At 42.2% G+C, this 515,666-nt stretch overlaps 4 protein-coding genes, 1 long non-coding RNA gene and 1 pseudogene across 8 annotated transcripts; 2 read left to right on the forward strand and 4 right to left on the reverse strand.

The window, feature by feature from the left end:
• Window positions 1-15,090: 15,090 nt before the first annotated feature.
• arhgap20 (Rho GTPase activating protein 20) lies at window positions 15,091-102,197 on the forward strand. The gene is made up of 15 exons (XM_078403209.1): window positions 15,091-15,305; window positions 34,370-34,455; window positions 46,726-46,896; window positions 52,485-52,634; window positions 54,297-54,338; window positions 56,183-56,267; window positions 61,577-61,654; window positions 63,157-63,223; window positions 74,290-74,478; window positions 78,489-78,667; window positions 81,905-82,066; window positions 86,784-86,893; window positions 91,569-91,758; window positions 97,744-97,861; window positions 99,668-102,197. The coding sequence occupies exons 1-15, from the start codon at window positions 15,213-15,215 to the stop codon at window positions 101,449-101,451; spliced, it is 3,504 nt and encodes a 1,167-aa protein (XP_078259335.1). The 5' UTR covers window positions 15,091-15,212; the 3' UTR covers window positions 101,452-102,197.
• Window positions 102,198-107,737: 5,540 nt separating this feature from the next.
• Window positions 107,738-130,094, reverse strand: fdx1 (ferredoxin 1). Its single transcript, XM_078402470.1, has 5 exons — window positions 129,886-130,094; window positions 121,733-121,857; window positions 118,792-118,921; window positions 117,159-117,295; window positions 107,738-112,973 (listed from the first exon to the last, which is right to left on the reverse strand). The coding sequence occupies exons 1-4, from the start codon at window positions 130,038-130,040 to the stop codon at window positions 117,181-117,183; spliced, it is 525 nt and encodes a 174-aa protein (XP_078258596.1). The 5' UTR covers window positions 130,041-130,094; the 3' UTR covers window positions 107,738-112,973; window positions 117,159-117,180.
• Window positions 130,095-131,924: 1,830 nt separating this feature from the next.
• Window positions 131,925-140,847, reverse strand: LOC144595235 (uncharacterized). Its single transcript, XR_013547473.1, has 3 exons — window positions 140,565-140,847; window positions 134,066-134,141; window positions 131,925-132,755 (listed from the first exon to the last, which is right to left on the reverse strand). It is a non-coding gene; the product is annotated as an uncharacterized LOC144595235 (long non-coding RNA).
• On the forward strand, window positions 140,641-210,851 carry LOC144595233 (radixin). 3 transcript variants are annotated; one of them, XM_078402469.1, is made up of 15 exons: window positions 140,641-140,829; window positions 145,927-145,993; window positions 175,757-175,840; window positions 177,854-177,949; window positions 180,120-180,394; window positions 188,109-188,192; window positions 194,707-194,853; window positions 195,544-195,640; window positions 198,227-198,390; window positions 199,856-199,986; window positions 200,909-201,069; window positions 202,134-202,226; window positions 202,489-202,746; window positions 208,775-208,935; window positions 210,289-210,851. In XM_078402469.1, exons 2-15 carry the CDS (start codon window positions 145,982-145,984, stop codon window positions 210,410-210,412), a joined length of 1,887 nt encoding a protein of 628 aa, XP_078258595.1. In that variant the 5' UTR covers window positions 140,641-140,829; window positions 145,927-145,981; the 3' UTR covers window positions 210,413-210,851. The 3 variants fall into 3 exon arrangements, with proteins under 3 accessions (XP_078258595.1, XP_078258594.1, XP_078258593.1); XM_078402468.1 differs by lacking the exon at window positions 140,641-140,829 and adding an exon at window positions 144,421-144,625; XM_078402467.1 differs by lacking the exon at window positions 140,641-140,829 and adding an exon at window positions 145,671-145,814.
• Window positions 210,852-224,483: 13,632 nt separating this feature from the next.
• LOC144595232 (putative ribonuclease ZC3H12C) lies at window positions 224,484-265,352 on the reverse strand. 2 transcript variants are annotated; one of them, XM_078402464.1, is made up of 6 exons: window positions 264,993-265,352; window positions 241,242-241,987; window positions 239,548-239,687; window positions 232,816-233,050; window positions 232,595-232,701; window positions 224,484-227,011 (listed from the first exon to the last, which is right to left on the reverse strand). In XM_078402464.1, exons 2-6 carry the CDS (start codon window positions 241,916-241,918, stop codon window positions 225,639-225,641), a joined length of 2,532 nt encoding a protein of 843 aa, XP_078258590.1. In that variant the 5' UTR covers window positions 241,919-241,987; window positions 264,993-265,352; the 3' UTR covers window positions 224,484-225,638. The 2 variants fall into 2 exon arrangements, with proteins under 2 accessions (XP_078258590.1, XP_078258591.1); XM_078402465.1 differs by lacking the exon at window positions 264,993-265,352 and adding an exon at window positions 260,500-260,576.
• Window positions 245,245-248,183, reverse strand: LOC144595628 (uncharacterized; annotated as a pseudogene).
• Window positions 265,353-515,666: the final 250,314 nt, after the last annotated feature.

A 515,666-nucleotide genomic window follows, 5' to 3' on the forward strand; every position in this document is an offset into this window, starting at 1 on the left:
CGCTTAAAAGTTTTTGCCCCCTCATCCTAAACCTATGCCCTCTAGGTTTGGACACCCCCACCCTGTAAAGACCTTATGTATGCCCCTCATGATTTTATTCACCTCTATAATCGCTTTATTCACCTTAATTTTCTTATGCACCTAGATAAAAGACTCAGCCTATCAGGCTTCTCCTTATAACTCAAATTCCCCAGACCTAGTAACATCCTTGTAAATCTTTTTTGCACCCTTTCCAGTTTAATGACATGCTCTTATTGCATGGTATCCGGAACTGTACATGGTATTCCAAATATGGCCTTATCAATGTCTTGTACAGCTACCATTTGAACCCACTCTGAAACATGGCCTGTCCATTCCCTCCCCGGATGCTGCTGCCTAGGTTCCTCCAGCACTTTATGATTTGCTCAAGATTCCAGCTTCTACAATCTCCTGTATTTCATGTACAAAGGCAAGTGTGCCAAACACCACCTTCACCAACCTGTCCACCTGTGTTGCCACTTTCACAGAACTATGTACCCTACCCCATGTCTCCCTAATCTATAAAGCACCCTATAACATTACCATTTACTATGCAAATATTGTCCTTGTTTGTCCTCCCAAGCGTTAACACCTCACATTAATCTGAATTAAACTCCATAATGTTTACTCCATTGGTCGACGTGGACAAATTGGGCTGAATGGCTCATTTCCATGCTGCCCCATTCTATGATTTTAAAATAGAAACTCCATCGAATTGCAGATCAAGACAACTGTGAATGAAATGGATTTATTAAGCATAAACTTTTATAAAAATCAAATTCAAAATCATCCTTGAAACTATCACTTTTTGCATTTCATAGCTGATTATTGATTGCTCAGTTAGCACATGCCCAAAGAAGTTACACTAATAGGTTATCAGTAACATATTGTATGTTTTCAAATACATACTCAAAATAAATTAGTTAAGAGACTTGTCATTCATTATAGCATGTTCAGCACAGCAGTCATGCACACATCCCTAATGATGTCGGGACTTTGTCACGAGATCAAGTATTTCAGGTGCGAGGAGTATTCATCTGAGGCATCCTCAAAATGGAGTCATTATAATGCATTACTCTCGCAAACCTCTTGACTGCTGTTGCCAAATCGGCCAGGGAATTGGATGTTTAACCTTCCAATAGCTTGAATTAGGAGCCAAGAGATGCACAAAATAGGAGGAGATACAAACAAATATAAAAGGAAACAGAATGGATTAAATTTATGAAAATATTTCTAAAAAGAAATCAATAACATAATATGAAGATTTTGACCTGGTACATATCTGGTACAAAACATTTGTAATGACGTTAAGTTTTTATTAAACAATCTTTGAAGGAATACTATTTTTTTCTAATAAAACCAGCCCCAGGTTTATACCTTCAAAGTTTTACTTTCCCGTATCATTTTGGCCATAATTCTTCCTTCAGCATAATTGCTACAAGATCCTATTTTCTACAGTGAAAGAAACATCCTGGTATGTATTACCAAGGGACAGCCAACTCTTTATGAAGAGACTGACCTAACTCTGATAAGCCATCTATCTATTTTTTTTAGATCTTTTGCTTACGAACATGACCAGCAAATAACGTTTCTTAGCATCATGTCCTCTTAACATATTAAACTTATAAGTAATTAAAAACATTAAACAAAACACAATTTCTTAAAAATGTCAATTGCTCAATGCTTTGACGTTTTTCCCTTTAGCCTTGCAGTCACTATTTAAATGAATGGACTTGAGGACTCTATGCCAGGTCTAATCTGACACAGGATCTGGGAGCAGATTCCTCAGCGCTAGGGAGTCTGTAGGGCTGGGAAATGGCTGCTGAGCTCTGATGGTAAGTTCAGGAGTTCCATGTTGGACAAGTGCCCCAAAACCTACCAGCACCACTGAGAAATATCAGCATTTCTATACAACCCAGCAAAATCAGGCAAAAATATGTACACGTAACCCATATTTCTTTTTTTAGTTGGTTTATCATTGTCACGTGTATCAATGTACAGTGAAAAACTTTAGCATGCAATCCAGGCAAATGTGATCATTCATGAGTACAATCAAATCATGCATCAGTGCAAAAAATAAAGGAAATAGAGTGCAGAGTATAGTGTTACAGCTCCAGAAGAAGTGCTGATAAAACAAAGTGCAGAGCCGCAATGAGGATGATTGGGAGATCGGGAAGCATATGACCTTTCAAGAATCTGATAATAACAGGGAAGAAATTGTTCTTGAATCTGGTGCCTTCAAGTTTTTCCTGATGAGAGAGGGGAGAAGACAGAATTGTCCTCTTAAAATATGTTTTGTGTTTGTTATTTGTTAGTAATGTAATGCAAATTAATTTTCTGCAATACCTCTCATTTCCACACAGTCAAACGTCCACAAAGTATAATTTAAATTAACTATATTTATTTCAACAATTACTGTATTAATTGTTGAAATAAATCTGGGTTGACACTCACATTAGGGGTGATTTGGCAATTCACTTAATTTCCAAAGGATTTTCAAAAGTACTCACAATTTGACTGTGTACCATTGTTTCCCCATAAGGACAATAATAAATGTGTTATAAATTATGGAATCGTTTTAGAAACATAGAAACATAGAAAATAGGTGCACCTTCGAGCCTGCACCGCCATTCAATATGATCATGGCTGATCATTCAGCTCAGTAGCCTGTACCTGCCTTCTCTCCATACCCCCTGATCCCTTTAGCAAAAAGGGCCACATCTAACTCCCTCTTAAATATAGCCAATGAACTGGCCTCAACTACCTTCTGTGGCAGAGAATTCCACAGACACACCACTCTCTGTGTGAAGAAATGTTTTCTCATCTCGGTCCTAAAAGACTTCCCCCTTATCCTTAAGCTGTGACCCCTGGTTCTGGACTCCCCCAACATCGGGAACAATCTTCCCGCATCTAGCCTCTCCAACCCCTTAAGAATTTTATATGTTTCTATAAGATCCCCCCCTCAGTCTTCTAAATTCCAGCGAGTACAAGCCCAGTCTATCTAGTCTTTCCTCATATGTAAGTCCCGCCATCCCAGGGATCAATCTGGTGAACCTTCTCTGTACTCCCTCTAAGGCAAGAACGTCTTTCCTCAGGTTAGGAGACTAAAACTGCACACAGTACTCCAGGTGCGGTCTCACCAAGGCCCTGTACAACTGCAGCAGAACCTCCCTGCTCCTAAACTCAAATCCTCTTGCTATGAATGCCAACATACCATTTGCTTTCTTCACTGCCTGCTGCACCTGCATGCTTGCTTTCAATGACTGGTGCACCATGACACCCAGGTCACGTTGCATCTCCCCTTCTCCCAATCGGTCACCATTCAGGTAATACTCTGCTTTCCTGTTCTTGCCGCCAAAGTGGATAACCTCACATTTATAGTGGATAACCTCACATTTTATGAAGTATTTGGTATAAAATAAACCAGATTCTTTTTCAAAGGAGTAAGTGAAAGATTTGATGTAGCACATGTTATGCCACCTTATTGGAGAAGAATATTAGCATCAGGATATATTTACATTTGGAAAATCATGGGCTTATTAATGATAGGCAGCATGGCTTTGTGTAAGGGAAGTCCTGTCTCACAAATTTGATTTGAGATTTTTGAGGGCCTGAGCTATAGGGAGAGATTGGGAAGGTTAGGACTATATTCCTTGGAGCGTAGGAAGATGGGAGATGATCTTATTGAGGTGTATAGTGTGTTATAAGGTGAGGGTGGACAAAATTTCAACATACGACAGTCCCGCCATTCCGGGAATTAACCCAGTAAACCTACACTGCACGCCCTCAATAGCAAGGATATCCTTCCTCAAATTTGGAGACCAAAACTGCACACAGTACTCCAGGTGAGGTCTCACTATGGCCCAAGGGAAGGTGGTAGAGTAGGTGGTAGAGAAAGATATGACAGCAATGTTTAAGAGGTCTTTGGACAGTGACATGATCAGGCATGAAAAAGAGGGCTACGGATATGTATAAGCAGGTGGAAGTAGTTTAAATTTACATCGCAGTTGATGCTGACATGGGGGGCCATCGGACTGTCCCTGTGCTGTCCTGTTTGATTTTCTTTTGAAATTTTAAATTTGACTCTTGAAAGTTAAACCAGCCTAAGTCGTAAATACGGTGAACAGAAGACTGCCCCCCCCCCCCCCCAATAAAGTGGCTATTGGTTGTGGTGGGGCTAGTATGGCTGAGATAATCTCAAACTGTGTACTTTCTTGAGGGGGTGTAGACTGTTCCTACTCCAGATACATAGGTTTACTTTTGGTATCAACAACTCAAAACCAATAAGTTTGTCCACACCAAGTAACTTTATTGAATCTTAGGTGTTCAACACGACACACTGCACATTATATTCGCATATTCATATGGGCTAACTTACCTGGGTTGTTTGCATTTATCTGAGGATGGAAGGGGCAGGATTGAGGGAGGTTGAACAACATTGTGCCAGAGCTACTACACTCCAAACTCTCCCAGCTGAACCTCTCTGTCAGTGGATCATCAACTTCCTGACAGACAGGAAGCAGCATGTGAGGCTGGAAAAGCACATCTCAGACCCGCAGACCCTCAGCACCGCAAGGCTGCGTACTCTCCCCTCTCCTTTACTCTCTCTACACCAATGACTGCACCTCCACAGACTCCTCTGTCAATCTTCTCAAGTTTGTGGATGATACAATCCTGGTTGGACTGATCCAGGATAGGGAGGAATCTGCCTACAGACAGAAAGTGACACAGCTGGCGTCCTGGTCCCATTGCAACAACCTGGAGCTCAATGCTCTTAAGACAGTGGAACTAATTGTAGATTTTCGAAGAGCTCCCCCTCCCCTCCCCCCACTCACCATCAACACCACCATAGTCACATCTGTGAAGTCATTTAAGTTCCTTGGAACCATCATCTCCAGAGACCTTAAATGGGGGGCCACCATCGACTCCACAGTCAAAAAAGCTCAACAGAGGATGTACTTCCTGCGGCAACTAAGGAAACAAATCTGCCACAGGCAATGATGGTCGAATTCTATACTGCTATCATTGAGTCCATCCGCACCTTCTCCATCATGGTCTGGTTTGGCTCAGCGACCAAGCACGACATCCGGAGGCTGCAACGGATCGTTCGCACAGCTGAGAAGGTTGTTGGCTGCAACCTTCCCTCCATTGTCGAACTGTACACTGCAAGGACCAGGAAGCGAGCGGGCAAGATCATCTCTGACCCCTCTTACCCTGGCCACAAACTCTTTGAAGCACTTCCCTCTGGAAGACGACTCCGGACTGTCAAAGCAGCCACAGCCAGACATAAAAATAACTTTTTTCTACGAGTAATAGTTCTACTCATTGAAGTCTGAAGGGTGTCGACCCAAAACATCACCCATTCCTTCTATCCAGTGATGCTGCCTGTCCCGCTGAGTTACTCCAGCATTTTGTGTCTATCTTCAGTCCAACTTGTCCATGCCAACCAAGATGGTCCCATTTGCCTGTGTTTGGCCTATATCCCTCTAAGCCTTTCAATAGACAATAGACAATAGGTGCAGGAGTAGGCCATTCAGCCCTTCGAGCCAGCACCGCCATTCAATGCGATCATGGCTGATCACTCCCAATCAGTACCCCGTTCCTGCCTTCTCCCCATACCCCCTCACTCCGCTATCCTTAAGAGCTCTATCCAGCTCTCTCTTGAAAGCATCCAACGAACTGGCCTCCACTGCCTTCTGAGGCAGAGAATTCCACACCTTCACCACTCTCTGACTGAAAAAGTTCTTCCTCATCTCCGTTCTAAATGGCCTACCCCTTATTCTTAAAATTTGGCCCCTTGTTCTGGACTCCCCCAACATTGGGAACATGTTTCCTGCCTCTAATGTGTCCAATCCCCTAATTATCTTATATGTTTCAATAAGATCCCCCCTCATCCTTCTAAATTCCAGTGTATACATGTGCCTGTCCAAATGTCTTCTAAATGCTGTAATAGTACCTGCTTTAACTACCTCCTCTGGCAGCCTATTCCAAATACCCATTACCCTCTGAGTGAAAAAGTAGCCCCTCAGGTTCCTATTATATCTTGCCCCTCTCATCTTAAACATATGTCCTCTTGTTTTTGATTTCCCTGCCCTGGGTAAAAGATTCTGCGCATTCACCCAATCTATTTCTAAAACACGTACTATATCAGATTTTAACGTGGAGAAAATCTGATATAAAAGGGTTATTTTGTTCAGTGAAGTTTGCTGTGATGGGAAGTTACTATTCATAAACTTTGTGGATAATTCTACTGTTACCATTTCTTATATTCTACATTTTCTGCCTGTGAAATCTGAAAATGGTCAAGAGTTGTTATTCCCTTAGGTTTGCTGTTTCACATTCTAGCCTGTTTTCCTGACAAAATGGAAATATTAATAAAATGCCACACATTTGAAGAACATGTGGAGAGCCAACTCTCAGGTGAACATATGATGTTGGATTGCATTGTGGGTTGTCCTTTCCAAATGATAATATAACAGCAATTCTAAATTTAAATGTTTGTTTTAAAGTGTGCCCTTTGGATCTGAAGATTTACATTCTGAGGGCTCACTCTGCCACCATAGTAAAGGGATAGCAGTATTAGAAGAAATTTGGGGTATGCATAACGTTTCCATCTTTTTGGGTATGTAAAGTACCGGCTCAATCTCCAACCAGGAAACATGTGGAAATCCTTGTTCTAGGTTTTCATTAAGCTGCCAAATTGCACTAAAATAATTTTCTTCTTGATATCTCTGTTTTACTCCTTCAATGGGGTTTCACAACTGCTACGAACCATGTACTACATTGCTCCAATATCTGGAGGAATCGCGATGAAACACAATTCTATCCTCAGTTAGTGCCAATTTGCCTGCCTGGCCACTAACTAATCCAATAGGCCAAATGTGAATTTGTTTTTTATTACTGGCAGAGAGGTTGACAGAAATTGCTCAGAATATCAGATGGAAATTGGAATGTGAGATTAATTTATTGTTTTGACAAAGATCAGACGTGGAATTTAGACTTTTCAAATTAAATCTTGGCCTAGGGAAGTTTGCAAATGTTTCTGACTCAGAATGTGATAATCAAAGATTTTAATGATATAGGTGAGCAAAACACAAAGTGCTGGAAGAACTCAGCAGGTCAGGCAGCATCAGTGGAGGAACAAGAAACTGCAGATGCTGGTTTACACAAAAGGACACAAAGTGCTGGAGCACCTCAGCGGGTCAGGCAGCATCTCAGGAGAACCTGGATAGATGACGTTTCGGGTCGGGACCCTTCATCAGACTGTTCTTCAGAAGGGCCCCAACCTACAGTGTCGTCTGTCCAATGCTCCGCAGATGCTGCCTAATTCGTTGAATTCTTCTAGCATTTGTGTTTTTCTCAAGATTCCAGCATCTGTCGTTTCTTGTGAATCAATGGTATAGGTGAAGTGGAAGTGAAAATATTAAATTAGCTGTGTAAGCAGGTTCTTTGCATTCCATACATTGCATTGTGGGAGGATCAAGAAGATCTGAGGCTTGGATTGAAACCAGAATAGTCCTTCGCATGAAGGAAGTAAGACTGAAATCAGCACACAGTTGTCAAAGTCTCTTGACATAGAACAATTTTTGCATCACAAAAAGACAGATCAAGACAGAACTGGAGGTTCATCAACGAGGCAATTGGTCCAACTGACAAGTGCCTCTAATTCTTTCAAACCATTAAATACATCGAGACCCTTCTTCATTCTGCAGTTCCTTCTTACACATGGATTCCGATACTGAGTTAGGAAGATTGCCTAAAAATGAGAAACAATTATTTTTCTATTTTATAAGTCAGTATTAGCATATAACACAATATAATATTCTCAGCTCCTGATTAACCCAGGGTTGGAATGACAATTCTACCAGTAAAAGGAGAAATGTTACATTAATACTTTTAATGTCGACCCTTCATCACCACATCTTTCTACTTCTTTAGCGGGAGGAAAGCTATTTTATTTAGAACATCGAATATAGCACAGCAACAGACCCTTTGGCCCACAATGTCCGTGCTGAACATGATGCTGTGAAACTAATCCCCTCTGCCTCCACCTGAACCATATCCCTCCATTCCCTATATATCCATCTGCCTATCTAAAAGCCTCTGAAATGCCACTATTGTATTTGCCTCTGCTATTATCAGCAGCATGTTCCAGACCCACAACTCTCAGTGTGTTATCATTAGTTCATGTGTTTGGTTATTGGTATTCACCTTTACTCTTCCTACAGCTCTCAGAGATGATTCAACCTCAGTCCAGATCAGATTAAGGACTGAGTAGGAAACCAAATTAATAAATTCTTCCATTCCTCTGTGCTGATGTCATGATTCATTTCAGTGATGCAGTGTTGTTCTTTCTCTTTTATTTAGCTTTATTTCATGCGTTATTTTTCCTAACGTTTCTACCACCTACAACGTACAGCAGATCCTGGATATGAACTAGGTGCATGTTAAATGCAGAGGAAACAGCGTTTTTTCAATTTTCTCCCCCCTCCCTCCAAGTATCTAATCTTCATTTGAACCCTTCCATTTGCAATGTGATCTGCATCAGCAAGTAATACATGGTTATGAGAGTTAATTCAATTGTTTTTGTTTTGTTGTTTAAGATTAGGTATGATTAGCCATTGTGCCTTCTGTTTTGCTACTTCTATTGTAAGTACTGTAGAGTTGATACAATTATAAAGTGCTTTCAATACAAAAAGCATCCCAAGAATGTATCAGAAAGTTCAAACCAAGCTAAAAAATAGATAGATCAAGAAAGCCGCCCAAAACCACAGTGGTTTTCAAGTATTCTGAAGGGCATACAACTGGGGGATGGACGGATTTGTTGAGACGATGGTAGAGATGTTGATCTATGAAGGTCAGGGTAGTAAACCTTATGGGACATGAATGCACTAAAGTATAACAGCTAGTGGTGGGCAGAGGCAGTGGCAACGCACAAGGTCAGTTAGAGGAAAAGAGAGGTCAGAGGTACGGTTGCAGTCATTATCAGAAATAGTTGATGGGAAGCTTGCTGCATGCTTCTTTGGGGCATGTTGGTCAGGATGGGCAAGTTGGGCCGAAGCACCTGTTTCCACGCTCTATGACTCTCTAAGCATCAAAGTCATGGATTTATGTAAATATGTTATAATTAAAAAAATTACGTATTTGATAACTGGGAAACAATGTAGAACAAGGTGATTTGCAAAGGGATTTTTATGCAGTATTTTTGATAAACTGCAATTCACGGTGTGGTTGCAATGTGTAATCTACAAATAAAATATCCTGGAGAGCTCCTTGTCTATGTAGATATAAAAGACATGTAAAATAAATAATGTGCTTGGTACAAATGTATACCCAGATTGAAACCATTTGTGGTCTTTGGATAATGGTGTCATGATACAGGATTTTAGGATTGGCACAGCTTGGATTATTTGCTATTCTTTGTTTCCTTTGTATGTATGATTGTCCATGTAATGGCTTTATGCTTTTATCTTTACCTGTGCAAACATGCATTTTCAGCAGCAGTTATTGGATAATGATCAAAGCTGGAGACATGATCTGATGTTTAACCCATTGCCTGTTTCCCTGGAATTTGTGAGAGCCCATGTCAAACTGTTTGTTCTGATTTTTCTAAGAATAGGACATTCCACTCAGCTAGGAGCTGCAGTAGTAAATCAGGTTGATTTATTCAACATGATCTTATAATGTTTGTATTTCCTTGTACTTTTTTTTTAAATGTCCAAATCTCTTCTTTCTGAAGGCACAAACTTACTCCATATTTCCTTACAACATAGAAGGCTACTATTTGGTCCATTAAGTCTAGGCCGGTCACAGAATGATCCCATCCCCCTACTAATTTTCCCTAAAGCCTAACTCCCCACAAATACTGTAATCCACACCACATATGGGGCAATTTACAGTGATGGGTCAACCTGGACGTCTTTGGGATGTGGGAGAAAACTGTAGCACTCAAAAGAAACTCACCAGGTCACAGGGAAAATGTACAAATTCCCAGTAGGCAGCACTAGAGGTCGGGTTTGAACCTGAATTGCTGGAGCCGTAAGAGGCAGACCTCCACTCACTGCCACCCAGGTGTGGTATTATTCAAACTGGAGACATTAGTGCTCTGAACAGTTCTGATCTTATCTGAAATAACAATGAAAAAAATTAAGTACACATCCATTTTGTCAACACACTGTCTGGAAATCTATAACTTGGTTGAAATGAAACACGGTATTGTATTCAAGCATATTTGTTTAAAATTTAAATTCTGTTCAAATTGTCCAGGAAAAGAGCAAACTCCAACTCAAAATGATCTGAGAAAGTGGTACAGTGTTTTCTACAAACAGAAACTATAATCATGAACAGTACGGGAAGTGGTACAAATCAAACTTATACAATAGAACAAGGGCAGTACCATGGCACAATGGTTAGTGGTGCATCTTCAGAGCTCTACATACGTGAATTTGAACCTCATCTTGGGTGCTGTCTGGAGTTTGCATATTCTCCCTGATGATCACATGGCTTTTCATTGTGTGCTCTGAGTTTGCCACGGTTGGTATGTTAATTGTCCACTGTTAATTGCCCCTTGTGTGGGTTGGTGGTGCAAGAATTGAGTGAGGGAAACTTCATGGGGATGCAAGAGGAAAAATAGGATTAGTGTACAAGAGTGCTTGGTAGTTGATGTGGAATTGGTCTGTTTTCATGCGGTATGACTATGTGATGCTATGATTGAATGTATTATTTTTGAGGCCAGTCTTATTCTGCTTTTGGCAGTATCATACATGAAATTTGACTATCAACTTCAAAATCAAAATTCAGTACTGACCTACAAAATGGAATATAAGTTTCATGCAATAAATTAAATGAAAACCTAGATAACATACCAAAAAAATGAATTAGCTGCTTCCCGTTATGTTGATTCCCAAACTGGGTCTGGAATGTGCCATTTCTTTCTCAGTACAAATATGACATAAATCCATTCTGTATTTGGAGCAAGTTATGGGCTGCGTCAACTGCTGCAAAAGGGTGTAAGTAAAACAAACATGTATGATGAATAGTATTGAGATTGTGATGCACAAATAACCTGTATCTGTTTCAACCATTGCGAGTGCTATGACCTTTCATTGTACAGTAGCGCTAACAGCTAGCCGATACGTGCCATGCCATTAGCTGCTCTTATCCACCAGTGGTTGTTATGTTGGAGACACAAGGAACTGCAGATGTTAGAATCTTGAGTAAAACACAAAGTTGGAATAACTCAGCGGGTCAGGCAGCATCTCTAGAGGGAATTGATAGGCGACGTTTCGGATAGGGACCCTTCGTCAGAAGGAGAGTTCCAATACGAAACTTCGCCTATCCATTCAAAACAGAGATGTTGCCTGGCTCACCGAGTTACTCCAGCACGTAGAGTTTGTTCTGTTGATTGGTTAGCACTGCTCGAAGTTAACTTGTGCTCATTGAAGCCATGACTGCACCTCTTAAAGAGGAAGTACTTATTCCCTGCTTGCCTTGGTGGAAAGACCTGGTAAATCACTTTGGAAGCAAAAGCATCAGTGGTGCATCTCCTGATATGTATATGGACTATGTGGAGAAAAGGAGAGAAGACATATACCTACAAGATCTAGGACATCATTCAGTCAAGCAGCTGGGTCAGGAGGTCACACTTGAACTAAAAGTGTGATGCCCTAATATGCATCGTGAAGGTCAGTGAATACATATTGTCCTATCTCCCAACAACTGTCCCACTGGACACGCATTGCACCCTCCGTATAATGTATCTTATTTGTCAATGAGCAACAATATGAACTAGGACTCCAATCCAATGTTCATGAGTTACACTACACCCTCACACTAGTGCAAGCTTCACACACATATATGGCAGCTTCTTTACACTGCCAAACATTGAGTCATGGCTGATACACATGACTCAACACCTTACAACATTCTCATTGTGACACCAACAGCAACAAACTGATGGATAGGCACAAAATGCTGGAGTAACTCAGCGGATCGGGCAGCATCTCGAGAGAAGGAATAGGTGACGTTTCGGGTGGGACCCTTTTTCAGAGTCCTCTCCAGTCCTCTCCAGAGATGCTGCCTGACCTGCCAAGTTACACCAGTATGTTGTATCTATCTTCAGTCAATACCAGCAATAGACAATAGACAATAGGTGCAGGAGTAGGCCATTCAGCCCTTCGAGCCAGCACCGCCATTCAATGCAATCATGGCTGATCACTCCCAATCAGTACCCCGTTCCTGCCTTCTCCCCATACCCCCTCACTCCGCTATCCTTAAGAGCTCTATCCAGCTCTCTCTTGAAAGCATCCAACGAACTGGCCTCCACTGCCTTCTGAGGCAGAGAATTCCACACCTTCACCACTCTGACTGAAAAAGTTCTTCCTCATCTCCGTTTTAAATGGCCTACCCCTTATTCTTAAACTGTGGCCCCTTGTTCTGGACTCCCCCAACATTGGGAACATGTTTCCTGCCTCTAATGTGTCCAATCCCCTAATTATCTTATATGTTTCAATAAGAAGGCATCTGCAATTCCTTCCTAAACAAACTGATGGAATTAGTTTAACATCTGCTTTGCAGCCTGGAGGAAAGGGTGCTGGTTCTAATTGGTGTGGACAGTAAAATAGTGTGAGGGCAATGATGATGTAAAGATCATTGAAGTTTACCCGAAGACACAAAGAATTGGAGTAACTCAGCGGGTCAGGCAACTCAACGGTAAAATATTATATTTTCATCTGAAGATGTGTCCTGACCCGAAACATCACCTATCCATGTTCTCCAGAGTTGGTTGCTGACCTGATGAGTTACCATTGAGTTGCTTGACCTGTTGAGTTACACCAGCACTTTGTGTCCTTTATACATAACTTTATGACCAACCATAGCAATAGCATGGAAGCTTGAGGAAGACTTCTAGTCACATTCTGCCAATGTGTGTTCCTACCCATTATCCCTATTCTCACATGAAGATCAATTTTAGCTGAAGTCCATAACGGATGGAATTTTTTACAATATTAGTCTGATGATGAGTAATTCGATACTGCTCGGAGCTTTAAAATAGCTTTGGCTCCTATATCAAGCTCCCCACAGCATGGCACATTATAACAGTACGCAAATCGTCATTGACCACAGGTTTGTCCCTTCGCAATTGGTGCACTGTGCCTGGTGAAAAGGTCAGCACTCTGATATCGACATGCAACTGTGCTAAACACAATGTGCTGGAGGAAGACACAAAATGCTGGAGTAACTCAGCGGGACAGGCAGCATCTCTGGAGAGAAGGAATGGATGACGTTTTGGGTCGAGACCCTTCAGACTGATGTCAGGGGAGTGGGCCTGATGTCAGGGGAGTGGGCGGTACAGAGATAAAATATAGCCAGAGACAGTAAGACTGGTAGGAGAACTGGGAAGGGGAGGGGATGGAGAGAGAGGGAAAGCAAGGGCTACTTGAAGTTAGATAAGTCAATGTTCATACCGCAGCGGTGTAAGCTACCCAAGCGAAATATGAGGTGCTGTTCCTCCAATTTGCTCTGGGCCCCACTCTGACAATGGAGGAGGTCCAGGACAGAAAGGTCAGATTGGGAATGGGAGGTGGAGTTGAAGTGCTGAGCCACCGGGAGATCAGGTTGGTTTAGGCGGACTGAGCGGAGGTGTTCAGCGAAACGATCGCCGAGCCTGCGTTTGGTCTCGCCGAGTGCTGGAGGAACTCAGCGGGTCAAGCAGCATATGTGGAGTGAAATGGACAGACGTTTCGGGTCGGGATCCTTCTTCAGATTTAAAAATTCTAGCATCTGCCGTAACTTGTGCCTCCATAAAACTGTGGGAACCGGGGCGATGGGATAATGATCGTGACGACTTATTTTATATCTAGGCACCGCTTCTCTTTGGAGAAGCTTAGCTTCTCATCTGCGTGTGAATATCTATTTCCAGTCGAGTCCTAGCAGACATTCGTTCGGTTCGTAGGTATGTGGACCAGGGTGCAGTCAGATGGGATTCGTTTAAATTGGCATCATGTTCGGCGTCGTGGATCGAAGGGCTTGTTTCTGTGTTGTCCAATTATGTATTCTGTGTTCTAAAAGGGTAGAGATAAGATTCGTGTTTGGCTCCATGTATACTTGTGTGGTCAGAGACCATTAATGTGTGTGACTGTGTGTGTGTGCCTCAAACAAATCCCCAAACATCTTGGATCTGTTTGCCATTGGATTAATCATTCGCTCTGTTAAGCGGTGGCGGCACCGGCACCTTGTAGGCAGACCATTTCCCCCCAACCGCCCCCCATCATCAAATTCAACAACGACGCACAGGCATCTTCCACTCCCTGGAACTGGAGTACAGAAGGATCATCCTCCAACTCGACGGCCTACCAAGGACGAAGAACAAAGGATCCACTGGTCCCTCTGACTCTGTCCTTGGGATATAATAGTAATTTATATGGGTGGCGGTGAGACATGGAAAGGCTTTACGGATGGGAGGGATGAAGAGGATGAAGAAGCGGAAGATTGAAATTGCCTGAAGCGAGGACACTGACAACTAACTTGAATGTTGGGGGACAGAGGCGGAGCACATTTCATAAGTCTATGAACTTCAGACTAGTCCTAGCATGACACCCATTATGTCTATCGCCTTTCTGAATTACAGCAATCGTGTAATCCCCAGAATTTAATTGCAACCATTTGAAACATAGATTTGGAATCTACATTGACGACCACACTTCTGTAGAATCTAGGCAAGCATAGTGAGAACGATCGCAGCATTTTCCCTGACGTTATTGAATCAAAATAAATCACAGAAGTTCACTCGGGCACGAACTTAACGCGAGTGAGAAGCGTGTTGGTGCTGCCGTGTCGTGTATTTCTGTGATCGTCTTGGAGTGAGTGAGACTGACCAGGAGTAACGGGATCTGACCACAAATAAGCAGATTTTCCACGGGCAGCAAAAGTAATCCGGGGTTTTGTTAAGACCCAAGTCTGGTGGACTCGAAAGGAGCAGTATCCATGGCAAAGCAATGACGCTGGCTTTAACTGAGCGTATAACACGGTCGTCAGATAGCAAGACAACTTGCGCCGACACTGCTGATAGACTGCGAGAGGGAGAGAAGCGAGGTCTGACCTACATGAAGCTCCAACTCCCGGTTTTGTGAATCGCGGTCTTGTCCCAGCAATGGATTCTGAGACCGATTAAGGAATTACTCCTCTTCCAAACCATGTCGCCGCAACAAGATAACATTGGTCAGAGTCGTTCCTCTTCGTTGTCGGGGGAAACTCGAACACCGCGCCGCGGAGGGACCGATAAGAAGGTAACGGCAAATTTCACCTACCGTGCACAAAATATGCATCGCCCCCGTGCCCTGTAGAAATAGTTGGGTGTAATCTGGACTGTTGTTTGTACGCGATGGTTATATTTTGGTTTATTTACTACGAATATTGACCAAAGCAGGGCTAGGTGTTTTCAGCTGGTGATTTAATGTGTAGTAGTGTTTACGGTAAAGTATATGCCTTTTCTTTGGCAGAGGCCGAATTAGGGAAAAGTGGGTCCCAGTGCTCTGTGGCTGAAAAAAACGGCACACATAAAGCCAAGTGTTCAGAATGACAGACTTAACTAACTGGAATTTAGAAGGATGAGAGGAGATCTTATCGAAACGTATAAGATTATTAAGGGGTTGGACACGTTAGAGGCAGGAAACATGTTCCCAATGTTGGGGGTCCAGAACAAGGGGCCAGTTTAAGAATAAGGGGTAGGCCATTTAGAACTGAAATGAGGAAAAACTTTTTCAGTCAGAGAGTTGTGAATCTGTGGAATTCTCTGCCTCAGAAGGCAGTGGAAGCCAATTCTCTGAATGCATTCAAGAGAGAGCTGGACAGAGCTCTTAAGGATAGCGGAGTCAGGGGGTATGGGGAGAAGGCAGGAACGGGGTACTGATTGAGAATGATCAGCCATGATCACATTGAATGACGGTGCTGGCTCGAAGGGCCGAATGGCCTCCTCCTGCACCTATTGTCTATTCACGAATATATTGCCGGCAAACACAGTGTACGTGCGTCAACACTAATGGCTGGTAAAACATATCGTTGTGTGTGATATGCGATAAAATGCAGCATTTTAGTGGTTTGAGCTTTTGTCCTGTGTTGTCACAGGAAAATAATCGTTCCATTGATGAAAGAGATAGCGGTTGTCTATTGACTTCATCGATCACATTTGCATCAGGGACGATAATTTATTTGCGAGCCATTGTGTTTGGAAAGCGGTGGCAAATAGGTGACAATTGGATTATTGCAGCGTTAATCTGGTGCAAATGGCCAATTTGAGTTTTCTTTCGGGAGATATTTTGGTTAATATTGGTTTACTGCTGTGTGGAAAAACTTTGGCTGGCTTGCCATCTAATTTTGGAGTGATGGTTCGGAGTAATGCGCTTTTAAAAGGCAAAGGTAGTAGTGGTTCACCTTCAAAAGATTTGAAAAGATAAAACGGAGACGCAAGGAATTGCAGATGATGTGTTCTTTGTTAAAACATAACGTGCTAGAGGGAAAGTGCTGCACATTGTGCTCAGCGGGTCAGGCCGCATCTATGGAGGGAATGGATAAATAGCGTTCTGATTCGGGACCTTTCTTCAGATGAAGTCAAAGTCTGAAGAAGGGTCCCGACCCGGCCTGACCAGTGGATTTCCTCCAGCATTTCGTGTTTTGCTTTGGAATGGTAACGTTGACATGGACGAGTTGCGCCGAATGGCCTATTGCCATGCTGTAGCATTCTATGACTCTAAAGTCAACAATGGCTTGGAGCTGGAACTGTAAGGTTGTGTTAACAGAATGCCGTGGCAGATTACTCAAGGACATCGTTTATACCTAGAAACAAGGAACTTCAGATGCTGGTTTGCAACAAAAAAAGACACAAAGTGCTGGAGTAACTCCAGGTGACCATGGACAGGTAACGTTTCGAGTTGGGACCCTTGAAGAAAGCCAGAATCTAGTCACCTATCCATGTTCTCTAGAGATGCTTCCTTTCCTTCTGAGTTAGTCCAACACTTTGTGTGTATGTTTATATCGTTTATACATTGCTTTTGATATCTGTTCTCCGGGTAAAGAATTTGAGATTAGTTTATTGTCACGTGTACTGAGGTACGGTAAAAAGCTTTTGTTGCCTGCTAACCAGTCAGCGGAAAGACAAGACATGATTACAAACCAGCCGTCCACGTTGTGTTTTGTTATGTTGTGTCATCTAAGAGTGCCTAATATATTAAATGTTCTTTGTAATTCATTGATTGTTTTGTTCTCCTTGCGATATCAGTAGTAACTTGAAGTATTGTTCAGGGTTTCTGTATGAGTGCTTGGAAAGTACACAAAGGTGACATGGATGCTGAACGGGAGCCAAATAAAGCAAAGACTAAAAAATACCCCAGCAAAACTGTTATGTACACGTGTTTGCAAAGTGTTGGATATATAGGGTTTACAAAATATAGGGAATAGATAGGGTGAATGTTCAATCTTTTACGCAGAGTAGGGGAATCAAGAACCAGGGGACATAGGTTTAAGGTGAGGGGAAAGATTTAATCGGAACCCGAGGGGCAACTTTTTCACTCAGTGGGTGGTAGGTATATGGAACGAGCTGCCAGAGGAGATTGTTGAGGCGGGTATTACAACACATTCAAAAGGAATTTGGACATGTGCATGGATAAAAAGGTCATAAGAAATAGGAGTAGAGTTAGGCCATTCGGCCCATCAAGTCTTCTCTGCAATTCAATCATGGCTGATCTATCTCTCCTAACCCCATGCTCCTGCCTTCTCCCCATAACCTCTGACACCTGTACTAATCAATAATCATGGTCAGGGGGATATGGTCTTAATGCAGGCAGGTGGGACTAGTGTTGATGAGGCACCTTGGTCGGCATGGGCAATGACTATATATGCAGGTGTTTGCTGGAAGGGGCTTATTCACAACATAAGTTTAACTTTTACTTTAAATGTGAGAAGGTAGCCAAGAAATCTTTCATCTTCTTTTAATTTAATGACTTGACTTGAGTGCTCGTAGTTATGTAAGCAATAAAGTCACCGCAGAAAACATTTAACTGGTAGAAACGCTTAACTGCACTCAATGATTGGCAGGAGTATAAACGCTGGTATGAGAGTGGACGGTAAACACACGTCTGCCAGAGAGGGGACAGTGTCAGCAGTACATTGCTTGGATGCTTAGCATTGCTTTATCACCATTTGGATACGTTGGTCAATATTTGCTCTTCATAAATGGGGAGAGAATAATTATCCTGCAGAAAGGAATCATTTTAAGGCACTGTGGATGTTACCTCCTATTAAAAAAAAGTTTAAATTATTCGTATTAGTTTAAATGTGCCCTTCATCGAATGAAACTTGGAAACGCTGTTTAAATCAACAATTTTGTTTTGCTGTTTATCTTCAATATGAGCTCTGGTCCTAATCCTATGTTTCAGCTCACTTCTCTGTCTAACCTCTTATTAAATTTTGGCATGCTTTCAATTTCTAGGATTAGCAGTGTGTTCTACAGTCCAAAAACCCTGTGAATAGGTTTCTTCCAATACCTGTCCTAAATCTCTTATATTTATACCATCTCTATTGGTTCTAGATCAGGTTATGAATGATGTTTGAGGCTTTTAGATAGACATTTGGATATGCAGGGAATGGAGGGTTATAGATCATGCGCGGGCAGAGGAAATCAGTTTAACTTGGCATTATGTTTGGCATGGACATTGTGGGCCGATGGGCATGTTCTTGTACTGTACTGTCCTACATTCTAAGTAAAGAACTTGCTTCTTCCTCAAAACAAAGTGCCAGAGTAATCAGATCAGGCACCATTTGAGAGGGAATAGTTAGGTGACTTTTCAGATTAGGACCTTTCTTCAGACTGTAAAGAAGGATGTTGACACAAAGCATCATCTATCCATTCCTCCCATGGATGTTGCTTGACCCCGTGAGTTACTCCAGCACTTTATGTTTTGCTCAAGATTCCAGCATCTACAATTCCTCGTATCTCCACTTGCCTTGTCCTGTTTGCTCTGTTCCATTCTTTCATAATTTTTAAACACACAATCAAGTCACCCAGAAATTTAAAAATAATTTTCTAGTGAATTGCTGTAAAATTGTTTTTATAGCTATCATGACCTTCATAAATTATAGTCTAAAACCACCCATTGAACTTCAGCAAAAGGTATACCAAGGTTTGTCATTGATCTGCTGTAATCTTGACTCATAAGTCATGATTCATGGCTTTCTTCATTGGAATGGCTGATTTTATTGTTTTACCTAAACTGCAAAATCCCTCCGCTCTTTTATAATAAGCCCTGGCATCTCCTTTGCACAATGACTATTGCCCTTGATTCTAGTATCAGCTGCATAGTAGAACATCAGTGCCTCCAACCTGCAATTCAAATCATTGATGTACATGTGTGCAAAAGCAACCCGATAGCTGCCATTTGCAGAAAAAGACACAAAATGCTGGAGTGACTCATGAGAGGAATAGATAGGGTAAACGCAGTGTCTTTTACCCGTAGTAGGGGGTATCAAGAACCAGAGGGCTTAGGTTTAAGTTGAGGATGGAAAGATTTAATTGGAACATGAGGGGCAACTTTTTTTACACAGAGGATAGTGGGTATATGGAACAAGCTGCCAGGGGAGGTAGTTGGGACAGGCACTATCACGTGTTTAAGAAACATTAGGACAGGTACATGGATAGGATAGGTTGAGAAGGATATGGGCTAAATGCAGGCAGGTGGAACGTGTAGATCGGGCACCTTGGTTGGCGTGGGCAAGTTGGGTCGAAGTGTCTGTTTTCACGCAGTATGATTCAGTGGGTCAGGCAGCATATCTAGAGAGCATGGATGGGTGGTGTTTTGGGTCAGGACCCTTTTTCCAGACTGTTGGGTGGGTGGGGGGAGAAAGCTGGAAGAGAGGAGGGGCAGGGCAAAATGTAGCAAGTGATGTGGATATAGGTGAGGGGGGTTTTGATTGGCAGATGGTTGGACAAGGCCCAAGATGGGGAAAAAAAATGAGGATAGAAGGGAAATGAATTGTGAAGGCAGAGGAAGGAATATAAGTGGACGGAGATGGGAAGAAGAAAGGGAAAAATAGGTGTGCATCCTAATGGGTCTCCAATCCTATGGGTTACAGGAAAGAGAGGGAGAAAGGGGGGAGAGTGGGGGGAAGAAAAAAAGTAATGTTTGTATGCTGGATACCTAAAATTGGAGAATTCAACATTTATACTGTTAGGTTGCAAGCCCAGGATAGAAAGGTCAGTTTAGGAATGGGAAGGGAAGTTAAAATTGTTAGCAACTGAGAGATGCAGCAGGCCTTATCATATATCATATATATCATATATATATATATACAGCCGGAAACAGGCCTTTTCGGCCCTCCAAGTCCGTGCCGCCCAGCGATCCCCATACATTAACACTATCCTACACCCACTAGGGACAATTTTTACATTTACCCAGCCAATTAACCTACATACCTGTACGTCTTTGGAGTGTGGGAGGAAACCGAAGATCTCGGAGAAAACCCACGCAGGTCACGGGGAGAACGTACAAACTCCTTACAGTGCAGCACCCTTAGTCAGGATTTAACCTGAGTCTCCGGCGCTGCATTCGCTGTAAAGCAGCAACTCTACCGCTGCGCTACCGTGCCGCCCCTTGGTGGATTAATGGCAAATGTTCAGCAAAACATTCAGCGAACCAAGCGCAAGTGTTCAGCGAAACGGTCACCCCGTCTACACTTGATCTCGCTGATGTAAAGGAGGCCACATTGGGAATACCAAATGCAGTTGATAAGATGTGAGGAGGTGCACATGAGCCTCTGTCGCACCTGGAAGAATTGCTGGGGTCCCTGGATGGATGTGAGGGAAGATGTATAAGGACAGGTGTTACATCTGCATAACCACATCAACTACATTCGGTATTCCCAATGTGGCCTCCTTTACATCAGCAAGACCAAGTGTAGACGGGGTGACCGTTTTGCTGAACACTTGCGCTTGGTTCGCCAAGGCCTGATGGATCATTTGCTGGGTAAAGTACCTGAGGAGGGGGTAGTGTGGGTTCGAAGGAATGAGTGAACCAATAAGTTGCAGAGGAAGCAGTCTTTACAGAAGGAGGAAAGGGGTGGGGATGTGACTGGTGGTGGGATCACATTGAAGGTAGTGGAAATGTCAGAAAATGTCAGGCATTTGCAGAATATTGCTAGTCATTATTATATTCACTCTGAGAAACGTAATCCTATTCTTAGCTTCATTCCATCAAACCAATTCTAATCCAATTTGCTACCCTCCTTTTCATTTAATTTATTTTTCAATAGTTTCCAGTGTGGTGCCATGTCATCGGATACAGAAGTTTCCAGGGAGCCGACCAAAATTGCCTGGCTAATTGATTATTCAATTTCCTTCACTCTTAAAACTTTCTGCCAAATTTCTTTAAAAAATGCTGTGAGCCAGTTCTTTCGATAATCTCCTCTCCATTCCCCATCAAGTGATACATGTAGGTAGTGATTAAGAAAGAAGGGTCTCGACACAAAATGTCACCCATTCCTTCTCTGCCTGCCCCGCTGAGTTACTCCAGCTTTTTGTGTCTATCTAAGGCATATGGTATGTTTGACTTTAAGGCATATGGTATGTTTGACTTTATTGATCAGGGCATTGAGTATAAGGGTTAGGAAGTCATGATGCATCTCTAGGAGATTAGTTTATCTTGGCATCATGTCCGGCACAGACTTTGTGGGCTGAAGGGCTAAGTTCCTGCACTGTGCTGTCCTTTGATGACAGATATGGTGAGGCATTCAGCAAAATAGATCATTCCACTCATGGACAGAGTGTTTCAGTACAAAGCAGCATTCTGTTGGGCAGGAACATCAAGGAGCTAAGATGAGTACATGGAGTTGAGTACATGGAGTTCAGTTATAGGTCAGTCACATCCTGTGAGTGAACGAGAAGATTTGAAGGGCTGAATGGTTTATCTCTCTGCTTATGGTTGTTCCAGAAAGAAACAGTATGTATCCATATGAATGCCAAATCATGTCAATGGGGGTAAGCTCAGGGGTAGAACATTTGACTACAGATCAAGAGGTCTCTGATTCAAATCTGGACGCTTCCTCTTTTTGAGGTGGCATAGTGGCTCAGCTGGTAGAATTGCTGCCTCACAGTACCAAAGACCCAGGTTCAATCCTGTCCTCGGGTGCTTTCTGTGTGGAGTTTGCACATTCTCCCTGTGACTATGGATTTCCTCTGGGTGCTCCAATTTCCTCCCACATTCTAAAGACATGCATGTTTGTCGGTTAATAGGCCTCTGTAAATTGCCCCAGGGATGAAGGGAGTGGATGCGAACATGAGATAACATAGAGTATAAGAAAATAACTGCAGATGCTCATACAAATCGAAGGTATTTATTCACAAAATGCTGGAGTAACTCAGCAGGTCAGGCAGCATCTCAGGAGAGAAGGAATGGGTGACGTTTGGGGTCGAGTCTGAAGAAGGGTCTTGACCTGAAACGTCACCCATTCCTTCTCTCCTGAGATGCTGCCTGACCTGCTGAGTTACTCCAGCATTTTGTGATGAGATAACATAGAAGTGGTGTGAACAGGTGATCAATGATCGGCGTGGACCTGTTTGGCCGAAAGGACTGTTTCCATTGCTGTATCTCTAAACATAAATATAAGCTCTAAATATGTTTGCAAGAAAAATTGAACTATTACATCAAACTCTTGAAACTAAGTAGAGAAACTAATTTCCTGTAGTTACTCTGCAGTATTTAAGATTTCCACATTTTATTTATGCATGGTGATGAAGTTTGTGAGAGGGCCGGCAAGTTTCAAGCCAATGTTTTGCATTGTAAAATAATACTTTGGGAAAGTGCTGTTCGATATGGATCATGGCATATGGCAAGTAACAGTAAACTCCATTGGAGAGTTCAAGGGGTTGAGGAGAGATTTCTTTAGCCAGAGGGTGGTGAATCTGGAATTCATTGCCACAGGTGGCTGTGGAGGCCAAGACATTGGGTAGTTTTAAAGCAGAGATTGATAGGTTCTTGATTAATAAGGCCATCAAAGGTTACTGGGAGAAGGCACGAGAACGGGGTTGAGTGGGAAAAGTAGATCAGCCATGATCGAATGGCGGAGTAGACTTGATGGACCGAATGGCCCAATTTGGCTTCTATCTCTTATGGTCTTAATTGACAAGAATAGTTCTAATACTTTGAAGGTTTTCACGATAAACCAGCAGCAGGGAACGATCGGGATCAGATGAAACAAAATTGCCAAAAATCTACATTACTGTTGATGGCTGCCAACAATTAGTGAAAAATGAGTGCATTGACATGTGTTTTTACTGTTTAGAAGGCACAAATGGATTTGGGAAGTAATTAGTGTAGGTGTTCTGTGTATTATGCCGCTGCCCATTTGTGCTGCCTAGATCTGGAGTTTCTCTGAGTAATGCTCATCAATGCTCTTGAACTGTAAAAAAACACATCACTGTAAAGAAAGAATCACTGGCTCTAAACAAATTCCAACTAAATTGCAACTCATTGCAAATACACTATAAAATTAGAATCTCCAACTACACCTTTCTTTGTCCCGCCCCCTCCCCTGACATCAGTCTGAAGAAGGGTCTCGACCCGAAACGTCACCCATTCCTTCTCTCCTGAGATGCTGCCTGACCCGCTGAATTACTCCAGCATTTTGTGATACCTATAAAATTAGAAGAAGTGTTCATGGCCTTAACAAGATCAAATTAAAATAGATGGCAACAAAAGGAACTGTAGATGCTGGGTTACTAAAAAAGACACAAATGCTGGAGTAACTCAGCAGGCCAGGCAGTATCTCTGGAGGACATGGATAGGCAATGTTTCGTGTTGAGACCTTTCATCCCCATGTCCTCCAGAGATGCTGACTGACTCGCTGTGTTACTCCAGCACTTTGTCTTTTTCTAAAATAAATGTAATATGGTACCATTAAAATAATGTGAAGTGGTCATCCATTATTTATAAGAATGTTATTTTTTAGCCTGTGTTGTTCCTTAGCACCTATAAAAAAGATTTACTTTTTCCCCCATAGCAGTAAGATATTATAATGTACAATCCTGACTACAGGTTCTGTTTGTAAGGGGTTTGTATGTTCTCCCTCTTCCAGGTGCTCCAGTCCCCTCCCACACTCCAAAGGTGTAATGATTTGTAGGTTAATTGGCTTTGTTAATATTGTAAATTGTCCCTACTGTGTAGGGGAGTGTTAATGTATGGGTGATTGCTGGTCAGTGCGGACTCAATGGGCCAAAAGGCCTATTTCTGCGCTGCATCTCTAAAGTAAATCCGAGTTCACAAAGCATAACAAAGTAAACAAACCAACAGTTGAAACCGAGACAAATGGGTTTGGCATAATATTTATTATGGAGATGTAGTTGTGTGATGACGAAGGTTATGGATTAAATATTTGACAGTACAAAGTTTAGAAATTAGAAAGTGGATAGGTTTACAAAACAGTTCATATAATAAAAGATGACATAAAGTCATGAGGGAGGAATGATCTTTGTCCTGCTCAGAAAGAAGCATAATCAACAGTGGTGGAAATAAGAATTAACAAGGGAACAAAGGCACTATTTCCCTTACAGACCCCTGCCACTAACAAATGAAATAGAGAAAGAATTAAGAAGTATAGAAACAAGGAATTACAACTGCTGGTTTACAAAAAAAGACACAAAGTGCTGGAGTAACTCAGCGTGTCAGGCAGCACCCCTGGAGAACATGGGCTTGCAGCCCTTCAGCACCATTCTTAATTATCCAGTGGCTCGATGAAAAATATTCTCTTTTACCAAAATAATTAATTAAGAAATATGAAAAGCTTGGAGTAAAAGGTAACAGAATAATTGTTTGGAACTAACTTTCAAAGGGACTGACATATAATATCAACAAAAGTAGTCTGAAGGATGAGTTCATTGAATAAATTCAGGACATTTTTCTACAACAATATATCATGTAACCAACTAGGAACAAATTATTTTGGACTTTTCCTTTGTAATATTACAGGATTCATTTGTAATTTCATACTAAGAGATTGTCTATAGAAAAAATAATCACAATATGAGAAGAAGTTTATATACAATGTTGGAGAGATGCTTTTTGGCAAAAATCTAGCTAATTATTAAAACAACCAAGTTATGTGGGTGTGAGAGGTGAATCACTGAAATGGACCTGGAAAATAGATTAAAAGGTTTATGGGTAGATAAATAATTACAGGCTTTTAAGGAAATACTTGAAACAAAAACAGTAAAATGTCAGAAATAATCAGCAGGTCAGCACTTTGCCAAAACAGGGAAAGTGAGAAAATAAATTAATTTGACTTTACAGTGGGAGTGTGAGAGAAATTGGTAAAATAGAATATTTCTGATAGGGCCTCTGGATAGTAGATGAATGGTGGCAGGAAAACAAACAAAAGTACCTGGCACACAGCTGGTTGAATTGTTGGTTCAGAACTCTAGTGACCCCGGTTCAATCCCGATCTCTGTTCCTCTGCGTGTGTGTGAAGTTTGCATGTTCTCCCTGTTACCGGGTGTGTGTTTCCTCTGGGTGCTATGGTTTCCTCAAAGACATGTTGGTTGTTTGGTTAATTGGACATTGTAAAAATTGTTCCTAGTGTGTAGGCGAGTGGTAAAAGCTGGTGGGAGTTACTTAGAAACTTGGAAAATAGGTGCAGGAGTAGACCATTCAGCCCTTCGAGCCAACACCGCCATTCAATATGATCATCCAAAATCAGTACCCCATTCTGGCTTTCTCACATATCCCTTGATTCCGTTAACCCTAAGAACTATAAGAGCTTATGTACCTTCCTACAAGACTCATGTCTATGCATCTTATCAGTATAATTTAACCCTCCTATCCCCAATTCATTCCCTGAAAAATGTTCTTTACCCTCTTCAAAGTGATGGTTGAGTGATGGGCTGGGTAAGGATTCTGCCATTGTTTATCCATGCCCAATAAAACATGCAATAACCCAGAGACACCATCAGTGTATAACGCAAGCCTGATGCTTTCTCTTTATGGTTTCTGTCAGTGGTGGTGCGGCTGCAGTCTACCTGTCTGGGTGAGCCTGTCGAGCCTCTCGACACTGCCGGAGGAGAGGCGGCGAGCTCTGGGGCTGCAGTCTGGAGTGGTTGGGCTGGAGAACTCTGAGTCCGCCTTGTTGTTTGCATCCTCCCTGGAGAGCAGCAGCTCCTTGGCACATTTGTGACAGACACTATGCTGGCAGGGGATGAGTGAAGAGCTCCTTACAGGATGGCCAGATCAGCTCCCGCTCAATGTTTTTAATGGGAACCTCACCATGAGTTGATGGAAATGTGCAGAGAGTAAAACAATGGAAGAATGTTGCATTTTACATCTTACTTATTTCTAATCTTTCTGAGTTTGAGCAAGAGTTCATTGACCTTGTGTTCTTTGTTTCCCTTTTCATAGATACTGCAGAGTACTTCCAACAATTTTTGTTTTAATTATTATTTCCAAATACTGGCAATTCCATTTTCTTAATGCTTTCACACCAGGAAGTATTCTCTATGATCTCAAAATGAATCTAACTTCCATATGTTCCATTGAGTATAATGCAAAGTTACAAAGGCTGCATTTTTTCAGCTTATTTGGGATATGCAATTTGTTTGGAGGACAAACATTAAATCAAAGACTTCAGCAGCCTAGTTTGTTGGAAGCTATTAGCTCATCTTAAAATATTTTTCTCCTATGTTTGTGGGCAATCAACCGAAGGAGTAAAGAATTGATTCTAACCTCTGAGTTTGACCTGTCAGCTGATATAATTGATTCATCCTGACAACCCAAATTGGAGTAAAGAAAAGTCTGATTTCTCTTGTGAACAAGCATGGATGAAGATGTGTCAGCTTAAGGACCAGTGAATATTAATCATGTTTAATACACACACATACCAAATAACATCTTGTAAAAAAATATAGGAGAATGCTTGTAAAGGCTACATTTATGTGTTCTTTGCATTCATTGAATATATGTGCCATTGCAAATCTCCTGCTTCAAACATTCCCTATTGCTTTTTTTAGCAAGGATCTATATTGGGAAAGTTTGTGTACACAAGGAATTCATATCTGTTCTTTGTCTGTGCCCTGCCTCCGTGACGGGTGGGAACGAAATACTAGACGACACTGTGGATACATTCTGTTTATGAGCGTCATCAAGCAATTCTCTTAAGAGAATAGTTTTTTAAATGACAAAGCAGCCATCTGCATGTATAAAATGGATTTCTTCCTATTTTCATCACCAAAAAAACCTCCTGTTTTACAATAAGGTGGTTTCTGTCCAACTTTACCTAACTTTTACTTGCAATTTTAGCAATCATTTATGAGTGAAAACATTGAAAGACTTGTTTTCATAGGTCGCCTATTGTAATTTCAGCATGCCCCCCGAAAGATTTGTGGCCATTAAAGAATTTTCTTAAAAACTCATTGTTATAATGTGCAAGACCATGCAAACACCACACATACAGCACCTGAGGTCAGGATTGAACCTGGGTCCCTGGTGCTGTGAGGCAGCAGCTCTCCCAGCTGTGCCACTGTGCCTCCATAATACCTGTGGTTGTGTTAACATCACCACAAACAATATTCCCTCATCCAATATCTGAGCCAATTCTTAGCCTTTCCTCACCTCCCATCTCCAGATGGATGTTTACAATTGAAGTCACTGGATTGTTAACACCAGCACAGCTCAGGTCAGGGAGGACAACTGTAGACTCCTGACAAAATAACATTGGCTGCAGTTCAGAAATAGTTGTCTGTGACGCGCTTTGAAGAGACTGGGACTGCAAAAGATGTTAATAAAGGAAATTAATTTCTCTCCAGCACTACTTGCGTAAAATGCTGTTAATGCATTACAGATTCAGATATGTTGATGGCAGTGGTCAATAATTTGGAGCACTGGGCTAACAAACCAGAGACTCCATTTCAAATCCTACCATGGCAGCTGTGGAATTCTTACAGAGAGGTCCTCCAGGGTAGCTGCCTGGCCCACGGAGTTACTCCAACACTTTGTATTCCATGCAAGATTCCAGCATCTTCAATTGCTTGTGTCTTGCTGTGAAATTTAAATTGGAAGGAGTCTGAGTAACAATGACCACAAAACTACTGGATCGTCATGAAAACCCATCTGGTTCACACATACCCAGTCTGCCTCTTATGTGATTCCATGTTGTCATCTCTTAAAAATGCACAATGAAATGGTTCAGCTGACTTTCGTGTTCTTGTTCTATGTCCGTATAAATCTTGAGAGTCTTCAAGGTACAACAGAAATCTTTATTACAGTAACTTAATGCTGGCAGCAAGACAACTAAAATGGCTGCAACCCCACGATCTGACTGAACACTCCACACTGTACAGCCAAGATAACTATGTACAAAACATCTCCCTTTGTCCTGTGCAGAGCTATCTGCTGCACGGGAAGAGCAATGGGTCCTCCCACCCCACACGGTCCATCAAACATCACACTCCCCCTTTCCAGTTTGAACGTCTCTAGTCCTGAATGAGTCGCCTTGGGGGAGTACCACGATTGCAACGTGTCAATCGACGAAGGACCACAGGCAGATCGGCAGGGAGTTCGTCTGGTGGAACTTCATCAAACCAAGGGACGGGCAAATCAGGCACTCCGGTGTCCACACGATTCGGCACCGGGGTGTCCGACTGCTTAGTTCTGGTCAGGCTCTGCGCAGTCTTCGCTGGAGGAACGCGGCTTCTTAATTGGTCATCATGCCGTCGGCACTGTCCTTCGTGTCCTTGGACGGTGTACATTTTGTTTCCAATGTGAGCCATGATCCTGCCAGCGCACCATTTGTTTCGCTTGGTCCTATAATTGCGGTAATATACGTAGTCGCCAATGTTGAATTTGGACTTATTCGACTTCGTTGGCTGAGTGCGCGCCGTATAAAAGTTACGGGTCGGTTTCAAAACTGATAGGGGAGAGTGCACTTGACGTCCGAGCAACATCTCCGCTGGCGTTCGACCGGTAATGCAGTTTGGAACAGTTCGATACTTCTGTAAGAAATCACGCAATGCCAGTTGTTTTGATTTCTTTTCAATTTCTACAGCACGTTTCATGGCTTGCTTGAAAACACCGACGAGGCACTCTGCCTCACCATTTGAGGGTGGATGAAAAGGTGCTGATGTCAGATGCACGATTGAGTGATGTTTGCACCAGTCACTGAACATTTGCAAGGCAAATTGGGATCCATTGTCGCTTACGATTGTTAAAGGCAATCCCCAAATGGCGAACAAAGCGTCGAGCACAGAAGTGGTTGTTTCGGTGGTTGGATATTTATCATTTGGATAACATGTGGCCATTTCGAATGGGCATCCATGACGACCAGCCACATGTCCTCCAGGAATGGTCTGGCAAAATCTATGTGGATTCGCTGCCATGGTTGGTCGGGAACGGGTCATGGGGAGGTCGTTTCCGGCGGATTCGGCGCTCTTTCGGCACATGGTGTGCAGTCCTTGCAGTGGTCGGCTATATCGGCCTCGATATTCGGCCACCACACATGCATGCGGGCGAGCGCCTTCATTCGCACAATTCCAATGTGTGCCTTGTGCAATATTTTCAGAATTGGCGATCGCAGTTCCGTCGGAATGATTACTCGACAGTCGCGGAGCAGAATGCCATCCTTTGAGGAGATTTCCGTTTGCGCATTCTGGAATGAGCGGAATTCCTTGTCCAGTTTGGGACTGTTTGGTCACCCCTGAGTGACAAAATGTCGTACCTTCGACAAAATAGGATCTGTGCTCATATAGTTGGTGATCGTCCTTGCAGAGACGGGGAAATCGGACATGACCCGCGTGTTGAGCAAGTTCACGTACATCTCAATTTCCATAATTGCCTCCTCTTTATCGAACGTCAGGTCGGGTCCAATCAGTAGACGAGACAGTGCATTGGCATGCTCGGCAGACTGTCGGTAAATGATGCGGTAATCATATCCCATCATGATCAGGGCATTAAACATCACACTGACCACTCAGATATCATCTCCTTCTCAAGACAGCAATACATTTTGAATATGTAGAAACAAGAAAATGCAGATTTTGGTTTACACAAAAGGACACAAAGTGCTGGAGTTACTCAGCGGGGTAGGCAGCATCTCTGGAGAACATGGATAGGTGAGATTTTGATCAGCCACAGATACCCTGTCCCCCACATATAAATTAAACAATAAAGTTACCTACAATACTTCCACTGTGTTGGAATCAGCTATCCATTGTCAGAGTTGCTGATTGACTGTCATAGCTAACAGCAACTCAATTGAATTTTCTCTCGAGCACAGGAAGTTGAGAGGAAACCTGCTAGAAGTATATAACATCATGAGTAGGCAGCCTGAAATTGTTTCTCAGGGTGGAAATGTCAGACTAGACGGCATAGCTTTAAGGTGAGAGGGGTAAAGTTTAAAGTTGTGCAAGCAGGATTTTTACACAGAGTGGTGGGTGTCTGGAATGTGTTGCCAGGATGATGGTGGAAACAAATACGAAAGTGTTGCTTAGGAGGCTTTTAGATAGACACATGGATATGCAGAGAATGGAGGGATGTGGATCACGTGCAGACAGGTGAGATTAGTGAATCTTGGCATCATGTTTGACCCAGACATTATGGGCTGACAGGCCTATTCTTGCGCTGTATTATTCTACGTCAATTGTATAATGCAGCAATTTGCATCAACAAACTACAGACCTATGAAAGATTTGGGCAATAACACTGATGGCACTGACAGAATAAGCTGATGATCTGAAACACCACTGATTTTATCAAATGCATCGACTAATAATTTATCCAAAGCTGGAAGTGGTGACCATGTTATATTGGGCAAATATAAAAGTGTGGACATTTAATTTAGTTTAGTTTAGAGGCACAACGCAGATGCAAGCCCTTAGGTCACTGATCTGCACCGACCAGCGATCACCCCGTACACTAGCACTATCCTACACACTAGGGACAATTTACAATTTTACCGAAGCCAATTAACCTACAAACCTGCACATCTTTGGAATGTGGGAGGCAACTGCAGCACCCAGGGAAAACCCACGTGGCCACGGCGAGAACGTGCAAACTCCGCACAGACAGCACCAATAGTCGGGATTGAACCTGGGTCTCTGGTGCTGTAAGTCAGCAATTCTACCTGTTGCACCACCGTTCCACCTGGCGTGCATTGACTGCAAAGATCACTCATTTTTAGAGCCATATTTACAATTTCAATATTGGACCATATTATACAATCCACAATGTCGAGCCAGTCCAAGTGCCACATGTATCTTCACCTATTTCTGCATAATTGGTGAAAAATCAACATTTGTTTCGTAAAATATTTTATTTTTTAATATTCATTTATATCTGTAAATTAAACACAATTCAGTAGTGCAAAATGTTGCGTGCTATTGTGACTCTCAGTGCATCTATAATTTGTAATATTGACGGTCATAAAATATTTTCACGGCTGGCCAGAATTTTTGTTATAATTGAACAATTAGTACTTATTAATTGCACAATATTTGACTAATCACTAGATATGAATCATTTATTAAAAAAAATATTAAATAGTTTAAGTCACGGTTTTACAAGACGAGAAATAATATCCACAGTCTTTCTGTTTATTTCTGATGATCTGTATATCTATTGTTCTGCCTATAATTAGCAATTAAACTTTGTTTGCAATACATCTTTGATAATTAATTCGCTGGACATTTAAAATTAGAGTAGCTATAATATGCATTTTTCACACAGGGTGGTGCATATATGGAATGAACTGCCAGAGGAGGTAGTTGAGAAGCAAGTACAATACTGTACCAATATTTAAAAGGCACTTGGACAGGTCCATGGATAGGAATGGTTTAGAGGGATATGGACCAAATGTGGTCAAATGGGACTAACTTAGATGGGGCGTCTTGTTTGGCATGGACGATTTCGGCAGAAGGACCTGTTTCCATACTGTATGACTCTTTGACACTCTCCAAGCTTCGACAGAAAATATCTCTTCCACTTGCCAATATAAGCCGTTTGAAACCACTTGTAATATTTTCTTCAAACAATTTTAGTCCCCAGACTCTGAATGAGATGATGGAAATAACAATACATATTTATCTAGAATAAATTTCAGGGAAAGATTTATGTACTTTAAGGTATTTAATGTTCATTATTTAATTCCAGTTGCCAACCTCCTCTCGCTATGAAAGAATTTATCCAGGGACAGAGTGTTCATTCTAGAGATATTTTTGAAGAAGGGTCTCGACCAGAAACAACATCTGTCTATTCCTTCCACAGATGCTCCCTGACCTGCTGCATTCCTCCAGCACTTTGCTTTTCGCTCAAGTTTCAGGCATCTGCAGTTCCTTGTGTTTCCATGACCACTAGTCAGCTGGAAGAAATATTACAGGTGGCCTGAGTGGGAACTGTATCCATGGCTTTCCTTTCTCTTGTGTGACCACGTTGACAATGGCAGCTTTACAAGTGAATAGTTCTGATGTGTATTATGATGCTAGTTGCAATGATTACTCATGAATTTCCACTCCATTATATAAGAAATACTGGCATTAGAGACTTTCCAAAAGAAGGAAATGTATTGGCTGTAGGGTGACATTTCCACCAATGTGAAAGATACATCTTCTGGATGCGCTGGGGCGCATCCTCAGTGATGTGACCTGGGGTCATCGGGTGTTTCGGGTCTCACAACATCAGACACCCTCGCCCAGGCGACCCAGCTGGGGTTGATCAGGCCCCGACTTGTGTCCCAGCAGCAACCGCCCACGGATCAGTATAAGTATTGGCTGTAGGGTGACATTTCCACCAAAACTAAGTGGCCTTATAATATATTATTTTGAACAACAATGATAGGAAAACTTTATGAAGTTTTTATCCAAACCGCTTGAAGAATATTGTTCGCAAAATATTTATTCAAAATATCACAGATTTGCTATATGGAAGTCCCCATCTTCTAAATTTATATCGTCACTCTATGCATAGTAGTGGAAAATGTATTGGAAGGTAAACATTTTTTGGCCAGTGTAATATATAAATGGCAGAATCATACAGGCAGGAGGAGGCCATTCAGTCTAAAATACCTATACCAGCTTTTTATAAAAACTATCTGAATAGTCCGAGTATTCAATTTATTTTGCTGTAGCCCATAAATTTTTCCTTTTTACATACTTAGAGTAACATTGTCACATTCTCATTCTCTTCTGACAATGAACAGGCTATGATGTGTGACTATTCAGAAGCTTTACTCTGTTTAGAGTTTAGAGCATGGAAACAGACCCTTCAGCTCACTGAGTCCACGCTGACCATCAATCCCCCATTGACAGTAGTTCTATGTTATTCCACTTTCTCATCTGCTCCGCACACATCAGGAGCAATTTACAAAGGCCAATTCACCTCCAAACCTGAACATCTTTGAGAAGTGGGAGAAAACTGGAGAATCTGAAGGAAAATTCTACACAAACACCCGAAGTCAAGATTAAACCCGGGTCTCTGGCGCTGAAAGGCAGTAGCTCTACCTTCTGTGCCACTGTGCCACCCCAAATTGTATTGTATAAGATGTTGTTACATTAATACATCATAAGGTATTTGGCCATAGTTTCTTTTGAATATTAAAGAAAGTGGTGCTTTCGGAAGATTTCCATCATGCTCTTGTTACCTTAAAGAGATAGCAAAAACACCTCATGAACTCTCTGTGATTCTATTGACTGTGAGCAAGTAGATTTGAATAAGAGGTATCCATCTGGTCAGAAAGGTATCTTACTTTGTGACATTGCAATAGTTTATAAACTATTATACAGGAAAATATATTTTAGCAGAGATCTCTGAATAACTCACATTAAATTGCACAAGGTGTGCTGTGGAATTTTAGCGCATTACAACATAGAAATTATATTTTCTGTATGTGGTTGGATATTCAACCTAAACTGTCCTTTCAAAGTGTGATGAACCAAAGTGGACGTGCTGCCAAATCACATTGAGTAGTTACCAATCTATTCACAATGCTTTAAAGATTTTGAACACAACAATTTTAACATATGCTTTTCAATTTTTTACACCTGTTCTGCAAAGGTTTCTTTGCAATACAGTTCACTGGGTAACAGCCAACCCCTTCGGGGCTACAGAGCATCTGATGCCAGACAGCTGCCTGCATAAAACATGAACCAAATCCCTGACATATCTCCATAATCTCAAGGGGGACTGGTGCTAAAACAAAGTCTACGAAGTTGCTAAGATTGGTATAGTTAAAATAGTTAAATTTGATTAGATTACAAAAACCCGCCATTTCCAAGTGGAGGACAAATTGATGTAGTTAATTTTGATTAATTATTGTTATCTTTCTCCTTGTGCAGAAAATGAAGAGTCTGGCCCAGAGACGACAATCGGCCCCCTCTTTGGTGATTAGCAAAGCACTTAACAAAACCAGAACACTCTCCAGGTAAATCTGCCTGTTCAGGTGCTGCATCATTTTGGAATTTAACAATCTAATATCAGGATTAAAAATAACGTTCTTTTTAAAACTCACCCAATGAAGTTGGCAATTAAATGTAGTCACGTTACTTTTATGATGAAAATTAGACCAGCCAAATATGTCTATTATCATTGTGTTGCCTCGTTAAACAAGGAAAAAGGCTATGCATCAGAATGGTTATAATTGAAAAGCCATGGTCAGTGATTAGGAAGTGATTCTGCGGAGCATGTTTGGCATTCCTGTATATAATATTATTCAAATGTAATTCCTTCTGATGGTACACATGGTTTTCATTAATACATTTCCATACATCAATGTGTTTTAATTGGATTCCTTGGATTTTCCTTGCAGAAGAGGTTTGTTTTGAACTATCTGTTCTTAAACTTCACTGCAAAGTTCTATGAATCTGATTAACATTTGGCAGGATCAAATGTACCTTCATTTCTAAGAAACTTACTTGAGAGTGGATTTTTGGCATGCCACTGTTTGACAATTAGGCATCACTTTCAGGGCCTGAAATGTGCTCTGATATGATATCATTGTGGTATGCGCATGATAAGGTGGAGATGTTGTTCATGCCGCTCAAAGCTCCAGTTTGAGAGCTTGTCTTAATGACTGAGGAGACCACAGTGCACTAACCTAGTTAAAGGATTCATGAAAATCTAATAGATTGCTACTATCTACCCATCCTCGAAAAAGAGAGGTACGGAGAAACATGACTACACTGCTAGCTTATGACCAGAGGTACTGAACTCAACATAATAATACTTGTGGAATGTCTGTTCATTTCATGTCGATATATGGTGCCTCGAAGTATGGCTGCCAGGGGATTAGGGAATAGTGCCAAAAATGTTGTTATCTGTTGCATCTTGTACAACCTCACCTGAAAATAGGCTGCGACCATGGAGTAGATTGGAGAAGAGGCAGAAGGAAGCTGTGACAAAGGTTAACCTCAACAAAATTAAGTCAGCCTCACTATTACAGTGACTCTAAATTACCTTTGAACATTGTGAGGTCGTGGAAGTCACTATATAATTGCAGGTTCCTCCTATTTCTCTTCTACTTTTGAAGGGCATGAAAGGCTGCAACAGTGATTTGTGCGTTTCTGTCATGCCATAGTAAAACTAACCATCACGTCCATTAACCAAAGCCTGCTTTGGGTCGTCTGCAAACAGTGTTTCCTACTCAGGGTAATCTGTTTCATGGTTAACGAACTGTCAGCAGGCAACACAATAGCTGAAATTGCACATTATTGACAAAGTGTGACCAAGTGTAAGAAAATAACTGCAGATACTGGTAAAATCGAAGGTATTTATTCACAAAATGCTGGAGTAACTCAGCAGGTCAGGCAGCATCTCAGGAGAGAAGGAATGGGTGACGTTTCGGGTTGAGACCCTTCTTCAGACTGAAGAAGTGTAACCAAAGTGTTCATTATATTATGAAAAATTATATAGAGAAACTGGACAAAATGTAACGGTAGCACAGCGGTAGAGTTGCTGCTTTACAGCGAATGCAGCACCGGAGACTCAGGTTCGATCCTGACTACGGGTGCTGCACTGTAAGGAGTTTGTACGTTCTCCCCGTGACCTGCGTGGGTTTTCGCCGAGATCTTCGGTTTCCTCCCACACTCCAAAAGACGTACAGGTATGTAGGTTAATTGGCTGGGTAAATGTAAAAATTGTCCCTAGTGGGTGTAGGATAGTGTTAATGTACGGGGATCGCTGGGCGGCACGGACTTGGTGGGCCGAAAAGGCCTGTTTCCGGCTGTATATATATGATATGATATGATATGATAAAGACATTTCAAGGACAATGTCAGAACCGGGAACATATATCAATTAGAAAATAAGAACAATTATTTTTCCTTGAAACAGAAGGTTTATTATTAACATAATAGATGCCTTTAAAATGACGAAAGGTTTTGAATGCAAAAAGAGTGCTTCCACTCCTTTCACCAGGAAATTAAACAGTAAATACAGAAAAAGCTGCTTTACCAAGGAGTCACTGGCCTTTATCAAAATGTTGTGAGAATGTCATCTATAGCACAAGAACAGAACCTTCAGTCCAAATTGTCCATGCCGACTATGATGCCCCATCTAAGCTCGTCCAAATTGCTTGCATTTGTCCTTTATGCCTCTAATTCTTTCCTATTGTAGTTTTAAGAGAAGACAGCAGCCCTTTAAAAAATGCTGAACCTGTATTAGCACCTTTCCTGCTAGTGCTGAATTCCACTAATACATAGAAGATACAAGAGACTGCAGATGTTGGAATCTTGAGCAAAAAAACAGACTGCTGAGGAACTCAGTGGCCATGCAGCATCTGTGGAGGGAAATGAACTGAAGAAGCCTCCCAATCCAAAATTACGTTTGTCCACCTCCCTCCACAGATGCTACCTGACTTGCTGAGATCCTCCAGCAATTTGTTTCTTTACACCAATATATAAATGGACACAATACTTTATAGCACAAAGTATGCTCAGAACATTCTCATTTCTATTGCTTAGTTGTGAATAACATGTTCTCAGTTGTTCCACTGGGAACACATTATTCTCTTCATTATTTTATGATATATGACCAATATCTTCTGGTTAATTTTGTCGAGATATGCTTTCTGAAGCATGTGGTATTCATTAAAAAAAATACAATAGAGGAAAAATCTTCTACTTGTGTCACTTCTACAATAAAACTTCTCAAGAGAATGTCTGGTTTTCTGTTGGGGAATGGGAGTTTATGGGCTGTGCAGGTTTTACTTTGCAGCAAAACAGAACGTACTGGAATAACGCATCGGGTTAGGCAGCATCTGTGGATAAGAAACATTTTGGGTCAGGACCCTTCTTCAGACTCCGCAGACTCTGCAGTCTCTTGTGTGTTCACTATTTTGCAGACCTTGCAGCTCGCTAATGAGGTTTGTTTCAGCAGCAGGTCAGTAACTTTCTACGAGATCGATCATGTACAATGAAAGTATTACTCTGTAAAACAAACAATGAATTTGTGAAGCATTCTTCTGGCATTAAATTTAATCAGATTTTTTTTGCCAAAGTAATCAAAACTAAAAATGTCACCACTTGAATTCCAGAAGCAGTTGTTTCCCACCTACATATTTCAGAAATGTCCTTGGGAATTGAACAGCTTTTTCTAACTGAGGTTTTGGCAGAGACCAGATTCTACTTTTTTTTCACCTTTTGCTTCCTCGTGATTTGACCAAGTTTCTCCCGTGTTGCTCCCTCTGAGCGCCATCTCAGGATGCCTGAAAGTTTTCTGTGCTTGGAGGAAATTCTTGACTTGGTTTGGCAGACAGCAGCAAGATATTTAACTAGACGCACACATTCAGCAGATGTTTAACTTTATTATTGTTAATTTAACTGCTGAGTGTCATGGATGCAAGACAACAGAGCCAGTTAATATATGAAAATGCAGATTACCACTAAAAGATAGATAAAATTTAACATCATAACAAGTGTTTCACTGGGTTTTAATGTCGAGAGAACATGGACTGCAGAGACATTTGCTGATTTTTGATTATAAGCAATCCTGTTCTGGAGGGAATTTAGAGCAGACGTTGATTGAATTACTTAATGTCAGATGCACTTAGAAGGTATTTCATTTTCTGCAACTGCTTTTTGCTTCAAAACCCTGCCCTTAATATTTCATCTAAGGCGATTGAGCTCTGGTAAGCTTTAATTTTCTGAATGAAAATAACAGGTCTAATTCAAGATCCAGCTTCCTTGTATTCTCTCCTCACTTTTGCTGCTCTCTTTAAGGTGGTGGCATGGTACACTTCCACAGAAGCCATTTGCCCGTCAGAAATATTCCTCATATTTGATGTTCACTTTGAGCATTAAGAGGTCGCTTGACCACTGTGAACTTCATAGTCAAGCCTGATCATACAGAATCCACTGTTTTTGATTTACATCAATTTACAGATTGATATGGTTGGATTTATGAATATAAGCCACAAATGAGAATTTACTGAAAACAATAATAAAAAAACATAAGTAATGCCATACATAATGTCATACATTGTTATGGTGAATTCAAAATGGAATTAATGGAATTTTGTTCAGTGCAGTCCCGAACGTACCTTGTATAACCTTTCAATTATGTTTTATTAGAAATTTGTAATAAAGCCAATTGGGAAATTGGTAAACTTTCCCTTTCATGGTGTCATGAATATCAAGATTATTTTTAAAACACAATTCATCTTGTTTTTCTTACTGGGTTTAAACTATTTGTGATAACAGTTTTAACCTTTTAAGCTTGGTTTATGCATAAAGCAATATCCATGGTTTTTGTTTATCAAAAGTGACTTAATTCTTTTTCACTCTCTAAATGATCTCTCCCTGTCCAAGACTTGCAATATTTGTTTGTCTGCTAAGCTGGTCAGTTTAGTAATATTTATAAGAAAAATGCTTAATGTGTTTCTTGCAGATCTCACTGTCTACATATTTCTCCAGTTTATTTGATTAACTAATCGCTGAATATAATCTGAATGAAAATAATATTTGCTTTGAATTCTCATGCTTAATTACATTAAAATTTTATTAACTTTTAGCTTCTATATTATTTTGAAAGAATATAAACAGTAAATAATATAACATCTAGATTATTTTAAAAGAATACAGACAATAAATGGAGCAAGATAATAACATAGGTTAGAAAAAGTGTAGTAAATTACTGCCTCACCTGCAAGGATTATTTGGATTCTTTGGTGGCAGGAAAGAATAAAATAAACAAGGGCGGGTGATGTAGGCACAAGGAATTGTAGATGCTGGATTGCAAAAAAAAGACATGAAGTGCTGGAGTAACTCAGGAGGTCAGACAGCATATCTGGAGGATATATTTAGGCAACTTCATGTTTAGACTGATTGTCGTAGGGGGAAGAAACCTGGCAGAGAGGTGGGGGTGGGCAAAGCCTGGCAAGTGATAGGTGGATACAGGTGAGGGGGCTAGATTGCAGCTGGGTGGACAAATGCCAGAGATGAATAGACAAAAGACTGTGAGATAAGATAATGAGAGAAAAGGCTTGAAATGTGAAGCCAGAGTTGAAGGTGGAAGGAGGGAAGGGGAAAGGGGAGCAGGATAGTGAGAGAAATAGGTGGGCATCCAGGTGGGTCACAGGGAATAGAGGAGGGGGGAAAGGTGGGGAGGTGTTGTTTAGTTATCTGAAGTTGAAGAATTCAGTTTTCATATCATTGGGTTGTAAGCTAACTAAATGGGATATGAGGTGCTGTTCTTCAAGTTTGCATGTGGCCTCACTTGGGAAATGGAGGAGGCAGGATGGGATCGTTAACATCGGAATGGGAAAGGGGTTAAAATAGTTTAGCAACTGAGTAGGTCTTGGCGGACAATGCGAGTATGCGACAAACCAGTCTCCTAGTCTACTCTTGGTCTCACCAATATAAAGGAGGTCACATCTGGAGCACCAAATGTAGTCGATGGGGTTGGAGGAGGTGCATGTGAACCTCTGTCTCACTTGAGAGGGCTGCTAGAATCCCTAGATGGATGTGAGGGAGGAGGTGTAGGGGTAGGTAATGTATCTCCTACAGTTGGGTGGAGAATGATTAGTAGAGATGGAAGAACAAATCAGAGAATTACAGATAGAACTTTGAGAAATTGAACTAGTCACTTTTTTAAAAGATGCCGATTTAGAATGAGGAAAGGAGCTGTTCAATTTTTTCTATTCCTCATTCTCTATTTCTCATTAGTATTGGTTTATTATTGTCACGTGTACTTAGATTTAATGAAAAACATTGTTATTATGTCAAATCATACCATACATGAGTACAATCAAGCCATACACAGGAATAATGGGTAATGCAAAGTGAAACATAACTAGAGTGCAGAATGTAATGTTACAACATTACAGTGTTATAGCTACAGAAAAAGTGAAGATAAAAAGAAAAAGTGCAAGGACTGCACGGAGGTAGGTTGGGAGATCAGGACTACACCCTTGGCCTATGAAAATCTGACAAGGGGAAGAAGTAACAACAGGGAGAAGCTGTTTTGGAGTTTGGTGGTGCATACTTGTAAACTTTTGTATCTTCTGCCCAATGGGAGAAGGGAATAGAGGGAATGACTGGGTTTAGGGAGTCCTTAATTATGTTGGCTGCTTTGCCAAGGCAGTGTGAAGTGTAGATCAAGTCGATGGGAGGTAGAGGCTAGTTTGTGTGATGGGCTGGGCCCGTTAGGATGCTTTCTATGATACATCTGTAGAAACTGGTAAAAGTGTTGGAAACATACTGAATTTCCATGGTCTTCTAAGGAAGTACAGGTGTTGGTGTCCCTTCTTTACCATAACATTAATGTGGTTGGCCAAATTGTTCGTGATATTTAAGAATAGTAATTCAAAGCTCTCCCTTCTGCCTCTGCCAACTAAATACAGATGCAGGTCCTCACCAGATTACAACAGTCTTCCTTTCCTGAGAACCGACCAGTTGTCCACAGAATAGTTGTGGAGAATAACGTTATATTTAGTGTTTTGTTTTATGGTATAATTTGCTGTTTTGGAAACGCCAGGTATAAATGTTCTCTTTACCTAGTTAGTGTAAACTGGAAACACAAGAAAATTTGTTTCAGCATATTAAAAGCAAATATCATTAATTATAATGGTTAGATCAAAATAAATATATACGACCTTTTATTCAATAGTTTCACGGGATCAATACAAACTGGAGTTGATTCTGTAATATAAATATTAGTCATTCCTTAACTTTTCAGTGCTGTTAAATGAATTTGCTGCATATTTCACTGCATTACTAATTAACTTCATGTGAAGCATTTAATAAATCTCACAAATGAATAACATTCTTCCACAGTTCTCCTGGGTTTACAGTTTAATTCAGACAAATGACAGTTAACTCTCTGTAAACGCAGACCAATATTTGTTCTACAAAGATAAAACGACGTTGTATAAACATTTAGGTTTAAGGTACAGGAATCATTTGATGCTAGTAATTCAACATGATGTTTAGTAATGGGAGTGAGGAAATGTAGAAGGTTGCTGGCACAACTCCAATAGGAGGTTTAATGTTTACCTTTCTGTTGAAATATTTCTAATTTAATGACAGCTAAATTCCATTAGATCTTAGCTGCTTTAAAAATGTCTGATTTTGCTAACCACTATGCAAAGGTAAAGTAATTCATCTTAATCACTCACATTAAGTGATCATTGCTTAAATTTACAATCATATTCATAAAAACAATTCTTGTTTAGCAAAATGCAAGGTCTAGGATCTTTGAATTTACCTCCTGCAGAATTAATATTGAGGGTCAAAAGGTTCAAGAGGTTTTGCAGTACACGTGTTACTGTGATTTCAATTTCACTTCTCTTGGCTGCTTTGAATATTATTTCTTGAAGTGACCTAATGTGTGTAAAATAAACTTTCCTCTTAAGGTGACTATTAAGTTAAAAATATGTTCCACCACCACTGCAGTTCTTGCTCTGTTAGTATGATGGAGTCATCGAGTGTGGAAACAGGCCCTTCGGCCCAACTTGCCTACATCAACCAACATGTCCTATCTACACTAGTCCCACTTGCCTGTGTTTGCCCCATATCCCTCTAAACCTGTCCTATGTATATACCTGTCTAATTGCATCTTAAACATTGCGATAGTCCCTGCCTCAACAACCTCCTCAAGCAGCTGACTCCATACACACACCAGACTTTAGACCGGAAACAGGCCTTTTCGGCCCTCCAAGTCCGTGCTGCCCAGCGATCCCCGTACATTAACACTATCCTACACCCACTAGGGACAATTTTTACATTTACCCAGCCAATTAACCTACATACCTGTACGTCTTTGGAGTCTATCTTGTGACTGCCCTAATGATTTCCACAAATCATAATGGACAAGGAAAGACTCACTGATGGACAAGGAAAGACTCACTGCTGAGTTTTGCTGCCACGGGGAACTGCAGATGCTGGAATCTTACGTGGGACACAAAGTACTGGAGTAATTCAGTGGGTTAGACAACATCTCTGGAAAACGTGGATAGGCAATGTTTCAGGTTGAGACCCTTCTTCAGACTTCTTGTGGTAGGGCGAGAGAAAGCGGGAAAAGAGGTGGTGGCGAGACACAGCCTGCAAGTGATAGGTGAACATAGGTAAGGGGCATTGATTGACAGATGGATTGACACAGACTCGAGATGGAAAGGAGACAAAAAGAGAGGTACAAGGAGACAAAAGGGTGTCAGATAACTTGTTTATTTATGTTTTTCATTGCTCTCACCAAGTGTAGGTCTCTTTTGGGCTGAAGCTTCACAACTTGTGAATGTGATGAAGATAGACACAAAATGCTGGAGTAACTTAGCGAGTAGGCAGCATCTCTGGAGAAAAAGGATGGGTGCCATTTTGGGTTGGGACCCTTCTTCAGACAGGTCTCAGGTTCAGACGGTCTGAAGAAGGGTCCCAACCTGAAACGTCACCTATCCTCTTTCTCCAAAGATGCTGCCTGACCCACTGAGTTACCCCAGCACTTTGTGTCTATCTTTGGTATATACCAGCATCTGCAGTTCCTATCTACACACTTTGTGAATGTGATGGTTCAATTCTGAAGAAATTTTCAGTCGTACTGAAGCATCTTGAGAAATCAGCCATTTGCATTCAACACGGTCACTCCCTCTGCCCAGGGCCGTCTTTACAGCATTATGGGCCCCGGGCAAAGCAGTGTACTGGGGCCCCTACGACAACTGCTCACAGGAATAAAAATGTAAATGGTCGATAAAATTAAACATATATTTATTTTATTGGCACTTCCAACAAAATCGGTGTTGAAACCGTTTCCATGCTGTAAAGACGGCCCTGCCCACCCCCCTTTCCCTACCAGCCCCCCCCCCCCCCCCCGTCGTGCCGGTGAAAAGCACTTACCGAAAAGCACTTAGCGATGGACTTGGGGTACTACATTGTTGCGAAAAGCACTTACAGATCGCTGTGAGAAGCACTTAGGGATGGAAAAGCAAAGCACTTAGTGAGCTAATTGTTGCGAAACAGATCGCTGTGAGAAGCACTTAGGGATGGAAAATGTTGTGAAAAAAACACTTAGGGACCGAAAATGTTGCGAAAAAAGCACTTATTGAACCTACATTTTTAAAGTAGTATTTATTTATTGCAAGTCACTTAACATACACAGATCAGCATGGGGCCCCTATGCTCGAGGGGCCCCGGGCAAGTTCCCATCAGGCCCATGCGTTAAGACGGCCCTGCCTCTGCCAATCATATAGATTTAGTATTCCAGAGGGTCAGCTTCAGGCTGCATTAAACTACACTTGTTCTGTTTCAATTGGACATTAAGCTTAGCAACCTGCTGCTTTCTAATTTTGCCTCTGTCTTGACAAGGAAAACATTCTGATTAAATAAACATTTGAGATCCGCTTCAGTCAATGATTGAAAAATCCATGGGGTGGATTTTATTACATATGGTTGCTTGGTGTGAACATCCAAACTGGGCAATCCTGACTCTCTGAGCCCAGATTGTGCTATGCATGGGCAAGAGCCTTGGAATGCTGCGTGGAGTGAGAGCTCTATGTGGTCCAGGGTGAGCCCGCGTGTAAACTGGAGGAACAGCACCTCATATTCCACTTGGGTAGCTTACAACCTAACGATATGAACATTGTATTCTCCAACCTTACCTCTACTAACCACCCACCCTCCCCTTGCTCTCCGACTGCCACTGTCCCTGCTCTAGAGTGCCTCTTTCTCTATTTCCCTCATTGTAGTTTACTGACTTGCTGCTCTCTCAAATGGCAGTGACCAATCTCAATGCCAGTGAATAAGCTGCAGGTTTCTTTGAGTTGGTACCAGAACAGACGAAAACCCATAAGCAGAATATACTTCAGTAACTGTCAACTAAGCAGCACTATTTGGTGTTGAGTACATCCCACATGCTATAAACAGTAAACACAAACATTTATGGGTCAGGAATGGTGTTAATTGCAAAGCAAACTAATGTTAATCCTGTAAAGTGTTTCAGTTGTGGTTTAACACCATTTTAGTAGCATCAGTGTCTTATGATATTCTTGCATTTCCCATCCAGTTAAAAATAATCTTACTATTAGCACTGAATTAGGACAACCATTTCCACCTGGAGCTGTAATCAGTGGCCCAAATTATTACCTATTTTTAGTCACAAAACTGTGGTCGGCAAGTGGCCTCCTTCATGTATAATAATAGATAAATGTGACTGTTAAAGTGAAGAAGCATTGAGCTCTTTTGGTCAAATATGAAATTATTATGAATTGGAGTTATAGAGAGCCGTAGAGTCGCACAGCATGGAAACAGGCCCTTTGTCCCACCTTTTCCATCCTGACCATCTAATCTAGTCCCATTTGGCCCATATCTCTCTAAACTTTCCTATCCATGTACCTGTCCAAATGTCTTTTAAATGTATTTATTGCATCAGCCCTCTGGTTCCATGTACCCATCACGATGACATTATGTCACTAAACCTAAACCTAAATGCTGAGTATTAAATGTTTTCCTTATAAAAGAACCATGCAGCTTTGCTGTAGGCTGAAATAAATATATAAAGCTGCCTGATCCTGCAGATCCCTTCAAAGGTCAGTACCCGTGATGGACTGGGCAGTGTTCACCATTTTTTGCAATCATCTTCGTTCCTAGATGTCCCTGGACTTTGTTCCTGCATTTTATACTTTGCCCTGGGTAAAGAGTGCAGGAAGTAAACATTAAGTTGTGCTGCATCTTGGACGTTGATGACAAACAAATTACAGTTAAACACAGGTTGAGAGGAGATGTCCATATGTGACAAACACATTTTCTGTAGTAAAAAGATTGCAGATTCCTCCTCTTATATTGTAATTTCCTGTAAAGCCAAGACCATTCTTGTGACACTGAGGTGTAATATTTCCCTTGTCATTGCTGTCATTTGTTGGTTTGTGCATTTCTCTGCCCCAGTATGACTCCGCCAGACCACATTACCCCTCCATTCAACTGTGCAACGAAAATGAGTGGGTAAAGTGTATGATAAGGAAATGGGCTGTGCTAGTTTTGATGCCAATGCTAGTTTTGATGCTTTGCCACCTAAATATTGATGCATTCTTAAGTCCCATCAATCCCCAATTAGAGGCAGCTCAGCGCAAGATGTTTTTCCAGCAACATTAAAATTAAACTGATCCCAGAAACCGCTGCCTTCTCAACTGCCGATTCGGTGAGGAGGAAACCGATTCCACTTTTTACTGCTTTGATTTCTGTGCAAACTGGAAGCCTTGCCATTAATTCTGGCTATTGTTTGCTGAAGTGGAATCCTCATGCAAAATCTCTCTGCCGGCTTACTGAGCGCCAACCGCAGGCTTCACTGTGTAAAGGAAAGGAGTGGTTCTTGGTCAACTCTGATTCCAGGAAAGCCATCAGATTTTGTCATGTTATCATATTCTTCAGGCCTTCATGTCCTATTTACCCATCTATACTAATCCCATTTACCAGGAGCTTAACCCGTGGTCTTTATCTTAGTGATATCTCCCTATCTCCCATTATAAATCGTCGTGGCTATCCCTCGAGGTCGAGGATGATGGTCTACGTTCATGTCAGAACGAAGACGACTGTGTGTGTGTTTGTTTAACGTGTACTTGATGTTGCACTCCAAGAAGCATATGGTCCTTCACAAATCTATCAACTAATTCCAATGGCAAGCGAACCAAGATGATTGGAGCTGATAGATTTGTTGCAGCCTTCATCCGCCTTCACAGCCGTTGAGTTCGAGATAACTTTGTCCGCCTGGGCGTTGAAGTCTTGTACGTTGGATCGTTCTTAGTCTGGACCCTCATCCTCGACCTTACCGCCATGGGTGGCCCTACCAGAAGCTAGTGCTTCCGACGGCATCGCTCTCGGAATCATGGGGGCACGCAAGCCTCTTCACCACAACAAGGTGATCGATCCGAAGAGACTATATAAATATAAAGCTACATGCAGAGATATATCAGGGCAGTTTTCTCAGCACCTGAAGGTATGTCCACCCGTTGTAGAATGATTAAAATCAGGGATGGGCGAAAAGCCAGGATTAGAAGAGTGATGTCTGTACCAGGTTTGCTAAGAAAATTGAACATCGCCGTAACTATTGTACCTAAGATCTTCCTGTTTAAATAATGGTAGCAACATGCATTATGTAATAATTAATCATTTTCAAGATATTGGTAAATCAATTACTTTGCTGGATGATTATATTAAAATTGACTTTTGTTCCTTGATTTTTCCTCACCATGTTTCCATTCTTCTTTATTTTGCAGAGAAAGCTGCCAGTCTCCTGTAAGTCCAGAGCTCTGCCCTCTTGTTCAGTCCATTACAGGACCGCACAGAACATTCCTTATGGAAGGACATGTGCAGCTCAAGACTGGTCTCCAAACCCAAGACCGCCATCTCTTCCTGTTCAATGATGTATTAGTCATAGCGAAATCAAAGTAAGGAAAGAACATCATCATTTCTGTTTATGAACTTGGTTCTACCAAGGGCATTGCCACAGACATTATGGTTGGAAAGAGTAGGGGAGTAGAGGAGGTCATAGGATTCTTGTAATCTTCCTTTTGAGGAAGTAAACATAATTAGTTTAGCATTGTGTCCTAGGAATTCTCAGTGCTAAATTACTGTAGCTACTTAATTGGGAATAGTTAGATTCATAGCGTCATATAGCACGGAAACAGGCCCTCTGGCTTAACTCGTCCATGCCAACTAAGATGCCACATCTGTGCTAGTCCCATTTACCTGCACTTGGCCCTATCCCGTTAAACCTTTTCTATCAATGTACTTGGCCAAATGTCCTTTAAATGTTGTAGTACTACATCCTCTGGTAGTTCCTTCCATATACCCACCATCCTCTGAGCAGAAGAGTTGCCCCTCAGGTTCCTATCAAATCTTGCCCCTCTCACCTCAAACCTATATCCTCTGATTCTTGATTTGTCCTACAGTTAAAAGACCCTGCATTCACCATATCTATTCCCCACATGATTTTACAGCTCTATAAGATCACCCCTCAGCCTCATGCGCTCCAAGGAATAAAGTCCTAGCGTACCCAATTTTTCCCTATAGCCCAGGCCCTTGAGTCGTGGCAACATCCTCATAAATCTCTGCACTCTTCGAAGCTTTATAACATCCTTTCGCGGGATGACCGAAACTCACAGAAAACAGTACAGCAAATGTGGCTTCACCAATGTCTTGTAGAACTGGAACATAATGTACCATCTTCTCTGTACTCAATTCCCTGACTGACAAAGGGCAATGTACCAAAAGTCTTCTTTACTACCCTATCTCTCTGATACCACTTTCATGGAACTATGTACGTGTACTTCTAGATCTCTCTGCTAAACAACACTTTTCAGGGCCCTACCTTTCACTGTGAAGGTCCTGCCATGGTTTGACTTCCCAAATTGTAACACCTTGCACTTATTTGCATTTTACTCCTTAATGGAGGTATACAATTAGCCTGGGTCTTGAAGCTGAAGAGGAGAAAATAATCAAGTTCCTGGTATTGATTGCTTTTGTATGAACCATCCAGGAAATTCTATGTGTGTGGACATGGGGATTAAGATCAGGATCAGTTATTTGCGTGAACGGAGTGCCATTGCTCTGCACTCTCACATCAAAAATAGCCATTGAGGTGTGGTATTATGGAACTGATGTCCATGGACCAGTGCTCACCATGGGAGAAGAATTCATGATGAGCCATTTTCTCCTGGACCCAGCTGCAGTTATGGAATAATGACCACCTTGCGGTACTGCCTGTGGAGTTGTGCCCGGCATGAACTGCTTTCTTGTTGCGCTCACCGTGACCTGTTGCGAATGAGCAGACCTCAACCATAACCTGCCCATAACTTGACGCTACACGCACCATGATCTGCTGCCTGTGGAGCTGTGCCCATCTGAAACTACTACCTTGCGAGCAGATGCTACTCAAGTGCTCATCATGAGCTGTTCCTGTGGGATTAAGTTGTTTCCAGCAAGATGTACTGCCATGGAGCAGTGTCCATCCCATACTCTGTCCATGGACCTGTGCTCACCATAAACTGCATCCATAGAGCAGTGCCCACCCTGTGCTGTATCTGTGGGGCTGTGCCCACCATAAGTTAGTCCATGGAGCTGTGCCCATTTTGTGCTCTGTCCATGGGGCTATGTCTAGCATGAGTTACTGTCCACTGAGCAGTGCTCATCCAGTGCTCTGCCAATGGGGCAGTGCCTACCAAGAGTTACTGTCCATGGAAGAATTCCCATCCTTTGCTTTATCTGTGGAGTTGTGCCCATGAGTCACTGCCCATTGAACTGTATCCATGTCACTGTCCACGGAGCAGTGTCCACCATGAGTTACTGTGCAAGGAAGAGTTCACATCCCATGCTTTATCTGTGGAGCTGTGCTCATGAGTTACTGTCCATGGAGCAATGCCTGTACCGTGCTTTACCTGTGGAACTGTGCCCAGCATGACCTGCCACCTTCATGGAAGAGGTTTTAAGCCAAGCCAGGATTTTAAAGAGTACTTGAGGTAAAGTGAGGGTGATTTATAGTTACTCATTTCTGGAATAAACAGCTAGGTAAGCATACGCATGAGGAGCTAATGCAATGATTAAAGTGGGTAACAAAATATAAATTAAAGAATTAAGGATCAGATTTAGAAGTCCATAAATGTTTTGTAAGGTCAATGAAAAAACCTGTGTAAACATCTGCAGAGCAAAAACAACACTTTCTGTAGAACATTGGACATCTCATTTGCACGGTGGCACAGCAGTAGAGCTTCTGCCTTTCAGCGCCAGAGACCCGGGTTCGATCCTGACTATGGGTGATTGTTTGTACGGAGTTTGTACGTTCAGACCATGACCTTCGTGGGTTTTCTCTGAGATCTTCAGTTTCCTCCCACACTCCAAAGATGTACAGGTTTGTAGGTTAATTGGCTTGGTGTAAATGTAAAATTGTTTCTAGTGTGTGTAGGGTAGTGTCAATTTATGAGGGGATCGCTAGTCGGTACAAGAATAAAGATCGAAAGGTTGGTTTACACCAAAGACACACAAAATGCTGGAGTAATTCAGCGGATCAGGCAGCATTTTGTGTCGAGACTCTTCTTTAGATTTTAGTGCCTTGTGCTCAAGGATACCCAGGTCTCTTTAATATCAGTATTTCTTAATCTCTCACCATGTAAAGAAACCTCAAATTTTGAAATAAAAAGCATAAAATATGAGCCTCGATTATCATTCTCCCTGTTTTTTTGGGTCATTTCACTATGTAGTACACAAACTGACCTTTTGTTCCTTTTTCAGTCAACAGAATGTTTAGCACACATTACAGCATGTCCTACGTACGCATTGAAGCAATTCATATACAAATCATGCTGGATAGTGTAAAAAATGTAAACCTAATGGCCAGGAAAATATTTTGTAGCTTGAGTCAGTTTATACATGATTTCAAAGCCATAAAGATTTATTCAAACAAGTTTGTTTATATGATGGAATACTGAAGGCAAATTCTTTATTCGTGCAAACAAACCAAACAAGTCATTCCCCGTACCGTTATACTTTGCTTCTAGGTTACTTTTCTCAATTCAAGAAGAGAGATTTTTGATAAAAACAAAATCAAAACACTACAGGTGCTGGAAATCTGAACAAATCCAGAATTGATCAGCTGGCCGGGCAGGGTTATCGGAGAGAAACAGACTTTGAGTTCAAATGTCTTTCATCAGAACTCTAGACAACATCGCCGATGACTAAAGATACAAGTGACTGCAGGTGTATCAAAACACAAAGTGCTGGAGGAACTCAGCGGATCAGGCAGCATCTAGGGAGGGAATGGACAGACTATGTTCAGGTTGGAATCTGACTTATCGTCCGAAGAAGGGTCTCGACTCGAAACGTCATCTGTTCATTCCCTCCACAAATGTTACCTGACCCGCTGTGTTCCTCAAGCACATTGTGTTTGTATTATTTATGACTAGTTACCCTTCCTAGGCCTACACAGTTGAGAGCCTATTCCCCACAGTTGAGAGACTTCAATAAATACACATTTATGCGTGTGGCCACGGTTGACAGTAGACCTAACAATTCTCGGAGTGCAACCTGTCTTGTCACGCTATGTTCACAAGCTTATAGGCAGGGTCATTAAATCACAATCCAAGTGTGAACCCTGATTCTGTGTTTGCCTCTGCCCTCTCCTCAGAATTGCTGTGATTCCCCTCCAGCATTACCATGGCAAAGGTCAGTTAGCAGAGCCCATTCTAAGGATCCTTCAACAGCACATTTTAACTACAGAAAGGCTGGACTTGAAACCAAGTGCTCTGCCCAGTTGCAGTGTTTTCTAGAGATTTGACTAAAGTTATGGTGAACAAAAGAATGTCCACTGGAACTAACACATGTTCCAAGATATTGAGATCAAACTGCAAAGTATGTTCCCATATTGCTGATTCTGTGGGAGTGAATAGAAACATTTTTTTTGTTCTGTGGCTCACCTGAATTCCTGGATGAAGGTTACTCTATTTACTATTTACCATTTATAGACGACTGCACACAACCACAACTAGATAAGACAGAGTAAATGGGACAAGTTGTTCCCATCAGCTGACAGTTCACGGAATAAGTAGCACAGATTTAAAGTTTATAATGGACATTTGAGCAAAACCTTTCTTTACTTTGATAGTAATGATCTGGAAGGTTGGTAAAAACAAAGTCAATCAGGGTGTTCAAAAAAGGTTTAGTTGCAAACAATTTCATCACAGAGCAAATGGGTCTCATGGGATTGCTGTACCAGCAGCAATGGGCCAAAGAGTCTCATGTCTGCTGTAGTGATTGAATATTTCCATGATAACTCATAAACTACTTTGATTGGGAACTCTCTTTAAAAAGTGCAAGAATTTCTGATGCAGTTTAAATTTTATTGATTCTCATAATATTGTGTTTGCTTCCTTATTATTTTCTTATTAAAATTATTTACTTCACATTTTCTTGTCTAAAATAGTGCCATTAAAATGATAATGTCAAGCAGAACCTAAGGACCATGACCCACTCGATTGTTCCAGTTCTGTTGGTTACAGATTTGCAAAATGTCAAAAATAACTTGTTTTCCGCATTAAACTCTAAACACTGGGATAAGAACAGTGCAGCATAGGAACAGGCCAAGTTAAACTAATCTCTCTTGCCTGCAAGTGATCCATATCTCACTATTCCCTGACTATCTATGTGCCTATCTAACATGCTACTATTGTATCTGCCTTCACTGGCAGCGAGTTTCAGGCATCCTCTACTCTGTGCAAAAAACTTTCCGTGCATGTTTCCTTTAAACCTTTCCCCTCTCACCTTCCACCCAGGGTAAAAGGTTCTGATGATCTACCCTGTATATGCCTCATAATTTTATAAACTTCTCTCAGCTCCCCTCAACCTCTGACGTAGAGAAAACAATCCACATTTATGCAACATGTCCTTACAGCTAATACCCTGTAATCCAGGTAGCTTTCTGATAAACCTCTGCTCCAGTTTTAAAGCCTCATCATCCTAATATAATGTTGAATTCATTCTTAAGGTAAAAGGCTGGTTCTCTCTTTCAATTATTTCATTTTAATTAAGCACAAGGAATTGCAAAAAATAATCGGAGTAAGCTGAATGGCCATGTAAAAAAAGCTAAGAACTGGCATAAAACAAAGTCATACCGAAATGATGGGAGGAATAGGGAGGGACATGTTAAGACTCAACTCATGGTGATGGGCAGTGTACAAAACATGTGCAACATGCTATGTACAAAAAGCATGTTAAATGGATGAATGGACACAGGGAACTGCAGGTACTGGCTTACAAAACTAACACATAGTGCTGGAGTACCTCCGCGGCATCTCCAGAGGACATGGGTAGGTGATGTTTCGGGTCAGGACATATCTTCGGACATCCCAACCCGAAACATAGCCTATCCACATCCTCCAGAGATGCTGCCTGACCCGCTGAGTTACTACACCATTTTGTGTTTTCTTTAATGGATGAGTGATTGGCAGAAGGCTCTAGAATACCAATGTATTGTTTACATTTACAGATCGCCATCTCATTTCAAGCTGAAAAAACGCGTGAAAGTCAGTGAGGTTTGGACGGCATCCTACATGGATGGAGTGTGTGAAGGAAGTACAAAGGCAGAACGATCCTTTGTAACGGGCTGGCCCACCACAAATTGTGTGGCCACTTTCAGGTATGGACATACTGCAGAGGCTCAAGCTGTTGGAAATCAAGTTAATGAACTTTCATTAAATTGGTTAAACGTAATTGTGTTTGTGCAGCTCACTTCTTAAGGGCCTGTCCCATTTTAGGCGATTTTAAGGCGACTGGCAGTGACTAGGCTGTCGCCGACAGTTCGCCGGGTGTCGCGGGCATGATCGTGAGGAGTGTTCCAAGAATCGTAGTGGATCTCAGCGCGTCGCTGAGAAGTCATCTGGAGTGAAATTTTTCGGCGACAGCTGGCTTGTCGCCAGGTATCGTTGCTTATTGCGGGCGCTGTTGTCTGCTGTCCCCAGGTTTGCTAGGTTCTCTTAGATGCATTTAGAATGCATTCAGTCTGAAGATGGGTCTCGACCCGAAATGTCGCCCATTCCTTCTCTCCTGAGCTGCTGCCTGACCTGCTGAGTTACTCCAGCATTTTGTGATTAAAATAAGTAAAGTCATTTCAAAATACCATAAAATGCTTGTGTTTAACCAATTTATGTACCGTGCGGACATTTGACAGGTAGATTGGAGACGACAGTTTGACGGTCAGGTAAGCGTGGAGATTTCACGATGTTTATGGCCATCAGCCATTACATTTAAAGTGGGCTCGCAACCCAGATATGAAACCCAGAAACCAGATATGCATCTCCCGTACATTTTCAAAGAATGCCCACACACTTTTCACAAAAATCCACTTAATCACTTGCTTATTATTATTATTTTTTTAATACAGCTATTAGTAAACTGGAAGTAAATCCAGTAAGTCCATACCTGTTACAGTGATGCTTGGTTTTTAAGTAACCCACACAAGATGTTATAGTTCAAAACTCTCAAGTACTTACCGACGTCAGTGATTTCAGCGAAAATTAGGATGCCGGAGAAGCATTGACAGCGTGGGAATTTCGCTATGTTTCCGAAGACGCTGTAATCTCGACCTGACTCGGCATTGTCGTGGTCATTGTCGTCGGGTAAAAGAAAAGTTCAGCGATCTGCTACGACTTTGACAGTCGCCGGCAGTCACCTTAAAATCGCCTAAAGTGGGATAGGCCCTTTAGGCTTACTGGGTTTACAGCTTTGTGTGTGCTGAAAGCTAATCTCAGCCCATGTTCAAAGTGAGAGTTCAAGTTCTGTAAAGTATGCCACCTGCAGGTGGTATTTTAATTGAAGTCAACATAAGTATAATCTAGATATAGAATTGATAAACATATTATTAAACCAACTTCAAATTAATAGTCAGACATAACAATCAAGCCATATTTTAAAATGACCCAAAAGTACCAGCTATGATTGCTATATTTCAACAATTGAAAGCAAATTATCTTCAATATTACAGAGCATATGTGAAATTCGTATTGGACAGCAGCAAAGACCAATCTGAATCAATTCTTGATATATTGCCAAATATTCATCCAAATTAACTGCTGATATTATTATACAGTTGTTAGCAATTAATCAAAAATGTCCTAAAGGGAGCAAAAATGCATGAAATCTATTTCTGCCTACATTTAATTTAAACAAGAAAACTGCACTTCATGATATCCTTGTATGGCATTAACCTGTCAGACATTAATTTAAGATCTCAAACACAAATATCTATGTGGTAACTTTCTGATTCTCTTTATGAAATTAATTGATTACATTTTTGTTTCAGTTCTACTGAACAGATGGAGAAATGGCTCTCATGTCTCCAAAGGTACAAAATGCTGCAGGATTTTCAATACCTGTGATTTTATTTACATTTCAACTATAATGTGTGAAAGCAATAAAGATAAAATAGTCAAAATATTTTTTTAAATCAAACTCTTTAGAGGGAGATGGATGAGTTAATTTAATGCAGCATTCCCAAGGGACAAGATCAAATCAGGTTATAAAAAGCTGGCAGACATTTTGAATTGTGAGGAGGATACAGAGACCACAAATAGATATAGACAAGATAAGTGAAGGGACAATAACGTGTCACAGGGAAAGCTGAATTTATTCACTTTGGTTGAAAAATGAAAAGCAGATTATTTGTAAATGAAGAGAGCTGAAAAAAGTGCTGATGTTCAGAGGGACTTGGGTATCCTTATGCATGAAGCACTAAAACTTAAGAGGTATGATAAGCAATTAGGAAGGCAACCAATATCAGAGGAGGATATAAGTATAAGAGTAAGGACATCTTACTGTAATTATACAGGGTCCTGGTGAGACTGAATAAGTGACATTTCAGGTTGGGACCCTTCTTCCAGACAAGCTGCTTGACCCGCTGAGTTACTCCAGCACTTTGTGTCTTCTCTTAGGTTTAGGCTTATTACTGTCACATGTACCGAGGTAGAGTGAAAAGCTTTGATGTTGTCCAATCAGATCAGATAATACAGTACATAAATACAATCAAGTCAAACTCACAATAGTTCAAGCAAAGTTGAAAAACAATGGACAATGGAGGACCTGGCTTGGGGGACCACTATGAGGGAGGGGGGAAGAACAAAGAGGGACCTGGCGCAGGGGGGGAATTTGTAACTTTGTAAGTGTCCTTTATGGGTGACTATTTGCATACCTTGGGTATGCAAGCAAAAATTTCACTGTGAGTTGTCACATGTGACAATAAAGTATTCAATTCAGTTAAATTCAAAGATACAGAGTGCAGCATATAGTTTTCAGCATTGTCGTGCAACTGTTCGATAGATAACAAGATCTGACATTTCATATTAAAACATATTTAAAACACATTAAAACACAGGCAGGTGACTAGTGTATAGGAATGAACTGCAGATGCTGGTTTACACTGAAGATAGACACAAAAAGCTGGAGTAACTCAGTGGGTCAGGCAGCATCCCTGGAGAAAAGGAATAGGTGTAATTTTGATGGGTGAGGCAGCTTCTCTGGTGAACATGAATAGGTGATATTTTGAGTCGGGACCCTACATCCAGTCTGAAGAAGGCTCCCAACCCAAAATGTCACTTATCCATGGTCTCCAGAGATGCTGCCTGACCCGCTGAGTTACCCCAGCACTTTTGTCTCCTTTTTTATATAAACCAGCATCTGCAGTTCCTTGTTTCTACCCTCCCTTCCTTCATGTAGGTGTCCTGTTCATCTGGTCGAAATGACAATTTAATGAGGAGAACGTTCGGCAGGAGGTGGGATGGTGATGGAAAGTAACTCCCCATTATTTTAGCTGACAGATTTCCATCGTATGGGATATTAAAATTGGGCTTAAGTGACACTTTCAAAAAAATGAACATGATTATAGAGCTTAATTTGTGACTACAGTTCTGAATTCACATGATAGGTATTGGGAATGACAGTCCTTAAAATGAATTATTCATATAATGAGATTATTTTTGTAATTTTGTGTTATTTTAATACGTTCCTGAAATAAAAAATATATAATGGCATCTTATTTATTTAATTATTCATCAAACGTTAAACCACAGTGACTTTAAAAGAGTTTAATTCATTTAGTAAAATATGACATTTTAAGTTAATTACTTGTATAGTCTTGTAATTAATGAGTATCACTTGTGTCTTCTCCACTTTCCAACTGACCTAACACTCCAGCTGCATTAAAGAAGAGAAAGAGAAAGAACATCCAAAAACTATTCCTTTGAAGATTATTACCAGGAATGTGGCAAGCTGCGTATATGTAAGTAATGTGATTACAAAACAGAATCCATCCGTGATTTAATGTACTCACCTTTTCCAAATTATCATGTTATCTTTCATTGAAAATGGAACTGTACAGCACAGGAACACGCCCTTTGGCCCACAATGTCCACGCTGAACGGTGCCAATTTAAACTAATCTCTTCTGACTGCACATAAGGTCACAAGGAATAGGAGTAGAATTAGGCCATCAAGCCCAACAAGTTTACTCTGCCATTCAATCATGGCTGATCTTTCTCTCCCTGCTAACCCCATTCTTCTGCCTTCTCCCCATAACCTCTGACACCTGTACTAATCAAGAATCTATCTCTGCCTTAAAAATATCCACTGACCTGGCCTCCACAGCCTTCTGTGGCAAAGAATTCCACAGATTCACCACCCTCTGACTAAAGAAATTTATCCTCATCTCCTTCCTAAATGAACGTCCTTTAATTCTGAGGCTAAGACCTCTAGTCCTAGACTCTCCCACTAGTGGCAACATCCTCTCCACATCCACTTTATCCAAACCTTTCACTACTCTGGATGTTTCATTCTTTTAAACTTCAGCGAGTACAGGCCCGGTGCTGACAAACGCTCATCATAGGTTAACCTACTCATTCCTGGGATCATTCTTGTAAACCTTCTCTGGACCCTCTCCAGGGCAAGCACATCCTTCCTCAGATATGGTGGCCAAAATTGCAAACAATATTCCAAATGCGACCATACCAGCGCCAAGTAGAGCCTCAACATTACAACCCTGGTTTTGTGCGCAAGCCCGCTTGAAATAAATGCTAGCGTTGAGTTTGCTTTCTTTACTATCGATTCGACTTGCAGATTTCTTTTTGGAAATCCCGCACCAGCACTCCCAAGTCCCTTTGCACCTCCGATTTCTGGATTCTCACCCCATTTAGAAAATAGTCTATGCCTTTATTTCTTTTTCCAAAATGCATGACTCCACACTTTCTTACTCTATATTCCATCTACCACTTCTCTGCCTACTCTCCCAACCTGTCCAAGTCCTTCTGCAGAGTTCCTGCTTTCTCTACACTACCTGCCCCTCCACCTTTTTTTGTATCATCCGCAAACTTTGCCACAAAACCTTCAATCCCCTTGTCTAAATCATTAATATACAACGTGAAGAGTAGTGGCCCCAGCACCGACCCTTGCGAAACTCCACTAGTCACTGGCAGCCAACCAGAAAAAGCCCCCTTTATTGCTGCATGTTAGGCTGTCATCTCCTAAGGAATAGAAGTAGAATTGGGTGCCAGATGTTAGGCTATCATCTTCCTAAACAGCCTAACATGTGCACCTTATCAAAAGCTTTCTGAAAATCTAAGTAAACAACATCTACTGACTCTCCTTTGTCTGTCCTGCTATTTACTTCAAAGAATTCCAGCAAATTTGTCAAGCAAGACCTCCCCTTCACAAAGGCATGCTTAATTCCTAAGTACCCCGTAACCTCACCCTTTATAATGGTCTCTAAAATCTTACCAACCACCAAAGTCAGACTAACCAGCCTATAGTTCCCACTATTCTTCCTTGCTCCTTTTTTTGTGCAGCGGGGTAAAGTTGGCAATTTTCCAATCATCTGGGACCACTCCTGACTAGTGATTCCTGAAATATCACTATCATTCTTGAAATATTACTATCATATCTGAAATATCACTTCTTTCATATTCCTCCATTCCCTGCATATCCATCTACCTATCCAAAAGCCTCTTAAATGCCACTATAGTATCTGCCTCCAGCACCACCCCTGGAAGCGCATTCCAGACACCCACTACCACTGTGTAAAAAAACCTGCCTTGCACATGTCCTTCAAACTTTGCCCCTCTTATCTTAAAGCTGTGCCCGCTAGTCTTTGACATTTCCAACCGGGGAAAAAGGCTCCGACTGTTCCTTATTTATGCCAAACTTAAGTATTTCAAATATACTGAAATCATTTTTTTAAACTATTGAGCTATGTGTTATGTAGCAACGTAAACCTAACTGAGGGCTTTGCATTTTCTTTTCTTTGCATCACTCGATCATGTCAAGTTCACTTGTACTGTTTTTGAACATTTATCCTGTATCTGTATACTGTGTACACAAAAAAGCTTTTTACTGCACCTCGGTACACGCGACAATAAACTAAACTATCGCTAGCACTAACATAACAATGTTGAAGGTTTGAGTTATTATACAAATTGGGCCAAATCTAAGGGAACAAAAGAAAATACACCTTTTGGGATCAATTCCAATATCTTTTATCAATGAAATATCAACAATTGAACTTCCTGCAGGCATCACTTGGGAAATATTTATTTATCATTTAACTTAATCCCTTTGGCTAAATTCAGGTATTTATCCCTGTGCCTGCTCTTTACAGCCTTGTTCATAATGCACCAGGTTAAAGAATCACGCTTTGCTTGTTATATATTATTTTTGGCGATTTGTCCCCTAATTTAACAGCCGCATTAGTATATTAATTTACTTTCCACTGAGTAGAAGACTTGGGAAGACTTAGAAGAGTTGTTCCTGCCTAAAAACATGAAAAAGGAGAGGAAACGAAAGGGGACTGAACCGAATGGTATTGGGGCATGTGAGGTTTTAAACTAGTAGATGTAAAATTCTATTTGCCATTTAATATTTTAAAGTTGATAGTTTATTTCATAATACAAGGGAAACAAGGTAGTGGTGAATAAAGAGGGATTCATTATGACTAAAGTATGAATAAGATTACTTTATTAATATCTCAGTATTAATATTATTAAATAAATTGATGATCCCCGAAAGATAATGCAAGTTTTCTGAAATGTAAGAGTAAGGAGTTCCTCAAAAACATTTAATCAAATTAGAGTTATTTAGAATCCAATGTTCAAATTAACTTTGTATATGCATTGAAATAACTGTGCTCAATTGGTGCACTGTCCTGTTAGAGCTCAAATGCCATAAAACTTCAATTATATTAATGAAATGTTCTTTGATGTATTTTGGCAATGTTTTCATGCTAGCTAATATTTTTAAATTAGGCTCAAGTTCGGGAAGATGATCCCAAGGGTCAAATCTTTTGATTTACCAGATTTTGAAAATTTTCAGAATTTTCTTTTGATTTATACTCTGTTTTGATGTACAACAAATTTCCAACATCCAATAGCACAGCAAGTTTGAAAGGATGTTACAAATTTGGCACAATCTATTCACAAAATATCATGTATTTAATCTTATTTAAAGAATACAGAACATAGAACAGTCCAAAAGGAAATGGGCCCTTCGGACCACAATGTTTGTGCTGAACATGATGCCTAGCTGAAATGATCTCATCTGCCTGCACATGATCCATATCCTTCTATTCCCTGTATTTGCACGTATTTATTCAAAGGTTGCCAGGAAAAAAAGATGGCGCATAGTTGGAAGACGTTGGAGAGTAAACAGAGAGCATTAATCGAGAAAAACATGAGGGTCCAGCAATTGGTACTAGAGTTTCAGCTCCCAGTTCAGAGAGTTCAATGTTTTAGATGGTTGCAGAGAGGGAATTTCTAGATATTCAAAAGGAATAATTAATCTCATTGATTGGGCTACTTTTCAACGCCCTAGGATTACTTTCAGAATACAATTACAACCAACATTTGCAACCAAACAATTGTTTTAGAATTATTTCCAATAAGAAAAGAAAGTCATAAAAAGACCTTTATATTGGACATTACAAAACATGGAAGAGTACAGCACAGGAGCCTTTGGCCCATGATGTCTGTGCCGAATATGATGCCAAATTAAACTATTCCCTTCTTCCTGCATGTACTCCATATGCCTCCATTCCTTTTTATATCTAAAAACCTCAAATACCACTTTCATGTCTGCTTCTACCATTACTCCTGCCAGCGTGTTCCAGACACTCACCACTCTCTGAAACACTTGCCCCACACATCCCCTTTCAATTTTTCCTCTGTCAGCTTAAAGCTGTTCCCTTAAGTATTTGCAATTTTCATAATGGGGAAAAAGGTTGTGACTGCTTATCTTTGCCTCTCATAACTTGATAAACTTCTATCAGGCCTCCCCTCAGCTTCCAAAGTCCCGGAGACATCCTGAATGGACTGAGCTGCTGTGTCAACCATGATTTGAACGGCATTTGATGACAATAGCTTTGTCAAGTTCACATAAACGGAGAAAGAATGGATAGAGCCTCCAATTTCAGGTTCCTGGGCATCCACATCTCAGAAGATCTCCCGTGGTCAACCATCATGAACTCTGGTTAAGAAGGCACAACAGCGGCTTCACTTCCTAAGAACACTCAGGAAAGTCAACCTGCCACAACAGCTGCTAGTGTCCATTGAGAGTGTCCTGACACATGGGATCCTGGTGTGGTATGGCAACAGTTCTGCGGCTGACAAGAAGGCTCTGCAGAGAGCATCAACACAGCCCAGAAGATCACCAACACACATCTGCCTGCCCTGGAAGACATCTATAGCTCCCGTTGCCAGCGGAAGGCATCCCGCATCCTAAAGGACCACATCTCACCCCGCCCATCACTTGTTTGCCCTTCTGCCATCAGGAAAGGGCTACAGGTGCATCAAAGCGCACACCACAAGACTAACAAACAGTTTCTACCCTAAGGTCATCACCACACTGAACTCTGCACTGAAAGTACACCCCCCATAGACAATATTTATACTGTACAATACCTACCTCTGTGCAATACTGATATATTCATTTATAATATATATTTTTATAATACTATTCTGTGCAATATCTTAATCTCTGACAGGTGCAATATCTTATATTCTGATAAGGGTGCATACATAGGCATAATGTGTATGCGTGTGTGAATCTGTGTGTATGTGTCACAGTGTGTGCACGTGAGTGTATGAATAGTTTTTATTTTTCTCACTCTCTTACTGTCATTTTATTGTTATTTTTTATCTTGTACATTTGAGCTCTGCTCAGGCAGTGCGCCTGAATTGCGTTGTATGCACACACTACAATGACAATAAAGAAATTCAAATTCAAATTCATTTCCCTCGACATAAGCTGCCTGGCCCATTGGGCACTTTGTGGGTTTTTTTGCATAACAAAAGATGTGCTTTGTTCCAGCTGAAGGGTTTGGTGGGGAGATACCCTTGATGTGAGACACTCACTATAAAAGCAAGGTCACAGGCACCATTCTGAAACTGCTTTGTCAAATTCCCACAGAAGTCTGACTGGGGACATAAAAGACAATCTGAGCTGCGCATAAAAATAACTGCGAGTAAAGAGTTCACAGCCCTTTTATGGAAACATGAATGTCGATTTAAATTACATTTTTAATGAATTATTTTTGCCTATTTCTTTTCAGTCAAAGGTCTTAACAGTGAAGAACACAGACACAGCAAATGATGTCGTTGCCATGACACTTCAACAATTTGGCATCACAGTAAGTCCATGACCAATTGCATCTAGTCTTAGTTCAGATTCCTGAAATATATATATTTTTTTAACTTTATAGCCTAATGAATTCTTCAGCCTACTTATAGTTACTTTGCTCTTTGGAGCCTTCCAAATCTATAAGAGGTTTTCTAAAATAACATAAGGGTTCCATTATTTTAAATCAATCAAATGGCTCCATTTGACAATTGTATAACTTATGCTTCTAAATTCTAAAACCTTCATTAACCATGAATAATAAATCAAAATATATTCTAATTTTATTTTAGGAAATTTTGGATGTCAAATAGTTTTACATAATGTAAGACCTCTCATGTTATAAATTTATCCAGAAATGGTGTACAAGATTCATTTATTAAAGCCATTAAATTTCTGAGTAGTATATTAAATTGACAGTTAATTTTAACTTGATAAAACTACAATGAAGACCTTGGGCTGTTATTCACTTTTGCAGTAAAAGGCCAATGGCCCAAAGTGAAATATACCTAATTTATTAAATTCATTGTGCATGTATCAAAAACAATATATATCACTATTTTCACAGGGTTCCTGAGGTTTTCTAAGGAAAGATGGTCTGTTAAGTCAAGAAGTAAGGCATCAGCACAATCGTGACCTTGAATTGTAGTGTGACTCAGACCTCCTCTTTAATCTTACTCAACTTTTGTTCTTGTCGACTTCAATTGAAATGGGAATCAGGAGGGATGTATAATGGGTAGATAGCCTAGCATCTTCATTTTAGCTTGTCTTTCAAAGTGAAAATTATGGAACTGCTGTACTATGATGAACCTCAATGCGTTACAATGCTGAGATCTATATTCTGCACTCTGTAATCTCCCCTTTGCTCTACCAATTGTACTTGGTTCAATTATATTTATGTATGGTGTATCTGATCTCATATCATATCATATCATATCATATCATATATATATATACAGCCGGAAACAGGCCTTTTTGGCCCTCCAAGTCCGTGCCCCCCAGTGATCCCAGTACATTAACATTATCCTACACCCACTAGGGACAATTTTTACATTTACCCAGCCAATTAACCTACATACCTGTACGTCTTTGGAGTGTGGGAGGAAACCGAAGATCTCGGAGAAAACCCACGCAGGTCACGGGGAGAACGTACAAACTCCTTACAGTGCAGCACCCGTAGTCAGGATCGAACCTGAGTCTCCGGCGCTGCATTCGCTGTAAAGCAGCCACTCTACCGCTGCGCTACCGTGCCGCCCAGATCTGTTTGCATAGCATGCAAAACATTGCTTTTCACTGTACCTCAGTTCATGTGACGATAATCAACTTAAACCTATTATCCCCACTGTGTTTGTAGTATATCTTTTCCAGTAGTTTCAGTTTTTATTGTGTTTCATTGCATTGTGTCATTTGTTGCTGTATGGAAATATTGCTCTATTTACTCCATCTGCAAACTATCTTCATCCCAAATGTCCTTTTCAGAATTAGACATGAGAACTTTCTCTTTTTGCTTTATAGGGCAATCCTGAAGATTATCAACTTTGGGTCATCTCTGGCAAAGAAGATACTCCCTATCCTCTTATTGGTAAGTTTCAGAATATAACCCTTTAGTGCTTTAGTAATTTATATGTCGTAAATATCATGCTGCGACAACTTAGAAAAGTGGACATTAGATAATAAATATATCTAATTCTGTGGGCCTCAGTGACATTTTGCGTATTTCTAAAGGCCAATAATATTCACTTAATATTACCATTGTATCTTATTGCTATTTTCTATACATTTATTTATGCATTTTAGGCATGTAATATACACGATAAGATTGAAACAATCCAAATTCATGTTACGTAATTAACCCAGAATTCAAATTCTGAAGTGTTATAACTCAAGATGTTTTGAAAACTTAGCCTGGAAAATGGGATAATTTCCACTGAGGATGTATGTTTCTAGGGAAGTATTCTATTATCAAGTAGTTAACAATTAAGTAACATATAATGAAATTCTGAGTGAACCTATATCCTGCTAAAGGGCATAGCTTTCCGTGAAACGGGCAAAGTGGCGTAGCGGTAGAGTTGCTGCCTTACATTGCCAGAGACCCAGGTTCGAGCCTGACTACAGGTGCTGTCTGTACGGAGTTTGTACATTTTCCCTGTGACCGCGTGGGTTTTTAATTTTCATTCCATAACCACAACACCAGTAAACTAATAACAATAGGTCAAGTTCTACAAATAAGCTTGGCTTTTGTCAATTGAAATTTCTGCATTGTTGTCCCTTTGTTATGTTGCAGGACATTTGACAATGTTTCAACTTATATGGAAATGGTAACGGGGCTGGGAATGTGGGGAAGGTAGACATGGAGTATGGATATGTGTGTGGTAAGGAGATGGGACTTTAGTGTAATATGTTGCTGTACCCAACCTGTTAAATTCATAGGAAAGTGGACTTGTAGTTTAGTTTTAGTTAGTTTAGATATACAGCGCAGATACAGGCCCTTCAGCCCACCGAGTCTGCTTCGACCAGCAATCCCCGCACACTAACTATCTTACACACACTAGGGATAATTTACAGTTCTACCAAGCCAATTAACTTACAAACCTGGATGTCTTTGGAGTGTGGGAGGAAACTGGAGCTCCCAGAGAAAATCCATGCAGATCACAGGTAGAACGTACAAACTTTGTAGAGTCAGAACCCGTTGTCAGGATCAAACCCGTTCTCCGGTGCTATAAGGCAGCAACTCAACCGCTGCACCACCGTGCATATAGTAAGAAGTAGAGTAAGATTCAAAAGGAAGAAATCTCAGCATTATGCTTCAGGTAGAGAAAATTATTTTAGCCTGTTTGCACATTTGACCTTTAGAGATATCCCATTCAGTTTAGTTTGACAGCAATAATTGCCTGGAACATCTGATGAGCATCAATCTGCTTGAAGTCAGATTTAATATGAAAGCAAAGCTCACATTCGAGGTCAGTCAAACCTAATAAAGATAAGGGAAGGATTTGGCCTAAACTGGAATTTTAAATCTGTTTGTTTAGTTATCCCAGCCAAATTGTATGAAAATAAAACAAAATATGAATATTCAAGATATAAAAGTGCATTTTTGATGTTTTGTAGTAGTTACAGAAATAACTGTAGAACTGTAGGGTGGCACAGCAGTAGAGTTGCTGCTTTACAGAGCCAGAGACCCAGGTTCGATCCTGACTACGGGTGTTGTCTGTACGGAGTTTGTGCGTTCTCCCTGTGACCGTGCGGGTTTTCTCCGGGTGCTCCCACATTCCAAAGATGTGCAGATTTGTAGGTTAGTTGGCTCTAAATTGTCCCTAGCGTGCAAGAAAGAACTAGTGTACAGGTGATCGTGGTCGGTGCAGACTTGGTGGGCCGAAGGGAATATTTCCACGATGTATTTCTAAACTAAACTAAGAACATGGAAGAAAAGATTGGTATCTAGTCTGTATAAGAAGTGAGAAATATTGTTATATAGGGCGGCACGGTAGCGCAGCGGTAGAGTTGCTGCTTTACAGCGAATGCAGCGCCGAGACACAGGTTCGATCCTGACTACGGGTGCTGCACTGTAAGGAGTTTGTACGTTCTCCCCGTGACCTGCGTGGGTTTTCTCCGAGATCTTCGGTTTCCTCCCACACTCCAAAGACGTACAGGTATGTAGGATAATTGGCTGGGTAAATGTAAAAATTGTCCCTAGTGGGGTGTAGGATAGTGTTAATGTACGGGGATCACTGGGCGGCACGGACTTGGAGGGCCGAAAAGGCATGTTTCCGGCTGTAGATATATGATATGATATCCCCAAAGTCTCAATATAGAATAAGCTGATTGTGCAGTGTAAACCATGGGATCTATGTATAGAAGAAAATTATTCCACAGAACCCACAAAATGTTTATTGCAGGCCTTAAACTTGTAGAATGTCTGTTGAATGAGAAATGAAACAAACAGATTTTACAACCTCTGGAGAAAAAGGATGGGTGACATTTCGGGTTGGAACCACTCTGAAGAAGGGTCCCGACCCGAAACGTCACCCGACCTGAAAGTCACCCATTCTTTTTCTCCAGAGATGCTGCCTGACCTGCTGAGTTACTCCAGCATTTTGTGAATAAATCATCATATCATAATCGTAAGTTATTAGCCAAGTATGTTTTGCAACATACAAGGAATTTGGTTTGCCAAGCAGTCATAACAAAAAAGCCACAAGACACTACATAAAAATTGACATAACCATCCACCACAGTGGCTCCTCCACATTCCCCACTGGGATGGAAGGCAATAAAGTCTTATCTTCTTTCCTCCTTTCCTCCCGTGGTTGGGGGAGTCGAACCATCCGCAGCCGAGATCGAGCTCCCACATCGGGGCGGTCGAAACTCCCGCATCGGGACGGTTGAATCTCCTGTGGCTTGGAGTACCCGAAATCGGTCCCTAATCAGGGACCGCGAGCTCCACGGTGTTAAAGTGCGCAGCTCCCGCAGGTTGGATCACCAAAGGCTGACCCCTGGCAAAGGGATTGCCCGCTTCAAGATGTTAAAGTCTGCAGGCTCCGCAGTTTTGGAGCTCTAGAAGTCCCAAACAAGAGGCTGCCAACTCCGCAGTGTTAGGCCGCAGTGCAGGCGGAGATACGATACGGAAAAAGTCGCATCTCCGTTGAGGTAAGAGATAACAAAAATTCCCCCCACCACCCCCCACAAATACAAAAACTAAAGATAAGCTAAAACATACATTTTACAACAAACTAAAAACACAAAGAAGGAAAAGAAGAAGACAGACCGTTGGCGAGGCAGCCATCGTGTGGCGCCCTATTGTAATTATACATGGAACGATTTAAACTGTGAAAACTTTAGGCAGATCTTAAATGGATGTGTTTGTATAGTACTCAAAAGACCACAGCTTGACTTTGTTTTAAAAACTCCAGAAAATGACATTTGAGCTGTAACTTGAATATATCCTTTTCATGACAAAAAAAACAGAATTACTCATCAATCGGCTGTTGTGGATTGTAAGACTGGCATAAACAGTTGAAAGAGGCATCAGAATAATATAACAATTAAGTGAGATTTTTAATTCCCCAAGTATTAGGACTTTGAATGTTCCCAAAGTCCCATTACTCTCATTTTGAATTTTTGGGGATTTTGTACGAACAGTTCTGGGTGTTTAAACATGCACAGCATAACAACATGAAGCAGGAGATATCATGGACAGGTGAACTGCCAGAGAAAGTAAATGAGTCAGGTATAACAACAACATTTAAAAGACATTTGGACAGATACATAGATAGGAAAGGTTTAGAGGGATATGAGCCAAATGCTGGCAAATGGGACAAACTTAGATGGAGCATCATGGTCAACATGTACGAATTGGGCCGAAGGGCCTATTTCTATGCTGTTTAACCATGATTGTGAGAGGGCAGAAGATGTTATAAACAGGCAATTTGTTCCAACTAGCTTTCAGCTCCTAATTCACTTTCCCAACATATAATCTTATTACAAACCTAGCCAGTTACCTTTCAAACCATTTATGCTACTTATTTCACTTTCTGAACATAAAATCTTGTTACAAACATAGCCAGTTATCTTTCAACTGATCTATGCTACTTATTTAATGGTCTGCCCATACCAAATTCCTTCTTAAGATTGTACTTTGATATGGGGGTCCATCTGGCAACGAACAAAGCACTCGTAGGCTCATTAAGATCAAATCCAGCATATTATGGAAGACTAAACATAGACTGAAGATCCAAACCAGTTTAAAGGAAGAGGACAACATAAAATTAGTGTGAACGGGTGATGGTTGGCGTGGACTTGGTGGGCATATTGGCTTATTCCATGTGGTATCTCAAACTAAAATAAACTAAACCATTCTCCCAAAAGGACACAAAGTGCTGGAGTAACTCAGCTGATCTGTCAGCATCTCTGGAGAACATGGATTCAGGACCCTTCTTCAGACTGATTGTCATGGGGAGAGAAAGCTGGAAGAGAGGTAGGGGTGGGATAAAGCACGGCAAATGATAGCTGGATATAGTGAGGGGGTTTATTGACAGGTGGGTGGACAAAGGTCAGAAATGAAAAGGAGACAAAAGGGTGTGAGATAAGGGGAGAAAAGGCAAGAAATGTGAGTCCACAGGAAGGGAAGGTGGAAGGCTTAGAAAGTATTGATGAGAATCTTAAAATTGATCAACATCCTACCTGGGAGTCAAAGTAGATCAGTTTGTACATGGGTGATGGCTGAACGAAGCCTAAGAAAATAACTGCAGATGCTGGTACAAATCGAAGGTATTTATTCACAAAATGCTAGAGTAACTCAGCAGGTCAGGCAGCATCTCTGGAGAGAAGGAATGGGTGACGTTTCGGGTCGGTGTATGTTAGGGCAGCAGAATCTTGGATGGCATCAAATTGGTGGCAAGATCAAGAAAGCCGAGTATACACAATATTTTGGCAGCAAGCAAGAGAATTAAAGTGACCCATGATCTTTAGAGGAGGGTTTGGATGTTGATGAAAAATCACATCTCATAAAAAAAATCGTAAAATGTCCAAATCACATCCAGATGTTATGTCAGATATATCAGAAAATAATTGAATGTTGGAAATGTAAACTTAATAAACAGTGCCAAAGTAATAAGAGAAACTTCATATTCCAGAAGATGAAACAGATACAAGAAAAGGATTTTGTCAGAATAGAACACAAAAAAGGAAAGCTCTTCACTTTCCCCGTCCCCTTCCACCCATGTCCCTCAATCTGGCTTTCCATTTCACTGCTTTTCTCTCCTTGTCTGTGCCCTTTAGTCCCCTTTCATCTCTAGCCTTTGTCCACCCATCTGCCTGTACCCACTCCCTCCACCTATCACTTGCCAGGCTTTGTCCCTGGTTTCCAGCTTTCTCTCTCCCCCCCCCCCCCCTTTACGTCAGATTGAAGAAGGGTTCCAAGTCAAAATGTCAAAATATCCATGTGCTGCATAGATGTTGCTGGCCTATTGTGTTACTGCAGCACTTTGTGTTCAACAAAAGCTCCACACAGTTAAGTCTGATATCTTTGAACGATAGAAAGATAATTGTACTAAGTTATGGACCATAGTTGAGGAAAAAAAATAATGTTACTTACAGGAATTATAGATCACCGCAAATCATTCATTAGAAAATCTAATGCTTTAAATCAGGTGAGGGAACGGTTCAATTCACCTCTACTCCATTAAGGACATTGGACTTTGTTTATGGAATGGGTGTACTACAATATTAAGTACTACATTCTGCATTCTGTAACTTCCCCTTTGTTCTATCTATTGTTATTGAGTTTGACTTGATGTATGATATATCTGATCTCATAGATGGATCATGAGACAGCATGGAAACAGGCCCTTCGGCCCAACTTGCCCACGCTGACCACCATGCCCTATCTCACTAGTCTCACCTGCCTGCATTTGGCCCATATCCCTCTGAATCTATCCTATCTATGTACCTGTCTGAATGTCTCTTAAATGTTGCGATTGTATCTGTCTCAACTGCCTCCCCCGGCAGCTCGTTCCATACGCCCACCATTCTTTGTGTAAAAAGGTTACCCCTCAGGTTCCTAAAAAATCTTTCGCCCCTCACCTTAAACCTACATCCTCTAGTTCTCAACCTCTTGGTCGAGATCTGTTGGATAGCATGCAAACACATTTCTCTGTTTTAAATTCCATCAACCATTCCTCAGCCCACCTGGCCAACTAATCAAGACCCTGCTGCGATATTTGATAGCCATCTTCACTATCTGCAATACCACCCACTTTAGTATCATCTGCAAACTTGCTAGCCTTGCCATGCACATGCTCACCCAAATCATTGATATAAATGACAAACAGTAAGGGTCCTTCTGCTGAAGTAATACTTAGTATAGACTGGAGCGACTAGGCTTGCATACACTGGAATTTAGAAGAATGAGAGGGGATCTTATAGAAACATATAAGATTATTAAGGGATTGGACACGCTAGAGGCAGGAAACATGTTCCCAATGTTGGGGGAGTCCAGAACCAGGAGCCACAGTTTAAGAATAAGGGGTAGGCCATTTAGAACGGAGATGAGGAAAACCCTTTTCACTCAGAGAGTTGTAAATCTGTGGAATTCTCTGCCTCAGAAGGCAGTGGAGGCCAATTCTCTGGATGTTTTCAAGAGAGCTAGATAGAGCTCTTAATGATAGCAGAGTCAGGGGGTATGGGGAGAAGGCAGGAACGGGGTACTGATTGTGAATGATCAGCCATGATCACATTGAATGGCGGTGCTGGCGTGAAGGGCCGAATGGCCTACTCCTACACCTATTGTCTATAGGTCCAACATATAAGGAGCACAGATAATCAACAAGATTTTGCCCTGATTGAACTAAAAGCAAAGAGTGAGCATTGATGTGAAGATGAGGCAATTCCGTATCTCATCAGCAATTATTTTTGGCAAAAGGTTATGGAGCAATGAATGGAGCATGTTTTCCCATCTAAAAATCAGAATCCATTATTGCAGTGTATTAACGAAATACACCAGGAACAAAACAAGTTTTTAAAAGCAACTTGCCTCATAGAAACCCAGGTTCTATCCTGACCTCGGGTGTTGTCTGGTTAGGTTTATTATTGTCACATGTGCCAAGGTACAGTGAAAAGCTTTGTCTTGCATGCTATCCAATCAAATCACATATACCATAGACACAATCATAGAGGCAATAAATTATATCATAGATACAATTGAGTCAAATTCCAGTGCTATAGATAGAGCAATGGGGAAGGAGAAAGGGCAATAGATAGAGCAAAGGGGAAGATACAGAGTACAGAGTATAGTTCTCAGAATTGTAGCCAGCATTGGAACGCATCCATTCCATAGACAAAGTCCAATGTCCTCAAAGGGCAGAGGTGAATCAACATCCAGACAGAGTGGTTCCCTAACTAAGTTGTGATGCAACCTGACAAGTTGTGTGGAGTTTGCTGTGTGGAGTTTGTATGTTTTTCCTGTGACCGCGTGGAATTCCTCTTAAGTGTTCCGGTTTCCTTCCACATCCCAAAGACATGCTGGTTTGTAGGTTAATAGGGCAGTACCCTAGCTTCTGAAAGGACCATCAGAAGCATGATAACAGAGGGGAAGAAGCTGTTCCGATATCTGGTGGAGCGAGCTTTCAGGCTTCTGTACCTCCTAACGGATGGGGGTAGGGAGAAGAACGAATGACTGGGGTGGGACAAGTCTTTGATTATGTTGGCTGCTTTGTAAATGGAGTGAATGGTGAAGTCTGGTCTGTGAGATGGATTGGGTTAAATTTACAACTCTGCAATTTCTTGCAGTCTTGGACAGAGCTGTTCCCAAACTGAGCTGTGAAGCAAACCAACAGGTTGTGTGGAGTTTGTACGTTTTTTCCTGTGACCGCATGGAATTCCTCCAAGTGTTCCGGTTTCCTCCCACATGCTGGTCTGTAGGTTAATTGTAAATTTCCCCCAGGTATGCAGGGAGAGGATGTGAAAGCAGAATAACTGAACTAGTATGAATGGCTGATCAATGGTCGGCATGGACTCGGTGGGTCGAAGATCCTGTTTCCATGCAGTATCTTTCAATCAATCAATCAATCAATCAATCAATCAATCAATCAATCAATCAATCAATTCAATCAACCAATAAGACTCTTACAGTTATTGCATGTGAACATGGTTATTTTGATTATTGTATACCATAAATTTAAAACATTGGATTTTGAATAGGCATGCAACTACATGTTGTTTGGGCATGGAAAGTATTAAAACCATTTTTGGAGATTGTGTTTGGTTAGAGAATTCCAAAGAGTAAAAATCCTCGGAATAAATAAATATAAATATAAAAACTGGAAGGCATTCAAAGTTTCTATTGTAGCTCTCACTTGATCCCAGATACTAAATGGTCTCTGGATGATTAGAAACATAGAAACATAGAAAATAGGTGCAGGAGTAGGCCATTCGGCCCTTCAAGCCAGCACCACCATTCAATATTATCATGGCTGATCATCCAAAATCAGTACCCCGTTCCTGCTTTTCCCCATATCCCTTGATTCTGCTAGCTCTAAGAGCTAAATCTAACCCTCTCTTGAAATCCAATCGGCCTCCACTGCCCTCTGTGGCAGAGAATTCCACAGATTCACAACTCTCTGGGTGAAAAAGGTTTTCCTCATCTCAGTCCTAAATGGCCTACCCCTTATTCTTAAATTGTGATCTCTGATTCTAGATTCCCCCAACATGGGGAACATTTTTCCTGCATCTAGCCTGTACAATCCCTTAAGAATCTTATATGTTTCTATAAGATCCCCTCTCATCCTTCTAAATTCCAGTGAATTCTCAGTAAAGCTCTCAACAGACTTTGTTCCAGGAGACAAAGTCTTCTATATTCACACCTGGTGCTGATGGTATGCAGCTGGTCAGTGTAATGCTGTACGGGGTTAAGAAATCTATAGCAGTTAAATTAATAGAATGGGCAGATCTCAATATTAACATTGCAGAGAAAGCAATCAAGAAACAAACTCAGAACTCACTGATGGATTTACTTTATAGAAGAATCAGAATAACCAGAGATGATATCAACCTCTGGACATAGAAACGTAGAAACATAGAAAATAGGTGCAGGAGGAGGCCATTTGGCCCTTTGAGCCAGCACGGCCATTCATTGTGATCATGGCTGATCATCCACAATCAGTAACCTGTGCCTGCCTTCTCCCCATATCCCTTGATTCCACTAGCCCCCAAGAGCTCTATCTATTAAATTCATCCAGTGAATTGGCCTCCACTGCTTTCTGTGGCAGAGAATTCCACAAATTCACAACTCTCTGGGTGAAAAAAATTCTCACCTCAGTTTTAAATGGCCTCCCCTTTATTCTTAGACTATGGCCCCTGGTTCTGGACTCCCCCAACATTGGGAAATTTTTCCTGCATCTAGCTTGTCCAGTCCTTTTATAATTTTATACATCTCTATAAGATCCCCTTTCATCCTTCTAAATTCCAGTGAATACAAGCCCAGTCTTTCCAATCTTTCCTCATATGACAGTCCCGCCATCCCAAGGATTAACCTTATGAACCTACACTGCACTGCCTCAATAGCAAGGATGTCCTTCCTCAAATTAGACCAAAACTGCACACAATACTCCAGATGTGGTCTCACCAGGGCCCTATACAACTGCAGAAGGACCTCTTTGCTCCTATACTCAAATCTTCTCGTTATGAAGGCCAATGTGCCATTAGCTTTCTTCACTGCCTGCTGTATCTGCAGGCTTACTTTCAGTGACTGGTGTGCAAGGACACCCAGGTCTTGTTGCACTTCCCCTTTACCGAATCTGACACCATTGAGATAATAATCTGCCTCCTTGTTTTTGCCGCCAAAGTGGATAACCTCACATTTATCTACATTATACTGCATCTGCCATACATCTGCCCACTCACTCAACCTGTCCAAGTCACCCTGCAACCTCCTAACATCCTCTTTGCAGTTCACACTGCCACCTAGCTTTGTGTCATCTGCAAACTTGCTTGTGTTACTTCTAATTCCATCATCCAAATCATTAATGTATATTGTAAATAGTTGCGGCCCCAGCACCGAGCCTTGCCGCACTCCACTCGCCACTGCCTGCCATTCTGAAAAGGATCCATTTATTCCTACTCTTTGCTTCCTGTCTGTCAACCAATTCTCTATCCATGTCAATACCCTACCCCCAATACCATGTGCTCTAATTTTGCTCACCAATCTCCCATGTGGGACCTTATCAAAGGCTTTCTGAAAGTCTAGATACACTACATCCACTGGCTCTCCTTCATCCATTTTACTTGCCACATCCTCAAAAGATTCCAGAAGATTAGTCGAGCAGGATTTCCCTTTCATAAATCCATGCTGACTTGGAGCAATCCTTTTACTGCTATCCAAATGCGCCGTTATTACCTCTTAAATAATTGACTCCAGCATCTTCCTCACCACCGATGTCAGGCTAACTGGTCTATAATTCCCCGTTTTCTCTCTCACCCCTTGCTTAAAAAGTGGGATAACATTAGCTACCCTCCAATCCACAGGAACTAATCCTGAATCTATTGAACATTGGAAAATGATCACCAATGCGTCCATGATTTCTAGAGCCACCTCCTTGAGTACCGTGGATGCAGACCATCAGGCCCTGGGGATTTATCAGCCTTCAGTCCCATCAGTCCACCCAATACTATTTCTCGCCTCATGCAATTTTCTTTCAGTTCCTCTGTCCTCTCTAGAACATCTGGCAGATTGTTTGTGTCTTCCTTAGTGAAGACAGATCCGAAGTACCTGTTCAACTCTTCTGCCATTTCCTTGTTACCCATTATAATTTCACCCATTTCTGCCTTCAAGGGACCCACATTTGTCTTTATTAATCTTTTTCTCTTAACATACCTAAAGAAGCTTTTACTGTCCTTATAAGTTAAATTATTTTTTTTACCTTCTATTTAAGATTGTTTTCCTCAAGGACTCCATTTCCTAATTCTATCTTAATTATATCAAAAATGAAAGGCAAAGCACAAAAGTATTGCAGTTTTTAAAATGACATGGGATGTGACACAGGCACTTGAAACAATTTCACAGGTTGTCATAATAATCAAAACATAATTGAAATCTAAAATATGAAAGTGGATAAGGAATGGAATTTAAGATCACTTGTCCTTGATTTCTCACAGGTCATGAATATCCTTTCAGCATTAAAATGAGTTACATTCAAGGTGCAAGTGGACGGACACAAGGGATCAAGGACTCAATCTATCCTCCAGATTTCCAGGCGCCGTTCGTTGTGGAGCAGCTACCAGTTGAGATGCAGTGCCAATTCATCTTGAAGCCAAGTCACCTGGCATCGTTTCAGCAGATGGCTGGTTAGTACTCCTCATACTTGGTGGTTAATCAACTCAACATGTGGTTACTTGTTTATTATTTACTTAGTTTATAGAACTGTAACGGTACAAGCAGGATTTGAGGATTCAATAATACACAAAGTGCTGGAGTAACTCAGCGGGTCAGGCAGCATCTCTGGAGAAGGTGGACAGGTGACGTTTTGTCATGACCCTTCTTCAGACTGAAAGGAGGAGAACTTCTTCAAAGTAGGCATACCTTGAGGAGATTTGGCATTGGAGCAGTCAAAATGTAGAAACAAGGAACTGCAGATGCTCGTTTACACAAAAGATCTGAAGAAGGGTCCTCGCCTATCCATGTTCTCCAGAGATTCTGCCTGACCTGCTGAGTTACTCCAGCAATTTGTATCCTTTTGAGGATTCAATCATTGATGGAGAAAGAATACTTCTAGGTTACAAACTAAGTTTATTAAAGTATAATCAAATACAGTAAAAGGATTAATTAAGTTACAAGTCTAACACCCCATTCTCGTTGGCTCTTTATTTATGGTGGCTGGTAGCAACGAGTCTCACAGGCCTCTGTCCATCAGGGAACTTCTGCTTGCCACGGCTGGTGTGAAGAACTCGAGGGTCCTGGAACCATTCCAGAACTCGGTCCCAGGTGAAGTTCAGTGAGCTCACTCACGACATGCACTGACATACTTATATAGATCATAGAGTCATACAGCATGGAACAGGCCCTTCAGCCCAACCTGCCCACACTGGCCAATGTCCCAGCCTCACCTGCCTGTGTTGGTCCCATACCTCTTTTAACCTGTCCTATCCATGTGCCTGTCTAATTGTTTCTTAAACATTGCGATAGTCCCTGCATCAACTACATTCTCTGGCAGCTCGTTCCATACACCCACCACCCTTTGTGTGAAAAAGTTACCCCTCAGATTCCTTTTAAATCTTTTCCCTTTCATCTTAAATCAGTCTGAAGAAGGGTCTCGACCTGAAAATTCACCCATTCCTTCTCTCCAGAGATGCTGCCTGTCCCGCTGTGTTACTCTAGCTTTTTGTGTCTATCTTCACCTTAAACCTATGTACTCTGGTCCTCCATTTCCCTACCATCAGGCTTCTGAACTCATAAACACATTTCAAATCATATATGTTGATTATTTTTAATATTGTCTTTTTACCTATTTTTAATATTGTCTTTTTACCTTACTAATGTAATTTTAAAAATCTTATTTATCCTTGGAATATTACTGCTGAGGTGACCCGTTGTCTTGTCAAATACATTTCATTGTACCGTTGACCTTGTGCCAACCTACATAAGACAAATAAAATGTATTATTATTATTATTATTATAGTCAGTGGCATGGAATACTTTCTTCCGATAAAGTCACTTTATTCCTCTAAACCTTTCCTAACCATTTACCTGGCCAAATGTCTCTTAAATGTCTGGCCAAATGTCTTTTAAATAAACTGACGAAACCCAGGATTGCGCCAGGGATCCTTGGATCATCAGTCTAACGCTTTGCCAACTGAGCTATTAGTTGTTTGTTATCCCACTTTCGCATCTACTCTACACATGAGGGGCAATTTGCAGAGGCCTACTAATCTACAAACCCATACGTCTTTAGGTTGTGGGAGGAAACCAGAACACCTGGAGGAAGCCCATGCAGTCACAGGGAGAACCTGCAAACTTCGCAATGTGAATCAGCAGCAATACCAGCTGCGCCATTGTGCTGCCCCATTGGGTGCAGCTGTATTGATGGTTGCAGTGTAATTGTCCTTTAAAAGCCTGTCGGCTGTTGGATATTTCCCAGAGTCACACAGCTAAGTATGCTTTTAAAGTGCGGAAATATGAAATGAAAAATTAATGGGATTACCAGTTTCCAGATTCTCTTCTGAGCTTTGGAGAATGCACAGAAGTGTTTTGAAAGTAAATGTTTAAAGATTCAAAGAAAAAAGGGTCCCAAATTCAACCTTTGGCAAATCTGTTAAAGTTCATCTTGTGCTATGGATCTGCCTTGTTTGATGAGGTCATCCTTTTACTACCAGCATCAAGTTGGAAGGCTAAAATTTGGATTTGTTTAAATTTAGCTCTTGATTTTTTTTCCCACATAGATGAATAATTTTGTTGATCCTTCAATAAAATAGATCACATGGTTTGTAATTTGATCTTAAAGATGAACGTCAACCATTCTGTGTGAATGGAACTCCTCTGATACTGACACTGCAGTCAAAATGTGCAGCTTAGGTGAGAGATACAGCGTGAAAATAGGCCCTTCGGCCCACCAGGTCCATGCCAACCATTGATCATCCGCACACTAGTTCCACGCCGACCATTGATCATCCGCTCACTAGTTCCATGTTAACCCACTTTCGCAACCTACACACAAGGGGCTATTAACCTACAAATCTGCATGTCTTAGGAACGTGGGAGGAAACCAGGACACCCGGTGAAAACTCACGTGGTCATAAGGAGAATGTACAAACTCCACACAGGTAGTCGAGGTATCATTTCATTGCCTGCTTGGTCAGCTTAATCTAAGTATTGATTTAATACTTCTAGCAGATAGAAAAGCTTACCCACGTCATCAGGCAGCTCAACAACTTTCTGGAAAATGTAGAAGCAAGGTGCTGCAGGTGCTGGTTGACAAAATGCTGGAGTAACTCAGTTGATCAGCTCAGTTTAGAGATACAGCATGGAAACAGGCCCTTCGGCCCACCAAATCCACGTCGACCATCTATCACCCGTTCACACTAGCTCTGTGTTTCTCAGGTCAGGATTGAACCCGAGTCTCTGGCACTGCGAGGCAGCAGCTCTACCAACTGTGCCACTGTACTGCTCAAAGGTGGCATCTATGGAGGACATGGACGGGCGATGTTTCAGGACGGGACCCTTCTTCAGGCTGATTGCAGTTGGGGGGAGAAAGCTGGAAAAGAGATGGGGATGGGAAAAAGTCTGGCAAGTGATAGATGGATACAGATGAGAGGGGTTTCTGATTAGCAGATGGTTGGACAAAGGCTAGAGATGAAAAGGCAAAGGCTGATATAAGGAGAGAAGAGGAGTGAAATGTGAAGCCAGGCAAAAGGATATAGGAAGAAGGGCTGGTGGGGAAGGGGAAAGGGGGAGATATGGGGCTGGATTGTGGGAGAAATGGTGCACAACCAGGTGGGCCACAGGAACACAGGGTTAATAAAGGTGGGGGGGGGGGGGTGTTTGTTGGTTAGTTACCTAAAATTATAGAATTCAATGTTCATACTGTTGGGTTGCAAGCCACCCAATGGGGAATATGAGGCCCTGTTCTTCCAGTTTGCATGTGGCCTCACTCTGACAGTGGAGGAGGCCCAGGACAGAATGGGAATGGGAAGGGGAGTTAAAATATTTTTTTCCATTGCTACTGCTCTCCAGATAGTGTGAAGATGAAGCAGCGGGAAATCATTTCCTTGGGGCAATCCTATCGCTATTTCGGAAGATACTTTATTCTACCATATAATTTTCATGGCAGCAATTGATGCATGATATGTAATATGCATAAGAGTAACTCATCTGATTCAACGTTTCAAAGAGGTGCTCAGATGAAGGGATTAAATGCAGTTTGTTTTAATGTCTGATTTGCATTCACCAAATAGAAACTTACTTATATCAGGTCCGTAAAATATACATGAATTACCCTTTGAAGATCATAATTCTGGATAAAAAATGTTTAATTGCTTTGCATTCATAATGTTTTCTGCACTGCTTCAATAGATATCAACTAAAAGTACTTTCAGAAATAGAAATCTTTGGCACCAAGGCAGCTGTATTGCTTAATAACGGTGTTTGTTCTTTGTGGAATTTGTCACTTTATTATTGAAATCATAGTTGAAAATAAAACATTTCTTTGCAAATCTGCCAATGATAGCACCTAGCCATGACGATGTTAATAATTATGCAATTTTTAAGTAACCATAGCAACTTTTACAAGCAAATGTGAGAATATGATTTGCAGATGATCGTTTCAAGGGGCCTCTTTTACCTCCTTTATTTTTTCCATAGATCCAAGTCAAAAGCAATGCAAAAGGAAAAGATCAATAATGAACTGGGCTTTCTGGCGTGGTCCTGCAACTCATTTAGACAGCTTGCCCCTATCCCCTACTTCCATAACACCAGGAAGACTCTTTGGCCTTCCACTGTCAACCATCTGTGAGAATGACAATTTCCCAAAGCCTATCATGGTAAGTGACAACTGGTTATATAAGGAGCAGAGAGGATAATTTATAACCATTGACTATTGACATTTGTAACTGTATTGTGTTACATGTTAGGAAGAAAGTAGTTTTTAAGAGTTTTGTTTTGATCATTAATGAGATGAACTCGTGAAAGATTGATTAAATAAAATCTCAATTAAATTTGAACAATGTTGGGTGTTTTTGCTTTGTTTTTAGTCAATGAAAAGAAATTCCCTGCTGGGTTTTATTGATAGTATGCATTCTTTATTATTATGATTAGGTAGACAGAACCTTTTCCCCAAGGTGGAAATGTCAAACACGAGAGGACAATGCTTTGTGGTAAGAGGGTTAAAGTTTAAAGGAGATGGGCAGGACAAGTTTTCTACACAGATGGTGAAGGGTGTTGGAATACACTGCCAGGGGTGGTGGTGGAGGCAGATATAATAGTGGCACGCAAGAGGCTTTTAGATAAGCATATGCTGGGAATGGAGGGATATGGATCATGTGCCGACAGATGAGGTTATTTTGTCTTGCCATCATGTTTGGCCTGGACAATGTGGGCCAAAGGGTCTGTTCCTGTTCTGTACTGTTCTACAGTATGTTCTGCATTCTAATTGGCTAGATAAGTTTTGTCATAAAGAACGAGACAAAGTGATGGAAATGGGATTTTAATTTCCCTGTTTCCGTGGATGTGATTGCAACATCTTGTGTGCAATTATTTCATTGAAATCCACCCACTGCTTCTGCTTCTCCTGCCCCAACCCCATCACCCCCACCTCCCCCCCCCCCCCCCCCCCCACACCCCCTCCTCCTCTCACACCCTTGAGCACCCAGCCTCTGTGCTCCAATCTGTCTTTCTCCACAGACCAGGTGAGAAATGAGCTCAGGAAGATCAATGCGAGAAAGGCGGCTGGTCCGGATGGCATCAGCTCGAGGCTCCTCAAGCCCTGTGCAGACCAGCTGTGCAGAATAGTGGAGCATGTCTTCAATCTGAGCCTGAAACTCGGGAGAGTTCCACAACTGTGGAAAACATCCTGCGTGGTACCAGTACCAAAGATGCAGCACCCAAAGGAACTCAACAGCTACAGGCCGGTGGCACTGACATCACACCTGATGAATACACTGGAGCGTCTGGTCCTCGCCCATCTCCGCCCCCTGGTGAGACCATCAATGGATTCGCTGCAGTTCGCCTACCAGACTCGCATCGGGGTGGAGGATGCCATCATCTACCTACGGAACAGAGCTCTTTTACACTTGGAGAAGCCGGATAGCACTGTGATAATCACGTTCTTTGACTTCTCCAGTGCATTCAACACCATCCAGCTGGGGCGTCTGGGGGGCAAGCTGGAGCGCACAGGAGTGGATCACCACCTCACATCCTGGATTCTGGACTACCTCACCAACCGACCACAGTATGTGAGGACAAAGGACCTGGTCGGACAGGGTGGTCTGCAGCACTGGGGTTCCGCAGGGAACAGTGCTAGCTCCATTCCTGTTCACCCTGTACACTGCGGACTTCAGGCACAGCTCCGCAGACTCCTATCTACAGAAGTTCTGTGACGACTCTGCCATTGTTGGCCTCATCACGGGCGACGAGGACAGGGTGTACAGAGAACTGATCAAGTAGTTTGTGGACTGGTGCCAGCGGAACTGCCTCCGGATCAACGCGGGGAAAACCAGGAAGATGGTGGTAGATTTCCGCAGGCGCAGCCAGGTCCCCACGACACCGGTGAACATCCGGGGAATGGACATCGAGAGGGTGGATTCTTATATACCTGGGTGTCTACCTCAACAATAAACTGGACTGGACTGAAAACACCGATGCGCTATACAGAAAGGGCCAGAGCAGACTTTATCTGCTAAGGAGACTCAGGTCCTTTGGAATGCAGGGGGCACTCCTAAGGACCTTCTACAACACGGTGGTTGCATCGGCCTTTTTCTATGGAGTGGTCTGCTGGAGCAGCAGCATCTCAGCGGCGGAAGGGAAGAGACTCGACAAGCTGGTCAGGAAGGCCAGCTCTGTCCTGGATTGCCCCCTCGACTCAGTGCGGGTGGTGGGAGAGAGGAGGATGATGGCAAAGCTAACATCACTGCTGGACAACGACTCCCACCCCATGCAGGACACTGTCACTGCACTGAGTAGCTCCTTCAGTGACAGACTCCTTCACCCCAAGTGCGTGAAAGAGAGATATAGGAGGTCCTTCCTTCCCGCTGCTGTGAGACTGCACAACCAGCACTGCTCCCAGCAGCCGAGTCAACAATAACAGCGAAGAACATACAGAAAACTGATGACAATATATGTATCTTTTATTTATATGAATGATCTCTTGCTCTCTTGCTATCCACTTTGCTGCTGTAACACTGTAAATTTCCCTGGTGTGGGACGAATAAAGGAATATATATATACCTATATATATATATGGGGTGGGAGTCGTTGTCCAGCAGCAATGTTAGCTTTGCCATCATCCTCCTCATCATTGCAGAGATGGAAATTATCTTTGTAATGAATAAGAGATGTATTTATAAGTTCAGCTCCACGTTAAACAAGATACTTAAACACTTTGATTCATGCTGAGAAAAACTTTCAGGATTGCGATAACTCAGTGGGGATGAAATCAATAAGTTTAGAGACACAAGAAACTACAGATGCTGGAATCTAGAACAAAAAAATAAAGCGCTGGACGAACTTAGGGCCAGGCAGCAGGGTGCCCCAGCGTTTAGTTACAATAAATTATTGTTGTCAAACCTAGATATTGGACTATACTTGTCAGCCAACATACTGAGATGTAAGAGAGAGAGAGGCTTGGTTGTCATCAGAAAATCCAAAGATCAGCCATCAGTTGTCTTTCCTGTGTAAAATCAAATGGTTTATGTATTATAATGGGCAGGTATAATTATTGAAAGGAGACAAAGTACTGGAGCAACTCAGTGGGTCAGGCAGCATCTCTGGAGAACATGGATAGGTGACATCTCGGGTTGGGATCCTTCTTCAGACCAGCCTAGAGTCCAAAGAAGGGTCCCAACCCGAAATGTCACCTATCCATGTTCTCTAGAGATGCTGCTTGACCCACTAAGTTACTCCAGCACTTGATGTCCAAGTGTAAACCTGCATCTTCAGTTCCTTGTTTCTAAGCATAATTGCATTGAATTAGATGGTCAAACCATAAGACAAATTTAAGAGCTGCGGATAAGTGAGTTTGATTCCCCACTCCTGATCCTTTTACCTTTTGCTTTACATTTTAGGACATGTTCTCCTTTCTGTTTAATGAAGGACCATTCACCAGCGGTATTTTCAGACGTTCAGCAAATGCCAAGTCCTGCAAGGAGTTGAAGGAGAAGCTGAATTCTGGAGCTGAAGTACACTTAGCCAGCGAATCTGTGTTTGTGACTGCTGCTGTGTTCAAAGTACGGGTGCTCTCTGAAACCACATTACCTTTTATTTCAGTTTCCAGACTGAAGATGAATTTTAATCATGCATCGAAATTGGGCAGCTTGAGGTGCTCTGGGTTGGGATACCAGAGATCTGAAAAAGCATGGACTTTGCACTGGACATTTTGAATACTAAGCTTCCAATTTGAGATGAGTGGAAACAGGCAAGATAAAGTTAGTAAATTCCCCAATGGGAGGAAGATTTCTCACCTGAGAGCAAATATTTGAGGGCAGTTAGGAACAAATGAAATGCAGAAGCAGGCCCCATCCCATGGCTCTTTGAGCTGTACCTACCTGTCTTTCTGTGAGATTATGGTTGATTCTCAACTTCGAATCATGTAAAGCCATGATAGGGTGGATGTGGAAAGGATGTTTCCAGTAGTGGGAGAGTCTAGGACCAGAGGCCACAGCCTCAGAAGAAAAGGAAGTACCTTTTAAAATGGAGATGAGGAGGAATTTATTTCGCCAGAGGGTGGTGAATCTGTGGTATTCATTGCCACAGACAGCGGTGGAGGCCAAGTAATTGGGGTATTTTTAAAGCAGAGATTGATAGGTTCTTGATTAGTATGAGAGTCATTAATTGCAGGGAGAAGACAGGAGAATTGGGTTGAGAGGGAAAATAGATCAGGTATGATCGAATGGCGGAATACATTCGATGGGTCGATTGTTCTAATTCTGTCCTACATTTTATTGTCTTATGGTGTCATCACCATCTTGCCTGCTTCCCATATTTGCTGATTCTCTCAGAGATGGGAGAGGTAGTGTTTGAACTAGAAGATCAGCCATGACCGTGTGGAATGCCAGAGCAAAATTAAGGGACTAAGTAGCCCACTCTTGTTCATTTCGTCTGTCTTTCGCATCCAAAAAGTTATAATTTTAGCCTTGATTCTACTGGGAATTTAACATCTGTAGCCCATTGGATTAGAGAATTTTTACAGATCACAACTGTCAGTCACGAAATGTCTCCACATTTCAGTCTTAAATGGACCCTTTCATGGGTCTGTTTTTCCGATGCTGTATTTCACAACAAAAGCACGCGGGAGCAAAGTGAAGATTAAAAACACTTTGATTTAATCACTCATGCAAATAAACCCTAAACAAAGCAACTTATGAGAACCCACTATTTAAATATGTCCACGACTATCCAAAAGAGGCCTGCAGTGCTGATGTAGTTGATGCATTTGGATTATTTGTGCCCTTTGGAGATGCCGGATTGACGAGGTGCAGTGAGCATATCTTGCTACAAGCAAGCAGCTTTCACATTCACTGTGCAGACAAATCAGTAACATGTGCATTGAGCAGATTCCCATCCTTTCTTGATCCACTGACGTAAACCTGGGCAAGTGAGCACTCCAGATATTAGCCCATAATTCCCTCCACATTGCAATCAGAATTTGTTTTAAATGGTTGAGACATATCTTGGTCTGTGGACTGTCAACAGCATCAGGTCACTTTTACTATGTTTCTAATAACAGATTCTAAAGTTCAAATAGTGATGCAGCTGGTAGAACCGCTGAGACCCAGGTTCAATACTAACCTTGGGCACCATCTCTATGGAGTTGGCCTATTCCCCCTACAACCACGTGGGTTCCTCCGGGTGCTCTGGTTTCCCTCACATCCCAAAGGCAAGCAGGTTGGTAGGATGGTTAGCTGCTGTCAATTGCCCCGAGTGTATGGGTGAGTGTTAGAAGCTGGGGGAAATTGATGACAATATGGAGAGTTGGATTAGATTAATGTAGGATTAGTGTAAATAGGAGGTGGATGGTCAGTGTAGACGGTGGGCCAGAGAGCCTGTTTCCGTGTGGTATCCTTCTCCCTTTCTCTCTCTCTTTGGCATGGATTCCTGTCTTCACAGTGTCGTTTGGGCATCCCCTTTGGTAGTGGACAGGCAGGTTGTGGCCAAACTGGCAGTTACACCGATTGGAAATACTTTTGTTTGGGTTCAATGTTAACTCATCCTAACCCCAGAAAAACCAGGTTGCAATGCTTCAAAAACCTGCATTGTGCCACTTGGTGAATGTATGTCTGGGTTGAATGATCTGCAATGATAGTGTGATACTCTGTTGGTGAGTGCGGGGTGACTCCCATTGCTTATCTCAGCATTGCTATATAGATATTTACTTACTAACTCATCTTGTCTGAAAAACACCAATTAATCAACCTCATTAGGATTCCTCCATTACGTTAAAGCTGAGTGTAGAAAGGTGACCAGGTCACATAGGGAGAGGAGAACTGGAAATTAATAAAATATTATCAGGACAAATCTTAGATTTTCCATTTTATCAACTATATAAAGAATATTTATCAATCTGTTTGAATAATCCAGACAAAGAAGGATAAAACTCAAAACACATATTAAAATGATTTTAAGCAATTAAGTAGAATCAATATTAAGAAAGATAATTCCATTTGAGAAAGGGAGGACTATTCTTTGTAATTCGTTCATACTTCTTGGCACGTCCATTATAAACACCTCCCAACTACTGGTAAAGATATGCCTGTTAGAAAATTAATAATACCAACATGATTCATTACATGGAGACAACATTATTTTAAATAAATCAACAAGAAGAATCAACTAAATACCATTGCTAGCATTTCCTGATTACTGAATTTCATAAAAGTTATAATAATTCAATATTTGTGGAAAATTTCAATTGACATTAAAAATATTGGCGTAAATTTGGGTTGATCAAGGTGATACAGAATATAACTGTCCTTTTTCTTTAGAGTTATAGAGTCATACAGCATGGACTATGTATGGCTTTTAGGCATGTTTTTAAAGTCTGCAACATGTACAACTACCAGCTCTAACTCAAACTTAGCACAGCAAAAGCTTCAAAAAATATGTGTTATCAAGAGCAGTTGCCACTACATTATGAAACGACAACTTCATGTCTTCAGGATGCTCCACCATTCCTTGTGAGGTGTTTCAATTTGGGTGTTTGATGGTTGTCATTGCCCCAGTGGCCTGAAGGGTGTGTTTTAGTGCTGTGTAACTTTGTGATGATGACTTAGTGAAGTAATAACATTTTTAATGGGGCTTACCAATATCCACAAGGAAAATATGGTGGACTACTAATGCACACCTGGCTCTTATCAGCAAAAATGGGACAAGTGCCTTTTAGTTAGTCTGTTTTGTTGGTTTTAAATGTTGGTTTGGTTGAATCTTTGCCCTTAGTTGAATGATGCAAAAAGACTTTTATATCTATCAGAACACACATCCCAAAGACAGCGCTCTCAATAATATAATATTCCCTCAATGAAGTACAAGGCTAAATTGCACACTCAATTTCTTGGCTCTTGAATTTGTTATCTTCGAACTCAGAGGCAAGAGTGCTGATGACAAACTTAATCTTGGTTTATAGGAGTGTGGTCACTGGCCTGATTGACGGAGGAATCAGTGTTTCATCTCCACGGTCGCTGGGAATACCGTTATCAGTAGATACAGATTTGAGTTAAATATGACACAGCTAACAACCTCACCATTTACCGAAGTGTACTCTCTCCATCTTTCAAGGCACACCTCTTTCCTCTTGCGTATCATCTAATTTAATGGGAACAAGCAGTTTTGCCCATTTTATTTATGGTATACTTTGTGCATAAACAAAGCTGCTTATATAAACGCCTGGAAAAAGCAACACTTTTTCTTAAAATGATAACCACTACTAATATTGTCTGGGTTTTCAATTTCTGCCCTCCTCTCTTAAACAATCTCCCTGGTAAATTAATCATCAGGTAGTTATCCTCTGCTGCCTCACCTGCATGACTGACCATCACAGGTGAACCCACACAGGACAAGTCTTGTTGTTAGTAGTGGCAGCATAGCACCTGATGTTGTTCGGCATCCACTTTTAATTCACAGATTCACACTCTCCAAATACTATTGAAAACCAGACATCAAGCCTGATTTATTTTATTTTACCCGTCCCTAACCTGGGAGTATGTGGGCCAGGTACTACACCTGTATAGACCTTAGCAAAATATCTTGTGACTTTAGAAATACAGCACGGAAACAGGTCCTTTGGCCCACCGAGTCCACGCGGATGATCCATCACCCCATACACCAACACAATCCTATACACTAGGGACAATTTACAATTTTACCAGTCAGTTATTCTACAAACTTGTACTTCTTTGGAGTGTGGGAGGAAACTGGAGCATCCGGAGGAAACCCACACGATCACAGGAAGAATATACAAATTTCGTACAGACAGCACCCGTAGTCAGGATCGAACCTGTGTCTATGGTGCTGTAATACAGCAACTCTACCACTGCGCCACTGTGCCACTCTCGCCACCTGAGAGAGCTCTAGGCTCCATGACCACGTCTGTGATAAATGTGAAAATACTTCCTGACTGATCTGGAAATACAGCATGTGTGTGTGATGAGGAGAATCAGTGAATGGCTTTGCCAATCCTCCAGGATGCGTCAGACAACAATTGTGAATGTGGACAATTCTAAGTGTCAAGGGCAGCGTTCTCACATACAAGGGCAAGTGAGGGTAGCGGAGTATGTAACCCTCTGGCTAGGCAGTGAGGAGCACAGGGCTGCCCACTGAAACCATTATTTACTTCAATGATTGTTTGGTACATTGGAAAGTTCCAAAATAATGTTTAAAAATCAAGCATTTCAGTTGCCAACCTTTAAGTACTTTGTTTCTTGAATATGCTTTTTTCCATTGCAAATTAAGGATTTTCTTCGGAGTATTCCCGGCAGCATCTTTTCTTCAGACCTGTATGACGATTGGATGGCAGCAATGGAAAGGAGCAGTCATGAAGACAAGATAAAGGAAATTCAAAGGTTAGTAAAGTATTTTGGTAAAGAAAAGTAAATCCTGGTATTTTTCTTTTCGCTCTACTTAAACTTTGTTTTGTCTTGATTGTATTCAGGTATGGTATGATCTGATTTGATTGGATAGCATGCAAACAAAAGATTTTCACTGTATCTCGGTACACGTGATGATAATAAACTTAAATCTAAATAATCTGCATCCACACAAGGCCTGCGATGTTCACACAAACGGGAGTCCAGGGAGGTGGGGTAGAGGAGCAACAACCTAAACACGAGGGGGATGAGGAATTCTCAGCAAAACATGCGGCACATTCTCATTTTCATTTCCTGTTTTGGGTGTTGCAGACTGCAGGTCGGGCCAAGGTTTGGGCAGAAAGGCCATTTTGCATTTGGTGAAGATCATGGTTTGATGGAGGGGGTGCGGTGGGGCAAGGTGCTGTCTGATGTTTGGAGGGGAGGGCTAGATCAGTCTCAGCATTAAGGGGAGGCTGAGACCAGCAGAAGGGAAGTCGTAAAGATTTTTGTGAAGAACTGGACGGAGCACACTTGCTGGATATGGAATCACCCAACTCCATTCAACTATGGAGTTCCTGACCAGAAGCTATTACATTTATACCAGACTCCAATTGTACCAGAAAATGAAACAAAGTGCTGGAGTAACTCAGCAGGTCAGGCAGCATATCTGGAGAATGTGGACAGGTTATGTTTTAGGTCAGAACTATTCTTCATAGATGATTAGTCTGAAGAAGGGTCCTGACTCCAAAACAACACCAATCCATGTTGTCCAGATATGCTGCCTGACCTTTGAGTTATTCCAGTACTTGGTCTCCTATTTTGTGAACCAGCATCTGCAGTTCCTTGTTTCTACATCAAACTGCACCAGGCACAACTGAGATAGAAATTTACCGTTTTGATCATAGCTTTTCAAATTGGGGTTAGGCTCCTGAAGAAATGTACTGTAAGGGAGTGAATATAGGGTGTAGTAAAGTTAGAATGTAAATTATAAAGCTAAATAGTTTTATAAGCAACATTTGTAATTAAAGTGGAGAAAAGGGCAGGGTGGGAACAGAGAAACAATCTCTGAAGTGGGCTGGACCTATAAAGTTTGGGACTATCTGATTTAGATAGATGGACAAGGGATTAGCAGCATTTGGAAGAGTCAGAAAAATTGTTGTGCAATTCTCAAACCTAATAGCTTAATAAGAGACTAACTGGGAATGGGAAAGGTAGTAAGTGAATGGCCAACAGAGTGTTGGGAGAAAGTCCGGATAGATGAAAGGTGTGAACTTTATCCATTATTTTGAAACTTTTAAAACAAGAACAACTTTAGCTTAACATAGTAAAACATCCCAAGCTGCTTTACAGCAACATTATCAAAAAATATTTGACATTTAGGCATATATGAAGATATAAACTTTTTCTAAAGTATATCTTTAAAAAAAAGAGAATTAGGTGACATGAAGCTTTAGGAGTGAGTTCCAGAGCTTAGAACCAGTGCAGTAGAAGGCACAGCTAGCAATGGTAGAACTGTGACATTTAGGGATGCACAAGATGACACATTGGAGAAGTCCAGTGATCTTTTTATGTTTAACCAAGCCAACGTATGTATGGACATTGTAACAAAGGCTTTACATTTTGTCTGCTCCATGTGACACTTGACCTGAAACCCAAGGTATTTTATTGCAGCTGTTTGAGAGTTAAAAGTGCTGAGCAGGTCAAGTCTTGCGTTTTTGAGGAATTGACAATGGTGATTGACGAGGGTAGGATGTTGTCTACATGGATTTTAGTAAGGCATTTGACAAGGTCCCCCATGGGAGGCTGTTCCTGAAGATGAAGATGCAGGGGATACACAGTGTATTGATTATTTGGATTCAGAACTGGGTTACCCATAGAAAGCAGAGAGAAGTGGTGGAAGGGTGTCATTCTGGCTAAAAATCTGTGAGCAGTGGTGTTCTGCAGGGATTAGTATTGGGTCCTCTGTAGTTTGTGATATGTATAGGCAACTTAGATGTAAATGTAGAATGGTTGGTTAGTAAGTTTGCAGATGACACAAAAGATGGTAGAGAAGCAGACAGTGAGAAAGACTGTCAAAATGAACAGCAGGATATAGATGGGCAGAGAAATGGCTGATGGAGTTTAATCCAGGCACTTTCAGAGGGCAATCGTTAGGAGAAAGTATATAGTTAATGGCAGGACATTTAGCAGCATTGATGTTATTCTTTGTAATCGCAGAGACCGATACAATAGTGGCTTTTAAGCGGCTTTTAGATAAGTACATAAAAACGCAGGAAATGGACGGACATGGAATGTGTGTTGGCCAATGGGATTAGTTTCACTTGGCATCATGTTCGGCACAGACATCGTGGGCCAAAGGGCCTGGTCCTGTGCTGTTCTATGTTCTCTGTTAGATTATATATAAGTTTACAACAGTGCCGCCTACAGGCGAAACAGGCACAGCAGCTAGATGTTTACATCATATTTTTCCATGGATGATTACATTTGAGGCACCACATCAGCTCAGGTAGGAGCAGAGCCACATTTAACCTTGAGTAAAGCTGTCCGCAAAGATCTTTCAATCTGTTATGGTGAGTATTTCACTATTTGCAGCACAAACTGCTGCCAGGCATTTACTGATGGGTGTGTTTGTTGTTTACCAACTGACATTGCCAAACAGACAGAGTTGGACTGGGGCTGGAGCACCTGGTATATCTTTCAGGACCTCAGATATCTGCTGAGGTGCAATCTGATAAACTGCTCATGAAAATCCTTAATAGACATCGTCTACTGTTGAGACCCCTTTTCATAGAAACATAGAAAATAGGTGCAGGAGGAGGCCATTTGGCCCTTCGAGCCAGCACCGCCATTCATTGTGATCATGGTTGATCATCCACAATCAGTAACCTGTGCCTGCCTTCTCCCCATATCCCTTGATTACACTAGCCCCTAGTGCTCTATCTAACTCTCTTTTAGATTCATCCAATGAATTGGCCTCCACTGCCTTCTGTGGCAGAGAATTCCACAAATTCACAACTCTGGATGAAAATGTTTCTTCTCACCTCAGTTTTAAATGGCCTCCCCTTTATTCTTAGACTGTGGCTTAGTTCTGGACTCCCCCAATATTGGGAACATTTTTCCTGCATCTAGCTTGTCCAGTCCTTTTATAACTTTATACGTCTCTCACCAGACGTTGGTGCTCCTGTTATGATTCACAGCAATAAGAAAAACCACTGGCATCTACATCTTGCCACAAATCCTTGAAGCCAAAATATATCACTAAAAACAACATCGGTCAAAATCAATGAGCAATTAACCTGTCAGCATTTGATAGTCCCCACAAATAGTACAGTGAACATCAGTCACTGAACATTTGATCCTCTGTAATCAAAGAGCAAAAGTCGACAGATGCTGGATATTTAATATAATGTTGGAATTATTCACCAGGTCAGGCAGTATCCGTGAGGGGGAACCAAGGTTGTTCATTTTTCATCAGATCTTTTCTAAGTTTGTCAGAAAGTATCATGTTCTGATGAAAGCTGAAATATTATGACCACTTCTGTCTCCATATATGCCGTCTGACCTGCTGAGTATGTCCAAAATGTTTTGTTCTTATTACTTGACCCTCTTTGCCTGCTTGTTTAGCATCACTCAGGTTTAATCAGTATTTCATGCTGGTTGAGATTATGATCTGCCTCCTCTGCACATTTCTATTTGCTGACCCTGTGGGTTTCCTCCGGGTGCTCCGGTTTCCTCCTACATCCTAAAGACGTGCAGGTTTGTAGGTTAATTGCCCGTTCTAAATTGCCCCTATTGTGTAGAAAGTGAATGCCAAAGTGAGATGAGATAGATCTAGTGTGAATGGGTTTAGTTTATTTTATTTCATTGAGGTAGAGTTTAAAAGCTTTTGTTGCATGCTAACCAATCAGTGGAAAAACAATCCATGATTACAATCAAGTCATCCACATGTACAGATACATGATAAAGGGATTGATGTTTAGTGCAAGATAAAGTCCAGTAAAGTCCGATTAATGATAATCTCCAATGAGGTAGATAGTGCAGGAACACTCTCTTGTTATTGATAGGGTAGTTCACTTGACTCAGTGGGCTGAAAGGTCTGTTTCCATGCTGTATCTTTCAGTTAATCAATCAATCAATAGCATACACAGGTGTTGTTCCCAATACAGTGACTCATGTTACATGTGCACCTATGTCAAGTTGGAAGCAAATCTGTGCAATGTTGCTCAAATAATAGATATTATCAGTTCCATGGGTCTGTGCCCCTATTCCCACTTCACGAAAAGGACAAACCATCTGTGCACTTCACAACAAGGGCAGTCGTATACCCATTAACCTGTAAAACCAGCAACTCCAATGTAATTCTAAAAGCATTCAATATCAGATACATATATTTACTTCAAGTTAAGAGTGTTTGTGAATGAAGGTGGATACAAAATGCTGGAGTAACTCAGCGGGTCAGGCAGCATCTCGGGAGAGAAGGAATGGGTGACGTTTCGGGTCGAAACCCTTCTTCAGACTAAATTTGTTTGTGAATTCAGACTGAATGTGTTTGTGAATGATCTCTACAAGGGAAAATTACAATCAAAGCTGATGCTTCCTGCCTTCCCTTAAGGACAATGTCAACCAATGAGGGTTTCAGTTTTTTGTTTTAAATTCTTATTTTTCTCAGATTGCTGGTCCAGCTCCCAAAACTGAATGTCTTCCTCCTGCACTATGTGTTTGGAGTCCTTCACAAAATCGAGCAGCAGGCTGAGGAAAACCAAATGAACGCCTTCAACTTGGCCGTCTGCATCGCGCCCAGCATCCTGTGGCCCTCTACACCCAGCAGCCCCGAGACAGAATGCAAGTCAACAAAGATGGTGAGAGACTGTTGCTGGCAACAGTTGGGTAATCACAGGGTGCTGGGCAAAGGGTCTCAAATCACGTTGTGCATTCAACATGCAAAACATTGGATGATCTTTACCAAGCTCTTAACCTCTACAAGCATTTGTTGCTTTGCACCTCCTGTGCACAATTTAAATGGATGACATTTTCTTGCAAGTAGCATGGTCACATGCAGTAGAAAAGGTTGATTCACTGATAGTGTTGAGAAAATGGGAGGAAAGGAGAAAACTGATTTCAGAGGGCAAATTTCAATTTATGCTACAACCCAAATATTAAAGGAATGGCCGATGTGTTCATAGTAGATGTGACCTGGTGCCTCGTAGACAAGAATGGGACCACTTCAATCATCAAATATGCTATTAGTTACTTTGGAATGAATAGCCTTGGTGTAACTTCAGCCCAGTAATTGGACGTGAGAAAATTGGCTGAGATTCCTAATATCTATTCAATATTGGTTGAGGGGTAGTTTAGGAGTAAGATAGAGGAGTGTGTGCGTGTGTCTGTGAGTCTGTATCTGCAATTGTGCATCTATAAGTAGGAATGTCCTTGTGTAAGTTGAGGATACAAAATTATATTTCCCTTCTTTGTCTTCACTGCTTGATGAGCTCATTGCCAAGCCACCTGAGTGTCAAGCCCTTGCAATAACTTGTTAATGTACCCAAGCATTAGTCGATATTTCCCAGCATGTGCATACTGAAAGATTAAATTAAGAAAATGATAACACTCTTTAAACCTGGCACTCTTTAGTAAGAAACCGAAACAAAAACCCAAGCAGAATATGTTGTGCTAGTGAATTGAAATAAAGAGTCACTTTAACATTAACGCAGGTATAACAAAATGCTGGAGTAACTCAGCAGGTCAGGCAGCATCTTGGAGAGAAGGAATGGGTGACATTTCGGGTCAAGACCTTTATTCAGACTGATGTCAGGGGGGGCGGGACAAAGAACGGATATTGGTGGAGACAGGAAGACAGTGGGAGAACTGGGAAGGGGAAGGGGAAGAGAGGGACAGAGGAACTATCTAAAGTTCAAGAAGTCAATGTTCATACCGCTGGGTTGTAAGCTGCACAAGTGAAATATGAGGTGCTGTTCCTCCAATTTGCGGTGGGCCTCACTATGACACTGGAGGAGGCCCATGACAGAAAGGTCAGACTGGGAGTGGGAGGGGGAGTTGAAGTGCTGAGCCACCGGGAGATCAGGTTGGTTAAGGCGGACTGAGCGAAGGTGTGGAGCGAAACGATCGCCAAGCCTGCGTTTGGTCTCGCTGATGTAGAGAAGTTGACATCTGGAACAGCGGATACAATAGATGAAGTTGGAGGAGGTGCAGGTGAACCTCTGTCTCACCTGGAAAGACTGTTTGGGTCCTTGGATGGAGTCGAGGGGGGAGGTTGAGGGACAGGTGTTGCATCTCCTGCGGTTGCTGGGGAAAGTGTCTGGGGAGGGGGTGGTTCGGGTAGGAAGGGACGTGGACAAGGAGTTACGGAGGGAATGGTCTCTGCAGAAAGCAGAAAGGGGTGGAGATGGGAAGATGTGGCCAGTAGTTGGATCCCGTTGGAGGTGACCAAAATGTTGGAGGATAATTTGTTGGATACGCTGGCTGATGGGGTGGAGGGTGAGGACAAGGGGGATTCTGTCCTTGTTACGAATGGGGAGAGGGAGAGGGGGAGCAAAAGCAGAGCTGTGGGATATAGAGGAAGCCCTAGTGAGAGCCTCATCTATAATGGAAGAGGGGAAGCCCCGTTTCCTAAAGAATGAGGACATCTCTGATGCCCTAGTCTGAAACACCTCATCCCGGGCGCAGATGCGGTGTTGACGGAGGAATTGGGAGTAGGGAATAGACTTTTTGCAGGAGACAGGTTGGGAAGAAGTGTAGTCCAGAAAGCTGCGGGAGTCAGTGGGTTTGTAATAGATGTCAGTCACTAGTCTGTCTCCTGTGATGGAGATGGTGAGATCCAGAAACGGTAGGGAGATGTCAGAGATGGTCCAAGTATATTTAAGAGCAGGATGGAAATTTCTGCTCTAATCGTCCAAAACCAATTCACTGCTCCCACATCATTTTACAAGCACAGAGCACGATGGTGGTGCAGTTGTTAGTCACGAGACAACCAAGTTCAAATCACACCATGGTAGCTGTGGAATCTACATTTTGTGAGCAATTTGGAAGTAAAAGAAGAAACTAATCATTTGTTATGATTACCACATTACTGATTGTGGTGGATTTGCCTTCAGAGGAGAAAATCGGATGACTGAAAACTCACCTGCAGTCTGATGAAGTGCGGCACAGTGGCACAGCAGTAGAGTTGCTGTCTTACAGTGCCAGAGACCCGGGTTCGATCCTGACCACTGGTGCTGGCTGTGCGGAGTTTGTATATTCTTCCTGTGACCACTCGGGTTTTCTCCGGGTGCTCCAGATTCCTCCCACACTCCAAAGACGTGCGGGTTTGTAGGTTAATTGGCCTCAGCAAAAATTGTAAATTGTCTATAGGATAGTGTTAGTGTATGCGATGATCGCTGGTCGGCACGGAGTTGGTGGGCCGAAGGGCCTGTTTCCACGCTGTGTCTCTAAAGTCTAAAATAATGTCCTCGCAGTGTCTGACGTTTATGTGGCTTCAGAGCCATCAACTTGATTAACTCTGAAAGTAGTTTTTAAGTGCAAGAGCATTTTGGGTTTGGAATAGATGCTGGCCTTGCCATCAACAGCCAGATTCTGAAAATTAATATCTCAAAAATACTTCTCTGCTTTAATGGCATAGGGCCAGTCTTAAATCCTGGGTCAGTCGCGGCTCAGTTGGCAGGTTGTAGTTTTTGTGGTTTAAATTCCATTCCAGTGACATGAATGCTGAAATGTAGACAGAAACTGCATCGCATCTGGGAGGGAGTGCTGCTTGGAGGAGGCCTTAAAACTAGGAAATTCCCAGCTCTTGGGTGGCTGCAAAAATTATTTTCATAAACAGCTAAGTTATCTCTCACACAGCACCAAAATTGATCAGGAATTTCACTATTCCAATAATACACATTACATATTGGGAGCTTTCAGTGTGTAAATTAGCTGACCACAGTGACATTTCAAAAGAACCTAGTTGTCTGTAAGGTACTTGGCATGTCATGAGACGTGAAAGGTGTAATATAAATGCATGGCTTGCTTTACGTACTAAAGATCTAATAATGCTATAATAGCAGAAGAGTAATAATTCAAGGTGATGCCACTATCTGATCCACACCCCTTTCCGCCTTCGCAAAGACTGCTCCTCCTGCAACTCCCTGGTTTACACCTCCCTATGCACCCAAACCACTCGCTCCTCAGGTGCTTTCTCCTGCAACCTCAGGAGATGTAACACCTGTCCTTATACCTCCTCCTTCTCATCCATCCAGGGACCCCAGCAATTCTTCCAGGTGAGACAGTTCACGTGCACCATCACTGCCTTCGGTATTCCCGATCAGCAAGGCAAAGAGTAGACTAGGCGACCGTTTCCCCGAACACTTGCGCTCAGTATGTCAAGGCCTGCTGGATCTCACGGTTGCGAACCATTTTAATTCTCCTTCCCATTCCTATACTGATCTTTCTGTCCTGGACCTCCTCTATTGCCAGAATAGAGAACGGTACCTCATATTTTGCTTGGTGACAAAAGGTGACATTTCGGGTTGGGATCTATCCATACTCTCCAGAGATGCTGCCTAAACCGCTGAATTGCTCCAGCACTTTGTGTTTTCTTTTAGTAAAGCAGCATCTGCAGTTCCTCGTTTCTTATTATTTTATTGTAATCTCTATTTCATCTTAAGGTCATAAGGAATAGGAGTAGAATTAGGCCATTTGACCCATCAAATCTACTCTGCCATTCAATCATGGCTGATCTATCTCTCCCTCCTAACCCCATTCTCCTGGCTTCTCCCCATAACCTCTGACACCTGTACTAATCAAGAATCTATCTATTCTCTGCCTTAAAAATATCCTCTGGCTTGGCCTCCACAGCCTTCTGTGGCAAAGAATTCCACAGATTCACCACCCTCTGACTAAAGAGATTTCTCCTCATCTCCTTCCTAAAGAACGTCCTTTAATTCTGAGGCTATGCCCTCCAGTCCTAGGCTCTCCCACTAGGGGAAACATCCTCTCCACATCCACTCTATCCAAGCCTTTCACTATTCTGCATGTTTCAATGTGGTCCCCTCTCATTCTTCTAAACTCCAGTTTACAAGCCCAATGCCGACAAACGCCCATCATAAGTTAACCTACTCATTCCTGGGATCATTCTTGTAAACCTCCTCTGGACCCTCTCCTGAGCCAGCACATCCTTCCTCAGATATGGTGCCCAAAATTGCTCGCAATACACTCTACTCCGCCTAGCGGAGCTGGTTCTCACCCTCAACAATTTCTTCTTTGATTCCTCCCACTTCCTCCAAGTCCAAGGCATAGCTATGGACACCTGCATGGGCCCCAGCTATGCCTACCTCTTTGTAGGGTACGTTGAACATTCCCAGTTCCAGGTGTACACAGGCCCTATCCCCGAACTCTATCTCCATTATACTGATGACTGCATCGGTGCTACCTCCTGCACCCATGCAGAACTCATGGACTTCATCCATTTCAACACCAATTTTCATCCTACACTCAAATATACTTGGACCATCTCCGACACCTCCCTCTCCTTTCTTGATCTCACAGTATCCATCACAGGAAATTGAAGAAGGATCTCGACCTGAAATGTCACCCATTCCTTCTCTCCAGAGATGCTGCCTGTCCCGCTGAGTTACTCCAGCATTTTGTGTCTATCACAGGAAATAGACTATTGACTGACGTCTATTACAAACCTACTGACTGCTACAACTATCTCGACTACACTTCTTCCCTCCCTGCTTCCTGCAAAGACTCTATCCCCTACTCCCAATTCCTCCGTTTACGCCGCATCTGCGCCCAAGAGGAGGTGTTCCATACCAGAACATCCGAGATGTCCTCATTCTTTAGGGGATGAGGGTTCCCCTCTCCCATCATAGATGAGGCCCTCACTCATGTCTCCTCGGTACCCGGCAGTTCCGCCCTTACTCCCCCTCCCCCTTTATTGCCATTCTTTGTCTTCTGCCATCCAGCCAATCTGCTATGCATGCTAGTATCTGCCCTTTGATACCGTGGGCTCTCATCTTCCTAAGCAGCATAACGTGTGGCACCTTATCAAAGGCTTTCTGAAAATCTAAGTAAACAACATCTACTGACTCTCCTTGGTCTGTCCTGCTATTTCTTCAAAGAATTCCAGCAAATTTGTCAAGCAAGACTTCCCCTTCATAGAGCCATGCTGACTTTGGCCTATTTGATCATGAACATCTCACTCCGTAACCTCATTCTTTATAATAGTCTCTAAAATTTTACCAACCACTGAAGCTAGATTAACTGGCCTACAATTCCCACTATTCTGCCTTGCTCCCTTTTTGTGCAGCGGGGTAATATTGGCAATTTTCCAATAATCTGGGACCACTCCTGACTCTAGTGATTCCTGAAATATCACTTTCAATGCCTCCACAATCTCGAAAGCCACCTCTTTCAGAACCCTAGAGTGCAGTCTATCCTATCGCACATTTTGAGGATTCAAAACCATGCGACGTAATCTTAATGTTCATGCGGTCAAATTGCTTTGGGATTCTGAGTACCTGTATTTTGAAGCACGCTGACTACAAATATGTTTCCGACAATTATCTGCTTGTATTTGTAGAGTTCTACTGGTGGAGAATGTGGGGGTTAACAGCACTTGGCATCTCTCTGTGCCAAGCTTCGTGTTGTGGTCTGGAGGGATGGGCTACATCTGCAGCAGTACCTTCCCTCTGGCTAGAAAAGCCAGAACCATTGTACTTTGGCTCCATACATCTGCTCCATGTCCTGCTGTTTGCTGTAAATACAAAGTGTGTGGGGCTCCAGCCAAAGGGTTGGGTTTTTTACAACAATGAAGTCACACTCTGGCCTTTCTTCTTCTCCAGGTTGCCTTGTTTGTGCAGTTTTTAATTGAAAACTGTTCCAGGATTTTTGGAGATGACTTCACTTCTCTCTTTGAAGCATTATCATCAAAAAGGTTTGGGAGTAGAGATGATGGTTCAGGTATGGAAATTGTTATTCAGTAAATGTAGAATGTAGAGCAGTACAGCACAAGAACAGGCCCTTCAGTCCACAAAGACCAACTCTTATCTGCCTGCACATAATCCACATCCCCCCATTTCCTGCATATCCATGTGCCCATCCCAATGTGTCTCAAATGTCACTATCATATCTTCCTTAACCACCACCTTAACTCACCACTTCCTTAACTCAGCAGCACCTTCCAGACACCCACCACCCTTTGTGTAAAATAATTTACCTTGCACATCTCCTTTAAACTTTGCCTCCTCTCACCTTAAAGCCATGCCCCCTAGTATTTGACATTTCCATCCTGGGAAAAAGTTTCTGACTGTCTACCCTATCAATGCCTATCATAACTTTGTATATTTCTATCAGGCTTGCCCGCAGCCTCCGGCATTCCGGAGAAAACATTCCAAAACTGTCCAACCTCTCCCTGTGGCTAATACCCCTTAATCCAGGCATCATTGATTAGTCAGGGTGTCAAAGGTTACAGGGAGAAAGCAGGAGAATGGGATGGAGATGGTAAAATAAATTAGCCATGATTAAAAAGCGGACTAGACTCAATGGGCCACATGGCCCAATTCTGCTCCGATGTCATGACGTCATTCTGGTAAACCTCCAAAGCCACCACATCCTTCCTGTACCCAATATTTCAAATGTAGGCTAACCAAGCTCCTATAAAGCTGCATCATGACTTCTTGACTCTTAATACACAAACAATATTTAAATTTAAAATGTAGAATTCACACTCAGACCAACAGATACAATTATTACCATGATAGCATGAACCTATTTCAATGTTGAATGATTGTTTCTTTCAACAAACTACTTCAATGACAAGTATCCACCATTACCCACTGCAATTTTATTTTTACTTATCAGTAACTCCTGTAGGAAATTTTCTTAATTTAATATGACTTCTACTGTTATCTAATCTGCAACATCCCCCAATGATGGTGAGCATTGAAATTAACCAAGTTACTTGTTGAATTGTAACAAAGTTGTAGGAATAACACCGCGAATGCTCCATAAATCTTTCAATGGTTGTAAATTGCTTTGTGTCATTACTAGATGAGAAAAATATAATGCATATGCATATTTTAGTTTTATTTATTTATTTAAATTCCATATTGTTAGGGAAAATATTTAATCAAAGAATTTCAAGGTCAGAAACAATGCGGGCAATATTGATGGTAGCAAATTGTAATGGGGAGCATTGAAATACCACAGGCTGCAGAATTAGGAATATAAGTTGTTGTGTAAAGAATAATATGCTGAAGATTATTAATAACAAAGGAAGAGAAAAGAACTTTGAATGGAGCATATAAATTATTTCATGAGTAATTCCATGGAGTGGCACGGTAGCGCAGAGGTAAAGTTACTGCCAGTTACGGCACCAGAGACCCGGGTTTGATCCTGACTACAGGTGCTGTCTGTACGGAGTTTGTACATTCTCCTTGTGACCGCATGGGTTTTCTCCAGGTGCTCTGGTTTTCTCTCACATTCCAAAGACATGCAAATTTGTAGGATAACTGGCTTCTGTAAATTCTCCTTAGTCTGCAGGAGAGAACTAGTGTATGGGGTCGGCATGGACTTGATGGGGTGAATGGCTTGTTTCCATGCTGTAACTCCAAACTAAACGAAACAATTAAAATAATATAAATTAGAGTGAGAGATATAATGAAGAAATGGAAGGGTAACGCTATCTACTGAACAAGGGCTAGATTATCAATGGCAGTACTGCTGTTACAGACCAGTGAGACAAAATTGTGTGACTCTTTTTTGCAGATCTCCATTCATTTCAAATGCATGACTCCTCGTACAACAGTCTGGAAAATGAGCTCAATGATGAAACTGACTCCACTCTAATGACAAAACGAAGCCAAGAAAATAGAAGCAGGGATTCGGTTCTGTCCTGGAGTGACTGTGACCTTGACCACCCTGAGGATGAGGCAGTTTGTGTAGAGGTTCCGCTGGCAATTAAGTCATTGCAAATTCCTTCTGCTTGCCTGAGAGGAAGTATGGTTTGCCAGCTCACAAAAGATGCCCTCCTGGATTCCAATGGTTCTGGTTACTCGACTTGCGAGAGGTTGACAGTCCCCAAAAGACACAGAAGGAGCTCTGAACCTAATATAGTTCCTCCTACTTCACAGTTCGCCCAGCCACGCCAGACTCACACCATTGTACTCCGCAAGACTAGCTGTGATGCCGTCCTGAGACAGACACCCGAGGACTGCATTGATCAGCTACAAATGCTGCAAATCAGGGGGCAGAAATTCACAAAACAAAGTGTAAGAATGAGCGCCGATTTGGGTGAGTCCAGAAATGGTGGCCGTAAATCAGATCGAAAAGGACCATTGAGTGGTGGCCAACATCAGCCACCTCCTCCCCTTAAAATTAATGTCTCTTCCATAACCAGCAGTTCCCAGTCCAGTCCCTCTTCTCCTGGCACTCCACTCTCAGCATCCCCAATGAGTTCTTGTGACAGTGTTTTTTCACACAGTACAGAATATTTTGTGTTCAGTTCAAGGGAGACTCCCTCAGCAGTTTGTAATACCACTCGGCCGCAGAAAGGTCAACTAGCGAGGCCAACTAGCCCCAGTGGCCAACTAGCCTCTGGACACCTGCTCACTGGACATTGTCCAGCTTCCCGCTCGGCTGCACAAGAACAACACGAGAGATCAGCCAGTGCGACAGAGGATATCTCTACCTGCATCATTGGGAAGAGCCCAGTCAATAAATGGGGAAAGGAAAGTGGAACTTACACGCTGAGGAAAAGGGGGAGAGAAAGTAAGCTTGAAGGCCAACGTGGTGCATCCTGTGAAGGAAATGGAAAGTTACCTGCTTCGGAAGGTATGGTTCAAAATATGGATAAAAGCCAATCTGTAGATTCTCCGTCTGATCAGGAGGGAGTTAGGTCACCACTGCCTAATCTGGCTGCAAAAGAGGAAGGATTGGTGGCCGGGCCTTTGCGACCTTTATTCCACCCTGATTCACAACAACTCACAAGCATCTCCATTAATTGTGGTTTTCCTTTGGTGAGCACCGCCAACAAGGCTTTTCCGGGACAGAGTGAGCTTTATCAGATTCCTCAGACTGTTTTTTATGGGCAGAATTCGTCGTTATGTTCTCAGTCAAAACCATGTCAGCAGTCAATGCCTTCCAAGACGGGTGTAAGTTTTGGTCAAAGTGCATCCGATGGACACTCTACTGAAAGGCTTCCTTGTGCCCATTGGGAGTATCGCAGCCCCGGCGAGAGTTCCAGCAAAGCCAGGGTGTCAGAGAAAGAGGGTGGGACGTCCCAGGGAAAGAAACTCTTCCCATCCGAGCGCAGATCCCACACAGCCATGTGGGAACTCATCAGCGGGCACTCTGAGACTCTCTCCAGCAACGCAGTGCAAGTAGTTGAGGATTACTTTTTCCAAAACGACGCCGAGAACTGTTTGATAACAACACAAGAAGTGACTCGAGCTGTGAACCAGAACAAGAAAGAATGGCAAAAACGGTGGTGCGCCAATCCAAAATTGGAAGACTTTGAACAGGTGTTATTCTCAGAAGAGTCTTATGTGTAATACTCTGTTGAAAATATTGTCATTATTTCTTTCGAAAACCTGTTTCGAAATGTGTTAACCTTGAGACAATTCAAGCTAGCTTCTGCTCTTTTAAAAATATCGATTTAACAGTCCAAATAGCTGTAGATACATTTTTGACAAATGCCAAATTTGGTATTTTACAACTGTGCTGAATAATACTTATATGAATGTCCACTGAAGAGCTAAAATGTATCCACTTCTGATTTAACAGAAATAATTTCTATAAAACAACTATGATGCCCTAAATCTACAAACTGCTAAGCACAGGTATCAAGGAGCTGCCCCAGCTTTTCTGCCTGGCCAAGATTATCCGACGACATTAAGGGTTGTCAACAGCCCTGTATTTTAAGATGACCATTTAGTTAAACATATACTTGATTGTCCCGTATGATTTTGCCATGGGACATCATTATTTTCTTGTGGCTGATAAAAAGGTTGTGCTAGCAATTCCCTGAGTAGCCCAAGCACCATAATACTAATGTAAGCATCCAAACTATTGCGAACCAAGAAGCCCTAAACCAGATGGTGATGAAGATGCGGGGAGGCCATACTTACAAACTAGAGGCAGGAACACGACTGCTAAGTATTTTTGTTATCAAAAATTGCAGCCTTATCAACGTGACCTGCTTTGTTGACTGCAAGTTATACCCTTAGTACTTCACAGCGATAGGAGAATGGGGTTGACCGGGAAAAATAGATCAGCCATGAGCAATGGGCAGCACAGTGATGCAGTGGTACAGTTCACACCAGATAACCGGGTTCGATCCTGACTACGGATGCTGTCCGTCTGTGCGGAGTTTACACCTTCTCCGTGTGACCGTGTGGGTTTTCTCTGGGTCCTCCGGTTCCCTCCCACCTTCCAAAGACGTGCAAGTTTGTAGGATAATTAACTTCTGTAACAATTGCCCCTAGTGTGTAGGATGCAACAATGGGATAACAGAACTAGTGTATGGATGATCGATGCCCAGTGTGGACTCGATGGGCCGAAGGGGCTGTTTATACGCTGTATTTCTAAACTAATAACTAACCTAAAAGTACTTATTCATAAAATGCTGGAGTAACTCAGCAGGTCAGGCAGCATCTCAGGAGAGAAGGAATGGGTGACATTTCGGGTCCAGACCCTTCTTCAGACTAAAGGTACTTGTGCCCATGGAGCTGACTTGGTTTATGTTACTACTGGTTCTCCCCAAGTTTGGGGCTAGGCTCACACAGAATACCAGGGCCAGATGTGCTCCATCTTATCCAGTCGTCCATCTCCAGAACATCAGGCAATGCCGTACCCACCCAATGGGCCCACACACTGACTACAGCAATTATGGCATTATTCCTGAAATCAATCATCATATTGATGATGGTCCCTGAGCCCGAGACCAGACCTGGCAAGACTCCCTCTGAGATAGATGTGTAGGAAGGAACTGCAGATGCTGGTTTAAACCGAAGACTCTGAAGAAGGGTCTCAACCCGAAACATCACCTATTCCTTCTCTCCAGAGATACAGCCTGTTCCGCTGAGTTACTCCAGCTTTTTGTGTCTACTTAACTACCTGATCTCCCGGTTGCTCGGCACGGTGGCGCAGCGGTAGAGTTCCTGCCTTACAGCGAATGCAGCGCTGGAGACTCAGGTTCGATCCTGACTACGGGCGCCGTCTGTATGGAGTTTATACGTTCTCCCCGTGACCTGCGTGGGTTTTCTCCGCGATCTTCTGTTTCCTCCCACACTCCAAAGACGTACAGGTATGTAGGTTAATTGACTGGGTAATATGTAAAAATTGTCCCCAGTGTGTGTAAGATAGTGCGGGGATTGCTGGGCGGCGCGGACTCGGTGGGCCGAAGGGCCTGTTTCCGCGCTGTATCTCTAAATCTAAATCTAAATCTAAAATCACTTTAACTCCCCCCTCCCATTCCCAATCTGACCTTTCTGTCCTGGGCCTCCTCCATTGTCAGAGTGAGGCCCAGCGCAAATTGGAGGAACAGCACCTCATATTTCGCTTGGGTAGCATATGCCCCAGCGGTATGAACATTGACTTCTCTACCTTACTTCCCCTCTCTCTCCATTCCCTCCCCTTCCCAGTTCTCCCAGCAGTCTTACTATCTCCGACTACATTCTGTCCCGCCCACTCCCCTGACATCAATCTGAAGAAGGGTCTTGACCCGAAACGTCGCCCATTCCTTCTCTCCAGAGATGCTGCCTGTCCCGCTGAGTTACCCCAGCATTTTGTGTCTACCTAATGGTTCAGGGTGATGGATATTCTGACGGAGTATCCCCTAAACAAAGGGGCTTAGATCAGAAATATTAACTATATTTGTCTGTCTATATTCTGGTTCAAAATACCTGTTTAAAAGTAGTAATTAGAAAAGGAGAACAATTTGAAAAGAAATAATACGATAGGGTATGCAATAGACAATAGGTGCAGGAGTAGGCCATTCGGCCCTTCGAGCCAGCACCGCCATTCAATGTGATCATGGCTGATCATTCACAATCAGTACCCCTTTCCTGCCCTCTCCCCATACCCACTGACTCCGCTATCATTAAGAGCTCTATCTAGCTCTCTCTTGAAAGCATCCAGAGAATTGGCCTCCATTGCCTTCTGAGGCAGAGAATTCCACAGATTTACAACTCTCTGAGTGAAAAAGTTTTTCCTCATCTCCATTGTAAATGGCCTACCCCTTATTCTTAAACTGTGACCCCCTGGTTCTGGACTCCCAACATTGGGAACATGTTTCCTGCCTCGAGCGTGTCCAATCCCTTAATAATCTTATATGTTTCAATAAGATCCCCTCTCATCCTTCTAAATTCCAGTGTATACAAGCCTCGTAGCTCCAGTCTTTCAACATACGACAGTCCCACCATTTTGGGAATTAACCTAGTGAACCTACGCTGCACTCCCTCAATAGCAAGAATGTCCTTCCTCAAATTTGGAGACCAAAACTGCACACAGTACTCCAGGTGCGGTCTCACTAGGGCCATGTACAACTACAACGGGGTCTGAAGAAGGGTCTCCACCTGAAACATTGCCTATTCATGTTCTCCAGAGATGCTGCCTGACCTGCTGAGTTACTCCAGCACTTTGTGTCCTTTTGATAGTATCAATCTAATTTTCAGAGGTCTATTAAGGTTTGTAATGTCGACCCTTCACTTATTTCAAGTTAAACTTCAAGGTGATACCATACTTTCACTTCCTCCCTCCCACAGCTGCCCAAGGTTTAGACGTGTTCTGCAATATGGTGATGTTGATGACAGTTTCACATTTTATTTCACCTGAAAGATTTATTTACGTACATCTTGTTGGTTCAAATGTTGCTTTGGAACTAGCTGTTTGTTACAGATTTTGAGCACTTTCTATTTTATCTCCTTACTCCTCTATTGAAGCACTTCTTATAATAAGATCAGATGTGTGATTGCATTGTTTGTTTCGTCACAAAGTTCCATTGTTCTATTGACTGTTCACAGTTATATCTCTCCACTTTCCCTGCTCATCCCCCACGGTGGTTCCTGTACCTAATAGCCAATACTCTGAGCCTGGCTAAGAAACAGAGCTCATTAGACTGTGAAGTGGTGCAATACAGTGTATATACTCTTAAATTAAGTACAGTGAAGGATTAACAAACATTTAAAGAGCAGACAACGAGATTTTAAAAGTTATATACTGTAACTCCAAGTATACAATATTGTCACTGAAAAATAATACTTATTTTCTGCTAATTTTCTTTGTAAAATATAGTAAACAGCACAGTAAAAGTGGCATTTTATTATTTGCACCTATAGTCTAAGCTACTGTCAGCTTTACCGTAAATTGACTGAATTTATGGCATGCCAGTTTTTCCATTAAAGTGAGCTGGTCTCTCTGTTTAAATCTCCAATTGTGTTTGTATTGAAAGAAACCTCTCCCTTGGAGTGGATTGCCCTGAAAATGTACTCATAGTCTCCAGTCTGTTCTGAGGTCTAGGTTTATTATTATCAGATGTACCGAGGTACAGTGAAAAGCTTTGTTTTGTATGCTATCCAAACAGGTCAGATATACCATACATAAATATAACCAGTTCAAACTGAAGTACAATGGATAGAGCAAAGGGGAAGATACAGAGTGCAGAATATAGTTCAATGGTGCTATACTTACAGGTATCAAAGAGATTTAGCAGAGCAGAGCGATTGTACTAGATGGTAGCAGATCCTTCTCTGGGAAGAACATGCAAAGACTCGCCATGCTCCGGCACCATTTTGCCCTTTCTTTTGGTTTATTGATCCCAACTTATACAAAGAATTGGATGTTACTATTGACTTTGGTATCCCTAATCAACAAGGGAGATAAATCTACCTTCCCTTTTCCAATCGCTATGTCATGTCTATCTGCTGGAAACGTATATGTGAACACATCATGTGAGGACATAACAGTAAACTTGAAATGTAAAAGATACAAGATGGCGCAGAAGCATGTCGATTCTTTGTGTACTGCCTCAGTGTAATAAGCTCTTAACGTTATGTCACCGGAACAGAATTAGGGCAATCAGCCCATCGATACTAGTCCACCATTCAATAATAACTGATCTATTTTTCCCTCTCAACCCTATTTTCCTGCTTTCCCCCGTAACCTTTGACACCCTTACTAATCAAGAACCTGTCGATCTCCGCTTTAACAATACCTAATGATTTGGCCTCCACAGTCAATGAATTCCACAGATTCACCACCCTCCGGCTAAAGAAGTTCCTCCTCATCTCCTTTCAAAAGGTGCTTCCTTTTTATTCTGAGGCTTTGGCCTCTGGTTCTAGACTCTCCCACTGGTGGGAAAATGCTCTCCACATCCACTCTATCCAGGCCTTTCATTATTCATTAAGTTTCAATAAGGTCCCCTCTCATCCTTCTAAACTAAAGCGAGAACAGATCCAAAGTTATCACACGCTCATCATACGTTAACCCAGTTATCCCCGGGATCATTCCTGTAATCTACTATTCTTATACTACAATCATGGCACTCTTGTACTTAGGTATGATAGTGCTTATATATAGTAAGATTTTTACTGAGTATCACGCAAAACAAAGAATTTCACTGTATCCAGGTACATGTGACAATAAAGTACCATTGAACTGGCTATAATATTCTCAACTCGCAGTTAGCATGTTGAAAATCATTGACAAGTTTTGTAAATGACCTACCAACCGTGGAAGTTACAGGGGAAGGCTCAAGCTGTTACTATATGAAATACAACTCCAACACAAAATGAAGTAAATTAAATTGATGAATACTGGAGCTTTAATTTATTTGTGCCACAAACAGAGGCAACATGCTGGCTGAACATTCCATGATAAAGCAATTATTCTTTGTCATTATTATACTTCCATGCTTCAAGATACTTAAAAAAATATTTAGTATGTTAATTGACAATTTACTGTTATTGTTGAACAATGATTATTGGTCAGAAGTATTGCTTGTTTCAATAATGTAATAATGTAATAATGTTAACAAATCTGATTCATTCCACTGATTAATGTGGCACATAGCAGATTGTGCAGTTGGCAGCTTTTAGCTTAGTGCTTGAATGCTGGTATTTACATGCTGTTGTGCTGAAAATATTCTGCAGCTCAATGCTAGAACTATTGATAGCTCCAGAACATAATGGAGAATTTACCCAGGTGGATGGACTATTAAAATGCCCTGTGAAACCTATCCATACCAAAGCTGCTGTATTTTGGGAAGCTAATTGAGAGCAAGCAAATATTTCTACCGAAGTCAGAAAAATGTATGTGCAAGAAAATGTTGCCCCCCCCCTCCCTTTGCCCTTATTCTGTACTAACCTTCACTCTCAACTATAGGGACCTCCTTAATTTCCTCCCAACCACTTACCCACGTTCTTAGGACTGTTGCTCAATCTTGTTTGTCTGTGTCCTGCTATTTCATATCGTTGGCCGGCTGACACATTTTTAGAAACAAGGAACTGCTGATGCTGCTTTACGAAAGAGACACAAAGTGCTGGAGTAACTCAGAGGGTCAGGCAGCATCTCTGGAGAACATGAATAGGTGATGTTTTGAGTCAGAGCCCTTCTACTTCCAACTGAAAAAGGGTCACCAATCCATGTTCTCCAGAGATGCTGCCTGACCCGCTGAGATACATCTGTAGACCTGGAGAAACGGACAGGAGATCCAACTGCTTTCACTTCATGTCCCTGAAAGTATAGTCCTTGCCTATGCGCTATGATTTCTACCTCTATTCCATTTGATTTTGGTGACTTCAGTACATTGTGTGACTGGACAAATCTCCATTGTAGTTTGTGCATTATCCTCAACAAATCTAAAAACAAGTCCTTCTTAAGTTTAACTCTGTCTGATGACTACCTTGAACTGCTGCCAGATCTTCAGTTGTCGTATTGGATAGAATTCCTGTGGTGTTTTGTATGATATTGTTGCATTTTAGTGAACATTAACTCTTACAAAACAACAAAGAATGTAACATTGAGATGTGGATGGTTTGGTTCTTAAATGGACAAATGGGTATGACGCAGCCACTTTTTTATTCAATTATGAAAATGTCCTGTGGCTAATGAGTAAATGTGATATTACACATTGTTTGCTTTCATTATTGCACTTAAAGCAACAGAACTAGGAATAATGTGCCTTCATATCATTACTGTGCTTAATGTTTGTTATAGATATAAAGACAAGTTAATAGAAAAGCCACTACTTCCTCATTTTAAATCTTTAGTGACAAATATACTCTTCCTTAAGTGTGTATAAGTGATTTATTTATATAATAAAGGGAATATGAACTTCTTAAAAACACTTCATGTTTACATTTTTTACTTTCTTAAGAAGTTGGATTAACATATGGGGTCCATGTTGGAAGTATTTTTATTTGTAAATTTGTGAACTGAACAAGATTCTTGCACCAACTTTCACATATATGTAAATACACGACAAGATGTAAATACACCAATTTTTTAAAATTCACACGAGGTAAGGATGTCAATGTTAAATTTTACAGTCAATCTGTAATTACCCAGATGGCGGCGGTACTAGGTCACCGACTCGAACTGCCGTGGCTTGTGTGATGAAGGTATTACCACAGTCATTTCCGATGGGGAAGAGGGCACAGAAAAACAGCTGTGCTTATTAATTCAGCAGAACATCCAGCTTTCATTGTAGAAACAAAAAACTGCAGATGCTGGTTTACAAACAATGACGGAAAGTGCTGGAGTAACTCAGCAGGTCAGGCAGCATTCAGTCAGTATGAAGAAGGGTCCCGACCCAAAACATCACTAATCCATGTTCTCCAGAGATGCTGCCTTACCCGCTGAGTTACTCCAGCATTTTGTGTCTTTTTGATAGAGTATCAATCTGGTTTTCACGGTTTAATAGGGTTTGTAATGTCAACATGTCGGTTCAGGCAGCATCGGTGGAGGGACAAACCATGTTACCTGCAGAAGATCTGGTCAACACTCGTTTGTTAGACTGACAGGTCTATTGACCCCTCAACAGAACTCCAAGCTGACTTCCAAAATTTGTGTCCTTTTACTGTTATTCCAACTCTGGCCAGAAAATTGAGGGATGAACTTTTATTTCACTTTCGGAGAAACTGATGAAGAAAGCGACTATTTAAATTAACCATTGGCACCCCATTCCAATCCCCAGGTCTTTGCTTTTGCTGTATTTGGTCTGAGTAATGGCAAAAAAATGAAAAACCATGATTCAATGAGCAGTCTCTTGTTGCAATACAGTCCTACTTCTTTTATTCATGCGTCTCCACAAAGAAAGGGCGAGTGCATATGTTTGTGCAAATGTAATGAGGATGGAAGGGGTGGGTGTGTTGGGAACACAGGAAAGCACAGCAGAGGAAACAAAATCACTTAGTTGTAATATTCTTTGTTGCGCCAATGTTACTCAGTCTCCACACACAACACACACACACAAATGTACATACACACACAAATTGCATATTTTAATAACATGCTAGAGAGTGAATATTAAATATGAGAATATATTCCCACATGAGTTAAATTGAAAAAGAGGAAAAAATAATCTTGAGAGGAAAAGTTCATTTTTCTGTTCTGCACATATGAGTATAATCCCCATGAATGGTGACTCACATGGTTCAATTAAAGGCACAAAAGACACTTTGTCCACTTTTTGCTAAACTTAAGTACACCCCACAATCAAGAATGGAAATGAAAATGAAAGATTCCATTACAGTTGTGCCAATACATATAATCCTTGCTGAAAAGCAAAGTTCCCTGTCTTTGCAATAAGAATGCCAATGAGCAACATGAAACTGCAAGTTTACAACTGAATGAAATGATTTTCACTATTCAGGGTGTTTGGAATGTCAGAGGTGCTTAATTTATTTATCAAATTGACTGAGAGTTTGTTATGTTGGACTTGGTACAACTAGATCCAATAGATAAAATAATTAGAAGATAGACACAAAAAGCTGGAGTAAAGCTGAAGAAGGGTCTCAACCCAAAACGTCACCCATTCCTTCTCTCCAGAGATGCTGCCTGTCCCGCTGAGTTACTCCTGCTTTTTGTGGCTACCTTTGGTTTAAACCAGTATCTGCAGTTCCTTCTACAGATAAAATAATTAGTTTATCTAAACTATCAAATTAGGTACCTTGTGTATGCCAGGTACTAGCCATGCCTCAGCTTAGCCCATAACAATAAGCCTGGACATAGTTTATGTCAACAAAGTGCACGTGAACATCTGATGCTATATTAGGAGTAATTAACAACAAAACCTACAACAAAGAGCTGAACTAAGAATTACACTAACATATAAAAAAAGTGCTTCAATTCATATTGTACCAAAATGTGGCTAAGATTCATACTTACATACAGTCAAAACTAAAAATACAATCCCATTGCAAGGGTTTTCAATACGTTTGCCTGAGGGACAGGAGAATATATCTCATTATATATGGTGCAGAAACAGGCCATATGACCGGGCCGACCAGCGATCACCCTGTACATTAGCAACTATTGTACACACTCGGGATAGTTTACAATTTTACCAAAGCCAATTAATTAATACAGATCTGTATATCTTTGGGAGCACCTGTAGAAAACCCACACCATTACAGGAAGAACGCACAAACTACGCACAGATAGCACTCGTAGTCACGATCGACCCGGATTTCTGGTGCTGTAAGGCAGCAACTCTACCGCTGTGCCACTGTGCTGCCCAAAAGAAGGGGCATCCGGACTTGAGCCAGGGACCGCTTGTTCTGCAGTCAAATGCTCTACTACTGAGCTATACCCCCACTCACTCATTATAACTTTACACCGGCCAATGTAACTTTGACGGCAAGCAATTTCTCTGCTAATTCTACAATAATGTGACTATATTGCATGATGTTTATAATTAGAATCAAGAAATGCTGAAACCCGAAATAAAAATATATGCTTGAAACACCCCTGACATCAGTCTGAAGAAGGGTCTCAACCCAAAACGTCGCCAATTCCTTCTCTCCAGAGATGCAGCCTGTCCCGTTGAGTTACTCCAGCATTTTGCATCTACCTGCTTGAAACACTGAGCAGGTCAGGCAATATCTGGGGAAAGAGAAATGGAGTTCACATTGCAATAACTTCTGGAATTAGAATATATATTGCAGAATGACACAAAATGCTGGAGTAACTCAGCGGGACAAGCAACATATATTGCAGTAATATGTCTTGGAATGGGAATTTAGTATCAGAAGTAATCAGTCTTATAATTCATCGTGGATAAAATTATGATAATCTGACATGTGTGAATGATGAAACTGTGGCTACCTGCTCCTTCTTGAGGAAAAGAGGGTGTTTATGATAGATGAGAACAATTTAGCTGCAACCATTCACTGTACATAATCTGCAAATTCACTGCAAATTTTATCCCAGGGAATGGTGGGCATCTGGAAAGCACTGGCTGGGATGATAGTGGAGGCAGATATGATGGTGGCATTTAAGAGGCTTTTGAATAGGTACACGGATATGCAGGGAATGGATTAAGTGCAGAGGAGGTTAGTTTAACTTGACATCGTATTTGGCCGACACTGGGGATAAGTTCCTATGCCAATGCTGTAGTATTATATGTACCTCATTCACTGACAATCTCTAAATCCGATAAGGAATTAACGCACTGTGGACGATAATTTCTTGTTTTCAAATGAATTATTTATTTCTGGAAATTGTGCTAGTAAACTTGAATTTCAGTGATTAAAGTTTTGAAAACTTTCTGCTAATTTTCTGATCGTCCAGGTGAAGGTTATGAGTGCTATGGCATAGATCACTTCCTCCTCTCCAAGGTCATGTGATAGGAGTAGAATTAGGCCATTCGGCCCATTAAGTCTATCCCACCATTCAATCAGGGCTGATCTATCCCTCCCTCCTAACCCCATTCTCCTCCCCAAACTCTGACACCTATACTATTCAAAAATATATCTATCTCTGCCTTAAAAATACCCACTGACTTGGCCTCCACAGCAAAGTATTCCACAGATTCACCACCCTCTGCCGAAATAAATTTCTCCTCATCTCCTTCCTAAAAGAACGTCCTTTAATTCTGAGACTATGACCTCTAGTTCTAGATTCTCCCACTAATGGAAACATCCGCTCTATATCCAGGTCTTCTTTAAGCATAAGGAAATATCTTTAATCATGAAACCACACAGCCATTATAGTCATGGATATCTTACAATCCAACGGTGTGAACATTGTTGTGTAGGAAGGAACTGCAGAAGCTGGTTTACACTGAAGATGGACACAAAATGTTGGAGTAACTCAGTGGGACAGGCAGTGTCTCTGGATAGAAATGGGTGATGTTTCGGGTTGAAACCCTTCTTCAGACTGAGAGTCAGGGGAGAGGGAGACAGAGGTAAGGAAGTGTAAAGTGTGAAAACGAGATATCAAAGGGGATGAGAATCAAGGAAAATGTAGAATAGATCATTGTTAGTTAGGAGTTACCTTGTTCCAGTGTTGCTGACCACTAACCAAAATCAAAACTGCTCCACAATCTAAGTGCTGTTACTACTTCCTGGATTAAGCTGTTTAATTAACTTATATTATTGCATTGCAACATCAGGAAGTGGGGAAATTAGCTCAATAACTCGGATTCAAAGTACGTCAAGGTGGACAATTACTACAGATGCTGAAGATGTGGCTGAACTCCTGCTTGAGAATCAAGTGTGTTTAATTGTCATATGTACCTGCAAAAGATCAATAACATTCTTACATGCAGCCTGTAAATACAATACACACAGATAATATATAATAAACTAAATATCAATAAAGTAATAACACCAATACTAATGCAAAAAAAAACAAAGTCCTTAGGGCAACCAAAGACTGCCCATAGTTCATAGTTAAGCTTTGTGTTTTGTTCTTTTCAAGAGCCCGATATTTGTTGGGAAGAAACTAATGTACAGGTGATCGTTGTTCGGTGCCGACTAAGTGGGCCCAAAGGCTTGTCTCCACGCTGTACCTCTAAACTAAACCCATTCTTGAACCTGGTGGTCAGTTTTCGGCCTCTTATATCTTCTTCCTAATGGTGGGAGTGAAATTAGAGCATCACATGGTGGTGTGGGTCTTTGATGATACTTATTTCTAACTTTGTTTTATATATTTACTTATTCACACATTATACTTTGAGTTTCATAAAAATAACACTTTCACCAATCCCTGACAATTTTAATTTCATTTAATATTTCAATGCAATTTTACATACAAAATATCAAATGTCATTTTTATTAAAATGGTGATTCAACAAGTTGAACAAAATATTAATTGAAATATTTAAATATACAAAAAGATTTTTGAAAGGGCTGGAAAATATTCTTTCCTTGTACTTAAAATTATCTAAATAAGGACACAGTGGTATCCTTGCTGATCCAATTGATTAGCTCTGACTTTAAGGCATCTGTCAGTATGAATGTCTTTGTTCCTGTCCTTTCGGATCTGTGGACTTCAGTTACAGCAACCAGACTGCTTATTATTTGGTGCTGGCTACAGTTCTACCGCTAATCACAGCTGGCATTTTAGGCATTCGGATAGAACTCTGTTCTCCAGATCAGGTGTTCACAGGGATCTGACCTTTTCTGTGTAATCGGAAAAGATCTCCCACGTGTAAAGACACAGAAGTGCTGGAGTAACTCACCCCCGCCACGCGAAAGCTGTTTTGTAGCTTAGCAAATCTCTGTTTTAACTCAAACTGAACTGCCTTGGGTCCCAGGTGTGTCATTTATCTGTCTTGTTTTGTCTTGACTGTAGCAACTCTTTCATGAAATTTGTATGTAAAACCAAAATTCTGTTTGAAGATGTTGGGACAAAGGTTTGTTACTGTGCAGACACGAGAAGTTGGAATCTTGGCCAAAACACAAAGCACTAAAGGATCTTAGCAGGTCAGGCAGCATCTGGAGAGGAAACGGACAGGTAACATTTTGGGTTTGGACCCTTCTGTAGACTGATTCAAGAACAACGAATGCAGAACTCTTATGTATTTCAGATTTTATGTAAGTCAGAATCCCCTGCCCAAAATAACCCACTGAGTCTGAAGAATCGTCTTGACCCAAAACTTTTAGTCTCCATGTTCTCCAGAGATGCTGCTTGGCCCACTGAGCTGCTCCAGCACTTTGTGTCTGCCACAAAGTATCAACTCTCAGCTGCATCCAGGTGAAATTCATGGGAACGTGGATAATATTTGAATAAATGGAATTAGTATGAAGACAGTCTTGAAGGCTGCATGAACTCAGCGGGCCAAACCGTCTGTTCCTCTGCAACTTGATTCCACGATTGAATCATTTTATGACTCCTGGAAATTTCTGGGAGAAAGCATTTGGGAAAGTTTGGCATCTCGAGGCTGTGCAGAGGCACCATGTAAGTGGCAGAAGAAGCACATCCCCTCACAAACCACTAATCCATACCAGCAGCCCAGTCGGTGGAAATTTGTGGTTTCTACATCGGTCTCATTAACCAACTCAGAACCCACAAAACCCATGTAGAATTAAGTCATTTTCAATCTTGAGGGACTGCCAAAGAATAATATTACAGCTCCAGGGACTGCATATACAAACTTCTGAAGGGCGCAGCACATATTGTTATGGGTTTTTTTTGTGTTAGGACATTCACGGCTTTAAGAGTACAAAAACAAGGAAGTTCTGCTCATCTTTTATAGAACAGCATCAATAGCAGCTGGAGAATTTTGTTTAAGTCTGGGAAAAACTTTGAGGAGGATGTCTAGAACTTAGTGAAGGTGTCATAGCAATTAACTAATTGCATTAAGGCTGAGGGATTTCATTACATTGAGTGACTAAGGAAGCAAGTGTTGTTCTCTAAATTAGTAATTAAGAAGAGGTTTTCTAGAAGCATTTAAAATCATGCATGTTTTGTTATTGTAAATAAAAGAGAGTTTTCATTGGTGGAAAGATTGATAACTATAGATTTACAGTGACTGTCCAGTCCGATGTGAGGAAACATTTTTTTACTGATGAAACTGAAGCAATCTGGAGCACAATGTCTAAAAGGATGGTGGAAACAGATTTACTAATTAGATTCAAAAGATAAGGTCATATTAGATGGCAAGGGATAAAAAGGAGAGATTAATTTGTTTTAAAAAGAAGCTAATACTGGCTCATGGAATCGTGCTCTCTATTGGTGCTGTGCAAATCTATTGCATGAAAATATTTCATTCAATTTTGAATGATGTATGACAAGTGAAAACAAAACTAATTTCTATTAAAATATACAAAGTGCTGGAGTAACTCAGTGGGATAGGCGGCATCTCAAAAGAACATGGATAGATGACGTTTCGACCTGGAACGTTACCTATCAAAGGTCTCCAGAGATGCTGCCTGACCCGCTAAGTTACTACAGAACTTTGTCTTTTTTTGTCAAGCAGAATCTGCTGTTCATTGTGGCTACAACTGATTTCCATTATAGTGTGAACTATTTAACATAGTGAGATGACAAAGTTAACATTGTAACAAAGAACACAAAAAGGTTAAATTGTTTCTTTGTTTTGTGTACAGTATTAATATAAAATCAAATTATAAGTATATATCATATCATATCATATCATATATATACAGCCGGAAACAGGCCTTTTCGGCCCTCCAAGTCCGTGCCGCCCAGTGATCCCCGTACATTAACACTATCCTACACCCACTAGGGACAATTTTTTTTTTAACATTTACCCAGCCAATTAACCTACATACCTGTACGTCTTTGGAGTGTGGGAGGAAACATTAAAAGCAATTTTCTATTGTTAACATTTATCAGCTTTTTTGAGAAAGGAAATAACTCTGCCAACAAATACAGTAAATTGACAGTATAATTTAAACTTTAAAAAAATTATTGAGTTTAATTTTTGTGGAAATGCTCGTCTTAAAGAGTTTTGAATCATGATATTGGCACTGCTTGTAGATAAAAATTACATTGTCACAGGATACAGAAAGTAGCAAAGCTATTGACTTCTCGAACTCTGATAATCCTTTTGTGAAAATACTGGATGTAATCAGACTTTGTAAATGCAGCTAAATTGTGCTGAGATTATTATTTACCATGCTCACACAGAAACCAATTAAATAAGTAATAAGAGCAGAATTACGCCATTCAGCCCATCAAATCTACTCTGCCATTTAATCATGGCTGATCTATCTCTCCCTCCTAACCCCATTCTCCTGCCTTTTCCCCCATAACCCCTGACACCCATACAGTGTACAGACGGAAGAAACAGGATATGAATATGCTTAGCTCCTGTGTTGTAGATGTCATATAAAGGAATGTTAAGTCTTTCATCATTGAGTTTTGAAAATGAGAAGTGATCAGTAAGAAACGCAAGTTTCTGAGGGAAATTAACAGGGCGCATTTTTCCCGTTTAAATTGGAGATGAGGAAGAATTTCTTCTCCAAGACTTGTAAACCGTTGGTATTTCTTCCCCAAAGACCTATTAAGGCAGAGATGGGCATATACTTCAACTACAAAGGACTCAAAAGGTATTGAGACAGTATGAAGTGGCATTGGTATTGATTTATTATTCTTGAGGCCAAGATTGGATTAGCCCAGATCTGATTGAATGGAGGTGCAGGCTCGAGGGACTAATTGGCCTATTCTCACTTCTTATGTTATCAGTCATTTCCTTTGTTCTCACCATCCCTCTCTGTTCTCTGCACCTTAAAAGATATTCAATTTTGAAATGTTCCTGATTCTGAGGAAAAGTAATCGACCTGAAATGTTAAGTTTCACTCTCCACAGATGGGCACTTACAGCATTTTTTCTCCCCCAAATCTCTTTCCAGTCCAACTTGTAACACAATTTAAGAAAAGGACCTTGCTTGCCTTTGCATTTAAAACATTTATGGTGTCTAATACTGCCAGCAAAATTCAACATTGGTAACTATGTTAATGCCACCTTACAATTGCTGTTTAAAGATAATCCCATGTTGTAGTATACTTTCAGTGTGAATTTCAAAGAAATTTAAAAAATAATCCTTTAACATTATGACTTTAAATATAATTCATCATCCACAAGTCTTGTCTTAAACTATACACTGTATTCACAGCAGCTAGTCAGTTAAGCAATTTATCAATGTAGATATCAAACTGATAGCCTAATGAAGTTATTCTCCACAAATTAAAACAATACAGATCTATTTAATATTAAGTAACCCAGTTTGAACTAAACATTTTATTTATGTTCTTCAGGTTATCGAAGAGAATTGAACCGTGCATACTTTGTGACTTGGATTGATCACGTTAGGAGCATGAACTGAAGTCTTTGGTTTCTCTTGCATCAGAAACATCGTTTGGAACCTCTACAGTCATTCCATCCATCCACTTCTTAAGGCAAATCTGGCAACCCAAACGAGATCTAAAAATTAAAATTGAATTATATTTTTAAACAGTAAAACAGGTCAGTACTTGATGCAGTAAAATAGTTTGCGGGCTCAATACAAAATGTTATACAGTATTGAACAAAACCTCAAGCACTAGATTCTGACAATGTATACAATGTCTAGAAATATTGGGGGGGGGGGGAAATCAATATTCCACTGAACATTTAAAATTCATCTACAATTACTAAACTGTTACCTTGTTGAACCTGGAACTGTTATGCTACATAAGCGAATAAATGTTTAGAAAATCCACTACATTTCATCCTTTGAAGTTAACAGCCTTTCCAAAAATATGGCAATGTTAACATGATAAATGTTCCCACAAACGCTTACTTGTTGAGATTTGTTACAAAATTGCCAACAAGTTACAAAATTGCCAACAAGTTACAAAGACGAGATGTTTCATATGTTCCTTTTTATGTCGAGAGAGTTCAAAACAAAAATTGATAAATTGTTTTAAATCTGAATCAGTTGCCACTGAGAAATCACATCAAACATCGAACAGCCATTTTTTCCCCTGATGGTATGTTAACTGAGGATTTGCCAGACCATACCTTGACACAGAGATGAGTGGTAAGGCTACAATGATTCTAAATTAAACTCTCAATTAGACACTTGCCACATGCAATAAATTATTGGCTTAAAGAGATATTCAAGATTGTTCTTTGTTCAAAAGCAGCATTTAAGAACCAAATCTTTAAAAACTGATGCACATCGGGCTGCACATCGGAACAAAATTATATAATTAAAATTATAAAGCAATATTCTGTTAACTTAAAGCAGTGATTCCCAAAGTTTTGCCAAACCCTATTTAAGAGATGTATTATTTCTGGATGCTCTCTCACTTGTTCCCTACACTGATTATAAAAATAATTGCTAGTTTTGTTTGTTGCCCTCTTCCAACTTGCTACCACCACAGTTCAAATACAATGCAGTTATTCAGCATTCCCTTACCATTGTCTTCCAGGGCTTTGCATTCACTGCAATCATTGAATTATTTTGACATCCTTCAACCTGGGAGACTAATCTTCAGCTGGCAAAATTGTTCCATTATATGGTGGTGTAAAGCATGCTGCAGCTTTACATAAATTGCAAAATTGAAACACCTCAGAACATTAAAATATCTGGAGGTGGAAATCCACATTTCAGATGGGCTTCATAAACTAACTCCATGATTTCTGCAGTGTTTTAACTTATAAGAACAAAGGTGGAGTATATTAAACTTTGCATAAATGCTGGCATGAAATGTAGAAGCCAGATATGAAGGGTATATTCCATTCTTTCCCTGACCAGCAAGTTTTAGTTCCAGAGAAACAGCGTGGAAACAGGCCTTTTGGCCCATCGAATCTGAGCCGACCAGTAATCACTCGTACATTAGTTCTTCGCTATACTCTGGGGACAATTTACAGAAGCAAATTGGATTATTATCACAGAGGGATTTCCAAAAAGTGCAACATAAGTAATATCTTACGTGTCAGTGAGACCATACGCAAGGTCTAACATATCCATTTCTTCATCCGTGATGCAATCCAGCTTCTTATAAATTGGTTCCTCAAAAATTAGATGACATGTAGAGCAAGCCAAAGTTCCTTCACAAGCACCTACAAATAGGGCACACATGCTGTCAATTGAAGACTACCACTAACTTTCTGGTTAAACTGTATCTAAAAACACAATTTTGAGTCAAATTTTTTTTTTTTTTTAAATAGATTTTCGTCAATATCTCAAAGTAGCATGCCAAAAAGTCTGTTAGTGTACACATCAATCATATTTACCTGCATTTTATACATTTTCTGACAAAACTTTCCTTTGTCCATTTATCCAATGCAATTGTAAATGTTTACTTAGCTTATCTTAACTGTTAACCTTAGAAGTGGAAGTACATGGAATTGTTATCGTTCTCTGTTCTATATATTTTATATTTAATTTTGTACCCATGCCATCTAACTTAGGACTTAGAAACATCTACCTAATTCAAAACCTTTTATAATTTTAAGCACTTTTTATATTGGTGCTTACTTTGTACTGCTATAATAAAGAGATATACTTTTCCAAGTGTTTGTATTTCCGCATACCACCATGATTCCAGCGGATTTATGCTGTTTCTTTCTTGCTAAAGCACCAGAAAGAGTGATTACATTTTCCTGCTCATTACAGTCAGCACAAGAAGCCAAATCTATTATGAAAACTCTGAACAAAGTTTCTGCTGCTAAATTCAAGAACTGATGACATTTTGAAACCACATCTTTTACAGCATTAACCAAAAGACCACCAGAAACTTCAAGTCAGCTGATCCAAATATATAATTGACAGCACTATGCTCCTGCAGCAGCTCCTGGTGGCTGGCATTATGAATATCATCAACAATAAAATATAACTAAGCAAACCAGTGCTGTTCACACTGTCTCTAAAATTCCTTCGCCCATGGAACCTATTCAGCAATACACACTGAGGGGCACATAATCCTAAAAGTCAAGGAATGTTATGACAATCTTTCCAGATCTAATAACTTTAATTTGGCACTGTGGCGCAGCGGTAGAGTTGCTGCCTTACAGCGAATGCAGCCCCAGAGACTCAGGTTCGATCCTGACTACGGGCGCCGTCTGTACGGAGTTTGTTCGTTCTCCCCGTGACCTGCGTGGGTTTTCTCCAAGATCTTCGGTTTCCTCCCACACTCCAAAGACGTGCAGGTATGTAGGTTAATTGGCTGGGCAAATGTTTTTAAAAAATTGTCCCTAGTGTGTGTAGGATAGTGTTAATGTGCGGGGATTGCTGGGCGGCGCGGACCCGGTGGGCCGAAGGGCCTGTTTCGGCGCTGTATCTCTAAATCTAAATCTAAAATCTAAATTCCATGTCTCACTTGCTATGTTCAACAATTTGGATACTATTCTATCTTCTACATTTGATATCCACTCTTTCTCGTAGATTTTAAATGAGAACTGGAGAGATTTAATTTTAAGTCACAGTCACTATCTTACATCGGCGTTAATTAAAACTGGATGGGATCTTCAAAAATGTAATGTCTAACTGGGGATTGGCAAATTTATTCAAAAATGCTAAGTAGTCAGTCATACAAAAAGTTACATTTCCCTTCTTCAATTACCATAAGAACAGTCTTAGAGGTGGTGGCGTTCTTGTCCAATTTTCTTAGTCTAATAGGACAGGTTTGGAGGGACATGGACCAGATGCGGGCAGGTGGGACTAACGTAACTGGGACATGTTGGTCGGTGTGGGCAGGTTGGGCCGAAGGGCCCGTTTCCACACTGTATCACGCACTGACTATGTAAAAATTGGACATGCTCGAGACCTTGGTGGTGCCAGATGAACAGATTTCCCAGACTATGGGATGTTATTCTTTTAAAACATTTATTCCCATACACTGAATTCATGCCAGTAGAATAATAACTGTTTGCAGTGAAACCCACAAGTTTAAGCAGCACAGGAGAACCAGGGCCAGAGTGAATGGAAGGCCGCACGGAACCCAAAGTCCAATCAGTCAGATACATGCTGACACAGCAGGATTTCCAAAGATTTGTTTATTATTGTTACGTATACTGAAATACAGAACATTTTGGGCTACTGTCCAGTCAAATTATACGATTCATGAATACAATAAAGCCATACACAAGTATAATAATCTATACTATAATCCATTTCTTATCAGTTGCAGCACCATTGTGCAGATCATATCATAATGACTTGCTTAAACTCACTGCTAAGCTTAAAATATGCTGTTTAGTTTGATTTAGAGATGCAGCATGGAAACAGGTCCATGAGATCATGCTGACCTTCAATCACCCCTTCACACTAGTGGTATGTTATCACACTTTCTACATACTAGGTGCCATTTACAGCAGTCAATTAACCTACAAACCCACATGGAAACTGGAGCACCTGGAGGAAACCCACACGGTCACAGGGAGAGTGTGAAAACTCCACACAAACACCACCCAATGACAGGATGGAACCTGGATCTCTGACACTGGAAGGCAGCAGCCCTATCACTGCATCACAGTGCCACCCTCATTTCCTTCAGCTACTCAGCTCCAAATAAGATAATTGGAATGCTTTTCAGAGGGTGCAAGAATCCTCTGGGGTGAAGGAAAAGAGGGGACTAGAAGTCATCAGTGGGGGGTGGAGAAGGAAATGGAAGCAGCACATGGGAGGAAGAGCTGACATGCAAGGCCATAGGAAGGGAGCGGGGCATGCAACGTCAATGGAGTGAGGGGTGCAGGGATGCAAGAGCCCATGAAATGTTTAGCACCAAATCTGTTCATCTGTTCAATACATTAATGTTTTTCTTCTAATTGACTGAACCACTGCAGGTAAACAAGCAACAAGAAGCTGGAGTTACAATCATCTTTTTTAAATTCATTAAACCACACAGTTGAATTAAAAATAGCTGGACTTACCAAAACCATCAATGTCCAGATTATTTTCAATGACAACATCTAATAGACTATCACCTAAATTTCCCACTGCTGTAAGTTTCTCTCCATCATGGTTAATAAAATTGACCTTCACTTTATCTTCTGAACTGCAAAAAGAGAACAAGGTGGAGAAGTTTGCTCCGCTGGCTGAGGTGGACGATCTAAACTTAGTTCCTTTGAAATCAAATAAAAGATACTAATACTGGTCAAATGAGAGGAACTTACATTTAAACAGATAAGTATTTATAATTAACCCTTATTAATTTGATAGTAATTAGATAATATTCTTTTACTATTCAGAAATTCTGAAGATAAGGATTCTCAAGGTAGTTTTTAACCAATATATTATTAAAATCTCCATAGAATTCCAACAGATCATAGAACTACATTTAAAATACCATGCATTCAAAAAACTGAACAGAAACTCTATTAGATATTGCATACAGTATTACAGAATTTGACCCAGAAAAGGAATGGGAAAACAAGCTGCCTTGTTACCCATGATTATCCAGTAACCATTACAGAAGGTGCATTTGCAGGCCCTGTGGGGAAGTCATGTTCCAATACAGTTTACACTCATTATTACAGACCTCTTTATAGCAGACACCAAAATGTTAGTGTACAAAGCATTGGTGATTCCAACACTCCTGTATGCATCAGGAACCTGGGTAACATACCGACGCCATCTGAAAACACTTAAAGTTCCATCAACAATGTCTTCGAAGCAGCTTAAATATCAGCTGGGAAGACAGAAGAACCAACGTCGGCCTGCTGAATGAAGCAAAAACATCAAGCATCGAAGCCTTCGTCATCAAGAACCAACTAAGATGGAGCAGTCATGTTGTTCGGATGGAAGACGAGCGTCTACCAAAGCAAACCTTCTACTCCCAGCTTAAAGAAGGCAAACGTAAAAGAGGCGGACAAAAGAAGAGATTTAAAGATGCCTTAAAAGCCAGCATGAAGAAATGTGAAATCGACATCGACAATTGGGAAACCAATGCCAAGGACAGGAAACTCTGGCGAACCATCATCCAAAAAGGAACAGCGACCTTCAAAGCCAACAGATGCACAGAATTAGAAAAGAGAAGTAAACGGAAAGAGAGAAGCCCGATCTGACATCTGGAATTACCTGCCCTGAATACCTAAGAACTTTCAAAGCCAGGATTGGACTCATAAGCCACCTGAGAGTTCATAAAAACAATGGAACGTAGACCATCATCCTCGACCTCAAGGGATAGGCACAACGATAATAGATTCTGGTTTTAGCGGACAAAATCTATTGAAACTGATGTGCCCGTTTGTATCGGGAACAAAGGACTGAGCTTGTTGTTTCACGGAGTGGGGGGGAGTGTGAGTGGGGGGAAGTGTGAGTGGGGGGGGAGTGTGAGTGGGGGGGGGGAGTGTGAGTGTGATGGTAGTGGGAGTGGGGGGGAGTGGGAGTGGGGGGGAAGTGGGAGGGAGGGGAAGTGGGGGGAGTGGGGGGGAGTGGGAGTGGGAGTGGGGGGGGAGTGGGAGTGGGTGGGGGAGTGGGAGTGGGTGGGGGAGTGGGAGTGGGGGGGGGAGTGGGAGTGGAGATGGGGGGGAGTGAGAATGGGGGGTAGTGGGAGTGGGGGGGGAATGGGAATTGGGGGCAGTAGGAGTGGGGGCGGAGTGGGTGTAGGAGTGGGGGTGGGAGTGAGCATAGGGGAGTGGGAGTGAGCATAGGGGAGGGGGAGGGCAATGAGGGTGGGGTGGGGGGGGTGGAGTGCGTGTGGGGGCGAGGAGGGGGGATAAGGGGGATTGAGTGGAGGGGGTGAGGGTCCTACACCAATACAGGAGAGGCTTTGGGTCCACGGCTCGCTCCGGCTGCAGTGCTGGCGCCACAGGGCCGAGGTCCCTGGCACCCTCTCCCCTTCCCTGTCCCTCCTCCACGAGGAATGGGCCCAACGGGTCCACATGGTCTAGTCTGGAAATAAAAATTATCCCATATCTATCAGATTTTACCAGTGTCAGTAACTTTGAGTACATTGGAGAGGAGCCAAGGAATGAAATTAGAGATAACAATTGCTCTTTAGTATGCAAATGGTAGCAAGTGCTGGACACATTACCACAATGTCGGGCATCAGATGCAAATCAAAATGGTGGATAAAAATAGAAATAAATTAGAGGCAACTGGAATAAATATCTGCATTGTTTTGTCATGATTTTCTCTAAAGAGAAAATTGATAAAGTTCTACACAATGCACTTAGAACTTATATACGATAGTACATTTGCATTCTTGCTTGCTTTGCTGCTGAATAAGATTATAACTGTTCCAATAATGGAACACGTTGGTTCACCTCGTGCATTATCTAGCATTTGAACTTGTTAGATAACATGGACTTGTTATCTAATTATGTTTTGTACCAAAATCTTGTTTTTTCTGAAGAGTATTCTTTTCATTAGAAATTATGTAAATTGTGTATAATTTATGTTTAATTTTCTTTTTGTGTTGTCTGAGTATTTGTGGCAGTACCTCACCGTGCTTGTGTATCTGACAATAAACACGACCTGACCATAATCGCAACCCGACTTGACCTTCTCCTTCAGCACCATTACCGTATTCATCAAGCTGTCTTGTAGAAACATGGAATTGAAGAAGTGGAAAATGGTAACACTCAACCGAACTCAACAGATCGTATGCAGGGAAAATGAGAGAAATAGGTGAGTAATAATTTGAAGTAAAATAATGTAATGGTGAGAAACATTGTTAAGCCAGAAAGATTAGCACTACCATCATCACTAAATGAATCAGGGAAGACTCAGGTGGAATATAAAACTAACATGATGTAGATTGCAGGGGAAGAGAAAAGACATTCTGGCCTTCCAGCACAGTGAGGAGGGGACTGGAGGAGACTCACTATGATGGATGTTTCTTTTTTCTTGTGTTTTGTGTTGGTTGGGGTTATGTAATTTGCTTATTTTATTGTTGGACTGTGGGTGACGAAATCTCGTTAAAAAAAATTGTTTTTTGGATGACAAATAAAGATATCCTGAATCCTGAATAATAATTTTAAATTTTTATTATTTCTTAGCGGAGTGCCCACCTGCGAGTCACTGCAACGGTGACACACACGTGGTCACTCCGCCATTATATCATATCAGTCTGCATGCCCACTGGTGGTCACAGTATTTTTTCTGTTTTGTAAATAATTATATACCTATGGTATATTCCAATATTTCAAGCTCTTTTTAAAAGTTGAATATTATTTATTTGTTGCCGTATAAACCTAATGTAAAATAACCTAATCTAACCTATTTTAACCTTTCCTAATCTAATCTAACCTAATCTAAACTAACCTAATCTAACCTGAACAGAACGTGTTAAAACATTATCTATGAATTAAAATAGAATTTGTAATGAATTATTCACTTGAGTGAAGTGATTGAGGAGTCAAACAAGAGCGACTGCTGCCAAGTCTATTTCTGCGGTCGCATGGTTTTCTCTAGAAAGCTCTCATTAAAAAATTGCTCCTTTTGAAACATCCTGTACATTAAAAATTTACGCCTTTTGAAACACCCAGTAAATCAAAATTTTACGTCATTTGATTTTTCAGAAATAAATTTTATCCCTATACTTTTCAGTTATGGAAGGAAAGAAGAAAAGTGGACAGTGAGTGTCGTTTGTTTAATGAAGAATGGTGCATAAATTACTTTTTTTGTGCAAGCAAATGATAAAGCCTTGTGCCTCATATGTAAAGGCACTGTTGCTGCTTTGAAGGAGTACAATCTACGTCAGCACTATGAGATCAAACATGGCTCAAGTTATTCCGGTTCACAGGAACGCAGCGTTCAGAAAAGTTTAAATCATTGCAACGCATTTTGTGTTCTCAACAAGCTGTTTTTAACAAAGAAAAAAACTGAAAATGAAGCTTTAACCAGGGCCAGTTACAAAGTTGCTTATGTGTTGGTGAAAAGAAGAAAACCTTACACTGATGGAGATTTCATCAAAGAGTCTATGTTGGAAGTGGCGGGAGAGTTATGCCCAGAAAAAGCAAATCTCTTTAAAATTGTCAGTCTTGCACCAAATACTGTTGCTTGTAGAATTGAAGATTTAGGAAGTAACATCGTTCAGCAAATTGTGGACAAAGCAGGAAGTTTTTGCTGGTATTCTCTCGCGTTGGATGAATCAACTGATGTGTGTGATACGTCACAACTGATGTGTGCGATACGTATTCATCCGTGGTGTTGACAGTGAATTTAATGTCCCCCAAGAATTAGCATCAGTTCATAGTATGCAAAGTACAGTAACTGGAGAGGATATCTTCAATGAATTGCAAAAAACCATGTCAGAATATAACCTGAAGTGGAATCAACTGCAATGCGTGACAATTGATGGGGGAAAGAACATGTCTGGGGCGAAGAAAGGTTTGGTTGGGCAAATCACAAAAGCTCTCGAGGTTGGGGGGTTCGCAAAGCCCATGTTTCTTCATTGCATTATTCATCAACAAGCATTGTGCGGAAAGTATGTTGATATATCTTGTGTCTTGAAACCTGTTGCTTCTGTGGTGAATTTCATTCGATCTCATGGACTCAATCATTGCCAGTTTCGTGCTTTTCTGGAAGAAATTGATTCTGAGTTTGTTGACTTGCCTTATTATACAGCCGTTCGATGGCTTAGTTGTGGAAAGGTTTTATTGCGATTCTTTCAGCTCAGACAGGATATTGATTCATTTCTCAGAGAAAAATCATCCTCAACCATTTTTATCAGACTCTGAGTGGGTTTGGAAATTGGCATTTTTTGCAGATGTGCAAGCCATATGAATCAACTGAATTTGAGGCTTCAAGGCAAACAAAATTTGATTTGTGACTTTTTTTGCTCACGTCAAGGCATTCAGAGCAAAACTGATGCTACTTGAAGGCCAGGTGAAAGTTCATAATTTGGCTAATTTCCCATGTTGTGAAGAATTTCATGAAGAATGTGAAGAAGAATTTCCTTCCTCATTTGCAAATGAAGTAATTTCAGGATTGAAAATACAATTTCAGGAGCGATTTTCTGACCTTGATGCCAAAGCAAATGAAATCAGACTCTTTCAAAATCCATTCGATTGCAAAGTTGAAAATCTTCCAAGTCAGTTTCAAATGGAAATTATTCATCTTCAGGCAGATGACAGACTTGAAGACAAGTATAAAGAAGGAAATCTGATTGAGTTTTATAATTTTTTGAAGCCTGAGCAGTTTCCAAATTTGAAGCGATTTGCTTGTAGATTTGTGTCCATTTTTGGTACAACATACCTCTGTGAACAAACATTTTCAAGAATGATGTCAAGTCTAAATATCGAGCAAATTTATCTGATGAGCATTTGTTACTGGATCCAGCATCTGATAGCAGTAACAAGGATAGTGTTAATGTGCGGGGATCGCTGGGCGGCGCGGACTTGGTGGGCCGAAAAGGCCTGTTTCCGTGCTGTATATATATGATATGATATGATAATTGGCTCCTCAAATTTGGATCCTCAATTCAATGAAATTTTGAAATCAAAAAAGCAGTTCCATCCTTCCCATTAATGTGGTTGCATAAAACTTTCTTCCATTTGTTTTACTTAAGTTATTTTTTGAGTTCATTAAATTTATAAAACTGACATTCCTTTATTTTTTCCTACAGCCCACAAAAATGTGGCAAATATATAATGTGGCCCTCATGCTGAAAAGTTTGGAGCCCCCTGCTCTATGCAATGCAATCTCCCATCTTCAGAGTTCTGCCTCAAAAATGTATTTTATAATCAGCCCTTGTACTTTCTATGGTTAAAATAAATTCCAGAGATGTATGTCCCCGAACAGAAACAAGGAAATCACGCTTAATTATATTAAGTGCCCAAATATTCATATCTGTTCAGTTTGAAAAACAAAAATGTACAAAATAGTCAGGAACATGTTTAATTTAGCACTAGCACTAATTCAGATTTACATAGGAAGATTATCATGTAAATCCATGGAGGAGCTCAATTTGCATTTGAATGAAATACTACCCGGAGATTTAAAACAATTCCATTTTATGATGGCCATTAAAAGTATTAGATCTGTGATGCATTCTCTTCCCACCCTACGTCTCCTTTTAGATGTCCAAATGTATAGTAAACCCTTGTTTTAACAACCCCTTTATAACAGATTTAGGTTATGGTGGACAGACCAACCAATGCTACCCCTGGCTCGCATTGGGCAACAGTGACCTGCAGCCTCATGGTCCGATTGACAAGGATGTTGTTGCGGCTCATGTAGCCCCTGACTGGCAGCACTATCTTCGGGCCGCTGCCAATGGCAGAACAAACTCAGTTCCCGTGGGGCTCCCTCCCCTCTCCCCAACTGCTGCTTCTTCCTGATGGCCATAACTTTGCCCACTCTTCCCCTTCCACCTCCTTCTCCCCCAAAGTTGCAGAGATACTCCACCTTGGAAGATGTCGGCAACTGCAGAAGAATGTGGAGATGGCGGTGGCACGAACAAAGTGATGAACGTGTCCTGTCGGTGGCAGTGGCCTAAAGAAAGCATAGGCGGCCAGGTGCTACAACGTGAGCTGCAACGATAGCTGTATCAACCGGACCATGCAGCAGCTCGTGAAGAAGAGCTTGCTGGTGCAGTCCAGCAGCATCGGTGCCTAGTTTTAAGTGGAAAGACACAAAGTGCTGGAGTAACTCAGCAGACTGAATCAGTATGAAGAAGGGTCCTGACGCGAAATGGCATATGTATTGGGAAAAAACTGCAGATGCTGGTTTAAATCAAAGGTAGACACAAAAAGCTGGAGTAATTCAGCGGGTCAGGCAGCATCTTGGGAGAGAGGGAATGGGTGATGTTTCGGGTCGAGACCCTTCTTCAGACTGATGTTAGGGGAGGGGGCGGGACAAAGATAGAATGTAGTAGGAGACAGGAGGACTAGTGGGAGAACTGGGAAGGGGGAGGGGATAGAGGGAAAGCAGGGACTATCTGAAGTTAGAGAAGTCAATGTTCATACCACTGGGGTGTAAATCCATGTAAATCCTTGGTGCTGTTCCTCCAATTTGCACTGGGCCTCAGTCTGACAATGGAGGAGGCCAGGACAGAAAGGTCAAATGGCATATAGAAACATAGAAAATAGGTGCAGGAGGAGGGCATTCAGCCCTTCGAGCCAGCACCGCCATTCATTGTGATCATCCACAATCAGTAACCTGTGCCCAACTTCTCCCCATATCCCATAGAAACATAGAAACCTATGTACCTATATACAGTGACATTTTATGTTTTGCAGTACATATATCATGAAAATGAGTGGCATTCAGATGAATAAAAGTGTTATCTGTTTGTATCAAAAACAGTTATTCGCATCAGATTTCCAATTAGCTAGTGACTAACATGCTTGGAAGCTTGGAGTTAATGAAATGTAAACAGCCATACACAAATTACATTATTTAAGTGCCAAACACCAGAGTTCCCAAATAGAAACAGTGTTCCAAGCTCTGTAGTGGAAAGAAATTACTAGCCTTGAAAAAATATAACATCACCACTTACTCCGAGGATTCTGGCTCATGTCAGTTCAAAAGAGAAGGGGGATGGTATTGACAACATCAAGACCATTCATTGGGAGTGCACCGCATCAGAACCAGACCAGTCACAGACTACCTGAAGATGCTGGGAATCTGGTTAAGAGTTGAGTGTCACGTGTACTGATGTACAGTGAAAAACTTTTGTTGTTTAGTAAACAGTCAGTGGAAAGACAATGCATGATTACAATCGAGTGCACAGTGTGCAGATAAGAGGAGCCGAGGTGTGCAACAAGAGTGGGCTGGAGCGGATAGTCAAGGTCAAGGAAAAATAGCGTTCACCTCTTGATTACTGGGGAGAATTTGGTCACCGGGTGTGTATTGCTCTCAGGGCTGCTGTGCTTAGTGCATGTGTGAACAGATATATCACTTTTTTTACGCTCAACCTGGGAGAAGACACAACTCAGGTGAAATGTCCAACATGTCAACACTCAGCTCAACTCAACGGATACCAACGTCCCAAGGAAATGTTTTGGCACAAACTACCCGCCTATCTGAGTGAGGTCAGGTATGATGAGCACCTGGACGCCGCTCCATAACACGTGAGTCTCCATAGTTACCTGGGCCCTGTGTCACCGGCCGCCACCCAGGCCCCTCACCTCACCTCTGTAACCGGGCAGCCGTGCTCAGCAAACGTCGGCCCGACCCTTCCGGCCGCCGGCATCCGCGTTGCAAGCTCCTGAAAGAGGCCGGGGATCGCAGGCACCTCGCCGCGCTCAGCGAGGACAGCAGCGTGAGAAGACGCCCGCCGGCCACCATGTCCACCCCCAGCCCGTTGACGAGCTGCTTCCGCTTCTTCCACGGAACCCGCGCGCCGCCGCCGCCGCGCGCTCGCGACCCCTGCGCGCTGACGTCACGCGCCGCAGGACGCGCGCCCGTCTCCAAGGCAACGGGCAGGCCCGTCGCTCAGGCTTGGGTTGGAGAGACTCAAGGTAATAATGACTCTGGACGTATCCCTATCGCACTTATCCTGCCTTTATTAAATAGGTTCAGCTTTATTATTTAGAAACAAGGAACTGCAGATGCTGGTTTACAACAAAAAAATGACACAAAATATATTGGATAAAACTGGATTAACTCAGCGGGTCAGGCAGCATCTGTGGAGAAGGGTCCCATCCCAATCAGAAACGTCACTTATCCATGTTCTGGACACCTATCCTTGGTCCTTTTAAATGCAGCAGGCAACTAAGCAGCAGGCAATTAAGAAGGCAACCAGTATGTAACCTTTATTAAATAAAGGTTGAGTAAAGATGACCAAAAACCAAAATACTGGAGGAGTACAGCGGGTCAGGCAGCATCTGTGGAGGGAGTGGATAAACAACGTTCAGGGTTGGAACCCTTTTTCAGATGCCTTTACATTTCCTACTGGACCCATGTCTCTCCAACCCCTCTCCCATCCTCTTCTTGCAGTTTTTTCCCCCCTCCGCATTGTAAATTAGTATGAGGCTATGCCATGCACATATAGGGCTGTTGGCAGAGCTTGAATGCATCTTGTTCTCTCATCTGAAGCTGGAGTGCCGCATGACGTTGTCAGGGGATAAAACAACATCATGATTTCCACTGAATGTACAGTTAAACTAAGAAAATGATTATATCTATAAGGAAAGACGCAAAATGCTGGAGTAACTCAGCAGGTCAGGCAGCATCCCTGGAGAAGATGGATATGTAACATTTCAGGTTGGGTTATCTACACTTGAACAATGAACAACAGAACAAGTTACATTGTCCCAGCAGAATATGTGATGCACACAGTCTGAAGAATAGTTCCAACTCGAAACGTCGCCAGTCAATTTCCCTCCATAGATGCTGTCTGACTCGCTGAGCTTTAGATTTTTTGATTTAGAGATACAGCGCGGAAGTAGGACCTTCTGCCCACTGAGTCCACGCCGGCCAGGTGACCACTACACTACTATCCTAAACACTATGAACAATTTACAATTTTACTGAAGCCAATTAACCTACAAACCTGTACGTCTTTGGAGTGTAGGAGGAAATCGGAGCACCCGGAGAACATACAAACTCCGAACAGATAGCACCCATAGTTAGGATTGAACCCGGATCTCTGGCGTTGTAAGACATTAACTCTACCGCTGCGCGACTGTACCGCCTCAAAGTACCTCCAGCACTTTGTGTATTGCTCGAGATTTCAGCACCTGCAGTTCCTTGTGTCTCCATCTGAGTAAAGATGTCTTAATACAATAATATAGGGCCTTGGTAAGACCTGGAAATCATGCAGAATTTTCTTTTTACCAAAACATGTTTATAGTTGTTATAGAGGGCATGCCATCAAGTGGAAACAGGGGTATGGAATATTGCAGAAAAATTGTGCCGATGTGGAAGATCGGTCGTGAGTCTTAAATATTTATTGACTCGGCATCTATTATTCTCTGGTTTGGGAACTGGTGTTGTTCTTGGGGGTGACCACTAGGTAATGTTGCTACCATTCCGACACATCTTCAGTTGTGTACCTCAACGTCACTGGGTGTTTCGGCCTTTTATCACAAGACACCCTCAGTTGAGGCAGGCCCACCGCAGGGTGATCAGACCTGGGTGTGTGTCTTATGGTTAGCCTCTAGATGGTCACGTGGCAGCCCAGACAGTATCTTTTCTTTTCAGCCACAGCCAGTGACTGCTCCGTTCGGCGGCATTTGCAAGTTCTTTGATTGCCCTCCTTTATAAAAAAACAACTCTCAAAGTATTCCAACTTAATATTTAAAGTATATAAGCAAGACATTATTGATGTACTGTATTATGAAAGAAGCCTTTATCCTGTGGACAAATAATTAACTGAGGATTTCACACTGAAATGATAATAAAATACATTATTTGAGAAAAGCAGTATTGTTGATTTTTTTAAAACAAGCTAAAATTGTATTTGATTTACAAATCATTGTTGAAATCCACTCTAGGATCCTGATTTAATACAACTGTAAATGAAGCTATGATTATTTCATTATCTGCAGCCCACACTCACCCTATCAACTTTTGTACTCCCACATGGCATATGAGTCATAAGTTGCTGATTATATCACAGTATAAGCAAATCTTCTATAATAGTTTCTCCCACAGAAGTTTTTTACCACCAGTGACAATGAGTTTCATTCAAACCTTCAGGGGCTAAATGTCTATGAACTATATAAGTGAGTCAAAATAGTCATTGATTTGTGAAACAGTGACTGAAATTTACCGTGGCAGTTAAAACATCCTTTCTTTATGAGGCTATACAAGCTCTGTAACCAATTGGTTGGTTGTTCTTTAGAATGGCACATAAATGACAGGATTAACATCAAGCAACCAAGGTAAAAATGAAATTGAGGGGGAAACTCTCCAACGTCTGCACAAAGGGTAATGGTTTTATGGAGGTGAGTTGCATCAGTTCCAGACATCATTTTAGTAGTTCCTCAGATCAGTGTCCCAGCCCATCTTCAATTGCTCCATTAATGATCCAATGTTCGATAGATTCAGGGTCAGTTCCTGTGGATTGGAGGGTAGCTAATGTTATCCCACTTTTTAAGAAAGGAGGGAGAGAGAAAATGGGAAATTATAGACCAGTTAGTCTGACATCAGTGGTGGGGAAGATGCTGGAGTCAATTATAAAAGACGAAATTGCGGAGCATTTGGATAGCAGTAACAGGATAGTTTCGAGCCAGCATGGATTTACGAAGGGGAAATCATGCTTGACTAATCTTCTGGAATTTTGCAGGATGTAACTAGGAAAATTGACTGGGGAGAGCCGGTGGATGTGGTGTACCTCGACTTTCAGAAAGCCTTCAACAAGGTCCCACATAGGAGATTAGTGGGCAAAATTAGAGCACATGGTAGTGGGGGTAGGGTACTGACTACCCTAGTCAGTGGTTCTTTATTCTTTGTCAAAACAGAACCTAATATTTTGTTGTTGATTTGATTGGCTTCAACTGGATCTAACATTGAAGATAATTAGACAGGTGGCATACCACTCTGATTATAACAAGATAAAAGACACAATAATACAGATTGAGAAAAAAAAAAGTCTAATTTGCACATTTCACTTCAGCAGACACATATTCTTCAGGTAAAATGCGAGCATTGAAACCCAGTTTTGCATTTCTAAAAAAACGAAGGCAAAGTTTGTGCAATTTAATCTCGCATCCACTTGGAATGAACTTGCACTTGGCCTCTGCATTACTTTAATTTTGCTAAGGATTGTCATTTTTGAAGCTTTTCCTTTCACAAATCAGGGAAACAATTAAAGAACTTGAACTGAAATATAAACTTTTGCAAGCATATTGGCATATTAAAGAAATTAAACTGAAATATAAACTCTTGCATGCATATTGGATCCTAAAATGTATTTGACTAGGGATGGAACACCTAATCACAAGATTTGAAGCACGATGAAAATCAAGATTTTTTTGTGGATATTGTGTGTGTTTGATTAGCTTGTGCAAGGAGGAATATGCATTGAATGCCTGGAAGCCACTTTTGTAATTTTCATTCACAAGTCAAGTTTATTGTCTTATGCACAACTATAGTGAGTTACACCGACGGGAGCTTCGATCGTCGGCTGCAGGGTTTTTGATCGCCCCGACTGCGGGTGGTTTGACTGCCCCAACCGTGGGAGAACAAAGAGGAAGACGATTGAACTTAGTTGCCTTCCATCACAGTGAGGAATGTGGAATCCACTGTGATGGATGTTTACGTTAACATTTATGTGTTTGTGTGTCTTGTTGCTTTTCACTTAGTATGGCTGTACGGTAACTCAAATTTCACTGAAACTTAATTGGTACATGTGACAATAAACTGACCTTGAAATCTTGAAACCTTGAAGCACAATGAAGAATCTTGCTCACATCAGCATCAAAGGTACATCATGGTCTGATACTGCAATTCCAATGCACAGGCATACAAGAGGTTACAGAGAGTGATGGACTCAATCTGGTTCATCATGGGCATTTAGCGCTCACCTCCATCGAAAGCATCTACATGAATTCGGCATCTATAATCCACATCGAGGTATACAGGTGCATAGACATACAAAGGCACAAAAACTAACATAAACTATACATAAAGTACACATAAAAACCTAAAAGAATGAAGTTTGGTGCAAAAAACGAAACATTAATGCAAAGACATAATAAGAAGAAAAAACCAGTGCAAGTGGTGGACCATAGTATAAGAAAATAACTGCAGATGCTGGTACAAATCGATTTATTCACAAAATGCTGGAGTAACTCAGCAGGTCAGGCAGCATCTCGGGAGAGAAGGAATGGGTGACGTTTCGGGTCGAGACCCTTCTTCAGACTGAAGAAGGGTCTCGACCCGAAACGTCACCCATTCCTTCTCTCCCGAGATGCTGCCTGACCTGCTGAGTTACTCCAGCATTTTGTGAATAAATCGATGGTGGACCATAGTGTTCTGTATTCGAGGTAGGATTAAGGTCGTGCAGGTTGATTCAAGAATCTGATAGATGTAGGGAAGTAGCTGTTCCAGAACCAGGTGTTGTGGAGCTTCAGGCCTCTGTACCACCTGCCCGATGGTGGCAATGAAAAGAGGGCATGGTGCAGATGGTGGCGGTCCTTGATAATAGATGCTGCTTTTGTGTAGATGCTTTCTACGGAGGTGATGATCTGTGCCTATGATAGAATGGGCTTAGTCCATCACTCCCTGCCACCTCCTGTGTTCCTATGCATTGAAATTACTGTACTAAGCCATGATGCAAGCAGTCAGGATACATTCTATGGAACATTTGTAAAAGTTTGTTGGAGTATTCTGAGACATTCTGAATCTCTTTAAACTTCTAAGAAAGAAGGGGCGACACGGTGACGCAGTGGTAGAGTTGCTGCCTTACATCGCTTACAGCACCAGAGACTCAGGTTTGATCCCGACTATGGGTGCTGTCTCTATGGAGTTTGTACCTTCTCCCCGTGACCGCATGGGTTTCCTCCCAGAGCTTTGGTTCCCACCCACACTCCAAAGACATACAGTTTTGTAAATTCATTGGCTTGGTATAATTGTAAATTGTCCCTAGTGTTTGTAGGATAGTGTTTATGTGCGGGGATCGCTGGTCAGTGCGGACTCGGTGGGCTGAAGGACCTGTTTCTGCGCTGTATCTCTAAACTAAACTAAACTACAGAAGTAGCGCTGGAATGTTCTTATTATGATTACATCCATGTGCAATCCAACTGAGATGTTAATGCCCAGGAATTTGAAGCTGCTAACTCTCACCATCACGAACCCACAGATGAAGATAGGAAGTAGTGTCCCGACTTCCTCTTTCTGAAGTCAACGACTAGTTTCTCGTTCTTTTTTTACTTGAGCGAGAGGTTTTTGTTGTGGCAACACTCAACTAGGTGTTCCATCTCTCTCCTGTATACTTACTCATGACCAGGGGCTGTGGGGGCTTGTGTAGGTGTATCATTGTTCTCACATTGAAAGTGTACATTGAAGGTGTTGAGTTCATCCCCATATGACACATCGTTGTCACTTAAATTCCTCGGTTTTGCCTCATAGGAGGCGAACGCATGCAAGCCCTGCCACAACTATCAATTCTCTGTCTGTGACTCGTGTTTAATTCAACATTTTCTCTGCAATAACGCAGAAGGTTCTAATGAAAGGTCAATGACCTATTACTCAATCTCCACAGATGCTTACAGACCTGGTGAGTATTGCACCATTCTCCATTTTTCAGTGACGCTCCCTGACCTGCTGAGTTACTCCAGCATTTTGTGTCTTTTCTCCAGTCAACTGGATATTTGGTGTCATTATCACAGTTTGCCATTACAGTACTTGTTTTGTCTACTGTACTATATTTTTAATATTTTATCGTTCAACCTTTTGGTATACTTATAAACAGGATCATGAAAGGAAATACTCTGGTACATATTAACTAAGTTTTATTTTTCCTTCATTGTTTAATGATTTGTGTTTTGGCATTGATTCACCTTGTTGAAGAACAGGCATTGTTCTATTAAGCATGTCATTTCAACTGCATTGCAAGCATAAGTTGTCTGATATACTTGGCTATAATAATAACAGTTTTAATAACATCACATCGCACAATTTAAGTGCTATGGTTTCTTATAATGGGGAATAATTTTTCTTCATTTTTTTGTCTCTACCACTGAATAGGTTACCACTGGAAGAGCACTCCATTTGTTCCAGATACTGGCATCTTTGCTCTGATAGCACATTGGCTTCTGAATCAGATGGCTATCCGATTAAATTCTACCAGAGGTTTGGACTACATAATCAAAATTGATTACCATAGTAGCAATGGGATTGGTATTGTCAAAAATGCGGCATTTTGGTTGAGGTTTAACTGAAATGTTAAATTGATGTAAAACTGGCCTCTCGGGTGGCTACAAGATCCCATGGTAGTTTGCGAAGAAGTGCAAGTGCACGCCATCACCTTCTACAAGACAAAACTGGATAGCATAAGTGGTAACGACGCATCACTTCTCACAGCTTTCCTGCCATATTGCTGCAGTCTAACGGGGGAACCGCCTCCAAACTCAGCCTCAAGGTGCCAGCGTTGGACACAGAACCCACCTGGAGTCAATCTGAGGCTCATCATCCGCTCGCCCCCGAAGATCGGCAACCGGAAGAAGGAGAGTTTTACTCAAAGATACTAGAGGAGCAAAATAGACCACTTGACTCCAAAAACCGTAGTAGGTCATGAGTAAATTTCAGCGCCATTTTAGTAAGCAGATACTGTGTGCTAGACTGGGGAGTGTTCACAACTCTCTGCGATTTCTTCGCATCTAAAATGTTTGCAAACAATATCGGCAACGTGGCTGATAGAGATCATCAAAAGAGCACGCCGCGGCAGCAGCAGTGGGAGCGCGGCTCCAAGGAAAAGTCGGAAAAGTCAGAGAAAACATCGAGGAAAGCGAGGGGGGATTCGGAATAGGCTGAGAGCCCAGGCCTTACGTCCACCTCAGCCCAGCATCCTTCTGGCGAACGTCCAGTCCCTGGAGAACAAGCTGGATGACCTCAGGGCGAGGATCAGATTCCAGCGGGACATAAGAAACTGCAACATCTTTTGTCTGACCGAGACATGGCTGATCCCGCTGGTGCCGGATCAGGTGATCTGCCCAACCGAGTCCTTCACTGTTTTCCGTGCGGACAGAACGGAAGAATCCGGGAAATCCTGGAAATATTAAGACGCTTTCTTGTTCCTGCTCGCCGGACCTGGAGCATCTGACTATCTCATGCCGACCATTCTACCTTCCCCGGGAGTTCAGCTCGGTGATCATCACAGCCGTCTATATTCCACCGCATGCGGACACCGACGTGGCACTATCGGCTCTACACGATCTGTTGTGTTGACACCAAAATAAAAACCCTGATGCGGCTATGGTGGTGGCTGGGAATTGTAATAGGGCAAATCTCAAAAAGGTCATGTCCAACTTCTACCAACACATCACGTGTGTCACCAGGGGGGATAGAACGTTGGACCACTGCTACACGCCGTTCAGGAAAGGCTACAAGGCCGTTTCTCTCCCTCCTTTTGGAAAACCTGACCAGGCTGCCATTTTCCTGCTGCCAGAGTATAAACAACGGATAGTACGGGAAACGACAGTGACGAGGGATGTAAAGCGGTGGTCTGACCATTCAGAAGCCATGCTACAAGATGCACTGAGCGATGTTGATTGGAATATGTTCCAAGCAAGTTCCAGAGACGTCAGTGAGTTTGCAGATGCGGTTACGGACTTCATTGCAACAATAGCTGATAACATCGTCCCCACGGTAAGGGTTAGTATCTTTCCTAATCAAAATCCATGGGTGGACAGGTCTATTCGTGCTGCTTTGAATGCTCGCACCACTGCTTACAACTCCGGCCTGGCATCCGGCAATATGGACGACTATAATGTAGAGTTCTACCGACTGCGAAGGGTGATGAAGGACACAAAAAGGAGGTACAGGGACAGGATGGAGTCGCAGATGGAGCAGCAGGACACCAGGCACCTTTGGCAGGGGCTACGGACTATAACTAGCTGCCGGTGCAGCCTCCCCTCAACCGGAAGTGGCGGCACCTCCTTAGCTGATGACCTGAACTCTTTTTACGCACGGTTCGAGACGGGCAACATCATCCCTGGCTCGCAGTCTAAAAACAACACCGACAGTATGCTGACTAGCGAGGCTGGAGGGGGATCCATCGCCGGGGATGTGCACACATTCTCGGTGTCCGAGCACGACGTGAGGAGGGCTCTGATGCGTGTGAACACGAGGAAAGCTGGAGGCCCAGATGGTATAGCTGGGCGAGTACTAAAGTCTTGTGCTACTCAGCTTGCTCCAGTGCTCACCACAATATTTAACCTCTCCTTGGCCACGTCCATGGTCCCTGCATGCTTCAAAAGATCCATTATTGTACCGGTGCCAAAGAATGCCTCTCCAGCTTGTTTGAATGACTACAGTTGTCATGAAATGCTTTGAGAGACTAATTAAGAACCACATCTGTGCCCTCCTTCCTCGCAACATGGACCCACTGCAGTTCGCATACCGTCCGAACAGATCCACGGATGATGTGGTCTCCCAGGTTCTGCACACCGCTCTCTCTCATCTGGACAGCCAGAAGGGGGGCTATGTGAGGATGCTGTTCATTGACTTTAGTTCAGCTTTCAACACAATAGTCCCCACCAGACTTGCTGAGAAGCTGCTGGAACTGGGGCTTAACACTCCTCTGTGTGCCTGGGTCCTGGACTTTCTCACCGCCAGGCCCCAAGTGGTCAGGATGGGGGAACATACATCTAGCCCCCTCACCCTGAACATAGGATCCCCCTGGGGTTGCGTCCTTAGCCCCCTACTGTACTCCCTGTACACACATGACTGTGTGGCCAGGTTCAGCTCAAGCTCCATCATCAAGTTTGCTGATGACACTGTGGTGGTGGGCCGGATCTCTGACAACGATGAGAAGGCCTACCTGGAGGAGGTGGCTGATCTGGCACTCTGGTGTCGGGACAATAGCCTCCTCTTGAATGTCAAAAAAACTAAGGAGCTGATTGTGGACTTTAGAAGGGCTCAACATCCAAGGACGTACACGCCACTGGAAATAAATGGGTCTACTGTGGATAGGGTGAACAGCTTTAAATACCTGGGAAAAACATCAAAGAGGATCTGACATGGACAACACACATTGCCGCACTGGTGGGTAAGGCAAGGCAGCGCCTTTACCACCTCAGACAGCTGAGGAAATTCAGAGTGTCTCTGAGGATCCTTCAATGCTTCTACTCTGGGGCTGTAGAGAGCATCCTGTCCGGCAACATCTCAATCTGGTTTGGGAACAGCTCTGCCCAGGACAGGAAGGCCCTGCAGAGAGTAGTGCGTTCGGCAGAACGCACCATGGGAACTACACTCGCCCCCCTGCAGGACCAATACATCAGGAGGTGCAGATCAAGAGCAAGCAAGATTATGGGGGACCCCTACCACCCCAGCAATGGACTGTTCCAGCTGCTACGGTCAGGCAAACGCCTCCGCTGTCATGCTGTGAAAACAGAGAGGATGAGATGGAGTTTCTTCCCACAGGCCATCAGGACTGTTAACTATTATATCTCCAGGGACTAATTTTTTTTTCTGTATTAATTTTAATTTTAATGCTGTAATTGTAATTTTTTTGCACAATCCGCAGGCATTGCCACTTTCATTTCACTGCACATCTTGTATGTGTATGTGACAAATAAACTTGACTTGACTTGACTTGAAGTTGATAGTTGACATTTATAACTATTTCTTGAAGAGTTGCTGCTTCGTGATCTTTAAACTTTGGATGTTACTGGGGGGGGGGGGGGGGGTGAAGAACTGGTGTAAATCAGGACCTGATCTTTTCATTGGTTAGCTGATATGCGAAATAGTGCAATCCTGTATATCTCGCACACAAAATGATGTAAATCTTACCATGAATGACAGAAATAAAAAGTGTTTTTCCTTGTTTAAAGTTGTTTCTGATCGATGAGAAGGAACTTTGAGATCTATTTATCTCTATCTTGCCTCACACACACAAACACACATTTATATATATATATATATATATATAAGTTAAATTTGTGCAGTGCATGTTTGAGCAATAGAAGGGAAACTGCACAAAAGAGGGGGCTGGGGAGGAAGGATGGGAGGAAAGTGGGCAGAAACAGTAAGAAATAATAAAATCAGAGAAATTAAGCAGGGGGAAAACATTTAAAAATAACAAAAAAATGAGATATTTTTCTGCATTTTAATGGTTTCATCACACACACTGTTCCCCCACCACACTGATTACACTGCGAGAGGCAAAACGAACGGCGAATTTTGCCTACTAAAATGGCTTACCACACTTCAGCAGAGGCGATTTCGACGGAGTGGTTCATCTTGCTCCTCTAGTCTCTTTGGTTTTACTGGCGGACACTGGACAAAGCCAGTCGGAGAAGGTCTGGGGGTGTCTAAACTCCTGCACCTTCAAGGTCAGCTGCAGGAGGCGTCCTCAAGGCACGAAGGCTGAAGGACTGGAGAGGAGAAGGACGGCACGCTGGCGAACCGTATGAGGAGAAGCGGTCGGGCTGAGCGAGGACGAGACACGGAAAGGTGGTCGGGTCAAGTACGGGCTTCGGAGAGGCGGTTGTGCCGCGGAGAGGGCTGAGGAAGGATCCGGAGGGAGGGGAGGCGTCGATAACAAATTGGGACAAATAAGTAACTTATTGTTACTTGTGCAACATGGCTATCTGTATAAACGATGAAGCCTGAGACTGCGTTAACAGACTTAAGTCAAATATTCAATCGTACATCTGAGAAGTTAAAAAATGTTGGAGAATGCAATCGTCGAGCAGAGGATCCTGACATTAGACAACAAAAAGTTATAATCACAAATTGGATGAAGACAGGGTTTTAGAGATTATGCTCTCTAAAAATGGCCAGCCTTGAGGTTAGATAGTTCAGGTATCAAGAATAAATTATGGAGAGTTAGTGGATAACTCTAAATATGGCTGGGAAAATGGAACAAATTATTTCTGGACACATGTCTGAGCTGTGTAACATTAAGAGAAACCACTATCTGGAGTATTTTGCAGTAAATGAATATGCTGGCATCAATCAGCATTGCATAATGAGTGATAACATTAACTTACCTGGTTTGCATATTTCCAGCAAATGTTCACTATGTGAACTCACTAAAATGATGTCCAGGGCAATTTGACCCCACAAATATCTGCAGGTGCAAATGATACAAACAATACTGTTGTTCTGTACAACCATCGTGCAGGTCATGCATGGTAACCTGGCAACCGTAATTAGGTCCTCATTCTGTGGTAGTTCTGTTTGTATTTGAGCTATTGGCGATGGTGCAAGAAGGGATTATTCACTGACAACATAGATGTTGAAGATAGACACAAAAAGCTGGAGTAAGTCAGCAGGACAGGCAACATCTTTGGAGAGAAGGAATGGGTGACGTTTCGGGTTGAGACCCTTCAGACTGGTTAGGGATAAGTGAAGCGAGAGATATAGAGGGTGATGTGGAGAGATAAAGAGCAATGAATGAAAGATGTGCAAAAAAGTAATGATGATAAAGGAAACGGGTCATTGTTATCTGTAGGGTGAAACAGAGAAGCTAATGCGAATTGGGTGGGGGAGGGATAGAGAGAGAAGGAATGCCGGGGCTACCTGAAGTGAGAGAAATCAATATTCATACTACTGGGCTGTAAGCTGCCCAAGCGAAATATGAGATGCTGTTCCTCCAATTTGTGTTTAGCCTCACTCGGACACTGGAGGAGACCGAGGACAGAAAGGTCTGTGTAGGAATGGGAAGGAGAATTAAAGTGTCCAGCAACCGGGAGATCAGGTAGGTTCAGGTATGCTGAGCGGTGTCCGCGAAATGATTGCCTAGTCTGCGTTTGGTCTTGCCGATGCATAAGAGTCCACATCTTGAACAACGGATACAGTAGATGAGGTTGGAGGAGGTGCAAGTAAACACAACTAACCTGAAAGGACTGTTGGGGTTCCTGAACAGAGTCGAGGGAGGAGGGAGAGCGACAGAATGAGGACATCTCGGAACCCTAGTCCTTACCTTCCACCCCATCAGCCATCGCATACTACACATAATCCTCTGAAATTTCCGCCACCTCCAACAGGGTCCCACCACTAGTCACATTTTCCCATCTCCACCCCTTTCCGCTTTCCGCAGAGACCATTCCCTCTGCAACACCCTGGTTAACACATCCTTTCTCACTCAAACCACCCCCTTCCCAGGTACCTTCCCCTGCAACCACAGTAGATGCAACACCTGTAGCTATACCTCCTCCCTCAACTCTGTCCAGGAACCCTGAGGGAGGAGGTATAGGAATTGGAGGAACAGTATCTCATATTTCACTTGGGTAGCTTGCAGCCCAGTGGTGTGAATATTGATTTCTCTCACTTCAGGTAGCCCCGGCACTCCTTCTCTATCCCTCCCCCACCCAATTCATATTTGCTTCTCATTTTCATAGAAAACATAGAAAATAGGTGCAGGAGTAGGCCATTCGGCCCTTCGAGCCTGCACCGCCATTCAATATGATCATGGCTGATCATCCAGCTCAGTAACCTGTACCTGCCTTCTCTTCATACCCCCTGATCCCTCTAGCCATAAGGGCCACATCTAACTCCCTCTTAAATATAGCCAATGAACTGGCCTCAACTACCTTCTGTGGCAGAGAATTCCACCCTTCAAACAGCTAACAATGGCCTGTTTTCTTTATCATCGTTACTGTTTTGCATCTTTCATTCATTGTTCTTTATCTCTCCACATCACCATCTATATCCCTTGCTTCCCTTATCCCTAACCAGGCTGAAGAAAGGTCTCGACCCGAAACATCACCAATTCCTTCTCTCCAGAGAAGCTGCCTGTCCTGCTGAGTTACTCCAGCTTTTTGTCTTTGGTTTAAACCAGCATTTGCAGTTTCTTCTTAAACATAGATGGTGAAGCTGGTTCTCAATGCAGTCCTGCCCAAGCAAGATTCATGCAGCAAATTCCATGCATAAACCTGGGCAGGAGTGAAATGAGAGCATCACCAGGGTGGTGTGAGTTTCTGGTGATACTGACTGCATACAGGAACGACTCCTGTAGATCATACTGCAAATTTGGGAATATGCACATATCTGACTTTAGAGTGGAAACAGGAACTGCAAATGCTGGTTAATACGCAAAGGGCACAAAGTGCTGGAGTAACTCATTAGGTCGGGCAACATATTTGAAAACGTTGAAGTCTGAAGAAGGGTCACGACCCGAAATGTCACCTTCCTTCTATCTAGAGATGCTGCCTGTTCCACTGAGTTACTCCGTCACTTTGTATCAATCTTCGGTGTAAACCAGCATCTGCAGACCCTTCCTACACATCTCTGGAGAACATGGATAGGTGACGTTTCAGGTCGAGACACTTCTTCAGACCATGCCAGAATCTGCAGTAGCATTGGTACGAGGTAGAACAATGGGTGTTTCTCGTCGGGCTCTTATTTTGACAGCGTTACCGTTCATTAATCATGGCTTGTGCAGTCAGAGCAGCTCTCAGTGCCTGTTCCCACACTTGCGACATGTGGCCGGGCGAACTGGGGAATGAGTCTGGCCAGACCAAGTTAGGAACCTATATTCTGATTACTTAATTAAAAAATGCTACTGTCGTGGGATTTAGATACATATAATTGCATGTTTTAAAACAGTAATTAAAATAAAACGCTTTCAATTATGTTCTTGACAATCTTTTCTATTGGGAATGTGGTTATGCAAATATGAGATCTTTTCACATACATATTAGTAGGCGATTAAATTATTGGCAAATTCTCAATGAAATGCAGAATAAAACTGCAGATGCTAGAGTTTGCAGATGCCCGCTTGCAGATCATACTTTACACATACGCGGCAGGTAGGTTTGGGGATTCGTTTGCTGCCAAGCAGTGGTTAACTCAGATTAAATATTGAACATAAATCAATTTGCATCCTTCCCTTGGGAACGAGTCCGAGCGCCGCTGGGGCTACAGGAGCAGGCGCGCAGTTTAACGGTGTTCGGAATACAGGGTGATCGCAGCGCACTGTCACCGGGTCATCGGCACAGGTTCCATTGCTCCAAGCCAGCTCCCTCGGTCACCTCTGGCATTGCTGCACCGTCTCGGTTTGCAGGGAGGGGGGAGGGGGGAGGGGGGAGGGGGGAGGGCAGGGGGCTCGGGCAGGCAAGCAGGCAGCGCCATGTAGATGACGGCGGCACATAGATGTGTCAGGGGCGACCACGCCTTGCTTTCGCTGGCGGCCATGTTGCAATCCTCCCGCTGAAAATTGCATCGCTTCATCAACAGCAGAGAAATTTGAGAAGGACAATTTGTTTGGGAGTTCTTTTCCTCACGTGACCTCTAGCGAGGCCGGTTTTTACGCCCAGGTAAATTCTGCTATTTTTGCCTTACTTCAAGAGCAAAGCCAGTAGCGCATGTAAGGAATTCCCTGTCCTAATGCTTCTCCCTGTCTCAGGCCTCGCTTGAAGGTATTAACGAAGCCGGGTCTTACCGCTACATTCCTCTGCTCAGAGACAACTTCTTTAAATGACCGTGAAAAAAAACCAACACATGGACCCGAGGCAGTCTTACCAATAATCACATTGCACTGAACTGTTCGGTATTTAATTGATAACATTGCGTCTGCTTTTTTGTTTCAATATTTGAAACATAGCAACAAACTTGAATAAGACTTTGAACTGCAACAGTTGAATGAACAGAGCTATTTGGAAACTTCAGGACAAAGAGATCAATCACATAGAGGAATATCTACTTGTTTAGTGTTTATGTCGCTTTTTGTTGTGCATTAAAATCAGCACTATTATCAATATTGTTTTCAACCCTTTTTAAACTATCCCCTTCACTGTTTTGTGTGTGCAAGTGTGGAACTAATTATTACGCGTTATCCAAATCCTGGCTTGTGACAATATTGCTTCGTATGGTGTAATTATAACATTAACTTTGACACTGATACTTTTTTTAAAAATTGCATTCTCCCGCATTGCAGCAAGGAAAGCGGCGTTCATGTGTCGGTCTATTGAATGTCTATGCCAGCATTATTTTCTTTGCCCCTTGTGTTGTCGCAACAGAAAAATGAGATTCGTGCAAAAAAATCTAATTTATGGTGAATCTATTGTTTTTATGTCGGTGTCTTTATTGAAATACTACTTTTTAATCTTTGTTGGTATATTTCCCTGCGCTGATTTTCTGAGTGCCCTCCCCTTGCTTAAACCTGTCCATAGGCGCCAAATAATTAAAAAACCCTAGGTTGTGTTCACTCCTGTTAAATCAAATTGGACAATCGCTGGGATCGTGGAGATCCCGCCTTCTGGCAGCTCTGATTAGTTTAGTAAAACCGTTACTGTTGCCAGTTGTGCCGCCGGCCAACGGGTGGCGGAGGCGGAGGCGGGCAGTAGGCGAGTGGCGGAGCGGCCTTGGAGGCGTGAGCCGCCGACACCGACACCGCCTCTCCACCGCCCTCGATGGCCGCGTCTCATTTAACGTGTTGCCTTTTTCGCTTGCCGAGTTGGAGAAAAAACGGCGCAGCCGCCAATTAGTAGGCGAGAGCTGAGCTAGGTAATCATTTAATACAACGTAGTGTACAGATATCTTGTAATTAAGTATAATTAAACAAAGCGTGTAATTGATACTTTACATTTAGCCCTTTTCCATTTGATATACTCAACAGACGGGGGATTACATTGACTCTATCGTGCTTGTGTGCTGGCGAGGAGGGAGACAAAATGCCGAAGCCGGTAGGTAAACCTTTGGTATTTAGTTGAATTCCTTTTAAATACAGTTAACTAACGCAATTCTGAGATGCTACGTGTTTGTCTGCTTTTGCCATTATTGGTCGTTCGATGGTGATATTTTGTGGATGGACCTGATGTTGTAGTGGGTTGTGTAGAGGGGGTGATTTTAAAATCCTCCTGCTTATGCAAGTGATTCGTTTTAGAACACGAAATAGAAAACGGGAGTTTAAGTTGTTTGGTGTTGGACTGAGATGTTTGGTATTTTCATAAGATTATGGCTGATATTCTCTCTCAGCGTCTCTGTGCACCAACCCCGTATTCCACGTTTCTCTTAATACTGTACACCAGAGGGGAGAGGAGAGGGGGAATCTGCCTTGAATATATTTAGCAACTGAATTCCATCAGTTCTCCTGGTTGGAGAAATGTCATCTTGTCTGCCCTGAATGGCTGATTACTCATTTTGAGATCATTACCCCTCTTTCTAGATACCCCAATTAGGGGGAATATCATTACTGCATCTGTTCAAAAAGAAATTAGACACAAATTGTTGGAGTAACTCAGTGGGTCAGGCATCATCTTTGGAGAAAATGGATGGGTGATGTTTTGGGTTAACTACAGATGCTGGTTTACAAAAAAACCCTGTGCTGGAATTAGTCAATGGGTGCATCTCTGGAGAAGATAGATAGAAAATGCTAGAGTAACACAGCGGGACAAGCACCATCTCTGGATAGAAGGAATGGGTGATGTTTTGGGTCAAAACCTTTCTTCAGACTGAGAGCCAGGGGAGAGGGAGACACAGAAGCATACAGAGATAACATTTAATCAGGGGGACAGTTGGACTGGTCAGAGAACTCGGAAGGGGAAGGAAGGAGGCAGAGAAAAAGCAAGGGTTACTTGAAGTTAGAGAAGTCAATATTCATACTGTAAGCTGGCCTGATTAAATTTTATCTCTGTATGCTTTGTTGTCACCTTCTCTGAGCTAACAATGATCTACATTTACCTTGAGCATCTTCTTTGATGTCTCCTTTTCATACCTTACCCATCCTTATCTCTGTATCTCCTTCTCCCCTGACTCAGACTGAAGAAGAGTCTCGACCCGAAATGTCACCATTCCTTCTATCAAGAGATGTCTATCCCGCTGAATTATTCCAACATTTTGTGTCTATTTTCGGTGTAAACCAGCTTCTGCAGTTCCTCCTACGCATCTCTGGAGAAAATGGACAGGTGATGTTTTGGGATGGTTCTCAACCTGAAATGTCACCTATCCATGTTCTCCAGAGATGCTGCCTGACCTGTTGCATTACTGCAGCATTGTCTTTTTATCAACATAAAATCTATGTAGTCCAGTGATGACAAATTAATTTTCATTATTTACAGTTGCTCTCCATAACTTTGCATGGTTTAAAATGCATCTACAAATACTTGGCTTTCGCTTGGCCTTCTGCTCCATGGCTTATGGGCCCAACTCCTCTAGCCCATTCAAGTAATTGTGGAACAAATTTTGTAAATTTCTGTGAATTGATGTGCCTTTGCTACAGTGTAGTATCCAAAGTTGAACACACACTTCCATTTGTGGTCCAGCATGATGTTTCATAGAGTCATACTCATGGAGTTGTACAGCATGGAAATGGGCCCTTCAGTCGAACTCTGGTCTTCAACCGAGGGGAGAGGTAAAGGGACAGGTGTTCCCCTGCAACCGCAGTAGATGCAATACCTGTCCCTTTACCTCTCCCCCCGACTCCATCCAAGGACCCAAACAGTCTTTCCAGGTGAGGCAGAGGTCCACCTGCACCTCCTCCAACCTCATCTATTGTATCCACTGTTCCAGGTGTCAACATCTCTACATCGGCGAGACCATGCAGGCTCGGCGATCATTTCGCTGAACACTTCCGCTCAGTCCGACTCAACCAACCTGATCTCCCGGTGGCTCAGCACTTCAACTCCCCCTCCCATTCCCAATCTGACCATTCTGTCCTGGGCCTCCTCCATTGTCAGAGTGAGGCCCAGTGCAAATTGGAGGAACAGCACCTCGTATTTCACTTGGGCAGTTTACACCCCAGCGGTATGAACATTGACTTCCCTAACTTCAGGTAGTCCCTGCTTCCCCTCCCTATCCCCTCCCCCTTCCCAGTTCTCCCACTAGTCTTCCTGTCTCCAAGTACATTCTATCTTTGTCCCGCCCCCTCCCCTGACATCAGTCTGAAGAAGGGTCTCGACCCGAAACATCACCCATTCCTTCTCTCCCAGGATGCTGCTTGACCTTCTGAGTTACTCCAGCATTTTGTGTCTAGCTGTTGGTTTAGTTTTTCATAATTTTTGTATTTTTAAAAGCTCTTCCCTATTGACTTAAGTTGTAATTTCTAGGTTTCCTCCTTTTCTTTCTGGGCAAGGATTTAACAATTTTAATGCACGGACTCTGGAATTATTTTTATTACCTCTAGAATTTCATTTGCCTACTTCAACTCAAAATGCACCTGTCACGACCAAAGGACTTGCTGACCTTTCTGGTAACCCTGTGTTTTTATTTTTGTTAGACATTGGATGAGTTTAAAAATTAAAAGTTTTTCTTAAAATGCTAGTCACAAGGAACCCCTAATGCTGGAAACGTGAGTCAGGCAGCATCTGTGGATGACATCGATGGGTGACGTTTCGGATCTGAAGAAGAGTCTCAACCCAAAATGTTGACTGTCCATGTTGTCCAGGCTTATGGAAAAGCTTATGGAAGACCTGAATGTGAACCTGACAAGCTCTTTGTGTTTCAGTGTAACCTGAAAGAGCATTATATCCACTTTATGTGCCATTATCTACAAGGTTATTTTGTATCAAATGCAAAATAACCAACTTGTACATCACTATTGTTACTATATCTGTACAGATGCTCCCTGACTAACGATGCTTCGACTTACGATATTTCGACTTTACAATGGTGCAAACGCTGGGCAACGGCAGCTCGCTTCCGGCCACGTGATCAGGTGTATTAAATGCATTTCGATGTACGATATTTTTGGTTTACGATGGGTTTATCAGAACATAACCCCATTGTATGTTGAGGAGCACCTGTATTGTGATGTAATATTTTGTCCTACCTATACTGAAGGTTGTGTATGAAGGAACTGGAGATGCTGGTTTAAACCGGAAGGTCCAAAGGAGAGTCTCGACCCGAAACGTTACCCATTCCTTCTCTCCAGAAATGCTGCCTGTCCCGCTGAGTTACTCCAACATTTTGTGTCTATCTTTTGTACTGAAGGTTGGATTGATACTTGTATGAATCCAGTCTTGTATCTTCACTCCATGCTACCATTTGCTGTGTTTTGAATTAATTAATTGTTGAGTAAGGAAAGACAGAAATTAACTACCACAAGCATTCTTACATTTTTTAAGAAAACATTAATTTTCTTAAAAATACAACATAATTGTGCTTCACAAAGCAGCAATTGATGTTATTTTTGAGTGTTTGGTGTCTTTTGAAATGAAATGAACAAATCTGACCATTTGGAGGAATTGTCATGGAGACTGCAGTGTCTCAGATGGCCTCTATAGCAGGAGGAAATTGTCAAAACCAGTAACTAGAATTTTGTGAGACGATTAAAATAAGTAAAAATAACACCTGGTTTTATTCCACATAAAAGATGTTTTTTGGAGCATAAAGACACACAGTTTAATCCAATGAATGCTGGTCTAGTGATATATTACTCTGTAGTTAAGTCAAAACCTGAAGTAGCTGGAAATTTGAATTTGATAGAAGGGTTAATGGTTGCTTAAGCAAAATATTAAAAATTCCGTATAATTATGTTGTAGCTTCCAAATTGGAAGCTTTTTAAAATGCACTATTGGGTAGACTTTTTTTATAACACACTTTCTGAACTGACCTTTTGTTGACCTGTCAGTATCTTCTTGGTTGTTCTTGCACGTGCTTTGTGCACATAATTTATTCCAGCAATCTTCAGCCAAGCAGTGTGTCAGTCAAGACTTTGTTATGTACGTCTCAGTGAACTATTCCTGATGGTCTTGGCTCTAGGTTTGCAATTGGGGGTGTTGGGGTAATTGGTGTATTGTTAAGGTTTGAATAGCTGCAGTTGCAATACTATTAATATCTTTGAACTGCATGTGCATAACTGTGTACCAAAATTAATATTACAAATAAAATGAATGTATTAGAAACGTATAAACTTTTTTTCCCCCAGGATTCTGACCGCTTGGAAAAATATATTTATACAGGACATAGTTTCTAGAAATGAAGTTATCTTGTGACTTTCTCAAAAAGTTGGGGGAAGGGGTGGTTGAAGGGTAGGAAATCGAGGAGAGTTGTGTTCCAGGTTTGGTAGATATTCTATAAATCACATAATTGGGTACAGAAGGAAATTACTATTAGGGTGCAATGAGAATAACGTGTTAATATGAATAGTGGTAGTTTTTCCTTGTCATGTAACATTCATGGACGGACGCTGCTTTGGTTTTGATAGTTCTGTGACATATCTCTGAAATTGTTCTTGATCTAGATCTTGTATTCTTTTGTGCGTTTTCTTTTAAATAGGGCAACCTTCATTTGGTTGTAATCATATCATATCATATATATACAGCCGGAAACAGGCCTTTTCGGCCCTCCAAGTCCGTGCCGCCCAGCGATCCCCGTACATTAATACACCCACTAGGGACAATTTTTTAAATATTTTTTTTACATTTACCCAGCCAATTAACCTACATACCTGTACGTCTTTGGAGTGTGGAAGGAAACCGAAGATCTCGGAGAAAACCCACGCAGGTCACGGGGAGAACGTACAAACTCCTTACAGTGCAGCACCCGTAGTCAGGATCGAACCTGAGTCTCCGGCGCTGCATTCGCTGTAAAGCAGCAACTCTACCGCTGCGCTACCGTGCCAAATATTTGGCATTGATAATCTTTGTCAATCTGACTGACCACAACGTCAGGATTTTGTTGCTGAAATCGTGCTGTCGCTGTGAGTGACCATTCACAGCCCCTCCCTCTCTATGCTGTGTCGTTTTTCTTTGTAATCAATGGAATAGGGAATTTAACACATTTTGGGTGCTTGCAAATTGTGAACACAGGAAAAGCTTCCAGGGTATTTGCAAAAGTCGTCAAAATTGGAATGTTTCTACTGATTTCTGTGACCATTTAGCTATAAAGGTGGAAGGAGCTGGCCACATCAGACTGCCCCATGAGGCATTACTCCATCCATGGAAAATATTGCAGATCACTCTGATTCAATTGCAATATCCCGAGTGGAAGTGAATGCTCCCCAAGCTCTCTAATGTCTAATAGTAGGAATGTTAAAATATCTGCATTGATATTTTAAGAAGTCCCAAAGCACTTTCTAGTTAAATTTTAATGGAATATAATTTTTTAATGCTGGAAAAACAGCATGATATGGTCCCAAAAGCAATTTTGGTGTTGAAGTTTTTGTTAATATTGAATGAGGATGTATTGTGCTGTGATAATACTCGTCTCAGTCTTTCAAATGGAGCAATGAGAACTTTACATTAGTCTGCAATTTAAGTTTAAGTTTAGCAAAGACAGCACCATAGATAGTGTAGCACTCTTTCTGTTCCACACTGGTGCCGAGAAATAGATTTTGGAGCTTTTGGCTGAAGTGGAACCTGAGCCCAGAATCTCAAACTCGGGTGAGTTGATACCGTAGAACTCCTGGTCAATATAACTTGGCTGCTTGTTGGCGATTTAAAGCACGAAGGTTTATTCTTTTTTTGGTTTAGTTTATTGTCGCATGTACCAAGGTACAATGAAAATCTTTTTGTTTGCACTAACCAGTTAGCGGAAAGTCTATACATGATTACAATCAAGCCATCCACAGTGTACAGATACAAAATAATGTATAGTGCAAAGGTTTGTTTCCTGCATTTATAACAGTGATAGGGTTTGATGTATTTGTAGCTCTAAAGAGTTTTGGGGCATTTGTTGTTAAATGTGGCAATTAAATGCAAGTACATATTGAGCAGCAGTTAATTCTGTAGGGTTTGTTAATGCTGATTGTTCATGTGGTAGGATGTACTTGTGAAATGTTGTTCTTAAACATGTGCATAAACATGTGCATAAACATGTGCATAAAGAAACTAAGTTTATGAATCGTTCTGTCACCTGAGAATTTCCACTATGAGCCTCTTTGTAACGGATTTCTGTTATAGTGGACAGAACTACTGATGGCTACTTTGCCACTCCTGGCTCGTGCTTGCAGCCCTGGCTGCCCATGCCATTCCCAGCTAGCAACGCCTTCTTGGCTGAACCCACTGCCGGCCCACACATCTTCCTCGCTGCTTCCAGACCGCACCTGCTAATGCCTGCATTCAAGCCCCCCCCCCCCCCCCCCCCCGGGCTGCGACCATTGACTCCACCAATTGTCGCTGCCCCGACTCAGTCTGAAGAAGGGTCCCAACCTGAAACGTTACCTATCCATGTTCTTCAGAGCTGCTGTCTTACCTGCTGTTACTCCAGCATTTTTTGTCCTTTTGACGTTTTGAGTCGCGACCTTCTGACCTGAAGGGTCTTGACCTGAAGCTCTGCCTATCCATGTTCTCCACAGCTACTGCCTGCCTACTGAGTTTCTTCAGCTGCTCTCCTTTTTGCTATTATTCAATTACCTGGCGTCTACTTATTTACATTCTATTGCTTTTTTTCTAGATATTATGCCAGAGTCCATTGCAAACATTCTGAAGAAAGTCGCATTGCATTTGGTCAAGAGCTGATTGGCCAGTGCTTTCTCTTGCAGAGCAGTACTGAAAATGACAAGGGCATAGAATGTACTGTGGGTGGGAATCTTCAATGTCCTTCACCAACAGTGACCAGACAGTGACGCACCACCACAGACTGGCTGAGCCCTGAAAGACATGCTGCCAATCTAGGTCTGCAGCTGTTGGTGCGTGAAGTAATATGTGGGATCAACACCTGGAGCTCCCTGTGACCTTGTGGGGTTCTTTTGGCTGCTCCAGTTTCCTCCCACATCCCAAAGATGTGCTGGTTTGTGAGTTAATTGGCCGCTGTAAAATAGCCCCTAGTGTAAAGAATGGATGAGAAAGTGCACAACAGAACTAATGTGAATGGGTGGTCAGTGTAGGCTGAGTACCTGTTTCCGTGCTGCTGTTCTAAATTAAACTCTGTGTAGGTTGATAAATTAATTGGCCACTGTAAATTGCCCCTGGTGTCTAGATGAGTTGTGGAATGTGTGAAATACAATGGGACTGGGTAGGAGTATGGATTCTTAATGGTCAGCAAGAGACTTTGAGCAGAAGGGTCTGTTCCTATGCTTCATCCCTGTAATCTGGCTTGGCACATTGTTCACTCAACCAATACTATTTAGCCAGAACAACCTGGCTTAATGACTTGTCCAGCAAGGCTTGCTGTGAGCAGGCTGCAGTATGTGACTATAGACAATAGACAATAGGTGCAGGAGGAGGCCATTCAGCCCTTCGAGCCAGCACCGCCATTCAATGCGATCATGGCTGATCACTCTCAATCAGTACCCCGTTCCTGCCTTCTCCCCATACCCCCTCACTCCGCTATCCTTAAGAGCTCTATCCAGCTCTTTCTTGAAAGCATACAATGAACTGGCCTCCACTGCCTTCTGAGGCAGAGAATTCCACACCTTCACCACTCTCTGACTGAAAAAGTTCTTCCTCATCTCCGTTCTAAATGGCCTACCCCTTATTTTTAAACTGTGGCCCCTTGTTCTGGACTCCCCCAACATTGGGAACATGTTTCCTGCCTCTAATGTGCCCAATCCCCTAATTATCTTATACGTTTCAATAAGATCCCCCCTCATCCTTCTAAATTCCAGTGTATACAAGCCTAATTGCTCCAGCCTTTCAACATACGACAGTCCCGCCATTCCGGGAATTAACCTAGTGAACCTACGCTGCACGCCCTCAATAGCAAGAATATCCTTCCTCAAATTTGGAGACCAAAACTGCACACAGTACTCCAGGTGCGGTCTCACCAGGGCCCGGTACAACTGTAGAAGGACCTCTTTGCTCCTATACTCAACTCCTCTTGTTATGAAGGCCAAAGAACAAAAATAGCATACAATACACAGTCAAGTGATCTCATAACCAGTGGATCTGATCAAAGCAGTACTGCTATGTCTCAGCCTGATGGGTGGTGTCCAATTAAGCAATAGAGTAGGGGGGGAGGGCTCCAAGAATATCCCGGCTTCAATGGTGTGGTGTAACATATGAGTGCTGAAAAGAATTATAAAGCATTTGTTGCCACGCTCAGCTAGAACTATCAAGTCGATGGTCCTTCAAGTAAGATCTCCACCATCACAGCACCAATCTCCAAGCAACTTGACTCACTGTGATATTTAGAAACATAGAAACAGAGGTGCAGGAGTAGGCCATTCAGCCCTTCGAGCCAGCACTGCCATTCAATATGATCATGGCTGATCATCTAAAATCAGTACCCTGTTCCTGCTGAAAATATTGAGTTTAGTTTATTATGAGGTACAGTGAAAAGCTTTTGTGTGCTAACCAGTCAGTGGAAAGATAATACATGATTACAATCGAGGCATCCACAGTGTGCAGACGCATTATAAAGTGAATAACGCTTAGTGCAAGATAAAGCCAGCAAAGTCTAATCAAAGATAGGCCGAGGGTCTCCACAATGTGGTAGATTGTAGTTCAGGAATGCTCTTGAGGGTAGGATGGTTCAGTCGCCTGATAACAGCTGGGAAGAAACTGTCTCTGAATCTGGAGGTGTGCATTTTCATACGTATACCTTTTGCCAGAGGGGAGTAGAGGGAGCTGCCAGGGTGAGACTTGTACTTGATTATGCTGGTGGCCGTGAGCATGAGGTGTAAATGGAGTCGATGGAAGAGAAATTGGTTTGTGTGATGGTCTGGGCTGCATCCACCATTCTGCAATTTCTTGCAGAGAATAGCAAAGGCTTCAGAGCCCAGTCACAGCACAGCTGTAGCATGATGACTTGTACATCAGAACTAGACATGTATCTCTATCCAAGCTGTTCCAGTACAGTTCAAACACTAGTATTTATCTAATGTAGAAACTTGCCCTGTTATGCCCAGTTCTCAAAAAAAGGGGCAAATATAATCTGGCTAATTTAGCCCAATTAGCCAATTCTCCATCAGCAAAATTGTGGAAGCCATCATCAATCTTGCTATCAATGAAGAAAGAAGGAACTGCAGATTCTGCTTTATAAAAAAAAAAAGTCACAATGCTGTAGTAATACAAGAGACTTTAGAGATACAGAGGAAACGGGCCCTTTGTTCCGCCGGGACTGCCGCGACCAGTAATCACCGCACACAGTAGCATTACTACACACTAGGGACAATTTTGCTACTTGCCAAAGCCAATTAACCTACAGATCTGTACGTCTTTGGAGTGTGGGAGTAAATCGGAGAACACCCACACAATTGCAGGGAGAACCTACAAACTCCATACAGACAACATCTGTCGTCAGGATCAAACATGGGTCTCTGGTGCAGTAAGGCAGCAAATCTGCCGTTGTAGATACACTGTGTCACCCTTTCAGGCAGCATGAATGGCCCCTATCAGAAATGTCATCAATCCATGTTCTCCAGAGTTGCTGCCTGACCTACAAAGTACTGCAGCACTCTGTCTTTTTTTGCTATCAATGGTACTTGCTGTATCTGCTGTTTGACCTGCTCGCAGCCATTTTGTTAATATCACGTCGAGTGAATTGAATGGACTAAAGACTAAGTACTGTGATGGTGGGGATTATGAGAGGCAGCAAAGATGGACCATCTGCTTGGTACCTTTGGCTGAATATGGTTGTAAAAGTTTCAGCCTGGTCTTCAGCCCTTCAGTTGTTGAGGGTGAGGGTGTTCCTGGAGATGCCTTCCATTAACTATTTGACCGACCACTATGCTCCGTGATATAGCAGGACTGCAGAACTTTGATCTAGACTTTCTATGGGATCACTTAAAAACTAAATGGCTATGTAGTATATTTGAATGCTCTTCCAGCATCAATGGGTATGGGACAGATTAAGGATGTGGTGTTTGAGAGGGCAGCATCTTTCTTTCTTTGTGGTGTCTGAGGGTGGCACAGTGCTACAGCAGTAGAGTTGCTGCTTTGTAGCACCAGAGATGTGGGTTCTATTTTGACTATGGGTGCTATCTGTATGGAGTTTGTACGTTCTCCCTGTGACTGGGTTTTCTTTGGGTGCTCCAGTTTCCCCTCACATTCCAAAGACACTCTGATTTATAAGATAATTGGCTCCTGTAAATTGCCCCCAGAGTGTAGAACGGAACTAGTTTACAGGTGGTTGTTGGTTGGTGTGGACTTGAGGGGCAGAAGGGCCTGTTTCCATGTTATATCTCTAAACTAAACTGAAGGAGCTCAGCTGTGATCTGATTGAAAGGTGGAATAGAATTTACAGGCTTATTTCTCTGTTTGCTTCTTTACTCCTTGTCCTAATCCTTTGGCTTGATTGCAAAAATGGAGTTATGAACCCACAATGCCATTAGGTTGTGGTGGTGTGCATTCCTGTGGCTGATCGTTCCACAGTGGACAAGGCCCAAAGCATATTCCACAGTGCTTCATGGTAATCAAATCTGAGGCCAAGTCCAGTTTATTGTCATGTATACAGAAATGGTGAGGTAGAGGTACAATGAAAAGATATCTGTTCTTGATATCAAGATCACAAATTAATGTAATGTCCCGTGTTTGAAGAGGTGACTATCTTCACAGGGACTCTAAGGTGGGTATGTCCACAAATGCCCATCACATGCAGATAAATTTGAGTAGATTCTCTTTGCTTCATGCACTGCCTGCCATCGATCCACTCTGGCAGGAGAGTCCCTACTGGTGTCTGGCTATTTCTAAGCACTTTGTATTTGTGTATTGAGTACTTTGCATCTACTTCATTGAAGACTTTTGGACTATCTAATCAGACTTTACTGGACTTTATCTTGCATCCCACATTATACCCTTTATCCTGTATCTGTATACTGTAGCCAGCTCGATTTGTAATCGTCGATAGTCTTTCCGCTGATTGGTTAACACGCAACAAAGAGCTGTGACACATCCTGATGGGATTCTTTCTATGGTGCATTTCTAGAAGTTGGTCCAGGACAAGTTGTTGGTGATATTTCTTGACCATCTCCACATCGGCGCCTGACTTTGGTCTTCTGAATATTTGATCGTTGCTTATCCATGGATGATGGCATATGAAACTGGTGTCATGGAAATAATTGAGATGCCCACCACCACCCCACCCATACCATGTTCACGTACACAGAAATAATAGTTCTGCAATGCAATATGAATGAGGTAATTGGATAATGTGCATTTTATTGTAAAGTGAATTGGACCAGAATAGGAGTTGGCTACTTGGATGAGATCTCACTTAATTATTGGTACACGTGCTTTTCCCTGTGCTGTATTTTGTGACTTATTGTAACCTCTAGGATCATAAACCTATTGAGTATGGTTATTTTGAAACATGGAATTCGTTGTATTTTCTTGCTTTACTCTAGGAAAGTGTTTCCTTGGACACTTAAAACTACATGCAGTCTATCCTCGTTATTATGGACCTCTTTATAACAGATTTCGGATGGAGCCACCCCACAGTAATCTGACACCACCGTCTCGAAGAACACTGGGTGCATTTAGACTTTAGAGATACAGCGGAAACTACCAGCCATCCTACAGTATCCAACTAACACTATCCTACACACTAGGGGCAATTTGACAACTTATTGGAACCAATTACCCAACAAACCTTCATATCTTTGAAATGTGGGAGGCAAGCAGAGAAAACCCACGTGGTCAATAGACAATAGGTGCAGGAGTCGGTCATTCGGCCCTTCGAGCCAGCACCACCATTCAATGTGATCATGGCTGATCATTCTCAATCAGTACCCCGTTCCTGCCTTCTCCCCATACCCCCTGACTCCGCTATCCTTAAGAACTCTATCTAGCTCTCTCTTGAATGCATTCAGAGAATTGGCCCCCCACTGCCTTCTGAGGCAGAGAATTCCACAGATTCACAACTCTCTGACTGAAAAAGATTTTCCTCATCTCCGTTCTAAATGGCCTACCCCTTATTCTTAAACTGTGGCCCCTGGTTCTGGACTACTACAACACCCCCAACATTGGGAACATGTTTCCTGCCTTTAACGTGTCCAACCCTTTAATAATCTTGTATGTTTCGATAAGATCCTCTCTCATCCTTCTAAATTCCAGTGTACGGTCACTGGGAACGTACAAGCTCCGTACAGACAGCACCCACAGTCCGGATCGAACCCGGGTCTCTGACAGGCAGCAACCCTACCCCGGCACCACTGTCTCCTCTGCAGAAGGCTATAGAAATTGACAAGCAATTGCTTCGATCATTACTTGTGCACTGATACTCTGTTAAACAATGTAACAAGCAGCCATTAGTATTTTTAGCTTGCAGCAACAAAAAAGACATATTTAGCTTTTAAAAAGAACTTTGGAAGGAGTTACCATTTACCCTGAACTCCAGGCAAGCAATTAGGTCGAGGGAGTCTCACTTAAAGTGGGACGGGGTTTCCTTGCCCTACCCCAACACCCCAGACGTCCTATTTTGGTCTCAATCTCAGAATGCGTGAGTGAGGAGTAGGGACAGTGGTTATTGTTGTTCCCCAGCTGCGTTGGACAAGGTGGTGCCGGGTGGCCTTCTTGGGCTGCTGCATTCCATGTGGTGAAGGAGGTCCCACTGGGTACTCGGTGATTGGGCTCCAGGTTTCTGACCTGGCGCCCGGGCACTGATGTCAATGGGGGAAAACTCTTACTCTGTCATAGTGGACAATGGGCAATCATGGAAACCACCACCCTCAACCATGGTCTGTTATAACAAGGGTTATCTGTAGCGCCCTTAAAAAAAATACTTGATACATTGTGTGCTAATGCAATCTGGTGTTCGTAACTAATTATACCAGCTGCCCTGGAGTCCCATTAGCAGATTTTATAATCGCCCGAGATGACCTTGGTAACGCCACCTGCAGGACTTTGGGACTGGTGTTTTTGTAGTGTGTTTATGAATAACATCAGAAGTAACACAGTGCAAATGTACTGCATATCTCTATATGTAGGAAAGAAACTGCACATGCTGGTTAAAATCGAAGGTACACAAAATGCTGGAGTAACTGCAGGTCAGGCAGCATCTCTAGAGAGAAGGAATGGGTGACGTTTTGGGTTGCGACCCCCCCTTCAGACTCTTATCTCAGCAAGTTCCCTTGGTTCTTATCCAGGGACTGCACTGGAAGGGTACTAGGAATCTGTAGTAAAATTGTTCGTTAGGGGTGGTTATGCTGAGATTGGGCATTATTAATAAAATGTACCTAGATAAGAGATGCTTTCTACATTAGTCTGGGCCGGCTTGTTTCATCATCTTGACACGAAGCCTATTTAGTATCTTTTTAAAAAAATTGCAGAGGGTTCATAAAAACTCTGGTCCAAAGTGCCTGCTGTCATGGATTGCTTTGAATTTCCATGTGTTCAGAGTCCCAAAATGGGAGTCCCTAGACAAGAAGAGCAGTGACTTGCTGGAGCGAGGGTTTTGGAGGCTCCTTGTATTGTCAGGAGCTGCTATTAAAAAAATTGAACAAATTGGTCTCGTAGAGTTTATTTTACTCTACCTTTTTAATTTTGCTGCTTTTAAATTATTTGTTACTACTTGACTTTAGAGATTCAGTGCAGAGACAGGCCCTTTGACCCACAGAGTCCATGCCGATCAGCAGTACACTAACACTATTCTGCACACTAGGGACATTTTTCAATTTTACTGATGCCAATTAACCTACAAATCTGTAGTCTTTGGAGTGTGGGAAGAAGCTGGAGCACCTGGAGAAAAGCCACGTGGTCACGGAGAACATGCAAACTCCGTACAGGCAGCAACCGCAGCCAGGATCATACACGGATCTTTGAAACTGTGAGGCGGCAACTCTACTGTTGCGCCACTGTGCTGTCCCTTTTGTGATGACAATGAGAATCATTATTGGTTTATTATTGAGACATGTACTGAGATACAGTGGAAAGCTTTGTGTGCTATCCAGTCAAATTATACTACACAAATTGAAAGTTACCTAAATCCGTGATGTGTAAGTTTTTGTTTCCCACTGGAGCCTTAGAATATCTTGTGCAAAGCTCTCGGATGCAGAGAACGACATTTTCTGCCCCCCACATCAGAGAATAAGTCTAGGTAGTGAGCCTTATTGCTCTGGAATCAGTCCAATGTGTTTTGTAGAACATTGTGTTGTTGATATTTAGTTTGTAAAAGTTAAAGTATGGGAACATAGAACCTATTCTTTAAAGTCAATGAGTCGCTGACAAAAAAATCAATTGTGATTGCATCTGTCAAAAATACACAAACTGTAAGACTGCCTACCAGTTTAAAAACTCTTAATTGAGTAACCCTTTTAAGTACAATTGTATTATACAGTTTAGAAGTATTTTTCTGGTATTTGTCCATCTTTCAATTGCTTTGATATTACATGATGGATCATTTAAATAAAGTGCTTGATTAAACAGAAAACCTCATAGAGAGAGAGAGAGAGCCCATTTATTGTGTCTTTACCTCCACAGGCAGATGGCTCGCCCTCACGGTGCAGAGACTGAAGGTTTTTGCCTCAAACTTCCCAATACATTCACAGTTTAGTTGGTCACATTATATAATTCTTGAATATCAGCCAGCCTTGCCAGAGGAGGGATATTGCAACAAAGATAACTGTCCAGTGGGTCTGTTACAGACAGCATCCGTAGTCGGGATTGAACCCGGGTCTCTGGCGCTGTAAGGCAACAACTCTACAGCTGCGCCACTGTGGCGCCCTAGTCTTTCTGGCCAAGTCATTCCAAATCAGCTTATCAGACTTGGATGCATTGAATTGGTCTTTCTGGTCTTGTCATGGTGTACCTTTTGTGGGGTTCTAGTCACTACACTCCTTCCAGAAAAAGTTTGTCTTTCTGCTTTACTTCAATGAAATAAGCACTGGGCACATTTTCCCATTTTGACAAATCTTTAGCTGCCAGAAATTAATTGACCAGTTTTGCTTTATCTTCACTTCCCTAAAGTCCATTACTGATATTGAACACCTCCATGTAAAGTCCTTTCTTATTCTTCCACACTTGGTCTGCAATCTACCTAGAATTTGCAGCTTGTATCACGGAATGCTTTACTGCACAAGTATCAATAAAAATACAGTAGTAGCGACAGAGGCTGCAGTAAAACTCGCCTATATTTTGGATTTGGTGCTGGACTGACAGGTCTTTCTGGTTTATTGATCCTATTAATACTCCAATTCATTTTTAATTCCCTTTTCAAAGATGGCATGCTGTTTTAGTTTGGACATTGCATGCCATGCCCTCCCAGATTGAATTACGAGAAGTAGCAGTAGCCATTTCTTCACCCACCAGATGAGCATTGAATTGTGAAATAAATTAATTTTGGAGGAAAATAGATTTGCCATTCTTGAATTTAGTGCAGCATTTTCTAAACCTTCAACATTGTCCTTTTAAAACTGCTGTGATGTTGTCATGTAATTGGACCATTTGAGCCAAGAATAGCCACTGTCATTTCTATATAGCCCATAGTCTTGTATTTTTCCCTTGGCTCTGTGACTGAAATGAATACAATATTGAACGTATGCTGACCAGAACTTTAAACTGCACATCCCTAACCAATTTTTAATTGGGGCTGGGGAGTTGAATTCTATAATTTTGCAGGATCGATTACACTGTGTTATGGCAAAAACACAGTACTGTACCCGGACAAGAGCTGGTCAAATGTTGAGGATGTGCTCTCGGCGGATATGGAACTTGTCGCGGGCTACCTTAAGACTAAAACTGAGTGTGGCAAAAACCACCACAACGACCTTTCACCTGAACAACAAGGAAGCTCAATGCCAGCTAACCGTCGCCCTCGATGGGTCACCCCTACCCTACAACCCATTTCCTACATATCTCGGGGTGAAACTAGATCGGCAGCTGACTTACAAGCAACAGCTTGAAGCTCTCCGTGCTAAAGTCTCGGCACGGAACAACCTCCTACGTTGCTTGGCCGGATCGACATGGGGCGCCAGGTCATATACTCTTCGAACCAGTGCTCTTGCACTCGTGTACAGCGCCGCTGAGTACGCTGCCCCAGTATGGTGCCACAGCGCTCATACCAGCAAGCTAGACGCCACCCTCAATGACACCATGCGGATCATCACTGGCTGTCTATGCCCTACTCCGACGGATCTCCTGCCGGTGCTCGCAGGTATTGCACCCGCCAAGCTTCGCAGAGAGTTCTTCACTCATAGGCTGGTGTGCAAGGCCCCATCTGACGCCCAATATCCTTTGCACCACCTCGCCCAGGATTCACAGCAAATGGGACCTCAACGCCTGTCATCTCATCACCCTTTCTCCCGTCATGCAGCGACCCTCTGTGGCTCCGGTTTCCACATACTAGGAGCATGGAGAACCAGCTGGGAACAGACATCGCGACCTCAATTCATTGTCGCACCGAACACCACAGCCCCACCCGGCTCAGACATGCCCCGCAAAGAGTGGGTCGCCCTGAACCGGCTCCACACAGGGGTCAGCCGGTTCAACGCCAACATGCATCGTTGAGGGTTGCGTTCATTAGCAGCCTGCATGTATGGAGCAGACCAGCAAACAGCGTAGCACTTCATTTTCGACTGCACTGTCCTCCGTCCCCCTGGTGGAGGGATAGACCTCATGGGCCTTGACAACAACACATTGCACTGGCTACAGCGCCTGGAGGGCGTTACATAATTTCTGCTGCCTCAAACACAAGAAGAAGTGCTGGAGGATCTTGGTGGGTCAGGCAGCATCTGGGGAGGGAATTGGACAGACAACTTCAAGGGGTGGAGCCGCCTTGGTCCGATTCGATCAATTTGAAGAAGGGTCTTGACATTAAACGTCATCTGATGCTGAGTTCCTTCAGCACTTTGCTTTGTTCAAGATTCCCGCATCGGCAGTTTCTTGTGTCTCCCGTATTGTTGGTTTTTGGGTAACAACAATCTGTCCACAACAAACTTAATCACTTAACTAAAATTTTGGGATACAGAATTGATATGGGAGTGGGGCGGGAGAGAGGAGGAGGAAAGTTTTTCCTAAAAACTCTGGAATCTGTTTTCTGGAATTCGACCCCGCTGGCATAATACAGGTGCTGCCTATACACGTTTTGTTTGTCTGGTAAGCTATCGAGACCCATCTTCAGACCGAGAGTCTGGGGAAAGAGGAACGAGAGATATAGATGGCACATAGAACGAATGATTGAAAAATATGTAAAAAGCAATGATTAAGGAAAGGTGGCTGTGGGGTAGGTGAAAACGAGTTATACAGACAGTGAAACTCAACAGGCTACAGTGAAATGAGTACGACGACTAGGGTGGGGGAGGGATGGAGAGAGGGATGCAAGGGTTACTCTGATATCAACTTCTGATTAGTATCAGGTTTTGGGTTGTTCCTTGTAAGAATGCCATTATTCTGTTGGTAAACTTTGACATTTATGTGCCTGTTAACTGCTGATGGAATCCAATTACTGTCATTGCCTGATGTATACCGAGTACAACCAGACATTGAGGATATTGTAGCACAAATTCCCCCGAGACCAGCTGATTGAAAGACGAGGGATCAAATTGAGGACTTGCCTTGTTTGGCTACTTGTGTGCTTTGTAACATTGTGGATGAACTGGTTTCATTCAATGTGTCTGACTATAATTGGACTCTGAAACAAAAATTGATCTATATTTGTTTCGTGTATAGTTTCTGTACAGATTGCAAAATGTGTGTATACATGTAAATATTTAGTCATTTGATACTTTCCTCAAAAGCTGTTCCTAGAATTCGTAGTAAAATTTGTACAACTGTGTTTTACCATTTTCCAACAAGTAACATTGTGAATTTGGCATTCTATTCAGCATTTGCAAGTTTAACCTCATTCATATACTTTAAGTATTATTCACAGTGCAAGGCAAACTCCTTTGTTATCCTTCCTGCCAATTTCTCAGGAAATCAGAAAAACAGACCAATTTATGATATTTGCTTGTATTCTCTAATACTATCCCATTAAAGTTTTTTTTCTTGCCTGCAGCTTATAATCTTTTTTCCATTGATATTGATTTTAAAGTTCAGTAATTCTTCATAATTAAAGTCAGAGTTTCGATTACAATTCCCAAGTTCCTGCCATCTGAAATATCCATTAAATGTTGGTTGCATTTGCTCAGTTACTTTCCTGTCAATCCACATTTGGCTCCTTTTGTCTTCAAGGCCAAATAAGCGTGAGGAATATCAAATGTTTGCATTTCAGGCATGCTTGAATTAATACATCGAGTAGTTTTGACCTAGTCAAGAGTGTTTTATTGTCATGTCCTGAAATGGAACAATGAAATTCATTCTTGCAGCAGCTCAACAGATTTCAGTATATGTACATTAAAAGAAACACAGATAAAATAAACAATAGTGCAGTCAAAATCAATACTCCAAAGTCTATACAATTCTGAGCCTATTTGGAGGTTGTGGTATTTAATAGCCTGGGGGTTTCCTCTTGGAATTTAGGGGATTCTCAGTAGTTTGTGTTCTTAGATCCGGCACACCATTTCTCTGTAGCATCTTCCAACTGAAGGTTTGTCAGTAAGAAGATTATGGAGCTGCCCCCAAAAATATATTTGGGGGTGGGGTGGATTGGGGTTGTGCACATAAAAATCCCAAATTTTTTATTACCCAAATATTGCATCTTTCGTTCTTCAGAAACCTACGTGGGAGGTTGGGAAAAGGGAAGCTATTGCATGGTACAATGTTTAGTCGTCTTTAACTTTGCACAGAAACAAATGGGATAAACGTGGATTGCCTTTTTTAAAAGATATTCGTAGTAACTTAAATTATCCCTTTCACACAATTACAATCAATTGGGCACTGCAAATATATAGAATTTGGGAAAGCATTCTAAAAGAGCTAAGGTTTATAATTAGTTTCTTCAAATGGGAAGGATGGTCTTCATGGATATGAACAGCCTAGGGGGCAAAGGTGTAGCTGATTAAAGGGAGCGTACAAATGAGGTATTCCCTAATCTTCACAACTCCTATAATAAAACCTTGAGTGTGGTTGCATGAAGGTTAAACAAAGTCTGAACGTTTTTGAGTGTTATTCTAAAATATGAAGTGTTAAATTTAAGTGAATTTGAGTCACATACCATAAAACATGTACTGCACAGTGCATTCCATTTCACATAGAACATTAAGCACAAACTAGTACCAATGTTGCCCCTGTCCTCTGGTCACCCAACTAGATAATTCCCCCACCTATCTTTATTATTTGGATTTCTTTCAACGTTGGTAAACCAGACTTTTTTTTTAATAGAGCTAAACTGTCCATAGACCTAGAATTTCTCTTAGTGGACTATGTTAAAAGATTGAGTAAATGCAGAATTTCTCCAGCTGGGGAGAGGAAGAGAAGTCAATGTAATTTGTTATAACCTACGTTGACCTGTCTCATTCCTATGTTAAGGAAATCAAATTGAAGACCTCATTCTTTGATATCTGCAACATTTTAAAACCTTTTCGTTTAAAAAGAAAATGCACGGAATGGCAAGAGTGGGAGGCTTAAAGTGGATTGTTGTTCTTCCATTTTCTTTCATTACTTTATACAGAAGCATTTATATGTGTGCTTGGTTTGTCTACATTTAGGTTATGACCACATCAAACTAATACTTCCTTATTAGCAGAGCTATCTAAAACTAATGAGCAGGGGCTTAGAATAAGGGTTAAGAGGTTCAGAACGAATCTGAGGAGGATTTATTTTCACCCAGAGGGTGATTGGAATATGCTGGTGGTGGCAGGTATACGCTCAATACTAAGTACCTGCATCTAGCTGAACACTTGAACTGCTAAGATTTAAAAGGCCAAAGGCCTAGTGCTGATAAATGAGATTAGTTTTTAGTGAATATTAGATGGTGGGATGAAGGGCCTGCTTCCGTCCATGACTGCCTGTATGTGTCTGTGATATTGTAAGTGCAGTATGGAAGGAAGGTTACATTTTCAGGGGCCGTTAAATCTATCCATTTGCAATAACTGTCACAAGTAAATTTGTAATACCAGTTAGAGACCAGGTTATTCTGGTGTTCAAACTGATATTTCAACTCCACTCAGATTAATTGTATCTGATTGGCTATTTATGTAAATGTATAAAAAATGTTCCAATTTATACAATTCTATATTTTGAGTCGAAGGTATACTATAGATTAGACACTAAAAGCTGGTGTAACTCAGCGGGCCAGGCAGCATCTCTGGAGAAAAGGAATAGGTGACGTTTCGGGTGGGAACCATTATTCAGACTGAAAGTAGAGGTGGGTGGAGAAATATACCAGAGGTGAGAAAGGGCCAGAATAAAGACTTTTTCTCGCCTCCAGTTTATTTTACCCGCCCAATCTCTACTTACAGTCTGAAGAAGGGTTCCAACCCAAAACATCACCTATTCGTTTTCTTCAGCGATGCTGTCTGACCCTCTGAGTTACTCTAGCCTTTGGTGTGTATTTCTGTTATAAAGCAGCATCTGCAGTTCCTTCCTACACATCTACTATACATTTTTTTTGTGGTCATTTTTGATGTGATTGTTCAATGACGGCTTATTGGCTTCCCTACTTGAAGACTGTTTTAAAAAAATTCTGGGAAATTGCGGATGGACTTCTCGTTATTGGTCCTTGGGCTAATCGGCCTTTGGATCTAAATGGCCTGGTAAGGCAATAATCCGTATTGTAGTACAAGTCTAATTATAGATCATTTCGGAACAATGTCCACAATATAAACTACTTTGGAAACATAATCTGTCTCAAATTGTACAATTCGTTATTTAGACAAACATTGATTTTTATTTTTGTTTCTTCCCCCCCCCCCACCACATTATTTCCTATATATAAACTCTCTTTAGGATTTCATTTCGATTAGCTTTATAGTATGCAAATATATATGAGAAATTGGGTTTCAGCCATGTTTTTCTCTCATTGTTTTGGCCTGCATTCTTATGATTTTAAAATGTGAGCAATAATAACCTGAATGTAATACGCTGAAGTGGAAAATCTGTCCTAATGTGTTTTGACAGAAAATATGTTAACAAATCCCACTTGTGTTGTGCTACTTTTTTTCCAGCCTGGTTTCATGAGGATCGTACACTCAAAATGTGAATTTTAAAGGAATAATCAAAGTGCAAATCACAAAATCTAACTGGTGAAGCAGCAATCAAAATGATTTTATATATAAAGTCAATGTTACCTTAGAGAGAGGGGTGGGGAAGAGAAGTTGCAGTTGAACCTGGGCATGAAATCCTCAAGTAGCTGGGGTTTTTGTTTTGTTCATAAGGTCATCAGTGATAGGAGCAGAATTAGATCTTTCGGCTCATCAAGTCTACTCTACCATTCAATCGTGGCTGATCTATCTCTCCCTCCTAACCCCAATCTCCTGCCTTCTCCCCTTAACCCCTGATACCCATACTAATCAAGAATCTATCTCTACCGTAAAAATATCCATTGACTTGGCCTCCACAGCTTTTGTTTTCAGAGAAACAAAGTGTGCGATAGATGTAGTGTTGAAGCTTGTAAACTGCAAAAGAGTAATTGAGCATTCGAAGCGTTAATTTCTTGATGAAATGGCATTGCTAATACTTTGAGTTTACAAAGTAGCTGAAGCACTGTTCATTTTCCGTTTGTTCCCTCCCATTGCATTTCTCTTGCAGCTATTTAATTTTGGTTTGTACTCCATTTAATTTAAGCAATGCAAAGGTTATTGTCAACATTCAATATTTTTTAAAGGATGAGCAGAATTTGGAGCACTTTATAATTTCCAAAAAAGAATATACAAATAACAGGCTGCAATGGTCAACATGACCCCCTAAAATTCCACAAGACTATTTTCCATTTTTATTCATTTTGCGAATCTATCCCGAATTCATTTAAAAGTAAGCTTTTACATATCTCTATGGCTTGCAATTCATGAGCCTTATTTTTTTTCCCCACATCTTTTGGTGCATTTAAAAAAATTATTTATTCCAGAGTAAATGCTGGTTTTATCTGTAAACATGATGGTTTGTGTTTACAGATTGATTTTGCATTTGTCATCCTTGGTTCATGGTTTTTAATGAATTAATGTCAAGAAAAGAATGGGCTACTTTAATATAAGCTTTATTGTAAGCAGTCCTTGTATTCTACTTTTGAAAAATGATTACATGTACAAGTGAATTACTTTTAGTTGTATGTATTTGTTGAAATTTGAGGTATTTATTCACACAATGCTGGAGTAACTCAGCAGGTCAGGCAGCATCTCAGGAGAGAAGGAATGGGTGACGTTGTAGTGGGTCTGGACGCGACAGGAATCAGGCCAGACGCCAGGTAAGAAGTAACAATAACTTTAATGCAGTAACTGAACATGCACTCACTCAGTCATCCCCACGAGTCAAAACAATAACCCCTTCCAGCAAACCCCGTAGCACCAGACCACTCTATCCCCAGGGGAATGACCCAGGGAGTGACCTAATCCTCCCTGTCCACAGTGCCGAGGGGAATGACCAAGGGAGTGGCCTAGCCCCCGGGCACCGCCACAGGACCCCCCCCCCCCAAGAACCGGAGGCACGAAACGGACAGGGGGACATACGAGACGACCAGCCCGTGTGCGCACCACGGCGGTCGCAGGAACTGGAACCACCCCGCCAGGGGAAGACACCTGCGGGAACTCCGGGGGTAAGGGCCGGGACGCAGGACGACCCCGAGGGCGAGGCCGCGCCAGTAGGACCGGCTGGCTAACGTCCACGTGCGCCGGCTTCAGCCGCGAAATAGAGACAGTCTCAGGACGACCCCCCATGTCCAAAACGAAGGTGGCAGAGCCACGCTCAAGCACCTTGAACGGTCCTTCAATGTTTCGGGTCGAGACCCTTCTTCAGACTGATGCCAGGGGGGCGGGACAAAGGAAGGATATAGGTGGAGACAGGAAGATAGAGGGAGATCTGGGAAGGGGGAGGGGAAGAGAGGGACAGAGGAACTATCTAAAGTTGGAGAAGTCGATGTTCATACCACTGGGCTGCAAGCTGCCCAGGCGAAATATGAGGTGCTGTTCCTCCAATTTCCGGTGGCCTCACTATGGCACTGGAGGAGGTTCATGGCAGAAAGGTCAAACTGGGAATGGGAGGGGGAGTGATGAAATTGGAAATACCTGTGAATTTGTAATCCGATCCATTTTGTCCACCTGCTTGAATGACTTTTCTTTTAACCAATGCCAATTGCTCATTGTCTATAAGAGCATTTAATGAAGCAAAGCAGGAGTTGGAAGATCTGACGGACTGCTTTGAGCAGATTTAGACGAGTCAATGGGAGATATTTAGAGATACCTAGGTATCCCTGTCTATGGACTGAAAACCAACTACAGTGCATTCAGAAAGTATTCAGACCCCTTCACCTTTTCCACATTTTACTACGTTACAGCCTTATTTTGAAATGGATTAAATTCATTTTTTTAATCATCAATCTACACACAATGCCCCTATAATTTAAAAGCGAAAACAGGTGTTTAGAAATTTTTGCAAAGTAATTAAAAAGAATTAGCTGAAATATCACATTTACATAAGTATTCAGACCCTTTGTTATGACACTCTAAATTGAGCTTATGTTCATCCTGTTTCCATTGATTATCCTTGATGTTTCTACAACTTGATTGGAGTCCACCAGTGATAAATTAAATTGTTTGGACATGATTTGGAAAGCCACACATATATAAGGTCCCACAGTTGACTGAGCATATCAGAGCAAAAACCAAGCCATGAAGATGGAGGAATTGTCCGTAGACCTCCGAGACAGGTTTGTGTCGAGACACCAATTTGGGAAAGGGTATAAAACAATTTCTGCAGCATTACAGGTCCCAAAGAGCACAGTGCCCTCCGTCATTCTTAAATGGAAGAACTTTGGAACCACCAGGACTCTTCACAGAGCTGGCCACCCGGCCAAACTGAGCAATCGGCAGAGAAGGGCCTTGGTCAGAGAGGTGACCAAGAACCTGATGGTCACTCTGACAGATGGTCCTCTGTGAAGATGGGAGAACCTTCCAGAAGGGCAACTATATCTGCAGCACTGTATCAATCAGGCCTTTATGGTAGAGTGGCCAGAAGGAAGCCACTCCTCAGTAAAAGGCACATGACAGCCCGTTTGGAGTTTGCCAAAGAGCACCTAAAGGATTCAGACAATGAGAAACAATATTCTCTGGTCTGATGAAACCAAGATTGAAGTCTTTGGCCTGAATGCCAAGCGGCACCGTTCATCACCTGGCCAATACCATACCTATGGTGATGGCAGCATCATGTTGTGGGGATGTTTTTCAGCGGCAGGAACTGGGAGACTAGTCAGGACTAGTCAGGATCTAGGGAAAGATGAACAGAGCAAAGTACAGAGAGATCCTTGATGAAAACCTGCTCCAGAGCGTTCTGGACCTCAGACTGGGGCGGAGGTTCACCTTCCAACAGGACAACGACCCTAAGCACACAGCCAAGATAATGCAGGAGTGGCTTTGTGACAAGTCTGTGAATGTCCTTGAGTGACCCAGCCAGAGCCTGGATTTGAACCTGATCGAATATTTCTGGAGGGACCTGAAAATAGCGCTGCATCGACACTCCCCAACCAACCTGACAGAGCTTGAGAGGATCTGCAGAGAAGAATGGGAGAAATTACCCAAATACAGGTGTGCCAAGCTTGTAGCGTCATACCCAAGAAGACTTGAGGCTGTAATCGCTGCCAAAGGTGCCTCAACAAAGTACTGAGTAAAGGGTGTGAATACTTATGTAAATGTGATATTTCAGTTATTTCTTTTTAATTACTTTGCAAAAATTTCTAAACACCTGTTTTCACTTTTTTATCATGGGGTATTGTGTGTAGATTCATGATAAAAAAATGAATTTAATCAATTTTAAAATAAGGTTGTAACGTAACAAAATGTGGAAAAAGTGAAGGTCTGCATACTTTCTGAATGCACTGTAGCTGTTTCAACAAAAGATGAGGAAGGCATGTGATATGTTGGCCTTTACTGTAGAATTGTGAAGTAGGAGTAATGTCTTCCCATTACTGTGCAGTGCCTTGGTGACAGGAATCTGGAGTACTGAGTACTGTTTTGGTCTCTGCACATAAAAAATATATTTGTGTACAGAGAGTGTGGCAAAAAATTCACCAGGACTGGGAGAGATGTAATTGAGTTTAGAGATACAGCACAGAAACGGGCCCTTCGGCCCACCGAGTCTGCGTCGACTAGTGATCCCCTGTACAAGCACTATCCTACACACTAGGGACAAATTACAATCTTTACCAAAGCCAATTAACCTACAAAACTGTACATCTTAGGAGTTTTGGGGAGGAAATCGGAGCACCCAGAGAAACCCCACGTGATAACGAGGAGAATGTACAAACTTGGTACAGACAGCATCTGTAGTCTGAATCGAACCCGGGTGTCTGGCACGAAAAGGCAGCAATGTTACAGCTGCGCCACCGTGATGCCCTGAATGTGAGTTGACCAGGCAGGTGTTAGAATTTGAATTAGAGCCCATGGCAAGTTGGAAAATTGGATTGAAAATTGGCTTTGTCTTCTGCAAAGAGTTGCGGTAGCAGTTTGCTTTTCTGATTTGGAAATCCGTACCATGTGGTACCTCGAGGATTGGCGCTTAGTCCCTATATGCTTGTGATGCACATTAATGATGTTGGGGTGTGTTTTTAAAAAAATAAATAAATTTAGCCTGTCTAGCTAAAGAGGAGCTAAAAAGGAGGATTGTCTTGGAGCAAGCTGGGTAGAGCAAAAGAAAATGAAATTTATTCATAACAAATGCAGAGTGCTTTTTGGAAGGTCGCAAGGGTAGAACTTGAACAACATATAAGGTGCTATGGATTGATGATGGGTAGATTGTTTAGACTTTAGAGATACAACGTGGAGGCAGGCCCTTTGGCCCATCGAGGCCGTGCTTTACCCCGTACACCGCACTAGGGACAATTTATACAATTTTTACTGAGGCCAATCAACCTACAAACCTGTACGTCTTTGGAGTGAAGGAGGAAACCGGAGCATCTGGAAAACCCACGTGGTCACATTGAGAATGTACAAATTCCGTACAGACAGCACCCATGGTTAGGATCGAACCTGGGTCTCCGGCCCTGAAAGGCAGCAACTCTGCCACTGTGCCACCCTGCCACTGTGGTGTTAGGCAACAAACCCATCAGTCCCTGAAATTGGTAGGTAAAGAAGAAGGCGTATGGGATGCAAACTGTATTAGGCCATGGCATAGAACGAGAATAATGATATTGTGTTACAGCTTCATAGAATATTGGTTGGCCGCATTTGAGTTAATGTGATCACATCTGATCACCAGGTTATAAGAAACAAATGATTGTGCTGGTGAGGTGTACAGAACATGTTGCCAGGCTTACAGTGTTTAAGTTGGAAGCAGAGATTGGATAGATTTGAGTTTGCTTTCCTTAGAGCAGTGGAGGCTAAGGGATGACCTGATAGAATTAATGAAAATTGAGGGGGATTGGAATACATAGTAAGAAACTTTTTTTTTCCATCTGCTGGGAGTGTGAAAGAAGGTTTGAGGGAATCTGAGGGTCATTTTTTCCAGAGCAGTTGGAATCTATATTCTCTGAAGAGGAGGTGGAGGCAAATGCACTCAGAACATTTAAGCGTACAACAAGCACCTGGCATATGTGGCTATGGACCAAATGTGGGTAAATGGGATTAGTACAGATAAGTACAATGATTGGCATTGACATGTGGCTGAAGGGTCATTTTATTATGTTGTAACTAGGATCTAATTGCAACTTTCAAGCTCTTTGTTGGGCTTGATTGGCTGCATACAGGTGGATGTTTCTCCTGGCTAGATCATCGAAAACCAGCATCAGCATTTCAGAACAAGCCATATAGGACTGAGATAATGCAAAAAAAATCGTTGCTTGGGTGGTGGTGATGGTGAATCTTTGGAATTCTCTATCTGTGAGGACTGTAGAGCCTCGATCATTGAGTTTGTTTCAGTGCCTAGAAACCCATTTCATAGAAACATAGAAAATAGGTGCAGGAGGAGGTTATTCAACCCTTCGAGCCAGCACCGCCATTCATTGTGATCATGGCTGATCATCCACAATCAGTAACCTGTGCCCAACTTCTCCCCATATCCCTTGATTGCACTATCCCCCAGAGCTCTATCTAACTCTTAAATTCATCCAGTGATTAGGCCTCCACTGCCCTCTGGCAGAGAGTTCCACAAATTCACAACTCTCTGGATGAAAAAGTTCCTTCTCACAGTTTGAAATGGCCTCCCCTTTATTCTAAGACTGAGCCCCTGGTTCTGGACTCCCCCAAACATTGGGAGCATTTTTCCTGCATCTAGCTTGTCCAGTCCTTTTATAATTGTATATGTCTCTATAAGATTCCCTCTCATCCTTCTAAACTCCAGTGAATACAAGCCTAGTCTTTCCAATCTTTCCTCGTATGACAGTCCCGCCATCCCAGGGATCAATCTCGTGAACCTACACTGCACTGCCTCAATTACAAGGATGTCCTTCCTCAAATTAGGAGACCAAAACTGTACACAATACTCCAGATGTGGTCTTACCAGGGCCCTATAGAACTGGAGAAGAACCTCTTTACTCCTATACTGAAATCCTCTCGTTATGAAGGCCAACAAGCCATTAGCTTTCTTCGCTGCCTGCTGTACCTGCACGCCAACTTTCAGTGACTGATGTACAAGGACACCCAGGTCTCGCTGCACTTCCCCCTTACCTAACCTGACACCATTGAGATAATAATCTGCCTCCTTGTTTTTGCGCAAAAGTGGATAACCTCACATTTATCTATATTATATTCCATCTGCCACCCATCTGCCCACTCCCTCATCCTGTCCAGGTCACCCATCAACCTCCTAACATCCTCTTTGCAGTTCACACTGCTACCTAGCTTTGTGTCATCTGCAAACTTGCTAGTGTTACTTCTAATTCCTTCGTCCAAATCATTAATATATATGGTAAACAGTTGCGGCCCAATTTCAAACAATCACGTGATAGATCGGCCACTATTTTTGGCAGCATTTCCAAGAACCCATCACTTTATCAAAATTAAAAAAACAATTTGCTTCTTGCATCTTCTTTAAACTTTCACATTAAAGCTTTGTCCTCTGGTACTTGATGTTCCCATTTGGGAAAAAAATACTCTAGCTACCCCATTTATTTCCCTTCTCATTTTCTATACTTCTATCCAATTGTCTGTCAGTCACTAATGCTCCTGAGAAAACAATTCAAGTTTGTCCAATCTCTTCCTTGTAGTTAATACACTCCAAATCCAGGTAACATCCTGGTGAACCTCTTCTGAGTCCTCTAGAACTCCCTTCCTATAAATAATGCTCTAGAGTGGTCTATCCAAAATTTATCGTGTACCTTTTATGCAAGAATATAAAATTTGTTTTAAAAATAACTGCAATTGTAATAGCCAAATATAAAATTTGCCATGTGTGATTATCTTCATGACTAATATTTTAATGGAAGCTAAATGATGTAAAATATCATGCGGTGATTATTCCTTTATTGTGCCAATGCTGTAGCACTCAGACATTACTTCCAAGATCCTTGACTTGAAATGTAGAGAAATCTGTTGAATTGTCGTGTTCTACTAGTTAACAGAAATACCAAGCTCTACATGGAAACGGGGTAAATTAAAAACTGGATTGTCTGTGAACCCACTTTTCCTGTGATCTTTAACCTACATGATCTGAGGGCTGCATTAAGTCACCAATGGTTGAAAACTGTTGGCTTGTAGCATTCAAATCACAAGGAAAATGGGGTTTTGACACAAAAATAGGCAACATTGGTGTTGACAAGTATGTCAATCAGGGGAGATTGGGAACCAAATTCCAGGATGGATGCTTGAATAAGTAAACACAGAAGCTCATGCAGAACTTTAAACTTGAATTGTTCTGTTTTCTCGTTTGTGTACAACAGTATTTGGTGAATTCTTTCCCTGAAAGCATTGAGTAAACAGGCCCATAGTTGGGAATTTCTCACTTGGTTATTAGAGGTTGTTTTACTGCTGCCTGAACTGTCAATGGAAATACTTGAAGTGATGGATTTCAAAGGGTGATAACTTTAGTACGTATTGTTTTGCAGAGACCTGGAAAGTGTTTTAACAGCCTAGTCATATGGGAAATTATGATTTTGGAAAAAATATAGAATATATCTACATGATGCTCCCATGAAAGTCATGGATTTTCAAAATGCACTGTACGTAATGCCATTGGTCAACAAGCTAGCAGGATAGAGATGGTAAAAGCCAAGGGGTACCCCTAATGATGTCCACTGCCATTGCATTGTATGATGATTGTACTTGATTCTGTTTCAATTAATAATGTTCTAAATTTTCTCCATTTTGCAAGGTTGTTTTTCTTTTTGTAACCTAACTAGTAATTGGCATGTCATGTGCTGCTAATTATTTTCATGGATGAATGGAATTCCCTGATGCTTCAGTTTGACTTCAAAAATATTTTTCTTCTGGGACTTCCACGATTATACTTGATAGAGGCCATATAACAGATGGCAGTTCTTGGTGCTTCAACATGGGACAGAGTTAAAATGCTGATCACTGCCCAGACTGCGAGATTTGTTCGTATTTTTGTGTCTCTGTGTCTCTGTGTCTCTGTGTCTCTGTGTCTCTGTGTCTCTGTGTCTCTGTGTCTCTGTGTCTCTGTGTCTCTGTGTCTCTGTGTCTCTGTGTCTTAATTTTCTGCTTCTTTAAACAGATCAATGTGCGGGTTACCACCATGGATGCAGAGCTAGAGTTCGCCATCCAGCCAAATACAACCGGCAAGCAGCTCTTTGATCAGGTACGCTCACTTATTTACAGTTCATTCTTATTTATGTGAAGCTTATTTTTATTTCATGTTATGGAAAATTATGAAGTAGTTTTGCTCCTAAATCTGAGCAGTTTAAGACTGCAGTTCCTATTTGCATTTGTGGAGCATAATGGGGGTGGGGGAAGGTAGAAGTTGTGATGAAAACTACAGTCAGACAATTTGGATTATGGAACCACTTCCTCTCTGGTGGGGTTGCAGTAAGAGCTGAGAGATAAGGGACAAGAGTCCGTTGTCATGTAAAGACAGATGTGTGAGGCAAGAACACTGAGAGACGCTATTGTGGATAATACCGCTATGCCACTGTGTCACCCAGTTCAAAAGGCTGCTGAGGAGGAAATTTAAGAACTTGAATCTGGAATTAACAGTTAAGATAAAGGATTGGGAAAAGATGAGCTGTGTTGTGAAGCTATCATGACAAATGCCCTGATGTAACTTTTCACCCACTATTAGTGAAGAGGGCCAGTGCAGGATGGGCTAGTTTGGCATATGGCATGGTAGGTGGTTATGTCTGCAGAATCTTGGTCATGAAAAAATGTGTGAAGGAAGAGGATGTTTAACATAGCTCCCATATGGTTTAAATAGGGCTGTGTGGTGAGGCAATTACAGTTCAGTGAAAGCAGGATTATGAATTGACCTTTTGCCAATTGAAGGTGGAATTTGATTGGAAGTGAGGAAAGAAAAACAATGGTGAATGATGACCGATGTGGACATTTGTACCTTGTATACTGCTTTGCCCCTTTCTTGTGTTTTGAATGGTGGGGCTTACAATAATAGTCCAGCTGAGTGTTAACAGTCTGTTTGTGTACATGCTCCTTAGCAGCTGCGAATAAAATGATTAATTGTAGAGAATTGTGGACGCAGCCCAGAACATCACACAAACCAACCTCCCTTCCATTAATTTCATTTACACCTCGCACTGCCTCGGCAAGTCCACCAGCATAATCAGGGATGAGTCACACCCCAGCCCAGTCAAGTCAAGTTTATTTGTCACATACACATACAAGATATGCAGTGAAATGAAAGGTCGCCCACAGTCCAGCAATAAGAACAATAAAAATAAGCAATTTCACACACAATCACAAACCAACACAAAACAAAAAAACGAAACATCCATCACAGTGAGTCTCCTCCAGTCACCTCCTCACTGTGATGGAAGGCCAGAATGTCTTTTCTCTTCCCCTGCCGTCTTCTCCTGCGGTCAGGCTGTTGAAGTTGCCAAGTTCCAGGCCGCGCCGGACGGTGTAAGGTCCGCAGCGGGCCAACCCCGCGATCCGGGGCGGGCGAAGACGCCGTTACTCTCCTCCCCTCTCCCAACAGGCACTAAACATTTTTCACATTGTTCCCTTTATCATGTATCTGTACACTGGATGGCTCAATTGTAATCATGTATTGTCTTTCCGCTGACGGGTTAGCACACAACAAAAGCTTTTCACTGTACCTCTGTACACGTGACAGTAAAGTAAACTAACTGGTAGTGATCCAGTCAGATATAGGAAATAACTTAAATTAGTCTGGTCTCGTTCCTTTACTGCTTCAATCATTTGGTACTGCATTTGGGCTAGGAAGCAAATGCAGAATACTCTTGCAGTGAAATTTTCTAGTATGAATAGTGGTGGGGGAGGGGAAGGGAAGAAAGGAAAGGTACTGGAAATACTGAGTGAATCAGGCTGCATCCATAGTTGGGGTTAATGGTTCAGCATTGATTTCTCCTGGGATGCTGCTGGCTCAGTACATTAATCAGCTCCAATATTTTCTATATTTAACTTCAACTTTCCAGCATCTGCATATTTTTGTTTTTGCTTTTTCAGTGAATATATATCTGAGATTTGTTTAATAGCACAAGAACTTGGTTTCTTATTAAGAATCCTATGCTGTGAAACAAAATTAGTGCTTTCTGGATAGTAGCTAACCTTTGACTTTGTTTTTAAAAAAGTAACTGTTTAATTAGCAATGCAACTATATTAATGGATTTTCTTCTTTCAGGTTGTAAAGACTGTAGGACTAAGGGAAGTGTGGTTCTTCGGCCTACAGTACGTAGACAGTAAAGGTTATACAACGTGGCTGAAGTTGAACAAAAAGGTATTTAAAAGTATATTTTAAATATTTTAAAAGTACATTTCTTCACACAGAGTGGTGAGTCTGTGGAATTCTCTGCCACAGAAGGTAGTTGAGGCCAGTTCATTGGCTATATTTAAGAGGGAGTTATATGTGGCCCTTTTTGCTAAAGGGATCAGGGGGTATGGAGAGAAGGCAGGTACAGGTTACTGAGCTGGATGATCAGCCATTATCATATTGAATGGCGGTGCAGGCTCGAAGGGCCGAATAGCCTACTCCTGCACCTATTTTCTATGTTTCTATGTTTCTAATGAGTGGAAAGAATTGATTAGGCAGATAAGACTTGGATTTGGCACCTGTTCAGCACAGACATTGTGGGTTGGACCTGTTGTTGTGCTGTACTGTTCTATGTTCTAATTTAATCGAACAATTGTTTTGGCAATAGCAGTGCACATTTCAATGTACAGTAAAACTCTGAAGAAGTCCTGACCTGAAACATCTCCTATCCACTTCCTACAGAGATGCTGCAGACAAAAGTACTGTACCAGTACTGACCTTTGAATTTGTAACCTTGTGCATGTGCCCCCTTATTCCAGAGTCCAATAACATCATGGAATGCCAGATTTGCTGAACATCTGTCACTTGGCTTGTCCTGAGTTCGAGGTTTGAACATACGAGTGACAGCATCAGTGATCATGAACTTGCAATCAGATAAATATTCACTGTCACCACTGCCTCCTATTGCTGAACCATTATTTGGATCAGCCCCATCCTGCTGTACCTTGTCGAGGTTGATGCAAAGTGCAAGTTCTAAAGTTAAACCTTAAAACTGTAGTGAACTTGAGAATTAACAGCTGTGTTATTTGCCAAATGGCTAGTATTTAACTAAAACTTTTCAATGTGAATAAAAGTGGCTCAATGAGAGCAAACTTTTAATTTTTATGCTCTGTGGTTATGGGATGGTGGGTGTTTTTTGGTTGGTGTGAAATACTAAAGCATGGCATAAACAAGTAGTATGTTTATAGGGTGAAGGCTGCTGAAAGAAGGTAAGTAATGGAGAAACCATCTTCAATAAGAATTTTTTAACTTTTCCCAAAATGTTCGCAAAGGGAGGGGTGAAACGTTTCTATTCTGGATATTTATTTATCAGTATCCAGAATTCACAACTCTGTAGCACATCCCAAGTAAAGCTTTCTCTGTGCTACCACTTAGTGATTGAATGGACAAGACACTTATTGCATCAGTGTGACACTATTCTAGTCCCCATTATTAGTCATTCTTAATATGTTTATCAAATTAAAGACTGGCTGCTTGCTATGAATTGGATCTAGAATGCTGGAATTAATTTCATAGAAAAAAAATAGGTGTAGGAGTAGGCCATTTGGCCCTTCGAGCCAGCACTGCGTTTCAATATGATCATGGCTGATCATCCAAAATCAGTACCCCGCTCCTGCTTTTTTCCCCATATCCCTTGATTCCGTTAGCCCTCGGAGCTAAATCCAACCACCTTTGGTCAAACAATAAAACTTTGTGACAGGCAGAGATCTTAGTGTACAACTTTTTAAAAATTATTTCTATTTTTTAGACTTATTTCAAAATGAAGTGGCAGATTTGAACCATCCTGACCAACATTTCCCATCTATACTAGTCTCACCTGCCTGCGTTTTGCTCATATCCCTCTAAATGTACTCTATCCATGTATCTATCTAAATGCTGTTTAAACGTTGCGATAATAGCTACCTCAACAACTGCCTCTGGCAGTTAGATCCATACACCCATCACCCTTTGTGTTTTAAAAAAAAAGTATTTCCCCTCTCACCTTAACCTATGTCCTCTGATTTTCAATTTCCCTACTCTGAACAAAAGACCCGGTGCATTTATCTGATCTATTCATCTATGAACAAAGAAATTCCTCACATATTATAGCAAAGTGTGTTGCTTTGCATCCTAAACTAGAGATTGAACTGCTGTTGTGCATGTCATCCCTGGCCTGGTAAGTCAGCTAGGACATCATTGTAGGTTTCATGCGTGAAGTATAAGCATTGGAATAATATACAGGCAAGATTTCTTGAACTTTATGGGGTCCAACAAATGCATTTTGCATAAGCTTCACTAAAGTGTGAAATTGTATTGTTGGTTCTAGCTGTTAAAGCTGAAGAAATCATTTTCTTTTTTCAATTCGCACATATTCTAGGTTACACAGCAGGATGTAAGAAAAGAGAATCCACTACAATTTAAATTTAGGGCAAAGTTTTTTCCAGAAGATGTGTCTGAGGAGCTGATCCAAGAAATTACACAGCGTCTGTTCTTCTTGCAAGTAAAGGAAGGTATTCTTAATGATGAAATCTACTGTCCACCAGAAACGGCAGTCCTGCTTGCTTCGTATGCTGTGCAGGCCAAATATGCAGATTTCAACAAAGAGGTCCATAAATCGGGTTATTTGGCCAGTGACCGCCTTCTTCCTCAGCGGTAAGTAGCTTTGTGGTTCTATGCATGCATTTTGTTTTGAGCAACTGCTGTAGTATGTAAAAATGATCACGTTTCCAGCTGCATACAGTTTTGTATACCACACATTTTCATGTGGCTGGTGGATATCAAACGATAAATACAATTAGGGAAGGATTTTTTAAAACTGGGTTTTGTCAATTTAAAATGTCTAGTCATACAGCGTGGAAACGAGCTCTTCAGTCCAACTTACCCACATCAGCTAACCTGTCCCACCTGCACTAGTCCCACATGCTTGCGTTTGGCCAATGAAAGGAGGATAGAAGCAAAAGGTAGAAGGGAGATAAGAGAAACAAACCTGAAAGCTTTGTGCCTTAATGCGACAAGCATTCGTAATAAGGTGGATGAATTGAATGTGCAGTTAGTAGTTAAGGAATATGATATAGTTGTAATTACTGAGACATGGCTTCAGGGTGACCAAGGCTGGGAGATAAACATGCAGGGGTATTCAATATTCAGGAAGGATAGACAGAAAGGAGGAGGAGGTGGGGTGGCATTGCTGGTTAAAGAGGAGATTAATGCAATAGCTAGGAGAGACATTAGTTTGGATGCAGTAGAATCAATGTGGGTAGAACTGCGAAGTAGCCAAGGGCAGAAAACGCATGTTGGAGTTGTATACAGACCATCAAACAGCAGTGGGGTGGTTGGGGATAGCATCAAGAAGGAAATTAGGGATGCGTGTAGCAAAGGTACAGCAGTCATCATGGGTGACTTTAATCTACATATAGATTGGTCCAACCAAATTGGTAGCAGTGCTGAGGAGGATTTCCTGGAATGTATACGGGATATTTTTTTAAACCAATATATAGAAGAACTGACTGGAGGGCAGGCCATCCTAGACTGGGTATTGTGTAATGAGGAAGGAACAGTTAGCAATCTTGTTGTGCAGAGCCCTTTGGGCAACAATGACCATAATATGGTGGAATTCTGCATTAGGATGGAGAGTGACACGGTTGATTCAGAGACTAGGGTCCTGAACTTAAAAAAAGGAGAATTTGAAGGTATGAGACGGGAATTGGCTAGGATAATAATAATAATAATAATGCATTTTATTTATATAGCGCTTTTCATATACCCAAAGACGCTTTACAGAGATTTAGAGAACATAGGGAAATGAATAAATAGATAAATAAGTAAATAAGTAAACGAACAGAGAAAGGAGACAGAAGGTGAAGTGACCTTCAGTGGTTGAAGGCAGTACTGAACAGGTGAGACTTCAGCGATGTTTTGAATGTGGTGAGTGTGGCAAATTATACTTAAAGGGTTGACGGTGGCAATGCATTGGCAAAGATTTAAAGACTGCATGGATGAACTCCAAAAATTGTTCCTCTGCCTGGCGAAAAAATAAAACTGGGAAGGCGGGCGGCTCAACCATGGCTAACGACGGAAATCAAGGATAGTGTTAAATCCAAGGAAGAGGCATATAAATTGGATGCATTGGTGATCATTTTCCAATGTTCTCTCGACTCTGGCTACCCTCCAGTCCACAGGAATGATCCAATGTAACTCCACTTTTTAAGAAAGGAGGGAGAGAGAAAATGGGGAATTATAGACCAGTTAGTCTTATATCGGTAGTGGGGAAGATGCTTGAGTCGATTATTAAAGATATTATAGCAGCGCAATTGGAAAGCAGTGACAGGATCAGTCAAAGCAGCATGGATTTATGAAGGGGAAATCGTGCTTGACTAATCTTCTGTAATTTTTTGAGGATGTAACAAGTAGAATGGATAAGGGAGAGCAAGTGAATCTGGTGTATCTGGACTTTCAAAAAGCCTTTCACAAGGTCCCACACCAGAGATTAGTGTGCAAAATTAGAGCACATGGTATTGGGGGTAGGGTATTGACATGATAGAGAACTGGTTGGCAAACAGGAAGCAAAGAGTAGGAATTAATAGGTCCTTTTCAGAATGGCAGGCAGTGACTAGTGGGGTACCACAAGGCTCAGTGCTTGGATCCCAGTCAATTACAATATATATTAACGATTTAGACAAGGGGAATTAAATGTGACATCTCCAAATTTGCAGCTGACACAAAGCTGGGTGGCAGTGTGAGCTGCGAGGAGGATGCTATGAGGCTGCAGGGTGACTTGGATAGGTCAGGTGAGTGGGCAGATGCATGGCAGATGCAGTATAATGTGGATAAATGTGAGGTTATACACTTTGGTGGCAAGAACAGGAAGGCAGATTATTATCTGAATGGTGTCAGATTAGGAAAAGGGGAGATGCAATGAGACCTGCGTGCGCTTATACATCAATCATTGAAAGTAAGCATGCAGGTACAGCAGGCAGTGAAGAAAGCTAATGGCATGTTGGCCTTTGTTGTAAGAGGATTTGAGTTTAGGAGCAAGGAGGTCCTAGTGCAGTTGTACAGGGCCTTGGTGAGACTGCACCTGGAGTATTGTGTGCAATTTTAGTCTCCTAATTTGAGGAAGGGCATTATTGCTATTGCAGCGTAGGTTCACAAGGTTAATTCCCAGGGTTGCGTGACTGACATATGATGAAAGAAAGGGTTGACTGGGCTTGTATTCACTGGAGTTTAGAAGGATGAGAGGGTATCTTATATAGAAACATATAAAATTCTTAAAGGATTGGACAGGCTAGACGCAGGAAAAAATTTCCCCATTTTGGGGGAGTCCAGAACCAGGGTCACAGTTTAAGAATAAGGGATAGGCCACTTAGGACTGAGATGAGGAAAAACTTTTTCATCCAGAGAGTTGTGAATCTGCGGAATTCTCTGCCACAGAAGGCAATTCACTGGATGTTTTCGAGAGAGTTAGATTTAGATCTTAAGGCAAAAGGAATCGAGGGATATGGGGAAAAAGCAGGAACAGGGTACTGATTTTAGATGATCAGCCATGATCATATTGAATGGCAGTGCTGGCTTGAAGGGCCGAATGGTCTACTCCTGCACCTGTTTTTCTAGGTTTCTATATCCCTTTAAACTTGTCCTATCCCATGTGCCTTTCTAAATATTTCTTAAACGTTGCGATTGTACATGCTTCAACTACCTATTCCGGCAGCTCGTTCCATGTACCCACTACCCTTTGTGTGAAAAAATTACCCCTCAGATTCTTATAAATCTCTTCTTTCACCTCCCCCCCCCTCCGTCACCTTAAACCTGTGTCCTCTGGTTCTCTATTCCCCTACTCGAGGCAAGAAACTCTGTGCATCTACCCGATTAATTCCTCATGATTTTGTACACCTCTATAGGATTACCCCTACCCTACTTAGTCTAAAGCCGTAGTTTGGTGGCCCTTTGTGCATTAGTCTCGCCATGGCTGCTTCATAAATCTGAATGCAACCAGTTTGGAAAATTACATCAGCAGATTGGAGAGTGGAAGTTGTTTCTCTTTTCCACTCTAACTGCCAAGGTTATTATCATCCAGCTATATCCTGACGTCTTTCAGATTAACTTGGGAAGAAAGGGGGGCAGATTCTGACATAACTTTTTTTTATTGTGGAGACCTTTTGGTGCGTTTGTTTCACAGTAATTCATTTTTTTAAATATAGGCATGCCAACTTAATTCTCCTACCATTCACAATAATGACAATGGAGGATGTTGTCCAATTTCTGAATTAAGGTGTGTTTTCTCATCATAAGTTTATTTTAAATGATGATCCTGTGGAAATGAGGACACTGGCGGCATTGAGTTGTAACATAGAAGCGATGGGTTTGTGTTTAATGGAATCCTCTTTCCAATACCTTCCAAGACCCTGAACACTCTCTGTCCTATTCTTAGTCCCTCTATCATCAATGCATATTCAAACTCAATGTCTTTTATGAAGATTTTATTTTTCAAACCAAGTTTCCAAGAAAATCAACTTTGCATTAGTTTCATAATGCAAATTTGAATGTTTGGGAAGTTGGTTTGAACAATAAAAACATCATAAGATGTTGAGTTTTTGAATGCAGATTATTTTAAGTTTGCCCTGAAGTATGCAATAGTTTCCACTTTGTCATAATTCCTAACAAGAGGATGGGAATGATCAATTTTTAAATACGCTTTACATCCTTGGACACTTTCAGCCAGTTAGATTAGTTTAGAGATGCAGCACAGAAACCGGCTCTATGGCCCACCGAGTCCTCGACAACCAGCGATCGCTGTACACTAAAGTTACATACTAAAAGCTAGGGACAATTAACAGAAGCCAAATTAACCTGCACGTCCTTGGAATGTGAGCACCCGGGGGAAAACCCCATGCAGTCACAGGGAGAACGTCCAAACAGAGCCTGTAGTCAGGATCAAACCCGGGTCTATGGTGCTGTGAGGCAGCATCTCTATCGCTATGCCACTCTGCTGCCCAATTAGTACTTTAAGAAATAATTGATCACTTGAGTTATCCTCATCTTCAGGTCTTTTGGTCTTCTTGGGTTCACCCTGAATCCCCATAGCTTGGCTTAGACTTCTGTGCAAAACTTTATTGCACGTCTTTGGATCCTGTTACTTTTATTCAGAGTGCCAGGATCAATATTCTTTCCCAACAGATGCCAATAAACATGCATTTCTTTATTTGTAGCAGAAGCATTTAACTAGAGCAATGACTAATGTGCGTCGAATGCACAAGTTGTTTCACTTGTCAGTCAATTGTTATTTTTATATTGAATAGATTGTATTTCAAATACACATTGATCTCTTGGTAGCAAAAGATCTTTTTGAAATTCCTTCAAAAGCCTCCTTCTTTTGGCAGGGGTCCAGAAGGTCAAAAACAAAGGTTGGCATACTTTACTATTATCTTTGCAATTAGGACACCAACGTATTGGCAAGAGTAATATTGTGGGACATTGTACGGCAAAAAAATCTTAAGCATGATTTGTGTCCAACAGTTAACCTTTAGATTTTCCTTTATTTTATCCCATTTCTCTTTCCCAAGGAAAAGCATCTTGGAAGTTTTCATTAACTAGTCTGTTGGTTTACTGCACCAAAGACCACCTAACTCTGCTGTGTTGAAACTGCTGGCTATAGTTTGAAATGTCAGTGATTCTTTGCATCATTCAATCAATTCAAATGTTTTATTATTGCTAAGTCTTGAGTGGTGCATAGTTGAGACCATAATCTCTAAAGGCATGTGTTGACCTGATGCTGTTTAATAGCTGGAATAGCAGATCATGTGTGCAAAGTATCTTAATTACCATCTTTATTTTCAAAAGAAAGTGGTACAAGCTTTCTGGAGGAATTATGGTAGTTTAGATGGAAGATGATCTAGATTTGAGGTGGGAAAAATCATCAAACCCAAATACGTATCCTTTAAATTTGACTTTTGTTGGGATATGTTAACTGATATTAATATGACAATATGATATTTCATATGATTAATGAAATTTAATTGATATGGATGTATTAATTGATATTTAAAATGCACCATAAAAGCAGCAAAACATATAAAAAGAAACAAATAAGATCTTCACAATTCTTTGGGTATAATATGTTATTTGGATCATATGGAATTTGTATAAGTCTCATGGGTATTGGGTAGGATAATTCTGGAATGGGACAAATCTGCAGGACTAAGGGGAAACCACAAAGTTGCCATTGACTCATTACCCAATTTCACTGGCAAGGCTGCAATATGCTGCCAATGCTTGTGTTTGCACATGTTCGGAGACAGAGTGGCAACTTGTCATTCACTTGCTTGCAGATAACAACAAGAGTACGACCATAAGGCATAGGATCAGAATTAGGCCATTCGGCCCATTGATTCTGCTCTGCCATTTGATCATGGCTGATCTATTTTTCTCTCTCAATCCAATTCTCCTGCCCTCTTCCCTTAACGTTTGACACCCTTACTAATCAAGAGCCTTTTTAAATCTCTGGTTTAAAAATGTTAAATGACTTTGCCTTCACAGCCATCTGTGGCAATGAATTCCACAGATTTGCCACACTGGTCATCTGTGGCAATGAATTCTACAGATTTGCCACACTGGCTAAAGAAATTCCTTCTCATCTCCATTTTAAAGGTCATCCTTTTATTTAGAGGATGTTCCTTCAGGTCCTAGATGCTCCTACTACTGTAAACATCTCTGCATCCACTCTATCCAAGCCATGTGAAAGGGCCCAGCACTTGACATTCACAATGCAAAGGTCCCATGCTGCCCTTTGATCAAAGATCATGCTGCCCTTTGATCAGAAAAGTTCAGGGTGCTGGAAAAGATGGGCCACTTGCCACATCTAGGGTGCCACCTCTCAGTAAAAGCAGAAATTAACCAGCACCTTCAGCACAGCCTTTTGTCGACCTGCGGAAAAGTGTTTGAAGAACTCTGTCGGACGAGATTACAGGTGTACAGTGGAAAAGATTCAAGGAAGTGCTCAAAGACGCCTTGAACAAGTGCGATATTTCCACTGACTCCTGTCAATCTCCAGCCCTTGAGTATTGAAAATCGAGAAGGAGTGTTCAAGATGGATCGTGACTTGGGTCCCCAGAATATTTGTGCTTTTAATTAGTGCCCTGAGTAAGGGACTTGATTTAGCGTTTAATCTGGATATTAACCCCTTCTTCCCAGGTACTTCAGTGTGTTTGCTTAAGAAGGGCAAATCAACTTAATTCTCCTACCATTCACAATAGTGATAAAGGAAGATTTTGTCCAATTACCTAATCAAGACTTAGGTAATCAAGGTTTATTTTAAACGATCCTGTTAAAATGCGGAGACTCGTGGCATTGAGTCATAACATAGAAGTGACAATAACAGAATCGTCTTCCCAATACCTTACAAGACCCAAACGTCTCTCTGCCTATTCTTGTAGTCTCTCTACCATCAATGTACATTCAAACTCATTGTAATTTATAAAGATTTTATTTTTCAAACCAAGTTCCCAAGAAAATCAACTTTTCATTAGGTCATGTTCTGAAATGCATTGTGAACTCAGTCTTTTGACTGGGCTGAAGGTACCATCAAGCTTGAATCAAACCTTTCAACATTTAAAACTGAACTGAGGAAATATAAAATCCAAATGTTTGCACTTGGTTTGTTTTAGTGACTTGAATTACAGTGTAAAGAATGGAAAATGCATTCAGATTTTTCATCTCCCCACAACTTTGTTTATTTTTGACTTTGAATTTCCTTCACCAGCTTTCTTTGCACCCCTCCTGATCTATAGAGCAATTAACACTTTTTTTGTAGAATATTTACCATTCTACATCCTTTTAGCAATAGTAAAATAAACTATATTTGAAGGTGTAATGTGAAATGGGAAGTCTTTTTTCCCCTCAAGCATTATGCGACCCTGATTAGTTGAAAATGTAAAACAAAACTTGTCCTAAGTTATCAGACTTGAAATTTTCAGACCTTTTGCTTCAAAGTACCACCATACCTTTAATTGTTTGATGCATTCTTAATTCCCATTTCTTTCAGGATATTATCACCTTGTTCAACATTGTGGTATTAAATCCTTGGTCTGTTTGTTCTGAAATGTATTTGCTGTTTTTAAGATTGCTCTGAAAGAAATATAAAACAGAGTTGGATTTAAAAAAAAGATTTTGCATTCTGGCGGTTAAACAGATGTTGAAAAGTACGTTAACGGATCAAGCTGATACTTGTTGAGCCTGTTTCAATACATGGAATTAATATTACTTGCTCAGGTGCCTGAGATGATGGATGCAAAATTAATATATTAATAATATATTTAATCTTTAAAAGTAGTCTCTGATGCCTTTCATGTTTGTACTGTGTGTTCTTTGTCAGTGTTTTGGAACAGCATAAGTTGACAAAAGAACAGTGGGAAGACAGGATACAGACATGGCATGAAGAACATCGAGGAATGTTGAGGTAATGATTTTTGCATTTGTTTTTTTGGCCAAACTAAAGCTCTACTTTTTTTTTAACAACTTTGGACTTGAATCATACAAAATGGCGCCCAAAAAATGGTGACTCTTGTATGCTGTCTCAATTTAATCTACTATTCTCACACTCTTGTACTCAAGTATGATTGTGCCTATTATAGTAAGAATTTTACTGAACTGTATGCAAAAAAGAAATTTTCCTGTACCTAGGAACATGTGACAAAGTACCACTAAACATTTGTGTTAAATGTCCTTAACTACAGGTGCCTGAGGTTGGCCTGTCTCTGTATATCTTTAGTATAATCTTTTAGTGTAATCCTAGTTGTTTGGTTTTCATTTATTTGAATTGGGTCTGGCCTCGGGAATTTTCCGTTGTTATCATCATGGCTGTATACATTCCCCCATAAACTAATCCTAATCTAGTGCTAGCACAGCTGCACTCGGCCATCAGTAAACAGCAGGATGCTCACCCCAACTGGGCCTTCATTGTTGCAGGGGACTTTAACCAGGTTGACCTACGAGCTGTGCTCCACAAATTCCACCAGCATGTGCAGTGCCCTACTAGGGGCCCAAACATGCTGGATAAAGTGTACACAAACGTCAAAGACTCGTACAGAGCTCTCCCCTGCCCATCCCTGGGACAATCTCATCATCTTTCACTGTTCCTGATGCCAGCATACAAACCTCTCATCCACAAGACCAAACCTGCAATAAAGACTGTCAAAATATGGCCTGAGTAAGCCACCGGAGTGGAATTTTCTTTTCAATAGCGCCCCCTACGTGGGACCCGAACCAATCGGGCATCGAGCTGGATGGAAGGACGTTATTTTTTTAATGTGCGGCGCTATCCCACGTGAACGCTATTGAAGTTTTTTTTGTTGAATGAATGAAATAAACTAAACTTTTTTTTTCCTCGTTAAACTAAACTTTTTTAAATGAGAAAATTCTACCCCCCCCCCCCCCCCATTGGACGCCACTACCGTCACTGTGGCGTCCAGCCCATCCCTCATTGGTCGTGGCCCCCCCATTGTGACATCACATGCTGAACCTTGCCAAGCTTCAGTTTATGAAATGAATTTTTAAACTTTAAAATCTCTAACTTTAAAGATATAAGACCAATTTGAATGAAACTTGGATGAAAGGGTCCCCAGTGCAAAGGTGAGTAAGGTGGTCCTAAAATTGTCGCACTACATCTGACGCTACGTGTGACGGTGGCACAAATACGGTTAATGGCCAAACAAACAATTAACCTCCAAACATCAGCCAAACAAACAAGATCACTGTGACAGAGTTTTAGTAATATACTAGACCAAGTGGGCCCATCCCTTGTAGAGGGGGTACAGGGAAGGGGAGAGGGTGTGACTGAGGAGCCCTGGACCCAAAGCCTCTCCTATATTGGTGTAGCACCCTCAACCCCCTACTTAATCCCCCTTATCCCCCCCACCTACCCCCCCCTTCTACCCCACTGTCCCCTCCCTTCCCCCACTCTCATGCCCACTACCCACTGTCCCCCACTCGCCCCACTGTCCCCCGGCACTCCATAAGCTGGCAGATAGGAATTCACAAGTGCCCACTCCCACCACGACAGGAACGCACACACTCACACACTGGAGAGGACGCCCCCGATCCGAAATGACAAGCGCCCCAGCCCCTCCTCCACCCCCTCTCCTCCACCCCCTCTCCTCCACCCCCTCTCCTCCACCCCCTCTCCTCCACCCCCTCTCCTCCACCCCCTCTCCTCCACCCCCCTCTCCTCCACCCCCCTCTCCTCCACCCCCCTCTCCTCCACCCCCTCTCCTCCACCCCCTCTCCTCCACCCCCTCTCCTCCACCCCCTCTCCTCCACCCCCCTCTCCTCCACCCCCTCTCCTCCACCCCCTCTCCTCCACCCCCTCTCCTCCACCCCCTCTCCTCCACCCCCTCTCCTCCACCCCCTCTCCTCCACCCCCCCTCTCCTCCACCCCCCTCTCCTCCACCCCCCTCTCCTCCACCCCCCTCTCCTCCACCCCCCTCTCCTCCACCCCCCTCTCCTCCACCCCCCTCTCCTCCACCCCCCTCTCCTCCACCCCCCTCTCCTCCACCCCCCTCTCCTCCACCCCCCTCTCCTCCACCCCCCTCTCCTCCACCCCCCTCTCCTCCACCCCCCTCTCCTCCACCCCCCTCTCCTCCACCCCCCTCTCCTCCACCCCCCTCTCCTCCACCCCCCTCTCCTCCACCCCCCTCTCCTCCACCCCCCTCTCCTCCACCCCCCTCTCCTCCACCCCCCCTCTCCTCCACCCCCCCTCTCCTCCACCCCCCCTCTCCTCCACCCCCCCTCTCCTCCACCCCCCCTCTCCTCCACCCCCCCTCTCCTCCACCCCCCTCTCCTCCACCCCCCTCTCCTCCACCCCCCTCTCCTCCACCCCCCTCTCCTCCACCCCCCTCTCCTCCACCCCCCTCTCCTCCACCCCCCTCTCCTCCACCCCCCTCTCCTCCACCCCCCTCTCCTCCACCCCCCTCTCCTCCACCCCCCTCTCCTCCACCCCCCTCTCCTCCACCCCCCTCTCCTCCACCCCCCTCTCCTCCACCCCCCTCTCCTCCACCCCCCTCTCCTCCACCCCCCTCTCCTCCACCCCCCTCTCCTCCACCCCCCTCTCCTCCACCCCCCTCTCCTCCACCCCCCTCTCCTCCACCCCCCTCTCCTCCACCCCCCTCTCCTCCACCCCCCTCTCCTCCACCCCCCTCTCCTCCACCCCCCCTCTCCTCCACCCCCCCTCTCCTCCACCCCCCTCTCCTCCACCCCCCCTCTCCTCCACCCCCCTCTCCTCCACCCCCCCTCTCCTCCACCCCCCCTCTCCTCCACCCCCCCTCTCCTCCACCCCCCTTCTCCTCCACCCCCCCTCTCCTCCACCCCCCTCTCCTCCACCCCCCTCTCCTCCACCCCCCTCTCCTCCACCCCCCTCTCCTCCACCCCCCTCTCCTCCACCCCCCTCTCCTCCACCCCCCTCTCCTCCACCCCCCTCTCCTCCACCCCCCTCTCCTCCACCCCCCTCTCCTCCACCCCCCTCTCCTCCACCCCCCTCTCCTCCACCCCCCTCTCCTCCACCCCCCTCTCCTCCACCCCCCTCTCCTCCACCCCCTCTCCACCCCCCTCTCCTCCACCCCCTCTCCTCCACCCCCCTCTCCTCCACCCCCCTCTCCTCCACCCCCCTCTCCTCCACCCCCCCTCTCCTCCACCCCCCCTCTCCTCCACCCCCCCTCTCCTCCACCCCCCCTCTCCTCCACCCCCCCTCTCCTCCACCCCCCCTCTCCTCCACCCCCCCTCTCCTCCACCCCCCCTCTCCTCCACCCCCCCTCTCCTCCACCCCCCCTCTCCTCCACCCCCCCTCTCCTCCACCCCCCTCTCCTCCACCCCCCCTCTCCTCCACCCCCCCTCTCCTCCACCCCCCCTCTCCTCCACCCCCCCTCTCCTCCACCCCCCCCTCTCCTCCACCCCCCCCTCTCCTCCACCCCCCCCTCTCCTCCACCCCCCCCTCTCCTCCACCCCCCCCTCTCCTCCACCCCCCCTCTCCTCCACCCCCCCTCTCCTCCACCCCCCCTCTCCTCCACCCCCCCTCTCCTCCACCCCCCCTCTCCTCCACCCCCCCTCTCCTCCACCCCCCCTCTCCTCCACCCCCCCTCTCCTCCACCCCCCCTCTCCTCCACCCCCCCTCTCCTCCACCCCCCTCTCCTCCACCCCCCTCTCCTCCACCCCCCTCTCCTCCACCCCCCTCTCCTCCACCCCCCTCTCCTCCACCCCCCTCTCCTCCACCCCCCTCTCCTCCACCCCCCTCTCCTCCACCCCCCCTCTCCTCCACCCCCCCTCTCCTCCACCCCCCCTCTCCTCCACCCCCCCTCTCCTCCACCCCCCCTCTCCTCCACCCCCCCTCTCCTCCACCCCCCCTCTCCTCCACCCCCCCTCTCCTCCACCCCCCCTCTCCTCCACCCCCCCTCTCCTCCACCCCCCCTCTCCTCCACCCCCCCTCTCCTCCACCCCCCCTCTCCTCCACCCCCCCCTCTCCTCCACCCCCCCTCTCCTCCACCCCCCCTCTCCTCCACCCCCCCTCTCCTCCACCCCCCCTCTCCTCCACCCCCCCTCTCCTCCACCCCCCTCTCCTCTCCTCTTTTCCGTGACCCCCAGACCCCCTTCCCCCCCACCCCCTCTCTGCTCCTCCCAACCTCCCCCCCGCTCTTCCCTGACCCCCACTGTTCCCCTTCCCCCCACCTCCACTCTCTCTTCCCCCCACCCCCGCTGTCCCCCTCCCCAGTCCCACTCTCCCTCCCACCCCCACTCTCTGCTCCTCCCACTCTCCGCTCCTCCCACTCTCCCCCTCCTCCCCCACCTCTCTCCTCCCCCAGCCCCACTCTCACCCACCTCCCTTTCCCCACCACCCACTCTCTCTCCTCCCCCACCCCCTGCCTCTCCCTCTCGCCTCCCCCCACCCTTTCCTCCACCGACTCGACCCCCACGTCCACTCCTCTCCATGGAGCCTTTGGCGGCGAAAGACACTTACCGAGCGTGCAGGGAGGAGGAGGGAGCGCCAGACTACTCGAGTCGGGCAGCGGAGGCGGGACTACTCGAGTCGGGCAGCGGAGGTGGGACTACTCGAGGCAGGCGGTGGCGGGTCTGGGAGAGTGGGGAGAGAAGCGAGGGGAGAGAGGTGCGGCGGGAGGTGCGCACAAGATGGCGGAGCGTGAGGAGGAGGTTGAGAGCGGCCGCCATATTTCTGAAGTCACGACGGGGTCATCGGTGGCAGCGGCCCTTGTCGGCGCCACCATCGGTGGAAGCAGCCGCTGAAGGAAGAGGAGAAGAAGCTGCCCGCATGTGTGCGGTAACGGTGCGGGGCGCTGGGCCCGGGCGGGAGGGGGGACTCGAGGACGCCATGGGTTGAAGGGTTGATGAGTGGACCATCAGTCTGACCATCTCCCTCCCGCTCGGAGTGTCCCCCGGGTGTGGGAGAGTGTGGGGAGAGAAGAGAGAAGCGAGGGGAGCCTCTGATGGCAGGCGGGTGGCTCCGCTAACGGCGTCCATCTATTTTGTGCGAGTGAGGAGAGAGGCCATGCGTGCCCTCTGGTGCTGTCATACACACAGCACTTTGAAAAAATGTGTTTAGAAATGAGATTTTTAAACTTTAAAATGTCGCTAACTTAAAAAATATAAGACCAATTTAAATAAAACTTGTTATAAACAGTCGCCAGGAGTAGTGATTAAGGTGGCGCTAAAATTGTGGCACTATGGTTTACCGTTTTGGCTGCAGGTCCACATGTTTCTCAGAGATACATACATAAAAATATATTTATATATATATCTGCATGAATTGTACCGGTGGGGGGAGGGGGGAGCGCGAGCTCCTCTCTTACAGTCGCACGGGTCCCATTGTGACGTCACACGCTGAAGACCTTCGAGAACGGTTAGAAATGAAATGTTTTAACTTTAAAACCCCTCTAACTTAAAAAATATAAGACCAATTTAAATAAAACTTGTTAGAAACAGTTGCCGCGAGAGTGGTGATTAAGGTGGCGCAAAAACTGTGGCGCTATGGTTTACAATTTTGGCAAAATCACAGAAATACATATATAGATACATACGGATATATATATATATACACACACACACACACACACACAAGATCTGAGTTTTAGTAGTATAATATATATTTATATATATATAGTATAGATATATAGATTTTGGGATTCAGAAAAAGGCCAGTAGTTGTGAAAGCCAGGAAATTTGGTTTTCTGCTGCAGTGAACGAATGCACTAAGCAACATACTACTGAGAAGATGTAGAATGTGGGAGTTGGTAAATTAGTCCGATGGTGAGGTGTCTGAGTGGAACAAATTATTTAAAAGAAAACAAGGATATTAACGGGGTTTGAATTGATCTTCTTTTTGGAGGACCATGAACAAAAAACATCACCACAGAATGAAGCGTGGGCAATTTAAAATTGAGATGTGTGGAAATTTCTTAAGGTAGTAAATCTGGAATTCTCTGTCTCGGAGGGCAGAAGAGGCCAGCATTTCAAATGGAGATAAATAATGAAAGATGAGGAGTTTATGGGGAACTGGCACAGAAGTAGAGTTGAGGATCTCATAAATTAGCCATGATCATATTGAACTGGTGGACTGGATTGAGGAACAGGGTGGCCTAATCCTGCTCCTATTTTCTGATGTTCCTTAACACATTCTTCAATTAATGCCTGCCTGATCAATCCTTTAGCATTCACTTTGAGAACTAAAACCTTCCTGTCAAGAGAGGTAGCAGTATTCAGTAAGCTTGTATTCTGAAAAATTGTGAAATAGATTTGAGAAAATGGCCAGTCTGTAGCCAAAATACTGGGAACTAAGACATCACAAGATGACTTGGACTGGATTAATTAGGATTACACCAAACCTATTAGTCAATTGATTATATTGATGGCCTATCTGTGCCATGCAGTTTCCGGATTGACAGTACTATAGAACAATAATTTTAATTTTACAGGGAAGATTCAATGATGGAATACCTCAAGATTGCTCAAGATCTTGAAATGTATGGCGTGAATTACTTTGAAATCAAGAACAAAAAGGGAACTGAGTTGTGGCTTGGTGTTGATGCTCTTGGACTTAACATCTATGAACATGACGATAAGTAAGACCATAAATCTTTCAATAACATGACAAAATTGTTGCATCTGGAATAAATACAGGCATCCTGCATTTTACACGCTTGAAAAGCAGCACATAATTAAAAAATGCGTAAATTAAACATGTATGCGATTACGCTGCGGGCGGTGAATTTAAGCATGTTATTCTGAAAATTCGAGTGCATAAACTAAGCTTTGGTATTAAAGGAATATGCATGTTATTTGAAAAATGCATAAATCAAACACGTGCAAAGTGCGAGGTGCCCATACATAGTTATAAGCATTTCCTTTTACTGAAAATTTGGATGTAGGGTTAATAACTTTTCTAAGTAGTTTGTACTGCACATATAATTTTAGCTGTCTTTTTATTTGACTACCTCTTATCATCCTTTCTGATTAATGAGAATACTGAGGACAGCTCTTCCCAGTCACCATAATTCATGGGTCCTTTCTATTACCGAAGATCTATAGATGTTTGTTCGTAGAATTATATTATAAAACTTTGAATTGGATTGAAAAATAAATGTAAAAGGACAGGCATGCATTTGAAGGAAATGTATATAAACATTGCTAATAAATCCAAATGGTAACCTTGTGAAAAAAGATACTGAGGAATAAGAGACCTCTCTTACAGAGTAAAAACAAGTGTGAATATGCTTTTCTTTTAATGTAGTTTGTAATATTTTATTCAACAGATTGACACCAAAAATAGGATTTCCTTGGAGTGAAATAAGAAATATATCGTTTAATGACAAAAAATTTGTCATAAAACCTATTGATAAGAAGGCACCTGTAAGTGTTTATTTTTAATACTCATTCTCTGAATCAAATATCAGTTGAATTCCTGTTTGTTTTTATCAACAATGTTTGTATGATCTTCAAAACCAGTCCATCCTAATATATTCTTTAGGACCACAACATTTTGGTATCTTTTTATGGCAAAGTAGGTAATGTAAGTTGGAATGGCTTCTGTGTTTTCCTCATTTGATCTGAACTTTGGTTTGAGGATCAATACATCTAAGAAAGTTATTGCTTGCTGAGGACAGAAATGAATGAACAAGTATACAGGATGGCATGGGTGTGCAGCTGGTAGAGTTGCTGCTGCACAGTGAATGGCTCTATTGTAATTGTGTTTTGTCTTTCTGCTGACTGGTTAACATGCACCAAAAGCTTTTCACGGTACCTCGGCACAAGTGATAATAACCTAAACTAAATAGAGGCCAGTGATTCAATTTTGTCTGTGCAGAGTTTGCTCGTTCTACCTGTGAATGAATGTGTGAGTTTCCTCTGGGTGCTCAGGTTTTTTCCCACATACCAAATAAGTTTTCTTTTGTAGGTTCATTGGCGTGTTTTTTTTAATTGACACCATACACACTAGAGACAATGAGCATGTGGGGTAACATAACACAAACATCGGTGGATGATCAGTGGTCGGCATGGACTCGGTGGGCCGATGGGCCTGTTTTCATGCTTATCTCTAAACTAAATTCTTTACTGCATTGCCTTTAGAAACTTAATCTGACCAGTTGCACCGAGGAATATATTGTTCAGCCAAGAGATTGTGCCTTGCTTTGACAATTTAATTTTTGGATTTAAATGGGGGTATAATCATGAAACTTTGCAACACTTTGAGGCCATTCAACCCATCATCTCCAAGCTGGTCAAAAAGTGGCCATTTTGGTTCATCCCAACTTCATGCTTTTGGTTTGAACGACTTTGGTTTTCAACTCAAAAGCACAAATCCAAGATTGGCCAAGGTTCATGCATCAGACTGTCCATTGCATTGTTGGACTATTGAGTCAACTGGTAGAACAGTGATGCAATTATATGAATTAAATGTAGATCTAGGTTCTGATTCGGGTCTATCCCTAATATGCTTTTACCTTTTTTCTTATCAATATCTATCACTGGCCTAAGCCTATTTTCAAAGACTCTCTTCCTCAAAGTGGGACGGGAAAGACTTGAGACCCTCAATTTCTTTTCACTCTATCTGTCTTAAATAAGTGACCTCTGATTTTTAGAGTGGAGCATGTTATAGTGAACAGCATAGAAACGAGCCCTTCAGCCCATTATTAAATACCCATCCATACTAATACCATTTACCACACTTGCTCTAGATTCTGAGAGGAAACACTCCTCATTCACATACACCTACCCAGACTACTTGTGATCATGTTTCAATCAAGTTTCTTGCTCTTCTGAACTCAAGTAGCTACAGGCCTAGCCTGTTTAATCCTGCCTTGTTAGAGAATACACCTATTTTTGGGTATCAGTGCAATGTAGAAATGGATGTAGATACTTTTATTAGGTCAAGCAGAGGTGGAGAGAAAAACTAAGCCAACACTTAGGATTTCTGACTCTCTGGCACTTTGCAGATGCTGGAAATCTGAAATCATTTTTTTGATCTTCAGTTACTTTAGTAAATCTCTGAGTTGCTTCCAGTTCGGCATGTATCCTTAAGCATGCATTTTCATCTGGTCCTCTATTATATCAGGGTGGGCTGCTGTATCAAGCACTGCTCCACTCATTTGGATGATGTTGCTTACCATGGCACTTACTCAAAACTGAGATTGATACATTTCTGATATTTAAAGCATCAAAACAAGGAGGTAGTTCTGTATAAAGGCACTGAGGTGGGAGATTGGTCATGATCTTATTGAAAGATGGAACTGCCTTGAAGGGCAGAATGGCCTGTTCCTGTTTCTTATTTTCCTGTTATAGTCATATAGTGTGAAAACAGGCCCTTTGGCCCAACTTGTGTTCTAATAAGTTCCTCGGGGCGATGTCCAACCATTTCTGCTGCATTATCAATCGCCCTTTCTGGCAGCAAACTATGTTCAATTTCATTTCCAGCTTCTCCGGAAACAAAGTAGTCTTGTGCAGGTGTGAGTTAATTAGTGGTATAAATGTTGTAGCATTGCTACTGCCAAAATGCAGGTGGTGGGGACTTGGCAATTTATCATTGACCAGAAACTCAACTGGATCAGCCATACACTGGCTGCAAAAGCAGGTCAGAGCCTCGGTATCATCTGATTGACATGTGTCTTTCCCCTTGACTCTCAAACCCTTTCACGATTTACAAGGCATGTGCAGTCTGTGATGGAATACTTGCCTGGATAAGTGCATCTCCACCTCAACTTCCAGGACACACCAGCCAGCCTCTCTAACTGGCACTCCATATATTTACTCCAACACCCAATTCTTCCTCTGCCAATGCACCAAGTTTGCAGTGGTACATCTACAGTATGTAGTGCACTGCATTTCTTACATTCGTTGAAGTATAGTCCACGGCAAAATGGAAATATAATTTAAGCATTGTGGTTTTTCTGTTTTATGATTTAAGATACTGAATTTTTATTGTTAATTACTTTTATTTAGGATTTTGTATTTTATGCTCCACGTCTGCGGATCAACAAACGAATTCTAGCACTTTGTATGGGAAATCATGAGCTGTATATGCGAAGGAGGAAACCTGACACAATTGAAGTACAACAGATGAAGGCACAAGCTAGAGAGGAGAAACATCAGAAGCAGTTAGAAAGGTAAATGAAATCAGTCAGCTTTACTGAACTGATTGGATTCTTGTCTAATCTGTCATCTCAAACCTTGAATAAAAACTTAGAAAACTTCGAATCCAAATAAGCACAGGCACCTTGTGTTTTATGCGTGTTTGATTTGTGCGTTTTTGAAATAACACTTGTTTAATTAATACCAAAAAATAATTTTATGCACTATTTCTGCAATGTGCTCAAATTTGCACCCTGTTCAATTTACGCATTTTTGAATTACACGCTGCTTTTCAGGAATGTAACCCCTGCGTAAAACCCAAGTGCCTGTAATTTGACCCAGCATTCAAAATGCAATCAGTCATAATATAGTGGTGATGTTACTGGACTAGTAATACAGAGAAATAGATTAATGTCCCAGAGGCAGAACTTGGGTTCTGTTGATTACAGATTTAATTCTAAACCCAATGTCGGATAAGATGACCATTAGACTTTCAGATTGTTGTATCTGGTTTACTACTTTCTTTTGGAGAAGAGAGTTTGCTGCAATTACCAGGCCTTTATTCCCTTTATCATGTGTCTGTACACAGTGAATGGCTCGATTGTGATCATGTATTATCTTTCCGCTGACTGGTTAGCACGCTTTTCACTGCACATGTGACAATAAACTAAACTAGGTGTAACTCCAGAAGACTCTGGTTGTCCCTGAACTGCTTTACCAAGCCACTGGGAGGGATAAACACAAGAAATTCAAGGTGGCAATTCACAATTACCACACCTGGCAATTAATTGTTAGCCTTGCCACTGACATCCACATCATGAAAACCATTTCACCCCTTGTTTGTAGTGGATACATTGGCACCAAGTTATGATCCAATAGCACTTGTCATGTACAGTTGTTTGTGCTTGCAAAGGGGATGACCTGATTGAACTGAATCTGACCATGCAATATGGTGGGAGATCACAGATATGGCTACAGAATTTGCTGCTGGATTCTGTGTAGGATGTAGGTGTGTAGGATAGTGCTAATGTACGGATTGATCACTGATCTGTGTGGACTCAGTGGGACGAAGGGCCTGTTTCCGTGCTGTATCTCTAAAGACTAAAATATTTTCTGATTTTCAGCACGTGCTATCTTTTTAAAGCCTTTTTTTGATCAATATTTTGAACAGTTCAAACATGTCGTACGTTGAATTAAAGTGAAGTTCCACTTTTCAGCCAAAATGTTATGGTTGCTTCACTGTCTGACTTTGAAATAGTTCTCAGTTTACTGTAACTTCTAATGTTATCACTCCTCCTTTAACACCACTGTGCTGTGGTGTTAACAAAACATAAAATTATTTTAATCTCAAGTTGGGATCAATCTCTGTTTTTCATTGCATCATCCACTGCATGCAGATTTTTTTAACCCAGTTCATTCACCCTTACCAAATAACTCAGGCTTTGATAAGTGACTTAAAGGGTCAAAATATTTTAAATTTATCAATTTTGTTTTTAAAAGGGCACAATTGGAAAATGAGAAAAAGAAGAGAGAACTGGCAGAAAAGGAAAAAGAGAGGATAGAACATGAGAAGGAAGAGCTTCTGGAAAGACTTAGACAAATTGAAGAACAGACTTTAAAGGCCCAGAAAGGTAATGGCTTGCAGGATACATGTGTGTGTGGTCTTGTACCTCAAACCTTTTGGGTCTATGTTTTAGACTATCCTGTGATCTTGGGGGTGTGTAATCCTTCAGATGGGGGCAGTATGGACCTTCAGCGAGACGATAAAAAGGGTGGGACAGGGACAATAAAACACTCATCTATTTAGTGAGAAGTTGATTTGATCCAGGTAGCTGATTAAGGATGTTCTGACCACTTTCTTTGTTGGTAAAGGTGAAAGCAGCATTCAAAAGTGCTTTTAATTGGGGAATTGATGTTGATGTTCTGGAGAATTGTGGAGGTGAAGTAATTGACTATTGCTAAAGTGACATTTGAACTAGAAGGGAGTCGAAAGTGTAAGCAGAAAGTGGATCAGCTATGTGGATTGGCCTACAGCTCCTGTGTCTTGTGTTCCTGTACCGTTTGAAAACTATACAAAGAATTCCCATAAAAGGAAATGGGATTTAAATTATGTGTACCAAACAACAAAACTTTTGTTTTAAACGACACTGCTGAAGTAAAATTCAAGTAATTGATCAACAGCTGGGCATTGCTGAAACAAGTCAAAATCTAGGCAAAGTATATATAGAATGGAAATCTCCATTTGAAACAACTTCTTGGATGCTCTACCAGTTATTGTTGGAAGCATTCATATTATGATTTTATTTTTAAAAAGCTACTTCACTTGCATAATTAATTTCTGTTCAGGTCGGATTCAATCGTTTAGCCCTTTAAATTCAGTGTTGACTTCTTGGATTTTGCGGGTGAAATTGGCAACCAGCTCTGTGGGGTGTAATTTTATGTGGTATAATGGCTCCATTTTGTCTTAAAATAATATTTATATGCATGAAAATATGATCAAGAACTCTTTGGACCTTTTCAAGAAAAGAAATCAGAATGACTTTGTTTCAATAGAACTAGAAGATCAAACCCGGCGAGCTTTAGAACTTGAGCAGGAGAGGAAAAGAGCTAAAGAGGAGGCTGAGAGACTAGAGAAAGAGCGTCGTAATGCAGAAGAAGCGAAAGCTGCCTTGGCCAAACAGGCTGAAGATCAGATGAAGAATCAAGAGCAATTGGTAATTGTTATTCTTCAAATTATAAATTATTTAACTGGAGAGCTGCATGAGCTGCAATAAGGAAAAAACAAGTCATACAGCTTGGAAAAGGGCTCTTTGGCTCAACTCGTCCATTCAGATCAAGGTCCTATCTAAGCTAGTCCCACTTGCCCACATTTGCACTGTATCCCTCAACCTTTCATGTCCAAATGTATTTTATTGTACCCCGCTCCACTACTACCTCTGGCCGTTTGTTCCATTGTTTTCACCATCCTGTGTGGAAAAACTTGTCCCACGCGTTTCCCTTTTTGCCTTAAAACTTTGCCCTCCAGTTCTTGTTTTACTTGGGAGGGGAGGAAAGACTGAGCATTCACTGTCCACCCCCCTCGTGATTTATACCACCTCTACAAGATCCCCCCCTCAGCTTCCTGTGCTCCAAGTCATAGCCTGCCCAACCTCCCCTATAGCACAGACCCTCGACTCTTGTCAACATTCTCCTAAATCCACCCTGTACTCTCTTTCCAGCTTAGTGACATTACTACAGTTGGATGGCCAGAACTGAGCATGACACAATGGTGGGAGTGAACGATCAAATATTTTTGTTGTTGAAAACCGGGTTTCATGGAGTCTTCAATATAATTAGCAAGCAGTTGGGAGAAAGTCTTGTCTCTCAAGTTTCCTGTATCACTTGTCCTTTTTTTTATAATTTTCTACAAACTAACACACGAGTATCAAATTTTCTTGAAGTTGAGGCCAAAAATATTCAGAACCTATGTTCTAACCATTTGTGCCAAATTGGCAGCCTCTGTCCAATAGAAACGGTTCTCCAATCCCTTTACCTAATTGGGTAATTCTTTGAATATTTCTTCAAGTACTACTTAATTTAACGTCTGATGACATCTATCCTGATTAGTTTATACATTTCTAAATGTTTATTCTGGGGGAATAAGTTATGGATGCTACTTAGTGTTCATTTTCATTTGTATATGCCTAGTGGTTGACTTTGAGCCCAGAAAGAATTGCAGAGTTCTGATGGTGTACAAATTTCAGCAAATTTGAGTAAGCATATCTTCTTCCTTTTTTAGGCAGCTGAACTTGCTGAATTCACTGCCAAAATTGCACTACTGGAGGATGCCAAGAAGAAGAAGGAAGTAGAGGCCACTGAATGGCAGCACAAAGTAAGTAATTCAGCTATTTTAACTATTGAATTCCAAGTATACTGAGATGCATTTTTTAATGGGGATGGAAGCTGTTAGATATAAATAATATTGCTTTCAAATTAATTAAATGTTCATGCTGCTTTTTCTACCAAAACAGCTGTAGAAAAATGTTAGACATTTACTACATCGATCTTAGTCATAATTACATTTGCGAAGTGAGTGAGGAATATCTGACAATATATATATTTTTGGGAAAAATACTTGTTTTTCCTAACTCTAGGCAGTCACAGCTCAGGAAGATTTGGAAAAAACCAAGGAGGAGTTGAAGATTGTGATGACAGCTCCTCCCCCTCCCCCTCCTCCTCCTCCTCCTCCATTTGTTATTCCACAAGCTGAGAATGAGCATGATGATGAACAGGATGAGAACAATGCTGAAGCCAGTGCTGAACTCTTATCAGAAGGAGTAGCAAACCACCGCAGTGAGGAGGAGCGCATCACTGAAACACAGAAGAATGAACGTGTAAAGAAACAACTGCAGGTGAGCTATTCAGGATATTAATTATTCCAAATGTGAAACCTTATTGGGATTTCAAATTCACAAGAATGCCCACTATGCCATAAGGTTAACAAAACATTACCAAGTGTTGAATAAATATTTAATTCACCAATTTTAAATGTGTAATGTTGCATTTATAATTAGCTTAACTTCTAATATTCCAATCAAACTTCCTCATATCAAACATTTTTAGATTCGGCTTTTTATTTCTTGGCACATTTATATTTGCTTACATCCAGAACACTTTAACCCCAACATAATTTATCTTCAAATATGAGTGGGGAATTTACAGACCTGCTGTCACTTCATCCATTATTAAGAATAATCATCCAAGGCTGAAAAGTCAAACCATATTGAGGCGTATGAGCTGTGATTTATTTTCCATTTGCTTGGTTAGGCTTGACTTAAGTAATAGAATATTTTGTCCACCTTGTCAAACTAAAGTTAGCTTTGTCATGGGAGGGTTTGATAGCATTAAACATCCTGGGTACAATAGACAATAGGTGCAGGAGGAGGCCATTCGGCCCTTCGAGCCAGCACCGCCATTCAATGTGTTCATGGCTGATCATTCTCAATCAGTACCCCGTTCCTGCCTTCTCCCCATACCCCCTGACTCTGCTATCCTTAAGAGCTCTATCTAGCTCTCTCTTGAATGCATTCAGAGAATTGGCCTCCACTGCCTTCTGAGGCAGAGAATTCCACAGATTCACAACTCTCTGACTGAAAAAGCTTTTCCTCATCTCAGTTCTAAATGGCCTACCCCTTATTCTTAAACTGTGGCCCCTTGTTCTGGACTCCCCCAACATTGTTTCCTGCCTCTAACGTGTCCAACCCCTTAATAATCTTATACGTTTCGATAAGATCCCCTCTCATCCTTCTAAATTCCAGTGTATACAAACCTAGTCGCTCCAGTCTTTCAACATATGACAGTCCCGCCATTCTGGGAATTAACCTAGTAAACCTACGCTGCACGCCCTCAATAGCAAGAATATCCTTCCTCAAATTTGGAGACCAAAACTGCACACAGTACTCCAGGTGCGGTCTCACTAGGGCCCTGTATAACTGCAGAAGGACCTCTTTGATCCTATACTCAACTCCTTGTTATGAAGGCCAACATTCCATTGGCTTTCTTCACTGCCTGCTGTACCTGCATGCTTCCTTTCAGAGACTGATGCACTAGGACACCCAGATCTCGTTGTACGTCCCCTGTTCCTAACTTGACACCATTCAGATAATACTCTGCCTTCCTATTCTTACCACCAGAGTGGATAACCTCACACTTATCCACATTAAACTGCATCTGCCCTGCATCCGCCCACTCACACAACCTGTCCAAGTCACCCTGCAACCTTATAGCATCTTCCTCACATTTCACACTACCACCCAGCTTTGTATCATCTGCAAATTTGCTAATGGTACTTTTAATCCCTTCATCCAAGTCATTAATGTATATTGTAAATAGCTGCGGTCCCAGCACCGAGCCTTGCGGTACCCCACTAGTTACTGCCTGCCATTCTGAAAGGGACCCATTTATCCCCACTCTTTGCTTTCTGTCTGTCAACCAATTTTCTATCCATGTCAGTACCCTATCTCCAATACCATGTGCTCTAATTTTGCCCACTAATCTCCTATGTGGAACCTTGTCACAGACTTTCTGAAAGTCAAGGTACACCACATCCACTGGCTCTCCCTCGTCAATTTTCTTAGTTACATCCTCAAAGAATTCCAGAAGATTAGTCAAGCATGATTTCCCCTTCGTAAATCCATGCTGACTCGGAACAATCCTGTTACTATTATCCAAATGCTCCGCAATTTCGTCTTTTATAATTGACTCCAGCATCTTCCCCACCACTGACGTCAGACTAACTGGTCTATAATTTCCCGTTTTCTCTCTCCCTCCTTTCTTAAAAAGTGGGACAACATTAGCTACCCTCCAATCCACAGGAACTGATCCTGAATCTATAGAACATTGGAAAATGAAAATGGGCACATGTTAACCTCAGTGATGTCTGGATCTCTTGTCTCCTTTGTACTTTTTAATATAAGGGATTTGAATATTTCCTGTTCTAAACTGACTAATTTGGAAGAAAAAGAGTCGCACGTGAGTTTATTTCCTCTACAGCAGTTTCTTAATAAGAAAACATGAAACACTTAATGCATTTGAATCATCTTAAATTCAAAAATGTAGACAATATGCAAGATGCTCTAGATTTTAAGGTTTGTTTGCTTTCGCCTTGGGCTCTTAACTTTTGTTAGCATTTACTTAAAAAAAAAATTAATCTACGTCGTACTCCTGCTCTGTACCTAGTCTGTATTTCTAACTTGCTTGCTCCAAAGATCCGAAATACTGTTTCACACTTTGCAGATACTGCTTGATCAACTGCATGTTTAGTTTTTATTTTTGTTTCTTTGGTATATGTTTTACTTATTTACTTTCTGATGTATCTTAATTTCAAGTGTAACTGTTTGTAACTTTGTGGAGTAATGAAGGGGTGTTCGGCGATTTTTAAGGCGACTGCCGGCGACTAGGCTGTCGCCGCAAGTTCGCTGGGGTGTCGCGGGCATGGTCGTGAGTAGTCTCCAATGAGTCGTAGCAGTTCTCGGGTCATCACGGAAATTTTATTCTGCTCGAAATTTTTCGGCGACAGCTGGCTTGACGTCAATGATCGTAGCTTGTCGTATCCTGTCTTGGGCGCTGTTGTAGGTTGTCACCAGGTTGTCCCCTGGGTGAATTTGGTTGTCGCCGGTGCTGATCCACCTTTTATAAGAATTTTGTTTGTTTGAATAAAGTAAATTTTGGACATTTTGACCAAAGATTGATGTTTGAAGTTATTGTATTTCAGAGTAGTTTCTCATGGCATTTCTTTCAAATATTTTAATTTCATTTATTTTGACCAATAAAACAAAATAAAACAAATTAAATTTTTTTAAAATAATTTAATTTCAAATGCTGGTTAAACTGAAGACACACAAAAAGCTGTAGTCAGGCAGCATCTCTGGATTAAAGGAATATGTGACTTTTGAAGAAGGGTCTCGTCCCGAAAAGTCACTGATTCCTTTTCTTCAGAGATGCTGCCTGGCGTGTTCAATCACTCCAGCTTTGGTGTCTGTCTCGGGTGTATAGGTTAATTGGCTTTAGTAAAATTGTAAATTGTCTCTAGTATGTAGGATAGTGCTAGTGTATGGGATGATCGCTGGTCGGCGCGGACTCTGTGAGCCGAAGGGTGTTTCCACGCTGTATCTCTGAAGTCTACTTGTCCCAAAATGACCACTATGCGTAAAGCGGGAAGTCTCCATTCTTTCATGGGTCAGGAAAGTATCGCGAATGAGCACCTTGTGTGGATCGACGTTGCTGTTGAATAGTTTTTTCTCATGCGTGTTTGTCATGCAAAGCGGACGAGCAGAGCAAGACATTCACTTGTGTAGGTGTGTAATGGTCGATTCTAGATGATCTTGGCAAATATCCGCCCTCAGAAAATGAAACAAAGACATGCTGCATCCGAGTGATAATTCTATCCACCCACAATTGTCAAATGCATGAATATTGTGTGAAATGGGAACTGTTTTCTCCTACAATCCTCGTGCCTTTTTTGTGAGATAGATATACTGACTGGTACCATTTTCTTATCGTGGGTCGCCTGTTGTCGTAGCTTGTCGTCGCCTAGGTGGTAGGTTTTCGTAGGCTTTGTCATGGTCATTGTCATAGACATTGTCGTAGGGTTAAAAAAGTCGAAGGTTTTTCGGCGATCTGCTATGACTGACGTCACCGGTAGTCGCCTTAAAAATCGCTGAAGTGGGACAGTCCCTTAAGTCTGTTTAACTCTGCAAGTAGCCACTGAGGAATTTTATTCACTTGTTGCAGGATTTTTTGTAGATGGGGAAATGTAAAGACAATGGCTGTTGAAACTCCTATTAGCAGAGAAAAATTGTCATGTTGGGCATGAGTGTGCTTTTGTGCTGTTTGCAAATGGGAGAGGCAATCTGACAAGTACATTGCCATTTGATTAGTTGGAAGAGTGATCAGTTATCTAAAATGGTGAGCAACTTGTATGTAGACCAATTTACAGATGGAGCACTGATTTATGCTTTTAAAGTGAGCACATGAGTTACTGCCGAGGGAGTTGTTCCCTGAAACTCTGAAATTTGATCTACTTCAGGGTTAAAATTAGCTTTCTATGTGGTGTTAAAGTTGCAACAAGGAGCCCATTTGATTTTCTTTAAGGGAGTGGTGGAGCTCTTAAGAAATTAGCAAGGGGGGCGGGGGGTTCTCCCCACACATTTAGTTTTTATCAAACTATGAATGCTCCCATGGAGAAATTTGTATCATTTTCTAAATCAATTTTTAAAAGCTGTATCCAAAAGATCAAATATTGTCCATATTCAAACAATCACTGAACCTAAGTAAATTAACACTTTGGCAAATCCCTGCCATGAATAAGCTAACTATATTTTTATATTGCTCTATTGATGAAAGTTAAATTATCTACTTTTTAAAGTACATTTTAATTTTCTGAATATAATTTGCAAAATGACATATATCCTGCACAATTATTGATCTACCTAAGGCTGAAACAAATCCAAGAACTTGATTTCCACGATTTCCATCTCAATCACCAGAGCATCACTCCACATTGAACCAAAACCTAAGTTTGATTTCCTACTATGTCATCCCAATTTAAAGTAGAGACTGTGTGTGATATAATGGAGCCATGGGGGAAAACCGGTACCTTCCTGCCCACCACTGCTTAAAACTGAAGCTATCGCTATTTAATATTCCTGACATTTAGAAACTTTCAAGCTATTAAAAAATGATTAAATAAAATGTTAAATATTTGCAGTTAATTAAAAACACTGAAACAAACTCAATCGCAATTAAATGTCTAATATTTTCCCTTGGCCTTTCTCAACTATCTCCTTCCATCCAAATGAATGAAATTTCTATTTCTGCAACAAGTCTAATTTGGCTCGTATTAAGCAAGTAGTTACCCCTGGGGAAGTTGGTTCAGTGGCAGCATGCATATTTTTTGCAGTCTGAGCACATTTGGGGATTTGCCAGTAGAGCTCAACCAACAAGTATGGGACTTCACATTTCCATGGGAATCCTGAACTTGGTGGAACACATTGGAAACTACAAGCAGTTCCGTAGAGCTACTGCCATTTCTTGGCAAGCATCAACCCAAAATGCCATAATTAATTTATGTGGATTCCCAGCTTCCCTATCGCATGTCTATTACAAATAATACAGGCTTCCTATCCCCTCAGTAATAGAAGTCTTGTCACTTGTACCTTGCTAATATACAAGTTCTGGCCATTGGGACCCAAATCATTCCCTAGAGGATATCTACCTTTGACCTACTAGTCTAGTTGAATGTAGGTGGTGATCCACGCTTATTGGATCTTGGTGGTTTTAAGTGATTTTGGGTACCACAAAGAGCTAGTTAATCTCTTTGGAGATTGTGCTGCATGATACGTGTTTTTCACTACAAACTTGCAACCTCATTTGAACTGTGTTGACATGTTTGGCTCTTATCCTTTTCTGAAAAGGAAATTCTGAGCTCTTTTGTCCATAAAATCACACAACAAATTTACAGCTTTACAATTACACCGATTATTTTTTGAAGGAATTGCACAATTAAGTTCATGCCTTGCTTTTACTCAATCGCCCATTTCATGCAAATTTCCATGTAATAGACATTTTTTAAACGCTCTAATTTTGGCAGTTTATGTCTACATTCATTATGGTGACAATTCTCCAAAAACAAAGTCCTTTGATGTGGATGTTCCTGAGGAAAGACAATTTAGAGATTTGGAGTACATTTTCTTCAAACTATTTGGCACACTCGGATGATGGTACTCCCAGATGATGATCCTTCAGCAAATAATCCTTAGTAGCCATTTGTTTTCTCTACAAGATGAAGCTTCAAAAATATTTGTTTTTGTTCATGTAATTTAAAAAATATTAAACGGCATGTTTTTTTGAAAAGCCACTTAATTCATTTATGTTTAATAGGCATTAAGTTCCGAATTGGCCCATGCACGGGATGAGACGAAGAAGACTGTGAATGATGTCATCCATGCTGAGAATGTTAAGGCAGGTCGAGACAAATACAAGACCCTTCGACAGATACGGCAAGGCAACACAAAACAGCGCATTGATGAGTTTGAAGCTATGTGAGAGTGCAGTTACTTTATAATGTTCTTTAAAACAGCTGAACCACTAGCAGAGGAACAAGTGGCATTCTAGAACTATAGCATTAATATACCTTGCCAAAGTATTGTATCTATCAGACCAATTGGAGTTGGATGTACATTTTTTTTAAGGCAGTTGGTAATTACACTTCATGCATTTTGCAGCACAACAATTAACTGCCCTTAACTGGAGTTATTCAGAAAATACTGTTGCTTTTGTTGAACAGTCATGTTTAATTTCAGTAAAATGCATGTGTGAAGTTGGCTTATCTTTGTAGCTTTTCTTAAAGTTGTATAAAGTTAGTATAACTATTTAGGATTAAAGCAATCAGCCTTAAATGGCAAAGCCTGCATAATTCAGGTCTAAATTTCAGTGACCGAAATGTAATATCATCTGCATACAGCAAACTATCAAACTGAATATCTTTAAGGTTGGTGTTTCATGTCTTATCATCATAGATGGTTTTCTTTGCCTACCTGTTCACAAAGACTTAAATGATGATAGACTAGCTAGAAACTATTCCATCAAGACGGTAAGTAATGTAGTCCTAAGGCTTTGTTTACATAAATCAAATTTAACGCAGCATCTATTTGTGAACAGTTCTCAATGTTGGGCCTTTCTGGCGGGGGAGCATATGAAAACATCAGTCCCAACGTGGGGACAGTACACTACCTCAATTATACACATGATGAATGGCCAGTCAAACACCCTCTCAATATGTGAAAAAATGTATACAAGGTACCATTTGTTTTGCAATTGCATATTTGGAAGTTAGTATCCTAAAATTCTGAAATGTCAGTAAGGCCACAATATCTGCTATATTGAGTGGCCTAATCAGTACATTATATAAACATAAATTGGCATGGAGGTTTTTGTATTACAATGAATAATTCTGTGGTACCCAGGAGGCTTTCTCCTCAAATATGTATGTGCACACATTTCAGGTGAATGGTATTTAGGAGATGAAATAACTTGCATGATAAACCCTGTAATGGGTAAATTACATCAGGATATTGAATAGTATTTTGACTTTTGGTGTCAAACTTTCCACATTTCCTGAATAATCAAATTCACTGCAATAAACTGCATACTGATTTGTTGCCCTTGCTTCCTCTGTAGTTGGTTCAGCTAAATTCTTGTTGGTATTATGCATCATAAATCAGCATTCGATATCTGTAATGATGGTTTATTTAAATTGTCATTTATAGTTGAGCATTTAACATGCCTGATAAGCTAAAAATAATGGGCAAATCTGTTGCGCTCTTTGTTGCTATAATTGCAGGTAACGTTCTGATTTGCATCATGAGTAAACATCTAGTTTTTTGTATTTGCAGATTTTATTTTGAGGGACAAAAGGCAATTCTTGACTGGATCGTGAATGTTGTGCACATGCTTAAAATATTGCTTTTTGAGAAGTATTTCTACTTGCAGTGTAATACATACTGTTTTAATGCATAGAAACATGCACTAAAATATGAGCATTAGTATTTTTATACTGAGCAAGAGGTTTTCTAGAGCAAGTTGAAATACTGTGCTTCCAGTGGATTTTTCTTAATGTACGCATTAACATTGATGCATCAGTATATTGGTATCAATGTTGGATAATAGGAGTTACATTTTCAGTTTAATTAAGCTAAAAATCAGTTGACAATGTTCTATTTATAAAATTGTGCAACTCTTTGATCATACAAGAAAAGATTTCCGATGTATATTGACTTAAAGGCTAAAATTGCTCTCACTAGCAATATAGAACACCAGTTGATATAAAATGCATTTGTTTGTTTCTTCTAAAATCAACTTTACAAATGCTTTTCCCTGGCATTGTGTACTGTGTTGTACAACTGACCATAATTATTTTGAACAACATTCATTGGTTAACAATAAAAGTGTAAAAACAGGTTTTGTTCCTGTATTTCTATATCTTAACAATTGTACGGGTTCGGAGATGAAAAGCTTCGGAGTAAGTCAATAATCTTTTCTGTAGTGTCACTTTTGGCACAGTAAAGGAAATATGCAGGAGGGATGTAAACTACCCTGAAACGCAAATGTGATTTGGACCTTACTTGCCTATGGGTATGGTGGAAACATAATGAAACGGGGAGAGGACCTAGATTTTACACAGTTAAATGGAAAGAGCAGAGAAATGCAGTTGAATAGAAATCTGCAAGAGCTGGTGTGGACTTAATGGCTTGAATTCTTTCCCGATAAGTTGGTAATTCTATACCTACAAAATTGATTTGTTGGGTTGTAGCTATAAATTATAATCAAGATCATTTGGCACAGCACTCAGTCCACTGTACAATCCTTAAGTCAATTTATTATAATTATTCTTTTAAAATTTTTGGAGCAATAAATACAATTGGATCCTATTGGGACAATTTAAAGGGAGGCATATCAGCTTGAATATCTGTCTACAAAACACCCCTAATAAATCAAGATTCAATGCGTCCAAGTTCAAATTAATTCTCGTAATACACCTCTTGCCCAATCTCCCTTTCATTACTGTAGGGATCTCCTGAAGTACTTTGAACTGATATAGGGAGCACTGTAGACTTTCAAACAGCAAACTAATAAGGATCTAATCTGTTTATGATGTTGGTTAAAGGATAATTGCCTTAGTGTCAAGTTACAATCACAGATCTTAAAAGGGTTCCATATACACTTGAACATTTGCTTGATGAAGGATGATATGCTATAACTGAAACCTGTCCCAGTATCAGCTCTTGTGTACAATTCTTGATTCTGAGTTCTGGGTTCACGTTCCATCGCTTAAACTTAGTACTGAACCATTGCATTAGTTCTTTATTTCAAAATGCATAGATTTAAGCATGAACTCAACAAATGTTGAGTACGTGCTCATTCTCGAGCAGAGATACATGAGAAAAGGTGATAAAATCGAAGGGGGAAGGGAAATTAAAATGATGAGCAATTTTGTTGAACTCATTAATTGCATAAAAACAAATCTGTATAAATTATTAAAAGTCACACATTTGCTCATGAGTGGTTTTGTCTGGACAACATTATATTTTAACAATGCACAAAACACAAATTAGTACATTTGCAGTGTCTAATTCAAAGCAAGTAGTTCGTTAATTTAAGTCCAAAATTTAATTATTAGAAATTCAAAATTTGTTTTGCAGAAAGGCTTCTTTGCTCAACTTCTAGATTGTAAAAACTTAGAAACTAAAAAAATATCTCTAGCCAAGCATTTGCATGCATAATGCAAACATGCTAGATCAAATAGTATGCCTTTCATTTGTTTTTGAGATTATAACCTTAATATGAGGCCAAGCAAAAGGGTGTTTGACTACAACATTTGTGGAACATGATTTCTTATAATTCATTAATGGCTGTTTGCAAATGTTGGATTTGTCCTACCATTCCACTTTATCAAATGACTTCCCTTCAATAGCACACTCCAAATTTAATTTCTAACCTATCCATGACCTTAAATGTAGTTCCTGTGGCAGTGGAGATGTAGCAGTGAATTTACGCTCATAGTTGCCACAAATTACAATGTAATATTTCTTTTCAGAAATGTTGATATGGTCTGGGCATGAAATTACTCTGGATCTCTTCTCCACCCCCAACCCCCTCCAACTCTTTCCCCACTATTTGCCAGTGGTGCTGAGTTTATATTGGTGTCAGCCTCAATTTGTTATCCTGGAGGATGAGTTGAACCCAAGGCCTTGGCTGACTCCTGTATCAACTTTTAAGTCCTAAATCCAGTCCTAATGTTGCTGTAAATTCCAAAGTTTTCTCTTCAAATAAACTTGCATATCCCCAATTTTTATTTAATCAACACATGTCATTGAAGTCATGAGGTCAAACTCAAAGCACCTTGTATTTGAATATTTGCAGTAATTAGTAAATTTAGGGCGAGAGAATTCCCTTATTTATGAAGAATAGGAACAGGGACCGTACAGAATGAGATGAAAATCTGGAGTCATTTTACCAGCTAAATGAGGCCTAGGTTCAAGGTCTGTAAGAATCACTGTATTGTCAATCTGCACAAGGAAAGACTAAATCAATAAGGCACAACAGGAGCACAATGTTACTACTGCTAGTGCAGGTATCTTGCAGCTTCAGTGACCTGGGTTCAATTTTAATCCCCCAGTGATATGTGGAATTTACACGTTTTCTTTTTTCTGACCCCAGGGTTTCCACAAGCACTCCAGTCTCCTCAAAGTGTTGGCTGTTTAATAATTTACAATAGCCAATTAATCCATCATTATGATTGCAGTCACACCCCAGGAAGACGTTGGTTAGTACTGGAGACGCTGCATGCTGTGGTCAACAAACACCAGATGGCGTACCCTGATGCATTCTGAATCATAGCTAGGGATTTCAAACAGATAATTCAGAGTGATTTCCAAATTACCACTAGCACATTTCTGCAGCACGAGGATCAAATGCTCTGTACCACTGCTGCTCCATTAAAGATGCTTATTGCTCCATCCTCATTCGGTATTTGGAAAATCAGACCACTTGGCTGTGCTAATACTTATTACATATAAACAATGACCAAAGTGTGCAGCTCCAGCAGTGAGAATTGTATAGAGCTGGTCATAGAAACATAGAAAATTGATGCAGGTGGAGGCCATTCAGCCCTTCGAGCCAGCACTGCCATTCATTGTGATCATGGCTGATCATCCACAATCAGTAACCCGTGCCTGCCTTCTCCCCATATCCCTTGATTCCACTAGCCCATAGAGCTCTATCTAACTCTCTTAAATGCATCCAGTGATTTGGCCTCCACTGCCCTCTGGCAGAGAATTCCACAAATTCACAACTCTCTGGGTGAAAAAGTTCCTTCTCACCTCAGTTTTAAATGGCCTCCTCTTTATTCTAAGACTGGCCCCTGGTTCTGGACTCCCCCTACATTGGGAGCATTTTTCCTGCATCTAGATTGTCCAGTCCTTTTATAAATTTTATATGTCTCTATAAGATCCCCTCTCATCTTTCTAAACTCCAATGAATACAAGCCTAGTCTTTTCAATCTTTCCTCGTATGACAGTCCCGCCATCCCAGGGATCAATCTTGTAAACCTACGCTGCACTGCCTCATTTACAAGGATGTCCTTCCTCAAATTAGACAAACTGTACACAATCTTCCAGATGCGGTCTCACCAGGTCTCTATACAACTGCAGAAGAACCTCTTTACACCTATACTGAAATCCTCTCTTTATGAAGGCCAACATGCCATTAGCTTTCGTCACTGCCTGCTGTACCTGCACGCCAACTTTCAGTGACTGGTGTACAAGGACACCCAGGTCTCGCTGCACTTCCCCCTTACCTAACCTGACACCATTGAGATAATAATCTGCCTCCTTGTTTTTGCCGCCAAAGTGGATAACTTCACATTTATCTACATTACACTGTATCTGCCCACTCACTCAACCTGTCCAGGTCACCCTGCAACCTCCTAACATCCTCTTCGCAGTTCATATTGCCACCCAGCTTTGTGTCATCTGCAAACTTGCTGGTGTTACTTCTAATTCCTTCATTCAAATCATTAATACATATGGAAAATAGTTGCGGCCCCCCACTTGCCACTGCCTGCCATTCTAAAAAGGACCCGTTTACTCCTACTCTTTGCTTCCTGTCTGCCAACCAATTCGCTATCCATGTCAACACTCTACCCCCAATACCATGTGCTATAATTTTGCTCACCAATCTCCCGTGTGGGACCTTATCAAAGGCTTTCTGAAAGTCTAGATACACTACATCCACTGGCTCCCCTTCATCCATTTTATTTGTCGCATCCTCAAAAAATTCCAGATTAGTCAAGCATGATTTCCCTTTCATAAATCTATGCTGACTTGGACTTATCCTTTTACTGGTATCCAAATGCACCGTTATTACCTCTTTAATAATTGACTCCAACATCTTCCCCACCATCGATGTCAGGCTAACTGGTCTGTAATTCCCCATTTTCTCTCTCGCTCCTTTCTTGAAAAGTGGGATAACACTGGCTATCCTCCAATCCACAGGAACTGATCCTGAATCTATTGAACATTGGAAAATGATCACCAATGCGTCCACTATTTCTAGAGGAAAGCTCCAGTCACCATAAAGACTGTTAAGACATGGCCTGAAGGAGCTTCCTCGCAGCTGCAGGATTGCTTCGAAAGGACCAACTGGGATATTTTTGAGGATCAGGACTTGGAGGAGTATACATCAACTGTACTCTGCTACATCCAAAACTGTGTTGACAATGTCACCGTCGACAAACGCATCCGGTTGTATCCCAATCAGAAGCCCTGGATGACAAAGGATGTCAGGTCTCTCCTCAAGGACCGTAACACCGCCTTCAGGTCTAGTGATAGAGCTCTATACAGACGCCTCGCTGGCAGAGGAACTTAACTGTTTCTTTGCTCGTTTTGAGGTGAAAGCTGCAGTGGCAGACATAACACCCTCTCCAGCACCTGACAGCAACACCTTCACTGTGCAGGAGTATGATGTTAAGCGCGTGCTTAGAGCAGTGAATCCCAGGAAAGCTGCAGGCCCCGATGGTGTGACGGGCAGAGTGCTGAGGGAATGTGCAGACCAATTATCTGAGGTCTTCACAAAAATCTTCAACCTGTCCCTTTTAAAATCCACCATCCCTCCCTGCCTGAAGTCCGCCACAATCATCCCACTGCCGAAAAAGTCTGTCATCAGCGGCCTTAACGACTACCGTCCGGTAGCACTCACACCGGTCGTCACAAAGTGCTTCGAGAGACTGGTCCTGCAGCACATCAAAGCCAGCCTCCCACCCACCTTCGACCCATACCAGTTTGCCTACAGAGCAAATAGGTCTACAGGGGATGCCATCGACACTGCTCTTCACACTGCACTGACCCACCTTGAACACCAGGGGAGCTATGTGAGGATGCTCTTCCTCGACTTCAGCTCTGCCTTTAACACGGTCATCCCGAGCAGACTGGTCACCAAACTTTCTGACCTTGGATTTTCCCAAACCATCTGCCAATGGATCAAGGACTTCCTGACCAACCGCCCCCAGACCGTCAAAATAGGCCCTCACCTCTCTTCCACCATTACACTGAGCACCGGCTCACCACAGGGCTGTGTGCTGAGCCCCATCCTTTACTCTCTCTACACTCACGACTGCGCCCCCACCCATCCCACCAACACCATCATCAAGTTCGCGGATGACACGACTGTGGTTGGACTCATCTCAGGAGGAGATGAGACAGCCTACAGGGATGAAATCCAAAGGCTGGCAGCATGGTGTTCAGTGAACAATCTTGTCCTGAACTCCTCCAAAACAAAGGAACTTATAATAGACTTCAGGAAAACCAGTGCAGAATACGACCCACTCTACATCAATGGGGTCTGTGTGGAAAGGGTACCCACTTTCAGGTTCCTGGGTACGCACATCGCAGAGGATCTTACCTGGTCTACCAACACCATCACCACAGTGAAGAAGGCACAGCAGAGACTCCACTTCCTGAGGATCCTCAGGAAAACCAACCTGCAGGAGAAGCTCATGATGTCCTTCTATCGCTGCTCCATCGAGAGTGTGCTGGCATACTGTATAACCACATGGTATGCCAGCTGTTCAGAAAAGGACAGGAAGGCCCTTCAGAGGGTCATCACGACGGCCCAGAAGATCATCGGCTGCTCACTGCCCTCCCTGGAGCACCTGTTCAGCCTACGCTGCCTCAGTAGAGCAGGCAAAATAATAAAAGATCCATCCCACCCCGGCCACCGTCTGTTTGTTCATCTGCCCTCTGGTCGACGTTTCAGGTCGATCAAATCCCGAACAAACAGACTTAAGAACAGTTTTTACCCCAGGGCCATACGAGAACTGAACACTACCTTCTGCACTAGGCAACACTGTTAAAACTTTTGTACTTAATATAATTGTATTTATTTGTTTTTGCATTTATTGCATATATGTTTTTACGCACCGTCAGGATTGGCTATTTTTTAATTTCGTTGTACTCGTTGCAATGACAATAAATGAATATCATTATTATTAGAGCCACCTCCCTGAGTAACCTGAGATGCAGACCATCAGGCCCTGGGGATTTATCAACCTTCAGTCCCATCAGTCTACCCAATACTATTTCTCGTCTAATGTAAATTTCTTTCAGTTCCTCTATCCCCCTAGATCCTCTGTCCTCTAGTACATCTGGGAGATTGTGTCTTCCTTAGTGAAGACATATCCAAAGCACCTGTTCAACTCTTCTGCCATTTACTTGTTACCTATAATAATTTCACCCGTGTCTGCCTTCAAGGGACCCACATTTGTCTTTGCTAATCTTTTTCTCTTAACATACCTAAAGAAGCTTTTACTGTCCTTTATATTCATGGCTAGCTTCCCCTCGTACTTCATCTTTTCAGCTCGTATTGCCCGTTTTGTTACCTTCTGTTGTCCTTTGAAAGTTTCCCAATCCTCTGGCTTCCTGCTACTCTTTCCTGTGTTATACATCTTTTCTTTTAGTTTTGTTCCATCCCTAATTTCCCTTGTCAGCCACGGTTGCCTCCTACTCCCCTTAGAATCTTTTTTCCGCTTTGGAATGAAATGATCCTGCATCTTCCAGATTATGCCCAGAAATTCCTGCCATTGCTGTTCCACCATCATTCCTGCTAGGATCCCTTTCCAGTTGACCTTGGCCAGCTCCTCTCTCATGCCTTCATAGTCCCCTTTGTTCAACTGCAACACTGACACTTCCGATTTAACCTTCTCCCTCTCAAATTGCAGATTAAAACTAATCATATTATGATCACTACCTCCAAGTGGCTCCTTTACCTTGAGTTCTCTTTATCAAACCTGGTTCATTGGACAATACTAAATCCAGAATTGCCCTTTCTCTAGTAGGCTCCAGCACAAGCTGCTCTACAAACTCTTTCTTGGGGCCCAGAACCAACATGATTTTCCCAGTCAGGGGAGGCAAAGGAATGATTTTGCGTATATTTGGTGGCAGTAGATTGAGCGATGTTCAAGGACTTGGTAAATGACCCAAAGGAAGGTGCACAGTTGTTACCCATTTCATAAGGAAATGTCTTGATGTTATTCCCTAACCAGAAGCTTTGTTTGAACCAGGAGGTCTACAATCTACTAAGGGGCAGATCTTAAGGCATTCACTGCTACTATTATGCATTCAGTTCATTGACAAATTCACCCTTTTACAGAATCAAACATCTATGAATGGACCTAATTCTGAAAGTAATCCAAACCTAGTCTGATCTGCTTCGCTATATTCAGGGGAACAGCAAAGGAGGCTCTATTTTCACCTTAAAATATAGAAAATTGAGTCTGCCACTGAATTAAAATTGAGTACTTAATTAGCCTGACTCCAAGTTAAAAATAAATCATCTGTAAAAACCTATTACCAAAAAAGATTCTCTTACATGCCACTGCTTGCTGGGGCTTGATCTAGTCAAGTGGCAACAGCATAGTTACAAAGTATGTAATGCTTAGAATTAAAGCCAAATCTTTACAAATTACCTATTGGAAAACAATCCAATGACCTGAAATTCAACCAGCTAAATCTATCGTAGACACAAAATGCTGGAGTAACTCACCGAGTCAGGCAGCATCTCTGGAGAGAAGGAATGGGTGACTTTTCGGGTCGAGACCCTTCTTCAGAGCCTTGGGTGACGTCTCGACCCAAGACATCACGCATTCCTTCTCGCCAGAGATGCTGTCTGACTCACTGAGTTACTCCAGCATTTTGTGTCTACCTTTGATTTAAACCAGCATCTGCAGTTCTTTCCTCCACAGCTAAATCTATTGGTTTACTCTGTATTTCTGCTACAGTAGCTAATTTAGAGCTGCTATAAATTTCATTGCATGCATGTAGGATAATGTTTCCTTTGGTTTTAATAAAATAATTTGAACCAAAACAATGGAAAATCCAATCATCTGTTGCAAGAATTTAACATTTTGTCAACTAAGCATAGCTCATTTTTAATATTACTGATGTTTGATTTTCCTATCGGTTTTTCATATGAAAAACAATATTAAACAATGTTTCTATGTAAGGCTTCAGTTGCTACAATCAACTCAGCCAATTTGGTTTAATGTCAGCAAAACTAGATCTATACAAAGAAGTTTCATTTGAACTTACCTGCCAAAAACATCAATAGGAAAGCAACTGCTGGTTAGGCCAGGTGAGCAAAAAATAAAGTGATGAGGAATTCATTGGGTCTGGCAGCATCCATGAAAGGTTTGGGGTTGAGACCCTTCTTCAGTCTCAATAGAGAAGCGGGGACAATGTTAGAAGGGTGTCAGATAAGGAAAGAAGTTAAAATGTAAAGCCAAAGGGGAAGATATCGGCGGTGGAAGGGATCAGAAAGGGAAAGAGAGTGAGATAAAAGGGAAATAATGGACAGGGATGGGAAACGAGTGTACAGAGGAAAGAACAGCATGACTGGGGTGATGTGAGGAACGTTGATGCACCAAAGTGGGTGGGGGCAGGGGAGAGAGAGGGATTACTTGAAATAGAATTCAATGTTCATACTGTTGCGATGTTAGCTAACCAAGCATAATATGAGATGTTATTCCAGTTAGCATGTGACCTCGCTCTGGCATTGGAGGAGGCCAAGAACAAAGGTTGATTGTGGGAAGAGTTAAAATGATCGCCAACTGGGTGGGACAACAAGCTTTGGCGTACAGAGAGCAAGTGTTTGGTAAAATGGTCGCCGAGCCTACTCTTGGTCTCACCAACAAAGATACTAGAGAAACAAAATGGACCACTCCGTTGAAATCGCTTATACTGAAGTGTAGTACGCAAAGGAGCCATTTTAGTAGGCAAAACCAGCCGTTCGCTATGCCTCTCGCAGTGTAATCAGTGTTTTGGGGGAACAGTATGTGTGATGATACCATTAAAATGCAGAATATATCTCATCTATCAATTCACAGATTTTTGTTATTTTTCTTTTAAAATGTCTCTGCAAGTTTTTGCCTACTAAAATGGCACCATGACGTACTACGGTTTTTAGGGTCGAGTGGTCTATCTTGTTCCTCTAGTATCTTTGCTCACCAATGTAAAGGAAGCAATATTGGGAACAATACAATAGATGAAGTTGGAAGTTGTGCACATGAACCCTGGAAGGGAGGTTGGGATCCTTGGATGAAAGTGGGTGAAGGAATGTGGGGACAGTGTTACATATCTTGTATCGGGGAAAGTGCAAACCAAGGAATTGTGGAGAGAGTGGTCTCTACGGATAGCAGATGGGGATGGGCAAATATGACTGGTGGTTGTCTCATGTTTAGAATGATGCGTTAGGTGCGAAGGCTGGTGATGTGAAAGTTGAGGATCAGGGGAATATTCTTGCATCTGGGGGGAGGGAAAACAAGGTCAGAACTGTAGGACACAGAGAGACGTGTGAGGATTCCACCCTCAATAGCAGGGGGGAAACTGAAGAGGGACATATCGGATGTACTAGAGTGGAAAGCCTTGCCTTGGGATCAGATGCAGTGAAAATTGAGAAATTGAGAGTAATGGATGGTTCCCTTGCAAATGGCAGGATGGGAGGTGGTGTAGTCCTTCCTCTGTATGCTCTTTTATCTGAGCCCCATGTTGCCCTTTTAACTTATCTCCCCTGCTCCATCCCTCTGGCTTTACATTTCACTCCTTTTATCTGACATTCCTATTCACCTTTGTCACCTACTCCAACCATCAGTCAATCACTCCCTCACCTGTATCCACCTATCATTTGCCAGGCTTTGTCCCATCCCCACCACTTTCTAGCTTTCTCTTCCTTACCCCAATCAGTCTGAAGGGTCGCAACCTGAAACATCGTCTGTCCATTCCCTACACAGATGCTGCGTGGGTTGCTGAGTCCCACCAGCACTTTTCTTGCCCAAAATTCCAGCATCTGCCATTTGTTACGTCTCTGAATTAACTATCTTGGTTAATTTAACAAACCAAGCCAATACCAATCCCACATTTGCTAATTAGTAATAGCCACTTTGGATGTTATCAGCAACTATATGTACAGCCAGCTGTCTAAGGCAAAGTGCAATTAATATCAGGATTCAAATACTGTACAGATTTATGATGAATGCTATAAGGAATCATACTGAGACTGGGATCATCTAGCTACTTTTTTTCCAATTTTTACTAGGGTGACCAAGAATGCTAAAGGAGTTCATTTTTTGAACTGACTGTTCTGAGGGCAAATGGTGTTAAATGGTAATGCCTTGTATAATATTATCTTGCAGCAGCAGTTGGTTTTGTAGTATTTTGCAATCCTTGTATAAGAGGTTCACATTTATCAGATCCGTGACAATGTCATATTTCATTATGCAATAAGACAACCATTCACAGGTAATGGAACCTGACCCAGTATATTCAATGATTATTCAAACCATTAAATGTAGCTTAAGAGTCCCAGTATTGTGTAAATATATATTTGCACACATTTAATGCAATTTTAAAACAGAAAAAATGTCAGGACAAAGAATTTTCAATAAGCAAAACAAAAAAATCATAAGAATCAGGTATCCCAGTGGTTCAGCGGTAGAGTTGCTGCCTTACAGAGCCAGAGACCCAGGTTTGATCCTGACTAAGGGGTGCTGTCTGTATAAGAGTTTGTATGTTCTCCCTATGATCAAGTGGGTTTTGTCCGGGTCCGATTTCCTCTCACACTCCAAAGTTGCACAGGTTTGTAGGTTAATTGGTTTCAGTAAAATTGTATATAGCACCCAGTGTGTCGGATAGTGCTAATGTATGGGGTGATTGCTGCTTGGCGCGGACGTGGGGGGCTGAAGAGCCTGTTAACGTGCTGTGTCTCTAAAGTCTAAAGAATGTACAGGGACTAGAGAATTATCCTACATTACTACTTTTCCAACGTTTAGCTGAAGGCACTAGATAATGGGAATATGGTCATGTACTGACTCTAACAACTTAAACATTGATGTGAGAATTAACCAACGATACAGTTTATAGATCTCAAACCGATGAATGTGGCCAAAGATTTAAAGAATTATACATCAGAACAATTATGACAATTGCTCAGAGGAGAGTGATTGTAGTAAAGTTAATAGCTTTGAGCTTAAAGTTGTGAAAGTTTTCAAAACATTTGCACAAATCACAAAAATTGTGATTCATGATTTTGTCTGCTTTCTAAGAGGCAGCAAATCATTAACTTAACATAGTTTCCATATCCTGTGTGTGCATGTTCACCCATTAAAATACACGTTACCTTTCAAATGTTTAAGACCAAACTATACACCGATGAACAAACAATGTACACAAGCCGTAATCAGGCTATGATAGTAACTCTGGACAAGAGTTAAGTAACATAGGCCAAATGTTAAATAAAAATTAGGTGATAACAGGAGATAAGATTTGGACAGTGCTCAGAGTACGTAGGGTTTTGATTGAATTCTATATCATTATAGTCTAATGGCAAATATTCCAAGCAAATGCTTGGAGACCAAGATTAATAAATAGGCGATATTTTAAACCACATAAAATACATTTTTTCAGCAAAAGTAAAACTGATACATCATATAAATATTTACAACTTTAGAATTGTTAATAGTACATTCAGCTTACATATTAGGTATAACCTATAAAGTTACACAATTTCACTAAATGAGCTGCCGATAAAAGTCTGATTTGCACATCTATTTGAATCAAACATTTATGTATCATGTGATTATTACAATTTATAAACGTAAGATACCAGTGCAAATGCCATAGAAAACATCAAAGTAATTATCAAGAATTTTAATATACATAGCCTTCCCATTCAACCCATTTCTATTACCAAAGCAAGGTTAATTTTGTACTTTGTACCACATGCATTTAGGAATCACAAAACTAATGCAAAGAGGTTTATTATGAATTTCCTATTTCTGCCTACCATTGTCAGATGCCTATGCTAAAATTGCACTAGGAAATTTTCTTGGAAACCAAATCTTATAAGCAATTATGAATTAGTTTGATATGCAATATTAACAAATACTAACAAGATCAAAACTTCTATGGAATAAAAGATGTCTTACATTTACATTCAGGTTACCGCAATGTAATTTGACTAGATGTTTAAACAATCAGACAAATTTATCATTCAGGTTTGAGATCTATTAACACGTTAATCTATTTAAACATTAGCTACAACAGAACAACAAAACTGGCATGGCAATTACAGTAAAATTTTAATTGTTTTTACTTACAGTAATGTTCATTAATGTCAGCTGCACTACACAAGCTGTTCAACAAACTCAAACATATTTAATTTTCAAATGCACAGATCACATATATGAAATTGTGTTTTTATTTTACTTTTTATTATAAACTCAATTGTTAGTTCAATTTTCAAAATAATATAAAATACAATTAAATATTACTGATGCATCTTCAAACAGTCTGATAAATTAATTGGCACCAGATGATATGGCACCGAATGGAAAACAAAAAATATTCATATTTCAAAATTCTAATATTGATACAGATATACTGTAAAAAAATCCTTATAAACTTTTCAATAGATACATTAGATTTTATAGTACCATTACAAACTTGGAGTTTTACAATAGTACTGGAATGCGTGCAATTTGAAAATCAACAGCATTGTACTGTAGATGAGGAAAATAACATTAATTATTATTGTATACAATGATTTGTTATGGATATGTGCTGAACATGGTTCAGAGAATCTTTTATGGCTATAAGCATAATGCCCTGTTAAAAAGCATTTGTACCCAAATCTACTTAATGTCACACATAGTGCCACACAAGTAGCGAAAAGTTTATTCTATTAGGTGTGTTGGACGTGGTTTCAGGGTCCATTTTACCATGTTCCCTGAAATTTGGTAATTTATTTTTTTGATCAACTTTTACATACTGTAATATTAAATATCTATTAAAAAAATGAAAGTTTCATTTATTTTTGATTAGGCTGCAAGATTATATACTGCATGGAATACACAATCCATTTTGTGTAAGAAGGATGAAAGCAAAAAAGAGGTCAATTGGTCAACTATCCAATAGTGAAATAGTATCAATAAGTCTGAAAAAACTTGCACCAAAATCAGAAATTTGGTATCGCACAGAACTGAGTGGCTTCCAATAAATAAAATGCTAATGTTTATTTTTGATATGAAATTCACTGTCTTACAAGTATCAATATTGTGGTAGAGTTTGTTCAATTATATTTTTAATTTTTAAATTTATTTTCCGTATACTTTGCATGTATTCATTTCCTTATTGGATAAAATTGATGCTCACACATTAACTTTTGTTGAAAAGAAACTAAAATTTATGGTCATCCCCCTGATTACAATTATTTAACAACCAAGAATCCACTAGAGGTGTAAAACGATTGCAACTTTACCATTGGTTAAAAGTACTTATGCTATGGATCCTTTACAAAATTTGCAGCCTAACCAAAAATAGATGAAATTCAGATCTGCTCAAATTAAAACATGGAAACTACACGTGCAAAATGAAATTGCAAAAATAAATATGAAATATGAAATATGAATTTTTACATTACAATTTGAATTACAATTTAATGTTTTTTTCTAAAAAGCACTGAACACACCTGTTAACTGTCTGCAAATAGAAACAGGAAAAAAAACAAATATAGGATTTTGCTGTTTTATTTTCAGTATCTTCTAATTTAGACTTTTCCCGAATCAGAGAAAGTAAAGTTTAAATAATTTTTTATACCATTGATTAATTTCAAGGATCTGGTAAAATGCCGCCCAAATGATGCCTAATGACATTTACACAATTTTGTGTATTTACGATGTCACTAAATTTGAAACTATTGCAGATTTCATATTTTATAAAAGATACAATTTGCATCAACAATGAAAGGTCATTTCTGGTTATTTTGGATTTTGCTTGAAGCTGTAATACACTCAACAGTGACTCAGAATTGTTAGCTGAAATCTCTTGTAGGATGTCTACAACACTGCGGCAAAAATCCATTAAAAATACCAGAAACAACTTTTACCGAAACTAAACAGATAATCTGTTTGTTCCCACTTAAAAAAATGTGACAAGATAAATCAGGCCTTTTCATAATACCACAGCCTGAGTGCTTTAATTAAAAAAGGTGTACAATATATTTTAAAATGTTTAATCTAAATTTAAAAGGTTGCTTTTTATTGCTGCATCAAAAATTAGCATAGTACTATATACATCCTCAATTTTTTTTTTTTAAATCAGCATTTCTGTCTAGGTATTAATGGTCATTAATTGATGGTCAAAGATATTCTGATTCAAGAACTTCAAGAACCTGCATTAATATATCTTTACATCAATAATTTGTTAAATGCTGAAGGAAAAGTGCCAAAAGCCACTAAATGTATTATTTTTAGGAAAAAAGGCCAGGTTTCCTACTAAAACTGCTATGTAGGATGGTGATAATAAATGCTGTCACCAGTAACTAAATATTTATAAGGTGCTTTTACATACACATAATTTTTCCTATAGAAGACTGCAACTTTAAATAATGCTAGATCTAAAAGGTAGTAGCAAAAACACAAACTATTCCCTTTTAAACAGGGCATATGCCATTTCCCTCCATTAGAGGCTGCCTGACCTGTTGAGTTCCTCCAACAGTTTGTTTTTTGCTCAAGATTCCAGCATCTGCAGATACTTGTGACTCCATGCTATTTTATCTCCCTCATTTGAATAATCTCACAATGTAAGCTACTTCTGCATTTTAAGTGAAAAATAAAAACACCAAATGAAGCATTTAAAATTCAATAACCCAGTTTTGACTTTTCTACTAGAATAGCTGCAGCAAGTTGCTGGGCATCAATTACGTGAGGATTTCTTTTCATTACCACCCGCACAAGATCAGCTGGGAAAATGTTACACAAATTTGTGTAGACCTTGTCACGAGCATCCTGAAATCTTAGTGAATTTGGATGCTCTGTGGGTAGACCACTCCATGGCATCCTCCAGGTCTGTTCTCTTTTCTCAGGTAGACTTTGGAATGTAAACTGATCATAACATGGCTGCGTGGGATTATTAGGCAATGAATATCCTTGTGCATAGTTATAAGCATCCATACCATAACCAAGCCTATTCCAATTGGCAAATGTTTCATGACCTACATAAGGTTTTCTTTGTCTCAATGGCTGATTTTCATACACATGTGAGTCTGGAAATCTTTCTACACTTGTAGTTCCTACTGTCAATCCCATTGAAATATTCTGTGGGTGATGGGCATTGTGAGATATTGCATGGCATTCACCAGGACAATTGGAGTGAGCTCCAATTATTGTATGTGGCAAATGCGATGTCATGCAATGGATCGAAGCTTTGTGCAATGACTTTTGTTCTTCTCGACTATAAGTCTGAACTCTTGCTAAAGTATCATGGTATCCATGACGAAGGGCCTGTTGTCGTTTATGAAATTGGTGACATTTGAGGTTTTCCTCAAGCATTATAACTGGAGACCTTCGATAGGCTTGCTCATTATATCCAACATATGAATCAGTACCACAGCTAACACTACCTTCACTGCTACATTCAGAACCCACCTGATTTAGTCTATATTCTTTATTGACAGAAAATGGGTCAGGGCTGTGTGTACCAGATAAACTAATATTAGGATAAGGAGTCATCACAGAGTAATATCCTCCATCAACAGGAGAGTTACACTTTGGGCGCTGGTTATTATGTGAAATATGTGTTCCATGGGGACAATCTGCCAGAATTGGAGGGTACTGTACTGGCATTACTTGTTCTTGTGTCACAAAGTGCATGCCAGAACTTGATATAGCAGTACCTGGGGCTATTGCAGATGAAGAATTTGGTGCACTAACATGAGGGGGCACAGATTTAATTTCCAATCTGGTTTTGTTGCTAAGTTTTTCTTCAACTGCATTATAAAGAGGGGTTTGAATATTTGGATCGGACTGTCTTTTTGGAGCTGTGCGTTTGACATCAAATGTACCCTCAGCTTTGTTGTTAGATGGAACAGTGTTGCTCTTCACCAATCCTTCATTTGTTTTCATTATTGAATTCTTAGCACTCGCGCGTAGTTCATCTGCCACAGAACGCTGAGGCTGTGTACCTCTTTCTGGATGATAGTACTTACATTTATGACCGTAAGTGCACTTCTTTCCTGTTGAAAATAGAAGAGTGAGTTTGATAAAACAGCTGTTGAACCAAGATTCTGTTGATGTTAAAAAAACGCCAAAATGTATTACGGAATACCATACGAATAAAAATTATTCAAGATTTTAAAAGGTGTATCCAAACAAGCTTAGAAGTACTTCCACTTCAATCCATCACAGATACATAGTGGAAAGTGGCCAAAAATACAAGAAATAACATGAAATCTAAGTGGCATAGTAAGTTATGACAGTGAATCTTCAATTTATATCAATTATCTGATCAAGGATTAGATAGCTAGTTAATCACACTGCAGAACAGCAGAGTTTTATACATTCTGTAATAATGCCCATTAATGCCCTAACTTAAAAACATTTTCAGGATCTGGGTGTGACTGGTTGCCCTAAAGAAGGTTTTTGAGAGTTGTTGGTGCTGCACTCAGTCAGGCCAGTGGAGAGTATTCTATCACAGTGCTGACTTATGTCTTGTAGATGTATAGGAAAATAACTGCAGATGCTGGTACAAATTGAAGGTATCACAAAATGCTGGAGTAACTCAGCGGGTCAGGCAGCATCTCTGGAGAGAAGGAATGGGTGACGTTTCGGGTCGAGACCCTTCTTCAGACTGATGTCGGGGGGCCGGGACATAGAAAGGAAAAAAGGTGGAGACAGGAAGACAGTGGGAGAACTGGGAAGGGGAAGAGAGGAACTATCTAAAGTTAGAGAAGTCAATGTTCATACCACTGGGCTGTAGGCTGCCCAAGCGAAATATGGGGTGCTGTTCCTCCAATTTGCGATGGGCCTCACTATGACACTGGAGGAGGCCCATGACAGAAAGGTCAGACTGGGAGTGGGAGGAGTTGAAGTGATCAGCCACCGGGAGATCAGGTTGGTTAAGGCGGACTGAGCGAAGGTTTTGAGCAAAAGGATCGCCGAGCCTGCGTTACGTCTCGCCGATGTGGAGAACTTGACATCTGGAACCGTGGATACAATAGATGAGGTTGGAGGAGGTACAGGTGAACTTCTGCCTCACCTGGAAAGACCGTTTGGTTCCTTGGATGGAGTCGAGGAGGGAGGTAAAGGGACAGGTGTTGCATCTCCTGCGGTTGCAGGGGAAAGTGCCTGGGGAGGGGGTGGTTTGGGTAGGAAGGGACAAGTGGACCAGAGAGTTACGGAGTGAACGGTCTCTGTGGAAAGCAGAAAGGAGAGGAGATGGGAAGATGTGGCCAGTAGTGGGATCCCATTGGAGGTGACGGAAATGTTGGAGGATAATTTGTTGGATACGTTGGCTGATAGGGTGGAAGGTGAGGGCAAGGGGATCTCTGTCCTTGTTACGAATGGGGGGAGGGGGAGCACGAGCGGAGCTGCGGGATATAGAGGAGGCCCTAGTGAGAGCCTCATCTGTAATGGAGGAGGGGAAGCCCCATTTCCTAAAGAATGAGGACATCTCTGATGCCCTAGTGTGAAACACCTCATCCTGGGCGCAGATGCGGCGTAGAGGGAGGAATTGGGAGTAGGGGATAGACTTTTTGCAGGAGACAGGGTGGGAAGAAGTGTAGTTCTAGATAGCTGTGGGAGTCAGTGGGTTTGTAGTAGATGTCGGTCACTAGTCTGTTTCCTGTGATGGAGATGGTGAAATCCAGAAATGGTAGGGAGATGTCGGAGATGGTCCAAGTATATTTAAGAGCGGGATGGAAATTAGTGGTGAAATGTATGAAGTCAGTGAGTTCTGCATGGGTACAAGAGGTAGCACCAATGCAGTCGTCAATGTAGCGGAGGTAGAGTTCGAGGATGGGGCCAGTCTGGAACAGGGATTGTTCGACGTATCCGACAAAGCAGCAGGCATAGGTTGGGCCAATACGCATGCCCATAGCTACGCCTCGGGTTTGGATGATGTGGGAGGAGTAAAAGGAGAAGTTGTTGAGGGTGAGAACCAGCTCTGCTAGGCGGAGGAGAGTGTTAGTAGATGGAGATTGGCTGGTTCTACGGTTGAGGAAGAAATGGAGGGCTTCAAGACCATCCTTGTGGGGGATGGATTGGCTGGTTCTATGGTCGAGGAAGAAATGGAGGGCTTCAAGACCATCCCCCACAAGGACGGTCTTGAAGCCCTCCGTTTCTTCCTCGACCGTAGAACCAGCCAATCTCCATCTACTAACACTCTCCTCCGCCTTGCAGAGCTGGTTCTCACCCTCAACAACTTCTCCTTTGACTCCTCCCACTTCCTCCAAACCTGAGACATAGCTATGGGCACTTGCATGGGCCATAGCTATGCCAGCCTCTTTGTCGGGTACGTCGAACAATCCCTGTTTCAGACGTACACAGGCCCCAACCGCAAACTCTACCTCCGCTACATTGACAACCACATTGGTGCTACCTCTTGTACCCATGCAGAACTCACTGACTTCATACATTTCACCACTAATTTCCATCCCGCTCTTATATATACTTGGACCATCTCCGACATCTCCCTACCGTTTCTGGATCTCACCATCTCCATCACAGGAGACAGACTAGTGACCGACATCTACTACAAACCCACTGACTCCCACAGCTATCTGGACTACACTTCTACCCACCCTGTCTCCTGCAAAACGTCTATCCCTTACTCCCAATTCCTCCGTCTACGCCGCATTTGCGCTCAGGATGAGGTGTTTCTCACTAGGGCATCAGATATGTCCTCATTCTTTAGGAAACGGGGCTTCCCCTCCTCCATTACAGATGAGGCTCTCTCTAGGGCCTCCTCTATATCCCGCAGCTCCGCTCTTGCTCCCCCTCCCCCCATTCGTAACAAGGACAGAGTCTCCTTGTCCTCACCTTCCACCCCATCAGCCAACGTATCCAACAAATTATCCTCCAACATTTCCGTCACCTCCAACGGGATCCCACTACTGGCCACATCTTCCCATCTCCTCTCCTTTCTGCTTTCCGCAGAGACCGTTCCCTCCGTAACTCTCTGGTCCACTTGTCCCTTCCTACCCAAACCACCTCCTCCCCAGGCACTTTCCCCTGCAACCGCAGGAGATGCAACACCTATCACTTTACCTCCCCCCTTGACTCCATCCAAGGACCCAAACAGACTTTCCAGGTGAGGCAGAGAGGTTCACCTGTACCTCCTCCAACCTCATCTATTGTATCCGCTGTTTCAGATGTCAACTTCTCTCCATCGGCAAGACCAAACACAGGATCGGCGATCATTTCGCTCAACACCTTCGCTCAGTCCACCTTAACCAACCTGATCTCCCGGTGGCTGTGCACTTCAACTCCTCCTCCCACTCCCAGTCTGACCTTTCTGTCATGGGCCTCCTCCAGTGTCATCGTGAGGCCCACCGCAAATTGGAGGAACAGTACCTCATACTTCGCTTGGGCAGCTTACAGCCCAGCGGTATCAACATTGACTTCTCTAACTTTAGATAGTTCCTCTGCCCCTCTTTTCCCCTCCCCCTTCCCAGTTCTCCCACTGTCTTCCTGTCTCCACCTGTATCCCTTCTTTGTCCCGCCCCCCCTGACATCAGTCTGAAGAAGGGTCTCGACCAGAAACGTCATCCATTCCTTCTCACCAGAGATGCTGCCTGACCCGCTGAGTTACTCCAGCATTTTGTGATACCTATGTCTTGTAGGTCTTGAATTCACAGAGTCTTTTTCCCCGGGGTAGGGGAATCAACAACTAGAGGCCATAGGTTTAAAGTGATAGGGAATAGATATCATAGGACCTTGAGTGGCAACCTTTTCACAGAGAGGGTGGTGGGTACATGGAACAAGCTGCCAGACCAAATGGTTGAGGCAGGTATAATAACATTTAAAATACATTTGGACGAGTACATGGATGGAAGGATGTTTTAGAGGGGTGTGGGTCAAATGCAGATAAATGAGACTAGCTTAGATGGGGCATCTTGGTTGCCATGGATGAATTGGGCTGAAGGCCTGTTTCTGTGGTGTATAACTCTAATTATCTTCCTTTGTCCAAGGTACAATTTCAACTACAATAATGTTTTTCATTGATGCCCCACTCAGTCAAATATTACATTGATGTTAAAAGGCAAATTTGGACTAACATTGTGGATGAGATCTGGAACCAAGTGGTCCTGCTGAAAACAAAACTCGGCAACAGTGAATAGGTTACCGGTGAAGAAGTGCAATCAATAGCATGGTCAGCAGTAGCTTCCATCACTTGGCTGATGATTGAAAGTGGATTGATTGGCCATTAATTAACAAGATTTAATTTGTCTTGCTTTTTGTGAACAGCATATACCTGGGTAATTTTTCACGTTGTCAGGTAGATGCCATTATACCTGCACTGAAAACCTTGGCTAGATTTGCAGTTTGCACTGGGGTTTGGATTTTCAGTACTACAGGTCAGATGTTGGCTGATCTAATTGACAAAGCAGCTTTCAGTGCTCTCATCTCTTCCTTAATATCACATACAGTGGATTTAATTAGCTGAGCATTGATATTGTAACGGTGAGTATTGCAAGAAGAAGCTCAGATGGATTATCCATTCAGCAACTTCTGGCTGAGCACAAATGTTTACGCTTAAGCCTCTGCATTAGTTCCCATGTATAGGCCCTACATTCATGTTTGGACCTTCCTTCTCCATTTAGTTGTTTAATTGTCCACCACCGTTCACACGTAGACTGCTGAGTCTCGAATGCTATCCATGTCATAAATGAGAAAGACATGTACTGATGTTAAATTACCATATTGAAAGTTTAAAATAATGAACAGCTAAGATCAAGAAAAGTCATTGATATGTATGCAATGAAATTACAACTACACATTGAACAAAATAATTATTTGACACAAGAACACAAATAGTCAAAGTGTCAAATAGCTAATTAGCTAATAGCAATAGCCAATTGTGACTGGGAGAGCTTGCATCACCACCACTCAGCAAGAGAGGCTTTGTACCACGTGAGGATGTGGCCTGCTTTTAATCCTGGAATACCTTGACACTTTTGGACAATAGTACCAGGTAAATGCAATTATATGTGAAACCAAAGTGGTCAAAGTATTTTACAGTCAGTAAATATGATAATTTGTTGTCAGTGAACTAACAGTAGAAAGATGGTTTTTGAAAACATTGATCTTAAACACTAACTCAGTTTCTTTTTCCATGGATGCTGCTTAACCAACTGAGTGATTCCAGCCTTTCAATCATTATTTCATATTTCCACAGCTGGAGATTTTTGATTTTCTATCTGCTTTTGGTGATGTGATGTTGCCCAAGGTACTAGGGAAAGTTTACTTATGTGTGTTCAACATACTAAAGTGAGATGTTTTACTTTCACTTGAGAGGTCAGGTATGACTTTGGAATAAAGTCTCATCTGAAATATACTTCCTCAGTAATGCACTGAAAGTAAGATTTGAACTGCAAACCCTCTCCCCAACTGAAACACAGTTTATACAGTGTGTGGTTTATTGTCAGCAAACTTTTGATGAAAATACTAAATATTAAAAAACAAGTCACTTGAATGTTTGTCGTGCTGAACTTGTATTGTGAACGAATGACATCTCTCTACTTAGCAACGTCAATTAAATGTTTTGACCGTGCTGAAACTGAAGTATAAACAAGAATTATACTTTTAAAACTAATTACCATATGGACAAGGCTGCTTCTTATGTTCTGGTACAACAGGTCGTCTTCTCAGAAAGTTATCCAAGCTAGGTCCATGGCGACCCAGAGGATCATCTGGTGGCATGAATCTGAAATTAAACAAACGTAGATTATGATGTACAGTATAACTATCAAGTGATGTTACGCAATACATATTCATGTAATGTTTTGGATAAATAATGTAGTAAAATCTAAACACTCACTTGTCATTAACAAAAGAATACATAAGTAATCTCTCATCAATGAACTTTTTCCATTCTGGTTTTTCATTCTGCAAATCCCTGTAGTTATCATTTGATACAATTATACCATCTGATTCATAAGCCAGTTTCACAATGAAGCGATCGTCATAACAAACTACTCTTCGCCCTTGCACACGACGAGATGGCGTGAAGACAAGGATTTTATCCTTTTCCAACTTGCGTAGGATTTCTTGATCTGTAAAATGAAAATAATTTATATTTAAAATTGTTCCACCATTTTCCAGATTTTTTAGCATTTTCTAATTTTAAGATGCACTTTCTAATCTTAATTGTCATGAACTTTGACATCCCAGGTTTGAGTTAATAGAGTTCAATATTAATTCAAGCACTATATGGGTGGCATGTTGATGTAGCAGTTAGTGCAGTTGGCTCTGCTTCAGGGATCTCTGATGCACCGTGGAGTATGCATTTTCTGGATTTCTGCCAAGTGCTCTGGTCTTCAAAATTCCAGATGTGCTGGTAGGTTAATTGGTTACTGTAAATTACCTCCAGTGCAAATTTCTTGATAATAAGTGGCAAAAGGTGTGAACATGATTGTAGGGAAAAGGGGATTGATGGGATTGTTCTACTTGGAGTCATCATGGACCCGAGGAACTGAAAGTTCTCTGTCTGTATTCCGATGAGTAATTAATCCAGTGTTTATTTTTAGAGAAAATAGCTGGAAGAGACAATAAGAACTTTAATGAATAAACAATTTCATTTGTATTTACTGTGGAGAAGGATATGGAGTTCAGGGAAGAAATCAGTGATATCCTGAAGCATATTAACATTACAAAAATAGTACTGACACACATAAAGGTAGATACCAAGGATATTGTTGGAACCAGAACAGGGGAATGATTTTTGTATCTTCGTTAGCCACAGGTGAGGTAACAGAAGACAGAAAAACAGCTAATGCTTACTTAAGAAGGTTGAAAGAATTGCAGGTGGGTGATCCTTACATCAGAGCTGGAAAGGTAAAGTACTGAGCTTTATTCCTGAGAACTCATATCTCACAATTTGATTGAGCTTTTCAAGGAGAAGTCCATGGAACGGGTGAAAACACTAAAGTACTAAAACATGACAGACAAATATTTCTAATGTGAATTTATGACTCGTGTGGCAACAGGAGCATACTAGGAGACTTCAGTTTCGCCGTATTCACAACCCTCATGAAGAGAGGAAACAAGCTCAATGAGGAGCCAGTTGTCAATCATAGGGACATTAAGCAAAACAAAGAATCCTTCACAACCAGTTTTTCCTAGTGGCCGAAGAGCCCCTCCCAGAATTGTGATTGAATTCTGCTAAACCAGAGGCACAAAGAACATGACCTCCCTCATGTGGCAAACCCATGAAAAATGTAGGGAGTAAACTATCATACTTTGCATAATTTGAACTCACAAAAGTCATTGCTGCCAATAGAGGATTGTGGAGGCTGAATAATGCACAAATCTGTGGATAGGTAGAAATAAATTAACATTTTTTCAGATCCAAGGACATTCTCTGAATAGGACATCAGACAGACTGTGTCCAGCAGAGACATAAAAACAAAAAATACCAACAGGGCAGGAATATGGGCAGTTGCAGCAGAAGATTAGTTGAATAACTAGTTTTAAAACTCTTAACTTTGTTTTTAAAGCTCTGTCTCACCCTGCGCCACACCCTACTCCCAACCCATAATGATCTTGCCCCTTCTCTATCTGTAATAGCCATTAGCCTTCAGACTACCATGCTTGACCTGTTCACTATTGGCAAGTTTTATTGGTTTGCAACTGGCAAACATGATTCAGTTTTTAAGGGTCAAGATCTAGAATTTCTTTCCTGAACCTCTTCAAGTGTTTTCTTCCTTAAAATTCTATACAACTTTGATTAAACTCAGCAGGTCAGGCAGCATCTCGGGAGAGAAGGAATGGGTGACGTTTCGGGTCGAGACCCTTCTTCAGACTGACATTGACAGACCGACTGTCTGAAGAAGGGTCTCGACCCGAAACGTCACCCATTCCTTCTCTCCCGAAATGCTGCCTGACCTGCTGAGTTACTCCAGCATTTTGTGAATAAAAACCTTCAATTTGTACCAGCATCTGCAGTTATCTTCTTATACTAGAGTAATGCTATGTTTTGCACTGTACATTAGGTAGAATATATTAACTATGGTGGAGTGTAGCTTGGTAGAAGTCCATTGCCTCACAACGCCAGAGACCCAAGTTCAGTCCTGACCCTCGGGTGCCGAGTCTGTGGTGTTTGTACATTTTTCCGTCCACCTTGTGGATTTCCTCTTGGTTGCTCTTGTTTCCACCCAGATCCCAAAGGTATGCAGCTGGTAGCTTATTTGGACTTTATAAATACTCCTTGTGTTAAGGAGAGTGGTAGTATATGGGGTGAGATGATGAGAATGAAAAAACAAAATGTGATTAATATGGGATTAGTGCAAATGGATGGTTAGGGTCGGTAGGATCGATAGGCCACAGGACCCGTTTTTGTACTCTCTCTCTCTATAATTCTATGAGATTTACCAGAATGGTATCTGGATGTTGAAGGTTCGAAAATCTTTCAATATCAGACTTAAAATTCACAAATTATCTGGCATCAATTTCATTTGCAGAACAATGTTCCATATCTCTCTGTCAGTGTTTATCTGGAAGTGTTTGAAAAGACTGATTCTAATTTTTAAACAACACCACAACCATTCAGAGCTCCCTATCATTTATCCCATCAGTTCCTTCAGTATCTTGAAAACTTCAATCAAATCATCCTTTAAGCTCCAGGGAGTAACAATCTGCTTAATCTTTCCTCGTAATATTATCCCTTCATATTTAGAATTAATCTGATGAGCCTTCTCTGTTGTCTCCATGCCAACTATATCCTTTTCCAAGGAAGGAGACCATGAGTTTATGTAATATTCCTGGTCTGGCTTTGCTAAAGTCCTATACAATTTTGTTAAAACTTACCCACTTTTATTCGCCATCACCCTTGCAATAAAAACAAACATCCAATTTTCCTTCTGTCTGCTTTAATAGGTTTCTTACAGAAGGATACAATGATTTACAATCTGTCCTTGGTCATCTTTTTTGAGTCTTAAATACATTTTCTCTTGTAAACAATAGATTAACAATAAAAAATGAACCCTGATTATATTAACAGTGTAATAAAACAAACATTAAGACAGGTGAAGTGTCAATATTTTGTTTGAGCATATTTTAAAATGAGAATATGGAACAGTACAGCAATAGAACAGGCCCTCTATCCTACAATGTCCGTCCCAAGTAAAACTAATCACCTCTGCCTACATGTGATTCATCATCCTCCATTTCCATGCTCTTATCTCATAGTGTCTGAATGCCACTATCATTAGCACCTTAATCAGAGTGGCAAAATTTCCAACATGGGAAATCTTAATGCAACATAGCATGGCCAACTTGGCAGGTTGTCACTTGCTCATAACCAGAAAGCTTTAATCCAAATATCCACCGCAGTAAGGTGATCATAACAAATATTGGGATTTTGAACAAATGCAGGTTATGGACATGAGTAACCGGGGCCTCATCTGCATCATCCATTTGAGAAGACGTGATTGAATGATTTAATAACTAAAGCCGAGTCAATGATTTACCAAAAGACCTTAACACAAGGTGTACACAGTACACAGTTTTGATCACCTTCAGTTTTCTTTGGCACAAAGGCATGCTCACTTTCATGCAGTCCATCCACCCATTTCTTCCTCATACAATCCTTAAATAACTTGCCAATATCCACTGGAGGCTGTAAAATTAGTGACACAACCCTGGAAATAATGATCCTATTAGTGTTTAAAATAGTAAGCTACTTTTGTACAAAATCATATTGTTGCGGCAAAACAGTGAGATTCTTTTTTTATTAAGGATCCTAGACTTTTATCACATCATGTGTATGAAGGAACTGCAGATGCTGGTTTACTTCTAAGACAGGCACAAAATGCTAGAGTAACTCAGAGGGACAGGCAGCATCTCTGGAAAGAAGGAATGGGTGACGTTTCAGGTCAAGACCCTTCTCCAGACTATCATCTATATACTAAAACTCTTGTTTGTTTATTTGTTTGTTCCTGAACTACAGCCAAAACAGTACACGATAACTTGACAATTTTAGGCCCACCTTACTCCCCGCCGTCCCTTTGGTGCTAATGGGAGAAGTTTAATTGAAATCGGTGTTATATTTTTTAAGTTATTCACATTTTAAAGTTGAAATCTATCTCCTAGGGGGGAGGAGGGAGGGGGGTGGAGGGAGGGGGAGGATAAGGGGGGTTGAGGGGGATGTAGTGGGGGGGAGGGGGGAAAGGGAGGGAAGGGAGGGGGGATGGAGGTTGCTGCACCAGTGCAGGAGAGGTTTGGGCCCAACGGGTCCACTTAGTCTAGTTATCACAATGTTTTGACTCTTATTTCCACCTTGTTTTCCATCTAACCTTTCTTGTGTAGCCAAACTATGGTACCTCTTGGCATTCTTTTGGCAAAACTTCCATTGAAAATAACAAAGTTAAAACCCTTGATTTCACCTTTACAACAAGCAGGAACTAAAGTGAAGTGTGCTTTTACATGGCCTGAAATTCTTATGTGGATAGTTTTGATTGATTGAAGGATACAGCATAGAGACAGGCCCCTCAGTTCACCGTCCTTGCTGACCATCAATCACCTGTTCACACTGGTTTTATGTCATCCCACTTTCGCATCCACTCCTCACACACAAAGGGCAATCTGCAGAGGCTAACTAAAGTACAAACACACATTCTTTATGTATTGGATTCATATTAAAACACTGTGAAATCTCTTCCGTGTTTCTGATCTGCCTAAGCTCATTCTAATGATGATGAGCTTCTTTGCATGAGTGTCATACACTAACTGCAAAGTTTAAATAGCTAAGATCATTAGCTACTTGCAGTGCGTTTGCTGACCAGATCAAAAGGCCTGAAGAGCTTGGAAAACAAAGATTGAATGTTGCACCTATACCTCCAGTGACGGATGTTTGAAGAATAGGTATACAAGTATCACAGACCTGCCCTACAGTGGGGCCTGTATGATAGTGTGAGTGGATGTGCCAGTATGGCAGCAGGGGGTTTAAAGATCTAAAGCCTGAGACATTGCGGTGGGTCAAATGCAGCTTCAGGTGATGTTAGGACCTATAGATTGTGAAATTTTACAGATAAACACATTGATGTGGAAGATCTCCCAGCCTGCAATGTTTTCCTCCTTCAAAACCTTCCTAGCAAATGAATCTAGCATCAAATTTAAATTAACTTTAACTTTTCTATTCTTCATTATCTTCATATGAGAATTATCTCATATTTCACATTATATTCCATTTCCTGTAGTTTTGCCCATTGATTTAAATGATGTATATCTCTTTGCTGATTCTTTGTATCCATTTACAACTTACTTTCCCTTCATTTTTGTGTCATCAGCGAACTTTGATACATCAATTATTTAGGCAAAAGAATAGCTTGCAATGCAGATAGTATTCCATATTAAGGGTGACAGGACAAAGGAATGTACATGGTCACAGAACTGTGATGATTTCACCAAATGGTAAAGGCTAAATAGTTTATTTCTATTCATAAAGGCTCCTAAATCAAATCTTATTATCTCTCAGCAAATAGCATTCATTATAATAGAGATCAAATACTTTGAACATATTGAAACATATTTTTAAATATATCTATATACTAAAACTCTTGTTTGTTTGTTCCTGAAATACAGCCAAAACGGTACACGATAGCGTGACAATTTTAGGCCCACCTTACTCACCGTCATCCCTTTGGTGCTAATGGAAGAAGTTTCATTGAAATCGGTGTTATATTTTTAAAGTTATTCACATTTTAAAGTTTAAATCTATCTCCTAGGGAGGGAGGGGATAAAGGGGGTTCAGGGGGATGGAGTGTGGGGGAGGGGGAGGGAGGAAGAGGGAGGGGGTGGGGAGGAGGGGAGAGGGGAAGGAAGGAGGGGGAGAGGGGGAGTGGGGGAGGGGAGGAGAGGGTGCTACACCAATGCAGGAGAGGTTTGGGCCCAACAGGTCCACTTGGTCTAGTATTTTCTTAAAATCTGACTGTGCAAATGATATTAATCTAATTTAGAAGTTATATGAAAAACAACTTATTTTATATGAGGTAGACACAAAATGCCGGAGTAACTCAGTGGGCCAGGCAGCATCTCGGGAGAGAGGGAGTGGGTGACGTTTTGGGTCGAGACCCTTCTTCAGACTGATTTTATATGAGAGTAGATCTACTTTATAAGTAGTATTTTTATATAATTAAACTTCCCTAGTCTGCAGACAAATGACAGCTTGAGGCACAAACTATTTTATAGCCTTCTAAAAAGATGACTATATATAGAGCCTGTCAACAGAATCATTTATGTTGTACAGTAGTCAAAAGGAATGGATAAACAGTCTATTTAAACACCGATGGGCTTTTTTTTGGAGAGATGTTGTCTATTCCTTAGATTTTGCAGCACTGCCTTAAAATGCTAGAACAAAATTTCAAGATATTGTCGCACCATTACAATACTAAAACTAAAAAGAATATTTTAAATAAAAGGTTTCTTCAAATTTTAGATTAAATAAGCAAAACTGGGCTATGAATAAATCATGCTATTCAATCAACTGTAACAGCACTCTCAATGTTTAATTCATGTACCAATACAAACCAACTGAGTAATTGCTACAGGTTACCCGTGATGAGGGCATCAGGCCTCGATTGTTCCTTCCTCCAGGCAGGCACAAACACAGTAATATCTTTATGGGCCCTTTCCAAAAACCAATCCACTGCTAACTTAATCCCTCGACAGGAGAACACTTCTTTATTGCCATGACTGCAAGAAACAAAAACAAGTCTTAAATCCATATATTCAATGGGACTAATCTTTCCTAATTAACACTATTAAAAACAGGATTAATACTAGAAAACAAAATTAATAACAAAATGTCAAAAGGCATCCTTGTATCCTCAAGTTTTAAACACAATAAGAGATCACTGATAAAACAACAAGCTACATTATTAAATTTAGTTTTCAAATATGATGATACACTTAAATAATTGGTGAGAAGTTGATTTTTCAATATAGGTAAAAGTAAAAGTTACTGAAAAGGAGAATAATTGGTACATGGCACCTGTGCCAGTCTTGGGTAATTTGGTTTAATCCCATTTCTCTTCCTTTCTTTTGAGTCAATATTCTAACAATGATTTTCTAAGTAAGAATAATGTTCTTTTAGCATTAATAACATTACCCAACATTTGCCTAGTTACGGATTCGACCTGTTGAAACAATTATTATTTATCTGCTCAAATGTTCATATTGCAGTGAAAAATAACCCAATTTCCATGAACCTCACTCATGGCCATCAATAACAATGCCTTTAATGTTGTAGTTTCAGAGCTTGGGGACTTGGTGCCAAGAACATTGGTACCACAATTAAAATTATGATTGTCAAGGCAATGGATTTATTGGAATACAGAGGAGATAGGATGAGAGTTATATTTATTTGAAGATTCCTGGAGTTTCAATCAAGAAAACCATGGATAATGCAATACTTTGACAGGTTGATGGTAATGGGGTATAGAATCAATGCACAGGAGATAACAAAGACTATCAGATATGGAAGGTGATGATACAACAATGCCTTTTATGAGCACAACATTCAGAATTCTGTATATGCCAACCGAAAAAAGACCTTCCATTATCGACTAGTATGAAGAATAATGACATGATGGAAAAATGTGATTACTGTACTGATCAGAAAAATCCGATTAGCCTTTTCCTGATGCCAACACTAATTAGTCAAAATGCATTTTTCAAATCTAGATTGGACTTAAACAGATATATGAGAACATTAACAAAAAGTATTGTGAGCAAAGACATTGTACATGTAAAGTTAAATGACAAAATAGTTCAGTGTGGATGGTTACTTTGTGAAAACTATAAGTACACTTTAAAATATTTCTATTACTATCAAAGAAAGGCAGAAACAAGTATCTGGAATTATTTCCTGGTTGTTTTAGTGGCTTATCTTGGTATTCTATAATTGCTACATTAGATATGAAATCCATTAACTACTGTAAAAATGTTGTAGAGTTGAACATTTATAGTTGCTCAATCAAATGCAGGTCCCTTGCATATTTATAAATTGATGCATTTAGAGATGAGAAGGGTGGAGAGGGAAGACGAGAGAGAGGGAAGATGAGAGATAGTGCGAGACAGAGGGAGGGATGGGGTGAGATGAGAGAGATCGGGTTGAGAGGGAGAAATAGATAGGGATTCAGGGAGAGAGAGGTAAACTGGGAGAGATAGTGAGAGAATGAAAGAGAGGGTGAAAGAGCAAAGGAGAAAGATTAAGAAAGGAGAGGGAAACACGATTCCCCCACTCACCTCATTGCCACATTACTGCCATCAATGACTACAGGTTTTAGATTATTCCCGTCATCCACCATGTCTTCCAAAGGAGAATCCGACCTTTGGGAATCCGTAGAAGTTGTATCTCGCAGATTTATAGTTCTCGGATTACTTCTGCCACAGGAGGCATCAGAATCAAGTTTGTTCCCCAGTTTAACAAGTTCACCTAATATATCATTAGGTACGGCATCAGTTCCTAATTTGTTCAGGACCATCTGCAATTGTTCTTCTGAATATCCCAATTTCAGTGCAAACTCCATTTTCATTTTATAGACTTTATCTTCATCTGTAATCCTTAAATCAACTTTTGGTTTTGTTTTGGTATCAATATTAAAATCTTGCAGAACTTCACTACATTTGAGTAGATTTGATTCCAATCCAGGTGTCTGACAAAACTGTTTCATTATAGGACCAGTCTCTAACGTGGAAATTCCTAACCGCTCCAATTCACTATCTGAACCCGAGCTATCTGTGTCCCGCACTTCCCACTCTTCAACACTCTCTGTATTGGAGTATCCTTTATCCATTGCCATTTTGCCCACTATTGACCAAGATGTAATTACGTTTAGCGGTTTGTTAGTGTTTTCCACATTGAGATGTAGAAGTTCAAGAACTGTGTCGTTATCAGTCGCTGAATGATCTTGCAAGCCCATTAATCTGTTGCATGTATGGAGAGTCACTTCTGGAGCTGTGTGTGTTTGGACGCACAACAGGTTGTATTTCTAAAAAGTGAAAAGAAATCATAAATAAATCAAATACATTTTTCACATTGATAGCAAATTCTTCACACCAATTGTTTAATTTTCTTATTATATTTCATACTCTGATGCAGAAACTAAAGTTATTGAAATTCTGTACATTGGTAATGTAAATATATTCCAGCCACAGAGTAGAAAATTAGATGCTTCCCTTGTGTCTGGTTTGCATCAGCCATGAGATTTTCAATACCAGTGTGATGAAGTGAATTACAGGATTATTTATATGAATTTGATAAATGCAAAGGAAAAACTACAAAAATTGAGGATGACACAAATATATGAAAGAAATTAAGATACAAAGAGGAAATAAATGTTGAGGAACAGAATGATAGATTCCATTTCCTTGATTTTCTCTTGGCACAACACTATTTTCAGGTGATGCCCTAGTGAGATAACCAAAGGCAAAGAATTATAGCACCATACAAAGGAAAGCATTTGAAGTAGGGAGATTATACAGAAAGAAATATTATCAGTTTGCCATAAATTACAGTTAGTTCCTATAATTCGAACAAGCCACAGTACATGGTTAGCTGAGATTGCTAATCCACTACAACCACAAGAACCATTTATTAAAAAAAGATTTATTTAAATAATATCTTTAAATAATATCGTTTGTGTGTTCAGCAGTACGGCACACAAATTCTGTTCATTGACATATTTGAATACCCAAGCCTAGAAAATCAACCTTGCATAAGAATATACAACAAAATGACACTGAGCAAGGGAACCCATGCAAATCAGTCCTGCAGCTGTTTAGTGTGATTTTTCTGCCTGCATTGCATGCAAGGACTTGAGTACTTACGAGACATCAAACAATAAACCTGTACAGAGCAGTGTTTATATCAAAGGATGTTCTGTAGACTTTTATTCTCCTCTGACATGGAATTGTTATAAAATAAAAGAATCCAACATTCACCAGAATTAAACCAGGATTGAAAGCTCTGATTAGGATTACATTTGCATGCAAATGCTAAAAAGGCTAACCACTGTTCCAGTGGAAATTTAATGTTTTCAAAATTATATAAAGTTTTGGCAAGAGTAAAGCTATTCCTTTGATTTATGAACTTGCACTATAATACCATTGACTCTTTGAGATACTATTTTCAATTTGCAAAGCTATTTTTTGCCATAATGGCTAGACTGTTACAATGTATGCTTGTGCATAGAAAGCATCAAATATACCAAAATGCTATTTTACTCTATCCTTTCAATGGATAAAATCTCCTTAACAAAATGTTTAGCAGAAACACACCCCTTTTGTATATTAAGGAACAGAAAAGGTTACTTCATTTCGAGCATGATAAGAGGTCATCACTACGACATTATTACTGTCACGATTGGTTAGGAGAAACATTTTCATGTTGACCCTAGACAATAAAATCTAGGCCAGTAGTTCCTTCCACTTCAACAGTAATTCCCATATGTTGGTATTTCAGATGTCTGTGCTCACTTGATTATTTGAAACACTTTAGATTGTGTGGTGACAAATTACACTTCATTTTATCAAACTAAATATTTCACAAGAGTGACATTCCTGGCAGAAATGTCACCAGATTTCATGTTTGATTCAGTTTATAAACCAGATCAAAATTATGTCCATGTAGAGACTAAAAATCTGCTTTTTCATAGTTCAACAGCAGGTGGTGTTCACTTGAACTAGCCATAAAAAATGGCAGTGACTACTGGATAAACAAGACTGCTGGATAAACAAGTTAGATTTGGCATACTAATCAAATAACATACATTCACTTAGTATCTACCACAGAGAAATATCCTAACATGCTTTACAAAATTGCTTCAAAAACAAGATGTTGAAGATAAGACAAGGGGCAAATACAAAATTTTGTGTTGAGTCGCTGCTGTGAGTGCAATCAGCAATTTCAGCATAAATTATGTGGATTTACCAAAGTCATGGTTAAATTGACCACAAATCGACTTGCATGATCGCCGATATAAAATCTTTCATATACCAGCAGAATTAAACAAAGTAGCAGAATATGATTTTTATTATGTTTCCTTGCGTTAAATTGAAGTATATCACTGGTAACCCCATAGTTTTTTTTAAATACCTGAAAATCAGAATGAGCAATCCAATTATAAAATTACCAAATAACATTTTTTAAATGGGTCTGTCAATAGGATTTTATGTATGTAATTGTAAATTAATTTGTTAATTATTACCAAATTATTCAAGTGCACTTAACAGAAAAAGTAACTGCATCAGGATTTTAAACAAAATAAACAACTTCAAGTTCACAGGGGTACCAGAGATAGGTGGATCGAAATGAAAGAGGGACATTTAGTTCTGAGCAAGATATAGCAAAGGTGTAATGTAGAGTGTAATTTAGCCTGGGTTTTTGAAAGCCTAGGTTTCCCTGTGGCATCCCACATGGCATCCCTGTGTGGTAACTCAGCTGCACGGAGGCAGAGAGGAAAGTTCTTCAGCGGGTAGACCATAGAGCTCAGAGGACCATCGGAACACAGCTACCAGCCTTGGAGGGCATCTACAACACACGATGCCTCAGAAAAGCCACCAGCATCGACAAAGCCTCTTCACACCCCTGCAACAGTCTGTTCGAACTTCTATCATCGGGCAGACGATACAAGGCCTTCTACGCCCGCACCTCCAGACTCAGGAACAGCTTCATCCCCTGGGCCATAGCTGCCATGAACCGGTCCTGCTGAGCCGGATGGTCACATCGCACAGTGAACCGGCACAGATCGACTGCACTTTATTCTGTTTAAAACTGTTCTAATTTGTTTCACTGGGTTGTTTAAATTAATACTGACCAGCTAATTAATTTATTGCATCGTATGGGAGGCGCATTCCCAATCTCGTTGTGCCACTGTACAATGACAATAAAGATATATTGTATTGTATTTGATTCATTATCTGTCCTCTAGCTATTGGCTTGGGATAAAACACAATCCCCTACCTTCAGATCCTCCTCATTTTCATTCCCCCTGCCAACCTTTCACAGCCAAGTATTGATATCCAAATATTTAACACCAGGATTAAAACTGCATTTAACTCATGATTATAATTAAAAATCTCCAATTAACTGACATTTAAAAACACTTGTGATATAAATTATTTCCTTGATTATTTCTTTCAATATTAATTAAACAATATTTTTAAATGTTTAAAATGCGTTCAGTAGTATCTTCATGCATTATAAAGAATGGGAGCATAGGCCATTGACAAATGTCCTCCACCTCACTCAGTTGATGGTGGTTCTTTCGAGATCTCCCCAGTTGAGCCCACTCCCAGTCATTTCTGCCTGGACACCTCCTCCAGCTGTTCCTGGGGCAACCTCTTTTCCTTTTTCCTTGGGGGTTCCATTTCAGGACTTGCCGGGTGATGTTTGTGGCAGGTTTTCTGAGGGTGTGTCCAATCCAACTACATTTTCTCTTTCGAATTTGTAAATCAATGGGATCCTGGCTTGTTCTTTTCCACAGGTCCACATTGCTTACTTTGTCTCTCCTCCAGATGTTTAGTATCCTCCTGAGGCAGGTGTTAATGAATGTTTGCAGCCTGTTTGTTGTGCGTTTTGTTGTTTTCCATGTCTCTGATCCATCCAGCTTTACCTGCTTCACATTTGAATTAAAGATGCGTATTTTGGTGTTGATTGAGATGTATTTTGAACTCCAGATCTTCTTGAGCATGCTAAACACCACCCTAGCCTTATTGATTCACTTTTTATGTCTGCATCTGCCCCTCCAGTGGTGTCCACAATACTGCCTAGGTATGTGAATGTTTCTACCTCCTCCAGGGCAGTGCTGTGCATGAGGATAGGGTTGCTGGTTTTGGAGTGGATCTTCCTCACCTGTATCTTTGCTATATTGGGTGTAAGACCAAGTTTTGTTGCAGCTTGTAAGAGTCTGTCCGTCTTCTCCTGCATTTGTATCTGTGTGTGAAAGGAGAGCTATGTCGTCTGCAAAGTCAAGGTCATCTAGCTGTTTCCACATTGTCCACTGAATTCCACTTCTTTTCCCTTCAGTTGTTTCCATCATGATCCAGTCAATTGCCAGGAGGAGCAGGAATGGTGACAGTAGACATCCCTGCTTGATGCCTGTCTTGACACTAAAGCTCTGGGAGAGCTGGCCTGCATGCATAACTTTGCATGAGGTTCCATCATTCGAGCTCTTGATTAAGTTTATGATCTTGGAGGGAATTCCATAGTGGTCCATTAGGCGCCATAGTGTTGTCCTGTCTTAGCTGTCAAACGCTTTCTCAAAGTCGATGAAGTTGATGTATAGGGACGTGTTCCATTCAATAGACCGTTCAATGATGATGCGTAGTGTTGCTATGTGGTCTGTGCATGAGCGATCCTTCCTGAATCCTGCTTGCTGGTCCCATAGCCTCTCGTCTACAGCTTCCTGAAGACGGTTGAGGATGACCCGGTTGAGAATTTTACTGGGTACAGAAAGTAGGGTGATCCCTCGGTAGTTGTTACATATTCTTTAGGTCACCTTTTTTTGGCAGTTTCACAATGTATCCCTCTGCCCATTCTGTGGGTGTCTTTTCCTCCTCCCAAATTCTCCCAAAGAAGCAGTAGAGCATGTCTGTTGATGAGTCTATGTCTACGTTAAGGGCTTCAGGTGGAATATTGTCAGGGCCAGCTGCCTTGCCAATTTTCAGTTGCTTGATTACAGCCTTTATTTCTGATTTTGTTGGTCTATCACACTTAATATGTAGTGGTATCCTGGTTTTGGGAATATGTGGCTGCACTGCCGGTGGTGGCCTGTTTAAAACTTCTTCGAAATGCTCTACCCATCTGTCGAGCTGCGCCTCCTGGGTTGAAAGCAGTTGGCCGTTCTTGTCTGTAATTGGTTTATTACTGTGCAGGTATGTCCCGGACAATTTCCTTGTGATGGTATATAACTCCCTCATGTTCCTTTGAGTCGCCGCAATTTCTGCCTCCTTGGCTAGCCTCCCCACCAGTGTTCTCTTGTCCCACCTGATGTTCTTTCCCACTTCTATGTGGCATCTGTTGGACTCCTTTTGTGCCAAACCCTTTTCAGCTCTTGTTCTTGAGTTGTTCACCTTCTCTTTGAACTTTCTCTTCTGCTGGTTTGTGTTGAGGTTTTCTGGTGTTATCCACTCCTTGTGCTTTTGGGTCCTTCTCCCTAGGGCCTCCTCACAGGTTGAGCTCCAAGCAGCTTTTAGGTATTCCCACTCCTCATTTATTGTCCATCCTTCCTTCCTCCTCAGCTGTAGCTCTGTATTTTCCCTTGAGAGGATATCCTTGAACTTCTTCACCACTTGCGCACTGCTGAGGTATTCAGTGTTGTATTTCGCTCTTTGGCTTTTGGCCCCGTGGTGTCTCCTCAGCCTTAGCTTGAATTTCCCTACCAGGAAGTGGTGTTCTGAAGCTGCATCTGCTCATCTTCTTGTTCTGACATCTTCCATGGATCTTCTGAACTTTGTACAGATACAAATATGGTCAATTTGATTTTCTGTGACATGATCTGGTGACACCCAAGTTGTTTTGTGGATTGTTTTATGGGGGAATACACTTCCCCCAATCACTAGGTTATTGTTAACACAGGTCTCAGCAAACATCTCGCCATTTTCATTCATTTTCCCCACTCCATGTTTTCCCATTGCTGCCTCATATCCCTCGTTTTGGTCTCCAATCTTGGCGTTGAAGTCACCCATCAGGATAATGACATCTCTGCCTCCAATACTACCAAGTAGGTGGTTCAAGCTGTCATAGAACCTGTCTTTGACCTCCTCCTCTGCATCGTTGGTGGGTGCATAACATTGGATTATGTGGGCTTTCACTCTCTTGTTGGTTTTGAAGGTTGTGAAGATGAGGCAGGAGCTGATGGGTTTCCATGCCGTTAGAGCCTTTCTAGTGTCCTTCGTCATCATTATGGCCACTCCCTCTGTATGTTTTGCTCTCTCATATTTCTTTCCGGAGTAGATAACGGACTGCCCACTGGTCAATTTGATCTCCCCTGACTGTGTCCATCTTGTTTCTGCCAAGCCCAGGACTGAGAGATTGTAGCGCACCATTTTGTTGGCAACAGTGGCAGCCTTGCCAGCCTGGAACATGGTTCGGATATTTCAAGTCCCCACAAGGATGGATTTCGTTGACGTCAGAAGGTGTGTCAGCTTCCCAGCGCCCTTGCGGGTTTGGCTGGGAAGCGTCATGTTCCCCGTCGCTAGGGCACCTTCTTCAACCAAGTGCGCAATTTGGGTTTCATTCGTCAATGTTTCTGTAACTCACACTTTTTTCCAGGGTGGGGTAGTTAACCCCACGCCCAACCCCCAACTTGGAGGACCAGGGACTGCTTCGTCTGCCTCCTCGCCCATGACCTGTCTGGTTTGGTTGAACCTGCCAGGGATATAAAATCCCATCCGGCATAGCTCACAGGATCACTGGAGTACGCAAGCCTCTCCACCACGTCAAGGTTGCAGTCCAGGAGAAGCATTATTTCTCTTGGTGACTGACAAATTTTATGCTGGAAATGTATGAGGAATTATATTTTAAACATGAAAGATTGCAGAAACTCTATTTACACATAAGTAAACTGTACTCAAAATTATTTTTTTAATTCACTTATAGGACATGGGCATTGCATATTGAGCATTATTTAATTGTCAATTAGAAGGTATTCCACATTCTTGAATAGTTGCAGCCCTTCTGCCAAAAGTACTCCCTTTGTTTAAGGAATTCTAGGATTTTATCCAGTGATGAAATAAAAGGCAAAGTGATTGCAAATTGGGTTGTATGTATCTTGAAAAGTACCCCGCAGTTGGTGAAATTCCCATAAAGGCCACGGATTTGGGTGATGATAATGTTGAAGCAGCCAAGGCAAGTTGCTAAAATGCATTTTGTAGATGGTACACACCGCCAAATTGGGCTCAAAGCAGAGGAAAAATGGTCAATATGGCAGATGGAATGGTTTAGAGCATAAAATGGAACAGTACAGCATATGAACAGGCCTTTTGGCCTGCAATATATGTGCTTAAACTAATCCCTTCTGCCAGCATGTGCTCCATATCCTTGCATTCCCTCCATATTCATGCATTTATATCGAAATCTCTGCTTCTACCACTACACCTGACAACACATTCCTGACACCCACCATTCTCTTTGTAAAGAAATTTGACCCACATATCTCTTTTAATATCCTCCCTCAGACCTTATACCCTCCAGTACTTGACATTTCCACCCTGGAGAAAAGGGATCTAACTGTCTACTCTATCTATGCCTTTCATAATTTTATATGCTTCAATCTCTGGCATACCAGAGAAAAAATCCAAGTTTTTTCAACCTCTCCTTTAGCTTTACCCTCTAATCCAGGCTGCATCCTGGCAAAACTCTTCTACACCCTCTCCAAAGACTCCACATCCCTGCTGTAAAGAGGTAACCAGAACTGCACACAATATTCCTAACCAAACTTTTATAAAACTGAAACATGGACCCCACGATCCCTCTGTAAATCAACGCTGCTAAGGATCCTGTCATTAATTTCCCCTTACATTGAACGTCCCAGAGGGCAATATCTTACATTTGCCCTGATAAAACTCCATCTGCCATTTCTCTACCCATCTGTAACTTATCAATATCCTGCTGTACTCTTTTTCAGTCATCTTAACTGTTCCCAACTGCACCAATTTTTGTGCTGTCGGCAAACTTACTAACCAACCCTTCTACATTTTCTTCCAAGTCATTTATACATAACACAAGCAACAGGGGTTCCAGCACCGATCCATGCAGAACAGAATATCCACCACTCTATTTTCTATGGTAAGCCAATTCTGAACCCAAACTACCAAGTTACCATGGATCCCATGCATCTTAATCTCTGGATCAGCCTACCATGTGGGACCTTGTCAAATGCCTCAAGGGCCTGTCCCACTTAGACGATTTTTTTAGGCGACTGCCGGCGACTGTCATAGTCTAAGCAGGTCGCCGAAAAACAGGCAACTGGACCCCCCTACAACAATGTCTACGACAAGCTACAACAACCTAACAAATAGTCGACGTCAAGCTACGGCAAACTACCGACAACCCAATCGTCGCGAGTAGGACGTCCACCTACGACAACCTACGATCACACAGGCGACAACCTACAACAACCAAAGTCAACCTACGTTCACCCACGACAAGCTACGACCCTGTCGGCGATAACTGAAGACAATTCACGTCATTTCGGCCTCCGGTTTTGAGGCCGGTAACTGTCACCGGTTGACGAAGGTAGTCGCCAATGGACAACCTACGTCACCTGGCGACAAACTACGACAGCACCTATGTCAGGAGATGACAAGCTACGCTCATTGGCGTCAAACCCACTGTTGCCAAAAAAATGTCAACATTCTGAAAATCCAGTGGCGGCCAGAAAGACGCTACGACTCTTTGGAGACTACTCATGACCATACAGGCGACACCCCGGCGACCATGTGGAGACAGCCTAGTCACCTGTAGTCGCCTAAAAAATGCCTGTGGGACAGGGGTTTTACTTAAATCCACAAAGGCTACTCTAGTATCCCCTATTATCATCAATCACCTTTGTCATCCCATTAAATTCAATCCAGATTGTAAGATATGATCTGTTATGGACAAAAGTCATGCTGCCATTAATTAGCCCATTCTCTTCCAAATGCAAGTAAATCCCATCCTGAAGAATCCTCTCCAGTAGCTTCCCTAACAAAGGAACCACATTGGCTACTCTCCACTCTTCCATGACCTCACCTGTCATGAGAGGACTAGAGAGGATGCAAACATCTTCCTCAAGTTCCCAGCAATCTCTCTTGCCTCTCTCAATAACCTGGGATAGGTCCCAATGGCCCCTGGGAACGTATCCAAATGATGTTAAGAACATAATGTGTGTAAAAGCTAATCCACCGGGTGGTGCCGTCAGCGATGACAACTTCGCCAACAGCCTCGTCGGTCTTTTTGTCTTTTTTGTTATTTTTAGTGTGTTTTAAAAAGTATGTGTTAATGTTCTCTGGTTTGTTTTATGTAGGGGGGGGGGGGGTTAGGGGAAACTTTTTTCTCGATCTCTTACCTTGCCAGAGATGCGATTGTTTTCCGAATCGTATCTCTGGTTGCTCTGCAGCCTAACATCATGTAGCTGGAGCTGGACGCCTTGCTCGAGACTGACTTTGAGCCCAACCGCAGGGCTGTGAACGTAGCATCGGAGCCTCCCCTGACCTGAAACATCACCTATCCATGTTCTTCAGGGATACTGCCTGACCCTCTTGAGTTACTCCAGCACTTTGGGTGCGTAGTTCGTTGTTTCTAACCTCTGCTATATAATACTGTTGAAAATATGGAAGTCAGTTTCTAAAATTTTGTATAAAATCTTAAATTCACTAACCCACTTACAGCAACTCTAACAAACCACAAAGGAGTTGTGCTTTTCCTGCTTACTGTCCGACAAACTTTCACTATGGTTCACGCTTTTAACAATAAATTGTTCAGTTATATCAAATGCAACGGAACACTGCACATTCAATGGAGAATATCTTTTACAAGAGTTCAAAAATTAAATAAGCTCCTTTACAAAATATCCAGAATTCTAAAGGTGCATTGTACTACGTATTTGAAATATCGTCATCTGGTCTGACTTTTTTTGTCTCTGATGTCACAGTAACGATTCGGATAACTATTACATTAGTACCACATAAAAAGGATTTAAGTTACTTAACAGATTGTATTATTTACCCATCTATAATTTTGATATGCTACAATTTGTGGTCAGGGAAACAAATAGCGCAGAACAAAGCAATGGTCTAGAACTGACCTGGAAAGTAAACCTCCACCTTGCTTCACAAGAATCAAAAATAGAAACAGGATCATTGCCTTGGCAGTTGGGTCTACTCAGTTTACTGACAGAAACTGCTCATTTTTTGAAGTACATGGAGGTCTCAGAAATGGAATGACCAAAAGAGGCTGGAGGTCAATTTGCTGAACACATTTAGCAAGGGGATAGACTGATTTATAAATGGAAAGGGATCAAGCGGTATGGGGAAAGAACAGAAATACGTTATGGACAGGTGGGAATAGGCTATAATCATATTGGATGGTAGAGCAGCCGGGAAGGGTTTGATGGGGCAGTTTTGCTCCTATTTTTATTTCTATGTTTCTAATTAAGTCAAGTTTGTGGCTAACTGCACACTTAAAAAAGCAAATGTGTCCCCAGAATGTAGGCACTGAAAGAGGATACTATTTAAGGCAAATTACTAAAAATTATTTCCCGAATGACCTTTGACGCAGCCTTCTTAGGACCAAAGACACAAGGAAGAAGGATCCCGACCTGAAAAGTCATCTATCCATGTTCTGCAGAGATGCTGCCTGAATTACTCCAGACTTTATGTCTTTTCTCCTAAGACATGTGTTTTAACTTCTATGTAAAGCAACTAGTTCGATATTAAATAATGCAGTTATTTAAGTAATTTAAATGGTCAAGAGCAGAAATTATGGTTCTAGAGGCATTCTTGCAGAAATTATATGTATTATTGTCAAAAATGTTAAACCCAAATTGAACAATAAGGCAAAAGACCGAAACCAGACCTCACAATGCACTTATAAGCTAATACTCAGAATGAATCAGTCAGGTCCAATGAGCTAACAAAAACCTTTCCAAATATTAATGAAATAAAGCAGAGCATGCTGGAAAAACTCAGCAAATCAGGCAACATTTCTGAAGACAAGAGAAAGAGTTACTGTTTTAGGTCAATGGCATTTCATCAGAACGAAGTGTGAAGGACTTTGGAAAAACTCAATTGTCACACAGCTTTCTCAAAGATGTGAATAAAAACACACTGACCATCATCAACTCACAGCACAAGATAGGATTTTGTTTCCTATAACTTAAGGCCAACCAAAATTAAATGTGGAGAATTAATGAATGAGAACAGGTTTTATACACCATAACAATGCAGAGGGCACTTAAAATGAGTGCACTAGGTTCTCTGATTTATTGGAGAATGTTTCCATAAAATCAGGCATATTTAACCGAAATAAATCATTTAACTGAAAAAAAATCATATTCTCTATGTACACTAGAGAATTGTTGTTAAAGGATGAATCTATTGCAAAAATGTGATGCTAAGCAACTGCTCCATGTTGCTAGGATGCAATCCTTCAACATACCATCACAAATGCACCAATACTGAATGAACAATTTTGAATGAACAAAGGCCAAAAAGTGCAGGGACTCAAGTATGTCTGGCTTGCCCTCTTAGAACAATAAAACTGCCAAACAAATCATGGAACACCGACGTCATTGTCTTATAGACTGTGTTCTACCACAAACGGGGAACTTATTTAATGAGCAATATTCATTGCCTTAATGGTAATGTTATATACAATGTAGCAACTCAAGACTGGAAAGTCATTTAATAAACACTTTTAAAAAAATCCTGTACCTACCAAGGTACATCACATATCAAAACAGGATTAGAGGCATGAGGAGAGAAAAGAAGAATTTTGTATCCTACCCCCCAAAAATGAGTACAATTACCACATTTAAATTACCACTACATTTTAGACATTACATTAGTATGCACTACTAATATAGAACATTTCCCAGGATTATGACCAATTCAAACTTGTAGAGCGGATGACAATTCTAGAGATGTAATGCATCAGCAGTTTATGAAATTGTCCCTTTACCTCCATTGCATCGAAGGTAAAACACTCCTCTTGGTAATCAATTCAGATATACACACACAAATAGTTTAAACTCCAGTCATAAGTCTTGGGCTTAGTGCAAATTGTGTCCATCTTGTGCAAATCATATGAACCACCGCTGTGTGAAAAATGTTACTACAGATGCCTTAAAAAGATAAAAGATCCAAATTCGCGGGCAAATTTTTCTTGTTAGACAATAAATGGTGTAATGCTGCAACATTGATTCAATTTGCATCACACACGCACATGGGGAAATAGGGATTTACTGATCCCAATTTAAATTCATTCATTTTACTTAGTGATTATTATTAGTGATTATTATTAGTGATTATTATTAGTGATTAATGCAACATAAAAATAATTAATCATTGGATACCTTGAATGTTATTAGATGCTAACTGTGCATGAAATATTTTCCAATAATCTATTTACGGTGCACTCATGCACGTGCCACATTTTAAGAGTAATATTCAAAATCAATGCTTTTCAATACCTTCCTGTGGGTGCCTTTGACTGATGTTTTCCCAAGTTGTTTAGAATTAATGAAGTTAAAATTTTGAACTTACGGTTTTGGAATGCAAAAACTAAATTATATACCTTTGCCCACAGAGTTTTGCTCTTTGGTCAGATCATTTATGGTACCACAGTTGTGATGTCATGAAATTGGAAGTTGAAATTGTAACTCACGTTTTTTTTACATAGAACTAAGTTTAATTTTACAATATATCAAATTAACCAAACCTGTTAATCAAACACAAGAGACAATGCAGATATTATAAAAAATAAAAATATATACTTTATACGAATCAATAAAGAAAGCTGTTCAATTCAACCTTAGTTAAATACATTTTGTTTTATATTCTTTTTGAAAATCAATACCATTATTTGCATAGTGTTGCACACCAAACACAATTCATAACCACAGCCATATTATTAAATTTAGCTTTGACTCTATTACTAGTTACTTAAAACTAAGATCTGATAGGTTTGCACCAGAAAAAAGACGTTTAAACTAAACTGGTTAATGCAAAAGGACTACCAGATGTCACTCAGGCAAGCAACTGGTGGTCTGCTCAATGAAGACTTTGCATTAATTGCTGAACGTGCAGATACAATAGCAGTTTTAACTACTTCAAGCAAACTACATTAAATTTACAAAGAATATATTATAGTCTGAAATTAAATTCTCAACCCAAAATGCACAAGCAAAATTGAATATCATTTCTTGATGCAAGAAATTTAATAAAATGAAAGCGAACTTGTCACTCTTTTGTTTTGTGGAAATAAAACAAAGCATTCCAAATTGGGAATAAAAACTGGATTTATTCGCCATATCAGTTAGTATCTGTAAAAACACATTTTGAAAGGTATCCTTCAAAATTAAAACCTTTACTCTCTCTTTTCAGGTGATGACTGACTTGCCCTTCCTATTTTCATTTTTGAAACAACATTACTCACATCAACTTCCAAACACAAAAATGTTAAGACACCAAATATTTTTGGTTGGATCTTTAAACAGGATTTGTGACCGAGATTTTGTATAGTTGGTTTGCCTATGTTATGTATTAGTTATATTGATATAGACAAAGACACAACAATGGAAATTTGTTTAATCATTTTTCTCCCTTTTTTCCTCTTTCAAAGTATATTCTTTAAAGCTCTAATTCTCCAATCTTAAACTATATTTGGTATTAAATTGACAAGATACAAGCACAATTGCAATTCTAATTGTAAGAGGAAGTGATGTACATTAGTCACAATTTTCCTAGATTTAAGACTGATTCAACTGTAGACCTTACCTTCCAATATTTACTTGCATGAACTTGTAAATAAAGCATAACATCATGATTTTAAATAATGTTACTTTTTCCAACACTTACGTTAGTTGAAAAGCAGGCAGACATTTGATTCTGTATTGCAGTTAACAAAAAAAATCCTCATACACTTTGAGCTGCAGACGTCCAGGCAGTCAGAGAGAACAATGAACAGCTGAACAGATGGACCAACAATGTCCATGCTTTCCCCCATTACCAAACCACATTTCTAACCAATAAGAGCTCACCCAGCTAACAATTAGTTTCCGAGGCAGATGCAAACCAACTTCTATTCCACGTCAGGTCTTGGGGCCTCTTAAGACAAGTACACTGATGTCAACCAAGGTCTGCCCTGGGCATCATGTGTATTAACAAGGGGTGTGCAGCAACAATGCCCACAACAAAGAGAACTAGCAGGCAGCTGCTGAATGAGGGCATGAGTCATTAGGCAGCAGGCTGTCAGCAAAACACCTGGCTAGCCATGGACCTCACTGAATCCCTGCTACTGTTATAATCAGATAAGCATGTTGAAAGTTTAAATTTAAACGTTAAGATTTTATCTTACTGTTACAGTTCCACAATTTCCACAAACAGCTGCAGTGTTAAAACATCAGCATATTAAGACATATTAAAACTAAATGCTTTCCATATCTGACATGAATTTTGGGTTGGAGACTCTTTTAAAGCAACATCATATTTAGTGAAAAAAAATACATTACATTCAGTCATTGTCAATGAAAGGGTAGCAGATGCTTATACTGAGAAAAAAATTATTTCACCATTTCAAGCACTCATTATCTATAGGATTCCAGTGCAACAAGAATTTTGTAACAAAGGAAATCCAGCAAATACTATTTAAATTAAGTTAAATTATTGCTAGCATCCACACTTGGTGAACAAAAGTTTGAAATTTAGAGAAAGCTTCATCAATTTAATTAAATTCGAGAAAAACAAGCTCAAAGGATTCCCTCGTTCCCTGATACGAAATGTGAAAATGAGTGTCTTGCTTAATTTTTTTTCAAAATTCATGTCTGTTATTACTCTAATATTGCTTGCTAGATTTCACCCAATCTGCAAAATAAATCCTTAAAATGTCACAATACCTCATAAAATTTCCCTAGCAAGAAGCTTGTATGTTTTCAGCGACTCCAAATCAATTGTTATTAGCCTTAAAATAGAAATTTCAAATGAAAAGCTTAAAATTTCATGAGTACCATATTGCTTCCTTTGTTGGATTCTTTGTGTACATTTAAAATAAATTGAGCTTTATTTGTTTTTTTTCCCTTCTATTTTAAAGTCTCTCATCAAGTCTGCTCCTTTGTCCTGATTTCTTCATTCACTTTAGTGGGATCTGCAGTTTTAAAATATTGGATTTTTAATGGTTGGAAATAGCATTAAGAACTACCTTTTCCAACTAGATCAAAAGGATAAAACTTTGCATCAAAAAGATTGAGGCATGATTATATATGTCAGTATCTGTACATTGTTAGCACCTAAATAAAATGAACTAATTTATTGTACTAGAATGGTGGAAACGATACTAATTATTTTTATTGAACTTAACAAAATTCGAACAGTACAATTTCAAGGCCTGTATGTAACTGTGCACCAATTAACTGGCCGACATCTTTAACCATGCACTTCAATAGTTTATTATCCTCATTTGCTTCAAGGAAAACTCCATAATTCCAAGAAAAGTAAAGTGACCTGTCTCAGCCAGTAGCTCCAATATCGATCATAATGAAGTGCATTGAAAAACTGGTCATGGCCTACATCAGCACCTGTCTTTTGCAAAGATGCAATACCTTTCTCACAGTTTTTCTGTCTTCACTACATCTGCTTTCAAGATGAAGCTTTCCATTCTAGGACATCTGGATGTCCTCTTTCTTCAGCAAACATGCTGTATGGATGCCCTCACCCATGTTTCCTCCATTTCCCACAATATTCTCACCCCTCCTTCCTCCAGACAGAGTAGGGATAGAGTTCCCCATGTCCTTCTCTTTCATCCCATCACCTCCACATTCAACACATCATTCTCTGATATTTCCAACAGCTTCAACACAATCCCACCAGTGGTCAACCAGAAGAATCAAGAACCGGAGGAAATAGGTTTCAGGTGAAAGAAGAAACATTTAATAGGAACCCGAGAGGGTGGTAGGTAAAGGCATGAACTGCCAGGGGAAGTTGTTGAGGCAGATATTATAACAACATTTAAAAGACATTTGAACAAATACATGGGTAAGAAAAGTTTAGAAGGATATGGCCCAAACATGGGCAGGTGGGACTAATGTAGTTGAGGCATCTTGGTTGGCATGGGATGGATGAGCTAAATGTTTTCTTTCAGTGCTGTAAGACTCTCTCATTGATAGCAGGATAACCCCATCACATCTAGAGCACTTTAAATGAAAGTGGAGAACCAATTTAACAGCTCTGAACTTATGTGGAATTGAACTTCCAAGTGGCAAGGGCTTGAACAAAACTGTTAATGGGCCAGAAAGTGAACTTTTTTTTTCTACAAGCATGGAGGAAATTCAAGGTTTTTATATCTACTCAATAGCTTTCACATCCTCAGGTTAACCAAAAGTGTACATTAATTTTGATATGTTATTGCTGTTCCCATGTAAGAAAACAAATCAAGCAATTCACGCATCGTAAGATCCTACACTTAACAAAGCTGTTAATGAGCAATTAAATAGATTTATTAGTGGGTTCTAATGTTGACCAGGATCCTAAAAGATTTCTCTTCCATTCTTCAAATATTGTCAAAGGATTGTTCATTTCTACCTCATTAAGCAGACCTTAATTTAGTATATCATTTTGAAGAGTGCTCAATTAACAATGCAACTCTGTACTTAACAAAAGTTTTTGTTTAAATTACACTCAGCACCTTGCGGTGCATCATCTGTGGCTTAACTTGGAGCACTCTTAACTCTGTTAAAATGTCATGGATTTAATAGATTTGAACAAAAGTGTCCAGAATGACACTTCTGTGCAGTAGAAAGAATGCTACTTTGACAGAGATGCTGCCTTTCAATTAGATATTAAACAGACATTTCATAAACTCTCCGATGAAGGAAAAAGATCTAATGGGACTAATTTGAAGAACAAATGAATAATTCCCAGGTTAATACTAAGACTAGCATTTTTCATATTTAAAGTACAAAAATAAAAAATTATTTTGAGATTTGCTGCAGGATTTATTTTGGTCTTTGTCAGAATGAGGCCAAATGCAAATTGGAGGAACAGCATTTGATATTTTGCTTGGGTAGCTTACAACCCAGTGATACGAGTATTGATTTCTCTAACTTCAAGTAACCCTTACAGCCCCTCTCTCTCCATCCCTCCCCCAACCAAGTTGTACAAACTTCAAAGTCGTCTTAAACACAAATTTCTGGAGTAACAGCATCTCTGGATAGAAGGAATGGGTGTCGTTTCAGGTCGTGACCCTTCTTCGTCTTGTTGAGTCTCATTGTCTGTACTCGTTCTCACCTAGCACACAGCTAACAATGGCCTGTTTCCTTTATCATCACTACTTGTTTGCATATCTTTCATTCATTTGTTCTACATATATCCACATCACCGTCTATCCTACACATGACCTAATAGAACTTTAGGATCTAGGTTGAATGTGACTGGGAGAGAGAGAGAGTGGTGACTTACTGCAGGACAGGAGGCTATATCCACAAAAGGCACTTAAAGCATAAAGCTTAATAAAAGCTTGAGGAACAACACCTCATCTTCCCCATCTAGATCCTAAAGTCCTATTAGGTCATGTGTAGGATGCTGGTTTAAACCGAAGATAGATACAAAAAGCTGGAGTAACTCAGCGGGTCAGGTAGGCAGCATCTCTGGAGAAAAGGAATAGGTGACTTTTCGGGTCGTGACCCTTCTTCAGACTGAGAGTCAAGGGAAAGGGAAATGAGATATATAGACGGTGATGTGGATATATATAGAACAAATGAATGAAAGATATGCAAACAAGTAGTGATGATAAAGGAAACAGGCCATTGTTAGCTGTGTGCTAGGTGAGAATGAGTACAGACAATGAGACTCAACAAGACGAAGAAGGGTCACGACCTGAAACGGCACCCATTCCTTCTATCCAGAGATGCTGAGTTACTCCAGAATTTTGCGTCTTAGTCGACTTTGCCATTTGGGCAAGGTGCAGTCTTCCAGATTCATAATCAAATTTTATGTCCGAATCACAAATTGCCAATACTGCTGTAAGTCATCCATCTGTGATATTGGCTCAAGGCATTCCTTTCTGAATGCCTGATCTGCCGGGGGTATCATATTGCTCTACAATTTGCAACTTGTGACTTTCTTGTTTTCATTTTCACTCTCTTACTGCCACTACTTCATAACTTTTGGTTTTTTTCCATCGTTTTAACTATTGCTATTAATAGATGAACTCAACAATCTATCCCCATGGCAACCTGGCCTCACCATGTGGGAGATCATTAATTATATTTGTCATATAGTTTTAATACAGCGAAAATAGATAAGTACTTGCAAAAAATTGAGAAATCGAGGGTTATGCGGAAGTAGCACAGAAGAATAGATGAGACCAGCAAGGTCTGCCATAGTCATATTGAATGGTGGGGGCAAGTGGTTGACTGCTGCTCCTATTTTCTTGTGTTTTGGGCCCAACTAGCTCTCACCCACATTCTCTGCAACTTAAAACTTGTTTTCTCTCTTTATAGTGTATCTCCAACCAAAATTGTAACTCTGCTTCTCTTTCCAAAGATGTTCCCTAATGTACTGAATGTTTCCAGCCTCGAGTTATTTTTTTAAGTTATTTTAGTCATTTAGTACAACTATCTTGCTTCAGCTTCAGTGGTGACAATAAACAAAATGTCTATGGTTGACAAAAGTGGCTGAAAACAGTATCAAGTATGACAACACAATTGCAACCCAAAAGATAACAACGTACCAGTAGCTGTGAATATTGCTGTTATTTTTTATGTTGTGGTTCTTATCAGGCTACTACTGGAAATATAAGCCATACCTCATAGTTTGTAGGTCACAGGTGATCTTGAGAAATACATTTATCTCGGTGATTCTTGCGCAATATTTTCTAGATTATTTAAACCTATAACCCATGCAAGATTTGGAGGTCAGGTGTGAGGGGAAGGAACTATATGAACAAAAACATATTGTGAAATGTTGAAGAAAACAGCATTTGCTTAAATTCCAAGCCAATGTTCTTCAATTCAGGTCAGATTATGCCTCATATCCTGGCCCAACCAGCACATTTTCACTATGTCACCACCTGGCTCATCTTCCCCTCTTTTTAAGCATACCACAGCAACTATGCACTCTATAACTCCTTGGTTTATATTTACACCAACAGCAACTCCTCTTTTCATGGTGCTTTCCCATGCAACCACAGGGCAGCATAGTAACGCTGCTGGTAGAGTTCCTGCTTCACAACTCCAGCAGTCCGAACTTGATGCTCACCTCCAATGCCATCTGTGTGGTGTTTACTTGTTCCCCCACATGTTTCCTCCCACATCCCAAAGATATGCAGGCTGATATGCTAATTTGTTACTGTAAATTCCCTCCAATGTGTAGATGAAAGGTAGAATTGGGGTTTGGGTGTTGATGACATTAAAAAGTGGGATTAATGTAGGATTAGTGTAAATGGGTGGTTGATGTTTGAGAATAAAGCTGAAATTGTGGTCAGAAGGAAATTCTGTACTTTGGGGTAAGGAGGTACTGCCATCTAACCTCCAGTGCCTGTAGTGATACATGTAAGCTTTAGAATTAAAAATTTAGCCTACAGTTTCAGTGCAAAGTTGTGTCTAATTAGAAAAACTTGTAATAGACAAAATCTAAATAATATGGGTTATTAATGAGAGAGCAGGCTATGTGTCAGGACTGCAGAATTTCCCCATCCAATCCTGCCCAGATACAGGGCCTTGCCAGAGGATTATAAAATGACAAATGTGACAAACTTGAAAATTTGCTGGACATTTTGAGGGCATGGTTAGTACAGCATATGTGATTTGGAGCTTCATAAATATAGGTCAGCAGTGCGTACAAAAGAATAGAGAATATTCCATGTTTCATGATTGATTTTTTAAATGTCCAAAACACTGGTTAGTCCGTAACTCAAGTACTACATTAAATTTGACTAACATCTTCAGGAAGGATATGAAGGTCCAAGAGAGACCATAGAAAATATTTAGTAGAATGGCTTCAGTGATTAAGGACTTGAGCTTCATGAATACATTGAAGAAGCTTTAGTGGTTCTCCTTGAAGTAAGTGAAGCTGAGAAGAGGTTCAACAGAAGTGTATAAATGATGATGCCTTCATATAAAAATAAGTTGCTTTCATTAACAATTGGTTTGAAGTTTAGGGAGCTCAGATTTAGAACTAAAGCAAAAAAATACATGGAAGAAGTGATGAAAAGTTTTATACAAAGAGAGCATGATGATCTGGAAATCTGGAATTCACCACTTGAAAGGGTGGTAGAAGTAGAATCAATATGGGATTTCAAGAGAACTGCATAGGAAAATGAGGGGCAATAATTTACAAGACTATGGGGAAAGAACAGAGGAATGGCAGAGAATGGGTTCCATGGCATGCTGGCACAGGCTCTTTGGATAAGAAGCCTCCTTATGTGCCATCGTAATTGTGTGATTAATGTAATATTTTAGTAAACAGTGATAGTATCTTAAACAAGTATGCCTGTACTGTCTCCATCTTCCTTCTCTGTGGCGCAGAACCATTGAGCTGGTTGGAGATACTCTGATAGCAAAAATAAGGTGATAACAAGTTTCTGGACAATTTGCTCAAAACTTTGTTCGTGAAGAGAAAAGTGAGTCCTAAATACAAAGTCACAAGATCTACAAGAAGGGTCTCGACCCGAAACATCACCTATACCTTCTCTCCAGAGATGCTGCCTGTCCTGCTGAGTTACTCCAGCATTTTATATCTGCCTCACAAGATCTACATATCTGGTCCATAATCTTCAATGTCTTGATGACTTGCAATGCATCCAGATACTTACATAGAATACAGTGGTAAATAAGGCATAGTGGCAAAGAAGACACATGATATGCTTGCTTACATACGTCAGGGTATTGAGTATAAGAGCCAGGAAGTCATGATGCAGCTTTATAGGACTTTGGTTAGGCCACATTTGGAGCGTTTCTTGCAGTTCTGGTCATCCCATTACAGAAAGGCTGTGTAGGCTTTGGAAGGACGCAGAAGAGGTTTACCAGAATGATGATGGGATTAGGGGTTATTAACAACAGGAAGAAGTTGGACAGACTTGGATTATTTTCTCTGGAATGCCAGAGGTAGTTCTGGAGGGAGACCTGATAGAATAATATAAAATTATGAGAGGCATATATAGGGTAAACGGTTACAACCTTTTTCCCAGAATGGAAAGATTACATACGAGAGGGCATAGTTTTACGGCAGGAGGGACAAAGTTTAAAGGCAATGTGCAGGGCAAGTGCCTGGAACATACTGCCTAGGGTGGTGTTTGAGGCAAATACAATAGTGTAATTTAATAGATTTTTTGAGAATAGGCATATGGATATGCAGGGAATGGAGGGATCTGAATTATGTGCAGGCAGATAAGTGTTGGTCTTCGAATTATGTTTGGCACAAACATTGTGGGATGAAGGCCCTGTTCTTGTGCTGTACTGTTCTATGTTCTCTGTAGTACAGTACAAGAACAGGCCCTTTAGAGCACAACATCTATGCTGCTCATGATCCCAAACTAAACTAACCCCACCTGCCTGACAAAATCTATATCCCTCCATTCCCTGCTTGTTCATGTGGTCTTCTACCACCTTCTCTGGCAACATGTTCCAAACACCTGCCACTCTCTGTGTGAAAAAAGACTTGCCTCATAAATCTCCTTTAAACTTTTCTTCCCTCTCAGCTTAAACGACTGCCCTGGAGTATTTGACATTACTAACCTGGGAACTAAGTGCAGGAAAGAAAACTCTTCCTTTCTTAACTGCTTACTACCATCAGATACAAAGGAATAACTCTAGAATCTAAAGCATTTTGGAAGGTAATGACCAGAGCATTCTCAAAGGGTGCTGATCAGCTGGTCACTAACCATTTTAACTCCCATTCTCACCTTTCAGTCCACAGCTTCTTCCATTGTGAGGCCATGCACACAGGAGGAACAACACCTCATATTCCATTTGCATAGCTTACAACCCATTGGTATAAACATTAAACTCTCCAATAATAAGTAATGCTTTATAGGACTGGTTAGGCCACATTTGCAGCGTTTCTTGCAGTTCTGGTCATCCCATTACAGAAAGATTGTGGAGGCTTTGGAAGGGTGTAGAGGAGGCACCCTCTCTTTTCTGTGATCCACCCCCACTCCAGTATATAACCTTTTCTCCCACTACCTTACTCCAGTCACCTTGCTGTTTTCCTTTCCTTCATACACTCATCTCCCCCTTATTTTCCTTTTATCCCCGCTCTTTTCCTTCCCCCATCTATACCCTTCCCCCTTGCTTTATATTTCCCTCCTCTCCTTATCTTACACACCTGTGTCTCATGAGTTCCAGGAGCAGAATTAGGCCATTCGGCCATCAATTCTACTGCGCCATTCAATCATGGCGTCTATCTTTCCCTCTCAACCCCATTCTCCTGCCTTCTTCTCATAACCTCTGACAAGAATCTGTCAATCTCCGCTTTAAATCTCCGTCTCCTTTTCATCTCTAGCCTTTGAAACTTACTCCACCCATTTTTCAATGATCTCCCCACCCCTCGACCTGCATTCATTACTTGTCAGGCTCTGTCCCGCCCCGTCTCTCTTTCCCAGCTCTCCAATTTGAAGGAATGCTCGTCCTATCCCCCTGTCTTTCCTGGATCCCCCACCCCCTCCCAACAACCTATTCTCCCACGCAGTCAGACTGAAGTCCGGTCCCAATCCGAAATGAATTCTGTACATTTCCCCCCACAGAAACTACCGGGGCCGCAGAGTTCCTCCAGTGTTTTGTTCAAGATTTCAGTATCTGCCATCCCTTGTGCATCCACTATACGTGTAGTTTTCGCTGTCAAGACTCTGAACATTAAAAAAAAAACCGCGAAGGCTGAAAATCTGTGAAAATTTTAAATACTGGGAAAACTTTATCAGACCAGGCAGCATTGTGGATGGATAACGTGTTGATGTTTCAGATCGAAGACACTTGATCAGAACTGAGAACATTTTCAAATTGAGCAGCTCAGTGCTATTCATTGACTTTCAAGTTCGTCAACTTCTCTGGGACTAGATCCTCATTCTGGCCGCTGATACACCGTTATTTCAATCAGGCTTTGTGTTTATGTTTTATCTCTCTGCGAAGACAGGCGCAAAGTAGTTGTTTAATTCCTCTGCCATTTTCTGCAGAAGGGCCTGGCTTGAAAGTGCCAGAGAGGTGCTGAGAGCTTTCTATTTCCCCTCTCATTTGCAGTGTGCAAACGCCCGAGCCCGAATTAACGGAAGACGGCTGCAATAATAAGCCAAGCACACACACTCACCGCGCCGAACGGGAGGCCACTGGCTCACGCCGACGGCCCCGCGGTGAGGGCCGAGGGTGGAAGGCACCGATGTGTTTTTCGGCGAGCGGTCCGCGACCCCGCTTCCTCCTCCTCCATCTTCTCCTCCCCGCCAGCACCAGCGGCCGCCTCTCAACCCCGCGCGCCAGCTGCAGCCGGTCTGATCCGGAGCTCGCGCTCCAACGGTTCACACTTCAAGCGTCGGCTCGGGGACACATCCCGCGCGCAGGCTGGTCCAACGTTCCGAGGCCCCGCGCTTGGTGCCACCTGCAGCCAAAGCAGAGCCGGTGCACAGCCCAGTCCTTTCAACCATCAGCTTCGTCTGCATGTGCTGAGATTACTTTTTCGGTCATGCACGGCCGCGAGCCGTAAGTTCAGATGTTTTCTTTTCACAAAGCAAATATCTCTTGCATGGATTGGAGTCCTGCCGCTTTCTTTATTCCTGTCATTGAGTTCAATGCTGGAACTGCGCGGCGTGTGAAGCACATCAATTGACAATGTAGTTAGTTACCAGTGATGTTGGAGAGTTACACCACAGCCGTTAGCGTGGCGTTTGTCTTTACATTTAGAGCATGACCAGTTGTAGCTTCCCATTACTGTGCCGTGTTAAATCGAAAACATTGGTTCAGGTCGGGTGAAGGAAGGGTGCTAGAAATAAGAATGATATTGCGATATGGAAACGGGAACCGTCGGGACCAAGGTTAGCATGGACAGGATTGTTGGGCGATTGGAGATCATGGAAGATCTTCTCCCTACGCTGCCCCTCCACAACTCCCGATCCTTTTAATTTCCAGTAATGTATTATTCTTTGATTTGAATGAATTCACTTACTGAGTTGTTCTGCGGTGAGAATTCCAATGATTCACTACTTGTGAAGATTTTATTTTTACTTATTTCAATCCTAAACGCCGACCTATTACTTTGAACATATGACCCGACCATCCAGACTTCTTCGGATCTTCCTGTACATATCCCATCTAAGAATAATGGACACTTTACTGAGGTCACCCATTCTTTTGCATGGGTTGAGCCAACTCAATCTCACAGTAGATTTACCATCGCAGGAACTGGTGAATCTTTGTTTCACTCCCTCACTAGTAGGTACATCCTATTTTAGAAAAGACCAAAAGAGTACACAATACTCATGATGTCTCAGCAGGGCCCTATTAAATCCCTTTCAGCAACAAAGAATCATGAAGGAAAAATTGGATTGCTTGCCATTTCTCACCATCCCACCAGTTGGCAAAAGCAGGTAGTGATTATGCAATCCTACGCTTCTCTCAGTGAGTGCTCAGCTTTCCCATGTGATATCCCCGTTGACAACTGTGAATGTCTGGCTCCATTGCCCTATAGTCCGCACAACCCTCTAAGAAGAACTATTTCCTCATCTCTTTACTAAACTGCCTGCCCCTTGTCCTGGTCTGCATTCCTCAACTTGGGGTAACCTGTTGCCAAGTTGGTCCAGGACAAATTAAGAGCAGTTCTCAAGAGCATGAGAAGTTTTAAAGAACGGAGTTCTGGCCAAAGTAACCCATGGTAATTGGTTAACTCCAATTGTAGTTATACCTAAATTAGATAAAACAGTAAGAAGGTGTAACAATGAAATGCTAAATAAAACCTATAACAATTAATATACCTTGGTGACATCTCAAGAGTCTGAAGATGATGTGTTAACCCAAAACGTGACCCATTTCTTCTCTCCAGAGATGCTGCCTGTCCCGCTGAGTTACTCCAGCATTATTTGTCTACGGTGTAAACCAGTATCCGCAGTTCCTTCCTTCACATCCCAAGACCTGTTGTCAGGATCCAAGTTTTCAGTAAATTTAATTTGTTGCACCCTAGGTGCAGTTGCTAATGAATTAGGACAGTTAAAATAATCTATATGTACAATGGATCATATTGCTATACTAAACTGTTTTACATAGTCAAAACCTCACCAAGGTTATTTCATTCTATAATGCGCAAAGTTTTGCAGGACATTAACAAACAGTCTGTGGAACAATTATGATCACTATTTCACTGACTGTTAAGAGGATAATCCACATATTGTAGAGGAGGTATTAAACTTTCTCAATCATCATAATGTGAAATATAAACAATCTCCATCTGCATTAACAGAGCCAGGAGTGGTGTATATAAGTTTGTAGGTGGATGCTAATGAGCTAGGTGGATACTAATCAACCTAAAGATAAATTAGATGTTATCGTGAGAATTGAACATCTAGAGAATAATTTGTTCTTTTCTGGAATAACATTGTTATTCCAAATTCTTGTTTGATCTAACAATGGTGCTAATTTTATTGCATCTTGAGAAGAACGAGAAATAATATTATTGTCCAACTAAAAGCATTTAATAAATGCAGGCACAATTGAAGTATTAAATATCTGTTGGATCACTATCCTGTTTCAACTTCTAACATAGACACTATCATCAGCCACATTGTGGATTTTAGGTAGGAACTTACTTTTATTATTTGCCTATTTTACTGAGCATAACCATGTGCAAAATAAAAAGGAAGCAAATAGCTCCCCTGTTAGAAATATCATTGAGAAGTTTCCAGATGGGGATTTTTATTTTCACAGTGTGAATATATGAGAACATTATTTATCAAACTAAATTGCAATGGGGCTCTGTCCAGATCTGTTATGGATAGTGAAAGCAAGTCTTTCAAACTGAAACATAGATGGTGAATTCCATGGATAGGAAATGCTTAGAAGGATGTGGGGCAAATGGGACTTGCTTCGATGGGGCATTTTGGTCAGCATGGACAAGTTGGGCCTAAGGGAGTACTTGCATGCTATATGACACTATTTCCAGTCACAGTTATCAATCCCGGTCAGGTGACTCAGTGAGCCTACAAACACACTCCAAATGGTGGATCAGATGAAGACGTGAGAGCTATTCTTCAATTGAACACTTGAATTGTCAAACAGCCAAGAGTTCTTTGAAATGGGAACATTAAGTAATTATTTCAAATGTTCTTAAGAGAAAGGAATTTGGATAAGCTACATAAAGAACATACTGGCATCATCACATGAAAGCCATCGTCTGAGGTTTCACATATTGGCCAAATGTTGATAAGGATTGGAGGAAGTAGCATCAATGTGTGAATTGCCTGGAATTTAGAGCAATCATGGCATCAATACAATCATGGAAATAATCACTATTCCAATGATTCCATGTCACATTTTATCAATACATACTTGAAAGGGATTGAAATAGGATGTAGACACTTTTACAACATTACTGTTGAATATACTGTTGAAGAGTTCAAGTAGATCGTTTCTATGCGTGCAGAACAGGCAACATAAGTGGTTGATAATAAATCTGTGTACATTTATTTGAGCATATTACACAATGTCATGGCATCAAACATTATTGATTTTTCTGTTTTATTCTCCTTCCTCGGAGCCAGCAGAGAATTATGAACCAGCATTAAAACAAGCCTTGAAGAAGCAAGTGTTCCAAGGTTTCTCCAGCTTCCAATGAATCACCAACTGGTAAACTTGTTGTTTAAGTAGTGTACAATATGTACTTCAGCAGGAATTTTATCTGCTCGCAAAAACTTTATTTTCAGTTGTTGGCAATCTTGTGATCTTGCTGGTTTCGGGTAATGGCTGTACTGTAGTGAACAGTTTCTTGTTGGATTGTCAAATATTTTTATTTCAAAGTGTGACTTGAGGATATCTTTGAAATATTCCCTCCAGCAGCAGTTGATGACCACTCTGTCCTAGGTATGCTCATCTCTGTTCTACTGCACACCCAGCATTTTGTGTCTATCTTTGGTATAAACAAGCATCTGCGGTCCTTGTTATTACATTTTATAATGTCTTCCCCTGGCATACAATTATGTTTATGTTTATATTTTTCTTATTTAATTTTCAAATAAGACAATGAATTCTTTCATTTCCAATTAGCCAAGAAACTTGCTGTCTATTAAAATAGCACCTTAGGTATCACTTTTTACTTACTTCTTAAGCCCTTTGCTCCTCTAGGGAGCATAGGCCATTGTCAAATGTCCCTCACCTCACTGGGTTTTTGGCAGTTCTTTCGAGATCTCCCCAGTTGAGCCCCCTCCCAGACATTTCTGCCTGGACACCTCTTCTCCAGCTGTTCCTGGGGTGACCTCTTTTCCTTTTTCCTTGGGGGTTCCATTTCAGGGCTTGCCGGGTGATGTTTGTGGCAGGTTTTCTGAGGGTGTGTCCAATCCAATTCCATTTTCTCCTTCGAATTTGTAAGTCAATGGGATCCTGGCTTGTTCTTTTCCACAGGTCCACATTGCTTACTTTGTCTCTCCATCAGATATCTCTTAGGAATCACGACCTTGACAAAAAGGGAACCAGCATTTACTCAACTACAATAATGCATCTTAAACAGGTTAAAATGTGAAAACCATATCAGTCATCCCATAAACGTTTATATTAGGATTGTTGTGTATGAAGGAAGATGAACAGATAGGGAGTAATAAATTGAAAATAGCAGATACAGATAGATCTGCATAGTTATTATGCACTCCTTGCAGATTTTCAATAATGACAATGTACAGTGTAACTAAAAATAGGCCACATTGACAAAAAAAAAGCAGCCTTGAAAAGCTACTATGAACATTTCAGTTAAACTATTGACAATTATGACTCCTCAAAATACCCATGTTGTACCTTATTTCAACCTCATGCCTCAAAGATAGCAGTTCTTTGATTAAACTGTTATCTCACTGATCTTTGGTGGCAGTCAATTGCTAAGCCATATCCGTTATTGCAAAACCTCATGACTACAGCTCAATGCCTCCATCATTCAAGGCAGTATGATTTCCACTCTAATTAAATAGTCAGCATTCATTTCATTCGCATATGTAAGGGAACTAACACTTATTTTAAGCAGCCATCCCTTTGCCCTAAGGCTCAACATAATATTTGATCGGAGGTATTGCACACATCTTTGAGGTCCCAGAAGTTGGCCTTTGTTGTAGAAACAACAAACTGCAGATGGTCAGTTAGACACAAAGTGTTGGTGTAACTCAGCAGGTCAGGCAGCATCTCTTGAGAAAAAGGATGGGTGATGTTTCGGGATCCTTCTTCAGACTGAAAGTAGGGGGGGGTAGGGGGTGGTGAAGAGCTGGAGGCAAGAAAAGACCAGGACCAATCAGGGCCTGCCACAAATGGCCTCAGGCAGGGTGGTGCCTGGTAGGTCGGTTGTTGACGAGGGAAGGTGTGGTCTCAAGAGGGAACCTATGCCTCTCTGATACCAATTCTATTCCTCCCCACCCCTCATTTATCTATGGATAAAGATTTGCGACTCCCAAGAACCCAGTGGAATGGCCTTCTTCTGATTGCACAATTTATCCACTTGGCTCTCAGCGATTAATTTACTTGACAGTGAAGTCATTTGATTAGAGTCATAGAATGATACAGTGTGGAAATGGACTAGAAATGATAAAACATTTAAAAGGTCATAGAGTCATGCAGCATGGAAATAGACCCTTCGGCCCAACTTGCGCACACCGGCCAACATGTCCCAGCTACACGAGTCCCACCTGCTCGTGTTTGGTCCATATCCCTCCAAACCTGTCCGATCCATGTACCTGTCCAACTGTTTCTTAAATGTTAGGATATTCCTAGCCTCAACATCCTCCTCTGACAGCTTATTTCATGCACCCACCACCCTTCGTGTGAAAAAGTTACCCATCATATTCCTATTAAATCTTTTCCCCTTCACCTTGAACCTATGTCCTCTGGTCCTCAATTCCCCTACTCTGGGCAAGAGATTCTGTGCATCTACCCAATTTATTCCTCATGATTTTATACACCTCGATAAGATCACCCCTCATCCTCCTGCGTTCCAAGGAATAGAGACCCAGCCTCCTTAACCTCTCCCTATAACTCAGACCCTCCAGTCCTGGCAACATCCTCGTATATCTTCTCTGAACCCTTTAAAGCTTGACAATATCATTCCTACAACATGGTGTCCAGAAATGAACACAATACTCTAAATGCGGTCTCACCAACGTCTTATACAACTACAACATGACCTCCCAACTTCTATACAATACTCTGACTGATGATGGCCAATGTGCCAAAAGCCTTTTTGACCACCTTATCTATCTGCAACTCGACCTTCAAGGAACCATGCACCTTCACTCCTAGATCCCTGCTGAACAACACTCCCCAGAGGCCTACCATTCACTGTGTAGGCCCTGCCCTTGTTAGATATCCCAAAATGCAACACCTCACATTTCTCTGTATTAAATTCCATCAACCATTCCTCAGCCCACCTGACCAATCAATGTAGATCCTGCAATCATTCACAACCATCTTCACTATCTGCAAAACCACCCACTTTTGTATCATCAGCAAACCTGCTGATCTTGCCTTGTATGTTCTCATACAGTTTGATCCTTAGTTATTATTGGCACGCTCAAAAAACTTCTAAGTACTTTTACCTTTGCAAGCAATTACAGCTCTAAAAGTCTGCTGGGAATTAATTTCTATCATGAGTACTAGGATGCATCTGTCTGCAGCTACTCATACTCCCACTGACTCTGCTGATGTTTGTGGGATTGAGGATTGGGATACAAGAAGCAGGCTTTAGGTGGTGGAGACGTGCAGGTATTTTCATGGAAAACACTACAATATAAATGCTGACATTGGGAGTTTCTGACGTTTTGCAAAATCAAAACAAGACTGAAGCCGGAAATCCGAAATAAAGCAGGAAAGTACTATACAGCATGTCAACAAGTTTTGGTTTACCTGGAATGGACATGAATATAAGATTTAGTTTAATTTTAGAAATGCAGCGTGTAAACAAACCCTTAGGCCCACTGACCGTGCCGACCAACGATCGCCTATTCACTAGTTCTATCCTACACACTAGGGACAATTTACAGTGGCCAATTAACCTACAAACATGCACGGCTTTGGAATGTGGGAAGAAACCGAAGCACCCAAAGAAAACCCATGCAGCCACATAGAGGATGTACAAACTCCGTACCAATAGCACCTGTAGTCTGGATCAAACCCAAATCTCTGGCGCTGGAAGGCAGCAACTCTACTGCTGTGCCACTGTGCTGCTCTTTGTATTCTCTTCATCAAGTTTCTGGGGTGCAATTTCAATCCTATGCAGCCCAACAAAATAAACCCTATCTTTGCTGCAAGACCAAGAGGGATTGGGATTCACACTTTGAGAGGAATATTGATCAAACAATCCATTTAACTTCATGTGTAGGAAGGAACTGCAGATGCTCGTTTAAACCGAAGATAGACACAAAAAGCTGGAGTAACTCAGTGGGACAGGCAGCATCACTGGAGAGAAGGAATGGGTGACGTTTCGGGTCGAGACCCTTCTTCTCGACCCAAAACGTTACCCATTCCTTCTCTCCAGAGATGCTGCCTGTCCCGCTGAGTTACTCCAGCTTTTTGTGTCTATTTTCTATTTAACTTCATCATGACTCCTTATTGTGTAATCATTAAAGAAGGCCATTCCAATGGTTATCATCCCAATGCTGGCTCTTTGAATGAATCATTCAAATAGCTGCAGTCTCTTCTTTCCCTTTGTCTTATATGCTTCTATTCCAAGTATTTACCCAAATCATTTTGCATGATTTATTGCATGTGCTGCTACTATCTATTCAGGCAGTGTAATCGAGATCATGACAACTTTGCTATGTTAAAGTTGGTTCTCCATTTTCCCTTTGGTTCCTTGCCAATTATCTAAAATTCTTGTTACTCTTTACTTCTGATATCAAAGTCTTATGATTTTGAAAGCCTTTATCAAATCACCCCTTTAATTCTTTTCCTGCAAGATCATAGTGCACAACATATCTCTGGTTCTCTACATGATGGGTTTGTCTATCCTTGCGGACTTGTTTCTGTCCTGCCTCACTGCTCTATTGTAGGCTTGCCAACAGTTCGTGGGAATCTCCAGTATAACCTTGGTTCTTTAAATGTAGCTGCCCATAATGTCATTCGGTGAATTGTCAGAATTAAGCCATTCGGCCCATCAAGTCTACTCCGCCATTCAATCATGGCTAATCTATCTCTCCCTCCTAACCCCATTCTCCTGCCTTCTCCCCATATCCCCTGACACCCGTATTAATCAAGAATCTATCTCTGCCTTAAAAATATCCATTGACTCGGCCTTCACAGTCTCCTGTGGCAAAGAATGGTGAATTGCATGGAGCAGCTGAAGGTGTTAGGTACAGGCTCAGTATTCTCATTGTTTGTCCCTGTCCCCGAAACCCCGACCAGAAACCATCAAGGAATCAGGAATAATGTTGGATCCCATAGGGCATTCTGGGCAAAATCCAGGTCAAAGTCCTCCTTTTCAACTCTTTCAACAAATTAAAATATGAAAACCAAACCAGCCATCTCATAAAGTTGATGTTAGGATTGCTGTGTAAGCAGGAAGAAGACCAGATGAGAAATAGGGAATTGAAAATAGCAGATTTAGCAGAATTATTATGTCTTCTTTGTAGATTTTCAATGAAGGCAGTGAGGCTAAAAATAGACAACGATGTAAAAGAAAACAGCAGGCTTAAAAAAACTACTTTTAATACTTGTTAAACTGTTGCCCATTATGGCTTCTCAATATGTCTATGTCGAGAAACAGTGGCAACACCATGGTGCAGTGGTAGAGTTGTTTCCATACAGCGCCAAAGACCCAGTTTCGATCCAGACAGCAGGTGCTGTCTATACAGAGTTTACACATTGTCCCTGTGACTGCATGGGTTTCCTCCGTGTGCTCTGATTTCTTCACACATTCCAAGCACGTGCCAGTTTGTAGATTACTTGGCTTCTGTAAATTGTCACCAGTGTGTCGGATAGAATGAGTGTACGGGTGATCGCTGGTCGGTGTGAACTCAGTGGGCCAAAGGGCCTGTTTTCACGCTGTATCTCTAAACTAAACTAAATTTTATTTCAGCCTCATGCTTCATAGGTAGTAGTCCTCAGATAAACTGTTAGCTCACTTAGATTTCTACTGGCAGTCATTTGCTCATCTACAGCAAAACCTAAAAGACTGCAGCCCTATGCCACCATCACCTTCTATCATAATGCATTGGTGATAAACATCCATCACTGTACAATTGGTGTATTAGTGGGTTTTAATCAAGTCAAGTTGAGTTTATTGTCATATGCACAAGTAAGGTACAAGGAAAATATAATGTTTTATATTTCTATCAAATCTCTCCCCAAACTGGCATTTGGGAGAAAATAGTCCAAGTCTATCCAACCTATCTCTGTAGCTGAAACCCTTTAATCCAAGCGATATTCGTCATTTGCCGTGGAATAGCAATAATAAGGTCATGCTAGGAGCAGAATTAAGCCATTCGGCCTATGAAGTCTACTCCGCCATTCAATCATGGCTGATCTATCTCTCCCTCCTAACCCCATTCTCCTGCCTTCTCCCCATATCCCCTGACACCCGTATTAATCAGGTATCTATCTCTGCCTTAAAAATATCAATTGACAGCCTCCACAGTCTTCTGTGGCAAAGAATTCCACAGATTCACCACCCTCTGACTAAAGATATTCCTCCTCATCGCCTTCTTAAAGGAATGTCCTTTAATTCTGAGGCTATGACCTCTAGTCCTAGACTCTCCCACTAGTGGAAACTAGTGGTAGTAAGCATATGTCTGGAGGATTCCTAATTGTTCATGGAGCTACATTGATAGTCATACATATGGAACTATCTTTAGTGTTTGTCAAAAGATATTCGCAGGCTTTAGTACAGAGCATTTCAGTATCTGTGGAATGATTGCAAGTAATGGCATGTGGTGAGTTGAATGGACGGAGGGCACTTTTTGTTGACTATGAGTGGCAGACGATACTACATGAAGATTTGGTCCCTTTGGTGGATGGATGTATTGGTCTTTGAGAATATTTATTGAACCTCCAAGGGAAAGAGTGAGGTTATAAGAGGCTGAATAATGTAAATTGGAGTAATACCCATCTGAAAATGTAAATTACTGTGCCTCTGTATTCAGTTATGACTTTTAGCCGTTTGGCTGAATTGTTGATATTCTGTGACTCTTCAACAAAAAAAACAATGCCATGTTAACATCGGAATAAATTAATCATCACTTTAGAATGTTCCAAAATGTCTCTTAATGTGATCATTCAATCAATGTAAATACTTCTAACCTTATTTCCAATGTGTACCAAATATCTCTACAAGCACTGCTTCACCAAATTCCCATTGATAAATCTTGGACAATCTCATTGATCTGATGAGTCTTGACACAGTCAGTTTGCCTTGATTGCTTTGCTTTGTTTTTAACCATTTGGCTTTAGCTTTACTTCCCTTCACCTTTTGATCTCCCCTCCCCCACATAATTCTCCTTCTCCTTCACATGCACACACACACACAGGACTGATTGGACCAACTTCGCGTGAGGATAAAAAAACACATAGCAGAGTGAGGTGCAGACCCTAGTGGAAATTAGTGATTTCATCGCCCTCATGTGGTTGTATCTTAACTGCCTCTTCACCTCAGGGCCGGTTGGACGTAGATAATAAATTCTTTCATTTCCAAATATGTCCATATCCTGGTGATAAATAAATAAAACAGTTTTGTAAGAGGAGAGGCATGGAATATGAAAGACATTCTAATTGTGATCAATTATCCCTTCCCACCCAAAACTCATCCCTTCCCATCCAAATCACCCCCTCCCCAGGCACCTTCCCCTGCAACTGCAGAAGATGCAACACCTGTCCCTATACCTCCTCCCTCGACTCTGTCCGGGGACCCCAACAGTCCTTTCAGGTTAGGCAGAAGTGCACTTGCACCTCTTCCCACCTCTTCAACTGTATCCATTGTTCAAGATGTAGACTCTTATACATTGGCGAGACCAAATGTAGACAGGGCGATCATTTCGCTGAACACCTTCACTCAGTCTGTCTGGACCTACATGATCCCCCTTCACATTCCCACACTGACCTTTCTGTCCTGGGCCTCCTCCATTGTCAGAGTGAGGCTAATCACAAATTGGAGGAACGGCATCACATATTTCACCTGGTTAGCTTGCAACCCTGCGGTATGAATATTGATTTTTCTAACTTCAAGTAACCCCTGCACTCCCTCTCTCTCCATCCCGCCCCCACTCAAGTCGCACCAGGTTCCTGTTCTCACCTAGCAAACAGGTAACGATGCTTGTTTCCTTTATCATTGTCACTTTTTTGCATATCTTTCATTCATTCGTTCTATATCTCTCTACATTACTGTCTATATTTCTCATTTCCCTTTCCCTTGACTAGTCTGAAGAAGGGTCTCGACCCGAAAAGGTCATTCATTCCTTCTCTCCAGAGATGCTACCTGTCCTGCTGTGTTACTCCAGTACTTTGTGTCTATCTTTGGTTTAAAACAACATTTGCGGTTCCTTCCTGGCAAAGTCAGTGCAAGGATCCTCCTCAGCTCTTCAGCTTCATTAAGACTGATGGGCCTAAGAACTCTTGCCAACATTGCAGGGAGCAATCAGGTGGTAGTCTAAAATGAATTTCACTGCATGACAAACCAAAGAAAAATGGAAGAGAAGTGGGGATAGGACAAAGCGAGGCAAGTAATAGGTTGATATAAGGTGAGGGGGGTTGATTGGTAGATGGTTGGACAAAAGCCAGAGATGAAAAGACAAAAGGATGTGAGATAAGGAGAGAAGAGGCATGTAATGTGAAGCCAGAGGAAGGGATGTAAGTGGAAGGAGATGGGTGGGGGGTTGGGGAGAAGGAAAAGAGTGGCGAGATTGTGGGAGAAATGAGAGTGCATCGAGGTGGGGCATAGGGAAGAGAGGGGGGAGAAAGAGAGGTGGTGGGGGCGTGTTTGTTGGTTAGTTACCAAAAATTGGATAAATCGATGTTCATACTGTTGGATTGTAAGCAACCCAAGCGGAATATGAAGTGCTATAAATGTAACAGTTAAGTTTGATCTGTTGGTAATATAAGGTTGCGGGACATACCCAGCAGGCCAGACTATAGACATAGAAAATAAATGAAAACAGAGGAAAAATTATTAACCTGCTGATAGCACTTTTCAGAACTATATCCAATTGCCCACAATTTTCAATTAGATAAAGTCAATACATGTAAAATAAAAGGCAATGTCAGTAGGCAAGATACCAGCAAAATCACCCAATTGCAAAACTACTTCCTAGAGCATGCTCTGAATTATTTGAGAAGTAACAGCATCAAAATAAATCTGATAAATAGCCTTATGCTTTGAGATTTTAAACTGAAAGGAAGATATTTTATGACTTTCTCGAGCCATTTTATCCTTGATATAATGAATGAACAGTAAGTCATCTATATACAAAAACTCTCGTTTGTTATCTTGTTTGTGACTGAACGTCAGCCAAAACGGTACACGATAGCCCGACAATTTTAGGCCCACCTTACTCACCATTGTCACTTTAGTGATAATGCAAGTAGTTTTATTGAAATCGGTGTTACATTTTTTAAGTTATTCACATTTTTAAGTTTAAAATGAGGGGAGGAGGAGGGAGGGAGTGGGGGAGAAGGGAGAGGGGAGGGGGGGGGGGTTGAGGAGAGAGGGGGAGGACAGGGTGCTGCACCAATGCAGGAGAGGTTTGGGCCCAACGGGTCCACTTGGTCTAGTTGAACATAAAATGTTTTTAGTGATTAAAGTACCCTACAAAAATGCCAAATAAAAACATTTGTTTATAGTTAAATTTATTCATTTGATTCATGTTTACTAAATTTCTCTCTTTCCCAGTTCTGATGAAGGGTTCAAACCAAAAGTATCAACTGTCTCTCTTTACACAGATGCTGCCTAACCTGGTGGTTGTTTTTACTGCAATCACACACTTACTTTTGTTACCACCTCTTCTTATAATTACTTGGAAAAAATGCTGAGTGGTTGAAAATTAATTATGTTTCTTCATACACACAGAAACAGCCTATTCATCTCATTCAATCATTCCACAGACAATGTTCCAGTTCAGCCTGGAGCTATGCTCCTGCCCCCCCCACCCCCCCCCCCCCTCCATTCTCCCTTATCTAATATTATGTTCCCTTATTTCTCGTGCTTATCTAGTTTTTCCTCAAATGCATTTAGATTATTTACTTATGGCTGTTTTAATGAATTGGATTTCCTTACAACCCTCTGGGTAAAGATGTTTCTGCTGAAATCATTAATTGATATTTTTGTGACTTTTTATAATGGAGATCTCTAGATTTGATCTTTCCCAAGTGGAAACAATGCCCTGCCATCAGTAAGCAGCTGGCATTGTCTATAGACATATGTAGCAAATTCATATTTCTCTTGAGCAGTTACTCCTATAATGTGCTGGCTCATTTCTCAATGGGATGGTCAGGCATGATGGCAGTGCTTTGCATGTGGAAAAACAGTCATGTGGGACGAGGTGGGGATACCTGGATTGGACCAAAGTTTTAGCAGCAAAACAGCTAAAGATTTAGAAAGTTAGCTAATTTATATCCAGATTTAGGCAGCCTAAATCCATCAAAGCTAAAAATATTTCTGAATTCAAAAGGATTTTAAAGCTAATAAAATCTATTAAATGTTAAACAAAGTACAATTTTGAATAATTAAATAAGGAACTAAAGACTAAAACAATTAAAACATTTAAACTAAATTCAGTTCACTCAAAAACAATTAGTATTCCTTCACGCCTATCTACCAACTTCTTTCTGCTGACTGGATAGCATGCGACAAACGCATTTCACTGTACCCTGTTACATGTGACAACACATTAAGCTAAGCTCAAATCAATGACAAAACACAACCTATACCCCCACAATGGTAGTAGCGATCCTCTCACAGAACCTTCTGCTCATGCTATTAGCCCTCCCACTTTGTCACAACAATCATTTATCAGACCAAAGAAAGAACCCCCCTCCCCCACCGCAACACTCACCCACAACTAAACAAACCATCAGTGCCATTGTACCCAAAAAAGTCATGCCACACCCCCTGGCAGACCACCTGTCAGCGGTGGAACTTCCCCTACAGACTATCCATCAGAAATGAAGATTGTGAAACCACATTGAGACTGCTGTGAATGACATTTGTCTCCTTAGGAAGGATGTAAATGTGTTGGAAGCGATTCAGCAAAGATTTATTTGACAGGCATTTGGAATAGATGGGTTGTCGTTTGAAAAAGGATTGGAGGCAGCTCTGCTAAAGTAATTTGGAACTTTTCTCGTTGGTACATCATTTTCTGAAAAATGAATATTTTGGAGAAAAAAAAGTCACGACTATAGTGCTGCAATAGGACTGTGATTGGAAATATTAAGGACAAAAATAATAACATGACAATGCCGCATAGTTGGTGCCTTAGGGGAACTGAGGGAACTAAGAGTTCAGCAAGATTTAAAAATATTGCTTGCCCGTTTTAACTTCCACATTTGAGAGCTAAGCAATTTCAAGAGTAACTCATACCCCAACAGTCTCTTCTGGAATAAGTTTTCGTTCAAGGCCTGTGCTGTCAATAAAGAGTCTCTAAGATAAGCTACATCAGAATAGGCTATGAATAGTTTCCAAGAATTGCAATCTTTTAGTTCCGTCACCATCAGAAAGAGATGCTAAAGCGCAGACTTTCCATACCGAAGATCACGATGCATTAATTCATTAAAAAGTTATATCCTTAAAACGTGTTGGCCCTGGAGAGTTGCAGGCTGTGATCTGGCAGTGTTTTGAGACTCACAGAGCGGACACTTCATCGGCAGGTCCGGCAGTGCCATTTTTAAATATTCATCTGTTCTGTACAACCTGAAAATCAGACACTTGCTCATCATCTCCCTTCAGCTTTCTGTGTCTTGAGGACGAACTTTTTCAAAAGATCTGCATCCATTCAATTTCCAGCTATTTTTGTTATCCCAGCAGGTTTTGGAAAATTTACGATATACGGTGAAAAGATTTACAGAATTTTTAAAGTATTTTATGTTGGCAACTTAAAATTGGATGATGTCATCTCTAAAATTGGTATTAGTATTGGATTATCATTATCATGTGTATCGAGATACAGCGAAAAACATTGTCTTGTGTGCCATCAAGGCATATCATGCTACACATGAGCACATCAGGTGGTGCTGAAGGGAAAATAAACAGTATGCAAAATATTGTATTACAGCTACAGAGAAAGTACAGATAGAATAAAATTGTAAGGGCCACAGCAAAGTAGATTGGTAGATAGAAATCCATCCTTGGCAGCTGAGAGGTCCAGTCAAGAATATGATAACAGGAGGGAAGAAGTTGTTCTTGAATTTAGTGCGATGTGCTTGTTAGGTTCTGTATCTTCTGCCCGATGGAAGAAGAGAGAAGAGACGGTGCAAGTAGTCTTTACTTTATTTGGGACTTTAGAGATACAGTGTAAAGACAGGCATTTGGCCCATCAAGTCCGTGCCGACCAGTGATCACCCCATACATTAGCTCTATCCTACACACTAGGGACAATTTACAATTTACAGAAGACAATTAACTTACAAACCTGTACGTCTTTGGAGTGTGGGTGGAAACTGAGCACCTGGAGAAAACCCACGCGGTTACAGGGAGAACATACAAACTCCGTACAGACAGCACCCGTGGTCAGTATCGGACCCGGGTCTCTGGCGCTGTAAAGCAGCAACTCTACCACTGTGCCACTATGTCACCTCTAAATGGCCCTAATTATGTCGAGTGATTTCCGGAAGTGGCGTCAAGTATAGGTAAAGTCGATGGTGGGACAGGCTAGTGTGCTGGTTCCAAATCTATTTTACTGCTAAACGTCAGGCTTAATATGAGCCAGAAACATGTAGTTGGAATCAGCCTCATGAAAGCCTGGGAGATTATCCTTGCTAGAAACTGGTGAACTGGAAAACAGTATGTGAGTGTTTCACTGGATTCATTGCTTCTCAGAATCTACCATTGCAAGTCTAAGTGTTTCTGCTATTCTCAGGATGCCAAAATATTAGTGAATGATGTCACTGGAAATCTATGTGATGGAATCTTCAAGGCCTATTAGGTTCACTTCAGTTATTTCAATGAAAGCTAATTGATCCATTATAAGTTTTCTAATGATATCAATATTAGACATGCATTGCATTTTAGTATTTGTCGATGCTTGAGCTTTATATTCACTTGCAAGTTAAATAATTATTGTAGTCATTGCACTTTGAATTATTGGTAATATAATTTTTGGAGAAATGTTATAGTGTAATGTATAGCTATTACAATTTAGTAGGATACTAGGCCAAGTGGACCGTTGGGCCCAAACCTCTCCTGCATTGGTGCAGCACCCTCTCCTCCCCCACTATCCCACCCTTCCTCATCCCCTCCCCTTTCCCCCCCCCACTCCCCCTCCCTCCCCCCTTCCTTCTCTCCCCCCCTCCCCCCTCCCTCCCCTCCCCCCTCCCCCCTCCCTCCCCTCCCCCTCCCCTTCCCCACCATCCCCCTCCCCCTCCCTCCCTCCCTCTCCCCCTCCCTCCCTCCCTCTCCCCCCTTCTCCCACCCCTCTCCCCTTCCCCCCTCTCCCCTCTCCTCCCCTCCCCTTCTCCTCCTCTCCCCCTCCCTCCCGCCCCTCACCCTCCCCCCCCCTCTCCCTGTAGTTCAGGAAGAAGCAAACAAACGAGAGTTTTAGTATATAGATAAGAAGAATTCTTGAGCTCAGTTTTAGTGATACAGCATGTGAGCAGGCTCTTCGGTCCACTAAGTCCATGCTGAACATCGATCACCCATTCACACTCCGCTATCCTATTTCCTAATTCACGCTAGGGGCAATATTTCATTTAATTAGGCTAATCGGTCTACAAACCTGCATGACTTTGGGATGTGGGAGCAAACGAGAACACCTGGAAGTAACCCACCAAGTCACAGAGAAAATGTACAAACTTCACATGGACAGCACCTGAGATCAGGATTGAACCCGGTACTCTGTTGCTGTGAAGCAGCAGCTCTACCAACTGCACAACTGTGCCACCTGAATTCTGAAATAATATGAAAGAATAGTCATAGAGTCGTACAGCATGGTAACAGGTCCTTTGGCCCAACTTGCACTTAACAACCAAGGTGCCCTATCTACACTAATCCTACCTACCTGAGTTTGGCCCGTATTCCTCTAAACATCTGCTATCTATGTACCCAGATAATGTAGACACAAAATGCTGGAGTAACTCAGCGGGACAGACAGCATCACTGGAGAGAAATGGGTGATGTTTCGGGTCAAGACCTTTCTTCAGTCGGATTTTGAAGAAGGGTCTCGACCCGAAACGTCACCTAGTCCTTCTCTCCAGAAATGCTGCCTGTTCCGCTGATTTATTCCAACAATTTGTGTCTATCTTCAGTTTAAATCAGCATCTGCAGATCCTTACGCATTTTACCTGGATAATGGTATCACAAAATGCTGGAGTAACTCAGCAGGTCAGGCAGCATCTCAGGAGAGAAAGAATGGGTGACGTTTCGGGTTGAGATCCTTCTTCAGTCTGAAGAAGGGTCTCGACCCGAAACGTCACCCATTCTTTCTCTCCTGAGATGCTGCCTGACCTGCTAAGTTACTCCAGCATTTAGTGATACCTTCGATTTGTACCAGCATCTGCAGTTATTTACCTGGATAATGTGCTTTTTTCACATAATTTCTAATTTATAATAAACATTATCTTCTCACACTCACAGGCCAGTTGTGATGAACTTCACTGTTGATTTATCAAATCTGCATATTTTATGCTTAAAGCAAAGTGTATAATGTAATAACTGAGACATCTCTTCAACTGAGAAATATGGAATTCTTTTGCTGGTTGCAAAAGTGGTATGAAGATGATATAAATTTGATATTTTTGCTGAGGAAGCATCTCCTTGAAGTTAATATTAATAAAGAAGTATTGATAGCCTCTAGGTGAATGGTAACGGTCTTAATGGAAAAGATTCATTATATTTCTTCGAGGTGGAAAAAGGCACGCAGTAAGTCAACTTGCAGCAGTTACTCAAATAAAATTAATTTATTTTCTTCCTGAAATATTCAGTGCATAAAACAATGCAACATTTTCAAATATCTTTCATTCTTGAGAGGAAGTGAATGCAACAGACAGGGTGGTAGGTATCTGGAATGCAGATTATTATCTGAATGGTGTCAAGTTAGGAAATGGGGAAGTACAAAGAGATCTGGGTGTCCTTGTTCATCAGTCACTTAAAGTTAGCATACAGGTACAGCAGGCAGTGAAGAAAGCTAATGGAATGTTGGCCTTGATGACAAAAGGAGTTGAGTTTAGGAGCAAAGAGGTCCTTCTGCAGTTGTACAGGGCCCTAGTGAGATCGCACCTGGAGTACTGTGTGCAGTTTTGGTCTCCAAATTTGAGGAAGGACATTCTTGCTATTGAGGGAGTGCAGCGGAGGTTCACTAGATTAATTCCCGGAAAGGCGGGACTATCGTATGTTGAAAGACTGGAGCGACTAGGCTTGTATACACTGGAATTTAGAAGGGTGAGAGGGGATCTTATTGAAACATATAAGATTATCAAGGGATTGGACACATTAGAGGCAGGAAACATGTTCCCAATGTTGGGGGAGTCCAGAACCAGGAGCCACAGTTTAAGAATAAGGGGTAGGTCATTTAGAATGGAGATGGGGAAAAACGTTTTCAGTCAGAGAGTTGTAAATCTGTGGAATTCTCTGCCTCAGAAGGCAGTGGAGGCCAATTCTCTGGATGCTTTCAAGAGAGAGCTAGATAGAGCTCTTAAAGTTAGCGGAGTCAGGGGGTATGGGGAGAAGGCAGGAACGGGGTACTGATTGTGAATGATCAGCCATGATCAAATTGAATGGCGGTGCTGGCTCGAAGGGCCGAATGGCCTATTCATGCACCTATTGTCTATTGAAAGTTTTAGAGGAATACTTGACCAAGTGGACCCGTTGTGCCCAAACCTCTCCTGCATTGGTGCAGCAGCCTCTCCTCTCTCTCCCTCCCTCCCTCCCTCCCTCCCTCCCTCCCTCCCTCCCTCCCTCCCTCCCTCCCTCCCTCCCTCCCTCCCTCCCTCCCTCCCTCCCTCCCTCCCTCCCTCCCTCCCTCCCTCCCTCCCTCCCTCCCTCCCTCCCTCCCTCCCTCCCTCCCTCCCTCCCTCCCTCCCTCCCTCCCTCCCTCCCTCCCTCCCTCCCTCCCTCCCTCCCTCCCTCCCTCCCTCCCTCCCTCCCTCCCTCCCTCCCTCCCTCCCTCCCTCCCTCCCTCCCTCCCTCCCTCCCTCCCTCCCTCCCTCCCTCTCTCCCTCCCTCCCTCCCTCCCCCCCGCCCCCTCCCCCTCCCTTCCCCCCACTCTATCCCCCCTCAACCCCCCTTATCCCCCCTCCTCCCCGCCCCCTCCCTCTTCTTCCACTTCCCCTCCCCCTCCACCCCCTCCCTCCCTCCATCCCCCTCCCCACTTCCCCTCCCCACCCCCTACTCCCCCCTTCCCCTCCCCCCCACTCCATCCCCCTCAACCCCTCTTATCCCCCCTCCTCCCCGTCCCTCCCTCCCTTCCTCCCCCTGCCCCCACCACCCTCCTTCCCCTCCCCCTCCCCTTCCTTCCCCTCCCCCCTTCCCTTCCACCCCCCTCTCCCCCCTCTCCCCTTCCCTCCCTCCCTCCCTCCCTCCTTCCCTCCCTAGGAGATAGATTTAAACTTTAAAATGTGAAACGTTTTCCATTAGCACCAAAGCTAATTTGGTTAGCTTCAATGAAACGTCTTCCATTAGCACCAAAGGGGCGATGGTGAGTAAGGTGGGCCTATAATTGTGGCGCTATTGTGTATCGTTTTGGCTGTAGTTCAGGAACAAAACAAACAAACAAACAAACATGTTTTAGTATGTAGATGAGCCAAATATGGCAGGTGGGACTTATTGGTCGGTATGGGCAAGTTGGGCCAAAGGGCTTGTTTCCATGCTGCATGACTGACCTTTTAAATATTTTGCCATTTCTAGTCCATTTCTACATTTGTAGGAAGTCTTCAGACCTATCAAAAAGTAGATATAATAACACTGAAGAAGTGAGATTTTATTAAAATATCATGAATAATAGATCACTGGTAAAAAAGATTATGTTCTTAATATATTATTAGATTATTATTTGAATGGTATATTACTACTTTAGGATTCTTGCCTAATTCCTTATTTTTAAATAACGTGAACATTACTAATTCTTGGCTGCCTGTACACTTTAAATTGCTCTTGTGTGATGTTGCCCACAATACAGTGGGTGTAACATGATTATTCTTATTTTTTTCTTAAACAATCACTTGGGATTGAGAATGACTTACTTTCCCTTGCTATTTGTGGGGTCTGGGGTGGTTAATGATTTCAAAGTGGAAATCGCAGACTCTTGTAGATTGAACAGTAGGTGGCCGACGAGGCAGGCAGGTTGGTGATTTGTGAAGGAAGGAACTGCAGATGTTAGTTTAAAGCAAAGATAGACACAAAATGCTGGAGTAACTCAGCAGAACAGGCAGCATCTCTGGAGAGAAGAAATGGGTGATGTTTCGGGTCGAGACCCTTCTTTAGACTGGAGGTTGTCCACTCATTCTGCTGTTTACACAGGGCACCCTTGTGTTCCTAATGCATGGCCTCAAAGCTCTCAGTACCACCTTGAAATGTCTCCACTTTGAGTGGTTATGAGCCAAAGATATCCAGGAGTCAATGGGAAATGTTGCATTTCTTCAAGAAGGCTTTGAACATATTCTTGCATCTTTTCTTAATAACCCAATAATCTCTTCTCATGTTAGATCTTGGAATAGAGTGCCTGTTTTGCAAGTCCGATATCAGGCACACAAATCATATGCCGTGCCCATTGTAGATGACCGTGATACTGGGGATGTTGGCCTGGGAGCTAATATTGGTAAATTTGTCCTTCTCGTGATTTTGGAGCATTTTGCAGAAACAGGATTGATGGTATTTATCAGTGCTTAGAGGTATTTGCTATAGTCTCAGAAGCATATAGGAGGGCAGTAATCACTGCTGCCTCATAGACCATAAGTATGTGCCGGGTGTGATATCTTGATATTTTAATACCCTTTTCAAAATTGACCAAATGCTACACTGGCGCAGTGAAGGCAGTAATGAAATTCATCATTGATATCTGCATTTGCTGAGAGGTGCCTCCTGAGATATGGTCTATGTGGTGTAACAGAGGCACCACATGGTATGGAAACCTGGTATGGAAACATGTTGAAAGTAAGGCTTATTTTCTTAAATGCTTGTGAAAGCATTGGCGATAGCTTGAAGCTCCACCTCAGCCCATTAAAACACGTGTTATCTGCAAACTGCAGCTTTTCTGCTATGGGCTAGATGATTTACAGTTTATTCCCTATGTTGAACCATTCTCATCAGCTGAGAAGACAAGCTCCTCTCCCATGGGAAGTTTGTTGGTGGTAGGCGCAACCTTGCCATGAGGTGGATTGCAAAAACAGTTGGAACAATGACTGCCTTGTTTAATATCCTTTTCATTGTGATCACCGACAAAGAAACTCTCAGAGACATCACAAAATTAGTCTAGATACTGGAATGCACTTATTTTTGATGAGTGAAAACATTGCTGAGATTGGCACAGGTGTCAATTTTCTTTACTAAGGAGATTGTGAAATTAGTCAAAGCCAAGTTTTGCAACAGCGTTAGGGTGTGGTTTCTGACGAAGCAGATTGAGATCAGTACAACTGCCCACAATATGTTCTGCTGCAATCAGAGAAGGGCATCAATCATTTGAAGACACATTTGCAATGTCAGCCAAACACCAGCAGCACCTACAATGGCCTCCATTGGAGAAGAGAGAGACTTCAGTAGAGATTGTGGGAACTCTATATTAAACGATGTCTTTTTTAAGATGTTGGGTTTGTTGACAGACCAGTCTGTCCAAATGCAGGAGATGACAATGAGCATGGAGGCATCAGAGTCCATGTTCTCACAGGAGGTTGTGCAGAATCAGGAAGCCATGACTCCACCTGGAGGTAACATGCATTTTTTGCCGGCACACTATACCTTCTGGATTAGGTGTCAGGTGAAATGGAATTTCAAATGGCAGTCAGACAACATCCTCCTGTTTTCCTGCTGTCACATCCCAATCAACTAAAAACATGCGTCTGCCGATTAGTGACACCCTGAAGCTCTTCAGGATGTGTGAAATACCATCAAGGAGCAGATCACATCCTCATTGCTCTCAGCAGAAACAGTGACGCCACCCATGAGTATCTCATGGTTCTTCAAGAGCAAAGGGATGCATGTCAACAGATTTCTCTTCTACCAATAGAAATAGAGTACATGCACACTTTTTTCTTCATAAGAGCAAACATACTGTATATACTTTATAAGTGATAGGAGCAGAATTAGGCCATTTGGCCCATTAAGTCTACTCCACCATTCAATCAAGGCTGATCTATCTTTCCCTCTTAACCCTATTTCCCTGCTTTTGCCCCATTTGACACCCATACTAATCAAAGTATTTCCAGCAGTTGATCAGGAAAGATTTTCTGCTTAGAATCATGCATTAAATAATGCTGTGAAATGCATTTATTTGCCAGGACTGACACTCACATTGTGGATTAGTACAAAATTCACACAATTTAAAAAAATGTAGACCAAATGCAACCCAATTCTATCCTCCATGGTAGGACAGAGATCCCCGAGGGCAGAGCCAGGCACAACAGTGAAGTTTTATTCCACAAGGCAATCTCAACGTTCACAAATACATTGTGGGGGTAATTGAATAAAAACTTTATCATCCCCTCCTGACCATTATTTTCCTTTCCAACAGTGGAATCGATGTAGAAAGGCAAAATGCTTTAGCCATACAAACACTCTTGCAAAAAATGTTACTGCGACAGCAACACTCGACAACTGGAATCAAGCTGACGGCAGTGACTCAGTCACGACTGGTGCTCGGAACATCAAGCTGACAACGCAGCGATTAATGCTGGAATATGCAGAGAGAAGCCGCATTTTAGCATTTTCTTCAACTGTGCATTTCATTACTCCCCCCTTAGTCAGGTCCACAACTCAACATCTCAAACCTCCAAATTGCATTTGAGCAAACTGCAAACATTCCTTTCGTAGGAAGGAACTGCAGATGCTGGTTTAAACCGAAGCTATAGACACAAAAAGCTGGAGTAACTCAGCGGGTCAGACAGCATTTCTGGAGAAAAGGAATAGGTGATGCTTTGGGTTGGAACCCTTCCCCAGACCAAGAGTCAGGGGACTCGCAGTCTGAAGTAGGGCCCCGACGCAAAACGTCACCCACTCCCTTTATCCCCAGAGATGCTGCCTAACCCGCTGGGGTTACCACAGTTTTTTGTGCAGACATTTATTGACAGAATTATATACGGATCATGCATCTAAAACAAAACCAACAGAACAATTTTTTATCTGTATTACACACATTTTTAAAGGAATATTTGATACTATTACATGCAAGATTTAGTTAACTAACGCAAGCTGAATTATTGATTATATTTTAACATGCATTTACACAAGGAAATGGAATGATTGCAGGGTCCCGTACCTCTGCTCAATGCATCAAGAACCACTCATTCACCATGCACGTGGTTCCTCATCAATGCGACATCTGGTAACGTGCTCATTTTAAAATTTCTCATTCTTGTGTACATAGCCTTCAATTAGGGTTGCCAACTGTCCCGTATTAGCCGGGACATCCCGTATTTTGGGCTAAATTGCTTTGTCCCATACGGGCTCACCCTTGCCCCATATTCGTTGGGTTGCCAACTTCCTCACTCCCAAATAAGGGACAAAGGGTGACGTCACCGCCCCGCGCTCCACATGATCTCACCCAGCCAGCGGTCACATGCTCCTGCTCCACCAATGGCGACCGCCCGGACCGTGAGGCGGGTTGCTATGCAACCTCCATTAGGGGATCCCAGAAATCACAACAAAATATAGTAATAATCAGCGAGGTCTTAAAATCCCAGGTTTAAATGTACAGTTTTGGGCTAACTCGGTGTAATTTATTTTTGTTTCCTTTCCCCTCCCCAGACTTACAGACTAAGGCAGCGTCCTTGGTAAACCTGCACACAATGCCGGTGGAGTTTGTGGTTGAAGCGGGCGCCGGCCATCAGGAGGAACAGGGGGCCGAGCTGCCCCAATGGGAACATGGTGTGCAGTCGGCGTTATTAACACTGAGAGAGCTGCCCTTAATGTCTCCAATGTCATATATATGGAGCAGGCGCTGGCCGCACTCTCTCACACTGCAATCGCCACCCAATGCAAGGGCGTGATGTATTTCCTGCCCATACTCTGCAGAAATCCCCACTTGTACTTTAGAAACCACCTTCCGACCTTTACACAAGGAGTCACAATGCTCCACCGTCTGACTTAAAGCGATTTGGGAATGACGACCGGTCGCCAACTCGAAACATTAACTCTGTTTCCCTTTCTGACTCCCTGAGCTTTTCCCCATGGCATTTCTGTTAAATTTTACACCGAGTTAGCCCAAACTGTACATTTATGACATCGCTGATTATTACTGCATTTTGTTGCGATTTCTGGGAACCCCTAACTGAGATTGCGTTGCAACCCGCCTCCCGGCCCGGACGGCCGCCATTCGTGGAGTGGGAGCACGTGGCCGCTGGCTGGGTGAGGTCACGTGGGGCGCGGGACGGTGACATCACCTTGTCCCGTATTTGGGAGTGAGTAAGTTGGCAACCCTACCCTTAATAGCCTCGGTAGTGGCACCTCCTCCATTTCTAGAGGGAAATTAATTGGTCAAACATGGGAAAATTGAACTAACATATATGGGCATCTGGCTCAGCGTGGATGAGTTGGGCCAAGCAGTATTATACTCCAAGAACATGGTATTCCACCAATTCTAATCTCTTGAACACTTCAGATCTCTAGGTTCTGAGGGCTAAAATACCCACTCCAAATCTTCTCTCTCTCAATCCCTAAGATTGCCTCACCATCGCTCTGTCACTCTCTCAATCCCACCCATCATCCCCCTCCCCAATTATGCCTTAGTCATCAAAAATCATCTCACCAACTAACAACAACGTCCACAAGAAGGGTCTCGACCCGAAACGTCACCCATTCCTTTGCTCCAGAAATGCCGCCTGTCTTGCTGAGCTACCCCAGCATTTTGTATCTATTTATTATCTACTCCGTTGGTCGAAGTTCATTAAAGCGTCGTCTCTGGCTGCATTCTTTTTAAGGAGCTTTGGAACTATTGCCTATTGAAGATGCCAACTAAAGCTACTGTTGTTGGCTGATGGGCTGAAATAATTTAATTTACTGATAACAGAAGTCTCAATACAGTTCTAAATATGCAAGAGGCAAAAACATCCATCTGATGTCACTTATCAGACCAATGTAATTGATATAGCAGTTGCATCTGAGAAGCTATAAAGATCTACTGCCTTTGTCATTACAAAAAGTAAAGGGCACCAATAATTAAAAATAAGTATAATGCAGAGCTCAACAAAATGTGCACTTTAGGGTGTTGTGGCAGAATTAGATCACTGTTCCCAGCTAGTAATAATTTCTGCACATGTGTAAAAAAAATTAAAAACACTTCTTTTGTTGTTGAAAGCTGTGATGGTGGAAGATTTGTCTTCACTTATCCGATTTCTAAATAAAATGGTTGAATCGGCAAGGCCTACCTTTTGCAAGACTTGAGTTGCTAACCGCAGCAGCCATTATAATAATTGAATAACTATTAAACAGAAAACCTGCTCTTTTTATCTTGTTATGCAAATAGCTGTTCATTAATTTCAGCACTGTATTCTCATGGAACACAATTAGTAACACCAAGAAACATAAAATGTCAACAACTATCAAACTGATCGCCTCGGAACGTCATGTTCTCTCCAGCAAAGTCAACCAGAGGCATAGATGGGGTAAACAGTCAGAACCTTTTTCCTCGGGGTGCAAATGTCAAAGACAAGATAGCATAGCTTTAAGGTGAGAGGGGCAAAGTATAAAGATGTGCGGGGCAAGTTTTTTTTTACAAAAAGGATGGTGGGTGCCTGCAACACACTGCTGGTGGCGGATACGATAGTGCTGTGTAAGAGGCTTTTAGACAGACACCTGGATATGGAAGGATATGGATCATGTCCAGGCAGAGAAGATTAGTTTGACTTGGCATCATGTTTGGTGTGGACATTCACAAGGCCTGTTCTTGTGCCATGCTGTTCTGTGTAATCCCATCAATCTTTTCCCAACACATTTTCCCCGTAAACCTATTTTGTCAGCTGCCCTTCAACTTCCCCCTCATTCTCTCCTTACTCAGCTACATTAAGGGCCAATGATCTTGGCCAATGTTTAAAAGACATTTGGACATGTATATGGATAGGAAGGCATTATCGGGCTATAGGCCAAATCAGGCAAAGGGCACTAGGCTAGTATGTCAACTTAGTTGGCATGGACAAGGTGGGCCAAAGGGCCCATTTCTGTGCTGTGCAGCTCTATGACTCTAACTTATCGGCACTTTGGGAAGTGTGAGGAGCACAAACCCTCTTGGTTGAAAATAATAGACCCAAGGGGTCACCTGCATGTTGCAGCCAATATATTACAGTAGCAACTGTATTACTGAACTGTTTCCAGAAGCTAGATTATTTTGTCTTAATTTTCTCTGTTTTTCTTTCCAAACTTAATGGTTTCCAAAATTAAGCAGCTTCAACTGAAGATTTAATAAATAAACAGCTTAAGTGATTAATTAAAATATACATGAATTATTCCATAAAACCTCCATTAAATATGGATAAAGCCACATTGGAGACAGCAATGCAGAAGCCAGGAGGGTTGTAAAGACCAGCATGATCTACAACAGCTGTGCCTTCAATAACTAGAGTGCTCAAAACATTGGCTCAGTTGTGGAATTGGGGTGTGGAGTCCAGGCATTGTGATATTTCTGTTTTTCTGCTGCACAACAGCCAACAGCTGGGCTATCTCGTGCAGGTTTCGCTCGTGTGGGTACCGGTTGCAAAAAAGGTCATTTCGATTTTTATGTGGGCAAGTTTGGTGAGATGATCCATGTCCAAGCTGTCGAGTTGTGACTTGAAGAGTGACAAGGTTGGTGCATATCTGGTGGTGTCGGGAAGGATGTTCCACTATGGATAGTCCATGGATATAGTGACTGTAGGTAGCTATTTTTGTTTGCTCTAATTCTGGTATAAACTAGACCAAGTGGACCCGTTGGGCCCAAACCTCTCCTGCATTGGTGCAGCACCCTGTCCTCCCCCTCCCCCTTTCACCCTCCCTCCCTCCTTCCCTCCCCCTCCCCACCCCCTCCCTCCCTCCTCCCTCTTCCACCCCTCTACCCTCCCCTCTTCCCCCCCACTCCATCCCCCTCAACCCCCCCTTATCCTCCCTCCTTCACCCTCCCTCCAACCCTCTACCTCCCTCCCCCCTCCCTCCCTAGCAGATAGATTTAAACTTTGAAATGTGAATAAGTTAAAAAATATTAACAAGCCAATTGGCCTGTTGGTATGAATCATCCAACCAGAAGATTATGGTTTTAATATTCGTTGCCCAGTAGTAAGAAAGAAAATTGGGTAAACCTAGTCCTCCATTCTCTTTGGATTTGCACAAGTTTTCGCTGACTTTTGTAGTCCCATATAAAGTTAGTAACAATGGAATCAATTTTTTTAAAGAATGATTTGGAAAGATATATCGGTATTGTCTGAAATAAATATAAAAGCTGCGGGAGAAAAATCATCTTTAAGGCATTCAATCTGCCAAGGAGGGAAATAGGCAGTGTTTTCCAAAATTGAGTATGTATGAAGTTTTGTAATTAATGGAGGGAAATTTGTTTTAAACAGTAGGGAATATTTCCTTGTAACGTAAACTCCGAGATATCTGAATTTATCAGTAACAATTCGAAAAGGAAACTGTTGGAGCCGGGTAACGTCTAGTTCGTTTATTGGCATAATTTAGCTTTTATTCCAATTAATTCTGTAGCCAGAGAAGATGCCGAATTGGATAGTAAATTTGGGATACTAGTTAGTGATGTATAATAGTAGAGGGAAATGTTGTTCGTAGTATGTTCAGTATTGTATCCGTATATGCCTGGGTGGGACCTAATGCTCTCAGCGAGTGGTTCTATGGCTAATGCGAATAGCATCGGGGAGAGAGCACATCCTTGTCTAATACCCCTGAATAAACAAAATTTAGATGGGAGGGTTTGATTGGTTAATATTCTGGTGTTTGGGTTTGCATATAAAAGCTTCAGCCATAAGATAAAGTTTTCGCCTAATTGGAATTTTCCCAGCGCTGTGAAAAGATAAGACCAATCAATTTGGTCAAAGGTTTTTTCCGCATCCAATGCGATGATTGTGAGGTCTTTTTCGGTATAAACTCTATTCAAATTTACTGTTTACATGTACACAATAAAGATTATTTACAGAAAATGTATTATATGCACAGGTCAGAGTTCATTGAGTGATGTGTCTTTCTTCAGCAAATACAGAGGTGTTCTGACAAGCATTTAAACAGAACGATATAGAAGTCATTCATTGATGCATGATGGTAAGTGCAGATGGATGATCATATTCAGATCTGAGATATTTTTGTGCATAAATTGGGCTCTCTTGGGTGATTATTGGTATTTGGTGTTGGTGAAAATAACAAGTGCAGGAAAGGTCACTTGATTTGGATTAAGGACTATTACCTTGCAGACTGCTTAGGTAGTGTCTCTATCAGATCCCTCATTGTCCATTTGAACAATGTCTCTATCCTCCATTTAACTGGAAGATGAAGCCACTAATGTTAGGCAGAGATGTCTCCAGATAGCTTTTATCCCGCAGTTGTTCTGGTTCCCGATGGTCTTTAGAATCTGCCTCCTGGTCCTAAAGCTCTGGGTCTCTGATGGTTTTTCTGGCTGTTCTGTAGTGCAATAGGTTGTTGGGCATGCATCACATGATGTTAATGATGTCTCTACACTGGCAGGGCTGATGAAGGTAATGGAATCTTATCATGAGGTGAGCAATAGCATTCTCCGCTACTATCTTGGTTGTGTGGCTGTAGCTATGCCTCTATTTAGATGGTGCGGTTGGGGTAGGATCAGCAATGGAACTAGTGTTGAACTTGTCTCCCAGCATCCATCTCTCAGTGCTGTGTCTGGCCACTGCAAATCTCCTACAGTTTCAATCCTTATGGGAGCTGTCAGGAAACAGCATTTGTTTTGAGAATTTTTTCTGATGATCAACAAAAAGCTAGATGATTAGAGAGTCAAAATCCTTTCTGGAGGAACTCAGTGGGTTGAACAACATGGACTGTTACACTGTTACACTGTTTCCAAAATGAAAGAGTTTGAAGCAGTAAAAGATGCAGAGGGATGTATACATATGTATCATGGACATCTACAGGAAATGATCAAAAAGATGTGTTTTCCATGATCTCCTGATGGATTTCTCAATGGTAACCTGCTCACTGGATGAGAGAAGTCTGCGCAGGTTCCATCAAATCAAATGGGAAGTGATGAGAGAACTGTACAGTCTGCCAGATTCCAGCAGTGCATTTAACTCATTGAAACTTATAACATTCAGAAAGTTCATAGGAGTCTGACTGAGGAGTCTAGTTCCAGCGACAAAGGAGTCTGAATGAAGAGACTAGAACCAAGGGCACAGTCCAGAATGAGTGGTAGGTTGTTTTGGACTAAGATGGAAATTTCATCACTTAGAAGATGGCGAACTCTTGAAATTCATTACTCCAGGAGGCTGCAAAGGCTTGGTCATCATGTACAATTTAAAGGGAGAGCAGTAGATTTATGAACATTAGTTTAGTTTAGTTTAAAGATACAGTGAAGATACAGGCCCTTCGGCTCACCAGGTCCGCACCGACCAGTGATCCCTGCACACTAACACTATCCTACACACTCAAGGAACAATTTACAATTTTACCAAACCAATTAGCCTACAAACCTGTACGTCTTTGAAGTGTAGGAGGAAACTGGAGCACCCGGAGAAAACTCACGCGGGTCACGGGGAGAATGTACAAACTCCATGCAGATGTAACCGTAGTCAGGATCAGATGTGGGCCTCTGGCGCTGTAAGGCAGCAACTCTACCGCTGCGCCATCGTGCCACCCTTGAAAGCATCAATGATGTTGGGCAGGTGTGAGGTAAACATTTGCCATGATTTTTTATGAATGGCTGAAGGATTGTATAACTCACCCATGTGCATATTGCTTCGTCTTGTGTTATGAAACAGAGGGAATCAGAGGAAGATGCCAGATGGAGAAGACTATTATTAGCTTCCAGCCCAAGCACATCCTTCAATATTTGCAGATCCAGCCAGTCTGAATCCTCATAAAACAAAATCTCATAAGGGAGACTTCAAATGATTAAGATTTGTGAACATGAGTCGCATCAGCACCTGTCCCCTGAGGCAACGTAATCAACTCAGCTGCTAGCTGATATAGAACTCTACTTCACAACTTCCAAGATTGCCATTTGGGCTCATTCAGTTAGACTTTCACTCTGATTTACTCCATATTGTCCTGTACCCATTCCTGTCTGCAAAATAGTAATTTCACTGATAAAAAACCTGGAAGCTTCTTATTTTACACTGCCTAAAGATCACCTTTAGCATGCCATAGCTTGGTAATGCACACCTATTGGTAATGCAACTGTAATGGCAACTTCAGTCTTTTCCAATAAAGTCCTTTCCGCTTGCCATTACTTCACAGGGAGTGGGAGTGAACTTGACGCAAACCAACAAAGAGATTTTCCAAACGTATTTTCAGTTTAATTAGTCGTTTATTGAAGTAGTAGTACAAACAGGTCTGTTGCAGGTCTGAATCTCCCCAAGCTTTCAGCTCTCATTGTGGGTCTGTTGCAGGTCTGTTGCAGGTCTGGTATGAATTGTATCTCTCCAAACTCCCCGTGCCTAAGTCCTCCCAGTCCCTGTGGCTCCAGATATACCGCCTAGTTCTGGCTCCTCCCAGTCCATTATGCCTATATATGTATTCATCTAACGACAGCCCCAAAGTGTCCAAAATAATATGGCAAGATATATCTAGACAAAATAATATAATATGCTAAAGCAGCCAGTACCAACATAAATGGCTCTTACACACCGGCCCCTAATTGTTCTACATATATAACAAAACAATTACTAATAAACATTAAAAGGAGCTATAAAAACTTTACACATAATTTAAAAAAAAGGTATGCACTATATGCACTATCTAATCTACTTTAGTGATTCTTCAATCTTTAAGGCCACCAGTCTTTGCTGTACTCAGGTATCAGCTTCTAGGAGCAGACATATCTTTGTTATCAGTCTATCCAAGATGTTGCTATTAGTCTGAAGTCGAACTGTGCGCACAAGATCTTGTGCATTTGGTATGGTCTCCAAACTTCTGCCCATTAACCAGGAACCTTCTTCAATTTTCTTCTCTTCCAGATTAAGAAGCGGTCTGCTGTTGGTCCTCTGCAGGATTTTCCTTTGTGCTAACATATCTCCATTGTGATAAATCAGTAGCATCCCTTACAAAAGAGATCCTGTTTGCTACAAATGTTTGAAAGCGTTTTGTTGTTGATGTACTTAAGCACCGTTGTGCTATCGGTCCAGAAGATGGATTTGTCCAGTTGAAGCTGTAATTCTTTTTGCAGCATTGTGTCAACTCTGACAGCTAGGACTGCAGCTGTAAGCTCCATTCTGGGAATTGTCATTTGTTTTAATGGTGCCACTCTGGAATTTCCCATTATGAATGCAATATGCACCTCTATGCTATCGTTTTCCAATCTTAGATATGAAACAGTATCGTAGCCACTTTCTCTGGCGTCTAAAAAGTGATACAGCTGTGGATATCTGATTTGACCAAAGCTTGTAGGCTTCATGCTCTCCACAATCTTGTTGAGATCTGCTAGCCACCCTGTCCATCGCTGAGAGAAGGTTTGGAGTATATTTTCATCCCAAACAAGTTTTTCCATGCAGAGCTCCTGCATAATCAGCTTGGCTGGCAGAGTAAATGGTGCTAGAAATCCTAAAGAGTCATATATAGAGCCAATCATGGACAAAATGCCACGTCTAGTGTATGGTCGATCCTGTGCAGCAATTCTGAACTTGGACACATCTGTTTCAATGCACCAGCGCAATCCCAGTGCTCTTTCCATTGGCAGATTGTCTCTGTAATGTCCAAAGATACTAGAGGAACAAGATGGTCCACTCCGTTGAAATCACCTATACTGAAGTGTAGTACGCAAAGGAGCCATTTTAGTAGGCAAAATCTGCCATTCGTTATGCCTCTCGTAGTGTAATCAATGTTTTGGGGGAACAGTATGTGTGATGATACCATAAAAATGCAGAATATATCTCATCTATCAATTCACAGATGTTTGTTTTTTTTCTTTTAAAATATTTCTGCAAGTTTCTGCCTACTAAAATGGCACCATGACATACTATGGTTTTAGGGTTGAGTGGTCTATCTTGTTCCTGTAGTATCTTTGGTAATGTCCAACTCCTTAATCTCTTTGGTTCTGTTTTCTTGAAAAATGGATGCTGTTGCTGATCCATTTTGACAGCATGAATCCTCCCATTTGGCAGATAGCAGTCAGATCTTTTACCATCTGAACTGTTTTTTGTTCTGAAGGCATGGATTTTAAACACTCATCCACATAGAATTTGTTCTTTATTGTGTTTGTCACCTCCGCTGGAAAGCGAGCTTTGTTATCTTCAGCAGTTTTCCTTAATGCAAAGTTTGCACAACTTGGAGACGACACGGCTCCAAAAAGGTGTATCTTCATCCGGTATTCAACAAGATCTTGTTGTACATCACCATCGGGCCACCACCCCAAGAAATCGCAGATAGTCAATATGCTTTTCTGATACCTTGACCTGATGAAACATGTCAGCTATCAAAGCAACCGGTGCTTGTCTGAATCTGATGAGAACTCCAATGAGTGAGTGTCTGCAAAATAGTATTTTCATTGTTAAAAAAACCTGGCAGCTTCTTATATTACACTGCCTGAAGATCGCCCTTAGCATGCCAATATATTGTTAATGCACACCTATTGGTAATGCGACTTTAATGGCAACTTCAGTCTTTTCCAATAAAGTTCTTTCTGCTTGCCATTACATCACAGGGAGTGGGAGTGAAATTGACGCAAACCAACAAAGAGATTTCCAAACGTATTTTCAGTTTAATTAGTCGTTTATTGAAGTAGTAGTACAAACAGGTCTGTTGCAGGTCTGTATCTCCCCAAGATTTCAGCTCTTGTCGCAGGTCTGTTGCAGGTCTGGTAAGAATTGTATCTCTCCAAGCTCCCCGTGTTTAACTCCTCCCAGTCCCTGTGCCTCCAGATATACCGCCTAGTTCTGGCTCCTCCCAGTCCATTATGTCCATATATGTATTCATCTATTCAGCCCCCAAGTGTCCAAAATAATACGGCAAGATATATCTAGACAAAATAATATAATATGCTAAAGCAGCCAGCACCAACACAAATGGCTCCTACAGCGACTCTCAGCATAGTACTCCAGAACTATTTGGACAGTTACATGGATAGGAAAGGTTTAGAACAATACGGGCTAAATGCAGGCAGGTGGGACTAGCATAGATGGGGCATCTTGATCGGCAAGGGCAAGTTGGGCTGAAGGGCCTGTTTCCAGGCTGTATGACTAACCTTACTTCTGGATTGCCATACAGAATACCTTTATTGTCATTCGATACCGAACGAAATTCATTTGCCAGCAGTCACAGAGCAAAAAAAAAAAGAACACAAGACACACAACCCCAACACAAACATCCATCACAGTGACTCGAAACACCCCTTCACTGTGATGGAAGGCAAAAAAACTTCCTCTCTCTTCCCCCATGCCCCTCCCACGGACAGACAGCTCGACCCCTACCAAGGCGACCGACCCGCACAGCCCCCGCAAGGAGATGGAAGGTCCCGCGGCCGAGCCGCACCGGGCGCTGGAAAGTCCCGCGGCCGTACCGGGCGATGGAAGGCCCCGCGACCGAGCCGTACCGGGCGATGGAAAGCCCCGCGGCCGAGCCATACCGGACGATGGTAAGTCCCGCGGCCGAGCCGCACCGGCGATGGTAAGTCCCGCGGCCGAGCCGCACCGGCGATGGAAAGTCCCGCAGCCGAGCTGCGCCGCGCTGGAAAGTCCTACGGCCGTACCGGGCGATGGAATATCCCGCGGCCGAGCTGCGCCGGGCGATGGAAGGCCCCGCGGCCGAGCTGCACCGGGCGCTGTTAAGTCCCGCGGCCGAGCCGCACCGGGCGATGGAAGGCCCCGCGGCCGAGCCTCGCCCCGAGGAAGAGACCTAAAAAAAGAAAGATTTCCCCCACCCCACCCCACCACCACACACCCCCCCCTCCCACACCCCCCACCACCCCCCACACATACACAGCCAAAAACAAACCACCCCAACACCAACACACAAACAAAAAAGGAAAAAGGACAAACAGACTGCCAGCGAGCCGCAGCCGTTACGGCGCCACCACACGTGACTTCATGATCTAGATTTAAAGTAACTTTCAACAATCAATCCATACATCAGTTTACAGAAAATAAGTTACCAGGACTATAGGACTATTCCTTGATGAAATTATTTTGATAGCAATCAGGAAATTCAGCACAGACTGAATATCTTCATGAATATCTTCATGCAAATTGATTTAACAAGAGTGGACTGGAAACACCATATCAGTAAGGTAATGTCAGCACAGTGGATGGCATTCAGGCAGAACATTCAAGGGTCCAGAGGAAACATGTTCCTACAGAAACCCTGTTCCTGCCTTCTTTACCAGATGGAACTGAGATGGAACTGTTGTCCAAACTCATAACTCATGAAACCAATGCCTTACAACAAATTTATTCAATGATGATGTCAGCAAAGTACTGTCAACATAGAACAAGTAACAGAATTGTTAAGGTACTATTAGAATTAGAATGAATAGGTTTAGTTTATTATTGTTATGTGTACAGAGGTATAGTGAAAAGCTTTTGTTTGCATGCTATCCAGTCAGAGAAAAGACTGTACATGAATACAATCAAGCCATCCACAGTGCACAGATAAAGGATAAAGGGTACAACAATCAGTGCAAGATTAAACATTGAAAGATATAACATAAAAAGTATAACACTTCCAATATTTTACAGTCTATTTGGCTGATGAAGCCACATTTTACTCTTCAAGTCAAAAGCTATTAACGCAATTAAGCTGATCGAGGTTGGCTTAATCCATCTTTATGATATTTAAGAAATGTAGCCAAAGTAATTATCATTCCCAGAAGAATTGCATTACAAGAGTATCATGCATTCAAAGCAATATCCAATATTCAAACGAGAAGTTGAATAAAAGCCCCATTTGTCCTGAAAGCTGCTGTAAAAGATCTCTGGCATTGTTATGAGGAAGAGAAAGGTAATTATTATGGTATCTTGAATCTGAGACTGGACATACGGTTACATTTTTCACTCTGGTTAGTTCCTGCCAGCTTTTGTTAAGCTCCACATTTTGCAAGCAAGAGAGAAATATGTCAATTAGTGTCGTGCAAACTGTTTGAGTGATGTGTCTTCCATGAATGAGTCGTTGCTGTTTGTAAGATGTGGGATGTGGCCATACGTGTGTGTCGGTGAAGTGGAGCGTACAAAGTGATGTAGGAGTTTTGAGTGTTAGAGACTGCCAGTAAGTTAGTGTTGGGGTATGTTTGTGTGCAGTGAGGTGGGTAATGCAGCAACAGCATTTAACAGTATATTCACTGACCTTGAGTTATCATCTAAGGTCAGTGAACATGGTAGAACTTCAAATATATCCTCTGGCCTGACTTCTGGCATTGATCTTGGATCTAAAAAGCAAACTTGCCACCTGTAGATATAGGTCCTCACACCTATTTTTCTTCACCACTGAAGGCTGTCAAGTGAATGCTCAGAAAACTTGGGTTAATCCCTCTGGCATGCGCCGTGGCTTGCCAGGCCCTTGTAAAACATCTACTCACACATGCTTCAGTCATAGCATACCGCTCCTTCTAAGAGATCCAAGCTAGCTTTAGTTTGAGTTGAGTTTAGTTTATTGTCATGTATACCGAGGTACAGTGAAAAGCTTTTGGTACATGCTAACCAGTAAGCGAAGAAACAGTATGCGATTACAATCGAGCCATCTACAGTGTACATATACATTGTAAAGGGAATAATGTGAATAAGGTTTATTGCAAGATAAAGCCAGTAAAGTCCGATTAACGATAGTCCGAGTGTCTCTAATGAGGTTGATAGCAGTTCAGGACTGCTCTCTAGTTGTTGGTAGGATGGTTCAGTTGCCTGAAAAAACTGTCCCTAAATCTAGAGATGTGCGTTTTCAAACTTTTATACCTTTTGCCCGATGGGAGAGGTGGCCAGGGTGCAACTCGTCCTTGATTATGCTGGTGACCTTGCCGAGGCAGTGTGAGGTATAAATAGAATCAATGGAAGGGAGACACAAAATGCTGGAGTAATTCAGCGGGACATGCTACTGGAGAGAAGGAATGGATGACCTTTCGGGTCGAGACCCTTTTTCAGACCCTTCTTCTTGGTTTGTGTGATGGTCTGGGCTGTGTCCACAATTCTGTTCAATTTCTTGCAGTCTTAGTCATAGAGTGATACAGTGTGGAAACAGGCCCTTCGGCCCAACTAGCCCACATTGGCCAACAATGTCCCAGCTACCCTCGTCCTACTTGCCTGCACTTGGTCCATAACCCTCCAAACCTGTCCTATCCATGTACCTGTCCAACTGTTTCTTAAACGATGGGATAGTCCCAGCCTCAACTACCTCCTCTGGCAGCTTGTTCCAAACCTTTGTATGAAAAAGGTACCCTCCACCCTTTGTGTGAAAAAGTTACCCCTCGGATTCCTATTAAATCTTTTCCCTTCACCTTGAACCTTTGTCCTCTCAAGTCAAGTCAAGTCAAGTCAAATTTATTTGTCACATACACATACACGATGTGCAGTGAAATGAAAGTGGCAATGCCTGCGGATTGTGCACAAAAAAGAATTACAGTTACAGCATATAAATAAAGTTAATAAGTTACTATAGTGTAGACAAAAATTTAGTCTCTGGGGTTATAAAAGTTGACAGTCCTGATGGCCTGTGGGAAGAAACTCCGTCTCATCCTCTCCGTTTTTACAGCGTGACAGCGGAGGCGTTTGCCTGACCGTAGCATCTGGAACAGTCCGTTACTGGGGTGGCAGGGGTCCCTCATGATCTTGCTTGCTCTGGATCTGCACCTCCTGATGTATAGGTCCTGCAGGGGGACGAGTGTAGTTCCCATGGTGCGTTCTGCCGAACGCACTACTCTCTGCAGGGCCATCCTGTCCTGGGCAGAGCTGTTCCCAAACCAGACTGTAATGTTGCCGGACAAGATGCTCTCTACAGCCCCAGAGAAGAAGCAATGAAGGATCCTCAGAGACACTGAATTTCCTCAGTTGTCTAAGGTGGTAAAGGCGCTGCTTTGCCTTACCCACCAGTGCGGCAATGTGCGTTGCCCACGTCAGATCCTCTGTGATGCGGACTCCCAGGTATTTAAAGCTGCTCACCCTATCCACAGTAGACCCATTTATTTCCAGTGGCGTGTACGTCCTTGGATGTTTAGCCCTTCTGAAGTCCACAATCAGCTCCTTCGTTTTAGTGACATTCAAGAGGAGGCTATTGTCCTGACACCAGAGTGCCAGATCAGCCACCTCCTCCTGGTAGGCCTTCTCATCGTTGTTGGAGATCCGGCCCACCACCACAGTGTCATCAGCAAACTTGATGATGGAGTTTGAGCTGAACCTGGCCCCACAGTCATGTGTGTACAGGGAGTACAGTAGGGGGCTAAGGACGCAACCCTGGGGGATCCTATGTTCAGGGTGAGGGAGCTAGATGTGTGTTCCCCCATCCTGACCACTTGGGGCCTGGCGGTGAGAAAGTCCAGGACCCAGGCACACAGAGGGGTGCTAAGCCCCAGTTCCAGCAGCTTCTCAACCAGTCTGCTGGGGACTATTGTGTTGAATGCTGAACTAAAGTCAATGAACAGCATCCTCACATAGCCCCCCTGGTTGTCCAGATGAGAGGGAGCGGTGTGCAGAACCTGGGAGACCGCATCATCCGTGGACCTGTTCGGACGGTATGCGAACTGTAGTGGGTCCATGTTGCAAGGAAGGAGGGCGCAGATGTGCTTCTTGACTAGCCTCTCAAAGCATTTCATGACAACCGAGGTGAGGGCCACCGGTCGGTAGTCATTTAAACACGCTGGAGAGGCATTCTTTGGCACCGGTACAATGATGGATCTTTTGAAGCATGCAGGGACCACGGACTTGGCCAAGGAGAGGTTGAATATTGTGGTGAGCACTGGAGCAAGCTGAGTAGCACAAGACGTTAGCACTCGCCCAGATATACCATCTGGGCCTCCAGCTTTCCTCGTGTTCACACGCGTCAGAGCCCACCTCACCTCGTGCTCGGACACCGAGAATGTGTGCACAGTTCTCGATTCCCCTACTTTGGGTAAAAGACAGTGCATCTACCCGATCTATTTCTCTCATGATTTTGTATACCTCTATAAGATCTCCCCTCATCCTCCTACGCTCCATGGAATAGAGACCCAGCCTACTCATCCTCTCCCTACCGCTCACACCCTCTTGTCCTGGCAACATCCTCGTAAATCTTTTCTGAACCCTTTCAAGCTTGACAATATCTTTCCTATAACATGGTGGCCAGAACAGAACACAATATTCTAAATGCGGTTTCACCAACGTCTTATACAATTTATACAACGTCTTGGAAACCATGCTCTGTGATGCACCCTGATAAGTCACTGAATGCTAAAGCTGAACTGTGGCCAGCACGATATAGTGTTTTCCCCAGCTGATACAATTGGCCAAACAGCACTGAGTGGAAACTGGTATCTTCAAATGAGTGGCTGACCTGCTGGCTGCATCCTAGTCAAAGGGAACAGCATAATATAATTGTGTGCTGTGCAATCACTAACTCTAGCCCACAGGGGCTTTCAAAGTTAAGCTTCATGCATACATTGATGTGAAGTAAAATGAAAATCATGTATTTCTGTTGGCTGTAAAACTTACTCAAGGGTTAAGAGACATCCAACTCACAATTTAATTGTATCTCAAGAGCAGATCAAAGGTTGCAATAATTTCTGCTGAAAATTTTCTTTGTCATCTGTCCACTGACAGATGTTCAATCCACAAGATTGGGCATTAAAGGACTTCAGCTGCCTTTCACAAATCTGTGTCATGCCCACAAATTAACCATTGAGATAACAAGAAAAAAACCCCAGAAGAGACTTTAAATGTTAATTCTCCCAGTGAGCAGTTATTGGAGGCATAGAACATGCCAACAGTATTGAAATGTATTCAGGAATCTCTGGCGAGCCTTTTCCCCACCAGAGTAGAAATAATAGTGGTTCAGGTTGAGAGATTGCTCACTGAGACTGGGATTCTGAAATAACAAAAGAGCCTTGTCCACGAGACTGCAATGCAGCTGAGAAATCCAGCAATCATTTTTGTGTCTCTGCAATAAATTACACGCTGGATGTTATCTGCCTTTACCTTAACTCCTCGCTGAAATAAATAAGCAAGAGTTCTGGATTCTAGTGTTTTTTTAAGTGAAAGGATATATCGAATAAGATAAGTAAAGCAGAATTATAATACATTTAAATTTAACAAAATTTGTAGTCCACGCTCTCTAAACTAAGCTAAAATGGTTCACAAAACATGTTTCAAATGTATAATTCCTCAAAGTACTCAAAACACTTTTACTAGTAGAAGAAACAGAGCAACATCAATGTACTGTACCTGTATCTTTAGAACTAAACTAAACCCAGATTTGCTTTGTCTACCTTGTAGTCATTCTGTGAAACAATGAACTGTGTTCACAACAAATTGGTTCCACTAAAACCAAAGTCCATTATAAAGAGGTCTGTTAAGATGAGGATTTAATGTAAAAGCTGCACACAGTTTTATCTCGATAAAAAAATATTTTAAAAATGTTTAGTGGTACTATTATTCAGCATACTGGCCAAGTCTTGATGGCAAGAATCAAGAGAATCAACAACTGAATTCAGCCTTCGCTATCTATCTGGATCAGTGAGGACTATGGAGGAACATTGCAGGAACAACAAAAGACTTTTTTTGTGTAGGAAGGAAATGCAGAACTGTAGACACAAACTGCTGGAGTAACTCAGCGGGACAGGCAGCATCTCTAGAGAGAAGGAATGGGTGACGTTTCGGGTCCAGACACTTCTCACGACATAGAAGATTGCCATTCAACCCATCAAGTCTACATCAGCTCACAGTACATTCCCATTAATCCCAATCACCCCACTTATTTTCCTGTAACTATTATTTTTCATATGCTTATCAACACCATTATTCTCTTAATAACCACCTACATTAGGGGTAGTTTACAATAACCATTTAGATTATTAACCATAAATGGAAATCAAAAACATGCAGATTTTGAAAATCTGACTTAAAAGCAGAATGTAGTGGGATACACTCAGCAGGTCAGGCAGCATCCATGGAAAGAGAGTTAACATCTCAGATAAAACACACTTATTGGAACTGGAAACCAGAGAAACTAAATTAGTTTTAAGTCACAGAGAGGATGGAGAAGAATGGATAGGATAAAGGAAATATCTGTGATTGGGAGAGGCCAGAGATGCCATGAGGATAAGCTGCAAATGAAGCATCTGGTTGATTGGTTAATGAGATGAGGATAATGTGAAGAAAAACACTAGGACAGTACCACAGATGAATTTGGGCAGAAACTTGGCACTCCAAAGACATACAGGTATGTAGGCTAATTGGCTGGGTAAATGTAAAAATTGTCCCTAGTGGATGTAGGATAGTGTTAATGTGTGGGGATTGCTGGTCGGCGTGGACCTGGTGGGCTAAAGGGCCTGTTTCTGTGCTGTATCTCTAAACTAAACTAAACTAAATGGCCAACTACAAGTAAATAAAGCAAGTTAAGTGGAGGTGGAGAATTTGCTATTTCTTAAAAAAACTTGCCAACGCTCAGGGTAATCCAGCTGAATAATACCTTATCCCTAATCTTAAACACTGATTCCCATCACTTCTTCTTTAGTACTCTTTAATTTATTTGTTACTTTAATGTTACTACAGAAGTCCAAACATTACGTTTACACAAGAATAGGAATACTTCTGCATTTCTCTTCAAGTCATATGTTATCCTGAGTCAGACAAATATTGCTACTCCTTCTTCGGTGGAGACTGGAATTCCCTACCCAGCAGCATATTGGAGTAACCGATCTGAATTAAGTCTTTGCACTGGAATATGCAAACTGCTGTGCACAAATAATAAAACAATAAACTCATAAATTATACATAATTAGACAGGAAGAGAAATAAAAATTGGAACATAAAATTGAAATTGTGAGAAGGACATAAAGAAGAAAATGAAAAAAACAAAAAACATCCACAACATTAATTTTCTTCTGAGTTAATCTCCACATCGCTAACATTATTTTTTCAGGCCCAGAGCAGTTGTTCATTAGTAATGTTAATGATTATAACATTTAAAAAAATAATTCAGTTTTTCCTCATTGCACACAGCCTAACTTTTTCCCTCTGACTTTCAAGTTAAGTACTGTAGGGAAAATGTCTAAGTTCACACTATCACTATAACCTCTGTGTTAAATTATCAGTGAAGATCACAAAGATGGAACCCTGTGGCGGAGCAAGATTTTATTGATAGCAGCTTTTGAATTTTTGCATTTACCTGTTCATATTTGTATACAAGAATTTGCTGTCAGATATGCCCATTAATCATATCATATCATATCATATATATACAGCCGGAAACAGGCCTTTTTGGCCCACCAAGTCCGTGCCGCCCAGCGATCCCCTTACATTAACACTAGGGACAATTAAAAAAAATTTTTTTTACATTTACCCAGCCAATTAACCTACATACCTGTACGTCTTTGGAACTAAGTGCTGACAGCATGTTATTAGTACAGCAAAATCCAGACCTCTAAAAATTGTTGAATGAATATCATTACATTTCTAGTGCCTAAAAACAAATAGGAAAAGGAAATCACCACTGCTATTTCATGAAGTTATAAAATAAATCATATTGAATATCATTTGCTGATATTGGATCATGATACTTGGCACATAATTTAAATTAATTTTGTAATGTCTTTCTGAGATTTTATAATTTTCTCTTCCTAACTCTGTCAACAAGCCCAAACATGTTACTATTTTTAAGTAAGGGTATGACAACTGAAAATACTTCATTTTTGTTAATTTATATAAAATTAAATTTCACAAACCAAGATTACCGAAATAGCTGTTGGAATTGCTCAGGCAGGAATGGAATGGCAAGTATAGCGAGTGTAGGTGCTGGCTGCTTTAGCATATTATACTATTTTGTCTAGATATATTTTGCCGTATTATTTTGGGCACTTGGGGTCTGACGTTAGATGAACATATATATGGGGTTAACGGACTGGGAGGAATCAGAGGTAGCTGGTATATCTGTGGATACAAGGTTGGACACAGTGAGGGAGAGGATACAGCTCTTACCAGACCTGCAACGAGAGCTGTGAGCAGATGGGTGGGGGGGGGGGGGGGGGGTACAGAGCAGCCAGTTACGACTTGAATGCGAAGTAAGTACAGCTTGATATGTTCATCTCTTTGTTCTCTTTGTTTGTACAACTACTTCAATAAACAACTAAATAAACTGGAAAAAGGACTCGAAGATCTCTCTGTTAGATTTGCGTTAAGATCACTCCGGATCCCTGTGGACTAATGGCAACCAGAAAAGAGTTTACTGGAAAAGACTGGAGTTGCCATTACAGTAAGCATACGATACTTTATATCCAATTGGCTAATACACCTGGGATTCTGTATGCTCTAAGCTTCCGGACCAGCCTACCACACAGGACCTTGTCAAAGGCCTTGCTAAACTCCATGTGGCCAACATCTATCTCCTGAACTTATCAATCATGTTCATGTTCCTATGTTATAGGAGCAGAATAGGCCGTGCGGCCCATTAAGTCTACTCCATCATTCAATCATGGCTGATCTATCTTTCCCTCTCAACCCCATCCTCCAGCCTTCTCCCCATAACCCCTGGCATCCGTACTGATCATAAATCCGCCTTAAAAATATCCATTGACTTGGCCTCCACAACCTTCTGTGGCAATGAATTCCACAGATTCACCAACTTCTGATTAAAGAAATTCTTCCTCATCTCCTTTCTAAAGGTGTGTCCTTTTATTCTGATGCTATGGCCTCTGGTCCTAGACCTTCCCACTAGTGGAAACATCCTCTCCACATCCACTCTATCCAGGCCTTTCACTAATTGCTGTCTCAAAGAGGGCCCCCTCTTGGTAACCTCTTCAAGAAACTCATTCAAACTTGTGAGACGTGATTTCCCATGCACAAATCATATTGACTATCTAATCAGATTTTGGCTTTCCTAATGCAAATAAACATTTCCTCTTGGAATCCCTTCCAAAAACCTTCCCATCACTGACATAACGCATAGTGGCCTGTTGTTCCCTAGCTTCTCCCTGCTACTCTTCTTAAACAAAAGGTACAACATTAGTCACCTTCCAGTCTTCTAGTACCTTACCAGTGGCTATCAAAGTTACAAAAGTCCAAAGAAGAGTCCCGACTCAAAAAGTCACCTATCCATATTCTCCAGGGATGCTGAGTTACTCCAGCACTTTGTGTCTTTTTTTTGTCAACTAGCATCTGCAGTTCCTTGTTTCTCAGTTTCTACAAATGCATCTATCAGAATCCCAGTAATTTCCTCCTTTTCAAAAACATCCTAGAATGCACCTTTATGTGTTTCAGGGCCTCCAACACATCCTTGATATTGATATGCTCCATATATCACTGTTCCCTCCCTCAAACTCTCTAGCTTCCATGTCCTTCTCCGTGATAAGTACAAACAATAATATTTGTTTAAGATATCACCTATTTCCCATGGCTCCTTGCATCGATTACCATATTGATTCTTAAGGGGATCTACTCTCTCTCCAGCTACCCTTTTACTCTTAATATGAGGACAGATTATTTTGGGATTCTTCTTTACCTTATTTTCCAGTGACTGTCATGGCTCTCTACACTTGCTTATTTCCTTCTTCATTTTCCACCTACATCCCTTATTCTCTTCAAGGGGTTTGGTTGATCTGGGCTATCTCTACCTGACAGATAATAGAGCATTGGGAAGACAGAGGGAAATAAAGGTAGTTTAAACTGGGAGATTGTATTTATTAGAAATGGCTTCATTTAATTCAATTTCACAGAAACTGTGAAATGCCTAATTTCATGTATTTTTTTCATTTAAGCATGGGCTATCAAAAACAATTGTTAACAAAAAATGACAAAAGGCAAAGTCATAATCAGATGTGCTAATACAAGGGGTTTAACTTTCAGTAATTTGCACTAATTAATCTTTGTGAATGGTGCTGATGGACAAAAATTAAGCAGCAAGATAACTATCAATCCTTTGTGTTCAAAAGGCAACTATAAAGTGAAGCATAATTGGAATTCTTTATCTGTTGCTGACAAGGCTTAAATTGCAGATAAAGCAGAGTGCCAATTAGCAATAAATACCTTAGATTAAAGTCAACAGTGACATCCAGTACCATGATGATTTATTCATCCTTTAAATTATGTCCTTCTGTTGGTTATATCTATAAAAAAATATCAGACATACTACCTGCAGATCTACATAATTTGTTACAGAAAGAAATCTGAATATTTAGTCTACTTCCTCGGTTCCAGTATTATGCTTCAGGCCGAGACTTATAGTGTATTGTGGTGATTTATTTCACCTTAGCAGCATAGGGAGAAATTCAGCCCAGGGCAGACATGACAATTGTTTCAAATAGCTGTTGCAAGGACGTGAAAGTTCAAAAGGAAAAGGATTACATCATTATATAAATCCCACTCTTCGTGGAATGATAGCACAGAGAATGACACTAATTGACGCAAATGTGGTAATCCATCTCTAATTAGAAGAACGCCTCATGTTTACAGTGAAAATGCCACAGTGAAAAATTAAGGAAAGCGCACCTGAGTTTTAAACAGGAGGTGTGCAGGATGAATTATCTGCTCCATCAAACCTGTGACAGCCTGTTCTTATATTCTTGATCCTCAAAATAGAAGTGAAAAATGTTCTACTCTCCATCACTATAATTCCTCCTCACCTTGAAGAGCAGTCATGACCTAAACAATTCAACTCCTAAGCACAAAATATTCCAAATAGCATTATGTTTCTATAGTTCAGTATATAGTACAGTAATCTTAAAACAACAACACTTTAATGGATTTACAAATCTCAAATACCATGTAAAAACAATTCAAAATTAGCGGTTTGATTAGGTGTTCCTGATCTGGTAGTATTTTATATTTTTACCACCAATTGAAGTTTTGCCGCAATCAGCAATGGCTTTGGTTTTACTGCTGGCAATAAATCGGATATGGCAGAGCAATCCGATAAATACAAGATGAAACGATAACTTTGTAAGACAAAACTTCACATATTTTGATTTGTATGTGGATATCTTGTCTCATGGATATATATGTATTAGAGTTTTTGCCAAATGAAAAATGAGCATACAATTGATGCATTCTATGACAGATTGTAATTTAATAGGAGCATGGGGGACAGGAGGGGGAGGGAGAGTGGAATCACTGCAAAATTATTTCATTTCATTTCATTTTATTTTATTTCGAACATGTTAAAAGACATCAATTAAAAAACAAAAGAAACAAAAAAACAGAAGAAATACAAAGAATTTCATCCATTACTTAACATGTGCGAAAAGGAGTAGGAAGAAATGTGAACTTATTTAATCCTACCCCCATTCCCTAATCAATATTTATCAAGTATTGTCTATAATAACTAATACCTAAAATACATATATAACTACATATATACTCACTCACCCCTACAATCATATGAATATACCTATTTACACAATAATGTCTATTTTAACTACATCTGATATATATACATACATTAGGCCAATCATATATATACATATACCCGACAATTTACATACAAAATATAAATACAAATATAGTCACCCACCCGTATAATAAGTCAGATATTAATACAAAAATACTCATACACCCTTATATGTTCATATAGATATACTTATTTAAATAATGATGTGTTATTACATGTAGACCCCTGGTGACTGTTAATCCCCCTCCTCACTGTACCTAGAAAAAATCATGTGCTTATATTTGTTTTTAAACTGGATGATGTTTGAACATTGTTTTAATTCTGCATTTATTCTGTTCCATAGCTTTACTCCACTGATTGATATAGAAAATCTTTTCATTGTTGTTCGAGTATTGCGAATCTTGAAATTTAATGTTCCCCTTAAATTATACCCCCCCCCTCTCTTTCATAAAACAGAATGCGAAGTGATTTGTTATCTAGGAAATGTTTTGCTTTGGCCAGAACTGAAATGCTTCTAGATACTTTACTGTGGATATGTTTAATGTGAGATTTCCAGCAATTTTTTTCATCTATTATCACCCCAAGGAATTTAGTTTCATTTACTCTTTCTATGTTAACACCCTCTATCTGTACCTGTGCTTGATTGTTTATTTTACTGTTCCCAAATATCATAATTTTTGTTTTGCTCAAGTTTAGTGATAATTTGTTAATGTCAAACCATTTTTTAATTTTGCAAAATTCTGAGGTGATACTGTCCAAAAGTTGCTGTAAATTTTCACCAGAACCAAGAATGTTAGTGTCATCAGCAAATAGGATGAATTTCAATATTTTTGATAATTTACATATATCATTGATGTAGATGATGAAGAGTTTAGGACCCAACACTGACCCCTGGGGGACTCCACACACAATGTCCAAACATCCAGACTGATATTCTCCCATCTTCACGAATTGTTTCCTGTTCTTTAAATAACTTCTAACCCACTCTAAAGCCAACCCCCTAATCCCATATAGTTCCAATTTATTGATTAATATTTCATGATTTATTGTATCGAATGCTTTTTTTAGATCAATGAATACCCCAACAGCATATTTCTTTTTATCTATAGAATTTGTGATTTGTTCAATGAGTTCAGTTAAAGCTAGTGATGTTGACCGGTTACTTCTGAATCCATATTGACTATTAGAGAGTAAATTGTGCTTATCTATGAAATTGTCTAATCTGTTGACGAAAAGTTTTTCCAGAATTTTAGCGAACTGTGGGAGAAGAGAAACAGGTCTGTAATTTGTGAAGTGGTGTTTATCTCCAGTTTTATACAGCGGAATAACTTTAGCTATTTTCATATTATTGGGAAATTGACCGGTTTGTAATGATAAGTTAAAAATGTGTGTTAGTAGTTTAGAAATCCCATCAATTACCTTTTTTACTATTTTCATATCTGTCTCATTATAATCAGTGGATGTTTTATTCTTGCATTTATTAACAATATCTACAATCTCCATTTCTTCTACCGGTTTAAGAAACATTGTACTTGGATTAGTTTCTATAAGATTATCATTAGATGTCACCGGATCTGGGATTTTTTCTGCTAAATTAGGTCCAACACTTACAAAAAAATTATTAAATTTATTAACCACGTCATCCATGTTATTTAGAGTCTTATCATTTTCTATAAAATACTGCGGGTAATTAATCTGTCTAGAGTTATTTCTAATTATGCTGTTTAATATATTCCATATACCCTTAATGTTGTGTTTATTGTTTTCTAACAGTTTATTATAATATTCTTTCTTACAATTTCTCATGATATTAGTTAACTTGTTTTTATATTTCTTATATTTATTTTCTGCTTCTATAGTTCTATGTTTAATGAATTCTCTGTATAGTGTGTTTTTCTTTTTGCAGGCATTTAGCAATCCTTTTGACATCCAATGATTATCTTTATACTTTATTTCTCTACAATATTGTTTCATTGGACAATTTTTATCATATAGTATTTTAAATATTCTTAAAAATTCATCATAAGCTTTATCAATATCATTTTCTTTATATATTAATTCCCAGTTTTGTGCAAGTAAATCATTTTTAAGTGCAACCATGGACTCTTCTGTCCTAACCCTTCGGTATTCTTGTTTATTGTCCTGCTTATTTTTTCCGTAGTTGCTGTTATAAACTGTAAAAACTGGAAGGTGGTCACTGATGTCATTTACTAATACATTTACTAATTACATTTTTTTTCTTTCCCATACATATTTCTATTGTAACACATTCAAGTACATTATCTACCACAGTTGAGATTTCTTCCACCACCTTATAATTATAATTCATGTCTACATAAAGAGCTACACCACCACCATTGTTGTTTTTTCTGTTCATACAAATCAGTTCATATCCTTCAAGTTCAAAATCCATGCCCCTTACACTGTTGATCCAAGTTTCTGATATTGCAATTATGTTAAAGGGCTGTGTAAATTGATTTAAATAATCCTTGATGTCATGGAAATTAGCATACAGGCTTCTACTGTTGAAGTGGATTATTGAAATGTTGTTTTCGGTTTTGAATGTGCTGAAATTTCGCTCGGTGTTGTGCCGAGTGACAATAAAGTGTTGTTATGTTATGTTATGTTATGTTATGTTATTGTACTGTTCATCAGTATAATAGTGACAGTCGTTGTTGATGTTCAAGAAAAAATTGTTTTCTGGATCAATGTCATTTTCGATATCCTGTGGCTTATGATTAGTGTATTAGTGTATAGATGAGTAGTTAACTCCAGATCATCCAGTTCAGCAATCCGTACATTTAAGACTAAACTGTTGCCAGAGTAATTGTATATAGTTATACATTTATTATATACACAAAATAAAAGTTGGGATTGAATATTTTCCCAAATCAATTATTAGTCCACAGCTCCATAGTGCTTTTCTGAAATTCCATCTATTTTGGGAACTAAGCTTTGTCTGCTCTAGCTGACAGTGCCCCTGCCATCATTGACAATATTGACAGACTGTTACACCAGCCAACATCCTAACTGTAGACTTGTAAAGAACATTAGCATGGCAATATTGCCCAGGCATGTACTGTATAAAAAATAATCCTACCAGGCTAAATGTTGTCTAGTCAGTAATCTCTCACTTATCAGCAAAATGATGAGAGGTGTCATTGATGGTGGTATCAATTGGCATTTAACCAGCTTAATCCATCCATCTAAATATATTCTGAGCTCTGGCAGGACCACTTGAACCCATACCTCGTTACAACTGGTAAAACTGACAAAAGTGCTAAATTTCAGAGGTGAAGTGACATCAATGTACAAGTTGATTGATTGGCAACACAAAGCCCCAATATTACTAACAACAAGAATTAACCACTCCTAAAAACCTTTATTACACAAACAAAGAGGGCTTTTGGGATCCGTCATCTGCAGAACGTTCTATATCTTCAACCGTTTGGCCCAATGTGCCAATAATGTATTTTCAACTTCTCAGAAAATGAAGCAGTCTTCATGCAGCAAAATTAGATAACAGTCAGGCATGGGTTGATAAGTGGCAAGTGATACTTACCAGGCAATAGCAATAGAGTGTAACCGTTACCCTTGAAATTTAACAGCATTACCACTGGTGTGATTTTGTACCCATTACCCCTACTTTCCCCGTCAGCATCCATTGACCAGAAACTAACTAGGCATACCATGAACATATACCAAGAGGCAGCTGGTTTTCTTGGAGTCAATGACCTACCTCTCGACTCTCCAAAGACTCCATCATGTCCAAGGCTCAAACTAGGAATGAACTGAAATGCTCTCCACTTGCCTGGATGAGTGAAGCTCGAACAATACTCAGGAATCTCAACACCACCCAGGACAGTATACTCGAATGAAGCCCATAAGAAGAACTGCAGTGCGTGTCATCTATAAAAGCCTTTGCAGTTTCTCACCAGGCTACATTGACAACACCTCTCTGGTCCATAACTACTGCTGCCAAGAGGCATGCACATGGAAACAACAGCACCTGACATTGTCTCCTACTATGATACACTTTACTGAGTTGAAAACATTGTTGTTCTTTCATTGTTGCTGTGCCCTAAGCCTGACCAACTGAGCAGAGGGAGTACATTCACCAGCATTTAATGAAAGTAGCCCATCACCACCTTCTCATATGGTATTAGGAATGAACAAGGTATACTCCCCCTTGTCAGTGGTACCCTCATCTATAAATAAATAGAAGAATGATTGCTGGCTGGAGAAAAACTTTTTTTCCAAAAATAAACTTTATTCAGATATAAGCAAATATACAAATATAAGCAAAACAAGAAAGTTCCCAAACTTCTAACATTCTCAATGTCTATACATTCATAACCAACGTCATCTTCGGTGGCTCAGCACTTCAACTCCCCCTCCCATTCCCAATCTGACCTTTCTGTCCTGGGCCTCCTCCATTGTCAGAGTGAGGCCCAGCGCAAATTGGAGGAACAGCCCCTTATATTTCGTTTGGGTAGTTTACACCCCAGGAGTATGAACATTGACATCTCTAACTTCAGGTAGTCTCTGCTTTCCCTCTCTATCCCCTCCCCCTTCCCAGTTCTCCCACTAGTCTTCCTGTCTCCTACTACATCCTATCTTTGTCCCGCCCCCTCCCCTGACATCAGTCTGAAGAAGGGTCTTGACCCAAAACGTCACCTATTCCTTCTCTCCCGAGATGCTGCCTGACCTGCTGAGTTACACCAGCATTTTGTGTCTACCTTCATTAGTGTTATGTTGTGTTCGCAAACTATCCATATACCCAACACCCATGCCACTCAATGTGGCCCCTGGGGTGATATCTATTTCCTTGTTTGAGGGATATCTCCAGCAGACCCTGCACCTTAATGTCCAGCAGCGGAGGGACTCTAGACTGTGGTCTTCCCCCACAGAGCTCTGGCGTTGGCTGCACCAAGCATCAACGAGTCCCTCAGCACGAACTCCTGTAGTCTAGAATGGGCCAGTTGACAATATCCCCTAACAGACATCTCGCTCTGCTCTCTCTAATGGAAATATTTATAGAGGCAAAGCTGAAGTGGCAGTATCCCAAACTAGGTCCCTGCCCCACACCGTCACACCACTTCCCAGTTACACAGAAATAACCAGAACTCCTCTTGCTAAACCTCAGCTCAATGCTGGCTGGAAAATGTATCCCTTTGTCCCAAAAAATGCTGCTTCTGCTTCTCTAAAATGAATGGACTCCGATTAGCATGTTCATTGGGACTACAGCCAGATTGGAGGGGGGGGGGGGGGGGGGGTGGGGGGGGGGTTAGATAGGTGAAGTGGTAGGAGTTGACCCGAACTCCAAGCAGTTGAATGCATCACTGCAGCCACATTGGAAGTATTGAGGCAGCAAGGTATCTATCTGTGCCCTTACCTGCCTTATATGTCTCATTAAAACGATTGAGGCCCTAGGATTGAAGAAATTGCTATTGCCACTGTATGCCATCTTGGTGGAACGGATCCGATGCTATTGCACAGTTATTCTTGTTTGTGTTAGGTGAGTGAATGTAAATTCTCTCAGACTGCCGCTTGTCGGAAACCAAGGAACTTGAGATTTCCTCGAATGCAATGCCAGCCTATTGAGTTTGCAACAGGAAAGAGCATTCACGTTGCGGCCCTGTTTCCACCAATCTTTCCACCACTACACATAAGAAGCACAAGAAGTGCAAGAAGTGCAAGATGCCATTGTTTGCAGATGCCGAGAAGTGTGTTCAGCTCTGGCTGAACAATTTCTAATCTTGTGATGTGGATTTGATAAGAAAAACAACGACAATAAGTCTAAATCATACCTTGAAGTTCCTGTTACTGCATGACCTGGTGCTGCTGTTACTTTGCCTTCAGATGATTAAAAATGCAAGTGTTTCTTCAGCTGCTATTTAACATGCATGCATTTTGATTGAGGGTAAAATGTATGAGAATATTGCTGCCTTTCACATTACAACAAAACATACAAAGATTTAGCATGATATGATCTTTTGAGCATCTGCGCATAAAAATAAAGTTTGACATCCATGATTTTTCTTGTTTTTATTCACCCTAAATAGATGGCTTGGAATCGCAATCTTAAAATAGAAGCCACACCACGAATACATCATTGTTTTCATACCAAATGCTGCGCTCGTAAAATATGCACTGATTAAATCAGGCATGACAAAAAAAGCTGCAGATTTCAAACAAGAATATATAAATTAAGTTAAAAGTCCATTGAACCAAGTTTGCTTTGAAACATGTGAAATGAATATTGTGTGCAGCAGTTGTAGCATAATTGCCAATTGATGTACCTTATCAAACCTCTCAAGTGGTGCCCAACATGGTTTTGCACTTACATCTGTTAAATATAGCAGCATTGTACAACTGACTTTCAAAATAAGTGCACATTCTTCAACATATTACCAAATATCAGACTACTTTGCATGTAAAATCCAGATAACCTTGTGTGGCATGGTGAAATTCCTTTCATTCCTGCATATAAAATCCACATGAGGATTGTGTTTTACTTTCATTATGATGATAACTTGGCAACTTGCTTTCCAAATCAGCCCGTGATTTGACTTAAAACTTGAACTTGCCTGACTGTACTTTCTTTAAGCCCTTGAGAAGTATTTTCAGAGTTTAGGTTTCATGACAGAATGTTCAAAGTTGTCATGGCATTGCTTGTTTCAATGCACAATTGCAATTATTTAGTTTAGTTTAGCGAAACAGCGTGGAAACAGGCCCTTCGGCCAACCAAGTCTGCGCCGACCAGGGATCACTCGTACATTAGTTCTATCCTACACACTAGGGATAATTTACAGAAGCCAACAAACCTGTGCATCTTTGGAATGTAGGAGGAAACCAGAGCACCCGGAGAAAACCCAAGCGGTCACAGGGAGTATGTACAAACTCCATGCAGACAGCACCCGTGGTCGGGATCTGGTCTCTGTGCTGTAAGGCAGCAACTCTACCGCCGAGCCATTGCACCGCCTTAAAGATTTTTTTTGCCAGTTCAGCTCAGATAACATGCATCTACTGAAATGATATGAAATTCAATGGAATTCTATCATCAATGGACTTAGCAACAAGGATTGTTTCTCTGACAAAATACAATGTTGTAGCGACCATAGAGAATGGTCCGGGTCGTCGAACCCTCAGATTGGCCAGCAAGGTCACGTGTGAGCGCGACCGTAGGGATTGGTCCAGAGAGCGACATCGCTGATTGGACAGTGTGGTCATGTGCGCTTTTGGCGCCCGAAAAGGTTCAGTTCAGAGGAGTCTTCAAAGAAGACAGTGAGTTTTTGATGGTTGTCCTTTACCTTGTTGTTTAACCTTTGTATTCGAATATTGCTGTCGCAATAAACTTCTTCTACAACCAACAAGTTTCCGGACTCGCCATAATGTTCCATATACTTGACATTCCTGGTATTGAAGTGAAGAATTAACTGTCAAAAAAGTATATGGAAGGAAGTTGGTATCATGACAAGCGCACATTATTTTATTTATTATGCACAGCATTTGTCCATGAATTTAATTTAGTGTTTCATCCCAAAGAGGCCACAGGGCACAAGTAATAAGTTATTATAAATGATATTGTACATTGCTCATAATTTATCCAGATAGCTTTTTTATTGGAGCCACAAGGAACTGCAAATGCTGGAATCTTGAGGCAAACACAAAATGTTGGAGCAACAGCAGGTCAGACAGCTTCTGTGGAGGGAATGGATAGGTGATGTTTCAGGTTGGGACCCTTCTTCAGACTGATTATAAAGAATGAGAAAGCTGGAAAAGACAGGGGAGGATGGGACAAAACTTGACAAATGATAGGTTGATACAGGTGAGGCGGGATTGATTGACTCACGGATGGAGTAAGTGACAAAGGCTAAAGATGAAAAGAAGACGAAAGGGTGTTGGATAAAGAGAGAAGACTAGCGAAATGTAAAGCAAGCAGGTGGGATAGTGAGAGAAATGGGTATGCACTGAAGTGGGGGAGGGCACAAAAGGAAAGAGGGTCTTACATAAAATTGGAGAATTCAATGTCCATACTGTTGGGTGGTAAGCTACCCAAGCGGAATATTTGTGCTGTTGGCTTTGTTAGTCAACAGGTAGAAATCGTTTGACAATTGGTTAAATCCAAATAATATACAACTAACAATTGACAAACATACTAGTTCTACTATTTTCCATTCAGCATGATGTAAAAAGATTAACCAATGTTGGAAAATAATGACTTTCATCCCTTCTGCACAGATTAAACGGAACCAGGTGACACTACATTATCTGGAGAATTAAGTATCAACCTTGGTGAGTGGAAGAGCCAATGACCAACAAAGCACTCCTGATTACAAAGGAGACAGCCATCTTTAATGAACACAGCTCAAATCTCGTAGATCTCATTGCAGTCATTTCTATTTGGTCTTCGGTGGCAAACCCATATTTACTTAATGGCACATTTCTTGATTAATTGCTGACATCACATACTGTAAGTGTTTACGTGTTCTGAACATGGAAGTCTCTCCATAAGCCATTGAGAGGATCCACAACATCAACCTGTTGGCTTCACTACTTTTCCCAATGAGGTTATGGTCATGGTCACAGCTCACAGACCACAATACCATTCCAGGCTGCTCCAACTGATATCTGTCACATGGCAACCAAAAAACACTGTTCTGCAAATCATGCAATTGAGGTTCTTATACTCTTTGTAACTTTCATAAAGAGTTTTTTCTTGATGATCCACAATACTGTTTTAATGTCCAAGAAGGAACAATGAACAGTTTTTAAGGTCTGTTATTGAACAACTGAGCTAAGGGTTCAGATTTGGACCTTTTATTCATTTTTGCTTGGATGTTGGAATACAATCCACATTTACTTTGGTTAGTCATTATAGAAAATCTAATAATGTAAGAATGGGACATAATATTATGAACACTACCTATCCAGTTGGAAGGAACAAGTTCAATAGGTTAAGCAACCCTGTGGATATTGCTTTAAAATAACCGATTGCAACTCCAGATTGTAATTTCTGTTCATCCTTTGGCTAATTTAGAATGGGCATGAAATATGTGTGACTGCTCCATTTTTAAACAGCTACGACATAAAGTAATAATAAATGTAGGTCTGGTTCAGAGTATACTGTAAAATGCAATCTTTAAAATATTTTGCTGAATGTGGTGGAAACTATTTCTGACACTACAGTTTTATTTTAATACATTGCTGCTTTACACCCGAGAAGCTGAATTTTGCAATTTTGGATTTAAACAGTGCCATCATCTCCATATCCATGAGATTCTACAGGAGTAATTACAATGAATCACAATTCAGCCTTAATTAAGACAGTTCCAAAAAATGGGATTTGCAGATGAATAGGCCACACATGCCTTAAAGCTGATTGTGCTTGAATCATTTCCATAGGGTTGCCCATTGTGGTAATTGGATTGTATAAAATGGAGGTATGTAGAAGTTTATTCTCGCAGAAGGTGGTGAACCTCCTGGATTTTCTACCTCAGAGTTGTGGAGGCTAATTTGTTAGAAATATTTAAATTGCCAGTAGATATTCTTTTTATTTTTTAGGTCAGGGAATTGATAGCAAAGGGATTCTGGCTCAGAGGAGGAATTGAGACTTGGACTTGGACTAGATCACCCATGTTCATAGTGAAAGGAATGGGAAGGGGAGGATGGAGGGACCTGGTGGCCCACTCCAGCTCCTATTTTCTTGTTTTCTGATACAAAACGTATCCAGAGAGAACCTCAGTATTGATTATCTTTAGGAAGATGACATGTCTGACAATGCAATGGTCCTTCAGTACCAGAGAGCAGTTTCAATTATGAATTGTATCTCCTTGCCTGGGGTTTAGGACATAACATTTTAAGCTAGAACCAGAGGGCTACCAAGAGACCAAAATCGATGGACAGTTGTTTAAAATATGGAAGTTGTTTAAAATATTAAAAGGAAATATTTAAACAACCTAATGCAAAGTTAAAATTGACTGAGTAGTTTATATTCTTTTCAAATGTCATCTACAAAGCTCTTCATATCTTTTCCACAACACGTGACAACATAAATTCCCTTGCTTCTGAACTGTTTCTTATCGTGCGACATTCACTGATTTTCCTTTGAGGATTATAGCTTTTGGAGCTGTGTCAAGGCATTGATTTTGGAACTAAATAAAAAACTCTACTCGCTATCATAAAGAGCATCATGGGCAGAGGGGGCCATGCAGGTTCAGAGAGGTGCTGGCTCCTAGAAATTCATCCCCTTATTGCTAGCATTAACATTGTAACAATGCATTGTACTCTGTCTCTGAATTTACAATCTGTTGAAGGAAACATGATGGATTTCAGGCTACATACACTATTGCATCATTGCATGGTCTAGTGGATGAGCATTCAGATGGATTTGTTGATATGTCACATACAATAACATAAGGTGAATTTTGAATAATATCTACCTTAACACCGAATCATCATAGGAGATGCTTTGATACACTTAAAAAAACATTAGATAAGATGGTATCCAATGATTTCATCTTTTCTCAATCTTTTGTTTTTGAGAAAACAGTTATGATTTTTTCCTTATGTTACGTGGTTTGTACTGAATAATCCTCCATCTCATTGTTCCAGCTGGATATCCATTCAGCTCCACCAAGACCTTCCACTCGGTGGATCTTCAGCAGTGCTTGAAAATGGTAATCCAGATATTTACAGCTTCAAGATACTGTAGATTTCAACAGTCTTCTAGTTGTAAATAGGCCATTACCTCATCTAATGATTGAAAGCCAATAAATAATTTCTCAGGTTATAATACTTGATGTCCAACAATTCATAAAAATCTCATTCAACATTGAAGCCAAAACCTTCCAATCAGCATTATTGTAGCACTGTTGTTATGGCATTAATCTGAGGATGATAATAATGGTTAAGAAGAGAAAACAATATAGTTATCAATAACTAATAGACTAGTGTAGATAAATATTGGGCTAAGGAATAAATTTTGTGACTGCATTCAGATGCCATTTTTTCAGCCACTGTTAGTCTCAGGCATTTTCGCAATGCACCACAAACCTATCACTCAACCATCAACGTTCAATATAAATCAAATATAAGGGTGGCCCAGTGGCGCAGCAGTGGAGTTGCTGCCTTACGACACCAGAGGCTCTGGTTCGATTCTGATCTCGGGTGCTGTCAGTACGGAGTTTGTACATTCTCCCTGTAATCGTATGGGTTATCTCCGGGTACTCCGGTATCCTCCCTCACACCAAAGACGTACAGGTTTGTAGGTTAATTGGCTTCTATGAATTGTAAATTGTACTTTGAGTGTAGGATAGTGCTTATGTATGAGGTGATTGCTGTTTGGCGCGGACTCGTTGGGCCGAAGGTCCTGTTTCCACGATGTATCTCTAAAGGCTAAAGAAATGTTATAGGAAATGTGGAGAAAACAGAAGAGTGTGATTAGGACATGATCTCTGTGGAGAGGAAATGCAGCTGGGCCTTGACAGGATGAATAGTCTTTTTCAGTGCTAGAACACTACATCTATCTATATACTAAAATTCTAATTTGTTCGCTTGTTCCTGAACTACAGCCAAAACGGTACACAATAGCATGACAATTTTAGGCCCACCTTACTCACCGTCATCCTGTGGTCCTATGGAAGAATTTGCATTGAAATCGGTGTTATATTTTTAAAGTTATTCACATTTTAAAGTTTACAAAACCATGCATGCGCAGTTGGGAACCGTTGATCTTGTACTTACGTAAGATGGCCGCCGCATCTATGTGTGCGTAGAACAAACGTGTCCATGCCTGCGCAGTTGGGACCCATTGAGCCGACTGTCTCTTGGGGGTGGGAGAGCCAGGTCTGGTGCCGGGGAAAGCAGCTGGAGCCTGGGCCTGGGCATGGTTGTGGATAATAGACAATAGACAATAGGTGCAGGAGTAGGCCATTCGGCCCTTCGAGCCAGCACCACCATTCAGTGTGATCATGGCTGATCATTCTTAATCAGTACCCCGTTCCTGCCTTCTCCCCATACCCCCTGACTCCACTATCCTTAAGAGCTCTATCTAGCTCTCTCTTGAATGCATTCAGAGAATTGGCCTCCACTGCCTTTTGCGGCAGAGAATTCCACAGATTTACAACTCTCTGAGTGAAAACGTTTTTCCTCATCTCGATTCTAAATGGCCTACCCCTTATTCTTAAACTGTGGCCCCTGGTTCTGGACTCCCCCAACATTGGGAACATGTTCCTGCCTCTAACGTGTCCAACCCCTTAATAATCTTATATATTTCGATAAGATCCCTTCTCATCCTTCTAAATTCCAGTGTATACAAGCCTAGTCGCTCCAGCCTTTCAACATATGACAGTCCCCCCATTCCGGGAATTAACCTAGTAAACCCCCGCTGCACGCCCTCAATAGCAAGAATATCTTTCCTCAAATTTGGAGACCAAAACTGCACACAGTACTCCAGGTGCGGTCTCACTAGGGCCCTGTACAACTGCAGAAGGACCTCTTTGTTCCTATACTCAACTCCTCTTGTAATGAAGGCCAACATTCCATTGGCTTTCTTCACTGCCTGCTGTACCTGCATGATTCCTTTCAGTGACTGATGCACTAGGACACCCAGATCTCGTTGTATGTCCCCTTTTCCTAACTTGACACCATTCAGATAATAATCTGTCTTCCTATTCTTACCACCAAAGTGGATAACCTCACATATCCACATTAAACTGCATCTGCCATGCATCCGCCCACTCACACAACCTGTCCAAGTCACCCTGCAACCTCATAGCATCTTCCTCACAGTTCACACTACCACCCAGCTTTGTATCATCTGCAAATTTGCTAATGGTACTTTTAATCTCTTCATCCAAGTCATTAATGTATATTGTAAATAGCTGCGGTCCCAGCACCGAGCCTTGCGGCACCCCACTAGTCACTGCCTGCCATTCTGAAAGGGACGCATTTATCCCCACTCTGCTTTCTGCCTGTCAACCAATTTTCTACCCATGCCAGTACCCTACCTCCAATACCATGTGCTCTAATTTTGCCCACTAAACTCCTATGTGGGACCTTGTCGAAGGCTGTCTGAAAGTCGAGGTACACCACATCCATTGGCTCTCCCCTGTCAATTTTCCTAGTTGCATCCTCAAATGAGGTTGTGACTGGGTAACCGCGAGCCTGAGGTGGGCCAAGGGGAAAGGCGGCAGTAGCAGCAGCGGCGGTGAGGCTGCGCATTGGTGGAGGTGGAGACCGAGGCCTGGGCCTGATGCTGGGCCTGATGCTGGGCCTGCCCTCAGCTCCCCCATCCCCCTTCCTCTCTCCGGCTGGCTCAGCGCCTTCCCCACGCCACCCAGAGTCCAGCGGCCCAGCAACAGTGGGATAGCCACCGCCTTCTACCACTGACCACACCCACATCGGGACTGGACAGGACCCTCCTCCCCCCCCACACCAACTCCACCAATGGCGGACGCCCGGGCCGGGAGGCAGGTTGCCACAGCAACCATGGGCTGCTCCCGGGAGGGAGGTGGGAGGGAAGGGGGTGAGGGAGGGGGAAGGAAGTTGGGGTAAAGGGGGGGTGGGAGGGGGTGAAGGAGGGAGGGGGAGGGAGGGTGGGGGGAGGGGGAAGTGGGGGAGGAGAGGGTGCTGCATCAATGCAGGAGTGGTTTGGGCTCAACGGGTCCACTTGGCCTATTGGTTGTATAAAACAAAGTGAATGCTATTTTGAAGGCAAGCACAGGTAATGAATATCACAATCCTTGCAAATCTGTTTTACTGCTTCCTTTGGTCTCTGATATTGTCACGCTGTTTGTTTGATAATATAACTTGGGTTTTCACGGAACATGATCAGGTTACAAAAAATCACGATGCTGTCAAACCTAAGTCAAATTTTATAGTGGAGCATCACCTGATCAGCATCTTAAAAGTTCAAAGCGCAAACTGAGATTGGCAACATCAAATGATAGATATATAACAGAGAGGACAAGTGCTTGTGTTGGAGGAACTAACCAAAGGCCTGAATAACCAGCATCTACTAAATATATCACGACCTACCTACTTCACAATGTTACTCACTGATTCATTCTTGGTTTATAAAATGAATTGTTTAAAAAAGATTAGTCTTATTTCAACTGAACATTATACATTAGTGGGGGGATTAATAACTCAACTGATCATTCATTTAGATCCAGACAGTTTAAATAAATGACAAGTCACCATTTAAACTATTTGTATGCATGAAATAATTTAAGGGAGCAGAGTTATAATTCATCAGAGGAGTGTCAGCATACCAAGTTACGAGGGAAATCTGTTATTAGCATATACCGTATTCATTACTAACTATACACAAATCTTGAGAGGTGTTCAATTGGGGGATTGAATAAAAAACTGCAAAACCTGTGCATTTTACCAAGTGCGATGTGACAGTTTGATCTATTTTTGGTGTTAATACCTTCTGCTAGTGTTGTAGCAGTAATAACTCAGTGTTTCAATATCACTGAGCTATCTTGAATGAATAAGGGTGATATGGATATTTGTCTTATCATTCCTCTGCTGAAATTATTCTACCATATTGGTCACATCAACCTCTGGCAACAGTTACATTGTACAATCAGGTTTAGTTTAGTTTAGATAGACACAAAATGCTGGAGTAACTCAGCGAGCCAGGCAGCATCCCTGGAGAAAGGGGATAGGTAACATTTCGGATCAAAACCTTTCTTCAGACTGAAAGATAGAGAAGGCCAGAACAACAGGGCCAGCAACAGTCCTAAGGTAGTCTGCAGTCTACAATGGCCCATTATAAGGCAAATTTTGGAGGATTTTGGAGGCCTGAAGGAGAACGCAGAGAAAGAGATGTTGGAGTTTTAAACTTGAGTTTTAGCAGGAACAGGGTGACGGGTTAAAAGTATTTGATGCAAAGTAGGATACGTGGAACGGAACCTTGATGATCACAGTTATGAATTCTAGAATCGGGGAGCATTGGATGAGTCAGGTCTCAAGATAACAAAAATATGGATAGAGTTTTCAAATGAGCTGAGGCATTATTGAAGGTCCCAATGTAACCAAGTGCAAAAATCAGTCTTAGTAACAGCAGTGCTATGTGGTTCAATAATCAGTTCAGGTGAAAAATGACACTGGTTATTGAATCCCACACAGTTGCCAGGGAGAAGGTTGGAATTAGGGTCTCAGGGAGTTTGTGATAGAAACCACAGTTAGTGTGATCGGTCTTCCGAATGTTTAGTGTATATGATATTCTTTGCTGGCCTTGCAAGCATCAAAATACGAACCATCAAGAGCAAAATAAAAACAACTTGATGGAAGAAATTAGCGGGTCAGGCAGCATCTGTGGAGGAGTCGAGAAGATTGATGTTTCGGGTTGATAGCCTACATTAGGACTGAGAGTGTAGAGGGGAGAAAGCCAGTATAAAGAGGTGAGCAAGGAGGGGGACAGGACGGGGGGACGGGACAGGAGGTGGTAGGAGATAAGTTGAACCCAGTGAAGAGGGGGATGAGGGATCCAGATGAGAGAGAGGGAGATAGGTAGAGTTGGTAGAGAGCGACAGGTTGGTGCTAGGTAGAGACAGACAACGAGAGGAGAAAGGCAGCGGATAAAGCCAGGTTGGGGAAGGGGAGAAAGATAGAGCATGGAAATGGGCCGAAGATAGACATAAGGTTCTGGAGCAACTCAGCGGGTCAGGCAGCATCTCTGGAGAACATGGATAGGTGATGTTTCGGGTCAGAATCATTCTTCAGACTGAAGAGGGGTTTCAACCCGAAACGTCACCCGTTCCTTTTCTCCAGAGATGTGGCCTCACCCGCTGAGTTGCTCCAGCACTGCGTCTATCTTCGATATAAACCAGCATCTGCAGTTCCTTTCTACATATGAAAATAAGCCCTTCTGCCAACGCCAACCATCGATCACCCGTGCACACTAGTTCAATATTATCCCACTTTCTGATCCATTCCCTAGGCACTATGAGCAATTTGTGTGTGGGAAATTCCAGAAGGGCGGCACGGTAGCGCAGCGGTAGAGTTGCTGCTTTACAGCGAATGCAGCGCCGGAGACTCAGGTTCAATCCTGACTACGGGTGCTGCACTGTAAGGAGTTTGTACGTTCTCCCCGTGACCTGCGTGGGTTTTCTCCGAGATCTTCGGTTTCCTCCCACACTCCAAAGACGTACAGGTATGTAGGTTAATTGGCTGGGTAAATGTAAAAAAGATTGTCCCTAGTGGGTGTAGGATAGTGTTAATGTACGGGGATCACTGGGCGGCACGGACTTGGAGGGCCGAAAAGGCCTGTTTCCGGCTGTATATATATGATATGATATGATAAGAAAGATGTTGGACACAAAGCAATTGTGAGGATGTGGCTCTGAGCTGCTTCATGAATTGTAGGATGTAGTGTGTGGCGCCATCAGCGATGGCAGCCTCGCCTACAGTCTGTCTGTCTTTTCCCTTTTTTTGTTATTTTTAGTGTGTTTAAAAAGTATATGTTAATGTTCTCTGGTTTGCTTTATGTGGAGGGTGGATGGGGGGGTTGGGGAAAACATTTTTCAATCTCTTACCTTGCATCGTGGAGCCGGAGGCCTTGCTCGGGACTGACTTTGAGACCCCTCCGCGGGGCGTGGACTTACCATCGGAGCCGATTCCTTGCCTGGGATCGACGCTCCAACCACGGCCTGCAGTCTTTAACATCAAGGAGCTCGCAGTCTCGGGTTGAGACCGATGTCAGGAAGCTCCAAAGCCGCACGACGTTCGACTAGCCCCGACCCGGGGTAGATCGCCTGGCGCGGGGGAACTGAGATTCCCCCCCGGTGCAGGAGCTTGTTCGCCCCAACAGGAAGGCCCGACGGACGGCTGCGGGAATCAAGATCGTCCCGTCAACGGGTTAGAGGTCCCCGACCGCTAAGAAGGGAAGAGATTGAACTATTTTTCGCCTTCCTTCACACTGAGGAATGTGGAGTCACTGTGGTGGATGTTCATGTTAAAATATATTTTGTGTGTTCTGTTGTTTTTTGTTGGTGTGACTGTATGGCAAAGGAAATTCCTCGCATGTTGCAAAACATACTTGGCTAATAAAGTATGATTATGATTATGATTACTGTATGTAGGAGGGTCTGAAGAAGGGTCCCTACCAGAAACATCACCCATCATTTTTCATAGGAAAAAAACCTGCAGATGCTGATTTAAATCGAAGGTAGACACAAAATCCTGGAGTAACTCAGTTGGTCGCATCTCGGGAGAGAAAGAATGGATGACGCTTTGGGTCGAGACCCTTCTTCAGACTGATGTCAAAGGAGGGGGCTGGACAAAGGTAGGATGTAGACGGAGACAGGAAGACTAGTGGGAGACCTGGGAAGGGGGATGGGATATAGAGAGGATGCAGCGACTACCTGAAGTTAGAGAAGTCAATGTTCATACCGCTGGGGTGTAAACTGCCCATGCAAAATATGAGGTGCTGTTCCTCCAATTTGTGCTGGGCCTCCCTCTGACAATGGAGGAGGCCCAGGACAGAAAGGTCAGATTGGGAATGGGAGGGGGAGTTGAAGTGCTGAGCCACTGGGAGATCAGATTGGTTGAGACGGACTGAGCGGAGGTGTTCAGCGAAACGATCGCCGAGCCTGCGCTTGGTCTCGCCAATGTCGAGAAGTTGACATCTGGAACAGCGGATACAATAGATGAGGTTGGAGGAGGTGCAGGTGAACCTCACAGCCTCACCTGGAAAGACTATTTAGGTCCTTGGATGGACTCAAGGGGGGGAGGTAAAGGGACAGGTGTCGCATGTCCTGCACTTGCAGGGGAAAGTACCTGGGGAGGGAGGGAGTGGTTTGGGTGGGAAGGGACGAGTGGACCAGGGAGTTTCAGAGGGAACGGTCTCTGCGGAACGCAGGATGGGGTAGAGATGGGAAGATGTGGCCAGTAGTGGGATCCCGATGGAGATGGCGGAAATATTGGAGGATAATTTGTTGTATGCGATGGCTGATGGGATGGAAGGTGAGGACAAGGGGGGACTATATCCTTGTGGTGAATGGGGGGAGGGGGAGCAAGAGCAGAGCAGCAGGATATTGAAGAGACCCTAGTGAGAGCTTCATCTATAATGGAAGAGAGGAACCCCCGTTTCCTAACGAATTAGGACAGCGTAGACGGAGGAATTGGGAGTAGGGGATAGAGTTTTTACCGGAAACAGGGTGGGAAGAAGTGTAGTCAAGATAGTTGTTGGAGTCAGTGGGTTTGTAGTAGATGTTGGTCACTAGTCTGTCTCCTGTGATGGAGATGGTGAGATCCAGAAAAAGTAGGGAGATGTCGGAGATGGTCCAAGTATATTTAAGAGCAGGATGGAAATTATTGGTGAAATTGATGAAGTCAGTGGGTTCCGCATAGGTACAAAAGGTAGCACCAATGCAGTCGTCAATGTAGCGGAGGTAGAGTTCAGGGATAGGGCCCATGCGAGTGCCCATAGCTACGCCTTGGATTTGGAGGAAGTGGGAGGAGTCAAATGGGAAGTTGTTGAGGGTAAGGACCAGCTATGCTAGGCGGAGGAGAGTATTGGTTGATGGAAATTGGCTGGTTCTGCGGTCGAGGAAGAAACGGAGGACTTTAAGACCCTCCTGGTGGGGGATGGAGGTGTAGAGTGACTGGACATCCATAGTAAAGATGAGGGAGTGGGGGCCTGGAAAACGGAAGTTATTGAGGAGATGGAGAGCATGTGAGGTGTCTTGGACATAGGTAGGGAGGGATCGGACCGGGGGAAAGGATGGAGTTGAGATAGGTGGAAATGAATTCAGTGGGACATGAACAGGCAGACAGAATGGGTCTGCCATGACAGTTGTTTGTGGATTTTTGGGAGAAGGTAAAAACGGGCCGTGCGGAGCTAGGGAACGATAAGGTTGGAAGCTTTAGGGGGCAGAGAGCCGGAAGAGATGAGATCAGTAATGGTGTTGGAGATTAAGGCCTGGTGCTCCTCTGTGGGGCATGGTCCAAGGATAAGTAGGAGGAGGTGTCTGAGAGTTGTCGCCTGGCCTCAGTCCGGTAGAGATCAGCACGCCAGACTACCACGGCACCTCCCGCGGAGTCAGGGGGTATGGGGAGAAAGCAGGAACGGGGTACTGATTGAGAATGATCAGCCATGATCACATTGAATGGCAGTGCTGGCTCGAAGGGCCGAATGGCCTACTCCTGCACCTATTGTCTATTGTCTATTGTCTATTGTCTCCCTTGTTGGCGGGTTTGATAACTAAGTCGGGGTTGCTGCAGAGTGAGTGGAGGGCTGTACGTTCAAGAGGGGAGAGGTTCGAGTAAGTAAGGGGAGTGGAAAATTTGAGGCGGTTGATGTCCCGCCGGCAGTTAGAAATGAAAAGGTCTAATGAAGGCAGAGTACCAACTGGGGGTGTCCAAGAGGAGGGGTTCCGCTGGAGATGGGAGCAGGAATCATCACTCGGTGGTGAGGACTCCTTCCCATGGAAAAAGGCCCGGAGGCGGAGGCGACGGAAGAGCTCCACGCTGTGGGGGACCCGGAACTCGTTGAGGTGGGGGCGGAGGGGAACAAAGGAAAGGCTAAAGCCTCAGACTGAAGCAGGGTCTCGACCCGAAATGTCACCCATTCCTTCTCTCCTGAGATGCTGCCTGACCTGCTGAGTTACTCCAGCATTTTGTGTCTACCCATCATTTTTCTCCAGAGATGCTGCCTGATCCACTGAGTTACTCCAGCTCTTTGTGTCTATCTTCATCATAAATAAAGTACCTTTGTTGCTTCTTTAAATTATTTTCCTAGTCCCCAGAGCTTAGGGAAAGAATAGGGGAGGCAATGAGAGGGGAGGAATAGCAATCACGATGAGCTAGCGGGCCAATCCCCCTCCTAGGCTTTCATAGAAAGGTTTTACCTTAGTTGCTCTCTGTTAGCAATGGAAAGAGCTGCTTAAGAATTCCAAGTCTGCTCTTCATAAATAAATTTAGTGGCGAGTTTTTTCAAAATGCATTTGCACTTTTAATTCACAAATATGAAGGCTAATCTGAAGAAAGGGACCAAAAGATTTACCCTTAATGTGGGAAACAAATTTAGCATGAGTGAGCTCATTGCAAAATTTAGCCACGTTGAACCCATTTTATGCCCAGCACTGGGGCTCCGTGACATCTAATTTAACTGGTACATTGATCTCTCTTGACAATCACAAAAAAATGCTTGTCAACAGTTTTACAGCTGGCAGCAGTCCCTTGATACAGGAGCCTGTTGAGCCCTGCCAAGTAGAAAATATCTGCTCCGACCTGCATTTCATTGCAAAGTTAAGAGTAAATTAACACGATAGAAACGTAGTGCTGAAGTGCTGCTTTAATTACTGATTTATCATAAAAAGCATAAGATTAAACATCATCGCTAATGACAGGAAAGTTCAACTATCATTATTTTTTGTCCAAATGAGGCCTCAGCGCACTTAATGTATATTTTTTTAATCAAAGTTGCGTTATTGCAGATCCCTCGGGAGCTATTTTACAATTCTGCAGGATCAAATTAATTAAGTAGCAATTGTGTAATCCTCCTTGAAAGACATCTGTTTTCAAAGCTCATCTCTTTTCCTTTATTTTTGCTGGCACATTATCATGTAGCAACAAATCATAAGTATTTATTATATATGTATCTATCCACGAAAACTCTCAAATATTGTAACTATGCCTTGACGTATTGCTTATCAGAAAACAGTATTTCATTTCGAATGAAATGTTGACAACATTATTGAGTGTGATTGATTTTTTAAAAACTTGAACTTTCATATTTCTATCATCAATTCCATGGGTTGTAGAAATGAAAGGTTGAAGTCTGCATACTGATTGTGTCCATGTTATTTTAAAGGCCCTTCTTCAAGTCTTGCTCAGGGGAATGGGGGTTGTTTGATTTTCTGACAAACTCACCCTACAACTATTATTTAAAATATTGCTTTCATTTCCATAAAATGTGCTTTTAGGTATCTGTGCCACAAATTCTAACAGGCAAAACTCATATTATACGAGAGGTTTGTGTGGAATGGGCTCCGTCATTAATTGGATGCCTGATTTGTGTGGGTGAAGGAATATATTGGCGTTAATGCTTCATTTCATTAAAATAAGCAGGTTTCTGGCATTAGCCAGAGTGGCAGCACACCTCAGTGCAGATGAGGGGGTGTGGTAGTGGAGCGTTGAGTGATCAGGTGCAGAGGAGAATAATATGGTATATTATTGTAGTGTATTTAGTTTTCCAAATGGCATTTGACGAGGTGCCACATAAAAGGCTGGTGCACAAGGTAAGAGTTAATTGTATTGGTGGGTGTATATTAGCATGAACTGAAGACTGGTTTCATATAGAAGATAGAGAGTCAGGGAAAATGGGGCTTTTTCAGGCTGGAAGGTTGTAAGTAATGGAGTGCACCAGGGATTACTTGTAAGTTGTCAATTTTGTACTATTTACATTAATGACCAGGAGGATAGCACAGATATAGGGTATCCATATGGGTCAAGCTGCATCTCTGGAGAAAAAGGATGGGTGACCTATTGGGTTGGAACCCTTCTTCATACTGAAGAATAGGTTCCGACTCGGATCATCACCCATCCCTTTTCTCCAGAGATGCTGCCTGACCTGCTGAGTAACTTAACAGGGCAAGTACTTACATGGAAACAAAGAACTGTAGATGCTGGTTTACAAAAAAAGACACAAAGTGCTGGACTATCTCAGAGGGTCAGATCAAGTATAATCTATCCATTGGAGAAATTTGGGGAGAATGTAGTAGAGAAAAGGAAGTCCTCCAAAGTTGGCAAATTCAGTCAATAACCTTTAAATTAAACTAAATTCTACCACATGTTGTCAAGCTGGGATCAGTTTGAGTTTCATAATTTTAAATAATTTAATTATTGGAAACAAAAATCAGGTAGGATGGATAATTGGCAGCAAAACCAATACACACTAATTCCCCTCTCAAAAAGAAAGACTATTTTAATATTTTCTGTCTCCAAATAAATCTTTCGTGAAGCACCAAGCACACATTTCCTTTCATAAACCTGTGCACTGTGTATCATTAGTTGAAGTTATTTTTTTTATTTCAGAAATACTTCTAATTAGATCCCAGAGTGGCACTTGTGACTCAGATTATAAAATGCCCACTGGTTGTGGAGACCAGCGTACTCCAGCGACTTCAATTGAAAGCAGAGGAAGTCCAACATTGTCAAAGATTCTGATATCTGAATACTACATAAAACAAAGCACTTCGCAGGAACAGGCCCCGCAGCCCAATATGTCCACGCCAAACATAATGCCAAGTTAAACTAATCTCCTCTGCCAGCAAGTGATCCATATCTCTCCATTCTTCCACAACCTTATACTAAACTTAAACTAAATAATTTTGAAACTGAGGAGGTATCCCAAGTGTTCAGATCAATATGTATCACTCAATCAACATATCTCTACAAATGATCTGGGCATTATCACATTGCTGTTTGTGAGAGCTTGCTGTGCACAGATTCAATGGTTCAATGATACTTTATTGCCACATACACTTAGACATAGTGTAATTCCTTTTTATGGGCTCTTCCCTTCCTGAGGTAATTTGTTGCCGGTCCTGACTTGTTCTGACCTTTTCTTGCCTTGTTTATATCCCCCCCCCCCCTCCACCTCTACTTTCAATAGTCAATAGTCAATAGTCGTTTATTTGTTACATACACATAAATGTGTAGTAAAATGAAACATTACCCGCAGTTGAACAATAAGACCAATAAGATTAATCAATAAAAATGCAATAACACATACAATCACAACTAACACCAAACAAAAAGAAACATCCATCACAGTGAGTCTCCTCCAGTCCCTCCTCACTGTGATGGAAGGCCAGAATGTCTTTTTCTCTTCCCTGCCGACTTGTCCCGCGGTCAGGCTGTTGGAGTTGCCACGTCGGGGCGGTCGGGGCTCCCGATATTGAAGCCCCCGCTGGGCGATGAAAAAAAATCCCGCGGCCTATTTCAGGCCGCGCCGGATGGTGAAAGGTCCGTGGCGGGCCGACCCAAGCCCCGCGATTCGGGGCGGGCGGACACGTTGCCTCTGCCGCTGCCGGAGCTCCCGATGTCGGCCCCCATCCAGGGGCCTGCGGGCTTCCGATGTCCACGCGGCCCGCGCCGGAGCCTCCGGAGACGAGTCGCAGCCGTTCCCGCAGCATTCGCAGGCAGCCAGCGCCGCAGGTGGTGAGTCCGGACCGTGGGCTCTGCGAACCAGAGCCCCAGGTGGTCCCAGGTGCATGGCCGGTGGTAGGCCGCAACGGGAACGGAGACACGATACAGAACAAAGGTCGCGTCTCCGTTCTGGAGAGAGAATGTTACAGTTACAGTTCCCGTTCCCTCCCACCCCCCCCCCCCCAAAACATAACATACAACACTACATCATATTAACACTACAATTGAGACAAAAACAACAAAAAACACAAAAGAGAGACGGACTGCAGGCAAGCCGCAGCTGCGACGGCAGCGCTGTCTGAGGAAGGGTTCTAACCCAAAATGTCATCTATTCTTTTTCTCCAGAGATGATGCCTGGACCTGCCTGGTTACTCCAGCATTTTGTGTCTATCTTCCTTTTTTGCATACAGTTCAGTACATTTCTTACTATGCATAGGCACAATTATACTTAAATATAAGAGTAATACAAGATTAGTAGATTACTAAGACAGTACACAAGAGTCGGCACGTTTCAGGGCCAAATGTAGAATTAACTTGGCCATATAGACTAGAGTAATCTATTCTACAGACTCGGATATTCTAGACTTCTCTATAAGTAGAGTATAGAGTAGATACTCCACTTTAGCATTTCCTACATTACATCACCGATAATGCTTTAAAAGTACTTTACTGGGTGTAATGACTTTGGAACTTCCTCAAGAAATGAAAGGTGTTACATAATTGCAAACCATCCTTTCTGTGTTCCCATCCAAATATTTCTGAGTATATAATGAGCTAAAATAAAATCTTACATATGTTCTTTGAAAATCCCTCCACTTTAATAACCTGGAGTCATGTTCAAATGTGTATTGGATATGAATAATAATGCTTGATTTAATTATACATTTTAATAAGCTCTTTCACCGTAGTAGCATTCTTTGCATTAAACAGCACTTCGATCTGATGGATATCTTTCCTATCTAGTGTAATTGTGGGAGCTTTGTAATTCTCATCCTGATTAAATTGACCAGACTAATGCTTCCGGTTTCATCTTTTGGACACTGTTGTGGATCTCCTTATGTTCTATTTCTTAGATTTCCAATCAAACATTGCAGCTACTTGCCAAGAATTTCTTTGACATTTTTGTCTCCTTTGATTTGCTTACAGAGCTTTTGAGCAAGGTTTCATTTGCATTCATCCGAATGGCTGTAAAAGATGCCTTGCCTCCGTTGTAAGCACAGCAGGAGTGTTTTCCACCATTTATTCTCAATTGACTCTGAAACATATAAGTAATTCATTTATTTAATTTCTATATGCAACCCAGCTACCCTGTTTCTTTCATTACAGCAGTTACTATGCTGAAAAAGTACTTTGTTATAGTAAAGAACTTAATGATGTTCTGAGATCATAGAAGGTACTGTATAAATATAAATCTTGCCTTCCTGTTTGCATTCCAATCCTATTAAATTAATATGCTTGAAAAATATTGATGTCAAGTCAAGATTTTGGAATTCTTAGTGAATCCTCAAAATAACAATAATAAATTAACTTATTGCGTGCTGATCGAACCTCAAGCATTTCATCTTAATGACCTTTCATCATGATCTTTCAGGGTTTTTTTTTAATGTATTATGTTATCATTCCTCAGTTTGCTCTCACATTGCTGGTTTTCAAGTGTATTAGAACTAGGTAAAAATATTGCAAAGATAGACACAAAATGCTGGAGTAACTCAGCAGGTCAGGCAACATCTCTGGAGAAAATTAATAGATGATATTTCAGGTCGGGATCCCTCTTCATACTGTCTGAAAAAGGTCCCGACCCAAAAGGTCACCTATCCATTTTCTCCAGAGATGCTGCCTGGCCCATTGAGTTATTCCAGTATTTTGTGTCTATCTTTGGTATAAACAAGCATCTGCAATTCCTTTTTATTACATAAAAATATTGCACTTTAATCGCGCTGAGAGTTTACCTTTCACACTATTCTGAGCCCACAGTTTAGTGATTTTAAATCTACCTGTTAAAAAAATAACTATTTATATAAGATCATAATAAAGGAGAATAAAACATATTATACATTCTCCATCACAAAGCTCGAAATAATTGTGTTGACAGCTTGAATAATGTGTTCCATAAGTGTAAATACATTGGATGTGAGTCAGTACCGATCCATCAGAAATATCAAATTCAGTAGCGCTTCCCTGCAATAATAATAATAATAATAATATTCATTTATTGTCATTGCAACGAGTACAACGAAATTAAAAAATAGCCAATCCTGACGGTGCGTACAAACATATATGCAATAAATGCAAAAACAAATAAATACATAAATACAATTATATTAAGTACAAGATTTTTTAATGGTGTTGCCTAGTGCAAAGGTAGTGTTCAGTTCTCGTATGGCCCTGGGGTAAAAACTGTTCTTAAGTCTGTTTGTTCGGGATTTGATCGACCTGAAACGTCGACCAGAGGGCAGATGAACAAACAGACGGTGGCCGGGGTGGGATGGATCTTTTATTATTTTGCCTGCTCTACTGAGGCAGCGTAGGCTGAACAGGTGCTCCAGGGAGGGCAGTGAGCAGCCGATGATCTTCTGGGCCGTCGTGATGACCCTCTGAAGGGCCTTCCTGTCCTTTTCTGAGCAGCTGGCATACCATGTGGTTATACAGTATGCCAGCACACTCTCGATGGAGCAGCGATAGAAGGACAACATGAGCTTCTCCTGCAGGTTGGTTTTCCTGAGGATCCTCAGGAAGTGGAGTCTCTGCTGTGCCTTCTTTACTGTGGTGATGGTGTTGGTAGATCAGGTAAGATCCTCTGCGATGTGCGTACCCAGGAACCTGAAAGCAGGTACCCTTTCCACACAGACCCCATTGATGTAGAGTGGGTCGTATTCTACACTGGTTTTTCTAAAGTCAATTATAAGTTCCTTTGTTTTGGAGGAGTTCAGGACCAGATTGTTCACTGAACACCATGCTGCCAGCCTTTGGATTTCATCCCTATAGGCTGTCTCATCTCCTCCTGAGATGAGTCCAACCACAGTCGTGTCATCCGCGAACTTGATGATGGTGTTGGTGGGATGGGTGGGGGCGCAGTCGTGAGTGTAGAGGGAGTAAAGGATGGGGCTCAACACACAGCCCTGTGGTGAGCCGGTGCTCAGTGTAATGGTGGAGGAGAGGTGAGGGCCTATTTTGACGGTCTGGGGGCGGTTGGTCAGGAAGTCCTTGATCCATTGGCAGATGGTTTGGGAAAATCCAAGGTCGGAAAGTTTGGTGACCAGTCTGCTCGGGATGACCGTGTTAAAGGCAGAGCTGAAGTCGAGGAAGAGCATCCTCACATAGCTCCCCTGGTGTTCAAGGTGGGTCAGTGCAGTGTGAAGAGCAGTGTCGATGGCATCCCCTGTAGACCTATTTGCTCTGTAGGCAAACTGGTGTGGGTCGAAGGTGGGTGGGAGGCTGGCTTTGATGTGCTGCAGGACCAGTCTCTCGAAGCACTTTGTGATGACCGGTGTGAGTGCTACCGGACGGTAGTCGTTAAGGCCGCTGATGACAGACTTTTTCGGCAGTGGGATGATTGTGGCGGACTTCAGGCAGGGAGGGATGGTGGATTTTAAAAGGGACAGGTTGAAGATTTTTGTGAAGACCTCAGATAATTGGTCTGCACATTCCCTCAGCACTCTGCCCGTCACACCATCGGGGCCTGCAGCTTTCCTGGGATTCACTGCTCTGAGCACGCGCTTAACATCATACTCCTGCACAGTGAAGGTGTTGCTGTCAGGTGCTGGAGAGGGTGTTATGTCTGCCACTGTAGCTTTCACCTCGAAACGAGCAAAGAAACAGTTAAGTTCCTCTGCCAGCGAGGCGTCGCCGTCGGCAGTCGTGCGGTTGCTGGTCTTGTAGTTGGTGATGTGCTGGATGCCTTGCCATACCCGCCGTGGGTCATTGTTGGTAAAGTGGTCCTCAATCTTCCTCTTGTAGGACGCTTTGGCATCCTTGATGCCTCTCTTCAGGTTGGTTCTAGCAGCACTGTATATATATGATATGATATGTATAATAATAATAATAATAATATATTTATTTTATATAGCGCCTTATCACATGCTCAAAGCGCTTTACAAATACATTTAACATAGAGACAAACAGACAAACTATCCTGACGGAAAAGCGGCGAATACTCAACGCCAGCGTCCTCTCACGTCAGGGTCCGGCAGCAGACATCAAAAAGCACAAGACACACAGATACAATTTTTTACACAAAACAGCCATCACAGTGATTGCTCCAGGCATACGACCAAGATACCTATCTAAGCTAGATTAAGCTAGGTATGTAGGTTAATTGACTGGGTAAATGTAAAAATTGTCCCTAGTGGGTGTAGAATAGTGTTAATGTACGGGGATCGCTGGGCGGCACGGACTTGGAGGGCCGAAAAGGCCTGTTTCCGGCTGTATATATATGATATGATATGATATATGCTCATGTTTTTCCAATTTCCTTCTAAACCTTTCCAATCAATGTACCTCCCCAGATGTCTCAGAAATGGCATTATTGTATCTGCCTCAACTACTTTCTCTGGAAGTTTATTCAATATACACATAGCCCTCTGTATCCTTCAGGTCCCCTTGTAAATGTTTCCCCTCTCCTCTTCAACCTATGCCCTCTAGTTATTGGAGACACAAGGAACTGCAGATGCTGGAATTTTGAGTAAGCCACAAAGTATTGGAGTAACACAGCAGGTCAGGCAGCATCTCTGGAGATCATGGACAGGTGATGCCCTGGGTCAGGACCTGTCTTCAGACTGAATTAACTCTCTTTATTGATTCCCCTTCCCTGAGACAAAAAAAATACTATGTGCTTTCACATTTTCTATTGTCCTCATGATCCTAGACCCCTCTTAGGTGCAGGAGTAGGCCATTCGGCCCTTCGAGCCTGCACCGCCATTCAATATGATCATGGCTGATCATCCAGCTCAGTATCCCGTACCTGCCTTCTCTCCATACCCCCTGATCCCTTTAGCCACAAGGGCCACATCTAACTCTCTCTTAAATATAGCCAATGAACTGGCCTCAACTACCTTCTGTGGCAGAGAATTCCACAGATTCACCACTCTCTGTGTGAAAAAAAATGTTCTCATCTCGGTCCTAAAAGACTTCCCCCTTATCCATAAACTGTGACCCCTTGTTCTGGACTTCCCCAACATCGGGAACAATCATCCTGCATCTAGCCTGTCCAACCCCTTAAGAATTTTGTAAATTTCTATAAGATCCCCCCTCAATCTTCTAAATTCCAGCGAGTACAAGCCGAGTCTATCCAGTCTTTCTTCATATGAAAGTCCTGCCATCCCAGGAATCAATCTGGTGAACCTTCTCTGTACTCCCTCTATGGCAAGAATGTCTTTCCTCAGATTAGGAGACCAAAACTGTATGCAATACTCCAGGTGTGGTCTCACCAATGCCCTGTACAACTGCAGCAGAACCTCCCTGCTCCTATACTCAATAGAGCTCTATCACTAGACCTGAAGGCGGTGTTACGGTCCTTGAGGAGAGACCTGACATCCTTTGTCATCCAGGGTTTCTGATTGGGATACAACCGGATGCGTTTGTCGACGGTGACATTGTCAACACAGTTTTGGATGTAGCAAAGTACAGTTGATGTGTACTCCTCCAAGTCCTGATCCTCAAAAATATCCCAGTTGGTCCTTTCGAAGCAATCCTGCAGCTGCGAGGAAGCTCCTTCAGGCCATGTCTTAACAGTCTTTATGGTGACTGGAGCTTTCCTCCTGAGTGGGGTGTATGCTGGAGTTAGGAATATGGACAGGTGATCTGACTGCCCCAGGTGTGGTAGTGGTGCTGGTCTGGGATGTACAGAGTGAGCATTCTCCTTATATAGGAGCAGTGTTGCCTCGATAAATAGAAGTTTCTAACACAAGGTGATTATTATCCTTAAAAATAACTAATCTAAAGATTTAACCAATCTTTTGCTATATTATAAGACTGTGTGACACTATAATTTTCTGTGTTATATTTAAGAGCCTCAAACCACCATTTATTTAATGTAGTGGGTACTTTCCCCGCTGACTGGCGAAGGATAAATTTGGAAAAGTTGCCTCAGGTTGAACGGTAGGAACAATGCCCAAATGTGCAGTGGCTTCACGAAAGCAGAACTTCAGACCTTTGCTGGATGATTAACTGACAAATTTTACCTTGATCCCACCAATTAATTTAAAATGTTCGTACAATCTATGAGAATATAGATTACTCTTAGTCTGGTGTTGGAGAGGCATAGATTTCTGCATTCAATCTTCCTGTTGGAGTGCTTTATGTCGACATTTCTTGGGTTTTCGTAGTGCAATGCATTTGCCATATTTGATGCAACTTTGTCCTGTTTTTTACTCAGTTCTTCAGTTAAAGATCAGGAGCTGGACGGAGTCTTTCCTTCCTGCTGCAGAATTCTTCATTGCATCTCTACCTAGTGTAGATCTTTAAGATTTGTATCTTCAAGGTTTTCTTTGTGCTGTAAAAAAGAAGAGGAGGAGAAGGGGAAAGGGAGAAGAAGTAGAAGTAGAAAGAGGAGCAGAGGAAAAAGGACGAGGAGAAGTGGAAGATAATAATAATAATAATAATAATAATAATAATAATAATAATAATAATAATAATAATAATAATAATAATAATAATAATAATAATAATAAAAGTTTTAAGGCCCCCCTCGGTCATGACTGACCATGGGTGATGCATCCTGGTTGTTGGCTGCTTGTTCCAAACCTCGGCCAGAGCAGCGTTGATGTGTGGTCGGATGCAAGCCTGGGCGATGTCAAATGCCCATGCAGCACGTCCCCCCTCTCCACGTCGCTGATCGATCCAAAGGAACAGCAGAGCCATTACAGTTTGGCACCAGCACCGTCGCAGGAGCTGCCAGAACGAGGTTGTAGACAACGATGAACTGCCTTAGGGACTCCGACTCCAGATTTTTCTTGAGGTTTACTCCTGGAGCCTTTTCCATGACTGGATATGGCCACAAGGCAGTGAAGGTTTTAGATCAGAGTTTTCCCTCTCCTAGATGGACTGCCTTCCCAGGCTGATGAGCTGCCTCATCTGAATAATAATAATAATAATAATAATAATAATAATAATAATAATAATAATAATAATAATAATAATAATAATAATAATAATAATAATAATAATAATAATAATAATAATAATAATAATAATAATAATAATAATAATAATAATAATTATTATTATTATTATTATTATTATTATTATTATTATTATTATTATTATTATTATTATTATTATTATTATTATTATTATTATTATTATTATTATTATTATTATTATTCAGATGAGGCAGCTCATCAGCCTGGGAATAATAATAATTATTATTATTATAATAATACTTCTGGTGCATAAAGCCAGTTGATGGTGTGGAGGGAGGGGAAAGTATAGAGATAGTGGGAACCAGATAATGGAGGGATGAAGAGCAGATGTAACCAGGTGGGAGTGGGTGATATCCAGTGATATCCATGTACCAAGGATGGGGGATGGTGAGGAGGGTGGAAAAAGAGAACAAATGGAGAGAGACCCGGAGTGGATTTGGTGGGAATGAAAAGGAAACATCAAAGTTTCATAACTAAAAATGTGGCAAACTTTCTAATGGTATTCTTGAATTCTCAAATTTGCAATTAATGTTAATTTTGAATGTATGTAATTTTGAATGTATTTTTTTATAATGCAACGAAGAAAATGTTAATGTTCTATTGCATTTGTAAATTTACTTGCATTTCCTCCTAACATAGAGAGAGCGAGGTCTCTTGCATATGTAGAACTGGAGTATGTGGAGCTGGAGTAACTCAGTGGGTCAAGCAGCTTCTCTGGAAGAACTGCAGATGCTAGAATCTTGTGTAGAACACAAAGAGGTGGAGTAACTCAGCGGGTCAGGCAGAATCTCTGTATTCCAGCATTTGCAATTCTCTGTGGCTCCCTTCCATATGTGGTGGTTTTGGGATGTCTTGTAGCAGGGTGAACCTTTAGCACTGTGATGGTTGCTGAATTACTGCAGCTTTAGCAACGTTAAGCCCCAGAAAGAAGCTGGCTTGGAATGTACAAAATGGGCAGTTAATTTGCTTTGCCTTGTAAAAGGGGAGAAGGCTACACGTCTCAGCAGAGTCTTTCCTTGAGATAGTTTTTTCTTTAGGTGAATAAAAAGAAGGATCTCCCTGATGTTTTCCAAATTATCTGTCAAATCTGCCCTGGATGAATTTATCCAGTGATTTTTTTTGTAGACCAAAAGGTCCAAGTGCGGGACAGTGGCACAGTGGTAGAGTTGCTGCCTTATCGCACCAGAGACACCGGTTTGATTCTCACAACGGCTTTGGTAAAGTTTGTAAATTGTTCCTAGTGTGTAGGATAGTGCTAATGTATGGGGTGATTGCTGGTTGGCATGGACTCTGTAGGCCGTAGGGCCTGTTTCCGCACTGTATCTCTGAAGTCTAAAGTCTAAAGGTGCCAGTACACAAGATTAATAAACATATTTGTCACCTGGCTGGAAAATGAAATAATGAAGTTTAGTGTTTAGAGATGCTGGTATCCATACCCACATATACAGTCACTATAAAAGCACTGAGTTTATCTCATATATGCCTTTTAAACAATGGAAAATAAACCAGCCAACCATGTTACCCCAGTATTAAAGTTTCTGAATGATCATTTAATTGGTATGCATTGCAAATATTTCAATTACCCTGCAAAACCATCTTCTGCAGCTGATGAATAGAGCTGCTGAAAGGCTTGATATCCACACAAGGATTCAATGATTCAATGATAATTTCTTGTCACATGAACCTAGGTACAGTGAAATTTGATTTTGCATACTATACACAAAGTACAAAAAGAGTTGCCACGTATCTGGCTCCGTCTAAGTTACAAAAGTACTCAGTAGAGTCCCAATGATCCCTCTTTGTTTGTCAGCAGCCTCACCCCCCCCCCCCCCCTCCCCTACGCCAGGTCCTTCTTTATTCTAGGTGGCCCAATGTCTTTCCATCGCCCGTCCTCAGCCCGCCGTGTGTCCGCGGCTCGTTCTCAGCCCAACTGCATCTCCCCCTCATATGGTTTGCCAGAATTGCATTTTATCAAACATGTTTGCAGGTTAAACATTCTGCTTGATGGCATACATGAAAAAATGCACATGCCATTTTTTCTCAGAGGGCACTCATTGATATACCCAGAACTCAAAAGAGTGTGGCAGCAACTCATTAATGTCAATATTGCTGCAGAGGCATCACTGGACATTAAAGGCATAAGGTACTGCAGATGCTGGAATCTTGTGTAGAATACAAAGTTCTGGAGTAACTCAATGGTTCAGACATTTGACATCTGCTGTGGACTGGACATTAGCCAGTTGGTATCTACTGCCAGGTTTTGCAGGTCTCGTAGATAGCTTTGCCAGGCAATGAAGGTTGCTTAATTCTGCTTGAGGTACGATTCAGAATATTGTTGGTATCAAACAAATCAGAATGTCGTTAACAGGTACATGGATAGGAAAGGTTTAGAGGGCTATGAGCCAAACGCGGGCAAATGGGACTAGCTAAGATTTAGCATCTTGGTCAGCATGGACAATTTGAGCTGAAGGGCCTGTTTCCATGCTGTATGACTATATGACTCAATCTTAGTTCTGCCACAATGAGAACAACACAGGCAGTCCCCATTACAGGGGCCTTGAGCAATGGCCTCCGCCAGTATTCATGGAGTAGGTGTCATCAGTCAGATAAACTTCCACCAGTGCACTGCCCACCTCTCCAAGTACCTCATTGTAATCAAAGATCAGCAACCTTCCAGCCACAGCAGCCAGGAAAATGTTTGATTTTCCCATCCCTTTGTCCACTGAATCCAATTTACCTGATTCAACTCCTGAATGTCTGATTCTTACATCTCATACAAATTAGTTTCCCTGATCCACTCACAAGCCACAAACAACTATATTTGTTTAATCCAATGCAATGTGGTTCTAATTTTTTCTGAAAATAGATACAAAATGCTGGAGTAACTTAGCGCGACTGGCAGCATCTCTGGAGAGAAGGAATGGGTGATGTTTCAGGTTGAGACCCTTCTTCAGACGGATTTTTCCCACTGCTTCCCATGATAATGCAACACCAATGCATCCATTGTTTATAGTTTAGTTTAGAGGTACAGCATAGAAACAGGTCATTCAGCCCACCAACCACTCACCATCCCTTCACACTAGTTCTAAGCTATTTTGCAGCCATTCCCCATACACTAGGGGCAATTGTACAGAGGCCAATTAGCCTACAAATCTGTGGGAGGAAACTGGAGCACCCGGAGGAAACCCACGTGGTCACAGGGAGAATGGGCAAACTCCACGCAGACAGCACCCAAAGTCAGGATTGAACCTGAGTCTCTGGCAATGTGAGTCAGCCTAAAAGAAGGAGAACTGTTTTCAACCAGAGACCTCTTCACCTGCGGTCAAATGCTCTACCACTGAGCTATATCCCATCGTTCATGAAGAAAGTTTTATCTTCTACAAGATTTGTAATAGAGATAAGCATTCATACCGATGTGTGACTAGATGTTAATTTTTTTAATAATTCTCTGAACACCTCTAACTAGTTTTTATATTAGACTTCCTCATCATCTCTGAAAATCCTTTATTGTTCTGATCTGAGCCTTGTTGGGATAAATTTCCACCGGGTGGCGCTTCGATGGCAGCCTCGCCTACAGTCTGTCTGTCTTTTTCGTATTTTTTTCTTATTTTTAGTGAATTTTAAAAGTATGTGTTAATGTTCTCTGGTTTGTTTTATGTGGGGGGTGGGCGGGGGGTCGGGGGAAACCTTTTTTCAATCTCTTACCTTGCCGGAGATGCGATTGTTTTCCGGATCATATCTCCGGCCGCTCTGCGGCTTAACATTAAGGAGTTGGAGGGCTTGCTCGGGACTGACCTTGAGCCTCACCGCGGGGCATGGACTTACCATCAGAGTGTACGATTCCTTGTCGACGCTCCAACCACGGCCTGCGAACTTTAACATCAAGGAGCTCGCAGTCTTGGGTTGAGACCGAGATCGGGAAGCTCCAAAAGCCGTAGACGTTCGACAAGTCCCGACCCGTGGTCCAATCACCCGACGTGGGGGAGCTGAGAATCCCCCGATGCAGGAGCTTGATCGCCCCGATGAGGAAGGCCCGCCTCCGGCTACGGGAATAAGATCATCCCATCAACGGAAGGTTAGAGGCCCCCGACCGCTGGAAGTCAAAGAAAGGAGAGATTGCTCTTTTAATCGCCTTCCATTGCAGTGAGGAATGCGGAGGAGTCACTGTGGTGGATGTTAAAGTGTATTTGGTGTGTTCTGTTGCTTTTTATTTGTATGGTTGTATGGCAAATGAAATTCCTCATATGTTGCAAAACATACTTGGCTATTAAAGTATGATTATGATTATGATTATGATTATGTCATATTTTCTAGCTGGAATGCGTGTTCATTCAACCGTACGGTATTATGCTTAGTCTTTATTTCATTCATCTGTATCTGTTTTCACAGGTGCTTCATTTTAGGTTGGTATTGAAACTGCTTTCTCAGTTCTTTAAGCCAAAATTTATTCATATCAACTGAACGTCCCACTTTATGCATATCGTCAGTGGAAACAGGTATTCTAAAAAATATAATGGAGTTTGTAATTCATGGAAAGAATATATTCTAAAGCCTTATGCAGTCATGTCCATCAAATCGAACCTGAACAGTATATTCATTAAGCCTTTTCTGAGAAGATTTACAGCCCATTTGTTATCAACCAGTTAAATAAATAGCTTCCATAAGCTAGAGGGTTGTACGTGCTGAGGAATATTGATTACATATGGAGTAATCCTGCGTTTGGTGGTGGTTGGAAGTGAAATGATTGAACAAATAATAATAATAATAATGCATTACATTTATATAGCGCTTTTCAAACACTCAAAGACGCTTTACAGGGATTACTAGAACATAGAGAAGAAAATAAATAGATAAATAAGTAAACAAACAGAAAAAGGAGACAGAAGGTGAGGTGACGGTCAGTGGTTGAAGGCAGTGCTGAACAGGTGAGACTTCAGTGATGTTTTGAATGTGGTGAGTGAGGAGGAGTCTCTGACGGTTTGGGGTAGTGAGTTCCAGAGGGTGGGAGCAGCGATGGAGAAAGCCCTGTCCCCCCAGGATCTGAGTTTGGTCCGGATGGGGGGGGGACAGGAGGTTGGCAGCAGCAGAGCGGAGGGTGCAGGTGGGAGTGTGCCTGTGGAGGAGGTCAGTCAGGTAGGATGGGGCCAGGTTATGGAGGGCTTTGTAGGTCATGAGGAGGATTTTGTACTGGATTCTCTGGGGGATGGGGAGCCAGTGGAGCTTGTAAAGGACGGGGGTGATATGGTCACGGATCGGGGAGTGGGTGAGTAGACGGGCAGCGGAGTTTTGAATGTATTGAAGTTTACTGATGATTTTTGAGGGTGAGCCATAGAGGAGGCTGTTGCAGTAGTCCAGACGGGAGGTGATGAAGGCGTGGATGAGGGTTTCTGCAGCTGTGGAGGAGAGGGATGGACGGAGACGGGCGATGTTTTTGAGGTGGAAGAAGGCTGTCTTTGTGATGTGTTTGATGTGTTTGTCGAAGGAGAGGGTTTGATCAAAGATGATTCCAAGATTCCGGATGTGAGGGGAGGTGGATACTGGGAGACCATCAATATTGAGGATGAAGTTTTGGGTGGATTTGGTGAGCGTTTTTGGACCAATGATGATGATTTCAGATTTGTTGCAGTTAAGTTTGAGGAAATTTGATTGAAGCCAAGATTTTATTTCAGTGATGCAGTTTGTCAGTGTAGAGTGTGTGGTGGTGGAGATTGACTTGGTGGAGATGAGGAGCTGGATATCATCGGCGAAGCAGTGGAAGTTGAGACCATGACGGCGGATTAATTGACCAAGGGGGAACAGGTAGAGGATGAAGAGGAGGAGGCCAAGGACTGAGCCTTGGGGGACACCTTGGGGGAGGGGAGCGGTGGGGGATTTACAGTTGTTAATGGAGATGAACTGGTGCCTGTCAGAGAGGTAAGATTTGATCCAGGATAGGGCTGTGCCGGTGATGTTAAAGGAGGTTTCAAGTCGGGTGAGGAGAATGGAGTGATTATTTAAATAATATTCACGTAATGATAACAAATTACATTTAATAATTTTGGGACTTGCTTCATCTACAATTGAGGTCTCAGGGAATTTCAATTTTTGGTCCTTCAGCAAGTGAAATCGTAATGACAGCGCGGAGGGTATTAACAAATAGGCCTGGGAGACAAACGGCTCTGATTGCATTGCAGAGCATGTACAAAAGGAATTTGTGCAGAACACAAAGTACAAAAAAAGAGGCTGGTGTTTGCACTTTATAATAGAGTATATCCCTCCCTCATGGGGAATTGCTGAGGATTGACAAGGAGAGGTTAGGATCAGAACAGCCATTATAATTCTGCAACAGATATTGACTATTTTCAGCAACTCAGCATAAGAGGCCGTGGGTCTACTTCTTATCTGTTTTAAATCTAATTTGCTCAGCAACTAAAGAATGCCTCCTGAGGGGTTTTCAGTCACACCCCCTTTGGAGCCATTAGGCATGGCAATGGAACAATGAATTAGAACTAAATGGCTGTAGTAGAAGAAACCATTAAATGCACATTTTCTGCAATAAATTGTATCTTACATAAACAACAAAAGACCATAGTTCTCAAGATAGCATATAGCTGCCTGATCCATTGAGTTACTCCAGCACTTTATGTCTTTTTTTTCCAGCAGTGGTATACACTACTAAAGAATTTTGTTTGAAATAATTTTATATTTCTCGTAATATCGTCATGGAACCCCTACCTGTCTATCATTCTTTCTCAACCCTTGATCTTTAGGTTTATTATTGTCATGTGTACTGAGGTACAGTCAAAAGCATTATTTTGCATGCTACCCAACGGATCAGATATACCATGCATAAATACAATCAAGACAAACTTAAGTATAACATAGAGCAAAGGGGAAGAGGTGTGTGATAATTCAGGCTGGATGGTGGGTCTGTGAATAATTGCTGCCTTCCAGTATCTCTGTTTGAAGTGGTAATGTTTCATTTTTCAATTGGGACCATGTGTGTTTTGCTATGTTAGTGTTGCAGGCCATCACACCTAAGCCTAGCTTTGCCCCTCCATCTCATATTAATATTAATCAAGTGTCAGCAGAATTATGTACGTCAGTTGGCAGTGGAACTTGTTGGGATAACCTTCTGCAAAATGAATGCAGAGACAGGTTCTGCAATCCCTGGCTAGGTAAACAAATAGTTTATTTTTTGTGTGTTTTATGGTGGCACATTGGCATGGTGGTAGAGTTGCTGCCCTACAGTGCCAGGGACCTGAGGTCGATCCTGACCATGGGTTCTCCCACTATCCCACTCTCTTTTCCCTTCCCCTCTCCCCTTCCACCTATATCCCTTCCTTTGGCTTCACATTTCATTCCTGTTCCCTCTTTATTTCACAGACTTGGTTCTTGTCATCTCTGGACTTCATCCACCCAATTGAAACCCCCCTCACCTGCATTCATCTATCATTTGCCTGGACTTGTCCCGCCCACATATCTTTTCCAGCTTTCTCTCCCTGACTAAAATTAGTTTGAAGAATGGTTCTGACGTGAAACGTCACCTATCTAAGTTCGGCAGAGATGCTGCCTGACTTGCTGAGTTACTCCAGCAGTTTGTGCTTTGTTTGTAAACCAGCATCCGCTGTTCCTTGTGTTTAAAAATATATCACTAAGTATTGGAAATGATTGGAAGTTCACTTAAACTAATTAACTCATAATTTTGCGGCAGAAATCTTTAAATTTTCATACTCCTTTCAGTGAAAATGCGTTCTGTGTTTTTTTCTTAAATGTTCCAATACTAATATTATGATCATTATGATTATCAATATCTTAGCTAGAAAATAACTTCTCTTGTTCTAACCTTCCCAATCTTTGTACTTGCATGTATATCTCAACCATGAAGTCTTATCACTAATCACTGACAATCCAAGAAATATGTTTCATTTTTCACATTAAAATGTAAACAGTAAACAAGGAACACTAAAAAAATTGCCAAAATTGTACGGTCTCAAATAAAAAATGAGGAACTCTTGCTTAATGAAAATTATATTCTTCGTTTACTGTAAATATCTTTTGCCATTAGGTGTAGCTAGTGGACTTTTATTCATAAAGTCTTTTAGTAGCATGTTAGTTGTAATAAGGAAAGAAAAACACTGTGATCTATGTATATAATACAATCAATCTAAAATTTTGCTGTGTGGACTTCACAAAACATTTTATACTTTCAACTTAACTGATTAGTCTGCAACTTTAGGACTTAAACAATTCCTGACCAACATTCCGTATAATTAGATGCTCTTCATCTTCTTAGGCAGACCCTCAGGATTCAAGTCAAGACAAGTTGAGCTCATTGTCACGTGCACGAGTACAGTGCAGTACAAGTGCAATGAAAACCTTGCTTGCAGCAGCATCACAGGCACAGAGACTCATACAACACACAAAGTGTACAGTGGGGCAGCGGTAGATTTGCTGCCTTACAGCGCCAGAGACCTGGGTTCAATCCTAACTAGGGTGCTGTCTGTATGTTCTCCTGGGTGCTCTGGTTTCCTCCCACACTCCAAAGACGTACAGGTTTGTAGGTTAATTGGCTTTGGTAAAATTGTCCCTCGTGTGTAGGTTAAGACAATAGGCAATAGACAATAGACAATAGGTGCAGGAGTAGGCCATTCGGCCCTTTGAGCCAGCACCACCATTCAATGTGATCATGGCTGATCATGCTCAATCAGTACCCCGTCCCTGCCTTCTCCCCATACCCCCTGACTCCGCTATCCTTAAGAGCTCTATCTAGCTCTCTCTTGAATGCATTCAGAGAACTGGCCTCCACTGCCTTCTGAGGCAGAGAATTCCACAGATTTACAACTCTGAGTGAAAAAGTTTTTCCTCATCTCCGTTCTAAATGGCCTACCCCTTATTCTTAAACTGTTGGCCCCTGGTTCTGGACTCCCCCAACATAGACTTGGTGGGCCGAAAAGGCCTGTTTCCGGCTGTATATATATGATATGATATGATAACATTGGGAACATGTTTCCTGCCTCTAACATGTCCAACCCCTTAATAATCTTATATGTTTCGATAAGATCCCCTATCATCCTTCTAAATTCCAGTGTATACAAGCCTAGTCGCTGCAGTCTTTCAACATATGACAGTCCCACCATTCCGGGAATTAACCTAATAAACCTACGATGCACGCCCTCAATAGCAAGAATATCCTTCCTCAAATTTGGAGACCAAAACTGCACACAGTACTCCAGGTGCGGTCTCACTAGGGCCCTGTACAACTGCAGAAGGACCTCTTTGCTCCTTTCATCAACTCCTCTTGTTGTGAAGGCCAAAATTCCATTGGCTTTCTTCACTGCCTGCTGTACCTGCATGCTTCCTTTCAGTGACTGATGCACTAGGACTCCCAGATCTCGTTGTACATCCCCCCTTCCTAACTTGACACATTCAGATAATAATCTGCCTTCCTATTCTTACCACCAAAGTGGATAACCTCACACTTATCCACATTAAACTACATCTGTCATGCATCCGCCCACTCACACAACCTGTCCAAGTCACCCTGCAATCCCATAGCATCTTCCTCACAGTTCACACTACCACCCAGCTTTGTATCATCTGCAAATTTGCTAATGGTACTTTTAATCCCTTCATCCAAGTCATTAATGTATATTGTAAATAGCTGCGGTCCCAGCACCGAGCCTTGCGGTACCCCACTAGTCACTGCCTGCCATTCTGAAAGGGACCCATTTATCCCCACTCTTTGCTTTCTGTCTGTCAACCAATTTTCTATCCATGTCAATACCCTACCCCCAATACCATGTGCTCTAATTTTGCCCACTAATCTCCTATGTGGGACCTTGTCGAAGGCTTTCTGAAAGTCGAGGTACACCACATCCACCGGCTCTCCCCTGTCAATTTTCCTAGTTACATCCTCAAAGAATTCCAGAAGATTAGTCAAGCATGATTTCCCCTTCGTAAATCCATGCTGACTCGGAACGATCCTGTTACTACTATCCAAATGTTCCACAATTTTGTCTTTTATAATTGACTCCAGCATCTTCCCCACCACTGATGTCAGACTAAGTGGTCTATAATTTCCCGTTTTCTCTCTCCCTCCTTTCTTAAAAAGTGGGACATCATTAGCTACCCTCCAATCCACAGGAACTGATCCTGAATCTATAGAACATTGGAAAATGATCACCAATGCGTCCACAATTTCTAGCGCCACCTCCTTATGTACCCTGGGATGCAGACCATCAGGCCCTGGGGATTTATCAGCCTTCAGTCCACCCAACACCATTTCCTGCCTAATGTGGATTTCCTTCAGTTCCTCCGTCACCCTAGGATCTCTTGCCACTAGAACATCTGGGAGATTGCTTGTATGTTCCTTAGTGAAGACAGATCCAAAGTACCGGTTCAACTCGTCTGCCATTTCCTTGTTCCCCATAATAAATTCCCCTGCTTCTGTCTTCAAGGGACCCACATTTGCCTTGACTATTTTTTTCTTCTTTACATACCTAAAAAAGCTTTTACTATCCTCCTTTATATTATTGGCTAGTTTACCCTCGTACCTCATCTTTTCTCCCCGTATTGCCTTTTTAGTTATTTTCGGTTGCTCTTTAAAAGAGTCCCAATCCTCTGGCTTCCCACTCTTCTTTGCTATGTTATACTTCTTCTCCTTTATTTTTATGCTGTCCTCGACTTCCCTTGTCAGCCACGGGTGCCTCTTACTCCCTTTAGAATCTTTCCTCTTTGGGATAAATTGATCGTGCAACTTCTGCATTATTCCCAGGAATACCTACCATTGCTGCTCCACTCTTCCCTGCTAGGGCCTCCTTCCAGTCAATTTTGGCCAGCTCCTGCCTCATGCCTCTGTAATACCCTTTGATACTGACACTTCCGATTTTCCCTTCTCCCTCTCAATTTGTAGAGTAAAACTTATCATATTGTGATCACTGCCTCCCAATGGCTCTTTTACCTCGAGTCCCCTTATCAGATCAGGTTCATTATCAGATCAGGTTCATTACACAACACTAAATCGAGAATTGCCTTCTCACTGGCAGGCTCCAGTACAAGCTGTTCTAAGAATCCATCTGGGAGACACTCCACAAACTCTCTTTACTGAGGTCCATTACCAACCGGATTTTCCCAGTCTACCTGCATGTTGAAATCTCCCATAACCACCTTAACATTACCTTTGCGGCATGCCAATTTTAGCTCTTGATTCATCTTGCACCCTATGTTAGTGTATGGGGTGATCTAAAGATGGCCTTTGTATAGCATTAAATATTACTGAGCATTTTCTGCAATTTTGGTGTTTAACCCCAGAAATGAATGCAAGCACACATTATTTGCAGCATATATATCATGTTTTACAGAGGCCATCTTTAGATTTATGTGGACATTTCTTTATCGTAATGTGCACTGTAGAATCTCAAAACAAAGAAAGAGAATTCTAAGGATGTTCAACTATCATGCATGTAATGAGGGTATTTTAAAATCAACTTTGTGTTAATCTTATAACTTTTTCATTCTGATGCAGGAGCAAACGTGATAAATTCAAAGGTCTTTTATTGTCACATGTACCAATTAAGGTATCGTGATATTTGTATTACCATACAGCCATGCTAAAAAAAAGCAACAAGACACACAACTACAAAAAATGAACATAAACATCCACCACTGTGGATTCCCCACATTCCTCACTGCGATAGAAGGCAATAAAGTCAATTTTCTCCCGCGGTCGGGGCAATCGAACCATCCACAGTCGGGGTGATCGAAGCTCCCATGTCGGGGCAATCGAAGTTCCTGCGGCCTGGAGGTCCTGAAGTCGGTCACTAACCAGTGATCGCAAACTCCACAAACTCCACAATGTTAAAGTCCGCAGGCCCCCGTGGTTGGAGCTCAGAGGTCGATCCCTGGCAAGTGGATCGCTAACTCCATGATGGTAAGTCCAGCAGGCTCCTGTGGGTGGAGCTCCCAAAGTCGGTCTCCAGCAAAGGCCTCCAGCTCCTCGATGTTAGGCCGCAGTGCGGACGGAGATACGATATGGAAAAAATTTGCATCTCCGTTGAGGTAAGAGATTTATAAAAAGTTTCCATCAACCCCACCCCCCCACCCCCCCACCCCGCACATAAAACAAGCTAAAGAACGCTCAAAACATACATTTAACACATACTAAAAATACAACAAAGGAAGGGACAGACAGACTGTTGGCGAGGCAGCCATTGCTGGCACCACCCGGTGAGCACAAAAGAGTCTTTACATATGGCTATGATTTCCTGATCTAATTTGTTACTGATCTACCCATAAGGTATTGAAAGAGCCAGTTAAATGCAATCTTTTGTTGCAATAAGGAGCAGGAATAGTAAAGCTGTACATGATTATCAGTATGCCTGGACTTATCAATATCTGTATTGATCTAAAGTCAGACAGGTCTACGGTCTGACTGTCTGTCAATCTCAATATAGAGTCAATAGCTTGTTTTAGTGGATGATCTGTTGGCTTTAAAGTGAAGGCATGTCACGCTCATTAGAAATTTAGTATAAAAGTAGGAAAAAATGCTTGAGGCCAGAGCAGTAAAGATGAAAAATCCATCCAAATTTCTTCAGTGGTGACTAATTTAGAGATACAGCATGGAAACAGGCCCTTCTGCCCATCAAATCCATGCTGACCATCAATCACCCGTTCACGCACTAGTTCTACATTATCCTACTTACCCTCTCCTTACTCGGGGCAATTTTACAGAGGCAAATTAACCGACTAACCCGCATGACTTTGGGATGTGGGAGGAAACCGGAGCACCCATAGGAAACCCATGTAATTACAGGAAGAACGTGAAAACTCCGCACAGACAGCACCCAAGGTCAGGATTGAACCTAGGTCTCTGGCGTTGCGAGTCAAAAGCTCTACCGCTGCGCCACTGTGCCACCCAGATTTAAGGAATTAAAACATAACAAACAGAAGAGCAAATGGTACGCTGCCTCCATTATGCTCCTATTTGAACAGTATAGCAGGAGAAAAGGCCTCTCAACCAACTGGCGTCCTGATTGGCTACCTCCGTGTTTGACGTCACAGTGGGAACCCAACGGGTCTGCGCATGCACAGTTGGAGCCCGTTGATCTAATACGTACGCAAGATGGCCGCCGGATCCACGCGTGCACAGTTGGGGGAGATAATGACATAAAATTCAACCACGACAGCTGGGGAATTAGACAGCACCTCAACATGTGCCATGAGCTGTTAGAAATGGCCATTAAAATCTGGCCGTGCCGATGACATTTTAGAATGGACATTTCTAAGTTAAACGTCCCTCAGAAGATTAAATGGATGGTAAATGTGAGACGAATGGTGGCCAATGAGGGGTGGGAGAGTGGAGCGGAGGAGTCCAGAACCAGGGGTCCATTGATTGGCTCCGACCTCCTGCTTGACGCCCCATTGGTCCGGGTCCCTTGTGGGGGGAGTGGCTTCTTCCCTCTTAAAGCAACAGCGGTCGTAGTCGAGCTGCCACTACTGCTGAATGAGGGCACAGTTCGAGGATCTCCAAGAGAGAATTTTCAAGATGAAAAGCCAGAACTTTAAAGATAAGATTTTAAAAATTAAAAAAACAGCATTTATTTTCAAGAAAAAAAACGCGATTTTCATTTAGATTTATTTTATTTTAAAAAAAATGCCACTTATTTTAAAGAAAATATGTGATTTTCATTGAGATTTATATTAGTTTAAAAAAACGGCATTTATTTTATAGAAAAAATGTGATTTTCCCACATTTGGGTCGATTGATTGGCTCCGACATCCCGCTCGACGCCCGATTGGTCCAGGTCCCATGTGGGAGGAGCGCAGCTGCCACTCTGATTTGTCGCCGACACTTCCCGCTCAAAGCGCGCTGGTTGTTCGCCGGGCCTTCTTCCCACTCAAAGCAACGGCGGCTGCAGTAGAGCTGCCGCTGCTGCTGAATGAGGGGGCAGTCTTGAGGATCTCCAAGAGAGGATTTTTATGATAAAAAGCCAAAACGTTAAAGATAAGATTTATTTTATTTAAAGAAAACGCCATTTATTTTTAAGAAAAAACTTGATTTTCATTGAGATTTATTTTATTTCTAAAAAAAAGACATTTATTTTAAAGAAAAGATATGATTTTCATTGAGATTTTAAAAAAAATGCGATTTTGATTGAGATTTGGTTTTTTTTTAAACGCCATTTATTTTAAACTAAAAACGTGATTTTCCCACGTCACAATGGGAACACAACGAGGTTTGGGCCCAACGGGTGCACCCTTTACTAGTCTCCATTAAACTTTGCTCCTCTCACCTTAATACTATGTCTTTAAAATTTCCATCCTGAGAAAAGGTTCTGACTGTCTTTCTGCCTCTCATCATTTTATATTGTGTACTTCTATCAGGTCTCCCCTTAACCTCTGACGTTCCAGAAAAAAACAACCCAAGTTTGTCCAAACTCTCTTTTAAGCTAATGCTGTCTAATCTAGGCAGCATTCTGGTAAACTTCTTTCTACACCCTTTCAAAACCCTCTACATCCTTCCTATAAAAGGGTGACCAGAACTGCACACTCAGTTCACTTACCGAATAATGAAAGGCCTGGTTAGATTGGATGTTTCCACTAGTGGAAGTGGCCACAGCCTCAGAATAAAATGACGTACCTTTAGAAAGGAGATGAGGAGGAATTTCTTTACTCAGATGGTGGGGAATCTGTGGAATTCATTGCCACGGTCAGCTGTGGAGGCCAAGTCAATGGAAACAGATTCTTGATTAGTACAAATGTTAGGGGTTATGGGGAGAAGGCAGGAGAATGGGGTTGAGAGGAAAAGATAGATCAGTCATGATTGAATGATGGAGTAGACTTGATGGGCCGCATGGTCTAATTCTGCTCCTATAACTTATAGCACTTAACTGTTTAGACCAAGACCTTTGAGTTTTTATGTTCTTACTGTATGCTGCTTATTTCTCTGAGAATCTTGAATATCTCAATAGATTGCCTCTTAAGGTTTTAAACATAATACAGTAGGTATGTACTAATGTTATTCAATCATCAATGAATTTTTTTTTTTTAACATTCAGTCTTCCACAAATGCTGAATTATTATGTGTACTATTTTTTAGACATAAATCATATTTGTGAAACTCAATACAAGCACCTCATCTTTCAATTAGTTTTATCATTACATTTGTCAACTTTAGATCATCTACTGCTCCCATTGTCTCAGATAAAAGATGCTGTTAATGCTTCTACTGTAATCATTGATGACTTGTCCCAATGTTCGTTGTCTCCCTTGCCCTTCCACCCTATTTTCTATACACCATCTATCACTTTTGTCATTTAATCGCTAATCCTATTACAGACATTCCCATTCTACCCTCGTTTCCTCTGACATTGCATATAAATTGTTAAAATGATAGCTACTTCCCTTTCTGATGAAATTGATACTCATTGTTACCACCAGTTCCCTTTCGGCAGGTGTAGAGAGATTGACCAACTGTTTCAAACTATTTCTGTCCCTGTTTTAAATTTCCATCACAGCGCATTTTGCTCTTGTAAATCAGGATGGTCCTGGGCTCAATCTTCACTTCATCTTGAGTAATCTCTGCAGTGGTAAATGAAAGTAATTTCAGCCTCATTGGCCTGAGACTGTGGAAGAAGAGGAAATCAAGTCTGTCAGGGTCCATACTCATCATTCACTCTACAGTGCTAGTTTCCAACCTCAGAACGCAGCCCAACATTGGGCGCAAACAATTGAAAGTGGATTGTGTTAGCATCAATTTTTTTAAATTATGGAAAATTCAGGCAAACATAATTGAAACGGATGGCTGGCAACTTTGCAGCTGTTATACAAGTTCAGCATGCAAGGGTAGACCAGGAGATGCATTCAATATTTACGCAATATTAATTGTGAGTCTTTAATTTCATGATTTAATTTTGTTTTCAATTATTTAATTTGATTTCTATTTTATGCTTTAATTTTGTGATTTAAAAGCTGCCAAGCCAAAATAAAATGTTTTGTAAACTCAATGTTTTGACAGAATTATCAATTCATTTACCATGCCATTTTTAAAATATAGGCCGTAAGTCCAAATGTTTGATTCAGTTTCAACTGTGGATGGAAAAAGGAACTGCAGATGCAGGTTTACCAAAGAAAGGCACAAAATGCTGGAGTCAGACCCTGCGAGTCAGGCAGCAACAATGGACACAAAGTGCTTTAGTTACTCAGCAGATCAAGAAGAAATCTGAAGAAATTTCCGAAGAAATAGGATAGATGACGTTTCGGGCCAGGACCTCTGTGTCTATCTTTGGTATAAACCATCATCTGTAGTTCTTTGTTTCTACATGAGTCAGATAGCCAGCATCTCTGGAGAACATGAATAGGTGATGTATCGGGTCGGGTCCTTTCTTCAGACTGATTGCGGCGGGGGCGGGAGGGGTGGGAGCAGGGGGGGAAGTTGAAGAAGTTAGAAGAGAGGAGAGGCAGGAGAAAGCATGGCGGGTAATAGGTGAATACAGGCTAGGGGGATGGGGGGGGGGTTGATAGGCAGCTGGTTGTACAAAGGACAAAGATGAAAAAAACACAGCTCACAAGGAAGAAGAGTTGTGAATTGTGAAGCTTGAGGACAGAAAAGTTGGGAATTGTGAAGCTGGAGAAAGGAATAGATGGGGAGGGGGAAATGAGGGGATAAACATGGCAAGGTCAGCCAGGGTTCAGAGGAGGGGGGTAAATAAGGGGGGGGGGGAGGGAAGGGGTAGTGGTCTGTAGAAGTGACCAAAAAATGGAGAATTCAATGTTCATATAGTTGAGTTGTAAGCTTCTCAAGTGGAATCTGAGATGCTGTTCCTCCAGTTTGTGTGACAATAATAAATCTAAACCTACACCCAAACCTAGTACAGTAATGCTAAAGAAATTGGTTGGGAGGTTAATGACTCACTCTTGCAATGGAGGAGGTCCAGGACTGTTCATCAGTTTACCACATCATGCTTGATTGGTGCTGCCTGCTTTTATTAATATTTAATAATGCAATATTATTAATATCCCATGGAAGTTATGAGTGGCTTGCATTACTTAAAGGCAGCCTCCACCTTTTAAAGAGGACATTTACTCTACTTGTAAGAAGCCAGTGGGAGTCTTCAATCTGGATTTGACACTCTGATCAATAGCTGAGCATGTGAGAGAGAGATTGCTAGCATCGCAGAGGATCTTACCTGGTCTACCAACACCATCACCACAGTAAAGAAGGCACAGCAGAGACTCCACTTCCTGAGGATCCTCAGGAAAACCAACCTGCAGGAGAAGCTCATGTTGTCCTTCTATCGCTGCTCCATCGAGAGTGTGCTGGCATACTGTATAACCACATGGTATGCCAGCTGCTCAGAAAAGGACAGGAAGGCCCTTCAGAGGGTCATCACGACGGCCCAGAAGATCATCGGCTGCTCACTGCCCTCCCTGGAGCACCTGTTCAGCCTACGCTGCCTCAGTAGAGCAGGCAAAATAATAAAAGATCCATCCCACCCCGGCCACCGTCTGTTTGTTCATCTGCCCTCTGGTCGACGTTTCAGGTCGATCAAATCCCGAACAAACAGACTTAAGAACAGTTTTTACCCCAGGGCCATACGAGAACTGAACACTACCTTTGCACTAGGCAACACCGTTAAAAAATCTTGTACTTAATATAATTGTATTTAATTGTATTTATGTATTTATTTGTTTTTGCATTTATTGCATATATGTTTGTACGCACCGTCAGGATTGGCTATTTTTTAATTTCGTTGTACTCGTTGCAATGACAATAAATGAATATTATTATTATTATTATTATTATGTATAAGCTTCTACATATAAGAGCACCAGGATCAGAAGGGCTGGAGTAATTGCTGCAACATCTCGCTTTTCTGCTGGGAGTGTCCAATGTCGGTGCCTTTGCTGCAAACAGCAGCCAGCACATTGCAAATCACAGTCTACACAATGTGTACAGAAATCCTGAGCATGCTGCCTCTCCTTTGCAATGTACAGGGACATGTACAGGCACATTTTGGCTTATGGCACTCACTTCTACCTCAGCACCACTTCTCTCACCTTCTCTGTCACATTGTTTCTTCAACATATTGTACAGAAATTACTGAAATATTGAAAATGTCAATGGATTGTCTATGATCCCTGTCTGTTCCTTAGCTAACAAAGTTATCCCTCTTTCTGCTCACTGTCAGAGGCTAAAGTGAAGGTTTTCCATTCTTGGTCTCATAGATGTCTCTTTCAGTTCACATATTTTGACTGTCACTAAGGTGGTCAATTCGTTGTCCTCCTAACCTATCTCTGTTTGCTCTTTAATAATCTGTTCCGATATCGCTTTTGTAGCTTAGTGCCAAATTTTATTTAATAACAGACCTATGAAGAGTTGTGTGACATTTCTAATATGTTTAAGATGCTCTGTAGTTGAAAATTGTTGTTATCTTTTATGTATTGTGGTAGAATTGGCAACTGCGCAGGTTGATATTGCTCATATTATTGAAACACTTCAATCCCATTACCATTACCCCAGTTGTGAATGGATTATTCCAAGTCTTTAACCTTGTAACCAGTTTCTTTCGTGCTACCACACTAGGTTTGGATTGATTATTGTCTCATGTACCGAGATACAGTGAAAAGCTGTGTTTTGAATGCAATCCAAACAGATCAGATATACCATACATAAATACACTCAGTTCAAGTACAATAGATAGAGCTAAGGGGAAGATACACAGTGCAGAGTATAGCTACAACATTTAGAAATGGTGCTATATTTACAGGTAGAAAAAATGTTTAGAATAGTAGAACGATTGTTTCATACTAAATATAACAGGGTCTAGAGGAGGTTTATGAAAAAGATCCCAGGGATGATCCAGTTAACGTATGAGGAGCATTTGATGGCACTGGGCCTGTACATGCTGGAGTTTAGAAGGATGAGGGGGGATGTCATTGAAACTTACTAAATAATGAAAGGCCGAGATAGAATGGATGTGGAGAGGATGTTTCCAGTACTGGGAGAATCTAGGACCAGAGGGCATAGGCTCAGAATAAAAGAATGTATCTTTAGAAAGAAGATGAAGAGGAATTTCTTTAGAGGGTGGCGAATCCTTGGAATTCATTGCCACAGAAGGCTGTGGAGGCCGTCATTGGGTATTTTTAAAGTGGAGATTGATAGGGTCTTGATTAGTAAGGGCATCAAAGGTTATGGGGAGAAGGCAGGAGAGTGGGGTTGAGAGGGAAAAATAGATCAACCACGAATGAATGGCAAAGTAGACTCAGGTCAATGGCACATCTATGATAATATTGCAGTCCTTTTATACCTTGCAAGGCACCAGTGAGGGCAAAAAAGTGGTAAAGCTAAGGAAGAAAACAATGTTGGATAGATCTTAAATGTGCAGGTGCTTGGATTTCATTAATTATTCCATGGGTCACTGCTCTGTGGACCCTGTGTTCTCTCTACAACAAAGGTATAAATAGTGTCAATATTAATGGTGCAAAGATTTACTAATCTAAAGAGAGGAAAAAAATCATCATAGTGAAACTTTAAACTCTAGAACTGAGCACAACTTTGATTTTTGAACTCAACAGAAACTAGAATCGATCATGTTTACATTCTCTCCAGCATCCCAAACCCACACCATAATACTTCTGTTTCAGAAATATGTTCGTGGATTTTTCTGTGTTTTTCTTTGGGAACGTTTTACTTAAGAAAATTAGAGTGGGGTTGAGAGGGAAATGCACTTCAAACAAAATAATGTAAATGACATTGGAAAGTAAAGGTATTCCACAGGGCGAGTGAGTGATTACTCCCCTGCCACCAGCCTGTTGCTATGGGAGTCCTCAGTGCTGTTAAGGGAGCCCCCCCTCCCCCCCAGTGTTGCTATGGGAGACCACAGTGTTGCTATGGGAGGCCGATGTTACTTTGATGCAGATAAACCAGGTAAGTGACCAAATACTGATATGACCAACCGTTATCTTTCATGGTCTGAGATGGGCAGGTACATGGATAGAAAAGGTTTAGAGAGATCTGGGCTAAATGCAGGCAGGTGGGACTAGTGTAGATGGGGCTCCTTGGTCAGCATGGGCAAGCTAGGCCGAAGGGCTGTATGACTCTATGATGCTTGCTTGAGTGAATCTGTTATTTGACTGTTACAAAACCTCTGGGTGCTGAGTCCTCATCTCTTGATAATTGATTAGGATAGGCCCAAAGGAAAATGGAGGGAGAGTCATGATGTAGTGTGGATTTATTCATTTGGTATTTTTTGCTGACCAGAAGCCAAATGTGCACCCAATTAAACATAGACTGCAAATTGTTGTAATGTTTTATCTTTTATACAAATCTGATGGTTAGACTTTGATAGTGTAGACACAATTGTAAATGCCCATGAAAAATATATAATGGATATACTGGATAGCACACAGCATAAAAACATTTCACTGTACTTTGGTACACATGACAATAATAAACTAAACTAAAATTACAATGCAATCTACTATTCCTACACTCTTATATGCAAATATGATTGTGCCTATCCATAGTAAGATTTTTAGTGAACTGTATGCAAGAAAGGAATTTCACTGTACCTGTGTACACGAGACAATAAAGTGCCATTGAACCAACGGATAGTTTTTTTTAGAAACACCATTTAACTACATTTAAAAATCTCAAAACATTCCTATAAATTTCTAGGCTATTGAGTCGTCAGATGCATGTTTCAATGATTCAGTGGTTCAATGATAATTCATTGTCACGTGTACCTAGGCAGAGTGAAATTCCTTTTTTTGCATGCAGGTCAGTAAAAATATTATATACATAGGCACAATGATAAGAGCGTAAAAATAGTAGATTACACTTTCAGACTACTTGTTCCAGTCAGTGTCATTTTCACTATTCTGCAAAGTAGACCCACACTATCACAGCTTGTCCGCACACATTGATACAGAGTACAACATGTTCATGAAAATTAATACATTACTCATCACACTTTTCTCCTTTTATTGAAAAAGAAAGCTCTTTTTGTCAATATTTTCAATAGTGAGATACAAATAACATCAATCTACCTATTATTGAACAACAACTTTGTGTTAACCAGTTTTAGAGTTTTCCTGATCTCCTTACAGGTTTTGGTATCAAATAAACTTTTGGACAGAATTCAAATCCTAAAACAAACAAACAAAGTTTCTTTATCGGACTTGTTTGTTTTTGGTGTTTCACTTTGAGGTTTGCACTGGTTCCAACTCAGACACAACCTCATGATTGACTGGTTCACCTCAATGTGTGGAAGGGAACTGCAGATGCTGATTTCTATCGAAGATAGACACAAAGTGCTGGAGTACCTCAGTGGGTCAAGTCCTTTCTTCAGACCTTCTACAGTCTGAAGGGTCCCGAAAAGTCACCCATCCTTTTTCTCCCGCGATGCTGCCTGATCTGTTGAGTTACTCCAGTACTTTGTTTCTAACCTCTAACAGAAATAATTTCATCGACATGAACACCGGATTTTTTCATAATTTTCAACCAAATATCCCTTATTTCCACAACCTCGGACACACGAGAATTTGCAGATGCTTGAATCTGCAAATTGGCTCTGGGAACAGATCTGCCGACTCCGGTCAAGCCCGAGTTTCAGAGCCCCGGCCGCAAGGGGCAAATTTGACCCGCCGATCAGCTGCGGAGGTCCAGATGAGGTTGAGACTGGCCACCTCACCTGGCCTAGGTGCCACATTTTTGGGGGGACTTCCGGTGGGGGGTGGGGGTGGGGGGGGTGGGGGGTGGACGGGATTTCAAGTGTGCTCTCGTAATTTTGTCTGGGTTAAAGGAGGTGCCGGATCACCAGTTTCCGGAAAATCGGTGGTGGGCCTGTACTGTTCTGCACTTGGCTAAGCAACCAGCCAGGCAATATTCCATTCTGAGTCTCCAAATCTGCCTGCTCCATTCACATTTGGATGGATATTAACTATTCTGACTGAACTGATAACTCTTCCACTTGCAGCCAGCTCATGTTTGGTAACATTCTGTTTCATTAAGGTTGTGACAGAGAAGATCAAACTGGGGATCATTGTAAAAGATGAATTACTTGGATGAGGAACACCATGCAAAGGTAATCTTTATACTTTGTAAAGTACATTCAGTACATGAACCAGTGTGTTTCACTTCAATCGGCTTTGAGCAACTCAGTAATAGATAAATGTCATTCCCATTCTCACAAAAGTTTATAAGTACACACTCAGAAGGTCCACTAGTCAATGAACATAATTGGGTAGAATTTTTAGTTTTGTGGCATATTCTTGTAATTTTTGGATATAATAAATTTGCTTACGAGCAAAGCAAGTTCATTGTCCTGACTGGGCCAGTAAATATAGCTTCTTGCAAATGCTTTCTTGATGTTTTTCCAGGGTGTTTTGTATGAAAATTCAGTCTATAATATACTCCTGCCTATAGAACAGGTTCAGCTGCCTATCTATCGGCTAGTCTAACTTGGTTTAGTTTGGTTCATTTCGAGTCAGGGAGCTTCGAGCCTTTCAGAAAGCCTTTGATAAGGTCACACATGGGAGATTGGTGAGCAAAATTAGAGCACATGAAATTGGGGGTAGGGTGTTGACATGGATAGAGAATTGGTTGGCAGACTGGAAGCAAAGAGTAGGGGTAAACGGGTGCTTTTCAGAATAGCAGGCAGTGGCGAGTGGAGTGTGGCAAGGCTCGGTGTTGGGGCCGCAACTGTTTACCATATATATTAATGAATTGGATGAAGGAATTAGAAGTAACACTAGCAAGTTTGCAGATGACACAAAGCTGGGGGGCAGTGTGAACTGCAAAGAGGATATTAGGAGTTGCAGGGTAACCTGGACAGGTTGAGTGAGTAGGCAGATGCATGGAAGATGCAGTATAATGTAGCTAAATGTGAGGTTATCCACTTTGGCTGTAAAAACAAGGAGGCAGATTATTATCTCAATGGTGTCAGGTTAGGTAAGGGGGAAGTGCAGCGAGACCTGGCTGTCCTTGTCACTGAAAGTTGACATGTAGGTACAGCAGGCAGTGAAGAAAGCTAATGGCATGGTGGCATTCATAACGAGAGGATTCCAGTATAGGAGTAAAGAGGTTGTTCTGCAGTTGTACAGGGCCCTGGTAAGACCACATCTGGAGTACTGTGTACAGTTCTGGTCTCCTAATTTGAGGAAGGACATCCTTGTAATTGAGACAGTGCAGCGTAGGATCACGAGATTGATCCCTGGGATGGTGGGGCTGTTATATGAGGAAAGATTGAAAAGACTAGGCTTGTATTAACCAGAGTTTAGAAGGATGAGAGAGGATCTTATAGAGACATATAAAATTTTAAAAGGACTGGACAAGCTAGATGCAGGAAAAACGTTCCTAATGTTGGGGAAGTCCAGAACCAGGGGCCACAGTCTTAGAATAAAGGGGAGGCCATTTAAAACTGAGGTGAGAAGGAACTTTTTCACCCAGAGAGTTGTGAATTTGTAGAATTCTCTGCCACAGAGGGCAGTGGAGGCCAAATCACTGGATGAATTTAAGAGAGAGTTAGATAGAGTTCTGGGGGCTAGTGGAATTAAGGGATATGGGGAGAAGTTGGGCACAGGTTACTGATTGTGGATGATCAGCCATGATCACAATGAATGGTGGTGCTGGCTCAAAGGGCCGAATGGCCTCCTCCTGCACCTATTTTCTATGTTTCTATGTTTCTCCGGAGAACATGGACAAGTGACCTTTTGGGTTGGGTTGGGACCCTTCTTCAGACTAATTGTGATGAGTGGGGTAGGAAGAAAGCTGGATGATCAGTGGGGGCTGGACAAAACTCAACGAGTGATACGTGATGGGGGTGGGATAATGGTGGGCAGATGGATGTACAAAGACCAGAGACAGGAAGGCTAAAAGTGTGAGATAAGGATAGAAGAGGTACAACTTGGATTGTTTTTATAGGAACATCAGAGGTTGAGGGGAGATCTGATGGAAGTTTATTAAATTGTGAAAGGCGTAGATTGGTTAGACAGAACGTTTTTTGCAGGGTTGAAATGTCAAAGACGAGAGGGCGAAAAAGTTTATGTAAATATACAGGGCAAGCCTTTATACACAGCACGCGATGGGTGCCTGGAACGTGCTGCCAGGGGTGGTGGTGGAGGCAGATACGTTTAAGAGGCTTTTACACATGGATAAATTCATAAAGGCATAGAGAGATACAGCGTGGAAACAGGCCCTTCGGCCCAACTTGCAGACACCGGCCAACATACCCCAGCTACACTAGTCCCACCTGCCTGTGTTTGGCCCATACACCTCCAAACCTGTCCTATCCATGTACCTGTCTAATTGTTGGGATAGTCCTAGCCTCAACTACCTCCTCTGGCAGTTTGTTCCATACACCCACCACCATTTGTGTGAAAAAGTTACCCTCCAGATTTCTATTAAATCTTTTCCCTTCACCTTAAACCTATGTCCTCTGGTCCTCGATTCATCTACTCTGGGCAAGAGACTCAGTGGATCTACCCGATCAATTCCTCTCATGATTTTATACGTATGCAAGAAATGGAAGGGTATGGATTACGTGCCGGCAGTGGAGATTAGTTTAACATCATGTTCAGCACGGACATTGTGGGCCGAAGGGCCTGTTCCTGTGTTGTATTGCTCTATTTTCTATAAGCACTGAATATTAATATATTATGTAAACAAAAATGAAGGAAGACCTCAGATGCAATGAGACCATTTAGTTTAGTTTAGAGATACAGCGTGGAAACAGGCACTTCAGTCCATGCCGACCAGCGATCACCTGTACACCAGCACCATCCTACACATTAGAGGCATTTTACAATTTTTACCAAAGCCGTTAACCTACAAACCTGTATGTATTTGGAGTGTGGGAGGAAACCAGAGCACCCAAAGAAAACCCACGCAGGTCACGGGGAGAACGTACAAACACCGTACAGACAACACCCGTAGTTATGATTGAACTCGGGTCTCTGGCGCTGTAAGGGACCAGCTCAACCACCGTGCTGACGTAAATTATCCAATATCTCATACTGGGCTCATAGCTAGTCCCATCTGCCTGCGTTTCGCCCATATCCCTCCAAACCTTTCTTATCCATATACTTGTCCAAGTGGCTTTTTTATATTGTTATTGTACCTGCCTCCTCTGACAGCTCGTTCCACATACCCACCACGCTTTGAGTGAAAAGGCTGCCCCTCAGGTACTTATTAAAACTTTCCCCTCTCATGTTAAACCTACGCCCTCTAGTTCTTGATTCCCCTACCCTGGGAAAAAGACTGTGCATTCACCCTATCTAGTCCCTTCATGATTTTATACACCTCTATAAGATCACCCCTCAACCTTTTGTGTTCCAAGGAATAAAGTATTTGCCTGCCTTAGCGAGGGCCAGTCCCTTAGCTCAGGCCCTCGAGTCCTGACAACCTGGGGCAGCACAGTGGTGCAGCAGTTGAGTTGCTGCCTTACAGCACCAGAGACCTGGATTCGATCCTGACTACGGGTGCTATCTGTTCAGAGTTTGTACGTTCTCCACATGACTGCGTGGGCTTTCTCCAAGATCTTCGGTTTCCTCCCACACTCCAAAGACGTTCAGGTTGGTAGGTTAATTGGCTTGGTATAAATGCAAATTGTCCCTCGTGTGTGTAGGATAGTGTTAATGTGCATGGATCGCTGGTTGGTGCGGACTCAGTGGGGCGAAGGGCCTGCTTCCACGCTGTATCTCTAAACTAAACATCTTCATAAATCTTCTTTGCACTCTTTCCGGCTTAATCACATCCTACCTATGGCAGGGTGACTAATACTGAACAAGAGGTTCAGTTTGGTCCTGAGCTCCTTTTAAAATTGTGCCATTTAGTTTATATTGCATGTTATTATCGCCTATCAATGTGTAACTTTGCATCTCAGCATTAAATTTAATCTCCCATTCCAGCCTATCCACAAGCCCATGAAGTCAATTATCCTTTCCACAGTTCACTACATTCCTCGCTTTATGTCATTTTAAAATCTGGCAAAACTATATGGCTTCGCAATGAGTTCATGATTATGTATTTCTAGCAGTGATTTTTTACATTGAGAACTTGTGCCTCTGTTCTTCAGAAAAATAGTGGTGGTAACATTATGGGTGAAAAATGATTATAGTTTGATCATTACAAAAGTTAGCGATATTTCAACAAAAATTACGTGTCATTGCATTTCTGAAGTGTGGCGTGTCAGTGATTAACGTTACATTGTTGAATTATTGATGCGTAACCATTGTGTGAATTTATATACGAGGCATTTTAATGATGTTCATGAAGATGAAAGTCTCCACACACACAATATCACGGTGTTCCTGAGCAGCAAGGATTTCCAAGCCTTTATTGTTCAGGTATTGTGCAGGTTGGTGCTCAGTTCCCAGACACTAGTTGTGATTCCATTATTTCAAAACAAATCTGCAAATGCCTGGCTATTTGAAGGATGACACCCAAAATACCAAAACCAAATTTTTCAGTCCTGATACGACAGTTACAAATATCAAATGAATGCACATATCATAAGGCCGAAGCAATCTCTGCGATCAATACTGAATACATTTTTCAACCAACTTTTGAAACCCTTGACAGATTAGTCTGTGGCATTATACTGGAGTCCTGTCAAACTCTTTCAAGATCATCACTATTCTTTACTTGCTGCACAGCTCGATGATCCAAAGATGGGAACCTTCTTAAGGGCAGAAAATTATATTGTTATTGTTTCCTGTTGAAGCTCCTACAGGACTGGTAAATACTGTAGATATATCATCAATGGGACAGCACAGTGGCGCAGCAATAGAGCTGCTGCCTTACAGCGCCAGAGACCCGGGTTCGATCCTGACAATGGGCGCTGCTTGTACCGAGTTTGAATGTTCTCCCTGTGACCGTGTGGGTTTTCTCTGGGTGCTCCGGTTTCGTCCCATACTCCAAACACATACAGATTTGTAGGTTAATTGGCTTTAGTAAAATTGAAAATTGTAAGGTTTTCCTAGTGTGTAGAATAGTGCAAGTGTATGGGGTGATTGCAAGTTGGTGGGCTGAAAGGCCTGTTTCTGCACTGTATCTCTCAAGTCTAAAGTTTAAAGGGTCATTAAAATAAGCAAATAATCCAAGTGTGCACAAATACATCAGCAGAAATATCTTGCTGCAATTATACAGGGCCCTGGTGAAACCATGTCTGGAATATGTGAAGATAGATACAAAGTGCTTGAGTCACTCAGCAGGTCAGGCATCATCTCTGGAGAAAAAGGATGGTCGATGCTTCAGTTTCTTCAGACTGATGGACAACCACTAACAAATTAACAAAGTGCAGTTACTCATACCATGCTTTAAAGTTCCTGTGTCCTGATGGAACAACAAAGAAGGAATGATGATATATATCCCAGTCAGTCATTCAGAGGGTTTTATAAACTGGTGTAACAGTGAATATTGAGGGTAACGGGTGTGGGATTTATTAATAATTTAATTTGATGTGACTAATGTTTTAGGGGGAAAGGTAATGGATGCCTCAGATAGCCCACCAGCTTAAGAGTAATTTTGAATTATCCAGCTACTTAACTGCTGCTGAATCTCCATTGAATTCTGCCGTAGAGGACGGCTTCACTGTGCATGCCTTGTGCATGGTCAGGAGTTTAGTGTAAGTGCATTCAATATATGTAGAAACAAGGAACTGTGGATACTGGTTTACCAAGGAAAGACAAAAAATGCTGGAGTAACTAAGCGGGTCAGGCAGCATCTCTGGAAAACATGGATATGGATATGGAGAACCTTTCTATGTTGTCCAGGGTGCTGCCTGACCCGCTGAGTTTCTTCAGCATTATGTGTTTTTCCTACATTGAAAATGTGAATTGCTTGGCATTTGATGTCACTACCCATGGCCAACGGCTCCCATGTGAATTTCCTGTAACCAATGAGACACTCCAATCAGCAAGGCCCTGAACAGTGTAAAGTGGATTGTAAATGGCAAGCTTTACTCAATGAATGCTTTGTCAAGCAGTGAAGCCATGTCTCCAGACTGAGCCAATCGATGAACTTGGATTGTGATTGTCTGTGCCATTCATGCTCACAAACATTCCAACACTCATAAAGTGCTGGATTAACTCAGCGGATCTGGCAGCATTTCTGGAGTACATGGAGAGGTGTCTTCCTCAGATGAAAGAAGGGTTCCGTCCCAAAACATGCCTCCAGAGATGGTGCCTAAATCGCTGAGTTACTCCTGAACTTTGTGGTTTACTCAAGATTGCAGCATAGAGTCATAATCACACAGCATGGAAACAGGCCCTTCAGCTCAACTTGCCCATGGCAGTCAAGATCCCCATCTACGCCAATCCCACCTGCATCCGCTGATATTCGTGTCAACATTTCTATGCATATGTTTTTAATAAGTTAAACCTTTGATTAATAGATTTTTAAAAAAAAGAGTTAAAACTATCAGAGTTCACAAAACTAAATATTTTAACAATTAAGTTAACAATTATGGGTGGCACAGTGGTAGAGTTGCTGTGCTGCCTTACAACGTCAGAGACCCTGGTTCGATCTCGATGACGGGTGCTATCCGGAGTAGGTACGTTCACCCTGTGACCGCGTGGGTTCTCTCTGGGTGCTCTGATTTCCTCATACACTCCAACGAGTGTAGCTTAATCAGGCAGTAAATTGCCCCTGGTGTGTAGGAAAGAACTAGTGTCTGGGTGATTGCTAGTTGGTGCAGACTCAGTGGGCTGTAAGGCCTGTTTCCACACTGTATCTCTAAACGTAAAACTAAAACTAAGTAAACAGAATGTAAATTAGCAGTAAGTCCTCTGTGATGCACTCTCTCCTCCCTATGGCAATGAATGGAGCTGCTGAAGCTGTGGGCAGTGGCCAGCCTCCTACCAGCATTGCAGGAAACTGCAGGACATTGGAGGCCAACGTCAGAGCACAGTTAGACTGGCAGTTCCGACACTCCACACACATGACCAGTATGAGAGGCAATGCTGGCAGAATAGCTGGCGTCTCTTCCCGCTGATGTTGACCCACTGAAAACCTCCAGCATTTGTGATCACACCATAGGCACCCTGGCACCCTGTGTCTTTAACACCATCTGCCAACATGAATCTGCTCTAGTGTTCTTAAACCTTAAGTTTAATTCAAATTGCTCTCCTGTCTGGATGCACAATCTTAAATTGAGCACTTGACAGGCAGATTCACGCATACAAGGTTTCGCATGGTAGGCTGCTCAGGAAGGTTAGATCCCATGGGATCCGAGGAATGCTAGCCAACTGGATAGAGAATTGACTTCATGGAAGGAAACAGAGGATGCTGGTGAAAGACTGTTTTTTCTGACTGGAGACCTGTGACAAGTGATGTGCCTCAGGAATCTGTACTGGCCCAATGCTTTTTATGGTTTATTTCAACGATTTGGTTGAGAATGTACAAGGCGTGATTAGTAAGTTTACAGATGACAAAGGTGGGTGGTATTGTAGAAAATGAAGATGGTTATCAAAAATTACAGCAGGGTCTTGATCAGTTGGGCAAGGTTTCACCAGGCCCTTATTCTTACCTCCAAAGTGGATAACCTCACACTTATCCACATTAAACTGCATCTGCCATGCATCCGCCCACTCACACAACATGTCCAAGTCACCCTGCAACCTCATAGCATCTTCCTCACAGCTCACACTACCACCCAGCTTTGTAGCATCTGCAAATTTGCTAATGGTACTTGTAATCCCTTCATCCAAGTCATTAATGTATATTGTAAATAGCTGCGGTCCCAGCACCGAGCCTTGCGGTACCCCACTAGTCACTGCCTGCCATTCTGAAAGGGACCCATTTATCCCCTCTCTTTGCTTTCTGTCTGGCAACCAATATTCTATCCATCAGTACCCTACCCCCAATACCATGTGCTCTAATCTCCTATGTGGGACCTTGTCGAAGGCTTTCTGAAAGTCAAGGTACACTACACCCACCGGCTCTCCCCTGTCCATTTTCCTAGTTACAGCCTCAAAAAAAATTCCAAAAGATTAGTCAAGCATGATTTCCCCTTCGTAAATCCATGCTGACTCGGAACGATCCTGTTACTGCTATCCAAATGCTCCGCAATTTCGTCTTTTATAATTGACTCCAGCATCTTCCCCACCACTGACGTCAGACTAACTGGCCTATATTTTCCTGTTTTCTCTCTCCCTGCTTTCTTAAAAAGTGGGATAACATTAGCTACCCTCCAATCCACAGGAACTGATCTTGAATCTATAGAACATTGGAAAATGATCACCAATGCGTCCACAATTTCTAGAGCCACCTCCTTAAGTACCCTGGGATGCAGACCATCAGGCCCTGGGGATTTATAAGCCTTCATTCCCATCAGTCTACCCAACACCATTTCCTGCCTAATGTGAATTTCCTTCAGTTCCTCCGTCACCATAGGATGTGTGGCCACTAGAACATCTGGGAGATTGTTTGTATCTTCCTTAGTGAAGACAGATCCAAAGTTCAACTCATCTGCCATTTCCTTGTTCCCCGTAATAAATTCCCCAGCTTCTGTCTTCAAGGGACCTACATTTGCCTTAACTATTTTTTTCCTCTTCACATACCTAAAGAAGCTTTTACTATCCTTTATATTATTGGCCAGCTTACCTTCGTGCCTCATCTTTTCTCCCCGTATTGCCTTTTTAGTTATCTTCTGTTGCTCTTTAAAAGAGTCCCAATCCTCTCGCTTCCCACTCTTCTTTGCTATGTTATACTTATTCTCTTTTATTTTTATGCTGTCCTTGACTTCCCTTGTCAGCCTCTTACTCCCCTTAGAATCTTTCCTCCTCTTTGGGATGAATTGATCCTGCTACTTCTGCATTATTCCTAGGAATACCTGCCATTGCTGTTCCACCGTCTTCCCTGCTAGGGTCTCCTTCCAGTCAAATCTGGTCAGCTCCTGCCTCATGCCTCTGCAATCCCCTTTGCTATACTGTAATACTGACACTTCCGATTTTCCCTTCTCCCTCTCAATTTGTAAATTAAAACGTATCATATTATGATCACTGCTTCCTAATGGCTTTTACCTTGAGTTCCCTTATCAAATCAGGTTCATTACACAACACTAAATCTAGAATTGCCTTCTCCCTGGTAGGCTCCAGTATAAGCTGTTCTAAGAATCCATCTCAGTCATTCCACAAACTCCCTTTCCTGGGGTCCAGTGCCAACCTGATTTTCCCAGTCTACCTGCATGTTGAAATCTCCCATAACCACCGTAGCATTGCATTTGCGACATGCCAATATTAGCTCTTGATTCAACTTGCACCCTATGTCAAGGCTACTGTTTGGGGGCCTGTAGATAACTCCCATTAGGGTCTTTTTACCCTTACAATTTCTAATTTCTATCCATACTGATTCTACATCTCCTGATTTTATGTCACCCCTTACAAGGGAGTGAATATCATTTCTTACCAACAGAGCAACCCCACCCCCTCTGCTCACCTGTCTGTCTTTTCGATAGGTTGTATGCCTCTGAATATTCAGTTCCCAGCCCTGGTCCTCTTGTAGCCATGTTTCTGTAATTCCCACAACATCATACTTGCCAATGTCTAACCGAGCCTCAAGCTCATCCATTTTATTTTTTATACTTCGCGCATTTAAATACAACACTTTAATAATAATAATAATAATAATAATATATTTATTTTATATAGCGCCTTAACACATGCACAAAGCGCTTTACAAATACAATTAACATAGAAACAAACAGACAAACAGACAAACTATCCTGACGGAAAAGCGGCGAATAATCAACGCCAGCGTCCTCTCACGTCAGGGTCCGGCAGTAGACATTAAAGAACACAAGACACACAGATACAATTTTTTACACAAAACAGCCATCACAGTGATTGCTCTAGGCATACCCTCACTGTGATGGAAGGCAAAGTCTTATCTCCTCCTCGTTCTTCTCCCGTGGCGCCACGAGGCGATCGAGGCTCCCAACCCCTTGAAGCCCCCACCGGGCGATGGAAAGTCCCAGGGTCGAGCCGAGCAGGCCGATGAAAGTCCTGAGCCCCCACCGGGCGATGGAAAATGCCGCGGCCGAGCCACGCAGGGCGATGAGAGTCCTGAGCCCCCACCAGGCGATGTAAAGTGCTGCGGCCGAGCCACGCAGGGTGATGAAGGGCCTGCGGGCGGGTTGATCGTGCCTCGTGCTTCGGGGCGGTCGAAGCTGCTACGGCTGGAGCTCCCAAAAGCCGGTCGCCAGCCAGGGACCTGCGAGCTCCCGATGTTGCGGTCTGCAGGGCCCACGGCCGAAGCCTCCGAGATGGTAAGTCCAGGCCCTGCGACCGGAGTCTTCGAGATCGATCCCAGCTGGAGGCCGCCGACTCCACGATGTTAGGCCGTTGCGCGAACGGAGATACGACACGGTAAAGGTCGCATCTCCGTTGAAGAGGAGATTTTAAAAAAGGTTTCCCCCAACCCCCCCACCACCCCCCTACATACACAGAATTAAAAATAAAACAAAACGTACATTTAACATCAACAATGACAAAAAAACACAAAAAAAAACGGAGAGACTGCCGGTGAGCCGCAGCTGCAGAACACAGCCACGCCCCTGGTAACATCGGTATTCACCTCCCCTCCCCCACCAGTCACCATTGGCCATGGCCTTACTCTCTTATCTCATCTAGAGCTTTCCTTCCCATTTATTCGAGAGTCCTTTGCAATTTCTCCTGCATTCGCTTCCCCATTAACTCCATCTTCATATTCCCAATTTGTGAACCCCTCCCCCCCACTACTTAGTTTAAACCCACACGCGTAACACTAGCAAACCTGCCTGCCAGAATGTTGGTCCTCCTGCTGTTAAGTTGTAACCCATCCCTTTTGTACAGGTCACCCCTACCCCAGAAGAGATCCCAGTGGTCTAGAAATCTAAATCCCTGCTCCCTGCACCAATCCCACAGCCATAGATTCATATGTATGGGGAGAAGGCAGGAACAGAGTACTGATTGAGAGTGATCAGCCATGATCACATTGAATGGTGGTGCTGGCTCAAAGGGCCGAATGGCCTACTCCTGCACCTATTGTCTGTTATATATATCCCCGATCTCTCTGTTCCTGCCCTCACTAGCACGAGGTACAGGAAGCAATCCAGAGATAACCACCCTCGACATCCTACTTCTCAGTCTTCTTCCCAACTCTCTAAACTCACGTTGCAGCACCTCCTTCCTCTTCCTCCCGATGTCATTCGTGCCCACGTGCACAACTACTTCTGGTTAATCGCCTTCCCTCGCTAGGATGTTCTGAAGCCGGTCCGTGATGTCTTGAACCCTGGCACCAGGGAGGCAACAGACTATCCTCAAGTCTCGCCTGCGGCCACAGAATCTACTGTCCGTACCTCGGACAATGGAGTCACCCACTACTATGGCTCTTCCCGACTTCGGTCTCCCCGGTCGGGTCTCCTTGCCTGAATTAGAGCCACCGACCTGTCCGCCGCTCGGACTGGAAGCATCTTCTGCCCCGACAGCTCCCAAGAGGGTGTACCTGTTTGCAACAGGCACAGCCACCGGGATCTCCTGTAGTCCACATTTACTCCCCTTTGAAACGGTCTCCCACCTTCGCTTGACCTGGACCCTTGGCGTGACAGCCTCACAGTCGGTCCTGTCCAAGAAACTCTCGTATTCCCGGATGGCTCTGAGATCATCCAGCTGCTTCTCCAACTCCACAACACGTCCATTCAGGAGCTGCACCTGGACACAATTCTTGCAGGTGTAGCTCCCAGAAGCTCCAGCGGTGTCCCTACCTTCCCACATCTTGCAGGAAACACACTGCACCAGCTTGTCTGCCATTACTTTAGTGTCAAAAAAACAAATCAGGCTAAAAAACAAGTGTATCCTCCTCACCTCAGCCTCCTCGCCAAAGACTCACAGCCAAAGACTCACAGCCAAAGACTCACACTTTTCTCGCAGGGCACAGCCAAAGACTCGCACTTTTCTCACAGGGCACTTCCTTCGATAGGGCCACACCCCTTCTGCAAGCCTTGTTTATATCAGTCACTAAATTGACTAATTGGCCAATTTACCACGCTTCTAATTTAATTGCTCAGCCAATCCCTGCACTCACTCCTATCCTGTCTTCCTCTGATGAGCTTGGAGGTATGCACTTCACTGAATGCCTGCTCGCGTCCCTTTGGCGCTCTTTTTTAAACGGACTTTTACCTCTAATTCACACTTACTTTCTTTCGGCCAACGGTCGTCCTTGCTCCTGCTGCTGCTCTCTCCTAATGGCTGCGGCTCTCTGGCAGTGTTTGTCTTTTTTTCTTTTTTTTGTTTCTGTTTTTGGCTGGGTGGGGCGGGGGAAACCTTTCTTTTATTAGGTCTCTTCCCCGGGGCGCAGCTCGCCTGCGGGTCCTTCCATCGCCCGGCGCGGCTCGGCCGCTGGACTTAACATCGCCGGAGCGGCTCGGCCGCAGGACCTAACAGTGCCCGGCGCGGCTCGGCCGCGGGGCCTTCCACCACCCGGTACGGCCGCGGGACGGTTCAGCGCTCGGTGCGGCTCGGCCGCGGGGCCTTCCATCGCCCGGTGCGGCTCGGCCGCGGAACGGTTCAGAGCCTGGCGCGGCCGCGGGGCCTTCCTTCGCCCGGCGCAGCTTGGCTGCGGCACTTAACATCGCCGGCGCGGCTCGGCCGCGGGACGTTTCAGTGCCCGGTGCGGCTCGGCCGCGGGACGTTTCAGTGCCCGGCGCGGCTCGGCCGCGGGACGTTTCAGTGCCCGGTGCGGCTCGGCCGCGGGACGTTTCAGTGCCCGGTGCGGCTCGGCCGCGGGACGTTTCAGTGCCCGGCGCGGCTCGGCCGCGGGACGTTTCAGTGCCCGGTGCGGCTCGGCCGCGGGACGTTTCAGTGCCCGGCGCGGATCGGCCGCGGGACGTTTCAGTGCCCGGCGCGGCTCGGCCGCGGGACGTTTCAGTGCCCGGCGCGGCTTGGCCGCTGGACTTAACATCGCCAGCGCGGCTCGGCCGCGGGACGTTTCAGTGCCCGGCGCGGCTTGGCCGCTGGACTTAACATCGCCAGCGCGGCTCGGCCGCGGGACGTTTCGGTGCCCGGTGCGGCTCGGCCGCTGGACTTAACATCGCCAGCGCGGCTCGGCCGCGGGACTTTTCGGTGCCCGGTGCGGCTCGGCCGCTGGACTTAACATCGCCCGGTGCGGCCGCGGGACGTTTCGGTGCCCGGGGCGGCTCGGCCGCGGGGCCTTCCATCCTCTTGCGGGGGCTGTGCGTGTCGGTTGCCTCGGTAGGGGTCGAGCTGCCTGTCCGTGGGTGCGGGGGGCAGAGAGGGGAAGTTTTGTTGCCTCCATCACAGTGAGGGGGTGTTTGGAGTCACTGTGATGGATGTTTGTGTTGGGGTCTTGTGTCCTGTGTTCTTTTCTTTTTTGCTGTGTCTTGTGACTGCTGAAATTTCGTTCGGTATTTATACCGAATGACAATAAAGTTTTGTTATACTGTTATACTGTTATACTGACAGACTGATAGCGTCTCTTTGACGCTCTTTTTTTAAACGGACTTTTACCTGTAATTCACACTTACTTTCTTTCAGCCAACGGTCATCCTTGCTCCTGCTGCTGCTCTCCCGACCTTTACTGACTGACTGTCCAGTCCTTTTATAATTGTATACGTTTCTGCAATTGTAAGATCCCCTCTCATCCTTCTAAACTCCAGTGAATACAAGCCCAGTCTTTCCAATCTTTCCTCATATGACAGTCCCGCCATCCCGGGGATTAACCTCGTGAACCGATGCTGCACTGCCTCAATAGCAAGGATGTCCTTCCTCAAATTAGGAGACCAAAACCAGAACTGATCAAACACAGCATCCTGCCTGGGACACAGTTTTGAGCATTTCTGACTCACAGCATAAACCAGCTTTGCTTGACCGTGTCTAGTCTACAGCTATTTTTGTGAACTTGCTTCTGGCTCAGATGGATGCCTCACATTCTGTTTTAGTCACATCAGAGGCTCACCCAGAATCACCTGCAGCTTTTTGAGATTTCTTTGTAATTCAAGTGGTTTACAACCGTTGTTTCCAACTCTAGTGATTTGACCAGTAAAAACTGGGGCGGGAGCACAGATTAGAGGAAAATAAGTGAAAGAGTGGCATTGATGGGATTGTTCCGAGACCAGCATAGAACTGATGGGCCAAATTGCCTTTTGCTAGGTCGAAAGGCAGTATTAGCCATGAAGTTGATTGAAGTCAGTGCAGTGCAGAGGGAGCAGCCAAAATGTGATAGGAAGGATTAGCAGATGCTGGTTTATACGAAAGATAGATACAAATCGCTGGAGTAACTCAGCAGGTCAGGCATCCAAAAAGGTTTGGTGACATTTTGGGTTAGGAATGTCTGAAGAAGGGTCTGAAGATGGATCCCAACCCGAAATGTCACCTATCCATGTTTTCCAGAGATGCTGCCTGACCCATTGAGTTACTCCATCACAGGGAGATAGGGTGCAAATCTCTGAGAGATATAGCACACTCCTTTTTGATTGATTGACTTAAAGGTTTCAATAAAGTAAAAAAAGATCATTATAGCGGTCGGTGAATGTGCATAATTCTGCGCCTGTGTCTGATGATCTTATAATGCTGGGTGTGTTCCACTGTAAGGATGTTGATGTGATCAACTGCTCTCAGGAGAAACTTGCGTAAATTAAAACTGCCGACTTGTCTTGTGACAGATCGACACCAGAAAGATGAAGCACATCTTTTTGTAAGTTCTTTTGTCTAATAACCCACATTTGTTATTTAAACCTAGCAGCTATCCACCACTATCCCGCAAAGTGATCCTAATGGTGTGAGAAATGCCTAAGGGTTAAGATGTAACTGTGCAGTGAGAAATAGCTGCTTTATGTTTTAAGTTAAATACTACACCATGGAATAACGATGCATGAGCCGCTTGGATTGCCAGGCAAGTAATGCTTCTAAAGAATGGAGACAAAGGAGGCAAGAGTTTACATCTTAGATGTGGTTATACAAGATATACCAGAACAAATAAAAATAACAACTTTTATCACATTCACATTGGCCACAAGGGCAGAGAATGGTACCATACCATCAATCCCACAAATGAAGCCCTGGAGAAGGCATTTGATGCATTACAAGTAGACCACCACATGCTTTGAATAGAAGCAGTTGACTGTTGCCACTTCTTTTCCTGCAACGAGGAGCTGGGAGAAATCTTTGATAGTTTATTAAGGGAACTGATTGCCAACAGAAAACTGGTTTTACTGACTTTGAAGGACTTGAAGAGATTGGCTTGTTAGGAATGCCCAAAGGTTGACTCTGAGAGAAAAACTACTTTCAAATTCAATGTTAACTCCAAAGACGTGACCTGTCAAACTGAAGGGTTGTACAATGCAGGCTAGAAATGGTCACCAGAAGGAAGCAAAGTACGAGACAAAAGGCAGGGTAAGGAAATGAAAACAAAACTTGATAGAAGTAGTGGGTGACAGTAGTAGTAGCAGGTAGTATTTGTGGGGAGTTGCTGCCTTACAGCGCCAGAGACCTGAGTTTAATCCTGACTATGGGTGCTGTCTGTATTGAGTTTGTACGTTCTCCCCATGACTGCATGGGTTTTCCCCAGGAGCTCTGGTTTCCTCCCACATACCAAAGATGTACAGGTTTGTAAGTTAATTGGCTTTAGTAAAGATTGTAAATTGTCCCTAGTGTGCAGGATGGTGCTGATAGACAATAGACAATAGACAATAGACAATAGACAATAGACAATAGGTGCAGGAGTAGGCCATTCAGCCCTTCGAGCCAGCACCGCCATTCAATGCGATCATGGCTGATCACTATCAATCAGTACCCCGTTCCTGCCTTCTCCCCATACCCCCTCACTCCGCTATCCTTAAGAGCTCTATCCAGCTCTCTCTTGAAAGCATCCAACGAACTGGCCTCCACTGCCTTCTGAGGCAGAGAATTCCACACCTTCACCACCCTCTGACTGAAAAAGTTCTTCCTCATCTCCGTTCTAAATGGCCTACCCCTTATTCTCAAACTGTGGCCCCTTGTTCTGGACTCCCCCAACATTGGGAACATGTTATCTGCCTCTAATGTGTCCAATCCCCTAATTATCTTATATGTTTCAATAAGATCCCCCCTCATCCATGTTTGGGGATTGCTGGTCAGCGTGGACTCAGTGGGCCGAAGTGCCTGTTTCCATGCTATATCTCTCAACTAAACTAAACTAAACTAAACTAAAACTAAAGATATATAAGGAGTATATATGGAGAGCTGATAGAAGTATTTAAAATTAAAAGAGGAATAGTTAAGGTAGACAATCCCAGGGTGGAAATGTCCAACACTATAAAGCATAGTGTTAAGGTGAGAGCAGTTTAAAGTAGGTGTGCGGGTCAAGTTTTTTACACAGATAGTGGTGGGTGCCTGGGGTGGAGGTGGAGGCAGACAGGATAGTGGCGTTTAAGAGAATTTTAGATAGGCACTTGGATTTGCAGCAAATGGAGTGGGATGGATCATGTACAGGCAGATGAGATTAGTTTAGCTGCATCATGTTCGGCATGGATATTGTGGGCCGAAGGGCCTGTTACTGTGCTGTGTTGTTCTTTGCTATAAAAGAACTGCAGATGCAAGAAATTTGAAGTAAATCCTGGATACAATCAGCAGGTCAGGCAGCATTTGCGGAAAGAGAAACAGTTAATGTTTTCTATCTTTCCCAGTTCTGCTGAAGTGGACCTGCAATGTGAACCATTTCCCTTTCCACAGATGCTGGCTGACTTGTTGAATATTTCCAGCATTTTTTGCTTTGTATTTTGGAATAAGATTGCTGCTAAAATGATTGAGAAGTTGCAAGTAATTTAACAAGTGTCTGAAAAAAATGCTCTCAAATGGGAAATGCAGAGTGAAAAAACTATTTCTACAATGTATGCAAGGGAATGATTATTGTAAGACTATGAAGTGGATAAGATGAACTATGCAGGGAGAGAGACAGGCTCAGCCTGTGAGATGAAGAGAAATTTATTTATTCAGAGGGTGGTGAATCTGTGGAATTCATTGCCACAGATGACTGTGGAGGCCAAGTCAATGGATAATTTTAAAGCGGAGATTGACAGATTCTTGATTAGTAAGGGTGTCAGTGTTTATGGGGAGAAGGCAGGAGAATGGGGTTGAGAGATAAAGATCGATCCACCATGATTGATTGGCCAAATAGACTTGATGGCCTAATTCTGTTCCTAGAACATGGATATTCAGCATTCATTGTCAGTAATGTCGAAGATCACTGTTGATCTCTGATCAGCTCTATTCCTGAGTATTACAGAAGATGGAGGAAATGAAAAAATCCAAATGGCCTAATTCAGCTCCAAGAACTTATGAACTTATAGACTTATGAGTACCAGTTGCTCGCAATGTACATGGTGCCAAACAACATCCTGGAGTGCATGTTCCTGCACTGCACATTTCTCTGTTTTATTTGTGAGCAAACTGTGAAAGGTTTGATACTCAATGGGATAAGTAGCATCCTTTTTATGCAAGAATGTGTCCCAAATGATGTGTTGCCCATTGTTAGGACGGAGGGCATCTTAAATAAGCTTGAAAGAATATTGGAGAAAGAGAAAACAATCCAGCCATTGTGATCTCTGCTGAGACCAGGAACACAGGTGAAATAGACAATAAATAATTTAAAAATGTTAGTCACAGTATTTCCTGTGCAATTTAGGTAGAGACAGAAATAATTTAGCAGACTAACAGTTATCGATACCATAGTATTGTTATATCAATGCTCCTGACAACATTAATAGACACACAGCCATAACAATTTATAAAATGTTAATAGCATTGATTTAAAAAATAGTAAACCAAATTAATTAAAACCATGAATTGATTTCCTTCTCAGTGCATAGTTGCTGATCGAATGGATAACGGGATAGTTGCGATTGTTGGAGGTCTAACATCTAACCACAGGAGTTCTTGGGGCAGTGTTCTTCTGGCAAAGGGTATATTAATGGCTATTAATGATAAAGGATGTGCGTAGAGCCATTGGAGTATACAGTATTCCCCTTGTGCTTTACAGACTAAAGTACACACACAGCCAAATTGTCTTTTGATATTAATGGTAGGAACTCTCAACTCCCCTTTGGAATCCAGGTCTTTGGTTCATGTTAAGATCAGGAGCTGAGAGATCATGGTGAAACCTAAACTGAGTATTGGTGAGCAGATTATTGGCAAATTAATGCTGCACGATAGCACTGACGATGACATTTTCAATTACTGCTGATGATTGAAAATAAACTGATTGGATAGTAATTAGACGGATTGAATTTGTCATGTTTTTAAAAATCAAAATGCCCACACTGTGGGCAGCACTGTGGTGCAGCGGTAGAGTTGCTGCCTTACTGTGCAAGACTTCTGGGTTTGATCCTGACTACGGGTGGTGTCTGTATGGCGTTTGTACATTTCCCCCGTGACCGCGTGGGTTTTCCCCGAGTGCTCCAGTTTCTTCCCACACTCCAAAGACATAGAGGTTTGTAGGTTAATTGGCTTCGGTAAAATCTGTAAAAATTTTCCTAGTGTGTAGGATGATGCTAGTGTATGGGATCGCTGGTTGGCACGGACTCGGTGGGCTGAAGGGCTTGTTTCACATTAAACAAAGCCAAACATGGGAATTTCAGTCTAAAGAAGGGTCTCGACCCGAAACGTCACCCATTCCTTCTCTCCAGAGGTGCTGCCTGACTAGCTGAGTTACTCCAGTTTTTTTTTGTCGCACATGGGAATTTTCCATATGTGCAGGAGCCAGAGTTGTACTGGACTGGTTTAGTTAGAGGCACAGCTAGTTCTGGGCTAGGAATTTTCAGTGCTACCGTTGGAACGTTGCCTGATCCTACAACCTTTGCCGTATTCTGAGCTCCCACGCATTTATTATGTTATGTGAATCAGATTTGTTGAAGGCCAGATTCTTGATGATAGGGCTCTCAGGAGGATACTGAGATGGGTTATCCACACAACATCTCTGGATGAAGATGCTTTCAAATACTTCAGCCTTATCTCTCACAAGCTGATCTCCACCATTGCCAGGCAGGGGGGAGATCTCATTGAAACCTACTGAATAATAAAGGGCCTAGATAGAGTGAATGTGGAGAGGATGTTTCCACTAATGAGAGAGTCTAAGACCAGAGGGCACAGCCTCAGAATAAAAGGAGGTACCTTTAGAATGGAAATAAGGAGGAATGTCTGAAGAACGGTCTTGACTCGAAATGTCACCTTGTGGCGGCACCCGGGGGCTAGGCCACTCCCTTGAGTGCGGTGTTTGGTGCACCAGGTAATAAAGTTATTAACTACTCACCTGGCATCTGGCCTGATTACCGCGGTGACTGCACCCACTACAACCTATTCCTTTTCTCCAGAGATGCTGTCTGACCTGTTGAGTTACTCCAGCATTTTGTGTCTATCTTCGGTGCAAACCAGCATCTGGAGTTCCTTCCAACACAGAGAAATATCTTTAGCCAGAGAGTGGTGAATCTGTGGAATTTATAGCCACAGATGGCTGTGGAGGCCAGGTCATTGGGCATGTTTAAAGCGGAGATTGATAGGTTCTTGATTAGTTAGGGTGTCAAAGATCAGGGGGAGAGGGCGAGAATGGGGTTGAGAGTAAAAATAGATTAGCAGAAATCAAATGACAGAGCAGACTCAATGGGCCGATTGGATTAATTCTGCTCCTATGTTCTTAACAACTCTACCTGTCACCACATTAAAAAAGACCATGGGTAAATTTCTAAACTAATAATCCAGAAACACAAGTTCAAATCCCACCACCTCAGTTGCTGTGGTATTTCAATGCATTAAATAATTGAGAAAGTAAAGAACAATAGTCCTGCTATATGTGAATCGAGGAAGGCAATAAGATACTAGTTGTAGGATGGGAGATGCAGGAAACGCTAGTGAGTTTATTAGCTCCACAAATCATGAACAAAGTGTCTTAGAATAATATTGGAAGTATGCTTTAATCCTCCACCTTCAGATTTTTAGGTTACGCATTTGGCAGTTGCAACAAGGGACCAGAAAAGAGGACAGGCAAATATTGTCAGATTAGATAGACTAAAAGATACAACTTTCAGAACTTTTCAAGTTAGGCACTGCAAATTATTTGGTGTAAGGGCTGAAACAAAACCATTTAAGGAAAGCAATAAAAGAATGAGTAGAATAGCCATAAGTGTGGAAAATGTATGGATATGAAGCAGCTTCATTCAAGATGTGACCTGAGGTGCAGGCAGCTAGGAAGCTATTTAGTTTAGTTTAGTTTAGTTTAGTTTATTGTCACGTGTACCAAGGTATAGTGAAAAGCTTTTTGTAGGAAAGAACTGCAGATGCTGGATCTCCCGGTTGCTAAACACTTTAATTCTCTTCCTATTGATTTTTCTAACTTCAGGTAGCCCCGGCATTCCCTCGCCCTCAATCCCTCCCCCACCCAAGTCGCACGAGCTTCTCGTTTTCACCCAACTAACAGCTAACCATGCCCTGTTTCCTTTATCATCGTTAATGTTTTGCATATCTTTCATTCATTGTTCTTTATCTACATCTCTTATTGTCTATATCTGTAATTTCCCTTATCCCTAACCAGTCTGAAGAAGGGTCTCTGCTCGAAATGTCACCCATTCCTTCTCTCTAGAGATGCCGCATGTCCCGCTGAATTACTCCAGCTTTTTGTGTCTATCTTCGGTGAAAAGCTTTTTGTTGTATGCTAACCAGTCAGCGGAAAGACGATACATGATTACAATCGAGCCGTCCACGATCTATATCGTGTATAGATACATGATAAAAGGAATATAATCTCATATTCAATGGTATGAATATTGATTTCTCTAACTTCAAGTAACCTCTGCACTCCCTCTCTCTCCATCCCGCCCCCACCCAAATCGCACCAGGTTCCCATTCTCACTTAACAAACAGCTAACAATGGCCTGTGTCCTTTATCATCGTTACTTTTTTGCATATCTTTCATTCATTTGTTCTATATCTCTCTACATCACTGTCTATATCTCTCGTTTCCCTTTCCCCTGACTAGCCTGATAAAGGGTCTTGACCTGAAACATCACCCATTCCTTCTCTCCAGAGATGCTGCCTGTCCCGCTGAGTTGCTCTAGCATTTCGTGTCTATCTTCGGTTTAAACGAGCATTTGCAGTTCCTTCATATACATCGAAGTTGGGGGGTTATCTTGCAGTTATATAAGACATTGGTGAGGCAACATTTGGACTATTGTGTTCAGTTTTGGTCACCATGTTATAGCAAAGATGTTGTCAAGCTGGAACGGGTGCAGAGAAGATTTACAAGGATTTTGCCAAGACTCAAGAACCTGGGCTGTAGGGAGAGGTTGAGCAGGCTCTGGCTTTATTGCTTGTAGGCAGGAGGATAAGGTGATGATCTTCTGGAGGTTACAAGATAATGAGAGGAATAGATCAGGTAAATGAACAGTCAAGAGTTACTCAGAGTAGGGGCATCGAGAACAAGAGGACATAGGTTTAAGGTGAGAGGGAGGGGGGGGGGGAAGATTTAACAGGAACCTGAGAAGTAACTTTTTTACACAGAGGGTGGTGGGTATATGGAACGAGCTGCCGGAGGAGGCAGTTGAGTCAGGTGCTATCAGAACTAGTTTAAGGGTCATTTAGACGCTTACATGGATAAGATAGGTTTAGAGGGTTATGGTCAAAGCAAGAGTAGGTGGGACAAGTGCAGATGGGACATGTTAGTCGGCGTGGACAAGTTGGGCCAAAGGACCTGTTTCCACGCTGCATGACTCTATGAAATATATTTGACCCACGGCTTTCGTCGGCGATTGGGATTGTCCGCAGCTTTTTAACTATCTTGGCAAAGTGAGACGAAGCCGTGCTGACAACAGTCTCAGCAAAACTGCCCTACGTTGATTAAATAAGTCATATGGCAATTTATGAAATAGCGTTAATGGAGATTGCAGATTCTTTACATTGCACAACTCTGATTGTGAATCTGAACCCAGTGAGTAGGGCTGGCTGCCCGTTATGTTGCCTTGTGCGTTCTTTCACTCTCACCCTTATTGCCATATTTAATAGACAATAGACAATCGACAATAGGTGCAGGAGGAGGCCATTCAGCCCTTCGAGCCAGCACCGCCATTTAATGTGATCATGGCTGATCATTCTCAACCAGTACCCCGTTCCTGCCTTCTCCCCATACCCCCTGACTCCGCTATCCTTAAGAGCTCTATCCAGCTCTCTCTTGAATGCATTCAGAGAATTGGCCTTCACTGCCTTCTGAGGCAGAGAATTCCACAGATTCACAACTCTCTGACTGAAAAAGTTTTTCCTCATCTCAGTTCTAAATGGCCTACCCCTTATTCTTAAACTGTGGCCCCTGGTTCTGGACTCCCCCAACATTGGGAACATGTTTCCTGCCTCTAACGTGTCCAACCCCTTAATAATCTGACACCGTGGCATCAAAGGTGTACCGATTGGAGTTAAATATAAGGACAAGTGGCTGCGTGGTGGCGCAACGGTAGAGTTGCTGCCTTACAGCGCCAGAGAATCGGGTTCGATCCTGACTGTGGGTTCTGTCTGTACGGAGTTTGTACGCTCCGGTTTGTAGGTTAATTGGCTTCGGTAAAGATTGTAAATTGTCCCTAGTGTGTAGGATAGTGCTAGTGTACGGAGTGATCGCTGGTCGGCGTGGAAGGGTCTGTTACCGGGCTGCATGTCAAAACTAAACTCGACAACAAAACTCTATAGGAGTCTTTATCGGGACTGGGCCTGAGATGACCTGAGATGAATCCCTGTGAACTAATGCCTTTCAATTGATGTCTGTTGGGAGGGAGGGCCGGGGGATTCAGAGATGAGATGCGACAAACGAGATACATCATTAGTCGGGGTGTGGGGCATTCAAAAGTCACAAACTGGCATTGGAACAATGACATTCTTACACGTTGCAGCTTTACAGCACATTAACGCAAAAACACACAGATAAATATACAGTCATTAATACTATAAATTAATAGTCAATAATACTCAGTAACCGAACTACAGTGGCGCAAACCCGAAGTACACATTACAACCAAAACAAAGTCCATAGTTGCTGGTAGGTGTTGTATAGGGTGCAGCAGTCTGATAGTTGCTGGAAGGAAGCTGTTCTTGAACCTGGTGGTCACGGTTCTCAGGCCCCTGTACCTTCTTTCCGATGCTAGCAGCGAGATGAGAGCATAGCCAGTGTGGTGGTGTTGGGCCAACTGTTCTTTCCCCTCCACAGATGCTGCCTGGCCCGCTAAGTTCCTCCAGCGCTTTGTTATTTCGCTCACGATTCCAGGTAGGGGTTGGTGAGCATCAGACCGCCGAAAAAGTAACCCTGGAAGGCGCGTTCTGTTTACCTTTGATGAAAAGTTTTCCTTAGTTGCATGAACTAATACACATACACACGACGAATCAAGACAAGATGACATGGTCTTTAATGTTGCCATATGGAAACTTAGAGCATCTTACGTGTAGGACCTTCAGATCTATGTCACATAGTTGTGTAAATAGATCTTAATACTGGTTGTGTTGTTCTCACAAGAAATTACCTTGCAGAAAAAATGGTGAACACTGAAGAAAGGAGTCGACCCGAAACGTCGCCCACTCTTATCCAGAGATGCTGCCTGTCCCGCTGTTATTCCAGCATTTTGTGTCTATCTTCAATGGTGAGAATAAATGCCATATAGGGCGGTGAGTGAACAAATATGGGGAAAATAGTTATAGGGGTAGGAGAAAGGGCAGAGGTGGGGCAAAGTGTATAACTCCCTTAGAGGTTGAGGGACAACGTGGGACAACACTCTTTGGTATTGTGACATTAAATGCTTCGGACGCCTGCCCATAATAAAGCCACAGTAGAATTAACACTTGGCCTGTGAAATCAAGGCTTTGTTTTACGGCCAAAACACTCTCTGCAAAGATGTGGATATAAACAAAATCTCAAGTAAAAGGTATTTCAGCGGTACAGAAAGACCTTCATATAAGCTATCAAACTCTATTTAATAATGGTGATAAATTACATTGTACAACATTGCCATCAACGATTTGTGTAATGATCCTGATCTGATAAGGGGACTAGAGGTAAAAGAGCCATTAGGAGGCAGTGATCACAACATGATAAGTTTTACTCTGCAAATGGAAAGGCAGAACGGAAAATCGGAAGTGTCGGTATTACAGTATAGCAAAGGGGATTACAGAGGCATGAGGCGGGAGCTGGCCAAAATTGATTGGAAGGAGGCCCTAGCAGGGAAGACGGTAGAACAGCAATGGCAGGTATTCCTGGGAATAATGCAGAGGTTGCAGGATCAATTTATTCCAAAGAGGTGGAAAGACTCTAAGGGGAGTAAGAGACACCTGTGGCTGACGAGGGAAGTCAGGGACAGCATAAAAATTAAGGAGAGGAAGTATAACATAGCAAAGAAGAGTGGGAAGACAGAGGATTGGGACTCTTTTAAAGAGCAACAAAAGTTAACTAAAAAGGCAATACGGGGAGAAAAGATGAGGTACGAGGGTAAACTAGCCAATAATATAAAGGAGGATAGCAAAAGTTTTTTTAGGTACGTGAAGAGGAAAAAAATAGTCAAGGCAAATGTGGGTCCCTTGAAGACAGAAGCAGGGGAATTTATTATGGGGAACAAAGAAATGGCAGACGAGTTAAACCGTTACTTTGGATCTGTCTTCACTGAGGAAGATACACACAATCTCCCAAATGTTCTAGGGGCCGGAGAACCTAGGGTGATGGAGGAACTGAAGGAAATCCACATTAGGCAGGAAATGGTTTTGGGTAGACTGATGGGACTGAAGGCTGATAAATCCCCAGGGCCTGATGGTCTGCATCCCAGAGTACTTAAGGAGGTGGCTCTAGAAATAGTGGAAGCATTGGAGATCATTTTTCAATGTTCTATAGATTCAGGATCAGTTCCTGTGGATTGGAGGATAGCAAATGTTATCCCACTTTTTAAGAAAGGAGGGAGAGAGAAAACGGGGAATTATAGACCAGTTAGTCTGACATCAGTGGTGGGGAAGATGCTGGAGTCAATTATAAAAGACGAAATTGCTGAGCATTTGGATAGCAGTAACGGGATCATTCCGAGTCAGCATGGATTTACGAAGGGGAAATCATGCTTGACAAATCTACTGGAATTTTTTGAGGATGTAACTAGGAAAATTGACAAGGGAGAGTCAGTGGATGTGGTGTACCTCGACTTTCAGAAAGCCTTCGACAAGGTCCCACATAGGAGATTAGTGGGCAAAATTAGGGCACATGGTATTGGGGGTAGGGTACTGACATGGATAGAAAATTGGTTGACAGACAGAAAGCAAAGAGTGGGGATAAATGGGTCCCTTTCGGAATGGCAGGCAGTGACCAGTGGGGTACCGCAAGGTTCGGTGCTGGGACCCCAGCTATTTACGATATACATTAATGACTTAGACGAAGGGATTAAAAGTACCATTAGCAAATTTGCAGATGATACTAAGTTGGGGGGTAGTGTGAATTGTGAGGAAGATGCAATAAGGCTGCAGGGTGACTTGGACAGGTTGTGTGAGTGGGCGGATACATGGCAGATGCAGTTTAATGTAGATAAGTGTGAGGTTATTCACTTTGGAAGTAAGAATAGAAAGGCTGATTATTATCTGAATGGTGTCAAGTTAGGAGGAGGGGGAGTTCAACGAGATCTGGGTGTCCTAGTGCATCAGTCAATGAAAGGAAGCATGCAGGTACAGCAGGCAGTGAAGAAAGCCAATGGAATGTTGGCCTTCGTAACAAGAGGAGTTGAGTATAGGAGCAAAGAGGTCCTTCTACAGTTGTACCGGGCCCTGGTGAGACCGCACCTGGAGTACTGTGTGCAGTTTTGGTCTCCAAATTTGAGGAAGGATATTCTTGCTATGGAGGGCGTGCAGCGTAGGTTCACTAGGTTAATTCCCGGAATGGCGGGACTGTCGTATGTTGAAAGGCTGGAGCGATTGGGCTTGTATACACTGGAATTTAGAAGGATGAGGGGGGATCTTATTGAAACATATAAGATAATTAGGGGATTGGACACATTAGAGGCAGATAACATGTTCCCAATGTTAGGGGAGTCCAGAACAAGGGGCCACAGTTTGAGAATAAGGGGTAGGCCATTTAGAACGGAGATGAGGAAGAACTTTTTCAGTCAGAGGGTGGTGAAGGTGTGGAATTCTCTGCCTCAGAAGGCAGTGGAGGCCAGTTCGTTGGATGCTTTCAAGAGAGAGCTGGATAGAGCTCTTGAGGATAGCGGAGTGAGGGGGTATGGGGAGAAGGCAGGAACGGGGTACTGATTGAGTGATCAGCCATGATCGCATTGAATGGCGGTGCTGGCTCGAAGGGCTGAATGGCCTACTCCTGCACCTATTGTCTATTGTCTATTGTCTATTTTTGTTTTAAACCATAACTCCTTACTACCTGTACCCGGGTGGGTTCCACATGAACTAATATGTTAAAATGATTAACGCATGTTATCTTTGATCGGGCACTTCTAAAAACAATAAGTACTGTTTCGTTACATTTATGTGACTTTGTTTTGAGATATTGTAAGAATAAAATTGCTAAAAAAATTATGTGATTCTTACAACAAATAAACAACCATGGAGTACCATTTGAAAGGCCCCGTTATCTGCTTATTGATTTCAACCGGAAGAAACCAACCATTGTTAAAATAAAATCGCCAAGGAAAATTTAAAGAAAATCATCACCCTTTTGATAAAGGATAATTCATCATTTCTGTTGTAAGGCTGACGTGCGATTGGAAGCTAATAACCATTAACATTCAAGCTGTGATTCTAGTTCAGCAAAATCAAATAAACCAATCTCATCATCATCAATTATAGCGTAACTATTGGTACCATGTGCTTACTCCAGCAAGCCAATAAAAACATTCATTCAATGAGTAAACATCAATACATATTCACATTGTGTGGGTAATTGGCATCCAGGGTATATTTAAAACTAGAACACAACACTTTCTGGCAGGTCGAGATTACAACATTTCCCTGAGGGTCAACCCTTACATCTTCGTCTTTCAGTAAACGCTGTCGAGAATAATCCAACCTAGAATTGCAATACCGGGAAATAATGCAATACCTAAATCTAAAGTGAAACCATGGGTAAATGTCTTTTTTTTCTGATAAGAATCTAGTTTATTAATGGGCATATCTAGTGTTCGTCTCGCCCACTGATAATTGAATAGTGTTTTGTAGCAAACTAAACTCATATATAACAGTGACAACAATTCTCTAGGAGGAGAATAAAATTAGTTCGAATGACTAATCTTAATGGATGCGAGTTGATGGGAACTGTAAAGCAGATGGCAAACTGATGCAGATGGTAGCGTACATCTCTGGGTTGGTTAATGGTTACAAAGGGTATAATACAGCTAGTCAGAGTGGAGCAATTGAAAGTCTGACAGCAGTAAAACGATCATCGCATATGGCTGTCCGCTGTGGAAGATCTATCAGATGACCATCTCTTGGGGATTTGCTTTTCAGCACCACAAGCCGAGGACAGCTCCATATTAGCAGAGGTATTCCATTCTCTTCGTATTCTCTTGAAACATACAGGTGGTAATGATAATGATCTCTGCAAAATAAGTTATTTTGATCGTTGTCGATCGTATTATTTTTTAAATTAATTCAGTACAGCATTGACGTGCTTTTGCATAAAACCTCTGCGTTAGCTTGGCGACAAAGACCCTGTCATTTTAAAATGACCGAAATGCCGTAATCAGTTCCAATCGATTATTAGACATTGTAACAAAGGCTCCAAATGGTGGAGTTCTTCAAAATCCAAGCCATGGATCCTAGGTCCTACATTCTCTACATTATCCGAAATGTTATTTTTAAAAGCCCGACACACTCAAAATGCACATAAACCGCCAGAGTTTTATTGCTTGCCTATTCATCTCACGGCTCATGAACGTGTAACTTTCAATAAAAGATAGATCACAATGATATTTTAGGAACATGTTTTCAACGGTTTGAAAAGGCTACAGCGTTTTATTGTAACAGAACATATACTTTGCCAAGAACATCTTAGGAGTGCAACTGAAACTTTTTTAGAAAGACATTTATAAAACGCTGTTCGCGATTAACTGGCCTCTTCTCCATTTAGATTTTAATTGTACCTCTAAATTTTATCACATTAAATATCTCCATAATAATCATGTAATCTGGTTATACTTGGAGATGTGTGCCTAAATTCTCTTGTGTGCAACAACAAGCAGCTAAATGGGCTTCATCGCCCAAAAGATATCAAACTTTAAAGATACCAAAAGCAGTGATTAGTCACACATAAAAAACCCCAGCTGGAAACAAATTGAGATCAGTGATACTAATGCTTTAGTTTGAACCCAATGAATCTGGGAATTCCAGGATTAGATCGTGTCGACTATCTCAGGTGCTCCTTTGGTCTGTGGATGAGATCAGCGGTTCAGATAATGACATCAGTCTTCAACCATACCGAATGCAAAACTTGGATCAAACATCATTATATTTGGGAATCTGAATAAAGCAATGCTAAAGTTTGATGGTTGCGTTTATTTATACAAATATAACCAATGGATAGCGCCTCAGTCCGGTTGCTATGGAGTCCGCCGTTCTCCCGCGTGTAGTCTCTGGAGTGAGTGTTGGTGTAATGTCCCAGTTGGTCTCCATCGTTGCATGCACTGTGTGAAAGTGGCCGGATATCTCGGACTTTACACATGGACGTTAAAATTACGAAATATACATCTAAGTGGAAATCCAGAGTTAACTGACATACATTTCTGCTATAGATGCGTCTCTTTTATAAACACAAACACTTGATTTCCAGACATGGGAAACCGGGCTTAATGTGATTTACCATGCGCTGTGGCAGACGCCACCCCCTCCCCTTTAATTTGTTTTTTGTTGTTGAAACTATGCTATCTTCAAGTATTTTACAGTTTTCTCTGCAGTCGGGCGATAGTTCATTACAAAAGCATGGAATGGAAGAGTGGATTGCTGGCAGCGTCTGTACAGTGGAGCGCAGATGCCGATCCTCCTCTCTCCGGGCCGGTCCGAGAGTCGAGAGTCTGTCTGCTGTTGTGGATGTCGGGAGACGGGCAGACCTTAGGGCCTAGGCTGACGCTCATACTCTTTGGCGTGGAGCCTTTCACCGCTGCAGGGCTGCAGTGGTCGCGTTCGTACTCCTGCTGTGCCTTTTGCATTTTCCGTTTCTTCATTTTGCTCTTGTGAAAGTGGAAGGTGAAGAGAGAGACGGCGATCACGCCGAATATCAGCGTCACCAACACGATAAGAACCACCGTCGCCGAGAAGGAGTGCATTAACTTTCCCACCTCGGCCACGCAGGTGCCATTGCTCTGCGAAAAGTTCCTATTTCCCGTGCAAGAGGACAAAGACAGCGGCAAATCCTTGTGTATCCTGGCACTCATTTGCTGGACAGGAGAGGAGCCGTTCTCAGCGCTGCTAGTCTCCCTCAGACTGACGGCCGGCGTTACAATACCCGTCGTACCGAGTGAACCTCTTGTTCTGCCTGTTGGGAGGGAAATATAATCCCAAATGTACACGTTTAAGATCCGGAAACGGCAAATATGATTTCAAAACGAAACGCAAAGCGGCCGTGAAGCAATCTTCCCTTTTGGCGGCGTTGAAACACAATCGAACTGCATAAAAAGATAAGTAGATTGAGAATATAAATCAAATAAGGGGAAAAAAGGGTCACTCAACGGTTTGGCTTTGCAAAGGAAACGCGAACAGAAGAGCCCTGATCACCAGTGGTGGTGTATTGCGTCGATGTGCGCCTGTCTAATCCATAACGCTGTGCAATGAAGCAATCGCCTGGGGTAACAAAAAGGCTATAGCGACAAGAAAACCATTCACGTAGACCGAACAATCCAGTCACGGAAGCCTCGCCCCATCCTCCCTGATTTACGCCGCCCAGTTTTGACAAGTGTAGCTTTGTTTTCAAACATTAGTTGATGACTGTCAAAATAATGTTAAACAGTATTCCTAGACAGGCTTCTGGTGTCAATGAGCACATTTTCCAAGCTAGTTCTAGCTGATTGTCTATCATTCAATACGCAGCTGGTCTGGATTTCCAATTCAGCCACAATCCCAGTCTGCAACCACTTCATCACTTTTATTCTCAAAAGTCTGATTGCCTTCGCAAATATTTTTTTTTAAACCTGCAGTCTTCGCAAGAAGACCGATTGCGAGTATGCCAAACTACCGTTTGACGGATTTGTTTAGAGGGGGGTAAGCAAAAAAAGTCAGTTGCAGCGTTAACAAAAGGAGGGCAGATTAAACACTGCCAAACGACGCAATTTTACAGGGCAGCGGAACATGCAAGCACGGAGAACAACACTACAGATTGATAGTTATCCTGGAGGAAGGTTTCCCGAAAGAGTAAAGCACACAAGCACCAAGCACTATTCACATTGAGTTCCATTGCTCTTTGTAGTTTAAACATGAACCGTGTCCAGATGTTTTTTTCCTACCTTGGCTGGTTGGCGTTCCCTGCTCTTCCGGAAGCTAAGAGCTGAAGTAACGAAATAATAATAAGGCAGATCGTCGAAACAATGTGAACTGCACAGCCTCAATAACCGGAAGTACGTCTTTTCTTAGACAACCAAAAATACCACTGAGCTCATCCAGTTACTTCGTAATTCCAATTCATTTTTTTGCGAGATTTCTTTGTTGTGTTCACATTACAGCACCTTATTAACTGGGAGTGGAGAGGGTGGGGTGCATATTAGCAGAAAAGGCGCTGGCAAATTGCGTATGCTTACTCCCGAGGAAGAACTTTGATACAGTAGACGTGGGTGCTGCTTAAATATTGTATCCCCCTCATCCCATTTCTAACGGTACAACTACATCTTTGCACCCCTTTTGTGGAATCTGCCCATAAAATCTCATCTGCCCCGTTAAGAGGTTCCCAACATTTATTAAAACCAAATTGATCTAAACCGATCAGAATTAGATTAGGTTTTTGTCGCTTGTCCCACTTGGGTATACAATTGTTTGAACTGGTTCAGCAAATGGTAGGTGTTTCATAGGCATGCATGATTTTTAAATTTCACAGCATTGCCACAACGACACTGCGAGTGACTTCGTTCATGCATGTGGTATCAATGGTCAAAGGAGATTTGAAGGCGAGTGTCTGGAACCAGCGATTAATATTCCAGATACACACAAAAAGCTGGAATAACTCAGCGGGTCAGGCAGCATCTCTGGAGAAAAGGAATAGGTGACGTTTCGGGTCGAGACCCTTCTTCAGATTAAGTCAAGGAAAAGGGACACGAGAGATTGTACCCTCTTTTTCGCGACTAAATGCATAGGGTTCCATCTCCGCATGTTTCACTAATGTTGGGAAATGCTGTTGTGTTTTCTTTCTAGGAATGTTCTGATGACATTGAAAACTGCTAATATTAGTAGCAGGTTAGAACCTGCAGGGTAATCAGATGTTCTGAATACAGCTGGAGTAACCAGCAAAAGGGTTGCCTGTCTGTCCTGCTGAGTTACTCCAGCATTTTCTGTCTCGAACCAGCAAGGGAATCAGTTTAATTTATTCATCACCAAAAATACACGCGCTGTGCCTTCACCCTTCTGTGAGGATGGGAGAAACCCCGGCTTCATTGTTTTCATTAAATTTCATCAGGCTTTTAGTCTTGTGTACAACACAGCCGTCTTGTAGAACCTCAAAGTTATGGAAGCATGCAGCTAAGACTTGGATCATATCCAAAATGTTTGTTGCAACTCCCAACTCAACCAATTCCTTTTGAAATAAGAGCGGGGCAATACGACCGTTATAAATCAATATTAGTTTGGTTCAATAGTTCTATGGTGCTTTATTTGTTGCAACTGCACAGTGAAATTCTTTTCGCATATATTATACATGCAGGCGCCACCATTTTTGGCGCCGCTATTCAAAGTCCAAAGTCCTTTGGGTGCACACGCTTGATGTACTGGACGTGTTTCTCCTCTCCTCGCCTGGCCACTTTGTGTCCCGGGGCGCCTCCTACAGCCGACCTTGAAGGCACTGGAGGCATTACCCCGGTTCACTCTCCTTGCCCCTCGTGTTCGACGTCTCCGATTATGCCAAGGTTATGCCACCTGACGAGTTTGGAGATACAGCATGGAAACAGTCTCTTCAGCCCACCAAGTCCACGCTGACCCGTTCACACTAGTTCTACGTTATCCCACTTTCTCATCCACTCCCTGCGTATGAGGGGCAATTTGTAGAGGCCAATTAGCGTCTTTGGGATTTGGAGGAAACCAGAGCACCCGGAGGAAATCCACACAGACACAAGGAGAATGCGTAAACTCCACACAGACAGCGCCCGAGGTCAGGATCGAACCCGGACCACTGGTGCTGTGACGCAGCAGCTCTACCAGTTGAGCCAATGTGTTGCCCTTGATCTGAATGAAATTAAATTTAAGAGAAGGTCTTAAAAGTGCACTTAACATTGATGAGCAAAATCATGCAGGTCTCTATGCTTACTGAATGGCTGTCTCCAACGGGATCCAAAAATCATCATTGCTTTGCTCAACTCAAAATAAGATCTAAAATGTATTCATTGGGAGATTCATATCAATACCTAGGTGATTTAGTTAATCAACTTGGAGTTATTCTTTGGATCAAAACTCTTGTAACAATTGTGGTGTACAAGACGTGCCTTGAACATTTATAAATATTCTTCATGTACCCAAATCAATAAGGATTCCTGAAGAAGTTCTTTCAGCCAAGATATGAGGTGAAGATAAGGTTAAGCCATTTTAAGGAAAGGGTTAGGTTATAACATGTTGAATGTTGTAACATTCCTTGGCTGGAAAGTATTAAAGGGATAGCATTGGAAATAGAGGGCAACTAGAGAATGGCTTCAGAGCTACAGTGGATTCTCGCCAAAAGGGAGAAATGGGAGCTTTCAGGAATAATTAGTTTAGAGATACAGCCCTTTGACCCACTGAGTCCATGCCAACAAGCGTTTGCCTATCCAATAGTTCTATCCTACACACTAGGGTCAATTTACAGAGGCCAATCAATCTCCAAACCTGCAGGTCTTTGGAATGTGGGAGGAAGCCGGAGCACCCGGAGAAAACCCACGTGGTCACAGGGACAATGTACAAACTCTGTCTGGACAACACCCATAATCAAGATCAAAACTAGGTCTTTGGCACTGTAAGGCAGTAGCTCTATCGCTGCACCACTGTACCACATTGGGTGAACATTCTGTAGCAATCTTGTGTGATCGCACTTTAAGGACAGATGTGTTTTGATGTATCTTACTAAGATTTGATGTATTTTTCTATGAATTGTTAACTGCGAAATGTTGTTGAAAAGGTCTTAAAGTCATAAGGTCATAAGTGATAGGAGTAGAATTAGGCCATTTGGCCCATCAAGTCTACTTTGCCATTCAATCAATAGTCAATAGTCAATAGTCGTTTATTTGTCACATTCACGTCTATTTCTCCCCCCTAACCCCATCTTCCCATAACCCCCTCAGAAAAGGGTATAACTCAGCCCAGGGAGCACTGAGTGTTTGGGACTTCGCCCTCAAACTGGGTTGTGCTCGGTGTCATTGGTAAACCTGCTGCGGACGGAGCTGCCTGCCACTGACTCTGATCCACCAGGCGGCATTGTTGAGTATAGATGTTTTGTCCACAATAAAGATTGCATTGATTAATGCCTTGTTTGTGTGGACTCTGACTTCAAAAGCAAATAGTCACAATGAAAACACCTAGAGTAGGCATTGCTTGTTGCAATACAGCCATCACACTCAGGTCACTTATCACCCTGAAGAATGAGCCAACCTTGTAACAAGTGCATTTTTATTTTTTTTGCCGAACACTTCTTCCTTGATCATCTGGAATCAACAACAAAGAATGATATTAGTTGCTTTGTAAGTTGAGACCACAAAAAAACAAGATATTTATGTGTAGGCAGGAACTACAGATGTTGGTTTACACCGAAGATAGACACAAACAGCTGGAGTGATTCAACGGGACAGGCAGCATCTATGGAGAGAAGGAATTCCTTCTCACCAGAGATGCTGCCTGTCCCGCTGAGTTACTCCAGCTTTTTGTGTCTATCATCGGTTTAAACCAGCATCTGCAATTCCTTCCTAGTTTTAAATAGTTAACTAGCCAGCTGGCTCATTCATAAGTTCGATGTTTCAAATGAGTCTGAAATCATTCTGATGAAGTTTGTTGATCTGATGATTCTATTTGTGTTTGTGTAATGATTCCACTTAGCCCCTGCAGGCTGGTACCTCAAGTGGTTGGGTGGCTTCAACTCGATTAGCAAAGCGGGATTTTAGTACCAACAGTGTACCAACAAGAATTTGGTTTTACCATGCTGCATGAAATCTCATGTCAATGTGTGTGTTCTGCTTGTGTGATTTCTCAATAATTTGCTTTGGAGATTGTAAGCATAGGTTATCATTCTAGGTTGTCATTCCAATTCACAATTTGGAAACTGTTGAAATTGGAGAGATTAGAGATGCTCAAAGTCAAAGTTATGAACATACTTTAACCTGTTCGTATAGTTCTATGAGTTGTCCCATATGTTAAATTGACCTATGAACTTATTTTAACTGCAAATACAACAGGTACACAGCACACCATATAAACAGATGAGTCTGTTTTTTTGTAAACCAGCATCTGCAGTTCCCTGCATCTTCAAGTCTGTTTAATGCCACATTTATGATCTTCACAAAGCTAAGAGGTATCAGGCTGCATTCATTGATCTTAAAAATTATTAACTGAGAAGGTAGAAAAGTGAAGCTGAATGTCAACTGGTGTCCTTCCAACTGTGTCCATACAGGCCAGGATATTTGGGGATCATAAGTATTCCTCTCAAAATAATTGGAGTTTTATAAGAAATTAGCACAACCTATTTAGTTTTCCAATCATAATATATTTATACACGATTCATAACTGCAGCATTTTGAATCAGTCATTCAGAACTATATAAAACCAAAATATTTTTGCTGTGAGAGTTTTCATTTGTTAACATTCACTTTCCAGTTTATCACTTTTACATTGCAAAATTTCATCATTTCTGAATCTAATTAATATCTTACTGAGAAAGAGTCACTGTTACGTTGACGGGGCACAGACACCCTTAGGCTACAATACTGATTCCATTAATTTGAAATATGTGTAAAGCTAAGAAATTAAAGTCCTTCTTCTCTGGGATTTAGCTATTCAATTAAAATCCCCTTACAACACAGTCTTCCTGCTGATAGTTTGGAAACCAGGGAAGTTTAACCTCATCTGTTCTATATTTTTATCAAACTCTATACAATGACATTTCTAATAGCCGACATTAATTGAAATACAATTTTTTCTTTGATTTAAATTATGGTATTGATATAAACATAGCTTCATTTCATGAAGACACATATCAGAGTAGATGTTTTTAAGTACATTAGTTGGTTAATCAGATGACTCACCCAACTAGACTACATAATCTCATCTATCACACCAACTGTAAAGCAATGGGATGCCATCAAGCACAATCTACAGAGGCTCCAATCTTTACAACTACAATAGTTTTCATTCAATAATCCCAGCAGGAGAGGTGAGGGGGTGGGGTGGGAAGGGGGTTGAATAACGAAACACACATTGTCGTTGTTTTACCTCATAGGCAAGTATTTTCATTCAATAAGATAACTGATAGGTCAGTGAGTTAATCTTCTACGCAGGCAGCTGAGGAAGAGGGTTTTACCTCTTTACCTTTTATCTCTCTTTTTATTTCTCTGGAGAATTCAATCATCACTTTTGATTATGAAATAGCAATAGAAATAGAGGTTCATAAGTTCTCACTTTCTGGGCACTGAAGTTGGTGATTCAACTATAAATCACCATAGAACAAAGAACAAGAACAGCACAGCACAGGGTCTTCAGCCCTCAATGCCGAACATAATGCTAAGTTATGCCATGTCTACTGTTCGCACATGATTTATATCCCTTCATATCCATGTGCCGATTGAAAGCCTCTTAAATGCCCCTATTGTATCTATCTCTACCACCACTCCTGGCAGCACATTCCAGGCACCCACCGCTCTCTGTGTAATAAAAAAACTTGCCCCATCTTCTTTAGATTTTGCCCCTCTCACCTTAGAGCTATGTCCTCCAGTTTTTAATATTTCCAACTTGGGAAAAAGTTCTGACTGTCTACTCTATCAATACTCATCATTTGATATACTTCTATTAGGTCTCTTAACCTCTGGAATTCCAGAGGAAACAATCCAAGTTTGTATAACCTCTCCTTAGAGTTAATAGCCTCTGGTCTAGGCAGTATTCTGGCAAACTTCTTTTGCACCCTCTCTAAAGTCTCCACATCTTTCCTATAATGAGATAATCAGAATTGCACACGATACCTGCAAATGTGGCCCTAATCAACAACATGAATTCATGACTCATACACAATGCCCCGGCCGATGAAGGCAACCCTACGATATACCCTCTTTACTTCTCTATCTATTTGTGTTGCCACTTTCAGTGAACTATGGACGGACCACAAGATCCCTCTGTACATCAATGGTGTTAAGGGTCTTGCCATTAATTATATACCTTTCACTTATATTCGATCTCCCAAAGTTCAACACCTCACACTTGTGCAATCTCCATTTGCAATTTCTCTGCCCATTTCTGTAGCTGATCTAAATCCTTCCTCAATTCAACTTAATCAATTTTGGTGTGATCTACAAACTCACTAACCAACCCACATCTACATTTACATCTAAGTTCAGGAACTACTAATTTGTAAAGCAGGGTTAGAAAATTAATAGCTACGGTGGGAATATATGCAATTTTCTTGCTGAAAGTATCAATTCGTACATTTATTGTGAAATTAACCAAACTAGTCTAATTTTACTGGAGTGTTTCTTCAATCCATTTTTTAACAATGACATGCATGACACTGAGATCATCAAATTTAGCACATGCAATAGGTTTATCTTTTATAATCTCGAAGACTAACCAACATTCATTAGATATTGGGTAGAAAAGCTACCCTCTTACTCATGGGGTATATGTTCACACATGCAGAGACGCAACAGTGCCCGTATCCAATGGTACATTTAGCATGCACATGAAAATCACAATAGTTTGGCGCATTAAAGTCTTGACTTGATTATCTGGGTGGCGGAGGCTGCACGTTTGGGACAGGTTCTCAAATAAGCTCGTCAACGATGTAGAATCCTGTAGATCTCCAGTGACGGAAGTGGATGGTCAGAGCAAAAGCAAAATTCCCAAATAAGTTTATTTTATTTAAATTTAAACTGGCCCTTCAGCCCATCGAATTTGCACCGACCAGCGATCCCAGTACACTAACACTATACTATACACTAGGGAAAATTTACAATCTTTACCAAAGCCAGTTAACCTACAAACCTGTTTGTCTTTGGAATGGGGGAGGAAACCGGAGCACCCAGAGAAAACCCTGGGAGAATGTACAAATTCCGTACAGACAGCACCCGTATTCAGGATTGAATCTGGGTCTCTGATCTCTACATCGTTGCTGTAAGGCAGCAACTCTGCCGCTGCGCCACCGTGCTGCCCATAAGAATACTGTTTTATCCTGGATGGCATTGAGCTTCTAAGAGATAATTGCAATGAACTCATTCAGGCAAATGAAGACTTTCCCATTGCATGCTTCTGTAAATGGTAGAAAAGAGGTTTAAAAGAGTAGAGCAACTGTATCTGACACTGGTAGCATTTAAGAGGCCTTTGCATAGGCACACGGATATGCAGGGAATGGAGAAGTATGGATTATGTGCAGGCAGATAAGAGTTGGTCTTGGCATCATGTTCGGCACAGACATTGTAGGCGGAAGGACCTGTTCTTGTGCTGTACGTTTAATGTTCTATGTTCTATGCTCTATGTTCTATGTTCTATGTTCTATTATAGTAAATACTCCTCTGGAACCAGCCCGCAAAGAGTTGCCATCTTGCAAGTTTTGCATGAAGTGTTGCTGCAGGTACACCTTTCTATTCATTGCACCAGATTCCTGGGTTTGTGGCAAGTAGAGTCGTGGTTAGGCCAGGTTCTAAGATTATAATTTTGTGGTGGAAATCAGTTCAGATGACGCTGATGACCAAAAGTGAGTCATGATGTCTAATTTAAGACAGTAAATCTATTCTGAGGAATATCTCATTTAGCGTGATGGTAATTCCACAAAAACAAGAGCTGTATTGAGCTGCTTCACAATATAAATAAAAATTAAATGGTAATATATTGGCCCTTGTCAGACACCTCGCAGTGGAGTAAAATTAGAGAGCTCCTAGAGAGCTGAAGAAAAGCAAGTACATGACTCACAGTACGTTCTGGTTCAGAGGAAACAAATCAATCACAGGAGCACAGTAACAGGGCGTAGAATGAGGAGTCTCTAGATCAGGGAGTCTCTGACTGAGACATGGGGGATATCTGCCATAGAGTATCACAGCACACATCAGGTGTGAACTACTTTGTCTACCTTTTAAAGCACCAAAAACCTGACGATAAATTGGTACAGAATTATAGAATAAACATCATATTCTGATATTGTGCTTTGGTTAGAAATAACTTTGACATAACTCTTTATAAACAACAAATGTGCACAGGAAACATATTTAAGGGCATTAATGATTCTAGGGAAGGTAAAACATGACTCCTATAATTAACTGCAAACACTGAGAATGGTTTATACTAGTTTTCTCTTTAACTCAAAAGAGAGTAAGATTGTAGCAAACATTATTTCTAACAAAGGGTATAAAGCTGCTTTCCTGATTTGAATGATTATATTCTCAATGTGTGATTTGATTTGGAATTCAATTATAGCGTGTTGCATGCATTATATATTTTCTCTTGCTTATTGGAATTTACAATGTATAACATTTTAATGGATCACAGCTTTTCACTGATTCCTTCAGTGTTGTGATTTTACTTGCTATTGTATAGTGTGGAAGTAATTGATAGGTTTTTCATTTTCCTTTGTAGTTTGCATTCTACAGTACATTCCAAACACCTTACTTTTATACAAATAATGTTTACTTTAAACATTGCTGCAATATGAATTATATCTTCTATTCACGTCCTCCTGTCGTGTCATGTACTATTCTGACCTCCCCACCATCAAAGAGATTTACAGTAGTCGTTGCCTTAAAAAGGCAGCCAGCATCATCAGAGACCCAACACCATCGAGGTCACACACTCATTTCATTCCTGCCATTGGGAAGAAGATAGAGGAGCCTGAGAACTGTAACATTCAGGTTCATGAACAGCTTCTTCCCGACAGCCATCAGGCTATTAAACATTACAACCACCAAATAAGCTCTGGACTACATAGACTTGGAGGCATCATTTTTGTCTTTTTGTACTATTATTGTTTGTTTGTTTTTATGTATATCTCTGTGTGCGTGGTGTTGTGTGTGTGTGTGTATGTGTAAAAATATATATTTTATATATATTTATAATTTTTTTCCTTGTTTATTATATTGGTTACAGAGTACTATGCTTACATATTCTGTTGTGCTGCTGCGAGTAAGTATTTCATTGTTCTGTCTGGGATATATGACAATAAAACATTCGTGACTCTTAAATCAGTAAGATGTGTACAAGAAGAGAAGAAGACTTGTGAGACACACCATTTTGGGTGCTGACTAGGCTCAAGAGTCTACCATTCCTCTGTTCTTTTAGTCTTCCAGGGGGTGGCACAGTGGCACAGCAGTAGAGTTGCTGCCTTGCAGCGCAAGGGACCTGGCTTTGATCCTGACTATAGGTGCTCTCTCTGTGGAGTTTGCACGTTCTCCCTGTGATTGTGTACGTTTCCTCCGGGTGCTCCGGTTACCTCCCACATCCCAAATATGTGTGGGTTTTAAGGTTAATTGGCCTCTGTAAATTGTGCCTGATCTGTAGTGAGTAGATGCAAAAGTGGGATTACATAGAACTAGTGTGAACAGGTGATCGATGATCGGCAAGGACTGAGTGGGCTGAAGGGTCTGTTTCCATACTGTATCTTTCAATCAATTCAATTCATATCAAACTGGAATCAATGTTGGAGCATCTTTTACAAATATTGATCTATTGTTATTAATTGATCCATTAAACATAAACTGTGAAGATTATGATTCAACTAAATATATTACCTAAAGTTCACACCATACGTTCTAAGAAGCCACATGACACACAGTGATGGTAGGATTTCTTCACCTTCTTAGATTCATAGACACCTTCAGTGTGAAAACAGGCTCTTTGGCTCAATTTACCCACGCCGACCAACATGCCCCACCTACATTAATCCCACCTTCCTGCATTTGGCCCATATCCCTCTAAACTTATCCTGTCCATGTACCTGTCTAAATGTTTCTTAAACATTGTGATAGTACCTGTCTCAACTGTCTCCTCCAGCAGCACATTCCATACATCTACCACCATTTGTGTAAAAGAGTCTCCCCTCAGGTTCCTATTAAATCTTTTCCCCCTCACCTTAAACCTATACCCGATGTTTCTCGCTTCCCCTATTCTGCGTAAAAGACTCTGGTTTTACCCTATCTATTCCTCTCAAGATCTGTACACCTTTATAAGATCATCCTTCATCCTTCTGCACTCCAAGGAGTGTTCCTAGCCTGCTCAACCTCTCCCTAAAGCTCAGGTCCTCAAGCCCTGGTATCTTCTTCATGGTATTACTGAAGCTTGTGTAGAATCCTCATTATCCCAGGAATAAGAAACAAACCTGGGATATTCCCTGTCATTATATCCTGAATACTGCAACAGATGATCATTAAGCATTTTGAGAAAAAACATTTCTTGCGATGGAGCACTGACCTTAGACATTAGCAGGCTTGAATTTCTTGCTATTTATTTTATTTCCCTTCACTGTATTTGTGTGCTTGCAGTTGGCACATCATTGTAACTTTATAGATATATGATTCCTATCAACAACAGCGTGAGAACACTGAGCTACCAAGAACAGCAACGTGCCAGATTACAATGTTCTTCACATTTTGGCTCGAGAATGAAATCACAACTCCTGAGTTTATAGAAATGCGCCTTTTTTTATAGTTTAGTTTAGTTTATTGTCACGTGCACTGAGGTACAGTGAAAAGCTTTTGGTGCCTGCTAACCAGTCAGTGGAAAGACAATACATGATTACAATCGAGCCACCCACAGTGTACAAATACATGATAAAGAGTATAACATGAATAACGTTTAGTGCAGGATAAAGCCAGTAAAGTCCGATCAAAGATAGTCCGAGGGTTCCAAAGAGGTAAATAGTAGTTCAGGACTGCTCTCTATTAGTGGTAGGACGATTCAGTTGCCTGATAACAGCTGGGAAGAAAATGTCCCTGCATCTGGACGTATGCGTTTCACACTTCTCTACCTTTTGCCCGACGGGAGAGGGGAGAAGAGGGAATGGCCAAGGTACAACTCATCCTGAATTATGCTGGTGGCCTTGCCGAGGCAGCATGAGGTATAAATGGAGTCAATGGAAGGGAGGTTGGTTTGTGTGATGGTCTGGGCTACGGCCATAATTCTCTGCAATCTCTTGCGGACTTCGATTGAGTTGTTCCCAAACCATGCTGTGATACATCCCGATAAAATGCTTTCTATAGCGCATGTGTAGAAGTTAGTGAGAGTTATTGGGGATATACCGAACTTCCTAAGCCTTCTAAGGAAGTAGAGGCGTTGGTGTGCTTTCTTGGCCATTGCTTCAATATGGGTGGTCCAGGAGAAGTTGTTGGATATTTAGTCCTAGGAATTTGAAGCTTTCAACCATCTCTACTTTGGTGCGGTCAACTGTCTCCTCCAGCAAACCGGTGTATGTGTACCGCTTCACTTCCCAAAGACAATCACTATTTCCTTTGTCTTGTTGACATTGAGAGAAAGGTTGTTATCTCCACACCAGGACACAAGGTTCTCAATCTCCGTCCATTCCATTCCATTACCATTTAACCATTCCAATAATTCAGTAACTGACCAAGTAAACTAAGAAAGCATTAAAGATATAATTAAAGTCCTTTTTATTTGCAATATGAGTTAAGTAGTAGGTTAAATATGACCTGTACAAAAAGGACGGGTTGCATCTGAACCTGAGGGGAACCAATATCCTGGCGGGGAGATTTGCTAAAATAATTGCGGAGACTTTAAACTAGTACGGTTGGGGGGAGGGACTCAAACACAGATAGCTAACAGGCAGTGTGTGAGGCAGGAGGCAGAAAAGGGAAACACTCAGACCCAATATGTAGGAGAGAAAGAAGGGAAAAGAAATAAACTGAGAATAAGAAATGATGGGTCCCTTAAATGTGTATATTTTAATGCTAGGAGCATTGTAAGAAAGGTGGATGAGCTTAGAGCCTGGATTGACATCTGGAAGTATGATGTTGTGGCGATCAGTGAAACATGGTTACAGGAGGGTTGCGATTGGCAATTAAATATTCCAGGATTTCATTGTTTCAGATGTGATAGAATCGGAGGGGCAAGAGGTGGGGGTGTTGCATTGCTTGTCAGGGAGGATATCACAGCAGTGCTTTGGCAGGACAGACTAGAAGGCTCGATTAGGGAGGCTGTTTGGGTGGAACTCAGAAATGAGAAAGGTTTAGCAACACTTATAGGGGTGTATTATAGACCGCCAAATAGGGAACGAGAATTGGAAGAGCAAATATGTAAGGAGATAGCAGATATTAGTAGTAAGCACAGAGTGGTGATTGTGGGTGATTTCAATTTTCCGTATATAGACTGGGAATCGCATTCTGTTAAAGGGCTGGATGGTTTGGAGTTTGTAAAATGTGTGCAGGATAGTTTTTTGCAGCAATACGTAGAGGTACCTACCAGAGAAGGGGCAGTGTTGGACCTCCTGTTAGGAAATGAGATGGGTCAGGTGACGGAGGTATGTGTTGAGGAGCACTTTGGGTCTAGTGATCACAATGCCATTAGTTTTAATATCATTATGGAGAAGGTCAAATCTGGACCAAGGGTTGAGATTTTGGATTGGAGAAAGGCTAATTTTGAGGAGATGAGAAAGGATTTAAAAGGAGTGAAATGGAAATTTTTGTTTTATGAAAAGGATATAATAGAGAAATGGAGGATATTTAAAGGTGAAATTTTGAGAGTACAGAGTCTTTATGTCCCTGTTCGGTGGAAAGGAAAGAATAATAATTTGAAAGAGCCGTGGTTTTCCAGGGAAATTGGACACTTGGTTCGGAAAAAGAGGAAGATATACAATAAATATAAGCGGCAGGGAGTAAATGAGGTTCTTGAGGAATATAAAGAATGTAAAAGGAATCTTAAGAAGGAAATTAGAAAAGCGAAAAAAAGATATGAGGCTGCTTTGGCAAGTAATGTAAAAGTAAACCCCAAGGGGTTCTACAGATATGTCAATAGCAAAAGGATAGTGAGGGATAAAATTGGTCCATTAGAGAGTCAGAGTGGTCAGCTATGTGCTGAGCCGGAAGAAATGGGGGAGATATTAAACAATTTCTTTTCTTCGGTATTTACCGAGGAGAAGGATATTGAATTATGTGAGGTAAGCGAAACAAGTAGAGTAGTGATGGAAATTAGGAGGATTAAAGAAGAGGAGGTACGGACACTTTTGAAAAATATAAAAGTGGATAAGTCTCCAGGTCCTGATAGGATATTCCCTAGGACATTGAGGGAAGTTAGTGCAGAAATAGCAGGGGCTACGACGGAAATATTTCAAACGTCATTAGAAACGGGGATGGTGCCGGAAGATTGGCGCATTGCGCATGTTGTGCCCTTGTTTAAAAAAGGTTCTAAAAGTAAACCTAGCAATTATAGACCTATTAGTTTGACGTCTGTGGTGGGGAAATTAATGGAAAAGATACTTAGGGACAATATATATAATTATTTGGATAATCAAGGCCTGATTAGAAACAGTCAACATGGATTTGTGCCTGGAAGGTCATGTTTGACTAATCTTCTTGAATTTTTTGAAGAGGTTACCAGGGAAATTGATAAGGGTAAGGCTGTGGATGTTGTCTATATGGACTTCAGTAAGGCATTTGACAAGGTTCCACATGGAAGGTTGATTAAGAAGGTTAAATCGTTGGGTATTAATAGTGAGGTTGCAAGATGGATTCAACAATGGCTGAATGGGAGATACCAGAGGGTAACGGTTGACAATTGTATGTCAGGTTGGAGGCCAGTGTCTAGTGGAGTACCCCAAGGATCTGTGTTGGGTCCACTGTTGTTTGTCATTTACATTAATGATCTGGATGATGGTGTGGCAAATTGGATTAGTAAATATGCAGATGATACTAAGATAGGTGGAGTAGTTGATAGTGAGGTAGATTTTCAAAGTCTACAGAGAGACTTGGGCCTTTTGGAAGGGTGGGCTGAAAGATGGCAGATGGAGTTTAATGCTGATAAGTGTGAGGTGCTGCATTTTGGTAGGACAAATCAAAATAGGACGTACAGGGTAAATGGTAGGGAATTGAGGAATGCAGTGGAACAGAGGGATCTGGGAATAACTGTGCATTGTTCCCTGAAGGTGGAATCTCATGTGGATAGGGTGGTGAAGAAGGCGTTTGGTATGCTTGCCTTTATAAATCAGAGCATCGAGTATAGAAGTTGGGATGTAATGTTAAAATTGTACAGGGCATTGGTGAGGCCGAATCTGGAGTATGGTGTGCAGTTCTGGTCGCCAAATTATAGGAAGGATGTCGACAAAATGGAGAGGGTACAGAGGAGATTTACTAGAATGTTGCCTGGGTTTCAGCACTTAGGCTACAGAGAGAGGTTGAACAGGTTGGGTCTTTATTCTTTGGAGCGTAGAAGGTTGAGGGGGGACTTGATAGAGGTTTTTAAAATTTTGAGAGGGACGGACAGAGTTGACGTGGGTAGGCTTTTCCCTTTGAGAGTGGGGAAGATTCCAACAAGGGAACATAGCTTCAGAATTGAGGGACAAAGGTTTAGGGGTAACATGAGGGGGAACTTCTTTACTCAGAGGGTGGTGGCTGTATGGAATGGGCTTCCGGTGGAAGTGGTGGAGGCTGGCTCGATTTTATTATTTAAGAGTAAATTGGATAGGTATATGGATAGGAGGGGATTAGAGGGTTATGGTCTGAGTGCAGGTAGATGAGACTAGGTCAAGGAGAATGGTCGGCGTGGACTGGTAGGGCCGGACAGGCCTGTTTCCATGCTGTAGTTGTTATATGTTATATGTTATATATAAATCACAGTATAAGAAAATAACTGCAGATGCTGGTACAAATCGATTTATTCACAAAATGTTGGAATAACTCAGCAGGTCAGGCAGCATCTCGGGAGAGAAGGAATGGGTGACGTTTCAGGTCGAGACCCTTCTTCAGAACAGGGAGTTAAGCAAAAGGTTATGAAGCAGGACCTCCAGGGTAGTCATCTCTGGATTACTCCCTGTGCCATGTGCTGGTGAAGGTAGGAACAGGAAGATAGGACAGATGAATGTGTGCCTGAGGGGTTGGTGCAGGGGGCAGGGATCCAGATTTTGGACCATGGGGAACTCTTCTGGGTCAGAGGTGATCTGTACAAGAGGGATGCGTTGCACCGGAACTGGAGGGCAACCAATATCCTGGCTGACAGGTTTGTTAATGCTGTATGGGTGGATTTAAACTAAATTTGCAGTGCGTGGGATCCAAAGCAGGACTGAGGCAGGTGAGAGGCTAGAAGTCGGTATGGATTGCGATGGAAGAAAGTTCAGTGGACAGAATAGGCAGGACAGGGAGCGAGGCAGGGCTGCTGGACTAAATTGCACCTATTTTAATGCAAGAGACCTGACAGGTAAGGCGGATAAACTTAGGGTATGGACAAGTGCGTGCAACCGGGATGTTGTAGCCATTACAGAAACCTGGCTAAGAGAGCGACAGGACTGACAGCTTAATGTTCCAGGGTACAGGTGCTTCAGGAGAGACAGAGGTGGAGGTCAAAGAGGAGAGGCTGTTGCCTTATTGATTAAAGAATACGGTATGGCAATAGTCCGAGATGACATTACTGATCCAGTATGTTGGGTGGAGCTGAGAAATAAAAAGGCGATGATCACCTTGTTGGGAGTATACTACAGGAATTTGAGGGGCAAATATACCAAGAGATTGCAGACAGCTTTAAGGCTAATTAGGTAGTCAGATTGGAGGCTTTTAACTTTCCCAGTATAGACTGTCATAGTGCCAAGGGCTTGGATGGGGTGGAATTTGTGAAATGTGTTCAGGAAAGTTTCCTCAGACAGTATGGAAAGGGTCCTACACAGGAGAGGGCAAAGCTAGGGAAGGGAAAGCGACTGAAGTGTTGGTGGGTGAACCTTTTGGGACCAGCGATCACTGTTATTTTAGTGTTAAGATAGTTATGGATGAAGACAGAGTGGCCCCACAAGTTAAAATTCTGAATGGGGGCAAGGCCAACTTTGATGGTATGAGACAGGAACTTGCTCAAGTTGAATGGAGTAGGATGAGGAGGTGATCTTATTGAGGTGTATTGACCATGAGGGGATTAGATATGGTAAATGCACAGTCTTTTACCCAAATTGGGGAATCAAGAACCAGAGGACTTAGGTTTAAGCTGAGGGGGGAAAGATTTAATATGAACCTGAAGGGCAACTTTTTCAGATAAGGTAGTCTATGTGTGGAAGAGAAGGCAGTTGAGGCTGGTACTATCACAGTGTTTAAAAGACATTTTGACAGGTATATGGATTGGATAGGTTTACAAGGAAATGGGCCAAATGCAGGCAGGTGGAACGAGTGTATTTGGGGCATGTTGGTTGGTGTGGGCAAGTTGGACTGAAGGGCCTGTTTCCATGCAGTTTGACTCTATGATTCTATAACACAAGTAAATATTTAAATGGTTGCAAGTATCTAAAGTCAAAGTCCCCGAGATGTATCGAAAGAAAGCTCAGTTCAAGAAATAAGCAATCTACTCAATACTGTCTGTTTCCTCAGTTAATGGAATCATAGATATTCAACTTAGAATTCATCCGTGAGTTAAATTTATTCAATAAACATATTCCATTTGCTTGTGGGTTTGCTATAGGCAGGAATTTCTTCAGTTTTTCTGTCAGAAGATTTATGAATGTTCTACATTTTTAAAGCTTTGAATTATTAGCCCAATTAATTTATTTACAAAAGTCAATTGTGAAGCAGTTAATGGATCATTTATTTAGAAGGAAATATTCACAGTTATCTGGAGTCAGCCTATTTGAAATGATTTTGTGTGATGGGGACAGTCTAATGGCTTACTCTCAATTTTTAAAATACTTCCGACGAGAGCTTCTAAGAACCATTTAATGTACTTCAGATAAATCTACTGCAGATTTTTCCAATTTCATTTTTTGTTTCATTTGAACACTGAGAAAAATAATGTTCCAGACTTTGCTGAAATAATAATGGTATTTGAATGATGCATGTTATCATTAAAGTGCAAATCAACGAGCAATTTATTGTGAGGAAGAGATGCCCTGTGAATTGTCAATTGCCATAAGATGCTGCCAGTTCCTAACACTCTGTCGACTGGTTTGCAAAAGGAATATTGCGGTACAGTGACAAAGCAGTAGAGCTGCTGACTTGCAGCGCTAGACACCCAAGTTTGATCCTGACTACAGGCACTGTCTGTGCAGAGTTTGTACATTCTCACTGTGACTGCATTGGTTTTCTTCGGTTGCTCTGGTTTCCTCCTACATTCCAAAAATGAGCAGGTTTGTAGGTTAATTGGCTTCTGTAAAATTACCCCTAGTGTGTAGGATGTAAAACTGGGATAACATAGAACTAGTGTATGGGTGATGGATGGTTGGTGTGGACTCAGTAGGCCAAAGGGGCTGTTTCCACGCTGTGTCACTCTAAATATCAGACCGCCCCCACGATATTCAATAAGCTGCCATGTTTACACATTAAAATTTGTCACAAAATTGTAAATCTGGCAGTCAGCTGCTTAAGTATTAAAAAAAAATGTTATACTTGTTAATAATTGATAATTAACAATACAGGCCCAGAACAATGTTAGAAGGATAGTTTCCATCAGGGCTTGTGGCATCGGTACATTTCTGAATTCCTGTCACTGTTCACTGGTGCAGTCACCACACCATTGACATTGGGCCAAATGGAGCTGGAACAAATGTGCCTGGTGCAGAGCGCAGTTCCAGCTGGCCACCCCTTCCCCCACAGCCAAGAAGTGACCGGGAAGGTGACAAGAGGTCCCAGCCTGGAATGCCCCAGCATCCTTTGAAAGGAGGCAAAGCTTTGGGTGCCTGACCTCGTGGCACAACTGATACCTTGTGAAATATAAAAAGCATAACAATTTTAAAAATGGCAAAAATCCTTCTGATCTACATGTCAGATCACCTTTCAAATGAGTGGGTTGAGTGTAATGCTTGGGAATACAAGCAAGGCAGTCAGTATCTTTGGACTTCATGCAGACTCCAGTGATTCCCATTGGCAGCATCAGGCACAGCCTGCATGGTTCAGCTCATGCATTTTAACATCTTATGCACTATCCTTGATATAAACACCAATGAGTCGTACTGTATAAAAACAGCCCATTTGACCCGCAGCGTCCATGCTGACCATTGAACTCATTAACCCACACTCATTCCATTTTATTCTCCCCACATTCCCATCAACTTCCCTGAGGTTCTCACCATGCACCTATACTCTTGGGGTAATTTCAGGTGGACAATTAACCCACTAATTGAAGTCCACATTCCATATCCTGCCAACTAAAAGCAAATGGATTTAGTTTGCTTTACAGAATCTTAGCGTGGTGATGAGCTTTCGTGTGTATCACAGCTTACCCTGAAACATGTTTAACAATGCTAACTAAGTTGATTTATCACTTTAAAAGACACACAACAGGGACAGGTGACTGTTGTCAGATGAAGATAGGGAAAATGGTCATATGCTCGCATGCATTTTACATTCATATCCATCATATTGACGTAAGGGACAGAAATGCAATGCACAATGCTACCATATCTTAACCATCTCACCCACATGGGACCCTTCACTTGCACAGAACATCATATCCAAATGAGACCCAAGTAAGATCAAATATCACATCATCACATGTGGGCAGCACAGTGGCGCAGCAATAGAGTTGCTGCCCTACAGTGCCAGAGACCCGGGTGTGATCCTGACTATGGGTGCTGTCTATACAAAGTTTTTACGTTCTCCCTTGACCGCTTGGGTTTTCCCCAGATGCTACAGTTTCCTCCCACACTCCAATGATGTACAGGTTTCTAGGTTACTTTGGCTTCAGTAAAACATTTAAATTATCCCTAGTGTGTGGGATAGTGCTAGTGTACAGGGATCACTGGTTGGCGTGGACTCGGTGGCCACTTGCTTTACAGCCAAACAAGAACTGTTGCCAGCTCATGGTTCACAGCCATTTAATAATCATGGGTTCAACTCTTTTAAACATTTGTTTGGCAAATTTCAAGCAAACTCCAAGGAAGGGATGGCTGGAATGGTTTAATGTTTTGGCAGAAAGAAACAAAGAAACAGCTTAAAAAGATGACTGCCAGCTATTTGTAACAAGTGGCTCATATGAGATATTATAGCAAAATGCTTTTTTATGGAAGAGTCAGTGAGGTGTGTGAAGAGTGATGCAGAATATGAGAAGGAGGCAGGAAGGAAAAGCTCAAGATTCAAACCGCTGGATGAACTTGGGCAAACTGAGGAAGGCAGACAAATATCATGGGTAGGAAAAGGGCAGGAAACATTCCCAGCCAGCAGTGGTGGGAGGTGGCAGGTGACAATGGAATGAAGTGCTAGTGTAGGAGCCATTTTGCGTTTATTAGTTATTTTAGCATATTATTATATTAATTTGTATCCTGCTGTATTTTTGGACACTAAGACGTTAATACTATGCTTATGTATGGACTGGGTGGAGCCTGTTGAGCCAGAGGAGCTGCCAGCTCTGATGTAATGCTTCAGTTCACGAGAAGAACCCACCGATAGAAGGTCGGTAAGAAGGATTTTTACTAAAATAATAAGACTTTGGTGGCCAAAGAAAATACAAGAAGTACCGACTGGATATAAGGTCTGGTAGTTTCGTATAAATCGTGGAGGATAATAGATTTTTACCAAGTTAATCAATAACAAGTCAATGACAAGAGATATGCCAATATGTTTTATTGCAACTTCAAATAAACGACTAACGGCCATGTTGTGGAGATCTCTTTGTTGTTGGTTATTTGCGTCAAGAATATATCGTTCCACTATTCCTCCATCAACGGCAGCTTTGGGGCTTGATAAGAAAGATGAGAAGCTGGCCGTAATATCGTAAAAAATCTACCTTAGCTGGTGCGATCAGCTTGAATTTACTCTTCAGAAGCGTTCAGCCAGAGCTTGCCTTCGTGAGATACGAAGTGTGAGAGCTTAACTGACCTGGAGGGATTTATTGCTAAATGTTTCTCAACCGTAGAATAGAAAGAGCTATCCTCGGTGACCAGAAACATAAATTTTTCTCTAGAGAGGTTTGAAAAGTTAATTCGCTCGTAAAGAGACTGAAGTTGAATAGTGATTGAAACTTTGAAGGATTGTTTGTTGCTAAAACTTTGAAGATAAGAAATCGATATCTGCGTTAAATTGGTTTATAAGAACGCCTGTTAATTGCAGTAAACGTTTCTGGAAAGCTGTTTTCCATAACTGGTACTCAGAAGTTTGGAATGCGAGCCACAAAGAGACAACCTTAAAGAGTGGCTAGTCATCAGTCTTGTTTGGCATTCCATTGAAGATAAAAAACACAGCGGTACGTCTTCAAGAAATACAGCATGTCTGTAATTAAATCGGATGTTAATTGTTAATTGTTAAAAACCTTTATTGTCACTACACAAAGTACAGCGAAATTAAAGCAGTCCAGATGATGCAATCACACACAGCAGACAGTTCAGGCACAAGGTGGCAACATCGGAAAAAAGGGCCACTAAACTTACATCCGTTGGCCTGAATTTAGCCTATGAAAAGCATGAAAAAAAGAAGAAAAGTAAATGGAATCAAGCTAACAGGTTAATGGAAAGCACTAAAGAACTAATGGAATCGGCTGAAAAGGTACATGAGGTATGATTCAACATGATTCGATTCAACCACCGCAAGGGCAAAATCAATGAAGAATATGAAGCATTGAGACAATTACAGCCATCTGCAGGAGAACTTGAAAGGCAAGACAAATGGATGCACCAGGTCGGGGACACTCTCGATGAATTTGATCAGGAAGTTAATGCGTGGATATACCAATTTGGTCAAGGGACCACACCCCCCAAAGTTGAGAGTGCCTCATGCCAAGGTGGTGCAGACGTAGACTCCATCAGACCTGTTATGCTTCAAATATCTCAAACTCTAAATTGAGCATAAAATCTCGTGCATCTTCAACGCGCTCTGCTCGTAAAGAGGCTGAGGTCGAACTGACTGTTTTTGCAGGGCAAGCTGCCTTCTTGGAATAGATGCATGAGATTGAGGTGCAGCAATTAGAAATGGAAGAAGACCAGAAGAGAAGCCAATTTGAGATGGAAGAAGAACGGAAGAGAAGCCAATTAGCAATGGAGAGTGAATACAAGAAGAGAAATTATCTATTGACAAGAGAGAAAGAACGATTGAAACTAGAGTCTGAAATGGCAACAGCCAAGACAAAACTCAGTGTACTTGGTGCTCTGAAATCAAGAAGCAGCTCGGAAGTATCTGATAGGAGGAGTTCTTATCTGGGCAGGGGAACCGCTCAAAGCCAATTGCCAACTAAACTGGAACCATCTGCAGCTAGATGCTGGTATGGTCGGGAGCAACAGGCTGTTAGACCGAAACAAACAAATTCGAGACCATATGCTAAAGCTAGTGATATGGCACATCTAACCTAAAGCCTCCTCAAGGGGCCAGAGCAAGGCCTCAGGAACAAAGAGGTGAGCAAGCGTGTGCTCGCATTAAACCCTCTGAACATTATGATGGAGGCCGAAGTGATGTATATGACATATGGCATAGGCAAAATGAAATCGCCGTTCTTCTAGCTAAACAAAATCTTTCTTCCACTCTATCACCAAGAGACATTCCTGTGTATGATGGTGATCCTTTGTGGTATCAACTTTTTATCAAGGCATTTGAAAGAGGAGTAGAAAGGAAGACTGATGATGACAGTGACCATTATCATTTCCTGGAACAATATACAAAAGGACAAGCGAGAAACTTAGTCAGCAGCTGTCAACACTTATCTTCGGACCAGGGCTATCAGGAGGCAAGGAAGTTGCTTAAAGAGCATTTTGGCAATGAGCAGAAGATTGCCACTGCTTATATTACCAAGGCATTGGCCTGGCCAGCTTTCAAGCCAAATGACGTGAAGGCATTACAATTACTATTCCTTAAAGATTGTTATAATGCAATGGAACAGCTCAAATATATGGATGAAATGAATGTCCCCTCTAATATGAAGACCATCCTTCTAAAACTGCCTTATAAGCTCAGGGAAAGGTAGAGATCGGGCATATGAGATTTAGGGAAGCAAAGAACGTCCACCTGGATTTCCCAACCTGGTAAACTTCATAGAGGTACAAGTGAAGGTACTATCAGATCCACTGAATGGGAATATTGAGGAGGCTATGGTTAAGCCAGCAGCAACAGTTAAATGCCTTACCTTCACTAAGCCAAGAGAAAAGCCGAAAATGGCCAGAATCAGTTTTGCTAAGAATACAGAACCTGTCGAAGCACAGGTGCAAGAAAATCTGACAACAAAAGGAAAGAAAGCTGAAGTACCTATTGCCAAGCAGCAGGACCCTTGTCTGTTCTGCAATAGAAGGGGTCACCAGTTGGAGAAGTGTTGGCAGATCAAAAGGTTAGAGTATAAAGAAAGGATGGATTTCTTAAAGGATAAGAGAATCTGTTTTGGATGTTTAAAGATGGGTCACATGAGCAGAAGCTGTAAGAGTCGTTTGACTTGTGTTGTATGCAAAGGAGAACATCCTGAGATACTTCAAATTTGAACAGAATGACAAAGAAAGGAAACCAGTATATACAGAACAGAAGGAGAAGCAGGAAAAGGCAAGCGTGAGCGATGCTGCCCTTTCATCTCAAATGTGTGGACATATCGGGGCCGGTGAAGAAGCCAGCATCTTTTTCATCGTACCAGTGCAAGTAAAGAGCCACAATGGGAGTACAATATTGCAAACATACGCATTTTTTGGATAATGGAAGTTCGTCTACCTTCTGCACCGATAGCTTGGTAAGAAGGCTGAAAATTTCAGGACCAAAGAAGAAGATTCTCCTGCGTACCATAAATCAAGAGAAGTCTGTAACCAATTGTATTATTTCAGGTTTGGAAATATCTGGTCTGGACAACAATGATTTTGTTCAACTATCCGATGTGTTTACCAATAAGACCATTCCTGTTTCACTATCAAACATTCCCAGACAAGATGACCTGAAGCAATGGCCTTACTTGAAGGATGTCATGATTTCTGAAATAGACTCTGGCATTGACTTACTCATCGGAACTAATGCTTCTAAGGTATTGGAAACTTGGGAGGTGGTCAACAACCCAGGAGATGGATCGTACACCATGAAAACCTTGTTGGGATGGGTTATTTATGGTCCTCTGAGAAAAGACCATGACAGCAGGGATGGAAATGGCTCTCCTGCTGCGGCTATCAATCAAATATCCATTGTGAATCTGGAGGAACTTCTGGTCAAACAATACAATCATGACTTCAATGAAGGATCCAGCAAGGAAAAAGAAGAAATGTCCAGGGAAGAGGTAAAGTTCATGGATATTATGAATTGTTCGGCAAGGATGACAGATGGACATTATTGTCTAGACTTACCTTTCAAGTAGGAGAATACCAGCAGAGCAGCATATCCAGAGCTTGAAATGCTAGTTTAATAAGAATGAGAAGTTTTGTAATGAATATACATCTTTCCTCACAGAAATGATTGATAATGGTTATTCACGAGGTCAAGTTTTGTCTTTAAGATCAAATAATGGCACAAATTTCATCGGAACGGAAAGAGAGTTGAGAGAAGCAGTCAATAACTTGAAGCAAGACAAGATCCAGAAGGCTATGCTTCAGCAAGGAATAAAATGGCATTTTAACCCTTTGGCAGGATCTCATCACGGTGGTGTTTGGGAACCATGATCCGCATGGTTCGTAATGTGCTGCGTTCTGTTCTTAAACAACAAGTTTTGGATGATGAAGGACTGCAAACTTTAATGTGTGAAGTAGAAGCAATCCTAAATGATCGACCCATTACCAAGAATTTGAATGAGCCAATGGACCTGGAAGCACTTGCACCAAACCATCTTTAGTTAAAAAGCAAGCCAATGTTGCCACCTGGACTATTTGTGAAGGAAGATTTGTACATCAGACGTAGATGGAGACAGATATGGCAGATCTTTTTTGGAAACAATGGGTACGAGAATATTTGCCTTTGATCCAGGAATGACAGCGGTGGTTTAAGGTGAAAAGAAGCTTTGTTGCAGGTGACATTGTTCTGGTGGTCGATTCTACAGAACTACATAGCTCCTGGTCGATGGGCAAAAGACTAAGAGCAACATCTTGGAAAGACCGATAACCAAGATATGTCTGCTATTTTAAGCTGATACCTGAGTACAGCAAAGACTGGTGGTTTTGAAGATTAAAGAATCACTATAGTAGATTAAATGCCAATCTATAGTGCATGCCTTTTTGATTATGTATGAAGTTAATACTATGTTTACATATGGACTGGGCAGAGGCAGATGAACCAGAGGAGGTACCAGGTCTGATGTAATGCTTCAGTTCACGAGAAGAACCTACCGATAGAAGGTTGGTAAGAAGGATTTTTAACTATAAGAGCCTACCAAAATAATAAGATTTTGGTGGCCAAAGAAAATCCAAGAAGTTCCTACTGGATATAAGGTCTGATAGTTTCATTTAATTCGTGGAGGAACCATGGTAGGATATTAGATTTTTACCAAGTTAATCAACATAAGTCAATGACAAGAGATATGCCAATATATTTTATTCCAACTTCAAATAAACGACTAACTAACGGCCATGTTGTGGAGATCTCTTTGTTGTTGGTTATTTGCGTCAAGAATATATTGTTCCACTATTCCTCCGTTAACGGCAGTTTTGGGGCTTGATAAGAAAGACGAGAAGCTGGCCGTAATATCTATTCATCTGGGGACAGACCAGTCCTATAAAGTGTTCAATAACCAGGTGAGGATGGGTGAAGATGACTTCTGCCCCTTTTCTTTACTGGGCAACTTAGTCACCAGTTTGACTAAAACCCTTGTCCCACTTCGGTGACTTTTTAGGCGACTACAGGCGACTAGGCTGTCGCCACATGGTCGCCGGGGTGTTACCTGTAGAGCCGTGAGTAGTCTCCAAAGAGTTCTGGTTGCCGCTGGATTTTCAGAATATTGAAACATTTTCGGCGACAGTGGGTTTGACGCCAATGAGCGTAGCTTGAGGTCTCCTGATGTAGGTGCTGTCGTAGGTTGTCGCCAGGTGACGTAGATTGTTGCCGGTACTGACTTCAGTGATTTCCATTGGCAACTACCTACATCAACCTACGTCAACTGGCGAAAGGTACCGGAGTCAAAACCGGAGGCCAAAATGACGTGAATTGTCTTCAGTTGTCTTCAGTTGTCGCCGACAGGGTCATTGCTTGTCATAGCTTGTCGCGGGTGGACGTAGGTTGACTTCGGTTGTCGCAGGTTGTCGCCTGTGTAGTCATAGCTGGTCGTAGGTGGACGGCCTACTCGCGACGATTGGGTCGCCGGTTGTCGGTAGCTTGCCATAGCTTGACGTCGACTAGGTGGTAGGTTGTTGTAGCTTGTCGTAGACATTGTCGTAGGGGGGTCCACTTGCCATTTTATCGGCGACCTGCTACGACTATGACAGTCGCCCGCAGTCGCCTAAAAAATCGCTGAAGTGGGACAGGCCCTTTAATATTGATGAAGAGATATTGAAGGAGCATCACACACAATTGCAGACTCTGAGGTCAGTCTCTGACAATGTCCAGCACTGAGGGGATTAACAAAGGAGCCAACACTATTATTCGTGGAATAATCACAGAGGTTTTTCCTATTTTGCAGGCTTCTGTTAAACATGTAGAATCCTGACAGCTATCTCATTCCCATATGATGAGCAGCCCAGGGCCCAGCTATAACTCTGCCACCTTGAAAAAATGATCAACAGCGTCCAGTTCATCACAGGTTCTGACCTCCCCACCATCAAAGCGATTTACAGGAATCACTGCCTCAAAAGGCCAGAAAGCATCATCAGAGACCCACACCACCCTGGCAACACACTCATTAGAAACTAGAGGTATGAAAAGGTATAGAACAAATCAGAGTCAGCACCGATGACTCAGGGGAGGTGGAGCCCACAACGGTCCATTGTTTGCTGTGAAAGAGGTGATAAGGAAGGTGTAAGAAAATGAAATTAGCACAATGACTAGGGTGGGGGAGGGACGAAGAGAGAGGGAATGCAAGGGTTACTAGAAATTAGCAAAATCAATATTCATACCGTTGGCTTCTAAGCTGCCCAAGCGAAATATGAGGTGTTGTTCCTTCAATTTGCATGTGGCCTCTCTACAACAGTGGAGGAGTCCCAGGGCAGAAAGGTCAGTATGGGAATGGGAAGGGGAGTTAAATGTTTGGCAACTGGGAGATCGCATTGGCAAAGGAAGACTGAGCACCCTATCTTCCCCTCTCATACTTTTATATACTTCTATCAGGAAAGAATGGGATGATTAAAGATAAATTCCCAGTCAAAGTTATTTCAAGTGCTTTGGAGCTCAGCCACACTATTAAAATAAGGCTGAGCACAGAAATTACAACACGGACACTGAACAGAACATACTCCTTCCAGCCAGGATCCTGACCAATCAGGAAATCTTGGCCTAGAACATGAAACATAGAACATAGAGCAGTAAGTACAAGGACAGGCCCTTCTGCCCACAAAGTCTGTGCCAAACTTGATGCCAAGACCAACTCTTATCTGCCTGTACATAATCCATATTTCTCCATTTCCTAGATAGGCACAAAATGCTGGAGTAACTCAACGGGTCAGCTAGCATCTCTGGAGAAAAGAAATAGGTGCCGTTTCAGGTCGAGATGCTTTTCAGACTATCTGAAGAAAGGACTTGACCCGAAACGTCACCTATTCCTTTTCTTCAGAGATACTGCCTGACCTGCATAGTTACTCCAGCATTTGGTATCTATCTTTGGTATAAACCAGCATCTTGGCTAGTTTACACCTTCCTTCACATTTTCTCCATTCCCCGCATGTCAATGTGCCTATCCGAAAGTCTCTTAAATGATACTATCATAACTGTCTCCACCACCACCCCGGCAGCTTTTTCCAGGTACTCTATGTAAAATATTTAAAGCTTGCTCCTCTCACCTTAAAGCCCTGTTGTGTTTGATTTTTCCATCCTGGGAAAAAGGTTCTGACTGTCGACTATCTATTGGCTTATGATTACAGTTCTCTTGGGATCATGATTGTGTCATCAATGGAACAAACTCTTTTCCTTGGTGAAACATTAGACTGCAACATTAGACTGTGGTCTTGGAACTTCCACATCATTTGTTTTCAGGGCTCAAGAAGAAATCTGATAGATTTCTATTTGCTTAGAAGCCCTGTCTACAATTATTCTCCTCTCGCAAGAGAAAACATTTAAAAACAACAGACAAAATGTACATGTAACGAGCAAAACAATTCTCTTTCATTCACTGTGTTTTATTTTTGATTTTTTATATTAGCAGTTGGGAATAGAAAATGAATAAGGTCAAAGTCACAACATGAGCTGGCAGTTTCACTGAATCTTCTTGACTGTAAGATGTCTGAAGATCAAGGCCTCAAAGCTGGAACAAAACCTTGGGTGGCACAGTGGCACAGTGGCACAGCAGTAGAGTTTTGTCTTACAGCGCCAAAGACCTGGTCAATCCTGACCTCAGGTGCTGTCTGTGTGGAGTTTGCATGTTATCCCTGTAACCGCGTGGGCTTCCTCCGGGTGCTCTAAGAAGAATAAATTATTTTTCCAATGTTCTGGTCAGCATTTATTTGCAGATGAACTAATCAATCATCTTATCTGTGGAATATTCAAGATTGGCTCATATTTATATATTTAACACCAGTCAACATAATTGACTACGTACAATAGTTTGGAGAGATGTCATGTTCTCAGTTGTGATAGCATTGCTTGTTGGTATTGCTTATACCATAGATAATTATCATGAAATAATTTTACTACATACCATGTAGTAGTGCAGAGCAATTTCTTTAGTCTTCAGAATTTAGAGATACAGCACGGAAAGAGGCCATTCAGCCCAAGAAGTCCGCGCCGAACAACGATCACTCATGAGTAACATACACTAGCACTATCCTACACACTAGGTACAATTTTACTAAAGACAATTAACTTACAAACCTATACATCTTTGGAGTGTGGGAGAAAACTGGAGCACTCGGAGAAATCCTATGCGGACACAGGGAGAACGTACAAACCCCATCCAGACAGCACCCGTGCTCAGGATCGAACTCGAATCATTAAATTGTCTCCCGTTTCTAGGTAAAATTAATCCACCTCAAAAAATAGCTTCAGTTTCATGGCAATAAATCATCAAGCTTCTTTTATGACCCTCTTAATGTTGCTAAAGTGGATTGTTCCAGGGTTTCCACGGTAAGATTAATATTTAATGAAGATTTCAATAGCAGTGAATGAAACTATGCACATATGCTTGACTCTACTTGACTAAAGAGTGACATACATCCACTTATTCTTGACGACTCAGCTTTGTTCAAGGTAAATATCAGTGTCAAAGAAATATTCCAGAAACAATATTACATTTAAAGCATTCCCATGGGAATATTTCTACATTTCCATTTCCATAAGAGTAAATGCATCGTTCCATTTGGTTAGCAGTGAAAGAGTAGGTGATAGAAACAAATTTCTGGAACCACCTACGTTATTAAAGCCATTAAGTGCTGCAGAGGACAAGGATTTCAATTGCATCTGAAACCAAATGTTAAAATGACACTGCCTGTGGAGACATGCACCATATTGTCCCAGTGACATCATTTTTACACATTCACCTTACATAGACAATAGGTTCAGAAGTGGGCCATTCGGCCCTTCAAGTAAGCACCAACATTCAATGTGATCATGGCTGATCATCCACAATCAGTAACCCCGTCCTGCCTTTTCCCCACATCCCTTGATTCTGCTAGCCCTAAGAGCTCGATCTAACTCTCTTTGGAATGCATCCAGTGAATCGGCCTCCACTGCCTTCTGAGGCAGAAAATTCCACAAATTCACAACTCTGTGTGTGAAAAAGTTTTTCCTCATCTCAGTTCTAAATGGCCTACCCCTTATTCTTAAACTGGTTCTGGACTCCCCCAACATCAGGAACATGTTTCCTGCATCTAACGTGTCCAATCCCTTAATAATTTTATATGTTTCTATAAGATCCCCTCTCATCCTTCTAAATTCCAGTGTATACAAGCCCAGTCGCTTCATTCTTTCATCATGTGACAATCCCAACATCCTTGGAATTAACCTCGTGAACCTATGCTGCACTTCCTCAATAGCAAGAATGTCCTTCCTCAAATTACGTTTAGGACGCAGCCCAATACATATTGGTTTTGCATTAGCACAGTGTAAGTGTGAGTAATTATAAGAGTCTCAAGCACAGTGGGGTGGCACTGTGGCGCAGCAGTAGAGTTGCTGCCTTACAGCACATGGGAGCCGGGTCCGATCCTGACTGCGGATGCTGTCTGTACGGAGTTTGCACATTCTCCTTGCGACTGTGACCTGCTTCTGTATATTGTCCCTAGTGTGTAGGATAGAACTAGTGCAATAATTCAATAGTGCTTTATTGCAAGGGTGATTGCTGGTCAGCACAGACTCGATGGGCTGAAGGGCCTGTTTTCAAGTTATATCAATAAAACTAACACTTATTGGGATTCCAGCCCCAGCATTTCACCAATGATACCTTGGGGAAAAAAAGCTGATATCTCCTATGGTAATTCATGGTCATCACAGTAAATTTTTCTGCATTTTCTTGGCAACTGCTGTTTAAATACATTAAGATCACAAATAGAACAAAAACAGGCGAGAAAATGATCTACAGCATTAGCAAATCAGCTAATCAGTAGTCCATTTATATCCCGCCCAACATTTTACTCCAAGTCACTGGTAAAGAAAACTGATTAGTAGGGGAGGGAGAACTTCAATCAACTATCCAGGTTTTGCATTAGTGCTGATGACCAATTTCGCTGCAACACTCTCCTGTTTCCATATTTATATCTATCCAGAATACATTACAGAGCAGGATGAAGCTGAGTTGGATAAAAGCAAATCCTAATTTCGTATTATAATGTATCTTAAATCAATATAGTTCTGGGAAGTTATCAATATTTTCATAGCCTGAGTGCTTTTCTGAGAACTTGTTCTGATCCTAGGGGAAATTAGCATTGGCTTTCTCCCAATTAACAATTTAATTTTGTTAAGCAACGCTCTGTGGTTCAAATACTGCTCTTTGCTGAACTCCCTCAACTCTTGATTATTAAATGTATTATTCTGAAAGATGGCATTAGAAAAAAATGTGCAGTACAGAAAATGAATTATATTCATCATGGAATGAAGAAAAAGTTTGATTTCCTACTCTTTTAACTTTCTCCAACTTTTTACGGTCTGCACCGATTTTCTTCCTTTCATATTAGTAATGGGGATCATGACTTTGGCTGTCCCCCTTGCCCTGTAGAGTACTGTATAATTTGTGCCATGCGCACAGACTAATTTCATTATTGTCTCATCCACCACCATGTCAAGGACACACTATAGATCCATCATCATTCATCTCAGCAGCAGGTGACCTGAATCTGAAACCTCACGGCCGATATCCTCACTTTGCCAATGCTGTCAAACCACATGATCAATCCTGGTTTGGTCCGGTGGGCATGCTGAAAGAAGCACCAAAGATAGATACAAAATGTTGGAGTAACTCAGTGGGTCAGGCGCCACCTATTCCTTTTCTCCAGAGATACTGCCTGACCCACTGAGTTACTCCAGCATTTTGTGTCTATCATCTGCAGTTCTTCCCTACAAATGCTGGAAGAAGCAGTTTGCGATGTCTGAAAATGCTGAGGTGCCAGCCTTGGGAAATTGCTAAAAAGGAAACAATGGTGGGTGTGGGAGCTTGCACATTACTGAGGCCACTATGATTGCAATCTTAGAGCAGAGATGTTATTCTGTGGGGCTTCGTAACTCCCAGGATTGTTGTTTCTGATATGACAGGGGGCTGTTAAAGCTGTATGTCTGTAAAGTACAGTCAGCTGTCAGCCAGCTGCACAGCTGTTTAACTCCTGCGACTTTCATCCTCGATGACTGTATTCAAAGGGCATCAATCACCCTATATAGATAAGGAAGCTTCCAGAATCTGGAAACTGCAAGATTCCAGCATCTGCAGTTGCGTCTCCATTCTACTCTAAGCATTCAGCAATGAATTCAGTGTCAAGGTTCTGTGTGAATATCCAGTGCCTTTTAGTTGGTAGTAGGATGGTTCAGTTGCTTGATAACAGCTGGGAAGAAACTGTCTCTGAATCTGGAGGTGTGCGTTTTCACACTTCTGTATCTCTTGCCTGAAGGGTGCGGGGAGAAGAGGAAGTGACTAGGATGAACAAACTTGCCAGCATGTGGCAATACCTAAACAATCTTAACACATGGCTGAAGAGAGACACGTGACATTCATGCCACAAAAATGGTAATCATCTCCAACAAAAGAGATTCTAACTACCTATCCTTGACATTCAATGGCATTACCTTTTCTGATTCCACTGTCAAGAGCTGGATATGATGCAACAAGTGATTCATCTCCTCAGACCCCAAACCCTTCCCGCCATCTACAAGGCACAAGTTTGGAGTCTGATGAAATAGTCCACACTTCTCCGGATTAATGTAGCTTTAACAGATTTCAAGAAGCTGTAAGAAAAAGTAGCCCATTAGTTTGGTCTCCTTTCCATCATCCTAATGAAGGAAAATACAAATAGTGCAGAGAGGTATCACGGTCGATATGGGCAAAGTGAAATAAATGGGCCTGTTTCCCTGCTGTAAGATTGTATTCTATTCTAGAACACAAAGTACTGGAGTAACTCAGTGGGCCAGGCAGCACCTCTGGAGAAAAAGGATGGGTAACCTTTCAGGTCAGACCATTTCTTCAGACCCTTCATGTCCCTTCAGTCTGGAGAAGGGTCCAGACCTGAAACATCACGTATCCATGTCCTCAAGAGATGCTGCCTGACCTGTTGAGTTACTCCACCACTGTGTTCTATGCAAGACTCCAGCATCTGCAGTTGTGTTTCCATTCTACTTTTTCTCTCTCTAAGCATTCATTCCCTACTCCACTGGCATACAGTGGTCGCATTGTGTACCATCTGCAAAATGCAACGTAATTCTCACTCAGGCAATTCTGGCAGCACCTCCCACGCCCTCGACCATTGCCACCAAAAAGGGCAAATGCAGCAGACACATGAGAACACCAACATCTGCAGATTCCCCTCCCAAGTTGCACATCAAAAAATATCACCAATGCTGAATCTAAATTTTTAAACTCTGTATCTAACAGCACTACAGGAATACATTTACTAGAAATGGACTGCAAGGTTTTCAACTGGCAGCTCACTATCACCCTCGCAAGGACCATTAAGGGTGGACAATAATTCTACACTTGCCAGCAATGCCCAGATCCTGAAAAAAAAAGTATTTTTTATTAATATATATTTTTTCTTGGTTGCTCAAGTAGAAGAATTAGCTATCACTTGATGTTATATCACCTTGACATGGAAGTCTCCACCTGAGGGAGGGAATTTCTCATTATAGTGAGGTTAACAATGCTTATCATTATTTATGCTCAATTTGCAAAATAACCTCAGACATAAGAAATTACAAAGATAAACTTAAAAGTTAGGATAGACACAAAGTGCTCATGTAACTCAGCAGGTCAGGCAGCATCTCTGGAGAAAAAGGATGGGTGACGTTTTGGGTAAGGACCCTTCTTCAAACTGAACATAGGGGTTGGGCGGGGGAGGGAGGGTGAATAGCTGGAGGCCAGGACCAGGGCCATTCAAGGACTGCCACAAATTACCTCAGACAGGCCAGTGCTTGGTAGGTCCATTGTTGGCTAGGGAAGGTGTGATCACAAGAAAAACAATGTGGAGAACTGTGGAACTGGTAAAACGACAAGGGTGGAGGAAAGGGAGCAAGGAGGAAGGGAGAGGGGAGGGGAATGTAAGAAGAAGTTACTTAAAATTAGAGAATTCAAAGTTCATTCTGCTGGGCAAAAACAGTATATCCATTTAGGATGAACAAGATACTTCAAATTAAATATGAGTGGCTCTCTGTGTAACTGAAGATATATTTGTACACTTACAACCTGTTTGCTTCTGTCTTGAATTATTTAGTTCACGATTGATGATGCGGAGCAGCATTCCAAAATTGATTCAGTGGAATTTGTCATATTCTTTTTCTTTAACTGATTGTCCTCAACTAATTCTCCTCAATTCTCTTTGTCACTCTATTTCCACCATTCCACATCAGTTCTCACCTCAAATTTCAAGAGTCAAGGGCAAGAGTCAAGAGTGTTTTATTGTCATATGTCCCAGATAGAAAAATGGAATTCTTACGAGCAGCAGCACAACAGAATATGTAACCATTGTACCCTGTAGACAATATCATAAACGAGAAAAACAATTTCAGTGTAAAATCTCATGAAACCATGACTCAGGATTGTTGTGTTCATTTATGTTTCCTTTTGATTCCTCACCCATTCTATCAAGTTCTTATTTGTTAACTGTATGTTTGTGTTGTCATTTGTGAGTGGAGCACCAAGACACATTCCTTGTATATGCACATACTTGGCCAATAAACTTATTCATTCATTCATTCATTCATTCATTCATGAGTCACGTGTTAGCCTTGGGCAGTGTGGCTGATGGAAGCCCCGCACCTGTATAAGGTGTCAAAGTTGCAAAGATAGACACAAAATGCTAGAGTAACTCAGCGGAGCTGGAGAGAAGGAATGGGTGACGTTTTGGGACCAGAAGAATGGTCTCGACCTGAAACGTCACCCATTCTCTCCAGAGATACTGCATGTCCCACTGAGTTATTCCAACGTTTTGTGTCTATCTTTGCAACTTTGATACCTTATAGAGGCAGTGGATTTTTGATCTTTAATCTACACATCAAAGTTGCAAAGTTCATCTCATCCCCTGTCCAGATGGATACATTTACAGCAGGAACCACTGAATAGCAGTCAGCGCTTAATTCTGCCTTACACAGTTTGCATGTTTTGGAGAACATAGAACATTATGTAGGAACCATTTAGCGTTTATTAGTTATTTTTGCATATTATTATATTACTTTGTATCCTGCTGTATTTTTGGATACCAAGAGGTTAATATTATGCTTAGGTATGGACTAGAAGGAGCCAGGCGGGACCAGATCCTTAGAATAACTTGCTTAACATTTACATAATGATTTAGTGTGACAACGAAGAAACCTGTTGACAATAAGGTCAGCAAGAAGAATCTTAATTACAGAAGCTTGCTAAAATAATAAGATTTTAGTAAGTCATCAGTTATGTAGGAACGACGATAGGATATTAGATTTTTACCAATCACTACAAGTTAGCAACATTATAAATAAGTGAATGACAAGAGATATGTCAATATATTTTATTGCAACTTCAAATAAACGTCTAACGACTACATCGTGAAGATCTCTGTTGTTATTTATGTAAGAAAGGTATCTGCTCCCGTTTCTACGTTAAATGGTAAGCTGCTTTTTGTGCTTTATAAGGAAGACGAGAAGCTAGCTGTTACATTGTATTGCAATCAAATGCAAACACATAACATAAAATATATGTTTTATTTAAATTGGAGTGTGTTCGATCGTATAATTACCTGTATATGTAATTTATCATAGAAACATAGAAAATAGGTGCAGGAGGAGGCCATTCGGCCCTTTGAGCCAGCACCGCCATTCATTGTGAGCATGGCTGATCATCCACAATCAATAACCCATGCCTGCCTTCTCCCCATATCCCTTGATTCCACTAGCCCCTAGAGCTCTATCTAACTCTCTCTTAAATCCATCCAGTGATTTGGCCTCCACTGCCCTCTGTGGCAGAGTATTCCACAAATTCACAACTCTCTAGGTGAAAAAGTTTCTTCTCACCTCAGTTTTAAATGGCCTCCCCTTTATTCTAAGACTGTGATGACTGTTATCATCTTATGCACGCTGGTAATTCAGTGTTTAGTTTATAGTGTTTAGAGATATAGTGTGGAAACTGGCCCTTCGGCCCACTGAGTCCATACTGACCAGCGATCCCCTCACATTAACGCTATCCTACACACACTGGAGACAATTTCCATTTATACCAGCCAATTAACCTACAAACCTGAACGTTTTTGAAGTGGAAGGTTATTAGTTTAAGAACTAATAGTGTTTAAGAAATGTTTAAGAAGGCTATTAGTTTAGACTGTAACACTAGTTGTCATTTGACTGTCAATTGTCACTGGTGATGCATTCAACAATTTTAGCGATGCACATGTAGGGAACCAAGTGCCTCCATATCCAAGAAGGAAAGACTAATGCTGTACGGTGTGCCTCTCATTCCCTGCTGACTCATCACAAAAGAGGCTGTCAGAAATCTGATGCCACATGTCATCCCATTCTCAGGTAAAAGAGAGTATATCAAATATTTCCACATTTAGAGCATCACAATATTTTACAGTTTGCTTTATGAACAGTGTTTGGAATTAGAGCACCAGTTACCAGCTACCATAAGCAATAAAACAATGTAGGAAGAAAATTATGAGCACCAAGATTGCCACATGAGCTTTTAGTAATTTTTTTTTGTTTTCCATCATTGCAAATAAGCATTGGATTTGAGCGTGGGATGTCTATCATTGTCTTATATGTCCTCTCGGGAATCAGTTCTATGCTATTTCTTATGTCTCCAAATGAACCACTGCAGGCTGGGACTCTGGCACTGGCTCCTTATGCTGATGATACAGTTCTTGCTTGTTATTTAACAGAAGTATTTCTAAAATACTACCAAGAGAATCATCTTCATTGAATTATCCAATTTTAGCTAACCTTTAACTAACCATCCTCCCTCTCTTCCCCAAAATCCTGCCTCGTTTTCCTCATGCCCTCCTCCCCTGTGCCCCAACTGGATGTCCCACCTATTTCTTCCCTCCCCTCCTGTTACTTTCCTCCCTCTAGCTTCACAATTTGCACCGCTTCAATCCTGTCTCATATCTTCTGATTTTATCTCTGGCCTTTGTTCCAACCATCTGTCTATCAAACCCCCCTTCACCTATGTCCACCTATTACCTGCCACACTTAGTCTTGCCTCTTCACTCTTCCAGCTTTCTTCTGCCCTCCTTACAATCAGTCTGAAGAAGGTTCTCACTTATGCATGTTCACCAGAGTTCTGCCTGACCTGCTGAGTTACTCAAGCACTTTGTGTCCTTTTGTGTATTAACCAGCTTCTCAGTTCTGTGTTTCCACATGAATCATCTTCAGTTTGGCTAAATTAGATAATCAATTGCTTCTTGAATAAAAGTGACCAATGCCGTATTTTTTGGCATAACAAGAATGCTACATCTTTGCGTGTTATATTTTTAAATGTACACTTTCTCCCTGCTTCCACATTGCAATCCAAATATTTCTTTCTTCGGGTGGGAAGAGATATCCGCAGTATATTTAAAGAGATGGATTATTGCTACCAAAGGAATTTCCTATTAATATCGCTTCATTGCTCAGAAGCACCAAATTGTGCAAAAAACAAGAGATCGGGTTCAGATAAATGATTCAAAATGGAGCATGATTCTCAGAACCTAGGGACACTCCTTTCAAAATAGAATGTGACCTAATTTACAGGATGAGTATCTTTGGATATCCACATCAACAACCTTGATCCTTCTTCAATGCTGCAGCAAGCTTTCTGCTGGAATGGGAGACTGTTCAACCTACTTAATTTCCACTCCAGAACCAAGGTCACCCCAACTTCAATTTGTTCCCTTCATCGAACTGCAATGCATGGAAGATGCTTGCATATTGCAATAGCTCGCTTGGCCAAGTTCCAAGTCACTGTTGACTTGCTGCTGAAGCAAGTGAGAGAATGGGTTTTACATTTAACTGGCACAAAACCAAGATTCTCTATCAACCTGCTGCCATAGTACAACACCGACTATCAACATTAAAGATTCACGACAAGACTGGAGTGGAAGCAAGTTATCCTTGATCCTGAGGGACTGCCTAACAAAAGACCTTAATGAAACTGCTGGCAAAGGATACCTGCCTGAGGAAAATTTATCCCCACTAAACACACTATACAATTAGTCCAGCACTTTGTGTTCTGCCTCCAAATCATCCCATTGATCTCTGAAATGAACAATGAAAGGTAGAATGGGCCTTGGTGAGGTGGGGATGTGGCACAATAAAATTTGTAGGCAATTTCCTTAAAAAGACAGACTTGTGGAACTTATAGAACTGCAAGAAATCCCAAAGTGCTTTATATACATTGCAGTACTTTTACAAAGAGTTACTGTTGTCAAGTAAGGTAAATGATGGTGAATTTATCCCTGGATACTCCCACAATGAGCAAAGTAATCTCTGGAGTAACTGCAAAGTTGTTGGAGGTGCAAACATTGACCAGAAAAGTGGCTCTTCTGCAAGATGGCAGCTCATTAAAGGTGGCAGCTCAAGGAGGTAGGGTGGTAGAGAAGGCCTATGATATGCTTGCCTTCATTGCTAGGGGCATTAAATATAAGAGTCAGGAAGTCTTGATGCAGCTCTATAGGACTATGGTTAGGCCGCCTTTGGAGTAGTGCATGCAGTTCTGGTAACCCCATTACAACAAAGATGTGGAGGCTTTGGAGAGGGTGCCGAGGAGGTTTACCAGTATGTTGCCTGGATTAGATGGTTGCAGGGAGAGGGTTGGATCGACTTGGATTGTTTTCTCTGGAACATTGGAGGTTGAGGGGAATTTTGATAGAAGTATATAAAATTCTGATAGGATAGACAGTGAGATCCCTTTCCCCATGTTGGAAATGTCCAACACTAGAGGGCATAGCTGTAAGGTGAAAGGGGAAAAGTTTAATGGGGATGTACGGGGCAAGATTTTTACACAGGGGCTGGTGGGAACCTATAATGCATTGCCAAAGGTGGAGGTGGAGGCAGATACAACCATAGCTTTTAAGAAGAATTTATATAGGCACGGGTATATGCAGGGAATGGAGGGATATGGATCACTTGCAGGCAGATGAGATCAGTTCAGCTAGGCGTCATGTTCGGCACAAATATTGTGGGCCGAAGGGCCTGTTCCTGTTTTCTGTCTATCTGGAGTGTCATAGGTTAGCAACTCTTCCAAAAGATGGCACCTCCAATAACGCCACATACACTCAGTACCAATCTAGAGTGTTGGTAGAATTGATTTAATCGACAAACCAACCTGCACATGATCTATCAGCTCTGGTGAATTTAAAGCACAATTTGAACTTTATAATTTTCATGGACAAATGATCCTACAATTTCATGCTTCCACGGTCACTTGCTAATAAGAAAAGCACTTTCCTTTTCGATCTGTCACTTTGTAAAATGTGCTCCCATTGGAAATGTTTTTTCTAAGCTGAGCAAAGAAATTACTCTAAATTCCCAGTGAAAGTTAGTCGTGGCTTTGACATTACACTAGCACTTAATTCATTCAACTAAGAAAATTGCAAGCTATATATAATTTACATAAATTACTGGAGGGTAGATAAGGTATTTAATATTGAAAGTTAACCATGCTTGTAAACCAACCATTCAACAGGTAGCATTTACCATCCTTATGACAGATTATTCTCTTTGATTCATTTTCAAGGTGTTTGGCCGTGAAATTTAGTATAGTTTAGTTTTGATACAATGCAGAAACAGGCCCTTTGACCCTCCGAGTCTGCGCCCTCCGGTGATCCCTGCTACACCAGCACACACTAGGGACAATTTACAATTTTTACTGAAGCCAATTAACCTACAAACCTGTACGTCTTTGGACTGTGGGAAGAAACTGGAGCACCCGGAGAAAAGCCACGTGGTCACAGAGAGAACATACAAACTCTGTACAGACACCCGTAGTCAGGATCTAACCCAGATCTCTGAAGCTGTAAGGCAGCAGCTCTACCGCTGCATCACTGTCCCGCCCTATGTCATAGAAAACTAGTGTGCAAATGCTTAACACAATATAATCCCTCGCTTCACTATTTTACCAATGCAGTTCTTCTAAATTGGTTTATATATCTATCTCCTGTACACAGCGTAAACCCCTTTACTGAACATAATATATGAATAAGACACATTGATTTGTAAGAGATACTTGCTAAATTGAAGACTTTTAATTGTGTAGATTATTGTGGAGTAGTTAAAGTAAAGTCCGGAAATTGGCAAGAATCCACTACACTTCAGTGAGTCATCTGTGCATATTCAATTAATAGGTCCACTCTATGTGTCACACTTGGTTCAATACTGAACTGTATTATTACAAAAAAAATACAACAAATCATAAAAAGTCACCATTAAATGAATCATGCTGATGTTCAGAAATATAAATGTATTGGGAACACCCAAGCTAAATGAGCTAAATCCAGCAACGCTTTTGACCACTGAAACTTCAGTTCAATGGTTACCCTCCAAATATTCATTGTAACCAAGGCACGTAGAGAGGTAGAGAGGTGTCTGTGTGACAACTGACCTCCCCCACAAAAGGTTTAATGGATTTCCCAGCTTGCCACTTGCTGTCCTAGACACATGCCAAGCTCTTACAAGGAGTGTCATTGCAGCAATACTGAGGCACTACCATTCAGAACAAACATCTCATCTCTGACCCAACAGTACAACTTTCTAAAGAAAGACACAAAATGCTGGAGTAACTCAACTGGTCAGGCAGCATCCTGGAAAACATGGATAAGTTTGTCATTCATAGGGACCGGTAACTCACCCGAAGGCTTGTTCGCCGCGAGGAAAGGTAACTCTCTTGAAGGCTCATCGGATAGCGTAACCAGGAGGGAGCTGGAGACATCGGACATGAGCAGCAAGAGGTGGTAGGAGGGTGAACCGGGGTAATGCTTCCAATGCCTTCAAGGTCGGCTTCAGGAGGTGTCCCCGGGACACAAAGATGGCCAGATGGGAAGAGGAGAGAGTCTGGTGAAGGGTCTCGACCCGAAACGTCACCCATTCCTCCTATCCAGAGATGCTACCTGTCCCGCTGAGTTACTCTAGCTTTTTTTGTCCATCGATTCAATTTGAGATACCAGCTATCAAGATAGATGTGTATAGTAATTCATTCTTCCCTCGCACAATTAAAGCATGGAATAATCTTCACCCTACTATAGTTACTCAACCAGACGTAACTAAATTTAAGGCAGCTCTTCTCCAAGAAGCCCTTCTTGCTTAAGTCCATACTCCGCCACCTCCAGTTTAAATTCCATTTGGAATATTTTGGAGGACCAAGAACCAAGAACCAAGAGGAGAGAGACGTCAGTTCGAGTGTGTGGGCCAACCGGACTTTGGACTTTGGAAATGGCGCCAATAATAGTGGCGTCAGTTTGTGCAGTACACATAAAAACAATGTCACTGTGCAGTAGCATATGTGACAAATAAAGCACCATTGAACCATTGAGGTGGCGTCACCTATCCATGTCCTCCAGAGAAACTGCCTGACCAGCGGAGTTACTCCAGCATTTTGTCATTCCTTGGTAAAGCACCATCTGCAGTACCTTGTTACTCCAGTACAGTTTTCTATTAAGGTCAGAGAGTCTCTAAATTTGATTCAAGTGGAAGATAGTTACTGAGGTGACCATACAGAAATGGCTTTCAGGAATTTCATTAAAATGTGACTCTGGCAACCCTGATCAAACTGCAGACCACCTAACATATTTTGTCCTATACTTGCTTTGGTGATATTTAGGAGTTATAGAAACATAGAAACATAGAAAATAGGTGCAGGAGTAGGCCATTCGGCCCTTCGAGCCTGCACCGCCATTCAATATGATCATGGCTGATCATCCAACTCAGCATCCCGTACCTGCCTTCTCTCCATACCCCCTGATCCCTTTAGCCACAAGGGCCACATCTAACTCCCTCTTAAATATAGCCAATGAACTGGCCTCAACTACCTTCTGTGGCAGAGAATTCCACAGATTCACCACTCTCTGTGTGAAAAAAACCTTTCTCATTTCATCATGTACCCTCTCTGTAGAATGTTACATTGGTTCACTAACCTTAAACCTGACTTGCATCTGTTGCTACATTTCCTGATTTAGTCCTTGCTCTTTCAGAAATATTATTTTTACTCTACCCATTACTCTCTCCTCCTCCCCACCCCATTTTCTCTGCTACTGGAAACCTCTTTTTTTTCTCAGTCCTGTAGGAGGGTCACAGACCTGAAACATTATCTCAGCTTCTTTTTCCCCACAGATGCTGCCTGCCCTGCTGATTGTTTTCAGCATTTTCTGATTTTTGTTCAAGTTCTTTTAGTGCTTTAAGTCCATTTCCCCTTTTATAAGATCTTGACGTTCCATTAAATAAGTCAATTTGCCAGACCTTTGCTTCATTTCCATCCATTACCTCACCCAACATAAATCAATCTATCCTCTCTGAATTTTTCAATTGACCCGGCCACAACAGCTCCTTGGTGGAGATTTTCACAGGTTTCCATGGCACTTTGAATGAAAGATTGCTTCCTGGCATCACTCTGCATGGCCTTCTAAAGTTCAGAGACTTCTTGAAACAGTTCTTATCAGAAAAAACACTTTCTGCATAACTCTGTAATTTATGATTCATCTTCAGCATCTTGATTAGGTCAACTATTATTCTTCCATTCTCAAGGGGATATGATATATGTAATCTGCCTTATAATGTAACCCATTAAACCATGCCATTACTCTGCCAAAGGTTGGAATATCTTTTCTGAGATGTAATATATAGATTGCAACATGACTACCCAGAGCTTTATGCAACTGCAGAGAAAATGGGGCACACAGTGGCGCAATTAGCAGAGCCATTGCCTCACAGCACCAGAGACCCCGGTTTGAACCTGACCTCGGGTGCTGTCTGTGAGGTGTTTGTACATTCTCCCTGCAACTGCGTGGGTTTACTCAGGGTGCTCCAATTTCCTCTCACATTCCAAAGACGTGGGGGTTTGTAGGTTAATGGGCTTCTGTAAATTACCTCCTCGTGTGCAGGGAGTGGATGCGAAAGTGGGAGAATGTAGAACTAGTGTGAAAGGGTGATCAATGGCCATCATTTACTCGGTGGGCTGAAGGGCCTGTTTCCATGTTCTATCACGAAACTGAACTAAACTGCCACTGCTCTCTATTCCAGTCCCCTTGGGATAAAGGGTAACATGCCATTAATTCATTTTTGTGCCTTTTACTAGGTATTGGTGCTTTCTGTGCATAGTACCCAAGTTTCTATTGCTCCACAGTCTCTAGCTACTTGCAAGTTAGAAAATACTCCAGTCTATCTTTCTTAAGCCCCAAATATGGACTCACACTTTCCTGCAAAATACCAAGATTTTGTCCACCTTCGACATCATTTTGAAGTTTCTTTCTCTCGCACGGATTCAATGGCGGTGCTGGCTCAAAGGGCCTAATGGCCTCCTCCTGCACCTATTTTCTAATTCCATTTAACTTAATGTTTTTTAGAAAACTTGGTTGTATTCGTTAATCTAAGGTATTGACAATTATGTTGATAAGCAGAGGGGTCAGTGAAGAGATCAGGTAGCCACTGTTGGTAGCCACTGTGTGTCCAGAGAACATTGAACATCAGATTACACATTAACTTCACTTGCGATCATAGGGGCTGATTTTGCAAGTCACAGTTTAATCAAAAACCAGAAATGTTGGCTTTATATATTTCACAAAATTCCAGCATTAGGCAGTATTCCAAGATTTAATGGCCTTTTTAATTTAATGGTGCCATTATCTGCACAAGTGTAAATAGCATAACTTGCTGAATAATTCATAAGCAGCTGACATTGATGCTTGTGTAGAAATGGCATTCATGTAAGCAGATGGCTAACATTTACTATTGGCTATTATTTGCAAATACTGAAACCTTAACCTGCGAGATTTTCAAAATTAAATATTCTGTAAAATATTGTTTTCCCATGTGCAGTTGTGGGAAAGGGGTGACAGCAATGTTATACAAAAGCTCCAACAAGAGTCAATGCAATTTGTGATGTGAGTTTTGAACAGTGCATGACTGTTTTAGCTAGGTTAGTTGTAGGATCTTACTTTGAATGTCAGAATGATCAATGGGCAAGCAAACAGCTTTGTGAATATTGTAAAGAGTGAATCACCATTTGCAGCTAAATTCACTTCCACCTTCACAAACGCTTGGTTAAATGTGGTCAGATACTTCCGGTCGCAGAGTGGGCTCCATCCTGGCCTCAGCTTCTGCCTTGTGAAGTTTTGGAAGAGTTTTTGCGCTGTTCTTGTTTTGTACATATTTTTTAATTCTGAATAGTTTATTTTTGGCAGTAAATAATCATATTCTTCCTGTGAACATATAGGTTTCCTCCTGCATACCTCTAGCACATAGTGAGTAGTAAACACTGAGGGAGTTGAATCAAATGTGGAGAGAATAAAAAAATGGGATTAATGCAGAGTTAGTGAAATTAGGATGTTTGATGGTTGTTGTTTCTCGGTGGACCAAAGGGCTTGTTCCCATGCTGTAGAGAGTCATAGTCATGGGGTCATACAGCATGGCAAAAGGCTCCTTCACCATGCCAACCAAAATGCCCCATCTAAGCTAGTCCCATTTGACTGCATTTGGCCCATACCTCTCTAAAACCTCTCTAAGACTCCATGGCATAGTGGCGAAGCGGTAGAGCTGCTGCCTTACAGTCCCAGAGACCAGGGTTCGATGCTGTATGTACGGTGCTTGTATGTTCTACCTATGACCACGTGGGTCTTCTCCGGGTGCTCCAGTTTCCTCCCACACTTCAAAGATAGACAGTTTGTAGGTTAATTGGCTCCGGTAAATTTGTTAATTGTCCCTAGTGTGTAGGATAGTGCTAGTGTATGGGGTGATCACTGGTAGACGTGGACTCAGTTGGCCGAAGGGCCTGTTTCCGCGCTGTGTCTCTAAAGCCTGAAGTGAAGTCTAAAGTTTTGAGACTGAAGCATTTGACCTCCCATTCTGTCGCTGCATTTGCTACTGAGGTGCAAGGGGTGGTCGGAGCTCCAGAGCCTGAGGTCAAAGAGGCAGAGCCTTGAGTGCAACTGGTGTGCGAGATGGGGTAGGAAGATGGTGGCTGTTGGGCAATGACCTGCCTGGCATCCACAACCTCTTCTCCCGGCTATGGAGGGGGCAGACCAGATACAGAGGCACAGCTGCGCAGCTGGTAGAATTGCTGCCTCACAGCGCCAGAGACCCATCCTGACCTCGGGTGGTCTCTGTGTGGAGTTTGCATGTTCTCCCTGTGACCCTATGTGTTTTCTCCGGGTGCTCTGGTTTCCTCCCTCACCCCAAAGAGGTGTGGGTTTGTAGGTTAATTGGCCTCCGTAAATTCACCCTAATGGATGAGAAAGTGGGATACTAGTGTAAACAGGTGATCGACGATCAACGTGGACTCGGTGGGCTGAAGAGCCTGTTTCCATACTATATCTCCAAATTAAACTAAACCTGCTGTAGAGGATTCAGAGGAATTACTGATCATCAGGAGTCTGCAGATAAAGTTCCTCAGTGCAAACGAGGTGACCCTCCAACAGTGCAATCCTTAGCAGTATCACAGTGATTCAATCAGTATGAGAGGCCAGATTATGCATACATTCTCCTCACATCCACCGGTGCCTGTACACCTGCCCTGAATAAGAATGACTGAATACCATTTTCAATTACTTTAATGGCTTACTATAGCTCCGTACTTCCTGATGAGAGGCACCATGCTAACAGAACTCAGAACTGCATTAAACCAATTTATCAGCATCACCACGTTGTGGCGAAGAGAAGGTTGCAGATCACCTTGCGAGACCGCAACATTTCTTTTAGTGTTGTTCGTTGTGTGGGGACGCGGATATCTGAAGGAAACACTGTCGTTGCCTCCCGTCAGGCTCCTACGCTGGGCCCGGTTTGATTCCTCACCCTGATGCACAGGATTGTCATGTGTCTTGTTCAGCCAGGTTTACATGTCCCTGCACATCTCTGTGACTACCCAAAAGTACTACGTTGTTATACGGATAGGAAAGGTTTAGAGGGAAAGGGTGCAGAGAACATTTATGAGGATGTTGCCAGGACTCGAGGGTCTGAGCTATAAGGAGAGGTTAAGCAGGCTAGGACTTTATTCCTTGGAGCGTAGGAGGATGAGGGGTGATCTTATACAGAGGTACAAAATCATGAAAGGAATAGATCGGGTAGATGCAGAGTCTCTTGCCCAGAGTTGGGGAATCGAGAACCAGAGGACATAGGTTTAAGGAGAGGGGGGAAATATTTAATAGGAACCTGAGGGGCAACTCTTTCACCCAAAGAGTGGTGGTTGTATGGAACGAGCTGCCAGAGGAGATGGTTGAGGCAGGTATTATCGCAATGTTCAAGAATCATTTAGACAGGTACATGGATAGGACAGGTTTAGAGGGATATGGGCCAAACACAGGCAGGTAGGACTAGTGTAGATGCGGCATGTTGGCCGGTGTGGGCAAATTGGGTCAAAGGGCATGTTTCCACGATGTAAGACTATGGATATGGATCAATCGCGGGCAGGTGGGACTTGTGTAGATGGGGCTTCTTGGTTGGGGGCCTGCTTCTGTGCTGTACGACTCTGTGACTATGCCCTTTTGAGTGAGTGTGTGAGCCTTTTCCCTCTCCCCTCAGTGGCACTCCGAGTGTATACTGCTGCTGCTGCTGCTGTGGTTGGCAGATAGAGTGTGTGATCTAGAGCTGAAACGTGAGAGGTTAACGTCAAGTCGAGAGTGGCATTTTTGTGGAAATGTTATAATATTATCACGTTATAATACTATTGTTATGGATTCACTTCTGCCATGAATATAATTCAGTGGCATTATTGACTCCCACGTGTCACATATCTCACTTTTATAAATGCATCAAGCAAAGAAACTACAAGAGATGTGAAATTGCTGAAAACGCATATTCAGAAAAATCAGTTCTCCAAGCACGAAGCAGCATGTCAGAGTACAATTCATACAAGAAGGGTCTTGACCCAAAATGTCCCCTTATTCCTTTTCTCCAGAGATGCTGTCTGACTCACTGAGTTAATCCAGCAGTTTGCATCTATCTTCGGTGTAAACCAGCATCTGCAGTTCCTTCCTACACAGAGTAAATTTCACCAATGTGCCACATAATGTAGTCAAAACAAAACAAAATAATCAACATAGTAAAAGTTTTTAGTATGCAAGAATTAAACATTAGCCAGCATATAAGTTGAGACGATGGCACTATAATTAATGCTGTTACCTCAAAGTTCTAAACCCTTACAAGGAAGGACACAGAAAAAAGGGCTCATTCAAATCAGTACTGAAGGTCCCAAAGACCTTGCAAGTTTAGTTTAGAGAAACAGAGTGGATTCAGGCCCTTCGGCCCGCCAAGTCTGTGCCGACCAGCAGTCACCCTGTACACTTGCTCTATCCTCCACACTCGGAGCCAATTTACAGAAGCCAATTAACTTGCATGTCTTTGGAATGTGGTAGGAAACTGGAGCATCCGGAGAAAACCAATGTGGGTCATGGGGAGAACATACAAACTCCGCACAGACAGCACCCATAGTCAGGATCCAACCCGGGTCTCTGGTGCTGTGAAGCAGCAACACTACCACTGTGCCACAGTGCTGCCCTTAAGTGTAATTTATTTTAGACAGTGTGTCACATACAACCTGAAAACAGCAAACCAACATCTGGATTGCCTTGAAGTCCAGCAGAATTAGCAACTTTGTAGAAACTTGTGGCTTTTCTACCAGAAATTGCCTGGGGAAGCTCGATAAGAGCGATCTAGAGATCTGGGAGCTGATTAGCCACAGGTACAAGGTTGGATTCTACAACATCTCGGAAGAGGAAGGCATGCCAGGGATCTCAGAGACTTTAAAATCATGGCCCTCTTCAAATATGGTTCTGGTAAGAACTATATAGTTGTGTTCTTCGATGATGAAGACCCTGGGGCACAGGCCTGGTTCACCGCTGCTGCCTGCAGGGGGAAGCTCAGAAGCACTGAAGACCGGAAAGTCAAGGAGGAAGCCGCTGGCGATGACGGACATGAGGAGTGGGCTGGTAGAAGAGAGATCGCGTTGTTGCCTCGAGCGCCTGAAAGGTCGACTGCACAGAGGCGCCCCCGAGGAAATAAAGGCGCCCCCGAGGATAGGGACGTTGGATCACGGCCTGCAGCAGCCTGGGGCCTCCCTGGGCCTATCTGCATTTGGGGCACTCCAGTACTTCCTGCATGGACTGGTCTTTGGACATTGGACTTCCAACATTTTCTTTGTAAAGGGCACCAAAGTATGGCTACTGTGTATTTGTAGGTTGTGGAAAAGAATTGCACTGTGCTGTGCAAATGTGACAATAAAGATCCATTGAACCACAGAGGGATCTCCTTGGTGTTTGCTTCAGGGAAAGTAAGTAATCACTAGGGTCCTCTTCAACTATCACCTCTTGGCAACAGAACAACTGTTCCCCAAATCACAGTCTCATTTTAATCCCATATAGTTCCTGCACCTGCCTCTCACCAACCTTGTTCAATGTAATGATTGCAATTACATATCGTTAACCTCTTACACCGTGCTGTACTCTCTCTTAGTCTGGTCCACTCTAAATCTTTACATCTCTAGTTTTTTTCCCAATGATTTGTACCTCTTCCAATCCTACTCATGCCTTTTATTTCTTTCTGATTGCTGTCTTTCAGATTCCATCGCCTTCCAATGTAGAAGGATCTCCTTTGGTGCAGGGAGTAACCTAGACACAATGGATAGAGGGATTATTTTATTTTCCTGCAATAGATTTTCAATTTACTGCTCAGTCATGAATCTGGCATGGTATATCAGCAGACCTACCAGGTCTTGACGGCCTGAGCTATAGGGAGAGGTATGACAGACTTTATTCCTAGGAATGCCAGAGGATGAAGGGTGATCTTATAAAGGTTTATAAGATCATGACGGGAATAGATAGGGTGAATGCACAGTGTCTTTTACCCAGAGTTGGGGAATCAAGAACCAGAGGGGAAAGTTCTAATAGGAACTTGAGGGGGCAATATTTTCACACAAAGCATGGTGGGTATTTGGAATGAGCTGCCAGGGGAGGTAGCTGAGGCAGGTACAGTAACAACATTTAAAAGACGATCAGCCATGATCATATTGAATGGCGGTGCAAGCTCGAAGGGCCGAATGGCCTACTCCTGCACCTATTTTCTATGTTTCTATGTTTCTAAGACATCTGGTCAAGTACATTGATAAGAAAGGTTTAGAAGGATATGGGTCAAACAAGGGCAGGTGGGAGCAATGTAGATGGAGCATCTTGGTTGGCATGGGCAAGTTGGGCTGAGGAGCCTGTTTGCATGCTGTGTGACTCTATGACTTTATGTCTTCGAAAGTCCCTCATTTTTGTTTCATAGACTTCAAGTTGAATGTGCACACTACTTGCTCACAGATCTACATTCCATGTTGAATAAACAGATATATTTAAACAAATAATGCCAAGTAAGCTTCTTCAACCCGAGTGTATTGACCACATAAGGCAGAGTGATTGATGACCCAAAGTATTCTGTCACAACACAGAAGACTGATGGTTGGGGCACTTACTCAAAGCACAGGCAGCAATATTTCTAAAAAGTGACTTAGCATTTTAGTAAAGATCCACGTGCTGTCTGTCTTAACAATGAGATTAACGAAACTGAAGAAATGGCACAAAAGTTAATCTGCTTGAATGACACTCCATTTGATTAATGGACAGTACTTTAGTACTGTGGATAGATTGATTTCCTTGATGTGTTTTTGGCTTGCTTTTCGGTTGAGATGGGATGTTCTGCTGTGAACCTTAGTATTTCACCTTGTTTGCTACAGTTGCTTCACTGCAGCCAACTATAAGGTGGAGAATTCTGGCTCTACAAACTTCAAATTTTAACCGCAGTTTTATCATACCTGAATGGTGTGGGATGTTAACAAGGAAGCTCTTATCTTGTTTAATAAAAAGGAATTGCAGGTGTCGGTTTATACCAAAGATAGACATAAAATGATGTAGTAATTCTGCTGGTCAGGCAGCATCTCTGGAGAAAATGGATAGGGTGACATTTCGGGTCGGGTCCCTTCTTCTGAAGAAAGGTCCCGACCCGAAACGTCACCCTATCCATTTTCTCCAGAGACACTGCCTGACCCGCTGAGTTACTCCAGCATTTTGTGTTTATCTCATACCTTGTTTGTTTGGGTGCTCCATGGGCATCTTTGGTGGCATCTTTTGGTGGTCCCCATGTATGCTCGGTGGCATTTCATTCATTGTGTTAATGTGCAGCAAAGTTAACCAGGAAAGGCCAGCCAGCAGTTTTCAGAAGCAGTCTATTGATAAGATCTTTACCCCCATTTAGGTAAATTGTGACTTAATCCTTCCAGGCCTCCAAGTCTTTTGTGGAATGAGTTCACCTATTGTCTATTGTCTATTGTATAAGGAATCAAATCCTTGATTTCCTTCTTTATGTCCCGATCAAAAGGATGATGTCCATGCTTTCACTATCCTTTCAGATCTCCCCCTCTCTGACACTGAATAATCAGTCTTCAACAGAGCCTCCAGATTGCCAGTTCAAAAAAACTCCAGCTCCAGAGTTTGTGGAGCTCTTTCACCCATGCCACTTGCTCACTCTAACCGCCCACCCGCCCACCCAAAACTGCAGCATTCTGTGTACAACACTGTTGTGTCCAACATTCTGTGTCACCTGCTGAGTTACTCCAGCAGTTTGTGTCTATCTTCAAGTGTGACGATGTTGTTATTTAGTGCACTGACCTTGACCTTGTGGGGACCAAATGCCAGCTCCTTGATACCTCCACATAGCTCTGCACCATAAACCCAACCACAAAATACAGGTCATTGTTTTCCTCACCATCAATGAAACCATTTCCTCTGAACCCTTTCCATCTCTAGCCATCGTCCACCCATCACTTGGCAGGCTTTGAACTGCTCCCAAGATAGACATAAAATGCTGGAATAACTCAGGGGGACAGGCAGGAATGGGTAATGTTTTGGTTCGAGACCCTTCTTCAGACTTTTGTCTTGCTCCCACCTCTTTTCTAGCTTTCTCCCCTCCTCCTACAATCAGCATGAAGAAAGGTCTCATCACCTATCCATGTCTTCCAGAGATGCTGCCTGACCTGCTGAATTACTCCAGCACTTTGTGTCCGATGCTAGATTTCAGCATCTGCAGTTCCTTGTGTCTCCTGTGAAGATCTTCTCTCTACAACTTCCAGTCTCCGCACATGCAGTCTGCTTCGACCTCCTCTGGAAGATCCACAAACACAACTGTGAGGGTAGACCCTCACTTCAGGTTGCATCTTATCTCAAGGAACACCTATTGTCTCTCCCTTATTGAATCTTCTCATCACAACACCTCTATTGTCCAAGAGCTCATCATTTTTAAGCATCAGATTGCAATAGATAAAACAAAGGGTATTGGCACTGTGTTCCTTCACCTGTCTCGAAAGAGCTGTTTCTCAAATTCTATTTTTATCATCTTTTCTGAAATGTCTGCCATTTAAACTTGACAAGATTGCCTTATTAAAAAGAAAGTACTGAATATTATTCAAAGGGTTCTGTATCATAGCAAGATTTCTTTTAAAAGATTGAGTGATTTAGCTATAAGCAGTGAAGACTTTGCTGGTCACATTTTGTAACATGGTTTTATTAGTCAGAGCTGATCATGACTCAGCAGACCAGTGTTTATGATTCATGCACATGTCTTGCGATTTGTTCCTTTAACATTCAAGAGTCACATATAAATTGTTTAAAAGCAAGTTTTAATTTTCCCGACTGATTTGCAATTGTTGTATTGTTAGCATTATCTCTGGGCAGCTTAGTTTAGTTTAGAGGTACAGCGTGGAAACAGCCCTTTCGGCCCACTGAGTCCATGCCGACCGACAATCACCCGTACACCAGTTCTATCCTAAACTTTAGGGACAATTTACAGGAACTAATTAACCTGAAAACCTGCACATCTTTGGAATGTGGGAGGAAACCGGAGTACCCGGAGGAAACCCACGCGGTCACAGGGAGAACGTTCAAACTCTGAACAGACAGCATCCGTAGTCAGCATTGAACCTTGAATAGGTAAAGTGGATGAAGCCCTGTCCTAAACTAAACTAAATTATGCAGATGGTTTGGCAGCTGCTCTGTCCAAGAGCGCAATAAATTACAGCAAATTGTAGATATAGCCCTCTCCAGGACTCAAGGGCCTGAGCTATAGGTAGAGTTTGAGCAGGCTAGAACTCTATTCCATGGAGTGGAGGAGGATGAAGGGTGATCTTATAGAGGTGTACAAAATGATGAGAGGAATAGATCGGGTTGACTCGCAGAGTCTCTTGCCCATAATAGGGGAATCGAGAACCAGAGGACATTGGTTTAAGGTGAGGGGGGGGGTGAAGATTAAATAGGAACCTGAAGGGTAATTTTTTCACATAAAAGGTGGTGGGTGCATGGAACCTACTGCTGGAGGAGGTAGTTGAGGCAGGGACTAACACAACGTTTAAGAAACATTTGGACAGGTACATGGAACAGGTTTATAGGGACCAACATATCCCATCTACACTAGTCCCACCTGGCTACATTTGGCCCATTTCCCTCTAAATCTATCCTATCAACATCCTCATACATTTTCTATGCACTCCTTCCACAAAATGTCAACAATCTTGAGATAAACAAAGCTATGCAGAATGGCAGGCGCAGAAATAAACAGTTAAAATTCAACATTCAAAGGCAGAGAAGCAAACTTTTATTTTAAACTGGAGACTTGAATCCATCCATTTCATGTAGACAAGGTGATAGTTCCCACCATATTCCTGCCACATTTATCAAATTCAATGTACAACCACTTTAAATAATTGATCTAAGTGGACAGAAGTTTAGTTCATTGGCAGTGCTCAATGTTTGGTTTGCCCAAAAGGTGGATCAGAAAAATGGCTGCTGCGAATGTTATGGCTGTGTTTGGGAGCCTTGTTTCATAAGTGTTTACCAGTGAATCTCGGCCCTATCAGTAAATATTTGAACAACTGCAGCTTGGAAATCTCAGCATTTCCATTTTTCATCTTGGTCACATGCTGAGAATTATATTCATAGTCAAACAGTCATGCAGCATGGAAACAGGCCCTCTGGCCCAACTTGCTCACGCTAATCAACATGCCCCATCTACACTAATTCCACATGCCTGTATTTGGCCCATATCCCTCTAAACCTAACCTATCCACGTATCTGTCTAAATGTTTCTTAAATGTTACGATAATAACCTGTCTCACCTACCTCCTCTGGCAGGTTATTCCATACACTAACCCCCCTTCGTGTAAAAAACGTTATCCCTCAGGTTCCTATTAAATCTTTCCCTCCTAACCTTACACCTGCCCTTTGGTTGTCGGGTATCCCTACTCTGTGCATTTACCCAATCTATTCCTCTCATGATTTTGTACACCTCTATAAGATCACCCTTCATCCTCCTGTGCTCCAAGGAATGAAGTCTGAGCGTATTCAACCTCTCCCTATAACTTATGCCCGCGAGTCCTGACAACATCCTTATAAATCTTCAACACTCTATATCTGCCCTTCGCACTACCTATTGGACTTGAATTTGCGTGATTGTATTTATAAATAGTACTGTCTGGTTCGCTTGGATAACATGCAAAACAAAGCTCTTCACTGTAGAAACTAGGAACTACAAATGCCAGTTTACAAAATAGAGACACAATACGCTGGAGTAACTGAGTAGGTCAGGCAGCATTTCAGGAGAACATGGATAAGTGATATTTCGGATCAGGACCCTTCTTCAGACTCACAGAGGGGGGAAAGTGAGAGAGGGCCTCACAGAACACCCGTCAGAGAGAGGAGAACATCTTCAAAATAGTCATACCTTGAGGAGATCACAGTAGAGCACTGAAATATTGAAACAAGGAACTGCAGATGGTTTTTTGCTAAAACAAAGTGTTGGAGTAACTCAGAATCTTCAGTCTGAAGAAGGGTCCCGACCTGAAATGTCACTTATCCATGTTCTCCAGAGATGCTGCCTGACCCGTTGAGTTACTCCAACACTTTGTGGCCTTTAGAAACATAGAAACATAGAAAATAGGTGCAGGAATAGGCCATTCGGCCCTTCGAGCCTGCACCGCCATTCAATATGATCATGGCTGATCATCCAGCTCAGTAACCTGTACCTGCCTTCTCTCCATACCCCCTGATCCCTTTAGCAAAAAGGGCCACATCTAACTCAAAAAAGGCCACATCTATCTCACTGTATCTTGATGCACATGACAATAATAAACCTAAAGCTAAATGATAAGCCATACCTAAACATGGACACGATATGGGCTAAAACAGCAGCTTGGATATCAAGGCACAGGCTAGATGAGCTGTAGGGCCTGTATGATTCCATGAAGGGTGAAGACCTGCAGAAATCATCGAGATGTACAGCTGATCAATCTACTGAGCAAAGAAAAAAATAGCTCATTGGCATCTAGATGTTGCCCAACAGTTTTTTGTTATTTCAGGATGGACAGCAGAGATCAAGAAAGCACTGTTCACCTTGGAAATAATGGATGTGATGCAAAACAACTGTAACGTAACCTAACAATATTGAAGATAGACACAAAGTGTTGGAGGACAGGCAACATTTCTGGAGAAAAAGGATGAGTGACGTTTCGGGTCAGGAGCCTTCTTCAGACTGCCACTGTCACCCATCCTTTTTCTCCAGAGATGCTGCCTGACCCGCTGAGTTGCTTCAGCACGTTGTATCTATCTTTGGTATAAACCAGCATCTGCAGTTCCTTTCTGCATATTTTGTCTGTTCCACTGCAAAATCTTCGCAAGGTATGCCTACTTTGAAGATGTTCGCCTCCTCTCTCTGACGGGTGTTCTGCGTGACCCTGCCTCACTGAGCAGTCTGAAGAAGGGTCCTGACCCGAAACGTTACCCATTCTTTTTCTCTAGAGATGCTGCCTGACCCGTTAAGTTACTCCAGCACTTTGTGTCCTTCTCCGGTATAATCAAGCATCTGCAGTTCCTTTCTGCAGCCTAACCATATTCAGTTGTGCAGTGCGAGAACGCTGTTGCCGATCTTTATACAACTTCGCCACCGCAATTAGTGGAGCAAATTAGTTCTCCCATCAATCTATTCATTTGTGTAGCTGTACAAAATAGCAGCTGCAACATCAAAAAGTCTTTACCTAGTAGAAATTTGGAAGTATCATCATCAGCTAGGGTTCAAGGAGAAAGCTTATCACCACTTTCACAGAGTGATAGGTAATAAATATGGTCATACCCTCTTATCATTACATGTATTACACTGCTGTTATCTACATCCCCTGTAAACCATGCTAATAATTGTCTCATCGCTTGCAGCAAACTCTCTTGTGAAGCCTCGTTCTCAATTAAGCTGCCAGTCATTGGTCTTGATATTTTTTTGTACCATATCAAGGAGTTTGCAATGATCAGTCATTACTCAGACAATTGCCCCTTCAACCTCCAGAAGCTTGTCAATCAGTCCTCTCATTTTGATGCACAGAGTCTACAGAACAAAATATGAACTGCGCTTGTGAATAATTTCTTGCAGAGTTGGACTCCAGTTCTACAACAAGAAGGTGGCAGAGTTACACTACCATCTCGCAAAGGCTGAGTGACCTTCTCAACCTTGTCGCACCCTGGCCATTCCTTCTTCTCCCTGCTCCCATCCGGCAGAAGGTACAGAAGCTTGGAAGTGCGCACCACCAGATTCAGGAAGAGCTTCTTCCCCTCCATTATCAGCCTTCTGAATGGTCCTTCCTTAAGGTGGGGTACTATTCGATTCTCTTCTACCCCATTGAGGACATTGGACTTTGTCCAAGGAACTGATGTGCTACAATGCGCTACAATGCTTGAGAACCGTATCTTCCCGTTTGCTCCATCTATTGTACTCGAGTTTGAACATTGTATGGTATATCTGATCTGTTTAGATTGCATGCAAAACAAAGCTTTTCATTGTACCTCGGTACCCTTGATAATAAATAAACCTAAATCTAAACCTAAACAACCATCGCTGAATAGCTGGATTCAGTTTTGACTTCTCAGTTATCCTACTGAGAATCAGAGTGAGATACACACAGTAAAGGCATGGCACGGTGTCACAACGGTAGAGTTGCTGCCTTACAGCACCAGAGACCCAGGTTCGACCCTGACTACGGATGCTGTCTATACATAGTTTGTAGGATCTCCCTGTGACCGCATAGGTTTTCTCCAGGTGCTCCAGTTTCCTCCCACACTCCAAAGATGTACAGATTTATAGGTCAATTGGGTACAGTAAAATTGTAAATTGTCCCCAGTGTATAGGATAGTGCTAGTGTATGAGCTGATCGCTGGCTGATGGGCCGAAGAGCCTGTTTCCGCACTGTATCTCTAAAGTCTAAAAGTCTAAGTTGTCACATGAGACCGATATTAGTGCCTTTGTGCATGTTTTCATGCGTTGTTATGCTGTGATCAGGAAACTATCCCGAGGGAGAGGAGAGATGGGCTGGCTTAGAACATGCATCATACACTTGCTTGCTTCATTATAACACCAATGGAGATGGGGGGGTAGGCCAACTACTTCATGCAATCAAAAATAACTAAATGGGTAGAAAATGATTTTCACCATCAGTACAGCTATTGCAGAGCCATTTGACTCCTGTAAAATTTGAAAGCTGGATCCAGTTCATTGTAGCTATTCCTGCTAACATCATTGCAGAAATCTAATCTTCACAGCAGCTGGTGGCCTCCTTACATTCATAAAACGAGTGCAAATGGAAATTGCCATGGGTGTTGTGTATAAAGTTATACTCTTTAATCTTTGATGAAATAGATTGGAGCAAGTTTTTAAAAATTCCTTCCCTTTTCATAAATTGCATGGTTATAGCCAAAAGCTTTTAATTCTACACAAAACATTAGCCTGATACTTGTTTTTCCCTTAAAAATAGCTTCTTTTCTGATCTGTTCTTTTCCTGAAGGCTGTTTAATGAATTATAATGAGTGCAAGTATCTAATGGAAGAAAACGATTGAGGTCTGTGCTGAACTGATGATAATGCAGCATGCATTTTAACTGGCAAGTCCCATTGCCTTTTCTGTTCCAGTACAGCCAAGGGTCTGATGAGAGGAAGATGTAATTAGACACAAAGACCTAAATTTCCTTACATTTAAGCCCACAGATTTATGCCAGCTGGAGGATAGAAAGAAGGAAAATCTTACATAAGTTTTAAGCTCCTCACAGGAGCACAGTATGTGTAGCAAACAGTGGCCGCTGAAATACTGGCAGCTATACACAATTAAAATTTATATAGAGGTTAGCAGTTCAACTTTACTACTCAGTTCCTGTTTTTAAACACTTGTAGGTGGGGACTTTAGACTTTGTACAGTTTAGAAATGCAGTACGGAAACAGGCCCTGCGGCCCACCATGTCCACGCCGACCAGCGACCACCCCGTACACTAACACTATCCTACGCACTAGGGACAACTTACAATCTTACCAAAGCCAATGAACCTACAAAGCTGTTCGTCTTTAAAGTGTGGGAGGAAACCGGAGAACCGGGGGGAAACCCACGTGGGAGAACATGCAAACTCCCTGTTGCGCCACCGTGTCACCCTCTTCTCTCCCTCGGGGAGATCGTTTCGCAGAACACCTTCGCTCAGCTCGTGTGAACCAACCTGATCTCCCGGTTGCTGGACACTTTAATTCTCCTTCCCATTCCTACACAGACCTTTCTGACCTCGGTCTCCTCCATTGTCAGAATGAGGCTAAACGCAAATTGGAGGAACAGCATCTCATATTTCACTTGGGCAGCTTACAGCCCAGTGGTATGAATCTTAATTTCTCTCACTTCAGGTAGCCCCGGCCATCCCTCTCTCTATCCCTCCCCCACCCAAGTTGCACCAGCTTCTCATTTTCACCCTACAAACAACTACGATGGCCTGTTTACTTCATCATCGTTACTTTTTTGCATCTTTCATTGATTGTTCTTTATTTCTCCACATCACTGTCTATATCTCCCATTTCCCTTATCCCTAACCAATCTGAAGAAGGGTCTCGACCCGCAACATCACCCATTCCTTCTCTCCAGAGATGCTGCCTGGCCCGCTGAGTTACTCCAGCCTTTTGTGTCTATCTTCGGTTCAAACCAGCATCTGCAGTTCCTTCTTACACATTTCGTCTTGTAAATTGTGAAGCCAGAGAAATGAATGTAGGTATGTAGGTGGAGGGGGAGGGAAAAATAGGTGCGAGTGTAGGTGGGGTGCAGGAGAGGGGGGGGGGGGGGGAGGGGGGAAATAAGAGGAAAGGGCGGGGGGGGTTGTTAGAGGTTACCTAATTCTCCAATTCTCCCTAAAATTCCCTCCCCCCCACCCCCCCATCAATCTGAAGAAGGGTCTCGACCCAAAACGTCACCTATCCATGTTCTCCTGGGATGCTGCTTGACGTACTGAGTTGCTGCAAAACTTTGTGTCTATTTATTTTCAGCAAATGTCTTTGGCAAATGTTCAGGAGTGATAACCTTCAGCATGTTCTGAATCTCCACTGTGATTGTAGCACACTCTCAACACTTGGGATTGGAAGAGCTAATCGAGTACAGAATATAGTTACTCTTGTACGTTTGGGACCTTGGTGGTGTCTGACTGGCAATTTTCCAGACTATTGAACATTATTCCAATTCATAATCCAACATGTTTCATTTGATTTTTTTTCTAGCTGTTACACAGTACAAAAGTATAACAAACAGTGTAATAACCTGTAACAACCTATTACCTGTGTAGAATGGAAGCGCAGATGCTGGTATATATCAAAGAAAGACACAAAGTACAGGATTAACTCAGCGGGTCAGGCAGCATTTCTGGAGAAAAAGGATGGGTGGCATTGCGGGTCGGGACCCTATTTCAGACTGAAAGTAGAGGGGAAGCAACTGGGGTAGAAAAAGGCCAGAGCAAAGCAGGACCTGCCAAAGATAGACACAAAGTCCTGGAGTGTTTTGTTTTGTCTCGCTTTGTTCTGATCTTTCCTTAACTCCATTTCCCTCCCCTCTCCTTTCAGTCTGAAGAATGGTCCCGACCCAATACGTCACCCATCCTTTTTCTCCAGAGATGCAGCCTGACCCACTGAGTTACTCCAGCTCTTTATGACAACCTGCCAGGTTTTGTCCTGCCCCTCCTCTCTTCCAGCTCTCTCCCCCAACCCCCCCCCCCCATCCCCAATTAGTCTGATGAAGTGTCCCGACCTAAACATCACCTATCCACAATCTCCAGGGATGCTGCCTGTCCTGCTGAGTTACTCCAGCACTTCGTGACTTTTTTTAACCAGCATCTGCAGTTCCTTCTATCCACATGTTACATGCCATATTGATATCTTTGAACTGTTGGTTATTGTTTAGATTCTTGATGGAAATGAATGTCTGTGTTCCCAAGTCTAGAGGATGATGGGGTGATCTGTGGTGGCCAGTTATCCTATGATAAACAGGAGGCATATGGGATGGATAGATGGTCCTTTGAATGGATTTGGATGTCAGGAGATATTTGTGCCAAATTTTTATCTGGGAAATTACATGGCTGGGTTAAGCTTTTTGGTAGGACATGGCTCTGTCTCATTTCATGTTTCAGTGCTTTGCTCTTACCATTACTTACAAAATGGAAATAGAAAAACATAAGAACTTTTCACCATTCTTCAGTTCAGTTCAGTTCAGCTCAGTTTAGTTTATTGTCACATGTACTGAGGAACAGTGAAAAGTTTTTGTTGCGTGCTAACCAATCGGCAGAGGGAGAATACATGATTACAATAGAGCCATTCACAGTGTACAGACACATGCTAAGGGAATAACATTTAGTGCAAGATAAAGCCAGTAAAGTCTGATAAAAGATAGTCTGATGTACTCCAATGAGGTAGATAGTAGTTCAGGACAGCTCTCTTGTTCATCCAAACCTTCATCCAAAATCACCACTGTACCTTTCCCAAAAATCCTCCCGTCAACCCTGCATTGCAAGCGCCCGATCATCAGTGGCCCTACTTTCCAGTTCTCCTAAAACTTATAATTTGGAGCCTTTCAGTTGTTTGATGTCCTGAAGGAGGGACAACACTTCATGGGCCATATCACAAATGCCATCTTGTATAACATTTTACTCTTGGTCCACTTCAGCTTCTCCTCAGCATTCACCACAGTTGTCGTTTTGTACCACTTGGTGATAATGTGTGCTTTTATCCATTCTGATGTGACCAGCATATCCTAAATAATGGTTTCACATTGTGAAGACTAAAGCCTCTAGCATGAAATCAATTTCTTCACTGTTTATTTCTCTTTACAGCCACTTATTCAGACTGAATCAGGCTGAATGAAGCATTGGTGTTCTGTGCAACTCTGAGATGAGTTTTAAATCTACATCAAAACTCTGTTACTTATTTACAAAATCACAGCATTTCTGCTTCTTTCCTACTGGTGCAAACATCTATTTGTGTGGTAACAAATACTTTGATTTCTTTGATGCTGTCCTTGGCAACTTGTCTTCTTCCACCATCCATAAAGCAGTTCATTCAAAATTCAGCCAATGAAATGTCTGGTCATATTGGTGGATAATCCAAAGGATTAAACTACAATTTGGTACAGAGAGTATTTGGAAACTAGAGAGCATTGTTTTAAGATAAGAGGGGAGAGATTTAAGAGGGACCCCAGTGGAAACGTTTTCATTCAGAGGGCAGTCCATGTCTGGATTAAGCTGCCGGAGGAAGCTATAGAAGCAGATATAATTATGACTTCTAAAAGACATTTGGACAAGATATATGGATAGGAAGCATTTAGAGGACTATGAGCCAATTGCAGGCAAATGGTACTCGTCCACTATAACAACTTGGTCAGCATGGACAAGGTAGCCAATTTACCTATAAGCCTGCACGTCTTTGGAATGTGGGAGGAAACTGGAGGCACCAGGAGAAAACCCACACAGTCACAGGGAGAACATACAAACTCCATACATACAGCATCCGTAGTCAGGGTCGAACCCGGGACTCTGGCTCTGTAAGGAGCAGCTACTCTGCCACTCTACGAACATATGACTCTATGGCGATGGATGTGAGGTAGTTTTATCTTCCCAAAGTCAACAATCAGTTCCTTGGACTTGCTACCTCTGAAACCAAGATTGTTTTTCTGGCACCAGTCAATCAGATTATTGATTTCCCTCCTGCACTCTAACTCATCATTACGGTATTTATCCAACAATGGCCTTTCCATTGACTTTAGCCGCATAACGTAAATACAACTCCAAAATGGCTGGCATATTGTGTCCCTTCACAACCTCCTCTGTCTGGTTTCTTCTATGTTATTTAACTTTTATTTAAAATACATGATTTTGACCAAACTTGCTGTCACATCCCCAAAATCCTGCCCAGTAGCATTTGATAACCCAATTTAATTTTCCACGTGAAATCTCCTTGCTACATTTGCTGTTTCTACGGTCCTATTAAGAAATTGTTGTCAGATAACATAATGGATTTTAATACATGCAATTAGTCTGTAATTCGTATTACCCTTGACCTACAGTGGTCAATGCATTATTTGGAGCTGAGACACCACTTAACTGTATTGTGCTTATTTAACTGCACTGATACAGCATCACAAGGTCAATAATTGCTCCACACATTAGCGAGAAAAGGATTATTCAACATTCTCACAAAGCTAATTACATAACCTTCTGATTTCCTGCTGTCTCCTTGATGCAACAGCATTGAAATCTTCCTTCAGCTGATGACAGTTGGCGTTCAAAGTCTCGGATACTTATTGACTTGGTCGTGAGATAATTCTCTTATTAGTTTGTTTAGTGTAGTTTAGAGATATAGTATGGAAAGAGGCTATTTGGCCCAACAATTTGGTGACCAACAATCACCTGTACACTAAGTGTAAAACACTACCTGTTGCTCCACTGCGATTTCTCCTCAAGGTATGTCCACTTTGAAGAAGTTCTCCTCCTCTTTTCGATGAGAGTTTAGCAACATGCTCTCTCGCTGCTCCCCCTCTGTGATTTCTCCTGCCAACTTTAAATAGTTCCTCTGTCCCTCTCTTCCCCTCCCCTTCCCAGATCTCCCACTGTCTTCCTGTCTCCACCTATATCCTTCCTTTGTCCCGCCCCCTGACATCAGTCTGAAGAAGGGTCTCGACCCGAAACGTCACCCATTCCTTCTCTCCTGAGATGCTGCCTGACCTGCTGAGTTACTCCATCATTTTGTGAATAATCACCTGTACACTAGTTCTATCCTACACACTAGGGACAATTTACAGGCCAATTAACCTATAAGCCTGCATGTCTCTGGAATGTGGGAGGAAACCGGAGCACCCACATGGTCACAGGGAGACCGTGCAAACTCCGTACAGACAGCACCCCTGGTCAGGATCGAACCTGGGTCTCTGGCACGGTAAGGCAGCAACTCTACCTGCTGCGCCACTGTGCTACCCTTATTATTGACAAGATCCCACCAGCCGAACTTAATTCAGTAAGTTAAAAAAAAAACATATTAACATATGAACCTACCTATTGCTTCATAATGAAACAGAATTTTTTCCTTTCTCAGGATTCACATCTCTTCACTACAAGATTAATATTGAATCAACCATAGGATAGCCTGACTGGTGAAACATAAATCAGAGGACATTGCAACGTCTTAAAGAATTATAGTTGACATAAAAGAGGGGGCACAATGGCGCAGCAGTAGAGTTGCTGCCTTACAGCACCACAGACCCAAGTCCGATCATGTCTATGGGTGCTGTCTGTACTGAGTCTGTATGTTCTTCCTGCATGGACTTTCTCCAGGTGCTCCGGTTTCCTCCCACATTCCAAAGACGTGCAGATTTGTAGGTTAATTGGCTTCCGTAAAATTGTAAATTGTTCCTAGTGTGTGTAGGATAGTGCTAGTATACGGGGATCGCTGGCCCTCGTGGACTTGGTGTGCTGAAGGGTCTGTTTCCGCACTTGTAAGGGGTTTCTGTGCCGAGCTTTCGCCCGACCTAAGGTCCCCGTGCCTTGCTCTGGTCCCTCGACCAGGCCGCACACACTGGTTCCCCGTGAGTGGTTCGACCCACTCACCCCCTACGGTTCTAGACACTGGACTTAGATGCAGGAGCGTTGATAGTGCAGAAAAATTCAACCAGACCAGATTTGAAGACCAGGGTTTAAACGGAAAAGGCTTTTATTGTGCACTTGGGACTATTGTACATGAATGCTTTTACACAGTTCTATCAGACATATACTGAATTACATGAATACTTTGACTCTGAATTATAAATGCACAGTTCTATAAGACATATACTGAATTACATGAATATTTTGACTCTGAATTATAAACGCACAGTTCTATAAGACATATACTGAATTACATGAATACTTTGACTCTGAATTATAAACGCACAGTTCTATAAGACATATACTGACTGTAAGATGGGGAAAGTACGACACATCGCAAAATTGGCCAACACATATTTACTTATACACCCACGTTAATTAAGCCACCCTCCCTCTACACTAAAACTATGTCCAGGATGTGCAGGATCGGGGTACATGCTTACCATGGGGCTATTACTGGGGTTACTGGCTGTTCGGGCTGCTTCTCCGCTGTTTTCCGTGATGGTCGTGCTTGTTCCGTGAGTTTCTTCCTTCCGTTCTTCTCGGTGAGTCTCCGTTCTCCGTGCCGTTTGTTTCTGCCTTGCATGAGTTTAAAACCCAAAAGTCGTGGCCAGTTATACTAATCCTGACCCGTCCTATCTCCCGCCAGATCTCGGGATCTCTTTGTTTCAAAGATAGGTTTCGAGATTTCTCTTTGATCTGCGTTATGTCCGGGGGTACCAGTGATGGCTAGACGGTCTGTTAATCTGTTTCTCGTTGAGAGGTGATGGGTTTAACTGGTTTCCCATCACCTGCCAGGTAGGTTTCTATGGGCTATTGTGCCCCCTTAACGGGATTAACTGTGTAGGTCGGCTTGGGGCATTGTGAGTATGCTGATGTCAGCGCCCCATTGTCTGGACTTCGACCTGGTTTCGCGGGTTTCTGCACGGCCAATATCCATCCATTGTTCTGGCCGTGGCTTTGCAGAAACCTAGAGACTGGGCTGTGGGGTTTTTTGCTTTTGTGGCTGGTCACGAGGTCCCGCGGCCATCTTGGGACCCACGGATTGTGACATCCCTTGGTAAACTGACCGCAGCCTTTCTCCGCTATCAGCCCCAGTCTCCCGTGTAAAATGTCCAAACTGCAGCTCTTTGGTTTGGTGTTGATTGCAGAATGAGGGAAAACTTCTCAAATCTTACACACTGTATCTCCAAAGTCTTACGTAAGTCTAGAATTGAAGATCGGAAAGTTTTTCAGGAAAGGGTATCATTGTAATAATATTAATTGCCACAGCCCACGCACATCTGCAGAGCTGCTAATGGATTTGTTCTGCAATAGTAAAAAACAACCTCTGCACACACAAACCCTTAACATCAATACAGTTCTGCCAATTAGCCTGGAGAGCCCTCACGACTTACACTAATATAGAGGTAGACACAAGAAACTACAGATGCTGGTTCACAAAAAAAGACACACATTTTTGCCCAGGGAATTGAGAACCAGAGGACGTAGGTTTAAGGTGAGGGGGAAAAGATTTAATAGGAACCTGAGGGATTACATTTTTCATGCAAAGGGTGGTACATGTATGGAATGAGTTACCGGAGGAGGTAGTTGAGGCAGGTACGATCACAAATGTTAAAGAAACATTTAGACAGGTACATGGATAGGACAGGTTTAAAGGGATATGGGCCAAATGCAGGCAGGTGGGACTAGTGTAGATGGGACATGTTGGCCGGTGTGGCAAGTTGGGCTGAAGGGCCTGTTTCAACATCTAAGGCTCTAGGGCTCTATGCTGGAGTAACTCAGCAGATCAGGCAATATAGTAATGGTACATTTAGTCCTGAAGGTGTTAAAAATGCAGCAGTCCTTCTTACATTTCTATATCTCAATTTTATTCAATTTCTCTAAACTCGCCACCCTCGTAACATCTGCCAGGGTCTTCTGAAAAAACTTTTATCAGCCAACACTACTGGTTCCCTTCGCAATCATTGGTCTCCAGTAAATCTCAGTTAATCCAACAGGCATATCGAGCTACAGCAGATTAAATAATACGCTGTTGGGATCCTGATTGGCAGCAATGACAGGAAGAAAATACCAGCATTAAAGCACCAGGGGTCAGCAGAAAGCATGCTTTAATTACAAAGACTTTGCATCAGGGAACGGTGTTAGTGGGCTGTGTGAGAACGGCAGCGTCAGTAATTGAAGTACAGTTGCATAAACGCAAACTGGAGGAGCAGCATCTCATATTTCGTTTGGGCAGCTTACAACCCAGTGGTATGAATATTGATTTCTCTAACTTCAAGTAACCCCTGCATTCCCTCTCTCTCCATCCCTCCCCCACCCAAGTCTTTCGTTCTCACCTAGCTACAGCTAACAATGACCTGTTTCCTTTATCATTGTTACTTTTTTTGCATACAGTGACCTCCATAATATTAGGGACAAAGACCCTTTATTTAATTATTTGCCTCTGTGCTCTACAATTTGAGATTTGTAATAGAAAAAAATCACATGTGGTTAAAGTGCACATTGTCAGATTTTAATAAAGGCCATTTTTATACATTATGGTTTCACCATATAGTGGCGCAGTGGTAGAGTTGCTGCCTTTACAGCGCCAGAGACCCGAGTTTGATCCTGACTACGGGTGCTGTCTGTATGGAGTTTGTACGTTCTCCCAGTGACCACTTGGGTTTTCTCCGGATGCTCTGGTTTCCTCCCACATTCCAAAGATGTACAGGTTTGTAGGTTAATTGGCTTTGGTAAAGATTGTAAATTGTTCCTAGTGTGTAGGATAATGCTAGTGTACGGGGTGATGGCTGGTCAGCACAGTCTCGGTGGGCGGAAGGGCCTGTTTCCGCACTGTATCTCTAAAGTCAAAAGGATGGGGCATCACTACCCATATGAAGAAAGAATGAACAAGTCGGGGCAACCTACCCGTATGACCTTTTACATGAGCCATCCACCTAGACACAGTTATACTGCAAGAGGCTACCACGACCGTTTAAAATACAGGTTATGAATGAAGCACATGCAAACAAAGCTGGCGCAGAGAAAGAGAGAGAGGCAGAATCAGAGCAGCAGCATTTTCAAAAAGAAAATGAGAGTATGCAGGCAAAGGATTGAGGAGAACACAACCAGATAGTGCAGTGAGAGGCTGGGGAAACCTCACCTGAAGCACAGCTCAGGTTTTACACCATTACTGGTGTAATTTTACACCAGTGATGAGATTATCAGATCTCAGCTAAATGTTCAGCTAAATGACCAAATGTTTTATAAAGTATTTAAAAACAGCAACAGACTGTCTGTGGCTGTTTAGTTTAGAGATACAGCATGGAAACAGGCCTCTTGGCCCACCTAAACAGTGCCGACCATTGATAACCCATTTATACTAGTTATATGTTATCCCACTTTTGCATCCTACACGCAAGGGGGAATTTATAAATGCCAATTAACCTACAAATCTGCACGCCTTTGGAATGCGGGAGGAAACCAGAGATCCCGGGACTAAGGCAAGAGAAAAATAGATCAGCCATGATTAAATGACAGAGTAGACTTGATGCGCCAAATGACCTAATTCTGCTCCTAGAACTTATGAATTTATGAACACCCAGAGAAAATTCATGCGGTCACGATGAGAACGTACAAACTCTGCACAGATAGCACCTGTAGTCAGGATTGAACCTGGGTCTTTGGCGATATGAGGCGTGTGCACCTCTACCGCTGCGCCACTGTGCCATACGGTAGAGAGAAAGAAGATAATATACTCTTTCATGGGCCGTCACTAAATGCATAAGTATCCACTCACTCAAATTGATCCATAAAATGGAACTGTGGCCAACATCGATGAGCTATGATCCAGTTGAACGGCAGTACAGATTGGATGGGCCAGGTGTCCTCTATTTTATATTCCTGATGGCACATCACACAGTCTTCCCTCCGACACGACTCCAATACATGAAGGACAGACCTCTTTTAGCTTCTGCGCATTGGTCAGTCTGCATAGCAACAAAAGCTCATGTTCGGAAGGTTGAAAGCATTTAATTTCTACCTCAGTGACTTTAAAAATAAAATTACAGGAGAACTTAATGTGTGACTGATGGACTCTATTTCTAAATCTATAAACACCTTCATTAGTTTTAAAAATCAATAGGAGCAAACAGACTAAACTTCTTAAGTGGTGAAGTTCCTGGATATCCATTGTGGATTCAAAGATGGACATCACTCAAAGAAGATTTGTTAAAAGGAGAGATGAAGCAAACATATGATTTATAAAAATATATCAAATTAACCCACTTCTGCTGTAAAGTACTTGGAACAATCATTGTTTCTTGGATGTAATAGACTCCTGATATTGGCTTTTTTGCTGCATCACTAGTCACACCTCTAATAATCTAACTTTATTTATCATAAATCTTTTTCCTGTCTTTTCTTGTCAAGGTGATAAAATCTACCCCATAGCAATTTTTTAAACAACTTCCAAGTACTCTTTGTTTAAAAGCATTAATATGATAATGCAAACCTCTGCAGCTGATTCTGCAACTCAAAAAAACCTATCATCTTCTATCAGCATGTAATGTGTTTTAGCTCAACAGCAAAACGGCACAAAAATATAAACTCAAGAAACACAAGGAACTGGAATTTTGAACAAAACGCAAAAAGCTGAAGTAACTCAGTGGTCAGGCAGCATCTGTGGAGGGAATGGACAGATGATGTTCCGGGTCAGGACCCTTCTTCAGACTGATTGCAGCGGAGGGAGAAAGCTGGATAGGCATTGGGAACAAAGCCTGGCAAGTGATAGATGGATACAGATGGTGGGGGGGGTTGGTTGGCTGATGACTGGACAAAGGCTAGAGATGAAAGGAGACAAAAGGGTATTAAACACGGAGAGAAGGGAAATGTAAAGCTAGTGGGTGAGATATGGGTGGAAGGAGACGGGGGGAGGGGAGGGGAGGGAGGAGAGATAAACGGGCAATGAGAGCTCATGGAGGTGGGAGGGGGGAGGGGGGGGGGACAGTGGGAGAAATGGTTGTGTATTGGGGAGGCACAGGAAAGTGAGTCAAGTCAAGTCAATTTTATTTGTATAGCACATTTAAAAACAACGGGGGAAGGAAGGAGTTACTTAAAAGTGGAGAATTCAATTTTCATACTGTTGGGTCATAGGCTATCAAATGGACAATGGGATGCTGTTCCTACAAAGGGTTGGCATTCCAAATGCCTTAAGAAGGATTATTATGTCTAAAGTTCCCCATGTGTGTGAAAATACACTTTTGTTGTGTATTGGAATCATCTCCATTCTATTTAATGTTACTTTCTTCTTCAGCATTTAGATTGTTTCATATCTATTGCAAATCCTAATGCAGTGTTGGTTTAAGACAGTGGAGGAATCCATGGCTACTGGAGGGTTAAGGGTGAAGGGTCTGGTGATGGTGCAAGTTCACAAGTTCAACAAGTTATCGGAGTAGAATTAGGTCATTCAGCCCATCGTCTACTCCGCCATTCAATCATGGCTGATCTCTGCCTCCTAATCCCATTTTCCTGCCTTCTCCCCATAACTCTTGACACCCGTTCTAATCAAGAATGTGTTTATCTCTGCCTTAAAAATATCCACTGACTTGGCCTCCACAGCCCTCTGTGGCAATGAGTTCCACAGATTAACTACCCTCTGACTAAAGACGTTCCTCCTCACCTCCTTTCTAAAAGAGCGCCGTTTAATTCTGAGGCTATGACCTCTGGTCCTAGAATCTCCCACCAGTGGAACATCCTTTCCACATCCACTCTACCTATGCCTTTCATTATTCTGTAAGTTTCAATGAGGGCCCCCCTCAACTTTCTAAACTCCAGTGAGTACAGGCCCAGTGCTGTCAAGCACTCATCAAATGCTAACCCACTCATTCCTAGAATCATTCTTGTAAACCTCCTGCGTGGTAATTAGAGATGTTCCGTCCTAACAGAACACACTTCATTGAGTTAAAATCATCGATAAATATCCAATATTCCCTGAAATATATATGCAGTATGAATTTCACAATTTGTAGACATCGGTATTTATAGATTTCATCTTGCTAGCATTCGCAATGATATCATCGATAATGATAAATTAAAATGAAAGGACTTTCAGATCTGAGAACGCTTTTAATTTTCACTTTCATTCCTTTCTGCGCTATCTATAAATAAAAACCAGAGCATCCCATGGAGAGCTGTTGCTTTAATATCTAGTCATGCTACCTTGGGAATAAGCAGAATTCTTTGGACACAATCTTATCCTCACTTCACATTTAATTTTAGATGCTCAGAGCTAAAAAAGAAAGTGAGAACGCCTTTTGTGCTTGGGAGTGATTGCAAGAATGAAACCGATACATTTAACAACCTGGATCAGAAATTTAGATTGAAAAACCTTACAGCAAATATCCTCTCTCACTAATAAAGCACAGCATTGAAATCCAATATTGTATTTAACTTTGTTTGCTTCCTTCCTTTTCTTTGTCCACATAAGTAGTATAGATAAAACACTAGTTCAAAGTAAGCTAGACATATGGGAGGACACAATAATTTTTTAATTTATAATTTTTTGAGGGATTTAGAGATAAGTACAATGTCCCATTATTAACTCTCATAATTTCCCATCCCCCAACCCTGATACATAAGTTCATAATTTTAGGAGCAGAATTAGGCCATTCGGCCCATCAAGTCTACTGCTCCATTCAATCATGGCTGATCTATCTTTCCCTCTCAACCACATTCTCCTGCCTTCTCCCCATAACCCCTGATACTCTTACTAATCAAGAAACTGACAATCTCCAATGTAAAAAATATCCATAGACTTGGTCTCCACAGCCATCTGTGGAAAGATACTCCTGTCTTTTCTATGGCTTCCCTCCTTTCAGACCATTGTATTCTCCGCAATCCACTTCATTAATTTCTTTTGATACCAACAAATCTCACTGAGTTACATTAACTGTGCCCTTTCCTCCCTCTAGGCTCTATGTTAATTTTTCCAATATCGTTTGTGAAGCACTTTGAAATATATTTTGAAATTTCAAGGAGCTCTGTAACCCTTTTACTTGAATCAGTTTAGTTTAGTTTAGTTTAGTTTAGTTTAGTTTAGTTTAGTTTAGTTTAGTTTAGAGATCCACGCGGAAACAGGCCCTTCGGCCCACCGAGTCCAAGGCGACTAGCGATCACCCCATACACTAACACTCTAGGGACAATTTATAATCTTTTATAATCTTTACCAAAGCTAATTAACCTACAAACCAATTAACCTACAAACCAATTAACCTACAATTCGGAACAGATGGGGAAAATCCACACGGTCACGGGAAGAATGTACAAACTCTGTACAGACAGCACCCTTAATCAGGATCTAACCCTGGTCTACGATGCTGTAAGGCAGCAACTCTACTGCTGTGCCACTGTGCCGGCCAAATAAAAAGTTGAACGTGAAAAGTTGTTCTTGTCCAGATTTGCTACACCTTTTGAAATTTGATCTTTGAGCAATAAATAATAAAGCAGATTGTAGAGTTAAAGAAATTGTATAGTTTAAAATATTACCTTTCATCTGAGACTGGCATCAATTCTTTAATATTAAAAACTGAACTGCCAACAAATATTAAAAAAAACAAGGTTTCTTCACTTGCCAACATACCAAATTCAGCCAATCTCCATACGTAATTGATTGATTAAAAGATACAGCATTGATTAAAAGATATGGCAGCACTACCAACTGTGCCACCTGAGTTTATCAGTACTGGAGTTTGTCAGACCATTCAGAATATATCTTCTCAGTTTTACAGAAAGTGGTGGACAAAAAATTGCCAATGTCATTGTTGGACACAGGACATATTCACAACAAAATAGCAGTAAAGAAAGTTCTCTCAGATGGAAATTGGTTGCAATGTACACAATACAAATTTGCTCATTCTACCCAACAAAAACACTTTTAAAGTCTGATTGAAATGGTAAGAAATTTTCAATTTAGACAAAGTGTATGCCTTTGCTGAATGATTCATGCTTCATATTCTTGGTATACCTAGTTTGTTCTATATTGCACGGAGAATCAATTTCCGTAGATTTTGAGGTTGCCAAGTGCATGAAATCGTTAGCTACTCCTGAGCTGTGCCTTGCAGCATAGAAATGAATGAGGGCCAGTTCCTTGATTATCATTCCAGCGGGTTTACCAAGTCAAGTCAAGTCAAGTCAAATTTATTTGTCACATACACATACTCGATGTGCAGTGAAATGAAAGTGGCAATGCCTGCGGGTTGTGCACAAAAATAATTACAGTTACAGCATATAAATAAAGTTAATAAGTTACTAAACATAGCACAAAAAGTGTCGACAAAAATTTAGTCTCTGGGGTTATCAAAGTTGACAGTCCTGATGGCCTGTGGGAAGAAGCTCCGTCTCATCCTCTCCGTTTTCACAGCGTGACAGCGGAGGCGTTTGCCTGACCGTAGCATCTGGAACAGTCCGTTACTGGGGTGGCAGGGGTCCCTCATGATCTTGCTTGCTCTGGATCTGCACCTCCTGATGTATAGGTCCTGCAGGGGGACAAGTGTAGTTCCCATGGTGCGTTCTGCCGAACGCACTACTCTCTGCAGGGCCATCCTGTCCTGGGCAGAGCTGTTCCCAAACCAGACTGTAATGTTGCCGGACAGGATGCTCTCTACAGCCCCAGAGTAGAAGCAATGAAGGATCCTCAGCGACACTCTGAATTTCCTCAGTTGTCTAAGGTGGTAAAGGCGCTGCTTAGCCTTACCCACCAGTGCGGCAATGTGCGTTGCCCACGTCAGATCCTCTGCGATGCGGACTCCCAAGTATTTGAAACTGCTCACCCTATCCACAATAGACCCATTTATCTCCAGTGGCGTGTACGTCCTTGGATGTTTAGCCCTTCTGAAGTCCACAATCAGCTCCTTTGTTTTAGTGACATTCAAGAGGAGGCTATTGTCCTGACACCAGAGTGCCAGATCAGCCACCTCCTCCCGGTAGGCCTTCTCATCGTTGTTGGAGATCCGGCCCACCACCACAGTGTCATCAGCAAACTTGATGATGGAGTTTGAGCTGAACCTGGCCCTACAGTCATGTGTGTACAGGGAGTACAGTAGGGGGCTAAGGACGCAGCCCTGGGGGGATCCTATGTTCAGGGTGAGGGAGCTAGATGTGTGTTCCCCCATCCTGACCACTTGGGGCCTGGCAGTGAGAAAGTCCAGGACCCAGGCACACAGAGGGGTGCTAAGCCCCAGTTCCAGCAGCTTCTCAACCAGTCTGCTGGGGACTATTGTGTTGAATGCTGAACTACTGAAAGTCAACTGGCATGTATTTAAAATTAATCAACAGCTCAAAACAAATCATTTGAAGAAGTACATAGGCTCATATCATGAAGAATGGATTCTGTGAGAAACCTTAATTTCATCATAGAAGAGTGAATCTAAAGTCAATAAAATGGCAGCATGAAGATTAACAAAGTATTGTTTAAGGAAAGAGGTAATTTGCATCAATCAGGGAGGGTGCAGTAATTGTTCACATGCATGCAGAATGCTAAGTGAGAAACTGAAAACATTGCACTTGCTGAACATTCTGAAGATAGATCTTCTGTAGGAGAAAGCAATCCTAACCCATCATTCATAGAGCCTGGTGAATGAATGAACAGTCACCTGTAATGAAGATTAATACTGCTGCAGTTGTTTCAGTACTTCAGCATCAAAAAGGCTGCAGATAAACAATTTCCAGAGTTGGGACTGCAATGTGTTATCCGGGCGTGCAAAGCACCATTTCTGGCATAAGCAATGTTTTAATAGTTGAGTTTTGGACCCAGAATTATTAATAACAAAGAATAACAGGAATACTCAAGATCAAGAGTATTTATTTGTTGTATGTATGGTATATGAACCAGAACAATGGAATTCTTACTTGCTGCAGCTTTACAGGCACAACAAAAACAACAATGAATGTGTAACAAATTATGAGTTATTCTAAGTAAACTAGACTATGATTTTTAAGTGATTTATCTGTGGGATTCATTGCCACAGATGGCTGTGGAGGCCAAGTCAATGGATATTTTTTAAGGCAGAAATTGACAGATTATTGGTTAGTAAGGGTGCCAGGGTTATGGGGGAAGGCAGGCAAATGGAGTTTAGAGGGAAAGGTAATTCAGCCATGATTGAATGGCAGTGTGGACTTGATGGGCCGAATTGCCTAATTCTGTTTCTATGGCTTATGAATTTATGAAAAATGTAAACAGGTACATGGATGGGATAGGTTTAGAGGGACATGTGTTAAATGCAGACAGACAAGTGGGACTAGTGTAAATGAGGCTTGTTGGTTGGAGTAGGCAATTTGGGTTGAAGTAGTAATTTGTTGCTACGCTGTACGACTCTATAACTCTATAAACTAAACTTTTTCTCAATGATAGCAGTGCGCAAAGAGGGTGGCCAAGGATGGCGTGGGTCTCTGATATATTAACTGCCTTCTTGAGGCAGCTAATATTATTAAAAACCTACACCACTCTGGCCACAAGCTCTTCTCCCTGAAGTAAAACACGTGAAAGAAATCAGGTAGTCAGGAATGAATCTAATCTCAGGGGTGCAGGGGAATTAACATGTGTGCTCAGAATAAACAAAATCTGAACACTTCAAAGAATAAAAGCCAAATCAAAAAATATTTGAAATTTACACACTGTAATCCTAAATTATAGGCCCAGACCTGAGAATAAATGCTGAAAACAGATGCAGAAATTGACGCCTACAGCTTTAAAAATAAAAATGTTGCAAATATTTAGCAGAGTGTGAAAGGAGCAAATCACAGGTGCTTTTCCCACTTTTATTTCAGATTCCTATTGCTTTCTTTGTATTCAGTGCTATCAAGTGTTGCGCTAAGTAGAAATGGAGTAATCTATGGTTAGATGCTGATCAGTATCCAGAGCTGCAATCTCTGTAGATGTTTGCATAGCTGGTGAAGGAACAATAAATCTCAAATACAAATTCCCCCATGGCTTCCACTGCAAATGCCAGCTCCATGCAGTGTCCAACTTCTACCATGTTTTGATTAGTATGACATTACCTCTAAATTCCCACACCAGCTGAAATTAGATAATGGACTCAGATAACTGCTTGAAATGCTAAAAGGTCCTGGTAGGGGTCAAATTAAATAGTGCTGAGGCAACAAAATGGAAATAAAGTATTTGTGTACAATCGTAGCAAGCAGGCTATTAAACAAGAGTGTACGTCTGTGCTAAGACTTAGAGAATAGCAGAGCGATTAAAAGATTTTCACTGTAAGGGATCTTAATAATAGCCCCAATATGGTTAGTAAAGTGGTGTTAGATTCAGGACTCCTGTGAGGTGCTCACTATAGTTATTGAGTGATTGTCCATTGCAAAACCTAATTTATTTAATGGTAGATGAAGATTCAAATAATGTGCATTTAGGGCCACTAAAGGAGATAAAGTTGGTGCGGTATAGATATATAAATTGTGGCTGATTCCAGTTACTAAAATGGAATATTTGCATTATTTTAGGAAATATATTGCTGCTTTTTCAATAGGTGTACGGCGGTGATGCACCAGAGATGTGTGATTGTGGTGTCCAAGTATCTCTAATTGAATGGCTATCACTCCAGTTAACATGAGCTATGTATCTGAATAACTATTCAGCAGTTCCTGTATTGATCAGTGCTAGCTGCATGTAAGCCACAGAAACAGACGATGCAGCAGATTTAAAGACAGCTGCGCATCTTAAAAGGGAAGACGCACAATTTCAGCAGTGAAAGTTTGCACCAAAAAAATCTGCAACGTACAGAATAAAACATGAGTGAAGATAGTTAAACGAGTCCGTGAAGGGGGCAGAACCATCTGTCTGCTTTACAGTGGTGACAGGGATGATGCAGCTGAAAACAGGGAAGGCTGTCATGTGTAGAGACAAAGAACTGCAGATGCTGATTAATGCACAAAAGGACACAAAGAGCCAAAGTAACTCAACAGGTCAGGCAGTATCTCTGCAGAACACAGATAGGCGACGTTTCTTGTTCTTGTAACAGCCGTCATGTAATGGTCAAAGGGCATCTTTTTAAAATGTCTGCTCTGTAGCTTATCCGCAAAGAGATGATAGAAAAATCAGTAGAAATGTAGTAAACTCCTAACGCACCAGAGAAAGTGTGAAGGTAACGCCACTGTTGAGTTTTGTGCTATGGTATTGTTGCAGTGAACATTTCCAGCCTATCCTGCTGCAGATAGTTGTTTGACGTATCATTAACCTCTGAGAATGCTTTGATTGATTGATTGATAAAAACAGCATGAAACCCTTTGGCCCAAAGAGACCACGCTGACCATCGACCACCCGCTCATGTTATCCCACTTTGCTGATGATTCATCTACTTTTGAAGATGCTGAACTATTTGACACATCTCTGCTTACTTTGTTTATTCATCCAATATTACACTCCCTTTCTCTGCATTGACACCTTTAGCATGGTTCCCCCTCCTTTGTTAGAAAAGTCACTAGATATTCGCTAAACATCCTTCACCTCCACACATGTAATTATAAAACCATCTTTGGGTCCTTGTTCATGTTATTTGCCTGTACTTCATCTCTTTGCTTTCCTACTTTGCCTTTTAATTGCACTCCGACACTTTCTATACTTATCTCATTGAGCTCCGTAGTGTTTGAAACTTTAAAAAAAATTAGCTTTACCTTACTCTGTTCATCCTGTCATCCAGATGTGACAAATCCCCTTTCTTTGTGGAAGATGTTTACTGTGAACGGCCTACTTAAATACCTTCTACTTATTCTGACACTCATCTCCCAGTAGTTGTTTACGGTTCAAAATTAGAATGAACAAGTTAAAATTTTCTTTAACTTCTTTTAAAACACAAAGGCGGCACAGTGGCACAGCAGTAGAGTTCTGCCGTACAGTGCCAGACCATGGTTCCATCCTGACCACGAGTGCTGTCTGTACGGAGTTTGCATGGAGAAAACCCACGCAATCACAGGGAGAATGTGAATCTCTGTACAAACAACACCCATAGTCAGGATTGAACCTGTGTCTCTGGTGCTGTAAGGCAGCAACTCTACCACTGCGTCAGAGTGCCACCCCAAATTACCATGCCTCTAAAAATGTTTTATACTCCTATCAGGTCTCCCCACTACCTCTGAGGAGAATGTCTGAGGCTACATTGCCTCCCAGTTACAGAGTGTCAGCTTGTGTAGGAAGGAACTGCAGATGCTGGTTTACACCAAAGATAGACACAAAATGTTGGATGCTGTCTGACCTGCTGAATTACTCCAGCATTTTGTGTCTAACAGAGGGTGGGCTTGTTTGTCTGCATCTCACTGGATAGGTGCAAGTCACTGACCTTGCGTAGAAGCTGTACGACAGGTGGGATTAAGAAGCAGGGCAGATGGTAGAGAAACATAAAGAGGAAAGTAGGAGTTAAAGGAAGCTCTCAGACAACGAAGATGCAGGGAAAGACCTCGAATGGAGAATTTCAGGGATCCACATTCCGTTGCTATGATTTCAGTAAAAAGATTGATGGAATCTGGAGAAATAACAATGTCACTCAAACTGTTTCTAATCTTCATGATAATTGCTGGAGGAAATCAGACAAACTACTGATGCCTGACCAAATAAAACTGAAGTTAGATATTTGGGGAGCAATACCATAACTTCAAACTGCGGAGCATTTTGGACAATACAGCTCACCCCCTCCATGACACACTGGTCAACCTGAGGAGTACTTTCAGCAACAGAATGGTTCCACCAAGATACAGTACAGAACGCCACAGGAGATCCTTTTTCCCTGTGGCTATCAAACTGTATAACTCCTCCCCCTTCTGTCATGGGATAGACTGAGTGATTCCCCTACCCACATCCCCAATCCTTTCCACTCGTCACTTTAATTTCATGTATCTTGTGTTTTATGACTGTTGGCAGACCAATTTCCCTTTTGGGATAAATAAAGTTCTATCGTATCATATCGTTTCATAACACTTAATGACCCTTAATTGGAGGAATAGCAAACTGTGACAAGGGATGTGCAAAGTTTGACCAAACTTGGCCATTGTCCTGTACAAATGGGAGCAGATTTCAATGAAGAAAAATACAAGACAAGTCATAGGGTTGGCAGGGAAACATAATGCACCTTCTTCTTCTTCTTCTTCTTTTTCTTCTTGCGTTTGAGGCAACAGAAGTTATGAAGCTGCTTCTGCTTCTGCTGTCTCTGTTTGTTGTTGTTCGCCTGACTGAGGTCAGTTGACAGGGCTCACCACGGGGAGGTCGACAACATGAGCCCCATAATGCACCTTAAATTAGAAGAACTTCCATGATTATCTTCCAATAGCTGTTTACGGTTCAAATTTAGAATGAACAAGTAAGTTAGATTTTTCTGTAATTTCTTCCAAAACACAGGGGCACCACAGTGGCACAGCGGTAGAGTTGCTGCTTTACAGCGCTCGAGACCCTGGTTCGATCCTGACTACGGGTGTTGTCTGTATGGAGTTTGTACGCTCTCCTCGTGACCACGTGAGTTTCCTCCAGGTGCTCCGATTTCCTACTACACCCCAAAGACGTGCAGGTTTGTAGGTTAATTGACTTCTGTAAATTGTTCCTCGTGTGTAGGTTAGAACTGGCATGTGGGTGATCACTCGTCAGCGCGGACTCGGTGGGCTGAAGAGCCTGTTAACACGTTGTATCTCTAAACTAAACTGGTGGAGATAATTGTCCTATAAATATTCTGACATAAGCATAAACTAATATCATTAAGTTAGAAGCAAGGAACTGCAGGTGCTGGTTTATGAGAAAGACACAGAGTGCTGCAGTAACTCAACGAGTCATGCAGCATCTCTGGCAAACATGGATAGGTGACGTTTCGGGTCGGGTTCATTCTTCAGATTGATTGTGGGAGGGGCGGGATGACAGCTGGATGAGAGGAGGGCTGGGACAAAGCCTAGCAAGTAATTGGTTCTATGACTCTCTGACTCTATGACATTCAGGGTAAGAGAGTAATTGGTTGATACATTTGAGGGTTTTTGTAATAAAAGGCAGATGGTTGGGGAAAGGCCAGAGATGAAAAGACAGAAGGTGCAAGACAAAGGATTGAAGAGTAGCAAATTGTGAAGCCAGAGGAGGGGTGAAATAGGCATGAGTCTAGGTGGATGGGAAGGGGGAGGGGAGAAATAGGTATGAGTCTCGGTAGGCCACAGGGGCGAGAGGGGGAGGTGGGGGGAAATAGTGGGTTGTGGAGTTAGAAGGTAGGGTGGTTGTAGTTACTGAATGAGCCTCCATTGTCCATTTATGAACAAAGTCTTAGAACATGGGATAATACAGCACAGGAACAGGCCTTTCAGCCTACATCCATGACGAACATAATGCCACGTTATCACAGGACAACTTGCAAATCGAGCAACACTGTTTACATGTGTACAAGATCATGAAAAGAATAGATTGGGTAAATGCAGAGTCTTTTATCGAGAACCAGAGGACAGGTTTAAGGTGAAGGGGGAAAAGGTTTCATCGGAACTTGTGGGGCAACTTTTTTTTACACAAGGAGGAACAAACTGCCAGAGGGGTTGACGCAGGTGCTATCATAATGTTTAAGAAGCATTTAAGAAGCATTCAGACAGGTGCATCAATAGGAAAGGTTTAGAAGTATATTGGCCAAAGGCAGGCAGGTGGGACTAGTGTAGATGGAACATGTTGATCGGAGTGGACTGAAGGGCCTGTTTTCACACTGTGTGACTCTATGACTCTCTGACTCTATGACATTCAGGGTAAGAGAGTAAAGAAATAACAGTTCTATTTGTACTGCAGGGGAATGAATTGAGAGCAGGGTTCCTGTTCAGGACGTGAGGTTGGAACCACAAACATCCACACACAGCTGGCTGGTGTATAGTGTTAAGCAGATGGTTGATCAGCAGGTGTGGAGTCAGCAATTGGTTGAAAAGTTAAAATTCATTAGCTACGCTTTAGGGGTAATTGACAATCCATAAAACATATAGCTCAAATTATTAAATTAGAATTGATAAATTACCAAGAGATGCCTGGCTTCAGCCGAGCATTGACACAGCACAACAAGCTATGGGGAAGCCCCCAGCTTTAAAATACATGCTACGGAGCAACGGCAGAGCATCTGTGGAGCAACAGGGAAGCGAGCTGTACATTGACGGCACCAAAGTAGATATGGGTGAAAGTTTAGTTTAGTTTAGACATACAGCACGGAAACAAGCCCTTCTGCCCACCGGTTCCATGCTGACCAGTGATCCCCGTACACTAGCACTATCCTACACATTAGGTATGTTTTACAATTTTTACCGAAGACAAATTAACCTACAAACCTGTACGTCTTTGGAATGTGGGAGGAAACCGGAGCTCCTAGAGAAAACCCACGCAGTCACGGGAGTATGTACAAACTCCGTACAGACAGCACCCATAGTCAGGATTGAACTCGGGTTTCTGCCACTGCAAGGCAGCAATTCTACTGCTGCGCCACCGTGCCATCCCTTGAAAGCTTAAAGTTCCTAGGGATAAGTATCACCAGCAACTTGTCCTGGACCAGCCACGTCGAGGCAATGGCTGGGCGCAGAAAAGATCGACGGTTCGCGGGTCAATGTGCTCGGATCAAGGCGTTGGTGGAGTGGGCCGCTGGAGGTCCTGCAGCAGCCTGGGGCTCAATTGGAATGGAGGCCACTCCAAGAAGCCGAGCGCGCGGATTGGATGCGGCCTGCAGTGGTACGGAGTGGTGAAGCAGCGGTGAAGGACACCAACATTTTCAATTGGTCAGGCCAACCCTGCAACGCTGGCGGGACAACAGGCTTTTATGACCAAGTCAACATCTCTACATTTATAACTTAAGACTTACTTGAATCATGAAAAATAGTACCAGAAACGCACTAACTCTTGCATATTGTGCAGTGTAATCTACGGTTCCTATACACTTGTACTTGATCACGAATGTGCTTACGTATAGTACCATTCTTACTGAGCTGTATGCAAGCACGTTTTTTCACTGTACCTTGGTACACACGACAATAAAGTACCATTGAATTCTGTGACTCCATGACTCTAAGACACACACACAATCTTTTTGTCTGTCTATCTTTCTCTCTCTCTTAACCTATATTTAAGAAGGAAATGTTGAACACGTCTAGGGAATCATAGACTGGCAGCGCAATTATAGCCTGGAAAGTAAATAAAATCTGTTCTGAAGGAGGAATTAGAAAACAATTAGAAACCCAATAGATTGTCAGTCAATCTCATTGAATTCGTTGAAAGTAATACAGATATGCATCGAGGGTAATGCAGTCACTGTCATTTATTAACATTTTCTGGAGTCATTCAATAGGGTGCCACATAATACAACTAATGAATGAATTCAGACCATCTAAATTCCGAGAACAGTTTATCAGTGCATTGCCAGCTACATGGCTGGAAAACAGGAGAGGGAAGGATGTACACAGGGCATCACAGGACCCTGGAGAGGGAAGGACTTACACAGGGCATCACAGGACCCTGGAGAGGGAAGGACTTACACAGGGCATCACAGGACCCTGGAGAGGGAAGGACTTACACAGGGCATCACAGGACCCTGGAGAGGGAAGGACTTACACAGGGCATCACAGGACCCTGGAGAGGGAAGGACGTACACAGGGCATCACAGGACCCTGGAGAGTGTTGTAGAACAGAAAGACCAATGAAGCCGAGAGAATGATAAGGGATTGCTACACAATAGGGCAGAGGGTGGAAACATAAAGGTGACTGTTGTGTCTGCTGTTTTTGACAATTTATAGTTTGAAAAAAAATTACATTTGTATGTGACACCAGATTGTAGGAATAGTCAATGTTGAGAAAAGCTGCAACAACTTGTGAAAAAGTTTTAATCTTGTAGACCATAAAAATTCAAACCAAGCAATTTCGTGAGAGAAAATAAATTGAAAAAGGGAGAAATGTTGCTAAATTTAGTTTCAAACATTGAAAGCAGACTTGTTGATAGCCTCTCTATTATACACTAAATGTAAATACATGCTAACAAAACTGCAAGTATTGAACTAAACTACAAGCCGAGCTCTGTTATGTAGTCACCTCCTCTCGTTACTTAAGCTTAACTCAGCACAATTGCATTTTCATGGAAACTTGCAGTTTGAATTCATTTATTTTAGTGTTCAGGAAAACTGCATAACAGGTTTTTGTGGGTAGGTTTGATCAACTAGCTTGTGTTTACATAGGAGTAAGTGAATCAGGGATATATTTGTGGTTAGAATGAACCAATATGTGTCAGATGCTGAGCTTTCTTTTCAGCATAAGTATCTTGTACCAGTTTACATTGGGAAAAATCATCGGGGAAAAGAACAAAGTTGATTTATTATGCGTAGGAAGGAATTGCAGATGCTAGTTTAAACCGAAGATAGACACAAAAATACTGGAGTAACTCAGCAGGATAGGCAGCATCTCTGGAGAGAAGGAATAGGTGATGCTTTGGGTCAAGACCCTTGTTCTGAAGAAGGGTCTCGATCCAAAACATTACTCATTACTTCTCTCCAGAGATGCTGTCTGTCCTGCTGAGACACTCCAGTATTTTGTGTCTATCTTAGAATTATTATGCCTTTGATTCTTATATTTAAGGTGTATGAGTACACAAATGTTCATCAACTACTTGCCACCTCACACAAAATACCTTTCCAATGGTTTTACAAATGTAATATTTATTGATACCTATTTTCAAAATTAAAGTACTTTTTAGATACTTTCTGGTTTTGAATCATGAGGTAGGTTAGCTTGTTAAGTGTGTTTGTCCATTAAATTTACTTAGGGTTGGCATGGTGGCGCAGCGGTAGAGCTGCTGTGTTACAGCGCCGTGGACCCCGGTTCGATCCTGACTGCGGGTGCTGTCTACACGGAGTTTGTATGTTCTCCCCATGACCATGTGGTCTTTCTCCGCGTGCTCCAGTTTCCTCCCACACTCCAAAGACATGCAGGTTTGTAGGTTAATTGGCTTCAGTAAAAATGTTCCATTGTCAGTGTGTCGGATGGTGCTAGTGTACGGGATGATTGTTGGTCGGTATGGAGCCGGTGGGCCGAAGTGCCCGTTTCTGTGCTGTATCTCTAAGGTCTAAAGCAGGGATGTCAAACTCATTTTAGGTCACGGGCCGGAATGGGTAAAATGCGATTTCATGCGGGCCGGATCAGTTGTGCACACGTGCGTGTTCCCATAGCTTTTGTTGCCTTCTTTTTTCAACCTGCTCTCATGTGTCTCAGTCTCTCCTCTAACTACAAAGTGTTTCACTTTACGAATTTTGTTTCTTATGGAGTCCCGCTGAGTTACTCCAGCTTTTTGTTTCTATCTTCGGTTTAAACCAGCATCTGCAGTTCTTTCCTACACATTGACAGATAGCAATCAAGTGGGGGAGGGGAAGGATAGAGATAGCTTGGGTGGGAATGTAGACACAAAATGCTGGACTAACTCAGCGGGTCAGGCAGCACCTCGGGAGAGAAGGAATGGGTGATGTTTCGGGTCGAGATCCTTCCTCAGACTGAATAGGTTGGGAGGGAGCAAGGACTCACCAAAGGGTTGCATATTGCGTAATCTGGTAAAACAGAGGTGAAAAGTAGAAGCAAACAAGGCAGTTGGAAATGTTTGGGGCACTACACTGAATGGATCAGCATGTGTCTACCCTACTTTTGTTGGCAGACCAGCCTCCATGTCAGAGGGGGAGGTGGGGCGGGCAAGACGTTCGCACGCTCCAAAGCTGTCCTCTGTCAGTCGGAGGGCGCGGTTGCGCGCGGTCACCTCTAACCGCTTTCTCCTCTTCCCCCATTCTTTCCATCTATCCCGGACTTGTGCCCCGGGGGGGGGGGGGCAACAATGTCTTACCCGTATGCACCGCTGGGTCAGAAGGCGGACTCGGGTCGAGGGGACCTGTTGGGTCGGAGCACCGTGTCCAGCCCCGCCTCACCCGTCCCGGCATGGTGCAGCCCATGGAGTGCAGCAGCAGCAACAGCACTTCGCCCATGGCTCCATCGGTCGGCAGCCCGGCCAACTGTCCGACCTTCACATAGCGGCGACACCACCACCCTCCTCATGGCCGATCATTGGTTCATGAGTTGGATGGGGTGTTGGAATTTGTGTGCAGCAGAACACATACGCACACAGATATTACCCTCACACATGTACACACTCACACATGCACGCCCGCAATCATATGGTCACACGCACTCACTCGTACACGCAGCACACTCTACACTCTACATGCAGCACAGTCAGCGGTAGGAGAGAGAGCGGCAAGGGAGAGAGAGAGAGAGAGAGCGGCGAGAGAGAGAGAGAGCTCCACCCACTTACTTAGCTGATCAAGATCCCACTGTAATTTTTGTTAACCTTCTTTACTGTCTTGATACTACGTATTTTAGATACTACGTCATCTGCAAACGTACTCATCATACTGTGTACATTCTCATCCAAATCGTTAACATAGATGACAAACAGCAATGGGCCCAGCACTGATCCCTGAGGCACATCACTGGTCATGGATCTCCAGTCCAAAAACAACCTCCTACCATTGTCAAATTCTACAACTTTGAGATAGACCTTAAAAACAAAACAACCAGTGACTGTTATAACTCCTGTTCTCTGTCAAAGAGATGGCTGAGAAGAGGGAAGAAGCATGAAGTAGTGATCAATAATAGTGAGTTCCTTTAGTGCCTCCAAGTAAATCCGGGGGAAGTCCATGAATTGAAAAGAGGTTGTACACAAATAAATAATTTAAATCTCAGGAAATAGTAAAACACTGTGAAAGAATTGAATGCCTATCTCTTGACTGTCAGCAGGGAATCTTATCTCAGTAGAAATACACCACATCTCTTTCAAGCCAGGTGAATGTACCCAGTGAACCATGCCCAGGGTCAATTGCGGGTCTGTGCTGAGTTAGTTAATCACAGTAGTGATCATGTTTGCAGTGCTGGTGATTTCATTGACCCTGTCCCCTCCTAGACAATTTAATAAAGACTAATGGAATGGACATTAGATGAGGATGGGTAGTCTGTCTGAAGGGGGGGGGGAAGAGAGAGAGAGAGAGAGAGGAGAGAGAGAGAGAGAGAGAGAGAGAGAGAGAGAGAGAGAGAAAGAAAAAGAGAGAGAGAGAAAGAGAGAGAGAGAGAGAGAGAGAGAGAGAGAGAGAGAGAGAGAGAGAGAGAGAGAGAGAGAGAGAGAGAGAGAGAGAAAGAAAAAAAGAGAGAGAGAGAGAGAGAGAGAGAGAGAGAGAGAGAGAGAGAGAGAGAGAGAGAGAGAGAGAGAGAGAGAGAGAGAGAGAGAGAGAGAAAGAAAGAGAGAGAGAAAGATTGTGTTTCTCTCTGCTCCGGCGACTGAGAAGTTTTGAATCAACCTTTCAAGGTTCTTGTCGAAGGAGGAGGAACAGATGCAGTGAGATTTCATAGTTTGACCGAACGTCGGACTGCGGAAACTTTCCTTTGTTTAAGGATTTCTCCATTTAGTGTGGAATTCCTGAGTTCTTCTGCACCGCGGTGGGAGCAGCCGTGGCTGGCGGATTGCCAAGAGTGCCTGGAGATCGTGGGTAGGAATGATTTCGGTGTCTTTGACATTTATAGCATCGACTCTCTGCCCCAATACCGTTTTGCACAGTGCGGTTGCCTGGGCTTAATGTGAAGAGGGTACCTTTCGCTTCCGTCAGAGCTTTGAAGAGCCTTCCAAAAGCTGCTCTGGACTGTGGAGTTGAGCTTGGGGACTTTCCTTTCTTCGGCTGGAGGAAACTGCTTCTGCTGCTTATCCAGACTGTGACTGTCTCTGAGGATCGCTTTTGAGCTGAGGTGCTGCTGTCCCTGGAGCTGGGGTGTGCCACTGTCAAGATGGCGGGGGCTCGGCCTAAGGTTCAGAGTTACGCAGTGGTGGCTTCGACGGCGGCTTCGAGGCCACTCGTGGATGAGCCTCATGTTGACTTGGACTAGGACATTTACGGGATCTCGGTTCAAACCGGGTTCGTGTGGAGCAGGGCTGCAATTGCAAAGGGCTTGCACGATCTTTTCAAGAGGGATGTCATTGCCTCTTCTGAGAGTGCAGGAGGGAAGGTTCAGTTGATACTAAAGTCCCGGGAGGATGTGGCCCAAGTGTTGGAGAAGAGGCTCACGGTGGAGGGGGTCCATCTACTGGTGGAACCGTGGGTGTCCAATGTGAAATCGGTTCTCCTGCGGAATTGTCCCACGTTTCTCCGGGATGCAAAACTCCTTCCACATTTGGTGAAGATTGGGGAGGTGCGGTCTAAGCTTACTAGGCTTATGCACCCCGGGAATGACCCGTATGAGAAAGGGGTCTTGAGCTTCAAGAGGCGTGTGTTCATGAAGGTGGAAGCGGGGTTGGGTGCTAAGGGGAGCTTCGCTGTGGAGCATAAGGGTCTCTCCAATCGCGTGTATTGGAGCTGGGGAGAGGCACAGTGTCATGCGTGCAAAGAGTTTGGACATCTCCGTAGAGAGTGTCCTAAGAGCCGGGCCGCTGCTAGAAATTCTAATGCAGGGGCCCAGGAATGCAGTGCTGGCCCGTCCGGGGCGGCCCGCCATGCCTCAGTGGCCCGGGGTGGAACTGCTGACTCGGCTGGGGCTGCTAGCTCCGCCTCGGTGACCCGGGATGGCACTGCCAACCCATCAGAGGCTGTAAGTACTGCCTTGGTGACCCAGAGCAGTGAGGGCCCCCGCCCCCTATGCCTGAACCTGTGGAGGTGGTCGATGGCGAGGCGCAGGGGAAGGGCGAAGGGGGGGGGAGGAAGGTTGGGAGAAGCAGAAGGGGAAGAATAAGAATAAGAAGAAGAAGAAGCCCTTCAAAGGGAGTCAATCGCAAGCGGATGGGCCCTTGCCTAGACCTGAGACCACCCAAGGGGTGCCTGTTGGGCCCAGTGAGGTCCAGGACGCACCTGGTGTGGCTCAGCAAGGAGCTGAGGTGAACCGGAAGGGGGCAGGAGGGGGCAAACATGGGAGTAGAAAGGGGGCAGCGGGTGGTGTGGAGGCGGAGGACCCTTCCTTTATGGAGGTCACCGTACCTCCGCATGTCAGCGGGACAAAAAGAAGGCATGCGCTTGGCGAGGAAGAGCAGGATCGTGGGCCCAAATTAAGGGGGAAGGATAATTCGAGACCTTCCACCCCTGACGAGGTCGGTGACCACGAACTGGTGACTTATGGGCCGGAGGATGGGCCTCTGGTTCAGGGACTTTCCGCAGGTGCTACCAGATCAGTTACTGGGATCGTCTCCCCTGAAACTGTGTCCTCTGGGTTGGTGGCGGTCCCCTCGTCTCAGGGGCCTTCCGAGGGAGTCATCTCATCGGGTAGTGGGGTTGGTGCCCCTGGGAGTGTGTCCTCTGGGTCGGAGGAGGTCCCCTCGTTTCAGAGGCCTTCTGAGGGTGTTGGCACGCCAGTTGATGGGACTGGCTCCCCTGGAAATGTGTCCCCTGGGATGGGGGATGAGCAGAGTCAGCCTGAGGGGGGAGGATCGGGAGATCAAATGTTCCACTCTGTGCCCCTTATTAGAGCCAGTGGAGGTGATGTGGGGTGTGATGCCTCACCGGTTGAGGTAGTAGGGGAGACTCCAAAAACACCAGCTCTTTCAGTGGGTGTTGGTGAGGTGGTGGAGGGTGGAGACTCTCTGGGTGCTGCCAGTGGTGCGGAAACTCTGGGTGCTGTGGGGGGCGGGGCGTTTGTGGGTTGTGACCCTCCTTTGGATCTTGTGGGTGCCTGCGTACCCAGGACCCTGGGGGTGCCTCTTGTTTTTTCTTCCCCAGGCCCAGACGTGGGGGGTGATGGGAGAGTGCAGGAGCCTGGCCTTTCACCGGACAGCTTGTTGCTGTCAGAAGCATCGGGACCCTCCCTCGGCATTGATTCTGGGGGTGGTGTCATGCCGAAGGAGGGGGAGAGTGATGGGCTCGGCCTGTGCAGTGGGGTGAGTGAGCTTTCAGCAAGCTGTAGTCCCACGAACTGTGACACTGGCCTTGAGCGATGTGCAGAGGAGGCTGCTGCTCCAGGTGTGAGTGGGTTGGCGGAGTGCCCGGACTCCAGGGCTGTGTCTAGAGCAGCCTTTATCTGTGAGATTCGGGACTTTCTAAAAATAAATAGATGTGCCAGGACTAAAGTTGATGCAGCGCAGAGGTGGTGGGCAGATCTGGCAGGATTTATTAAGGATCTTGATAATATCCTTGGCAGCAAGGGTAGTGATCTTCCTGCGTCTGTGAGGCTTCAGCTTGGGGAATTCTTAAGTTTCCTCAGGGTGAAAGTTTCTGAGTCCACGAGCAATGTGAGGAAACAATTCTAATGTGTTTGCACATTCACAGTAGCCACATTAAATTTAAATGGTAGTAGAGCGAGCTTTCGTAGATTTCAGCACTTATCAGTCCTTAGAGACGGGAAATATGCAGTGTGCTTTCTGCAAGAGGCGCACACTGTTGTCAGTGACAAACCCACCTGGCGACTGGAGTGGGAAGGGGGGGTTTACATGAGCCACCTCAGCACAAATTCGAGTGGGGTGGCTTTTCTGTTGGCCCCGACTTTTCAGCCAGAGATCCTGAAGGTGCAGGAAGTGGTGCCAGGTCGTTTGCTCTATCTGGCCGTGAGCCTGGATGGCATGCCGTTGCATTTTATTAACGTGTATGCCCACAGCAGCGGCACGATGCAGGCCGGCCTACTTCAGGAGGTGACTGCTCTGTTGAGCACTATTGATAGCGGAGAGTGTGTCTTTCTGGGGGGAGATTTCAACTGCACACTTGAGGTGCGAGATCGTTCTGGTACTCAGTGTGCCCCTGCTGTAGCAAAGAAACTGAGAGGCTTGATTGATTCCTTTGAGCTAGTGGATGCATGGCGGAACCTCCACCCTGACTCAAACGCTTTCTCGCGGAGGTCTGAGGGGGGCGGTTCCCGCATTGATCGTATATACATCTCCGGTGCGTTTGTCTCCCGTGTCTCAGCGGCCTCAATGCGGCTGGTGCCATGCTCGGACCACTGTCTGGTGCGTGTGGACTTCAATCCGGGGCGCACACGGGCTGGGTCTGCTTACTGGCATTTCAATAACAGGCTGCTGGAGGATCGGTGTTTCCGGGAGTCATTCAGACTGGGTTGGGTGAAGTGGAGAGAGAGGCAGGGGAGCTTTTCTTCCCTTAGGCAGTGGTGGGATGTGGGGAAAGCTCACATCCGTCTATTTTGCAAGGAATATACGTGGGGGTCGACCGGAAGGCGGGACTCAGCGGTTGAGAGGCTCGAGAGGGAGCTATCGGGGGCGGAGTCTCGCCTGGGTCGGATTGGTGAGGACTCCTGTGAATGGGGAGAGTTTCAGGGGAAGAAGGAAGCCTTGAGGAACCTGCTGCTTGAGCGGTCCCGAGGTCGCGGGTCCAAATGCTGCACGATTTGGACCGAGCGTCACCTTTCTTTCTCTCTCTGGAGAAAGGGCGGGGAGCCCGCAAACAGCTCGTAGAGCTGCTCGCGGACGATGGCTCCTCTGTCACAGATCCAGAGAGGATCAGTGCTTTAGTCCGGTCCTTTTATGGGACCCTGTTCTCCGCAGATGGTTGCAGCGGGGAGGCTCAGCGGGTCCTGTGGGAGGGCCTACCGACTGTAGATAGGGAAGTGTCCGATCTTCTGGATGACTCCTTATCATTGGAGGAGTTGACACGTGCCCTGCACCAGCTCAGGAGGGGCAGGTCCCCTGGGCTGGATGGGTTGATGGTAGAATTTGTTAGAGCCTTCTGGGATGTCCTGGGGGGTGATTACATGAAGGTTCTGGGGGAGAACCTGGCGACCGGGGAGATGCCCCTCTCGTGGCGCAGGGCAGTCGTTGTCCTGCTGCCCAAGAAGGGCGAACTCCGCCTGTTGAAGAACTGGCGCCCGGTCTCTCTCCTCTGTACAGAGTACAAAGACTTTGCACGGGCAATGGCAAATCGCCTGGGCTCTGTGCTGTCTCAACTGATTCACCCTGACCAGTCCTATACAGTCCCTGGTCGGTCCATTCAGGATAACATCCACCTGGTAAGGGACCTGATTCATCTATCTCTGGGCACTGGTCAGTCAGCTGCCTTTCTGTCTCTTGATCAGGAGAAGGCTTTTGACAGGGTAGATCACGACTACCTCTTCGGGACGTTGCAAGCGTTCGGATTTGGACCGCATTTTGTAGCCAGGGTCCGGCTCTTGTACGCTGCAGTGGAGTGCCTTGTGAAGGTTACTGGTGTGTTGTTGGCTCCCATTCATTTTGGGAGGGGGGTTCGTCAGGGGTGCCCCATGTCTGGTCAGTTGTACTCGGTCTGTGTAGAGCCATTCCTGTGTCTTCTTCGGAGGAGGTTGACAGGCCTGGCTCTACCAGGTCCGGGGGTGGAGGTGGTTCTTTCGGCTTATGCCGATGATGTGCTCCTTACGTTCACTGACCCTGGTGACCTGCGGAGGATGCGTGACTGCCAGAAGATTTTCTCGGCTGCATCATCTGCCAGGATTAACTGGAGTAAATGTTCTGGACTATTAGTGGGTCAGTGGCAGGTAGACTCCCTGCCGGAGGAGATGGCGATGTATGCGTGGAGCACCACGCACCTCCTCTATCTGGGGGTGTACCTGAGTCCCACTGAGGATGCTTGGCCGGCGAACTGGCAGGAGCTGGAGATGAAAGTCGTCGCCCGGCTGGGGCGCTGGTCAGGCCTGCTTGGAGTCCTTTCTTTTCAGGGGAGGGTGCTGGTCATAAACCAGCTGGTGGCCTCCATGTTGTGGTACCGGCTGGCTACTCTTGTCCCACCCTCCATCTTTGCAACTACTTTACAGAAGAAGCTGGTGGACTTCTTCTGGGGAAATAGGAAGCATTGAGTTTCCGCAGCAGTCCTGAGTCTCCCGTTAGAGGAGGGTGGCCAGTCCTTGGTATGCGTGCGTACCCAGGTGGCGGCTCTCCGTCTCAGGACTCTGCGGAGGTACATGTATACGGAGAACCCCCCCCAGGTGGCAAGCTCTGGCCACGTATTTTTTCCGTCGGGGTTGTTGCCTACGGGGGGGTTTCGCGGCTCCCGGTGGCGGGCATCAGTCGACCCGCCTTACGGGGTCTGCCTAGTTTCTATCGTGACGTGCTTAGAGTGAGGAATTTGGTTGTTTTCAGCCGACGTGTTGCTCCACAAGGGGAGGGGGACGTTGTGGCTGCGGGAGTGGCCGGTCCTCACCCTGTCATGGCGGGTGTCGAGGAGAGGCGTGCGCCTAGAGTGGTTCTGACTGAGTTTACCCCCGCTCCGTCAGATTTGCTCATCGGGCCTAGGCTCCGGGATTTTTCTCGGGCGCCGGCTCCACACAATTTGAGCCGCCTTTCCGAGATGCCCAGCGTGCCGTTTCGTGATGCGAAGAGACGCACACTGTACAGAATGATCCTGCACATTCTGCAACTCCTTGTCTTCGTCTACCGTCCTGACACATCTTGGTGGTCTGTGTTACCACCTGAAGGCGGGGGCGGACCTCAGTGGGGGTCTCTCTACAAGGGAGTCGTTCCCCTTTACATCGGAGACCTGGGGTGGAGAGTGTTGCACAGAGCGGTGGCGTGTAATAAACTGTTGAGTCGGTTCACGGGCTCGTCGGTCGCCTGTATTTTCTGCGGTGAGGAAGAGACCGTGTTCCACGAGTATATGGAGTGTGAGAGGTTACTGCCCCTGTACCAATATCTGAAGGGGTTGTTCCTCAAGTTTTGGTTACACTTTAGTCATACGATTCCAGTGTTTGGACACAAGGCAGGGAGTGGGGAGGGTCGTTCGGGGGGGGTGGGACCTCCCTGTCGGTTTGCTCTTGGGCCTGGCCAAGATGGCCATTTGCGGGTCCAGGCAGCGGGCGATCGATGGTCTTGCCAGATTCGGCTGCCTTCCCCTCTTCCGGGCCTACGTCCGTGCGCGCGTGTCCCTAGAGAGGGAACAGGCGGTGATCACGGGGACTCTGGAGGTCTTCCGTGGGCGCTGGTCACCGCGGGGGGTTGAGAGCATTGTAAATAATGAAGGCAACATTGTATTATAATGATTACTTGATGTTTTGTAACCTCTGAATGTGGTTTTGATGTGATGTATCATGTGTTTGTGCTGAATAAAGTCTTTGAAAAGAAAGGAAAAAAAAAATTTTTTTTTAAAATTGACAGACAGACAGAGACAAAGAGACAGACAGAGAGAAACAGAGAGAGGAAGAGAGAGACAAAGACAGGGACAGGGACGGGGACGGAGACGGAGACGGAGACGGAGACGGAGACGGAGACGGAGACGGAGACGGAGACGGAGACGGAGACGGAGACGGAGACGGAGACGGAGACGGAGACGGAGACGGAGACGGAGACGGAAATGGAGACCGAGACTGAGACTGAGACAGAGGGTGGTGGGTATATGGAACAAGCTGCCAGAGGTAGCTGAAGCAGGTACTATAACAGTATTTAAAAGACACTTGGACAAGTACACGGATAGGAAAAGTTTAGAGGGATACGGGGCAAACATGGACAAATGGGACTAGCTTAGATGGGACATCTTGGTTGGCATGGATGAGTCGGGCCAAAGGGCCTGTTTCTGTGCTGAATGACTATTACTATTTCTGAATGGGTTAGAGTATTGTCCCACAATTTTTTATTTGGGCGAGGGGGGGGGAGGGGGGGGGGGGGGGGGGAATCACTGGTAATTAAAATCTACATTCCTTGCAACATACTTATTCTTCCGAGTTTGTGTACGGATCAATATTCATGCCCAGTTGATCTGTCCAAGTAAAATATAACTACTCATTTAATTAGATTATTTATTGGTCAGTTTGGTACTAATAGAGCAATCAGATAAGCCCTCATTGTAATTCAACGTCCCCACAATTAATGTGACTGGTTTTATGGAACTCTGAAGGTGCAGTTGATTTTCACCACATATGAAGATAATGAATTGTGGTTGATTCAAAAGTGCTAATTTCCTCCAGGTGTATTAGCTTAAAATTGGAGCTACGCCATTGATTCCAATCTGTATTCCGAGGAGGTTTGCAGTGCAAGACCTTTTATTTCATAGGCTGTCCACTCTGAAACTTCCCTGGAATACAAACTACAACCAACCGCACAGCTCCAATTTTATACTGAGTCACCTGGAGGAAAACAATGCTTTTGACCCATCCGCAATTCAACACTTCATTAATCTCACATGTGCTGAAAATCAATCGGAACCTAATTTAGGTGAATACGAAAACCAGACAATTCCCCAACACACAGCTTTACCTATCTGGGTAGTACACTCTCGCGAGTGGTGAACATTGACGCTGAGGTCAACAACAGGATTGCCAAGGCCAGCGCTGCCTTTGGGCGACTCCGTGGGAATGTTTGGGAGCGGAGAGGACTCGGCCTTACCACCAAGCTGAAGGTCTACCGTGCAGTGGTACTCACCACTCTTCTCTATGCCAGTGAGACTTGGACTGTCTACAGCAGACATGCCAAACAGCTCAACCACTTTCACTTGAGCTGCCTACGCAGACTCCTTCACATCAGGTGGCAGGACAAAATTCCCGACACAGAGGTATTGGAACGGGCCGGAATCCCCAGCGTCCACACCCTCCTACGGAAAGCCCAAACCAGATGGGCAGGCCATGTCGTCAGAATGCCCAAGAGTCGACTGCCAAAACAGCTTCTGTATGGAAAACTGTGTCAGGGCAAGCGCTCAGTAGGAGGACAGAAGAAACGGTTTAAGGACTGCCTCAAAGTGTCCCTTGGACATCAACCTCAGCACTTGGGAGTCTCTTGCTCTGGACCGTCCAACCTGGCGTAGCAAGCTCACTACAGGAGCCCGTGCAGCAGAGGATAGACGCACTGCAGAGGCCCAGAGGAAACGCACCGCGCGCAAGGCCCGGGCTACCTCCACTTCCACTGCAGCACCCATCCACTTGTGTCCTACGTGTGGGCGTGCCTTCTGGGCCCGGATTGGCCTCACCAGTCACTTCCGGACCCACAGTCACCAATCCTCCAACTGAAAGTGAAGTCATGGTCATCTTCGAACCCGAAGGACGAACAACAACAGGGTAGTTACTTTAAAGTCACTTTGACTAGGGTAGTCAAGCATGTTAAAAAATACACACAAAACACAACCTTTATTTACATCTATTTACATTTATTTATATTTATTAGGCCGGCGCAATGGCACAGGTGGTGGAGCTGCTCCCTCACAGCATCAGAGACCCAGGTTCAATCTGGACTTCAGATGCCGTCTGTGTGGAGTTTGCAAATGTTCCCTGTGACTATGTGAGTTTGTTCTGGGTGCTTCGGTTTTCTACTACATCCCATAGAAGTGCAGGTTTGTAGCTCAGTTAGCCTGTAAGTTGCTCCTAGTGTGTAGGGGGTGGATGAGAATGTGGGATAACATAGAACTAGTGTGAACGGTTGATTGATGGTTGGCATGAACTCCATGGGCCGAAGGGCCTGTTTCCATGCTGTATCAGTCATGGACAAAGAGTTCAATTCCCAATATCCTTACACCTCTGACCACCTAATGTGAAAGGCAACTTGCCAATAAACACCACCAAATATTGTCCCATTGGAATGAATGCCATAGGGCTTGAAGAAGCAAGGTACAGGCGATAGCATTGGGCAGTTTAGTTTAGTTTAGTGGTACAGCACTGAAACAGACCCTTCAGCCCACTGAGTCCGGGCCGATCAGCGATTCCCACACGCTTACACCATCCTACACACTAGGAACAATTTACAATTACACCAAGCCAATTACCCTACAAACCTGTACGTCTTTCGAGTGTGGGAAGAAACTGGAGATCCCGGAAATAAACCCACGCAGGTCACAGGGAGAACGTACGAACTCCGTACAGCAAGCACCCTTTGTCAGGATCAAACCTGGATCTCTGGTACTGTAAGATAGAGGAGCGAGGTGGTTGTAAGAGGCTGGGGGTAATGTAGCATTGACTGGGGGTAAGAAGATTCACCGTTTCTGTGATGAGAAGTGGTTGGCATCATCCACATTCATTAAGTGTTGGTTCAGGAAGAACACTCTGTCACCCAACTAAATACTGAATGTATTAAAACTGACGTTTCTGGACTGTGGCCATTTATGCCTGGTGTCCTAAGCACTTTCAAAAAGAGGAGACCTCCATAATTGTGTATCCAAGTAGACTAACTCCTTTGGGACAAGCCTGTCCCACAGTTACTCCAGCATTTTGTGCCCTCCTTTGATTTAAACCAGCATCTGCAGTTGTTTCCTACACAGACAAACTCCTTTGTCAGGTATGGGTATATGTAAGAGCGGTTGACCACATCACATTTAGGGGCAGCACAGTGGCGCAGCAGTAGGGTTGCTGCCTTACAGAGCCAGAGGCCCGGGTTCGATCCTGACTCTGAGTGCTGTCTGTACGGAGTTTGTACATTCTCCCTGTGACCGTGTGGGTTTTCTCCAGGTGCTCCGGTTTCCTCCCACACTCCAAAGACGTACAAGTTTGTAAGTGAAATGGCTTCGGTAAAATTGTAAATTGTCCGTAGTGTGTAGAATGTTGCTAGGGTACGGGGTGATCGCTAGTTGACACGAACTCGGTGGGCCAATGTGCCTGTCTCCACGCAACATCTCTAATGTCTCTAAAGTCTCAACTTGTAATACATGGCATGTTAACCTGCTACAGCACCGCACAATCACCTGACAATGATACTCACATGGATCCTTGTCTCTGAGCAGGAGTGAGAGAGATGCTCTTCCTGGTACTGCACACTCTTGGATTGTGCAGTTAGGTCTAGACAGTGTCTTCAATGGAGTGGTTCCTTATCCCCACCCCTGAATGTCCCAGAGAGATGTTGGCAGATGGCCAACTTGGGGAGTGGTTTCAAAATCTGTCAAGAATGAGGTATCGTGAATGGAGATGAATGACTCCCAATGGATCCATCTTTCCTGCTACACGGAACGCTCAGTTCTGAAACTGGACGTTATGCCCAGCTGTCACGATGTTTATGATCTACATGAGTCTCTGTGTGCATGAATTCCAAGCCAAACCACAACTGTGAAAACAGCCCCCAAACCCTCAAATCAGACTTCACCAGTAAAGTTATACAATGATTGACCAGCTCCCTTACAAACTTCCCTGGTGAAAGGCACATCACAGAACATGAAAGTACTATATATACTGGACTGGTAGTCATTAATTATACCAAATAATGTTCGGGCTCATCCATTGTAAGCAGTTAAACATCCATTTTAGGGGCGGCACAGTGGCGCAGTGGTAGAGTTGCTGTCTTACAGCGCCAGAGACCCGGGTTTGATCCTGACTACGCGTGCTGCCTGTGTGGAGTTTCCATGCTCTCCCTGTGATCGCATGGGCTTTCTCTGGGTGTTCCGTTTTCCTCCCACATTTCAAAGACGACCAGCTTTGAAGGTTAATTGGCTTCTGTAAATTACCCCTAGTGTGTAGGATAAAACTAGTGAACAGGTGATCACTAGGTAGAATGGACTCAGTGGGCCAAAGGGCCTGTTTCCACATTGTATCTCTAAACTAAACTAAATTAATTAACATTGAAAATGTATTTTAGACGTCTAGATTCCCATTTCTTATGGGCACTGCAGTTGGTTTAGCTTTAGGTTTATTACTGTCACGTGCACTCTTTGGTTTTCTCAAAAGATTTCAGATCTTGATTCGAATCTTCAGCTGGTTGCAGAGACTGTGAAGGACTTGAACACAGAAGAAAAAAAATTGTTTATATTCGTATTGATTGTTTTGTTCCTTGTGGACCAGGCTTATTAATTATTGCAAAAGCAAAGTTCTGCAGATAGAGCAGATCTGAAATAAAATTAGAAAATGGTAGCAATGCTCAGAAGGCATGCACAGAGCATGCATAGTCATACAAGACAGAAATAGGCCCTTCAGCCCAAAACTCATTTCTAATAATCACACATCACAATGAAACTGCCCACTGAGTCAGTGGTGAGTTTGGATGTAATTATCCTCTCTCTGAGCTACTTTATGCATTCAGAAATAGATATACTAAAAATTATCGTAAAATTAAAACAGTAAATGCAAGAGATAATCAGCAGATCAATTTGTTGTCTGTTTTGGTAGAAAAAAATAAAGGGCAGCACAGTGACGCAGCGGTAGAGTTGCTGCTTTACAGCGCCAGAGACCCGGGTTGAATCCTATGACCATGGGGCAGTACACATACCCCAATTTGCATTAACGGCGTCGAAGTAGAGATGGTTGAAAACTTCAAATTCCTAGGAGTCAATATGCCAACGACTTCTCCTGGACCACCCATATTGAAGCAACGACCAAGAAAGCACACAAACGCCTCTACTTCCTAAAAAGGCTTAGGAAGTTCGGTATGTCCCCAACAACCCTCATCAACTTCTACAGATGTGCAGCAGAAAGCATTTTATTGGGATGCATCACAGCTTGGTTTGGGAACAGCTCCATCCAAGACCACAAGAAATTGCAGAGAATGTGGATGCAGCCCAGACCATCACACCATCACACAAACTAACCTCCCTTCCATTGACTACATTTATACCTTATGCTGCCTCGGCAAAACCAGCAGCATAATCAAGAACGAGTCGCACCCTGGCCACTCGCTCTTCTCCCCTCTTCCATCAGGCAAAAGGTATAGAAGTGTGAAAACGTATACCTCCAGATTCATGGACAGTTTCTTCCCAGCTGTTATCAGGCAACTGAACCATCCTACTGCAATCAGATAGCAGTGCTGAACTACCATCTACCTCATCGGGGACCCTCTAACTTACACTAAATGTTATTCCCTTATCATGTATCTGTACACTGTGAATGGCTCAATTGTAATCATGTATTGTCTTTCCGCTGGCTGGTTAGCCCACGCAACAAAAGCTTTTCACTGTTCCTTTGAACTCGTGACAATAAGCTAAATTGAACTGGGTTTTCTCCGGGTGCTCTGGTCTCCTCTCACATTCCAAAGATATGCAGGTTGTTGGCCTCCTCTCACATTCCAAAGATAATTGGCCTCAGCAAACTGTCCTTAGTGTGTACAATGAGTGAAAGCATTCTCACTCCCATCGGTAAGACTGCCGTCTTTCTATTGACTGAAATTATTCAATCTTGGCTGAATCGCTCACGCAGCTGATGTTCAATTCAAGCAGCATAGCAACGATTGACCCTGATGGAGTAGTTCATCTTCGCCATAAACTTCAATAATTTCCAAGCCAGATACTGATCTGTTTTTGTTGTAAGAGAATGTATCTAAAGAAATATCAATTGCTTTTCAATGAGGCAATACCATTTCAATAATGTCCTCAGCTCTTTAAGGATCTGAATCAACGTCCTTGTTGTTCGTATCTTCAGTGTAAACAAATACAGTTCTCAGTCCCCTCACAACCTAAAATCTCAAACTTTTATTTCAGAACAAATGGTAAGACTATGCAAGGGGGCTTTTGGGTGGCACAGTGGCGCAGCACTAGAGTTGCTGCCTTACAGCAACAGAAGCCCGAGTATGATCCTGACTATGGGTGCTGTCTGTACGGAGTTTGTACGTTCTCCCTGTGATCGCATGGGTTTCCTCCGGTTGCTCCGGTTTCCTCCTACATTCCAAATATGTGAAGATTTGTAGGTTAATGGACTTCTGCAAATTGTCTCTAGTGCATAGGATAGAACTAATGTACGGGTGATTGCTGGTCAGCGCAGACTCAGTGGGCAGAAAGACCTGTTTCCACGCAGTTTTATTTCTAATGCCGACAGCTGTTGGATTATGATTCATTAATACTTTTGAAACTTTAAAAGGAATACAATGTGTTTGTAAAAGTTGGATCGCAACTCACCACAGGCAGCCCCAGATTCATTAGTCAAAAGAGCAGAATCAGGCCATTTGGCTCATCAAGATTACTCTGCCATTAAATCATGGCTGATCTATCTTTCCCTCTCAAATCCATTCTCCTGCCACCACCCTGTAACCTTACAAAGGAACAATCTGTCAATCTCCACTTTAAAAATACCCATTGGCGGTCTCCACAGCCATCTGTGGCAATAAATTCCACAGATTCACCACAACCTGGCTGAAGAAATTCCTCCTCATCTCCTTTCTAAAGGTACATCCTTTTATTCTGACACTGTGCCCTCTGGTCCTAGACTCCCCCACTACTGGAAACATCCTCTCCACATCTACTCTACCTAGGCCTTTCATTATTTGGTCAGTTTCAATGCGATCCCCCTTAATCCTTCTAAACTGTGAATGAGTTCCATTTGCTGAGACCTGTTCATAACCCATTTTTTAAAAATAAGTTAGATAGGGACAAGACAGTGTGTGGGAGAGTATCAGAGAAGCAGCTGGGACAGGAGGGAGAATGGGTGCTGGAAGAGCGTCTCCTGCTGGATTCCCCGACTCAGTGAGTGAGTGAGTGAACCTGCTCAACATCCTGTGCTGCTTGGCTCAATGCAGCACCCGATTTGTTGCCGCAGTTCCATACACCCACCACCTTTGTGTAAAAAAGGTACCCCTCAGATTCCTATTAAATCATTCCGCCCTCACCTTAAACCTATGTCCTCTGGTTCTTGATTCCCCTACTCTGGGCAAGAGACTCTGTGCTTTTACACAATCTATTCCTCTCATAATTTTGTCCAACTCTATAAGCTTATTCTTCATCCTCCTGTGTTCCAAGGAACAGCGTCCTAGCCTGCTCAACCTCTCCCTAAAACTCTGGCCCTCGAATCCTGGCAACATCCTCGTACATTTTCTCCGAGGTGAGGGCATAGGTTTAAAAAGAGGTTTGGCCTCCTTCATCATCACTCGTGCTGGTTGTTGGAATTCCCTACCCAACAACACCATTGGAATACTTTACTAAGAGATTAGTAGTGATTCCAGAAAGCAATCTCCTCACCTTCGCAAGGGGCAATTAGGGATGGATGGAAATGCTGGTCTTGCCTTTGAAGGATTCAGGCTGGTTTAAATGGGGCATGATTAGGAGATACAGTACGGAAACAGGCCCTTTGACCCAACGATTCCACGCTGACCAGCAATCACCTCAGTACACTAACACTTGTGACAATTTTAGTTTTTACCGCCAATTAACCTGCAAACCTGCACGTCTTTGGGGTGTGGAAGGAAACCAGTGAACCTGCAGATAACCCACACGGTCACAGGGAGAACATACAAACTCCGTACAGACAGCAGCTGAGGTCAGGATCTAACCCGGGTCTCTGGCGCTTTCAGGAAGCAAATCTACCGCTGCGCCACTGTGCCGCCCTAATAGTTCAACTTAGCACTGGCCACACACAAAATTAGGCTTTCAGCCAAAATGACAAGATAAGCAGTGGCCGATTGTTAAACTATTAAAATGATCCAATAAAGTAATAATGTAGAAAATTGCCTCGTTATGTCCTGTCCAGAGGAAGTCTTACATATTCAAGCCAGCAAATTACTGCCTCAGCAGTCTATCATCAAACAGCTTTTATCTGCTTTGTTGCTTCTTGCACTGGCTCCTGCTTATTTTCAAGCTGAATGTAATCACATGATTTCAAATGCCAAAATATTAACTGCTGATTTATATGATTTAATTTTCTTGTCACAATGCAGCCTGAGGAAGGCAGTAGCAGACACCAAGAGAAGAAATTACATTAAACAAAAAGTTGCAGATGCTGACAATCTGAAATAAAAACAGAGACATTTAAGACCATAAGACAGAGTAGGATTAGGCAATTCACCCTTTAAATCTGTTCCACTATTCAATCATGGCTGATCTATTTTTCCCTCTCAAACCCATTCTCCTGCCTTATCCCCGTAACCTTTAGCGCCCTTACCAATCAGGAACCTATTAATCTCCACTTTTGGAAGACATTTGGACAGGTACATGGATGGAAAAGGTTCAGAGGGCAATGAGCCAAATGCAAGTAAATGGGGCATCTTGATTGGCATGGATGAGTTGGGCTAAAGGGCCTGTTTCAGTGCTGTATGACTCTATAATGCTGGAAAGACTGTGGTAGGTGAGGCAGCACCTCGAAGGTGTGAAACAGAGTTAACATTTCAAGTCAATTACCTTTCATTTGAACTAAGAAAATTTAGATATCAGGCATTTTGTTGTAGGAAAGTGGGAAGAGAATGTTCAAGTGAGCGTAGAAACCGGGAGACAGCTGAATGACACTTAATACTAGTGATACTGATTGAGAGAGGGGGTGAAGGCTCTTTAAGTACAGATGAGCTGTCTGGATGAGATGGGAAATGGCAGACAAATGAAGCAGCGGGACTATGTGAATGAAAGATAGACACTGAGTGCTGGAGTAACTCAGTGGGTCAAGCAGCATCTCTGGAGACAAAGGATGAGAAAAAAAATGGAAAAAGGATGACCCATCCTTTTTCTCCAGAGATGCGGTTCGACCCGCTGAGTTACGCCAGCACTTTGGTATAATTGCTCAAGTTATAAGCCATGCTGACTTGGAAATGCATTGCTGTTCCTTCATGGGCAACGGGTTTAATTCCTGGACCTCTCCACCCAACAACACTAAGGCAGTACCTTCACCAGAAGGACTGCTGTGGTCCCACAAGGCAGCCTACCACTTCTTTAGAGGGCAGTTAAGAATGGCCAATAAATAATGGTTTTGCCAGTGATGCCTATTGCCCATGGAAGTAGAAAGAAATGGAGACATCAAGAAATTTGGAATAATGCCATACAATGGCTATGTTATTAACAAAAGAAACCTTTGAGAATACTTGTTTTAAATTTAGCAAAGCTGCCGTAAAGGATAATTAAACTAATGGCAATGGAGACTCCAAGGACATTGCCATCAAAAGCATTAGTGCCAAAGACAGGGAGGAACTGGATAGTCCCTCCTGACCTCCTCCTAAGATCCACCATCCTAGTCATCAGACAATTCTATACACTCCAGAAAATATCAAGAAAATGAAGCCCATTCTGCACATGAACAAGACCCAGACACCATCCGTAGACTTGTATGTGATGTGTAATATTAACACTGCAATGTGGGCAAAGTGGCGCAGCGGTAGAATTGCAGCCCTGCAGTGCCAGAGACCCGGGTTGGATCCTGACCACGGGTGCTGTCTGTATGGAGTTCGCATGTTTTGTGACTGCATGGGTTTCCACTGGACGCTTCAGTTTCCTCCCATATTCCAAGGACATGCAGGTTTGTAGGTTCATTTACTTCTGTAAATTGTCTTGTGTGTGCAGGATAGAGCTAGTGTACAGGTGATCATTTGGCAGTGCAAACTTGGTGGAACGAAGGGTCTGTTTCTGTGCTGCATCTCTAAACTGAATTAAACTGCACAAGTCCCTGACAATGAAAAGAAGTCAGAGTCTAACTCCTTCCCTTGACATGCAAAGTATTAGCATCTCCGAGTATCCTACGACTTGAGTTGGATAGAGCCCTTAGGGCTAATGGAATCAAGGGATATGGGGAGAAAGCTGGAACAGGGTACTGATTTAGGATGATCAGCCATGATCATATTGAATGGCGGTGCTGGCTCAAAGGGCCGAATGGCCTACTCCTGCACCTAATTATTATGACTAACATTCCAAGGTTCACTACTGACCAGGAACTCAGCAGGGCCAACCTCCTAAATACCTTAGCCACAAGAGCAAGTTTTGTACTCCGTAACCTGTGGCAGAATAACTCACCCCATGGTTCTCCGTAGCCTGCCCACCATTGCTGCTTGATCTGCTTCCTGGAAATCCTTTCCCAACACTGCAATGCTTGAAGAAGGCAGCTCACCACCAACTTCTCAAGGGCAATTAGGAACAGGCATTAAATGCTGGGATTGATATCACCTTCCACAAATCAATTAATTTAAACCTTCATAATCTTAAACAAAGATTCAAACCAGATATACTTACAAAGTGAATTATAAATAAAGGTTGTTCGTCACTTAATAATTAACAATAACTCAGAATGGTTTTAAGTAAAATGATAGATATTCACATTAACATGCTTAGCTGGCATTTTTACATTAGCGATTAAAACAGCCAAATGTCCTGTGTCAAATCCAAGATAAACAGTCTGCTTTTTTGGCAGCAGTCTGCACTGTAATTTAAACTAATTCCGATACTTAGTCCATAACTCAAGCAAAGTTTACATCAAACAGAATCGAAAGGCAAAAGTGAGTACTTTTTTAAGGAAGGCAACTGTGAATGCGGAGAGCATGTTTCCAGTAATGGGCAAGTCTGGGCCCAGAGGGCACAGCCTTGGAAGAACGTAGTTTTAGAATGGAGATGAGGAGGAATATCTTTAGCCAGAGGGTGGTGAATCTATGGAATTCATTGTCACAGCTGTGGGGGCAAAGTCATTGGGTAATTTTAAAGTGGAGCAGCAAGGAGCAGCAGAGGACAATGGCAGCATCGCCTGACCAGGCTGACCCCAGCAACACCGACCCAGTTCTGCCCCGCCAGGGCAATGGGCCTTTAAGGTCATTTAAGATAACTTGTTTAAGGTCTTTAAAACTTGAAGGATACAAGATGGCCCTGGAAATGAGGCAACTCTTATGGACTGCCTCATTGTAATCTACTATTCTTAAACTCTTGTAGTTCAGTATGATTGTGCTTATGTTTAGTAAGACTTTTATTGAATTGTACGCCAAAAAAGGAATTTTGCTGAACCTAAGTACATGTGACAATAAAGTACAATTGAACCATTTTAAGGAGCACTTGAGTGGAAAGATGTGGGTTCTGAGTAGTGGGTGTGAGGATTTGGGAACTTATCTTAAGCTAGCAGGATAATTGAAGGCATCCTGGCATACTCTTGTTCTGGTGTTACCCATTATTCACATGCCTAGGACATATTTAATTTGCAAGCAAATTTTTAAAAGAGAGCAAGGGAATGGTTTTCTTATCTTTAATAAGTGCCTTTTTTTGTGGTCAAAAAGATGCCAGTGTACATCTTTAATAAACATACGTGCCACATGTCCATGAAATAAAATAATAATGTTCAACCTTTTATAGGTGCTGTATGCTTTATCGGTGCTTACCGTCACTAAACAAGCACCCAGTCCACTGACAGTGGCTTTTTAAGATGGCAAACCTACAATCTAGACCGTCAGACATGTATGTGAGGTTGAGAACACAAAGCAGAGAACAAAAGAAACCAGAAATTTAAGAGCAGCTCGATGGCAATGTGTAACGGGTGCTTTACAGCATACACGCTGTATAAAGAATCTGCACACCCCTGAGAGAGATGCAACAAAGTTGATTGGTGTTAAATGCATATTTACACTCACTGATGTGACAATTATGAGCGTCAGCTCATAATGTAACAAAAATATGTGCAATGAAGCATATGTGATAAAACAACATGGGCTTCATCCAGGAAAACATGAAGGCAACTCACTCAAGCTTAACACTGAATGTAGAAACAAGGAATTGCCCATGCTGGTTTACCAAGCAATCAGACTGAAGAAGGATCCAGACCCAAAATGTCACCCATCCATGCTCTGCAGAGATGCTGCCTGACCTGCTGAGTTACACTGAGTTGTTGGGGAATCTATTACAGAAGACAAGGGTGGTTCATTTGTTGATGGATCAGATTCCTGAGTACTTCGCAGTCTGCTTTGTTAGGTGAAAGGAACCCAGCCAATTCATATTCTCCCTTCACCTCACATCCATATTGTCTAATTAGAATCAGAACAGTCATGAAATAGTATGAAACCAAATTTTATCCAAGAATTATTGGTCTGGATTTCAAAATATTAAAATGTTTCATAATACTATAGTGGCATTCTGGCAATTCAGTTCACAACAAATTTGTCTTTACATAGAATATAGAAATAGGAAAGTACAGCACGGGGACAGGCCCTTTGGCCCACAATGCATGTGCCAAGATGATGCCAGGATATACTAATCTCATCCGCCTTCAGATAGATCATAGAGTCATAGAAAAAGTTGTGGAAAAGGGCCCTTTACCTAACTTGCCCACACCAACCAACATTCCCCATCTATATTACCCATTGGCCTGCTTTGGAGCATATACCTCCAATACTCTTTATTCACAAAATGTTGGAGTAACTCAGCAGGTCAGGCAGCATCTCGGGAGAGAAGGAATGGGTGACGTTTCGGGTCGAGACCCATTTTGTGAATAAATCGATTTGTACCAGCATCTGCAGTTATTTTCTTATACCTCCAATACTCTGACTTATTAACAGTTACTTGTCCAACAGTGGTGGTATCACCGGCAAATGTAAAGATGGTGTTGGAACTGTGTCTAGAAACATAGAAAAATAGATGCAGGAGTAGGCCATTCGGCCCTTTGAGCCAGCACCACCATTCAATGTGATTATGTCCGATCATCCAAAATCAGTACCCCGTTCCTGCTTTCTCCCCATATCCCTTGATTCCATTAGCCCTAAGAGCTATATCTAACTCTCTCTTGAAAACATCCAGTGAATTAGCCTCCACTGCCGTCTGTGGCAGAGAATTCCACAGATTCACAACTCTTTGGGTGAAAAAGCTTTTCCTCATCTCAGCCCTAAATGGCCTACCCCTTATTCTTAAACTGTGACCCCTGTTTCTGGACCTCCCCAACATCAGGAACATTTTTCCTGCATCTCGCCTGTCCAATCCCTTAAGAATGTTATATGTTTCTATAAGCTCCCCCTCATCCTTCTAAATTCCAGTGAATATAAGCCCAATCGATCCATTCTTTCATCATATGTCAGTCCCGCCATTCCGGGAATTAACCTGGTGAATCTACTCTGCACTCCCTCAATAGCAAGAATGTCGTTCCTCAAATTTGGAGACCAAAACTGCACATAATACTCCAGGCGTGGTCTTACCAGGGCCCTGTACAACTGCAGTAGGACCTCCTTGCTCCTATACTCAAATCCTCTTGCTATGAAGGCCAACATGCCATTTGCTTTCTTCGCTGCCTACTGTACCTGCATGCTTACTTTCAGTGACCGATATACAAGGACACCCAGGTCTCATTGCCCCTCCCCATTTTCTAATCTAACACCATTCAGATAATTATCTGCCTTCTTGTTCTTGCCAGCAAAGTGGATAACCTCACATTTATCCACATCATACTGCATCTGCCATGCATCTGCCCACTCACCCAACCTGTCCAAGTCACCCTGCAGCCTCATTGCATCTAACGTCCAGCTACACAGTTGTGGGTGTGGAGTGAAGGGAGCAGTGGACTCAGCACACAGCTTTGAGGTGCTTCTGTGTTGATGGTTAGTAAGGAGGAAGTGTTATTGCCAATTAAAATTACATTTTATCTAAATACAGATTGTTGTCTGCCAGTGAAGAAGATGAAGATTCAATTACACAAGGACTCAGTTCTCTGAGTTTGGCAACAAGTTTGGAGGGCTTGATGGTGTTTGAACACTGAGCTGCAGTCAACGAACATATGAGCCAGATGTATATTCTTATTGTCCAAGTGGTCCAGTGCAGAGGGAAGAGCCAGCGAGATTGCCTGTTGATCTATTGTAGCGGTAAGTGGATTCCAGTGGGTCCTGGCCCTACTAAGGCAGGAGTTGATATGTGTCATCACCAATCTCTCAAAGCACTTCATCAGGGGTATGGACATTGGTGCCACCGTAGTGGTAGTCATTGAGGCACAACACATTACTCTTCCTGGGCACCAGTATTATCGATGTGCTTTTAAAGTAGTTGGAAGGACATTCCTTTAAGAAGGAGAGGAGGAGGAATTTCTTTAGTCAGAGAGTGGTGAATCTGTGGAATTCTTTGCCACAGAAGGCTGTGGAGGCTGTCAAGGGACATTTTTAAGGCAGAGAAAGATAGATTCTTGATTAGTACGGGTGTCAGTGATTATGGGGAGAAGGGAGAAGAATGGGGTTAGGAGGGAGAGATAGATCAGCCAAGATTGAATGGCAGAGTAGGCTTGGTGGGCTGATTGGCATAATTCTGCTCCTATCACTTATGACCTTAAACCTTTTCTGTCCACGTACCTGTCCAAATGTTTCTTAAATGTTGTGATAATATCCGCCTCAACTTCCTTCTCTGGCAGCTCGATCAATATACCTCTCACTCTTTCTGTAATACAGTTGCCCCTCAGGTTCCTATTAATTTTTTCCCTGCTCACCTTGAACCTATATCCTCTGGTTCTTGATTCCCCTACTCTGGGTAAATGATTGTGTGCATTTACACGATCTATTCCTCTCAAGGTCTTATACATTTCTATAAGATCACCCCTTATCCTCCTGGGCTCCAAGGAATGAAGTCCTAGCCTGACCAACCTTTCCCTATAGCTCAGGCTCGCGAGTCCTGGCAACATCCTTGTAAATCTACATCCCTCCATTTCCTGCCTTGCAAATGTGTCATGCAAATAAAAGCAAACAAACAGCAGATAGCAAAAAAGCCATAATGTTTTCTTCATTGAAACATTCTGGCATTCTGTAATTAGCTGTTACCTTTCTTTCTCTAATAAAAAGTGAACTCAAGCTGCCAATATTCTGCATTTAAATCCCCCTCGAAACAGCCAATCGTCGTATTCTGGTTACTCATACTTTTATTTAAGATGAAAGTTAAATACTTATTTTGGGTTTCCAAGTGCAGATTAAGGAACCCTTTAACAGCAAACTGGTGCTTTTTAATGAATCATTTTAAGATATATCCAGCAAAGTCAAACTGATGTTCTAATTGGGTGAACTGTTTCACAGTTCTCAGAGTAATTGAAGGTGCATGCACTCTCTTTATCGCCACGTTTGCCCAGCATTCACCAACCAAGGGCTCAAGTCACATAATATATATGCAAATACTTGAGTATCCGAGAGTTTCACACTAACCATCCTCTTTGACTAATCCACAGGTTCAACTGCTTAAATGTTACAACCGTAAGTTTTGTGATGATTTTAATGTGAACTATTACACCTCTCGCCATCTAAATCATAAAGGAGAAAGAGCTTTTGTTTAAATTAGAATAGAATCATCTGCAATCAGCAAAATGTTAATATGCAAAATTCTGGCAGCTTGGAATCGTGAGTCAGTATGAAGGCATACTTGCTAGTTGGTTACATTACCATGGAAATACTTGTACCAGAGAAATCACAGCAGTACCTTTTTTATGCAGGATAAGTAATTTCTCAAGCAGAATTTAGATTTACATCAAAACCTGCCTGGAATGTATTTTACAATCATGGCCTACACATATATTCTCACTCTTTATCCGTCTTAAGTTAACACTAATGATGCAAGGTAGCTGCAATAAAAGTAACAGCTAAGGGTTAAAACTGCAATGTTCATTCACAGTAAATAAAGACATGCATTCAAACAGTGTCTTTCATGACCGCAGGACATTTTAAAGTGCTTTACACTCTATGGTGTTCTTTGACGTGATAGTTATCAGGTAAGAACTGTTGTTGCCAGATTTTAAACAGCAAGTTTCCACAAACAGCAATGTGAGAAGAACAGATAATTTGATTCTGGTAAGCCTCCTATTATAGTCATGCTGTCCACAGATTGTCCGAGGAATCACACTGAAGCAACAAAAATATACCTTTATTAAAAAGAAAACGTAAATCTCATTTCTTCACTCAAGGAATCATATGACAGGTATAAAATGCTGGAGTAACTCAATGGCTCAGGCAGCATCTTTGGAGAACCAGGGATAGGTGATGTTTTGGGTCGGCATCCTTCCAGTCTGAAGAAGGGTCCTGACCTGAAACATTGCCACCAGCTTCAAGAATGGTCCTGATCCAAAATGGTCACCTATCCATGTCCTCCAGAGCTGCCTGACCCACTGAGTTACTCCAGCATTCTATGTCTTTTTTTATAAACCAGTATCTGCAGTTCCTTGGGTCTCCTTATGACCGGTACCGTGGGAATTCAGAGCTCATAAAAACAAAGTGCTGGAGTAACAGCGGGTCAGGCAATATCTCTGGAGAACATGGATAGGTCACAAACCAGCCTCTGTAGTTCCGTGTTTCTACATTTCAGAGCACTATACTGTTTTTATGATCGTCAGACTGTACAGTAACCGATGCTTAGATTTACCAGGCTCGTGATTAGTTTTTGTTATTTTTCAGGAAAGCCATTGTCCAGTTATCAGGTATACAGTAACTGTTAGCTGAAGATAGACACAAAATGCTGGAGTAACTCAGCGGGTCAGGCAGGATTTCTGGAGAAAAGGAATAGGTGTTGTTTTCGGGTCAAGACCCTTCTTCAGACTGGGAGTCAGGCCCTTCTCATTTCTTGTCTATCAGTCTGTTGAAGGGTCTCGACCCGAAACTTCACCTATTCCTTTTCTCCAGAGATGCTGCCTGTGCCGCTGAGTTACTCCAGCATTTTGTGTCTATGTCCAGTTAACAGTTACTGTATACCTGATAACTGGACACCTTGCTCAGGGAGCCTCCCATACAATGACACATTGTGGCAGAGAGAAAATAAGTAAGACTTACTGAAGTAACTTTTGTTTCATTTTCATACAGTGCAATACCTAATGTGTTAAGGTGTATTTAATGACTGCTACAATAAATTCATTATCGTACTGACCATTCTTTATCTTTATACATCTACAAAGTGACCGGGTCTTTCAGAATTCCATTTTCTTCTGATGGGGTCGTATCGGGTTTCAGCCGAATCTACGATCCATTACCAATGAACCTACACAAAATCAATAGCATTTTCACAAAATCAGATTGTGATTGATACATCGCTTTGACAAACTACAATCAATAATCCAGTTGTAATTGATGTAAGAAGGTTCAACAATGACCAGTTCCATCAAATACTGCAAAATCCTTGATTTTGATAATAGATTGTTTTTATGAAGTGACCAAAGGTTATAAACCTAAGTGGATGAACAATATCTAATGTGTCACCTTAAGTGCACTTGGGACATTGATTTTGGTAGCAGTTTATATCATGATTCAAAGTCTGCATTAAAGGTAAGTACTTGTGCAAACAAGAGAATTAAATTAGATATACTCTGTCTTCCTGAAGCAGGGCCAATGTTGGATGGAAGATGCCCTTGAGCTCTTGTGATGGAAACTAAGCTAATATAATCAACAGGGCCGGGGAACAAAGAGCAGAACTATTCAAATAACGACACAAATTTAACAAATTAAGATCTCTTTTTCAGACACTACAAGTACTTTCTTTGTCTGAGACTGACTCAAAGTCATTGAAAGATTCACTCCAGTAAAGGGTCTACAGGTAGGTTTTTCAAAAATATAGTTTATTTTGTTAACACAAATATTTATCTGTGGACTGCATTTACTCTCCATCCCCATTTGGACTCTGAAATGAGCGAGCCGCTGGGATAATTTGGAATACAATTTAAACTCACCCTTATTAATAGATCGGGAGACACAAGGAATTGTATCTGGCTGAAGAAGGATCCTGACCCAAAACATTGCCTCCTGTCTGAAGAAAAGTACCAACATGAAGCATCGTCTCCTGTGTGAAGAAAGGACCTGACATGAAACAACGCCCAGCCATGTTCTCCACAGATGGTGCCTGATCCGCTAAGTTACTCCAACAAGTCTTTTTTAATAGATCTGGAATGGCACTTAAACTAGACCACAACAGATAAGGATGGCAGATCTTTCCCTGAAGGACATTAGAGATCCACATAGGGTTTAACAACAACATGAATAAGTAATTCAGAAGCCTATGGATACTGTTATAATGGACCTGCCAAACAAACAGCAATGAGACAAGCAGGATAATCATTTATTTTAGTGGATGGAGTTGGCTATATCATTAAGAGAATTGAATCATATGCAACACAAATATGGCATTATGTAATCCAATTTGTCAGCTCCAATTCCATTCAATTATAAATTATAACAACATGAGAAATCTAACTGGGTAAGAATATTTCACCTTAAGATATTATACATTCCTGAAAAAAGGAATATCTTTTTTATGTGAGCTTAGAAAATAGAAAAAATTAAAAAATAGGTGCAGGAGGAGGACATTTGGCCCTTCGAGCCAGCTTAACAGTTATTTCATGTGGTTGCAAGTACTGTAATTCAATTCAAGAGCTAACATAAACAATGTAATGCATCAATGTAATACTTGCATCTATTCATTACCAAACTGCATGTAATTTAAACATAAGACTGCATCAGATATAGAAAGGCAATACATGGCAATCTCATGTCAATCTGGGCTTCACACTTGCAACATCACATCATCAAATTTTATTATGCTAGGCTGAAACTAAACATAGTATTCCATCATATTCCAACAGCATTGGCTGTGCAAGCTAACATCCGGTTTCTTTGATTTGAAAAGCAATGCAGTGGCATCAGTGCAATTTGTTTCAGCCATCACTGTGCTACTCTCAAAGCAGCATCTTAGGGTAATAGTATTGTGATAAGGTCTCTCAGATTATGTGCAGTCCTGCACAACGCAAGTGACTGCATAATATTTCTTTTTTCAAACCATTGGGAATCTGATTACCTTTACGTCAATGCAAAGTAATAAGGGGCAGCACAGCGGTAGAGTTACTGCCTTACAGCGTCAGAGACCAAGATCGATCCTGACTACGGATGCTGTCAGTACAGAGTTTGAACGTTCTCCCCGTGACCCCGTGGGTTTTCTCCGGGTGCTCTGGGTTCCTCCTACAATCCAATGGCGTACAGGTTTGTAGGTTAATTGGCTTCGATAAAAATTGTAAATTATCCCTAGTGTGTGTAGGACAGTGTTAATGTGTGGGGATCGCTGGTCAGTGTGGACTCAGTTGGCCGAAGGGCATGATTCCGCGCTGTGTCTCTAAACTAAACTAAATGACTGTCGTATGTTGAAAGGCTGGAGCAATTAGGCTTGTATACACTGGAATTTAGAAGGATGAGGGGGGATCTTATTGAAACATATAAGATAATTAGGGGATTGGACACATTAGAGGCAGGAAACATGTTCCCAATGTTGGGGGAGTCCAGAACAAGGGGCCACAGTTTAAGAATAAGGGGTAGGCCATTTAGAACGGAGATGAGGAAGAACTTTTTCAGTCAGAGAGTGGTGAAGGTGTGGAATTCTCTGCCTCAGAAGGCAGTGGAGGCCAGTTCGTTGGATGCTTTCAAGAGAGAGCTGGATAGAGCTCTTAAGGATAGCAGAGTGAGGGGGTATGGGGAGAAGGCAGGAACGGGGTACTGATTGAGAGTGATCAGCCATGATCACATTGAATGGCGGTGCTGGCTCGAAGGGCTGAATGGCCTACTCCTGCACCTATTGTCTATTGTCTATTGTCTATAAATTAAACTAATCTAAACCATTGGTGTACTTTAAAAAAAATCAAGATCTATTATGCAACTGTTCTATCATGTAATTATAAAATTTCAATTTGACAAAACCAAATCACAACCAGAGTTAAAGTCTGATTGATGCTTTACCATGAAGAAGAAGCGAGTTGTATGGTCCAGTTAACTGAGGAGTCCCAGAATGATACAGCAGGGAAGGAGATGGCTCAGACCATCATTTCTGGATTGGCTCTTTAGTAGAACTATCAGGCATGACCACATTGACGGTACTGCCAATGAAGCACACCAATGTCACTATATCCTCAGAAGACTAAAGAAATTCGGCAAGTTCCCAATGATCTCTTGCCAGTTTCCAATGACCTTCTACAGATGCACCATATAAAGCATCATGTTAGGACAAGTGCTCTGCCCAAGAGAGTCATGGATGCAGCCTAGTCCTTCACACAGACCACCCCTCTCCCTCTATCTACAATTCATTCTGTCATGGTAAAGCAGTCAAAATGATCAAGGATCACTTAAACCACTTAAACTCATTCCCTATTCTCCCCTTTCCCATTGGGCAGAAGAATGCACATACCACCAGATTCAGAAACAGCTTCTTCCCTGTGGTTCTTGGACTACCAAACTGACCTCTAATAATCTATGGGTATTGTGCCAATCTCCTAATCTACCTCATTGCGGACCTTGCACGTTTTCTTTTTTTATCCGAACTTTCTCTCAGTTGTAACAATATAGCACTACATTCTGCACTCTGGTTATTTTTCTCTTTGCACTACCTGCGGTACCTGTCTGTGACTTGATTGTACTCAAGTATGATAATATTCGACTCTAGCACGCAAAATAAATGTTTTCACTACATTTCAGTACACATGACTATACTAAACCAAAACCAATATCAATACCAAATCTACTCTTCAAGTCCATGATCCTGTAAATATTTTGCCTTCAAATATTTACCCAATTCATTCTTCAATATTAAAATCAGGCTTATTCCCACTTCTCTTTCAAGCAATTATTTCCAGATCACAACTCAGTTTAACCTTATTGCCTGTGGTCATCTCAAGAGATCTGATGCTGTTTTACATGTGACAGTGGGACGAGGACATTTTTGCCACAGGAAACAGGTTCTCCCAGTTCACTATAATAAAAAATACAAGACTGTGAACTTTCCTGCAGCATTTTGTAAGCTTCTTACTTTAAGGAGAACAAGCCTCAGCTTCTGTATTTTCTCCACCAATAACCGTTTCATTCTTGAAAATCTCTTTGGTACCACTGTATGGCGTTGACTTTGGGTTTGGCATGCTGAATAATCTGCTTCTAGACCTAAAACTGCACTGATCAATCTCTATCTGTCTCATTGTAAGTATGACCTTTTCAGGTACAAGATGGAACAAAATGTTCTTCAGATGGAACATTTAAGACTCAAGACTGGATGCCAAAGTGATTTAAATCAAAGTGGAGGCACAACAAATTGCAGATGTTGGTTTACCAAAAAAAGAACACAAAGTGTTGGAGGAACTGAGTAGATCGGGCAGCATCTCGGGAGGACATGGATAGACGACATTTTGCGTCAGGCATCTTCTCTATCATTGCCTATCCATGTCCTCCAGAGATGCTGCCTAACCTGCTGAGTTAATCCAGCACTTTGTGTAAATCAATGTGATGCCTAATGAAAAGCATTCTGAGGTCTAACTAGCCATTTATAATCATTTGGTATTCCTTCCTTGGTTTTGCTTTCTATTCTTCTATAAATATAACCTGGGATTCCATATGTATTTAAAAAAAAGTCTTCTCAGCTCCTGCCATCTGTAACCATTTGTCTACATAGACCCACAAGTCCTGTATTCCATTCAGAAACTGTAACCATTATCACTGCTAAATAATTTTCACATTCTATTAAACCTTATCTGTGTCTGTCTATTTCACCCATGTATATCTCTGCCCCCCTAAATTTTGCCACTTCCCTGCTCATTGCTTCCTTCATTTAATTATCTGCAAACTTTGAAATTATACCTAAATCCAGGGCATTAATAATTGTTTGAAAAAAGACCAAAGCCCCAGATTTCTGTTCCCAAGGGCCACCATTATTTACCTTCCTCCAACTGCTCAGCACTACACTTGGTCTTCATTCTAATATAAATTGGATACACATATGAAGAGAGAATTTATTATTGAATTGCAGAAAAGGAGAAAGGGAGTAGGATTAATTACTTGCTATTTCAAAATATTAGTCTATGATTCTAAAAAAAGCAAGAAAACAGAATCTGCAACCTTGGGGATAAGGTTTTACAGACCAGAGTTCTTTTTAGTTATCGCTTTTGCTTTAGGGTTTTCTATCATAATAACATTACCATAGAGTTACAGTGGCCTGATGTCATGAAAGGCCACTCTGGACTTTACCAAGACATAAATGTTAAAAGGACACATAAGAAAGCTAAAGCACACAAAAAACAGGAACTTGGCAGGTCGGGCAGCATCTGTGGGGGGATGGTCAACGTTTTGGGTTAACACTGTGCACCAGGACTGAGGTTGTACAGCCAGTATTAGGTGGTGAGAGGGATGGGTGCAGCAGGAGCTGGTAGTTGACAGGTAGAACCAGGTGAAGGAGGGGGATGGTGGGCAGATGGAGTGAGGTGAGGGAGGGAAAGAGATAGCAGCTGGTGGGTGATAGGTGGAGACATGAAGAGAAAAAAGGGGCATATGGAGCTAAGTGGAGGGGACGCGAGTGTGGGGGTAACGACAGAGGCTGGAACGTGATAAGGGAGACACATGAGGCCATGATTGCTGGAACCTGGAGGTGAAGTGAGTGCCTGGAACTGCTGTGTTTGATGGTAATGGAGGCAGATACGTTAGCGGCATTTAACAATCATTTGGGTAGGCACATTGAAACGCAGACAATGGTAGGATATAGATTATGTGCAACGAGATGGAGTTGGCTTTGGCATCATGTTGGGCATAGACATTGTGCACCAAAGGGTTTGTTCCTGCACTGTACTATGTTCTAAGAACATCGAACATAGTACAGGGCAGGAACAAACCCTCTGCCTAAGGGGATGAGCAGATAGATCCAGTTTGGGGGAGTGGATGCCCAGTAGGTTAAATGTGTGGGTGGAAGGCAGAATGAATCAGTTGGAAAGGGGAACAAAACTTGGTGTCGAGGGGTGGGGGTGGAGAGAACCCGGGTGGATTAGAAGCAGAGAGAAAGGAAGATGGGTGAGGAGAAGTGGGGGGGGGGGGGGGGGGGAGGGGGGGGTTGGGGGAGCAGGTTCGGGGTTACCTGAAATTGCAACATTCAATTTTCATACCAATGGACTGTAGACTCTTTAGACTCTTCAGGCAGAACAAGACCTTTCTTTTATTTGCTCCAGGTTATGCCATCTGCAGTCTCTTGTCTCTCCAAATGAAATAAATAGGGTTTTTTTTATAAGAGATTGCTTGTGTTATAAAGAGTTAAAATCCCTCATAAACTCTCTATAAATTGGGGGCACAAAGCCACTGGTTAAGTTCAGAATAGAAAAAAAAAGTGTGTTCAGAACCAGTTACAAACCCCGCATGATTCAATGCATTCCTCCCATTCACTGCGCTTTCCCAAAATGATTGAAATATCCACCAGCCCTGCAGGAGATCCAATAAAAAAATCAGCTCAGGATGCAGGGAGATTGCTCAAACCCCGGGAGACCAGTGCTGCTGCTAAACAATGTTCTCGTGCCTCATTACCAATGCGAGCCGTAACCAGATGTTTTTTCCTATTGTAAAAATAAATTTGATTACTGCTGAGCAAATTTTAGATTGGGCTGTGGCTGGTAAAATGCGCACTGGTAGAGAATTTTACTGAACCAAAATCCATGTTTTCAACAACTAAACTAATCAATAAACCATTACATTTAAAAGAAGATATTTTAACTATGGATTTTAAACAAAATGAAATTTTACCCCCCCCCCACCTGAGTCTTTGACATATTTAAAAAAAGGGAAATCTGTTCAAGCACCTGTTGATAGACACAAAATGCTGGAGTAACTCAGCGGGGCAGATAGCATCCCTGGGAGAAGGAATGGGTGACATTTTGGACCAAGACCCTTCTTCAGAGTCCTGTTACTAACTATCCTTCACTATTAAAAAAACAATTCAAATCATATCTTCAGTCTCCTTTCAGAAGTCATTGAGAGCTAAAAGGTCTATACTGTTCTATGTTCTAAGACTAGTCTGAAGAAGGGTCTCAACCCGAAACGTCACCTATTCCTTTGCTCCAGAGATGCTGCCTGATCCGCTGAGTTATTCCAGATTTTTGTGTCTTCAATTTTTCAATTGTTCTTGGAGAAACTAGAAGGAAACTGGAGGTTAGGTGCAAATGTTACAACATTCAAAAAGGAGGATTTAGATAAACCCTATGGCTACAGGGAAATAAGCTTGCATCAGTTGAGGGGGAACTGCTGGAGATCTTGTCATGGCATTGTTAAAGACAAATTACAACTGACCAAACCATTTGACAAAGGGTTAACAAAGGCATATTACATATTAATGATCGAAGCACACCTGATACAATATAAGCATATAGCTTCAAAGGGACTATGGTAATGGGTTCATACCTGATCAAGAGAAAGAGAAGGAAAGTACTGATGAATGAATATTCTTTGCATTAGAGGGCTAAATACAGTGGGGGTTCGCCTGGGATTGGTTTTGCAAACTTTGCTTTCCAGTTGTATACAATGACCTGGAAACTTTAGGCTTCTTTAGACATGCCCTTTGGTCCACCCTCACAACTTGTCCAAGTCCTCCTGCAGAGTCCCTGCTTTCTCTACACTACCTGCCTTTCCACCTATCTTTGTATCTGCTGCAAACCTGGCCACAAAGCCATCATTTTCATCATCCAAATCATTGATATACACCATGAAGATAGCAGCCCCAATACCAACCCCAGCTGAATGCCACTAGCCACTGCAGCCAACCAGAAAATGTCTTCTTTATTCCCATTCTTTGCCAAGGCCATTCAACCATCCTTCCATCCATACTAGTATCTTCTCCCTAATTGCATGTGTTGTCATCTTGTTAAGCAGCCTCACATGTGGCATCTTATTAAAGGCCTTCTGAAAATCCATGTAAACAATATCTACTGACTCTCCTTCGTCTATCCTGCTATTTACTTCCTCAAAGAATTCCAATAGATTTGTCAGGCAAGACCTCCCCTTCACAAAACCATGCTGATTTAGGCCTATTTTTCCGTGAGCTTCTAGGTACTCAGAAACCTCATCCTTAATAATGATGTACTTTGGATATGGGTCATCGACACACAGAATAGCTGCATATAAATGGCACTCTACTACGGTGTTGCACGTTCCCATATCATTGCAGATGGCAGAGCAAGTCAATGACAGTCAGGAAATCATATTAATTGCTTAGTATCAAAGGATACCAATTGCTAAAACAATGAAGCCATGCTGGCCACTAACAAATCATTGGTTAGGGCTCAGCTAGAGTATTTTGTACATTTCTGGGTATATGTCTGTCCAATTAGTAAGGTCTTAGACAGACTACAGAGGAGACTTGTCAGGATGATGTCCCAGGAATGAGGGAATTTGAGAGTTACCGGGAGATACTGGAGAATGCGCTCCTGGATGGTAAAGATGGGACTTAATAGAGGCATTCAAATTGAGGAGCTGTTTAAGTAAAGTGTAGAAGTCTTTGTAACTCACAAGAGGATTAGTACCCATTTATTTAAAACAATTGGCAAAACAACCAGAAGGATTGAGAATTGTGATGATCTACCTAAATGGGTGATGGAATCAGAATTTGCAGGGGGATTAAATTTGAAGAGGATTAATGTTCGGGGAAAAGTGGTAGGATGTTAAAAAAATCCACATCTCTTTCAAAGAGACATCACAGCATAACAAGCTGATCGCCTTAATTCTGTGCTGAATAAAAGCCCTACGACCTTTCTCCATGTCAGAATTACTCTTCAGGTACAGTTGTTGTTCTTAAAATTTAATGTCTGTTACTCAGATTGAAAGAGATAAATGTGGAGAGAAAATGTAAATCTGTCACTTTTTAAACAATCCCAATTGCAATGCATTTGAAAATCTCAATCACATGCCTCGAGAAAGAAGATGGAATAAGACCAAATGGTATGGGCAAGGTGACCTTAGATATCATACATACTCCATAACAACAGGTGTTTATTATTTTTAAAAAACTGAAAATGCTGGATGCACACAGCAAATCAAACAGCATCTGTTGAAAGAGAAACAATGAATGCTTCAGGTGATTTGCTTTTTTATTGATTTCCAGCATTTCCAGATTTGTTTCCTTTCGAAACTTCGTATTATAAAAGGCTTTTTTTTAGGCAAAACATCCCAAAGTGCTTCATTGGTGAATTATTAAAGCTAAATTTGAGTGCAGGACGATGAGGGGTGATTTTACAAAGGTGTACATAGAAACATAGAAAAATAGGTGTAGTAGACCATTTAGCCCTTCGAGCCAGCACCGCCTTTCAATATGATTATGGTTGATCATCTAAAATCAGTACCCCGTTCCTGCTTTTTCCCCATATCCCTTGATTTCTTTAGCCCTAAGAGCTAAATCTAACTTTCTCTTGAAAACATCCAGTGAATTGGCCTCCACTGCCTTCTGTACAAAATCATGAGGGGAACAGATCGGGTAGGTGCACAGTGTCTCTTGCCCAGAGTAGGGGAATCGAGAACCAAGAGGACATAGGTTTAAGGTGAGAGGGGAAGGACTTAATCAGAACCTGAGGGGTAGCTTTTTCACACAAAGGGTGGTAGTCGAGGCAGAGACTATTGCAACATTTCAGAAACATTTGACAGGTATATGGATAGGACAGGTTTAGAAGGATTTGGGCCAAACGCAGGCCAGTGGGACTAGTGTAGATGGGACATGTTGGTCGTGGGGGGCAACTTGGGCCGAGAGGCCTGTTTCCATGCTGTATGACTCTATGACTATAAATTCTACACAGAACCCACATCATATGCCAGAAATGTGGGGAATGAATGTATCTGCTTGTGTGTGCCTGTGTGTGTGTGTCCATGTATGTCAGCAGTAGAGCTATGTCTTCAGAAGCACTGATGGGTGGAGAGAGAGTGGAGGCTCAGCAACTCACTGACAGACATGGAGACAGTAGAATTTGTTTAATTAAATTGATTGAAAAATATAGCATGGAAACAGGCCCTTCAGCTCATCGAGTCCATGTTGACCATCCATCATCCGCTTGCACTAGTTCTATGTAAACCCACTTTCGCACCACTCCCTGCACACTAGAGGCAATTTACAGAGGCCAATTAACCCACGAACCCACACATCCAGAATCTGGGAAGAAACTGGAGCACCTGGAGGAAACCCAGGCGGTCACAGGGAGAATGTGCAAACTCCACACAGACGGCACCCGAGGTCGGACTTGAACCCGAGTCTCTGTGCTGTGAGACAGCAGCTTTACTACCTGTGTCACTGTGCCACCCTTGTTGTTCTTCCAATTTCCTTTAGCCTCACCGTAGCCTTGGATAAGGCCGAGGTCAGAAAGGTCAACGTGGGAGTGGAGGGAGAGTTAAAATATCATACAAGCAGAAGCTCGATGGCCATTGCAGATAGAGCAATGTGCTCCGTAAAACAGTAGCCAAGTCTATGCTTGGCGCAGGATCTCAGCCAGAAGCATCAACAATTCCTTTGCCACCACAGATTCTGCTCGACCTGCTATGCTCTTGCAATAGCTTATTTTTTACTTCACATGGCTTTGAGAATTCTCAAGGACATAAGGATTATTCAGCAACAGTCAGTGGGTTGCAATAAATAGAAACGTGGTGAGGTCCAAAAGTCGCCTATCCATGTTCTCCAGAGTTGTTGCCTGACCTCCTGAGTTACCCTAGCACTTTTTATTTGTAAACCAGTTTCTGCAGCTGTTTATATCCAGGGTAATTTATCTATTTGCTTATTGGTGGACTATGTATCAATGCAAGTGCAAAATATCCTCAATCTTACAAAGGTGCTTACATCTTAACAATACCTGGGAGATCCCGAGAATGTGAAAGGCATTATATAAATAGCCTTTCTCCTTCTTTCCAAGTCTTTTTCTAAGATGGCTAATTACCATTGAATAGAATGGGATCAGAAATGGAGCCAAGAACCAGACAGCATCGTGGTGCAGAGGCAGAGTTGCTGCCCAACAGCGCCAGAGACCCGGGTTCGATCTGACCACCGGCGCTGTCTGTGTGGAGTTTGTGCATTCTCCCTGTGACAACACGGGTTTCAATAGACAATAGACAATAGGTGCAGGAGTAGGCCATTCAGCCCTTCGAGCCAGCACCGCCATTCAATGCGATCATGGCTGATCACTCTCAATCAGTACCCCGTTCCTGCCTTCTCCCCATACCCCCTCACTCCGCTATCCTTAAGAGCTCTATCCAGCTCTCTCTTGAAAGCATCCAACGAACTGGCCTCCACTGCCTTCTGAGGCAGAGAATTCCACACCTTCACCACTCTCTGACTGAAAAAGTTCTTCCTCATCTCCGTTCTAAATGGCCTACCCCTTATTCTTAAACTGTGGCCCCTTGTTCTGGACTCCCCCAACATTGGGAACATGTTTCCTGCCTCTAATGTGTCCAATCCCCTAATTATCTTATATGTTTCAATAAGATCCCCCCTCATCCTTCTAAATTCCAGTGTATACAAGCCTAATTGCTCCAGCCTTTCAACATACGACAGTCCCGCCATTCTGTGGCTCTGATTTTCTCCCACACTCCAAAGACGTGCAGCTTTGTAGGTTAACTAGCGTGTAAATTGTCCCTAGTGTGCAGGATAGAACTAGTGTATGGGTGATTGGTCAGCGTGGACTCAGTGGGTTGAATTCATGACCTTCCAGCTCAGAGAAACAAGTGATTCTATTGAACCAATCTGACACTATCAGATATTATGCTGCCAAGTCGAAGACTAAATTCTGTTGGAGCATATGCTAATTGAATACAAGGGTTAGAAATGGCTTATCCTTAAATTATTTGTGTAATTAGGACTTAGAATGCCTAGATAAATGTGTGATGAAAGATGATAACATTTAAAGATTTAAAAGAGAATTTAGTTCAGGAATACAAGGTAATATGCATTAGTACAAAACTAGCAGATATAGTTTCAAAGTGATGGGCAGAAGGTGCAGTGGTAAAATGAACGCAAAAGAGTGCGGTGGTGAAATGAACGCTATTGCAATGAAAGCCTCGAGAAACACAAAGGTCTTCAGAATACAAGAGTAAAAATGAGAGAGTGGCACATTTTAAAACAGTTTTGCCCATGTTGAATAGGATGGAGACGTGGGAGAACTACTCAAAGAAAAGTACAAAGATGATTGCAGGAGATATGATGCTCAGCTAAAATAAATCTTTTCATGTTGAAGAGGTATTCAAATTAAAATTACACCCTGTTCATTTTTTATAATAATTCATGACAGGCAACGAAGATATAGGGAAATATCTTTTAGGCAGAAAATGCAGCTGGGAGTTAACAATGGCCAAATCTAAAATTGAAGGAAATAAGTCTAGGTTTCATATTCAATAGAAATAATCAAGTCAAGCCAAGTCCAGTTTATTGTCATACGCACAAGTAGTGAGTTGAAAGTACAATGAAAATCTTGCTTGCAGCAGCAAGTTAATGACAGTAAGTTCAGTAAGCAGGAGCATGGCAGAGAGCGAGAAAAGACAGCTGGATTAAATTGCATTTATTTCAAACCTAGAGGCCTGACAGGTAAGGCGAATGAATTCAGGTCGTGGATTGGTACTAGCGACTGGGACATTACTGCCATTAGGGAAACCTGGCTCAGGGAGGAACTGGACTGGCAGCTTAATGTGCCAGTGTTCAGGTGCTGCAGGCGAGATGAAGGTGGGGTTAGGAGGGATAAGAAATGCATTTGGAAAGACAGGAGTTGATTAGGGATGATCTGCATGGTTTTGTGCGTGGGTGTGGGAGATAAGAGTCTCACGAATTTGTATTACATATTGAAGAAGTAACTAAGTTGGTTGCAAGATCCTTTGAAAAGGTTCAGCACGGTAGTCTGCTCTAGAAGGTTAGATCGCATGGGATCCAAGGAGAGCTGGCTAACTGGATACAGAATTGGCTTCATGGTAGGAAGCAGAGTGTTGTGGTGGAAGGTTGTTTACAGTCACGATGCCTGCAACTCGTGGTGTGTCTCAAGGATTGGTGCTGGGCCCACAGCTCTTTGTGCTTTATATCAATGATTTGGATGAGAATGTACATGGCCTAATTAGTAAATGTGCAGATTACACTAAAATAGGTAATATCGAAGGCAGTGAAGTTGGTGTCAAGAACTACAGCAGGATCTTGATCAGCTGGGCAAGTGAGCCGAGCGAAGATGAGCAAATGACCATTAATTCAGATAAGTGTGAGGTGTTGAATTTTAGGTCGTCAAATCAGGGCAGGACCTTGATAGTGAATGGTAGAGTCATGGGGAGTGTTGTGGAGCAGAGAGATCTAGAAGTACATAATTCCGTGAAAGTGGCTTCACAAGTTGACAGTGGTGAAGGCGGATTTTGGCACATTGCCTTTCATCATTCATAGAACTGAGTATAGAAGTTAGGACGATATGTCATAGAAGATGTTGGTGAGGCTGCACTTGGAGTATTAACATAGAAACATAGAAAATAGGTGGAGGATGATGCACCTTATTGCATTCAGTTTTGGTCACCTTGCTCTAGGAAAGAGGTTATTAAGCTGGAAAGAGTGCAGACAAGATTTACAGAGATGATGCCAGAACTCAAGGGCCTGAGCAATAGGGAGAGGTCGAGTAGGCCAAGACTTTATTCCTAATAGAAGACTGAGGAATGATCTTATAGAAGAGTGTAAAATCTATCACCATGCGGGTCATGCCCGCTTCTTGATGCTACCATTAGACAGGAGCTACAGAAGTCTGAAGACCCACCCCACTATGTTCAGGAACAGCTACATTTCTACAATCATCAGGTTCCGAAACCAATCTGGCCAACACTGATCCTACCTCAGCAACTTAACACTATGAACCATTTACCATGGACTTGCTACCTGTTTGTGTTTTGCACTTATGTATTTTTATTTGCATTGCCTTTTTCTTTTCACTGCATTGTATATGTAGGATTTATATTTTGGTGTGTTTTCTAAGTCTATGTGGATCTGTGAGGAGGTCATGGAGTCATACAGCAAGGAACCAGGCAGCTCAGCCCAACTCGTCCATTCCAACCAAGATATCCCATTTGCAGAAACAAAGAAGTGCAGATGCTGGTTAATACACAAAAGGATACAAATTGCAGGTCAGACTGCATCTCTGGAGAACATGGATGGGTGATGTTTCAAGTCGAGACCCTTCTACAGTGTGAAGCAGTGTCTTGACCTGAAATGTCAGCTGTCCATGTTCTCCAGAGATTCTGCCTGACCTGCTGTTACTTCAGCACTCTACGTCCCATATACCTGCGTTTAGTCCATATCCCTCTCAACCTTTCCTATCTATGTACCTATCTGAATGTCCTTTAAATGCTCTTTTGTACCTGCCTCAATAACTTCCTTTGGAAAATCGTTCCATATACCCACCACTGTCTGTGTGAACAAGTTGCCCCTCGTGAGGGGAATAGATAGGATGAAAGCTCAGATGCTTTATCCCAGGATAGGGGCATATGTTTAAGGTGAGAGGGGATTTAGTAGGAACCTAAGGGTCAACTTTTTCACAAGGGCCCATGACATGTGAACTGAGGTGAAAACTGGCATTCATCAATGGGAAAGTTGGCATAATAGTTTTAAATTAGATGATGTGATTCTTGTTTCCATATTACTATATCTCTAGTGGAGGTATTCTATTTTAGCAACCCCCCCCCACACCTCCATCTTTCTGTCTGAAGAAGAGTTCCTATTACCTGCTACACTTTGTCCTGCCCCTCTCTTCCAGCTTTCTTTCCCCTCTCCCCTCTCCCCAACAATCAGTCTGAAGGGTCCCAACTCAAAATGTCACCTATTCCTTTGCTCCAGAGATGCTGCCTGACCCGTTCAGTTACTCCAGCATTTTGTGTCCATATTCAGTATAAACCAGCATCCTACATACTTTATTTCAGCTCTCGTTACACCAAGTGTCACTCTGTTAATGTGGTGCATGTCATCTCAGAGCAGTCCAATAAATCACCTACAGTTGCCCCTCTCATAAAAGAGTACGGTTGCTAGTTCATCCCTCGAATCCTAACATCTCAATGTCTCTCCCTATAGCCTT

Source organism: Rhinoraja longicauda, chromosome 7 (genome assembly GCF_053455715.1).
Source record: "Rhinoraja longicauda isolate Sanriku21f chromosome 7, sRhiLon1.1, whole genome shotgun sequence".
Lineage (NCBI taxonomy): Eukaryota > Metazoa > Chordata > Chondrichthyes > Rajiformes > Arhynchobatidae > Rhinoraja > Rhinoraja longicauda.

Excerpts from the sequence above, each read along its gene's own strand:
- arhgap20 (XM_078403209.1), top strand. The coding sequence starts at position 15,213 with ATGTCGCCGCAACAAGATAACATTGGTCAGAGTCGTTCCTCTTCGTTG. Across the intron at positions 74,479-78,488 it reads ATCGTTTCAGCAGATGGCTG|ATCCAAGTCAAAAGCAATGC; the intron begins GTTAGTACTCCT and ends TTTTTTCCATAG. Across the intron at positions 97,862-99,667 it reads GAGTAGAGATGATGGTTCAG|ATCTCCATTCATTTCAAATG; the intron begins GTATGGAAATTG and ends TCTTTTTTGCAG.
- fdx1 (XM_078402470.1), bottom strand. The coding sequence starts at position 130,040 with ATGGTGGCCGGCGGGCGTCTTCTCACGCTGCTGTCCTCGCTGAGCGCG. Across the intron at positions 121,858-129,885 it reads ACGGCTGCCCGGTTACAGAG|TTCAGAAGATAAAGTGAAGG; the intron begins GTGAGGTGAGGG and ends CTCTTTTTGCAG. Across the intron at positions 118,922-121,732 it reads TCTGGACATTGATGGTTTTG|GTGCTTGTGAAGGAACTTTG; the intron begins GTAAGTCCAGCT and ends CCCTATTTGTAG.
- LOC144595233 (XM_078402469.1), top strand. Across the intron at positions 180,395-188,108 it reads GACCGCCTTCTTCCTCAGCG|TGTTTTGGAACAGCATAAGT; the intron begins GTAAGTAGCTTT and ends GTTCTTTGTCAG. Across the intron at positions 202,227-202,488 it reads CCACTGAATGGCAGCACAAA|GCAGTCACAGCTCAGGAAGA; the intron begins GTAAGTAATTCA and ends TCCTAACTCTAG.
- LOC144595232 (XM_078402464.1), bottom strand. The coding sequence starts at position 241,918 with ATGGGCTTGCAAGATCATTCAGCGACTGATAACGACACAGTTCTTGAA. Across the intron at positions 239,688-241,241 it reads GGCAGTAATGTGGCAATGAG|TCATGGCAATAAAGAAGTGT; the intron begins GTGAGTGGGGGA and ends TGTTTCTTGCAG. Across the intron at positions 232,702-232,815 it reads TATTCTTTTGTTAATGACAA|ATTCATGCCACCAGATGATC; the intron begins GTGAGTGTTTAG and ends GTTTAATTTCAG.